This window comes from Dasypus novemcinctus, chromosome 10 (genome assembly GCF_030445035.2).
Source record: "Dasypus novemcinctus isolate mDasNov1 chromosome 10, mDasNov1.1.hap2, whole genome shotgun sequence".
NCBI classification, from domain to species: domain Eukaryota; kingdom Metazoa; phylum Chordata; class Mammalia; order Cingulata; family Dasypodidae; genus Dasypus; species Dasypus novemcinctus.
Window position 1 is genome coordinate 109,472,759 of NC_080682.1, and position 487,587 is coordinate 109,960,345.

General features: G+C 45.5%; 5 protein-coding genes, 1 long non-coding RNA gene and 1 other non-coding gene across 14 annotated transcripts; 3 read left to right on the top strand and 4 right to left on the bottom strand.

Annotated features, from left to right (window-relative positions):
* Nucleotides 1–5,389: 5,389 nt before the first annotated feature.
* LOC101442492 (guanylate cyclase D-like) lies at nucleotides 5,390–57,151 on the bottom strand. Its single transcript, XM_058306358.1, has 21 exons — nucleotides 57,034–57,151; nucleotides 54,900–55,131; nucleotides 54,458–54,696; nucleotides 40,197–40,790; nucleotides 36,507–36,796; nucleotides 34,449–34,803; nucleotides 30,840–30,924; nucleotides 30,140–30,236; nucleotides 29,925–30,053; nucleotides 28,569–28,649; nucleotides 26,471–26,647; nucleotides 26,064–26,220; nucleotides 25,653–25,802; nucleotides 23,023–23,171; nucleotides 19,684–19,847; nucleotides 19,078–19,270; nucleotides 14,204–14,378; nucleotides 13,284–13,382; nucleotides 12,337–12,431; nucleotides 9,933–10,018; nucleotides 5,390–5,489 (listed from the first exon to the last, which is right to left on the bottom strand). The coding sequence occupies exons 1-21, from the start codon at nucleotides 57,149–57,151 to the stop codon at nucleotides 5,390–5,392; spliced, it is 3,765 nt and encodes a 1,254-aa protein (XP_058162341.1).
* A 28,579-nt stretch (nucleotides 57,152–85,730) lies between these two features.
* Nucleotides 85,731–85,863, bottom strand: LOC131280330 (small nucleolar RNA SNORA31). Its single transcript, XR_009187819.1, has one exon. It is a non-coding gene; the product is annotated as a small nucleolar RNA SNORA31 (small nucleolar RNA).
* A 29,644-nt stretch (nucleotides 85,864–115,507) lies between these two features.
* On the top strand, nucleotides 115,508–130,005 carry TSKU (tsukushi, small leucine rich proteoglycan). Of its 5 annotated transcripts, none has more exons than XM_058306014.2 (2): nucleotides 115,508–115,594; nucleotides 126,197–130,005. In XM_058306014.2, the coding sequence occupies exon 2, from the start codon at nucleotides 126,205–126,207 to the stop codon at nucleotides 127,264–127,266; it is 1,062 nt and encodes a 353-aa protein (XP_058161997.1). In that variant the 5' UTR covers nucleotides 115,508–115,594; nucleotides 126,197–126,204; the 3' UTR covers nucleotides 127,267–130,005. The 5 variants fall into 5 exon arrangements, with proteins under 5 accessions (XP_058161997.1, XP_071074378.1, XP_071074379.1 ...); XM_071218277.1 differs by lacking the exon at nucleotides 115,508–115,594 and adding an exon at nucleotides 116,530–116,659; XM_071218278.1 differs by lacking the exon at nucleotides 115,508–115,594 and adding an exon at nucleotides 116,567–116,636.
* A 22,401-nt stretch (nucleotides 130,006–152,406) lies between these two features.
* On the bottom strand, nucleotides 152,407–183,553 carry LOC131280102 (uncharacterized). The gene is made up of 5 exons (XR_009187699.2): nucleotides 183,210–183,553; nucleotides 160,296–160,691; nucleotides 158,949–159,075; nucleotides 157,087–157,162; nucleotides 152,407–154,572 (listed from the first exon to the last, which is right to left on the bottom strand). It is a non-coding gene; the product is annotated as an uncharacterized lncRNA (long non-coding RNA).
* An 18,742-nt stretch (nucleotides 183,554–202,295) lies between these two features.
* Nucleotides 202,296–396,527, top strand: ACER3 (alkaline ceramidase 3). 3 transcript variants are annotated; one of them, XM_058306017.2, is made up of 13 exons: nucleotides 202,328–202,503; nucleotides 259,994–260,122; nucleotides 266,537–266,606; nucleotides 273,924–274,034; nucleotides 324,051–324,103; nucleotides 336,019–336,071; nucleotides 356,144–356,225; nucleotides 359,894–359,929; nucleotides 374,170–374,228; nucleotides 381,857–381,958; nucleotides 384,477–384,581; nucleotides 389,712–389,757; nucleotides 390,268–396,527. In XM_058306017.2, the coding sequence occupies exons 4-13, from the start codon at nucleotides 273,947–273,949 to the stop codon at nucleotides 390,319–390,321; spliced, it is 678 nt and encodes a 225-aa protein (XP_058162000.1). In that variant the 5' UTR covers nucleotides 202,328–202,503; nucleotides 259,994–260,122; nucleotides 266,537–266,606; nucleotides 273,924–273,946; the 3' UTR covers nucleotides 390,322–396,527. The 3 variants fall into 3 exon arrangements, with proteins under 3 accessions (XP_058161999.1, XP_058161998.1, XP_058162000.1); XM_058306016.2 differs by lacking the exon at nucleotides 266,537–266,606 and having other exon boundaries at nucleotides 202,296–202,503; XM_058306015.2 differs by lacking the exons at nucleotides 259,994–260,122; nucleotides 266,537–266,606 and having other exon boundaries at nucleotides 202,302–202,503.
* Nucleotides 224,277–224,877, bottom strand: LOC101441323 (V-type proton ATPase subunit G 1). The gene has a single exon (XM_004479777.5). It carries the CDS (start codon nucleotides 224,868–224,870, stop codon nucleotides 224,514–224,516), a length of 357 nt encoding a protein of 118 aa, XP_004479834.1. The 5' UTR covers nucleotides 224,871–224,877; the 3' UTR covers nucleotides 224,277–224,513.
* Nucleotides 396,528–397,498: 971 nt separating the features above from the next.
* Nucleotides 397,499–486,575, top strand: B3GNT6 (UDP-GlcNAc:betaGal beta-1,3-N-acetylglucosaminyltransferase 6). 2 transcript variants are annotated; one of them, XM_058306019.1, is made up of 4 exons: nucleotides 397,499–398,421; nucleotides 398,883–400,238; nucleotides 445,772–445,897; nucleotides 482,872–486,575. In XM_058306019.1, exon 4 carries the CDS (start codon nucleotides 482,872–482,874, stop codon nucleotides 484,027–484,029), a length of 1,158 nt encoding a protein of 385 aa, XP_058162002.1. In that variant the 5' UTR covers nucleotides 397,499–398,421; nucleotides 398,883–400,238; nucleotides 445,772–445,897; the 3' UTR covers nucleotides 484,030–486,575. The 2 variants fall into 2 exon arrangements, with proteins under 2 accessions (XP_058162002.1, XP_058162001.1); XM_058306018.1 differs by lacking the exons at nucleotides 397,499–398,421; nucleotides 398,883–400,238 and adding an exon at nucleotides 420,784–420,815.
* Nucleotides 486,576–487,587: the final 1,012 nt, after the last annotated feature.

The window sequence follows — 487,587 nt, forward strand, 5'->3', positions numbered from 1 at the left end:
AGTCCAGGAGGCCACGAGAGGGGGCTGTGGCTGCCCACCTGGGAGCCTGCCCAGTGCCTGCAGGCTGGGTCGGCCCTTTGAAGGGCTCCTGGGCCACCAGAATTCGCTGACTGCGCCGCGCTTCTGCTCTCCCACGGCCCCGTTTCCCCGCGGCTCGGTCCTGAGCTCTGTGCGCAGCACGCCCTGGCGTCCGCCTCCTGCCCCCTGGCTTGAGTGTCCGAGAGAGCAGAGGCTGCCACACGGCCTCGATCCCCCACACACGGTAACAACGGCCGCTCTGGAAGAGGGCGCAGCGGGACACTGGGATGGTCCTCAAGCTGGGAAGATCTCGCACCTTTGCCACAATGGTGGCAGGGGGAGTTTGCAGTCTCATCAGCTCCAGGCCTTTGGGGCTTATTATGATTATTGTTAGCAATATTCTTTATGGTGAAAATCCTCTAGCTTGAAATTGGACATCTGAACCATTTTGAGAGAGCCAGGTGGGATGCGAGAGGGCTGGGCAGGGGGGAGAGCGTGGAGTCGGAGCTCTGTGGACAAGGGCTTGGCCATCGGGAGTGGCCATCGGGCAGTGGGGGCACATGGACTAGGAAGGGACCTGCAGGCTTGGGCTTCAGGCAGACCTGGGGACAGGGGCGCCCGCGGGCGACGGAAGCAGGGAGACCAGCAGGGAGGGACGGAGATGCTGACGCCTGGACAAAAGACGGGCCCATTCCGTGGTGTGCGGCACGGGCTTGGCGAGCGACCGTGCGGTGGGGCAGGGAGGGTGGTCTGAGCACAGTCGGGTGAGGGGCTCATCGGGGGAGGCCCAGGGGCACTGGACGGTGGCTGGGAGCCCGGAAGGAAGTCCAGTCATGGAGGAGAACCGGCCGGACCTTCCTCCTCCCTGGAGGGTGTGTAGGCTCCGCTGCCGCGGGCCAGGCAAGCGCTTCAGGAACTTACACCGCACCTGCCTGTCGATAGAGTACATCAAAGCCTGAAGGCTGCACTTGGCTTTGAGGCAGGCTGGGGTCAGGCCAGGCCTTCTGGAGGGATAAAGGACACTGAGACCTGCGGTCCTGCAGTCGTCGGGGGGATTCCCCCGCGGGGTGGAGGTCCACCTCTCCCTCTTTGTGCTCCTGCGCCCCCTCCCCTGGCCGGGCCAGCAGCGCAGGGATCTCCAGGGCGGCTGGAGGGGCCGCAGGTCTCCCTGGAACAGCTCGCCTGCCCCCTCGTGGAGTCCCGAGGTCTTGCAGAACCCCGTCGGCAAGGGTCCCTGAGATTCCGTCCCACCCTGTCCACGTCCTGATGGGAGACTGGGGTCCTGAGAGGAGTGCCTTGTGCAAGGAAGCCCAAGGGCGGGGCAGGGGACAGGCAGCTGGGAAAGCCCGGGCCTTCACGGCCCCCCAGGGGGCCGGGCCACCGCTTAGCCACGGCGTCCGCGCCCGCCCGCGAGGACCAAGGCTCCCACTTCCCGGGGTGGGAGACACGAGGCTCGCACAGGGCCTGGCGCACAGTAGGCATTCAGCGCGTGGGTGCCCTCCCCTCCTGCCCGTGAGAGTGCAGGCTCTGCTCAGGGTTTTGAGCGCACCGGAATATTTATGCACGTGGATTTCCTTAAAGTGAGGCTCACCTGCTGCCACTGCAGCCTTCTCCTCTCCTGTGCCATCGTATTTCTTCATCACCCTGACCTTCTCCAGCCAGGTCTGCACCCAGCCCCGGGCCAGATGCTGGGGCCACAGAAGGAAGACTTAGAGCCAGCCCTGCCCCCAGGAAGCCTCCAGTCTGTAGGAAGAGGCCGACACAGGGGTCAGTCCTGGGCAGGGGGGCTCAGGTGCTGCGGAGGCAGAGCGGGGTGGAGGTGGAGGTGAGAGAGGGCTTCAATCAGGAAAGGCTTCCTGGAGGAAACAGCTTAGGAGCTGAGGCTTAAAGGGTGAGGAGGAGTTGGCCAGAGGGGTGGGCTGCAGAGGGGCCCGGCAAGAGCCCTCCAGGCCAGAGGTGCCACCGTCCAGGGCAGCGTGAGGGGTGGTGGGGAGCCCCGGGGCAGCGAGGGAAGCTCTGGCCTGCAGGTGGTCTGTTACACATGGGGTCAGCTCTGGAGCTGGAGTTCCTCCCGGGGACTTGCAGGCTCTGCCCTGGGGAGCTGGGGCGTCTGCAGACAGAGCTGCCTCGGGCCCTGATGCGCCAGAGGGTGGGCAGAGGGGAGGGGTGGCTCCCCCCACCCCACCATTTGGGGGGGGCCCCAGTGCAAGGAGGCCGGCGCTGCAGCCAGACACTCCTGCCGCATCACACGCGCGCAGACAAGCGCCTGGACACACGGCGCGTGCACAGCCCCCAGCGCGCACGTTCAGACCCAAGGAGGCGTGCGGCTGCTGCATACTCGGTGCCCAAATACACCCTCGGACACACGGCATGTACATCTAAAGCAGAACACACGCAGATGACCAAGACACACGTACACCAGCACACAGAAACCGGACCGCACACAGACACCAAGGCACGTCCCCGGCAGCCGACACGTGCACGGGACACGGCCGCGGGCCTGCTGAGGGCCTTTGGCTCTGACACCCACGGAAACGTACGCAGAGCTGGCAGGCCTTTCCCACGCGGCCACCCTCAGCGCCTGCCAGCTGGGGCCCGGCAGCTGTGCCCTGGGCACGCCGGGCGGGGGCCTGTCCCCGTTGCGCAGTGAGGAGCTGAAGGCTTGGAGGGGCTGCGGGCGGGGCCGGGGCGCGCAGCTCGTGGGTGGGAAAGCCGACCCCCGCTTGATCCCTGGACTCTGGCGTCTGCCCGCGTCCCCACTTATCCACGTGTGTACCCTCATGGGTGCACCTGGCCACATACCCAGGGGGGCCTCGGTTGTCACCTGGACTGGACGCTCCTTTCACAGACGAAGAAACCGAGGCCCGAGGGAAAATCCCCAGGCCCCAGCGGGCACGCAGGGCCTGGGTGGAGGAAGCGGGCGCTCCTCTCCCCTCCCCGCCCCGTGGCTGCACGACCTGCTCAGACGCTGGCACCGCACACAAGGCCGCCGGGGGACACCGAGCACCCCTGTGGCTCGGGGCAGACCAGTATTCCCACGTCCTCGTTTCATTGTTGGGCATCACAGGGCTCAGGCTGACTGGCCCATTTTGTGTTTTAGGAAACTGGGGCAGTTAGGCCCAAAGTCTTTCACGTGGGGAGGGGCAGGGGTCTCTTTCAAAGCCAAGTGTAGGGCTTCCCACCGCAAGGCAGCTCAGGGCTCCACGTGCCCATCATCCTACCCCTTGCACACCTCTCTTACATCATCTGTATCCCTCGCACACCTCTCTCTTACACAATCATCCTACCCCCTTGCACACCTTACACACATCATCCTACCCCTTGCACACCTCTTACACACATCATCTGTACCCCTCGCACACCTCTCTTACACAATCAACCGTACCCCTTGCACACCTCTTACACACACCATCCATATCCCTTGCACACCTCTTACACACATCATCCATACTCCTTGCACACCTCTTACACACACCATCCATACCGCTTGCACCTCTCTTACATCATCCATATCCTTTGCACACCTCTCACACACATCATCCATACCATTTGCACACCTCTCTCTTACACACATCATCCATACCCCTTGCACACCTCTCTTACACACATCATCCATACCCCTTGCACACCTCTCTTACACACATATCCATACCCCTCACACACCTCTCTCTTACACACATCATCCATACCCCTCGCACACCTCTCTTACACACATCACCCCCCTTGCACACCTCTCTCTTACACACACAGGTAACCGGTCTCTCTGCATACAACCCCCTAAAGGAACATTTTCCAACCACCCCCAGTTAGAGGGTGTGGTGCCAGCTCCCCCTCCCGAGGGGTCTTTGAAGAAGGATGAGCTTGTTTAGGGCTTAACCTGTCCCCCCGCCCCCCGCCCACCACCCTCAGTGGGAAATGAATTCCACCTGCGCCTGAGCTCCCTGCTCTGAAAGCACCCGCGGGGATTTGGTGAAGGCTGTTTGATGGTGAAGCCAGTTTAATGAGCTGTTTGTGGGTTGGTACTTTTCCCTCCCTGTGAGACAGAAGTCTCATTTCCTGAGAGCCCGGGAATTCTCACCTTCCCTGTCACTCTGAGATTCTGAGAGCCCAAGGCCTGGGCTCCCGGCACAGTGCTCACACACCCCCAGATGTTTAGGCTGGTTTGCGGTGGAGAGGCAGGGAAGGAGGCAGCGTACTTGGAGCATTTGCCGTGGGCCTGTGGGGCCTCTGTGAGCAATTCTTAAGTTCCCCGTTTTAGAGATGACAAAACAGAGGCTCCAGAGGTGACAGATCAGGTGCCGGGCCAGGCCCAGATTCCCGGTGCCTGGCTCCAGGCACGCCTTCCTCCCAGCTCCTGCCGCCCTGGGCGCTGCCGCCCTCCTGGCTGTGAAGTGGAGACCGGGGCCCTGCCTGTGTCAGGGGCGGGTGTGGGGCAGGGCAGTTTATAGCAGTCAGTTACCAGTTCCCTATCTGTTTCTTTCCATGGATTACATTAAATCGAACCTAACCTTACTCTCTCTTAAAGTTTACAGTTTCTTTCATTCTAATTTCTATTTGATTTTATAGTAAAGATCTTTTCAACAGCTTAAAAAAAGCCTTTCCTTATATACTCAGTCCACAGGATGTGGTATGTGAATAAATCTGAATAAAACTGCTTGATAAATAACAACAACAGCAACAAAAGAGAACAAAGGGCTGCCTGAGGGAAGGGAGTCTTTTTTCCATTTTTATTGTTGGCCCCTAGGATTGAAGCAGGAACACATCAATTCCCATGGCTCTAGGGCGCCTCTTAATGAGCGCGTGCTGGCTGCCAGGAGCTTGGGATCCGGTCCTGCGCGGGGAGGGGCCGGGGCGCAGGGCAGGGGTGCCCCGGTCCTGCGCGGGGAGGGGCCGGGGCGCAGCGCAGGGGTGCCCCGGTCCTGCGCGGGGAGGGGCCGGGGCGCAGCGCAGGGGTGCCCCGGTCCTGCGCGGGGAGGGGCCGGGGCGCAGGGCAGGGGTGCCCCGGTCCTGCGCGGGGAGGGGCCGGGGCGCAGGGCAGGGGTGCCCCGGTCCTGCGCGGGGAGGGGCCGGGGCGCAGCGCAGGGGTGCCCCGGTCCTGCGCGGGGAGGGGCCGGGGCGCAGGGCAGGGATGCGCAGGTCCTCTGCGTGGAGGGGCCGGGGTGCAGGGCAGGGGTGCCCCGGTCCTGCGCGGGGAGTGGCCGGGGCGCAGGGCAGGGATGCGCAGGTCCTCTGCGTGGAGGGGCCGGGGCGCAGGGCAGGGGTGCCCCGGTCCTGCGCGGGGAGGGGGCGGGGCGCAGGGCAGGGGTGCCCCGGTCCTGCGCGGGGAGGGGGCGGGGCGCAGGGCAGGGGTGCCCAGGCCCGGCGCCTCCCCTCAGGGTGGGGCCTCCCCCGCCAGGGGCCCGGCCGGGCGCTGGCGGGCCGCTGCAAAGGCCTCCTTGATTTCCTGGCGTACGAGGTCCTGCCAGGGGTCTCTGGGGAGAAAGGAGACACGGTGGTAGAGCTGCCACCCACTGGCCTCTCCAGCCCACGCTGCCTGCAGAGCAGGCCCTTTCCCGCTGTGTGTCTCCTGCTCCCGGCAGCAGGCCCCCGTCCCTTGGCCTTCAGGGGACCGGCTCCTCTCCCGGGCCACGCAGCACTGTCCGGTGCACGTGTGGCTTCCAGCGCAGTGGCGTCCCAGGAGGTGAGGCGCTACCCCGGCTCTGCCCCCCTCGCAGGACATGGCCTTTCAAGGCCGGAGGGAGGCTGCGGGGTGTTGTGTGGGGTGAGGGGCTCCCTGACGCTCAGGGTGCTGTGCAAATCTGGGGTAGGGCCCCTGGATTCCCACCCTGCCCACACTTTTATTTTCCCATTTGCCTCCCCGAGGTGCCAGGAGAAAGGTAGAGCTGGGTTGTCGATTTACACCAGGGTCCTTAACCTTTTTTGTTCCACGGACCCCTTTGCCAGTCAAGTGAGAACCAAGGACCCCTTCTCAGAACAGAGCAGCAGATGGTTTTATGAGGTTTCAACATTGGCATGTCTTTAAATTAAATTTTAGCATTATTCAAACGTACGTTTCAAACCTTTCTCATCATTTCAATACCTGATAACCTAACGGTTCAACATCTGTTCAGAAAGTCGTTTTCAGCAAACACTAACTTGCGTTTTCCCACCGTGTCATAAAACCTTCTGCCATCCTCACCAACCTTTTGGAGACAGTTAGCCACTACCCTCAGGACATGCTACATTGAAACAAAAATCATCCTAAGTCCACACTACACTGTGTGTTAGTAAATAGATCACACCTGCACCAACACGTCCCCACAAGAATAACGTTTTTTTTTTTAATTTTCAATTCAAGCTCACGGACCCCTGAAATCTTTCCATGGACCCCTTGGGGGCCCCTGGGCCTCTGCTTAAGAACCCCTGATTTTACCCAGAAGAGGAAACAAAGCTCCGAGGGGCAGCCAGGGCCCCAGGCAACCTGGCATGGGGCACTTGAGCCTGGCCAGCAGGGCCACTGGGCGGACGGTCTCTGTGACAAGTGACTGGAGCCACTTCTGGGGCGGCTGCTGCTTGGGCCGGTGGCTGCACCAAGACATGGGGTGGGGGGGTCCCCCTTTCCCTGCTCTTCACCTACCCCCCCAGATATAAAAATAACATCTGCAGGTATGGAAAATACATAAGATGAGGATAAAAGCAGCTTTAGAAAATGACTCTTAAAAACTGTCAGGTGAGAGCATCCAACTCAAGGACAAGTTTGGTAACGGCCTTGTAAACCAGTTCCCATCCAACTAGCCCCGGCAGTCCGTCTTGCAGAGATTCTGGGGCCACCTCCAGATTGCGTGTGTGATGCCTGTCTGCCTGTGACCGCATCTCCAGGCACGTGGAGGGGCACGCGGAGTTATTTTCCTGTGTGTGTGTGCTTGGTGCCGTGGTGGGTGTACAGTGCACGTGTCTGCACTTGTGCATGCATGTGTGTGTGTGTGCATGCGTGTGTGCCTCCGTGAGCTCGCGTGCCGGAGCCGAGCCTCGGGCCTGGGCAAACGAGGGGTTCTCCCCCGCCTGCCTGGGGGTCTGGGAGGCGCCCAGATTGGGTGGTGCTTGCTGGGATTAATCTCAGATCTCCTTCCTCCCTGAGCCAAGGAGATGAAAACATTTCTGGCACTTTCTACAGTTTCTGTCCAAGAGTGGAAAAGTCATCAGCTGAGGGGGCTGGGGATGACAGCTGGCCACCAGACCCGCCGCCTCCGGCCCTGGGAAGAGCTGCGCGGCCTACAGGGACAGAGCCCTGCGCTGAGGAGGCGTGGAGACGGCCGTGCGCGGGGCTCGCTGACTCACGCCCCCTGCGTGCGGGCCAATGGATGCGCAGGCACGCCCGCACACCAGGGTCTCGTGAAGCCTACGTGGGCTGGGGAAAGTTCCATAGACGCTCCGCAAGAAATATCCGGTCGTCCTAAGTGTGTGGAGACCGCAAGGCCGGGGGTGGCCGGAGGGTGGCGGCAGGCTCAGCGGGGAGCTTGTGGTCAGCTCCGCTCCTGGCGCAGGCAGCATGGGACCCGAGCCCGAGGAGATCGGAAGGGACCGCCGGCCGGCGTGCGGGCAGGGCCCTCAGGGTGCAGGAGAGCCGGACCTGCGTGGGGAGACGCTCAGCGCATGCTGAGGACAGCGAGGGGGTGGCACGTTGGCCACGGACGGGGGAAGGAGGGAGGGGAGACGAGGCTGGGGGCCTGCGCCAGGGTCAGGCTCAGCCCGACGGCGGTAGGAAGCCACGGGAGCGGCTGAGCAGGGGGCCGGCCCGTGGCTCCTGTCTGTGTCTGGATTGTTCTGGCTGCAGCGTGGAGCCGGGTGGGGAGCATGGGCGGGGAGCTGGGTGGTGAGCCCCTGCAGAGGCGGGGGGGGGGGGGGGGGGGGGCCTTGGCCCACGGTGGAGGCGGGCAGAGGGCTCGGGTGTTAGTTGGGGACACACAGAACTTGCTGGCAGACCGGAGGGGGTGGGTGACCCACGACGGAGGGTCCAGGGCAGCGTCTGGCCTGCCAGCTGGGGGGCCTGGTGGGGGTGAGCTGCCGGGACAGCTCCCAAGCAACCGTCCAGAGGCAGAGGGAGCTCCACGGGCCTGCAGCTGGGGAGGTGGGCACCCTGGGTGGATGATGGGTGCCAGCCGGGGAAGGATGGGTGCGGCGAGGCGGCACAGACCACGGGAGGGGCGGGAGGGGGGAGGTCAGGCGCTGGGGGCCTGCGACGGCCGAGGGAGGGGTGGGGGCGCGGCTGGGGGGGGGCGCAGGGAGAAAAGCCGCTGCTGCCTGCGGGCCTGGTGACGGGACCAGCTCGTGGGTGACCTCCCGAGAGCCTCTGTGCGGGGTGGAGCGGGAGAGGGGGAGGAAGTGAAGCTGGCCTGAGCACGCGGGTTCTGAGAGGGTGGGCCGTGGGGCGGGCAGCACGCGGGCCTGGAGGGGTGGCGGCCAAGGGGGGCCTGCTCCCGCGTGTCAGGGGCCAGGCGTGCTTACACGGGCCAGGAGACCTGGAGGAGAGTCTGCGGCAGAGGACGGGGTGTGAGAGGGCCCCGGTGCCCTCGAGGGCTGCTGCGCCCCCGGGGAGAGCCCTGGGCTCTCCAGTGGAAGAGCTGGAAGGGCCCTCGGCAGCCAGACGGAAAGGCACCCAACAGTCAGCACCCAGGCTGGGGCGCCGCCTCTGCCCTTGGGCGCCCAGACCCGCGCCGCCTTCCAGCAGCCTGTGGGGAGCCCTGCCGCCGGCCGGCGCCGCCGCCACCCGGGAGGCCACCGGGGCCTCGCACAAGCCAGGCACCCACGTGACCTGCACCTGTGGCTCCCGGAGACGCCCCTGCCCGCGGCCACCTGCTTGCCTCCCTGGGTCGCCCAGAGGTGGACGGGAGAACCGCGGCCCTTCGCCACCTCCCTGGGCGCCCCGGACTCCCGAGGCTGGACCGGGAGGGTGGCCGTGCCAGGCCCCGCTCCGGCCGGGCCCCGCCGTCCACTCCAGGCCGCCCCCGGGGGGACGCTTGGCCCGGGCTGCTGCCTCCTGCTCGGTTCCCGGGAAGCCCCTGTGTGTCCCACACTTTCCTCTTGTCCCGAGACAGGGGAGGGGGCTGCCTGGGTGGGGGCCTTCCCAGAAGAGCCGGGGGAGCCCGCCGGAAGGAGGCGACAGGCCCGGCCCGGCTACGGGAGCCTGGGAGGCGCCCTGCCCACCTCGGTGGGGGGCCCGGGGACGTTGTCATTCTCAGCAGGGGCAGGGGCTGGTCCCTGGTCCCTGCCTTCTGTGGACTGGCCGTGGCCGGGGTGGAAGGCGCGCGGGAGTGAAGTGGGATTTTCCTCCCCGGCCCCACCCTTGGGACCCTCTGTGAGGGTCACGGCGTCCCAAAGGACAGAAGACAGAGGGAAGAGCCAAACTGCCACCCAGGCGCTAGCTCTGAGAGCCACCCACCTCCGCCCCTGAAATGCGGGCGCTCTTTGATGTGGACGTTGGTCCGTGGGAATAACTCTAAGGGCAACAAGTGCACAGTAATATTTGTCAGCTCATTCCCTGTAATAGCGCAAAGTGGCGAGGCTCTGAGTGCTCGGCGACCAGCGCAAGGCCGAGCCCAGCGCGCCCATGGGTGGCCCTGGGTGCCGTCGCTGCCAGTGAGTTGGTAAAGGCCCTGAACAGCACGCGCGGGGGCTCTTTGCACTGAGGGTGAAGGGCAGAATATGAAATGACCTGAACAGCGCGAGCTGCGCACACCAGAAACAGCTGCAGGGGAAGCCGCTAACGGGGTTTTCTCGGGCAGGGAAAGACGGTGGTTATTTTCATCTCCGAACAAGTCTGTATTTTTCAAGTTTCCCACAACAGGCAAATGATAGGTCTATAGCCAGAAAAATAACAAACACCAATAAATAAAACAAAAAACCCAACCCCAGGCTGCGGGGCAATCCTTACTCACCCGGGTTTGACGTCCAGGGGGGCGGGCAGGGGCCCGGGGAAGCCCGCCTTCCCCGCCAGCCAGTAGGTTTCCTCGGTGCCCTTCCCCTGGAGGAGAGAGGAAGGATGGAGACGCCCCCTCCCACACACCCTCACGCCGCGGGGTGAGGCTGGAGTTGCCTGGTTCCAGTGCCTCGGAGTCAGGCTGCGTGACTTTGCTCAGGCTACTGCGCCTCTCTGTGCCTTGGTTTCCTCGGTACCTTTTGGAGTTGTTCGGGGGGCAAGATCTGCTAGATAACTACATAATGAATCGTGAATTCTACGACCAGAGGACTTGGGATGCTTTGATCCCAGCGTGGTCTGTGAGTCTCCCCAAACGTCACCGTCCAAGGGCCTGGCGGGTGCTGGGAGTGGAGGGCCAGGGGGCGGTCAGGGCGGGCTGGTCTGGAGGCTCCATAGCCACCCGGGACAGGGCGCGAGGGGATGGGCATTGCCCCCTGGAGCCCCCAGGCTAGCCTGGAGGAGCTGGGGGCGGGGCGCTGCCCCCTCCACTGCACCCCTTTCTGCCATCAAAGTCCTCTGCTCCTCAGGACACCAGGGCGCTGCCCCCCGACGCGCTACAGCTGCGCTCCGTAACCACGGCCATCTGCTGGCCCTCGCGGGCTTCGTGCCTCGGACAGTCACTGCGCCCCGCGCCACGGCGCTCTGGGGTGCCACGGTGTGGGAGAGCGCCTGAGCATCCAAACCCGGGGCGGCTCCACGCCCCTCCAGCCTGGTTCTGGCGGAGAAGCTGGGAGACACGCCGAACCGTCGCCTTTACCAAGCACGAGCATTAAGAAGAGGGCTGAAGGAACTAAACTCGATGCGTGAACCCCGGAGCGCAGGTTCCTAGGAGATGGCATGTGGTGAGGATGGCAGCTGACGCTTAATGCACGCAGAATTTTAATAAGGCTTATTGTGAGGGCGTGGAAAGGAATCGAGTTGATGGCAGCAGTTGTAGTAAGTATAACTAACAGTGCTGATTTGTAAATAGGGCTGTGGCTGAAAAGGGTAGTCTGGAAGTAATTGTCGGTTGAAAGGAAGCTAGAGATAATCTAGGCAATGTAGAACTGACTTCGTTGATAGATGAAGATTGTGGTTCACAGCATAAATATAAGAATGATCTTCTTTTACAAAGCATTGAGAATATGGTGATACACGGGAAAATTACAAGTGACGTAACTTAGGGACGGTAGTTAACAGTAATATATTTTTTTGCAGTAATGGCAAAGGAAGATATATGAATTCTAAGGGACAACAGTAGGGGATATGGGGGATGGGATTTTTCCTTTTGAGTAATGAAAATGGAGGCGATGACAGTACAACTCTGTGATGGAAAGGAGAGCCACTGAGTGGACACACTGAATGCATCATACGAAGCACGGGACAGCAGAACACAGGCAAGCCAGTGGGGCGAGATGGGCCGCGGTTAACGGCAAATACGAGAACATTCTCTCACCAACTCTAACACATGTTTAATACTAAACGGGGTTTCAATAATTGGGTGGATTGGGGGAAAATACATCAACTGTAAATATGGGCTCATTAGTAGTAATATTTTGACAATATTCTTTTATAGTTTGTAGCAAATATTTCACAACATTGCAAGGTGTTGGTGGTGGGGAGACGTATGGGAGCCCTGTATGATATGCATGTTTGTTTTGTAAGTTCGCAACTTTTACTGTACAATGATTGTCTATGTAGGTGCATAAACGTGCATGTATACATGATAGACTTCAACAAACTTTTAGTTTTTAAAAAATGTTTCCTGTCTCTGCCTTTGTGGTGCTCATGGGCAAGTGAAACCCAAAATCGCACCTACAACACCCGAGGGCTAGTTGTAGGACTGGTCGGTGCACAGAGATGGCATGATAGTCACTGCTGGGGGAAGAAAGGAAGAGCAGTGTTCCTGGATTAGGGCAGGATTCAGTGAGAGGTGATTTCTGAGCTAGGGTTCTGAGGGATGAGTAGGAGCCTAACCATTCTATGAAGAAGTCACAGGCTTCGGAATCACCAGACCTGGATTACAAGCTGTGTGGCTTTGGACAAGTCGCTCTGCCTCTCTGTTTTAATTTCCTCCACTATAAAATGGGGACAATGATCCTCCTTTCATGATTTCTGTGAGTGATATATTGATGTTGTACAACAGTGTACTAACCAGGTAGGTCATCGGTAAAAGTGACTTCTCTGACCTGGCCCTTCCCTAAAGAAGAACCAGATGAGGGAGAAGCTCCCAGGAAGAAATGTTCCCTTAGAAGTTGGGGGGCAGAGACGGCATGTAAAGGTCATCAGCTCCATCCCCAGTCACATCAGTCAGATGAGAATCTCCTGCTGTCCACAGAAACCAGACTCTTTTCCCACCAAGCCCAGGAAAGAAAGTCTCTCACCTTCAGCTCCGTGGGACCTCTGATATCAATTTTGTAGCCTTCCTCCAGGCTGAGCAGTGTCTGGACAGTGCTTCGGCTGATGTGAATTCTGTAGGCTGAGAAGAAAAGTAGTGATGCAGCCACCACCTGGTGGCAGCGTACCTAGAGTTTAGAAAAATCATTAAGAGACTGTGATAGCCCCAAGTTCCAGCCCGTCGTCCTCACAATTCAAATTCATGCAATACCTTCTCCTGGCCCTCTCGTACCTTTACACAGCTAGTCACTAAAGTCACAACCTGGAGGAAAAGCGAATTGCACAGACTGAGTGTTAAGCGGAACTGAGGATGGAGTCTGAACCCCTGGAAACACAACTGCTACTACTTGTCAGGAGGTCTCGGAAGGCTGGGTCACGGCGGGTAAGGAGTTTTCATTTTTCTTTGAAGAGCAAGACTTCCCAATAAGGCCACCGCGTCCAGTTTCACAGGGTGCGCACTGAGTAACATTTGGGAGCACACACCGCACCCAGAAGCAGGGGCCCTGGGACACCAATCCTTCTCAATTGCTCTAGCCAAGCTGGCAAAGTGTCTCTTGCTCTCAGCAAGGGCCCCAAAAGGAGTTTTCTCTCTTTTTTAAAAAAACTGGGGGTCTCCTCATTGCAAAGACGGGACAGCCAAGCCTTGGAGGAAGAGCGGTTTGTTCAAGGGCACCAGCCAGCCAGTTGCAGGGCCAGGTTTTCTGCCTCTGGGGTCGTTGCTTTCTCTGCTCAGTCCTTCAGGAGAACATCACAAAAACGCCGGGGAAAGTTAAAAGAATCAGTCACGTGCATCATCTCCTTACAGCTGCTTTACTGGCAACTAGGGTACGCCGTCACCAGGTGGTGATGTGCTTACTAATCCAGCAGCCAGAGTGCAGGGGACGCAGAGTAAGAGTCCTCTCCCCTGGGCAGGAGAGAAGTGTGAGGTACTCACGCAGCCCTGTGGACTCCATCCGGGACGCGGTGTTGACAGTGTCCCCAAAGAGGCAGTACCGAGGCATGGTGAGGCCTACGACCCCTGCCACGCAGGGCCCTGAAAGCCAGATGTGCCTGGTGAGCTCCAGCAGGGCTCAGGCTGAGAGGGGGGTCCCCACAACAGCCTGGCCCTCCCGCGCTCTCCCTGCCGTTCCCCCCAACACCCTGGGCTCCAGTGGGGGCTGGGGAGGGAGCTATCTGGAGTCTCCACCAACAGGCAGACAGGAGAGGACCCTGCACCTGGGCCTGGGCTGGGGGGTGGGGTAAGGACACAGATGAGCTGGCACCGCTCCTGCCACCGGGAGCTCCCAGCCTGCCGCCGGGAGACCTAGGCCTTGAAGAGAAAAACCCCAGGGCTGTGCCCTCCCAGGAAGGGCCTCAGACGCAGCCCAGAGGACCTCCCGGAGGAGAGGAGCAGTATCTTCAGGGATGAAGGAATGGGTGGGCGGGATCAGCCAGTGCAAAGGCACGGAGGCAGAGGGTCCACGGGAAACGGCAAGCAGCTGGGTGTGCAAGGAGGGGCGCGTGGGAGTGGTGGGGGATGAGGTGGGAGAGGTTAGCGGGGGCCCTGGGTGGGGCGGGGGGAGCCAGGCAGGGAGGGAGGGGTAGAGGATGGGGACGTGGAAAAGACGGCGCCCCCGAGGTCCTCCCAGCAGGCATTTAGCAGTTTGTGCGAGCACAGGTTTCTGCGCCTGTCGCATGGGACCATCAGCTCCCCGACCTGGGCTTGGATGCCCTGGACAGGCGCCCAGGCAGCTCACTGAATGCAGAGCAGCTTAGAGCCTTGAAACAACAGATGGAAGAAGGACACGTGGGACCGTTTCCGCCGTGGCCCTGAGGCTCGGGGCCTTGCGGCAGCGCGGCGCAGGGCCCGCGTACCTGAGTGCAGGCCGGCGCGGATGCGCACGGGCACGGCGGGCGCGTGGCGCATGCGGAAGCCGCCCGCGGCGCTGAGCAGGTGCAGGGCCGCGTCGGCCGCCTCGGCCGCGTGCCGCCTCCCGTTGCGCCGGGGCAGCCCCGAAGCCACCATGTAGGCGTCGCCGATGGTCTCCACCTGGAAACCGCAGCTCTCACTGCCCCGCTCGGCACCCGCGGCGCGCGCCCCGCACGGCGCAGGCCCGCAGCGCCGTCCCTCGGTCCCCTCTGACCCCAGGCCCACGCGCCCGGCAGCAGCCCTGGGCACCCCGTCCGCACAAAGCCACAGCAGGGCGGCCTCCATCTGCTGAGAGCCCCAATCCCTCGGACACCTCCTAGTTCCCGGGCCCTCCGGGGCGCGCTGGCAAGAACGAGGTTTTGGAATCAGGCAGACGGGGGTCCAGCCCGCCCCTTGCCTTGGGCAGCCGCGCCCCTGAGCGGGCTCCAGGCGGCTCTTACGTGGCAGGAGGCGAGGTGTTCAGGGGACCAGGCTCACCGTGGAGGCGCTGCCTTCATCATCGCTGGCATCAGTATTTGCTTGGCTTTGGGAGACCGACGCCCAGAACCCCAGGACTGGGAGGACTTCCTAGAGACCAGCCACCCCACCTCCCCCAGCCCCGGGGGCTGTCCTGACCTGCCACGCCCCTTGACAGGAAAGTCCCTGTTCCTTAAAGATGCCGCTTCTCTTTTTTTAGGCAATTGGACGCATCCCGTCCTGCTCAGACACTTAAAACTGCTCCCTGGGAAGCGGCTGTGGCCCAGTGGTTAGGGCGTCCATCTACCACATGGGAGGTCCAAGGTTCAAGCCCTGGGCCTCCTTGACCCGTGTGCAGCTGGCCCATGCACAGTGCTGATGCGCGCAAGGAGTGCCCTGCCACGCAGGGGTGTCCCCACGTAGGGGAGCCCCACGCGCAAGGAGTGCACCCCGTAAGGAGAGCTGCCCAGCGTGAAGGGAAGTGCAGCCTGCCCAGGAATGGCGCCGCCCACACGGAGAGCTGACACAAGATGATGCAACAAAAAGAAACACAGATTCCCATGCTGCTGACAAGAATGCAAGTGGACACAGAAGAACACACACAGCAAATGGACACAGAGCAGACAACTGGGGGGGGGGGAAGGAAAATAAAAATAAGTCTTTAAAAAAAATAGAACTGCTCCCTACGGCCAGTGGCTTAAGACTCATGCCCCATGGTCTTTACAAATATTAACTCGTTAGATCTTCACAAGAATGCTAAGAGATAGGTACTATTATTGTTGCCATTTTACAGATAGAAAGTGGACCAGAGAGGTTGTCACTTGCCAAGGCCACACAGCACTAGTAAGTAGATTTGAACTTAGTCATCCAGCTCCAGATTTTGTGCCCTGCCGCGGCCTCCCCCTGCGTGTGGCCTGGGCTCTTTCTCTGGCTCTGGGAGGATCTGCCTGCCCCCAGGTTTCCGCTCTGCTCCCGCCTCCCACGTGTTCCTCCTCGGGCGTCAGGCCTGGGTCTGCCTGCGGGAGACTCGGGGCTCCCTGGCCCCACCCTCGGCCTGCCAGGTGTGGGCCTGAGAATCAGGGGCCGGGCATCTGCTCTGGGGACCCCGCTGTGCCTCAGGTGGGTGCTCCGAGGTCCAGGCGAGGGGAGTAGGGAAGGCCCCGCAGCGGCCACGTCCAGACCGCGTTCTCCCAGCTGCCGAGACTGAAGTCTCCCCCGCCTGGCACCTGAGGCTCTCACTAGCTTGTGGCCTGGGAGACAAGGGCCCTGTTGTCTGGGAGCCTGGACTGGTAAAGGTGACGCGCTTTAAGATGCCGTCGTAGTGGGCACTTGGGCCACGCGCGCGGGCCGGGGTCCTCCCGCAGAGGGGGCGCACCGGGAGAGTAGTGAAATTGGGTGTGGATGCGCACGGCTCCACGGACGTGCTGTGGACTTTGGGCCAGTCCCTTACCCTCTCTGAGCCTTGTCTCATCTGTAGGGTAGGGATGGTGATCCACCCCTCTGAGGGGCATGGAAAGGGTAAACGAGGCACCCTCTGAAAATCCCTGGGCCGGGCCAGCCCCCTGTAGATGCCCGTCTGACGCCAGGCCTGCCGGCGTGCCGAGGGGAGAAGGAGCTCCAGCACGTCCACGCGACTTCCCCTTCTCAACACTCCTGAGTAGGGGGCGCTTTCATCCGCTCGACAATGGGGAACCTGAGGCTCAGAGGGGGAAGAGGTTTGCCCAGGGTCACACAGCAGGACCCACAGCCCAGGCTGGCCGGCTGGCGGTCAGTCCTCTCCTCTCCGCCAGGGGGGCTCGGCTCTGGAGTTAGGTCCATAAAAGTGCTTGCTCGGCAGGGGCTGGGAGGGAATCACAGATCCCTGCAGAACCAGAAGGGGACAGCTTGGCTGCCTCCCATCGCGGCAGGATGAAAGAGCAGGAACCAGATCCCGCCGGGGCCGGAGGGGAGACCGAGGCAGACGGCGTGAGTGATGAGAGACGCGCTCGCACGTCCTGAGCAACAGGCCGCCAGCTTCCCGGCATCTGGAGAGGTGGGTGGGCCCTGGTTTACTTCATTTCCCTCTGCCAGAAAGCTGCAGACCTCTTGGCCAGAGTTCAGAGCGAGCGGCAGGCGTGATTCAGAGCTGGGCGGGAGCGTGTGAGGAAAGATTAGCAGGGGGAGGACTGGACGGCCAGGGCCTCAGGGCAGATCAGAGCTGCGGGGCTCAGCCAGGCTCAGCCAGGCGAGGCCCGGAATCTTCTCCTGGGGCCCCCCGGGGGGGGCGCAGCCCCGCAGGCAAGGGGGGGCTCGGCCAGCACCTCAGAACAGGCGGAGGCTTGGGATCCTGGGCCCCGGCCGCAGGGAAGCTGCATCCTCGGGGCGTGGGGGGCTCAGGTCTCTGTGGGTCTTGGGTGGTGTGATGTTGTGGTCAGAGTTCGGCTGTGGTGGACAAAGTGGCCTCCCGTCCGGGCCCTGCTGCCTGCCAGCTGTGTGACCTTGGGCAAGTCATGTCCCTCTCTACTGTGTGTTGGACACTGCCAGGCACTGGGGACTGGGTTTAGTGGGGGCCTTAGTGTGCACATGGGCTGTCCCGGGGGCTTATGAAGGCATCAAAGAGCTCCTAACTGTGACCTGAGGAAGGAAGGCAACCTAAGACCAGGATGACCAGGAGGGAGCCAGGTGGAGGGAAGGAAAGCAGATTTCCAGGTAGAGGGAGCAGCGTGTGCAAAAGCCTGGAGGCTAGAAAGCAAAGCACGGGTGAGGAATAGGGAGTTCTGCAGAGCTGGAGGGGCCAGAGACGCAGCTGGAAGACAGGCGGGGCCAACTCCTAGAGGGTCTTGTGGGCCACTCTGAACCTCTGGATTTATCCCAAGGGCTTCCATATCATGGGGATAGCGAGAAGCCCTGAAAGGGGGTGGCAGAAGTGTGTGGCCTTGGGACCAGATGGGTCTCTCCTCTGAGGCTCCCTTCTCAGGCCACCCCCCCATCCCCGCCTCCTCGGGGGGGCTGAGGCTGGCAGGGGGCTGGCGGGTCACACTCGAAGGCCACGCCTGCGGAGCCCGAGGGTGGCTTTCTCCTGGGACCTCCCTCCCACCTCCTCCTCTGTGTCTGCAGCTGGACCCCGGCTTCTGGATTGGAGCAAGGGGAGGAGTCGGGGTGGGGAGGGTCCCCAAAGCAGGGGCAGAGCGGCCGAGGCGGGGGCCTGCCGAGGAGAGGGCAGGAGGCCACTCCCCCTCCCAGCCTCGGGGCTGACCCCGCGCCCATGGCAGGGAGGGTCGCCCCCATTAGTCTACGTGCTAGGACTAGCTCGTTATTCCCGTTTCATGGATAAAGAAACAGGAGCCCCGAGAGAGGAACCATTTGCCTAAAGCCGCACCAAAGCTGAGACAGGGCCTCAGACCTAGGATTGAGGGGCGCACAGGAGCTAGATAAGGGCGGGCCTCGGCAGCTCCACCAGTGCCCCCCCAGCTGGCCCACTTGGCATCCCGCCATAACCGCCCACTTGGATTTGTCACACTCACAGGCCCTCCCAAGCCTCAAGCTTAGCGCATTAGCCCCCATTCCTTGCCTGGAGTGGCCAATCCCAGACTAGACAATGCTAGGAAGACGGCACCTCCAGGAAGCCTTCCCTGCTCTTGACTCTGCTCTCCTGCCACTAGCTGGGTTGGGGGCCTTCTCGGCCTCCCCTGCCCGCCCTGATCATCACTTCCACCATGACCTGTCATCCTCTTTTATCTGCAGGACTGAGAGTGCCTTGAGGGCAGGGGCTGACTCATCTGTGTGCCCTCACCCAGCACGGGGTCTGGCACAGAAGAGCCAGTCAATAAGAGCTTTTTAAAGGGACAGTTAGATGGACAATGGGCAAATGACCACCAAGACGTGGGGTTTATGTTCCCACCTTTTGATTCTGGGCTGGGCTTGTGACTTGCTTCGACCAATAGAATGTGTCAGGACGGCACTGTGCCCCTTCCCAGCTTAGCTCTCAAGAGGCCTGTGTGCCTCTGCCGTCTCTCTCAGAGCCCCGCTCCCACCTAGACTAGCCCGCAGGCGGATGAGCGAGCACGTGGGCCGGAGCTGGGTGCTCCCGCCCAAGGCTCCCGAGATGTGAGCGAGCCCAGCCAAGATCAGGAGCTGCCCACCCTGCCCACAGCTGACCACAGACGTGTGAGTGAGTCCAGCTGAGTCCAGAAGAACCTTCCAGCTGACCCATGGGCTTGAGAGCAATAATAAATGCCAGTTGTTTTAAGCTAATGAGTTTTTGGGGTTGTGTGTTACACAGGACTGACTGACTGATACAAACACACAAATAAATGAATGGCAGTAAATGAACAGGGACACAGACAAGTGGTGAAAGTAAGTGCCAGCCTCCTGGTCCCCTCACCTTATACACGTCGTGGCTGCCCAGGACGGCATCGAACAGGGTGTAGAGGTCGTTGAGCAAGCCCACCACCTCGATGGGCTCACTCAGGGCTGCGATCGTGGTGAAGCCCACAATGTCACTGAAGTATATGGTAACCTGGTCGAAGTACTCTGGCTCCACAGTCGCTCCCATCTTCAGAGCTTCGGCCACGGACCTGAGGGGATGGGGGGGCACAAGGTTGGAGGGTCCCTCCTTTACAGTTGGGAGGTAAGGAGGGGTATTTGGGGGAGGGGGAGCCTGGCTTAAGCATCAGGGGATCTGAGACAGGTCTGCTTGTGTGCTGACTGCCCTTAAGCAAATACCTGTCCCCCTTTGGACGTTATTTCCTCTGAGGTGTGGCTGGGGACACATCCTTGTTCCCAAGCATGCGAAACAGCAGAAATTCAACATTCACGGGCCCAGCACGGTGCAAGGCAATAGTAAGGGCTCAAGAAAAGTAGGCCGGGTGAAGAAGCAATGAACGGCCCAAAGAAGTCCTGGGACCCAGATTTACCGAGCCCCCTCCACGCCCCCGGGCCCGAGCTCAGAGCTGAGGCTGGAGGGGCGGGCAGGCCCGGGGCCACTCACGGGGGGAGCATCTGGCAGAGCAGCCTTTCCGTCCTCTGCCGCTCCAGCTCCAGCTCCTCTGTGCGCTCCTGGATCAGGGCCTCCAGGTTCTGCGAGTACGTCTCCAGCATCCGCAGCATGGAGTCGGCCACGCTGCTCTTCTTGCCTTGGTTGATGCTTTTGAACTGGAAAGGGGACAAAAATTCCACTGCGTCCCGTAAGGGTGGCAGCTGGGGGCGCGGAGCCCAGGGGAGAGGAGACAGGCCCTGCCTGGAGAGCCGGCGGGTGGTGGGAGCAGGTGCGGAAACAGACAGGGGGCGACGGCTTAGTGGGGAGAGCGCAGGGCGGACGAGGTCTGTGGGGTGGGCAGGCGGGAGGGGACAGCGGGGGGCGGGCCGGGACGCCCCCTCAGCCAACACCCAGCTCCACAGCGCTGGTCTGCACAACACAGATGAGCGCTCTGTGTTCTTTTCAAAGATTTAGGTGAGAGCACACAGATTGAATACATGTGGATCTGTATCTATGTCTCCATTTCTGCCTGTCCAGCCTTCTCCTTGTTCCAAACTTTAAGTACCAAGAAAAGGAAAAGCATGACTACAAAATAAAATAACAATAAATATGTGAAAACATTGGGAACAAAGGAGAATAAAGGTAAAAATAAAATGAAATTAAAATAAAATGTAAAGTAAAATAAGAGAAAAGAAAAATTAAAAAAATAAAATAAAAAGAGGAATCCAGGATTGAGGTTGCTACACAAGATGCATGCTAGAATCTGATCACAAGTGTGGATCTGAGCTTCCTAGCAGCAAGCAGAGAGGGAAATAGAAATTACACCATCCATGGGGGTCCACAAAATAATGAAACAAACTAGTTGAGAAGAAGCACACTCCCGGCTGGTGCTGAGCAGAGAGAAATACCGCTCTCCTCCTACAGGGGCACTTAGGTATGATCGTGAATTGTGCCTTGAACTACAATCTTACAGGTTCCCGTGCCAGACTGGCTAGAACTTCTCCAATGCAATCTGCGCCTTCACAAGTACAGTGGCAGAAGCAAAGGGTCGCTGGCCAGAGTGAGGGGTCCCCATCTGTCTTAATCCAGCATCTGGGGTGACTATGGGTATGTACGTGTAGATCCAACCCCCAGCCATACCCTTTGTCTCAGCCGCAGGACTGTGAGGTGGGGCACGGTGGTCCCCCAGGAATGCAGCGATTGGCTATTGCCCACTAAAAGCAGAGGCAGGAGCTGTAGCGGTCAGCTTGGGCGGGCATGACAGCTATGACCTTGAGAAGCTGTCAAGGACACGAAGCTGACCACGAGACCACCCTACATGGAGGGTCAGCATTTTATCAACAAGGCAACCCGGGCTCTGAGACGTGAAAAAGCTCACCGAAGATCAGAGAGTGGAGTTCAAATTGAGTTTCAAACTTTCACAGACTCATTTTAAAAACAGCCGCCCCACTGAATTATTTTATCATTTGGAGTGGTTTTTTTCCCCCATTATTTCTATTAGGTTGTCAAGAACACAAAGACAGGATTTACAAAGAATGATCATTTTCTTCTTCCTTTCCATTCTTTTCTTGTCTAATTGCATTGTCTACTTTAGTTTCCTGTCGAATTGCCTTTAACAGAACAATGTTAAATGAACCTAAGCCCAGGTCTTCTGACGTCAAGGCCAGCGCTCTTTCTCCTGACCCCCACTCACCATCTTCTCCTCAAAGACTGGCCTGTTTAAATCCATGAGTTCTCTCCTTGGACGGTCGCATCAGTGCGGGCCATTAGGCCAGGGCTAGGCTTTCCAGCAGCCTCTAAGGAGGCTGGGCCTCAGCGGAGCAAGCCATAGGGAAGTGGCAGGGTCGATCCGAATCCCGGCATTCCGGCCTTAGCCGCCCCCAGTGTCATACGGCTGCCCAGCCTTGGCTGAAATATCTTGTGCCCATCTCAGCCTTCTCTGCCACCGGGACTCGGCAGAAGTCTTTTCCCACAGTGACTCAGGACAACAGCCTCCTCCCCGTCCCTGTCCCTGGCACTCTCTGACCCCCCGGGAAGACCACACCTTCTGCAACCCCCCTCGTGCTGACCACAGAGCGCTCACGGGTGCCGTGGGGCCCCCTCCCCGATGCCAGAGCCGCGGTGGGGACGCCACGTGGGGGTGGAGCGGAGGTGGGAATCCTTTCCGAAGGGCGCCCGTGGGTCTCGCCGCTGTCTTCCCGCCGCCTGTCTGAACAGCCCCTCTCCCGCGCTGGACGTCTCCTTGGCAACTTCCCCACCGCGGTGGGGAGGCGAGGCATGGAGTTTCACCTCGGCCTTAGAGGGCTGGCCCCGAGGGTGCCGTCAGCCAGCTCAGGGGGCCCTCGCGCCCCTCCACCGCCCCGCGACCTCCCACGGACTCGCCTCCGCGCTCCCCGCCGCTGCGTCTCCCAGGCAGGCTGGGGGTCAGTGCCCTCCTCTCTTCTGCTCACAGAGGCGGGCGCCAGGAGGCCAGGCCAGGGCGGGGGGCCCAGCGCCAGCTCTGCAATCAGACAGACCTGGGTCTGGAATCCAGCCCTGCGCTCCACTCTCTCGGCTACCGTCAGCAATGCCTTCACTTCTCTCTGCCTCAGTTTCCTCTCTGATAAAGTCCAGATAACATGGGAATGCAGAACGGCGCAGCCCCTATGGGAAGCAGTTGGGCAGTTCCTCAAAAGGTTAAACTTACACTTACCAGAGGACCTGGCCGTGCACCCAAAATAATCGAAAGAAGGGACCTAGACAGATCCTTGACACCCATTTCACAGCGCATTGTCCACGACTGCCAAAAGGTGGAAGCAAACCAAGTGCCCATCGACACAAGATTGGATAAACAAGACGTGACATACACCGACAAGGGAATTTCATTTGGCTGTGAGAAGGAATGAAATTCTGAGACAAGCTGCAACATGGATGGAACCTTGATGACACTGCGCTGAGTAAAATAAGCCAGGCACATACCAACAAATGCCATATGATATCATGCCTCTGAAATATCGAGAAATAGCACATTTGTAGGGAGAGAAAGAAAATTACTTGCTTGGAGAGTACAGAAATTTTGGAAAATTTTTGATGAAAAATTAATAAAAGCCCGGAAGATAATAATGCTTCTCCACAGGATTAAATGAAGCAAGTGCACACTCAGCTCGAGGCACTCACCAAACAGTCCTGGGATCGGGGTTTCGGGAAAGCGTCCTCAGTGGGTGGTGAGACCGCCCAGCCCTCAGGCCCCACCTCAGAGCTGGGGTGCTGGCCCGTGCCCCTCAGGCGCAGGGTTCCCAGGGCCCGGGAGGTGGCTGCAGCTCCCTCCAAGCCAAGCGGGGAGGCGAGCGCCCCTGCTCCGGGGAGACTGACCTGGCTGTAGATCTGGTCCAGGCTGGGCCTGTCCTCCGGGGCCTCCTGCCAGCACTGCTCCATCAGCTGGATGCACTCGGGCGGCCCGTGGTCGGGGGCCACCAGGGGCCGGCACAGGGGAGGGGGGGCCACCACCTTCCTGATGATTTCTGCAACAAACAGCAGGTGGGCGGTGGGCCCAGGGCCCCGGGAGGGCTCAGGGAGCGGCGCTGGCTCGGATCCTGAGGGGGACTGGGGGGGGCCGGGACCCAGGCCCTGAGGGTCCCCCTGGCGCCCCCCGTTCCGTGTCCCGGGGCGCAGGCGCAGGGCTGTTGATGAACGGCGCCGCGGTCGGGAGCCGGGAGAGCTGGGTTTGCGCCGGGAGAGCTGGCCCCTCTCTGGAGCCCTGGTCTCTGCATCTGTGCAACGACCTTAACTAACCCTGCCTCTCTGAGCGAGATGGTGCAGGGAGGGTGCCTGGCGCCCGGGGACTCGCCCCCACCCCAGCCCCTGCCACTGCTGCCGCCACCAGCGATGAAACCCTGACCACCTGGCTGCACCAGCCCGGGCACCCGGACACTTGCTGTGTCCATCGTCCACCATCATCATCATCGCCTTCCCCAGACCACCTCTCCCACGGACCTTCTTGCCCCACACTGTTGTGGTAAAGACCACCGGACTAAGTCAAATTCAGATGGACCGGGTTTTAAGGTCTTCGCCTTCCTCTGTGCCTCAGTTTCCCACTGACACATCATGGGAATAATCCCGACTTCAGGAAGCTGCTGGGAAGCCTGGGTGAGCTGAAAGATTCGAAAGTACTCCAGGATAGATGTCAAATATTTGCCACAGTTATTTGAAGGACCCTGGGAAAGGCAGGCAGCGGGGGGCTGCGCAGCAAGTTCAGACACTGTCAGCAGGTCAGGGACTTGTGGATTTTCCACTCACCCTCTGAACAAGTTACGTCGCCTCTCGGAGTCTCAGTCTCCTCATCTATAAAATGGGCACGATAACAGCACACTCCTCACGGAGTCATAAGGTTACTCTCTGAGCAGGACCCTCTTTTCCCGGCTGAGGAGGTGGCAGCCCTTGGACCCAGTAAGAAGCTTCTTTCTGGATTTAAATCCCCTTCGTGTCCTTTGTTGGCCTCCTTGCTGGGGATAGCGCCTGGGCCACTGTCCCATTTTACAGCCAGGGAAACTGAGGCGTGAAGGTGTCACCGGTGGACACAGACTCTAGAGCCAGGCCTGACCTCCTCCCCGGGCGGCAGTTTCTCCGCCCGAGGCCCCCGCCTGCCAACCCCAGACCCCGCGGGCCTCCACGTAAAGGTGTGGGAAGTTGTGTGTGCTCCCCAAGGGCGTGTGCCGCTGGAGCCGGGAGGACATCACACACACGCGACCGCTTTTCCAAGGTGCGTGGATGGTGCTGTGATGAATAAAACAGATCGCTGGGTGCCTGCTCAGTCAGCGGATACAAAACATCAGGGAGCAGCGCGGGAGACCGGGGACCCTCCATTAGCACACCCCTCAAGCCACACGGGCAGATGCTGACCGAGTGCCCTCCGTGGCCAGGCACTTGCCTAAAGCCCAGGGACCCCTCCCAGCTGCCCTGGAGGCGAGCACCCGGGGCCCACCGTAAAGTCAGGAAACCGAGCTTTGGCTCTGGGTCTGAAGTCACGCAGCGACTGGGGAGCCAGGCTCGGGGGCGTCCCCGAGTGCTCACGGTGGCCAGGGCAGGCACGTCCCCAAGGAGGAGCAGGGCCTGGACCGGTGCTGGCCCCTCCTGGTGGTCCTGCCCCTCTCGGCAGGCGGGCGTGGGGAGGCCACGGTGGAGCGTGGGCCCAACGGCGCGATGAAGCCCGCCCCTCCCCACTCCCCCTCCTCACCCATTGGGCCTGCGGTGCTCTCTAGCCCGGGGCAGCCCTTGGTGGAGAGAGGAGGCGAGGCTGGTGAGCTAGAGAGAGTCCACGGGGGCTGGGGGGCGGGCTCAGCGCCACTTGCGGCCCGCACGGCGGGCTGAAGACGGGGTACCTGCGGGGGACGTCCCGGGGCAGGGCAGAGGCAGCAGAGGGCGGGGGCAAGGGAAGAGCAGCCTGGGGGGCCAGGGGGCCCTGAAAGAGAAACTGGGAAAGGAGAAAACGCTTCTGGCCCAAGAGGGCAGGGAAGGTGTGAGTAGTTATCCTGCATACCCCAAGTATCGGGTATCGGGGTGCAGATGCTCCGGAAGGAGCCCCCCATGCCCAGGACCAGGCCACCTCGGTCCTGGGTGGCAAGGAGCCCCGCCTTAGAGAAGAGAAAGCCCCGGCTCAGAGAGGGCCGGCGCCCTGCGCAGGGTCACCAAGCAGGGGAACAGTGCAGCCGGGGCTGACCTGAGGTCTGGCTGGACACGCAGCCCGTGCCGGGGCGGGCGGAGGCAACGAGGGCGCGAGCACCGCAGGCACGGCGCTGGCGCAGGGCGAGGAGGGGGTCGGGCCACCCCCCCGGAGTCCGAGGTCTTTAGCCCCTGGGACTGGCCGGCCGCCACGTGGGCCGTTTCTCGCGGTCCGACTCGGGCCGTGTGTCGACGGGGTCGTTTTCCTGATGGCCACAGAGCTGCCCCGCCGCCTGCAGGCTCCGGCCGGGGACGGGCCGAGGGAGAGGGGGCGGCAGCCGTACCTTCGGCCGAGAGCCCCGAGGCGCCGTAGGGGGGCCCTCGGGTCAGCACCTCCTGCAGGATGATGCCGAGGCTGAAGACGTCTCCTTTGAACGTGCCCCGCCCGGGCCCCCCGGGCCCCCGCAGCAGCTCGGGAGCGGTCCACAGCAGCTCTGCAACCGCAGGGCAGGGACCCGCGTCACTCCAGCCCACCCGCAGCCTCAGGGCCCGGGGAGGGCGAGGTGGCTGTGTCCCCTCCCCAGTTCACAGCAAGGTCCCTGGGGTCAGGGAGGAAAGGTCACCGACCCGAGGTCACACCACAGGACTGGAGGGCGCCCCATTCCACCCCTTCCTCGTAAGGAGTTCCCTAAGCCCTGGGTTCAAGCACAGGCCTCAGAGCCTGCGTGCAAGCCCCTGCCCAGCCCCGAGCGGACCTTCCGGGGCCGGCCGGGTGCCCGGAGCCCGCTGAGTGTCCAGGAGCGCCGCATATCCGTGGTCGGTGACCTTCAGCACAAAGCGCCCGTCCACCACGCAGTTGCGGGACTTGAGGCGGCCGTGCGGGAAGTGGCGATGGTGCAGATACCGCAGGCCCTGGGGTGGGCGTGATGGGGGTCCATCAGGCCTCCGAGGAACAGCAGGGGCCCCCGGTCCTCTCAGGATTCCCACAGACCCCGGGAGAGCTGCCCGCACACCTCCGCCCTTGCCACCCTGCTCGGACTGTTCCGTGGGATGAAGAGGGAGGAGCCCGAGCCTGGGGTAGGGGAGCGTCTCTAGCCTCCCTGCCCTCCCCACCCCCACCCCAGCGTGGGCCCGGGTCTCCAGGCCCAGGGAGGGTCCTCACGCGGATCAAGTCCAGCAGCAGCGAGGCCTTGAAGGTCCAGTCCAGGCGCAGGGCCTCGTGCCGCAGCAGGTCCTGCAGGCTGCCGCGCGAGCAGTGCTCCTGCACCAAGGCGCAGAGCCCCGGGGCCACGAGGACGCCCAGGCAGGCGGTGACGTTCTCGTGCCGCAGCTCCCGCATCTGCCGGGGGCAGTGGGCACCTTAGCAGCCCCCGGGGGCTCCCCGAGGACTGGACCAGGTGCCAGCCATGCCCAGGCCCCAGGGCTTAGCACCCAGCCCAGAGATGAGAGGGGGGCTCAGGAAACGCTTGCTGCACCAGGGAACAAATGAGCAAAGGCAGCACGGCTGACCGTGCACGTGAGCTGAGGCCCGCAGCAGAGGGAGCTAGCTGTTTCCCAGCCTAAGTCACACCACGGGCCTGGAAACTATAGGTTCTCTATCCCCAGACTCAAGGATTGGAGAAGGTAAGGAAAGGCACAGAAGGGAGCAGGTGCCGGCAAAAACCAGCCTCCCTGATGGCCGCTCAGTGAGTCAGAAAGCCGAGATCCAATCCAAGCAGGAAAGACGAGCCGTGGGCCGGCGCCGCCCTCCCAAGAACAGAGCAGGGCTCAGCCACGCGTCTTAGCTGACGTGGGGAGTCAAGGCTGGTCTCAATGGCTCGGACACTCTGTTCCCCTGGACCCAGATGAGCTCTGTGGTTGCGTGAGCAACAGAACATGCTGGAAGCGGCTTGCTTGTGTTTGGGCTGGGCCTAGGAGTCTGGGGCTTCCACTTCCTGTCTCTTGGAACATCCTTTTCTGGGACCCTGAATCACCCTGTAAAAAGGTCCTTCTATCCTGAGACCACAGGGAAGGGAAGAGGGGTCCGAGAGATCCAGCCTCCCTGCCGAGGCTCAAGGCTTGTGTCGGAGACCCCCTGGATCAGGGTCAGCAAACTTTTCTGTAAAGGTCCAGATCGTAAATACTTTAGACTTTGCGGGTCACACGGTCTCGGTCACACATGCTCCTCGCTGCCACTGTGTTGTGAAGCGGCCGGAGATAATATGCTGATGAAGAGCACAGCTGTGCTCTTCAAAAAAAACCTCATTTACAAAAACGGGCAGCGGGCTGGATTTGGCCCATGGGCCACAGTTTGCCAACCCCTGCCCCAGACCAGCTCCTTTCCCAGCTGAAGCCAGGGGTCCCCACGCCACGTGGGGCAGATCGCCCAGCCGAGCCTCCTGGATTTCTGACCCACAAAACTGCAAGATAATAAAATGGTTGTTTGAAGCCCCTGCATTTTGGGGAAAGTGGTTATGCGGCGATAGATAACCGCGTTTGAGAGTCCTCAGAAGTCCTGTGGTTAACCTAGCAATTTCCAAACTCCCTTAGCCATGTAAGGACTTCTCTTGTAGGAAATGTGTACTTCCATCAGCTGAAGGTGTCCACTGGGAAATGCCTGACTTAGCCTCCAGTCACCTCATCTCTCAGAACTTCTATTTCAGATGGTGGTGCTATTGGAAACAATGGAAATCTCCATGGATCAGGGGTATGCCACGTGCGGGAGATGGTTCTAGATTATTTCACATACTCGCTCCGATCCTCTTCGTGGTAAATGGATACCCTTAGCTCCATCTACAGGAAAGCGTCCTGCAGGGGGCGGACTTCAGGATTCCAAGTCCCGTGATCGGCCCCCCATGCTCCGTGCCTCTCGGGCTGGTGATAGTCCTGGGAGTGCAGGTGCTTTTGTGGTCAGGGATGACAAGTGACTGGAAGCTCTGTGCCTGGCACAGAGGTGGCGCTCCGTGAGCACTCAGTGAAGCAACGGAGGGGAGAGGACGCTGTCCTCGGACGGCCTCGGCAGTGCCTCGCCATGACGCAGGTGGGGGCCCCTGGCGATCGGGGTGACGTGGCTGCAGGGGTGCTGCCCTGCGCAGGTGACAGCGGTGGTAGGTGCCTGTGACCGAGGGGCTTGCAACGGGGTGATGCTCACGATGATGGGGATGGCTTCCCTTTTCGAGGCCAGGAGTTTCCATACTGAGTAGGGACCAGCCCAGAGCAGCGGGGTTGGGGGGTCTCCTGAGCAGCCCCTTCCCCCCACCCCCACCCCCCTGCAGCCCTACCTTTCTCAGGAGGTCCAGGGAGCTCGGCCGCAGCTCAGGGGCGGTGCCCGCTGCAAACGTCTTCAGCCACACCCAGTCTCCCTGGTCGAGGAAGCACAGGCATTCATCGGCGGCTGTCCCCCGCTGTGCGACCTGGGCCAAATGCCTCCACCCCTCCAGGCCTCAGTGGCGGGTACGGTGACCGCTCACTAGCTGCTCTCGCTCGTTTCGAGCGGGCAGAGCGTGGGCAGGTGGACTTCTACTGCAGCCGGGACAGAGCGGGGCCGCTGGGGGCTGACAGACCAAGGGCCCGTTCCCAGCACTGCTTTCTAGCCGGGGCCTCGGCAGGTGCCCTCGGCTCCCGGTGCCCAGTTGTGTCTGCGCCCGCACGGTGAGGGCCAAGTGAGCCGCTGCTCCCTTCCCCAGGGCTGGCTTTAACCAGGACGCCCCAGCTTCCGGGACGTGACGGGGGTCCCGTGACCCAGGGGCTCCAGGAAGGGGAAAGGAAAGGGCGGGGGGCCTCGGGCGGGGCCCTGGGCTGCCCCCGCGCCTGGCCTGGACCCGACTGTAACCTCAGCCCCCTCTCCCCTCGTCACCACGGACTTTCCCCGCCTCGGCCCACCCACAGCCTGTCGGCTAACTCAGAGACGCAGACAAAACATGCTCCGTCCACCACGAAAGCCTCCTGTCAGCAGAAAGGGAAAAGGATGGAATTCCCCAGGGGAGAGGGGCACAGAAGGGGCGGGAGTCTCAAGCCGCTTCCTGTGGAAACCTTTAGCCCACTCGTGGCTGTGAGAGCCAGGGAGGCTGGCAACTGCAGAATTCCAGAATGACGGGGCCCGAGAAACGGGGTCTGCCGAGGCCTGAAATCACGGCGTCCGCAGCGACTTTAGAGCTTGACCGGTCTACCCTCCGGCCTTTCGGCCTCCCTGTCGGGGGGTTCTGGCTGCTGCGCAGAGGCTGTCCTGGGCTGAGTGCTGTTTTCACCCATCAAGGCCTAGTGGACCAGGGATTTCACCGGCCTTTGCCTAAGTGGGCAGCGGGGCGTGCCCAGGGTGGCCCCAGCGCCTGAGGTGGACCCTGGCGTGGGCTTGGCTGGCAGCACCCAGGGCCCAGGGGCCAGGAGCTGGGTGTTTCCCAAGGTCAGATCGCCAACCATGCCACGCTGAGAGCTGGGAGTCCTCGGTGCCACTGCCAGCCCCACCACCAGCTTCCTGTGGGACCCAGGAAAGTCACTGTCCCTCTCTGGGCCTCAGTTTCCCATCTTGAAACGGGCGTGGGGCATACAGAGGCCCAAGAGGCAGCGGGCTCCCTTGGCATCTCACAAACTGGCAGCAGCTCCCCCGGGACCAGGAAATAGGTAGCCAAGACTCTCACCTGGTACAGGGCCATGTTGGTGGGCCCTGGAGACGCTGGCAGGCTCTTTGCCGATCCCTGGGCCACCGACCCCAGGCTCGCACCCTCTGCCGCGCTCCTCGACTCGCTCACGCTGTCCCCGTGCAGCTTCTGGAGGGGGACAGCACGGTCAGAGCCGAGGCTGGCCCCCCACCTTCCCACCTGGCCCCGCCCCGCCCCGCTCCTGCTTCGCCTACCTGCCTGCTCAGGGGCCGATGGACGAAGGTGAGCTCCTGGGCCGTGAGCAGGACCCGGCGGGGGCCCCGCACCAGCTGCAGCCGCCGGACACCCAATCTGGAGGCAGAGACAGGGCACGGCAGTGGGGATGACACAAGCTTCACGCCCCCTCTCGGGCCCGGCCTGTTGGACCTGCCTCGGGTTCTGCGCCGCCCTCTTCTCCCCCTTTTCCATTTCTGTCTCCCCACCAGTCTCCACTGGGCCCCGCCTCCCACGGAGCGCCCGAGCTCTGGGCTCAGGTCTGGGCTCAGGTCTGGCTGCCCCGGGTGAGGGGTGGGCGCAGTCGGCTGCCCCCTTTCCAGTGTGGACCAGGCTCAGGGGTCTGATCCAGAACAAGTAGGAAATCAGACCCCGGGGAGAATTATTTTCAAACCCGGCGGGGCCCCTGGGGGTCGTCCAGCCTCGCCCTGTGTGCGGGGTGGACGCGGTCCGGGCCACGGTCGTAGGCTCCTTGCTCAGGTCTCAAGTGGCCAGCCCGGGGCCGTGGCGGAGCCCTGACCGGGGCGCTGGGTGGTCTGCGGTCCTGGGGGCTGTAGGGCGGGGGGGCTCCCTCTGCGGGCTGCCTGGGCTGTGCCCCCAGGAGGGAGGCCCTGCAGGGAGGCGCCCCGAGGGCAGAACCAGGCCGGGGGGCGGGGGGGGGGGGGGAAACAACAGGCTCACCTGATGAGGCCAGCGAGGGCCCCGGCAACCAGCACCAGGACGCAGGCCAGGGCCAGGGCGAGGAGGCTGCGCGGGGGCTGTGCACCTGGCGGGGAGCAGGGCAGGCGTGAGGCACAGCGGCCGCGACCAGTCCACAAGTCAGCCCCTCCCGAGCGCCTGCGCCCACCCCCAGGGAGCAGGGACACCAACCCCCGCCCAGCCAAGGCTCGGAATGGCCGTGGGCTGACGTCCTCCCTGGGGGCCGATCAGCAGGCGCAAACCCTGGGCTCCCAGGCCCCGCTCGGCCCCTGTTACGGTCCTGATCGCGCTACGGCCTTTTCTCTGCTGGCGTTTCCGCCTCTCTCCCCAGGCCGAGACCACCTGAAGGGCAAGGCCCAAGTCTTATGCATCACTGTGTCCCTAGCTCCTAACGCAGGGCCTGGACAGGGCAGGGGCTGAGTGCAAACTGTCCAATGAACATCCCTGCCGGTTGTTATCCTGCCTCTTCTTGCACACCCCCTGGGATGGGCCACTCACTACCTGCTTTGGAAACCAAGTCTATCGTGGGAGGGCTCTGGGTGTTTGAACAGCCCCCGTACGGTGAGACCAAGTCTCCAGCTGTAAGGAGCCATAGGACTGGGGGGCTGTAAGGAGCCATAGGACTGGGGGCTGTAAGGAGCCATAGGACTGGGGGCTGCCTTGCTTGGGCAGCCCTGGCACCAGCCCCCTCCTGGAGAGGGGGCGTTGGCCCCACTGCCGTGGAAGGGGTGGCCGCTGCCCTCTTCCTTCCCCGCCTCCTGACCCCCTTTTGTTGGCCTCTCAGCTCCTACCCACTGCCCCACCCTGCCTCTCACCAAGGGCTCACGGGAAGGGAGATCTGAGTCGAGGTCTAAGGGAGGTAAGGGAACAAGCCCCAGGAGATGTGGTGGAAAAGCATTCCCGGCATAGGGAACAGCCAGTGCAAAGCAGAGTGGAGAGCAGTCCACCCTAAGCCCGTGAGGAGCCTGCCTTCTCCTGGAGTGAAGTGGGCGCCTCTGCAGGCTCTGGGTGGGGGGCACTGATCTGACACGGGTGTCTAAAGGACCCTCAACCCTGCCAAGCTCAGGGGTTGGGGCCGAGGCGGGAAACCCGTGGGGAGGCTGCGGCCATAACCCGGTGCGGGCAGCGCCGAGGGCGCAGCGGGCTGATTCTGGGTGAGTCTTGAACACGGAGCCCCCAGCATGGGCTGGCGGACCCGGCGTGGCGTGTGAGGGCGCCAGGGGGCGCCTGAGCCTCGGGGAGGGCGGAGCTACCGCGCCCTGCGACAGGGGCGTCGACCGGAGGGTGGGGGTCAGACCGGGGAGCCGAGCGTCAGGCCGGTGGAGGCTGGCATGCCCGGCAGACAGCCCAGGGGAGGCACGGGGCGGGGTGTGTGCGCACCAGCAGAGAGGACGAGGCTGGAGACGCGGGGGCGCCGACGGGTTCAGCGCGGGCCCCAGGGGCCGATCCCAGCGGGCTGGAGGGGGCGCGCCGGGGAGATGGAGGAAGGAGGCGCGGGGCGGCACAGCCTGGAGGGGGCCGTGGGCCAGGTGGGGGGAGGGCCTTGGGGACCCTCACCCGGCGCGGGGGTGTGGAGAGTTTCGGGGGAAGTGGGAGGAGAGACCTTCCACCTGGTGAGCAGGGACAGCTGTTTCAAGGGGTTGTGCTGTGAAAGGAGGCAGAGGCTGGAGGGAGAGGAGAACAAATGAATCTCTAAGGCTCAACATTCTGAGACCGGAAACAACAGAGAAAACAGACGGGGGTAAATCCTCTTGCCAACAAGACCCCGAGACGTAGGCTGGCATCTTCTCCCAATAGTCTCCTGCAGATTCTTTCTGTGAGGACATGTCCAGCCTGGCCCTGGGCTCCCACCGGCCTCCTGGGGACTGATCCTCAGAGAGCACCTGTGAGCCAAGCAGCCCTTCCTATCGCCAGGAAGGCGCAGGGCCTGCTCCCAGGGTCCACTCCCCTCCTACCCCCAACGACAAGCAGGTGAGGGCTGGGAGTCTTTAGTCCTAGTTACAGATGGAGGCCCAGAGAGGATAAGCGACTTGCCCAAGGTCACACAGCTACTCAGCAGCTGTGAGGTGCTGCCACCCGAAGCCCCTGCTCTAAGTTTCTGAATCCGTGGCTCCCGAGCAGTTGTATCAGTGCTAACCAAAGCGAGCATGAGCTGGCGTGTGAGTTGCCATTATTAGTTCCCTGAGAAAGACAAATGCCAAGGCTGGTGCGGCTGCTTGGGCCCTGGCTCGCGCCCCCTCTTAGAGCCCCCGCACCTCGCCCTTTCCCTGGGCCCCACATACACCGTCAGCCCCGGCGTGGGTGCCGGCAGCGGCCACGGAGCCCGCCTGCCCTCGCAGCCCCGTTCTCAGCTCTGAGCTCGGCCCAGGGAGGGGCTCGGTGTTGGCTGGCGATTAAATGACGTCCTTAAAACCTGTCGGAGGGGAGCCTGCGAGCCAGGCCTACTGCCCCGTGGGCCCGCTGGCCCGTGGGGACCCGGCCCAGCGCTGACCACCCGTGCGGAGGCCCCCGGCTGTCCCTGTCTTGGCCCCCAAACCCGAAGCCCCTGGAGAGCAGCCTGGGGCTTCAGCTCCGGGAGGGCGGGGCTCTGTCTCGTCACACTGTCCATCCACGCGGTGTTGGGTGCATGGTAGGTGCCCGGTTAATATCAGCAGAAGAAGAATTGATGAGCAAGCGGGGGCAGCTCCTTCTCGGGCCTCCCTCCTGAAGGGACTTCTTTTGGGGGCGCCTCTAGTCCGGGAGAGGTGGTACGGGCCACTCTGTCAACACGAGGTGCTGCTGCCCCGCACAGAGGAGGGCCCCCCCAAGCCCAGCTGCAGAGCAGCCCCTGAGGGACAAGTTGGTTCAGCCAGGGTGTCGGGGGCACGCACACGGAAGGGAGGCTCGAAGGGGCAGCGTGGCGCCTTGCCCAGGAGCGTGGAAGATGGGGCTGGCGAGCAGCCAGAGCTGGGGTCGTCGGGGGGCTGGGGAGCCACAGGAGGCCCGGGGCCGGGCAGGGACGGACGCCAGCCCCCACACCCTGAGTTTACCCACCTGCCGCCCTAACCAGCTCGGCCTGCGGCGGGGAGCATGGGGCACGGGTTTAGCTGAGCATAGAAAGTCTGCTCATCTCTAGAGGCCCGTGCCTGTGTGTGTCAGCGTAATTTCATTAGAGATGCAACTCCGCGATCGTGAATGGCAGGAGTCATCGCGGTGGGGGCATCCTGTTCTCATAGCCCCCAAAGAAGCCTGCGCTTGGGGTCAGGGGTCTTGGGCTCGGCATGAGCTCAGCCTCCTTGTGTGACCTTGGGCGAGTCACCAAACCTTTCTGAGTTTCGGTTCTCCATTTGTGCCCCTGGAGGTTAGTTCAAGAGAAGAGATGGACACGTGCTCTGTAAACACATTAGCTTCGTTCTTTTCAAGGGGAGAATGCACTTGACAATGGCGTGCCATTCTTCTCAAGGGAGAATGCACTTGACAATGGTGTGACATTCTTCTCAAGGGGAGAAGGCACTTGACAGTTGGCGCCTGCCCCTGCTCTTCACTAAGACTGTCCACCTGGAGGGACGTACTGAACGTTGGGTGGCTGGACAGAGGGCGAATGGTGATTACCTCTCATGCACAGCGTGTTGGGGTCAAACCAGCAGCTGGCGTCGCGGGCCGGAGGGGCCCCTCCTGGAAAGTGGATGGCCCTGCCCAGGGGTTGCACTTGCCATGTGCCTGTGTCCAGGACGTGGGTGGGGACCAGCTGGCCTCCCTGACCATCTGTGTCCAGGATGACGTACCGGGCCAGCCTCCTGCCCTTCTCATCCACCCGGATCCTCTGGCTGAAGCCGGCCGTGTCCAGCGGCCCCAGGTGGGCCCCTAAGCAAGCCCCTGAGAGCCCTGCCCCATGGCTCTCCGAGCGGTTCAGGGCATGGGCCAGCAGGACCACAGCGTCATAGATGGTTCCGAAGAGCGGGGACACCTGCGGAGGAGAAGGCCCGCAGCTCATGGCACAGGGTCCTGGACATCTGGGGTCCTGGCCCTCCTCCAAAACAGCAGTGGTTGGGATCACCTCCCTTCCCCCCAACACATGCAGCCCTTTCTTCAGCCCCCCATCACCTCCAAACCCTCCGTCTCCAGGCCACCCCCGCTGTGGGCACACCACCACCGCCACCAGCTCAGATGCCTGGCAGGCATCGCAGACCCACCTGGTGGGCCCAAAACAGAGCACCGGGGTCCACCACCCCATAATCCACTCCTTCTCCATTTATTCCCCCACTTTAAAAAATGGACTTATCAACTGCCTAATTTCTCAACTGCCTAGGTGTGACCCCTGCCTCCACTTTTTCTCTCTTTCAGCTCCTCATCAGGTTTTTGGGGCTTTGCTTCGGAATTTATCTCCAACCTAACCCAGCTCTCGCCACCTCCCGACAGTGAGAGTCCAAGCCACCCTCACTGCTCACCAGGCCCTCGCGGGGGCCGCCCCAGGGCCTCCTTGCTTCATCTGGCCTCTTCAGGCCATTCCCCAGCAGGCGGCCAAAGTGATTTTAAAGAACACAACAACACACAAATCGGCATTTCTTCCTTAAAACCCCTACTGGTTTCCCATCTTACTTACAAGCCATTCAGCGTCCTGACCCTAGCCTGAGGGCCCCGAGCTCATGCCCGTCCCTCTGCCCACCACTCACGACATCCACTCCGCACTGCCCCGCACACTCCTCCAGCCATCGGGGCTCCTCCGCCTCGGGGCCTTTGCACTTGCTGGTTGTCCTGTCTGGCTGCTCTTATCTGGGTCTTCTCCTGGCTGCCTCCTTATCACTCCCATCTCAGCTGCGTGCCACCTCCCAGAGAGGGCGTCCCTCTCCAGCCACTCTCTGTCACTTTACCCTGTTCTCTCAGTGGCATTATCACTATTTGAATCTGGTGATTTGGGTCCTCGGTTATTGTCTGTCTCCCCCCAGCAGAATGGAAGCTTCTGGAAGGCCAGGCCTGCCTTATGCATCACCATGCTCGAGACTGCTGGTGCAGTGGCACCTGACAGGCGCTCACCCAACATTTGTCAGATGATTGACTCTTGAACTACCCTCCATCAGCGTCACAATCCTGTCCCCCTTCGGGCACTACTGTCTTCTTATCATTAAGAAGCAGACAATCAGAGGGAGACTCAAGTTCAGCCAAATCCCACACTAAGCCAGCAACTCCCTCCCCGCACCGCTCAAACGGCCGCATTCACAGCAGTGACTTCTGGGCACCTCCCCCGGTACCCCCCGCCCCCCAACACGCTCTCCTGATGGCCACAATTGGCTAGAGAGATGCAGAGAAAGAGAGGGAAAACACCTGCAAGAGTAAGAGCAGCGGGGCCAGAAACGAGAACTACAGCAGCGGAGAGAGTTGGAGCTAGAAAAACAGGATCAAAAGGGACACAGCAAGAGGGGTTCATAATGCGGGCCGAAAGAAAGAACCAAGCGAGCAGAGGGGCGCGGGTGCACGTGCGCGCATGCGCGCACCCACAGGCGAGAAAGAGAGCGGCTGTGCCAGGAGCCCGCAGGGCCCTTGCCAAACCAGGGCCAGGCCGCTGTGCCCGAGGCGGAGGAGGGGCTGGCCGCGGCCCGGCAGGCGGGCAGGCCGACGGCGAGGAGCCCCGCACAGCCCGCCCCGCTCCCACGCCCGGGGGTCTGCACGCACCTGCTCCGGCTGCAGGCCCGCGGCCGCCCCGCGCGCGGCGGCGGCCAAGGCCGAGTGCGCGGGCGCGGGCTGCAGGCTGACGGTGAGCGCGGCGTCGTAGGCCCGGCGCAGGGGCCCGCGCGCCCCGAGGGCGGGGTAGGAGCGGTTGCCGTAGGGCAGGGCGAAGAGCAGCGGGTCGTAGGGCAGGAAGACGAGCCTGCCGTCCGCCAGGCCCGCGGCCCCGGCGCGCCTCAGCAGCGCCGTCTGCTCGGGGCCGCCCAGGAGCGCCGAGTGCATGCACAGCACCACGCCTGCGGGCGGAGAGAGGGTCAGCTTCCAGAGATCACCAGCGGCCTCGCCCGGAAGCCTGTGCCCCTGCGGAGGGGCTCGCGACCCCCAGGCCCACGCTGTGCGGCCGCTCCCCACCCCATCAGTTTGGGGAAAGGTGGAATTACCCCTTAATCTCCTCCCCGTGGCAATCACAGCCACGGCCGCCCGATCTGGGTTCATTCCTGTGAAAATAATTCCCTCCACTGACTCTAGGTTTGAATTAGTAGGTCCCTCCCCGCCTACCCACCCAGTAATTTTGACCAATGCCCCACCTTTCTTTCAATGCCTTGGCCCTGCCAATTGCTAACAGTTACTGACAACTTGCTATGTGCTGTCCTAAAGTACTCTTACAAACATCAGTTATTCGATATTATAGCGGCCCTTAGAGATAGGTATATCATCCCTACTTTTCAGATGAGGAAACCGAGGCACAGAGACGCTAGGAGTTACCCCAGAAGATACACTGCCATGGTAGAGGCAGGATTTGAACCTGGGTCAGCTGGTTCCCCACTTGTAATCTTTTTCTTTTTAAGATTTTTATTTTTTTGTTTTGTTTCGTTTTGGTTTTTGGTACCAGGAGTGGGGTACGAATTAAGATTTTTAAGTTGAGAAAATTCATACATGTAAAAGTTCACTACTCTACTTAAAAAGTTTACCTTTCAGTGTTTTTTAGTACGTTCCCAGGTGGTGGAACATTTTCTTCTCCTCAAAAAGATGAAAACCCCAGACCCATTATCAGTCACCACCCCCTATTTCCCCAACCCCAGCCCCTGGCCACCCCAAATCTATTTTCTGTCCCTATGGATTTGCCTGTTCTGGACATCGCATGTCACTGAAATCATACGATACATGGCCCTTCGTGACCAGCGTCTCTCACTGAGCATGATGTTCTCGAGCTCTGTCCACGTGCTGGCATGGATCGGCTCTTCCTTCCTTTTCATGGCTCAATACTATTCCATTGTCTGGATTGACCACATTCTGTTCACCCGTTCACCTCCGGCTTATAATCCTAGCTGTGGCCCTGGGTGGTGTGCTCGAGGCTGAAGCAGACGAGAGGACGTCCGCCTTTCCCCTGGTCACAGGCAGGCAGGGTCATCCCCTGCCCCAGGATGGAGGGAGCCCTGCCCAGGGACGGGGCCGCACGGGGCTGCGGCTGCACCTTCGTCTCTGCCCCACGGGCCCCTGAGCAGGGCTGCAGCCACAGCCACAGGAGTGCCACCGCTTGCTTGGGATGTGGCCCTGGCTCCCACTGCAATCCCTTTCTCCAGGAAATCCAGGAAGGTCCGCCGAGGACGGCTCTCCTTGCCAGAGTCTAAGGACTCGCTGTGCGGGGGTCAGAGCTTGGGGCCACGGCCTCTGAGAGCCCCTGGGTGGCTGCACGGTACAGGCCCCAGCTCGAGGCCACCCCCTGCGGGACCCAGGGCAGCGGGGAGCGCCCTTGGAGAGAGACCCACCAGGCTGGGCAGAAGCAGAGCGGCTTCCGGGGCCCCCTCCCCTGCCCCGCTGTTCTTCAGGCTTCTCCCCTGAACGCCCCTCTTCATGGGGCCGGAAGGCGCTGTTCTCCGTTTGCCCACAAGGGGGCACTGACCCCCACACCTGGGAGGAGGCCACCCAACTGCCAACAGCCTGCCTTGACGGAGCTGAGCTCATCTCATCTTCATAATCCTATGAAGTGGGGGCTTTGAGTAGCCCCACGTTACTGATAAGGACTCTATTGCCCAGAGAGGTTTAGTGACTGGCCTGAGGTCACACAGCTGGCAGGAGGTGGGGGAGGAGTGGGTTCCCTGCCATCTAACCCCAGAGATAGGCCCGCCTGTGTCCCCAGGACCAGCACCGTGGCTGGAATTCCATCCTGGCAACAGGGATGGAGAAGGAGGCCGGCAGGGCTCCCCACTGGGCTCCAGCCACGCAGGATTGAGCTGTGCGCCCGGGTCCTACTCTGTGAACACCCACCTCCATTCCTCTAACCTTCCTGGTTTCTCTGTCGGGACACCCTTTCGCCTCAACTCCCTCTGCGGTCGCCTTCTCATCTTCAGGGCCAGCTCTAATGCCACCTCCTCCGTGAAGCCCTCCCCGCTCCCAAGCAGATCAGCTCCCCAGCCGCTGTGCCTGCGCTGTCGTGGCTCCTCCTGTGTCCCCAGAGCCCGGTGAGGCCAGGTACAGAGCTCAAGGCCTTGGCAGAGCGGAGTGTCGACAGAGCCTTTCCTCGCACCCGCCCGCAGCTCGGGGGCCGTGGCGGCGCCGTTTCCCGTCTCACTTGCTGGACCGCTGGGGCCCAGAGGAGTGGGGCGGCGTTCCTGGGCCCGGCGGGCACCCCCGCGGGCTCCAACCCATCGCCGGCCCCACGGCCACAGCAGGCGGCCCTCCCCGCCCGTCCTCATGGGCCTGGCCCCCTCCCTCAAGTGTGAAACCAGGCCATCGGACGCAGGGACTTTCAAACACTGCTGGGCTGTGCCACAGTAGGAAATGCATTTTACAGTAAAACTCGAATGCACTCGCAAAACTGAAAGAAAAGTGCAAAGAATGATACCCTTACTACTTGCAAAGCACTTTCATATTTACTATTTTTATCCTATTCTACTTTATTTTCCTCAATCTTATCCTCCCTCCCTCCCTTTCTTTCTTCCTTTTCTTTTATAAAGCTAGCCTTGATTCATTAAGTTGCTTTCTTGACCCAAAGGGGACACACCCACAGTTTGAAATCCCTGTCGAGATGAGCTCTAAGGGCCACCTCTTCCAGGTGCCACCTCTCCCCCATGCCCCGCCGGCATTCCCCAGCTAGTTCCGTCCTTGAAGGCAGACCAAGGGCACCTCCTCCAGGCAGCCACCTTGGTGCTCCAGGGCGCAGCCACGTGGCTCCTCTGGTTCTCAGGACTCTGCCCCTGGGACATCCTGAGCTCTCTCACGCCTTTCTCCCCAGCACACAGTCATCTCCTGGAGGCCACGCAACTTGTCTGTCCTGTTCCCCGCTGTGACACAGCACCCAGCACAGGAAGGAATCAAATCAATCGACCCCCTAAGGAAGGCTGCGGCTCTCCATTCCTGGGGTCCATTCCCGCTCCACTCACATTGCCTTCGTTTTCCCAGGCGAGGATTTAAAGTGCCCTTCGCTCCCAGCCCACAAACAACATTTGACCTGCAGCTCAGAATCCACCTGCTTCACCTGCCGGCTGTGTGACTCGGGCAAGTTACTTAGCTTCTCTGAGCTGTGAAACGAAAATCTTGGCCGTACGGGTTCACCAGGCTGTTGTGAGGTTGGATGCGGCGCCGTTGTCGAGAGGCCGGCCCTGTCTGCTGCAGAGGGAGCTCCCGCCAGGGGCCACGTCGCCGTCCAGACGAAGCCCAGGCTGGGACAGGAGGAAGACACCCCCCCACACTTACTTTTCAGGTCATCCACGCTGCGCAGCTGCTCCAGGACCTCCGAGGCCCCCTGACCCCCGGGTCCCACAGAAGCCACCAGCCTCACTGGCAGCCCATAAGTCCTGAAAGCCGTGGCCAGCTGCCGGGCCGTGGCCACCCAGAGGTCCTGGTGGGAGGACACGATGGCCACGCGAGCCCAGCCGAAGTGCCTCATGACGGACAGCAGCACCCGGGCCGCCGGGGGCAAGGTGGGCACCAGGTGGCCTCCTGCCGCGGGGGCCCCGCACCCCCAGGAGAAGAGGGCCTTGTGCCAGCCCTGGGCTAGCAGGGCGGCCGCCGCGCAGTAACCAGGATCGACAGGGCCCACGAAGGCGGCCGCCGTGTCCTTGTGCTCCAGGAACGTGGCCAGGGCGTGGGGGGTGGTGCAGCCCGTGGGGAGCACCACGGAGCGCAGCCGGGTGTCGGGCAGCAGGGAGGGGTCCTGGTTGGCTCGGTCCACGGCCAGCTGGGCAGCCGCGCCGGGGAGCGCCCGGGCGAAGATGGGGTCGCAGTCCCAGGGGCCCAGCACCCCCACGGTGAAGGTGCCTGCCCCGCAGGCTGGGTGAGGGAGGGAGCCTGCCCACGAGAGGGCACCCCAGAGCACTACGGGGAGGAGTGGCCGGAAAGGGGCTTTCCTGGGTGCCCTGGGTGGGGCCCTCCGGAGGCCCTGGCAGGGCGGGCAGGTCTTCCAGTGCCACCGACCTTCAGGGTGCAAGCCCCCCGGGGTCCTGGAAAAGGGGGACAAGGACAAGGGTTGCTTTTTAGCATTTTCCACCAACGCTTCGGGTCATTTTGTGGGCAGGGGAGCCCAGAGCCTGTGTCTCCTCAATGACAAAACAAAGGGTTGGGGTCATGATCTCCAAGGATCTCCCAGCTCTGGGGACCTAACATCCTCCCCAAGGTCATGGCCTCGCGATGCCCGTGCAGAGTCCTGGGCTAGAGCTGGACCACCAAAACTGTGCGCTGCGGAGCCAGAGCCTGCCGGGCCCCGGCTCACGGCTGTCCCCGTGGCCTGGGCCAACCTCTGCAGCGTCTTGGGTTTCATTTTCCTACTCTGTACAACGTGGCTACTAAAACCGGCTTTGCAGAGTCACTGTGATGATTAAATGACCCAACGTGAGGCGGTCAGCACGCTCCCTGGTTCTTCAGTGTTGGACAAATCCTGCCTCTTTCAACCTGTGATTCTTATTTCTCCCTCCAGGTGGGCCAAGTTCACCTGGCGTCCCTGTGTCCAGCAGCCGCCTTCCCAGGCCTCCGCTGCCTCCCACCCTCCACCCCCGGCACCTGAGTCGGTGGGCCCTCGTGGCCCCCTGGGTCCACGTGGCTCACCTGGCATGCGCTCCAGGGAGTTTGGCCGGAGGGCTGGCAGGGCACAGGCCCATCTCTGACCCCCCCGCAGCCCTGTTCTGTTCCCACCGTACAGAGATGGAGAGGACAGTTGGCACGGAGCAGGTAGAGTGGGCATCCGACCCAAGTCTGCTTGGTTCCTCCCCCACCCGATGCACCTGCCGCCCTGGACCATGACAGGTAGGCGATGCCGTCCTCCACGTCATCGCTCCGTCCCAGGGCCCCGACACCACCTGCCGCCCTGGGGCTCCTGCTAGGCCTTGGGCCGCTGGCCTGCCCACCCCACCTGCCCCACCCACCTCGCCATCTTCCCCACGCTCCATCCGTGCAGCCGGCAGCCTGCCTCTGTGGGTGCCCCAGGAAGGCAGAAGATCCAGGCTTGGCCCTTAAGCAACTGCTAAGCCGGCAGGGAGACCCAGCCAGGAGAAGGGGCTGCCGCAGTGCAGGCAGCGGGCGGGAGGGCCTGCTGAGTGGGGCGGGCCTGTGGGCTGCGGAGGGCTCGAGGAGGGCCCCCCAGATGAGACATGACCAGGACCAGCCCCTGGAGGAAGTGCAGGTCAGAACCGGAGGGTGCCCTGCGAGGCGCCACCCGCGACTGCGGCGAGCAGCTCTGGACCAGTTGTGTGGAGCTAGAGCAACGAGAACGGCCTCGGAATCACGCAGAGGAACAGAGTCTGCTTTTATCACACACTAGCCCCTGACCTTGGGCAAGACGCTTCCTTCCCTGAGCCTCAGTTTCCTCCTCTGTAAAATGGAGCTGAGAATAGCTGCCTGGTGGAGTGGTTGTAAAATGTGTAGAGTATCTACCAGGGGAAGGAAGGCCCTAGTAAAGTACTTACTAAATAGAACAGTAACCGTCACTAACATCGTCCTTATCCTTCTCTTTGGATCTTTGAGGGAAGGTGAGGCTTTTATTGTGGAAAGGGAGGGAGACTTGGATTTCAGTCCCTGAGCTGGCCCTGGCTCTGTGGCCCTGACCACCACCCGGCCCTGGGCCTCGGCCCCCCATCTGCACACTGCCAGCGTTAGGCCCTCCCGGCCGTGCCGCTGCAGCTCTCCCCATCGGGGCTTGCAGGCCGGGGACTCGAGAGGGTGGCCCTTCTCCAGCCTCCCTCCCCTGCCGCTCTGAGGCTGACGTGGTCTCCTAGCAGCGGGCACGAGGCCCGTCCCCCCCCCCAGGCTAATCCCTCAGCGCCGCTGGGGGCCCTGGGCTCGGGGAGAGGTAATCACGTCCGGTTGGGAACATAGCCTCTTCTCCCTGTGCTAGTAACGACAGCCATGGCTCCCCGCCATTTGCCCTTTTCTGAAGTGCCTGTGCTGCACTGCTCGGGCTGGTCCTCCCCGAGGCCCAAGAAGAAAGATTTTACCCCTTGTTCCGGGGGGAGGGGGAGACTGTGACACTGGGAGGGCGGTGGCTTGTCCGAGGTCTCGCTGAAGTCAGGGCCGAATTGGGACCAGAGCTTAGCTTCCTGCCTCCAACCAGAAACAACAAGGCCTTTTCATAACACCTGGAACATCAGAGCTGAGGGAGGCTAAACCCAGCGCTCCCGATCGGGTGGTAAAACCGAGGCTCACCCAGGGGCATGAGTTCCCTCAGTCCGGCAGACAGCAATTCTGCCGGCCCCCTTCAGTGTCCCAGGAATTCTGCAGGTGGCGGCCTGCAGGGGCTCACAGAGGGGTCGGGCCCTGAGCAGGCCACCAGGGGGCAGGAGCCGGCTGCTAACCCCAGCTCCGCGGCTGATTTGTGCGGCAGAGTCCACAACCCTTTCTGTGCCTCGGTTTTCCCACCTGTACAGAAGGGCTTAGTCTAGAGGTCTAGCTCCCCGTGGCTCCTTCGGCTCTGACCTTCTAGGTGCCAATAAAAATCAGGAAAGAAGTGACTTCTGTCTCTGGAGTGGTCCATGTCCCGCTCCCGGCCTTTCCCTGGGGAGCGGGTGGGCTGCCAGTGTGCCACCACCTCGGCACACTAGGTGAATGTCCCACCCTCCTAGGGGCAGATCATTTTTATATTTAGATTTGGGGAGATGGACCCTGAGGATTAGCCACAGATTGCATGACTCAACATAGCGCCACAGTGTCTTGATCCAAAGAGGTGAAGATGTTTTTTGTTGCATAAATGATGAATGACGAAAAAAGGGAAGGAGTAGGAACCCAGGGAGGAGGGATGGGGATTCCTGTCTGGGCCAGGGCCCCGTAAGCCCCTTCTGCTCCCACAGCCAGAGCCGCCCTCCCAGCGCCCAGCCTGGCCCTCCTTGCCCGCCTCCTGCGCCAGCCCCTGCAGACCCACCTGCCGTGCTGCGCTGCTGGGCGCGGACTCATTGCCTCTTTGCAGATCCTAAGGTTCCTGCACCAGGGTCCCCGGGTGGTAAGCTTCCGAGCAGGGCCTGGCCTGGGGGCCCCCTTTCCCACCACAGCCTGCAGGTCGCCACTCCCGCTGCTTCCCAAGACTGCTGCCCAAGGAGCGCCTCCTCTGTGGCTCGTCTTTGTGCCACCCCCACCCTCTGTCCCTCTCAGGAGCCAGAAGAAGCCACTTGGAAAATTGGATCTGCTCAGACCCCAGGGCTCTGGAGAGTCACACGTGGAAAGGAAGGAAGGCGGGAAGGAGGAGGGGAGGGACGGAGCGAGGAGGGAGGAAGCTTCAGCACTGCGGACAGCTCCACACCTGGCCGGGGCCCCAGGAGGCAGGCCGGGTGGGAAAGCGGTAAGGGGAGTGCGGGTGCTGGGCGCCGACGGCGTGCCAAGCCCAGTCCTGGCCATATTTATGCAGCCCCTGAGACAGGAATTATCATACCCATTTTATAGATAAGGAAACTAGGGCCTCTTGTGGTTAGGGAATTTGATCAAGGGCACAGAGCTGGGGAGGGGCAGAGCTGACCCTAGGTCCACGCTTCTGCTCACCACACCACTTGGACCCTTTGGGAATTTAGAATGGAGATTTTTCTATCTTCCATTTTGGGGTGAAGACTATGTAGAGATAGAGACCTCAGGCCAGATGGCTTTCAGCCCCGCCTCCTCTCCTGCTCTCCTACCTAGGTGAAATTAGGCACTGAGGTACCTAAGTACCATGTGCCAAGGATCACATATACCCCCTCTCATTCTCACTGTTACAATAACCTTGTGTCGTGGGTGTTCATGACACTTAATGTCACTTTATTCATTTAACAAATATTTACTGAGCACCTATCTTATTCTAAGCACTATTCTAGACCCTTGATGCACATCAACAAATAAACAAAGCAAAAGATTTCCACCTTCACAAAGATTTTCTAGGAGGGGTAGGGAGAGGTATGGGGGTCAACAAACAATAAGCATGAGAAATAAGTAAAGTTTGTATATTAAAGGAGATACTGGAGATTGGACCCAGGACCTCATGTGTGTGAGGCAGGCACCCAACCACAGAGCTACACCATCTCCACTCGATTTTATTTATTTATTTTAAGATTTTTTTAAAAAGTTCTCTCCCCTTCCCCCTTCCCGCACCGTTGTCTGTTCTCTGTGTCCATTCACTGTGTGTTCTTCTGTGTCTGCTTGCATTCTTGTCAGAAGCATCAGGAATCTGTTTCTTTTTGTTGCATGATCTTGCTGTGTTAGCTCTCTGTGTGTGCAGCACCATTCCTGGGCAGGCTGCACTTCTTTCGCACTGGGCAGCTCTTCTTATGGGGCGCACTCCTTGTGCGTGGGGCTCCCCTAAGCGGGGGACACCCCTGCGTGGCAGGGCACTCCTTGCGTGCATCAGCACTGCACATGGGCCAGCTCCACACGGGTCAAGGAGGCCCGGGGTTTGAACCGTGGACCTCCCATGTGGTAGGCGGACACTCTATCAGCTGAGCCAAGTTTGCTTCCCTAAAATTTATTTATAGCGTTAGGTGTATAAGATAAGAAAAAATAAAGGGTGACCACGTTATACTATACTTCAGTACAAGTGCTTTCCATATTGCTTCCCAATCTTTATCAATCTAATTTCGATGGTCAAGGAGCACACTGTGTGGATGTGTCCTGAGCTAGTAACTATTTTGTTGGAATGTTTTCTTTAGCCCCAGTCTTGTTCTGGAAGAAATGTAGGACTCTCCCTGATGTGTTAAACATGTGCTTGTTTGGCCTCAGGTCCATTCTCTGCCCTCGCCAGTCCAGCTGGGGCTCCCAGGTGGGAGGAAGAGGGGACCTCTGTACTGCAAGGGGCCAAAGCCTGAAAAACCCACCTCCCAGCACCCCGCCCCTGGCTTCCAGCTGGAAACACTGGCAGGAGAGTGGAGGACGGAAGGGGGAGCCGAGGAATGCCCTCTCTCCTGAAGTGCCTCCTCTGTGGTTCTGCCCCGCGCCCATCCCTGGACCCCCTCCCCGCGTGGTCCCAGTCTCTGGGTTCTGGACCCACCAGCTCCTTCGGCCTCTTCTGCCTCTGCTCTAAGGGTGCTAGTGGCTTCCTGCTGGTGACAACCCCAGAACTGCCTCACGTCCCAACACCTTGGCAATCCTTCCCCTCGTTGAACCACTGGCAAGAGCTCTGCTTTCCAGAACGAACCCCAGCTGAGACACTGCAAATCCGAGTTATCTGTAACTCTCACTGTTAACTACTAATTCCTTAATAAATATTTTGGTATTTTTTCCATATGACAAATCCTCAGGAAGAGCTACTCTAGGTCAAAGAATAAGAACATTTTTAAGTATCTTGTTTCAGACTGCTTCCTATTACAAATTCCAAAAAGTAGATTCATGTCAAGATATCTTTATGATAATGCACTTGGAATAAGCTGATACAAGATTATTCTTATTTTTGTTAGGTGTGATAATGACAACGTAGTTATTTAAGAAATTGCTTTTCTTCAAATATGCATACTAAAGTGTGAAGGAAGGAAATGGCATGATGCCTGAGATTTGTTTTGAAATTATTATACATAAAGGGGAGGGATAAATATGGGGTGAAATCTTATTAATTTTTAAGTCTAGTCCAAGGTATTCTTGGGTTCCTTATTCTATTCTTCCTACTCTGAATATGTTTGAAAGATTTCATAATAAAAAAATTTAGGTTGGGAATTGTACCAATTAACGAGTAAGCGTACTAGTTTCACCCGATCTCCTTGGTGTCTAGTATTGTGTATTTTCCTCCTAACTTAACCAGCATTTTTAAAATCTTGCATTGCCTTAGCTTTTGATGCTGCATTAAAAAGCATTACCAAAAACTTAGTGGCGTAGAAGAACATATGTTCATCGTCTCACAGTTTTTGTAGCTCAGGACTCTGGACGTGGCTGAGCCGGGACCTCTGCTTAGGGTCCCACAGGTTGCAGCCGAGGGGTACCCCAGAGCGGCCTTCTCATCTGAAGCTCAGCCTGGGAACAACCCCTTCTTGACCGTGGGAGTCACGGCAGCTGGTTTCTTCAAAGCCGGCAGCAAAGAGAGAGAGCCCCGGAGCAAGACAGGGTCTTAGGTAGCGTATCTCAGGGAAGGAAACCAGGGGCGTGGCGTCCCTTCACTTTTGCCGTGTTCTGTTGGTTAGAAGCACACACACACACACACACACACACACTCAGAGGGAGAGGAGTAGAAGGTGTGGCTAGCGGGAGGCAGGAATCGGGGGCACTTTAAACCCGCCCACCTGTGCACTGCGTAACAGAAGGAATGTTCAGCCAAGGAGGTTTAAAGACCCGAGGCACGTCCTGCAGGCAACTGGGCCAAGGCTGGGGCCAGAACCCAGGCCTCTGACCGACACTGCCTGCCGTGTCATGGCTCTGCCAAGAGCGTGCCAGGCCCCCCTTCCTTCCCTCCGCACCCACCCCTAGTTCCCTTCTCCTCCCTCCTCGTCCATGCCCCAGGCAAGGCCCTGTTCTCGAGCCTAAAACTCTCTCCTGGGCAGCTCATGCTGAGGCCAGTCTTACACCGAAGGACGGACGGTGGGTAAAGACGTACCAGGATTTCCAGCTCAGGTATCTGCTGTGGAACAAAGACAGCAAAATGATTGCCTCCAAAAGAATGAAGCTTTCCTCTTAGACGCTGGGGGCCATAAACGATCTTTGGGGACAGTTTTTGGAGGGAAGGAGCACGCGATGACTATCTTAGATGTGGTAAGCCCACGCTGACACAGAGGGCAGGAGGCAGTCTGGGGTCTGCAGACCTCAGTTAGAATCCTCAACCCGTAATTCACCCTCTGAGTGGCCTTGGGCAATTCACAGCCTCTCTGAGCTTCGAGGACCTTATCTACAAATGACCACAGAATGCATATATCCACCTCCAGGGTGGTTGGGAGTGAGAATTAAAGCATTTGGTAAGTAATAAACACGGCACATGATGATAATGACAATTAGCAGCACTGACACTTACAGGATGCCTGGCACCGTGCCAAGCATTTTATGTACCTTTGACATTATTTCATGAAGTAACTGTTGGGTACGGGTCATTTTGTAAAGGGGAACACTAAAGCAGGCTGATCTTAATCTAAAATTACCAGAGTGTCGCCCTGCCCGCCTTCCTGCAAACACAGGCTCCGGTCTGCAGGAGTGGGCCTTGGGGAGCGGCGAGCTGGTGACCCCGGCGACACCCGCGCCCCTGCAGGTGAGTGCGCAGACTTGGGAGTCAGATGGCGGAGGCTTCCAGTCCTGGCCCCGGGGGACGTGCGGCCAATCCCAGGCCCTCTCGGAGGCCGTTTCCTCCTCTGTGAGCTGGGAACAGCACTGCCGTCCTCACAGGCTGCCGTGAGGATTTGGCAGACACTCCTGTCCAAGTAAGAACTCCTGGGACCGTGATCTGACCCCCAGGGACTCAGGTGGGTCCCAGCAAGCAGGACCTTCCCGCATCCCCGCCCGCTCCGGCCTCCTTCGCCGCCCTGGTTTCTCCCCACAGTCTTCCTCTTTGGCCACACTTGCCGCCGGGCTGTTCCACTGACACTCTGGGCCTTTCCCGCCTTCTCGAGGTCGAGGTCGCCTCTGCCTGGGGCTCTGCTCCAACGGCACCTCCTCGGGAAAGTCCTTCTGATCCAGCCGTCTAAGGCGGACCCTCCCCTCTGTGCCCTGCGGGGCTTTAGTTTTCTTCATCGCACATCTCATGACCTAGAAAGTATGCTCTGTGTTTATTTCGCCAAGGCGAGAGCCGGGAAGTGACTTGCCCAAAGACACACAGCTGGTGAGTGGGGCCAGCTCTCCAGCCCAGGAGGTCTAGCTTATTTGTTGTCGGTCCCCCCCCCCACGAGCAGGTAAGGCCCGTGAGGAACAGAGCCTTGTCTTGTTCGCGGCACTGTCTCCAGAGTCCAGCACTGGGTAGCGTTTGTCGGATGTGACGATGGGTCCGTGAGCAGCCACGGGTCTCAGGCTGTAGTCAGTGACACAGATCACACAATTCAAAGCCCTCAGCGCCCTTGAGAAGAGGAGGATGCTTAGAGAGAACGGATTGTACCAGCCAGGATCCCAGCAAGCAGATGGCACGTGCAAATTAGGGTAATTTGGGGTGGATTTGTTTAAAAAGAACTGTTAACGAAGGGGCTGATAGGATGTAGAGTAATGCAGTAGTAGCAGAGCTGTTACCACCACTACGCCCAAAGGAAAGAGGGAGAGAGTGGCTCTGGAACCTGCAAAGTCACAAGAGAAGGCCACGTGGAATGGGCAGTGACCTGCGGTGGAAGGTGCAGCCAGCCCAAGGCAGCCCCCTGTGGAGGCAACGGTGGACACAGACCCTCTGGCCTCCCCCTTCCCTCCTTGAACTACGCCAGGGCTGTCACTGCCAAACCCAACCAGAAGTCAACGGCGTGGGGGCCTGTTGATGTGGCCCCTACAGCCAGCCTCCAAGGCAGGTGGGGAGGGGCCGAGACATGACCCGGAGGACAAAGCAAAGCTACCTGGCACCGTCCACCCCTTTGCCTCTCAACATCCATTCTTGTCCTTCATGCTGTGAAAAATTTGTTTCTAAGACAGAGAACACACAAAGTACCATCAGCTACTGTATTAGAAAGGTGATGTCTGTTCACCTTACAGTCACTTGAAACCTAAAACGTTTGTCACAACTGGCGTTCTTGATGTAAGAATTGAGGACGAAAGAAAAAACTAGCATCAAACCTACGTAACATAGTTGCTACAGCCCCCTCGCCGTAGCTCCGAATTGGCGATCATAGTTGTTTTCCTCCACCATTGATTCTAGGTTCCCCAAATCCTCTGACAGCCCCTCAAGTGGGTGGACTTCTCTACCTGGGGTGGGGTGATCCAAGCCTACATTTTGGAGGGGTCTGATCCATCAGTGGTCATTAGGTTGCTCCATTTACCATTGACCAGAATGATTGGGCAAGGATCCCCAGTTAATCTCCTGGGATCGGTCACAGCCGTCCCTGCCCCCATCGTGAGGCAATGACAAATCCCCTCGTATGAACTCGGGGGATTCATCACCTTGGCCTATACAGGCATTCCCTTCTCTGCTTGTTCTGTGACACCCATGGGGTCCAAAATGGTCACGGGGCAACTTTAGGTTCCAATTCATTAGAATAATTTCTTTGTTCTCTGGTGGAGCTTTGCTCCTGTGGAAACTAGGTGCTCCAAACCCAAATCCAAGATCGTAGGCACTGGAAGCAAACCTTCTTCTGGAAAGTTAATGGGGTGATTGTGAGATGCCACTCACTTTTCTCCCTCGTTTCCTTGACCTTTGCATTCTAACTGTAGGAGGACAGCACGCTTGGCCACTGGTATAAAGCATATACTTCCTCCTGTAAATATGGGATATTGTCTCCCATCTGCTTCTACAACTGAGCCTTCAACAAGCTCAGTCAAGCCAAAGGCTTCTGGGTGATGGGAGATGAGCGGAAGATACTCTCCGGCATTTATTACTAAGACATGGAGAAGCTCTGTGGCTATCAGGCTGATTCAGGGTCCCTGTGAGCTCTTTTGTGACAGAGAACTGAAGAGTCGAGACATTCTGGGGGCAAATAGTCAAGGCACACTGCTGTCTGGCAAACCTCCTTTGGTTTTCCTTACTGATAGGAACAAGTAACGAAAACATTTTCCAGGCCCATGGCTGCCAGGTGTCAGGGCCTGTGTTTTTTTGTGTTTTTTTTTTTTAAAGATTTATTTATTTAATTCCCCCCCTCCCCCGGTTGTCTGTTCTCTGTGTCTATTTGCTGCATCTTGTTTCTTTGTCGGCTTCTGTTGTTGTCAGTGGCATGGGAAGTGTGGGTGGTGCCATTCCTGGGCAGACTGCACCTTCTTTTGCGCTGGGCGGCTCTCCTCACGGGCGCACTCCTTGCGCGTGGGGCTCCCCTACGCGGGGGACACCCTGAGTGGCAGGGCACTCCTTGCGCACATCAGCACTGAGCATGGCCAGCTCCACACGGGTCAAGGAGGCCCGGGGTTTGAACCGCGGACCTCCCATGTGGTAGACAGACGGCCTAACCACTGGGCCAAGTCCGTTTTCCAAGCCTGTGTTGATTTACTCCATAAAGATAAATGGGAATGACAGCTTCACTCGACCTCACCCCCTGATTAAGTTTGCGATTATGCCAAGACCCCTCTGGTTTTTGCACCATCAAAACTGCCAGGTAAATGGGAGATGTGATTGGAATTACTGCCTCTTGCATCTTCCAAGTCTTTGGTGTAGACATCGATTTCTGCAATTCCTTGAAGGATATAGTTTTGCTCTCCGTGCTCTCTGGACAGGGGGTTAGCTGGGGAGCAGTTTCAGCTCTTACACCTGGCACTCTGTACCATAATAGCCCTCAGGGAAGGGAGCCAGGCCAGGATTCTGCCAAGTTGCTGAGCGTGTCTATTCCCGTCACTCGCTCTGGGACGAGGGACGTAACCCCAGCATGGGTCTTGATCCCTCTGGACCCTCTCGTAGATGGCCTTGGGCCAAGACCACCTACTTTACCTGAACTTCACAAGTTCCTACTCTTTACCCATGGACCTTGGGACATCTTCGTTCTTCAGAGCTCAGTGGCATCAGAGCCATGTCTAACGACCTCCTCACAATCGGGGTATTTTCCTTTGCTCAGAGAACAGCCATCCCGGCAAATGGCCACAGGCTAGCCATTGGGGAAGATTCCAAGCACACACCACATGCCACTCCAGGGTCCTTCCTCAAGAAGACCCTGACCCCTTACCCTCCAGGGCTCTGCGCCTGGGAACGGAAGGCCTGGGGACTGGGTAAGAGGCTTTGCCTCCACACTGTGACGACTGAGACGGGTTTCTCCCCAGCAACTCCGTTCTTTCCAGATGTGTCAAGCAGCACCTTAGAAGGCTTCCTTCTATTTATTTTCCCCACAGATCCCTAAAACGTACCAAGAGCCATTCTGTTGTGTCTTATAATGATGATGGGGCCACCTTCTTTCTGATGGTTCCGTGCTGCCACCTCTCTGGCTCCCATTACCCATTTGGAGACCGGGGAGTCCACTGCCACCGTCGCACTCCCAGCCATGTTCGGCCGGCAGAGGACAACCGCCTCAGAGGTCCAGAGTGCGGGAGTGTGGAGAGTGGATGTGGTCAGGCAAGGGCTAGAAGAAGACTCTGCCTGAGCGAGCCAAGGGGCAGGCAGCAGGCGGCCCAGCCGGCCTTGAAGCGGGGGGATTCCCCCCAGGCCCAGATCAAAGGAGAGCGTTTAAGGAGAAAGGAAAGTCACAGGCAGATGTGCAGAGACCAGAGCATGCCGGTGCATCCAGACGGCGATTGCTTGCCCGGAAGGAAGGTCGGTGCCGCCAGCCTGGCTCAAGCCCTGGGCCCAGGTCACTTAGTCAGCAGTACCCCCTATTTTGGAGCCTGTGCATTCTCCTGACCCTCCTCCCCACTGGGCACCCAGGGACCTCAGCAGACTCCTCTCGCAGTGGCCGCCCAGGACTGATGCCCTTGGCCATGAGAGCCCCACCCACTCTCCCCTGCGGTCCACCCAGTGGACGTCAGAGCTTTGCCAGGGTCCATCTGACCAAACCTTCCTCCATCACGTCTTTTCTGAGTTCTGTCTCTGTGGCCGGCCCTGAAAAGCAGACCTGGGCCCCACGCCCGAAAGGGCCGTCCAGTGTCTGGACATCCATGGCCATGATGGTTGTGACAGAAGAAGGGACAAGGAGGAGCCCAGACGAGAGGCCTGACTGCCTGGGGAAGAGGCGAGGAGGACTTCAAGGAGCAGGTGCCTTTTGGTTGTGCCTCAAGGGTCCGTTGGAGCTCCCAGGTGGGTAGGAGAGGAACGAAGTGAGGCCATGGGACCAGCACACACAGCGGGGGTGTGGGAGCCTGGAGAACGCCAGGAAGTGGCTGTCGGGTTTCCGATGGCTGGGGACATAGCAGGCAAGGGGGGAGCAAATGACAGCAAGCCTTAAATACCAGGCACAGGAGTTTACATCTACTCTAAAGACAAGGGGCAGGTATAGGGCCTTCTACCTATGGTGGCGGGACCCTCTCTGCATTTAGAGAGGTGAACATGGTTCCCATTTTACAGGTGAGGACCCAGGAAGGATAAGCAGCTGGCATGGGTGACACAGCGAGGTGCCCAGCCTGTGCCATGCACTCTCTGCACACCATCTCTGAATCCGTGGGCAGACGAGCAGGGTACAGTGGGAGAGACTAATTATTTAGCACATGGAACAAACCACCTCAAAAATGTCAAGGCTTAACCCAGCAGCAATCGTTTCTTTTGCTCGTGAATCGGCAGGTGGCCAGGAGTGAGGGTGCTCCACGCGGCGTCAGCTCCTCGGCCGGGCCCGGAGGGTCAGCTGCCAAAAGAGCTCAGCCAGGCAGCTGGTCAACTGGCGATGGCTGCCGGCCAGGACTGAGCTGGGGCGGAGGGCAGCGGGCCTGGGCTCTCCTCCACGCGGGCCTCTCCGTGTCCTGCGCCTCCTTGTGGTGCAGTGGCTGGGTTCCCAGGGTGCGCATCCTAAGAGACAGAGCCTTTCATGGCCTGGCCTCTTAAGTCCTACAACGTCACATCCACTGTTCTCTCTTGGTCAAGGCAGTCAGGTTTCAGGGGAGAGGCATAGACCCCACCTCTTGACAGGGGAGTGGCAAATTCCTGCAAAAGCACATGGGCCAGGGAAGCGGATGTGGCTCAAGTGATAAGGCTTCCGCCTACCATATGGGAGGACCTGGGTTCGATCCCTGGGGCCTCCTGGTGAAAAAGAAGAAGAAAAAACATGCCTACGTGGTGAGCCAGTGCCTGTGCAAATGAGTCACGCAGCAAGATGACGACGTAACAAAAGAGACATGAAGGGAAGAGTCAAGGTGAAGTGCAGCAGAGACCAGGAACTGAGGTGGCACAATTGACAGAACCTCTCTCCACGTCAGAGGTCCCCAGGATCAAATCCCTCTGAATCCTAGAGAAGAAAGAAGAGAAGAAAAAAAGAGAAGTAGATACAGAAGATCACACAGGCAAATGGACACAGACAGCAAAAACAGCAGGGCGGGGAAAAAAATAAATAAATCTTAAAAAAAAAAAAAGCACATGGACTGGGAAAATGAGATGGCCATTTTTTGAAAAATATGATCTGCACCCATAAAAGAGCAGTGCTCCCTGGCCTGGGTGTGCCCCCACTACACGCTAACTTTGTGTCCTTGGGCAAGTCACTTTCTTATTCTGAGCCTCAGCTTCCTCATGTAAAATCAAAAGTAAGTAATGCTTTCTAACGTGAGATGTGAGACGTAAGTGAGAAAATACGGGTAAAGCACTTACAAATAACCCAGCCTACAGTGAGTACTCAACAAATGTTAGCTTAAAATAACAGCAATCTAAGAAGATAGGGCTTCTTTTTACGAATTTGGAAACCAAGTTTCAGAAACTCACCCAAGGTCTTACAGGCTGGCAGGTTGGAAAATCAGTCTCTGAGGCCCGTTTGCCGAGCCCAGAGCCTAGGCTCTCTCTTCCCATGAGTTTGGACCGAGCCTCGCAAATCGCAGGGCATGCTCGCGTCTGACCGCTCCTCTGATGAGCGGATGGCAGGGAGGGTCACGTTTCAGCAAGATCGTTAGGAAGGCGTACCCCACGGCGTGCTGCATCTGCAGGCCTGGGGCAGCCCCCTGGTCCGCAAAGCGGAGGCAGGCCGAGCCAGGGAAAAGGGCTGGCGCGCCGCCGGCCAGGGGACAAAGCCTCCCTTTGCAACCCTGCACGTTTTCATCTTCTAGGCAGATGTCTCGATCCTTCTGTTTCCTCGTGTAGGTAAGAACAGTGACCGGTGGCTCCTCGATGTCCCTGCCACATTTAAGCCTCAGGGGTGGAGGGGCGGGGGCCTTTCTCGCCCTGGTCACTGCCACATCCCCCAGCCAAGCCGGGCTCATAGGCGATCCCCAGGAAGGACGAGTGAATTAGGTACCTTCACAGATGAGGGGCTGAGGCTCAGTGGGCCTGAGAAACTGGCCCGAGGCGGCAGAATCAGTAAATGGCAGGGCCCTCACTTGAAACCAGTCCGTCCGTCCCCTAAGTCCGTTTCTACTGCTCCCCGCTGCCTGGCCTTCTGGGCCTCGGTCTCCTCATTAATCAAACGAGGCTCCTCAGGCTCCTGCACGTTGTTGTGGGGCAAGGATACGACGGAGGCCAAAGTGCTGGTCGAACAGGCAAGGGCCACCCCTGCTTCCGCCTCTGCACTGGGCCTACCACAGGAGGAGCTGGAGACTCTGTGACGAGAGGCTGAGGGAAAGACGCGGAAGGCCCGGTGAAACTGGGATGGAGTTGTGGGTGGGTGGGTGGACGGGCGGATGGACGGACGCAGGGATGGATAAAGAAATGAAGGCTGTTTTGAAGAAGTCGGTGAGTGGGCGCAGACCCGGCTGGCAGTTCAGTCTTTCTCCGGCAGAGGGCACCAGGGCTCCGAGAGCTGCCCTAGGCGAGCAGGGCTGGGGGGAAAGGCTCAGCCTCTGTGCCCAGTGGACCACCTGTTCCAGGAAAGGGCCCGGCCAGACGCTGGCGGGCAGCGCTGGCAGGGAAAAGGCTCGAGACACAGCGGACCAGGTCGGAGTCCGCGGGAAAGACACGCTCGGCGCCTACCTCCCCATCTCAGTGAGACCTCGATGACAGCTCGTCAGGTCACGGAGTCGGTTCCTCTTCTGGGAGACGGGAAACCAGCGCGGCTCCTGGGATGGTCGTGAGGATAAACCGCTGTACCGTAAGGAGTACTCGGCAGATGGGAGGCCCTGGACCCTCACAGGGAGGGATTTGTGGCTCAGAGAGGTTTACGTGACTTGCCAAAGGCCACACAGCAAGTACAGGGCGGGAAATAAAGACGGTCTCTGCGGATCCTCATGCGATTTCTATGGGCCTAGAGAACGTTCTATTAGAACAAAAATGGTTCCTGGGGATCGAAGACAGCCCAAGGCTAGTGCAGAAGTTTTGGGGAGAAGCTCCTCTGAGGCTGGGGAAGGCTCCTGGAGGCATCGGGTCACCTGGGATGAAGATCAAACACAAACTTAACCGCTGGGCCCGAGTGCCAGGTGCAGCACGGCGGAGCGGGAAATTAACATTTTAATGGGGAGTTGCCTGGCGCCTCTCCAGGCGGCTGGCTGCGAATGTGCCATCCTAATGGGGTGTTTTTCCCTCTGGCATTTGTTTCATGTGTGACTGTTCCTCCCGATCCCTGGCCGGGATTTATCTCCGGGCCAGGCTGGGCTTGGAGGGCCTCAAGCACAGGTGTGTCGGCTGGCAGCGCCCTGCAAACCATAGCCCAGGTGCGTCCGGCTTCAGAGCTCCCACCCAGACGACCCGCCTGGCATCTGCCTGGAGCGGCGGCCGTGCCAAGCGGCGAGCTGGCCTCAGAGGGGGAGCTGGCCCCCAGGCCGGGGCCCCGACCCTGCCCCCGCTGCAGAGCTCCTACCCCGGCAGCGGCAGCCCTTGGGGCTGGGAGAGGGGCCCGAGGAGGAGGCGGGGGCTTCTCCACGCGCCCCTTTTCTCCTCAGAAGGCTTTGTCCAGAACCTGCCGGTGACGGGGGCCGGCGCAGAGCCGAGCGGGCCGCCCCGCCCCGTCTAGCCCCCCTCCTGCCGGGCTGCAGGCTGACTCCCTAGAATTCCAGCAGCCCCCGGTGCTGCCCACCCAGGGCGGGCTGACCGCCCCGTCGCACGGAGGGTCTGCCGTGCCCACCCGTGCGCCACGGACCCAGCACCCTACCCCGGCTCTGGCCCCTCGTGCGTCGCTTCCAAAGGCTGGCCGCTCGCATTCAGCCCCGCAAAGTTCCTCTGGGTGCGTTTTGTTCCTTAGTCTAGCTTGCTGAGGGTCACGCTTTCATTCCCCTGTGGGCTCCACGTTTTCTGCCCCCCTACTCTGTGCCAGCTCTGTCGTGGGTGCCGGGAAACAAGGGTGGCTAACCCGGGGCCCTGCTGGAGTGCGGGGGGAGAGGCGGAGCTTGCAATCTGGTGGAGGGGGAGCCCCGCACGGGGCAGGAGCAGCGCTGCGGAAGGAGGGTCCTGCGCCTGGTGGACCTCGCCCCCCACACACACATGCGCCGGCCGGCGAGCCCGCCCGCGGCGACTGCATCCCCATCTCCAGCAAAACGCCTGAGCTGTTGGGAGGCGACAGACGGCAGGCTGGCAGGGACCCACCAACGGAGATGGGAGCAGGCAGCCAGGAGGAGATGGAGGCTCGGGAAAGCCGCGGCAGCCGCGGGAAGGACGCGGGGCTGAGCCTGGCAGGATGCAGCGCTGTCAGGTTATTTTCCATGGCTCCAGGGGCCAGACCAGGGCAGGGCCGAGCGCAGTGTTGTAGAAATAACCATGGGCTGGAAGGGAGACTGAAAGCCCAGAGCTGGCACTAGGGAGCGGGGGCCCGGGCAGCCCGTCTGACCCGACGTCGGGTCCTTCTCGGCGCTAAAAGGCCACAGCCGGGCCCCTGCAGGGAGGGAGGCCTGTGGCCCCTCGCTCGTGGCATCTGGCCCACCCGCTGCAGCCTTCTTGCTTCCTTCCAGGCCGTGCTACAGGTGGGAGTGCCCCCCCCCCCAGCAATCCTCTCCAGGGACAGCCCGTCACACGCCTCACCCCTAACATGTCAGACACCAGCCTTCAGTGGGAACTCTGACCGCAGTGTGGCCTCTCCTGGCACATCGGATCTGACTCATTTCTCTCGTGCCTTTTCCAGCAATAGGAGTAGCTGTCAAAGGGCTGCTTCCGAGGGCTCTCTCAGGTTCTCCTTCCACTCTCAGATTTTCCTCCCACTTTTCATCACCGGGTTTTCACAGCGTAAGGGCGACAGCGGAGGGCAGAGGTGCCAGGCTGAACGTTCTGCCTCTGGCTGGCCCCGCGAGTTCAGGAGCCACGGCGTCCTCACCTGTGAAACGGAGGACAGTTGTGACCGCCTCCCAGGGTGGCCGTGAGCCTGGCACGGGGTGACAGGTGCACTGGCCCGGTGAGGGAGGAGCCTGAGAAATGTCCTCTGGACCCAGAGCTTCAAAAGTATGGCTGGACGGTCAAGTGCAGAATCTGTGGGGTTGATGGGAATTAAGCCAGATCCTGTTCTGTGAATGGGTCCAAAATCTCTCTCCCTACTTAGTCTTGATCCATGTTGACGTGGAGAACATTCCAGGAGCCGGGCTGGAGCTGGAAGCTTGCAGTTAAGGCTGGAGGAGACTCCAAAGCGAGGAAGCATCCTGTGGGTAAACCCGAGAGCCGGTTCCCATGAGAGCACTCCAGCTGTGTCTGGGGGTGTGCGCGTGCCCTCACGGGCGGGGCGTGGCCTTCAGGGCCAGGCCTGCCCCCGGCCTGGGGCTGTGGACGGCTTCCGCCCCTGGGTGCTGCGTCTGGCTTTCTGAGTCTTCTCTGAGACGGGCAGGCTGAGCCCAGCTTGTGTCCTAGAGCCTCGCAGTGGCTGTTTCCATACAGGGAGGAGCCTGGCTCTGGCAGGGGCTGTGTGGCACGATGAGGAGAGGAGCTCTGGGCAGGGAGAGGGAAGGGAGGGTGGATCTGGAAACACTGGTCTCGGGAATAGACAGAGAGCTGTATCGGGCAGGGAGTTGGGAGGCATTCGCCAGGTAGGAACGTGAAGAGAATGGGACTCAGAACAGTGTCAGAGACGGGAGAGAGATTGTAGAGTCAAAAGGCAGAAGAAACGGAGAGAGGGAGGGGGAGAAAGGGGAAAATGGATTCAGAGAAAGAAAAATCAAGACAGGAAGTAGCTGTTTGGAGAGGGGAATAAAGTCATAGAAAGAAAAAGTAAGGAGAGGGAGAGAGGCTCCAAGAAAACCAGAGACAAAGGAAAGAGTATATGCTAAATCGACAGAGAGGACAAAGAGAGCCACTAACTAAAAGCGCCCGCGCCAGAGACAAGAGCGAGGAGAGCGGGAGAGCCAGAGGGGCCTGGGAATCCTCCCCATTTTCCAGAGGTGAAAACCAAGGCCCAGCAAATCCGTAGCAGAGTCAGGCTTAGAATGACAGCAACAAAGACCATGAGTGAGGAGTCAACAGAGAGATGGGGAAAAGAGAAAGCTGGAGGGAGGAGGAGCCCCAACAGAAGGCCCCAAAGGGGAGAGGAGCAGGAGAGGAACAGGTGGGGAGGGCAGGGCTGGGGCCCGGCCCCCAGGCCACGGGAGGCCCCCAGCCCCAGAGCAGGGAAGACCTGGCCGCTCCTCGGCTGGGGGCCTGGCCGTGGCCAACAGAATCTAGGGCCTTCTGGCTGGTCCAGATCCCAGCTCCGGGCAGAGAATGAGAAGGCGGGGAGAGGAGCACGGCCTGGGACTGTGGGTGTGGCAGGGGCAGAGGAGGTGCGGGGCGAGGTGAAGAAATGCTAAGCCTCTGCCTTCCATTGCCACAACTCAAAGCAGCTCCAGCTCAAAGCAGCCACACTCCTAGAGGCAGGTGCTCTGGCAGGGCTAAGAAATGCCAGCCGACAGTGGAGGAGATACAACCATCAGCAGCAGATACAAGAAATCACCCAGTTTCACAATTCAGGACATTCAGTACGGGGGCATCAGTATTGCAACAGTTGAGTGTGCTTAACAATGACTCACAGTTATCAAGGAGCTGAATTACTCAGTAAACTCTACCCACCAAGGTACAGAAGCATAAAACACATTTTAGAAATGTTCTCAAATTGGGGTATATTCTTGAGGGTCTACAATTCTTTTAACTGTATGTTCTCCATTACTTGACAATGTTTTTAAAATTCTCCTCCTTGGTATAAAAATTAATGGTTTCCTTTTCAGGAACAAGGCAAAATTAAGAGACATTTTCATTGGAAAAGTCCTCAATTTCTTAAGTCAGCGTTTCTCAGGCAAGCCTGAGTACCGAGTGGGTCACTTAAACAAACCTTGACCCCTCCTTCCCCTGGGCCGGACCCCAGGCCCACGTTGGGGGGTGGTGACCCAACATGGCATGTGGGAACACAGGCAGGCAGAGGGGGTGTCCACACGGAAGCTGTGATGGGAGATCGGCCACGTGTGCACCAATGAGGACAGATTGTAAGGACTATGGGAGCAGGTTTCTCACTGTTGGGGAAGAGGTTACAAATAGGACAAGAGAGGAAAATAGTAGGGCCCCTGTGGTTCTGGAATTGGAATTGGAGGCAGAGGTTTTCCATATAGGTGTGTTTTCTAGCTCTCTCCACTGAGCAGCCCTGACAGCAGCTATACCCAATAACGACGAGCACCCCTAGAATCTAGATCTCGACTTCTGTAAGGACCCAGGCCCCTCGTGGAAATGGCGTATTGCAGGCCTGGGGTGGGGAATGTGCCTGGAACTGTTTGTTGTGCCAGAAAGTATGGAAGTGTTCAAAGAATGGGACACATCAAAAAGGCACCGAAGTCGGCCAGGAGGGGCAAGATGGCTGCAGAGTAAGGAGCTCCTAGAGTCAGCTCGTCCTACAGGGCAGTTGGTAATCACCCAGAGCTAGCTAAAGCATCTGTTTGGGGGCCCCAGGAGACTTGAAGAGCATCCTGCAACATCCTTGAAAGTAGGAAGGAGGAGACTGCCCATCTGCAGAGAAAGTGCATGAGTAGAGCCCTCCACACCATGGACGCTGGTGCCCATCCTCAGCTGGTGGCACAAGCCACCTCAGGAACGATTCTGTGACTGGAGTTGAAAGTTCGCTTTCCCAAAAATGGGGGAGGAAGATACAATGTGGCACCAACTTCAGCTACTGATCAGTAAATTCAGCTGGCTAAGGTATAATCCTAAGAACAGCTAAGTTTGAACCTGTCCAAGTCAGAAAGAGGCTGGTAGCTGCCGTTTTAACTCTGCCCCCAGCATGAGGGGAAACTGGGCTGACTGAAAATCACAATGAAGTTAGAGACTGGCTTCTTTCCACCCAGATCAGATTGCAGGTCCAGCCCCACCTCCAGCAGGGAGGAAACTGGCGGAACCTGCACCAGCATCTCCAGGTAACTGCAGGCACTTTTGGCAGGCACAGACTAAATAGTTGGACACCTGGGGCTCCATCTCTGCACCCTAATAGGATAGGATGGGAGCTGTGTTTCCTTGGCCTCTCTGGGCAACAGCAGGCACTTTCGGTCTGCGTAAACTGGTTTGTTGAGCACCTTTGGTTCCATCTCCACACCCACGTGACCCCATAGGATTGGAGGGGACTGGTGTTTCCTCAGCATATCTGGGCAAGTGCAGGCACTTTTGGCCTGCATAAACTTGACTATTGGGTGCCTGTGGCTCCATCCCCACCTCCCAGAGGGGCAAGAAGGGGGGCAATGTTTCCCCAGCCTCTCAGGGTAACTGCAGGTGCTTTTGGCCCACACAGACTAAATAGTTGGACACCTATAGCTCCATTCCCACCTCCGAGGAGAATAACATGGGAGCTGTGTTTCCTCAGCCTTTCTGGGCAATGGCAGGACTTTAGGCCTGCATGGACTGGGCTGATGGATTCCACTGGATCCACCCCCACCTCCCAATAGGATAGGAGGAGGCTGGTGTTTCCTCAGCCTGTCAGCACAACAGTGGGCACTCTTGGCCTAGAGGGACTGAACTGTTGATTGCCAGTGGTTCCATCCCCACCCCATGAAGGACGGAAGGGATGGTACTCCCTCAGCCTCTCAGGGCAACTGCAGGGGCATTCGGAGCACATGGATTAGATCGTTGGGCACTCCACAGGATCCATTGCCTCCCCTGGTGGGGGGGGGGGGGCGCGTGCTGTGTCAGTCTACCTGGGCAATGGTGGTCATTTTGGACCCTCACAGCATAGATTGTTGCCCACACCTGCAGCTCCATCCTCACCCCAGGTAGGGGAGAAAGGGGCATGAAGCTTCATCAGTCTCTCTGAGCAACTTCAGATGGTCTTGGCCTGCATGACTTGGATTATTGCACACGGCTGCAGCGCTGTCCCTACTCCTGGCCGAGGAGAAAGGTGGGAGAACCCTGGACGACATGAGCAGCTTTGGCCTTCACAGCTTACAGCACCAGCTACATCCTTGGCTCCTACTACACAACCAGCAAGGGGGAAAGGCAAGAAAGCCCTAAACTAAAGAGAAAAACTGAAGCCAGCATAAATACATCAGGTAAGCCAGATACTGAGACATCAACAAAAAATTACAATCCACACCAAGAAACAGGAAGCAATGGCTCAGTCACAGGAAAAAGATAGGCCTCCAGGTGACATAAAGGAGTTGAGAAAACTAATCATAGATGTTCAAACAAATCTCTTAATAAATTCAATGAGATGGCTAGAGATTAAGGATATTAAGAAGACACTCAGTGAGTACAAATAAGAATTTGAAAGCATACATACAAAGCTAGCAGATCTTATGGGAAAGAAAAAACAGTAAATGAAATTAAAACTACCCTGGAAGCATATAACAGCAGATTTGAGAAGGCAGAAGAAAGGACCAATGACCTTGAAGACATGATCTCCAAAAGCAAACATACAAAAGAACAGATGAAGAAAAGAATGGAAAGAATTAAACAGGGTGTAAGGGAACTAAATGATAGCAAGAGACATGCAAGCATATGTGTCATGGGTGTCCCAAAAGAAGAGAAGGAAAAAGGGGCAGAAGGAATATTTGAAGAAGTAATGGTAGAAATTTTCCATAGAAACTTTGAAGGACATAGATATCTGTGTCCAAGAAGCACAACATACTCCATCAAAATAAATCCACATAGACCAACTCTGAAACACATACTAATCAGAATGTCAAATGCCAAAGACAAAGAGAGTTCTGAAAGCAGCAAGAGAAAAGCAATGCATAGCATATAAGGGATACCCAATAAGATTAAGTGCTGATTTCTCATCAGAAACCATGGGGGCAAGAAGGCAGTGGTATGATACATTTAAGATACGGCAAAAGAAAAACTGACATCCAAGAATCTTATATCTGGCAAGGTTTTCTTTCAAAAATGAGGGCAAGTTTAAAATATTCATGGATAAACCGAAACTGAGAGAGTTTGTAACCAAGAGATCAGCTTTGCAGGAAATAGTAAAGAGAGTGCTACAGCCTGAAAAGAAAAGACAGGAGAGAGAGGTTTGGAAGAGAATCTAGAAAATGAAGATCATATCAATAACAGTAACTAAAAGTGTCAACAGAGTGGTGATAACAAAATATGACAGATAAAACTAAAAGGTCAAAATGAGTGAAATAAGAACTGCAATATTGCTATTCAATATCAATATTGAATATTAATGGATTAAAATCCCCAATCAAAAGACTAGGACCAGCAGAAAGGATAAGAAAATAGGAGCCATCTATATCCTGTCTAAAAGGGATTCATCTTAGACCAAGGATACCAATAGATTGAAAGGGAAATGCTGGAGAAAGATATTCCATGCATGCAGTAACAAAACAAAAAAACAAAAACCAAAAAGCTGGATTAGCTATACTTATATCAGGTGAAATAAAACCAAAATTGTTATTAGAGACAACGAAGGCATTATATATTAATAAAAGAGGCAATTCACTAGGAAGAAAGAGAAATCATAAATATATATGCATCTAACCAGAATGCCCCAAGATACATGAGGCAAATACTGGCAAACTGAAGGGAGAACTAGATATCTCTACAATAGCAGATGGAGACTTCATTACACCACTCTCAGCATTGGATGAAACATCTGGACAGGGGCTCAATAAACAGAGAGCTTGAATAATGTGATAAATGGACTAAGCCTAATAGACATATACAGGACATTACACCCCAAAACAGCAGGATATACATTCTTCTCAAGTACTCATGGATCTTTCTCCAGGACAGACCATATGTTGGGTCACAAAGTAGATGTCAATTAATTTAAAAAGATTAAATGTATATAAAGCACTTTCTCTGGCCATAATGGAATAAAACTAGAAATCAATAACAAATGAAAAAAGGAAAAATTCACAAATATATAGAGATTAAACAGCACACTCTTAAATAATAAGTGGGTCAAAGATGAAATTGCAAGAGAAATCAATATCTCAAGAGAAATGAAAGCAAGAACACAAAATATCAGAACCTATGGGATACAGTGAAGGCAGTGATGAGAGGGAAATTATAGCCCTTAATGCTTGTATTAAAAAAGAAGAAAGAGCTAAAATCAATGACTTAACTACACAACTGGAGGAATTAGAAAAAGAACAGCAAACTATTCCCAAAGCAAGGAGAAGAAATGAAATAGCAAAGATCAGAGCAGAAATAAATGAAATTGAGAATAAAAAAGCAATAGAAAGAATTAACAAAACCAAAATTTGGTTTTTTGGGAAGATTAACAAAATCAACAAAGCCTTAGCTAGACTGACTAAGAAAAAAAGAGAGAAGATGCAAATAAATTAAAAAATGAAAATGGGGACATTTCTACTGACCCCACAGAAATAAAAGAGATCATAAGAGGGTACTATGAACAATTGTACACTAACAAACTAGACAATGTAGATGAAATGGAAAAATTCCTAGGAACATACAAGCAGCCTACACTGACCCTAGAAGAAATAGAAGACCTCAACAAACCAATCACAAGTAAAGAGATGGAAACAGTCATCAAATAACTCCCTAAAATGAAAAGCCCAGTACCAGATGGTTCCACAGGTGAGTTCACACTACACCACATTAATAAATCAAAGAAGATAAAGCATATGATGCTATCGATTGATGCAGAAAAGGCAATTAACAAAATACAGTATCTTTTCTTGATAAAAATACTACAAAATATAGGAGCTGAAGGATAAAGGACAAAAATGAAAAACTCACAGCTGACATTGTACTCAGTAATGAAAGACTGAAAGCTTTTCTATTCAGATCAGGGACAAGACAAGGATGCCCACTGTCACTGCTGTTGTTCAAAATAATGCTAGAGGTTCCAGCTAGAGCAATCAGGCAAGAAAAAGAAATAAAAGGCATCTAAATTGGAAAGGAAGGAGTAAAACTTTCGCTATTCACAGATGATATTATCCTATACCTAGAATTTCCCAAAAAGTCTACAACAAAGCTGCTAGAGCTAATAAACAATTTAAGTAGAGTGTCAGGATACAAGATAAATATGCAAAAATCAGGGATGTCTCTATACACTAATAATGTGCAATCTGAGGAAGAAGTCAGGAAAAAAAATTCCATTTACAATAGCGAATAAAATAATCAAATATTTAGGAGTAAACTTAGCCAAGGATGTAAAGCACTTGTATTCATAAAACTACAAGGCATTGCTAAAAGAAATTTTTAAAAAGACCTAAATAATGAGAAGAACATTCCCTGCTCATGGATTGGAAGACTAAATATCATTAAGATGTCAATGCTACCCAAACTGATACACAGATTCAATGCAATGTCAATAAAAATTCTACCAGCGTATTTTAACCAAATGGAAAACACAATTATCTAAATTTATTTGGAAGGATAAGGGGTCCCGAATAGCCAGAAACCTCTTTAAAAGGAAAAGTGAAGTTGGAAGACTTTCATTTCCAGACTTTAAATCATATTTCCTAGTTACAGTGGTAAAAACGGCATGGTACTGGCATAAAGATAGACTCATAGACCAATGAAACTAAATTGATGGTTTAGAAATAGATCCTCACTTCTATGCTCAAGTGATTTTTGACAAGCCTGTCAAACCTATCTAAATAGGTAAGAACAGTCTATTGAAAAAATGGTGCTGGGAGAACTGGATAGCCATTGCCAAAAGAAGAAAAAAGACCCCTATCTCACACCTTATCTAAAAAATAATTCAAAATGGATCAAAGACCTAAATATAACAACTAGAACCATAAAGCTCCTAGAAGAAAATGTAAGAAAACATCTTCAAGACCTGGCGGTAGGTGGTGGTTTCTTAAATCTTACACCAAAAGCATGAGCAATGAAAGAAAACAGGGATAAATGGGACCTCCTCAGACTTGAATATCTTTGTGATTCAAAGGACTTCGTCAAGAAGGTGAAAAGGCAGCCCTCTCAATGGGAGAAAATATTTGGAAACCATATACCCAATAAGGGGTTGAATTCCATTCTATATGAAGAGATCATACCACTTAAAAATAAAAGAGCAAGCAATCCAATTAAAAAATGGGTAAAAGATTTAAATAGACATTTCTCCAAAGAGGAAATACAAATGGCCAAAAGCACATGAAAAAATGTTCAGTACTACTAGCTGTTAGGGAAATGGAAATCAAAACAACAACGAGATATCATCTCACACTGCATAGAATAGCCATTATTAAAAACAAAAACAGAAAACAATAAGTGCTGGAGAGGATGTGGAGAAATAGGAGCATTCTCTCACTGTTGGTGGGACTGTAAAATGGTGCAGCCTCTGTGGAAGACAGTTTGGCGGTTCCTCAGGAAGCTAAATATAGAACTGCCATATGATCCAGCAATTCCTCTACTAGGAATATGTCCAGAAGAACTGAAAACTGTGGCATGAACAGACATCTGCACACTGATGTTCATAGCAGCATTATTCACAACTGCCAAAAGATGAAAACAAGCCAGGTATCCATCAACCAATGAATGGATAAACAAAATGTGGTATATCCATATGATGGACTACTATGCTGCTCTAAGAAGAAATAAAATTGACTCACATATGATAACATGGATGAATCTTGGAGACATTATGCAACATAAAATAAGCCAGACACAAGAGGACAAATATTGCACGGTCTTACTAATATGAACTAAATACGAAGAATAAATGCATGGGTTATTAGGAGATAAGAGGGGGGCCGTGAAGGAATACTGATGTTTAAAATATGTAGTTTTAATTAACTTGACTGTAAATGTGTGGAAATGGATAAAATTGATGGTAACACATTATAGTGAGAAGCAACTGGTTTATAAATGGGATTGTGCCTTAAAAGGGTAGTCTAGGGATGTAAATGTCAATTGAAAGAAAGCTAAGAATAATCTTGGGACCGAATAACACAATCAATCCAGAGGTGGTTAAGAATTGTGGTTAATAGTACAAATGCAAGAATGTCTTTCTGTGAATTAGGATGGATGTATTAGGTTGATGCAAAAGTAATTGTGATTTTGCATTGTTGAAATATGCCATTTGATATTGGCATGTATTCTTAAATAAATGTGGCTAATGTACATTTCTCACTTTATGTTTTTTTGCTAATGACATTATTTGTTTATTTTATATTTATTTTAGACTATGGAAATTATTTTAGACAGAAAGCAAATTTGAGCCATTTTCTTATTTGAGCTCAAAATGGGTTGTAAAGCAGCAGAGACAACTCACAACATCAGCGACGCATTTGGCCCAGGAACTGCTAACAAACGTACAGTGCAGTGGTGGTTCAAGAAGTTTCGCAAAGGAGATGAGAGCCTTGAAGATGTGGACATAGTGGCCGGCCATCGGAAGCTGACAATGACCAATTGAGAGCCATCATTGCCAAAGGACTCACCGTTGACCATTCTACAGTCACTCAGCATTTGAAGCAAATTGGAAAGGTGAGAAAGCTCAGTAAGTGGGTGCCTCATTAGCTGACTGAACATTTAAAAAATCATTGTTTTGAAGTGTCATCTTCTCATTCTACACAACAGCAAAGAACCATTTCTCTATCAGATTGTGACATGCAACAGAAAAGTGGATTTTACGTGACAACCGGCAATGACCAGCTCAGTGATTGGACCGAGAAGAAGCTCCAAAGCACTTCCCAAAGCCAAATTTGCACAAAAAAAAGGCCAAGGTCACTGTTTGGTGGTCTGCTGCCAGGGTGATCCACTACAGCTTTCTCAGTCCTGGCAAAACTATTACATCTGAGAAGGATGCTCAGCAAATCAATGAGATACACCGAAAACTCCAATGCCTGCGGCCAGCATCGGTCAACAGAAAGGCCCAACTCTTCTCCACGAGAACGCCATGTCGCACAACCAACGCTTCAAGAGTTGAATGAATTGGGCTGTGGAGTTTTGTCTTATCCGCCACATTCACCTGACCTCTCACCAACCAACTACCACTTCTTCAAGCATCTCGACAACTTTTTGCAGGGAAAACGCTTCCCCAACCAGCAGGATGCAGAAAATGCTTTCCAAGAGTTCATCAAATCCCGAAGCACAGATTTTTACACAACAGGAATACACAAACTTATCTCTAGTTGGCAAAAACGTGTTGATTATAATGGTTCCTATTTTGATTAATAAAGATGTGTTCGAGTCTAGTTATAATAATTTAAAATTCATGGTCTGAAACCACAATTCCTTTTGCACCAACCTATTGCTATTGCAAGGTGGTGGAAATGCAGAGAAGCATTGGAAAAATACAATTAATGTAACCTATGGACTATAGTTAACAGGAATATTTTTGTATCAATGCCAAAGATGTACCATGTTAATAATAGAGGTCATGGCAATATATGCCAAATGTATGCTCTGGACTATAATTAGTACTAATGGTCTGATGATATTATCTTATAATCTGTAACAAATGTTCCACAACAGTGTGGTGTGTTGGTGAAGAGGTGTTGTGGAATTCTACACATGTGCATGATTGTTTTGTAAGTTTACAAACTCTGTCATAAAAATATATTTTAAAAAAAGAAACAGAGGTCACCGTGCAGGGCCTCCCCCTGGTCAAATCTGGAACAACTTGTGCATCAAAGTAAATCGTGATAGAGTTTAACTGAATAAAATAAGAAAACATGAGTCCAAACTGATGGAAGGAAGGAGGGAAGAAAGAATTTATGGGAGCAGGATATTTGCACAGTCTCAAAATACCTCCCACAAAATAATTATCCATTGCAAATGCCAAAGAATTTTCTGCAGTAACTTTTGCATGTAGAAGCCTGACAAGTACCATCAAAGTGATCACAGTAGACAGTACCACGGTTGGGACAAATTGAAGTCCTGCATCCCAGACAGGATGCACTGAGAGCACAGCATTCTCCAGGGATGTTTGATGTGCAACACCTGAATCTACTCACGAAGAAGCATCAGACAACCCCAAATTGAATGGCATCCCACAGAATCACTCATCTGTAATCTTCAAAAGCATGAAGATCATGAAAGTCAAGAAAGCAATGAGGAAATGTTTTTGTCCGAAGGATATTGAAGAGACATGACAACTAAATGCAACATGAGATTCTAAACCGGCTCCTTTGGCTGCCAAGGACATTACTGGAACATCTGTAGGAACAAGATTATAGTAATGGAGCAAATGCTCCTTTCCTGATTTTGATGGGCCTACTGTGGTTATTTAGGAGAATATCCTTGTTTGTAGGAAACGCTAAATTATTCAGGAAAAAAATAGTTATGTGTACACTTCTTTCAACTTTTCTGTAAACTTGAGATTGTTAAAACATTTTTTTCCCTCATCTATCCACAATAAGACTCCCAAGATAGTTTTCAGATAGGCAACGCCAAACCTTCAAAGAATGAATAACCGCTAAATCATACAACTCTTAAAAAAAGAAAAAGTCTCAACTCCTTTTGTGTATAACCAGAATACCAAAATCAAACAAAGGTGTGGGAAAGGGAAACAGTAAGCTGATAGCACCTATGAACATGCACGTGAAAGTCCCAAGTAAAGCACAAGCCGGGGGCCCTGCCCTCCGCAGCCTTTCTCAGAGCGGCGGTCGTCTGGGCTCCCGCCCGCCCCTGCTCCGCAGTGTGACAGTGCTGGCAGAAGCCATCACCAGCGCGACCGACTCGCGGGAGAGCGGAGCGCAGATGACAACTTAGCCCTGAATTGCCTCCTGCAGAACCGTGAGGAAGCATAAACTCCTCTTGTGTTTAAGCCACCGCTATTTCTGGGTTTCTGTCACTCACAGATGAGCCTAATCTTAACCAACACAACAACAGCAAATTAAAGGAGAAAAGCCATGTTTTCATCCCATAGATAGAAAAAGAATTCAGTCAAGTTCAATTTTCATTCATGATTTAATTTTTAAAAAAACTCTCAGCATACTCAGAATAGATAAACATTTCCTTAATCCCATAAAGAATATCAACAAAAATTCTACAAGCAAACATCACATTCAATCATTGTTTTTTTAAAAATCCTTTTAAAAATCAGGAACAAGAAAAGAATTCCTGCTGTCACACTTCTTTTGATTTCTGTTCTGGAGCCCCTAGCCAGTACAATAAAATATGGAGGGAAAAAAAAAAGAGAGAATTGTAAAGATATGAAAGGAAAAAACAACATTCTCATTGTTTGCAAATATTGTCTACTTAGGATCTACAACCTACAAACAAACAATTAAAATAATAGCATTTAGCAAGATGGGTGAATAAGATGAACACATCTTAAAACAGATTCTTATCTTCTAGCAACACAAAGTTCAAAAATGTAATTTTTAAAAAGATGCATTTACAATAGCAACAGAAGTCAAAATGTACTTTGAAATAAATCTAACAGAAGACGTGCAAGTCCTTTAATGGAGAAACATGAAAAAAGACCTTTTAAAAATGAGATCTCTAAAGATTAGAAAATGATCAATTACCAAGGTCAGTTATCTGCAAATTGAGTTATAGATTCCATATACATCCAATCAAAATTCCAGAAGGCCTTTTGAGGAATTTTGCAAGTTGATTCTAACTTGTTTATTTTTAATGGAAGAGCAAAGGGTCAAGATACTCCTGAAAAAAGAGAAGGTAAGAAAACCGGCACTAACAGCTATTGAGACTTACTACAAAACCACAGAAATTTCTAAAGTGTGTTATTGACCCAGGTGGGAAAGAAATAGAGTGAAGCAATAGACTAGAGACCCCAGAAATAGGCCCCCACACACGGAAACCTGATATGTGACAGCTGCCGTACAGACGAAGGAAGGACTGTTCACCCAATGGTGCTGACATAGTTTTCCTTTCAGGAAAAAAACAAAATTTGATCCTTACCTTACACCACACACCAAAATCAATTCCAGATGGCTTGAGGACTTAAGTGAGAGAGCCATTTTTTTTTAAGGTTAGAAGAAAATGTAGGAACATTTCTTTATGAAGATAAGGTAGGGGAGGACTTCTTAAACAAAACATCAAAGTATGCAAACCTAAAGGGAAAGTGTGATAAATTTGACTGCTATAGATTTAAGAATTTCTGTTCATCAAAAGATACCAAAATAAAGAACACTGAACTTTACTGAATACTTTTCTCTTTCTATCTACAAGACGAAAACGTGGCTTTTCTCCATAAAATACGGAAAGTAAATATGCAAGCTGCACACGTGTTAGTTGTCAAAAAACGTAATGCAGAAAATTAAAACCCTTTGTTCCCATTTTACCTGTAATAAAAACGAATTGCATTTCGCACAGATGTTCCTCTAGAGGCGTGCCGCAGCTCATCCACGGAGGCGTGGAGCCGGCGGTCTCTGCCTGGAACCTGGGCAGGGCTTGTGACTGCCTCGCCCGGAGGGGAACAGCGGGAGCGGTGCTCGCAGCTGCGAGGCGAGGTCGAGGGAACCCCCCGCACCTCCAAAGCCGTCCCCAGCTTCCGCCGTGTTCTACCCTCACTCCACCTGCACTTTGCAGGCAACACAGGGCTGCTTCCCTCAGAACCTGTCTCAGGCCTGACTTCACCAAATTCGGGACTAGCGTTTGCTTGGGCCTGGCTTCCGCCAGCGGTCACAGCAAAATCCTCTCCTGGGTCCGTCTGGCCTGGAAACCTGCCTTGGCTCCACCTGGAAACCTGCCGTGGCTCCACCTGGAAACCTGCCGTGGCTCTCCCTAGCCTGAGAAAGCCCCGCACCTGAGGCTTCCGCGCAGACCCAGGAACCAGGACGTGTCCAGGTCCCTTGTGCCGAGGAGTTGGGCAGAGAGGGGTGGCCTGGAGCAAACCCCAGGGGCATGCGCAGAGCGGGAGCCAGGGCCCACCTGCTGGCGCCGTCCTCCAGTCATCCGCAGTGGCGGTGGCGAAAGGCTGGGACTTGGAGGACTTGGGTTCCTTCCCTGCCCTCCACGTGCTGCCATTCTGGGCACGTCGCTCTGCCTTCCCGGGGCTCAGCCGCCTCGGCCCCAGGTTCCTGTGGTCGTCATTTTCATGGCTCCACACCCAGCAGGGGCCCTGATATGTGGGTGCAGATCCTCTGTAAGGGAGTGGAAGGAATGCCCTCTTCTCCCACCACGGGGCCTACCCAGCCAATTCTGTTCATTCGTCAAGCCCCATCTCATAAGTCACCTCCTCCAGGAAGTCCGCCTGGACTCGTCGGCCCACCTGGGGACCCGAGTGCTTCCCTCTGTCACATGCACTGAACTGTGTCCCGCCGCAGCCAACCCTGCGTGGAAGCCCTCTGCGAGCAGAAGTCAGGCCTGACATCTCTGTGCCCAAGCTCCCAGCCCGGGGGGCTCCAGGAAATGGCGGCTGAACTAATGAAATAATCTGCACATAATGAGACTCGTTCCTTCGAGAGGCCCACAGGGGTGCACCCTGGCTGAAGGTGACACGGGCACATCACCAGCCAGGCTGGGAACCAGCTCCAGATCCAGGGAGTGAGAGGAGTCACGGGGCCACTGGGGCAAGTCACCGGCGGCCAGGCAGCTGCTGGCTCAGCTGATTCCATGACACACAGGCGACTCTCATTTACTCATTTATTTTCCAGGCCTGGCAATATTCCAATAGGAGCATATTTTCCTCCTGGTTAAAATCTGCGGACGTATATGAGCATATTAACTGGCATCAATGCTGATTGAAATGCAGCTCCACGCCTTTCCAACCTGAGTCAGAAGGCACAGGCACCTTCACCTGCCCAGGGATGATCCCTGGGTGCGGGGGAGACCTGGACCACCTGCCCCTCGCATCTGAAGCGAAGGACTCAAGCTTTCCAGTTTAGCTGGAACCCGGCTAAGCCAACGTGCTGAGGTTGATCACCTGCCTCCCGCCTGTTGCAACCCAGCCCAGTTCAGTTAGGGCTGAACTCAGATCCCAGGTGGCCCCTGGGCCAAGCTGCAGCTCTTCAATGAGCCCACTATGAGGCCCAGGCTGTCCCCCTGCCCCTCTGCTGGTCTCCTCATTTTCACACCAGTTCAGCCTGGGACACTGGGTCTCAGAAAGACCCCTCTGGCTGCAGGGTGGAGGTAATGGGAGAGACCGCCAGCAGGGGTCCGACATAGCAGATGCTTTGTACTCCCTTGGACCACCACTGAGCTCACCTGCAGGCACAGGAAACAGTACCCTCCATGCCCACAGCTTCCCACCTCGAGCGCCTTCCTCTCTTTCTCTACCCAAGAAAGGAAGGGGTTTCCCAGGAGCACGTGCTGCCCTGCAGACTGGGCTCGTTTCCCACTCACATGTTATCATTTCTTTCTCCTTCTCCTGTCCCATTTCCCCATTGCCTCATTCTGTGTCCTAGGATTACCTCCCAAAGAAAATACCTGCACCCCCATTCTTGCCTCGGGGTCTGCCTTTGGGGGAATCCACACTAAGAGCCAGGGAGGAGGCCTGTGCCATCGTGCAGGGGAGAGACGGAAATGCCCGGAACCAGGAGTGTGGCTGCCAGGGTGCAGAGAACGGCTGACCCCAGAGATGTTTCCAAGGCACAGCGGCCCAACTGGCAGCCGATTAGACAAAGGGAGTGGGAGTGAGAACGAGGGCAGAGGGTGGCACTCAGGGTTCTGATTGTGGCCACACTCTTGCTGCAGTAAGACACAGTAGAGAGGAAGTGAGCCTGGGGGAAAAGAGTGTGACTTCAAATTTGAATGAATTACAATTTCCAATTTTACCTACATTATATATAGTGAATCCTCACAACAGCCCTGCAAAATATTCATGTGTGTATGTGTGTGTATTTTATTTAATAGGAGGTACCAGAGATTGAACACAGGACCTTGTACATGGGAAGCAGGTGCTCAACCCCTGAGCTACTTCAGCTGCCCAACAAGAGCTGGTTTTGGGGTTTTTTTTAAGGAGGTACCAGGGTTCGAACCCGGGACTTTGTGCATGGGAAGCAGGTGCTCAACCACTTGAGCTGCATCCATGCCCCCATATGTATATTGATTTCCATCAGGTCAGAAAGCAAAAAGGGGTTTAAGGTAATTTATAAGATTATGTAAAAATGCAAGATGGTGTATATGTAGGATTATATATACAAACAGCGGAATGAAAGGCAGTCCAAAAATGATGATGTAGGAGAATATTTCACGACATGGAAAAACACAGCATTTTATTAAGTTAAAAATATTAGCCTTCAAAATCGTATTGATAGAGGAGAGCTCATCTGGGGAGTATGGATGTCCATCAGTAGATGAGATGGGTTCCAACTGCAGACTACTCAGACGTGCGAAAAACAGTGGTAACTTCATTTTTCTAACAGAATTTAATTTCTGTTATGAACTCCCTGTGGCAGTTTGAAATTATTTATGAATTCCAAAAAAAGAGAAGGATTATATTTGTAAACTGGTCTGTTCCTCTGGGCTTGCTCCCCTTTCATTGTATTAGATTCAGCTGAGATATCTTTGATTAAATGATGTTAAGACTATGTTAAGATTAGGGCTTTGATTCAGTAGGGTGTAGCTCAGGTTAAGTGCCCACCCGCTTGGCAGGCTGTATAAACACTCACTCAAGAAGACACGCAGAAGAAGATACACAAAGGAAGGGCGCTCCACAGACACAAGAAGATAGAGAAGAGGAGAGAATCTGGTCATTTCAGTCCTGCCCTGTGACAGGAAGGAGAAGGCACAAACCACTAAAGCCCCGGCAAGAGCTGAGCTATTCGCCTAGAAAATACCTCTAATGGTAACTTGAGATGGACTCTGTAGGGCCTTGTGACTCTAAGCTTTTACCCCAAATAAACCCCCTTTATAAAAGCCAACAGGGTTCTGGTGCTTTGCATCAGCACCTCTCTTAACTGACTAATATACGCTCATCCGGTGAGGTTGAAACTTGCCCTCACCCACCAAACCCCCCCCACCTCCTTTGCCCCATTCCTGCAGGTGGGTCTTCAAGTGTCATCTGTATGCCACGGTGTCCCCTGAGACGCCCCCTCAGCCCGTCTGAGCCCTGGCTGTCAGACCACCCTGGGCACTGCTTGGGCAAGCCTTGTCCTCGGCCACGTGGCCCTTCCCTTACTCGGTTACCGCAGAGCAACAGGCAGAAAAACGGCCCCACCTCCCACCTCCCACGCCCCCCTCGCCCCTGCCCCAGAGCTACATGCACTTCCTAATCCAGCCCGGGAACAGCACCTTGTAGGGCAAGACATGGACATTGCCTGTGAGTAAGTGAAGGGTCTTGCGAGGACTTGCTCATCAGAGGGTCCTAAGTGCAACCGCAGGGTGTTTATAAGGGGGAGGCAGAGGGGGATTGGAGTCACACAGGGGAGAAGGCAAGGTGCCGGCAAAGCAGGGCCAGGTGCCGCCGGCCACAAGCCGGGGTGCCGCTGGAGGGAAGGGAACCGCTTCTGCCGAGCGCCTCCGGGAGCCGGGCTGGGCGGCGCCTTGACCTGGGCTCCGGGAAGCTGATTCCACATTGCCGCCTCCAGAACTGCGAGAGAATGAACTTGTGTTAAGCCACCTAGTGGGTGGCGATTCGCTGTCGCAGTCCTGGGAAACCGATGCGGTTCCGGGCCCCCCCAGAGGCCCTCGGTGGGGGGAACTCTGCTTGCTCTCCAGGGCTCCCCGCCACTTCCCACACCCACAGGGGCCCAGGCTCCCGGGCTGCGGGGCCTCCCGCAAGGCTCTGGCAGGCCCTTCTGTCTGGACGACCCCACCCATCTCTGCTCCCCCACCCAGCCCTCACCATGCTGCCCGCAACCGCCACCCCGGGCTGGGCAGAGAGGGAGGGCGCAAGTCCCCTCTGCTCCGGGGGGTCCCATAGCCCCTTCGCTCCGCTGAGGCTGGTCCCCGTGCACCCGCTTCCTGGGGCAAAGCTGGAAGGCGGCCGACTCGGGGCCCCTCTCAGCACCACATTTCCTCCCCTCCCCCTAACTTGCTCTCTCTGCTCTCAGTCAAGAGATTCTCGTCGGTCTCGAATCTCGGTGGTTTGACTCTTCACTGCTGCTTCCAAATGTGCTGCTTGTGCGCCCACCTCGACAGCCACGTGCCCGACCCCTTTACCGTCTGTGCGTGGAGGTGCCATCCTCTGGGCAGCCTGGAGGGAGGCGCGAGGTTCCAGGGACCATGGAAAAGGGGGAAAGACCTGTTTAATAGCTCCCTTGTTCTTTCTGGCCACATTAGGTGCAGTCGATTCCCGTTATTGTGGTAGTTCCGTTCTACAAAGTTGCTGCAACGCTGAACGAGCGAATACGAAACCGTTGCTCCTAGGGGAAATACGGGGTTATGTTCCTGTGAGCCCCTGGGCGCAACATTTTCATCACCCAGTCAGTACGTTCACCCTTGTTTTGAGGTGTGTTTCTGTTGAAGACGCCTTATGTAATGTACAGTGCTGATTCATTAACTTTGAAGTCGCACCCAGCCTCACAATAACGCGTGCCCGCATGAAGCTTATCTGACACACTGTTTCTCCACGAGGCCCATCACAACTTTCTTAGGCCTAGGAACGCCAAGGCACTTCACCACTACTCGTGGAGGCATTTTCAACAGCAGAACCGTCCACAAAAACATAAAAATGCAAAAACTATGGTACCCAATAGACTGCAAAAAGGGTGCTTGTTTACAGTATGAGAGTATTCTGTGCAGTATGTACAGTATGAAAGCACAGAGTGAAACAAGAAGGCAGAATGTCACCTCTGTCGCCTCTCATCAGGGGACACGGACATCGGGAAACTCGAAATTTTTTGATGCCATGTGCATATCTGGAAAGCACTGTTTAAGTATCGATCTGAGGATTACAAATACATTTTAGCAAGTAGGCAAATTCACAAATATGGAATCCATAAATAATGAGGATCAACTCTATAGGAAAAAAAGATGGAAAGGTAATATTATGAAAAAGGTTAACATTGTTAATCTTGGAGCAGATGTGGCTGAAGCAGTTGGGTGCCCGCCTCCCACATGGGTGGTCCTGGATTCGGTTTCTGGTGCCTACTAAAGAAGACAAACAAACAATGAGCAAACAACAAGCCACCAATGAGCGGACAACGAGCAAAAACAAGCCAGGAGCTCATGGGGCTCAAGCAATTGCACACCCGCCTCCCACACAAGAGGTCCTGGGTTTGTCCTGGTGCCTCCTAAAGAAAAAAATGAACAGACAACGAGCAAAAACAATGAGTAGACAACGAGCACAATCAACAAACAAAAAAAACAATGAGCAAACAGAGCCATCTCAGAGGATGGGGGAGTGTTAATCTTGACAGACACAGGAAGAGGAAGCCGCCATTTTTCATCCTGCCTTGTGAGTAAAGACTGGAGGACTGCTGAAGGATGAAGCCCCCAAGAGCTGGGCCCTCGGAGCAGCTCGAGAGGAGAGGAGCCCTGCTATACGCCTGACAGCTTACAGCTGGACTCAGGAAGAAAGCAGAGCAGCCGAGACTGACAGAGGAGGCCCAGAAAGAGGTAAGTCCTGTCCCCAGCTCACAGCGGAGCTCCGGGAGCTGGGCTCCATGATACGGTGGCCTGGAGGCGCAGGCCAAGACCTCGGGAGACTGGCCGCCATCTTGCTCTGCCACGTTCCTGGAAATGGGAGCAACAGAAGCTGACCTTGGTGAGAATTGAAACTGTAAGTTTTACCCCGAATAAATCCCCTTTATAAAAGCCAGCACGCTTCTAGTACTTTGTATTAGCAGCCTTTTGGCAAATCAAAACAATCATTATTTATTTTGATACTCAAATTGTCCCAGATTTGGAGAGTGGTAGCCCATACACTACCCCATCTCCTTTTGTCCCTCATTCTTTGATCATTGCACCATTTTTAGGCAAAACTTGAACTTTCCCTGCCCCAGTCCTGGAACCAGCCATTTCTCAAAAAAGCCTTTCGATCATACATACTACTTATTAATATTCTTTTCTTTTCTGTTCCCTCAGATAAAAGCTCATCCAACACTTTTTGTTGAATCCATTCCTCCAACTGCAAATAATGTACCCACAGATGACTTCCTGGGTTTTGTTCAAGGACTTTGTAACATGGGTCGTCTCTCTGGTAATAAGTGATAACGTCACTGCTTCCATAATGAGTTTTTGACATTCTATATCATCCCGGAAAAGTGCATTATTTTCCATGTTCTGCTAGGAACTAAAAAACAGTAATGAGGATGTACACTGAGTAAGGAAAGACATGCAAAGAATAAACTATATAATTCACAAATGGAAATTGTATACTTTAAAAGAGTTAGAGTCATTTATAATTTCCCTACACATGATTCTTCTACCCCTTTTATTTGAACCTATAATTAGCACTATCACCATCAAATATATATCCCAGAGACTTCAATCTTTGGTCTCTGGCTGGTGAGGCCCTGAATCTCAGCAGAGTTGTAGCCAGCAGCCAACACCTACTCTCCAGTTCATTGGACTCACCCAGGACAACCAACAAAATGATGATGATGGACAATTCCCATCCCAAAAAGCAAAGAGTATCTCTAACTGCAACAAAACATTCCTTCCATCTGCCCCATAAGATCTAAGCCCCCTCTCGCTCTGAAGCAGAGCAGCCATCACCATCCCCAAACCCTCAAGACTGAAGAATGAGCAAACATGAGGGGCAATGCAACCATGGACCAACGTAGATTTATTATTACTGTAGTAACAGAAGAACTTGTAACACTGATATAAAGAGAGTGGTTACCAGAGGTTCTGAGGGGCGGCGGAGGGAGGAGTAGGTAGCACATGAAGCATTTTTAGGGCATTGGAATTGTTTTGCAGGATATTGCAATGATGGATACAGGCCATTATACATTTTGTCAAAACCTATAAAATTGTGTGGTGCAGAGTGTAAAAACATAATGTAAACTATAGACCACGGTTAGTAGCAGTGTGCCTCACTAATGTAAGATGTTACTAATAAGAGGAAATATGAGAGGGGGCGGGGCGGGGTATCTAGGAATTCCCTTTATTTTTGAAGTAGCTTATCTGTCATCTAAAACTTCTTTAAAAATAAAGTTAAAAAAAAAAGAAAGGAAGGTAAAGGGTAGTCTATGGACTGTATAACATAGTGACTTCAGTGGAGGATGAAGATTGTGGTTAATAGTATAAATTTATGAATGTTCTTCTATTACAAAGTGTTGAGAATATGGTGGTAGGGAAGTGGATGTGGCTCAAGGGATAGAGCCACCACCACCACATGGGAGCACCACATGATGAGCCAGTGCCTGCACGAGTGCCCGCACGGTGAGCCGGTGCCCTGCGCAGCGAGATGATGACACGTCAAAAGAGAGACGAGGGGAGCGTCACGGTGAAGTGCAGCAGAGACCAGGAACTGAGGTGGCGCAATTGACAGGGAACCTCTCTCCCCATCAGAGGTCTCGAAGATCAAATCCCGGTGAATCCTAGAGGAAAGAAAATGAGAAGAGAAGACAACACAGCAAAAACAGCAGGCTGGGAGGAGGGGAAGGGGGGAAATTAAATAAATAAATCCTTAAAATAAAGAAAAAAGAATATGGTGATACCTGGGGAAATTACAACCAATACAATGTACAGATGACTGTTGTGATGGCTAATGTGTCAACTCAGCCATGGAATGATGCCCAGTTGTTTGGTCAAGCAAGCACTGGGCTAATGACAATACCAGGGCACTTCAGGGACATTATTCAGCATCGGGTTGATTGCATAGATGACTGATGACACTTAGAATCAACTGAGGAGGTTGGTGTAAGCAACGAGTGACATCTCATCTAATCCGCTGAAGGCCTTAAAAGGAGAAGCGATTTCAGCATTCAGGGAACAAATCCCCATCTCTGTTTCAGATAGTGAGTTTCTTCTGGGGAATTCAACAAGGACCTTCACCTGAGTTGTGGCTTGCAGCCTGCCCTACAGAATTTGGACTTGTGCATCCTCATGGTCGTGTGAGACAGTTTTATAAAACCTCATACTTTTTACAGGTATCTCCTGTCCTGTTTCCCTAGAGAATCCTGACTATAATACAGTAGTTAACAATAATATTGTAATATATTTGCAGCAATGGCAAAGAGGATACTATACCAATTCTAAGGAAAACAATAAGCAAGTATAAGTGGGTATGGGGGGTTTTTCCTTTCAGAATAATGAAAGTGTTCTAAAATTGACTGAGGTGATAACAGAACAACTCTGTAATAAAAATAAAAGCCACTGAGTGTACACTTTGAGTGACTGTAATAAAGTTTGGGAGTGGATAATACAGGGACTCCAGTGGTAGAAGATGGACTGTGGACCAACAGAACAAATATGAGAATATTCCTCATGAACTAACAAATATATAATACTAATACAGGGTATTAATAACAGGGTGGGTTGGTGGAAAAATTCACCAAAGGTAAGACAAGGACTATAATTAGTAGTAATATTTTGACGATGTTCTTTCATCATTTGTAACAAATTTTCCCAACAATGCACAGTGTGGGTGGTGGGTGATGTGTGGCAGCCCTATATGTTATGCGTGTTTGTTTTCTAAGCTCACAACTTTTATTATACTCTTATAGTTTATGTATGTTCATGTATAAATGATATACTTCGATAAAAGTTTTAAAAATGAAAAATGGTGCTTTTCATGTACATTTTCCAAAACATCTAATGTGAACATGCATTGTTTTTGTAATGAGAAATAAAATAGTTATTTTTAAAGGAATTACTTAACAGGAATAACATGTTTAAAAAGTAAGCATCAGGGAGCAGATGCAGCTCAAGTGGTGGAGCATCTGCTTCCCATGTCCTGGGCTCAGCCCCTGGTACCCCCTAAAAAATAAAAAAATTTTAAAAAGGCGTGAAAGAAACAAGGGCAGGAATAAAGTTAGAACTGCCCAAACACTGACGTGCCTGCCCGGGGTAAGGCACCCACTTTGCTTTCGGCTTCCTAGCAGCCAGTAGGGCAGAGAAACGGGGCCCACTGTGCCTGTGAGGTTGAAACAGACCAACTGCTCAGAAGTACTGCTATTCTTAGGGCTAAAAGCAGACAGGAATTTCTGCCAAGGATCTGTTAGACTTATTATTTCTGCCAAGAATCTGTTCGACACATCTTCCAGACAGGGAACTAAGGCTCAGAGTGGCAAAATGACTTCCCCAGCCGTGCAGCTAGGAAGAGGTGGCGCTGGGATTCGAGAACTTGTGGAATTGCCCTGAGGAGTGAGCTTTTAAAAACGTAAGTCAAATAAGGTCACTCCTCTGCCCAAAACCTCCAAAGCCTCCCCATTCATTCAGAGCAAAGGGCCTGGGAACGCGGCCCTGTCACTGCTCACCTGGCGCCCTCCCTCCATCCCGACGAGCCAGGCAGGCTCCACGTAGGGCCCGTGCCTGGCTCTCCCCCGTGCCACCAACGCGCTCCCACGCACGCCTCTACGGCGAATCCCGCACCACGTCAAGCCTTTGCACAAATGGCCCTTTCTAAGGAGGCCCACACTGACGTCCTGTTAACATGCAGCGGGCCCCGCCCCGGCCTCCGCTTTACGCTGCTCTATTTCCACCCATAGCCCGCGTCACTGTCTAACATTCACTGGGCCTACTGCCTGCTGTCTCCTCCCTCTGCTAGGAGGCAAGCCCCAGGAGGTCAGAGACTTTCTGGACTTCTATTCACTGATGTACCCTGAGTGCCAGGGACAGGACCGACGCAGAGCAGTTGCTCAGTAAGTCACCTGGATGAAAGTTGCCCGGAGAACACCCCGCATGTGGCCTGGCACTGAGAATGTGGCTCTGTTTACCCGCCGGCCGTCTTGGGAAGGTTGGGCCGGGGCCCAGGCCCCTCTGCAGGGTGAGGTCCTGTGCTAGGACAGAAGGACAGGGGCCCGGCCCTGTCCTCAAAGAGCTCCCATTCTGGCGGGGAACACTATGGGCTAACACGAGGGACAAGGAGGCAAATGTTTTACTAGGGAACGAACTGTGCCACAAGCACGCTGGGCACTTTTACCTGAGTGTTCTCGCCAAATCCTCCTAAGACCCACAGGTAAGAATGAACACTCCCATGTTGCAAGTGGGTAAACTGAGGCTCGGTGAGTCAGGGAACGCGGCCACATGAGTGAGTCATTCTGACGCTGGGGCGCCTTGGGGGTTGGCTGGCGGTGGAGCTGGCAGCTCTATCTGGGGTGGGCTGTTGACAGACAGAGAAGGCTGGACCACACCTGCCAGCGGGCAGGGACGGCGGAGCCCGGACGCAGATGTGGTGATGCTCACGTGAATTTGGATCGGGGATGCGCAGGGCTGTCTGGCAGGCCACTGTCACCCGTGCTCAGGTGGGGAGGAGTCCAGCGCCCAGCCTGGGGATGCTGTGCATCCAGACTTACTGCCAGGAGAGGGGGCGAAGCCTCGCCCCAGGACCCCTGCCTCCTGGTAGGCGTGCCTCTCCGGCTTGGCCTCCTCCCGTCTGCTCCAGGCAGGGGCTTCTCTGGCTTCTCAGCAGCCACCCTGGCTGCTTCCTCCACACACACAGACACACTCAAAATCCCAAACACCTTCCCTCAATCTTCTGAGGGCCTGAGGGCCACTCAGAAAGCAAGCTGGCCCCATTTTCCATGCTCCTGAGGAGTTTGGGCTTAAATGGGACAACCATCCCAGCATTTTGAGTCAGAATTGATGTCTATATACTCGATGTTTTATTTTAAATTCTTGCACCGTGATCAGTAAAAATTACATGAAGGCGAATATTAAGCAAGCACCACGCACTTGTACATGCCTTATTTTATTTTGTTCTCATAACAGCCTTGCAAGGTAAGTAGTACATCTCCATTTCACTGCGGTGGGATTTATAAAAGTCACGGGGAGGGGCGGCAGACTTGGCCCAGGGGTTAGGGCGTCCGTCTACCACATGGGAGGTCCGCGGCTCAAACCCTGGGCCTCCTTGACCCGTGTGGGGCTGGCCCATGCGCAGTGCTGATGCGCGCAAGGAGTGCCCTGCCACGCAGGGGTGTCCCCCGCGTAGGGGAGCCCCACGCGCAAGGAGTGCACCCGTAAGGAGAGCTGCCCAGCGCAAAGGAAAGCGAAGCCTGCGCAGGAATGGCGCCGTCCACACGGTGAGCTGACACAAGATGACGCAACAAAAAGAAACACAAATTCCCATGCCGCTGACGACAACATAAGCGGACAAAGAAGATGCAGCAAATAGACACAGAGAACAGACAACCGGGGCGGGTGGGTGGGCAAATAAATAAATAAATCTTTTTTAAAAAAAAGTCACGGGAATTCGCCGCTCACCCCTGCCTCCCCTCCTTTATTCCCTCTTCAATCCTTTTCGAGCATCTCCTTGTGCCAGCCTCAGAGGGTGTAGATGGGATTTGAACAAGACCACCTGGCTCCCAGGCTATTCCTCGTCAGGGCTGCAGAGCCTACCTCAGAGCCTACCACTGATCCTGCGACTTCAGGGCTGGCTGTCTTATCCACATCTTAACATTTAATTTCCTAACAGTGCACCCGAAGGGAACCCATAGTCCCAGGTCATGGGGAAGGAAAGGACCCACCAGGGTTGACTCTTCCCTTTCCGCTCCCACCTCGCACTCACGTCCAGGCTCACGCTCTCCGCCTAGCCGTCCAGTTCTTGGATACTCCTGCCTTCTTCTGCCAGGATCCTGGGGTCTGAGTCCTCTCAAGGACAGCAGCCAGCGGGGAGCGGCAGGGCCGAGGGCAGGGGAGCAGCCCCTTGGGGGGCCCACGAGGGCAGCTCTTGATGTGGGGGCTGCCCCCTGGCCAGGCCAGTGGCAGTGGGGCAGGAAGGGGGTCCAGGCCGCTTCACGCAGGGTGGGGGAGGGCCTCCAAGGGAAAAAAGGGCCAAACTGCCCCGGGCTGTGGGTTTCAGCCACCCCGCCCCCTCAGGAAGGCAGTGCCAGGCTGTCCTGGCCAGTGCACCCCCTGACTGTGCCGGGGCCCCCAGGAGGCCGAGGCCAGGCTCCGACAGAGAGGTGGGGCTCTGGTTTGCCAGGACTGGCGCAGGCACGGCCCAGGGGCCAGGAAGGGGCTTTGGGAGATGCTGCAGACGGCAGTCCAGAGAGAGAAAGACAGAGAGAGATGGACAGAGAGAAACAAAGAGACAGAGTGGACGACACAGGCGTGCAGCGCCATGCGGGGATGGGAGAGGCCGTGGGCAGCCTGGGGCTGGGCTGGGGGCGGGCAGTGGCCACGCCCACCTGGTGGGGTGCAGGGAAGGGCAGGCAGGAGTCCGTCTGGAAAGAGGAAGCAGCCGGATTCTGCACAGGCCTGAAGGGGCAGGAGGAGCTGGGTGGGTGCACTCAGATTCCCTGGAATTTTGCAGTGCTGAAAGGGAAGACTGCGAGTTTTCAGGGCTTCTGTAACTGCAGTCCCTCTCCCGCATTCACTTGTTTGTTCATTTATTTTTTCAACAGACATTAACTGAGCACCTACTTTGTGCCAAGGACTGCACTAGGTACTAAGGCTGCATCGGTGACTATCAGCTGTCTCTGCCCCCACCCCTGGCTCAGCCTGATGACGGTGGCAGGTAGACAACACAGTGCACTAAGCGTTGTCACAAAGGGAAGTTCAGGGGTGTGGAAGCCAGTCTGGGGGTTCAAGAGCAGCTCCCCAAGGAGGGGTACCAGGGTAAGTACTGAGAGGTGAGTGGGAACCAGCAGGGGGAGAGGGAGGGAGAGCATGCCAGGCAGACACAACCAAGTGCCCCGCATTGGGGCCACAAAATTCAGCTCCCCAAGCACTCTGATGCACAAGGAAGCTGTACTTATTTTGTTTGTAACTAATCTGATCTTTCTTCCAAACCCCCACCCTTAACTGGCAGGAAAAAATTACATACTGTCGTCATCCAATTTGGTTTAAAGCTTGATCTGATCTGGCCATTAGAACAGGCTCAGGAGGGAGTGTTGAGTCAATCTTGCATAAAAATGCTCCAACCTGCAGGAAGCTTCCGCCTCCACCTGCGTGAGCCACCACAGGTGCAGGAGCCTTCCCCTGAGGTCTCCAGCTGTGGACTCGAGGATCTTCCTTCAGCCCAGGCCAGGCCCCAGGAGCTGGCCCTGGGGGATTGGTCTACCCCCTGGCTCGTGAGGCCTGCAGAACCAGAGTCTCTGCCACGCTACCCACCGAGCCCTCTGCTGCCCAGGTCCTTTACCTCCCCCACGGCACCCCCACCTACTAGCTCACTGGCTCTCGATTCAGCATCCAAGTCACTTGGTACACAGCCCAGCAGGAGGAAGCAAACTCTCAGGGCTCCTTTTCCTATTGGACACAGCACAAGTCCAAGTTTGATGGCTACACTCCCCTGTTGCTACAGAGTATTCCATAGTGTGAATGTACCAGAGTTTTTTATTCTTGTACCTTTTCCTCCAATTCTTCACTATTGTAAACAATGCAGTAACAAACATCTTTGTGCACATATGCAAGTATCTGTACGGGGTAGATACCAAAAGGTGAAATTGCTGGGTCAAATACACAAAGCTAGGGAAACGGACTTTGGCCCAGTGGTTAGGGCGTCCGTCTACCATATGGGAGGTCCGCGGTTCAAACCCCGGGCCTCCTTGACCCGTGTGGAGCTGGCCATGCGCAGTGCTGATGCGCGCAAGGAGTGCCGTGCCACGCAAGGGTGTCCCCCGCGTAGGGGAGCCCCACGCGCAAGGAGTGCACCCATAAGGAGAGCCGCCCAGCGCAAGGAGGGAGCAGCCTGCCGAGGAATGGCGCCGCCCACACTTCCCGTGCCGCTGACGACAACAGAAGCGGACAAAGAAACAAGACGCAGCAAATAGACACCAAGAACAGACAACCAGGGGAGGGGGGGGAAATTAAATAAATAAATAAATAAATTAAAAAAAAAAACAAAAAAAAACAAATACACAAAGCTATGTGTGTTTTAAATTCTGATAGTCTGTCAGTTGGCCTCTGTATTAGTCTGCCAAAGGAGTGCCGACACAAGTACCAGAAATCTGTTGGGTTTGTTGTTGTTGTTGTTTGCTGTTTTTAAGTTTGTTTCTGAGTTGCAAAGATTATTTCCCCTCCCCCATGCTTTTAGAATTTCCTGTACTCCCCCATTCAATCTTGGCTGCCACAACCAGACCGACAGAAAGGGCAAAGACCTTCTTTTTCTTGCATCTATAGTGGAAACCTTAGCAGCAGACATTAGCTGCTCCAGATCTGTTAGAGATGCATTCTGTTGGCTTTTATAAAGGGTATTTATTTGGGGTAAAAGCTTACAGTAACAAGGCCCTAAAGAGTCCAACTCAAGGTTGCTTTTTCACCAAAGTCAGGTGCCACGTGTTGGAGCAAGATGGTCGCTGATCTCTGCGAGGGTTCAGCCTTCCCCTTTCCTCTCTCTCAGCTGCAGGCTGGCACGGGGCTTGTGTCCCAGGGCTTCCTCTCTCTCCTGGCATAGGGCTCATTTCTTTCCGGGCTTTCTACATCAGCTGCAAACTATCAGGCGAACGGCTCATCTCTCCCCAGGACTCCAAGATCAAAAATGACAGAGCTGTCTCTCTTTCCAGCGTCTTCACTGAGTGTCCATTTGTATTGGCCCACCAAGCGGGCAGGGACTCAAGCTGAGTTATCCCTTACTGATGTGGTCCAATCAAACCCCTAATCTTAACAGCTAATTTAATCAAGGGCCCCCGACTGAATCTAATATAATCAAAGGGTATCACACCCAGAAGAAGAGATTGGTTTACAAACATAATCTTTCTCTTTTCGGGATTCACAAAAATCTCAGACTGTCACAGCCTCCAAAAAGGCTACACAATCCAAGCAAATTTATCAACATTGGATATCACTCAATATTTTTCAAAGTTTGTCAGTTTTATAGGTGAAAACGAATTTCCCAATCATGTTTTTGTTTTTTAGAAGATTTATTTATTATTATTTCTCCCCCTGCTCCCTTTGTTGTTTTTTGTGCTGGCTGGCTGCTCTCTGTGTCCATTCGCTGTGTGTTCTCTGTGTCTGCTTGTCTTCTCTTTAGGTGGCTCCAAGAACCGATCCTGGAGCCTTCCAGTGTGGGAGAGAGGCGCTCAATCTCTTGCACCGCCTCAGCTTCCTGGTCTGCTGCATCTCATATTGCCTCTCCTCTGTGTCTCTTTTTGTTGCATCATTTTGCTGCGCTAGCTCTCCACATGGGCCAGCACTCCACGAGGGCCAGCTCGCCACATGGGCCAGCTCACCGCGCAGGCCAGCCTGCCTTCACCAGGGGACCCAGGGAATCAAACCCTGGACCTCCTGTATGGTAGGCAGGAGCCCAACCGCTTGAGCCACACCTGCTTCCCGTGTTGTTTTAAACTTTCATTTCCTGACGACAGCAAGGTGGGCATCTTTACAGGCATAAATCCTTTTGATTTCTTCATGACTTTCCTGTTCAAACACTTTACCCAGTTTTCTATTGGATTGTCCAGTTTTTTCTTGTTTTTCTTTCTATTTTCCAGTCAACGATCTCTTCTCATAGGGCAAATGTTTTTCTTGATTTGCCATTTCTGTGTTTTAACATCCTATGTTACAAAGCTCCTAATTTGTATGTGGTCAAATATAGCCAGGTTTCCCTTAGAGTTGATGTCTTTTATTTTTCTAGATTAAAACTGAAATGTGCTCAGGTCCCCAGTCTGGCCTCTCTCGGGGAGTAGCCCCTCTGAATTGTGCCCTACACAGAGAGAGAGGCGGCTCAGCCCTGCTTCCCTGGCCAGGGGGCGAGCACCAGGGCCCTAGCAGCCCCTGCTACCATAGCTCCCCGCTTCTACCTGGCAGCACTGCCGTGGAAACCTGGTCCCCATGACCTGGCGGCCCCAGTGGGCCCCTCTGCCGAGGGGTCTTCCCACTGCCTCCACGCCAAGCTCGGGCAAGGGTGCGCCACGCCTAGACTCCTGGGCCAGCGGCACTGCCTGCTTGGCCCAGAGGTGCTGCCTGCTTGGCCCGGGCCGGGCAGTGCTGGCAGGGCAGGGTTCGGCCCCCGTCCTCTTCCCTCCTCTGGGCCCGTGCAGGGGTCTGGCAGCTTTTCCTTGCCAGCCCACAGAACACAAAGGCTCCCCTGACCCTCCCTTCCCTGGCCGCACTGCTGACCCACCCAGGGACGGCTCTCCCCCTGCCTCCCTCCCACCTCTCTCAAAGAGCGGAGTGTTTTCAGTGTTTCCCATGGGTGAGTCGGGCAGAAGAGGGCCCGGGCCCCACCTGCCCCTCCCTGACAGCCCCAGCCCCTGGCGCTCCCGGGTTCTGCTTTCTCAGTGCCTTCCCCAGGCATCTCCCCCGGGCGCGGGCTGCCCGGAGCCCCATTCGGCCTGCTCCCAGGGGCTGCCCTCTCACGACCCCTGAGCCACCGCCCCCTCCCCGCAGAGGACCCCTCTCTGTTCCCAGACAGCAGGGGCCTCTCCCTGCAGCGCCTTTCTAGGGAAGGCCACACTCAGCGATTCCAAGGTCCTTTTCTGCCCGTAACGTCTCTGATGAAAGAAAATATCATTTAATTCCTTACAGGGCCCTCCTTCTGGTGGGGCACCATGGCCCATCTGATTTCTAGGAGGAGCCTTCAGCTGCACGAGCAGCAGCCAGCGTAAGAAGGCAGAAGCTAGAAATAAAATAAACCATAATCATAACAAACAATTTAAAAAGAGAAAAAGGGAGAGGCCACTGTGCCTGAACCCGGCCCCCCGGGCCCCTTCCATTGAGCACCTACGCAGCTCTTTAAGTTTCAGCGTGAATTAGCTTACCCCTGGGCTCCCCGGGGACAAGGACCACGACCACCAGACTGCCCGGCTCTTCCAGGGCCATCCTGATTCTGCATAGTGAAATATCACAGGCACTGATATCTGCTTATCCTGTCTGTACTCCCTGTATGCCATTCTGTTCTTTTCAACAAAATGATTTGCTGTGTGAATACCCACGTTGAATTCTTATGCCTTAACACACCACGCCGTCCCAGGCCCCGAGCTAGTGCTGGGCATACAAGAGCAAAGGCATGGGTCCTCCAAGTCGGGGGCCACCAACTTGGGGGGACCACCTGCCAGGGGGGAGGGCGGGCGGGCAACAGCCGTACCTGGCAGAAGATCGAATGCTGGAACAGGGATGAGAACTAAGAGCCGCAGGGCAAGCCCAGGAGGTTCTGGACTGCCCGGGGTGGGGGCGAGGGCCCTGCAGCACCTCTGGGAAGAGCCAGGGAGAAGGACTGACAAGGGCTTTGCACACGGACGGACCATCCAGGCCAAAGCCTAGAGGCCAGAGGAAGCGTCTTGCCGTTGGAGAGCGGCAAGTGCCCTGGTACTGCCAGGGCCGCAGGAGAGGGGCAGGAAGGCGGCCGAGCCGGGCCCGGGCATTTCCCAGCCTAGAAAGGAGGTGGTGGGTTTCATCTAAGTGGGATCAAGAGCCCCTGGAGGATTTCGGGATTTCCCTTATTTATTTATTTAGACTTTTTATTGACGTGAAATAGGCCTACTGAAAAATGCACCTGAGCGTACATCTTGATGAATTTTCACAATTCATCCTTGTAAGCAGCAGGCAGCTCAAATTACGGACCTACTTCTAGAAGGGGCACCCAGCAGCCCCCTGCCCCTGCCAAGGTTAACCACGAGCCTGTCTGCTTGCACCTTCGGGTAGTTGTGCCTGTTTTTGAACTTTATATCGATGGAATTGTAGGAACTTGGCTGTGTCTTTTTAAAAATATTTTCCCCTTTCAACAGTCCGTCCGTGAGTTTCATCAGCATCGTCACCGGAGCAGCAGCTGGTGTGAAGCCTTCAAGATACTGTTGCTTGTTCGGCTCTTGCTGGGCATTTGGGTAGTGTCCAGGCACTGACTCTCATGCAAAGTACCGTGAAAATCCTCGCCCATGTCTTCTGTGCATTTGGGTAGACATTTCTGTTGGGAGTATTCTCGAGAGTAGAATTGCTGGGTCGGAGAATGTTTAGTTAAACGTGTGGCGCCAAAGAGTTTTCCAGAGCCTTTGCAGGTGGAGGGTTTAAAGGAGATGAGTCAGGGTCACCCTGTCTGGACCGGCCGAGCATGAGGGGCACAGGGACGTGCCGGGAGATGCGTCCCGAGACTGGTGGGCAGTGGTCTGGAGCTGGGGAGACCACCGGCCAGGTTGGAGAGGGAGACCCAGAGTGGTCAAAGCAGGGGGGACGGAGAGGAAAGACAGGGCCCAGGGACAGGCCTGGGACACAGCGGAGGTGAGGGAGCCCCGCAGAGGCTGAGGCTCATGCCAGGGAAGAGGGAAGAGCCAGCCAGGGGAGGGGGAGCTGAGGGAGGAAAGGCACGGTATCTGAACAGAGAGGGCAGGTCTAGAGCCACAAAGACACTAAGAGGGCCGGTCAGACAAGCCTGCGTGAGATGTGCTGCCCATGTCTACAAGTGGGACGGCACGAGGAGGAGGCGGGAGAGCGAGGAGACCCCGGAGCTCAGTGGTGGGACTGGAAGCCTGGTGGGGGCTCCCCAAGTCCTTCCCCCTGGAGGCTGCGCCCCAGCCCCTCCCTGGGCCCTCCCCTGCCCTCCCCCCTCTCTCACCCCTCAGGTCCTGGAGGGGCTGTCCTGCTGACCCAGCTAATAAGGGCTTCCCATGCCGCTGCGTTGCAGAGGAGGGGAACGGAGAGGCGCGTGGAGGTCAGCGAGACTAAAAGTCTGCAGGGCCGGGCGGTCCTCAAGTCCCCCCTTGTTCATCTGCGGCTTAAAGGCTGCTAGACGGGCTGGGAATGGAAACAGCCTGGCGGAGAAGAATGAGAACAAAGCGCTGTCCCATGCTTTGTTCCTGGGCACAAAGAAACTTTGGTCCCTGTCCAGGCCTTCCCCTCCCTGGGGACACCCTGCCCTCCAGGTGTGGCCCCCTCGTGCCCATCCCAGGGGCAGAGATGAGTGTCGAGCCAGCCCCGTGCTCAGTGCTGCTCACACGGCACCTCGTTTAACTCACAACATCGTGGAGAAACTGAGGGAAGTACAGTGACCTGCTCAGGATCACCCAGCCAGGAGGCTGTGGACCGACACCCAAGCCCGCGCGCTCCTACCCCGCCTCCCGAAACCCAGGCTCTTTGCATCTGGGAGTCGGATGACGGCCACTGGCTCCGTCCCTGGGCACAGCCTGGACCTTCCCCTTTCCTCTCCACTTCCCTTGTGGGTTGGGGTGGAGTTTTCCATCCGCCGCGCACGCTTGGGTGAGCCTCGGCTGCCTCCTCTGTAAAATGGACGGGGATGGAGCTGTGTGCTTAGGAGCCCGCCCGGGGCCCGTCTCAGTACGCAGGCTCCAGGCTTGCCCACCCCCCGCTCTCCCCACAGCAGGGCTGGAGACCCCATGGCTGCACCCCGGGACGGTCTTTGCTGCGAGAGCTGAATGAGGGCCCCTGTTTCCTTCGGGTGACCCAGAATATTTCCCCAGCACCGCCCTCACCTTTCAGCCTGAGAGGCCACTCGCCCCAGGACACTGACGGACGCGCCTCTTGGCTCAGAGCTGACCAGCCAGGCCGTGCGGACGGCTGGAGCAGGGTGCCTGCTCGCGTCCTCGTCTGGAACGCACACCTGGACCCAAGGGCTGAGGGGCCCCCAGCCCCTGCTGGGTCATCATGCAAGGCAATCTGATTTTTTAATTAATTTGAAAATCACCCCCCTCCACGCATTCCCCCATACCAGCCCCTCTCACGCTTAGGCTCACGGGCACACCCAGAATCGCACACACTTGCAGCCAGGAATGCAGAGCCCAAGGTTCTACCTGCCCCTGGTGGGGGGAGGGCATATTTGGCAGGGGGCGAGCAGATACAGAACTCAGCGATGTGGAAAATGTGGTCTTGTGCGAGTGTGATTTCGGGCCCCCCCCTGCAGAAAGGAAGTGATGCTTGTAGCTGATGGGGCCTGGGTGCTCCTCCCACAGCGGAGCAGAGGGGGAGGGCTAAGGTCACCCTTCTGCACCCGTGCGCACGGCTGGTGACGCAGCCCGTCTCTCTCCTGCCCGGCCCTCTGCCCCCACCACCCCCGCCATTCGACCACTTCTCCCCAGCAGGCCTCGGCCCAGCACCTCTCCTCTGAGACAGGCGCCGGGCTGGGTGAGGTGGGAGTGACACAGGACACCAGATCGCCACGGAGCTCACGTCCCTGGGCAGACAGAGGTCCCACAAATAGGGGCAAGGAGGGGTGAGGGGGATGCAGGATAGTCTTCCTTTGTTTCCAAGCCGTTTCCCCCACGCCACTCCAGCGTCCTCTGCCTGGGTCTCAGCTTCCCCCGTTGATAAAATGGGAGGGCTGGGCCTGATGACAGTCACAGCCTTGCCCAAAGCACGAGTCCAAGGTGCAGGCTTCCCTGTGTGTGTCGTCATCTGTTGCTCCCAGATTCCTGGCCCACGGAAATTGTAAGATAATAACTGATTATTGTTTCAAGCACTAAATTCTGGGGTAATTTGTTACACAGCAATAGATCACGAATACAAGCCGTCTATAGATGTTTTGAGGCCCAAGGGAGGCCCTGGAGGTGGAAGTGCCCTGTAAACTAGGAGGTGGGGGGCTCGCTCATGGCACAGAGAGGAGGCACAAGGAGTCGACACTGGGCCGAAGGTGAGCATCCGGCATCCCTGTGCGTCAGGAGGCGGAGGAGCAGGGCAGGGGCCGAGTCCTCCCACCATCACGTATCCAGGTGAACTTCCAGCCACCTGCACCGGACCCCTCCCACGAGCGCTCGCCACCTGTGCTTGTTCACAGACGCCTGAGGCTCGGGCGGTAATGAGCCCAGGTGGGTTTTGGTGCAGTCATTACACCAAGGCCAGGCGAGCCGGTGGTCACTGAGTGCCAGGAAACGGGGAAGCAACTCCAAGGTCCTGAAGGAAAACAGACACCCAGAGGCATTCACGTGGGCGGGCCAAAGCTCTGGGGATGGCGTCGGGGAGAGGACAGGAGGCCCCAGCTCTGGCCTCCTCCCCGATTCCCAGAACCTCAGGGCCGGCCAGAGGCTCCCTGGCCTCTGTACCAGCCAGATCGGTTGGTGGTTTGGGAGCAGTCCAAGGCCAGGGGCCACGCCCCCTGCACCCAAGCGGAGCCTCTACATGGAGGGCTCGGGAGATTAACGAGTCAAGAACCACGTCTGCTTTGCTTGGACTAATCGCCCCCTACCGATGGCAGAGCCTGACCTGGCAGTAGCACCAGGAAAAGGTTTGCAGGGCGGTGGGGGTGTGCCAGGTGTCTTCATTTGTGCCTCCACATCTGCCCCCCACCCTCTCCCACCCTGCCCTGGGCCAAGGGAGGCAGCCCGGAGGGACCCCAGGGCCCGTGGCTTCTGGTTGGAGCCAAAGGGGAGCCCAGCACGAGAAGGGAGGGAGGGAAAGACAGAAGGGGGAGGGAGGGAAGGACGGAAGGGGCACACTGCATCCTGGGCGGCCGCATCCTTGGCCACGGGGCGCTGTGACTCTGGCCAGGCCGCGTCGCCACCCCAGCCGCCCCTGCCCTCACCCCGTCAGGTTCTCAGTGCTCTCGGCCTTGCCCTTCCTAAACCCAGGCAGGACGGGCTCCCTGCACAACTTCCCTTCACTCCCCTCCCACCTTTACAAATAGTCCCTCTATTAAGCCCATCTTGAATTACCCTAATTTGCGGGTGACTCTTTCCCCATCGTGACTGTGATACGGGTGGTGTTATGGATTGAGTCACAGCCCCACAAAGACGAGCCCAAGGGAGCGGACTTGGCCCAGTGGTTAGGGAGTCCGCCTACCACATGGGAGGTCCATGGTTCAAACCCCAGGCCTCCTTGACCCGTGTGGAGCTGGCCCATGAGCAGAGCTGATGCGCGCAAGGAGTGCCGTGCCATGCAGGGGTGTCCCCCACGTAGGGGAGCCCCATGTGCAAGGAGTGCGCCCCGTAAGGAGAACCGCCCAGTGCGAAAGAAAGTGCAGCCTGCCCAGGAATGGCGCTGCACACAGGGAGAGCTGACACAACAAGATGACGCAACAAAAAGAAACACAGATTCCTGTGCTGCTGACAACAACAGAAGCGGACAAAGAAGAAGTCGCAGCAAATAGACACAGAAAACAGACAACTGGGGTGGGGGGGACAGGGGAAGGAGAGAGAATTAAATAAATAAATCTTTAAAAACAAAAAAAGATGAGCTCAAGTCCTAACCACCAGGCATTTGTAAATAGGATCTTCGAAGATTCTGTGAAAGTGAGGCCAAACTGAATCAGCATGGGCCTTTCTCCATATGCCTGGAGTCCTGAGAAGCAGAGGATATTTGGGCACAAACTCAGTAAGAGTCTGAAGGAGACAGAAGGTCCTGGGGCAGAGGCAGAGACTGAGTTCCAGATTGCTGCCAAGCCACCACAGGACGCTGAGAGCTCAGAGAAAACACGGTCCCGCCCAGACCTAGATTTTGGACTTCTAGCCTCCAATACTTCTAGCCTTGAGATAATAAATTGTTTAAGCCAATCAGTCCATGGTATTTGTTATAGCAGCTCTGGCAAACTAAGATAGATGGGTAATTGGTTGGATGGACGAATGGATGGACGGATGGACGGATGGAGCTGGTATAACGTAGTGGTTAAGAGCCCAGGTTTTGGATTTGGATTCGTATCCCAGCTCTACGATTTATTAATGTATGAAATTGTAGTTACTATTCCCATGGAATATAATTTCTCTAAGATTTCGTTTTCTCGGTTAGAAAATGGGGATAAAAATAGTAATTTACTCACAGGGCTGTTATGAAGCTAAATGTGATAATAAATGCAAAGAGCCGAGTTTCATGCGTGGCACACAAAAACACTCAATAAATGGTCACTGTTGCTACTGCGGCTGGTCGGCCGAATGCCCGGGTGGTAAGACAGAGACTCCCTCAGCCGAGAACCACGAGGCCGACTCTGGTTGCAGTGTCAACATCCAAGGGGCGGGGGAAACGGACTTGGCCCAGTGGTTAGGGCGTCCGTCTACCACATGGGAGGTTCATGGTTCAAACCCCGGGCCTCCTTGGCCCGTGTGAAGCTGGCCCATGTGCAGTGCTGATGCACGCAAGGAGTGCCCTGCCATGCAGGGGTGTCCCCTGCGTAGGGGAGCCCCACGCGCAAAGAGTGCACCCGTAAGGAGAGCCACCCAGCGGGAAAGAGAGTGCAGCCTGACCAGGAATGGTGCCGCTGACGACAACAGAAGCAGACAAAGAAACAAGATGCAGCAAATAGACACAGAGAACAGACAATGGGGGAGGGGGGGAATTAATTAAATAAATAAATCTTTTTTAAAAAAACAAAAAAAAAACATCCAAGGGGCCATCAGACGTTCTCCTTCCTGAGCCTGGCTGTGAGAGCCCCGGTTTTGTCCCCACTCCTCCGCTCTGAGCTGGGGCGGGTGGTCCTCCAAGGAGGCAGCAGCTCCAGTCCTTGCTGTGCGCACCCACTGTCTAGCTCTAGATAAGGGGTGAGCATGACTGAGGGCCTCCGGGCCTCTGGGCCCGCGGCAGTCCAGGGAAGCACGTAGGCACTGCAGCGCCTAGTGAGCTTCCAACCCCAGCCTCAAGAGGCTTCAGGGGCAGAGGACTTGGCCCAGTGGTTAGGGCGTCCGCCTACCACATGGGAGGTCCGCGGTTCAAACCCCGGGCCTCCTTGACCCGTGTGGAGCTGGCCCATGCGCAGTGCTGATGCGCGCAAGGAGTGCCCTGTCACACAGGGGTGAATGGCGCAGCACACACAGAGAGCTGACACAGCAAGATGACGCAACAGAAAGAAACACAGATTCCCGTGCTGCTGACAACAACAGAAGCGGACAAAGAAGACGCCCCAAGTAGACACAGAGAACAGACAACTGGGGGGGGGGAGGGGGAAGGGGAGAGAAATAAATAAATAAATCTTTAAAAACAAAAAAAGAGGCTTCAGGACTGAGTGGCACCTCAGGCTGCGCCCCCCGTGAGCCTGGAGAGGGGTCCCCAGAACCTGCCCCCTTGAGAGCCCTGCCCGAGGCCTGGGCAGAGAGGACTCCCCCTATGTCCAGGGGGCAGCCTCCCTCCACGGTGAGGAGCAGTGGGACCCTGGCCAAATGCCCCAGAACCGCCCCCAACCCCCCCGCCTACTCACCTGGGGCCCTGAGCTGCCCCGCCCAGCCGCGCCCAGCCCACTACCCCCCACGCTGTCACAAAGGTCACCAAGGCCCCTCTGGGCCACCAGGCCGGGCAGCACCAAGGAGGCGGGCGTGGCCCCAGCCTTCCACGCACCCACCACATGGCCAGGGAGGTGGTCGAGCTCTGCCCCTCACGCTAGGGATGTGAAGGCATGGCCCGGAGAGGGGGCAGCTGCCCAAAGCCACCAGTGCTTCGGGGCCGTGCCCGTCCCAGCCTGGGTTTCCCAGCCCTCGGGGCAGTGTCCTTCCACTTCCCAAGTCAGCATGAATCAGGAAAGGGACAAGAGGCTAAAATGGGTTTGCCCCGAGGTCAGGGAGCCGAGGGGCCATGGGATCTGGGTTTGAGGACTGGCTCCACGGCCGACTTGCTGGGGGACACTGGCAAGTCGCCTGATCTCTCTTGGCCTCAATTCTTTGGAATGGGAAGAAGAACTTCTCCCTTGCAGAGGTCCTGTGAGAACTGAGTAAGGACAGAGAGGGGAGAGCTTGTGCTGTGCCTGGCACATAGCAGGCCTGAATAACATGGGTTAGGTTGAAGCATCGACCCTGCATGGGTCGTGCGGTGGTTTGAACATGAAAAACGTGTTCTTAAGTCTAATCCAGTCCTGTGGGTGTAGACCCACTGTAAGTAGGACTGTTTGAGTCCCACCTCAATCCTATTCCTGGAGTCCTTTGCAAATGGAAGCAAGACTAGGAGGAGAATAGCATGCAAGCAAGAAGCTGAAATCAACAAAACCCAGAAGAGAAGGGAGAGTCCAGCAGGCACTGCCATGGGCCCTGCCGTGTGGCAGAAAACCAAGGATCACCTGCAGCCAGTCTTCAGGAAGCAAGCATCCCCTCGCTGATGCCTTGATTTGGATATTTTCTTGGCCTCAAAACTGTCAGCTAATAAATTCCCACTCTTGAAGCCCAACCCATTTCATGGTATTTGCTTTGAGCAGCCTGGGAAACTAAAACAGGTTGGTTTTTCAAATAATGGCAATTTCATATGGGCCATCCTAATAATTACCATTTTTATTCTTATTAGCACAATCATCATCCACCATGTGATCCTGTACATATCACTTTGTCTCTCAGTCTCTTCATCAAAAAAAAAAGATTATATGCAAAGCACCCTTGTAAGGCCTGGCACACGGTAGGTGTTCACTAAAGCTCCCTCTCCTTTTCCTCCTCATCAAATCACTTCTTCCATGGGTGGCCATAGGGAAACATTTCTCTTTTCTGAATTCTACAACCCCAAAATGAAACTGGGACTGAGAAATCAGAGAAGAGTTAGGAGCTGGTTTCTAAAATGATCTTCCCAGAGAGGTCAAAAAAAAAAAAAAAAAAAGGCAAAACAGCCCAGGTCATGTTTGCAAAATCCCAATGTAGTGTAACCTCTCAGGTCATGCCCAGGGTCTGTAGAGGTTCCAGCACGGCAGACCAGATGGCCCTCTCCTTCCTCCACTCTCTCCGCAAAGCCCTCCCAGGCTCCCCAAGCAGAGCCCAGCAAGTCAGTTCAGTGTGTTCCAGGTAACAGTTGAGAAAACAGCCAGAACATCCTTTCAGCAAATGCATGGCTCGTGGAGCCACTGCAGAACTGAAGATTCCAGATGTGGAAGGCCCAAGTTCTCTTGAGTCCAGCCTCCTGCCTGTGGACGGGTGGGTGTCAAACCCCGCAGGGCAGAGGCTGGCTCCCCCCAGGGATGGGTGCCACGCATCCCTAACTCACCCCTGCAGTATTTTCATCACTTGCCAGCCAGGAAGCCCTTCATTTTGTCCAACCTCGTTCCTCCTTCCTTTAATCAAATAGCCCCTGACAGCATCTCTGTGCTGGCCTCATGCCAGGCACAGAAGACCCAGAATGAACAAAATAGCTCCTGTGCATTCCCTAGTCTGTCTCACTGCATTGTCGTTGCCTGTCTCACACCCTACTCTTCCACAAGACGGGCTGCTCCCTGAGGGCGGGACCCAGGGTGGCACAGGGCACATGAGAGGTGCTCACTGAGCAGGTTTGCAACGTTAATGAATGAATGGGCAAACCAGTGAGCAGCCAGGCTCCGCCGGAACACGTGCGGTAATGGGAGCGCACTGCTTTTCAGGCAGCCAATCTCCCTAAGGGAAGAAGTCGGCGGTGATCGGCACAAGCTGATGCAGGCTCAGCTCCCCCACCCCCCACCCCCGATCTCCTGATACCGGGAAGGCACCATCCATTGGAGAGACCACTGCCACCCAGCATCTCCCCACACGTGCCTGGGCTCCAAACCAGGAACTGGGACATCACCAGGTCTGGAAAGTCCCGCATGCCTAGAACTAGGCTTGTTCCACTCCACTCTTTCTCTGCATCATTTCTTAGAAGCTGTTGGCTCATGATTGGAAGTTCTGGAATTCACTACAGGAAGTAGCTGACTGAGCAAGGGGAAAGGACCCTGGCTGAAAAGCCAAGAATTCTAGGATCCAACAATTTTGGGCATGGGATGTGGGGTCGGACGGACCTGGGTTCAACTTCAGCTCTGCTGCTTAGGAGTTGTCTGATGTCTGGCAAGTTACTTACCTCACTGAGTCTTCATTTCCTCTTTTTAAGAAGAGATGCCTCAACAGGTTCCTGCGAGGATGATTCAAGGAATCAATAGAGCTTGATATCAGCTGGCTGCTAAGGTGCTAACTTACCGCTTGGTAAATAGTTGCCATCCTGAGTCACCTGAGTGCCTGTCTTCTCCAGGACCCTCGGGGACCTCACCGTGATTGGCCACAAAGGGTTAACATCCAGCCCAGCAGGGGGTCTCCAGGACTCTGGTGACCCTCCTGATTGGTCAGTGCCCACAATAAACTAAAGGGCTATGAGTAAATGCTTTATAAAGAACAAAGCGCTGGTGACTCCCAGCCCACACCTGTATGGGGTCCATCTCCTGACCGTGGAAATTCACCCCTGCCTCCTGGACCAGCCGGCCTGATGACCCACAGGCACCACATGCTCTCCACTTCCAGACTGAATGGAGGGTTTCCTGTTAAGCTCATCCCAAGGATTGGCTCCACCTCTGCTCAGGTGCTCCACTTAGGAACCTGGGAGTCTCCCAAGACCCCTTCCATCCGCAGTCTGTCCCCTGCCTGACAATGGCATTTCCTCTAAGTCCCCCGGATCCACACTTCCTTCCTGCCCCCACCACCCTGTGGCCTCATCATTTCTCTGCTCCTCACCGGTGCCTGAGCCCCAGTCTCTGTCTCCACTGCCCCTTCACACCGTGGGCAGCCACCTTCCCAAAGCAGGGGGTCTCCACTGCGCAAATCCCTCAGCGCTGGTTGTTGCAGGTTGGGGTCCAGGGAAAGTAGACTCTGAGAGGACGCTCTGCTGGCAGGAGGGTCACTGGGGAGTGCTCTCCAGTCACCGTCTGCGGAGCAGTGCTTGAAGCAGGACTGGGCAAAGCGCGAAGTGGGGCTGCAAGAAAGACCCCTCAGAGGCCTCAGCCAGTCTCGGGAAGTTCTGGAGCTGGAATGACTCTTCATGAGTTGGCCCAAATTGGGGCCAGGGGCCGCGCCTTTCTACTCTATGTGAACCAGCCACTGGATACCATCTGGCTCCAGAAGGAGCATGGCTTCCAGGGAGAAGGGTCTCCTCCTTGCCCTAAAGCCATGGCAGGGAGGCTCAGCTGCCCACTTCCGCAGTCCTAGCAGCTGTAGGGTGCATGCTCCAGGGCTGGGGTGGCTGGGGAGGGGGCATCTGGGTGTCAGCGGCCACCACAGACATGCTAGGGTGCAGTAGATCCTCCAGAAGGCTTGTTCAGGGACACAAAGGATAGCTCCCCATTGCCTCAAAGATACATTTTTGAATGTCTTCTTTGCACTTGAGGTTCTTCAAGGTCTGTCCCCGAACGCCGCCTGCATTCCGCGCTCATCTCTCACCCCTCGCCGCCGGCTCCCATAGTGTGCTTCTTGCAGTTTCCCAGCCTCCTTATGCTATTTCACACCTCTCTGCTTTTGCACATGTTATTTCATCTGCCTGGAATGTCTTGAAATGGAAAAAGAAATCCTAATCCCTTCTTCCAGCCAATTCTTACTCCTCCACCACGATTCCAGCTAAGCTCTGCGTCCCCTGGGAAATCTTGTATTAAATCCTCCAACACCGGCGCGGCCACGGTGCTCAGGGCGCTGCCATTGGAGGCCGATGGGCACGAGAGGCTCGGGGACGGGAACAGGGCTGGAGGGCCTCAGTTCCTCAGGATGCGTTGGTGGGACTGGGGTAGGAAAAGCCTGGCAGCAGGCCAGGGCGGGGAGAAGACCCAGCAAGCAGCGCGGCCTGGGAGCACGAGAGCCCGTCCAGAAGGGACTGAGCAGCGTCTCAGGCTGCTCGACATGGTCATCATCATCCTTCCCCATCGCCATCACCACCATCATCGTCATCATCATCAAAGCCACCCTTGGCTGAGTGCTCGCTCCACGCCAGGCTCCGTGCCGGGTGCTTTACAGGGCAAGTTACCCTTTACTCTTTATCTTCACTGTTAAGAACCGTGAGAAGTCGGCACTGTGGTTATCTTTTTCCAGATGCGGAAACTGAAGTTCAAGGGAGGCTCAGGGCTCTGCCCGAGGTCACACAGCTGGTCATTTGGGCTGTCTGGCTCCAAGGACACTGTTCACCAGCGGGCAGCTGGGCCAGGCTGATGTCATCCTTCCGCCACCCCTCCTGCCACATCACCGTCTGCGGGAACGCCTTGCCTAAATGAAAGGACACAGCGCTGAGAAGACACGGGGTGGGCCCAGCTGGCCCAGCCAAGAGTCTCGGGAGGGGCCTTGGAAGGGGGTGGGGTGGGGGGACGTTCAGAATCATGTCTGCCCTTCTAGATCAGACCACGAGGGTGGTGCTGCTTGGAGATCCGTCCCAGCCTCCTCGGGCCTGCCAAGGGAGTAGCCAAAGCCCCTGGGCAAGGAGCTCCTTCCAAGGTCACCCTTCATGGCGGGGGGGGGGGGGGGGGGGGCGGGGAAGCCAGGGCTACAGCTGGGGCTCTGGCTCCCACACCCGGGCCCTGCCCACTGCCACTCCATCCCAGCAAGGTCCACCTTCAAGGCATGATTCGAGGGGGCCAGGTTGCTAGCCAGAGCCCCTCCTGGCCTCCTGCGGCTGCTGGCAGATGCCCAGAGTCCCTCCAGGGCCACAGGTCAGGACGCAAGCCTGGGGGTGACAAGGCTCCACCCTCACCTGCAGCCTCCCGGGCTGCCTCCCTGGCCTTGGGAAATGCACAAGCAGGGGCTGGCTCTGGGAAGGACAGACGGCCAAGCCCTAGTCATGCCGGACAGATGGAAAAATGACAGGCAGCAAAACCCAGTGAGAAGAGGCTTTCAGCCAGGTTGGTTTCAGTCTGGGTCCAAGCGTATCACTGTGCAGCCTTTGGGGAGATATTTGATTGCTCTAGGCCTCAGTTTTCTCATCTGCAAAATGGGGATAAGAGCTGCGTTCTGGCAGGGCTATTGTGAGGATCTGATTAGAGAGATATTGAGAGTACTTGGTGAGTCAACAGAGCGTGAACCCCAGGAGGGACTTAAACGCAGCCAGCATATTGCTGATTCTGGGATGGGGCAGAGAGTGAATTTGTCCATGTCTCCTCAGCTCTTGCTGGACCACATAGAAACTTCTAGGCCTGGCACATAAAATACCCACCCTGCTTTTCAATACTCTGCCTTGCTCATGCTTCGCTTCAGCAGTCCAGCCCTGTCTTTCACACCCTAAGCTTTTACTGAAATTACACGTTTACTCATCTGTCTCTGCAATTGGACCATGGTGCCCTCTGGGCAGTGAGCCTTTCTGGTTCCTGTTTGTGTCCCCGGCAGCCAGCACGAGCCCAGCCAGGCTGCCCCGGGCCTGGGTCTACGGAAATGTTGGCGTTCTGCGGCCTCTGAAGGCCGAGCTGACCCCAGCCAGGGGTTGGGAGATGCAGGAAAGGCCTTTCTGCTAGAACCCTCGGCAGCCCCCGCCTGCCCCCTGCAGCAGGCACACCTGTGCCTCACATCCACCGCACACTCACACACACTCCACTGTGCCTTGCCACTTCTTCCACACCCTCGTGCCTTCGCACACGCTGTTCTCTGTCTCCTTCCCTGGTCCCTGTGACACTCGCTCATCTTTTTCTTCTCAGCCGAGGCTCCCCGAGAGGTGCAGGGGCGCTCAGAGGCCGCCTGCTCTGGCTTCCCCAGCCTGGGTGCCTCCTTCCCTCTCTCACAGCCTGGGTCACACGAGCGATTGCCGTCTGTGTCTGCCTCCCCCACCACCCTGGAAGCTTCTAGAAAACAGGGACAAGCGCTGAGTTAATGCAACATCCCAAACACAGCCAAGGACTGACCACATTCATTCCTTCGTTCCACAAATAACGACCCGGCACCTGCCCTGTGCCAGGCACTGCTCTAGGTATTTGAGGAGGACTGAGCAGGGGACAGCCCAGGCAGCGTCCTCGCGCTGCCACGCGGTTGTCATTCCGCTGTGGGAGGCAGTAGGGAAAACACAATAGTCCACGGTGACAGGGGCTATGGGGGAAACACAAGTGTTTACTGAACTGGGAGCTGCAGGCAGGGACGCAGGAGTTTAAACAGGTGCAGTGAGCTGGGGGAAGGTGAACTCCAGAGCCACGGGCCCAGAGGTCGCTCCTTTCCACGTGCTCTCCAGGGCTGCCAAGCGCTGTGGGGAGAGGAGCAAGCCTTAGATTCCCCTGGAAGTGCCAGCCGCCTCTCCACCCACAGACACGCTTCCTGGCGCTCCAGGAATTTGAATCATGACAGTTACCGAGCGGTTAGTCCTTCGACACGCACACTAGCTGCCATCCATAGGGAGCTTTGACGGTTCCAGGGGCCGAGATGGCCTCCTGCACGCGCCGGTGCTCTCAACAGCCTGGCGAGGCGGCTGTGGTTAGCCGCTACTGCAAGCTACAGGGACTTGCCCAAGGTCACACAGCTGGACTCTGGCCCAGCTAGGATTTGAAGTCAGTCTGGTGATTCCTGCGTCCGCCTGCTCCCTGCCACACCCCCAGCCTCCCAGAGCCCCTGGAAGGTGGGGAAGTACTCCAGGGATGGAAGAGCCTGAGCCTGGAGACCCGGCTCCTAATCCCAGCATGGGTTTGCTGAGTAGCCGTAGGTGAATCCCTCTGCTCCTCTGGGCCTCAGCGTTTCTCGGTGTCAAAAGGAGCCCCTTAGCCCAGCCCACCTGAGAGGGCTGCCGGAAGCCTCAGGTGAGCGACAGGCGTGCAAGTACTTTGGAAACTACCACCACGCCACACCAGCCAGCCCCTCCACCCCTGCAACCTCGCAGGCCTCTCTTCTCTGGGATTTCCTGCCAGTCCTGCCACCCTGCCCTGAGCCTGCGCCCGAGCCAAGGTAGGTAATCATTCATGGCAGGGCTGCAGGGATGTAGGCCAAGGCCGCCGTGAACTCTGCTTACCTCCCAGCCTGGCCCGCAGAGAGCAGTGCCAGGGCCCGGGTGGGGCTGAGGGCACCATCGCTAGTCTGGGGGAAAGTGAGAACCAGGTCGAAGTACAGGGTTCCTGCGGGTTCCTGCTGAGGCAAGATGACTCAGGAACATTCGCCTCTCCCCCGGGCCAGCCAGCTGCGGAGGGTGAAGGCAACGGGTCCTGGGGCCTCCTGCGTGCTGGTGCTTTATCCTGTCTTCTCCCAGCTGAGGCTCAGAGAGGCCAAGTAACTAGCCCGATGTTGCACACTGAGTGAGTGGCAGGGCCAGACTTCAAACGTGGCTCGGAACGCTACCCTCTTGCTGTCACGCCACATTGCCCTTCTCCATCTGCCCGGAATCCAGACTGGCCTCCCCAAGGGGAACGGACAGGGTCAGAGTGCCTGCTGCGTACCAGGTGCTTGTCCCCATCAACTCATTTAATGCAACCGCCCGGGGACGAGGGCCCTGAAGAAACTCAGAGAAGGGAAGTAGACCCGGGCACACACGGAGTGAGGGTGGAGGCAGGGTGTGATCTCCAACCCTGCCCCCCATGCCACCCGGCCCCTCCTCCGGGGGCAGGGTCACAAGGCCCCCAGCCCGTGGCGGCAGGGCCAAGGGGCTGCTGGCACTCCTGGCTGGGGCAGAGGACTGCCAGGCACTAACCACTTAGCTGCTGGAGGACCAGGGCCGAGTGCTAAGGGACGGTCAGGAAGTGGCTATTTTATCAACCGGTATAAAGGTATATCAGTATCTTTACGACTAATAAAGCCCCTTTGAAGCTTCGAGTCAGAACACCAGTTCAATTTGTCACCATTGGTCACCCTTTTTGGGGGTTAGTCCCACTGATGACAGTCTGACCTAGCTGAAGCGCAAAAACTGCCAGGAACTTCTCCTGACTTAGAAGGTGCTTGACGAGAGGGAATTTTCCTCCTGTGAAAAGAGCCCACGTCGAAGGAGTCACAACTCAGAGCAGCGCCTGTGGGGCGGCAAGGACCCCAGTAACCAAGTGTCCAAGGCCCTCTCTGTACCGTAAGGAGGCCGAGGCCAGGGCAGGGATTGGCCCGGGTTCCTGCGTGAGCTGGGCCAGGCTGCAGCCCCGCTGACCACCACGCCCACCCAGCACCCGGGCCCACAAGGGCTACAGGGGAGCGCAACAGCCCCTCAGTGTGCTCGTTTGCCCCCAAAGCAGCAGAGCCCAGAAGAGGGGACCAGAGCAAGAGGCCGTGCCCCAGCCTGGCATCCCTGGGAGGAGGGGCCTCGGCCACCTGTGGGCCCGACAGCAGTGTCGGCCACTCCACTGAGCCTGGATGGGCCCTACCCAAGAACGGGAGGGCTGGGGCCACATGGCATAACTGGAGATCCTCCACCCTGAGCCCCTTGCAAGGAGCGGCTAAGAGCTCAGGCGGAAAGCAGATGACCTGGATTCAAGTCTTAGCTCCTCCACCTACTGGCTCCAGGAAATGAGTACGTTTGAGTTACTTAACACCTCAGTGCCTCAGTTTCCCTCTCTGTAAAGTGGGAACGATGCATTAGTCCCTTCCACATAGAGTTCTGAGGATTTAGTCTGTCAAGACAAGAACTGCATCTTGCCCACTGTGGGCGTCAGTTAAGTGTCACCCGTTTTGCCTGCCGGGGCCCCGGTCCTGGGACCAGCGGCACGAGACCTAATTTCAGCCCCAGCCCCGCTCCTTTCTCCTCTGTGACCTTGCACGACCACTTCCCCTCTCTAAGCTCCAGTCTGTAATAAGAGGGCTCAGTACGCTCTGTCTCCCGGGGCCATCGAGAGCCTCCGATGTGACCGTGGCGTGGACACTGGGGGATGCTCTGCCACACTCCTGTGACTATGGCCAGCAGCGACATGGAAACACATTGACAGACAAGAGCTCTTTCTGCCCTGCTCCAAGAATAGAACTTAGAGCCAGCTGGGGAGGGAGGCAGCCTCGTGCAGCCCACTGACCCCGGGGGCTCACCTCGGGCTGAAGCCTCCCTCCTTTGCCAACGGCACCCCCAGTCCACGGCTGATGACCTCTCCTCACCCAGCGGGCAGGACACCTGGGTTGTGCCACTCCGAGGCCTTGGCCACACAGCTTCACGGACCTGAGCACCAGGCCCTGCCCTGGCCTTTCCCCCCTCCTCTCCCTCCCTCCTCTTCCCCCTCCATCTCGTACCCTCCCCTCCTTCACTTCCCATTCTCCAGTTCCTGCCTCCCAGACACGGACCGCCCCCCTTCCCCAGCTCATGCCCTGGTTTCGATGGCACCGATCTGAGCCCACCCCACCCCAGCTGCGAGGCCTTTAGCTAGAGACCCTCGGGGTTTCTGCCTTGGGGGAAACAGGCAGAGCAATGGCTTGGGGCAGCCTGGCACCGAGGGTGGCTGACCATCGGCTTTGCGGGAGCTGGGCAGGTGGGGGGTGGAGGTGAGGTTGGACGGGCATGCGGGAGCTCCCTGCCTGGCCCCTAAAGAGCATTGAGGGGTTGCAGGCAGCGGGGCAAGCCCTGGTGGCCGGGGTTCTCCCTGGGATCAGGGCCCACTTGGAGGACCCAGCGTGGCCCAACATGGCACCGAGGACTCCTCAGCAGACGCAGAGGAGAGGCAGGTGAGCTCAAGGGGACCCCAGCTCTGTCAGGAAAGCTCTGGAGAGGCGTGGCTGAGCGCTCGTTGCTTCTCCAGAGCAGCAGATGAAGGCGGAAGTCTGGTTCTGCCGCTCACAAGCCACACCACCTTAGTCAAACCACTTCCCTTCTCTGAGCCTCAGTTTCCCCATCTATAGAATCCAGCTAACAAGTGCACCTCCTTTGCCGTGAACATGCAACGAGGCAATGGCAGCAACTGTGACATTTAGCACAGTGCTTTGCACACAGCAGGAGCTCAGTAAATACCAGTCCTTTCCCTTGCCCCACACCCCATTACCCTCCAGTCTCAGCTCTAAAGGCGGCTGTGTAAAGTGAGTCAGCCCTAAAATTCAGCAAGGCTTTACCAAACACCCGCTTCTAAAAATTTTATTGTAAGGGATGAAAACTAATAAACAACACTTTTACTGAGCCCTTACTACAAATCGGGAATTATGTGAATCATTTTACTTAAGTGATCTCATTGAATCCCCTCCACCACCTTGCAAGGTGATAATTATCCTCATTTTATAGAATAGGAAAGAGAGTCTTACAGGGGCTTGCCAGGAAGTAGCAGAGCCAGGATTCAAGATACAGGAGTCGACTGCATCTCCACTCTTCCTTGCTGCTTCCATCACATTTTTTTGGCCGATCTGTTTTCCCAGCTACCTGTCTGCTCTGACAGGGCGTAACGCATGTGAAATATTAAGCGAGGAAGTATGGTATAGCAGAAAAAACAAAGACTCCAGAATCAGAGACCGGGGTTCGTGCCCCAGCTCGTTCACTTATGAGCTGTGTGCCTTTGGGCAAGCTAATTTACCTCTCTGAGCTTTGGCTTCCTCATGTGAACGGGGATGATGGGGTCAGGGAGATGGGTGCTTAGCCCAGAGCCTGGTGTAACGCCTCTTTTCCTTCCTCCGTCCCACGTGAGCACTGCTTTGTGCACGTGCCCTTGCTGTGGTCGGGTAAGGATTAGCCTGGTTCTCTCCTTAGCTGGTGGGCCCTGCAATTGAAAGATAACAGTCTGGCACCATCTGCAAATGAATTCTAGGACTCTGACCCTCACTGTCCTCAGAAACTTCAAATATTGTTCTTGCTATTCCAGACCAAAGCAAATGCCTCCAGATAGTCTAAGCCTAGAACTAGGGGGAGAGCGGCGGGAATCTGAAGGGAGTCCATTCGAGTGGTGGCTGCCCCAGCATGCCGTGTGACCGGGGCAAGCCCCTGCCTTCTTTGGGCCTCAGTTTCCCCATCTAGGCTTCCAAGGTAGCCCAGCCTGCCCTGATTATAGAGAAGCCCCCCGCCCCGGAAGCGTTCTTGTCCCTGCCCCCATCCCCTGATCCTGAGCGCTGGCACCTGCCAGGCCAGGGCAGAGGCTCCGCCCTCTGGGCCGCCAAGAAAATAACTCCCAGAACACGGGCAAGGGTGCATATTTTCCCCAACCAAGGTCCCCCAGTCGGAGTCACAGGACAGGGTTTCAGTTACAAAGAAGCTCCTCCAGGCCAGACCTCGCCCCCTCGCCCCCTGCCCGCCTCCTCCTAGTCAGAGGGAGCAGGGGCTGCACATTCACAGCAGAATCCACCGTCCAGTTGCTCGCAAAGCCCCCAGGCCTGGGCGGGGCGGGGCGCTCCATCGCTTTATTAAAGATGAAACTGAAAGAAAGTCAGGGAAAGGGCTTCCTCGACCCATTGAGAAGCGGGGGAGATGCACTAGTTCTGTGAATCCCGTTGGCTCTGCTCCCGTGACTCCGACCCTCTGTGACGCCGGTTGCAGCAGTCTATGGACCAATGCCCCCGTTCTCCCTCCCTAACGCCGTGGTTCTGTGCTCCCCACACTCTTGACATCTAACAGGTCCATTCTTCAGCGCCTGCGCACTCAGCTCAACGCCGGGGTCCCGGCGGCAAGCCCAGTGGCGGCCCTGGGCTCCCAGGGCTCGTGGCCCGGAGGTGGGGGAGACGAAGGTGGGCCAACGCGATAAAGCGTCGTGAAGGCCACGGCGGGAGAGGCCGGGGGTGCTGCGGCAGCACCTAACAGGGCCCCGCCTCCCGAGGGGTCAGCAGTGCCCCAGCTGGAGGAGGCAGTGGGCTTTGGCCAGTGTCACAGTGAGAGAGCACAGCACCCACCGGCCATGGCAGGGCGAGGGGAGGGTGGCTTGTCTGAGCAGCTCGGAGCGGCTGAGGGTGTCTGGAGCCCAGGGATGTGGGGGAGAGGCGAGGCAGGACAGGCGGGCTAGCCAGAGCACACGAGGTTCAGTATACAGGGCTGGGGTGTGGAGGGGCGGCACCTTCACAGAGATGAGAACTTGGGGGGCAGGTTTGGGTGGGAGCTAACCTTGGCTCAGATGAGGCCTGTGGGACTGCGAAGCGGAGAGGTTGAACAGACAGGGGGACGCAGGGGTCTGAGCGAGGCCACGGGGAGAGGCCTGGAGATTGAGCAGCGTGGGGCGTCAGCATCAGAGGCAGCTGGATGAGAGAGGCGATGGGAGAGCCGTGCTGGAAACCAAGGCCCCTGAGCAGAGTGGGGGCTGCAGAGCCGAGCCTGGGGATGGAGGAGCCCGCAAAGGAGACCGAGGAAGAGCAGCTGCCGGCGGGGGAAATGGGCAGGGAGAAAACGAGGAGGGAAGCCGAGAAGAAGCGGGGGGACTCAGTGGCCAACGGTCACAGCACGGGGCTGGCGAGCCATTGCCGGCAGCTTGGCTGTGTGGTTCTGGGACTGAGTTTAGGATGGGAGGTGAGAAAGCAGAAGCCATGATTCTGGAATGTTGTTTAAGAGGTTTAGGTGATGCGGGAACCCAGCATATGCTCAGTAAATATTTCTAAGTGAAGGTACCAGAGAAGTGATTGGGAGAGAGAGCAGTAATCAAGATGGGTGGAAGGAGGTATTCTTTTGTTTCATTTTAACATGGGGGTAGTAAAATAGGTGTTTTCAGACTCTGCATTGTAACCTGTCAGTGGGATGTGAAATCAGTTTGCAAGGTGGGGACCACCTCGTGGAAAGAGATATCGGAGCGCATTACACATGGTAGGGGAAGTGTTGTTATGTAAAACTTTTGTTCCAGCTCTGTTTAGATGTATCTGTATCCCCGGTTATGTAATAACATGCATTTCTTACCAGGGAATGTCATCAGAACAAATAAATACACCCGATGACCTCTTGCTGGAGTTTGTTTGCTCCGGGCAGGAGAGACTGATGTTCTCTGATAGCTCCCTCCGTGGGGTAGCAGCTGTAATCCCTGTCCTGGGACAGAAAGTAATTGAACGAGCACATTGCCCTTTGCATGAAATGTAATCACACACTCCAAGCCTGATAACAGAGTTCCCCAGGGTTCATTGGTCCTGGAGCACCCAGCAGGCTGTGGAGGGAGGGGTGCCCGCCCGCTGGGGGTGCTCTAGTGAGGGAAGGAAGAGGAGTCCCCGTGACTTGGTAATCTGGAGATTGTCCTATAGATATGCTGTTATTGATAAACTGTTCTCCCCCGGGAAGGTGGGGCAATGCTGGGACAGTGTCACCAAGTCCTGCCCTCCAGCTGGGGGCTTTTTGCCTGCAGGGTGCTGTGGAGAGGAGAGGGGGAGGGACCCAGGAATTGAGGAAGACAGATAGGCTAAAAGGAGAGAGAGGTGAATGTCAGAGGGGGAGGGAATGAGGACGTGGGGGGGAGGGTAAGGCCAGAGAGAGCAGTGAGGCCTCTGGAGGAAATGCGCAGGCTACCAGGAGGGGCCGAGGCCCCTCAGAGCCTTCCCTCCCCGCACCCCCGGATGCCAGGAGCCCTCCACTGGGGTTCTCTCAGGTGGGCACCTGGCCACGCATGCACAGCCAGCTGGGGTCCCGTGCACGTGGCACCCCGCAGGGCCCCGGGCCCTGCGCCTTGCTCCCCTGCTCTCGGGCCCACCCCTCACTGGGCCGCCTCCTTCCCCGCACCCCAGCCACACAGAGCCTAAGGAGCCACTGGGCTCTCCACACAGTCCCCTCCAAGCTGTGGACACGTGGCCCCTGCTGCCGGGAATGTCCTCCCTCGTGCCCCACAGGGCGCTCCAGCACCCCTCCCTGATGATGCCTTCCTGAGGCTTGGCTGGAACCGGGCCCCCCTATGCTGGGAGTGCTCTGCACAGGTTCTACGAGAGCCTCCCCAGCTCTTCAGGACTCAAGATGTGTTCGCGTCAGTGGGGGCCCCAGCCCCAACTGTGAGCACCCCTGCCCAAAGCCCAGCACGAGACCTGACGTGGGCTCAAGAGTAAATATTTGTGCATGGATGGACAGAGGGGTGGGTGGACGGACAGAAAGAAGGGATCAGAGGCTAGATGGATGGAAGGAAGGGATGGGCGAGGAGGACTTTATGGGTATAGAGGCAATGTGGAGAGGTTAAAAAGAGCGCCCGACCGGGGCTCTAGAAGCTTCCCTGCTCACTGCCTCCCCTCTGGACCTCTGGCTGTAAAGGAGCAGAAGGACAGGGTAGAGGCCTGAAACCACATCCCCAAGGCCCTGCGGCTCCCGTGTGGACTCCAGGTGCAGGGTGCCACACCCTGACTGCGGGGTGAAGGCACAGGCTCTGGGGGTCAGGGCAGCACTGGAAGCCCTGGTGGGGAAGGGAGTGCCTCAGCTGTGGACCCCTCCTCCTGGCAGGAGACCGCTGGGGACAACTTGTTCCTGACCCAGCCACACACCCCCTACCCGTGGTATTTGGAGGCCCGGGCCTCGGCAGCCTTGCCATCGCCCTTCTGCTCGGCAAGCCGGGGGCTCCCGAGCAAAGCGCCAGCCAGAGACTGAGGGCTCCCTTCTGTTGTCCCCTCAAAGGCCATTTTCCCCCCATGATTTCTTTCTCAGTGAGGTCAAAAATAGCAATCTCGGTGCTTGCCAAGGCCACACCAATCCCTCCAGCCTGGAGTCTCTGGGGCCTGGCCCAGCTGCCCGCCCGGTACCGAACCAGCTCCTGGGCATGAGCCAGGCCCCACTGGCGGGAGACGGATTGGCCATCAACGCCCACTCCAGGCAGGGAGTCTTGCTGCCAACCAGCTGGTGTCGTGAGCAACTGGAGCTGCTCAGGTGTCCCCCTGAATACCCCCCACCCGCACTGGGTTCTCCCGGTCCAAACAATCAGGCTCCTGCCTCAGGTTCCCTGTCCAGTTTTAGGAATACTTTTCCTATCCGATAGAATGAATGAATACACCATAATAGTAGCAGCGAAACTTTGTCACTGTTTGCAATGTTCTAGGCACTGTTCTATACATTCTACACGGGTTAATTCACTTAATTCTTACAATAACCTTTGAAATAGGAACTATTGTTTTCCTCATCTTACAGCTAAGTAAAACTAAGAAAGAATTTAAGAACTTGCCCAAAGTCACTCTGGAGCTACAATTCAAACCTGAGCAGTTTGGATCCAAAGTCTGCACGTCACTAGAATGAATGAATGGGAAAAAGAAAAGAAAAGCAGGATCTTGGTCTTAGCGAGGATATCCTCAATTTACCATGGAAGCACAGAGCAAGGGACCCCAGGGGTAGAGTGAGGGATTGGGAAGGTCAAGGGAGGCTCCCCGGAGGAGGTAACACCTCCTGAATTTTGAAAGATGAATAAGAGACGGGGCAGGGCAAAGGGGACATAGGGGAAAGGGCGTGAAGGCACAGAGCTGCCAGAATCTGAGGGCAGCCCAGCATCTGGGAATGTTCGAGCACAGTGTCTAGTGGCAGCAGGAGCTGGAGAGGCGGCTACCTCTGGGTACAGGGATTCCAGGCTGAAAGAAAGAGAAACTGCGGGGAGTGGAAATGCCTTTGAGGGGGCGGCGGCGAAGACTGCAGCGGGTAGACCGGGCTGAGAAAGACATCGTGGGCAGGGAAACAGCACGACCAAAACTGTGGAGGTGTGGAGTGGGAGGGAAATATTTAGGGAAGTCTTTGATTAGGCAGGAGGGGAGAGTGCTCACTGTGCACCCGCTACCGAGACCCCAGCAAAGCCACGCGCAGATTTCCGCCCCTGGTGAGCCAGTTTTAAATTCTAGCAGTGTGAACTGGGAAAAGGCACTCCTGAGCTTCAGTTTCCACGCCTGCAAAATGGGATGATGAGCGACTCCCTGAGAGGCTGAAGGGAGTGGAGGTGGCTCAAGCAATTAGATGCCTCCCTCCCACATGGGAGGTCCCGGGTTCAGGTCCCCGTGCCTCCGAAGAAGGAAGACACGCGCACAGTGAACAGACACAGCAAGTGCAAATAACGAGGAGGTGGAGAGAAATAAATAAAAATAAATCTTAAAAAAAAAAAAATTAAGCACTTTGGGGAGCCTATGTGGCTCAGTGGTTTGAGCGCCGGCTTCCTACACAGGAGGTCCCCAGTTTCAATGGTCGCAGGTTCAATTCCCGGTCCCAGTACCTAAAAAAAGCCAAAAGGAAAAAGGAAAACAAAACCCACAAAAAACTTAAGAAGTTAAAAAAAAATGAGACTAGTGTGTGGAAGGGCTTTGCAAACCCTGAGGCATCCTGCCACATTCCCGATCCTCATCTTGACATTAGAATCACCAGGGGATCTCATACAAAACTCACACGCCGCATGCTAGCCTGGAGACACAGGCAGGAGGGGAGGGGGGGCGACAACTATATTTCTCCCAGTTCTTTTCTGTTGTTTCTTCACACAGTCCTGGTGCTGGATTAACTTTAGTCCTGCCAGCTTCTGACGGATGGGAAGAAGAAAATGCAGCAAGAAAACTAGTTCGAGATCTTGAGGTTCGTGGAGATACGCTGGATTTGGAGGACTTTCTGGTTAGGGCTTGACAGTTAGGGAGAGGGAGAGAAAAAGAAAGACCTTTTAGCTTTCTTAAAACATAGTAAATGAGCAAGGAATCCAAAGGGACTAGTGGTGCGTTTTGATCTCCAGGCTGGCGTTCTGTGAGAAACGAGATCCTCAACCAGTCACCCTCGTTGCAGTATGGCAGGTCAGGTAAATCAATTAAAAGTATACAGTGCCACATTTACATTTATGGTCATTCATTTGATCCTCCCCCATCCCTGAAAAGAGGACTCTTATAGATCCTCAACTTACAAGTAAGGAAACTGAGGCTCCATAGGGGGAAATGACTTGTCAAGGTCAAGGTCACACAGCTAGCAACGAATGGAATGATTTGCCCTGGGAGGCTAGGTTCCAAGGCCTTCCTTCTTTGCCACACAGTTCTGTCCCTTATGGAGATTTTAAGATAGTGGAAAGAACACCGGAGCCCTGAATTCTCCTTCTAGCTCCACAGAGAACATGCTGTGTAACCTTGGACAGATCTCTTGCCCTCTCTGAGCCTCATCACTACCAATTGTATAGGGTAGTTGTTGTAGAGATTAAATGATGTAATGATCATGAGGTGTCAAGCATGGTCCCTAGCAGGTGACGGTGACTAGGACGATCACAGAGAAGGCAATGAGAATGGTGAAAACGTACCAAGGGCAGTGGCAGCACAATGGAAGGCGGAACAGACTTTCCGGAGGAGAGGACATTAGGCAGAGATTTGAACAATTCAGAGGCTCCTCCCTGCCTCTCCTCTCCCCCAATTCATTTCCCTGTAATTAGAGGACTAGAATTGGGGATGTGTGAGAAGGGGTGACCATAACTGAAGAGGTGGGAGTTGTGGGCCCTGAATGCCACGCCAAGGCGTTTGGCCTTTGCCACTGAAAGGTCTTCAGCAGGCAAGTGTCATGATCCATTTCTGCAGATTTGTGCTTTAGAAATGTCACTCTTGTTGCAGTCTGGACAGCAGGCAGAAGGGGGAATTCTGCAGATAGAACAAGCCACGAGCAGAGGCTTAGTGAAAGGCGAGAGGTGGGTGGAGCTGATGGGGCATCTGAGGCCCCTGGAGCAGGGCAGAGCGAGGTAATAGACAAGTGCGGGAGTGCTCGCCCGGCCACCAGGCACGCCGGTGCCAAGGCTTGTTCAGGATACTCCTGTGGGAGGCCCTTTGGAGGGCAGGCTAGACCCTCCACACCAAGGGCGGTGGGAGTAAACCTCCCAGAGTTTCCGGGAGTTAAGTTCTCTTATCTCCATTTCCAGCCCCTTCCCCCACCCCTGACAGGAGGCCTTCGGTATAACAGTAATGGCCACAGCAGCCACAGGGCATTGCTTCCCGGGAGCCTGACGAAGGCTTTACCTAAAGTGCCTTCTCTACTCTGCCTGACAACCTGCTTTACAGTTGCAAAACTGAGTCTCACAGAAGTCGGGTGAGTATACCCAGAGCTGGAATTTGAACCCTGTCCGAGCTCGGAGCCCTCACTGTGGCTGATTTAGGGGCTCCAGTCCCTAAGGAGCAGGAAAGGGCTCCAATTCCTTCCTGAGTCCCCAGCCTCGCAGGCCGTGGAAGCAGAGGGAATGATGAGGGGGTGCCGAGCTGAATCAGCAGCCGCCGCCGCACGGTGAGGAGGGCACGGGACCCTTAGGTGCCTACAGTGCCATTTCAAAGACTGTGAGGAGGCCACTGATCTGCACGGCCCTGAGGGGCTCTCGGTTCTGGAAGCTGGGAGTCTAAGAGGAAGAGGGGCGGTGAGGGGCACTTCGCATGCTGGCAATGGGGTCAGGAGAACTTGCAAGATCACTTTGTCCTCTGGGCAGCGGACCTGATTTTGCTCCTTCCTTACCACCTCCCACCTTTCCCGCCTCCTTCCCCAGGCAGACAGGCAGACACACACAAGCCCAAGCAACTTTTTCTGAAAATGAAAGTAATAATAAGGAAAGAAGCAGAAAGACTCTGGGCGTGCAAGTCTGGGCCACTGCAGGGGAGCTTTGCCCAATCTCTGCACCTAGGGAGAAGCTCCCGGGAGGTCCAGGGTTCAGGACCAAAAGCCTCCCTCTGCCTGCCCAGAAGCCCCCCAGGTGCCTGGTCACTGCTTGCCCCAAGGGCGGTGAACGGCATCTGAGTGTGCAGACTGGGACACACACACACACTCACCACCCCTGCACGCATCACTAGGCAATTTCTCTCCCCCATCCATTTTTTTAAGTTCTCTGGATGTTTTCTTATCCTTTTTACCATAAAGATGGGTGAGAGAGGCTGGGCTGCTGTGGGAGGAGCTGCTGCGTAGGCACATACCCTTTCTCTTCCTAAAAATCCAACTAGAACTCGATGGCTCCCCCAGAACAACAAAACCAAGCCTGTTGGCCTCTCCCCTCTCCCGCCAGCTGCGCTGCCTAACCCCGGCCCTCTCCGAGTTCGTCTCTCCGCCAGTCTTCCTCTGCTTCTGATTCTTGGTCTCTCTCACTTTTGTCTCTCGACCACTTTTGCTCAATTAAAAAAAAAGGGGGGGGGTATGAACTTGAGAAGGAACCCCCCAGCCCCCCAATCTCTTCCCTACCGACAAGTGTTTGTTTCTCTCTCTCTCTCTCTCCCTCTCTCACGCACGCACACCAGCAACTCCAGATGTTCCCCGCCTTGCTGCCATCTGCTGAGAGGGCCCGGGCGCCCCGGGGGAGGGGTTCGGGATCCCGGATTCAGGAAGCTGGGAGCGGCGTGGAGCAGGCGGGCGCTGCGCACTTTTGAGACGCTCCCTAGGGTGGAACCCGGCTCCGCGCGGGCTCCGCGGGCGGCGGGGCGGGGCGCGGAGCGCCGGGGAAAGGCCGGCACTTTGGCGACGCTCCCTGGGCCGCCGGCCGCAGCCGCCACTGGGCGCGGGCGGGCCGGGCCGGGGGGCGCGCGGCGGCGGGCGGGGCCGGGGGGCGCGCGGCGGCGGGCGGGGCCGGGGGGCGCGCGGCGGCGGGCGGGGCCGGGGGGCGCGCGGCGGCGGGCGGGGCCGGGGGGCGGGCCGCTCCGCACCCAGAAAAGCGCCGGCCGGAGCGCCCCGGCCGGGCCGCCGGGGGTGAGCGTGCCGAGGCGGCTGCGGCGGCGCCTTCCAGGTGGGTGCGCGTGCCCGGGCGGGGCGCAGGGCCGGGCGGCGGAGGGTCCCCCCCCCCCCCCCCCGGGCCCCGCAACTTTTTCTGGACCGAGGGCGGCGGCCGGACGTCCCGGGCTCGGCGGGGCTGGGGGCCCCGGGCCCCGGGGGGAGGGCGTTCTGGAGACAAAGGCTCTCTGCCCGGCGCCGCGGGCGTGGGTCGGGCCTCCGGGGTCTTTGTGTGTCTGCGCGCACGTGCCTCGGGCGCTGGTGGGTCTCCCTGGATCTGGGTCCTGGGACGTGCACCTCGGGGTCCCGCCGGACCTGCCTTTCCTTGTGCTTTGTGGGTCCCCTGACGCGGCTTCGCGTCGCTGCCTCGCGCCGGTGCCCACGTTTCGTGGGTGCCTCGTGGTGCGTCCACGTACGTGGCCTGGGTCTGTCGACGTGTCTGGGGTGGGTGTCCGTGGAGCGTGTGCGCGCCGAGGACCAGACGCCGCCCCGGCTCCTCGCTCCCCTGCGGTCCACCCGGGCCCCCGACTTGGCTTCAAACTTTTCTCCCGGTTCCTCGGGCAACGGCGCGGGTCCTCCTCCCCTCGGCAGCCCGGGCGGGGGGCGCCGGCGGCCCTCCCCTCTCCCACCGCCTGCGGTCCTTAGGACCGCGAGGGGACGGGGGTAGGGCTGGTGGGTGGGGGCTTCGGCAGCGCCCGGGGACTGGCGGGGGGCTTGGGCTGGGCGGAGCGTGCGGGACACCCCTGCGGGACCCGGCTGGGAGGAGGGAGGGAAACGGCCTGTCGCGGGCTTCTGCCAGGAGCTGGAGAGAGGAGACAGTGCCTGTGTTTGTGACCGAGAGACATGTCTGCGTGGCCGAAAGGCCGGCCCCAGCCCGGCTGCGCTTTGAGATCCGCTCTCCTCTTGCAGTCCGTCCCCGGAGTGGGGGAAACCAGGCTTTGGTGCCGAACGTGAGAAGGCGACAGCAGACTTCCCGGTGCAGCAGTGAGCGTCGGGATCCCAGCCTGCCCGTGGTGGCTGGCTGCCGGCCCCCAGGACCCGGACAGGAGCTGCGGGGAGTAGGAGTCCTGCACAGACGCTGGTTGTGAATGGGAGGGCCACTTGCCCGCTGTACGGCCCTGGGCCAGTTGCTCAGCCTCTCTGAGTCGCCGTCACCTCCGAGTAGACCAGAGGGAGCTGGTGGCCTGGAGCTTGGGGTCGGGATAAGGAGAGCCCGCCTGCCCACTCTTGGCCGGGAGGGAGGAGGTGACATTCAGGAACTTCTGTCGTCCTTCCACCCTGCCTGCTCTGCCCTTTGGATAAGTCCAGGCTTGCAGATCCCGGCACTGACCGAGGGGAAGGGCTGCTAGCCATACGGGCCTGCTGGCCTTTTAATCCTGGGTCCAAAACATAAGCCTCAGCTCCACCCTAGTGTTAACCTGCAGGTGCGGGGAACCCTCACCTGGGAAGGGTGACCTGGGCCCTTTCTGGGCCTCAGTCTCCCCATCTGGAGTGGGGGTTGATAACAGCCTTCTTGTCCCTTCCAGCCCCTGCAAACACTTGGATGTTGAAAACCCCCCCCCCCCATTTGACTTGGCCCGTTCCCAGGCACTCATTTGCCCTTCTGAAGTAGGCGGGGAGGGGGCGGGAGGAGGGGGTGCAGGGCGTCAACTTCAAGGTCAAGAAAGGAATGAAGTGAGGTGGGTCTGGGGTCCTGGTCCCTAGGGAAGGAAGAGGGGCGGGAAGGTCTGAGGGCAGCAGCCTGGGAAGGGTCCACTTGACACACGTTCCACCCACCCTTCTCCCCACCCGCAGCTGCCCCGTGGGGTGGAAAGCTATGTTTAAATGGAAGCTTGCGGGTGGGTGGAGATATGACTTTCTTCTTAATCATAACTTCTGGGTTTCGAAGCAGGGGTGCCCTGAAAAAGCCCATTCATCCGTTGTCAGACACGCCTGGGTTGGGCACGGAGGATGCTTGAGCCAAGAGGGCTGGACCCACCCTGGAAGAGAGGCGCCGAGGGATAACGCAGGGGAGGGGGCCAGACGGAGGAGGTCAGCGTTCTCACTCCTGCTCAGGGTTTTGAAGTCAGTGAATACGCAGGGGAGGCAGGAAGGGTCTCCCGCAGAGGGAACAGCAGGTGCTGGGCTCCGTGTGTTCTGGAAACTGCGCAGAGATGGTCAGCAGTGTGGACTTCAGATGGCAGGGTCTTAGGGGTGGACGGTAGGAGTTGAACTCCAGGCTGGGAGGGGAAGGCAGGAACCAAGGTGGGGCTGGCTCAAAGGGCCTTGAACGCCAGGCCTCGGACCTGGGACTTGAACCTGCAGGCATTGGGGAACCACTGGGGGGGGGGTTAAATAGTCATGACAGGGTGGGACTGGTAACTCTCAGAAGACTTCCTCTGGTTTGGGGTGGTGCTGGGGGCTGGGAGACCAACTGGAAGTCCCATGCACCTGTGTTCTGCTCCAACTCCATTGTGCCCAGCTCCGGGGCCTTAACCTCTCTGACCTTCAGTCTCCTCATCCTTCAAATGGGGAGAGTAACTTCTCCTCACTGATCTGTTGTGAACGTTAAAGAGGGTAATGAGTTACACATGCTAATAAAATGAAAAGTGCTTTGTAATATGTATTACGTTGTGCAGGCTCTTAGGTTACGCTGACAGTGAAGGCAGAGGTGGCATCTGCTTGGTCCTGAGCCCGATTCAGCACCTGGGGAAGCCCCGCGTACCTGCAAGGCCCGGACCTGCTGCTCTCCTCCTGCCCAAGCAGGCGGAAGCTTTCAGTCCTCAACATTTTGTCCATCTGGTTTACTCTCGTCTCCCCATGGCCAGGCCCTGGGCAGGAGAGGAGCTGGGCACAGATTGGTAGGGCTGCCACAGACCTCAAAGTGGGCCAGTGCCATGATGGGCAGCCCAGGTGACCCTTTACTGGATGAGGGGCAGGTTTGATGGGGAAGGCCTCGCAGACGAGGTGCCATTTGAATCCGATGAGTGATAGTTTGCAGGGTAGACGAAGGAAAGAGGGTATTTTTGTCGTCTTCATCAGAGGCAGCCGCCTGTGCAAACACCTGGGGCTCTCCGGAGAGGGATGGGGCCCTGGACTGGAAAGCTGTCTTTACCGGGTGGTTTTATTTTTAAACGAGGGAGCAGTGGTGGGTTCTGGCTCTTCAGTTGGAAAGCACACTCCGAGGTAACTGCAGGTCAGTGGTGAGAGTGAGAGTGACCCACCCGCCTAGAGGTAGCTGGTGGACTTGGCACCGTGCCCTCATTCTGGCCTGAGCAACACAAGTGCTTCGGCCTCCTTTGGCCTCTGCAGACCTTTCCGGCTGCCCCTTGCCAAGCGCCTCCCAGTGCCCTGGTCGAGCCTGGTCAGCACCTTGGAGCCCCAGCACGTCCCTGCATGGGGCACTGAGAAAGAATCTGAGGCCTCGGAATGAATTTTGCATTCTTCATCGCCTGCTGCCCCAGCCTTGCCTTATGATCTGCTGGTGTCATAACTCTTTTTTTCCTTCCTGGCCCTTAAAATAGCTCCTTCTGGGGCAAGAACCATCCTAGTGGCCTGTTGGGAGCAATTACAGAATCATCACCATGTTACAGAGGGGTGAGGGCACACCCAAGCCGCTTAGCAGGTCGCGGGAGGCGCTGGGGTCGGTGTCCTGTCGCTTGGCCCCAAAAGCCATTTCCTCTGCTCTGCAGCACCTCCCTTGTGTCTGTGCATGCTGCCTCAGACCCAAGGTCACTTTAAAATCTTCTGGAAGAAGACACTGGAGGGAGAAAATGGATTAGGGAGTGTTTCCCTGCAAGCGGCTCTCTTGGGGGACATTTTTGGGCTTCGAGGCCCCGCCTGCACGGAGGGCCATGTCAGGGAGGGGGCCAGGCACTGGGGGTCGCAGTGCATGAGTCCTGATTGCAGTCTCTGTCCTCCCTGGCTCTGTGACCCTAGATAGACCACTGTCCCTTTTGTGGACCTCTTTATAAACTAGGGATGGTGGGGTGGCTGAACAGGTAAGACTGAGCAGTGTGCTCTGGCGAGGTGGTTTTCGAAATACCTGGAGCATCTTCATGGAATACCCTCTCGGTGCCAGGCCCAGGGCTTGGCTCCAAGGCCACAGACACGAACCCTGCCCCATCCATGCCCAGGTGGCCCAGCACGTAATTCTAGTCCAGCACAGGCATATCAGAGACAGCGTCTGCCCGTGCCACCCGTAAGTCGAGGCAGAGCGGAGTAAGGAGCAACAGCTCTAGAGACCAGACATCGGGGTTCAAGTCCCAGTTCCTCCTCCGCTGCCCCTCTGAATAATGACCGCCCTTGTCTGCAAAATAGGGTGACCCCGTGGCCGAGGACTTGTGAGGCGGACCCGAGATGCTGGCGGTGAAGCGCGCGGCGAGCTGACGTGTTTGCACAGATGGGCGGCGGTAGCGGCACTGCCGGGAGAGCCAGCCCTCGAGGCCCGGGAGTTTGGCCCTGAAATTCTTTCTGCCTTGCATTTTCAGAGCTGACTAAGTGGTTGAAGGGCAGGACGTTTATGAACTTTCCACCTAGGGATTTCGTTAGCGCCGGCTGGAGTGAGCTCACGGCTAAGGGGAGCGGGGGGAAGGCAGCTCAGCGTTGAAGAACAGCTGTGGGGGCAAAGGCCCATCTCAGGTGGGTGCTGGGGCTCCGGTCCAGGCCGAGACTTGGCCCTCTGCCCACCTAGCTCCTGTGCCAGGGGCTCCCTGTTGAAGTTGGGGGCAGGGGGGTGGGCAGGAAGGCCCAAGCTGGAGCCCCTAACCCCAGAGAGTGCTCCTCAGAGAAGGGGCTGGGGCCTTCCCAGCAGGCACCAGGAGAGACTGGGAATGCTGGTGCAAGCCGCACGGACCTGCTGTGCGGCTGCCCTGTCTTGGGTGCTTGGGTGGGGGTGACCCTAAGGCAGAACAGGACGTGGTGGCCTTCAGGAAGCTGAATAAATCATCCCCATCGTGGTCTGCTTTTAGCATGTGGCAGGTGCTGAGCTGGAATGCTACGTTCTGCCATTTCATCCTTTCGACAGCCCCATGCTGTCATCCCGGTTGGGAAGCAGACTCCGCAAGCTTGAGACTCGCCCCAGGTTGGTAGGTGACAGAGCAGGTTTTACACCTGGGACCGAGTCCAGCTTGGCTCTTAACTGGCTCTTTCAGCCGGCGGTGTTGGCACGCGCCTGCCAGGCCCGGCGCTGACCCCAGCTGGGGGTAAGGGATGCACTGACAAGGCAGGGTCACCGCCCCGAGTTGCTGACGCCTCAAGTCAGGAAACGGGCAGGTACATAATGGCAGAGCTTGTACTCAACGCACGTCCAAAAGGTGTGTATGCACAGCCTGCGGGTGAGCGACGGGGGAATGGAGACGGCGGGAGGGGTGGCCCGGAGCCCAGGGGACAGAGCGGGCTTTGTTCCGCTGGCCTGGCGTGGGGACGTGCGGAGCTGGCAGGGACCGGGACCCAGGTTCTGGGATCTGCGCTGCTGCTGCTGCTGTGCCGTTGCTGCCCCCTCGGGGCCTCAGTGACCTGCAGTCTCACAGGTACCTCCCAGGGCCCAAGTCCTGGAATTCTCTGGCTTTTGAGGGAAGTAGGAGCCGAGGCCGAGAGCTGTTTCAGAGGCTACATGTGAAGGCCATTTTCCCTCTGGCTACCAAGGAGGCTTCGAACACAGACGAGGGGCTCCTTCCGGGGAGGGAGTGGGCAGCTTGCAGGGGGAGGCCTCTGTGCCGGGGAAGCTTGGTTTCTGTAGGCAACATAGATCCTCAGGATTTTTGAAAAGGTGACGGGCGTGGCCAGAGCTGTTCTAGGGAGGCCTCAGCACAGTCCAGGGGCACGGCAAGGGCCGGCATTAGCCACACCACGTACTCCTTTGTCCTCCAAGGCCATCAGCAAACCCTTCCTTAGGGCCTGGGGCAGTGAATAAGGCCCTGTCCTGGAGGACCTGACGATAAGGGCCCTCAAATCTGGAGCGGATGCCATTTCTAAGTCCCTGTCCTCCTGCCCTGGGGTTCTGTAACTTATTTCATCAGAGGGTGTCCTTGATCTACAAGTTAAGTTTTGGAAAAGAAGCAATGACCTTAGGTCCCAAATTCCCTTTTCTCCCTGGCTTCCTGTCTGCCTGTTCCTGTCTTCCGTGGCAGGCCCTGGCTGTGTTCCCCTGAAGGGAGGCTGTGGTAGTGCCATTTCACAAATGAGAAAACTCAGGCTCAAGACAAAGAAAGGACACCTCGAAGGCCGTGAGCTAGTGGCAGAGCTGGGACCAAGTCCTGCTCTCTGGGCTCCAAGGCTGGTGCTGGTTGTTACGGCTCTGTCTTCGGTCCCCATTGCTGGCCTGCAAGCCCCGTGAGGGTGGGGGCCTCATCTGTGCCCCCACACCTGGCACAGGGCCTGTACTTGTTGAGGGTCAGTGAAATCCTGACATGCTGGAGCTGGATTATCTAGGCTAAATCCCTCGTGTTGAGGCTGGAGAAACAGGCTCAGAGAGGGGAGGGTGTTTGTCCAAGGATTCAGACGGTCCTTGGCAAAGTGGAGCTAAGACGCAGGAGTCCTTACTGCCCCCTGAGCTGGCCTGGCTGCCATACCAGTTGCCCTTTCACCCCACCCCCCACCCCGTGGCCCGAGCACCTGCCAGGAGCCTGGCACGGCACTGGGTGGTTCCCACCTGTGAGCTCTGACCTCCCTGGGGAAGGGATTATTGTCCCCTTGTTTTAGATGAGGAAACCTGAAAGAGAGGCGGTCCCCTGGCGAAGTGCTCGGTCTAGCAGGTGACTCCTCCCTAGCACTGTGACCCCAGGATTGGAGCTTCCATTGGAGGCACCACTGACTCCAGAACAGTTTTCCTTTCAAGGGCCAACTCTGATCCATGGTAGAGGTGGCGGCCTCCCGCGGGAAGAATCCTGAGGCCCTGTCCAGATTCCACAGGCAGCAGCGCCTGCTGGAAAAATGGAGCCTGCAGTGGCCCCGGGGGCAGAGAGCGGACGGGTCTTCCACCCCTTGAGCCCTATGGGATGTCTGGTTTCTCAGATTAAATCTCCGCAGCCATCCTCGCAGCCACCTGCTCGGAGGACAGCAGGCCGGGCGTTACCACCCCAGGTTTACAGGTGAAGGAAGCTGGCCTGGAGAGGAGAGGTAGTAGCTTGCGCAGTCCACGCTGCCAGTGAGCGTCGAGGCCCGCAGCCTCTCCCCGGCCCGCCCCCCCACACACAGAGCTGAGGTCATCCTCAAGAGGACCGCCCTCCTCTTCCTGCCTCAGGCCCAGAGCCCCCCAGCCTTCCTAGAAAGAGCCCTAATCCAGGAGCACACTGATAAGAGCCTTGGCCTGCTGGATGCGTGTTTGCTGAAGGGCAGAGGAACAGAGAGGAGGTCAGCGGTCAGCCCACCCACCCCCCTCCCCTCTGGACAAAGGCCGGGCAGGTGGCTGGTACTTACCGCCAGCCCTCCCCCGGGTCAGGTGCTCCCCACAGAGGCCTCACTTCCATCCTCTCGTTTCTTCTTCACCTCGGTCCTGCGAGAGGGATTTCTTTTTAAAGATTTATTTATTTCTCCCCACCCCCTTGTTTTTCACTTGTTGTGTCTGTTTATTTCCCTGTTCCTTTTAGGAGGCACCCGGGACCTCTGATGCGAGAGGGAGGTGCCCAATCGCTGGAGCCACCTCCACTCCCTGCTTTTGTCATGTCTCGTTATGTTTTTCCTGCCCACATCTCTTTTTGCGTCGTCTTGCTGTGTCCGCTCGCCACGCCTGTGCGTTGCGTCAGCTCACTGTCTTCTTTAGGAGGCACTGGGAATCTCTGTTCTTTGCTTTGTTGTCTCTCTCATTATTTTTCCTTCTTGTGTCTCTTGTTATGTAGGCTTGCTGCACCTGCCTGTCGCTCAGGCTTGCTGTCTTCTTTAGGAGGCACCAGGAACCGAACCAGGGACCTCCCATGGGGTAGGCGGGAGCCCAGTCTCCTGAGCCACATCCGCTTCCCTGAGATGGATATTAATATCTTTACTTTACTCATAAGGAGACTGAGGCTCAGGCATTATGGCTAGCCAAGACCAGAGAAAGCAGAGAGGGCCAGGGAGGCAAGCCTACGAGTCTTACTCAGTGTGTCATGCTTTCTTTAGTATAAAGGAGAAAATAGAAATAAAGTAGATTGACATGCTTAAGTCACTAATGTCCTACCATCTACACAAAACCTGCTGTTACGTCCATATACTTCCTTCTGGACTTCCCAAATTAGGATTTTTAAAAATACGTCGTTATAATTTCCTTGGACATGCAATTTATCCTCATACCACCTAGTATTATGGCATCAGCCTTCTCGGTGAGATTGCAGACTCTCCTGAGCATTATCGTCATTGACTCTCTAAGATCCCTAACAGAGTTACACGGCGTCGTGAGTGGGGTGGGGGAGCCCTGGGCACTGGGCCTGCCCCTGCCCCACCGGCGATCCGTGGACAAGTCACTGCAGAGTCTCTGGGCCACGGTCCCATTGGTAAAGTCAGGGAGGGCCACCCTGGGAGATCAAAGGAGCAAAGGCCCTTGGGAAACTAAAGGGCCGTGCCTCTGGAAGGAGCAGTCTTCCCTCTTTCCCTCGACTCCTACACCTCTTTCATAAGGGGGCCTTGAACTTGAAGTTTTGGTGCCAGCAGAAGCATCTCCGAGGGCACTTCTGGGGAACGTAGTGGGGCCGGAGTCCATTTAGGGGAGAAGGGCAGAGGCGACTGCCCCCAGGCACAGGGGGGGAGGCGGAGGCCCCGAGGGGCGGCGGGAGGCCCTCCCTGCAGAGAGGAAGCATCTGGGCCGCGTTTGGGCTGCGGGTTACATAAGCAGCAGCTCATGGGCTCACTTGGTGTTTAAAGGACATACTGTATAATCACCTTTGGGAGCCCGAGGGTAATCTCTGTGCCCTCTGTGGGCGTTTGTTTAAACCCTGGGAAGGGGGGTGTGAGCAGATGGGCTTGGCAGGGAAGGCGGGGCTCTTGGTAATGAACCCCACGCTGAGGAGCTCACCCGTGGGAACAAAGGGGGCCTGAAGCAACCTAATATTTTCCTTTTGGTTCCAGACATTGGAACACTCTGTCCTGCCTCAGCTGGGACCGAGCCCAGGATGCACCTGGGCTGGGTTTAATCCTCAAATTGGCCTCCGCCAAAGCAGGGGGCGGGAGAGGAGGGCCTCAGTGGGGGAGGAACCCCGCTTCTCCCTGCCCTTGGGCAGAGCCAGAGTGGGGATCGAGTGGCTCAGGCTTTCAGGTTTCAGGTAGGGCTGGTAACACTATCCTGCTGCTTCCCCTGCCCGGCCCCCTCCCGACGGCCGGTGGGGGGAGGACCGCAGGGGAGCAGGGGCCGGGGCAGGGTCATCTCAGACGAGGCTGGCCTGCTGGCGTGAGGTTGGTGCCTTCTGTCTCCCAGGCGGAGTGGCGGCTGGGGTGGGGGGAGGCGGGTGCCCACCCTCTCAGCATCACGGTGGCACCACCGAGCTGGCCGAGGGGACTCAGGCACTGTGCAGTGAGTGTGGCCACGGGCTTTGGGTCACACGGATGTGGGCGTGAGGATCGCATGGGACGGCACGCACGTCGTGCCCGGCGTGGTGGCAGCTACCGGATATAGCGGTACAGGGAGGGAAACTGAGGCCTGGGGAAGGAGAGTGGCCCTGCCAGGCCTGCTAGAGGCAGCAGATAGGAATGGAGGAACTGGAGCTGAGCCGGTCCGGCTTCTGGTCCTTTTATGAGTTTGCCTTTTACGAGTTTGGGGTAAGACCCTCTTCCTCTGTGGCAGCTGAATCCCAGGGGCCAGAGGGAAAGGGGCTTTGGGGATGGGGGGCCCCAGGCCACCTGGAAGGGAGGGTCCTACCTTTGGAGGAAGGCCAGGTGAGGGGGCTGAGAAGCCAGCCATCGTCACCCATGACTGGGGGTCTGGTGGGGGGCCGTCCTTGCAGACCCCCTTGCGGGGAGAGAATCCTTGTCTGGAGGCTGGACTCCGGGTCCCGGGCCTGGCTCAGCCACTGTCCAACTGCAACACTGGGCCACGCCGCCTCTTCTGTACCACGGGCGAGGCGGGTAGCTAGTCCCGCCCCCGCATCGCTGTGTGGCCCTGCCTGTGTCTTAACCTCTCTGGGACTCGGTTCCCCCTTGTGACATGAAGGTAGATTTCTGCCTTGCGGGATGGCTGTGAGGGCTAAATGAGCCCAGGCCCCGAGGCAGCTAGCACGGTGCACCTACGCGCTCCCTGCCCCGCCCCCCAGGTTTCTGGCTGAGTTCCCTTCCTGCCTCAGCTGTGAGCCCCTCCCTGGGCGGAGGCCTGGACCTAAACCAGCCAAGGACCCTAAAGCGTCAGAGCTGCAGGGGCCAACCCCCAAAACCATCTAGTCCAGGGGGGTTCAAACCGGGTTCCCTAGGGCCCTGTGGCCCGGCCCCCCACCCTCACTTCTGCCGCTCTCCTCTGCTAATCTTAAGAAAGGCTTCTGTCCCTCCCAGTTTAAAATCCACCATCCTGGCTTCACCCCCCTGACCATTACAGATGGGGAGACTGAGGCCAGGGAGGACAGAAGGAAGGGGGCTGGCGGAGCCGGTGCCTGGGGCCGTCGGCTCGCGTCTCAGGGTGGCGTTAGAGCCGTCTGGTAAGGGGGGGCGGCCGCCAACCCCCACCGTGCCTCTCTCCTCCTAGCCCCCACCATGCCGTGGTGCCTGCTGCTGCTGCTGGCCGTGAGCGGCGCCCAGACCACCCGGCCCTGCTTCCCCGGGTGCCAGTGCGAGGTGGAGACCTTCGGGCTCTTCGACAGCTTCAGCCTGACGCGCGTCGACTGCAGCGGCCTGGGCCCCCACATCCTGCCCGTGCCCATCCCCCTGGACACGGCCCACCTGGACCTGTCCTCCAACCGGCTGGAGACGGTGAACGAGTCGGCGCTGGCGGGGCCGGGCTACACCACGCTGGCCGGCCTGGATCTGAGCCACAACCTGCTCACCGGCATCTCGCCCAGCGCCTTCTCCCGCCTCCGCTACCTGGAGTCGCTGGACCTCAGCCACAACGGCCTGGCAGCCCTGCCCCCCGGGAGCTTTGCCAGCTCACCCCTGGGCGACGTGAACCTCAGCCACAACCGGCTCCGCGAGGTCTCGGTGTCCGCCTTCGCCACCCGCGGCCGGGGCGGGGCGCTGCACGTGGACCTGTCCCACAACCTGGTCCACCGCCTCACGCCCCACCCCGCACGGTCCAGCCTGCCCACGCCCCCCATCCAGAGCCTGAACCTGGCCTGGAACCGGCTCCGCGTCGTGCCCGACCTCCGAGACTTGCCCCTCCGCTACCTCGGCCTGGACGGGAACCCGCTGGCGGCCATCGGCCCGGGCGCCTTCGCGGGGCTGGCCGGCCTGACGCACCTCTCGCTGGGCAGCCTGCAGGGCCTCCCCCACCTGGCGCCCCATGGGTTCCGTGAGCTGCCGGGCCTGCAGGTCCTGGACCTGTCGGGCAACCCCAAGCTGCAGTGGGCGGGGGCCGAGGCGTTCTCGGGCCTGGACTCGCTGCAGGAGCTGGACCTGTCGGGCACGGGCCTGGTGCCACTGCCCGAGACCCTGCTGCACCGCCTCCCCACGCTGCAGAGCGTCAGCGTGGGCCAGGGGCTGCGGTGCCGCCGCCTGGTGCGGGAGGGCGCCTACCCCCGGCAGCCCGGCTCGGGCCCCAAGGTTGCCCTGCACTGCGTGGACACCCGGGAACCCGCTGCCAGGGTGCCAGGCACCTTGTGACGAACGGTGTGGCCCCAGGCCACGTGACAGACTGCTGCCCTGGGCTTGCTCCAGTCCCGGGCGATTCCTAGTAGAATGTGCCAATGCCGGCGGGGACTCTAGCGGGCCAGTGTCGTGGCATCACCGCAGGAGCCGGGACCTAGGAAGAGGCTTTGGACCTGGGGCCAGTGCCCAGGAGCAAAGTCTGACCCCTTTGTCTCTGATGAACTCCCCAAGCCATGAGCAGAGGGACTTCGATGCCAAACCAGATGCTGGTCCCTCCCTGCTGCCCTTCTCCACCTGTCCCCAAAGTGCCTTCCCGTGTGCCTGGGCCAGTCGGACCCGTCCCAGGAGGAGGGTGGATGGGCCCCCCTGCCGCTGGGCAGTCTCACAGGGCTGGGCACCCCAGGGCCCACAGTCCAGTCTCTCAGGGCATGGGTTACTTGTCACGGGGCTCAGGCATACGGGCCCACTTCATCATTTTTTCTTCCCCTAGAACCCTGGGTAGAGCCTTAGTGTAGAAGAAGAGAGAAAATCAAGTCTGCTTCTGCCATGTGACAGTTGGGGAAACTGAGGCCTAGGGAAGGAAAATGATCACCTGAGGCCCTCCAGGGGCAGAGCTGTGACCGGAGCCCAGTCTCCTACCTCCCAGCCAGCCTCTCTGCTGCATTCTCTAAATCCTCCCTCCCTCTCCCCTTCCTGGGCCTCCCTGCACTTCCAAGACCCCGAGACCCCCATCCTGCTGTTTCTGCCATTTCCTGTTACCACAGGGGTGGTGGCAGCAGGGCGGGAGGGGCCGTGGAGATGGGCTCAGCCCAGGGGCCAGCTGTGTGCCATGGCCGAGTGGGGTCACCTCTCAGGCCTCTGGGAGCTTGGGATGTGCCAGTCCTAGCCCTGCCTGTTGCACACTCTGGAGTGGGGTTCCCTCACGGGGACTGGAAATGGGCCCCCCAACCCCCAAGGTACAGCCCCGGCACAGTCCCCAAGCCCCTGCCACGGGAGCTCCGAGGGGCCTCTCGGCTTCAGCCCCGGCAGGCCCTGAGCCGGACTGCCCTCGCCATGCTTAAGAACGCAGCGAGGTCGCCCACCCGCGTTTGAACAAGCATCTTGGCTTCCTAGCCCTGGGCTCTCTGTCTTCGCTTGACCGAAATTGTTGCCTTTTTAATGGACTGCCATTTTCCACCACCCCCTCCCCCGCTGGCAGGGGACGGAAACATGTCATTTGGAAAAGAAAGGGACAGTTGCATTTGCTCAGCATGGTGTATTGTGTCCTGGGATACGCTGCGGGGGCGGCTGGGCAGAAGCCAGCCAGCAGTGGGCGCGTGGTGGGGGGGGGCGGTCCCCCGGAGGTGCCCGCAGGCAGTGGTGGTGAGGGCTCTGGCTTCCCTCGGCAGCCCCAGTGTCCCCAGGTTTAATAAACACTCATTCCAGCTTGCGCTCACCGACAATCCCCGGGCTGGCCCTGGGGCCACGAGGACAAAAGGTCAGGCCCTGCTTGTTCTTGAGAATCCAATAACCACCAGGATTTGGAGAGTGAGGCGACACGAGGGACGGAGTTACTCGGGGGTGGCCTGGACTTCCACTGCAGCCTGTCCTCCTCCTTCATCCCCACACCCCCTGCCGCCCCAACTCCACCACCCCTGCTCCAGCCGTGGCCATAAACTTGCCTGGCCCTCACGCCCTTACTCCAGCTGCTGCTCTGGAAGCGTGTGCTCCCATCTGCCCCAAACTCCTCCCCATGCTAGCAGACCGGTCCCCGCTGCCTCGGTTCCCTCCTCCATGCTCCAGCAGTTGAGTACCCTGGTCATCCTCCACCCCGGCCGAGGGCATCTCAGCCTTGCGCGGGCTCGCTGCGGGCTGGGAGGGCTGGGAAGCGTGCCTGCCACCTGCTCAGCCAAATGGGCTGGCTGGCTGGCAGCAGGTTCTTCCAGAATTCCAGCGGCCAATCGTTCCCTGATTCCTATTCTAGCTGAGTCCTGCGGAGGGCGGGAAGGTGAATCCTCCCCAGTGTCTGCCCTGGGGGGAGTCGCCTTCCTGTGGTAGGAGGGGAGAAAGGCCCCTGACCCTCAGCCCCTCCTTGGGAGCTCGAGGGAGCCCTGCAGGGGGGCTGGCGGGGCTTCCTGGAGGAGGCTCTGCCACCCCTGAGGACGGGGCTGGCTTGGGAGGAGATGGGTGAGCTAAGGGGTAGAGCCCAGCGCACGGGTGGGGAGCTTGCCCCTTTGGGCACTCAGGCCTCCAGAGGGGGCAGTACCCACCTACGCCCGCGGCGGGGTCAGTGTGGGGAGGGGCTGAGGCCTGGGGTGGGGGTGGCCAGGGTGAGACCCCAGAACCACGGGCGCTCCTGCTTTGTTCTCCACCCCTCCACAGTCCTTGGGACAGAGAAGTTGTAGAATTTAAAAGGGGGTGCAGGTGTGGGGTCCCGGGGAGTTTCGCCCAATGGGGCACCCCCAGCCCCGGCCTCCGCATGCTTTAGGGAGAGCCTCGGCCTGGCCGGCCCTTGCGGAGGCTTCCAGGCCGCACCTCACTGCCACCTCGTGGTCGCGCTTGGCCGGGCGCCCCAGGACCCCTGGAGGCCTAAGGGGACCTGCGCAGTCTGCGCCTCCAGATCCTTCTCCGCCAGCCAGATCCCCCTCCTCTTGCCTTACTCCGCCCTCCTGGAATGAGGGCGTGTGAAGCTTACAGAATCACCGGTATTAGCGTGATTTGGAGTTTATTAAAAATAATAATAATAATAATAAAATTGAAGTCCTGACTCCATCACTAACGAGTTTTGTTTGGCCAAGTAACTTGAATTCTCTGATCCTCCATTTTCCTATCTGGAAAACAGAGATGAAAATATCTTAATACAAACACCACAGGTTTGAATGAGGAGTGAATGAGATAACATTTGTAAGGAACCAAAAACAGTATCTGATACAAGGTCAACAATAAACGCTCATTCCCTCCCTCATTTAACCATAGAATTACGTAATAGATTACAGAATCACGTAGTCTTGGACTCTTTTTTTTTTTGATAAATGACTCAAAAATGAAGAGTTTGTCAACTTTTATGCATCTGGAATTGCAGAACTCTAGACCACAGGGTCTTTGCTCCTATGCCCCTGACCTGGAATAGATGTTGAACCAATTTGAGATGAAATGTGGAGATGGGGAAACAACTGAGGCACAGTTTGCTCCGTGGCCCAGGCAGGGTCACAGACATTCCCTTGCATTTCCATAATACATTTGGCTATACTGGGCATCTCCCCCTTGTCCCTTGTGCACATGCTAGCCTTCCCTCCTCACAACAACTCTACAAGGTATTATTGTCACCGTCCAGATGAGGAAACCAGCCTGTACCTTCACATGGTGATCCCCTCATGCCTTTCCTTTCTGGGCCGGCCAACCATGCCGGACCCTCGAGTCAGAGAAGGTAGAGGTGCTCTGTGAAGCCGAAAAGCATGGGGATTCCATTTATGTTTCTGTTGGAAATAAATTGGAGAAATCATGCCCCTCTAAGTCTCTCCAGTCATACCTTTGGTTCTAGATTCTAGAGCGTGAGATGTCAAAGGTCAAAGTCAAAGTCCTTCTCCTTCTGCCCTCACTTCACAGATGGGGAGCCTGAGGCCAGCAGAGGAGCAGCTCACGGTTGCACTGTAGGTAGCAAGAGTCTGTACTTCAGAACTAGCTACATAATTTGAGACCCAAGTGCAAAATTGAAAACTTATTTAGAATTTCAAGATGGCAACAGTAGAGCACTGAACTAAGCGCAAGGCCCTCCTAAGCACAGGACTCTATGTAACTGCGCAGGTTGCATTCCGTGAAGCCTGCCCTGCTGTGCTTGGACCAACCCATTTATAGAGGAGGAAGGGGCCAATGTGCAGAGAGGGTGGTCAGGAGGGCAGAGAGTCTGAGTGGCTTTGTGTGTGGCCCAAGTCCTCTGTAGCTCAGGGAGCTGATGAGACTCTTCCACAGTCAGGAATTTCCCTCTGGGTGTTATGCCACCATCCTCTAACTTCCACCATGTCCATGGCCAAAGGGTGGTCAGGGAAAGGGGCAAATGGAGATGCAGATGCTGTCATCCTCCAACTGCTACCATGCCAGCTCACAGGACTGGCAGATTACCAGTCTCCCTCAATGGGACTGCCAGGAGTATGATGGACAGAGGCTTACCCCACTCCGCTCACTTTATGTGCTTACAGAATAAAAGGTCCATCAGTGCCCATTCATACCCAGTACCCACTAAGGGCCAGGCCATCAAAGGCTGATAAGGCCTTGCTCAATATTGTTGGCTAATTTTCATCAGGAAGCTAGTGTCCATCAATATCTAATGTTTACCAGCACCTAGTGCCCATCAGTGACAGCTGCCACCAAAGGGAAAATGTGCAACGGTAGCAATGTCCACTACTACTTAATGGCCAGGGTTCACAGGAAGTGAATTAAAATTGCTCTAACATCAGGCCCACACCTAACATCAGGCCATAGCTCAACATCTAGCAACAGTAAATACTCATCCAGTTAAGTCATGTGCTCTGTGTTTATTCTTTTCCATTTATTTAAGTACTGGTGATTGTGTTTATGGGAATTATTGTGTTTGTTGAGCTTGGCAGAAAATTCTTCCTGTGTTTACTCTTTAATTCCCAAAGCTATTTATCAGTTTATTTTACACATCCATTGGAGAGTCAAGTATTCAGAAAAAGAGACACTGATTTGAAGACAGAAGGGTCAACCCACGTGTAATTAGCTGATACTTAAAAGCTGCAACTTTTCTGAATCTAAGCAATGGATCGAGGCATCAGTCCTTCAGCTCAGGCAAAGAAGGACAAAGAGCCCTACTTTTGGCAGAAAAAAAAAAAGCCATGTTCCCTAAGGTAGATAAACTAGAGGTTAAGGCACTGACTCAAAGGCTCCTTAAGGCAGCAGAACTAGTGATTAAGGCCTGGACTTCAAAGGGAGGCTGCCTGAACTCAAAGCCAGACTATGATGCTAGAGGCAAGGTCAAGAGACCCATAAAGAAGGTAGTAGTAGAAGGATAGGGCCTCTTACACGTGCTGTCTTCTCTACCAAAAGCTAAGTGTCACGGGGTAAGTCACTCAACCACTCTTTTAGCCTCAGTTTCCACAACTGCAAAATGGAGATAAGTAGCTACCTCACAGGATTATTGTGAGGATTAAATAAATCAATGTATGTAAATACCTAAAACAGTGCCTAGCATATAAGAAGTGCTATGTAAGTGAAATATCTCTACTTTGATTTTGAAAATTCTTTTTGTAAAGCTTATGAGCCTGCTGAGGTTCCAAATATTGTCAAAGTAGGACTTCTTCAATAGCCATCAACTCCCAGTGGGTGACATCACAGAAGCCGCTATGCTAAGGAATTTGTCTGAAAAGAGAGTCTACCCTCTGCACAAGTACATTACAAAATCACCAAGCCATACAACTTCCTTCTGGCCTAACACTCTTAAAGACACGGTGCTTCGGATGTCCTCGTGACCCTTTCCTGTGATGGGTTTGCCACCATTCTCCCTAAACGTTCACAGATTGAATGGCCAACCTGCTATATTTGAAAACTTTCCACTCTTGTCATGCTCCCTAACAGCCTCATCCTCTGCCTGAAATCCTATCATTACTCCTCGGCTTAGGACATGATTATTGTCTGATGCCCTCCTAGATAACCAAGGATTCAGGATACTAAGTGTGACTGGGGGATGGGATGGGGCATGTGGGTTGGGTGTGAAAGTAGGGCATTCTCTAACCAGTGGGGAGCAAGAGGTACCTGGACACTCTCAAAACAGGGCATATCTGGAAAAGGGACTGTGGGAAGATGGCAAAGTAGGGAGCTCCAGGACTCAGTCCTTCACCAGAACAACTATTAAAAAGCAAGAACTGTCTGAAACAACCATTTGGAAACTCCACAGGCCAGAAAAACACAGTATAGTAGCCAGGGAAGAGCAGGGAGAAGAGACTGAAAAATTATGGTAAAGAACAGTCAATTGTTTTCTCTACACAGCAGTGACCAGCGCCCGTGTCCACTCTCGTGGCAGGCTGCCATAGGGTCCAGGCCATGGCCAGCTCACTGGTGACAGAAAAGGAGGTAAATATGCTCTTCTCCAAGACCAGGGGTGGGTCTGGCTCATCACTGATCACGGTTTCTGATTAGCAACTTTGGATTTCTGGGACCCTAGAAGTTAAAAGAAAGGCCACTGGAGAAGAGATTTACAGATGCTGTGCTTCCTTAAGACTGTGGGGACTGTTAGTTGAAGGGCTACATTTGCTGTGTAGACCAAGAAAGCTCAGCTTTGGGCAGCTGTGGAAGAAATTCTTGGCACCCCTCCTGATGCCCTCCTCAGGGTACTTTGAAGCCACTCGGCATTCCCTTCATGGGTCCCTGGTCCTGTTTTAGATGGGAAAGATCGACTTGGGAAAGTCCTCTCTGGTGTGACTCTCCTCTCAGAATATGCCCTCTAGGCAAGAGCAGCTCGAAACCATGGAAGGAGTGTAAGAAACTACAGAGGTGGACGAGCTGGCATAGAAGCTTGCTGGCTTCCAACACTCAGGAGAGGGAGGTCTGTCTTCTGGGAAACAGAGGGTATAAGCAAACTCCTGTAAAACAACTAACAAGCAAAATGCTAGGACAAGACACGGACTCAGAAAGACAGTGAAACCCTGCACACTGAATTTGCCTTGGGCAGACCTTCCTGATAAGAGGGCTGAAGGCCAAGAAAGTCTCTGTCACATCACCAGCTGGTTAGAAAATGAAGAAACAGACATCTCAGGAAATAAATTCCATAGTTAGCGTTTTAAAATATTAAAATGTACAGTGAGCAACAAAACAATTACAAGACAAAGAAACAGGAAGTGATGGTCCATCCAAAGGACAAGGATAAAAATCCAGAAAATATCAATGAAGAAGACCAGACTATAGACATGCCAAACAAAGCCTATTAAAAAAAGATTTTAAAAGTGCTCAAGGAGATAATGGAAAGTACAGAGAAAGGACTAAAGGATATCAGGAAAGCAATGAATGAGCAATATGCGAACCTTAGTAATGAGATAGAACATTTTAAATGAACCAAACAGAACTACTGGAGTTGAAGACCACAATAACCAAAATGAAAAATTCCCAGGAGGGTTTGAAGAACAGATTGGAGCTGGCAGAAGAAAGAACTGGTGAACTCGAAGACAAGACACTTCAAATGAGTCAAGCTGAGGAGCAGACAGAAAATAAAATTATAAAAAAGCTAAAATAGCCTGACATCTCTAGAATACCAATAAACACATTATGGAAGTCCCAGAAGGAGAAAAAAATAGAGAAAGGGGAAGAGGGAATATTCAGAGAAAAAATGGCAGAGACCTTCCCATACTTAGCAAAAGATGTGACTATGCAATCCAAGAAGCCCAGAGAACACCAAACAGGAAAACATGAAGGAAGATACATCCTGTCATATACTGATCACACTATTGAATGGAAAGGGCAAGGAGAAAGTTCTGAAAGCTGCAAGAGGAAAGCAATGTGTTATGTACAAGGGAGTCCCAATTAAACTGAATGCTGATTTCTCATCAGAAACCATGGAGGGAAGAAGGCAGTGGATTGAAATACTGAAAGTGGTGAAAGAAAACAATTGCTTACCAAAAATTTTCTATCTGGAGAGACTTCCTTTCAAAAATGAGGAAGAAACTAAGAGTTCATCACTCCTAGACCTACCCTACAATCAGTGCTAAATTTCTTCAGACTGAAATGAAAGGACACTAGACAGTGGTTCAATGCAGCCTAAAGAAAAAGGACCTATGGTAAAGGTGCTAAAATGCCAATGCCTAAAAAAGTATGATAAATTTTTGGTTTTGGTCATACAATATACAAAGATATAATTTGTAACAAGTACAAAAAGAAAAAGATGGGGGAACAGAAGGGTATAGGAAAAGTATATGTATATGCTATTGAAATTAAGTTGGTATCAAATTAAATATGATTGTTACATATTTAGAATGTTAAATTTGAACCCCATGGTAACCACAAGGAAATTAGATGAAAAATATATCCAGATAAAAAAGAGAAAGGCACTCAATAAGGCACACAAAAAATCACACAAATATCAAAGTAGGCATTAAGAGAAGAATTGAGGGACAAAAATGTGTAAGACATCCAAAGGCCAAATAGCAAAATGGTAAAAGAAATTCCTGCATTATTAGTAGTGACTTTAAATGTAAATAGATTAAACTATCCTGTCAAAAGGCAAAGATTGGCAGAACAGATAAAAAATAAAGCATGACCCAACTATATGCTGTCTGCAAGCAACTCACCTTAAATTCTAAGATATAAGTAGGTGGAAAGTGAAAGGATAGAAAAAATATACCATCTAAATAGTAACCAAAAGAGGGCTGGGGTAGCTATACTAACATCGGATAAAAGAGACTTTTAGTCAAAAACAGTTACGCAAAACAAAGACAGTATACTGACAAAGGGGACAATTCAATAAGAAGATGTGACAGTTATAAATATGTATGTATCTAAAAGCAGAAACCCAAAATATACGAAGCAAATACTGACAGATTTGAAGGAAGAAATTGATGGTTCTACATTAATAATAGGAGACTTTAATACACCATTTTCAATAATGGATACAACATTTAGTCAAAAGATCATAAGGAATACAAGACTTGAACAATATTCTAAACCAGCTGGACCTAACAGACATATATAGAACACTTCACCCAACAAAAATAGAATTAGCATTCTTCTTCAGTGCATACAGATTATTCTCCAGCATAGATCATGTGTTAGGTCACAAAACACCTATCAATAAATTAAAAAATACTGAAATCATACAATTATCTTCTCTGACCACCACAGTGTGAAGCTAGTATAGAAATCAATACCAGCGGGAGAGATGAAAAATTCACAAATATGTGGAAATAAAACAACATAGTCTTGAATAACCAATGGGTTAAAGAGGAAATCATAAGTGTAATTAGTAAATATTTTGAGGTGACTGAAAATGAAAATACAACATACGAAAACTTATGGGATGTAGCAAAAGCAGTGCAGAGAGGGAATTTTATAACTGTAAATGCCTACCTTGAAAATGAAGAAAGACATCAAATCAGAGACCTGTTCTCAAAACTGGAAAAACTAGAAAAAGAAGAGCGAACTATCCAAAGCTAGCATAAGGAAGGAAATAACAAAGATTAGAGCATAGATAAATGAAATAGAAAAACAAAAGCAATAGAGAGAATCAATAAAACCTAAAGTTGATTATTTGAAAAGATCAATAAAATGGACAAATCTTCAGCTAGGCTAACCAAAAAAAAAAAAAAAAGAGAGAGAGAGAGAGACAGAGAGGATACAAATAAACAAAAATCAGAAATGAAAAAGGAGACATTACTACTGACCCTCTCAAAATAAAAAGGACTGTAAGAGGATAATATGAACAACAGTATACCAATAAAATAGATAACCTAGATAAATGGGCAAAATCTTAGACACCTACATTGACTCAAGAAGAAGTGGAAGATAACAACAAACCAACCACTGGTAAAGAAATCAAATCAGTAAACAAAAATCTCTCAGCAAATAAAATCCCAGCACCGAATGGCTTGGTAGAGGAATTCTACCAAACATTCCAAGAAGATTTAATATCAACTCTGCTCACACTCTTTGGGGGGGACATGAAAAGGAGGGAACATTCTCTAATTCATTCTATGAGGTCAACATCACCATCTTAACAAAGCCAGATAAAGATACCACAAGAAAACTACAGACCAGTATCTCTTACGAACATAGATGTGAAAATCCTCAACAAAATACTAGTAAACCAAATCCAACAGCATATTAAAAGAATTATACACTATGATCCAGTAGGATCTATCCCTGGTATGGAAGGTGGTTCAGCATAAGATACTCAACTATTATAATAAACAACAAAAACACAGTGAAAGGAAAAAAAATATGATCATCTCAATTGACGCAGAAAAAGGATATGACAAAATCCAGTATCCCGTCTTGATAAAAACATTTAGAACACTAGAAATAGAGGGGAACTTCCTCAACATGATAAAGGATATATAGGAAAAGCCCACAGCTAATATTCTACTTAATCGTGAAAGAGTGAAAGTTTTTCCTCTAAGGTCAAGAACAAGATGAGTATGCCCTCTGTCACTACTATTATTTAGCATTGTCTTTAAAGTTCTTGCCAGAGCAATCATGCAAGAACAAGAATAAAAGTAATGCAAATTGGAAAGGAAGTAATAAAACTTTCTTTACAAATGATATGATTCTTTATGCTAAAAATCTTGAAAAATCTACAGCAAAGGTCCTAGAGCTACAAACAAATTCAGCAAAGTGGTGGGGTACAAGCTCACACGCAATGAACAATAGAAAGAAGACATCAAGAAAAAATGCCATTCACAATAGCAACTAAAAGAATCAAATATCTAGGGAAAAAATCTAACCAAAGATGTTCAGGATTTGTACATAGAAAACTACAAAACATTGTTAAAAGAAATCAAAGAAGACCTAAATAAATCAAAGAACATTCTGTGTTCATGCATTGGAATACTAAATATCATTAAGATGTCAATCCTACCCCAAACAATTTATAGATTTAATGCAATCCCAATCAAACTACCAACAACATTCTCTGCAAAAATGGAAAAGTCAATCATCTAATATATGCAAAAGGGTAAGAGGCCCTGAATAGCTAAAGCTGTCTTGAAAAAGAAGAATAAGTCAGAGGACTCACACTTCCTGATCCTAAAACTTATTACAAAGCCACAGTAATAAAAACAGCATCATGGGAAGCGGTGTGGCTCAAGCAGTTGAGCTCCTGTTTATCATATGAAGGACCCAGCTTCAATCCCTGGGATTTCCTGGTAAAATAAAGGAAAAAGGCATCCCAGACCTGCGCGATGAGGCTGAAGGCCCACAGGTGGCACAGAGAGGCACAAGGTCCCCATGCAGTAAAGCGACACACCAAAAAGATGATGATGCAATCAGATAGAAAATACAAACAAACGAAAAACAGTCTGGTACTGGCACAAGAACAAACATACAGACCAATGGAATTGAACTGAGAGCTCAGAAATCAACCCTCACATTTATGGCCAGCTGATTTTTGACAAGGGGGGAAGATCACTCAAGTGAGAAAGAATAGTCTCTTCAACAAATGTTGCTGGAAACACTGGCTCTCCTTCTGCAAAAAAAAAAGGAGAACCCCTACCTCATACTTTATTTTAAAAATCAGGGGAGCAGGTGTGGCTCAAGCAGTTGAACTCCTGCTTCCCACTGGGGAGGTCCCAGATTCGGTTCCTTGTGCCTCCTGAAGAAAACGGAAAAAAACGACAAGCAAAACAAACATCAAAATCAACTCAGGGGAACTGATGTGGTTCAGTGGTTGAGTGCCAGTTTCCCACATACAAGGTCTGGGTTCAATCCCCAGCCCTGGTATTTCAAAAAAAAAAAAAAAGATTAATGGATCAAAGACCTAATATAAGAGCCAGACCTGTCAAACTCCTAAAAGGAAATGTAGGGAAGTATCTTCAGGACCTCACGTTAGGGAATTGTTTCTTAGGCTTGACTTGACACCCAAAGCACAAGCAACAAAACAAAAAATAGAAAAAGGTACCTCATAAAAATGAAAAACGTTTGTGCCTCAAGACTTTATCAATAAAGTAAAATGACAGCCTACATAATGGGAGAAATTATTTAGAATAATTTCCAATAAGGTTTAATATCCAAAATATATAGAGAAATCTTTCAACTTAGCAACAAAAAGACAAAGAGCCCAATTTTAAAATGTACAAAATTCTTGCATAGACATGGCTCCAAATAAGATATACAAATGTCCAGAAAGCACATGAAAAGATGCCCAATATCATTAGTCATCAGGGAAATACAAATCAAAACCACAATGAGGGGATCAGACGTAGATCAAGTGATGGAGCGACTGCTTCCCTTCTACAAAGTCTCAGGTTTAATCCCCGGTACCTCCTGAAAAAAAAACAAAGAAGCAAACCACAATGAGATATCATTTCACACTCATTAGAATGGTTGTATTAAAGAAAAACGGAAAATAGCATTTGGAGAGGATGTGGAAAAATAGGAACACTCATCCATTGCTGGTGGCAATGTAAAATGGTGCAGCCTCTGTGGAAGACAGTTTGGCTGTTGTTCAGAAAGCTGAGATTAGAACTACCATATGAATCGGCAATCCATTACTGGGTATATACCCAAAAGAAGTGAAAGCAGAAACTTGATCAGATATTTGCACACCAGTGTTCACAGCAGCATAGCAGCATTGCCAAAAGATGGAAGCAACCCAAGCTTCCATCAAACACTGAATGGATAAATAAAATGTGGTATGTACATACAGTGGATTATATTTTTTAAGGGATTCATGGTAAATTTTAATGAAGAAAGGAAGGAAAAATTGTCTTTGCATTAACAGAAATATGGGTGGGAATAGCTCATCTACTTGTAGCATAGCCACAAAGGGGCAGGGCGGTACACAAAACAAGGCTGGAGAATGTACAAGTAGCCTCATGATGGCGTCTCCTTATTTTGTTCTTTTAAAAAGCAGTTTTATTGAGAGATATTCACATACCATACAGTCTATCCAAAGTGTACAATCAATGGCCTTTAGTATAATCACACTCTTGTGTATTCATCAAGACAAAACAGTTTAGAACAATTTCATTACTCCAAAAAGAAAAACTCCATACCCCTTAGAAATCACCTTTCAATCCCTCTATCCTTTCCCAGCCCTACATAACCGCTAATCTAATTACATCTTTACAGGAAAGCGGACTTGGCCCAGTTAGGGCATCCGTCTACCACATGGGAGGTCCGCGGTTCAAACCCCGGGCCTCCTTGACCCGTGTGGAGCTGGCCCATGCGCAGTGCTGATGCGCTCAAGGAGTGCTGTGCCACGCAGGGGTGTCCCCTGCGTAGGGGAGCCCCATGCGCAAGGAGTGCACCCCGTAAGGAGAGCCACTCAGAGCAAAAGAAAGTGCAGCCTGCCCAGGAATGGTGTCGCACACATGGAGAGCTGACACAACAAAAAGAAACACAGATTCCCGTGCCGCTGACAACAGAAGTCGACAAAGAAGACGACGCAGCAAATAGACCCAGAGAACAGACAACGGGGGCGGGGGGAGAGAAATAAATCTTTTTTAAAAAATTAAAAATTACATCTTTATAAATTGATTTGTATTAACATTTTATATAAATGGAATCATACACTATATAGTACTTTATGTCTGGTTTCTTTCACTTAGCATAATTTTTTGCCTGATATTAACACCTTGTAACATTAGCACACATAACATTTGTTCAGTTTCAAAGAAAACAGTTTTATATATACAATATTACCCATATTTCACATGAGGTTTCACTATGCTATACAGTCCCATGTAACATTTTTTAGCTTTCCTGTTAGTAATATACATGACCTTAGTCTTTCCCTTTCAACCACTGCCATACCCATATAATAGCTCTGCTACTTACAAACACTATGAGGTGCTTTTACCCTTCCCATTTATTTCCAAAGACTAACACAAAACCTTTACGCCAATTCTGCAGAAGTCAACCGCCACCTTTCCATTCTCTAACCCCATTCTATTCTCCAGTGACCCATACTCTAGTTATTAACTCCATGAGAGTACACAATATATTTAGTTCATAGTGGCACAATCATACAGTACTTGCCCTTTTGTGCCTGGCTTGCTTCACTCAACATAATGTCCTCCGGGCTCACCCATGTTGTCATACGCTTCACGACTTCATTTCTTCTTACAGCTGCACAATATTGCGTTGTGTGTATACACTACAGTTTGTGTATATGTTGTCATATGCTTCACAACTTCATTTCTTCTTACAGCTGCACAATATTGCGTTGTGTGTATACACTACAGTTTGTTCATCTATTCTTTGGCTGATGGACATCTGGGTTGTTTCCATCTTTTGGCAATCATGAATAATGCCGCTATGAACATTGGTGTGTAAATCTCTGTTCGTGTCACTGCCCTTAGTTCTTCTGGGTAGATACCTACTAGTGGTATTTCAGGGTCACATGACAAATCCATATTCAACTTCTTTAGGAACCGCCAAATAGTCCTCCACAGTGGTTGTACCATTCTATGTTCCCACAGACAGTGAATAAGAGTTCCTATCTCTCCACATCTTCCCTAATACTTGTAATTTTCTTTTTCTTAATAGTGAACATTCTAATAGATGTGAAATGATACCTCATTGTAGCTTTGATTTGTATTTCCCTAATCGCTCATGATGTTGAACATTTTTTCACTTTTTTTTTTTTTTTGCCATTTCTTCTTTGGGCAAATGTGTATTCATCTTTTTTGCCCATTTTTCAGTTGGGTTGTCTTTTTTGTTGTTGAGTTGAAGCTTCTTTTTATATGTCATGGATATTAAACAATTATCAGTCCCCTGGTTCAGTTCCCAGTGCCTCCTAAAGAAGACAATGAGCCGGCATGATAGGCAGGCATGGTGAGCTGATGCAACAAGACAACACAAGAGACATGAGGAAAACATAATGAGAGACTCAGTAAAGCAGGGAGTGAAGGTGGCTCAAGCGATTAAGTGCCTCCCTTCCACATCAGAGGTCCCAGGTTTGGTTCCTGGTGCCTCCTAAGGAAACAAGGAATACAAACAGACACAGCAAGTGCAAGCAATGAGGGGGTGTGGAGAAATAAATAAAAGAAATCTTTAAAAAAAAACCTTATCAGATATGTGATTTTCAAATATTTTCTCCCATTGAGTCAGCTGCCTTTTCATCCTTTTGACTAAGTCCTTTGAGGTATAAAAGAGTTTAATTTATCTATTTTTTCTTTTGTTGCTCATGCTTTGGGTATAAGATCCAAGAAATAACCATCTACTCCAAGATCTTGAAGATATTTCCCTACATTTTCTTCTAGTAGTTTTATGGTCCTGGTTTTTTATATTTAAGTCTCTGATCCATTTTGATTTTTTTATAGGGAGTGAGAGAGGGGTACTTTTTCATTCTTTTGGTTATGGATATCCAGTTCTCCCAGCACCATTTGTTGAAGAGACTGTTTTGTCCTGTTAGCATGGACAATGTGTTTATCTCTATGCCAGTATCATGCTTTTTTGACCTTTATTGCTTTGTAATATGTTTCAAAGTCAGGCAGTGAGAGTCCTCCCACATCATTCTTCTTTTTTAGGATGCTTTTGGCTATTTGGGTGCACTTTCCCTTCCAAATAAATTTGGTAATTGCATTTTCTTTCTTTCTTTCTTTTTCTTTTCTTTTTTTTTTTTTTTTTGAAAATTTTAAATGTAATTGCCATTTTTTAAAAAGAGATACATAGATCACAAAAAATGTTACATTAAAAAATATAAGTGGGTCCCATATACCCCACCACCCACCCCCACTCCTCCCACATCAACAACCTTTTTCATCAATGTGGCACATTCATTGCATTTGGTGAATACATTTTGGAGCACTGCTGCACCACATGGACTACAGTTTACATTGTAATTTACACTCTCCCCCAGTACATTCAGTGGGTTATGGCAGGATATATAATGTCCAGCATCTTCCCCTGCAGTATCATTTAGGACAACTCCAAGTCCCAAAAATGCCCCCATGTCACATCTCTTCTTCCTCTCTCTGCCCTCAGGAACTACCATGGCCACTGTCTCTATATCAATGATACAATTTTTTCAATTGCTGGAGTCACAATAGTTCTATAGTAGAATACCAGTAAGTCCACTCTAATCCATATTTTATTACTGCATCCTGTGGACCCTGGGATGATAGCCACTCCACCTCTAAATCGAGAGGGGGCTTAGATTCCACATGGTTGATGGATGCAATTCTCCTGTTTGCAGGTGTAGGTACTCTTGGTTCCCTGGTGTGGTGGTTGACCATTTTCACTTCCCTGTTAGATAACCTGGATAAGTCCAAGGAACAGGAGAGTAGGAGTTGCAACAGTGCTGAGGCTCAGGGCCCAGCTGGCACATGGCCAGTCCAGAGATCCAAGTCTCCTGAGTATACACCAACCCCAGTATCAACCACAGGTTCAGTAAAAGTCAAAGAAGAGGCATGTATAGAAAGGTCACATCTGAGTCCAACTCCATCACATTCAGGAACACAAATTACAAAGTAGGGCCCACTGACAAGGCCCTGAACTCCAGAGCCATCTGCCATGACCATAGATCTGTGTGTCTCCATAGCCCTCAGGAACACCAGTACCTGGGGTTGTATCTACTTTGGCTGTCTCTTGGATGCTGCTGAGACGTGTGTAAGCACAGGCCCTCTGATGACCTCCCAACTCTTTTTTGAAGACTCTCAGCCATATAAACTCATTTGTCTTTACCATTATCCCCCTTTTATTCAAGGTCTTTCTTTTATTTATTTATTTATTTATTTATTTATTTATTTATTTATCTCCCCTTCCCCCCGCTCCCCACCCCGGTTGTCTGTTCTCTGTGTCTATTTGTTGCATCTTCTTTGTCTGCTTCTGTTGTTGTCAGCGGCACAGGAAATCTGTGTTTCTTTTTGTTGCATCATCTTGTTTTGTCAGCTCTCCGTGTGTGAGGCACCATTCCTGGGCAGGCTGAACTTTCTTTCACACTGGGCGGCTCTCCTTACGGAGCTCACTCCTTGCGCTTGGGGCTCCCCTACACAGGGGACACCCCTGCGTGGCAGGGCACTCCTTGTGCACATCAGCACTTTGCATGGGCCAGCTCCACAGGGGTCAAGGAGGCCCGGGGTTTGAACCACAGACCTCCCATTTGGTAGATGGATGCCCTAACCACTGGGCCAAGTCCACTTCCCAAGGTCTTTTTCTAGTTGCATCACCAGCTTGTGATTTGTAGTAATCCCTCAGCACCAGGGAGGCTCATCCCTGGGAGTCATGTCCCACACTGCGGGGAAGGTAATGTATTTACATGCTGAGTTTGGCTTAGAGAGTGGCCACATTTGAGCAACATGGAGACTCTCAGGAGGTAACTCTTAGGTACCCTGCAGCTCTAGGCCTAGTTGAAATTTCAGGCACACAGCTCATAAGCATAGTCATCAGTATCAAGGGGCCATCATTGGACCATCCTTCTTCACTGGTCTTTGCCCTTACACTTCAGGGATTGTTGCTGTTCCATTGGGGAATGTGACAGAGCTTCCCTGGGTGGGAACTCAGCACTCCCTCAGTTGTCATTTGTAACTCTACCTACTATGAAAATACCCAACGAGTATCTGAACATTTTTATATACCCTATATACATGCTCTGGAGTACTCTCTCCCAACCATGTGTCCCTCATCAATAACATCCCACACCAGTGTTCCTCCCCTCCCATAGTTGAACCCCTCTGTGATCCAAAACTTCTTCAGAAATGAAGTCTAATATATTTCCAAAGGAAAATGAAATAGTAATGATAGATTTAATGATTAGAAATAGAATACATACTAATTTAGAAAAACTAAAATAAAGTAAAAAATAAATTGGGGTATTAAAAAATGAAAAATATCATAAAACGTTGTTTTTGATGTTTTACCTTTCATCACTGTAATAGGTGTTGCCCTGTATGTACAGTGGCAAGGCAATGTTTTTCATTCTTTCCTCAGTGTGTACATCTTTTTTTTTTTAATTTTTAATTTTGTCTTCAGAAAAGACACAGATCTTTTTTTTAATACTCTTAGCCATACAAACTAATTTGTCTTTACAATATAGGGGACTCCCAATATCCAACAACAAACCCTTCCCTAGCAATGATCTTTTTACATGTTCATGTTATATTTGCTGCAGCTGATGTACACATTGAAACATGGTTCCATTTTGGTTTACATTATGGTTTATATTTTAGACTGTACAATTTTCTAAATTTTTAGTTACATTATGGTTTACATTTTAGCCTATAGACTTTCATACATTTCTGGTGAAATTTAACATGTCCTATATCCATCATTGCACAATGTTGTGAAATACTTCCATTGCCCCCCAGTTACCCTTCTTCCATCTATTCTATTCCTCTCCCCCTACCTCCAGGACCCACAGTGACAACCAAGCTTCATTGCTTAAAGGACCAGATTCACAGATACATGCAACAATGCTGAGGGCTTGACACACTAGACTGTCCTCCCCCATTGGGAGCTACCAATTCTCTCAAGAGACACAATTCCCTATGGTTGAGAACATCAGGCCTCCCCAGGATGCGGGTACACCTTCCCACTCATTGTATAGGTCCCCACCCAATGATACAACACACTATTACAAGATGAGCACTCACACACTCCCTAGAAGCCTGCACCTGTGCCAGATGCCCCCATAGAGCACCTTAAACAGGCAACCCTTCCTTATTATATTTTCTAAAGAGTTTTCTCAACATTATACTTTCAACCACATATCCAACAATCTCCCATGTTCATCTGTTTCTCGCAACCCTGCCCCCAATTCCTTTGGTCAACTGACCCATCCTCCCAAGCTAGCCCCTTCAAGCCTGCAAAGCCCCACCCAATAGAATCCCTATGCCCCCATCTTATCCCTTCCCTGTACAAATACCTACCTCCACTTTATCATAGACTTCACCCCTGTGGGTGTCAGCTCACAACCTTCCTCTCTTCCCCAATTTCCTGTAAGCCTATCATTCAGTCTCTAGCTCTCTGAGACAGCTTGGTTTGCTTATTTCATATCAGAGAGGTCAGGTAGTATTTGTCCTTCGAAGCTTGGCTTGCTTCACTCAATGTGAGGACCTCAAGATTCATCCGTGTTATCCCATGTGTTTGTACCATATTCCTCCTTGTAGCTGAGTAGTATTCCATTGTATGTATATACCACATTTTGTTTATCCATTCATCTGTTGATGGGCATTTTGGCAATAGTGAACAATGCTGCTATGAACATTGGTGTGCATATATTGGTTCGTGTCCTTGTTTTCAGTTCTTCTGGGTATATATCCAGCAGTGGAATTGCTGGGTCATACGGCAAATCTATAGCTAGTTTTTTGAGAAACCACCAACTGTCCTCCAGAATGGCTGGATCCTTCTGCATCCCCACCAGCAGTGGATGAGGGTTCCCATTCCTCCACATCCTCTCCAACACTTGTGGTCTTCTGTTTTTTTAATAGCCATCAGTCTAATGGGAGTAAGATGGTGTCTCATCGTAGTTTTGATTTGCATTTCCCTAATAGCTAGTTATTTTGAGCAACTTTTCATGTGCTTTTTAGCCATTTGTATTTTTTCTTTGGAGAAGCCTCTGTTCAAATCTCTTGCCCATTTTTTAAATGGGTTGCCTTTTTATTTTTGAGATACAGGATTTCTTTATATATGCAGGATATTAGTCTCTGATCAGATATACGGTTACCAAATATTTTCTCCCATTGGGTAGGCTGTATTTTCACTTTCTTGACAAACTTCTTTGAGGTGAAAAAGGCTTTCATTTTGAGGAGGCCCCATTTATCTATTTGTTCTTTTGCTGCTTGTGCTTTGGGTATGAAGTTCATGAAGCCTTTTCCTATTACAGGGTCCTGTAGATGCTTCCCTACGTTGCTGTCCAAGACTTTTATGGCTTGGCCCTTATATTTAGGTCTTTGATCCATCTTGAATTGATTTTTGTATAAAGTGTGAGATGGCAATCCTTTTTCATATTTTTGCATAAGGATATCCAGTTCTCCAAGCACCATTGGTTGAAGAGGCCATTCTCTCCCAGTGGAGTGGGCTTGGTGGCCTTGTCGAGTATCAGGTGACTGTATATGTGAGGATCTGTATCAGAACTCTCAATTCGGTTCCATTGGTCAGTATGTCTATCCTTGTGCCAATACCATGCCATTTTCACCACTCTAGGTTTGCACTATGTTTGAAGTCTGGTGGTGTGATTCCTCCAATTTCATTTTTCTTTTTCAATATCTCTTTGGCGATTTGGGGCCTCTTTCCTTTCCAAATAAATTTCATACTTAGTTTTTCCACTTCATTAAAAAATGCTGTGTTGATTTTTATTGGGATTGCATTGAATCTGTAGATCAGTTTGGGTAGGATAGACATGTTAATGATATTTCGTCTTCCTATCCATGAACAGGGAATATTCTTTCATTTATTTAAGTCTTCTTTGGTTTCCTTTAACAATATTGTGTAGTTTTCTGTATATAAGTCTTTTACATCTTTAGCTAAATTTCTTCCTAGGTATTTGATTTTTTTAGTTACTATTGTAAATGGTATTTGTTTCTTGATATCCTCCTCAGATTGCTCATTATTGGTGTACAGAAAGGCTACTGATTTTTGAGCATTGATCCTATAACCTGCTGCTTTACTGAACTCATTTATAAGTTCTAGAAGCTTTGTTGTAGATTTCTCAGGGCTTTCTATGTATAGGATCATGTCATCTGCAAATAGTGAAATTTTGACTTCTTCCTTTCCAATTCGTATGCCTTTTATATGTGGTTCTTGCCTCAGTGCTCGAGCAAGTACTTCTAAGACAATGTTAAATAGGAGGGTGATAGTGGGCATCCTTGTCTTGTTCCTGATCTTAGAGGGAAAGATTTTAGGATTTCACCATTGTAAATGATGTTAGCTGTGGGTTTTTCATATATCCCCTTTATCGTGTTCAGAAGGTTTCCTTCTATGCTTATCTTTTGCAGTGTTTTTATCGAGAAAGGATGCTGTATTTTCTTGAATGCCTTTTCTGCCTCAATCAAGATGATCATGTGGTTTTCCCCTTCAGTTTGTTAATGTGGTGTATTGTGTTAATTGATTCTTCTTACGTTGAACCACCCCTGCACACCAGGAGTAGGCACCATTTGGTCACAGTGTATAATTCTTTTGATATGGAGTTGGATTCTATTTGCAAATTATTTTGTGGAGAATTTTTGCACCTATGTTCATTAGTCTGCAATTTTCTTTTCTGTACAGTGGAATATTATTCAGACCTAAAAAGAAATGAAAATCTTGACATATGCGACAACATGGGTGAACTGTGAAGTCATCATGTTGTATGAAATAAGCCATGCACAAAAGTACAAATATTGTGTGATCTCACTGAAATGACATAATTAGAATAAACAAACTCATAGAGTCAGAATGTAGAATATGGGTTTCCAGGGAAAGAGATGGATAAAGGGAAGTTATGGCTTAAAATCACAGAGTCCCTTCGGGAATGATGAAAACATTTTGGTAATAGACGGTGGTGATGGTAGCACAACATTGTGACTGCAGTTAACAGCCCTGAAATATATATAGCTGAATGCGATTAAAAAGGGAAATGTTAGATGGTATATATGGTAACAGAATTTAAAAAAAAAATTTTTAAGTCCATGGAACTACACTAGACAAACAGCAAATCCTATGTTAAACCATGGGTTATAGTGAAGTATGCAGTTATAAAAACATACTTTCTTCAATTGGAACATATGTCCCAAACCATAATACTTGGATAGTGATATATGGGAATCCTGTATTTTCTGCTTGGTTGTTCTATAAACTCTCAACTTCTTTAATAAAGAAAAAAAGGAGGGGAAAAAAAACCATGGTGTACTCTAATAAATATTGTTAAGGTGACATGTTTGATTTAAAGGTTGTTAAGATTTTGATGCTAGAGGCAAGATTGTGAGGCCCATGAAGAAGGCAGCTGGAAAGGGCCTTTTGAATGTGCTGCCTTCTCTGCCAGCTGGTGTAGCCCTGGTGGTCGCAGTGAGCCAGTCTCCTAGGGCTGACGCTCCTGTGCAGTCCCCTCTTCTTGAGCGTGGGCTGGGCAAGAGAGCAGGAGAAGCGGCTGCGTGCTGGCTCCGGCCCAGGTCCTAAGAAGACGTGGCACCTCTGCCTTTGTGCTCTGGGGAGCCTGGAGCTACCTCCCTTCTGGGGAGCCCACGTGGAGAGGCCCCGACGCTATACGGAAAGTAGAAAGCTCAACCACCCAGAATCCCAGCAGAGCTCAGACTCCAGCCAGCCCACCAGCTTAATGCACAAGGGACCACAGCGAAACAGCGAAACAGCGGAAGACCCAGCTGACCCCAGCCAGGACTGCAGAGCCTGGTGGCTGCTTTACGCCACTGGGCCTGGGAGTGGTTTATTACGGGCAAACCAGAACAGCCTCGGGCACAGGCCCACGTCCCCCGGCCCCATTGCCCCCCTCTCCACCCCTCTGGTAAGGGAACTGCTGACCTCGCTGTCGGACGTGGGCAGCTGATGATGCCACATGACAAGCCCGGGCAGCCAGAGCCTCCTCAAGGACAGCTCGTAGCGAGGGACCAGGCGAAGAGGGCGGCGCGCAGGAGACACACAGGCGGTGCTTGCGGTTTGAGGTGCTGCCCGCACCTGAGCTCGTTCTTGTCAGGCTCTCGCCTCCCAGCCACGCTGCAGGTCTGGCCTCTCTCCCCTCAGCCGCGCACCCTCCTCCCAGCCCCCTGCCCCAGGCCAGACTAAGGACTTGCGCCCTGCACAGCCTCGGGCTTCCCTGGGCTCTTCCTGCAGGCTGGGAGCTGTCCCGCTCCAGCACCCCTGTCTGCAGGGGACCCAGGGGTAGGGAACCCGGGGCCGCGGTGGCATTCGCTGGGGGGGAGAGGGGTGGAGGGCTGCCTGGAGGAGAAGGAGGGGTGGTTGGAGCAGGGCAGCCGGCGGTCCCAGTAGAGCCTGGGAAAGGCGTAGTTTCTGGAAAGTCCCCCAGACTGTGGGCAAGTCACAGGCATACTTTGCGCAAGTTTTAAATACTCTGCCCACACACGGGCACAAACACTGTAATTCCCTCGCCTTGCCCCACCCGCCAGTGAAGTCCCACATCCTGTGCAGACACGTGCGGCGGTGGGGAGGGGGCGGTGGGGGATCAGGAGACTGGAACGGGCACGTGGCAGGAGCAGCTCCATCGAGGGCCTGGGACCCGTGGTTCTGATGAACTCTCAGGAGTCCTTCCTGTCTCAGCTGCGATGCCACCTCCTCTGGGAAGTCTTCCCTGACTACCTCCTTCCCTTCATCTGACCCCAGACAAGTTTAGCTGCTCCTCCTCTGTACCAACCCACTATCTCGCCCTCTCTCCAGACACTCATCTCATTTATTTAGTGTTTATTTTTCCAGCTCCTACTCTACACTGAGGGCAGGGAATTTGCCTACCTCTCCTACTAAAGGGTCCCCAGCCCTCAGCCTGGTTCCTGGCCCATACTTGGCTGACAATAAATATCTGTTAAATGAATAAGTGGTTCTGTTACATCCATTTTACTGACAGTTAAACAGAGATCCAGAGAGGTTAAGTGACTTTCCCAAGGCTGCACAGCAAACTAATGGCAGGACCGGGGCTGGAACCGGCTCTTAAGACTTTCAGTGTTTAAGTTCCTTGGCAACGGGAACGTCCCTTCCCTGCACCCCCTTCTCACGCTCCCTGGAGCGGGTAGGAAGACCGCAGGTGGGCAGGCATAGAACAAGCCTGAAGCTGGGGCAGGCAGTTATCCCCTGTCTGGGTCCCCGTCCACGCCGCCAGCTCTCTGGTGGGGACCCACCTCTGCTCGCACGTCCTGCTGGTGACCGAGTCTGCTCCCACCTCACCCACGGGCTGGCCGCCCTGAGCCTGCTTCCCCGGCTGGGAGACGATGAGTGGGCCTAGGACATTCCGAGGTTCCCTACAGCTCTGAGGGTCTGTGCACCCTACGAAAAAGACTGAAGAGCGACGAGGGAGGAGAAGAAATGCAGCCAGGGCCCTCGGCGTAGCCTGCAGCGTGGCAGAGTCGAAACACAAACCTCTACTGAGGACCACGAAGGTTTTTTTAAGTGTCCTAGAATTTTATGTCAGTGTTCCCTACTTTTTAAACTTTGACCCTGTGTGTGTGTGGGAGCGGTAGTGCTTTTTAGGTTTTAAAAACAAACAATTTCAGATGGTTCTACCACGTAATCAGGTATGGGCAGCTCCCACCACCTTTTTGGACTTGTTTTATGGAGGTAAAATTCATAATTGCATAAAATTAACTATTTTAACATGCACAATTCAGTGGCATTTAGGACATTCACATTGCCGTGCAACTACCACCTCCAACTAGTTCCAAAACATTTCCATCACCCCCAAGGAAGAGCCCCCACCCATTACGCAGTCACCCCTTTCTCCTCCTCCCAGCCCCTGGCAGCCACCCATCTGCTTTCTGTCTTTACGGATTTATCCATCCAGGATATTTCATATAAATGGCATCACAGTGTGTCACCTCCAGAGTATGGCTTCTTTTGCATAGTATTTTCCAAGTTCGCCCACATTGTAGCATGTGTTAGAACTTCATTGTATGACTGACTAATATCCCATTGTTTTCCCCCACTTTGGGCAGAAAGAAACCACAGTGCTGGCCAGGGGCTACCCAAAGATGGATCAAACCCAGCAGCTCGCGCCGGTGGGGGAGGCAGATCGCTGATGGGCCCAGTGTCTGCACAGGCAGGGCTGGAATTTGAGTTTCCATCTGACAAAGGGCCGAGCTGAGGGAAGCCTTGGAGACGAGACTCGCAGACGAGCTGCGACCAGAGCCTGACCTGTCATAGAGCTTGTACCCACCGGAGGGCGCTGCCCCCGGCCCGCCCCCTGCCTCTCCCAGCCCAGGGCTCCCTTCTTTCCTTTCCCGGGGTTGACTCTCCAGACCCAGAGAATGTGCTCGCAGGCCTGGGGCTTGGCACCTGCCCAAGAAGGCGGCGGACTCGGAGAAGCAGAAGTCTGAACGAGAAGCGGTTTTGGGCACAGCCACCGAAGACTCCATATCCTTCACGTCTTCCCCCATTGAAACAATAACCGCTGATCTTTGTGTTTTACAGAATTTAAAAACTAACATTTATTCGTGTTTGATTTTTGGGGGGAGGGGCGGATGTTTACTGTGCCCAGACCTGGGGACAGGTGCTGGGGAAAGAGCAGCGATGGTAGCCAAGACTCTCGCGGCGGGGGGATCAGAGGTAAACGGGGTGAAGCGGCCCGTGTCAGTGATGTGGGGGTGAGTGCTGGGGGAGGGTCAGACGGAGCAAGGAGGAGTGGTGGTGCCAGGAGAGGACCCCTCTCAGGTCTGAGCCGAAGCCCGAATAAAGCGAAGAAGAGCACTGCAGAAGCCCGAGGGAGCATCTCCAGGAGAGGGCATTTCAAGTGCCGAGACCTGGAGGAGTGGTGGACTTGGCTTGTTCAAGGAAGGGCAAAGGCTGACCGGTGGGGGAGAGGCTCACTGCAAGGATTTATCCAGCCACGATAACAGAGGAATGATGCGCTTTACTTTATTTAAGATTTATTTTATTTATTTATTCACACTCCCCTTCCCCCCGTTGTTTGCGGTCGCTGTCTGCTCTCTGGGTCTGCTCGTCTTCTCTTTAGGAGGCACCAGGAACTGAACCCAGGACCCCCCATGTGGAAGAGAGGCGCTCAATCACCTGAGCCGCCTCAGCTCCCTGGCTTGCTGTGTCTCTCATCGTCTTTCCTCTTTGTGTCTCTTGTGCTGCGTCAGCTTGCCGCACCTGCCCGCCATGTCAGCTCACCTTCTCCAGGAGGCACCAGGAACCGAACCCGGGATCTCTCGTGTGGTAGGCGGAAGCCCAATCACTTCAGCCACACCCGCTTCCTAATGTACATTTCACAAAGATTTCCATGGCTGCTGTTGGCTGAACGCTCGGGAGACACCAGAGAAGAGGCAGAGAGGCCAGTTAGGAAGCCTTTGCAACAGGCAAGGACAGTGACGATGGTGAGCTGATGATAGCAGTGGCAGTGGAGAGAAATGGACTAATCTGGATCTATTGGGGAGCAAAAAGAACTTGCTCATGGAGTGAAAGTTTAGTCAGTGCCAGGCACTGAAGTAAGCCCATGATATGTATTGAGTTATTTCATTCTCACTACACTGCAAAAGATATTTTACAGAAATTACAGATAAGAAAACTGAGGCTCAGAGAGGTTAGATAATTTGCCCAGGGTCGCATGGCTGATAAGTGACAGATTCCAGATTTTTAAGTCTGTCTGACTCCAGAGCTCCTAAATAAACTGCTAACTGCAGAGCATGGAAAGTAGAATTTTAACACTGTGGAATCAGAAACAGAATCCTGGAGTGTCAGCCCCATTGGCTCTTAGGCCCCCAGAAGCCAAGACCTGGGTTCGGGAGGGACCTCGGGAGGGACTCGAGGTCCTCCAGCCCCGCGTCCACCTGCTTTGGCCAGGCAGCCGTCCAGTACAGCCGGCCTTTACCAGGGTCAGGTGGGAGCGGCTTCCGGCCACAACTGCTGGGTCGTGCCCCTGGCCAACGGCAGCCGGGCTGGGATCTGGCAGGACCTCCGGGAAAGCCCATTTTCGTTTTTTTGCTGCTAAAACAAATACCATATGACGGGTGGCCCTAACGACGGGGATTTATTGGCCAGTTTCAGAGGCTAGAAAGCTTGCCTCCTCCGGGGACCTGCGCCTTCCGGTCGGCCGGCAAGCTGCGGAGTTCCTGGGTTTTCCTGTCACATGGCAGCGCACGCGGCAACATCTTCTCCTTTCTCTTCTGGCTGCACCCGAGGCTTCTTTCTGTGTCCAATTTCCTGTGCTCTTAAGAAATTTAGCCGTACTGGATTAAGGACCACCCTCATTCTGCTTGGGCACCCCTTAAAACGGAAGGAACCTCATCAAAAGGTCCTGTTTGCAGTGGGCTCACACCCGCAGGAATGGGTTACGATCAAGAACATGTTTTTTCTGGGGTACATAGCTCCAAGCCACCATAACCCCCCAGGGCCCAAGTCTTCGTCCTTCCCCTCCCTGGGGTAACCTGCTCAAAGCCACACGGCTGAGCAGGGATGTGAACCCAGGTCATCTGTCCAGGCCCCTACCCTGCCCCTCCCGGGGCCCTGCGCTGGGCAAGGGGAAAGCAAGGACGTCTCATGGGCCTCTCTGTTCATGGCAAAGTCCTTGGCATTTTAGCAAAGACCCCGGCGCTTTTACTAAAAAGGGACATTCAGGCATGAAGGTGGGTTCGCAGGGAAAATATTTTGCCTCTCAAACCACGGTAGCAGGGAAAGCTAGGGGCGCCCTGCGTTCTGATTTCTCCAGCTGCAGGGGCGCTCCGGCAACATCAGCGCCTTCCTCCACAGTCCAAGGCTGAGGTTTGGGGTGCATTCCCCAGGACAGGCCCTTGACCCGTCCTGCCTGGTCTGGGCAGGTGCCACTCTGGTACTGAAGTCCCTTGACTCTGCCCTACTTCAGGTCTCACCGGGACGGTTAGGTTTGGGTTGTTATTCCATTGGCACCCAGCAGGGGGCGCGGCTAAAACAAACTAGACAGCGCTGAGCGCAGCCAGATGATGACGGGAAAGGCTCTGAAAGTCCCAGTGGAATTCGGAACGCCTGCCAGCTCTCGGAGCCGCTGGTAAGATTTCAGAGCAACTGCGTGTCCACGGTATGCTTAGGTCTTCGCCAAAATTGCAAACAAGGAAACTGAGGGTCAGAGAAAGAGAACATTGTCACGAACTTTATTGAGGAACAAGTCAACAATATGTACTCGGTACCCTGATAATTGCCATAGCAATTTCACTTCTGAAACTCTTAAGAAACAATCATGAGTAAGTAAGTACAAGATTTAGCTAGAGGGACGTGTGTTGCTGTCTTTCTTATAATTGCAAAAGTATTGGAACTGCAGAAAGATTCATCCATAGGGTGGGCTATCTAATTATGGTCTATCTAAAGATAGATTATTGACTTTAAGTAAATATGATATGAATAGGGCGTAAGAGTATCACTGTGGAAGGGAAAAGGTTTTCTGGTGGATGTGTGGGAGTGCTGTATATTATATATATACATTGCTGTGGTCTAGGACTCCTGTGAAGAAAAGCTGAATAATTAGGGGGGGGGAAAAAAAAAAAAAAAAAAAAAAAAGAAAAAAATAGGATGTGGAATTTTTTCAAGTCAACATTCTTTATCTAAGTTCTTTATCTAACTTTATCCAAGTTCTTTATCTATCCTTTAAACTCATCGCTATATGCCATTCCCTAGTAAGGGACCATGACATTATATTGGGCTTCAAATTCCGGGGAGTTCTGGATCACAGAGTGTTTCAACAATGGCAATGGAGGGATACTGGTATGGGATACCAATGACAGGTGATATATGACTGACAGGGAGCTGTACAGAACATATGTCCAGGGTGCATGGTAATGTTTGGATATACTCATAGTGGCAACAATTAAAAACCACAGTAGGGGGGGTACTGGGTTCCTGGCCAGTGGTGCTCTGTCGTGGTCCCTAGGGGAGCAGCGACAGTCTCCCAGGTACAGTGGTGGGGACCGGGAGGGAGTGAGGGTTCAACAGTGAGCCCCTGATACTAATGACTATGCTTGTGAGCTGATAAACCCAAAATAAGAACAAGGCCTAGAGCAACTTTGTGCCTGGGAATTTCCTTCTGTCAGCCTTCATGTTACTCAAATGTGGCCAGTCTCGAAGCCAAACTCAGCATGTAAATGCAATGCCTTCCCCCCAGCGTGGGACATGACACCCGGGGATGAGCCTCCCTGGCAACGAGGGACCACTATCAACTACCAACTGATGATGCAACTGGAAAATGACCTTATACGGAAGGTTCAATGCGGATCAGCAGAATATCCATGTCTACATAAAATACCATGACTTTAAAATGCTGTTTGACCTAAAGTAAGGGGGAAATGGAAAGGAGAAATGAGTTTATATGGCTACGAGTTTCTAAAAAAGAGTCTGGAGGCTGGCAGAAGGTTTGCCCTCATGCACAACTGAGCAGAGTCAGAGAGACAGATAAAGCAGATACAACCCCCAGATATTGGTTCCTTTGAGGGCTAAAGAGACCCATGGGAGTTATGGTCATGGCCGATGGGGTTAACTACCAGGGCAGATGGCCCCTCTTTGGAAATGGTGTTTATGTGTGATGAATCTGGACTCAGATGGGATCTCCCTTCATAAGACTTTCATGCTAATGTGCTGGAGGTGCAGTTAATGTTGGGGTTTAAGATATATTTAGGGGATTTGAATCTCTGGACTGACAATGTGATAGCCAGATCCTGAGCCTCAACAGACTCCAGCACCTACAATCTGATTTATTGGACTTACCACACTCAGCTAAGATGGAGGTGAAGAAGGACAACCACCACACCATGGAGCCTAGAGTGATTACAACTGAAAATGGGAGGATTGCATCCAGCATCCAGGTGGAATCTGAGCCTCCTCTTGACATAAAGGTGCAATGGACACAACCAATCCAGTGTCCACATAGAAGAGGTGGCATTGGATTGGGAAAAGTGGACATAATGGACAAAGGGTATGGGGAAAGGCAGGAAGAGATGAGAGGTGGAGGCGTCTTCGGGACATGGAGCTGCCCTGGATGGTGCTTCAGAGGTAATCACCGGACATTGTAAATCCTCACAGGGCCTACTTGATGGAATAGAGGAGAGTATGGGCCATGATGTGAACCAATGTATATGAGGTGCAGAGGTGCCCAAAGATGTACTTACCAAATCCAATGGATGTGTCATGATGATGGGAACGAGTGTTGTTGGGGGGGGGGAGAGGGGGGGTGGGGGGGTGGGGTTGAATGGGACCTCACATATATATTTTTAATGTAATATTATTACAAAGTCAATAAAAAATAAAAAAAAATAAAAAAAAAATAAAGATAGATTATTGGACAACCATTAAAAATTAAGCTGCACATAGGCAAAAAATTAAATCTGGACCCAAATCTCATACCTTATATAAAAAATTTAACTAAAAATGGATCATGGGCTTAAATGTAAAACATGCAACTTTTAGGACAAAATACGTAGGAGAAAATCTTTCAGCCCTAGCGTTAGGCAAAGAGATTTTAGACTTGATACCAAACGCATGATCCATAAAAGAAAAAATTGATAAATTGGACCTCATCAAAATGTACAACTTTTGCTCCGACAAAGACCCTCTGTGAAGAGAATGAATCAAAAGGCTACTGACCGGGAGAAAATATTTGCAAACTTCGTGTCCAATGAAGAATTGTTTCTGGGAAATATGAAGAATTCTCAAAACTTATCTGTAAAATAACAAACAATCCACTTCCTGAGAACTGCTTCCAGGCCTCTGAGGCCCCTCAGATCCCACCAGGAATCCCAGCTCTGCTCCTGCAGCCCTGTGGGAAGCCAGTCGGGCGGGAGAAGCCAAGGAGGAGAACCAGACGAACGACTGACACAGTTCCTGGTCTCCCTCAGGGGTTCTGGGGTGACCCTGTGCAAGTCCTTTCTCCTCTGGGGACCTCAGCTCCCTCACGTACCAGTCGGGGTATGGGTCCATGCCCCAAACCACGTCAGGGCCGTTGTGAGGCTCCAGCAAGACCAGAGAGAGGAAAGAGCCAGAAAAACCAAGAGCCGGGTCAGACAACAGAGGGCCGCGTGGGAGCTAGTGCTGTTTAAAGCGACCTGAGACCCTCTTTCCTTCCTTCATGTAGGCACTCATTCATTCATTCTCCTGCCAAGCCCTGAGCCGGCACCAGGGATAGAGTGGAGAATCAGCCCACATGGTGGAGGGGCAATGGATACAGATGAACAAACTGGCAACAGCAACGTGATAAAGACAAACCCAGGGGAAGGTGGGAGAACCCAGAGGAATGGAATCTACTCAGTCTGAGGGAAGCAGGGAAAGCTTCCTGGAGGAGGTGACCTTGGGCTGGGCTTTAAAGGAGGAATTAGAGTTTGCCCTGGTGGACAAGATGGGGAAAGGCATAGCGGTGCCCAAAGGCATGGTGTGAGAAAGGGCTTCCACTGGTGAGGCAAGACAGGTTCCAAGAAGAGCTTTCTAAAGATCCATGTGCAGAGCGGAAAGCCTGCCTGGAAAGGACTGATTTCCTCAGCAGTGGGGGCCTGTGAAGGAGCTGGCTGTGTTTGGAATGTTCTGACGTGACAGTATGGAGTGGAGAGCGGAGAGACTGGAATAAAGATCCTGATGGGGGGAGCAGAGGTGGCTCAAGCAATTGGGCACCCGCCTCCCACATGGGTTCGATTCCCGGTGCCTCCTAAAGAAGACGAGCAGACAGAGAAGGGAGGCAGTAGGGCAGGGGATAAAAATAATTTTTAAAAATCTTTTTTTAAAAAAGCCTGATAGGTCCTTCTAAGGTCTGAGATTCTGAGGTGACCTGATTAAAAGAAAAACAGTTTGTCTGTCCATTGACACTGAGGGCAAAAGAAGCGGATGGGCTAAAGTTACACGTAATTACAAAATTCACAAATGGGAAATTGGGATTTGAGGTTGGCAAGCAACCTCCCACCCTCCCACCGCAGCGCCTGCCCTGCCAGGTGCCAGAAGGCCTTGAGGGTCCCGTCCTGGGCTTCTCCAGGAGGGCCTGGGCCCCACGCCTAGCTACAGAGAGAACCCTGAGAGTGTGTGGGCCGGGGAGGGGGGCAGGGAAGGCGCCGCCCCCCAGAGGCCCAGAGCTGCGAGCCCCCAGACGCCCAGCAAGCCCCAGGTGACCCAAAGGTCTCATCCCACAGCCGTCCCAGCCTCCCCCCCATCCTACCGAGACCCACCCCCTGAAACACGCGCAGCGGCCGCCGCTCAACTGGGTCTCCTCCCTACAATCTAGGAGGTTTCGGCTTCTTTCTCTGCCCTGGAGGACAGCAGGTAAGTAGAAGGAGCAGCCCCGGGCGTCCAGGATGGCTCGGAGGGGAGAGGAGCAGGAGGCGCTCCGGGGGCACAGGCCTCTGTGAGGGTCCACAGGGAACAGAGGAGGCCGCGCCAGGAGGGCTGCGCCTGTGGGTGCGGAGAGGACAGGCAGGACCTGGTGACCGCCTGGCTGTGGGGGTGAGGACAGGAGGGGGCCGGGCGACCTTCGGGCTCTGCCTTGGCTGATACGTGGATGGTACAAACACAGGAGGACAAGCCCGGGGAGAGGGCCGCAGCAGGATGCGTTCAGCAGGAAGCAGCCATCATCTCGTCTAAGAGTTCACCTGTTGCCTAATAGAAAGAACTGTAAGTAAATACTCAGTAAGAGAGAGAAAGTAAACTGTTACAGCCATACGCGGCAATACGACGAAACATAAAGGTGGGAAAATAGTCACAATAATTTTTTAACCCATTTAGAAACAATTTGTTGAAGTATGGCACTCATGCATGAACATACATAAACAATAATGAAAGTTGTGAACTTACACAACAAACATGCACATCATCATACGGGGGTCCCATACGTCACCCCACCTTGCACGGTTGTGAAACCTTTGTAATTATGAAAGCGCATCGCCAAATTACTACTGCTCTAGTCCTTACCTTACCTCTGGTGAATTTTCCCCACAACCCACCCTATTATTGTTATTTTAATTATAGAGAAACTAAATCCAACACCAAATGCTGGTCATCCTATCAGCTGCCCCACATCAGTAGATCCAGGTGGCCCGTGACACCGGGGGCCCCTCGAGACCCGCTGAGGTCAGCAGCAGCCGGGGGTCCCGCCTCTGTACCTGAGCAGGGCCTGGGCCACGGTGACCGCTGTTACGTTCTGTTACCGAGAAGGAAAGGGACCTGGCCAGCTGTGTCTCGTCACCCCACCCTCCCCCGGAGGCTCATTAGTCTCTCACACTTGCCTGCAGAAGCGTCCTTGGACACTTGACTGAAATTGGCAGAAAGCCCCTGCCCGACCTTTTCCTAGAAAGAGCTTTATTAATCTACTCTGATTCCAGAATGACAGCTCACTGAACTTTTCTTTTTTTTCTCTTCCTTTTCTGAAAACCTATTCATGTAGGATCATCGGGGGATTTCAAAGTTGGCAATGACCTTGGCAGCTTCGCCAGCTGCTCTCTCCGGGAACCCCTGGGGCATCCGGGGTATTTTAGGGGCTCACGGGGGCCTTCCCAGAAGCGCCACGATGTCCAGGCCGAGCCCGTCTGAGGTCTTCTGAGCAGACGCGTTTCCCACTTGCCGGCAATCACCCTCCATCCTGCCCCCGTCCCTCCCGCCCGGCTCTGCGCCCCAGCGCTGGCAGGGGCTGAGAAGCAAGCGCTGGGCCCCGGATTCGCGCAGGTCGGAACTGGCGGGGACCCGGGAGAGCTCTGCGGCCAGTCCCCTCCCGGGCGAACTCACTTCAGCCCTTCCAGTCCTTCATTCCTGAGCGGCTTCGCTGCAGGCCCTGGGCACCCCCCGGCCCCCCACCCCCGTTAGCCCTTGAGTACTTTGCTCACCGTCTTGCCGCTACCTCCAGCCGGGTAAGGCTTGGCAGAGGGCTGTGAAAGGGGAGCGCGGAAGAGAGAAGGGAACAGCCACTTTGACTTGGTGCAGCCGGAGAAAGTGCCATTCGAGGTGGGTTTTAATCGTAGGAGTTTGTCAGGGTGTCGACGGGGGTAACAACCATTTCTAATAAAGATGGTGCTGTCATGGTGACGGGCTGGGGCTCTGGAGCAGACCGGCCGGTTTGAATCCGCCACTGCTCAGCGGTGTGGCCCTGGGAAGTTTTCAGCTCCGTAAGATTCATAGACACCTGCGAGCAGAGCTGTCACAGGCCGACTGGGATGTTTGTTGTGACTGGTTTCCAGCGGATGGTAGTAAAGGGCTTGCTTTCTCAAAATCTGATGACATTTCTGATGGATGGAAGGACAGCCTCGTGAGGAAGGGCGCCTTCTTGGAATCTGCACAAAGGCACCGCGTGGGCGAGGGGTGGCCTGGCACCCGCAGGCCTGTCTGCTTTCTCCGTCCAAAGGGACCCTGACTCTCTCTAACGGGCAGGGTCAGCTGTCCACCCAGCAGCACCGGCCCCCGAGCTGCCCCTCCAATGCCCTCGCTGGGGCGGGGACCACCGCCTCCAGGCCAGCCTGGAGGAGACGGGAAGAAGGGGGCGCCTCGCCTCTGCCTGCCTTTTTTTCCCCTCCGAACCCCAGAGATGAGGCCCCCTCCTGGGCTGCTGCCAAAGGAGCTGCCGCCCGGGGGGGTCTCCTGCTCCCATCAGAGTGCAGAAGGGGAAGCCCCAGGCCCCACCAGGAGAGGGGCCTGCCGGGCATGCTGCGGCTTCCAGCCTCCCCGCGCGTGCCCCGAGATTCTCACCTCTTCTCCAAGAGCCCGCCTCGTTCAAGCCTCTCCACAGGCTCAGTGCCACAGAAATCCAGTCCCAGCCATCGCAGGGGCTCTCACTCCCTGGACCCCCCCCACCTCCACCGCCATCCACCACCCGGGTCTCGCCCCAAGGCCTGAGCTCAGCTCGATTCCAGTTTTGATACTCATTTTTCTTTGGCCGTTGGACTTTCTGGATTAAACACACTATCCCCCAGAGCAAAATTAATTGTCAGCAGAGTTTAAACCCACACACAGAGGAAATAGTTCCCATTTCAGTCGCGGGGTAGGAGTCGGCATGCCTTGGAGGTGGGCAGTGAAGGCTGCCCTCTGGGATGAGGGCTCTGGTGTCACCCTGCTCTCCCCACGCCTCTCCAGAGCTGGCCTGGGGCCTGGTTTCCCACCTAAACCAGCACCCAGCTCCAGCGCTGCCCGTGGGTCAGATGTGGTCCCATGGAAAGGGAGTCAGGACCCTGCCAAGGCCCTAGCAAGCTGGCCGGTCCAGCCCTGGAGGACAGCACAGGGTGGGGACCTTTCTCCAGACAGCTCCTGCCCACAAGCTCAGTCTCTGAAATCCACGCCTGATAGGAGTCGGCAGCCACTCCTCGTCCCGTGGAGATGAGTTCGGTTCCTGCTCTGTCCTGGAGCCGGTCGGGACAAGGCACGTCTGTTTAGGTCTGTCCTCCAACCCTGCCTCCTCGGCGCACGGCACGCGGAGCCTGAGCCCTGCCCCGGGCCTGCTGAGTCAGGGTCCTTGGAGGCCACCGGGCATCTGCGCTTTTGACAGAGTTCACAGGTGGTTTTTAGGCCCCATCAAGGGTGAGGAACTTCTGTCCCTTGTGTCTGTAAAGGGTGGATTTCTGACAGGCCGTTCTGGGAAGGGTTTTATTAGATTCTTTGGTTTGCCTCATGAGTGGGTGTCTGTGTATTCGCGTGCGTGTGCTGGAAGGCAGCAGGCGGGCAGTGGGAAGGCGCGTCCGTCTTTCACACTAGCACACAGTGCTTGCCTCCAGGAAGTGGGACTGTAGTTACTTTCCTTTTGCCTTATCTGTGTTTTTCAACTTCTCGACAAAGATCCTCAGGTAACAAGAAGAAGACACTCAGAAAGGAATTCCCTGATTCCGTTGTCATCATCTTGAATCACTTAGTCGCATCCAATCTTGTGGGCATCCAGCTACTCTAGGCTGGTGTCAGGCGTGGATTTCAGAGACTGAGCTTGTGGGCAGGAGCTGTCTGGAGAAAGGTCCCCACCCTGTGCTGTCCTCCAGGGCTGGACCGGCCAGCTTGCTAGGGCCTTGGCAGGGTCCTGACTCCCTTTCCATGGGACCACATCTGGCCCACGGGCAGCGCCGGAGCTGGGTGCTGGTTCAGGTGGGAAACCAGGCCCCAGGCCAGCTCTGGAGAGGCGTGGGGAGAGCAGGGTGACACCAGAGCCCTCATCCCAGAGGGCAGCCTTCACTGCCCACCTCCAAGGCATGCACTTTGCTCCTTGTATCATTTTTTTTTTTAATTGGGATGCCTCTGATAATTGACATATACATTTAACAAGGTGATGTTTCTTGTTTTCCTGAAAGACTCTTATGAAATCTGTAAGTTCCACACAGAGTGTGGCACAGTGCCTGATCCACCATAGATGCTAATAACTACTTGTTCATAAACGGGTACATATTTGCAAATGGAAAAAGTATCTCTTGTGTTCAGTACGTGAGCCTAGCAATGATGTGCCTCCTGCCTTCACCCCAAAGAAAGTGACATGGGTGTTTTGGAGTCTCCCTTGGGCTTGGTTAACGTGGGACAATCCCCCCGGGGCCCGTCATCTCTGGGCAGGTTGACGCTTGCGAACCACAGAAAGTGCACAGCTAATGACCAGTGCTGGGGACCTCACGAAGATATCGTGACCTGTGCGCCCTGCCTCTGGGGGCATCTCCCCCAACTCTAGACACATGCAGCCCACCCCAACCACCTCCTCGGGGCTTGAGAAAGTTCCTGGCTCCACCATGCCTCGACCCCCTCCTTCTCTGGCAGGTAGCAAATCCCACCCAGAACAGAGCTTTTCCTTCAGGGACATCTTTGCTCACAGAAGGCAAGCGATGGAACCGAGCTAGAGGGTAGTCAGATGGAAACTTAAAGCGCCAGGCACCTCCCATTTCTTTTTCCAGGGCAAAGGAAGGACAATATTTAAAGGGATATTCGCATGAGCCTTATAAACGTAAATATATATAAAAGGTGATTCCTTCCCGATGTGGACTATTTCACCACCATAAGAAAATTAACCATTTCGGATGATCGGCCCCTTGGCCTCACAAGGGAGCACCTGGGTCCAGTGTCCAGAGGGACGTGCTTCTAGCTTAGTGGCCCCTCCACCACCACACCCCCTCCCACAGCTGCTGTTGCACCGCCTCTCCCTCGCCAGGCATGGGGGGCAGAGGAGAGACACGGTGAAGCCGAGGTCTGCCCTGACACTGCAGGTGCAGTCGGCTCGCGGGCCTTGCTCAAGGCAGCTGTGCAATCACCGGCTTTGCTCCAGGAGGGTCTGTGGGCCCTCGCGGCCTTTCGCTATCGCCGGGCCCCCCACTGACACTTCCCTGGGCTCTGCCTTCCCTGGCTGGATACTTGGGCCTCTCCCCCACCTATTCTTCATTAGTCCACCTCTCTGAAGGGTCCCTTGTACCTTATCCTAGGACCACATCCGGCTTTTGCCATGGGGACCACATCTGGCCCATGGGAACTCCCGAGGCATCTGCATTAGTCAGTCAAAGGGGTGCTGATGTAAAATACCAGAAACTGGCTGGTTTTTACAAAGGGTATTTATCTGGGGTAGGAGCTTTCAGATACCAGATCATAAAGCATAAGTTACTTCCCTCACCAAAGTCTATTTCCACGTGTTGGAGCAAGATGGCTGCCGACGTCTGGGAGGATTCAGGCTTCCTGGGTTCCTCTCTTCCTGGGGCTCCATTTCTCTCTGGACTCAGCTGTTCTGCTCTCTCCACAAGAGAGACTATCAGGCAAACAGCTCGGTCTCACCCCCCCAGGCTTCTGCCATGTGTAAGGAGCTGTCTCTATTCCTGTATTAGTCAGCCAAAGGGGTGCTGATGCAAAATACCAGAAATTGATTGGTTTCCATAAAGGATATTTATTTGGGGTAGGAGCTTACAGATACCAGGCCATAAGGCATAAGCTACTTCCCTCACCAGAGTCTATTTTCACGTGTTGGAGCAAGGTAGCTGCCGATGTCTGGGAGGGTTCAGGCTTCCTGGGTTCCTCTGGGCTCAGCTCCTGTTTTCTCCACAAGGTCAGCTGTAGACCATCAGGCGAATGGCTCTGTCCCTTTCCCCAGGGCTCCAGCTTAAGACTTCAGCATCAAACTCCAACATCAAAACTCCAACATTAAGAGCCCAACTCTGACCTTTGCCATGCCTTTTATCTGTGAGTCCCCACCAAGGGGCGGGGACTCAACACCCTAATGACGTGGCCCAATCAAAGCCCCAATCATGACTCAATCATGCCCAGGTACAGACCAGATGACAAACACAGCCCAGTATGTATTTTTGGAATTCATAACCATATCAAACTGCTACAGCATCTTTCCTTGGCCGGAAGCTCAGCCTCCAACCTCACTGCTGCCTCTAGTGGCAGCTCCAGGCCAGCCTCTCTCTCACAGGCATTTTGGGAGGGGGGTCAGGGGCCGGTCCCTACGTCCGTCCATTCAATGTGAGGGTACCAGGCCAGTCTCTGGGTGGCTCCTGGAAGCCCGCCTCCGCTGGTTTAACGTAAGGAAGGAGCTCCCCTGCTTCCCTCCCCACCTGGGGTCGGGGTGGGGGTGGGGGCAGGGAGGAAGCTGCTCTCCAACGAAACCCTCAGCACCCCTTCTTCGGCCAGTCTCAGCCTCCTCCTGGTCACCTCCTGCAGAGGCCGTCTTGCCCTCCCCGTATCCTCCGCGGTCCTCGGTGTCCACACAGGAAGCTGTCCAGCCCCACCAGGCCCCCTCGACTCTGACACCCCCGGAAAGTGGGCTGTGGATTCAAGGTGCCCGCCCTTTGCCTAACGAGTTGCGAGTTGCTTCACTTCCCTTGGCCTCAGGTACGTCACCCGTGACTTGAGTCTGAAAATCCTTATTTCACAGGGTCTGGGGTACGTTCAGAGAGGGCGTGTCGCAGGGTGTGTGGCTTCAGCACACGTTCGCTAAATGGGCATCACGACGGATAGGGAAGCCCTGGCATGCGAGCCTCCGGCCCTCGGCCTGCGAGGCTCTCGGGGTTTCGAGGGCGGCTTTGCGGCAAGGCGACCCCGTCCGTCACGCTGCGAGTCGCCAGTTCACAGCCTGGTCTCATTACCTTGGGTGGCCAGGGCCCAGCACGAGGGCGGGCCCTGAGCTGGCATCAGGGAGTGTTTTGAGGGGACCTGAACACCATGGGAGCAGGTGCTGGGGCTGGTGGATAGAAGAGTGTGTCTGCCTGACTGTGCTTCCAGGCGGTGGGACTTGGTTTCAGCGCGTTTACCGCTCTAAGCCCTGTAGTAAGCCTCTGTGTAAACACTTCCATCGAGCTTGTGAAGTAGTTCAGCTTTGTTTACTAGCTCTGGCTCAGGCTTCCTCCCAGCCTGAGAAGGCCCCCTGCGCCTGGGAGAGCCGTGTGGAGGCACACAAAACCTAGGACGCACCCAGAAGGCCTCAGGGATAAAAAAGCACTGGACTCGGAGTAGGGCCTTATTCTAAGCCACAGTCCACCACTCCCATGCTGGGTGACCCAGAGAGTCACTTGGCCTCTCTGGGCTTCGATTTCCTCGTTGCTCCCTGCATTTGTTCAAAAGGCATATATTGGCCGTCAGGACGTGTGCACCATGGATGAAATGACAAACCAAGGCTGCCCTCAGGAGGTCACAGCGCGGAGGGCGAGGCACTCCTACCCACCCAAGCCCTTGACGGAGGGAGGTGGATGAACGTTTATGGAGCACCAACTGTGTTCTGGACACTTACTGTCCGCTATATAACTGAAAAGGTAGGCACCGTTACCCCCATTTTACAGCTGCAGAAACTGATGCTCACGAGGTTAAGTGCCCAAGGTGTGCTCATAGAACCAGAAGCACAGAGCCGGCATTTGAACTCAGACCAGCCTGGCTCTGAAGACTGAGATGCCTCTCACCCAACTTGACCAGTATATGACTCGATGCTTTAAAAGATGAAAAGGATTAATTCAGAGAAGTGCATGATGATTTTCTTGTGGGCTTTCCATAATTTAAAAAAATACGTCCTGATTCAGGAAATGGATTCTGTCCTGTCCTAGATTATGTGTCACAAAAAGCTGAAAGATACAGACCTTGTTGTATTGGGAAGACAAATGATAAAGAGATAAACAATTAAATCAGATGATTTCCGTTTATTATAATTTCTAGGAAGAATATAAACTAGGAGCAGTGACATGGCACGAAGGCAAGCTAAGGTAGTCAAAAGAGGCTCTCTGAGGAGGTAAAATGTGAGCCCAGACCTGAAGGTTTAGAAGGATGGAGTCCTGCGAAGATCTAGATTGAGGAAATAGAGGTGCAAAGGCCCCGAGGCAGGAACAAGCTTAGAGGATCTGAGGAACAGAAAGGTCAGAGTGCCTGGGGCAGAATGAGGCTGGGGAGAGTGAGAGAACAGGAGCTGGGAAGGCAGTGGGGTCCTGTGGGGCCATGACAAGGCAAGGTCATTGGAGGACATAAGCGAGGGAGCGGCATTCGATCTTGGAGATGACAGGAACCTAGGGACACTCTGGCCCAAGGACCTCACATGGGTCCAATGGAAGAGACCAGTCTGGAGACTTAACAGGGTCAGGCAGAGGTGGAGCTAAGAGTTAGGGTACAGGGAATGAGGCACTGGCTCTGGACGGCTCCCCCAGTGAGCAGTGTGACTTTGGGCAAGCCACTCCACCCTATCTGAAAAATGGAGACAATCTTCCTCCGTCTGACTGTTGTTTAGATATAGATATATTTTTAGACTCTCACAGCTTTATCGAGCTGTTCATGAATCAGGCAGCATCCTGTACAGAAGCAGAAGGGCGCTCTACCACAGGGCGAAAGGGGCGGAAGCCCGTGAGGAAAGCACTGATTCCTCACTGGCTGACGTGGTTTGCTTTTACATGGGGGGAGGGGGGAATCTTAAGAAGTGGGGAACAGATATGCGCAGATTAGAATGGTATGCTTGTCCACCTGATGAGCTGTCTCTACTGCACCCAAACGAGTTTGATCACCTGGGTTGCTGATGCTTATCAGCAACCCTGTGGGGAGTTTTCCCTTTTCTCTGCAAATCCCTGTCAACTGTTTTTGTCTTCTAGACAAGCTGTTCTCAGAAGGGAGTCTTCTCCCCACCACGCCCATTGCTCGGGGCTGTTTTATTTTACTTAACAACACCCCTCCTTTTGCTGGTAGAGCAGGCTCAGGCAGTCATTTGCTTCCATCTTCCCTTTGTATTGTGTGTGTGTGTTTGTTTCCCTGCTGGACTACAGCTACAGGTTCCCTGGGTAGCTGTTCAATTACATGTGAGACCCCGGGAGGAGCCTTACTTAACTCAGTCCAGGAGATTACCGGTCTGACCCTCTGTCTCCACCAAGGTATCTATTATTTTCATTTTGCTTTTAGTCTTGGTCCAGCAGAGACAGTCCCATTTCCTTTTGGTCAGCTATTAAGAGCAAGCATCTGACTTGAGGGTGACCAGGAATTTGAACAGAATCATGAAACTGTTTGTACAACTGTTGGTACAGTAATTGTGATCATCACAATTAAAGGCATAATCCCAAAGCACCCTAGTTTGTCCCCATATTCCATTAAACCAGGAACCTAGCTCAGGAAATAGGTCTGACCATCGAAATGTTTGAGCCTGACTGATATCATGAAGCACCTTAAGTTGGTCCTTTAAAATATCTAGGGTACTTATCACTGTGCCGGACATTAACATAAGAGCAACGTTGTTCATGCAGTCGGGGTAGGTACAGCCTGCCTGTTTTGCAAGTACAGTGATGCTAAGCTGGTTTGATGTAGGGAAGGCAAAATGTCAAAAAGTTGTAGATTTGAACATTGTTAAATGGAATCACAGGCCACCATGAGATAATATTTGTTTCCCTATTTAACCAAAGTAATAATCAAAGATTTTAAAGTAAATAGGAGTTAACATGATTGTAAAACCAACTTGGTTCTTTCGAAAGTTAGTAGACTTTTTCTTCTACAATAAAGATCCAATAAGGGATAAGGTCTATATAAAGCAGAGGTATATATATTACTCTGGTAAGATACAGAATCTTTGCCTCCTAAGCAGACTGCCCAGATGGTTAAAAAAAAATCTTTTACAATCTCTTACTAAGAATAGACCAATAATCTAAGAAAACTTTGTCATCTTAACAGAGAAAATCAAATTCTAGTTTTGGATGAAGATACTCTCTGATAAGAAAACTCTTAAAAATCTTATAAACCTATCAAGTTTTAGCATGACAAATACTGTTCCTTTCCCAAAAACCTTCTACAGATTTCTCCTTCCATTTAGGTTTTGTCCCACAGATTCCTGCTTCTCATTCTACAACAGTCAGTCTTTTTACTTTAGGGAAAAATAGAACTACTCTCTTTTTCCTTAACAAAAACATATCCTGTATACCTTACATATTTAAGATACCAAAAAAAAAAAAAACTTGGAAATGGTCTCCAAGCCTACATCCTACAAAATTCTTTAAAAAGTTTTTCAAAATAATAATCCAGTTTGGTTTAACATAAATTTACATTTTTCATCATCTCAAAGATCTGGAAGATATAACTGCTAGCTTATTTTGTGAGTAAATATGGATAAATTTAGGAAGAACTTACCACCAGTAGAATAAAATCATATGCTTGCCCTGTGCTTGACATTGATAACTCAAAAGACATGGATGTTTTCATTTAATTAACAGTATTAAATTGGTCCTGTTTGTCTAAGGTTTATCATAATTATGCGAGCTTGAATATTTTTTAAAATTTGGGTTTAACTCTATGAATACATTTTTTTCGTTTGGAAATACTACAAGTTTGGCTTCCTTATTTCCTGGTGCTTTGGGAGTATTAACTTATATATAAGCACTTATTTATCTTTAAGTCAATTTTAAGAGAGCTCTTTTAAGGAGTTTTACAAATTAATTTGGGAAGACCACCCAGAGGTAGGAAAATACCATATATCAAACAGACAGACAGACACAGACAGCTTACAGCTTCAATTAAAAAATTTTCAGTCATGAGTCAGACATAAAAAAACAAATGTAGAAAACAGAAGTACAAAATTCACTGGTTTATATAAGCTTTTTTTTAGAATTTTGCAGTTTCTTCGTAGACTCTGAGTACCAATTAAAATAGACATCCATTTGGCCTGTTTTAATTCGGGAGCCCTTTTTCTCTGTCTCTGAAATGAGTAAATTTGTCTAATCGGAATGTTCCCCATAGGGGCCATTGCATCTCCAGCTGTCTTTGGTGGGATCTGGTTATTTTGTTAGATAGGCACTGGTTTCGGCTCCATAATTTTAAAACCTGTAGTATGCTAGAGTGCCAGAGGGTGGAGAATCAACGTTTTTAGAGTTGGAGGGTCCCATCTTTATTTCCCTTCTCACCCTGTACACAGGACAAAGAAACCAGCAGCAGCAAAAATGAAACTGTGGACCATACCAAAAGGCTAGGGACTTGGACTCAGATTTTCAGCCTTCTTGTTAACAAGAATGACCTGCTAACCTTTGGACTAAGAGCTGCAGAGATTGGAGAACTTGAGCATCAAGAGAGTGGAGCTCGAATCCCAGGGTGACGCACCCACGACCCTGGGAGACAGTGAAGAGGACAGAGAACTCCAAAGGTTCAATGGCCCCTTCACCTGCCTTTCTTCTGGCCTCTAGAGCTGTCAACCATTGCCTTCGATCCTATCCTCATCACCAAACTCGATAAAAGAAAAACTTTTCACACATTTAGGATCTCACAGCTTTACTGAATGATTCGTGAACTGGGCAGCAGCCCATTCAGAAAGTCAAAGGGAGCTCTTGTTGTTTGGATATTAAGTGAGATAATGTATGTCAAGTTTCTGGCATGGTACCTACCACCCCACCCGAAGGCAACAAATGCTGGTTCCTTCTCCTCTTCTCCCCATCGGCCTGTGAGCTTGCCAAGCACAGGCCCCTTGCTGTCCCCGAATCTGCCCACACCTTCAGAGTTTAGCACAGAATCTTGTTCACGGTGAACAAATAATAAATATTAGTGAGTTCTAGAGTAGGCTGCCTTTGCAAGATTGACACATCCATCCCCTCAAGTTTCATTCTTTCTGCCAGAAACCACAACCAGAGCACTATCGTCCCTCAAGGAGGCTATGCCAACAGCCAGCACTGGGTTCCCAAATATGCTACCAGATTTGTCATTCTAAAACAGCTCAGACCATGCCTCTGCCTTGCTTAGAAGCCTTCGTGACCCTCTATGACTGACCCAACCCATTCCTGCTCCTTAGGCTGGTCTCTGAAGCTCACCACAGTCCACCCTGGCTGCCCTCGTCACGTCTTCTCTCTCCGCCTCTAACCCTATAACCCCACCCCCCACATACACAGTGCCATCAGACTGAACTACACTCCCTTGGCTTGGACATTGCCATGCCCTTGTGAACACAGGTCCTCTTGCCTGGAGTGCCCTCCCCAGAGTATCAAACATCCCAGATGTCAAGGCTCCACTGTAATGCCACCTCTCTACCTGACTTGCCCAAGGCCATAGGCTGTAAGTGTCCCTCCTGCACTCATAGCCCTTCGTCGGCACTTCTCCTTGCACACTTGCCACTTTCAACCTTGGATGTGTGTTTATTATTAATTACTTTGGTTCAGGGTTTTGATCAGATTACGTGACCCAGGGTAGGTCTTAATCCTCTTACTGGAGTCCTTTATAATGGAAGGAATAAAAAGCCACAGACACAGAAAAAAAGTTGCAGAAACAATGAGAAACACCCAGGAGTTGAGAGAGAAGTTCCCAGAAGTCAGCAGCTGAAAGCAATGAGGCCTGGAGGAGAAGGCAGAGACTGCAACCAGAGACTCTGCATTGTGCCCTGCAACCCGAGAGGAATCCAGGGCCATCAGCAGCCAGGCCTCAGGGAGGAAAGCACCACCCTACAGAGCCCTCGATTTGAAAATTTTCACTGCCAGAGAACTGTAAGCTTATACGTTAATAAATCCCCATTGTGAAAGCCAACCCACTTCTGGTATATTGCTTTGCAGCCTTTAGTAAACTAAAATACACATAAAGCTTCCCTTGCCTTCCTCTTCAACTTAATCTTTTGCTCCCCCTCCTCCCTCCACCCCATCCTTGCATTCCTCCTGAGGTACTTATAATTCCAAGGACAACTCTATGCCATTTCAAGACCTCTGTGTCTTGACATATACTGCTCCTTCTTGAAACGACATCCACCTCCACTTCCTACCCCACCCATATCATCTGATAAAGAGCTACCCATGCCTCAAAACCCAGTTCTGATGAGAGCTCTCTCTATGCAGGAGGAGATGGCTGACCCCATGAATACCTCTTCCATACTAACCATACATTCTCCCAACAAAGGTTATTGGACACTCACCACGCACTGGATACTCACTCCAAGCAACTGCTCTTCTGCTCAGATTCCCATGGTTGCCCCCACCACCCTGTATTGATGTGAACTGTGTTGCATACCCGCTGAGTTTGGGGCTGCTTTTAGCTTTCTTCATGGAGTGCCTCAACAATTTCAGCAAATGTGGGATTTCTAGAAATGAACCGCATTGTATGTAGATTTCGGGGAATAAGTCAAGGAGGTAATAGAGTGGGACAACTGCAAAGGCCCAACCCAAGATCGACAATGTCTCCTGCATCTTATTTTAGAGCTCAGGCTCTTGCTGATCAATAGCAAAAAGATGCTTCAGTGTTGGCTGTCCAGAGGCTCCTGCTTAAGCTTAAGTTGGTGGTTCTCAGTGGCAAAGTCCTCAGGAAATTCTCTGCCACCTCAAAAATGCTGGGCAAATGAGCAGGTTATACAAGCTACTGACAGCCCAGAACAATGCAGAATGTGGCTTTGTGACCACCAGAGCATCAGGAAATAAGTAAGTTCTGGCCCTGGCTTCAGATGTTCAAACCTTCAATGTGTCCATTCTTTACTTTAACAAAACTGTACCGATGTCTGCTTTCTGCTTGGCCCTGGGGATTGAGAGATAAACAAGACCCAGTTCCTGTCCTGGAGAGGTGCCCTGTCTGGGGAAGCAGCCCAGTGTGCTCAGAGACACTTCACTGGACGAATAAGTCACCAAATGTACATTTAACTCTTTGAAATTTACGGGAACTTGCAAGACTTAAAAATGTATGGGATGGCTTTAACAGCATTTTAAGATTTCTATTAGCTTTTTGTTGACTGGTTTTCACTTTGTCTTCATAACAGTGTTTTGTAGACTGCTCACTTTATCTCTGATTCATTGCCAACTGCAGGAAGAGGGAGCTGGGGTAGACAAAGGGGACCCCCTGCTGGAGGGAAGGCTAAGAGGGAAGTCAGCACCCACAGACACTGTCCCCCATTCATGGGGGAGGGGAGGCTGGAATCAGAAAGAGGAGACACTAAGGGCCAAAAGGGAGATGATCAAGGAGAAAAGAGAGGGGGTTCTGGGGAGCAGAGACCAGGGAAACCCTGAGGGCAGGGAGAAGGGGAGACTGGGGAGCAGAAAAAGAATATCTCCATGAGAATTCTTCATATTCCAGAATATATTTAAGGATATAACCTTCTACTGCAAATATAGTCATGAAGAATATATTCTTTTTTTTTTTTTTCAGGTACTTGGGCTGAGGTTTGAATCCTGGACCTCTACATGGGAAGCAGGCACTCTGCCACTTGAGCTACATCTGCTCCCCAGAATATATTCTTGAGTAAGAATTTTATTAACAAAGAATGCCTCCTCATAAATATTTTCATGAATAATGTCCATACATTTTTCTGGAATGTTAATAGTTCTTGTGAATATATTCTTCTTATGCCCCTTGGTCTCAGTCTCTCTCAGCCCTTCGCTCTCTTTTCTCCGTTCCCTGTCCCTCTCCCACCCCCAGCCTCCCCTTCTCTCTGTCCCTCAGTGTCCTCCCACTTTACTCCCCAGCATGCTCCTGTCAGCACCTTAACTATGTCATACCACTGCCTTCTCACTCCATGGTTTCAGGTGAGAAATCAGCTTACTCTTCCAGTGCTTCCCTTAAATGTAATGGATCTGTTTTCTCTTGCTGCTTTCAGGATTCTGTCTTTGTCTTGAGCTTTTGGCAATCTGATAAGTATGTGTCTCAGGTGGGTCTGCTAGGATGTATTGTGCTTGGAGTACACTGTGCTCCCTGGACGTATGTATTCATGTCCCTCATAAGAACTGGGAAATTTTTGGCCATTATTTCTTCACTCCTACTGCCTCTTTTCCTCTCTTTTCTTCCTGTAGGATGCCCATCATGTGTATGTTTGTGCATTTTGTGTTGTCATTCAATTCCCTGAGTCCCTGATGAATTTTTTCCTTTTTTTGTCTATCTGTTCAACTATCCATATGAGTTCAGAAGTCCTGTCTTCTACGTCGCTAATTCTTTCCTCTGCCTGTTCAAATTTGCTGTTATGTGCTTCTAGTGTATTTTAAATGGCTTGCATTCTGTCTTCCATCATTGTAAGACCTGTTATCTTTTTATGTGTTTACAATTTCTTCTGTATGTTCCCCCAGGGTCTCTTAGATATCTTTTATCTCTTTCTTCATTTCAGTGAGTTGACTAAGGAAATTTTCTGGATAGGCTTGATTAGTTGTTCCACATTGTATGTCTTCTCCTGATTTTTAGTTTGTTCATTAGACTGGGTCAAAACTCCTTGTTTGCAATATTTTGCTGATGTCTAGGCATCTGTGTATCTTGATGGGCTTATTCGGTTGTATACTTTCTCTTCCTAGTCTAGGGCGTTATTTTTGTTTGGTTTTGTGTTAGGAGTTCTCTTGATCACTTGGTTCCATTTTTTCTATAGCCTTGTAGTTGCCTGTGTTCAATGGAAGAAATATTAGATCCATAAAAAGAGGAAAGAAAGAAGAGATAAAAAAGAAAGAAGGGAAAAAATAAAAAAGAAGGAAAAAGAACAAAAAAGACAGGAAAAACAAATAGTAAGAGGGAAAAATAATAAACAGGAATAAAAATTTTTAAAGGTGAAAAAAGAAACAGGAAAAAAAACTAATACAATATACTGTACTACACTATACTATAATATAATAAAATAGAATATAATGACAGATAGGAGAGAGGAAAAGAAAGAAAGACAAAACAGGGAAAGGAAAGGTGGAAAAAAAGAAGAGGGGGGAAACAGACATGGCTTAACTAATAGAGCATCTGCCTACCATATGGAGGGTCCAGGGTTTGACAGGGGTGTCCCTGTGTAGGGGAGCCCCACACATAAGGAGTGTGCCCCACAAGGAGAGCCACCCTGCATGAAAAAAGTTCAGCCTGCCCAGGAATGGCACTGCACACATGGAGAGCTGACACAGCAATATCACGCAATAAAAAAGGAACGCAGTTTCCCAGTGCCACCTGATAATATAAGCAGATGCAGAAGAACACACAGTGAATGGACACAGAGCGCAGACAATGGCGGGGGGTGGGGAAGGGGAGAGATAAATAAAAAATAAAACACATGATTAATTTAGCCCTTAACTCCTGAGGTTAAAATTTAAAAAAAAAGGGGGGGGGGAATGGAAGAAAGATAATGAGGAAAAAATGAAAAAGAGGAAGGAAAGAGCAAAAAAGAAAAAAGAGGGTAAGATAAAAATAATGAAAGATAAAAAGGGTTACAAAATAAAATGATTTTTGAGTTCTGTGAGCTTTTACCATATTTTGGATACAAGTCATTTAACAGATATCTGATTTTCAAAACATAAAAAAAATAAAATGAAATAAAGGGAAAAAAATAAAAGGCAAGAGAAGTGGGAAGAGAAGAAAGAAAAGAAGAAAAACAGAAGAGGGAATGAAAATGAGGAAGAGGAGAAGAATAAACAAAAAAGAAAAATAAAACAAGAGGAAACAAAGGCTGGGTCTCCCTCTCAGACCACCAGGACTGGCTAGGCTCCTCCTCTCAGACTGCCTATTTTGGGCCAATCTATCTCCTCCCCCCTGCCCCCCAAAAGTACCAGGCTTCCCTCTCAGACCACTGGTGATTCACTGGCAGGTTTCTTCTTCCCCTGGGCCAGCCAGTATACTCTTCTTCTCCAGGCCTGATGAATGGCTCCCCTTTTCCCTTGGGCTCAGCTGGGCCCCCTTCCTCTCCAGCCACCCTTTCCTATCACCTCCACAACACGCCAGCTTCCCTGATTCCTGGGAAGCCTGCCTCCTTCCCACAGTTCCTAGAGGAAGAGTGCAGCCTGCCGTTCCCTACTCCGCCATCTTGGATCAATCCCCAGCATGTTCCTCAGTCCCCCACTCTGGAATGGGGAGCCCAGGTACTACTGGACATAACTTTCCTCTCATTTTCAGAACAGCAGAATATCCCTTTTGACTGCTGGCACCTCTCTCGTACAGTGGCTAGGAACTGGGAGAGAGACAAACTGAACAGTTCTCAAATGGTTGTTAGGAAGACAAAATAAAAAATGATCAATTGGAAGTTCCCACAAACCTTTTAGAAGCTGCTAAAATCATCCCACTCGAGAGTATAATGGAGTAGAACCCTGACAGACCCTCCTACTGAATTAATTAAATTGTTAGATGAAATACATTAAAAAAATGTTTTAAAATGCCTCAATAAAGGTGTCAAGAAAATAATAAATACTTAGAAGCCAAAAACTAAGTGAAAGCAAGAGCCCTTTTGAAACCTGAGGTAGTATTCTACTCAGGGCACTTGCTGAACAAGGTGAAACTGAGTTTTAATAGTTGTGGCTCCTGCAGTGCAGGGGACAGGAGAAAAAGCCCAGGCCAGTCAAGTAGGAGACTTCCCATAAAAAGAAGAGAACAGAAAGAACTAAATGTTTAGTGTGAAAATGAAGCAACAGTTCTCACATGGGAAACTGCCAGAAAAATAAAAAGTCAAAATGAGGAAATAAAACCTTCTCCTGAGCATCTGTAACCCCTATACTGTCCTTAAGACTTTACAGCACAAAATCACAATAACTGGGTGGTCAAAAAAATCCCAAACCTTGAATTTAAAGTAGCCTCTTATTGGTAGTGGCCCCAGGGATGCAAATCCTCTCTGGAAGAACTCATCCACCTTCAACACAAGTCTCAGGATTCACACTGATAAAGTTCCATAAAATATGAGATGAAGTAAAAAATGTAAAAATATATAGGGGAGCAGATGTAGTACAAGTGATTAAGCACCTGCTTCCCACATACAAGGTCTGGGATTAAGTCCGCAACCCCAATACCCCATTATATATATATATAAAATAAGCACCATTAACCAGATGAAGCAAAAACACCATGCAGAAAAATAAGAATTGGAAAGACATCATATACTGGAATTATCAGACACTGAATATTAAGTAAGTGTATTTTACATGTTTAAAGAAATAAAATAAGGAATTGAAAATATGCTCAAGAGTAAGAGACTATAAAAATGACCAAGCAGATTTGTGAATGAACCAAATAGAACATCAAACAACAAAAACAAAATAATTGAACATTTAAAACTTAGTGGATGGATTTAGTAGCAGTCGGACAAAACTGAAGGGAGAATTAGTAAACTGGAAGGAATGTCAGAAGAAATTAGAATGCTGCATAGAGGGGCAAATAGATGGAGAATACAAAAAGAGGTTAAAAGTCATGGAGGATAAAGTGAAAGTGTCTCTCATACATCTTATCTGAGTTTCTGAAGAGAGAAGAGAAAGAAAGCTACAGAGGCAAAATTAGAAAAGATAATGGCTGAGAATTTTCCAGAACTGAAGAACACTAATCCACACTTTCAGGAATCCTAAGTAGGTTCAATAAAGAAATCCATACTTAGATCCATCTCAGTAAAATTTCAGTACATAAATGGTAAAGAAAATATCTTCAACAATCCAGTCAAAATACAACTCACAGAGTAGGAGAAAATACTTGCAAATCATATCTCTGATAAGAGTCTAGTATGCAGAATATATAAAGAACTCTTACAACTCAACCATAAAAGGACAAATAACCCAATGAAAAAAATGGGCAAAGGATTTGAATAGACATTCCTACAAAGAAGATATATAAATGATCAATAAGCACATGAAAAGATTCTTGACATCATTAGCCTTAGGGAAATGCGAATTAAAACCACAATGAGGGAGCCAGATGTGGCTCAAGTGATAAGGCCTCTGCCTACCATATGGGAGGACCTGGGTTCAATCCCAGACCTCCTGGTGAAAAAGAAGAGAAAGCATGCCCACGCAGTGAGCCAAGCGCCCACATGAGTGCTCATGCGGTGAGCCAAGTGCCGGTGCAGTGAGCCAGAAGCCCACGAGTGAGTCACACAGTAAGATGATGATGAAAGATAAAGCGAGACAAAGAGGAGAATCAAAGTGAAGCACAGCCAACACCAGGAACTGAGGTGGCTCCATTGACAGGGAGCCTCTCTCCACATCAGAGGTCCCCAGGATCGAATCCCAGTGAATCCTAGAGGAGAAAGATGAGAAGACAAAAAGAGAAAGAGATACAGATCACACAGCAAATGGACACAGTCAGCAAGAAACAGCAGGGCAGGGGCATGGGTGGGGAAAAAATAAATCTTAAAAAAAAAACACACAAAACAATGAGATCTCTCTTATCACCCACTGAGATGGATATAATAAAAGACAGATAATAACAAATGTGGGTAAAGATGTGGAGAAATTAGAACCCCACATTTCTAGTGGGAATATAAAATGGTATAGCTAAAACCAAAAATTAAAAAAATTAAAAAAATAAAATGTTATAGCTGCTGTGGAAAACAATTCGGCAGTTCCTCAAAAAGTTAAGCAGAGAGTTACCATATAAACCTAGAAATTTCACTACTAGGTATATACCCAAGAAAATGGAAAACATACATACATGCAAAAACTTGTATACAAATGTAGATAGCAGCATAATTCACAGTCCCCCAAAAGTGGGAACAATCCATGTCCATCAACTGATCAATGGATAAACAATATCCATACACTGCAATATTATTCACCCATAAAAGGGATATAGTACTAATTTATGCTACAACATGGATGAACCTTGACGACATAATGCTAAGTGAAAGAAGCTAGACACAAAGGCCATGAATTCTACAATTTCATTTATATGAAATGTCTGTAATAGGAAAATTCATAAAAACAGAAAAGAGATACGTAGTTTCCAGGAATTGTGGGAAACAGAGAATAAGGAGTGACAGCTAATGGGTACAGGGTTTCTTTTAGGGATGATGAAATGCTCTAAAATTAGATAGTGATAATGTTTGCACAGCTCTACAAATATACCAAAAGCTACTGAATTTTATACTTTAAAAGGGTGAATGTTATAGAAATAAGTGAATTATAGCTCAATAAAACTATTATATAAAAGAACAGAAGTAATATTTAATTTGTGATATCAAGGATGCAAGCTAAAATATTGGATACTAAGAGCACATAATTTGGGAGGGAAGTTAGCAATGTTTAAATGTTCTCAAATCTTTGTATTGTTTTGAAGGAGGAAAATGTATTAATTTTAGAGTTTGATAACTTAAGAATGTATGTTCCCCCATCCAAAAAAGTAAAGAGTATCCAAAACTGTGAGCAAAACAGTTCCTTCCATCTGTCCCATAAGATCTAAGGCCCTTCTCAGTATGAAGCAGAGTGGGTATCACCATCCCCAAAGCCTCAAGACTGAGGAATGAACAAACATACGCCACCATAGACCAAAGTAAAATTATTATTGTAGTAACAGAAGAACTTGTACATTGATGTAAAGATAGTGATTACCAGAGGTTCTAAGGGAAGGGGATGAGGTATATAAGAATCCCCTATATTATCTCTCTTTTTTTAGGAGGTACTCGGGATTGAACCCAGAACTTTGTACACATGAAGCATGCACTCAGCCACTGAGTTACACCTACTCCCCCCACATTTTCTTTTTTTAAAAAGAAGTTTCAGATTACATAAATGTTACAGTGAAAATATAGGGGATTCCCCTATTCCCTAACCCCTCTTCCTCCCATACTTCCCCCATTAACAACATCTTTCATCAGTGTGTACATTTGCTACAATTGATGAACACACACTGAACCATGTTCTATAGTTTACATTATGGTTTACACTTTGCACTGCACAATTTTATAAATTTTGACAAAATATATAATGGCTTGTATCCATCATTGCAATGTCATGCAGAACAATTCCAATGTCCTCAAAATGCCCCATGTTATACATATTCTTCCTTCTCCCTCCCTCAGAACCTCTGGTGACAATTGTCTTTACATCAATGTTACAAGTTCTTCCACTACAAGAATAATAATAAGCCTACTTTAGTCCATAGTTGCATTCCCCTCTTATGTTTGTTCATTCCTCTACCTTGAGGATTTTGGGATGGTGATGCCCACTCTGCTTACATTTGAGAAGGAGCTTAGACTCTGTGAGCAGATGGATAGAATTGTCTTGCTTGTAGTTGTAGATACTCTCTGTTTTTTGGGATGGGTATTGTCCATCATAATCCTTTTGTTAGTTGTCCTGGGTGAGTCCTATGAACTGGAGAGTAGGTGTTGACTACAAATCTGCTGAAATTTAGGGTTCAACCAGCATATAAATAGCCAGAAATTTTATGTCTCTGGGACATATATTTAATGGGTATAGTGCTAATTATAGGTCCAAATAAAAGGGACAGAAGAACCTTGTGTAGGAAAAAAATAAATGAGTCTAACTCTGATACATTGGAGAGATAGGTTAGCCCATATTCCAAGGTAAGGTCCAATGACATGGAGCCAATTACCTGGGGTTGTCTGCCTGTAGTGTCTAGGTGTCTCTAGAACCCTTAGGAAGACCCCTGCTTGAGGCACTGTTTACTCTGGCAATCAGTGAGATCCCTCTGAGATGTGCATAAGTGTAACCTTATAAGACACTTATAAATCTCTTAGCCACAAAAAACTCATTTGTATTTCATATTTCCCCTTTTTGGTTTAGGTCTTTTTCTGAATGTATCATTATTGGTGCTTGGTAATAATAATCTCTCAGTGCCAGGGAGGTTATCCCTGGGAGTCATGTCCTACGTCAGGGGGAAGGTAGTGCATTTATTTGCTGAATTTGGCTGAGAAAGTCCACATTTGAGCAACAATGAGGCTTTCAGGAGGTAACTCTTAGGCAGTATATATTACTAGGCTAAATTTAAATTTCACAAGAACAAGGTTCATAAGTATAAACATCAACATCAAGGGTTTGGCATATTAATCTGTCCTCCTGTACTAGGCACTGCCCATATACTCTAGAGATTCTTGCCACTCTATGAGAGAATGTAGCAGGACTCCCCAGGATGAGAATTCAATATTCTGTTGGTTATTGTGTTGGTCTCCACCCACCAAGAGACAACACCCAATGACCACATGAATACATTCATATTCCATAGAGGCATGCCCCAGGTGCACCCTTCCCCACACATCTCACCACCACCAATACCCTGCACCAGTGATTCTTCCCTGACAAGCTTCCCCTATATTTTCTTTTTTAAAAAAATATTTAAATATTTATTTATTTTTGCCCCTTCTCCTCCTTCTGTCTTGCTGTTTTTGCTGTCTGTGTTGTCTTCTCTACTGATTTTCTCTCCTCTAGGATTCACTGGGATTCAATCTAATGGGAGAGAGGTTCCCTGTCAATTGCACCACCTCAGTTCCCGGTTTCCTGTGCTTCACCTTGACTCTCCCCTTGTCTCTCTTTTGATATGTCATCATCTTGCTGTATGACTCACTTGTGCGGGGCACTGGCTCACCATGTGGGCACTCATGCGGGCATTCATGTGGGCACTGGCTCACCGTACAGGCACTCACACAGGCACTGGCTTGCCACGTGGGCATGCTTTCTCTTCTTCTTTTTCACCAGGAGGCCCCAGGGATCCAACCCAGTTCCTCCCATATGGTAGGCGGAAGCTCTATCACTTGAGCCACATCCACATCCCACCAATATTTTCCATGTAACTTTTTCCGTAATCTAAAACTTCTTTAGGGAAGTGGATGTGGCTCAACTGATAGAGCATCTGCTTACCATATGGGAGGTCCAGGGTTCAAACCCAGGGCCTCCTGACCTGTGTGGTGAGCTGGCCCACGTGCAGTGCTAATGCGCGCAAAGAGTGCTGTGCCACACAAGGGTGTCCCCCACATAGGTGAGCCCCACGCACAAGGAGTGCACCCCATAAGGAAAGCCGCCCTATGTGTAAAAAGTACAGCCTGACCAGGAGTGGCACTGCACACACAGAGAGCTGATGCAGCAAGATGACGCAACAAAGAGACACAGATTCCCAGTGCCGCTGACAAGAATGCAAGCAGACACAGAAGAACACACAGCTAATGGACACAGAGAGCAGACAATGGGGGGGGGGGGGGCGGAATAAAACAAATCTTTTAAAAAAGTAAAAATAAAAATAAAACTTCTTTAAAAATAAAGTTGAAAAAAAAGAATGCATGTTAAACTTCCTGTGATAATTGCTTTTTTTTAAAAAAAGAATGTATAACTTTCACAGTATTAAAGAGCAAAAAAGAAAAGAGAAAAATATAGTAAATCACTGCCAAAGGCCACAAAGAAAGGACATTGAAAGGACATTCAGAAAACACATAATAAAACAAATAAGATGATAGAAAAAATACAAATAGATCAATAACAATGACTGTAAATTGACTAAATTCTCAAACTAAAAGACAAAGAGCATCAGAAAATGTTCTAATTATTATGGTTGTATAACACTACACCCCCAAATTTAGTGGCCTAAAACAAATAATAATTTATTATCTCTCATGTCAGAAATTTAGGAGTGGCTTGCCTGGGTAGCTGGGGTTCTCATATGATTGCAGTCAGGTAGTGACTAGGATTGGATCAGCTCTAGGGCTGCCTTACTTACATATCTGGTGCCTGGGCTGGGAAGACTCAAGTAACAGAGGTCTAGAACAGCTGGGGCTCCTCAGGCTTTTTTCTCTAGTCCGCTGTCAACCTTCCACATGGTCTCTCCAGCATGGCAGCCATAAGGCTTCCATACCTTTCACATGGCATCTCTGGGCTCCAAAGGTGTGTGTCCTAAAAAAGTATCCTCTTCTACAACTTAGCCTAATTAGGCACATAGTGTCACTTACACACACCTGCTTAGATTAAAGGGCCTTTTTATTCTTTGCATTCTTTTCCTTAAAGAGAAAAATGTCATTGTAAAAGCTCCAAGCTCGACAAAACCTGGATCGATCCTGATTGTGCAGTGTATGTGCTGCAAAAAGACACTTGGCCAAAGGTGCACAGAAGTTAGCAGCCAGGTTTTTCCTGCTAAACCTTGGAAACTACGGTGGGACTGTGTCTGCTCAAAGCAGGTGGTGCCTTTTTACAATTCATTGACCATGAGGGTGGAGCCTTTTAAAAACTATCACAGGACTAGTACACCTACCTCAAAGAATCATGAGGGGAAGCGAACTTGGCCCAGTGGATAGGGCGTCTGTCTACCACATGGGAGGTCCGCGGTTCAAACCCCGGGCCTCCTTGACTCGTGTGGAGCTGGCCCACGTGCAGTGCTGATGCGCGCAAGGAGTGCCCTGCCATGCAGGGGTATCCCCTGCATAGGGAAGCCCCACGTGCAAGGAGCGTGCCCTGTAAGGAGAGCCGCCCAGTGCGAAAGAAAATGCAGCCTGCCCAGGAATGGTGCCACACACAGGGAGAGCTGACAAAACAAGATGACGCAACAAAAGAAACACAGATTGCCGTGCTGCTGATAAGGATAGAAGCGGTCATAGAAGAACACACAGCAAATGGACACAGAGAGCAGACAGATGGGAGGGAAGGGGAGAGACATAAATAAAAAATAAATCTTAAAAAAAAAAAAGAATCATGAGGATCCAATGAGGGAAAGAAAAGGTCTATAAATTACTTCCCATATAGTTAGGGCTCAGTGTTATGTTAGTATCTTACCTGGTCCCACCGTGTCCTCTCTCCTAATCTCTACGCCAATAATCCAACAGCTTCAAGTTTCATGCCCCAAATCAATTAGTCAATGTGTGCCTGCAGGGCACATGCTCACAGAAAACGGGGTCACTGTGTTCAGCAGAAACAGTGAATGAGTATTAACTTCCTCACTCCCGGATCCAGCTCTTTATCTGCTTCTGGTGGGTTGTCTGAGGTTTCTGGGGCGTTTGAGAGTGAGAACGTCTCAGTTTTCCCACGGTCTTTTGTCGTCTGCTTTAGCTAAAGGAGCAGTCTCAGCCTTCCTTCTCCTAAATGGAACCGCATACCTCATCCTCAGCTACTCAGCTACAAAGCAGTTTGTGATTCCTTTAAGCCCACATCACCTTCAAGGTAATTTTTTACAGCTGCTTTTCATCTCAGAAGAATTATTCTCTGCCATACAAAAGCACCATCAGTCCAGTTGCCCAACAAACATTTCTGAAGACACTAAGTGCCAGTTAGTGTGCCATAATCTGTAATAATTAATGACTGCAGCTGGCATTTCCTGGGCACCACATGGCACTAAGTGCTTACACACAATCTCAATCTTTACAATAAAACTTGGGGTTGGGTGATTATTTCCATTTTAAAGATGGGAGGATTAGAAAGGTTGGGTGACTTGCTCAGGAACACCTAAGTGTCAGAGCTATGGTTCAAAACCCTGTTTCCAAATAAATATTTTATTTGTTTATATGTCCAAATGCAAATGCCTTTGTTTCTGATTATAAAAAGTGATTCTACATATAAAAATATTCCTCTGGCTAGGAGGACTAAGGAATTAGGGTAAGAGGAAGACTTACTTTTTGATTTCTCTTCTGTACTTGGTGAATTTTTAACCCTATATCATTACTACTTTTTTTTTAGGAGGTATGGTGGACTGAACCCCGGACCTTGGACATGGGAAGCAGGCGCTCAACCACTGCAGCTATATCCACTCCCCTACTATTTTTTTTTTAAAGCCTTGTTTTGAAAACAAATTAAAACATAATAGAAAATTTAGAAAGTACAGTCAGTAATAAAAGCCATTCCTAATTCCACTTTACAGAAATATTCACTTCTGGCTGTTTTTCTATGTGGACATGAACACACTTCAAAATGGGATTATATTACACATACGGTTTGTAAACTGTTTTTTGCACTTTTTATATTGTAACATATTACACCTTTTCAAGGCCATGAAAATAGATCTGACAGCAGCGATGTAGTTCAGGTTGTTCACAAGTTCTTGATACTAAAAACATGCTGACACACATCTTTTCTAGAAGGGAGTCTGCGGCGTCCTGCGCCTACGCCAGCATTTCCCCCTCCCCAGCTTTCGCGCTGAGGTTGACGGCACCGAGGCCGCGACTGCGGGGCTCGCGCAGGGCATGCTGGGTCCGGGCGGCGGGCGCCGGGGAACCGGGGCGGCCGGGGGCGGGGTCGTGTCGCAGCTGCGGCGACGCCTAATGGCGCCTGTTCTCACCTCGGCGAGGCGGCCCGGGTAGAGCCGGCGGGGACAAAGATCGAGATGCGGAGGCTTCTGGCTGGGCGCAGCCCTGGGCGGGGACCTCGGCCCTAACGTGGCTCTAGGCAGGAGGTCGGCGGCGCCGGCGGGCTGGCGTCCCCGCCGGGGCGCTGCAGGCCTGGTCTTGCCCCCGTAGGCGCGGCGCCTCTCCCATGCTGGCGAAGGAGTTAACAGAGGTGGTCCCAAGCAGCCAGGAAGCTCGGGGAGGTGGCAGTCATCAGGGGTGGTGATGGAACCCTCGAGGGAGATTTAGAACGATTCTGGACCCCATTGTCTATCTTCGACATGATTTTAATAAAACCCCTCAAAAAAGTTATGCAGTATTTAAAGTATACACAATAGGGAAGCGGACTTGGCCCAGTGGATAGGGCTGGCCCATGCGGAAGTGCGGATGCGCTCAAGGAGTGCCCTGCCACCAAGGGGTATCCCTGCGTGGGGTTGCAAGGAGTGCACAGGTAAGGAGAGCCGCCCAGTGCGAAGGAAAGTGCAGCCTGCCCAGGAATGGCGCTGCACACACGGAGAGCTGACACAACAAGATGACACAACAAAAAGAAACACAGATTCCAGGTGCTGCTGATTAGGATAGAAGCGGTCACAGAAGAATACACAACGAATGGACACAGAGAGCAGACAGCTGCGGGGGAGGGGAAGGGGAGAGAAATAAATAAATAATAAATAAAGCACTAATATACAGATGAATGCCTTTGTCCCAATTCCCTTCTCTTTCTCCTTACAGATCATTGCCATCTTGAATTTGGGATTTAGCAATTTCAGGTGTGTTTTATGTTTATAGTAAATAACTATGTATTCATAAAAATAGATTGCTTGTTTAGCATATATTAAACTTGAAATAAATAGTATCATTCTGTGACTATTCTGCAACTTGCCTTTTTTCCCTCAATATGTTTTTGGGATTCTCATGATAGCTGCTATATAATATTTTGTTTCATGATTATATGCCTGTTCATTTACACATCCCTCTCTTCAATGAACATTCTTGTACATGTCTCCTAATACGTAGGTGTGAAAATGTTTTAGGTATTATTCTTAGGAGTGTATTTGCTGAATGAAAGTGTATGGGCATCTTCACCTTTGCTAGACATTGCTCTCCAAAGTGATTGCATCACTTTACGTGCCTGCAAGCAATGTACGAAAGCTCATTTTGCTTCACAGGGTTGCCAAAGCTGGATTTATCTTTAATAAAGCCTTAAAGCATTTTTTTAACCAAGTTCAAAATTTATTTCTTCACTTGCCGTCTTTTTTACCTTGTGTGAATTACTTTGCCTCTCCGAGCCTTGGTTTTCTTATCTATAAAAATGGGAATAGTGATACTTTGCTAGGTGGCTGGGAGGATTAAATGAAGCAATACATATTAAAACACTAATGGAAATGCCTGGCTGGAATTTAGCAGGCACTTTAAAAACAGTAGTAGCTGTAACAGTAGTAGTAATTAAATGGTCAGTTTTTATTGAGCTCCTGTTTTGTACCAGGTACCCTAAGTGCTTTATACTCATTATCTTTTTACTCCTAATAACAACCTTAAGAGGTTGGTACAAGTACTATCTTAATTTTTCAGATGAAGGTACCCAAGGCTTATAAAGTTCAGGCAAATTGCTCAAAGTCCCAAGATAATAAGAGTCACTGCTAGATCCAAATCTGTCAGGGGCTTTTCACTTGGTCCTGCAGGCAGTAGAGAATCAATTAAAGAGGACTATTTATTTATTTGTCTATCTGATGCCAAAGCCCGTGATACCCAATAAATTGTAATTATTATGTGGATGAGGCAGTAGAGGAGAGGAAGGAGAAAGGGTCTGGAGTCTGACAGATGACCTACTTCGTGCCTCCACTAGGCACTAAGACACTTTCCCAAACTGGAGGATTGTTCTGCATTTCTCAAGATGTGGTTCCCGGATGATCTGTCTCATCGTGACCCGGCTGCTTGTTCAGCACACAGATCGCCGGCTTCTGGAGATTCTGCGTGACTGTGGGTTTCTGGTGAATCGTGACAGGCAGCAATCCTGGTGTTTTCCTAAGTGTGAGAGCCACTGATCTAGCTGGTAACAAAGATAAATAAATAGGCAATTACAATGCAGAGCAATGAGTTACAATGACAGGCTCAGGAAGAGTTTCTGGAGGAAGCCTGTGCTAAGCTGATTCCTGAAATATAAGAAAAAGTTATCAGAGAGGGTGGGAAGGAAAGGGAAGATTCAAGCTGAAGAAACAACATTTGCAGAAGTCCAGTAGTGAGAGAAGCGTGGACCTTTTAGGGAAGAGAAAGTGTTTTGGGGAGGCGGGAGTGTGGAGTGCAGCAGGGGCCTGCGAGGTGGGCAGGGACCAGATCACAAAGGGACCTTCAGGGAGTTTTGGCTATTCTGCAGAAAAAAAACCACTGGAAGTTATTTTATTTTATTTTTGAGGCATGGGGCCAGGGATTGAACGCAGGACCTCCCAGATGGGAAGCTGGCACTCAACCACTGAGCCACGTCGGCCCCCCTGAGTTTGTTTTTTCGTTTGTTTGCTTGTTGTCTGATTTTTTGCTTTTTGGGAGGCCCCGGGAACTGAACCCAGGACCTTCCATGTGGGAAGCGGGTGCTCAACCGCTTGAGCCACATCCACTCCCTGCTTTTGTTTTGTTTTGTTTTTTTGCAGGAGGGCATTGATGGTTGTGCGTTGCAGAAGAGCTTTCTCTGGCAGCCACAACGTAAAGAAAACATTGTGGGGTTGGAACAAGGCTACCTAGGCACAGGCAGTGGTGACCTGGACTAGGGAAGGGAAGGAGCAGGAAGCTAGAAGGATCACAGGCGCTGAGAGCTGACTGGTGATGGCTGGACAGGCATAGGGAGACGTCAAGGCTTCTTTCTTGAGGAAATCGCCATGGTTGTGAATTTCAGTCGAGTGAAAATAAACACAACAAACCCCTGGAAGAGGAGCCAGCGTGGAAGATAAATGATGAGATCACTGTAGGACATGCTTAATTTGAGGTCCTCTTGGAAATCCAAGAGGAGCTCTTCAGGAGATAGAATTATTATCATTAATATTTTTTAATACTGTGGGAAGATCTGCATCCTAGCGTCACTTGGGCATTAGGCTGTTCCCTGAGGGTTGTGTGAAACCATCTTGTTTGTAGCTGTAGGGCGAGTGGATGACTCTCGTTCTCAACCCCGGGTGGTGCGTGAAATCGTTCGCGTGTGTGTTCTTTCTTTGTTTTGAATGCAGCTGTCTGGAACCCGCTTCAGACCCCTGGTGCCTGGATGGTAGCCAGCGTGCAGTTCTGAGACTAAGCCGCCAGGCGATTGTGAAACGCACCTTCCACGGGAACCGCCGGCCCATGCCCATGTCACCCCTGACCGACTCGGTGCCCTTCGGGGCGCCCAGCTCCCAGCACGTTTTCCAATTAGGAATCCAGGGAGTTTACTGTCAAAAAGCCTTTTGTTTCCATTACTTTCTAACATTTAGACATTTAATGAGGTCCCCTTTCCAATTAAAAATCAGTAAGAAACACAGTGGGAGGGATCAGGTTCCAAGCAAGAGTTGGGTTGGGAAAAGTGTGTCAAGGGTCCCTGAGCTAGTTGCCCATCCAGGAACCTCTCCCACTTCTTCCTTCCTAATCCAAGTTGGCTTTGCTTGGAACAGTGATGTGCCCAGCTAAATCCCCATCCTCCCAGACTCCCCCGCCAGCCTTCCCAGACTTCCTGTACTTGGTCATGAGCCCCAGTTCTGACCAACAAGCTCTTTTTTTAAAGATTTATTTTATTTATTTATTTCTCTCCCCTTCCCGTCCCCCCCCCCCCCCACCGCCAGTTGTCTGTTCTCTGTGTCTATTTGCTGCTTGTTTTTCTTTGTTTGCTTCTGCTGTTGTTGGCAGCACAGGAATCTGTTTCTTTTTGTTGTGTCATCTTGTTGTGTCAGCTCTCCGTGTGTGCGGTGCCATTCCTGGGCAGGCTGCACTTTCTTTCGCACTGGGTGACTCTCCTTGTGGGGTGCACTCCTTGCGCGCGGGGCTCCCCTCGGAGGGGGGGGACACCCCTGCGTGGCAGGGCACTCCTTGCGCGCATCAGCACTGCACATGGGCCAGCTCCACATGGGTCAAGGAGGCCCGGGGTTTGAACCGTGGACCTCCCATACGGTAGACGGACGCCCTAACCACTGGGCCAAGTCCGCTTCCCCCAACAAGCTCTTTAAGGGGACACCACTGGGTGGAGAGTCTGGAGAAACTTTTTTTTTTCCCTGATAAAAATGGACAAGTCCAGCTGACATTTGCCCTTTACCCTTGCTCTTCTTCCTTCTTCCTGCCTTAACAGAACTGTGATGCTTGGACAAGAATCAGCCATCCTGAGACTGTGATTTTTTGATAGAGACCAGATGCTGAGGGAGGCAGAGCGGAAAGAGAAGGATTCTGGCATTGTGGAGCTCTGTGTCCTGGGGCTCTCTACTGCCAGAGAAAAACAAGCCCCTGTTTGGTTAAGGTACTGGAACCAGTTTTCTGTCATCTGCAGCCGAACATGATCTTAACTGATTCAAGGGCTAACACCCTGGAGACAGATCTGGTTTAGAGATAGAGATTTGGGTCAGCATCTAGCTGTTAACTGACAACACTGGGGAGGATACAAGAAAAGCAGGCATTCAAATATTCACAATTGTAATTTTTTAAAAAAATTAATTTATTTTTTATTTATTTCAGTCCCCTTCCCCCCTTCCCGGTTGTCTGCTCTCTATGTCCATTTGCTGTGTGTTCTTCTGTGTCCACTTGCATTCTTGCCAGGCGGCACGGGGAATCTGTGTCTCTTTTTGTTGGTCATCTTGCTGCATCAGCTCTCCATGTGTGCAGCACCACCCTGGGCAGGCTGTGCTTTTTTCACACGGGGTGGCTCTCCTTGCAGGGTGTACTCCTTGTGTGGGGGGCACCCCTATGTGGGGGGATCCCCTGAGTGGCTCGGCACTCCTTGTGCTTGGCAGCACTACGTGGGGGCCAGCTCATCACATGGGCCAGGAGGCCCTGGGTACTGAACCCTGGACCTCCTCTATGGTGGGCACATGCTCTATCAGCTGAGCCACATCCGCTTCCCTGTCACTGATTCTTATAAGTTAAAGGTCGGAGAGGGCTCCGTTTGTAGGTGACGTCCAAAGGGGAAATTCCTGTTCAAACAACAAGTGTTTTTAGGTGACTCTTTTACTGTTGATGTTTCCATAACCTCATTCAAAACAAAACAATTTAGGGCTATTCAATTAATTCTCAACTGCATGACATGTATTTTGTAGCAGCTTTCCAGGTGCTTAACCAAGGACAGATGACTCTGTCATCTCTGCGGTGACTTACCTCCCAGGGTGTGGGGGCTGGGGCTCGGGTCCCAGCCTGGTAAACCCCAGCTCTCCTGTCTCTTCCTCGCGGCAAGTCCCCTCGAGATGTCATGAGACCTGACCTGACTGTCCTCTCTTTTGTCAAGATTATTTGCCTCCGAACGGATTTTCCTTTGGAAAATCCCCTCTCTCCATCCCCCACCCCCCAAAATCCAAAAACCAAACATGTTTTCCCCAAGGCATGGGTTTAAACACACTGCTCCCTCTCTTGACCCCTTGGGTTGCCTCCAGGACGAAGCTCCAACGCCTTCTCACGGCAAGGGCCCCAGCAGGCCTGTCACCCTGCCCCCAGCTCCGCACAGGCCCTCAGCTGTGCCGCTCTGAACGTCTCACTCTGCCCACGCCTCTCCTGCCCTTTCAAGCCGGGGCAGGCTGTGTGTTGGCCCGGTGTTGCTTTCTCCACCCCTGCTCTGCCTGACTGCCCCGGCTCCCACCCCCGTGGCGGCCGGATTCACTTTCTGCTCTCCTCAGAGACTGGGAATGGCTGGAAATCCAGGAGGGGTCCAATGCCTTCTCCCTCGAGCCCTCTCCCTAAGTCTCTCTCCAAATCCTGTAGATTCCACCCCTGAAACATGGGTCCGTGTCGGCCTCCTACCCATCACTGCTGTCACCAACCAGATTGCTGCAGTAGTCTCCTCAGGAGCCTCTATGTCTTCAGTCTTTCCCAATCTTACCAATCTCTCCTTCCCTCTGCAGACTTGCCCCCGTTGACCAGTTAGGCCCCTAATGGTTTCCTCCCTGCAGAACCCTCAAGCCTCATTTCCGGTACCCGGGGATCTCTATCTGCCCACAGTGCTCACTCTCCGTACAGCCTTCCTTGCCTGGAACCAGACTGCCTGGATTCCAGCGCTGGCCCAGCTGCCTATGAGCCCTCGGGTGAAATATTTAAGCTCAGCGGGTATCAGTTTCATCATCTGTAACTGAGGACTAAAGACAGCACTTAGTTATGAAGGTTGTTAGACTTTGCAAGGTAATACTGAAGAGTACTCAGAACAGGGTTAGGGACACTCTTGTCATTGTCATTTTGACCCTTGAAATTTGTCTATTTTGTCCTCTTCTGTGTATCTCCATTGCCTAGAACAGTACCTGACATATAGTAGGGGTTCATTGAATATTTATTAGGTAATGAATTTGCTAATGTGCTTGATTAGCATGTCTTCTCACATTTAATTTCACCAGTTAAATTATTATCAGGCTGAAAAATAGGGGCTCTGCTATCCTCCGTATGTCCTGGTCCATAGTAGATGTCCAATTCACTTTTGCTGATTCCCACATAAACTGACTTTTACTTATTCAGGCTTTCTAAAGCTGTGATATAACAGTCAGAGGTCTCAGACGGGGACAGAAGGAGAGGGAACAAGGAACTGGAGGAGACTGTGCAGAAGGTGGCTCTCAGCTGGCGTAGCAGTTTGATATAGTTATGAATTCCAAAAATGGATATTAGATCCTGGGCATGATTGAGTCCCCACCCACCAAGGGGTGGGGACTCACAGATCAAAGGCATGGCAAAGGACAGAGTTGAGGGTTTCTGATGTTGGAGTTTTGATGTTGGAGTTTGATGCTGGAAACTTGAGCTGAAGCCCTGGGAAATCAGCTTACAGAGGAAAGAGAAGCCAGCCCCAGGAAGAGAGGAAACTTGATCCCAGAGAAAAGCAAGCCCCAGGAACGTAGGAACCCAGGAAGCCTGAACCCTCGCAGAGGCCAGCAGCCATCTTGCTCCAAATAGACTTTGGTGAGGGAAGTAACTTATACTTTACGGTCTGGTAGAAATAAGCTCCTACCCCAAATAAACACCCTTTATAAAAACCAACCAATTTCTGGTATTTTGCATCAGCACCCCTTTGGCTGACTAATACAGCTGGGTATTAAGGGAGGGCAGGAAGGCGAGGTCCTGGGAGACGAGGGATCAAGGAGTTATCAAGGAGCTCGCTCAAAATGGACTTCTCTTTCCCTGTAAACTGAGTTTCTTCTTAGTTGAGAAAACAGGACTCATGGGAAAAATAGGCCCAAATGTTGTCCGTTTCCCCTCTGCCTGCTGGGCAGCTTTATTGAGGAAGCTGTCCCCTCCCATTAAAACAATAGTAATCTTGGGGAGTGGGTGTAGCTCAGTGGCTGAGAGCCTGCTTCGCATGTACGAGGTCCTGGTTCGATCCCCAGTACCTCTAAGGCGAAAAAGAAATAATAGTCTTGGCTATCACAATACCATGAGATGTATTTCCCTGGTATTGTAGTTTGGAACTATTCTTCCATTTAATCCATGTATAAAATGGATATTACTGCTTCACTGATTCCCCATTTTACAGATGAGGAAACTGAGGTTTAGAAAGGTTAATAGGACCAAAGTCAACGTTTATTAAGAGGTAAGTTTAGGGTAATAGGTCATGTTTACCACATTCAAGAGCTGATATCTTAACCACTATGTCAGATTGCTTCCTAGGGCCAGTTTTGCTTCTGAGTTTGAGAAAAACCTACTGATTTGTTCACAGGCTAGGCATGTGCTGGGCACTGGGATTTTAGAGATGAATGTGGGTGATCCTGTCTCTCCAGGAGTTCATAGCTGCTTTGTGGGTATGATCTAGTCAATAGGCAGTGAGTCTGCAGCGGGGGGACACCCAAGGTGCTAGGGAGCAAGGAGAAAGAAGTAATAACTCTGCCTGGGGAGTGGAGCCTGGGGTCAGGCTGTAGGGGCCTGGCAGTTGAGCCGAGTCTCAAAGTCTGGGATTGGGAGCAGTGATTAATGTTCCTGGAAGTAGAAGCATCATCAGAGCTCATGCAAGGTGCATACAATATTATTTAATGTTTATCATGCACTGTAAGTGAAAAAAGAAACTCCCAAATGACCTGTATTTTATAACTCCATTTTAAGAAACAAATGTAATTATATATGTCTTATACGTATTTATACACACACACATATGCACAGAAAAATATCAGTTGTTATCAGTGGTTACCACTGAGTGATGAAATGCCAGGTGATTCTTTATGTATATTTTATTGTGGAGACATATGTTATACCATGGAATATAATTTTATTGTGGAAATGTATATCAGTACTAGCACTTTGGAAAACTACTTGGCATTATGTAATAAATTTGAAACTGCACAAACTTTACAACCCAACAGTTCCATTCATAAGAAATATCCCTGGGAAGCAGACCTGGCCCAGAGGTTAGGGCGTCCGTCTACCACATGGGAGGTCCGCGGTTCAAACCCCGGGCCTCCCTGACCCATTTGGAGCTGGCCCATGCGCAGTGCTGATGCGCGCAAGGAGTGCCCTGCCACGCAGGGGTGCCCCCCGCTTAGGGGAGCCCCACGCACAAGGAGTGCACCCCGTAAGGAGAGCCGCCCAGCACGAAAGAAAGCGCAGCCTGCCCAGGAATGGCGCCGCCCACACTTCCAGCTGACACAACAAGATGACACAACAAAAAGAAACACAGATTCCCGTGCCGCTGACAACAACAGAAGGGGACAAAGAAGACGCAGCAAATGGACACAGAGAACAGAAAACAGGGGGGTGGGGGGGAGCGGAGAAATTAAAAAAATATCCCTAAGAAACTCTTGGAGATGTTTTAATTTGCCAGAGGGCTGCTGATGCAAAAGTACCAGAAATGGGTTGGCTTATAAAGGGGATTTTTACTTGGGGTAAAAGCTTACAGTTCTGAGGCCATGAAATGTCCAAATCAAAGCACCATCAGAGATGCCTTCTGCCCAAGTCAGCTCCTGGTGATCCTGGGGTCCTGCCACGTGGTGAAGCAAGATGGCTCCGATCCCTGCCGAGGTCTCTGCCTTCCCCTCTGGACTCTGCCGTCCCCCGGAGCTCAGCTGGGTGACCAGGCACACGGCTTGTCTCTCTCCTGGCCTCCTCACTCAGTCTGGGCTGCTCTGCTTTCGTCCCGAGTTCAGCTGGGGGCTATCAGGCATAGGGCTTGTCTCTCCAGCCTTGAGCTGCTCCGGGGTCCAGTCTCTTGGGGGCTTCGTGCTTAAGATTTGACTGCCCCCGATCTTGCAGTCCTCTCTCACGCGGCATGATCAAAAATGGCAGAGCTCCTTTTTGGTACAAGAGAATAAGAATCTTTAAAAGGCTGTTATATTTATTATTTATTTAAGAGAGAGTGCCTCTCTCTCTTCTGTCTCAGTACTGACATAGTCCAATCAAAAGGGTTTCACATCCACAGGAATGGATTAGCTCAAGAATATTATCTTTTTCTTTCTGGGATTCATAAAAGAACTTCAAACTGTCCCAGGGGAGATGTAAAAATGAATGTCCAGGGCAGCATTAGTTATAATGGCAAAAAAAAAGGGGGGGGGGGGGAGAAGGGGAAACAATTTCATATTCGCCTCAGGAGAATGCATAAATACATTGTGATGTTTTTATGCAATGGAAGACTATAAAACAGTGATAACGAATAAACTATGGATTTATGCAACCACATGGATGAATCTTGAAAGTATAATGTTGAACAAAAAACACAAGTCACAGAAGACTACATACTATGTGAGTCCACTTATATGAAGTTTCAAAGCATGTAACATACATGTCCAGGGATATATTCACATGATAAAACTATGTAGAAGAGTAAAGGAATGAATGATAAAGAACAAATTTCAGGAAGGTGGTTCTCCAATTGGTCAAACGCTCTTCCTAAGTTGGATGTTAGGTATGTCAAGATTAATTTCATTTTTATTCTTTATAGCTTGTAAGTTATAGACGTTCCTTTTTATATATCATATATTTAATAATAAAACACTTTTTCTGGTCACTAACCATTTTTCCATAATGAACATGTATTATTTGTTATTTTAAAACAGAAAGTAAATAATAAATATAACAGCATTTTAAAGATTCTTATTCTCTTGTACCTTTCCCCACCCTTCCCTTTTTGTATCATCCTTTGTAGCAGTTTGATACAATTGATGAATTCCAAAAAGAAATATTGGATTATGCTTGTAATCTGATCTGTACCTGGGCATGATTGAGTTATGATTAGGGCGTGGAGTCCCCACCCCTTGGTAGGTGGGGACTCACAGATAAAAGGCATGGCGAAGAAAAGAGTTGAGAGCTATTAATGTTGGAGTTTTGATTTTGGAGTTTGATACTGAAGACTTAAACTGGAGCCCCGGGAAGTCAGCACGCAGAGGAAAGAGAAGCCAGCCCTAGGAAGGAAGAAGCCTTGAAGCCAGAGTAAAGCAAGCCCCAGGAATGTATGAACCCAGGAAGCCTGAGCCCTCGCAGTCGTCGGCAGCCATCTTGCTCCAAATAGACTTTAGTGAGGGAAGTACCTTATGCTTTATGGCCTGGTATCTGTAAACTCCTACCCCAAATAAATACCCTGTATAAAAACCAACCAATTTCTGGTATTTTGCATCAGCACCCCATATTTATTGAGGACTTGCTCTGTACCAAGCTGTTATGTTGGGGATACAGTGGTGACACATGATTTTTCTACATGGAACTTCCTCTCATTTGTACTATCAATTTCCTTATCAAATTCTCAGAGTAGGCTTCATTATCAGTATTTTACAAAATCAGTGCAGATTTTTCTTAATGTAGCACATTAGCAGTCTGAAGCCAGATGGCCTGGATTCAAATCCTCATTCTGCTACTATTTAGTTATATATATCTGGACAAGTAATGTGACCCCATTTTTGCTTTAATCTGCCTAACTGTGAATAGCATCTACCTTGTAGGATTGTTGTGAGATTTAACTGAGCTGAGATGTATATAAAGAACTCAGAACAGGTGCTGTCCCAGGTAAATGTGCAATATATGCTACTTCTTATTATTGTTATTGTTCTTTATTGCCTGAGCACCAATCCTACATCAGGTCCAAATGTGGCCCTGGAGATACAGAAATGAATGATACAAGGTCTGGGAGATGAACTTTTAAACAGACTGTGAGATGTTGTGAGAGCAGCAATGGTGGAAGGAACCCAGGGGCTGTAGAGCATGGAAGAGGGATCCTGGTCCAGTCTGGGAATCAGGGGAGTCTTCCCGGAGAGAATGAGGTTGTGGTCCCAGGTTTCAGTCTGGTGCTATTAGACTACCTTCTAAGGTCTCTCACAGATGTGGGGCTAGAGAGGAATGGACTGCCACGACCATATGGAGCTGTAAGAGAGGCAAACAAGGCAGCTTGTAGGTCATAAGGTCACTTAATCCTGTGGGGAGCCTAGACATTTAGTGTTTGTGGTTTCATAATTTTCTTTTGCAGTTATGAAATAGTATAACGTATCTCATGTGGAAAAAATGGATTATAGCTAGGATTTCTTATGTTGTCTTGGGAACTGGTGAAAAGGGTTTGCAGTAGGAATCTGGTAGAAAGCTTTGAAAATTTATGTTCTCATTTGTTAGTTGAAAAGCAAACTTAGGACTTGGAAATAACCTAAGAACCTGGTAATAAGTGAATAGTGAAACAGATTACTCTAATTAGGTAAATTGTGGTATATCTATAAAATGCAATATTATTTAACCGTTAATATGACATTTACAAAAGTTTTTAAAAGGCATGTGAAATGCTTGTGAAAGAATGTGAAAGATTTAAAAAATAGTAGCTCTGTTATTTTTAAAAATCTAAGATAAAATAATGGAACAAAATATACTTAAATCTTAGCAACAGTTATTGTTAGCAGTCGTTGGGGGATTTAGGAGTGGTTTCTTATTATTATTTTTTTTTTCCGCATGTAATTTCCAAACTTTTCACCGTAAGAATGTACTTAGCTGTTTTTTATTTTATTAAGATGTAATTCACATATAGTTAACCCACTTAAAGAATACAAGTCAATGTTTTTTAGTGTATTCACAGGGTTGTGTAACCATCACCACGATCTAATTCTAGAACACTTTCATCATCCCCTAAAGAAACTCCAAACTCATTAACAGTCACTCCCCCTTCCCTTTCCTTCTCCCAGACCCAGACAACCACTAATCTACTTTTTATCTGAATAGAGTTGCATTTTGGGGATGTTTTGTATAAATGGAGTCATACACTATGCGATCTTTTGTGTCTGACTTCTTTGATTTAGCACAGTGCTTTTAACGTACATCCATATTATAGCATGAGTCAGTACCTCATGCCATTTTATCGCCAAATAATATTCCATCGTATGGATATACGACATTTATTAAGCCATTCACCAGTTGATGGATACTTGGGTCATTTTCACTTTTGGATTTTGAACAATGCTGCTATTGACATTTGTATACAAGTTTTTGTATGGACATATGTTTTCAATTCTCTTGGTTATACCTAGCAGTGTAATTGTTGGGTATTTGTACTTTATGTTATGGTAATGTTTAGCATTTTCAGGAACTACCAAAGTGTTTTCAAAGCAACTGTACCATTTTGTAGTCCCACCCATGAGCAGTCCAGCTTCTCAATATCCTTGTCAAAATTTTATTGACTTTCTTATCATACCTAGTCTAGTGTGTGTGAAATGGCATCTCACTGTATTTTTGATTTGCATTTCCCATTTATATATCTTCTTTGGAGACATGTCTATTCAGTTTCTTTGCCCATTTTTTACTTGGATTACTTGTAATAGGCCTTTGGGCTAGAGTTAGAGGGAACAGCTGACCTTGACATTGACTGTACTTAGCTTTTTATCTTGTACATCTCATCAGGTGCTTCTGGCGAGCTGACACTTTCTTGGGCAGCTGGCTTCACTCAGGATTAGTGCACCAAGCTGGACATTCCTTTAACTTTAATAGCTGTGGGAGTGATCAGAACTACAGAGTAAAGTGCTTTACATTTTGGCTCTAATTGAGCAACTCTTGGTTATTTCTTTGACTGTCTTCACCAGGCTTTGTCTTTCTAAAACCCATTTGGCTAAGCTGGTGAGGACATCCTTCCCCAGATGAGTGGCTTGGTGAAGTCCATGAAGAACTTCCCACTGCCCTGCTCCTGGCAGGTAGACTTGAGTATCCTTAACAAGCCACCCATCAGCTTCCAGGGTGAACCCCAGGCTAGCTGCTCTGGTCGGTTCATCCCGGGTATACTGAGGAACTTCAAGTACTGGTACAGGTGCTGGAATAAGGGGTGGGAGGGAAACGTTGATTTGTGCTGTTGCTTTAGCAGCTGCTTCAGCTTGAGCATTTCCCTTTGCTATAGCATTGATGCCCTGGAAAATGCATGACTGCTATTTCTTTGAGGTAACAGTATGGCTTCTAGTAAGTCTACGATTTCTTGCCTGCGCTTAATAGATGACCCATTGCTAGTAAGTAAGCCTCATTCTTGCCACACAGCAGAGTGAGCATGAAGGACAAGGAAAGCATACTTAGAGTCTGTGTAAATATTAGCCCATTTTCCGGCTGCCAGCTTTAAACGTTGGGTAAGCTCTGCCTTCTGGGCTGAAGTTCCAGGGGCAAGCGCTTTGGCCTCTTTGGTTTCAAATTGAGAAATTGAGAAATTTGCACTGTAGAGCCTGCTCTTTTAATTCCTTCTTTAATAAAACTGCTTCCATCTGTGAACCATTCAATGTCTGGGTTCATAAGAGGCTCATCTTTTAAATCTCGCCTGCTTGAGTAGTTTTGGTTAAGAGTCTCAAGGCAGCAGTGGAGAAGGGGCCCCTCAGGATCTGACTTTGGGCCCTCTACCAGTAGCAGGGTGGCTGGGTTGAGAGTCTGACACACCCTTATTTGCACCTCAGGGGTTTTTAGTAATTGAGCCTGGTATTAATTAACCAGCTACCTATAAGCCACTGATGGCCCCTGACCTCAAGACTGTGAAAGGCTGATGTGTTCTTTATATATTCTAGACACAAGTCCTTTATCAGATATATGATTTGTAAATATTTTCTCTCCTTTGTGGGATATCTTCTCACTTTCTTGATGGTATCATTTGCAGCAAAAAAATTTTTTAATTTTGAGTATCAATTTATCTAATTTTTTCTTTTGTCGCTTGTGCTTTTGGTGTTTTACATAAGAAACTATTGCCTAACTCAAGGTTACAAAGATCTATTTTTATGTTTTCTTCTGAATTTTGTAGTCTTAGCACTTATGTTAGGTCTGGAATCTGTTTTGAGTTCATTTTTGTGTATGGTGTGGGGCAGGTGTTTCAATTTCATTCTTTGGCATGTGGATGTCCCAGCACCATTTATTGAAAAGACTGTTATTTTCCCCATTAAATTGTCTTGGCACCCTTGTTGAAGATCAACTGACAATAAATGTGAAGGTTTATTTCTGGGGTCTCAATTCTATTTCATTGACCTATTTGTCTATTCATATGCCAGTACCATTATGCCTTGACTACTGTAGCCTTGTATTAAGTGTTGAAATTGGGAAGTGTGAGTCTTCCAACTTTGTTCTTTTTCAAGATCATTTTGGCTATTTAGGGTCTCTTGCATTACTAATCATTGCATTTAAACCTGGGGGGGAGGGGGGGAAGTTTTAGAAAAAGAGAAAGAATCCAAAAGGAAATTAGAAATTACTGAAGAAACTGTGAAATTCATTTGTGTTTTCTGAGTGATACTATTGAGGTTCACCTTTTTACTTGCAGGGGTATTTCTGTCTCCTAAATTCTGTCCTGGTCATATTCGATTATTTTTGCAATATTGATGAACAATGTGCAGGGTATTGGTCCAGGAGGGCCTCATCTCCTGCTTTCAGTCACTTGGTTGGGACAGGTAGAGGCTCCCATACTCTGTTTTGGTGGTCTCTAAATTACATATACTTCTGATGATTATGCGCATTAAAATATATCAGTAACAGACTTTTAGAGGATGAGATTTTAAAAAATGGCTGGAAATAACAGTTTCCTCCACTTTGTGATTCCTATATACTTTATTTTTTAAGATTTTCAAAAAACATTTCTCTCCCCTTCTCTCCCCCCCCCCCCAGTTATCGGCTGTGTCCTTTCGCTGTGTGTTCTTCTTTGTCTGCTTGTCCTCTTGTCAGTGGAACCAGGAATCAGTGTCTCTTTTTGTTGCGTCATCTTGCTGCATCAGCTCTTTGTGTGTGCGGCACCACTCCTGGGCAGGCTACACTTTTTTCGCACTGGGTGGCTCTCCTTACAGGGCGGACTCCTTGCATGTGGGGCTCCCCTACATGGGGGACACCCCTACGTGGCACAGCACTTCTTGCGTGTATCAGCACTCTGCGTGGGCCAGCTCATCAGATGGATCAGGAGGCCTGGGTTTGAACCGCGGACCTCCCATGTGGTAGACAGATGCTTTATCCGTTGAGCCAAATCCGCTTCCCCCTATGTGCTTCTTTGGAGACTGCCCTCTTCAAATCTCTCTTGTTTATCTGTGTGTTTCCAGCACTCAGCCAAAGAGGCCTTGGTACACAGCAGGAACTAAATGTTTGTTTTCAAAAGAAAAAATTTCAGATATCCTGCTATTTCTATTAAAACACATTGCCTCTCATTCTAGGTTTGTACTGAGCAAGAAAAAGTTCTGCATCTGTCATCTGTTAGGGTCACTTGGTAGAAAGGCTGGGGACTCCTCATCTCTGTCTTCTCTCTTGCCTTTTCACCTCACCTGACTTATTTATTTAGAAAATAGCAGTAGTATCATCCTTTATCTATACTGCTCAAAAGCCAGTTTCTGGTACCGTGGTAGTGTTACCAGATTTTGTTAGGTTGACTATGCTGGAGAAATGAATTTCAAGAGCTTATTGGGTGAGTTAGGCCAGTAATTTATTTAAGTAGGAAAGGAAGAGAAATGGGAGAAAATAAAAGCTCAGGGGTCCTAGGTAGAGAGGAAGGAGCTGAAAAGTGGGAAAGAGGTCTGATTTACAGTTTACAATTTCCCATTATAGGTTACAAATGCCCAGGTTTTACTTGCGTGGTGATTTAAGTGGGGGAGAAGGCATCTGGAGTCTGATGTCCAGAGGCAAGAAAGCAGGAGAGAGCAAGAGAGCTCGTTCTGGCCTTGTGCCTGGCTTTGGAACGGTTAATTATCCCACCCCTTTGCCAGCGGCAGGGGAGGAGTTCCAGCTGCTTACTGTTTTGATTGCTTATTTCCCCCATCAATCTCAATGATAAAACCTTTAGGGAATATCCGGGCTTCTCCTGGCTTCCAGAAGAAGGCTTCTCCTGAGTGGCAGAATCTTGGGGGTGGGGGCCTTCCAGCAGCTGTCTTGGAGTTGCTGATGTCCACGTGGACTCTGCCAGGTTCCAGATCTGTCGATTAATTCCCTGTCTTATAGCCTGCTTCAGTAGGATGTGAACAAAGTGGAATGAGAGTCAGAGAGGGCTTCCGGGAGCTGAATTGGAAATGATGAGTCTGCATTAGCTGAGCGCAGAAAAGAGGAAAGGCCTCCAGCTGAACTGTAGAATGCGAGGCAGGAACATGGGAGAGGACCCACCACTTTCTAGGAAAGTTTGGTGTGGCTGAACAAAAGCAGTGGTTGGATTTGTGTCTTAAAAAGATTACTCGCTGGGAGTGGATGTACCTCAAGCAGTTGGGCACCTACTTCCCACATGGGAGGTACGGATTCCCTTAACAGTGCCTCCTAAGAGCAGAGACAACGAGCAGACAGATGAGGGAGCCATTTGGGGGTTGGGGAAGAATATAGAAGATAAAGGAAAACAACAAAATAAAAAGGAGAATATATATATATATATAATATATATATTAGAGTATTAGACTTGAGTCTGGATGCAGTTGGTTGCCTGGAGAGGAGCACACAATTATAGAGAGAAGGTAGAAAGCTCTGGGCTTGCCAGTCCATACTGCGAAGCAGGCAAACGTTGCTTCAGTGCCCTCACTGCCTTCTCTTTTTAGGATCTCCCACTCACCCCATTCCTGTGTTGTTGCTGACCTTTTCCTTTGTTCCCAGGAGACCCTTACAGTCTATCAGAAGATCTCTTTTTATTTCCCGGAAGCCGGGGTCTGGAAGCGTTCTGTTTCTGGACTCCCTTTAAGGTTTGCGGTCTATTATGGCACTGAGATGCATCTCTGCACAGGTTTTTACAACCAAGGGCGTCATAAATGCTTCTGGATAGAGCTCACCCCTGCCCGCAGTCTAAGTCACTCCCTCCTTCCTGAGTCACTCCCTTTCATCCCCACAAGGCGAGGTAGCTGGCAGGGGAACCCCGAAGCCCCGGGCAGGCCCAGCGCCTCGCCCCCACCGCGGGCGGCCTGGCGTGGGCGTGGGCGGGGGGCGGGACCTCCCCGCCCCGCGGGCTCAGGGCGGGCGCCGGGCCCGCCCCCGGCCGGCCACGCCCAGGCGCGCGGCTCCGCCCCCTCGAGGCGGGAGGGCGGGGCGCGAGCCGCGCGCGCGAGCAGGGCCGTGGCGGCCTGGGGCCCGCGGGGCAGAGCGCGGCGAGCTCGCCTGGGCGGAGGCAGCGCAGCCAGCCATGGCTCCGGCCGCGGATCGGGCGGGCTACTGGGGCCCCACGACCTCCACGCTGGACTGGTGTGAGGAGAACTACGCCGTGACGCGGTACATCGCCGAGTTCTGTGAGTGCGGGTTCGGGCACCCGGGCAGCCGGCCTGAGGCAGGAAGGGAAGGCGCGCGGGCGCCCGGCCTGAGGGGGACGCCGGGCGAGGCAGGGGAAGGGCGCGGGAGCGGGCGGGACGCGGCCGAGCGCGAACCTGGCCGGGAGGGGCGGCGCCGGGCCTGGACGCGGGGGGTGGCGGGGGGTGAGCCCGGGGTCGGGGAGGAGTGGATGCTGCAGATGAGAGGAGGGGATCGGGAAATCCAGTGTGTAGGTGAAGAGTGCTGGGGTCTGAAGGGCGCTCTTAAGATTGGGGGGCGGGAGGGGCGTGGGAAGCCCCTGCTGGACCTGAGAGGAGAGCCTGAGTGGCAGTGGGAGTGGGAATTCTGCCTGATGCGCCGCGTGGGGCAGGCCGGGGGCAGGGTGGGGGCAGCTGGGAGGAGGACTCTGCTCATTTAAACGAAGCCCCGGGACACCTGCTCCTACTTGCGCCCACCGCCCTAACCAGACGGGGACAGTTCCTGGCCTAATCTTTCCCCAAATATGTGAAAACTCGTGGGTCTTTCCCTTCCTTTTTCCTCTTTCTCTTTTCTTATTAGGTCACTTCAGGCACCTCCAGGGAACAGTTTTACCGGTGTCAGAGCCCCCTCCATACCACTCCCACCCCAGATATCTTCAGAGTACAGAGATCACCCACTCTCCCATAGACTATTCAGCTATCTCCTTGCACCAGGACTGCAAGGGAGGCTCCTCGTCTGAACCTTCCTCTTTGTGCCAGGCACCCAAGGACACAAGGGACTAAGTTCCTGCCCCACTCTGTGTCCTAATGGGATAGAAGGGGTAACAGGTCATCTTAGGACACTGTTTCCACCGGCTGCACATTCTAAGGATTTGGGGCAGAATCCTCATCCAGCTACTGGCCAGGTCACGGTTTTTTCCTCCGTGTTTCCTCTCTTGCCAACTAAGAGAACACAGGAAAAATCTGTTACTTTTTCCCTTGTTTGCTGTGGTCAAGTTTTGGAAGCACAATGTTTGATCTTTCAGGTATCTGCTTTTGGCAAGGCGCAGAGACGATTCTTTGGTTAACTATTACTGCCTTCTTTTAATAGGGTCCACCTCCACAGGACAGGAAGCAAAGTTGTTCTTAGCTATCCTTCCCATTGTTGGGTCCTTCTCCTGGGCATGCGTTTTTGGCTTTGTAGGAAAGACGCAAGGGTTTCGTGCCAGCTGATTCTATTTCTTCTGCTCCCAGTAATTGACTAAAATAAGTTTAAAAAAGAAAGCAGAGCTCTTTGCAGTTTTCAGGATTTTAGTTCCATTCCCTTTAAACTACAATATAGGCTGAGAGTCACTTTTCCTAAATTACTAGTTTAATAGTTTTTACATAACAATGGAGTGATACAGGCAAAAGAATTGGAGTGTAATTTCTTGGCAGCCCAAGTGCTGTTAAGGAAGCATTTTACCAACTTGTTGTTAGAGCATGTTGTCAAACCCATGCTTGGTCCAGAGACCCACAACCATGAGGAAAGGGACTTTAAACTATGCTCTGTGAAATGGAAATGTGTAACATGGAAAAGAAAAACTCAGAGTCTTCAAATATTGGATGGGCTGTCATACAGAGCATTTAAACTTTCTGTATTTCTCTAGAATGTAGAATAAGGGCCTCTGTGTGGAAACTAACGATAAGGGGAGAGATTTTGCTTCAACATGAGGAAAAACTTGATAACAAATGGTATAGTCATGGAATGGGTGGCTTTGGAAGTAAAGGGCTTTCGGTCACTGCATGTGTTTATATTAGTTTCCTAGCTGCTAAAACAAATACCATGAAATAGGATGGCTTAAACAATGGGAATTTATTGACTCACAGTTTTGAGGCTAAGAGAAGTCCAAAATTGAAGTGTCAGCAAGGTGATGCTTTCCCCTAGTAGCCTGGCATTCTGGTGGTGGCTGCTTGTGACCTCTGGTCCTTGGCTTTTCTGTCAAATGGCAGTGTACATGGAAGCATCTTCTCCTTTCTCTCTCGGGTTCAGTTGACTTCCAGCTTTTGGCTTCTCCCCTTGGCAGCTGCTTCTTGTACCATGTACAGTTTCTTTGCTTACAAAGACTTAAGCCGGATGAATTAAGGCCCACCTTCATTCAGATGGACACACCTTAGCATCTTCAAAGGTCCCATTTACAAATGGGTTCAAACCTACAGGACCAGGGTTTGGAACCTAAACATCCTTTTTGACATATTTGTGGGGGACAATTCAATCCCCAACAGTGTTAAAGCAAACACTGCTCAATTAATTCATATGACTATTTTATGGGGAATTAATTGTTTAGTAGAGAAAAGAGTTGCTCTTAGTTGGCCTTTAGATCTCTTGCTGCCTTATGACTCTACATATATGATAATGATTCTCGGTTTAGGAACTAAGGATTAGAATTAAGAGAGAAAACTGGCAGTTAAGTCATGTGGCCTGTGAGAGAACAAGATACTACTTTCTGGTAGATAGCTCTGAGAAATGGGAAATGGCATTTGTTCTCAATGTTCTCAGAAGAGGAAACTCTGAGCAGACTGCAGGGAGGGTTTTGACATAGGACTTAGAGGGGGTTCAAGAAGAGCTTGAGTGAATGTTGGCAGCCCTTTGTGCATGTATCTTGAGAGAAAATTATCTGGAGGAACTTGAGGTCAAGTCTTCTTAACTACAGCAAGTGGATATCTATCATATCTTGGAGTAGAGGAATTTGATCTTTGTAAGCTATGTTGATTAATTATGTGTTTAAAATAAATGCACCTTTATCATTTTTAAAAAATATTTACATTAATAGTAATATTAGGGATAATAACGGTACTAATAGCTATTTCTAAATGCTTACTATGTGCAATAATTTGTTAAGCACTTCATATAATCTCTTTTGACCTTTATAGTAATCCCAAAAAGGAAGTAGTATTATTATCCCCATTTGCAGATTAGTACTTGGAAGCCTTAGAAAAGTAATTTATGTAAGACTGCATAGTTAATAAATGGTGCAAAAGTAGTATTCAAGTTTGAGGCCTAACTCTAAAGCTACTACATCTTACTACCTCCCCATCAATACTTTCATCATACATTCATTATTTGCCTTTGCATGCAAGGGCTAAGGACATGAAATACTGTACCATCACAAAGAACAAATTGAGTAACTCTTCAAGCAGCTTAGCTTTCATCATTAAAGTGTATGTATTTTGGGTAAAAGGAAGACACGTTTGGGGAATTGCATGTAAAGTAAGACTGTGGTCCTCAGTCACTTTCATCTCCTGAAAAACTATCTTCTTCACCTCATTCGAGATCAGTTCAAATTCGTGTGTGTTTGAGCAATTTATAATGGTCAGGGAAAGGTAGAGGGTTTGTTAAAGAAAAATGGTGCTCACTAGGACACAGACTGAGGATTGCAGGCAGGAAATTTATTGGGAAGCTCTCCCAACGGAGGGCATCTGAAGATTAGACTTCAGCTCCCCCGCCAGCATGTGGAGGGGTCTTCTGAAGAGAGACTTCAGCCAGCTGGCGGAAGGTGCAGATGTGAATTTATCCAGTACATCAGTAGGCATGGAAACGTTAGTCCATTTGGAGGGGGTTAGAGTTGGAGTATAGCCTGTGATTAATAAGGGGTTGTAAAGTGAATTCTTCTCATGCATGGCTTGGGGGTAGCGGGCTAGAAGGTAGGGTATTCTTGGAATGCAGGGGTTCTTCCAGACCTGAAAGGGATGACGGTCCTTATCTACTCTATCCCTACAGTGATATGGCTCGTTCTTGGGCGGGGAAGATACTGTCTTCCCACGCAGGCAGCTTTGCTCAACCGATTGGAATATATGATGACGGCCTTAAGTAATGGGAATACTGGGCAGAACAGAAGGGTGAGGGAATTCGGGACGTCCACTCAGTCTGGCTGCTTCCTGCTGTCATGGGGCGGTGAAGGGTTCCCTTCCGTCCTGTCCAGTGGGTTCTGATTGCTGGTTCTGAAGAGGTTGGTGTTGGTGTTCATGTAGCAAAAAGATGCCATTCACATATTCCTGAGTTGTTGAATGTATGATTTGGCGTATGGATCTGACAAGAAGCTGTTAGAGACAAGGACCAAAAAGAAGCAGCAGCAATACTATCAGTAATGGTGTTTTAATGGATAAAAGGATTGATTTTCATGTTTTCCTTTTAAGACTTTAAGATTTTTTTCTACCTGCCCAGTTTGGTTAATATAAAGCAAGTTTCATTTATGATTGCACAGGTGCTTGGTACATCCTGTTGGATTAGGGACAGGGGTGGGGGTTTGGGGTCATCTGTTATTGGGGCAGGGGAGACCTACCGGCACCGACGAGGTTTTTGTGGGGGGTTATTTTGCTAAATGGGGCTAACATTCCCAACTCTTTTTGATATGGTTGGGTAGAGAGGGAGAGTGGGAAGGTGTTGTGGGATTCAGTTATTGTTCCCTTTTCGGCGTTCAGATATTGTAGCTTCTGGCTGGGTGGCTGGCACCGTATTTTTGCAGCAGAAGATCACGTACATGATCATGGGTGACATTTCGGATGGCTATCTGGATAAACTGAGTTATTCATGGAAGATGTATGGTCCTGCTGCTATGAGGAGAATGAGAGCCATAATTGTGGTAAGGATAGGAATTAACCATGAAATTTAGGGTGGGCTGTGTGGTTCTTGCTTCCAGGAGCCTGAGAAGGAGTAATAAGATAATACACTCAAAAGGAGGCTCATCCCTTCCGGACCACCAGAACCCCCACATTCCACGAATACCCTACCTTCTAGCCCACTATCCTCAAGCCATGCACGAGAAGAAGTCACTTTTATAGCCCCTTATTGACCACAGGCTATCCTTGGATTCTAGCCCCCTCCCCACGGACCAACATTTCCCTGCCTGTTGTTGTACTGTATGAATTCACATCTGCACCTTCCACAAGTGGGCTGAAGTCTCTCTTCAGACCCCTGTCTTACTGGTGGGGGGGCTGAAGTCTAATCTCCGGTTGGGAGAGCTTCCCAGTAAATTTCCTGCCTGCAATCCTCAGTCTCTTTGTTCCAGTGAGCACTGGTTTTCTCTAACAGAGTTTCTCTTCTAGTTGTAAAATAATAAGTACCTCGATGTGCTAAAAGATGTAGGTACGGGCAGTTCTCATTTTTCACAGTAGTATAGGCGCATACAGATGACTGTGCAAGTTGAAACCAGACAAAGTCATCTTAATAATCCATGGGAAAAGTTACAATTGTTCTGTGATCTTGAATTTTTTTCGTGTGTTAAAACATTAAGAACTCTCTTAACTTGGTTATAATGCGTAGGGAAATGAGAACACAGTAAAATTAATATTTTAGTACACTGATTTAAAGGCTTAGAAACATCAAGAATTCAAATGTTTAATTTCTTTGTATAACAACTTACCAAGAGTAGTTTGGACAGTGTTTTTAACTTTTTCTTATCATATAACTTATGATATGGAGTGAGTATCTTTTCTATGCCTTGAGGAATTGTTATACTCCTTTCTACTTTTGGATCAGCTTTCAACATTTTAGCCTTTGCATTTTCAATATTATGAATTATCTCAGAAAGTTCCTTTAGTGCAAAGTTTTTTTTTGCCAGTGTCACTTCTGAGACACATTCTTTTTACCACAACCACTTTCCTCATTTATGCTAATGTTTGCCAGTCATTGAGTTCCACTGGCTGCATACCTAGAATCCTTTGAATAGCAGAGGTGTTAACATTCCTATGGTAGCTATTTCTTCTATAATTCTGTTTACATTCAATTGAGATGTCACTTTCAACCTATCACTTATTGTTTCTTTGCTGCATTTTCATTGTCATTGGCCAGTTCCCTCTTTTGAATGTCCATTTTTGCAAAATGTCATATGAACTTATCACTAGGAGACAAGGAGGCACTACAATGCATGCTTTGCTCTCTGTGTGTGAACTGAATAACAAGTATGCAGTGACTAATCACCAGCAGACTTTGAAAGAAGTGACGTGGCTGATCATTGATCATGATGCGCAGCTATTATTTATGTAGTGAATTGTGGCCTGAAGATTGAGCAGTGAAGTTAGTACTATATGAAGTTATTCATAGTTAATATACTGTGGTAACTGAAATTTGAATTGGTTTGTTGGGGAATTGGTGTTTATTACTTCTAAACCATGGTAACTAATATTTCTGCATATTGGAATTCTACAAAGTGAAGAATGTCTATATATTTCTAATACTCAGAATGTTCCTATAAAGTATGTGGTTTTATCCCCATTTTATGGATGAGGAAACTGACTCAAAAAATTAAGTAACTTGCTTAGTGTATTAGTCAGCCAAAGGGGTGCTGATGCAAGATACCAGAAGTTGGTTGCTTTTTGTAAAGGGTATTTATTTGGGGTAGAAGCTTACAGATACCAGGCCATAAAGCATAAGTTACTTCCCTCACCAAAGTCTATTTTCATGTGCTGGAGCAAGATGGCTGCTGATATCTGTGAGGGCTCAGGCTTCCTGGGTTCCTCTCTTCCAGAGTCTTGCTTCTCTCTGGGTTCTAGGTTCCTCGCTTCCCAGGGCTCTAGCTTCAGCATCAGTCTCCAACATCAAAACTCCAACATTAAAAGTCCTCAACTCTGTCCTTTGCCATGCCTTTTATCTGTGAGTCCCCACCCATCAAAGGGTGGGAACTCAATGCCTTACTGGCACAAGAGGTTTACATGATTACTTAATCAAGGAAATTTATGAATCCAATATAATCTAATATGCCCAGAGGAAAAGATCAATTTATAAACATAATCCAATCTTTCTTTTTGAAATTCATCAATAATATCAAACTACTACACTCAGCATCACAAAATTAAGTGGTAAGAGTGGTATTCAAATGTAGTTCTGACAACTCTTTCTACCAAGTGGAATTTCAGGTGCTGTTGGTTTAAAGAAGGAGATATTATCTAAAGGGAGATGAAAGAGAATTCTAAGCTTTAATTATGGCCTCAGAAAAGAATTGCCTAGTTAAAAATTATTCAGACCGCTTCATTTATTCAACACATTTATTTTATACCTATTTTGTTACGGACTTAGCATGCAAAGCTGTATATGATGCAGTCTCTTTGTTCAAGGGGCTAATAGACTAGTAGGGGTATGAATAAACAGGCACTTTCCTACTTTTAAGTGAAATTAGTCCTAAACATGTATTTGAAAGGAGAATATCCAAAAATTTTTATGTTATTAGGGACAGTTTTTTTAATCAGAAAGCCAAAAAATATTTAAAAATTCCTAATTATGGTTTCAGTCTGGTTTGTAAGACTTTCATGGATGGAGGGAATGAATGGTAACTTCTAGTTTGACCATTTAGCCATCTTGTACCCTTGAGTAGGGTGTTTCAAGCTAGGTGTCATCCTTTTTTATGGGTTTGCTGCCCCTCACCCAATCTTAGTCCCAGGAACTGAGCAGAAGGAAAGTCGGGCAATCCCCATTCTTTATACCTTTATATTGATATTCACTTAGATGGGGTAAAGAGGTCTGTCCTTCCTTGCCATTGCAGCACAAGTTAAAAGAGGCTTTAGTCAGCTGCCTTTGCCATGCACTTATCACATAAGGTAAAGCTATTGCAGCCTTTCTTTTTCTTTCCTTTTCTGACCCACCATTTCCTTGAATGGTAGTCTCAAGTAAGTGAGCATGCTTCAGGCCACTTTTGGTCTTGGGGCTCTGGGGTGGCAGAGGTGACGTCCCTGTCACCTTAAGGAAGACAGTCCACTTCCTGAAGATCACTGACAGGCAGGCAGCACTCCCTGTAACCTAGAGCTCAAAAACATTATAAATCAACTGAAGAGTGAAGGCCAAATGAAGGACCAAATTTAATGCATGGAAGAGTTTAGGTTTAATGTATGCAAGTCAAGGAATGTCAGTAAATTGTTTTAGGGCTGTGATGTATGTGTGTATGTGGTATTGGGAATACAAGGAAAGGGTACTTATTAAAACTAAAGTAACTTATACTTCCCAATTTAAAAACTTATTTCAAAACTGCAGTAATAAAAAAAAGTGTGGTAGTGGCATAATGAGAGACATATAAGCCAATGGAATAGAATTGAGTCTTTAGCAATAAACTCACGCGTCTATGGACAGTTGATTTCAACAAGGGTGCCAAGTCCTTTTAAGGGGGAAAGAATAGTCTCTTCAACAAATAGTGCTGGATATACACATGAAAAAGAGTGAAAATGGACCCTAACTTCACATTATAAGCAAAAATGAATTCAAAATGGACCAATGACCTAAATATGAGAGTAAAACCATAAAACTCTTAGAAGAAAACATAGGGGGAAATCCTAAGACAATGGATTCTTAGATGTGACACCAAAAGCGCCAGCAACAAAATAAAAAATAGCTAAATTGGACTTCATCAAAACTAAAAACTTTTGTGCATCAAGGGATTTTATCAAGAAAGTGAAAAAACAACTTACAAAATGGGAAAAAATATTTGGGAATCAATTTCTGATAAGGGCTTAATATCCAGCATTTAGAAAGAACTACTAAAAACAAAAACAAGACCAAGAACCCAGTTAAAACCTGGGCAAAGGACGCACATAGAATTTCTCCAAAGAAGATAAATCAATGGCCAATAAGCACAACATCATTAGCCATTAGGGAAATACAAATCAAAACCACAATGAAATACCAGTTCATGCACATTAGGATGGCTATCACTAAAGAATTGAAAAATAATAAGTGTTGGCAAGGATGTGGAGAAATAGAAACCCTTTATTTGTTGGTCCAAATATAAAATGGTGCAGCTGCTGTGGGAAACAGTTTGATGGTTGCTCAGAAAGTTAAGAATTATTATATGACCTGGAAATTCCACTTCTAGGTATTTACTACAAAGAATTGAAAACAGGACTCAAACAGATATTTGCACAGCAATGTCCAAAGCAGCATTATTCACAATAGCTAAGAGGTGGAAACAACCCAAGTGTCCTTCAACAGATGAATGGATAAACCATGTGTGGTATATACATGCAATGTAATATTATTTAACTATAAAAAGGAATGAAATTCTGATATATGCTATAACATGGATGAACCTTGAAAACATTATGCTAAGTGAAATAAGCCAGACACAAAAGGACAGATATTTTATGATTCCACTTATATGAAATACCTAGAATAAGCAAATTCATAAAGATAGAAAATAGATTAGAGATTATCAGAGGCTGGGGTAGGGACAGGGAATGGAGAGTTATTGCTTACTTGGTAAAGGGGTTTCTGTTTGGGAGGATGAAAAATTTTATTAATGGAAGGTGGTAATGGCAATACAACATTGAAAAGTAGTTAATGCCGTTGAATTGTACACCGAAAAATGGTTAAATGGCAAATTTTTTATATGTGTATGTTTATACATGTATATATATATCTAGAAGTTAAAATATATATACATAACATATATATGAGTGTGTGTATATATATATCCAGAAGTTAAAGTGATTGACCTGGATAATGAACTCAGTTGAACTTAAAATTGAATTTATTATGTTTTCATTTTAGAAACAATTTTCATTCTCATTTGCCTAATACCTTTCACAAGCTCAAATCAAACTTTTAGACTCTAGTTAGTAATGAGAGCTTAGTTATATACTCAAAGACTGGGTGCATTTTGATCTTCACTTATCATTTATCCAGGTCTTCCAAGATATTAATATGAAGAATTTTCATTTGGTCACATGTGATGGAAGGAATGGTTGGTTTTATTTTCTTCAGTGGAATTGTATTTAGTGTGTGGGTAAGAAAGGAAGACAAATACCTCAAGTGGTAGGTAATTTGAATATCCTCACTGAGCTGATGTATATAGAATAGTAAACATTTAAATGAAAGTTTAGCCCAAATAATTCTAATTGTTAGGGTTATAAGAATTAAATGGCATGATATATATGAAAGCACACAGTGAAGTGCCTGATAAATACTAAGTACTCAATAAATATTAGTTGAATTGGAATCTAGTTATATAATTTAAACAAACCATGCTTTGTAATAATTATGGTTTGCTTTTATCCATAAATATTGTTTATATTAAGGAAACTAAAGAAAGTCATCTAATTTGGGAAGGAAAGACATTGAAAATGTAAAACTTGGATGTTTAAATGCAATATGGGAAGTGGACTTGGCCCAGTGGTTAGGGCATCCATCTACCACATGGGAGGTCTGCAGTTCAAACCCCGGGCCTCCTTGACCCGTGTGGAGCTGGACCATGTGCAGTGCTGATGTGCACAAGGAGTGCCCTGCCACACAGGGGTGCCCCCACGTGGGGGAGCCCCACGAACAAGGAGTGTGCCCTGTAAGGAGAGCCGCCCAGTGTAAAAAGAAAGTTCAGTCTGCCCAGGAATGGCGCTGCACACATGGAGAACTGACGCAGCAAGATGATGCAACAAAAAGAGACTCAGATTCCCTGTGCCACTGACAACAACAGAAGCGGACAAAAGAGGAACACACAGCAAATGGACACAGAGAACAGACAACTGGAGTGGGGGAGAAATAAATAAAAAATAAATCTTAAAAAAAAAATAAAAGCAATATGAAATTTTACTTTTCTTCCAAATGGACAAATAGTGGAGCACATAAAATAATTTTTTAATTTAAGTCATTTGCAGCTATCTACCTATTGATTACCTACTATATGTATATGTGTATCAGGATAACATTCACAATTTGTTTCTAATTTCCTAAGAGTTTTATAATAAACGGATATTGAGTTTTCAAAAATGTTTTTCTGCATCTGTTGCAATATGATTTGTTTAAGTTATTAATAGGGTATACTACATTGAGTGATTTTCTATTATTAAATTAACTATCCACTCCTAAGATAAACTCAAATTGGTCACGGTAATATTATCCTTATTATCCATGACTGAAGAGGATCTTTTAGTATATCCTTTAGGATTTATCCATTTGTGTTCATGACTGAGTTTGAGCTATAATTTTCCTTGATCAAATTGTCCTTGTTTTTCTAACCTCATAAAATGAGATAGGAAGTAAAACCTCTTTTTCTGTTTCCCAGAAGAGCTTTTGTTAAGACTGGAACTGGTTATTCCTTGAATGTTTGTTCTTGATCAGTCTTGATCAGGTTTGTACATTTTATTTCATTTTCAAAGAATCGATCTGTGGCTTTAAGTTTGTTTTCAATTTATTTTGATTAGTGTTCTTTATTATACTTTTACTTCTACCTTCTTGGGTTTGTTTTGCTGATCCCCCCGCCTCATATGGGTATTTAGCTCATTAATTTTGAGGTGGAGAAAGTGGTCACAGTAGTTGCTGAGGGCAGAGAGAGGGAAGAAGAGATGTGATTTGGGAATGTTTTTTGGACTTGGAGTTGTCCTAAATGATACTGCAGGGACAGATGCTGGACGTTATAAATCCTGCATTAACCCACTGAATGTACTGGGGGAGAGTGTGAAATACAGGGTAAACTATTATCTATATGGTGCAGCAGTGCTCCAAAATGAGTGCAATGAGTGTGCCACAATGATGGGGGAGATTGTTGGTATGGGAGGAGTGGTGTGGGAGGTGGGGGGTATACGGGAACCTATGTTTTTTAATGTAACATTTTTGAGATATATATATCTTCAAAAAAAATACCAATTTACAAAAGTGATAGAGTGGGTGGGACGTGGGTTATATGGAAACCTCTTATTTTTTTAATTTAACATTCTTTGTGATCTATTAATTTAAATAAAAAAAGTGTTAGAAAAGTCAATAGCAATGACACACATGTTAAATATGTATGTGTTTAATAATATATTCATATATAATTTGAAACATTATCTAATAAATGTATACAAGCATAAAATGGAGGATGCAGAAGAAATTAACCAAAATGTTGAAGTAATAAAAAATCACTTTGAGAACAGCAACAACAAAAAAGTGCATCTCTGGCACTGGGAAGGGGCAATTGAGACTCAGGGTCAAAAAAGATACTGGATTCCATGTCTTCTGATGGCTTTTCTTTTGGCTGTTGCTTGAACTCTTCCCTCTTCACAGCATGAATACTGGCCTTCAGAGTAGGCATACAGTGTGTCAGGTCAGTCTCCTTGCCTGTTGCATCCACTGTGCGACCGTGCTCATCTGGGATCAGTGGTATAGGCTTAGTTTGATCTTTTAACTCCACCTTCAGAGTTTGAAATTTGGCCTTGGATGCAGGCTTGTAGTTCAGCTGCTTTCCTTGCCTTCTCAATTGCATCATTCATCCAAGTGGCAGCCTGAGAAGGCTGAGTAGTGTTGCCAATTGGAAGTGCTCTGCTTGAGAGGAGGGAGGAGTCTTTGGCTGAAGTGCAGGGGGTAATGAAGCTCAGCTGTTTCTCCCCCTCCTTGATTTGCCATGTCGCTGCCTCCATCATCTGTTGGATCGGGAGCTTGGTCAGCATGCCAGGCTCTCTGATGGAGGCCCAGGGATCACCTCCACCTCCTCTTCCACCTTCTCAAAATGGGGTATCCATCATTTCTTTACTCCTGATGATTCCTTGGAGATCTCAGAGTCATCACCAAACACCTCCTTTAGCTCTTTTTTTTTTTTTAAGATTTAATTTATTTCTCTCCCCTTCCCCCCCCCCCCCCCCCCCCCCCCCCCCCGTTGTCTGCTCTCTGTGTCCATTCGCTGTGTGTTCTTCTGTGTCCACTTGCGTTCTCGGTGGCACCAGGAATATGTGTCTCTTTTTGTTGTGTCATCTTGCTGCGTCAGCTCTCCATGTGTGCGGCACCACTCCTGGGCTGGCTGCGCTTTTTTCGTGTGGGGTGGCTCAATGCAGGGCGCACTCCTTGTGCTTGGGGCTCCCCTATGTGGGGGACACCCCTGCATGGCATGGCATTCCTTGCACGCAGCAGCGCTGCATGTGGGCCAGCTCACCACACAGGCCAGGAGGTCCTGGGTTTGAACCCTGGACCTCCTATATAGTAGGCAGACGCTCTATCAGTTGAGCCACGTCTGCTTCCCTCCTTTAGCTCTTGCTTTCTACTCCTGTTACTGCTGGACTTGGAACACATAGAGCTTCAGCCTTCCTCCACAGCCTCAAACAGTTTGCCCACAAATTGGAGAGAAGAATCATTAAGGAAAGGTTTCAGATGATCAGCTGCTTTCTTCTTGTCTGTGCTCTTATCTACACAGTTCAACTCTACTGTGGCTACTGGGGGCTCTGAGAAAGCCAGCACCCTCTTTGCTGTCTTCTCTGTCCATGGTTTCAACTCATCCAGCTCCCTCCTCAGACTGTGCCATTCTTTGGGAAAAGGAGAAGGATAGATCAGATAGAACTTGATACTGCACCTCACAGACTTCAGCCCCTGAGCCTTTCTTCTTTTTAAAATGTGCAGTTAGGAAAGCGAACATGGCTCAACTGATAGAGTGTCCACCTACCATATGGGAGGTCCAGGGTTTAAATCCAGGGCCTCCTGGGCTGTGTGATGAGCTGGTCCACTTGTGGCACTGCCGCACACAAGGAGTGCCATGCTACGCGGGGGTTGTCCCCTGCATAGGGGAACTCCATGCTCCAGGAGTGTGCCCCTCATTGAGCCACCCCACATGAAAAAAGAGCAGTCCACCCAGGAGTGGTGCTGCACACATGGAGAGCTGACGCAGCAAGATGATGCAACAAAAAGAGACGCAGATTCTCGGTGCCACTGAGAATGCATGAGGACATAGAAGAACACACAGCGAATGGACCCAGAAAGCAGACAATGCCGGGGGTGGAGGGAAGAGGAGAGAAAATAAATAATAAAATAAATCTTAAAAAAATAAATACTATCAACCAGAAAATTCTTTCATACTTTTTTCCCTGTTAATCCCCATCTCCAGTTTAGCCCTTCCCCCCAGGGGAAACTACTCTTCTGATTTTTCCCTCCATCATAGATTAGACTTGCCTGTTCTAGAACTTCATACAAATGATATCGTACATAACTTACTCTTTAATTTGAATCTTCTTTCACATAGCATAATGTTTTTAAGATTCATCCATGTTATGTGTATTGGTAGCTACTTTTTATGCTGAGTAGTACTCTATTTTATGAATATATCACAGTTTGTTTACCCATTTTTCTGTTGATGGATACTTGACTTTTCAGGTTTTGGTAATTAAAAATAAAGCCATTATGAATATTCTTGTGCAAATCTTTTTGTGAACATTTATTTTCATTTCTCTTGGGTAAATATCTAGGATGGAAATAACAGGTTCATAGGGTGGGTGCATATTTAGTTTTATTAGAGTCTGCCAGATCTTTTTCCAAAGTGGTTATATCATTTTGCAATCACAGTGTTTGTTCCACATACTTGCCAAAATTTGGTATCAGTCTTTTTAATTTTAGCTATTCTCATGTATGTATGGTTGTATCTCATTGTGGTATCCAACTTATTCTTAACTTTTAAATCTTCCTTCCTCCTTCTCTTTGCCAAAACAAGCTATTTTCATATACTTTTATATCCCTGTGCACCTTTTATTGTTCATGCTGTTCCTGTGAGAGATAACAATACATTTTTTAAGCCATTAATTTGGAGGTGGCTTGTTATGCAGTTATATAGATAACAAACAGCGTCCAAAATGAGTTTTGGCAATTTTGATTTACTGTTTTGTAAATTCAGAGTATGCCAAATTATTCTGTACCTTTTATACTTGGAAGATGAGATCTTAAAAATAATTACACAGTTTTCTATTTTATAGCCCCTTCCATCTGAAGATTTCAAGGAATATTATATGCATCTTTTAATATATTTATCCATATAATGCATTCATGAGACTCAATAGAGGTATTTTACCCAATGAAAGTAAGTAGTTGCTGAAGATTGAAATAATTCAGTTTTGGAGCTGTAAATGATCTTTGACTCATAGATGTGGGCTCTTGCTCTTTCATAAGCTGTTACTTAACTTTTGAGAGCAAGATTCTTTTTTTTTTTTTTTAACTTTTTGAGGTACTGGGGCCAGGGATTGAACCCTGAACCTCGAATGTGGGAAGCTGATGCTCAACCATTGAGCCACATTGGCTCCCCTAGTTGGTTTTTTCATTTGTTTGCTTGTTGTTTGTTTTTTTGTTTTTCAGGAGGTACTGGGAACCAAACCAGGTTCCTCCCATGTGGGATGCTTGAGCCACATCTACTCCCAGAGTGAGCTTCTTTTAACAGCAAGTGAAGAGCCTAGTTGGAGTCAGAAAACAAAACAGAACTCTTAATTATACATGTTGAAATCTTGATGCTGCTATAAGAATTGTATTTTTATGACTGTCATTTACTCATTTATTCTTTCATACAAAATGATAAGGAGAGATGATAGATAAAATAGTATTCCCAAAATGTGGCATTATGATTTCTAAGCTATTTTACCCTTAACTTTTCTCATTTGTCCCAATAATGCCCTTAATAGCAAAAATATCTAATCCAGAATCATTTGTTGCATTTATTTTTCATAGCTCTTTAGTCTCATTCACTTTGGAACATTTCCTCATTCATTTTTGATTGTGTGACTTTGATATTTGTAAAGATTACAGACCAGTTGTTTTGTAGAGTCAGTGCTGGTTTGCCTGCAGTCTGGGAGGCCCCCCTCTGCGAGGATTGGGTTAATCATATTTCCTGCCAAGGAAGAAATTTCTCACCTCAAATCAGATTAAGATTTTAACCTAATCAAACTCTCAAAATCAGAAACATTCCAGGACAGAACCCAAATAGTTACCTCTGTAACTCAGCATCCAACTATGCATGTAAAAATCAACAGAATGTCACAGTAGCCTCTAGAGTAAAACCAAACAGTTCTCTGACACACTTTCTGAAAACTCTGAAGATTCTTTCAGTATAAGGACTTAAGTACATATTTCTCAGCAGGTTAGCAACAAAGTGCAGAGCCAGGTAGGCTTCTCATCGGGACCCAAATAAGGTGATTTTTACTTTTTCTGCCAACTCCTTATCTGAGCCCAGCTTTGAGCCATTCCTTTTCAGTTGTTAACCCTCCACCCACGTTGGTCTTGTTGGTAACTGATGAGTTACATAATCAACAACCTTCAAATTCTGTTTAAACAAGAAATACATTAGAGTTATAGTTTTGTTTTACTTTTATACATGAATGGAGAAGAGAGAAATTCCCAAACTCTTCTAAGAAAGAAATATTACTGGTATTATTTTAGTTGTTTTTTTTTTTCTTCTGTTCTTCCTGCCTTAAAAAAAAATCATCTGAATATTTTTTAGAATTTCTTTTTCATTTTGCGCTTGACTTTTTCACTATATTTTGCCTTACTTATTTAGTGGTTGCTTTAGGGATTACAATATATGCCCTCAATTGTTCACAGCTCACTTCGTGGACTGCTTCATGAAAATGTAGAAACTTACAGAATAAGGTCCATATTCCTATCCCCCTTGTTTTTTTATGCTGTGGTTGTTCCATGTGTTACATCTACTTGTTTCAAACCTCACAACAGTTATGTATTACAAGTAAGTTATAAGTAAATAAAAAGAAAAAGGTAAAATAATTGTCTTTGCATTTAAACTGCATGTTTGCCGTTTCTGATGCTCGTCACTCCTGTGTGAAGACCCGAGTTTCCTCTCATATCATTTCCCTTCAGTTTTGTGTCTATGAATTTATGTCTTTCATAAAGTTTTGGACATTTTTGGTTATCATTTATTCAGATATCTTTTTCTATCTCATTCTCTCCTGTCCTTTGGCACTGATTACATGTATGTTGAACTATTTGACATTTGCTAACACATCCAAGAGGATTTTTAAAAAATCTTTTTTTCTTCCTCTGTTTATGTGCACACTGGCTAATTTTTTAAAAAAACAAATCAATTTTGTTGTTACATATTAATAAAACATACAGTTCATCCAAAGTGATATTTGGTATAATCAGTGATATTTGGTATAATCACATTGTGGTGCATTCATTACTTTAATCATTATTAGAACATTTTCATTATTTCAATAATAATAACAAAAAGCAAAAAAAAAAAAATTCTTCACCTTTTTTTTTTTTTTAAAGATTTCTTTCTTTCTTTCTCTCCCCTTCTCCCCCACCCCAGTTGTCTGTTCTCTGTGTCTATTTGCTGCGTGTTCTTCTTTGTCTGCTTCTATTGTTGTCAGTGGCATGGGAATCTGTTTTTGTTGTGTCATCTTGTTGTGTCAGCTATCTGTGTGGGCGGTGCCATTCTTAGGCAGGCTGCACTTTCTTTTGTGCTGGGTGGCTCTCCTTATGGGGCACACTCCTTGCGCATGGGCTCCCCTACGTGGGGGACACCCCTGTGTGGCACGGCACTCCTTGCGTGCATCAGCACTGTGCATGGGCCAGCTCCACATGGGTCAAGGAGGCCCGGGGTTTGAACTGCAGACCTCTGGTGTGGTAGATGGATGCCCTAACAACTGGACCAAGTCCGTTTCCCAATTCTTCACCTCTTAATCTTTCTGTTTTCCTTGCTGTGTATAGCTGTACATGTGCTGTACATAGCAGCCATTTCTGTTTATTCTTGAGCAATTATTTATTTATTAAGCAGTTTTATTGAGATATATTCACATATCATATGATCTATCCAAAGTGTATAATCAATGACTTTTAATATAATCACAATGTTGTACATTCATCACAACAAAAAATTTTTGAACTATTTTATTACTCGAAAAGATAAACTCCACACATGCCTTCTCCAGTCCTACATAATCACTAATCTAATTTCATCTTTATAAATAGATTTATATTTACATTTTATATAAATGGAATCATACTCTATGTTACACAATATATTTAGTTCATAGTAGTGCAGTCATACAGTATTTGTCCTTTTATATCTGACTTGCTTCACTCAACATGATGTCCTCCAGGTTCATCCGTGTTGTCATATGCTTTACAACTTCCTTTCTTCTTACAGCTGCAAAATATTCCGTTGTGTGAATATACCACAGTTTGTTTATCCATTTGTTGGTTGATGGACACCTGGGTTATTTCCAGCTTTTGGCAATTGTGAATAATGCCACTATGAACATCAGTGTGCAGATGTCTGTTCATGTCACTGCTCTTAGTTCTTCTGGGTATATACCCAGTGGTGGTATTGCTGGGACACGTGGTAAATCTATATTCAGCTTCTTCAGGAACTGCCAAACAGTCCTCCATAGTGGCTCTACCGTTCGACATTCCCACCAACAGTGAAAAAGTTCCTATCCAACACTTGTGCATCCTTTCCAACACTTGTACTTCTCTGTCTTTTTAATAGTGGCCATCTGATAGGTGTGAAATGATATCTCATTGTAGTTTTGGTTTGCACTTCCCTAATCATTAGTGATGTTGAACATTTTTTAATGTGTTTTTATTGCCATTTGTATTTCTTTTTTGGACAAATGTCTGTTCAAGTCTTTTGCCCATTATTTAATTGGGTTGTTTGCCTTTTTACTGTTGAGTTGAAATATCTCTTTATATATGATGAATATTAAATGCTTATTGGACATGTGATTTCCAAATATTTTCTCCCATTGAGTTGGCAACCCTCTCACCCTTTTGATGAAGTCCTGTAGGTTGCAAAAGTGTTTGGTTTTGAGGAGGTCCCATTTATCTCTTTTTTCTTTTGTTGTGCATGCTTTGGGTGAGAGGTCCAAGAACCATCACCTACCACAAGTTCTTTAAGGTGTTTCCTTACATTTTCTTCTAGTAGTTTTATGGTCCTGGCTTTTATATTAGGTATTTGATCCATTTTGAGTTGATTTTTGCATAGGGCGTGAGATAGGATTCCTCTTTCATTCTTTTGGTTATAGTTCTGCCAGCACCATTTGTTGAAGAGACTGTTTTGTCCCATTAACATGGGTTTGGTAGGTTTGTTGAAAACTATTTGGCTGTAGAGGTGAGGGTTTATTTCTGGACCCACAATTCTGTTCCACTGATCAATGTGTCTGTCTTTATGCCAGTACCATGTTGTTTTGAACACTATAGCTTGTAATATGTTTCAAGGTCAGGAAGTGTAATTCCTCCCATGTTGCTGTTCTTTTTTAGAATGTTTTTGACTATTCGGGTACACTTTCCCTTCCAAGTAAATTTGGTAATTGCCTTTTCTGTTTCTGTAAAGTAGGCTGTTAGAATTTTGGTTGATATTGTGTTGAATCTATAAATCAGTTTGGGTAGGATTTACATCTTCATGATATTTAGTCTTCCAATCCATGAACATGGAATGTCTTTCCATTTGTTTAGATCTTCATTGATTGCTTTTAGCATTGTTTTGTAGTTTTTTGACTATAGGTCCTGTACTTCTTTGTTTAAATTGGTTCCTAGGTATTGGAGTCTTTTCGTTGTTATTGTAAATGAAATTTTCCCCATGATTTCCTCCTCAGATTGCTCAATACTAGTATACAGAAACATTACTGATTTTTGTGTGTTGATCTTGTATCCTGCCACTTTGCTGAACCTGTTTATTAATTCAAGTAGCTTTGTTGTAGACATTCCAGAATTTTAAAATATAGGATCATGTCATCCACGAATAGTAAGAGTTTTACTTCCTCTTTTCCTATTTGGATGCTTTTTTTTTCTTGTTTAATTCTAGCTAGAACTTCTATCACAAGCGTTGGATAACAGTGGTGACAGGGGCATCTTTGTCATCTTCCTGATCTTAGAGGGCTGTGGGTTTTTTCATATATGCCTTTTGAGGAGTTTTCCTTCTATTTCTATCTTTGGAAGTGTTTTTATCAATAAAGAATGCTGGATTTTGTCAACTACCTTTTCTGCATCAATCAAGATGATTATGTGTTTTTTTTCCCTTCAGTTTGTTAATGTGGTGTATTACATTGATTGAACCAGCCTTGCATACCAGGAATAAATCCTACTTGGCCGGATATATGTTTTTATTTTTTTTAAAGATTTATTTATTTATTTACTTCTCACCCCTCCCCCTCTGCCCCAGTTGTCTGTTCTCTGTGTCCATTTGCTGCGTGTTCTTTTTTGTCATCTTTTGTTGTCAGCGGCATGAGAATCTGTGTTTCTTTTTGTTGTGTCATCTTGTTGCATCAGCTCTCCGTTTGTGTGGTGCCATTCCTTGGCAGGCTGCACTTTCTTTCACACTGGGCGGCTCTCCTTATGGGGCACACTCCCTGTGCGTGGGGCTCCCCTATGTGGGGACACCCCTGTATGGCACGGCACTCCTTGCGCACATCAGCACTGCTCATGGGCCAGCTCCACATGGGTCAAGGAGGCCTGGGATCTGAACCGCAGACCTTCCATGTGGTAGACAGATGCCCCAACCACTGGGCCAAGTCCGCTTCCCTATGTTTTTTGATATACTGTTGGATTTCATTTGCAAGTATTTGCACCTATGTTCATTAGAGAGATTGGTTTGTAATTTTCTTTTCTTGTAGAATCTTTATCTGGCTTTGGTATTAGGGTGATGTTGGCTTCATAAAATGTGTTGGGTAATTTTCCCTCCTCTTCAATTTTTTGGATGAATTTAAACTGATTTGGTGTTAATTCTTCTTGAAATGCTTGGTAAGAATTCCCTTGTGAAGGTATCTGGTTCCTGGACTTTTCTTCGTTGGGAGATTTTTTAATGATGGTTCAATCTCTTTAAATTTGATAGGTTTGTTAAATTCTTGTATTTCTTGTTGTGTCAGTGTAGGTTATTTGTGCTTTTCTAGGAATTTGTCATTTTCATCTAGGCTATCTAGTTTGTTGGCATAGAGTTTCTCATAATATCCTCTTACGATCCTTTTTATTTCTGTGGGGTCAGCCATAACCTACCTCATTTCTCATTGTATTTATTTGCATCTTCTCTCTTTTTTCTTTGTTAGTCTAGCTAGGGGTTTGTCAATTTCATTGATCTTCTCAAAGCACCAACTTTTGGTTTTGTTGATTTTTCTCTATTTTTTTTCCTCAATTTGATTTATTTTGGCTCTAACCTTTATTTCTTCCCTTCTTCTTGCCTTAAGATTGGTTTGCTATTCTTTTACTTTCTTCAGTTCAGTTAGATCTTCCATTTTAGCTCTTTCTTCTTTTTTAATATAGGTGTTTAGAGCTATAAATTTCCCTCTCAAGACTCCCTTTGCTTTATCCCATAAATTTTGTCCTCGTTTTCATTTGTCTTGATATATTTATGGATTTCATTTGCAGTTTCTTCTTTGATCCACTGATTATTAAGGAATGTGTTGTTTAGCCTCCACGCATTTGCAAATTTACCTCTTTCCTTTCTATTATTGATTTCCGTTTCATTCCATTAAGATCTGAGAAGGTGCTTTGTATAATTTTAGTCTTTTTATATTTATTGAGAAATGCATTGTGCCCTAACATGTACTCTATCCTGGAGAAAGATCCTAGAGCACTTGAAAAGAATGTATAACCTGCTGAGTTGGGGTGTAGTGTTCTGAGTTAGGGTAGGTGTAGCTTGTTTATCAAATTGTTCAAGTTCTATGTTTGTTGATCTTCTAATTGTTCTATCTAATTATGGTGAGTGATGTGTTGAAGTCTCCAATGATTATTTTTTTTTTTTTGCATGACAAAGAATCTTTACTTTAAGATTAACAGTACATTAAGCAATAACATATAATAAGTCTTGAATTCTATCTAGTAATTTTTATTAAAAGAAACTAAAAGCAGCTCAGTTATTGTAGTATTCATTGTTCAAACTTAGCCAGAAAGGACTACTTTAAGGTTGGCTGTTGCTTCACACACGTTACAAATGACTATTTACTACTTTTTCATAGATAAAGCCCCTGACCTTTAAGAAAGCCTTAGGGAAATAAAACATTTAACCCCTTTCTTTCTTTGAATGTCGTTTTTGGTACTAGATCTAAGAAAGAAAAAGTCAGTACTGCCACATATGTAGCTTGAGCTAAATGGCAAAGGAAATCAGACAACATATACCCATTAAATTTATAAGAAACAGGAAGTAAAAAGATGAAATTCTTTGGATAAGCTCTAAGTCTATACAAAGAACCTAGGTTTGCTACTCTAAAAAGTGAAAGGACCTACTACATAATATACAGAAATAAGTTAATGCCTTTCCCCAAGAATGTAACTCTAGCTTTGCTAAAGCTTCACATTCCATGTGAAGGCATCTAAAATGCCCACCCATGGAACAGGCACTCCTTCTCCCCTATCCATTTATGCGGTAGTTTTCATGGATTTCTGGTCGGATGTCACAGACAAAGGCCAAGAGGTTATCCAGAACTTCATCCCTGTTCTGCTGGAAGTAGTTCTGGAGGATGGTCATCTTCTCCTGGGTCTCCTTCTCCACTTCAGTGCTACAGCTGCCGTGGGATCCCAGAGCCGCAGCTTCCTTGGCCTTGAACTCCTTCTCCCTCTGTAGGCGGTACTGTTCAATTTCAGCCTGAGCTTCTTCTTTGGCCTGCTTCAGCCTCCGGTTCTTTCGCTTGCGAGCCTCGGACACCTTCTCGGCAGCGCGCTTCTCCGCCTGCAGGAGCTGCTGGATGCCCTGCGACTGAGAAGCCATGGCGGCAGGCTCCAATGATTATTGTAGAGATGTCTATTTCTCCCTTTAGTTTTGCCAGAGTTTGCCTCATATGTTTTGGGCCACTTGGTTAGATGCATAGATATTTATGACTGTTACATCTTCCTGGGAGATTGTCCCTTTTATTAATATATAATGTCCTTCTTGATTTCTTAAAACTTTGTTTCACTTAAAGTCTGGTTTGTCTGATACTAGTATAGCTACTAGCCCCTGCACTTTTTTGGTTACTGTTTATGCAGAGTATATATTTTTTCCCAACCTTTCACTTTCAGCTTGTTTGTTTCCCTGGGTCTAAGGTGAGTCTCTTTTAAGCAGCATATGGATGGCTCATGCTTTTTTTTATCCATTCTGTCAGCATATATCTTTTGATTGGTGTGTTTAATGCATTCACATTCAATGATATTACAAATTCATTATTTAGTTCCACCATTTTATTCTTTGGTTTTCATATGTCATATCATATTTTTGTCTTCTTACTCTATTGGTAATCCTTTTGCTGTTCTTCTGTACCCTCCTCCAAGCCTTTCTGTCCTGTCTTTGTTTTTCAGGCTCTAAGGCTTCCTTTAATATTTCCTACAAATGTGGATTCTTTTTTATGAACTCTCTTATTTTTTGTTTGTTTGTGAATATTTTATACTCACTTTCATATTTGATAGACAGTTTTGCTGGATAAAGAATTCTCAGCTGGCAGTTTTTCTCTTTCAGTACCCTAATTGTATCATACTACCGTGTCTTGCCTCCATGGTTTCTGATGAGAAATCTGTGCTAAATCTTACTGGGTGTCCCTTGTATGTGATAGTTTGCTTTTCCTTTGCTGCTGTCAGAATTTTCTCTTTATCTTCAGCCTTTGACATTCTGAGGAGTATGTGTGTTGGTGTTGGTCTATTTGGATTTATTCTGATTGGGGTACACTGTGCTTCTTGGACATGTGAGTTCATTCTTTCATGAGAGGAAATTTTCAGCTATTGTTTCTTTAAATACTGTTCCCTTTTCCCTTCCTCTCTACTGGAACTCCCAGGACATGTATGATATTGAGTTTCATGTTGTCATTCAGGTCCCTGAGCTCCTGTTCAATTTTTTCATTCTTTTCTCTCTGTTCTTTCCTCTTTTCAATTTCAGCTGTTCTGTGTTCTGTATCACTTATTTCTTCTATCATTTCAAATCTGCTTTTGTATGCCTTTAATGTGCTTTTGATGTCACCTGTCGTCTTTTGTTCCCATGAGCTCTGTTACTTTACTATTTGTTTTTCTTCTTTGTGTTCAGTCAATGTCTTCTTGATATCCTTGATAGCATTTATCTCTTTCACCTGTTGTCTTTCAACTTATTAATTTGAATTTGGAAATTTATGTGCATCTCTTCAATTAATTGTCTCATTCCTGCATCTCTTCTAGGGCTTTGATATATTCCTTCTCTTGGGCCATATCCTCTATTTTCTTAGTATGGCTCATAATTTTTTCCTGATGTCTAGGCATCTGATTAGGATGGTAAGTTTATTCAGATGCTCAATTTCTCCCTCTCTTTAGGGGTTTAGTGGTGGGGGCTGTGTGTTACTACTGTTTATTTATTCTTGGTTCAACCTGAGTCTTTAGGATTGCCCCAGTTAGTTGCTTAAAACTGGGCCCTGGACCCAGTAATGGGTTGCAGACCTGCTTCCTAGGGCCTTGGGGAGGGAAGCTGTAAAGGCTGGAAGAAAGCCTTTCTTATTTACTTTTGATTTCCTCACGTTCACTTCCTTTGTCTGCCAGCAGATAGCATGCTTTGGCAGCCCTGTCAGTTCAATGTCTGGTTGAAGTGTGTTTGCTGCTTAGAGCCTTCTAATTCAAACTTTCTCAGAGACAGTTCTCCAACCTTTGCTGGCAGCCTCCTTTCTTTTCCTGGGTAGGAAACAAATCCACTTCCCTCTGCGTCCTCAACAATCAGTTCTTTTATGAGAGAGCGAGCTTGAGAGGGTTGGATCTCTTTAGTCTCAAGGTGGCTTCCAAGGCAAACAGTGTTTCACCCCACCTTGGCCTGGACGTGCTTGTGAGACACAGCAGACCAAATTTGTGGTTGAAAAGCTGGGTCAGCCTTAGGCTGTGTTCCTCTCTCTCTCCTTTCCTGGGGAGGTAGATCCCTGTGGCCCCCTTTGCCGGTAGCCACCATCCCAGATGGCTGAGTATTCAAAAGTGTCTTTAGTGTGCAAGAGGGTGTCAGCAGTAGCAGCTGCCCATTTTAACTCTCAGTTTTGTCATTGCTATTCTTTTCCTTTGTCCTTCTCTCTTCTGGCAGTGTCCAGCCTTCCTCTGGTGCCCTAAACTCTAGAAGATTTTTTCCTGGCCGTTTCTGCCTGTGCTCTAGCTATTATTTTGGGAGAGAAGTGATCCCTATGTCTTTCTAGGTCACCACCTTCCTGTAAGTTCACAGTGGCTAATTTTGATTGTTCTGCCTTCAGGTGCACTTCCTCTTTTTTCTGTAATCCCATTTGTCTTTTAAGTCTGTCTGATAAGTTATTTCACATATATTTTTCGGTTTTAGAATTTCCATTTAGTTCTTTTTTTCTCATTTCTATTTTTATGCAGTGATTTCCTAGCTTTCATTATTGTTAGTATATTTTCTTTTACATAATTGAGGATATTGGTGATATTGCTTTAAAATCCTTGTCTGCTTTTTCTAACAAACAGGTGATTTCTGGGTCAGTCTAATTTGATTTTCTTTTCTTTTGAGAATGTGCTCCATTTTTTCTGGTTCTTCAATATGTTGGATAATTTTAGGCTATATTCTGGACCTAATGAATGGTAAATTGTGAAGTTTCTGAATTCTGTTTTTTTTTTTTTCCCTCTCTGATGGTTATCTCATTTGTTTTAGCTAGCAGTTATCTTCGCTGGACTTGAACTGTAAACTTTGTTGGCCAGCATGTCTTTCCCCTATTTGGACTCTCAGTGTCTTTAGCCGAATTACTTTCACTCTGTTATATGCATGTGTCGCTCTGGGTTCATTTAGAGATGTGGGCAGGTAATTTGGCCTCTTCCTTTTGTTCCCTTTGCAGTCATATTTCTTTTTCCAGCTTCAGTTTTCTGGTTCCCCAGGCCATAAAGTCCATGGTTTTGTCTCTGCTCCTTGTATACTGTGCCAGCTATGCTTGGTCCAAGACCGAAAGCTATGAAGATGGCAGCTCACTTTTTACAACTCCCCTTCTCTGTTACAGTCTGTCTGCTTCTCTTTTACACTCTAGTGCCTTTAAGTAACCTCTTTTCAAGATTTAACTATTTTTTTTTTTCCTATGGGGAGTTAACTGGTATGCTCTTGCTTTTTCATTATTGTAAGTGGATATCTCTTTGGTCCTTTTTTTTTTGTTGTTAGGAATTTTTTTTTTTATTGACTTTGTAATAATATTACATTAAAAATATATATGTGAGGTCCCATTCAACCCACCCCCCCACCCCCCCCTCTCCCCCCCCCAACAACACTCGTTCCCATCATCATGACACATCCATTGGATTTGGTAAGTACATCTTTGGGCACCTCTGCACCTCATAGACAATGGTCCACATCATGGCCCATACTCTCCTCCATTCCATCCAGTGGGCCCTGTGAGGATTTACAATGTCCGGTGATTACCTCTGAAGCACCATCCAGGGCAGCTCCATGTCCCAAAGATGCCTCCACCTCTCATCTCTTCCTGCCTTTCCCCATACCCATCGTCCACCATGTCCACTTTTCCCAATCCAATGCCACCTCTTCTATGTGGACATTGGATTGGTTGTGTCCATGGTTGGCTGTCACTGTGGGCACCAAGGTGGAAGGGAAAATGGACGTTAAATGTGTGGAACCAAAGTAAATGGGGGGTAAGAGAGGAGTTTCTTGAGAGTACACAAGGATGGATATAAAACATGTAATATTACACCATAACATATAGGAGATGACAGACTGATAATGTAAACCATAATGTAAAACATAGGATAACTAAAAATGTAAAGAACTGTGTATCCTCTTTTGGTCCTTTTTAATATGTTTCACTTCTCTCCTCCTTATGTTCATATTTTCCTTTAGATTCTTGAGCATATTTGTAATAGCAGTTTAAAAATTTGCCAATTTCATCATCATTGTCATCTCTGGGTGGTTTCTATTGATTGATTTTCTTGTTTTATACTTTATTTAGCAATTTTTGTTTGTATGCTGGACATTGTTATTGAGTGTCTGGATTTTGTTGTCTTCTTTTAAAGGTTTTGGACTTCATTCTGTAAAGCAGGTAAGTTTCTTAGCTTATTTCAAGGCTTGTTTTAAAGCTTTTTTTAAAATTAAAAAAAAATTTATGGGCTGTGTCTATAATTGTCTCTGCTCTTTTGCTAGTTTTTCTCCATTACTAAAATGTCACTCTTCTGGAGTCTCTTCTGAATGTTCTGTGTTCAGTGTGGTCTCTAATCTGCTGGTTAAAACTTGGAGGGCTCCAGTCCTGTGTACTATAGTAGTTGTTCAGTTTATAACTCAATATAATAGTTATTCTTTCTTTAGTAGTTCTTTGCTCAGCCTTGTAGTATTCATCAATAGACCCAAGATCCTTGCAGATTTTTAGGGATCATTCTCTGTATAGCTACCTCCTTCAACCTTGTGTTCTATAAATCTCAACCATCTCAGTCTTTCTAAAGTCTGCCTTTGGACTTTAGGTGCTTCACCCATCAGATATTGAGATGGATGTGTTAAAACCTTCCACCGTATTGGTGGATATATTTCCTCCATATAATTTCATTAGTTTTTACTTTATGTATTTTGAGGTTATACAATTAGGTATGTATAAGTTTAGGATTATGATATCTTCTTGGTAAATTGGATCCTTATTTTGGTAATCCTTTTTGTTTTAAAGTCCTTCTTCATTTCCTCCCTTCCTCCCTTCCTCTGTTCCTTCATTGAAAATTTAGATTACATAAAAAATATAAGTGATTCCCATATGTTCTTTCACCCCGCCTCCCACACTTTCCCACATTAACAATGTCTTTCATTAGGTTGGTACATTTGTTAAAACTGATGAACACGGGAAGTGGACTTGGCCCAGTGGATAGGGCGTCCGCCTACCACATGGGAGGTCCGCAGTTCAAACCCTGGACCTCCTTGACCCGTGTGGAGCTGGCCCATGTGCAGTGCTGATGCACGCAAGGAGTGCCCTGCCACACAGGGGTGTCCCCGCTTAGAGGAGCCCCAAGGTCAAGGAGTGCGCCCCGTAAGGAGAGCCGCCCAATGCGAAAGAAAGTGCAGCCTGCCCAGGAATGGCGCCACACACACAGAGAGCTGACACAACAAGATGACACACACACAAAAAAGAAACACAGATTCCTGGTGCCGCTGATGAGGATTGAAGCGGTCACAGAAGAACATACAGTGAATGGACACAGAGAGCAGACAGCGGGGGCGGGGGGGGGGGGGGAAGGAAGGGGAGAGAAATAAATAAAAAATAAATCTTTAAAACAAAATTGATGAACACATATTGAAGCATTGCCAATAACCTTGGATTTTAGTTTGCACTCTTCCTGTGCAATTTTGTAAGTTTTGACAAAATAGATAATGGCCTGTATTCATCATTGCAATGTCATGGAGGACAATTCCAATGTCCCCAAAATGCTCCCATATTGCACCTGTTACCCCCTCTCCCTCCCCTTAGAATCTTTGGTGGACACCGCTTCCACATCAATGATAAAAGTTCTTCCATTGCTGGAATAACAGTAACTCTAAAGTAGAATAATAGTAAGTCTACTTTAGTCCATTGTTTATTCCCCAATCTTGAGGATTTTGGGATGGTGATGTCTACTGTGCCTCTAATTGAGAGTGGGCTTAGATCCTATAGCAGTTTGATGTTATTGATGAATTCCATAAAGAAATATTGGATTATGTTTGTAAACTGATCTTCTCCTCCGGGCATGTTAGATTATATTGGATTCATATTAATTAATTAATTAAGTAAACCTCTTGTGCTAGTAGTCCCCACCAAAGGGTGGGGACTCAGAGTTGAGTTCTTAATATTGGAGTTTTGATATTGGAGTTTAATGCTGAAGCTGGAACCATGGGAAGAGAGGAACCCTGAGCCTGGAAAGAAGCAAGCCCTGGAAAGAGAGAAACCCTGAGCCCAGAGAGAAGAAGACCTGGGAAGAGAGAAACCCAGGAAGCCTGAACTCTCCCAGACGTCGGCAGCCATCTTGCTCAAACACGTGAAAATAGACTTTGGTGAGGGAAGTAACCTACGCTTTATGGCCTAGTATCTGTAAGCTCCTACCCCAAATAAATACCCTTTATAAAAACCAACCGATTTCTGGTATTTTGCGTCAGCACCCCTTTGGCTAACTAATACAGATCCCATGGGGGAGATGGGTGGAATTCTCTTGCTCTCAGTTGCAGACTTCCTCTGTTCCTTGGGATGGACGTTGTCCATCATCATCACCTTGATAGTTGTCCTGGGTGAGTCCAATGAACTGGAGAGTAGGTGTTGCAACTCTTTTGAGATTCAGGGCCCAACTAGTACATGGACAGACCAAAGATTTAAGTCTCTTGAATATATACCTTTCAAGTATAGTACTAATTATAGGTTCACATTTTTTTCTGATGTTAAAATAGCTTTACCAGCTTTTTTAAAGTTGTGGTACACACACACAACTTAACTATTTTTTATTCATCTCTGTATCTTTATGGTAGCTATCCCTTATGGGGAAAGAATACATTTTGTGAATGAATGAATTACTAAAGTGTGTTGAGTAATTGTATGAGTAAACTTAGTTTATGCTAGGAACTGAAGGGAGACAAAGCAATTAATTCTCCAGGTGATATATTCAACAAGTATTTGTTCAGCACATATGTATGCTAGGCACTGTTCTAGGTGCTTGTGATATATAACAGTGAACAAAGAAATTAATCTGTTGTCATGAACTTACAGTCTAATGAGGGAAATGACAAATAATTTTAATCAGTGGTTTCTAATAGTGATAAATACTGTGACGAAATAAAGTAATATGATAGAGAATGTCTAGGGAACTTCTTTAGATAGGCTAGTTAAGGAAAGCATTTCTGAATTAGTGTAACTGATATAAAACCTGAAGAATAAGGAAGAACGTGCACATGTGGTAATCTGGGAGAGTAGTGTTCCTGACAGTACTGCTAGGTGAACTTGGTTTGTTCTGGAAACATAAAAGTTAGTGCTGTTGTTGGAATAGGGTGAGCAAGAAGGGGAAAATGTTTAGAAGAGGTAGGCAGGGGTTGACTGGGTTAACCTTCTTAGACCATGGTAAAGAATTTGGCTTTTATTTTATTATTTACAATCAAAAAGCCTTTGGAGGGTTTTAGCCAGGAGAATAAACCTTTTTACATTCTGTTTAGAGCAAGTCCTATTTGATTACCAATGACACTCTGACATTTGGGAGATATTGGGAAAGTTTTCAAGAAAGAAATGTCTTTAAAGAGGATTATTGAGCATAGTGGGAGAGGAGGGTTGATGATTGAGAATAGAATTTTAAAGGAGAGCAGTCCAGCAAAGCATGCCTGTGTGTTCAGGCAGCATGGCTTTAGTGTATGAACTTGCCCTAGAGAATAATACATAGGTAAGGGTTAAATTTTAAAAGTGGCCAAAATAAGTGACAAAAAAAAAAAAAGGAGATATAAAATAGCTGTCAAGGTCAAAGGAGGCCTTGTGACCTCAACTTTCTGGAAAGTATCTTCAGTAAAAGATTGGGGGACTAAAGCTAGATTAATTTTAAGAGAGGATGAAGGTATAGTGTGAAGTAAATTTATATGCCTTACTTTAGATGGATCAGGAGTATCAACCTGATAAAGAAAAGCATAACTGGTAACCAGCATATTATTACTTTAAGTATTTTACATACCATAAGCAGTGTGTGCTCTTGTCAGTTTCTTAGAATTAAATTTTGTTTCTGTAAAAGGAATGGGAATGATTTTTAGGATATTGACGGCCATATGTGTTTCAGTCATTTCAAGAAAAAGGTATTTAATTAGTCCTTTTAAAGACTGAGAAAAATTGATAAGCAAATTAAGAGGAATGATAACAAGCACTTTATTCTTCAAGTAACGACCTGAAATTTAAGCTATATATTGAATTTAAAAAAAAAATGTAGCTATATATTGAATTGATGCCTTAAAATCTATTTTGTTTCTTTGGTATATTTTCCATCATTCTTTTCTTTTCAGCCATTATGTACCCTTATGTTTTAAATGAATATTGTAAATAGCACATAACTATTTCTGTTATTTTAAAAATCCATTCTCATTATCTCTTTTTGCTACATTTACTGTGACTGTTGATACACTTTTATCTATTTCTACCATTTAATGCTTTTAATTTATCCTACATTTATAAGATTTTTCCTTCCCTATATTTCCTGCCTTCTCTTGGCATTGAGCAGATTTTCTTTTATTTTCTTTTCCCAACTGATCTGGAAATAGCATGTTCTAGTTCTTTTCCTTTAGTGTGGGTACTTTTAAATTTTTTAAGTGTATGCCTGACATCAATCTAAGGTTATCTAAACCCTCTTTTTGAACATTTTAAGGAAACTTAGACTACGTTAACTTTGAAGACCCTCTTCCTAACTTATATGCTATTGTTATTCAATATTTAGTTCCACTTTATATTAGTTGTCCAAGACTGCATAATAAATTACAATAAATTTAGTGGCTTAAACCAAACTCATTTATAATCTCACAGTTTCTGTGGGATAATATAGCTGACCCTCTTAGGGTCTCACAAGGCTGCAGTCAAATTGTCAGCTGGGGCTGGGCTCTTTCTTATCTGAGGCTCAAGTTGGGAAGAATCTGTTCAGAGAATTCAGTTCCCTGAGGCTCCAGTTTCTTGCTGACATTTGGCCAGAGGCTGTCTTCTGTTTGTGGAGGCTGCCCCAGTTGCTTGGCACTTGGGCCTCTCAACTAGGTAGCCCACTACATGGTAGTTTGCTTCTTCAAAGCCAGCAAGGGAATGACCATAGCAGGATGGGTGCTACACTTTTATGTAATTGCATATATGCTATCACTTTCCTATATTCTTTTAGTCAGAAGCAGCTCACAGGTCCTGCCCAAGCACACATGGGGAGAGAAAAATACGAGGGCAGGGTGCTGGATGGTGAGGGTCATAGGAGCCAGTTTAGAATGATATTACACATCTTGTTTATATACTCCAAATGAGGTAATACTATTTTAATTGTTTTACTGTTATTTTTTAACCCTGAAACCAGGTCAGTATGATCAGCTTTGTTTTTCTTTCTCTGTGCTAGTAGGTGGATCTTTTTCTATTTGTCTTAGCATCTGAGCAGGTAGCCCCACAAAAGCATCTTACCTTATGTAGGTTAACTCAGATCCAGTTCCTGTCCTTGTATGGTCTCAGGCCTCATCTCTGATTCCTGTGTGAGCCTTGAAACCCAACCTCTTATGTACTGAGACTGGTAATTCACTGCCCTACCTCTTACCCTCCTTAGGGGCAGGCACCCGTGAACAGAGGGATTTTCAATTTTCTCTCTTTTTTTCCCTTCTGGGAATTACCTTCATTCTTTGGGGAGCTCAGATGTGCATTTAATTTTAAAGTAATTGTTTATAGTTTGTAATTATTTTTATTTAAAATTATATTTATTAAGTTTTATCTTATCGGTATTTTAATGTGAGGATTTGGGGGTTGTCTGCCATATGCTTAAGAGCTATTTTCTTTTAGCTGTGGACTTATATATTTCAAAACTGGAAATGCTATTTACTATATATAAGTATGTTTACTTACAGATATATAAGATAAAAACTTCAGAAAATCAGCATTGGTACTCATAGAATATGATGTTGAGAGATAGCACGTGAAGACTTTCACAGTTGGGTCCTTGATGACTCTTCTAGTGTAATCTCTTGCCTTTCTGAACACTTGTACTTTGTAATTCAGCAATACAGTGCCACTTTTATTTCCCTGAACACAGAATATAGCTTCATGGTGTCATGTGTTTGCATACATTATTCTTTTTGTCTGCAATGTCCTGCTTAATCCCATTCATCTCTTTTTACTTGGCTTTATATTTTTTCCAAATTTGCTTTTTCTCTTTAGTATTTTAATTTTTGTATTTTTAATTTCGAGAAGTTTTGTTTCTTTTTCATATCTGCCTGGACATTCTTGATAATTTTTTCTCCCTTGTTTTTAAAAAACTGTTGTTGCTTTCTTTGATTTTTAAAAACGTATTAAACATGGTTATTTAATATTCTGTATCTAATAATTTAAGTATCTTTCACCTTTGCTTTCTGATTCTATTGCTTGTTATTTTGCTGATTCTTGCTTAGGCTGCAGGTTTCCTCATGTATTATTGTGATATTTAACTGAGAGTTCATTTTGGGGGTATTTGGAAAATCTTTGAGGCTACTTTGGATCATAAAGTCTATGAGGGTGAGACCTTATGATCTGTTCATTGCTGTATTCTCGGGGCATGTTACAGATTTTAGTACATGAGATTCTTAATAAAATATTTATTGAACTATTGAATTATGTGCACACACTTTTCACATAATATTGTAATTATTTATATACATGTCTGTCTTCTTTACTATACTGATAATGACTCAAGTTAAATAACTTTTTAGCTTTAACTTTGTATCACCAGCATTTAGCACAGTGTCTGACACAGTAATTTTTCAGGAAATGTTTGTTAAAAGAATACAAATTGCTTGTTATATTCTGCCTATTGAAATCCACAGAACGTTAAATGAAACTTATATTGCCTGGTTGTTATTTCAAAGACTGTTTGAAAAAAATGAAGGATACTAGATTAATGACTAATCAGTTCATATAACCAGTAGTGCATCTTTCTCATGGTTGATTAAAGCAGAACTCTTTTCCAGACTGAACTCCAAAACCAGAACTTCAAGTCCATTGTAACTTAAGGCTAATCATATCATCAAATTTTCAAATATTTATTGATTTCAAGGCATTATGAGTATGAAATAGTATTCAGCCAAGAAATATTACTAAATACCTTCTTTATGCATATTATTTTGCAATGCCATGTGGTGGATTTATTCTAATAGGTTATGTGCTAGCTAGGATATAAATGTACAAATGTGAAAAGATAAATAGCACAAATGATAAATAATTCAGTATAGCAATAAAAGAATTATCTTAAGACAGTATCAGTTCTTTAGTAATTATAGATTACAGATAAATTAATTCTGTAGAGATTCAGGTGAGTCTGGTATAGTCAAAATTGCATGGTTTCTGCTCAAATATTGATTGAAGTGATAAATGCACAACTCTGTGATTATACCAGATATCATTGATTGTACACTTTGGATGGATTATATGCTTTATGAATATGTATCAATAAAATTGATTAAAATTTTTGTGGTTTTCTCGCCTTTTTTAACAGATTTATTGAGATATAGTTCACATACCATGTAATATATCTAGTTAAAGTGTACAATTCAATATGGATTTTAGCATATTCATAGGTATGTGTAGCAGTCGATTTTAGAACATTTCATTACCTCAAAATGAAACTCTGTGTCTGTATTAGTCAGCTAAAGGGATGCTGATGCAAAATACTAGAAATTGGTTGGTTTTTATAAAGGTTATTTATCTGGGGTATGAGCTTACAGGCACCAGGCCATCAAGCATGTTACTTCCCTCACTAAAGTCTGTTTTCACATGTTGGAGCAAGATGGCTGCTGACGTCTGTGAGGATTCAGGCTTCCTGGGTTCCTCTGGGCTCAGCTCCTCTGTTTTCGCCACAAGGTCAGCTGTAGACTATGAGGCTTTCAAGGCTTTGCCTCTCTCCACAAGGTCAGCTGTAGAACATCAGGTGAACAGCTCTGTCTCTTTCCCTGGGTCTCCAGCTTAAGACTTCAGTGTCAAACTCCAACATCAAAACTCCAACATTAAGAACCCTCAACTCTGACCTTTGCCATGCCTTTTATCTGTGAGTCCCCACACTCCAAGGGGTGGGGACTCAATGCCTGAATGATGTGGCCCAATCAAAGCCCTAATCATAACTCAGTCATGCCCAGGTACAGACCAGATTACAAACATAATCCAATATCTATTTTTGGAATTCGTAACCATATCAAACTGCTACAGTGTCCTTTAGCTATCACCCCCCCTACCCCTCATCTCTCTCTACTCACCAGCCCTAAGTAACTCCTTCTGTCTCTGTAGATTTACCTGTTCAGGACTTTCATAAGAGTGGAATCATATAATATGTTTTTTTGTGACTAGTTTCTTTCATTTAGCATGTTTTCAAGGCTTGTCTCTGTTATAGCATGTATCAGTACTTCATTCCTTTTCATGGATGAAAATATTCCATTGTATAGACATTATGCATTTGTTTATCCTTTCATCCTTGATGGACATATGAATTGTTTCTACTTTTTGACTGTTATGAGTATGCTGCTACAAACATTTGTGGAGTTTCTGTGTGGGTATATGTTTCCATTTCTCTTGAATATATAATTAGGAGTGGAATTTCTAGGTCTGGTAATTCTGTGTTTAATCATTTGAGGAAATGTCAGATCTTTTCCAAAGCTGCTGTGCTCTTTCACATTCCCACCAGCAGTGTATGAGAGTTCTTATTTCTCTACATTTTTTCCAATACCTTTTGTTATCTGACTTTTTGATTCTATCCAGTTGTCCCAGCAATGTATTTGGAGAAGACTATTCTTTCCCCATTAAATTATCTTGGCACTCTTGTTGAAAATCAGTTGGCCATAGATGTATGTTTGTTTCTGGACTCTCAGTTCTATTCCATTGATCTATATGACTATCCTTGTAACAATACCACACTCTTATTACCATTGCTTTTTAGTAAGTTTTGAAATTGGGAAGTTTGTGCCCTCCTACTTTATTTTCATTCTTTTCCAAAATTGTTTTGGCTATTCTGAGTCCTTTGAAATTCCATGTGAATTTTAGAATTAGCTTATTAATTTCTACAGAGAAGTCAGCTGAGATTCTGATAAGGGATTACATTGAATCTATATGTCAGTTTGGGGAATGTTTCCACCTTAAAAGAGATTCTACCCTCCCCCTCCCTCTCTCCTCCCCCCACCCTGCTCTTTTTGCTGTCTGTGTCCATTTGCCATGTGGTCTTCTGTATCTATTTCTCTTTTCGTCTTCTCTTCTCATTTTTCTTGTCTAGGATTCACCAGGATTTGATCCTGGGAACCTCTGATGTGGAGAGAGGTTCCCCATTACCTGTGTCACCTGAGATCCTGGTTTCTGCTGCACTTCACCTTTATCTCTCTTTTGTTGTATCATCATCTTGCTGCGTGATTCACTTGTGCAGGCACTTGGCTTATTGTGTGGGTACTTGACTCGCCACATGGGCACTTGCATGGGCATTTGGCTCACTGTACAGGCACTCGTGTGGGCACTCAGCTTGCTGCGTGGGTACTTGTGTGGGCACTCGGCTCACCAGGCGGGCACTGACTTCTGCGCAGGCACGCCTTTTTTTTTCTTTTTTTTTTTTTACCAGGAAGCCCCAGGGATTGAACCTGGGTCCTCCATATGGTAGGCAGAAGCCCTATCACTTGACACATATCCGCTTCCCAAGAATGATTTTTTAAAAGAACAATTTTATTGAGACATAGTTACATACCATACAATCCATCTAAAGTGTACATTCAGTGGCTTTTGGTATAATCACAGAGATAAATATTCGATCATCACAATCAATAGTAGAACATTTTCTTTACTCCAAAAAGAAAAGCCCCTACCCCTTAGCAGTCACCTTCCAATCCTCCTATTCTTCTCTTGCCATACATAACTGCTATTCTAATTCTGTCTGTATAAATTTATTTATATTTACATTTTGTATGGATAGAGACAACAGTGTGGGGAAGCAGATATGACTCAAGCGATGAGGCTCCCATCTACCGTATAGGGGGCTCCAGGTTCGATTCCCGGGGCCTCCTGGTGAAGGCAAAGCTGGCCTGCACTGCGGAAGCTGGCCCGTGCCACCAACTGATGCAATAAGATGCCGCAACAAAAAAGAGACACAGCAGAAAGACAATGAGAGACACAACAAACCAGGGAGCTGAGGTGGCTCAAGTGATTGGGTGCCTTTCTCCCACATCAGAGGTCCCAGGATCAGTTCCTGGTGTCCCCTAAAGAGAAGATGAGAAGACAGGCAGACACAGAAGAACACACAGCAAATGGACACAGAAAGCACACCGTGAGCCTGGGTGGTGGGGATGGGGTGGAGGGGGTGGGAGGAGAGTGGAATAAATAAAATAAAATAAGTCTTTAAAAAACAAAACAGGGAAATGGACTTTGGCCCAGTGGTTAGGGCGTCCGTCTACCATATGGGAGGTCCGCGGTTCAAACCCCGGGCCTCCTTGACCCGTGTGGAGCTGGCCATGCGCAGTGCTGATGCGCGCAAGGAGTGCGGCCCCACGCGCAAGGATCGCCCGTGAGGAAAAGCCGCCCAGTGTGAAAAGAAAGTGCAGCCTGCCCAGGAATGGCGCCGCCCACACTTCCCGTGCCGCTGACGACAACAGAAGCGGACAAAGAAACAAGACGCAGCAAACAGACACCAAGAACAGACAACCAGGGGAGGGGGGGGGGGAATTAAATAAATAAATAAATCTTTTAAAAAAAACAAAACAAAACAAAACAAAACAATATGTAGAACTTTGTGTCTGGTTTCTTTCACATAGCATAATTTTTTTTTTTTTTGCAATTGATGGAAAAATACTAATATATTCCTATTCCTATTCCATACAGTCCATAGTTTACTTTAGGTATATATTTTTTGCCCAAATATTATCCCACTATTAATATCTTATAGTATTAACATATATTCTGATTCATGGGAAAACATTTGTATATTTGTACTATTAACGAAAGTCATTGTCCACAAAAGGGTCCACTATGCAGTACAGTCCCATATTTCATCCTTTAGCTTTCCTTCTAGTGACATACTCGACCCTAAACTTTGATTCACTCTCCTACCCATCTATTAATGCTGCTAATTACATTCACTGTAATGTGCTATGATATCCTGTATCCATTACCAAACATTTATGATCAACCCTATTAAAAATTCTGCACAAATTACACATCAGCTCCCTATTCTCTATCCTCATTCTAACCCTTCTGGTGACCTATATTCTAGCTATTAACTCCATGAGTTGCTCATTATATTTAGTCCATATTAGTGAGATCATGCAATATTTGTTCTTTTGTCTCTGACTTGCTTCACTCAATATAATGTCCTTAAGTTTCATCCATGTTGTCATATGCATGCTGACTTCATTTCTTCTTACAGTTGAACGGTATTCCATTGTATGTATGTACAACATTTTTATCAAATCATCAGTTGATGGACACTTGGATTGTTTCCATCTTTGGGCAGTTGTGAATAATGTTGCTGTGAACATTGATGTGCAAAAGTCAATTTACAACCCTGCTTTCAGTGGGATTGCCTTCTCATGCGGCAATTCTATATTTAGCTTCCTGAGGAACTGCCAGACTGTCTTCCACAGAGGCTGCACCATTCTACATTCCCACCAAACAGTGAAGGAGTGTTCCTATTTCTCCACATCCTCTCCAAAACTTGTTGTTGTTGTTGTTGTTTTTAAATATGGTCATTTTATCAGGTGTGAAATGATATCTCACTGTAATTTTGATTTGCATTTCCCTAATAGCTACTGATGTTGAACTTCTTTTCATGTACTATTTTTTCTTCCCCTCCCTCCCACTCTGCTGTTTTGCCGTCTGTGTCTGTGTCTGTTTCTTTTTGTCTTCTCTTCTTGTTTTCTTGTCTAGGTTCACTAGTGTTTGACTCTGGGGACCTCTGTTGTGGGAGAGAGGTTCCCTGTTGCTTGTATCATCTCAGGTCCTGGTTTCTGCTGTGTCTCACCTTAACTCTTCCCTGAATCTCTTTTTTGTTGCGTGATCATTTTGCTGTGTTGTTAGCCTCATGGGCACACCTTTACTAGGAGGCCCTGGGGATCAAACCTGGGTCCTCCCATATGGTAAACAGAAGCCCAATCACTTGAGCCCCATCCACTTCCCTTTTTCATGTATTAAGCCATTTATATTTCCTCTTTGGAAAAATGTCGATTCAAGTCTTTTGCCCATTTTTAAAATTGGTTTGCTGTCTTTTTATCATTGAGTTGTATGATCTCTTTATATAACATGGAAATCAAACCTTTATTGGATATGTGGTTACCAAATATTTTCTTCCATTGACTGGACTGCCTTTTTACCTTCTTGACAAAGTTATTTGAAGCACAAGTGTTTAATTTTGAGGAGGTCCCATTTGTCTATTTTATCTTTTGTTGTTCATGCTTTGGAGGTAAGGTTTAAGAAACCACCTCCTACAATAAGATCTTAAAGATATTTCCGTATATTTTGTTTTAGACTTTTATGATTCTAGCTTTAATATTTAGTTTTTGATCTATTTTGAGTTAATTTTTGTATAAAGTATGAGATATAGGAGCTCACTTTATTTTTTTAGTTTTATTTTTAAAGTTTTTTTAAAAAAAATTTATTTTACCTCTTTCTTTTGTGTATGAATATTCAGTTTTCCAGCACTGTTTGTTGAAGAGACTGTTCTGACTAATCTAGGTGGAGATGGCAGCCTTGTCGAAAGTCAACTGACCGTAGATGTGAGGGTGTATTTCTGAACTCCCAATTAGATTCCATTGATCAATATGTCTATCTTTATGCCAGTACCATTTTTATCACTGTAGCTTTGTAATGTGCTTTAAAGTCAGGAGGTGTGAGTCCTTCAACTTTGTTCTTCTTTTGAAAGACATTTTTGGCTACTTTGCCCTTTACCCTTTAAAATTTGGTAATTTGCTTTTCCATTTCTGCAAGGTAGGCTATTGGGATTGTGTTAAATCTGTTAGTCAGTTTGTGTAAAATTAATATCTTAACAATACTTCGTTTTCCAATGCATAATCATGTAATGTCCTTCCATTTTTTTAGGTCTTCTCTGATTTCTTTTAGCAATATTTTGAAATTTTCAGAATACAAGTGCTTTGTGTCCTTGGTTAAGTTTATTCCGAAATATTTGATTCTTTTAGTTGCTATTTGACGTGGAATTTCATTCCCATATATTCTCTTATTTTCCTGTTCAAGCTTTCAAATTCTTTATGTTCACCCAGTGTCTTCTTAGTAACCTTTATCTTTTTAGTCACATTTTCCTTCAGCTCCTTGAATTGATTCAGGAGATTTGTTTTGAACACCATTAATTGTTTAAAATCCTGTGTCATATCTGATGTTTTAATTTGTTCCTTTGGGCCAAATCTTCCTGTTTTTTTCAGTATGGGTTGTAATTTTTACTGATGTTTATGCATCTGATTATGAGTGTAGGTTTACTCTGATGGTCAGTTTTTTTTTGTCCTATGGTTTTATTGTTGATTTGCCTTAAGAATATCGAGTCTTCTGATCTGAGAACATGGATAATTTTCTTTATTTTGATCTTTAATTTCTTTGAACAGTGGTTTGTAGATTTAATTTTGTTGTTTTTTTTTTGTTTTTATTCTTTTTGTTTTGTAGTTTTTGTGTATATGTTTTGCATTTCTTTTGTTAAATTTCTTCCTAAACATTTCACTTTTTGCTGCTATTGTTAATGAAATAGCTTTCTTAATTTCATTTTTGGATTATTCTCTGCAAGTGTATTGAAGTAAAATGTTTTTTGTGCTTTGATCTTATATCCTGATCTTGCGACCTTGGTGAACTCATTAGCCACTCAGCTTTGTTGTACTTGCTATTTACATGATACATCTTTTTCCATCCTTTTACTTTCATTATATTTGAATCTTTGAATCTAAACTGTGTCTTCTATAGACAGCATGTGGTTGGATTATGTTCTTTAATCCAGTCTTTCAATTTCTACCTTTTGTTTAGATTTTTAGTCTATTCACATTTAATGTTATTGATATAGTTGGATTTACATCTGCCTTCTAACTTTTTGTTTTCTATATATCTTTATGTCTTTTTGTTCCTCTACTCCTTTACTGGTTTCTTTTGCATTTAGTGAATATTTTGTAATTTAGCATTTTGATTTTATTAATGATGTTTTCACAAGTTTTTGAATTATTAGTGATTGATCTAGGGTTTATCACATAGATCTTAAATTATCAGATCAGCTTCATATTTACTGTCTTTTTTTTTTTTTAAAGATTTATTTATTTCTCTCCCCTTCCCCCCCCCCCACACCCACCCACACCCACCCTGGTTGTCTGCTCTCTGTGTCTATTTGCTGCATTTTCTTTGTCTGCTTCTGTTGTAAGCGGCATGGGAATCTGTGTTTCTTTTTGTTGTGCCATCTTGTTGCGTCAGCTCTCCGTGTGTGCGGCACCATTCCTGGGCAGGCTGCGCTTCCTTTCGTGCTGGGCGGCTCTCCTAACGGGGCACACTCCTTGCGCGTGGGGCTCCCCTACGCGGGGGACACTCCTGCGTGGCAGGGCACTCTTTGCATGCATCAGCACTGCGCATGGGCCAGCTCCACATGGGTCAAGGAGGCCCCGGGTTTGAACCGTGAACCTCCCATGTGGTAGACGGACGCCCTAGCCACTGGGCCAAGTCCGCCACCTATTCTGTCTTAATTCTAGTAATAAGTAGAAACATTACTCTTATATAACTGTATTCCTTTTCCACCTTGCTGTGATATTGTTATACATATTATAACTATTAATATTGGAAACACAATAAATTGTTATAATTGTTGCTTTATCAATTGTCCTCATTTCTTAGCTTATTATTGCTTTGCTCCCACCCCACTTCCTTTGTGCTGGTATTGTCAAATATACATATAGTGCATTTCTATATGTTATAGACCCTTCCGTGCATTATCTATGTATTATCTTATACAACTTCTTTTCAGCTAAGTTGAAAGAAAAAAGAAGAAAAATATTCACTTGTAATGGCATTTTTATTACATGATTACCTTTATTGATACCCTTCGTATATTTTTTAATTCAAATTGCCATATGAAGTAACTTGCTTTCAGCCTCAAGAACTTCTTTTAGTATTTCTTGTAAGGTGAGTTTGCTAGCAGTTCTCTTAGTTTTTGTTTATATGGTAAAGTCTTTATTTCACCTTCATTTTTGAATGATAGCTTTGCTGGGTTTGGTGTTCTTGGTCGACAGATATTCCTTTGAGCACTCTGAATGTTATTCCACTGCCTCTGGCTCCCATGGTTTTTGCTGAGATGTCAACTGTTAATCTCTGCACTTGTGCACTTGCCTGGGATTTAGCTGCAGCAGTAGGCATCTGGGGGCATAATGTGAAATGCTGAAGTCCTGCTTCTCCCAGGAAGAAAGCCCTCTCACTGGTTGCAGAGAGAAGAAGCAGCCCAGTATTCTTAGCTATAACAATCTGGATTGGAGTCTTGATTGGAGTCTCTCTCTCACTGAACTGGGAAGGTGGAGGGAAGAAGTGGTCTTGGTTCATATATCACAGACTCTCCTTTTTTATACTGATTTCTTGTAGATGTTCTTGAATAGATGTTTCTTCATTTGCTGTTTGCCCTTGGGTCCATTTCCAGAGACTTTAAATGGTTGCTGCTTTGTTTTTAAAAAATTTTCACCACTTTAACTGGAGGTGGGATCATTGGAGGTACTCATGCTGTCATGCAACTTGATCTCCATTTGCTTGCCTCTTAAGAATTAATGTAGAACAATAATTTTTCATTATTGTATCTCTTGTGTGCTCTTTTGTTTAGCTTTTTTTAGCATTATATTGTAGAAGGAGGAACACGGCTTGTTGTCAAAGAAACATGACATGAAATTGAATCCAGATATTCCCATTTAGGAGCTATACAACCTTGGGCAAGCCCCTTAATATTTCTGAGCCTGATGTAAAATAAGTATGACAATACTTGTCTCACAAGGCAATACTTTATATTAAATGATAATAAATAAATAAATAAAGTCACTAGTGTGGTTCCTAACATATAAACTCAATAGATGTTAGTATCTCCTGGTTTTATTCTTTTTCTTTTATTATCTAATTTGTTCCCCCCCCCCACTATTTTCATTCTTTTTGCTTTTTAAAATAAAATCTAATTCAGGCTTTAAAATAATAGATTTAGTATCTAGATGACAGCTTATACCATAGACATAATCCAAATTAAAAACTTAAATTTTATAGCCTCTAATTTTTCCTTACTGTTTAAAAAATTGATTTAAATTAAATAGTACTTAAAAATTTAAGTTAAATTAAATAAATTCATAAAACTATATTTAATGTGTTCTTTTAAAACTAATATTTAGTTGCTTATACTGTTAAAGAATGAGCTACTGCTAGACATGAATAACTAATTATACATTTTTCAAAAAGAATTCCACAATTCAGATAGCTTTCATGTTTGGAAAATACCTAAATGTAATTATTATTTGTTTTCATTATTCATGTTGATCTGGAGGCTGATTTTAAAAATAAATTATTTTTACTTCATTTGCCAAAAAACTGCTTTGGAATATATTTGAAATTACTAAGAGATGAAAGGTATATAATTGAAAAAATATTTAGCATAGCAGATGTGGTCAAGTGGTTGAGCACCCACCTCCCACATGGGAGGGCTGGGGTTTGGTTCCTGGTGCCTCCTAAAAAAACAAAAACAAACAACAAGCAAAACAAATGAAAAAGCCAACTTAGGGAAGCTGATGTGGCTCAGTGAGTTTAGTGCCATCTTCCCACATACGACAAGGTCCTGGGTTCAGTCCCTGGTCCTGGTACCTCAAAAAAAAAATAATTAAGAACCATTTTTGTAGCCATCAATTAGAAAGAGAATAAAATTACCAATTTTATTTAAATTACTTTATTTTACTTTTCATTTTTAAGTTATTAATGATGATGACGAAATAAACAACAGAATTATTTTCATTATCTGCATTTATTTTTTTAAAAATATTTATTTATTTCTCCCCACTCCCTCGTTGTTTGCATTTGCTGTGTCTGCTTGTTGTGTGTGGTCTTCTTTTCAGGAGGCACCAGGAATCGAACCCAGGACCTCTGATGTGGGAGGGAGACTAATTGCCTGAGCCACCTCTGCTCCCTGCTTTGTTGTGTCTCTCGTGTTTTCCTCATGTCTTTTGTTATGTCATCTTGTTGCGTCAGCTCGCCGTACCTGCCTATCATGTCAGCTTGCTGTCTTGCTTGTCTTCTTTAGGAGGCACTGGGCACTGAACCTGGAACCTCCCATGTGGTAGGCGGGAGCTCAGTTGCTTGAGCCACATCCACTTCCCTGCATTTACTTCCCTGCATTTTTAAAAAAAATCAAAAGTAAAATAGAATATTTTAATCTAAAGCTAAATGAAAATAAGAGGAGTAATTCATACAGAGAAAAGAAAATAGATTTTATACTAATTATCCTTGCATTTGAATCCTGACCCTGTACAAGCTGTGTTTGTATATTTTAAGACAAATTACTTAATTTTGATTTTCACCTTCATTAACTCTCAAATTGGATTAAAAATACCTCAGAAGTTTGTTTTAAGGATCAAACTAGGTAAAGTAATGACTTCATACACTCTGAAGTACCATAAAAATTCTGGTTAGTGGCTTTCTTAAGAATTTATAATATCAGATAATGCTGTTAAACTCAAACTAGACTCCTTTTCATCCATGAACTGAAAAAATAAAAATTCTTCCGCTTTAAAATGTCTCTTTCACTAAATTTTAAGCTCTGTTTGGGCAGGACCTGAGACTATTTTACTTTCTATTTTAGGAGGTCCCATTGAACCTGGGTCCTCGTACATGGGAAGCAGATGCTCAACCACTGAGCTATATCTGCTCCTCAATGAGAGGGTTTTTTTTTTTTTCTTTTGTTTGATTTGTTTTTAAGAGGTGCTTTGGCTTGAACCTGGGACTTCATACATGGGGAGCAGGCACTCCACCACTTGAGGTATATCCACTCCTCTCTTTTGCTTTTTAGTTGTATTCTCATTATGTAACAGGCCCATAGGCCCCACAATGGGTGCTCAGAAAATGTATGTAACCAAAAATTTAGAAGTGTATACAGTCTAAAATATAAACCATAATGGAACCATGGTTAGTAGCTATGTTTCGATATCTGAATATCAGCTGTAGCAAATATAACATCCACAAATAAAAAGATCATTGCTGAGGAAGGGGGAAAAGGGTTTGATGTTGAGTAAATAGGAGTTCTCTATATTGTATATGTGACTTTACTGTGATCTAAAACTTTTTTGAAGACAAAATTAAAAATTAAAAAAAAGAAAAGTTATAGATACTGAGGAAGGAATGGAAGAGGTTACCTTGCCACTGTACCTACAGGGCAATACCTGTTACAGTGATGAAAGGCACAATATTCAAAACAAAGTTTTATATTTCTCATTTTTTAATACCTCAATTTATTTTTTATTTTTATTTTTTCTAAATTATTATGTATTCTATTTCTAATCTTTAAACTGTTCATTACTATTTCATTTTCCTACTAATTGAATTTGGCAATACATTAGGGTTCATTTTTTAAGAAGTTTTGGATCACAGAGGGGTTCAACTATGACAGGGGAGAAGCACTGGAGTGGGACGCATGGTTGGGAGGGAGTTCTCCAGGGCATATATAGGGTATATAAATATGTTTGGATGTTCGTTGGGTACTGACATAGTGGGTAGAGTTTCACACGACAACTGAGGAAGTGCTGAATTCCCATTCCACGAAACTCTGTTGCACTCCCCAGTGGAGCAGCAACAGTCCCTCAAGTGAAGGGACCAGTGAAGAAGGATGGTCCAGTGATGGGCCCTTGATACTGATAACTATGCTTATGAGACTGTGCTTGAAATTTCAACTAGGCCTAGAGCTGCACGGTGCCTAAGAGTTACTTCCTGAGAGAGCCTCCATGTTGCTCAAATGTGGCCACTCTCTAAGCCAAACTCAGCATGTAAATGCTTTACCTTCCCTGCAGTGTGGGACATGACTCCCAGGGATGAGCCTCCCTGGTGCTGAGGGATTACTACCATCATCACGATGATGCAACTAGAAAAAGACCTTGAATAAAAGGGGGAAATGGTAAAGACAAATGAGTTTAAATGGCTAAGAGACTTCAAAATGATTTGGGAGGTCATCAGAGGTGTTACTCTTGTGCACATCTCAGCAGCATCCCAGAGACACCCAAAGTAGATACAACACCAGGTACTGGTGCTCCTGAGGGCTATGGAGACAAACAGGTCCTACAGTCATGACAGATGGCTCTGGAGTTGATTGCCTTGCCAGTGGGCCCTACTTGGGAATTTGTGCTCCTGAGTGAAGGAGTTGGGCTCAGATGTGATCTCTCTACACATGCCTCTTCTGTCACTTTTACTGAACCTGTGCTTGGCACTGGGGTTGGTGTTTGCTCAGGAGACTTGAATATCTGGATTGTCTATGTGCCAGCTGGGCCCTGAGCCTCAGCAGACTTGCAACACCTATTCTCCAGTTCATTCGGACTTATCCAGGTCTGCTAACAGGGAGGTAAGAATGGTCAACCACCACATGAGGGAACTGAGAGAGTCCGCAACTGCAAGCAGGAGAATCTCATCCATCAGCCATGTGGGATCTAAGCCCCCTCTTGATTTAGACCTGGAGTGGACATCGCCATCCCAGGGTGCACAGGTTGGAGGAATAAATTATGGATTAGAGTGGACTTACTAGTATTCTACTCTAGAACTATTGTGACTCTAGCAATGGAAGAAATTGTATCATTGATGTGGAGACAGTGGCCATGGGAGTTACTGAGGGCAGGGAGAGGGAAGAAGAGGTGTGATATGTGGGCATTTTCGGGACTTGGAGTTGTCCTCAATGATATTGCAGGGACAGATGCAAGACATTATATATCGTCCATAACCCACTGAATGTACTGGATGAGAGTGTAAACTACAATGTGAACTCTAATCCATGCAGTGCAGCAGTGCTCCAAAATGTATTCACCAAATGCAATGAATATGCCACACTGATGATAGAGGTTGTTGATGTGGGAGGAGTGGGGGGAGGTGAGGAGTGAGGTATATGGGAACCTCTTATATTTTTTAATGTAAAATTTTGTGTGATCTTTTAAAAAAAAGACAATAAAAAATTTGCTAAAATAAAATAAAAGTTAAACGTTGGGGGAAAAAAGTCTGGCTTGTCCAATATTGTTACAGCTACCCCTCCTCTTTTTTGGTTACTGTTTGCTTGGAGTATCTTTTTCTAATCTCACTTTCAGCCTGTTTGTATCCATGGGTCTAAGGTGAGTCTCTTTTAAGCAGTGTATGGATGACTCATGTTTTTTAAATCTATTCTGTCAGCCTATATCATTTGATTGGTGAGTTTAATCCATTCACATTCAATGATATTACTGTAAATGCATTATTTTGTTTCAGCATTTTATTCTTTGGTTTGCATATGCCATACCATATTTTTTTCTGTCTTTTTACTCTTTTAGTTATCCTTTCTGCTGTTTTTCCTTCTATATTCTCCTCCAAGACTCTTTCTCCTGTCTTTATCTTTCAGGCTCAAAGGCTTCCTTCAATATTTCCTACAAATGTGGATTCTTTTTTATGAACTCTCTTATTTTCTGTTTGTTTGTGACTATTTTATACTCACATTCATATTTGAAGGACAGTTTTCCTGGATAAAAAATTCTCGACTGACAGTTTTTCTCTTTCAGTATCCTAATTGTATCATACTGTTTTCTCAGTTCCATCGTTTCTGAAGAGAAATCCACGCTAAGTCTTACTAGGTGTCCCTTGTGTGTGATGGTTTGCTTCTCCCTTGCTACTCTCAGAATTTTCTCTTTATCTCTGACATTTGACATTCTGAGTAGTATGTGTCTTGAAGTAAGTCTGTTTGGATTTATTCTGATTGGGGTATGTTGCAGTTCTTGGACATGTTAAGTTCATTTCCTTCATGAGAGTTGGGAATTCTCAGCTATGATATCCTCCAGTACTCTTTCTGACCCTTTTCCTTTCTCTTCTCCTTCTGGAACTTCCATGACACGCATGTTGTGGCGTTTTGTGTTGTCACTCAACTCTGAGCCCTTGCTCAATTTTTTCCATTCTTTTCTCTCTCCAAATTCAGCTGTTGTGTCTTTGGTATCACTTACTCTTTTTTCTATTATTTTGTGTCTGCTGTTGTATGCCTCTAACGAGTTTTTTTTTTAAAGCATTTAAAGATTTATTTATTTATTTCTCCCCCTGTCTCTGCCCCCCCCCCGCCCCAGTTGTCTGTTCTCTGTGTCTGTTTGCTGCATCTTCTTCTTTATCTGCTTCTGTTGTCAGCGGCATGGGAATCTGTGTTTCTTTTTGTTGCGTCATCTTGTGTCAGCTCTCCGTATGTGCAGCGCCATTCCTGGTCAGGCTGCACTTTCTTTCACGCTGGGCACACTCCTTGCGTATGGGGCTCCCTACGCGGGGGACACCCCTGCATGGCACGGCACTCCTTGCACACATCAGCACTGCACATGGGCCAACTCCACACGGGTCAAGGAGGCCCAGGGTTTGAACTGCAGACCTCCCACGTGGTAGACGGATGCCCTAACCACTGGGCCAAGTCCGCTTCCCTCTGAGTTTTTTTTTTTTTTTTTTTTTGCAGAACTGCAAGCATTTTATTTTTTTTTAATTTTTTTATCTTTATTTTTTTTAATATTACATTAAAAAATATGAGGTCCCCATATACACCCCACCCCCTTCTCCCCACTCCTCCCCCCATAACAACAATCTCCTCCATCATCATGAGACATTCATTGCATTTGGTGAATACATCTCTGAGTACCACTGTACCTCATGGTCAATGGTCCACATCAGAGCCCACACTCTCCCACATCTAATGAGTTTTTGATCTCACCTATTATGTCTTTCATTCTCACATGCTCTGTTGCTTTTCTATTCAGGATTTCAAGTTCTTCTTTGTACTTGCTCAATGTCGTATTGATTTTTTTTTTTTTTTAAATCTCTTTAGCTGTATTGCCTTTCAACTCCTTAATTTGAGTTTGGAAATTTATGTGTATCTCTTTAATTAGTTCTCTCAAATCCTGCACCTCTTCTGGGGCTTTGATATATTCCTTTACTTGGGCCATGTCTTCCATTTTCTTAGTATGGCTTTGTAATTCTTTGCTCATTTCTAGGCATCTAATTAGGATGGTAGTTTACTCAGATGCTCAATTTCTTTCTCATTTAGTGGCTGGAGTCTCTGAGTTACTTCTGCTCTTTGGTTCTTCGTTCAACCTGGATCATTAGAATTGTAGCTGTTAGCCACTCAAGACAGGGCCGTGGACCCAGTAATGGGTTGCATACCCACTTCTTAGGGCCTTGGAGAGGGAGGCTATAAAGGCTGGGAAAACCCTCTCTCACGTTTTAATTTTCTCACGTGCCCTTCCTTCGTCTGCCAGCAGATGGCAGTCTTTGGCAGCCCTCTCAATTCAATGCCTAGTTGGAGTGTTTGCTGCAGCACAGACCAAATCAATGTGATTTGGTGGCTGGAGCCTAAGAGCCTTGTAATTCAGACTTTCCCAGAAACAGTTCTCCAGCCTTTTCTGGCAGTTCCTTCTCCCAGGTAGGAAATAATTCCACTCCCCTCTGCATCCTCAACAATCAATCCTGATTTATAGAGAGGGAGATTTGGAGGGTTGGATCTCATTTTTCTCAGATCTTTTAGTCCTTTGCTGGCTCCCAAGTCTAACAATGGCATGGCCCCACTTGGCCTGGAAGGGCTCATGACCACAGCAGACCAAATTTGTGGGTCAAAAGCTGAGTCAGGCTGTGTCCCTCTCTCCCCTTTCCTGGGAGGTCTGTCCTTAACAATCAGTCCTGTTTAGAAGAGAGCGAGATTGAGAAGATTAGATCTCTCCAGTCCCTTGCCAGCTTCCAGGGCAAATAATGGCATGGTCCCACCCAATCTAGAAGGGCCAGTGGCACACAACAGACTAAATTTGTGAGTCCAGAGCTGAGTCATTCTTAGCCTATGTTCCTCTTGCTCCCCTTTGCTGGGGGTGGTGGGTCCCTGGAACCCCTTTTGTCGTAGTGGCTCAGAGGCCTCAGAATTCCAAAATGTCGTTAGCGTGGGGGAGGATGCTGGCGGTTGCAGCTGCTGGTTTCAGCTCACAGTTTTGCTGTCACGATTCTCTTCCTTTTTGTCCTTCCCTCTTCTGGGTGGTGTCCAGCCTTTGCCTTGTGTCCTGAACCCTAGAAGATCTTTTTCCAGGACTTTTCAGCCTGTCCTCTAGCTGTTTTTCTGGGAGAATACAGAGTCCCATGTCTTTCTAGTTCACCATCTTCCCGGAAGTCCAGATATTTATTGATTTCACTTGCAAGTTCACCTTTGACTCAGTGCTTATCTAAAAGTGTGTTGTTTAATCTCTATATATTTGTGAATTTTTCCTTTTCCTGCTTATGATTGCTAGCTTTATTCCATAATGGTCAGAGAAGGTCCTTTGTATAGTTTTGGCTTTTAAAATTTTATTGCGATCTGTTTTGTGACCAAACATATGGTCTATCCTGGAGAAGGATCCATGAGTATTTGAGAAGAATGTATATGTTTAGTAGGTCTAGTTCATTTATCATACTGTTCAAGCTGTCTGTTTCTTTTTGATCTTCTGCCCAGTTATTCTCTCCAATGATGAGAGTAATGTAATGAAGTCTCCCAGTATTATTGTAGAGACATTTGTTTCTCTCTTCAGTTTTTCCAGTGTTTGCCTCTTGTAATTTGGGGCATCCAGGTTAGGTGCATATATACTTACGATTGTTATTTTTTTCCTGGTAAATTACCCCTTTTATTAATATATAATGTTTTTTGTTGTCTCTAATAACAGCTTTGCTTTTAAAGTCTATTTCATCCAATGTAAGTTTAGGTACTCCAGCTTTTTTTTTTTTTTTTTTGGTCGCTGCATGTGTGACAGTACTTTTGCCAGACTTTAACTGTCAAACTTTTTGTATCCTTGAGTCTAAGGTGAGTCTCTTGCAGATAGCATATAGGTGGCATATATTTTCTTATCCATTCCACAAGTCTGTGTTTTTTGATTGGGGAGTTTAATCCGTTAACATTAAATGCTATTACTTTAAAGACAGTTCTTCGTCCATTTTGACCTTTGGATTTTATCTGACATATCTAATTTTTACTGCTCTTTTCATGCTTTTAGTTATTTCTACTGTTATAATCTCCATGTCTAGACTCTCCTCCAAGCCTCTCTCTCCTGTCTTTTATTTTCAGGCTGCAGTATTCCCTTTATTATTTCCTGCAAAGCTGTCTCTTGGTTTCAGACTCTCTCAGTTTCTGTTTATCTATGAATATTCTAAATTTGCTCTCTATTTTTGAAAGACAGTCTTGCCAGATATAAGATTCTTGGCTGACAGTTTTTCTTTTTCACTATTTTAAATATATCACAGCACTGCCTTCTTGCCTTCATGGATTCTGATGAGAAATCAGCACTTAACATTATTGGGCATCCCTTGCATGTGATGAATCACTTTTCTCTTGCTGCTCTCAGGATTCTCTTTATCTTTGGCATTGGACATTCTCATTAGTATATGTCTTGGAGTAGGTCTCATTCAGATTTATTTGGATGGAGTACATTGTGCTTCTTGGTCATGGATATCTGTGTCCTTCAATAGGTTTTTAATCTGTTTCTTGCTCTTTCTTTCTTCCTGATCACTTAGTAGGAGCTGAGGATGCAGTTGGTATTATAAGCCATGGAGGTTGAAGCTACCTGCATTGCCCCAGGAACTAATGAAGCTTCTCTACCTTTCTCCCCTGCCATGAGTAGGGATGGGGTCACAACCATGTGCAGTAATCCAAGCTGTGCAGACCAAGACTGTCTGTAGTTGCCCGTAGAGACTGATGAAGCTCCATGCACCTTCTTCTGCCTGGGATGGGGATGGAGCTACAGGTTTGGGTAGTAAACTAATCATGAGGATCAAAACTGACTGCATTTGCCTGGATAACAGGCTGAAGCACCAGCTGTCCTCCTTCCTTGCCAGGGGTGGGGCTGGAGCCACAGGACTGCCCACCAATCTTGTCTGGGCAGGCTGAAAGCAGCTGCAGTTGCTGGGAGAGGCTAGGAAAACACTGCCTTCCCCCATATTCTGTTGGTGGGCAGGATGGAGCCACAGGTGTGTACAAAAATCTTGTCTGTGCAAGATTTGTCTGAAAGTGCCCGCAGTTACACAAAGAGGCTGAGTGAACATTACCCTACCTCCTGTCCTATTTGGGTTGAGGATTTAGCCACATGGGTGCCAAATAATCTAGTCCATGTGGACCAAAAGTGACTACAGTTGCCTAGAGAGGCTGGTGCAGGTCTCGCTAGCTTCCTCCCTGCCTGATGCAGGGCTGGAACCCAGGCCAAGGCAACAGTCCGACCTGGGTGGAAAGAAGCCAGCCTCTACCATCACTGATTTTCAATCAACCCCGCTTCCCCTCTTGCTGGGGATAGAATTAAAATGAAGGCTACTGGCTTCTTTCCAACCTGGACAGGTTCAAACTTTAGCTGTTTTTAGGATTGGACTTTAGCCAGTGGAAGTTACTAATCAGTAGCTGAAATCAGTGCCCAATTGTCTCTTCCTCCCCTATTTTTTTTCTTTTTTTTTTAAATTAATTATTTATTTTTTTAAATTACATTATGAAAAATATGAGGTCCCATTCAAACCCACCGCCCCCGCCCCCCACTCCCCCCACAGCAACACTCTCTCCCATCATCATGACACATCCATTGCACCTGGTAAGTTCATCTCTGAGCATCACTGCACCCCATAGTCAATGGTCCACATCATAGCCCAGACTCTCTCACGTTCCATCCAGTGGGCCCTGGGGGGATCTATAATGTCCCGTAATTGTCCGTGAAGCACTATCCAGGACAACTCCACGTCCCGAAAACGCCTCCACATCTCATCTCTTCCTCCCATTCCCCACACCCAGCAGCCACCATGGCTACCGTTCCCACACCCATTCCACATTTTCTCTGTGGACATTGGATTGGTTGTGTCCATTGCACATCTATGTCAAGTGAGGGCTTAGATTCCACATGGGTACTGGATGCACTCCTCCTGCTTCCAGTTGTAGACACTCTAGGCTCCATGTTGTGGTGGTTGACCTTCTTCAACTCCATGTTAGCTGAGTGGAGTAAGTCCAATAAATCAAAGTGTAGGAGCTGAAGTCTGTTGAGGCTCTGGGCCTGGGTGTCATATTATCAGTCCAGAGATTCAAATCCCCTACATATATCTTAAACCCAGCACCAACTACAATTCCAATAAAGTAGCATGCAAGTCTTGTGAAAAGAGATCCCCTCTGAGTCCAATTCAATCACGCAGAAACACCAGCTCCAAAGAAGGGCTATCTGTCATGGCAGTGAACCCCTTCTGCCATGACCATAGAACCCGTGGGTCTCTTTATCCCTCAAAAGAACCAATACCTGGGGTTGTATCTACCTTATCTGTCTCTTAGACTCTGTTCAGTTGTACATAGGGGTATTCCTTCTGACAACCTCCAGACTCTTTTTTAGAGACTCACAGCCTTATAATCTCATTTCTCCTTTCCATTTCCCCCTTACATTAGGTCAAACAGCTTCCCGAAGTCATGTTATTTTATGTAGACAGGTATATTCTGCTGTTCTGCATTGAATCTTTAATTCAAGGTCATTTTCTAGTTGCTTCTTCAGCTGGTATGTGGTAGTGATCCCTCGGTGCCAGGGAGGCTCATCCCCGGGTGTCGTGTCCCACGCTGGGGGGAATGCATCGCATCTACACGCTGAGTTTGGCTGTGAGAGTTTCCTCCCCTATTTTTGAGAAATAGAGCTTCTAACTCCAGCCAGGGGATAGTTCCCAGGGCATCTTATGCTGCCAGACGTGGAGTACTCTATTCTTAAGTCTTCTCTGCAGATGGGCAGGCGCTTCCTTCCATCCTTCCAAGGGTGTTGCAGAATGCTCTCCTGGTCTACTGGACCCCCTAACAGGTGATTTAGATAGCACTGGGCGATTACTGACTGCCCTGTAGGATGAGCTGACTTTTGGACCTCCTTACTCTTCTGTCATCTTGCCCCTCCTCCAATAGTTTGCATTTTTATTACTTAAACTTAATTTGTTTAGAATTTATAATGCATCTTAAAGGACTTGTTCACACATGGTTTTTACCTGCTGCTTTTCAATTCTAAGTAAATAAAGAGTGACTACAGATTTATAGGGAATTTAATTTGGGGTAAAGAATAAATCTGCCACAGCAAATTAGTGGGAGTAAAGAACGCTTCTATTACATTATAATTGAAACACATAAGATAATGTCTATGATGTTTAAAATATCTTTATTATTTTTAAAATTTAGTACTTGTTTAATTTTAATTAAAATTTGTCTAGTTTTCCTCTGTATTCCCCTATAGTGCCTTCCATAGTGGATGCTCAGTAAGTATTTGGCATTGAGTAACTGAATAAATCTCTGGCCACTACCCTCAATAAGATAAGATATTTTTCTTATCTGATTTAGTGAAAAGAGAACTAACTATGCTAGGCAGTCTGTGATAAGCATCAGGTGAGAGGTTAGAATATTAAGTAATGTTAGAGGGAGTGGCCATTTTCAGTAGGGTGATGAAGAAAAACTTCACCAAATTTAAGTGAGACTTGAATTGGACTCAGATGTGAAAATTTCAATAAAAATGGAGAGGAAGTAGCAATTATCAAAAAAATAATTTTCAGATTTTGTCATTTCCATAATGCCTCTTTATTCCTGAGCATGCTTTGTAAACTTCTGTAAAATATTTGATCTTAGCATAAATCTAAAATCTTTATTTCACCAAATATTTCTCTTGGAGTTCAAGACCTTAATACTTTACTTGTACTTCTGACTTGTCATCTTCATCATGCTTATTTGTTTAAAGTTCTGCTCACTGTTCAGTGTTCATTTTTGAACCTTCTTCAAAGCAGTGTTATATACCTGGAGTACTCTTTTTGCTGTGTCTTTTGCCTCCCCTGTAACCTCTATCATTTTATGTCAGAATTTACATGAGCCATAACTGATGTGGAGTTCCCCAGATGTTTTCTTATCTCTCTACTATGTACTTGACTTTTATTTCCAAACCTAAAATGTGCTTCCTTCTGAATTTAGTATGAACATTTCTATTTTTATAGTATAATTTTTCATTTTTGAGTTATAAAAAGTGAACGTAGCATTTTAAAAAACAATGTAAAAAACTAATTTTCTTGAATAATTTTTAATAGACATTATATGAGCTCTAAATAAAACAGAATGACTTTTGTGTTAGTAATGATCAAAATTCTGCTTACTTTTTAAAGTGAAACCAGTCTTGGGTTCTTCCCTTTTCCTAAATATGTTATTTATGTTATTTGGTCCTGTCAGTCTCCAGTGCTAGTTGTTTATTTATTTATTTCTCTCCCCTTCCCCCCCATTGTCTGCTCTCTGTGTCTATTCCCTGTGTGTTCTTCTGTGCCCACTTGCATTATCAGGTGGCACTGGGAATCTGTCTCTTTTTTGCGTCATCTTGCTGCATCAGCTCTCCGTGTATGTGGCACTACTCCTGGGTGGGCTGTGCTTTATTTTTACATGGGGCGGCTCTCCTTGTGGGGTGCATACCTTGCAGGTGGGGCACCCCTACGCGAGGGTCCCCCTGTGTGCATGGCACTCCTTGCATGTGGCAGCACTGCGCATGGGCCAGCTTACCACATGGGACAGGAGGCCCTGGGGATCAAACCCTGGATCCTCCATATGGTAGACAGACACTCTATCAGTTGAGCCATGTCCGCTTGCCAATCTTCTAGTTGTTTACCTATTTATCTTTCCCACTAAATTATATATATATACTGCCTCAGGATCCGGAGCCAGGGTTATTGACTTGTAAATGTTTCTTCCCAACTCAGTGCCTTGCTTATAGAAAATACTTGTCAGGGAGAAGATGTGGCTCAAGCAGTTGAGTGCCTGCCTCCCACATGTAGGTTTGGTTCCAGGTGCCTCCTAAAGAAAACAAACAAAGGACAAGCAGACAATGAGCAAAAACAAATGAGCAGGCAGGGAGTGGATATGCCTCAGGCAGTTAAGAGCCCACCTCCTACCTAGGAGGTTCAGGGTTCAGTTCCTGATACCCCCTAAAGAAAAAACAGACAAAGAGCAGATAATGAACAAAAACAAAAACAAAACAAAAAAGAAAACAAAAACAAAAAAACAACGAGGAAACAGACAAGGGAGCCATTTATACCATTATTCACCATTCATTTTATGCCCTGTGAAAATGGACCTGAGCCCTTTAAATATTTTTCCTTTACCAACTTACGTAATGTTAAACGTCAGCGGAGGGCACTGAAGACACATTGAGGGGGAAGGGGTTTTCCTTCCTGGTGCTGGTGTGCTGGGTTGGTGGCTTGCAGTACAGGTGGTTCCTCCCGAGCCTGGCTCCCATAGCACATGAGGCTTCCCTAGTGCCCAGATCCTGAAGCTTAGACAGCTTCTCCAGTGCCATGCTCCTGCAGAATGAAGTGCTCTATAGTACCTGATGGCTTTGCCTGACCGCATAGACAGTTCCAGGTGAACAGTTTTCCCTGGTATCCTAGAGGCAAATTTCTGGTTAAGTTGTGGAGGGCAGACTTTGAATAAGCTGTCTGCACACTTGGCATCACAGCAACTTCTCTGACATTCAGTGTGCTGTGGTTGTGCCCTCTCTAACAAGGTCTGGCTCTTAGCCCTGGCTGGGAGTGGGAAAGGTCTCTTCTTGGGTGTTCTATGTCAGCTGTAGGGGTATTAGCGGCTCCTCCCATCTGCTGTTCCTGTAGTTCCTGGAGTTCTCTTTACTTTTTACTAGTCAATCCTGCATTATGCCAATTCCCTGTTATTGTTAATAATTCTTTATAGGAAACTTTTCCTACTTAAACTACTATGTGGTTTATTTCTCCTGATTGGACCCTGAGCGATACCATTTTTTACCAAAAGTTCAAGATCTGTTATCATTTTGTGTGGATTCTTTTTGTTCAGTAAGATTAAATTAACATTTATAGAATCCCTTATAGTTTACAAGGCAACTTTATGTTCATTGTTCTTTTTTTTTTTCTTTTCTTATCCCCATTGTCTGCTCTCTGTCCTTTCGCTGTGTGTTCTTCTGTGTCTGTTGTATTCTCATTAGGCAGCTCTGGGAACCCATCCTGGGACCTTCCGGAGTGAGAGAGAGGTGATTATTCTCTTGCATCACCTCAGCTCCCTAGTTAGCTGCGTCTCATATTGTCTCTTCTCTGTGTCTCTTTTTTGTTGTGTCATCTTGCTGCGTCAGCTCTCCATGTGAGTGGCACCACTCTTGGGCGGGCTGCACTGCTTGTGTGGGTGTGGGGGGCACTCCTTGCAGCAGGGTCACCCATGAGCAGGGCAACATGCACACGGCAGCATTCCCCTTAGGCCAGCTCATCATGTGGGCCAGGAGGCCCTTGGGTATTGAACCCTGGACCTCCTATATGGTAGGTGGAAGCTCTATCAGTTGAGTCACATCTGCTTCCCTCTATTGTTCTTTAAGTCAGCTTTTTAAAAAGAAACTTTTTATTATTTCTTCCTGACTTTCTAGTCTTAGTCAATTTATCAATTTTTTGCCTTTGTGCTTAATCCTTTTTGTGTCCTGTTTAAAAGAATATTGCTGCTCCAACGTCAAGAAGATGTTCCATATTGTCTTATAAAAGTTCTCTTGTTTTACTTATTGCATTTGGATCTGTAGTATATATAGAATTTATTCATATTTTTGTCTATGGGGTGTGAGCCTGGAGTCCAGATTCATTTTTTTTCAGTAGGATTTCTTGTTGATCCAGATCATTTATTGAAAAGACCATCCTTCCCTTACTACACTTCATTGTCAGGGTTGTCATAAACCAAGTGTCTATAAATGTTTAGTTTGTTCTTGGAATCTTATCGGTTATATTGTTCTATTTGTCTATCATAGTTAATAGGTCTTAATATCTAGTAGTATAAATACATCAGTTTTGTTGTTCTTCCTCAAGATTGTCTTGGCTCTTCTTGGCACTTTGCATTTTCATATAATCAGCTTATCAATTTGTACAAAAAAACTGCTAGGAGTCTTATTGGTGTGTCTTGCATATCTTTTGTTAGCTGTATTCCTAGATATGTGATTTTTTTAATGCTATTGTAAATTATACAATTATTCAGCGGCAGTCAGTTTCAAATTATCAATGACAGGAGTCAAGATGGCTTTCATCTAACATTATGTTTACTTAGCTTTATAGGAATATACATCAGTTACAGCATCTTCATCTGATCTCAAGGCCCAATAGTTATCCACGTACACAGCGTGTATTGTGCCTTCACCTGCATGGGGTGTATACAGTGCAATGGATTAGAGCCAAGGTATGTGGGGGTCATTTTGATACATAATGACTATCTTCCACTGTCTTCCACCAAACTTTATATTGTTCTAGTCACGAAGGCCCAAGACCTGCATGCTAATTCATAGCTCCCTGAACTCAAGTGCAGTTTCACACAACAAATGAGGCAGACAGACATTTCCTTTTGATCTTAATCCAGCGGTTTCTAAGGAGCTAGTACTGCATCAGCCCCAACCTTATGTTTGCTCTTTACTCACAGTAACATTTATTACATTTCATTTCCTATTTGTTTGTTTCTAGTGAAAGACAGAGATCTCAATTTTTTAAAAAATGGGTAAATGACTTGAACAGGCATTTCACAAAAGAGGTTATCCAAATGGCCAATAAACATGAAAAGCCAATAAACTCATTAGTCATTGAGGACATTCAAAGAAAAACCCAAAAGATGATACCAATTTACACTTACCAGAAAGACCGAAATGAAAGAGATATCCATAACCAAGATATAGCAAAGATATGAAACAAACAGAACTTCCATATACTGGTGTGGAAATGTAAATTGGTACAGCTTTGGAAAACTAAGCATGAGTCTTCCTAATTGCCCAGCAATTTCACTCCTCTGTATACACCCAAAAAATTATGTACCATATTCACCAGCTGAGGATGGTTGTGGTGGCACTATTTGTATTAGCCCCAGGCAGAAAACTACCCAAATAGCAGAGTAGATAAATTGTGATATATTCACATAATAGAATATTTTACAGAATCATATATTGTGACTACACTCAATAATATACATGGATCTTACAATGTTAAATGAAAGAAACTAGTCACAAAAGAGTACATTTTTATTATTCCATTTAAGTAATGTTTAGAGATGGACAAAACTAATTTGGAAGGGGGCATCAGGGAGGCATCTAGGATTCTATCATTGTTCAGTTTCTTGATCTGAGTGCTGAGGATCTATGTATGTTCACCTTGTGAAAATTCACCAGGCTGTATGTACATTTATGGTTTGAGCACTTTTCTGCATGTGTGTTGTTATGAATAAAATGTGCAAAAAGAAGTTCAAAGAGGTAGACCCAGCATCTTACATCCATCCCAGTTGGCTGTAACTTTCTGAGATCCTGGAGAACCTTCCAGGTAACAAAACAACAAAGTGAAGTCTTAGATAAGATGTGAACAGTATTAGGAAGAATCTAGGATAAGGTATGCAAAATAATAGGGAGAATTTATTCATATCATAACAGGGCAAATAGAAGGACTGAATAGAGCTGTTCACATAAAACATGACCAGCAAAAACCTGGCAAAAAGCAAACTTACCCACACAACAATGGAGCTTACTAACATAACAATGGAACTTAATATGCAAAAGTTAGAGGAAGGACTAGTCCAGAGAAAATAGAACTGAAAGAAAAAAATTTTCTGACTCATGTTAATGGGAGAACTTGATAAAGATTTGAATTCCATAAAACTGGGGCTCAATGTTGAAAATTTAATGTGATAGAAGGGGGGAGATTGCATAACTTGGAAATGATTTGAGATAAAACATAACACCATTATAGAACTAACAGATAAATTAAAAGAAGAGGAAAAACTTTGTAGACTGTTGTAAAGCAAATTACTATACAGTGGAAGGGCTCAAGATAATACAGGGCATAGAGGAAAAGGAGAAAAAAATGACAAAAAATGGGAAAGAAGGCAGTATATGTAGTTGACATAAGGAAAGACAATCCTAATAAGGATGACTGTGTCCTTGAAGTAAAGAATCCATCAAATGGAACAAAAAAAGGATTCAAAGATCGAAAAGAATCTACTCCTTAAGTAAAGGAAAAATTGAATATAAAGAAAAAAAAATAGCATACTATTATTTTAGGAAAAATAGATTTAGAATTGTCCATGCGGAATCACATCCCTGGTCAATTTATAATATTTCAAGTTTAAAGAAAGAATTCTTCAGGGTTTAGGAAAAAGGCAAGTCACCTACAAGAAATAAATTAAGGTTGTTGATAGTCAAAGCAGTGTAAGAAACGATGAAGTCCAAGTGGCCAGGGGTAAAGAATTACTAACTTTAAGTCATATAATAGGATACCTGGGAAGGGGAGAAATTCTGTTTCATAGGGAGTAGAGAGGGTATTTGAATTCCTGTAAATGGGAGAATTCCTGAAGAAATGAACGAGCACAAGCCCAGGACAAGACGGAGCTTAGAAAAGAACTTTCCTTTCACATTTGCCTGTGGCTGATCTTGATTGGAGGGCTAAACTCTGAGAGTCTCAGCCAACTCAGAGCCAATTTACAAAGACTGTGTTTTGCATTGGTTTGCTTGTTTATGGTAGCTTCTGGCACTCAAAGAAATCTCTTTCACAACACTAGCTGGATACAACCTTAAGGAACAGTCAGCACAAATCCCAGAGTTAACGCTATAAAATATTAAAATATATAGTGTATAACAAAAGATTACAAGAAAAAAAGAAATAGGAAATGATAACACATCCAAAGGAACAAGGTAAAAATCCAGAAACCATCAACAAAGACTTTGGACATACCAAAGATTTAAAAGAAAGGATCTCCAGTATGCTCAAGGAGATAGAAGAAAATGTAATACCGAGTGTTAGAGGAAAAAATGGCACCCACTGGGACTTGAGACTGACAGGATTGCAGGCAGAAAGTTTACTGGGAAGCTCTCTCAACGGAGCGGGTCTGCAGAGAAACTTCAGCCCACCTCTGGCAGAGGCGGTCATGAATTTATACAGTACATCTATCGGCAGGAATATGCTTAGTTAGTGGGAGGGGGTTGGGACTTGGGTAAGACCCAAGTGCCAATAAGGATGGCTAGGGGCTGGTGGGCTAGGGGCAGTGAATTCTAGGGGTACAGGAGGGGTTGGTGGTGTCATGTGGCTTCTTTGTTTATTCTTGTAAGGAAATGAACTGTATCTGAACATGTAGGCTCTGGATAGGAGGCTGTTCTATGTCACAGGAATTCAAGTCACTGTTTGTTAACCATTGTAAACCTTGTGATCAGTTAATCATTATAAACCCTGTAAGGGAGAAAACGCTAGCATTTCTAACTGATATATCTATCAGGGACCTAAGTAGGGGTGTAAGGTGCTGGGCTGGACGGAAGGGTGTGGGGGTTTGGGGTGTTGACTCCATCTAGCTACTTTGTTCTGTCAAGGGGAGGCGAGGGGCTCCCTTCTGTCTTGCCCGTGGGTTCTGATTTCTGCTTCTGAAGAGGCTGGCATTGGTGTTCACACAGCAGAAAGATGCCATTTACAATGTTCTTGAGTTGTTGATTGTACAATTCAGCATATAAATCGGATGAGGAGCTGTAAGAGATGAGGACAAAAGAGAAGCAGCAGGAATAATATTAGTGGTGTTATGAGGGGTAAAAGGATTGAGGCTAGCAAAAAGTGACAGGATTTAACTGCTTGGAGAAATAGGCAATACTTGGTTAAAGGCACGTAGGGATTACAAGGAACTGATGAAAAAAGGTGAAATTCTCTAATGAGCATATAACTGATTTGGTGATTAAAGGAGAAGAGGGGATGCTGTTAACCCTCACAGTAGAGAGTGAAGAAATGGATAAAGGTTCTGAATATTCTAGGGGGACTGAATATGTGGCCCCCGTGTTAAATAAAAAGGAGATCAGCTTACTTCCAACCTTGAGCAGGTGTGTGCCCAGCGCCCTTCCTTTCCACACTTAAAGCAGGGTCCCAGAGGTGGCCAAAGAGAAGAAGGGGGATTAGGTTTCCGAGGATTGGACCTGAGGGTAGCAACTAGTAGGGAGGCTTTAGTCTGATCTTGTTTATGTTTTTCTAACTTGGCTTCCTCTTCTCTATTGTTAAAGACCTTAAAAGCTGCTTTGATCAGTTTTTTTGAGGGGTTTGAGGGTCGTCTTTTAATCTCTGTAACTTTTTCTAATGCCTGGATAAGATTGTGTGATAAAGTGGGTGTGTAGGTATAGCTGACCTCTGGCAGAGGCGGTCATGAATTTATATAGTACATCTATAGGTGGGAACATGCTTGGTTAGTGGGAGGGGTTGGGACCTGGGTAAGACCCAAGGGCTAATAGGCATGGCTAGGGGCTGGTGGGCTAGGGGCAGTGAATTCTAGGGGTGCAGGAGAGGTTGGTGGTTTCATGTGGCTTCTTTGTCTATTCTTATAGGAAATGAGCTGTATCTAGACATGTATGGGGGACTGTTCTATGTTACTGGATATGACTCCTTTGTCTATTCTTGTGAGGAAATGAACTGTATCTAAACATGTAGGCTCTGGAGAGGGGGCTGTTCTATGTCAGAGAAATTCAAGTCATTGTCAGTTAACCATTATAAACCTTGTGATCTGTTAGTCATCATAAACCCTGTAAGGGAGAAACCTCTGTCACAGAGAAAGAACTAAAAGATATCAGGGAAACAATGAAGGAACAATATGAGAATTTCAATTAAGAGGTAGAAACTTTAAAAAAGAGCCAAACAGAAATACTGGAGTTGAGGACTGCAATAACTGAAATGAAAAATTCCCTAGAGGGTTGCAACAACATAACGGAGCTGGCAGAAGAAAGAATCAGTGAATTCAAATGCAAGACAATGAAAATGATTCAGGATGAGAAACAGAAAGATTATTAAAAAGAGTGAACAGATCCCGAGAGACCTGTGGCACACCATCAGGCATATCAATATATGCATTATGGGAGAAGATGAAAGAGAGAAAAGAACAGAAGGAATATTCAAAGAAATAATGGCAGAAATCTTCCCAGATCTAACAAAAGACTTGAATATGTACATTCAGGATGCCCAAAGAGCAACAAGTAGAAAAGCTGAAGAAAACCAAGCCCAAACATATAGTAGTCAAACTGCTGATTGCCACAAACAAGTAGAGAGTTCTAAAAGCTTCAAGAGGAAAAACAACATGTTATGTACATGGGAGTCCCAATAAAAATATGTGCCAGTTTTTCATTAGAAACCTTGGTGGCAAGAAGGCAGTAGGATAAAATATTTTAAAATGCTGAAAGAAAACAATGGCCAAGGAAGAATTTAATAGCCAATGAGACTGTCTTTCAGAATGAATAGATTGACACTTCCAGATAAACAAAAGCTGAGGGAGTTTATCAGCATTAGACCTGCCTTACAAACAATGCTGAAGGGAGTTCTTCTGACTGAAATGAAAGGACCCTAGACATGATCAAAGTGGCATTAAGAAATAAAGACCTCTGGTAAAGTCCAATGAATTGGAGAGTAGGAGTTGCAACTCTCCCGAGGCTCAGAGCCCAGCTGGCACATGGCCAGTGCAGAGATTCAAGACTCCTGTACCCAGGTCAGCTAACAGGGAGGTGAAGATGGTCAATCACCACACCAGAGGACCTAGAGTGCCTACAACTACAAGCAGAAGAATCACATCCATCAACCTTGTGGGATCTAAGCCCCCTCTTGATTTAGAGGTGGAGTGGACAGCACCATTCCAGGATCCATGGATGGAGGAATAAAATATGAATTAGAATGGACTTACTGGTATTCTACTGTTGAACTATTGTGACTAGCAATGGAAGAAATTTCATCACTGATGTGGAGACAGTGGCCACGGTAGTTGCTGAGGGCAGAAAGAGGAAAGAAGAGGTGTGATATGGGGGCGTTTTCGGGACTTGTCCTCTTTGATATTGCAGGGACAGATGCTGGGCATTATATACCCTGCCATAACCCACTGAATGTACTAGGGGAGAGTGTAAACTACAATGTAAACTATTATCCATGTGGTGCAGCAGTGCTCTAAAATGTATCCACCAAATGCCAATGAATGTGCCACAATGATGTGGGAGGAGTGGGGTGGGGTGTGGGATATATGGGAACCTCTTATATTTTTTATTGTAACATTTTTTGTGATATATGTGTCTTAAAAAAAAAAGTTAAAAATTTTTGAAAAGTAAAAAAAAAAAGACCTCTGGTAAAGTTAACCATTTGGTTAATTATAAATACCAGTGCTCCTGTATTGTGTATTTTACATTTAATCACTTTGTTAACTTTGTAATGCCACTGTTTACTTCTTTCAGTTTCTAAAATATAAATGCATAAAAAGTAACCTATGGTTTTGGACATACAATGTATAAAGATATAATTTATAACAATGTAAGTTAGGGAGATGGAGAGGTTAAGGAACAGTGTATGTATATGCTATTGAAATTAAGTTGGTACAAAGTGGACATGATTGTTATAGATTTAGGATGTTAAATTAAGGCCCATGGCAAACACAGAGAAAATTTATGAAAAATACATATAGAAGGAAATGAGAAGGGGCTCCAAATGGTATAAATATGAAAGTAGGCCTTAATGGAAAAATTGAGGGAATAGTAAAATGGCAGAAAAAAGTCCTGCATTATCAGTTACTTTATTTTTTTATTTTTTAAAGATTTATTTTTTATTTATTTCTCTCCCTCCCCCCCAGTTGTCTGCTCTCTGTGTCCATTCGCTGTGTGTTCCTCTGCGACCACTTCTATCCTTATCAGTGGCACCAGGTATCTGCATTTCTTTTTGTTGCGTCATCCTGTTGTGTCAGCTGTCTGTGTGTGCAGTGCCATTCTTGGGCAGGCTGCAGTTTCCTTCGTGCTGGGGGGCTCTCCTTATGAGGCACACTCCTTGCACGTGGGGCTCCCCTACACAGGGGACACCCCTACGTGGCACGGCACTCCCTGCGTGCATCAGTACTGCGCATGGGCCATCTCCACACAGGTCAAGGAGACCCGGGGTTTGAACCGCGGTCCTCCCATGTGGTAGGCGGACGCCCTAACCACTGGGCTAAGTCTGCTTCCTGTATCAGTAGTTACTCTAAAGCTAATTGCATTAAACTCTGCAGTCAAAATGCAAAGATTGGCAGAATCGATAAAAACAGATGACCCAACTCTGGTAATGGATGAAGAGACACACCTTAAATTCAAGGACAGAAGTAGGTTCAAAGTGAAAGGATAAGGAAAAAAAACAAACAGTAACTAAAAGAAGGCTGGAGTAGCTATATTAATATCAGACGAAATAGACTTTAAGTCTATAAAAACTGTTTTGAGGAAAGAATAGTCCCTTCAACAAATAGTGCTGGAAAAACTGAATTTCCATAGGCAGAAGAATGATATGCCCCATATAAAAATTAACTAAAAAATGGATCAAATACTTAAATAGAAGAACAAAAACTATAGAAGTCCCAGAAGAAAACATAGAAAAGCATCTGCAGGCCTTGTATTAAGCAATGGTTACTTCGACTTTACAACAAAATCATGAACAACAAAAGGAAAAGACAAATGGGACTCCATCAAAATTTAAAACTTGTTTGCATGGAAAGTCTTCATGATGACTGTAAATAGACAACCTACAGAATTGGAGAAACATTTGGAAACCACATATCTGAGGAAGGTTTAACATCCAGAATATATAAAGAAATCCTAAATTCAACAACAAAGGACGAATAGCCCAATTAAAAAGAGGGTAAAAGTTGAATAGATATTTCTCCAAAGAAGATATGTAATGGCCAGTACACATGAAAAGATGCTCAACATCATTAGCCACTAGGGAAATGCAAATCATCATCAAAGTGAGATACCATTTCATACCCACTAGAATGGCTACTATTAAAGAAATGGAAAATAACAAGTGTAGGAGAGGATCTCTAGAAATAGGAACACATATCCATTGTTGCTGGAAAAATGAATTGGTACAGCTGCTGTAGAAAAATAGTTTGCTGATTCTACAAAAAGTGCTTGGAGCTTCATCAGTCTTTTCAGGCAACTACAAACAGTCTTGACCTGCACAGCTTGAATTACTCCATCCCTGTTCATGGCAAGGGAGAAAGGTGGAGAAACTTAATCAGTTCCTGGGGGCAACGCGGTCAGCTTCAGCCTCCATGGCTTATAATACTAACCCATCCTTGGCTCCTACTATGCAACCAGGAAAGAAGTTAAGTATAGAATTACCCACATACCCAGCAATCCCACTTCTAGGAATATACCTAAAAGTATTGAAAACAGGAACTTGAAGAGATATTTTCACACTGATGTTCCTAACAGCATTGTTTACAATTCCCTAAAGATGGAAGCAACCATAAATCAATAAATGTATAAAGAAAATGCGATGTATACATACAATGAGTTATTGTTCAACTGTAAAAAGGAATGATGTTCTGATACATGTGACAACATAGATGAACCTTGAAGATACCATCTTGAGTGAAATAAGCCAGACATAAAAGGACAAATATTGTATAATCTCACTGATTTGAAATAATTAAGCAAATAATAAGCAAATTCTTAGAGTTAGAAACTAGAATATAGGTTACCAGGGGTTGGGATGGGGATAGGGAATGGGGCGTTTAGTGCTTAACTGGTACAAAATTTCTGTTTGGGATGATGGAAGAGTTTTGGTAATGGATGATGGTGATAGTAGCATAACATTGTGAATGTAGTTAAAATCACTGACTTTTATATTTGACCGTGGCTAACTGGGGAAACTTTAGATTTTGTTTCTTTGAATAAAAAATTTTAATCACAATCCTCATCTATTTCAAAAATCATTGACCCACAGGTTTGGTCTGCTGTGTCCCATGAGCCCTTCCAGGCTGAGTGGGGCTGTACCATTGTTTGGCTTGGGAACCAGTAAGGGTCTAAAAGATCTGGGAAAAAAGAGATCCAAATCTCCTAATCTCCCTCTCTACTAATCAGGACTGGTTGTTGAGGATGCAGAGGGTAGTGGAATTACTTCCTACCTGGGAGAAGGAACTGCCAGAAAAGGTTGGAGAACTGTCTGTCTCTGGGAAAGTTTGGAAAGGCTCTTAGCCTCCAGCCAGGAGCCTCTGTCACATTGATCTGGTCTGTGTTGCACCAAACACACTCTGACCAGGCACTGAACTGACAGGGCTGCCAAAGCCCACCATCTGCCAGCAGACAAAGGAAGTACATGTGAGAAAAGTAAAAATAAGTGAAAGAGGTTTTTTTCTGGCCTTTATAGCCTCCCTCCCCAATTCCTATGAAGCAGGTATGCAATCCATTACTGGAACCAGGACCCAGTCTTGAGCAGCTAACAGAGACAATCCTAAAGATCCAGGTTAAACCATGAATCCAAGAGCAGCAGTAACACACAGCTTTCTGCTACTAAATCCCTATGAATGAGAAAGAAATTGAGCATCTGAGTAAACTACCATCCAAATCAGATGCCTAAAATCAGCAAAAAATTACAAGGCATACTAAGAAAATGGAAGACATGGCCCAAGTAAAGGAATATATCAAAGCCCCAGAAGAGATGCAGGATTTGAGAGAACTAATTAAAGAGATGCACACAAATTTCCAAAATCAAATTAAGGAGTTGAAAGACAATATAGCTAAAGAGATAAAAAACATCAATAAGACATTGAGCAAGTACAAAGAAGAATTTGAAAATCCTGAATAGAAAAGAAACAGAGCTTGTGGGAATGAAAGACACAATAGGTAAGATAAAAAAACTCATTAGAGGCATATAACAGCAGACTCAAAATGATAGAAGAAAGAATAAGTGATTATCAAAGACAGAACAGCTAAAATTGAAGTGAGAAAAGAATAGAAAAAATTGAGCAGGGGCTCAGAGAATTAAATGACAACATGAAATGCAACAACATACATGTCATGGGAGTTCATATAAATATAAGAATGTTCTTTCAAGACCTATAGCAAATATATGTTGCTATTACAAGGTGTTAGCAATAGGGTGGTATATGGAGAAAAATATACCTAATTGCAAAATATGGACTAAAGTTAACAGTATTTTAATATTTTTTCATCACTTGTAACAAAGTGTCAACAATAGGGCAGGTATATGGGAATGTTGTATTTTTCATATGGCTTTTATATAAACCTACAATTTCTCTAATTTAAAAGAAATAATTTTTTAGAAAAAGATGCTAAGTAAATGAAACTGGATACAAAGTACTACATATGGTATTCCATTTGTGTAAAATGTAAATATAAATAAATAGAGACAGAATTAGATTAGTAGTTATGTAGGAGTGGGGAACGATAGGGGGATTGAGAGGTGACTGTTAAGGGATGTGGAGTTTTTCTTTTTGGAGTAATGAAAATGTTCTAAATTGATTGTGGCGATGAATGCACAACTCTGTGATTAAACTGAGAGCCACTGATTGTATTCTTTCAATGAACTGTATGATTGTTGACTATATCCCAATAAAAGTGCTTTCAAAAAGTAAGTAGGGAAAGGGAAGTGGGAGGAAATCTGAGTGCGATTTTCTTCATCTCATAGCAAGGATATATTTGCTATAAAAATTAAACATGTGAAAATGAGCTCTCTAACCTTTTAGTGTTCTTCATAATTAACTTCACTTTCTTTTGTTAATTTAAGTTCTCTTTCATACTTTCTGTGAAAGAAAAAAACACATATAATATCCCATAAAATATATTTCTTTCTTAATTTATCCGTTCATCTCTCTTTCTATATATAAAGTTTAGCAAATATTGATGATAATTTCTGGGTGTTGGGATATTTAATTACTTAATTTTTCTTATACTTTTCTGAATCTTTACATTTTTCACTGAATGTGTATCATTTTTGAAAGATTAAAGTCATTCTAAAATAAATAATCTACCATGTACTCTGTCATATAGCTATACCAAAAAAATAAGGAACACAATTTGTGAATAATACAAGAGGATAAAGAATAATTTAGCACATATTAAATGTAACATACAGTGCCTGAAACTTAATAGCTTGGTAGATTTTAGTTTCTTTTCTTTCAGGGTGTATCTCAAATCTTACCACATTTATGAAAGTATCTGTTGGAGATTGAATTACTACCCCCAGCAAAACATGTTCTTATTCTGTAACTGTGGGTATGAAGCCATTGCAGATATGAACTTTTAAAGGTGTTGTTTTTCGTTAAGGACTTTAATCACTATTGCTGGAGTCCTTCATAAGCAGAAGGACGTTTATACGTAGAGAGAGAAAGCCACAGGGGGCAGTCAGACACTGCAGGTCAGTGGACCTTGAAAGAGAAAGAAACATTGCTGTGTGCATTGCCATATGACAGAAAAGCCAAGCAACTCCAAATATTGCCGGCTAGCCAGAAGCTACTGATCCCGGGAGGAAGGAAGCCTTCCAGCCTCTGAAACTGAGAGCCAATAAATTCCTGTTGTTAAGCCAACTCATTGCATAGTATTTGTTTAATCAGCCAGGAACTAAGACTTTATACCCAACCATTTTATTGCCTTTCCTAAATTTTTAAAGTAATTTTTATTTTATCAAAGTAATGTACGAAAAAGTAGGTGTAAATCCAGATAGTGCTAAATGACTTGTAAGAAAATGAAAAAGCAGTGCCATTTTCGATCTCTTCATTCTCTACCCTCTACTCCCACTCCCCAGAGGCATCCCTTTTTCTTTTTTTATTTTTCAGAGCAGTTGTAGGTTTATAGAAAAATCATGCAAAAAGTACAGAGTTCTTATATACTCTCCCCCACCGTATACATATAATTTTCCCCATTATTAACATTTTGTATTTCTGTGGTAGAATTGTTAAAATTGATGAGCCGGTATTGTTACATTTATATTATTAACCAAGATCCATAGTTTACATTATGGTTCACTCTTTGTATTGTATAGTTCTATGGAGTTTTTTATTTTTATTTTTATTTTATTGTGGTAGCATGTACAATGTAAAGTTTTCCATTTTAAACACTTCCAGTTATACAATTCGATGATGTTAATTTCATTCAGTGTTGTGCTGTATGAATACCATCCATTACCAAAACTTTTCCATCACCCTGAACGAAACTCTATACATACCTATTAAACATTAACTCCCCATTTCATCCTCCTTCTCTGCCCCTGGCAATCTGTATTCTAGTTTTTCACTCTGAATTTGCTTATGTGAGATACAATATTTATCCCTTTGTGTCTGGCTTATTTCACGCAACATAATAATGTCTTCAAGATTCATACATGTTGTTGTATGTATCAGAACATCATTCCTGATGTTTGGCTGAGTAATACTTCATTTAAGTACACATTTTGTTTATCTGTTGGTGGACATTTGGGTTGTTTCTACCTTTTGTCTACTGTGAATAATGTCGTTAGGAATATTGGTATGCAAATATCTGTTCATGTTCCTGCTTTCAGTTCTTTTAGGTAATACCTAGAAGTGGGACTTAGCCAACCCTTATTATTTTCTGATTTTTCAGTAATAGTCATTCTAGTGGGTATGAAGTATAGAGGCAACACTTTTTTGAAAATATCTTTATTAAGGTATAATTGACATATACTGGGACTGCACCTATTTTAAGAAAAATAAGAAAAAGAAATAAAACACATGCATAGTTCCCCAATTTGTTGCTATTTGATTCAACAGAAAAATTAACTTAATTCTCTCTCTTTCTGCAATATGTTCATGGATCACAATTTTAGTAACATTAGTCAAGACTGCCTTCTCCAGCTCATTTTTTTGCTGGATCTTTGAGGTTCTGAGATCTTTTTCCTTTTTGCTTGTAGAATTTCTTTAGTAAGTGTGCTGGTGACAGATCCTTAGTTTCATTTGTCTGAAGGGATCATTACTTACATTCTTGAAAGAAATTTTTGCTGAGTAATGAATTATTTTTCTCTATCATTTTGAAAATATATTTCCATACTTTCAGAGAAGTTAGCTATTTAATTCTTCTGGGTAAAACTGTCTTCTTTTCTGGCTAGTTTTAAGATTTTCTTTTGGTGTTTTCATTTTCTGCAGTTTCACTCTGATGCATCTAGATAAGAATTTCTTTTTATGTTATCTTCATATTTTAACATAGTTAGTTTAGTTTGTTTGTTTATACAAACAGCAATCTGTGTGTTAACCCCCAAGTATAAAATCCTTATGGGTTTTTCTTGCATTGTCTTGTGTCCCATAAAATTTGCTCAGCGGATATTTTGTTTGAAACAATCTTCTTTTCTTTTTACTAGACACCTGAGAATATTAGCAGTCCAGGCTTGACGATCCTTTAAGCCACTCAGATAACCCTCCAGAGTATAGTCTATTCCTGCCTCAGGTCACAGGAGGGGGTTATTTGAGTGTTTTGTTTTTGACTGATGCTAAACACTGGTACTCTTCTGTCTAGCCCATGAGTCTACTAGATATGCAGCAATTCAGCTCAGGTCCACATAAGGCGAAAGTGGCAGCCTTTCAGAATCCAAAGGTAGCAAGTAGGAAGCAGAGACCATATTCACCATAATCTCTGCCCTGGCAGCCATAAATCTTCAGTTTTCCCCTCCATTTCCCCTCACCTCACATACTTTTTGGTCAAAAGTAGTGCTTTGTTTCTCCTGCCTGCCTTTCAGCCTCTTTACACTCTGTCTCCTTGCTTGCTCATTTATTGCTGTTTTATTAGGGGTTTGGTACTTTGAAGGGGATTTTTATTTTTAATTTACTCCAGCTTTTTAAATTGCCTTCCTTGGGAGAGGTTCTTAAAATGACTGACTCTTTGGAAACGCATGATAAGAAAAATCTCAGCTCTCAGTATAAGTTGAAAGGTGTTTCTCCTTGTTTAAGAAAATTCTTAATTTAGAAAATTCTTGTTTTAGTATCTGGAAACTATACTGTTGACATAATTTATGTCCTTGCTATTTAAAAACAGTTTTATGATAAATATATTTGGTAATATTTATACAAAGTCTTGTGAAAATTAAGAAAAATGTGTTGAGGACACAGTCTCACCACTGTGTATCACTGTGAATTTACCAGGTTCTTATAAATGGTTAGGGGCTTACTCTAAACCAAGAGAGTGTTTCTTTTTTTAAAGTGTTATTGACTAATCTAATTATCTTCTTGTGATTTTCTTTTATAGGGAATACAGTGAGTAACCTGATTATGATCATACCTCCTATCTTTGGTGCAATTCAGAGTATTAGAGATGGACTGGAAAAGCGATACATTGCTTCTTATTTAGCACTCACAGGTATGTATAAAGCATCACCTGAAAAAAAAGTGATATACAGTTTTTAGGTGGGCTATTTTTCTCATTTTTTTCTAAAAGCAGTTCTTGATTTTTTTGTCTATTATACAACTTTACCATATTGTGGAATTTGTGAATTAAAACTCCACAAACCTTGCCAATAAATTGAACTACATTTTGAATAGCATTCAAAAAAGTCATGAAAAATTTCAAACATACAATAAAGAATACAGGTAATATTATAACAGACATATCAGCTTTGTCATATTTTGAGAGTTAGCAATATTTGTTTGAGATCTTTTTTTTTTTAGAAATAAACTGCTACAGATACAATTGCTGTTCCCTTTGTATTTCTCCTGATTCTATTCCCCTCAATTTCCAAGTCTCCCCTCCCCAGACTTAACCTCTATTCTGAATTTAATGTGTTTATAATTTGATATTTATTTATATGTATAGTGTAGAGTCTTGTATTTTAAAACTATTTTTAAAGGTTACCATTCTGTATCTAATCTGAAACTAGACTGCAACCTCCTCCCATTATGTTTTAGACTAGAGATTGAACTATGTCGATACATGATTTTTTAGCTCGTGCATTTTTAATGCCGTTTGGCACTCTATTGTTGAATATACTACAGTTTATGCATTCTCCTCTTTATAAACATTTTCAGAAGTTTCCAGTATTATAGATAATGACATGAACATTATTGTACAAGTCTCCTTATGCTCATGTATGAGTATCTGTAGGGTTTATGCCTAAAAGTAGAATTGCTGAGTCTAGGTACATGCGTGCGTCTTTGATTTTACCAGATATAACCAAACAAAATGGCTATAACAATGTAGCAGTGTAGGCCCATTTGTCATTCCTTTTACAAAGACAGCCACAGCTTAATTGCTATAGGTTTATAATCTTACTGTCTGGTACAATAAGTCTTTCTGCCTTTTTTCCTTCAGAGAAATTGTCTCAAGAGTTTTTGGCTGTTTGTCCTTCCATATGAATTTGAGGATCAGTTTATCAAGTGCTAACCACCCCCCATCCCCAAAAAATAACAACCAGCATATGGAATTCTTATTGAAATTATATTAAATTTATAGAGTGACTTAAAAGATACTGAATTCTCCCGTTTAAGAACAAAGCTTATCTCTTCAATTTATTTGGTCTTCTTTTATGTCTTTCAATAAACCTTTTGTAATTTCTTCCATTGAGGTCTTTATGTATCTTTTGCTGTATATTCCTAGCTACATTTCATTTTGATAGTGTTGTGTCAATTTTTTATATTTATAATGTATGTTGTATTTTTAAAATTAAAATTCCTAATTAAGTTATTGTTGGTATTTAATAATGAATTTAATTTTTTGTCTATTAAATTCATTTCCAGAAGATTTTTGAAATCTTTTAAAACTCTGATAGTTTTGACCATAAATTCTCTTGGATTATGTAGTTAGATTGTCATATTACCAGAAAACAGACAGATTTGATCCTTTTTTCTCATTTAATTTTTTTGTTTATTTGTTTAAGTATAAAACAAACTTTTGAAAAAGTTATTTGCCTAGCTATAGTTTCTCGTACAATGTTTTATTCATTTATGTTTATGCCTTAATTATTTCTATTCTTTCTTGTTTACATTTTTGTTCTTATATTTTCTTGAGTGAAACTATTTAGTTTATTTTCACTTTTGTTTTTAGTATAAGCATTTATACTAAATTTAAAAATTTTGTCTACATAATACCTTGACCATGTCCCACATGTTTTACTATATGGTGTTTTTATTACCATTCAGAGTTATTGCAATGTAGTCAGAGAATGTAATCTCAATAATACAGATTTTTTTTTGGTATTTGATAAAGCTTACATTGTGTCTAATACTAAGAAAAATTTTGTGAATATTTTGCACGTTGTTGCAAAAATGTATTCCCTCTCTCTATATATATTTTTAATGGCTAAGTTCTGTTTTTTTTTTTAATATTTATTTTTATTTATTTCTCTCCCCTCCCCCCCCAGTTGTCTGCTCTCTGTGTCCATTCACTGTGTGTTCTTCTGTGACCGCTTCTATCCTTATCAGTGGCACCGGGAATCTGTGTTTCTTTTTTTTCTTGCATTGCATCATCTTGTTGTTGTGTCAGCTCTCCGTGTGTGCAGCACCATTCTTGGGCAGGCTGCACTTTCTTTCATGCTGGGCGGCTCTCCTTACAGGGTGCACTCTTTGCGTGTGGGATTCCCCTACTTGGGGGACACCCCTGCGTGGCATGGCACTCCTTGTGCACATTAGCACTGCGCATGGGCCAGCTCCACATGGGTTAAGGAGGCCCAGGGTTTGAACCGCAGACCTTCCATGTGGTAAGCGGACGCCCTAACCACTGGGCCAAGTCCGCTTCCCTCTATATATTATTGATTCAGGGTTCCATTATGTATATAATATGATCAAACTTGTGAAGTATGTTGTTCACATTTTCTATATTCTTAATATTGTCTCATTGTTTTATTTTGTTAAATTCGTGACTGTAATTGAGGATTTTTTGGCTTTCCCGATCATTGTTATTTTTTGCTGTTTTGTAGCTATGTTGTTTGTTACATTTAGATATATAATCACTAGATTCCTAATGAATTTTTCCTTTTGCATCATTTGTTATCCATCATTATCTCTAACTTAAGTCACAAACCATTATTAAAATGATTTCTGCCTTGGAGACTATTTTGTCTTAAGTTAATTTAATATGGCACACAAACTTTCTTTTGATTAGTATTTGCCTAGCATATGTATATTTTTAAACATCTTTTCACACTTAAGCTTTGTGCTTCACTTTATTTTAGGAGGTCTCTTGTAAAGAACTTATAGCTAGATTTTGTTTCCTTATCCAGTTGGAAATTTGTAATTTGATTCGTGTCTTTTTCTTATCAAACTAAACTGTATGTGGTTGGGTACATTTGGATTGGTCATCATTAAATTCCTGAGGGTTTAACACACCTGACACATAGAGAATGGTACTTTGTTGACAATCAGAACCAAGCAGGACAATTTGGAAAGAGGAGGCCAGTATTCTAGACTGGTTGGGGTGAGGGGTAGATAGTTTAGTCTGAGAGAAGTTAAGGGGGTTAGAATTAGCATATGCAGTGAACCACAAATACTTCGGCAGTGTTGGAATTTAAAATGTGAGCAGGGAATGGCAAGAAATGAGGTAAAAAGGTAGACAGAGGCCAGATGATGGGTAAGGATGTATATGTGCGCACTAATATGCCAAGTTAAGAAACATACTTTGTTGTTCAAATCATTGAGAATATTTTTGTATTTTTCCAGGGAGACAATGGGCAGGTCACTTAACCTTATCTACCCCTTCCTTGTAAAATGTAGATAATGTCATCTCTAAGATAAAGTATTATCTCATAATTGGATGAAGATAAAACAGGATAGGGTTCTAAAAGTGTTTTTGTAAAATTGTGTCATATAAAGCTAAGAGGATATCACTGTCTTTTTCCCTCTAATTCCTCCTCACTGTTGCTAAAGTGAACTTTTAGAGTGGAAATTCAATCTTATTGCACCTGATTAAAATATTTCAGTGGTTGTTTATTTCCTAATTCCTTGGCACTGCTTATAAAGTTCAACATGATATGGCCCCATCTACCTCTCCAGCTTCATCTGGGGTAGAAGGTTCTAAGTTCAATTTTGACATAACTATAGATGAAACTGCCTCTGGAAAAAGTATAAATGTGCATTTATCCATTTATCACTTGTTTCCTGAGCATCTATGAGTACCATTATGTGTTGTTTTAGGCACTTAGGTGGACAATGGACAAAATACACCACTGAACTTCTACATTGTTTTACATATTTCTTTCTTTCTCCTCTATCTATCTGGAAGGCAGGGACTGCGTCTTAGTCATCTTTGAATCCCCATTGCCTGGCATATATTTGTCTTCAATAAATGTTGGCTGGATGTATGTCAATCTAAAATAGAGAAATCACTGCTATTAGTTCCTATATTATAATAGTAAAGAAAAAATAGCAAAGTGGATTCTCTTTTGTTTCCTTTATGTAAATCTTGAAACGAAGCTTAATTCATGTTGTTTTCGCTCAAGGTAACTATAATTTACATATGGGTAGAAAGGACCTCTAATTGCCACAAAACTGTGAGCTATCATTGTCTCGTATCAGGTTCTACTGTAATTAGAGTAGTGATTGGAGATGATAGACTTTTCTGCCACTGTTAATCATATGCATGGAGTTTTCAAAAGAGTTACTTGATTTATCTTCATAAGGAAAACCTGTCCATAAACTTAGCCTTTTATTTTATTTCCTGGAATGTTTTAGGAATGTTTATATACTACTGACAAGTCACAGTCAGTAACGACATGAATAAAAAGATTTGAGAGATTTTCAAGCTGCCTTAGAATTAATGGTGGCCTCTTAAATTAGAATTTATTCACTCATCCTCTCAGAAATTCATACAGATTAACAAGGGAAGCAACACATAGACCTACACTTATGAGCCGTATGAGGAGAGAGAGAATACTATGACTTCAAATTATTTTTAAATGAAAAAATAAACACCAAATTACAGCAGAATTATCTTTGGTGTTTCAGACTTGGGGAAGGAAGTCAGAAGAAACTGCATGGAAAAGAAGAGAGGGGAGTTGAGAGCCTGAGGCTGAGAAAAACACCAATAGAAAGAGAGAGCCCCATAATGAATGCAAAATTTCTGAAAGCAGTGTGAGACCTGGTAGGTCACAATACAAGCTAACGGTAAAGGGCTTGCAAATACGCAAGACCCAACGACGTGGTTTTGGAAAGGCATCACTTCTGGGAGAGAAAGAGATGAAGAGAGAGGGGAGGTGTCCTTTGGAGACATGGTAGTAAAGGGAAGAAGGAAGCTAAAGGGGGAATTAAGACTGCAGAAACAAAAGAACTGCAAAACATATCAACCACTTCACCCTCCACTGCCCCTGCCCTCACCCCAGTACTGGTAAAGAAATTGCATTTCATGATTCTGATAAGGGACACTCTTCAACAAGGAATCTTGTAAGTCACCCAAAACCTTTACTCCGGTATGGGCAAAAAAAAAAAAAAAAAAAAACACCACCAGAAAAACAAACACAGTCTACATCTTTACAAAGTTACTGTAGGAAGAAATTGGACAGAAGAATTAAAAACCTTTTGGGTGATGGAAGTTCTTCCCAAAAACTTACTATGAAACAGTTACACAACCATCCCAATTAAATTAAATAGTCTCAAATAAGCATTTGGAGAAGTGAATCAAAACTTTAAAAGCTGGAAGTGGATGTGGCTCAAGCAGTTAGGCGCCTGCAACTCAAATGGTTGAGTGCCTGCCTCCCACATGGGAGGTCCCAGGTTCTGTTCCCAGTTTCCTGAAAAAAATTAATAAACAACAAGCAAAACAAATGAAAAAAAAAAACCTCAGGAAAGCTGATGTGACTCAGTGGTTGAGCGCCAGCTTCCCACACACAAGGTCCCAGGTTCAGTCTCTGGCCCTGGTACCTCAAAAACACACCATCTTACATTTAAAATAAAAATTCCAGAAAACTTTCTAGAAATAAAAGAAGACCTGAAGGTACATAATGAAAAAGCCCATTAGGCACCTAATAAAATTGACTTTGAATGGTCAACTCTGAGCGTAGCCTAGTAAAACTTTTGGCTTTTTTAAATAAAAGAAAAAATCTGCAAAACTCTAGGGAAAAAGATGAAATTACTTACAAGGGAAATAAAATTAGACTGGCATCAGACTTCCTCAAGAAGAAAAAAGAGGGAAGCGGACTTGGCTCAATGGACAGAGTGTCTGCCTATAACATGGGAGGTCCACGGTTGAAACGCAGGGCCTCCTTGACCCGTGTATAGCTGGCCCATGCACAGTGCTGATGCACGGAAGGAGTGCCGTGCCATGCAGGGGTGTCCCCCGGGTAGGGAAGCCCCACGTGCAAGGAGTGTGCCCTATAAGAAGAGCCGCCTAGCGTGAAAGAAAGTGCAGCCTGCCCAGGAGTGGTGCCACACACACAGAGAGCTGATGCAGCAAGATGACGTAACAAAGAGAAACAGATTCCTGGTGCCACTGACAAGAATAGAAGCGGACACAGAAGAACACACAGCAAATGGACACAGAGAACAGACAACTGGGACGGAGGGTGGGGAGAAGGGGAGAGAAATAAATAAAAATAAAATCTTTTAAAAAAAAAAGGGTAGAAGGAAAAAGAAAGGCAGCAGTGGAGCAGCACTTTCAAAAAAAATCAAGGAGAAAAGTACAAGCCAAAGATTTTATATTCCAACCAAATTGTTCATCAAGTAACAAGATCAAAAGAAAGTTTTAAACATGGAAGTACTCAGTGAACACTGTACTCATGAATCCTTCCTGATAAACTGACTAGAGCTGCACTGTCCAATGTAGTAACTGCTAGTCACATGTGGCAATTTAAATTTCATTAAATAAAATGTAAAATTCAGTTTCTCTGTCGTACTAGCACATTTCAAATGCTCAGTAGCTTCATGTAACTCATGGCTGCTACCTGGGCAGTGCAGATATAGAACATCTGCACCATTGCAGAAAGTTCTCATAGCCATACTATAATATAGGATGTGTCCATTCAACCAAGAGAAGACTGGAAAAACTTTGAAATAATGTCTGATGGTGAGCATTTAATATATTTAACTGTAGATCTAAGACTATAACAGAGGTGGGACAAGTTGAAGAACAGTATTTGGACATTGTTGTTATGTCTTGTTAAGTAGAAAGGATATGATTTTTTAAATGGAGGAGAGAGAAAGAGCAAAGTAGAATAAATTCATTTATAATTGAGTAATAAGTCAGATTTTTAAAAATATGATTTAAAAGTAACCAACTAGATATAAAGGTTAATTAAGAAATAACATGGGAGCTAAGAGTACTATAAAAATCATAAGCAGAAAGGTAACCACTAAAATGATAATACAAACTTTCCTAAATACAAAATAATTTTTATGTAAGAGAGAGTAAAAAAACCACATCACTTAGAAAAAGAAACACAGTAAGTATGAGATAATATATGCAATAATTATAATAAAGTAGTACAGCAGAGTTGAGGCTAAATATATGAGTTATTTCAATCAGTATGAATTGGCTTAATTTACCTATTAAAAGAAAAGGATTTTCACATTGGCTCACAAAGCAAGACCCAACTCTTTGCTAGCTCCAAAAGACATACCTAAAAGAAAGTGATTCAGAGAAGGTAAAATTAAAGGGATTGGTACAAATATACTAAAGAAATAGGAATAATAAAAAAAGGAGATATAGTGATCCTGATATGATTAGTAGAATTCCCTTCAGAAAGCTTTAAATGTGACACAAAGTCATTATGCTAAAAATTATGGTTCACAATGTAAAATAAAAGTATAAATATCTCTATCAGTAACACAGCTACCACCCTTAAATGGCAGAAACTACAGGAGATGCATGGAGATATAGAAACATATGAATAGTGGAATACTTTAATATGCCATACTTGATAAAAGACAGGTCAGGTGAACAAAAGAATCAACATCTAGAAGACCTAAATGATATAATCAATAAAATAAATATTATGGATTTAATTGATTTATACCCGAACTTTACATGCTGTTAATAGAGAGTATGCCCTCTTTTCAAGTGTACATAGAACATTCATGAAACAAAGAAAATAATAAATTCCATGAAAAGAAATATAAACAATACAATATATCCCCAAGAAATCAGCAAAATCAAACTACAAAACAGTCTTTTCTCTTTGAATCTTTAAAAATATTCTATTAGCTCTTGATTGAAAGGGAAAATGTAAACTGAAATTATAGAATTTCTGAAAAATAATTGCATATCAAATTTTTTTGAGATTTATTTAAAGCAGCAATGAGAAGATAATTCATAGGCTTAAACATTTATGTCAATAACATTTTAAGAGGAAACTAAATTAAAATTTCAACTCAGAAGGCAAGAGAAATGAACCAAGTAAACCATATGAAAGTGCAAGGAAACATAAAGATAAAAGCAGAATTAAAAATTTTTTTTTCTTTAAGTACTGGGCCTGGTGATTGAACCCTGGACCTAGTATGTGGGAAGCCAGCACTCAACCACTGTGCCACATCAGATCCCCTAAGTTGGTATTTTTCATTTGTTTGCTTATTGTTTGCTTTTTTGTTTTTAGGAGGTACCCAGGCACCAAACCTGGGACTCCCATGTGGGAAGCAGGCACTCAACCACCTGAGTCACATCTGTTCCCAAGAGCAGAATTTAACAAGCTAGAGAACCTAAAACAATAATTCTTACTAATGAATCAAAATCTTACTATTAATACTAGAAAGGATAGCTAACTAGACAACTAGCTAACTTAAGATAAAACGGAAGCAAACACAGATTATTTATTTATTTATTTATTTATTTATTTATTTATTTATCTCCTCTTCCTGCCCACCCCGATTGTCTGTTCTCTGTGTCTATTTGCTGCGTCTTCTTCTTTGTCCGCTTCTGTTGTTATCAGCGGCACAGGAATCTGTGGGTTTTTTTTGTTGCGTCATCTCGTTGTGTCAGCTCTCCGTGTGTGTGGCAACATTCCTGGGCAGGTTGCACTTTCTTTCGCGCTGGGCGGCTCTCCTTACGGGGTGCACTCCTTGCACATGGGGCTCCCCTACGCGGGGGACACCCCTGTGTGGCAGGGCACTCCTTGCGTGCATCAGCACTGCACGTGGGCCAGCTCCAAATGGGTCAGGGAGGCCCGGGGTTTGAACCGCAGACCTCCCATGTGGTAGACAGATGCCCTAACCACTGGGCCAAGTCCGCCGCCAGATTATTTTTTTTATAGCTCTACAAATGTTTCTTAGGTCTCTTTCATTTATCATATTACTCAAGCTCTGTGTTTCCTTAGTTATCCTAAAATAAAAATAAAAAATAAAAAAAGGAGGAGCTAAAATCAAAGACCTAACTGCACATCTGGAGAAACAAGAAAAAAATGACAAAGTAATCCCAAACCAAATCCAGCTGATAGAAAGAAATAATAAAGATTAGAGCAGAGATAAATGGAATTGAGAACAAAAAAATAATAGGGAAAATCAACAAAACCAAAAGTTGGTTCTTTAAGAAGATCAACAAAATGGATAAACCCTTAGAGAGACTGAAAAAGACAAAAAGAGAGAAGATGCAAGAAAATAAAAAATGAGAGAGGGGGCATTACCACTGACCCAGCAGAAAAAAGAGATTTCATAAGAGAATACTATGAACAACTGTATGCTAACAAACTAGACAACATAGATGAAATGGACAAATTCCTAGAAACACACCAACAACCTACAATGGCCTAAGAGAAATAGAAGACCTCAACAAACCAATCACAAATAGAGATTGAAACAGTTATCAAAAACCTCCCAAAGACAAAAAGCCCATAACCAGATGGCTTCACAAGTGAACTCTACCAATCATTCAAGGATGATCTAATACCAGTCTTGCTCAAGCTCTTCCAAAAAATTTGAACAGGAAGGAATGCTACCAGACTCACTTTATGGAGCCAGCGTCACCCTAATACCCAAACCTGATAAAGATAGTACAAATAAAGATTACAGGACCAATTTCTCTAATGAATATTGATGACAAAATCCTCAACAAAATACTTGCAAACTGAGACTAAAAGGACATTAAAATAATCATATACCTCAATCTAGTGGGTTTTATCCCAGATAATGCAAGAGTGGTTCAACACAAGAAAATCAGTTAGTTTAATAAACCACATTAATAAATTGAAGAAGAAAAATCACATGATCCTCTCAATTGGTGCAGAAAAGGCATCTGACAAAATACAACATCCTTTCTTGATAAAAACACTCCAAAAGATAGGAAGAGAAGGAAGCATTTTCAACATGGTAAAGTACAAATATGAAAAACCTACAGCTATAATTGTACTCAATTGTGAAAGACAGAAAGGAAAAAGACAGGAAAAAGACAAGGATGCCCACAGTCACCACTGTTCTTCAACATTTTGCCGGAAGTTCTAGTTAGAGCAGTTAGGCAAGATAAAGAAATAAAGGGCACCCAAAATAGCAAAGGAAGAAGTAAAACTCTCACTAGTCATGGATGATATGATTCTATATATGGAAAATATTAAAAAATCCACAATAGACTAGTTTAGCAAAGTAGCAGCATACAAGATTAATATGCAGAAATCATTATCATTTTTATGCTCTACTGATGAGCAATCTGAGGAGGAAGTCAGAAAAGAAAAAATCCATTTATAGTAGCAACTAAAATAATCAAATATTTAGTAATAAATTTAACCAAGGACATAAAGGACCTGTATTCACAAAACTACGAAGCATTGCTAAAAGAAACCAAAGAAGACCTAAATAAATGGAAGGACATTTTGTGTTCATGGACTGGAAGACTTTTTGTGTGTGTGTGCTTGTGGCTTGTGGCTTTACACCCTTAAGCCCCTGTTTCCAAAGAATATTTACAAATAGGGATGGGGCAGGGACAACTTCTCCACCAAATAGTGGGCCAGGGAGTGGGGACAGTGCTAAGACGCATCCTCCACACAGGAAGAGTTCATGAGGAGAGTGATGGCAATCCCACCCAAACTGATTTACAGATTCAATATAATCCCAGTAAGAATCCCAAAAGCCTTTTTTGCAGAATTGGAAAAGCCAATTATCAAATTTATTTGGAAGGGTAAGAGACCTTGAATGGTCCAAAGTTGGAGGACACTCACTTCCTGATCTTAAAGCATATTACTTAGCTACAGTGGTGAAAAAATAACAACATGATACTGGGATGAAGATAGACATATTGACCAATGGAACCAAATCAAGAACTCAAGAAATAGTTCTATTTCTATGTCACGTGAGTTTTGACAAGGTTGTCAAGCCCACCCAGCTGGGCCAAAACAGTCTCTTCAACAAATGGTGTTGGGAGAACTGGATTTCAGTATCCAAAAGAGAGGAGGAGGACCCCTATCTCACATCTTATACAAAAAAATGAACTCAAAATGGGTCAAGGACCCAGATATAAAAGCTACAACCATAAAACTCCTAGAAGAACATATAGGGAAACATCTGCATATTGTAGTAGGTGGTAGTTTTTAAAATCTTATGCCCAAAGCAAAGAAAAAAATAGATAAATGGGACTGCTTCAAAATTTGACAATTTTTTTCTTCAAAAGACTTTATCAAGAAAGTAAAAAGGTAGCCTACTCAATGGGAGGAAATATTTGCAAGCCACATATTCCGTAAAGGTTTGGTATCCATGTTTATATGAAGAGATCATACAACTCAATGTAAAAAAGACAAGCTACACAATTGAAAAATGGGCCAGACTTGAATAGACATCCTTCCAAAGAGGAAATGCAAATGGCTAAAAAGCACATAAGACATGTTAAACATCACCAGGTATTAGGGAAATGAGATCAAAACTACAATGAGATATCATTTCACACCTTCTAGAATGGTCATTATTTAAAAAAATAGAAAACTACAAGGGCTGGAGGAAATGTAGAAAAACAGGAACAGTCCTTCACTGTTGTTGGGAATGTAGAATGGTGCAGCCTCCGTGGAAGACAGTTTGGCACTACCTCAGGAAGCTGAATATAGAACTGCTGTATGATCCAGCAATCCTATTCCTGGGAATGTATTCAGAAGAACTGAAAGCAAGGATGCAAATGGACATTTGCACCCTGATGTTCATAGCAGCATTATTCACAATTGCTAAAATAATGGAACCAGCTCAAGTATCTGTCAACTGATGAATGGATAAACAAAATGTGGTATATACATACAATGGAATACTATTCAGCTGTAAGAAGAAATGAAATCAGGATGCATATGACAGCATGGATGAACCTTGATATTATGTTGAGTGAAATAAACGACAAAAGGACAAATGTATGGTCTCACTGATATGAACTAAATAGGATGAGTAAACTCATGGAGGTAAACTCTAGAAGATGTTCTTTTACAAAGTGTTAATAATATGGTGATACATGGGAAAATTACAACGAATTTAACTTATGGATGATAGTTAACAGTAATATTGTAATAATTTGTAGCAATGGCAAAGTATTATATCAATTCTAAGGGACAACAATGGGGGGTATAAGGAGGTATAGGAGTTTTTCCTTTAGGAATAATGAAAATGTTCTAAGATTTGAGGTGATGACAGCACAACTTTGTGATGAAAATGAGAGCCACGAGTGTACACTTTGTATGGATTGTATAAAACATTGAACTGTATAACACAGGGAATCCAGTGGTGGAACGTGGACTGTGGTTAATAGGACAAATATGTGAATGTTCCCTCATGAATTATAACAAATGTATAATACTAATATAGGGTGGTATATTAGTCAGCCAAAGGGGTGCTGATGCAAGGTACCAGAAATCTGTTGGCTTTTATAAAGGGTAAAAACATACAGTTACACAGCCCTCAAGAGTCCAACCCAAGGTTACTTCCTTACCAAACTCTGTTGCCACATGTTGAAGCAAGATGATGGGTGATGTCTGTGAGGGTTCAGCCTTCCTCTTCCCTCTAAGGCTTGTGGGTCCAGTGTCTTCCAGTCTCATCTGGCAAAGGGCTTGTCTCTCATCCAGAGGCTTATTTCTTTCCCAGCTCAGCTGCTTTGGTCTCTTCATAAGGTCAGCTGTAAACTACCAGGTGAATGGCTCATCTCTCTTCTCAGAGCCTCTGCAGTGTCTGTGGAGCTGTCTCTCTTCCTCCATGTATCTTCTCTGTATGTCTACTTCCGTGTTCTTGATTGAGCATTCGTTTATATAGCCTACCAGGAGGGGGGGGACTCAGCCCTGCATGCCCTAATGATGTCGTTGAATCAAGGCCCTAATCTTGATTTAATCAAGTAAACATGAAGCCTTTGAATTTAAGTCAATCAAACGATATCATGCCCAGAGAACAGGCCAGTTTACAATAATAAAAAATATAATCAATATCTCTTTTTGGAATTCATAAATACTACCAAACTGCTACAGGTGGGTTGGAGGAAAAATATACACCAAATATAAGATGTGGGTTACAGTTAGTAATAATATTTGGAGTATGCTCTTTCATAGTTTGTAACAAATGTTTCACAGCAATGCAAGGTGTTGGTGGTGGGGTGATACAAGGGGAGCTGTTTGTTTTGTAAGTTCACAACTTGTACTATACAATTATTGTTTATGTATATTCAGGTGTAAATGATATACTTAATATAATTTTGTTTTAAAAATATTAGCAAATGAATACAGCACCACATTAAGAAAATAATTCACCACGACCAAATGGAATTTGTACCAGGAATGGAAGATAACTCAACATTAAGAAACCCATTAGGGAAGCAGACTTGGCCCAGTGGTTAGGGCGTCCGTCTACCACATGGGAGGTCCGCGGTTCAAACCCCAGGCCTCCTTGACCCATGTGGAGCTGGCCCATGCGCAGTGCTGATGCGCGCAAGGAGTGCCGCGCCACGGCAGGGGTGTCCCCCACGTAGGGAAGCCCCACGCGCAAGGAGTGCACCTTGTAAGGAGAGCCGCCCAGCGCGAAAGAAAGTGCAGCCTGCCCAGGAATGGCACCACCCACACTTCCCGTGCCACTGACGACAACAGAAGCGGACAAAGAAACAAGACACGGCAAATAGACACATAGAACAGACAACTGGGGGAGGGGAGGGGAATTAAATAAAAACTAAATCTTTAAAAAAAAAAAAAAGAAACCCATTAATACAACTTAGTATATTAACAGATCTAAAGAGAAAAATCATATAATTATCTCCATAGAAGCTGAAAAAGTTTTTGTCAAAATTCAACACCTATTTTTGATTAAAAAAAACACAACACTCAAGAAAATAGGACTTGATGAAATCTGGGTTAACACTATAAAATACATACCTCGGTCCTAAAGCCAGTATTTTATTTAATGTGGAAGCACTAGAATCATTCCTACTAAGATCAAGAAAAGGACAAGGATACTACTCTGTCCACTACTATTTAACATAGTAACGGAGGTATTAACCTGCATTTATACAAGAGTAAGTGATTAAGGACATAAGAATTGGAAAAGAAGGACAACTGTATATTTGCATATATGATAGTATCCCTGAAAACCCTAGTATAGAGAATCAATGATAAAATGAATTCAAATAATAAAACTATTCAGTAGGATAGCAAGTTTAAAATTATACGAAAAACTGATAGTTTTCATATAAAATACAAATATATCCAGGTGAATATATAAAATAGAGAAGAAAAGTATTTAAAGTTATTTAAAATAACTTAAAAAAAAAGATAATATACCTAGGGATAGATTTAACAAGAAATGTGTAAAATCTACATAAAGAAAACTTTAAAACATAAAAGTAAACTTGAACAAATGGAAATACATCCCTTGTTCCTGGATAGAAAACAACTTAAAGATGTCATTTGTCTCTACGTTAATTTATTAAAATAAATAAATAATGCCAGGAAAATAGCAATAAGCTTTTTTTCCTTAAATTAGACAAGTTGATACTATAGACAAGAGCAATGAGGGATACTACCAGATTTTAAAGCATACTGCAAAACATGCAAAATAAAAACAGCATATTGTACTGCTTTTCCAGTAGACAGTATAATGGAATTAAAATACAATACAAAAAAGGGAAGCGGCTGTGGCTCAATCAGTTGGGCTCCCGTCTACCATATGGGAGGCCCTGGGTTCGTGTCCCAGGGCCTCCTTGTGAAGGCAGGCTGGTCGGCACACTGTGGAGCGCCCGGCCTGCAGACGCCGTGGAGTGCCTCCTGCCCCACAAAGCGCTGCAGAGCGCCACGTGGCCTATGAGCACCATGGAGAGCTGAATCAGCTAGGTCACACAACAAAAAAGGGAGACAAGCAAAAACACAGAAGAGTGTGCAGCAAATGGACACAGAGAGCAGACAGCAAGCAAGCCACAAGGGGGAAGGGGAAATAAGAATAAAAAAGACACAGAAGAACGCACAGCGAATGAACAGTGAGCAGACAGCACACAAAAAGCCACAAAAGGAGGTTAATAAAAAATAATAATACAAAAAAGAAAATTAAAAAACAAAACAAAAATATGGCAGTAGACCCAAGCATATATTAAAATTTAATATGTGATGATTATGGCATCTCTAATCACCAGGGCAAAGAGGAATGTTTTAATAAATGGTGTTGGAAAAAGATAAAACTTACAGCATGCACAAGAATAACTTCTAAATTGATCAGACACCTAAATGTAAAATCTATAATCTTACAAGTATGGGAAGAAAACCCATGTGAATTCTTCTGTAATTAGTGTGTGGAGAAAGACTTTATAACTGTGACTCAAAATCCAGATGTAAAAAATAAAAGATTTACAAATTCACTTACATAAAAATATAAGTCTTGGCCTGGCAACAAGATGCCATAAGCGGAAAGTGGGTGTAACTCAGTGGGTGAGGGCCTGCTTCACATATATGAGGTCCGGGTTTCAATTCCTGGTACCTCCTTTAAGAAAAAACAACAACAACAAACAAACAAAACAAACATAAGCAAAGTCAAAAGCAAATGGTGAAAATATTTGCACCATGCACCAGAGATAAAATTTTAATATCCCTAAATAATAACTTAAAACCCTGTGTTTTATGTATTATTCTGTAAACCCACAACTGCTCTAATATAAAGAGATTAAAGACTGAGGATAATAAGGACCAAAAATCCAAAAAAAGTCGTCAAAAAAAAAAGAAAATTTTCCAAACAAATATGTTTAAAATAACCCCTAAGAAAAGATGTTCAGTTCACTCATAATAAGAGAAATCAAATGAAAACTACATTGATACAGTTCTCTGAGTTTTTGTATTGTTTCCGTTTTTCAATTGGGTTACTATTTCACACCGGGAAATAGGGAGAATTAGGGAAATTGAATACAAAGAAAAACGAATGAACTATTATATATCAAGTGTAGACCACAGAGGAGGAAAGTAAGAGAACTAATCCAAGTAACTTTCAAAATAGTGTTCTTATTACATATCCCTAGTCTAAGACAGAGGGAAATAGAAATCTTGAACCTCACTTAACATGCTTATTGCTGATAGTGGCATGGGTATGGCAATTTTGAAACTCTTTGGGGGTGCATTTTTTAATTGAGTAAATGAAAAAATATATTGATATTGTTGGGAGCTAGAGTTCTCACTGTTGGGAAAAAGGAGATACAAATTTGGAATGTGGGAAGGCAAGGAAGAATCCTGTGGTATGGGATTGAAATCAGAGGTATCAATATGATTTTAAAAACTATAAAATGATTTCAAATGCTCTAACCTCTGAAAGGACCTGGAAGCAATGATTATTTCATAGCAGGGAGCACACCTGGTGCCCAGGCCTTGGTTTCTAAAAATCTTTCCTCACTAAAAAGAACCAAGGTTTCTTGGGGAAGTGGCTGATTACCTAGGGAAGGCACAAGATGAGTCATCATGCCAGAAAGTAAGAAAGTGTGAACCGCCCCTCCCCAAAAAAAGCCTACACAAAAAACAAAAGAAGGGATCAGGTGAAATTGACGCAGAAGCCAATTCAGCCAAACCTGGGACAATTTGGGTTTCAAAATTAAAACAACAACAACAACAACAACACAGTAATGGATTATAATGCACCATATAAAAAATTTGAATCCATTAAAATTCATACTGATAGTAAAAAATGAACAAACAAATCATTGGGGTGAGAAGGGAGAGAGTTTTTGTTTTAACAGTAGGGTGCCAGCTAAAACTGTAAGAAAAATGATACAAATTTGTTTTCGTTTTTATCATTTTGAAACTATCATAGTAAAAACGGTTTTAGGCAAGAGTCATCAATGACTCTGGGTGAAAACTATTGGGTGAAAGTGTTTGGGGAACATGTTAATTACATAGCCTCAAAGTATCTCCCAATGGATTTTCTATTAATTACCTGGTGTGGTACAATGAAAAGAAATGACATCATTTATAAATATTACTGCAAAAAATAAATAAACCAATTCAATTTATGAGAAAATAATTTAAAAAAAACAAAATTGAGGGACAGTCAACAAAATATCTGTCCTGTATACAAAAGAAAGGCCAAGGAACTATTCCAGATTAAAAGAAACTAAAGAGATAATATATGTGATATGTGATCCTAGTCTGGATCTTGGATTGGGCATTGAGGGGTGGGAAAGATTTATAGCCTGTATGGGCAAAATTGGGAAAATCATCAAAATTTGAATATGGGTTGCATATTAGATCATTGTACTGGGATTATGTAAGAGAACATCCTTGCTTAGGAGATACTAGTATTTTGGGGTTTCTGTAACTTTTTAATGGTTTCACAAAACAATAATTCATCTATTTCTTTTATATAATTGTTATATAAATAGAGAGAGATAAAGAAAATATGACAAAATGTTAATGAGCAAAAGTTAAGGGTATGTGGGGAAGTTCATTGTAATATTTCTGTAACTTCTATACTATTTTAAAATATTTTAAAAACAAAAGTTTTCATTTTTTAACAGCAAGAAAAATCTAAAGATGATTATTATAATTTGTAAATCCAGTACTGAAATCGAAAGTTATTGAAGTACAAATGTCACAGAGACAAAATCATTTTCCTAAGAAAAGGACCATTGGAAAGTCTTTGCATGGAGCAGCCTTAATTAAATTTAGTCTGATCATACCTACAATCTGCCACTGACAGAGTAAATTAGAGTTATCTCTGAGATCAAGGGAAAATTGAGTAGATGCTTTATAATACTGCATACAGAACCAATAACCTTTTAAATTGCAGCAATTACACTTAGTAATGAAAGACTTAAGATCAATGTGCCATGGAAAGGACCTTTGGAAATCACTTATAACTTGCTTACTAACATATTCGTTCCTTTTTATTTAGTCCAGCTTTCCATATATTGTCAGAAACATCAGTTATGTTTTTCTAGTTTGTTGAGAACCTGTGTGATGGTTGCATTTATGAAAAATTTGGGAAAACAGTACAAAATGTCCATAATCCCATCACACAACAGAAACAGTATTTGCATTTCCCTGATAAATAATGATGTTGGGCCTTTGTCAAAAGTTTATGGCCCTTTCATTATCATCTTTTGTGACATGGCTGTACAAGTCTTTTTCCTATTTTTAAAAAATTTATTGAAGTATATCACTCATACATGAACATACATAAACAATGTGTATAGTAATAGTTGTGAACTACAAAACAAACATACATATCATCATACAGGGCTCTCATACCTCACCCTACCACCAATACCTTGCGCTGTTGTTAAACATTCTTAACTAATTATTACTACTAACCAGAGTATTTTTCCCCAACCCACCCTATTATTATTTTTTATATCATTTATACATGAACATCCATAAACAATAAGTATATAGTAAAAGTTGTGAACTTACAAAGCAAGCATGCCTGTCATACAGGGGTCCCATACATCAACCCTCCACCAGCACCTTGCCTTGTTGTGAGACATTTGTTACAAATTATGAAAGAATGCTGTCAAAATCTTAATACAATTATAGTGTTTATATTACACTTGGTATATTTCTCCCATAAGATCTGCTATTTTTGTATGTATGCTTTCAAATTCTTTGTGCTCATCTAGTATCTTCTTGATATCCTTAATCTCTTTAGACATCTCATTGAATTTATTAAGATTTGTTTGAAAATCTATAATTAGTTGCCTCAACTCCTTTATGTCATCTGGAGGCTTATCTTATTCCTTTAACTGGGCCATAGCTTCCTGTTTTTTAGTGTGGATTGTAATGTTTTTGTTGTTTGTGTCTTGGCATCTGGCTTACTAGAGTATTTATTCTGGGTGTAGCTTTTCTCTTCAGTTTACAGCTTCCTACCGTTTCTCCCTTGCTGATTGTGCAGTAGGAGCCAAGCATGTATATAGTTGGTGCTATAAGCTGTGAAGGCTCAAGCTATCCTCATTGCCCCAGGGACCAAATGAAACATGTCCCAACTTTCTCCTTTACCAGCCAGCGGTAGGGAGAGAGTCACAGCTGTGTGAAATAATACAAGTCATGCAGGCCTAGATTGTAGTTCTCCAGTGAGACTGATAAAGCTTCATGTCCCTTTCTCCCCTGCCTGGGGTAGGGATGGATCTGCAGGTGTGGGCAGCAATCTCTGCAGTGCGGGTCCAAGATGACCGCAGTTGCCCTGGTAGACTTCTGATTATTCAGCTTTGCCAGCCAGAGGTACCTGCAGTTACTTGGAAAGGCTGGTGCAGGAACTGCTAGTTTCCCACCTGCTAGAGGTGGAGCTGAAGCCTAGTCTAGGGCTGCAGGCTGGGTGAAAGAAACCCGTTCCTACCGTCACTGTGATTTTCAGTCAGCTGGACTTCTCCTCAGGCTGGGGGCAGAGACACAATGGTGGCTACTGGCCTCTTTCCAACTTGGACAGGTTGAAACTTTAGCTGTTCTTAGGGTTATACTTTAGCCAGCTGAGTTTACTAATCAGTAGCTGAAGTCAGTGACCAGCCATCTCTTCCTCCCCTGTGTTTGGGAAATGGGAGTTTCCAACTCCAGCCTCAGAAGAGCTCCTGAGGGGCAGCTTGCGCCACGAGAGTAGGATAATCACCAGCCTCCACGGCATGGCCCGTATTTACCAGAGAGGATGGTTGCAGGTCCCCGCAGCTTCATCCCTGCTAGAGGTGGGACTGGGGCTTATGCTGGGGCTGCCGTATGATCTGGATGGAAAGAATCTGGTCTTCACCAGCAACGTGATTTTCAGTCCACCCCACTTCCCCTCATGCCAGGCGCTGAGTTAAGATGGTGGCTCCTGACCTTTTTCTGACTTGGTCAGGTTCAAACTTTAGCTCTTCTCAGGATTATATGTTAGCCCACTGAATTTACTCATCTATAGCTGAAGTTGCCCAGCTGTCTCTTCCTCCCCTGTTTTGGGGAAGTGGAGCTTTCAATTCCAGCTGTGGAACAGCTCCCGAGGTGGCTTGTGCCTCCAGTGGAGGATGGGCACTGGCCTCCAGGGCGTGGAGTGCTCTACTTATAAATTTTCTCTGCAGATGGGTAGTCTTCCCCTTCCATTCCTTCAAGGATGTTGCAGGATGCTCTTCTGGTCTCCTGGAACCCCCAAACAGGTGCTTTAGATAGCTCTAGATAGTTCTGGGTGATTACCAACTGCCCTGTAGCAGGAGCTGACTCTAGGAGTGCCTTACTCTGCTGCCATCTTGCTGGTTGTCTTTTCCCTATTTTTTAAATTGACTTTTTCTTATTGATTTTTTTTTTTAAGATTTATTTTATTTATTTCTCTCCCCTCCCCTCTCCACCCCCCCCGCCCACCCCGGTTGTCTGTTCTCTGTGTCCATTTGCTGCGTGTTCTTTTTGTCCACTTCTGCTATTGTCAGCGGCACGGGAATCTGAGTCTCTTTTTGTTACATCATCTTGCTGTGTCAGCTCTCCGTGTGTGCGGCGCCATTCCTGGGCAGGCTGCATTTTCTTTCGTGCTGGGCGGCTCTCCTTATGGGGCGCACTCCTTGCACATGGGGCTCCCCTACATGGGGGACACCCCTGCGTGGCAGGGCACTCCTTGCGCGCATCAGCACTGTGCATGGGCCAGCTCCACACGAGTCAAGGAGGCCCGGGGTTTGAACCACAGACCTCCCATGTGGTAGGTGGACGTCTTGTCCACTGGGCCAAGTCCACTTCCCCTCTTACTGATTTTATACCATATATTTTCCGGATATGAGCTGTGACAGTTTGAAATTATATTATGAATTCCAAAAAGAAAAAGATTATGTTCTTGAATTAATCCATTCCTGTGGGTGTGGGGCCTTTTTGATTAGACTACATCAGTGTGACATGATTCAAGTTGGGTCTCTGCTCCTTATTGGAACTTTATATAAACGGAGATACCAAGAGAGACACACAGAGAAAGAAAGCTGCCATTTTAACCTGCCATGTGAGAGAGGACTCGAGGATCACTAGGGGCCAAAACTTAAGCACAAAGCCCCCGAGAGGATGGGCCCACGGAGCAGCTCAAGGCTAAAGAGACGGACCATATACCTGATAATTCACAGTTGAACTCAGAAGAAAGCAGAACAACTGAGACTGTTAGAGAAGGCCTAAAGAGAGACAAGCCTTACGCCTGGTTGCCCACAGCTACGCTCCAGGAGATGGTAGGTTCTGGAGGGGAAGTCAGGGACCTTGGCAGACGTCAACCACCATCTTGATTCCCCACATAGCAGAACACCAGGGTCAACAGTAGCTGACTTGGGTGAGAAAGCATCTCTGCTCGATGCCTTGATTTGGACATTGCATGGCATCAGAGCTGGAGGCTTTTACCCCAAGTAAAATTCCCATTATAAAAGCCTACCCATTTCTGGTACTTTGCATCGGCAGCCCTTTGCCAAACTAAGACATGAGACTTTTCAGATGATATAAATATTGTGAATATTTCCTTCCATTATAGCTAGAATTTTTACTTTTTAAATGGACCCAGAGTTTTTAGGAAAGAGCTTTTACAGGCACTTCAGTTACTGGTTTAATAACTTATTGATTGTATTTGTTTTCTATTGCTGCTGTAACAAAGTACCACAAATTCAGTGGCTTAAAACAAAACCAACTTGTTATCTTACAGTTTATAGGTTAGAATTTTGACATAGGTCTCACTAGGCCAAAATCAAGATGTTGTCAGGGCATGTTCCTTTCTAGAGGCTCTAGAAGAGAATAAATTTCCTTGCCTTTTCCAGCTTCTGTGGCCACGCACTTTCATTGGTTCGTGGCCCATTTCCCCCATCTCTCAAGCTAGTAACTTTGCACCTCTCTGACCATTCTTCTATAATCACAACTCCCTCTGAATCTGACTCTGACTCTGACTTCAACCAGGAAAGGTTCTTGCTTTTAAGGACTATGTGATTTGCCTTGGACCCACCTTAATTGAGTGTAATCTCCCTCTCTCAGGGTCCTTAAATTAATCAGATTTATAAAGTCCTTTTGTCCTGTAAGGTAACATATTCATAGATTTTGGGCATTCAGATGTGAACGTCTTTGGGGACCATTATTCTGCCTTCCAAACTAATGTAGCCCGTTAGCTATTAAACTGATGTAGATGGCCATCTGCTACTAAGCAGCATCTTTGTTAGGAGTGGGAAGGGATAAATTAATCCAAAATACATTGATAAGGCTAATATAGGATAGGCTGGCCACTTCTTTGTGTGTGTGTGTGTGTGTGTGTGCAGGCTACTATAATAAGGTTATGTACTAGATAAGTGATAGATTGGAAAAGAGAGTAATCAGTTTTCATGGGGAAGCTAGGAACAAATAAAAAAATTCTCTTGAACTAGGTCTTGAAGGGAGAATAAGAATTCTATAGGCAGACAAGGGCATGGGGAGCATTCCAGGAAGAAAGAGCAAAATGTACAAAAACACTAAAGCATGGAAACTGCAGGTGGAGATGTATATAAAGATGTCATTGTGTAGTTTTAAAGAGTTGTCCTAAGAAGTTTGGATTTTATTCCTAAGCTGAAGGGAAGCAATTTAGGGTATTTTAGATTTATTTATTTTATTTATTTTATTTATTTCACACACACCCCCACCCCGTGGCTTGCTTGCTGTCTGCTCTCTGTGTCCATTCGCTGTGCATTCTTCTGTGTCTGCTTGTCGCCCTTTGTCGCGTCATCTTGCTGTGCCAGCTCTCCGCAGGCACAGGCCAGCGTGCCTTCAAAAGGAGACCCTGGGATGTGAACCCAGGGCCTCCCATATGGTAGATGGGAGCTCAATCAATTGAGCCACAGCCCATTCCCAGTTTCGGGTATTTTAAAAACACTGTATACAGCCACTTCTGGGAATATGGAGTAGATCTACTAGGAAACAAATATTTTTTTAGAAGTATGAAAGGTAGAGAGAAGAAGGCAGACTGTCTAGGATGCCAGGACCCATGGTTTCACATGGCAGTATTTCCTAGGTTTTATTTTTGTCTCCTTTATTTCAGACTTGAATCTAAAGAAACCAGAAAGTAGACATTTCAGTGGGCACAGGCCAAAAAATCCCTGACAAAAGCTTGATCGTTATAGCCAAAAGACCAGGAAATAGGCACCCTAGCAGGACAGAAAACTTTTAGACAGTAACTTTACTACTCCAGCCAAACCATGGGGAAAACCGTGGCTCCACCCCCAACTATGGCAATAAAGGCCTGATGGGGAGTATAGACTTCCCAACCCCCCCTCAACCAGAGTTGTTTCAGAGAAGGCCAAGTATAGAGCGATGAGTTTCACCCCTGCCAGGCAGTAATGAACTCCTCCTAACCCCACAGTGTCAGTGGAAACCACATGGGGAACGTGGACTTCCACCCTTTCTAACAGTAATTCGGCATGCCTTCTGTTCCCTGCTGGAGTGGAGATGCTTATGGATAGTCAGGTCTTTCACCAAGCAGTAACAAGGTACTCCTACTGTCACACCCTGCCAAGAGGGGTCAGTGGGGGCTTAGTGGGGAGCTAGAACGCTTACTCCCAGCCCAATAGTAACAAGGAGTCTCCCACTCTTGGGTGTCAACAGATGCTGATTGGGGAACTTAGAACAATACCCCCACCTGAAGTCCTCTCACCCATTTCCCTGCCAGCATGTCAGCAAAAACAGGAGATTTAAATAAAATCCCTGTCAAATAACAAAATACCACAGATGTGTAGGTTTCAATGGAAAATCGCTCATTATATCAGTAACTAGGAAGGTATCAGACAAAATGAAAAAAAGACAAGAGATGCCAACACTAGGGTGACAGAGATGTTAGAATTACATGACTAATGTTTTAAAATAGGCATCATAAAAGGGCTTCAAGAAGCAATGACAAACCCTGGGAAGATGGTGGACTAGAAAGACATGGGACTCTCTCCTCACCCAGAAAAATAGCTGGAGAACAGGCTGAAACGGCCTAGAAGAAATATCTTCTCGGGTTTAGGACACCAGGCAAAGGCAGGACACCACCCTGAGGAGAGAGACAAAGGAGGGAAATCAGTGTCTACAGAACTGTGAGTTGAAACCAGTGGCTGCTGCTGCCCATACCACCCCCACACTAAAGTCACTTTAGAATTCTCAGGCTTCTGGCCTTACAGCTACAGACAAGGGGGCTCCATGGATCCACGACCTTAGTAAAGGGGAGAGAGAGGGACACAGCCTAAGGCTGCCTCAGCTTCTGACCCACAGATTTCGTCTGCTGTGTCCCACCAGCCCTTCCAGGCTGGGTGGAACGACACTGTGATTTGTCCTGGGAGCCAGGGAAGTACTGAAGAAATCCAACCGTTGCAATCTCCCTCTCTTCTAGCCTGGACTGATTGTTGAGGATGCCCCAGGAAAGGGGAGAGAGACACACACATAACCTAAGGCTGACTCAGCTTTTGACCCACACATTGGTCTACTGTGTCCCATGAGCCTTTCCAGGCCAGGTGTGGCCACACCATTGTTTGCCTTGGGAGCCAGCAAGGGGCTAAATATATGCGACCCTCCCAGTCTCCTTCTCCCATAACCTGGGCTGATTGTTGAGGACTCAGAGGGGAGTGGAAATATTTCCTAGCTGGAAAAAGGGAGGAGGCTGCCAGAAAAAGCTGGAGAACTGTCTCAGAGAAAGTTTGAATGACAAGCCTGCTAGTCTCCAGACAGGAAGCTCTTATCACATTGGTCCAGTCTCTGTTGCAACAAATGCACCGACCAGGCATTGAATGGAGAGCTGCCAAAGAGTGCCTTCTGCAAGGAAGTGCACGGAGAAATTTAAAAATAAGTAGGAGAGTCCTTTTCTGGACTCTATAGCCTCCATCCCCAAGGACCTAGGAAATGAACCTACAACCAATGCTGGGTCCAGTTCCCAGTTTGAGCAACCAGCAGGGACAATCCTAACAATCCAGGTCAAGCCAAGAATCAAAAAGCAGTGGTAACACAAAGCCTCCTGCCACTAATTTCCTAAAAAAGAGAAAGAAATTGAGTATCTGAATAAACTACATCCTAATCAGATGCCTAGATAGCAGCAAAAAATTACGAGCCATACAAAGAAAATGGAAGACATGGCCCAGGTAAAGGAATATACCAAAACCCTAGAAGAGACGCAGGATTTGAGAGAACTAATCAGCGAGATGTGTACAAATAACCAAAATCAAATAATGATTTGAAAGAATATGGCTAAAGAGATAAACAACATCAGTAAGACATTGAGCAAGTACAAAGAATTTGAAATTCTGAATAGAAACATAACAGCTTGTGGGAATGAAAGACACAATAGATGAGATAAAAAACACATTGGAGGCATAGAACAGCAGACTCGAAATAATAGAGGAAAAAATAAGAGATCCCAAAGACAGAGGAGCTGAAACTGAAGAGAGAAAAGAATGGAAAAAATTGAATAGGAGCTCAGAGAGTTGAATGACAACATGAAACGCCACAAATACCTGTTAATGGGAGTTCCAGAATGAGAACAGAAGGGAAAAGGGGCAGAAAGAGTATTTGAGGAAATAACAGCTGAAAATTTCCCAACTATCACAAAAGAAATGAACTTACAGGTCCAAGAAGTGCACTGTACTCAATCATAATATGCCCGAAAAGACCTGTGCTGTTCTTTCTTCTGTATTCTCCTCCAAGCCTCTCTCTCCTGTCTTTATTTCAGGTTCTAAGGCTTCTTTTAATATTTCCTGCACAGGTGGATTCTTTTTTGCAAACTCTATTTCTGTTTGTTTGTGAATATTTTATACTCACCTTAATATCTGAAGGACAATTTTGCTGGATAAAGAATTCTTGGCTGGCTGTTTTTCTCTTTCAGTATCCTAATTGTATTTTACCACTGTCTTCTCACCGCCATGATTTCTGAAGAGAAATCCATGCTAAGTCTTACTGGGCCTCCCTTGTATGTGATAATTTGATTCTCCCTTGCAACTCTTTGAATTTTCTCTTTATCTTTGACATTTAACATTCTGACAAGAATACAAACGCACAGAGAAGAATACACAGCAAATGGACACAGAGAGTAGATAACTGGGGGGCTAGGGGGGAAGGGGAGAGAAATAAATTTTAAAAAAATAAATCTTTAAAAAAAAGAAAAGAAAATTACAGACCAAGCTCTGATGAACATAGATGCAAAAATTATCAACAAAATACTTGCAATTTGAATCCAACAGCATATCAAAAGATTTATACATCATGACAGAGTGGGGTTTATTCCTGGTATGCAAGGCTGGTTCAATATAAGAAAATTAATGTAATACACCACATTAAAAAATTGAAGGAAAGAAACCCCATGGTAATCTCGATCAATGCAGAAAAGGCATTTGACAAACTCCAGCATCCTTTCTTAATAGAACACTTCAAAAGATAGGAATAGAAGGAAAAGTCTTCAATATGATAAAAGACGTATATGAAAAACCCACAATCAACATCATACTCAATGGTGAAAGCTTTCCCTTTAAGATTAGGAACAAGACAAGGTTGCCCACTGTCGCCATTGTTATTCAATATTGTACTAGAAGTTCTAGTTAGGGCAATTAGACGAGAAAAAATTAAAGACATCCAAATAGGAAAAGAGGAAGTAAAACTCTCACTGTTTGCAAATGACATGTACTTAGATCCTGTACTTAGAAAATCCTAAAGTATCCACAACAAAGCTACTTGAATTAATAAATGAGTTCTGCAAAGTGGCAGGATACAAGGTCAACACGTGAAAATCAATAATGATTTTGTAGACTAGTACTGAACAATTTGAGGAGGAAATTGGGGAAAATTCCATTTACAATAGGAACAAAAAGACTCAGATACCTAGGAATTAATTTAAACGAAGTACAGAACTATATGCAGGAAACCACAGAACAATGCTAACAGAAATCTAAAAAGACTAAACAAATGGAAAGACATTCTGTGTTCATAGATTAGAAGACTAAATATTGTGAACATGTCAGTCTTACCCAAACTGATTTATAGATTCAATGCAATACCAATCAAAATCCCAACGGCCTACTTTACAGAAATAGAAAAGGCAATTACCAAAATCATTGGGAAGGAAAAGTGCACCCAAAGAGCCAAAAGCATTCTAAAAAAGAAGAGCAATGTGGGAGGAATTTCACTGCCTGACCTTCAAACATATTACAAAGCTACAGTGGTCAAAACAGCATGGTACTGGCATAAAGATAGGCAAATCAATCAGTTTTTGACAAACCTGCCAAGTTAATGTTCACAGTACAAAACAGTCTCTTCAACAAATGGTGCTGGGACACCTTGATACTATAACCAAAAGAATGAAAGAGGACCCCTATCTCACTCCCTATACAAGAACCATCTCAAAATGAATCGAAGACCTAAATATAAAAGCCAGGACCATAAAACTACTAAAAGAAAATATAGGGAAACATTTTAAGACCTTGAAGTAGGTGGTGGTTTCTTGGCCCTTACACCCAAAGCATGTGCAACAAAAGAAAAATTAGATAAATGGGACCTCCTCAAAATTAAGCACTTTTGCATCTCACTGGACTTTTTCTAAAGGGTGAAAAGGCAGCCAGCTCAATGAGAGAAAATATTTGGAAATCACGTATCTAGTAAGTATTTAATATCCAGGATGTATAAAGAGATGTTACAGTTCAACAATAAAAAGGCAAATGGCCCAATTAAAAAAAGACTTGAATAGACATTTATCCAAAGGAGAAATACAAATGTTAAAAAAACACATGAAATGTTCAACATCACTAACGATTAGGGAAATACAAATCAAAACTACAATGAGATATCATTTCACACCTATTAGAATGGCCACTATTAAAGACAGAACTACAAGTGTTGGAGAGGATGTGGAGGGATAGGAATACTTACTCACTGTTGGTTGGAATGCAGAATGGTACAGCCAACTCTGGAGGACAGTTTGGCAATTCGTTGAATATGGACTTGCCACATGACCCTGCAATACCACTAAGGGGTATATACCCGGAAGAACTGAGAGTAGTGACAGGAACAGACATCTGCACACTGATGTTCATGGCAGCATTATTCACAATTGCCAAAAGTTGGAAACAACCCAGGTGTCTGTCAACCAATGAATGAATAAACAAACTGTGGTATAGTCACACTATGGAATATTATGCAGCTATAAGAAGAAATGAAGTTGTAAAGCATATGTCCTTGACAACTTGGATGAACCTGGAGGACATTATGTTGTTGAAGCAAGCAAGACACACAAGGACAAAAACTGTATGACTGTGTTACTATGAACCAAATATATTGTATGATTAAAAAAAGATTATATATAAAAAAAAAAATGACAGACACAATTGAAACATGAAAAAAATAGTCTCAGCAAAGAAATAAAAGATATAAAGAAGAATCAAACAGAAATTTTGGAACTGAAAAATACAATAACCAAAACTTAAAATAACTGAAAAGATGGAGGCATATGTGGCTCAAGCGACTGGGCTCCTGCCTACCACACAGGAAGTTTGTGATTTGGTTCCCAATGCCTCTTAAAGACAGGGAGCTTGCATGATGGATCAGGTGTGGCAAGCTGACACAACAAGATGATGTAACAAGAGACACAAGAAGAAAAACATAATGAGAGACACAACAAAGCAAGGAGCAGAGGTTCTTAGTGCCTTCTAGAGAGGATGAGCATGATGGTGAGCTGGCACGATGGGCAGATGTGGCAAGCTGACATGACAAGATGACACAACAAGAGGCATGAGGAAACAATGGAAACACAGAAAAGCAGAGAACAGAGGTGGCTTAAGAATTAAGCACCTCCCTCACATACTGGAGATCCCAGGTTTGGATCCCAGTGCCTCCTAAAGAAACAAGACAAACAGATACAGCAAGTGCAAACAACAAGAGGGTAGGGAAGAGACAGATAAATAAAATACATTTTTAAAAAAAACTGAAAAGAGGTGTTCAACAGCAGAATGGATAGAAAAGAAAAATTAGTGAACTTGAAGACAAAACAATAGAAATTGTACATTCTGAACAACAGAGAAAAATTATACTTAAAACAAACATGAACAGAGTCTGAGGGACCTGTGGAACCATAAAAGATCTAACATTCATGCCATCTAGTCCTAATAGCACAGGAAAGAGGTGTCAGAGCTGAAAAAGTGCTCGGTGAAATAATGGCTGAGAGCTTTCCAAATTTGGTAAGGATATAAACCTTAGAGTCAAGAATCTGAGTGAACCCCAAACAGAATAAACCCAAGGAAATCCATGCCAAGATACATGAGATTCTGATGAGTAAGGACAAAAAATCTTGAAAATGGCAAGAAACAACATCTTTCCTATGGGGGAAAATTCTGATGAAAGATTTTTTCATTAGAAATGATAATGGCCTGAAGGAAGTGTCACAATAGTTTTTAAATAGGTGGTGAAAGAAAATAACCTTCAGCCCAGAATTGAGTATACAGTGAAAATATCCTTCAGGAGAGGGAAATGAAGACATTCTCAAATGAAGAAAACTAAGAATTTAATTTGTTGCTTGCTGACTTACTCTGAAAGAATGGCTAAAGTAATTTTTCTAAATTGAAAGGAAGTGATAAAGGAAAGAATCCTAGAATATCAGGAAGGAAGAACATGGTAAGCAAAAATGTAGGTAAATAAATACTTTTCTCCTCTGTTGAATTTTCTAAATAATGTTTGATAGTTAAAGCAAAAATTATAACACTGTCTGATGTGATTCTTAATGAATATACAGGAAATATTTAAGAAAATTATATTATAAAACCCGGAGGGTAATGGGATATAAAGGGAGATAAGGTTTCTACACTTCTTTTAAACTGGTAAAATGACCTCAATGGACTGTGATAAGTTGTGTATATATAGTGTAATTCCTAGAGCAATCCCTAAAGAAGCTCTACAAAAAGATAAACTCAGAAAGAAACTAACACAGAGTTCTAGGCAATGTTCAAGTAAACTCACAATAAGGCAGGAAAAAGAAAAATGAGAAACAGAACTGAAAACAAAATAAAATGGCAGACCTGAGCCCTAACACATCAATAATTATAATAATGTGAATGGTCCATATATACCAATTAAGAGACAGATTGGCAGAGTTGATTGAAAAACATGATGCAACTATATACTGCCTTAAGAAACTCATTTCAGGGAAGCAGACTTGGCCCAGTGGTTAGGGCATCTGCCTACCACATGGGCGGTCCACAGTTCAAACCCCGGGCCTCCTTGACCCTTGTGGAGCTGGCCCATGTGCAGTGCTGATACGCGCAAGGGGTGCCCTGTCACACAGGGGTGTCCCCCCTGTAGGGGAGCCCCACGTGCAAGGAGTGTGCCCGTAAGGAGAGCCGCCCAGCGCGAAAGAAAGTGCAGCCTGCCCAGGAATGGCGCTGCACACATGGAGAGCTGACGCAGCAAGATGACGCAACAAAAAGAAACACAGATTCCTGTGCCGTTGACAACAGAAGCGGACAAAGAAACAAGACGCAGCAAATAGACACAGAGAACAGACAATGGGGGTGGGGGGAAGGGGAGAGAAATAAATAAATAAATCTTTTAAAAAAATAAAAGAAACTCATTTCAGGTGTAATGATATACGGAATGTAAAAAGGATGGGAAAAGATATGTAGATACTAATTAAAAGAAAGAAAAAATGGCTGGATAGTATATAGTTTATATAATCAGCATTTATAGACTACTTCTCCCAAGAACAGCAGAAGATTCATTGTTTTCAAGTGCCTATGGATCATATGTCAAGACGACCATATCCTGTGCCACAAAACAAACCTCAACAAATTTTTAAAAATTGAAATCATACAGTGTGTTTTGTCACAATGGACTCAACTAGAAGTGATAACAACAACAACAAAAACACAAAAAATTCTCCTAACACTTTAACAACAAAAAATACTTCTAAATAATTTGTCAAAGGGGAACGGCAAGGAAAAGCCAGCATATCGAAATCTGTGGGGCACTGCAAATGCAGTGATTAGAGGGAAACGTAGATAGTAAAATGCTTAAATTAGAAAAGAAGAAATATCCCAAATCAGTCATCTAAGCTCCCACCACAAAAATTTAGAAGAAGAGCAAAATAAACCCAAAGCAAGTGATAGAATGGAAATAATAAATATAAAAAGCAAAAAATCAATGAAACTACTTTAAAAATAAAGAAGGGAGCAGATGTGGCTCAGTGGTTGAGTGCTGACATATGAGGTCCCAGGTTCAATTCCTGGTCCCAGTACTTCAAAAAAAAAAACAGTGAAAAAAATCAATGAAACTGAAAAATAGAGAAATCAATAGAAAAATGGGTTCTTTGAAAAGATCAATAAAATTGGCAGAACTCTAGCCACACTGGCCAGCAAAAAGAGAGAACAGATAAATAAATGATCAATATCAAGACTGAAGGTGGGGGAAGTGGATGTGACTCAAGCAGTTGAGCACCTGCTTCCCACATGGGAGGTCCTGGGTTTGGTTCCCATTACCTCCTAAAAAAAACCAAAAACCTAAAAAACCACACAAACAACAAGCAAACAAATGAAAAAACTGACTCAGGGAAGCTGATGTGGCTCTGGTTGAATGCTGGCTTCCCACATATGAGGTCCAAGGTTCAATCCCTAGCCAATACCTAAACAAAAAAAAGTGAAATAGGGATGATATCACTACAAATCCTACAGACATCACTAAGATAATTGAATGCTATGAACAACTCTGCACACATAAATTTGACAACTTAGATGAATTGGGCCAATGCCTCAAAAATCACAAACTGTAACTCACTCAATATTAAATAGATAATTAGAATAGCCCTATAATTATTTATATATATAAATTATATATAAATAGTCAAATTTAATAAGATTAAACTTGAACTAAAAGCTCCCAAAATATAAGGCCCTGTTAAGAGGATGAAGAGACAAGCAAAGGAACAGGAGAAAATATTTGTTAGCCACATGTCTGACAAAGGACACTATAGTAGCAATTAAAAAAAAAAGATTTCAAAACTCAACTGTAAAAAAATAAAATAACCCTATTAGAAAATGAACAAAATGATATGATCAGCCATTTCACTATAGAGAATATACAGATGACAAGCACATGAAAAGATGTTCAGCATCATTAGTCATTAGGGAAATATGCAGATTAAAACCACAATGAGCTATTACTACACATATACCAGAAATGGCTGAAATAAAACACAGTGACAACACCAAATGCTGGTAAGGGTGTGGAAAAACTGGATTACTCATAGATTGCAAGTAGAAATATAAAATGGTACAGTCATTCCAGAAAAAACTTTGGCAGTGTCCTAGAAAAAAACCTAAGCATGCAAGTATCATATGACCCTGTAATTGCATCCCTGTGCATTTTTTCCAGATAAAGACTTGGTTCATATAAAACCCTGTGTACAAATGTTCATAATGGCTTTATTCACAGTAGCCAAAACTGAAAACAACCCCAGTGTTCTTCGGTGGATGAATGGTTAAGCTGTGGTACATCCAAACCATGGAATGCTACTCAGTACAAAAAAGAAACAAACTATTGATGCATGCCACAACCTTAAGAGGGTTTTTCTGAGTAAAAAAAAAAAAAAGCCAATCCCTAAAGGTTGTGTTATGTATAATCCCATTTATATAACATTCTTAAATGACAGAATTATAGAAATGGAGAATAAATTAACAGTTGCCAGGGGTTAAGGAGGAAGTAAGGGGCAGGGGATGTGGGTATGGCTCCAAAAAAGGCAACCTGAGGGATTCTGCCCATGATGGAAATGTTCAGTACCTTGACTGTATCAATGTCAATGTCTTGGTTGTTATTGCACTGTAGTATACTGTAGTTGCATTGGGTAAAGCTAGGCACATGGGATTTCTTTGTATTATTTCTTACAACTGCTTATGAATCTAGTTATCTCAAAATTTAAAAGTTTCCTGAAAAAAAAAGGAGCAGATTTATGTTTTAGAAAGATGACACCGCTGATATACTATTATCTCATGTGTATTTTGGAAAAATTTCTATGCTAGCTGTGTAGAGCATAGATTGGTGATGGTTAGACCGAATTAGGAAAGAAAAGTGGTGTTCCAAAGGCAATAAGGGCCAAATGGCCCTTCCTGTCAGTTAAGCTTGTATTATCTGCCTGTTACAAATGAGAAAATTGAGACTCAGAGTTAACTGAAGTTGTTCAAGTTTACACAGCTAATAAGAAGCAGAATTAAGACTAATATTAAGAATTAGAAACCAAATCTAATATTCTGTTGGAATCCATTGGAAAAAGGAGTCACTGTTCTCTGAGAGAACCTCTTTTCAGTTATAATCTTGTCATGGGTCAAAAGAGTCATTATTAAATCTATTTTTGGAGAGACTATGTAGAGAAGACTAAAATTAGTATTTGAAGTAAGTGGTAAAGAAAAGCCCTGCCCAGTAATATATAAATTAATAGTTTAAATATTAGTCATTCTCCATATGGCACATCTAATTCTTCCTCAAGATCCATCACAAAAAACACAAATCATTAAAAAAAAGACATGGGAAGCAGATATGGCTCAAGCAATTGGGCTCCTGCGTACCACATGGGAGGTCCATGGTTCTGTTCCTGGTGCCTGCTAAAGAAGACAGCAAGCTGGCGTGAGGGGCAGGTGTGGCAAGCTGACACAACAAGATAATGCAACAAGAGACACAAGAAGAAAAATATAATGAGAGATACAACAAAGCAGGGAGCAGAGGCTCCCAGTACCTCCTAAAGAGGACGAGCAGGACAGTAGGCTAGTGCAACAGGATGACACAGAGACACAAGAGGAAAAACATAATGAGAGACTCAACAAAGCAGGGAACAGAGGTGACTTAAGCAATTAGGCACCTCCCTCCTGCGTGGAGGGTCCTGAGTTTGGTTTCCAGTTCCTCCTAAAGAAACGAAGAAGACAGACAAAGCAAGTGCAAAACAACAAGGGGGTGGGGCAAGATAAATAAATAAATCTTAAAGGAAAAAAAAGATGTACTGGGAAGCGGACTTGGCCCAATGAATAGGGCATCTGCCTACCACATGGGAGGTCCGTGGTTCAAATCCCGGGCCTCCTTGACCTGTGTGGAGCTGGCCCATGTGCAGTGCTGATGCGTACAAGGAGTGCCCTGCCACGCAGGGGTGTCCTCTGCGTAGGGGAGCCCCACGCGCCAGGAGTGCACCCCGTAAGGAGAGCTGCCCCAGTGCTAAAGAAAGTGCAGCCTGCCCAGGAGTGGCGCCGCACACAGAGAGCTGACGTAGCAAAATGACACAACAAAAAGAAGCACAGATTCCCGGTGCCGCTGATAAGGATAGAAGCAGTCACAGAAGAACACACAGCGAATGAACACAGAAAACAGACAACTAGGCGGGGTGGGGGGAGAGGGGAGAGAAATAAATAAATAAATATAAACAAAACTTAAAAAAAAAAGATGTACTGTTTCCTAATATTGTCTCTTAAAACCTTAAGAATTGATGAGATGATTTTGACTTCTTACCGAACTCCCCAAAATAATAACAATAACAACTAACATTTATTGAGTGCTTAAAGTATGTCAGGCCCTAGGTTTTACCCATATTATCTTTCTGAATCATTAGAGGAACTCCTAGGTGACGGAAACGATTGCTATTCCGATTTTACAAATGACACACACTGTGACTTAGAGAGTCTGTATGGACAGTAAACATACCAAGCCAGTGGCAGAGCTAGGCAATCTGGCTTCACATCTCATGCTTCTAATCCCTGCTCTTAGTCCCTCACTAATATGATAGTGCATTTTGTTTCTATTGCGAACACTAACCTCACCTAGAAAGCTTCAGCGATACACGACTTGGAAATTGTGGTTAACTTTTTGACATCACCAATGACACTAAAAACTCTAGCAGATTACATGGATTTTAAAGTTATTGTACATCCAGTTGTTAATGCTTTTAAAACTATGTAGAAATATGGCCTTTTCCTTGTATCATTACCCTAGATCCCGGCTTGTGCATCGTGGTAAATCATGATGTGATTTAAAAGGAGCTCATGATACTTTTGGGGCCTTTAATTTTCTGTCATAGCAAATAAGGCAACCTGCTTCCAGTATCTAATGACTCCATGCTCTTTGTATAAGAGTTTTTTCATAGTTTGAATTACAGTCTAGAAACTAAAATTTATTGATGCTTATTGTATGCCAGGTAGTGGGCTAAGTGATTGCCACAGTAACTTTTCATGATAAACATTATTATCCTTATTTTACAGCTGAGGCACCTGAGTCTCAGAGAGACTTAAACAACTTGCCAAAGCTATAAAATTAATGTGATGGACTTGTGATTCTAGTCAAGGTCTGATTCCAGAGCCCTCCTTTGTATATTTTTTCCAGTGTGACCACATTTATGATACACATAATGTGGTATCAAGGCATGTATGTATTCTGTTGTACAGAGAATAACTATTCTGTTGTAACCTTGAAAAACTTTGGTAGCATGCTAAAATATCTGAATCAAGAGTTTCCAACTCAGTGAAATCTCTTATTATATGCTTGAGAGACTCTTACAACTGAATTAAGTGCTGTGAATATGAACATTTATTTAGAAGTAGAAGATGCAGATGGTATATGGACCTCCTATTCCAATCCCATTACTACTTTGATTGCCACGGTCTTCACTTTGGACATGGCCATATGAGGAACGTTATCTGTTACTTGCTTTTTGGAATGTCCTGGATAATTCCTACAAATATAAGTTTTATATTAATGGTCTTGATGCCTCAAACAGGCAAATCAAATGAAATTCTTCAAGTGAAGCAAAATGATAATAAACTGATGACTTAAAATGTCATCCTTATATAAATAAAATGCTTTATTCTCCCTGGAGTTGAATCAATCAGTTTGCATGCAAGAGGAAGAAAAGGAAAATGCTTTGGTGTTTTTTTTTTTTAAGTATTTCTAGAATGTCTAACTTTTATAATATAAATGAATGAATATTATTTTGTTTTCACACATTTGGCATTTATTCCTTTAGCTTAAGTAACTCAACGTATCTATTCTTGGAATTTTTTATTTGTACTGATGGGGATAATTTTTCAGAAAATATGCATCAGTTGGTAAGTTGTAGTGTGTCAGCAGTGAAAACCAGTTTACTGGACCAAATGTCATCTGTGTTCTCCAGCCATGCATGCCTCTTTCAATTCAACTATTTTTCTCTTCAAATTAGATAACCTGTTTGAAAATCTAAATTCCTTAGCAGCTTACTCCTAATCAGGACTTTGTCTGCCTTGCTAGCCTCATCTTCTACAATTCTCCTACATGTACCCTGCACTTTCGCTGTATCAAACTACGTGCTGTTTTCGGTACCATATACATTCTCACATCTCTTTGCTGTAAAATTCCTTTGTCTAGTACACTCAGCATGCCTGTCTTTAAGACTCAGCTTAGGTATCATGTCTCTAGGAAGCCTTCCTTTAAAGCTTCCTCATTTTATCATAGCACTTAAGTCACCAGATTGTAATTATCTGTTTACTTTCTTTCTCCTGATGTATCTTACTAGGCAAGAGAGAAAGTGGCAGAAAATGAGGTTGGAGAGATTTAGGCAGGGGCCCTACCATAAGACAGAGAGTAAAGACTCTGGATTTTATCTTAAGAGCAATGGAAAGTCAATGGAGGATTTTTTAACAGGAGGATGACATACTATTTGTTTTTTTAAAAGATCACCCTGACTACTCTGTGAAAAATATATTGATTGATAGTAAGAGTGCAAGCTGGGAAACCAGTAAAAAGAGGCTGTTGTAATAGTCCAAGTAAGACATGATAGTCACTTAGACTAGGATGGCACCAGTGGAGACTGGAAAGAAAGTGGATAACTTAGGATATATTTTGGATGTAGTGTGTTTAGGGCTCACTCAGGCATTAAATGTAGGAATTGAAAGAAAGGAAATATTTTCAAAGATGATTTTCAGGTTTCTAGTTTGAGCAACTGGAGCTTAAATGAGACAGCAAAGACTAAAAAAGACATTTGGAAGGAAGATCTGGCAGTCACTAGATTATGCTGAGTTTGAGATGCCTGTGATACATCAAACAGAATCAGATAGGCAGTTGGATATGTGAGATTGGAGTACAGAGGTGAAGCATTAGGCATCATTGTCATAAAGCTTGGATTTAAAGCCATGGGAACTGATGATACCACTGAAGGAGAGAGTGTAGAGAGAGAGGAGGACTCAGGGATGGACATAAATTTCACAAGTTCACCACCCAAAGGTGGACTCTGACATATAGACATGTTTTTAATGTAAAGTTTAATTAGTTGTCTGCATTTAAAAATTGGGAGAGTTCACATAAAAATGTCTTCTCTTGAATATTTAGAAGATCCAACATCACTGAGCCTGTGTTCTGCACGGTAATAATCAGCTCCCTTTAGTGAGCTCTTTCACCCAGCCTGTTTTACTCAGATGCTTCTGTGTGCATTTGAATTTACAGCCCCTGGTTTAGACATTAAGTCAGAAGGAATCAACAAAGGAAACTAAGAAGTAGCAACTCATGAATAGGGTGTCACAGAAACCTAGAGAGGAAAGTGTTTTAATTATTAAATGCTACTTAGAAATTAAGAAAGATGAATACAGAAAAGGACTGTTTTAGTAATATAGTTTCGAGAAATGGGTGGAAGGAAACGTAAGGAAGTAGCGTCAGTTCTTTTGAGAACTCAAGAAAGTGAAGAGGTGTAGATAAATGAGGCAAGAGAATGGGTTTTGGTGTTATTTAGAGAATATGTGAACAATTCATTGGAGAGGTAGAGTTTGATGGTACAGGAGAGAGAGGTGACAAAATGAAGATCTTAGAGAGCAGATGGTATCCCAGAGCATAAGGGCAGGGATTGGTCTTTGCTAGGTAGAGGCATGCTGCTTCAGGGAAGGAGGGAAGGAGAGCATTGGTCCTGAAGTGGTGACAATGCAGAATACTAACAGATGGAAATGGAAATAAGCAGTATTCACACAGAACCAGAGAGATATTTTAGACTAAAATATAGACTGGAATTTAATCTGTAAAAATCTGATAATAGTTTTTATAAAGAGTATATAATAATCATAATTATAGTCTTATAGTACTAAGACAGATAAAAAATATCATTTTAACATTTTACAGGTGAGAAACCGAGGCTCAGATATAAGGTGGACTTAATTTAAAATGACCCATCCAGCAGAACTGGGACTTAAACCTGTGTCATCTCAAGTCCTAGTCTTACTCTCTTCTTGACATTCCAGCATCTGCAACTCAGTTATCTAAAGTCTGTCTATGAACTAATCAGGTACTTTAATTTTAAAGGAACATTAATTGATTTTTGCCAGAGCTTTGTGGTTGAAGGAATATGCTTAAACTAAATATGTTGCACCACATTTGTAGTTCAGAATTTAAAATGGAAAAAACAAGCTCCAAAACAGATTTGGGATTTTCTCTTGATAGCCTTGTTAGTAACAAATTTAAATGTGTTCTTATGAGATAAAGATAGCATTTACACTGCAGAATATTTTTTATGAATTTAATAACAAACCCTGAGATCATACCTTGCCTTCATTTTTTTTCTTCTCTTCTAACGAAAATATGTTTGATTATTAAATATGTGCCTATATTTGCATTTCCAATTTTTGAATAGACTTTATTTGGCCCTCTAATTTTGTCTTGATTCATAGTCTTACCACAAAATGGTCATCTCAAGTTTTGGATCATCCCTGACTTGTTAAAAAGTTTATGGGCCCATAGGATGGAGGAATAAAATATGGATTAGAGTGGACTTACTGGTATTCTGCTATAGAACTCTTGTGACTAGCAATGGAAGAAATTGTAGCATTGATGTGGAGAAAGTGGCCATGGTAGTTGCTGAAGGCAGAGAGAGGGAGGAAGAGATGTGATGTGGAGGCATTTTGGGACATTACAGATCCTGCCATAACCCACTGAATATATACTGGGGGAGAGTGTAAACTACAATATGAACTATAATCCATGCGGTGCAGCAGTGCTCCACAATGTATTCACCAAATGCAATGAATGCGCCACAATGATGGAAGAGGTTGTTGATGTGGGAGGAGTGGGGGGGTGGGGGGTGGGGGAACCTCTTCTATTTTGTAATGTAACATTTTTTTGTGATCTATGTATCTTCAAAAAAATACAATAAAAAATAAATGCTCATAAAAAATTTAAAAAAATAAAGGCTCGGAATATTAAGCAAGGACATCGTAACAAAACAAAACAAAAGTAGATTATGGAGAATAGATTCTAAAGTACCTATACCTTGTCATCTTGTCAAGGCATACTTGTCCCTGAACATTTTCCATATCTCCATACCTATACTCAAACTGTAGATATGTTTTCCATTTGTTCTCCCTCACTTTCTCCATCTGTGACTCTTTCCGAGTTCCTTCTCAAATGTCACTTTCTCAGGCAAGCCTTTCTGTTCTTATTGCCTGCATTCCACTCATAACTTTTTTCCCCCGGTCAGAACTCATCTCTCCTATTGTACTTTCTCAATTCAGGGATATTTCTGAATGTCGTCCCCCCCACCCGCACACCCCCACTCTTACTTTGATGTGAAATGCTGGGTAATGGAGGAGGAAGAAAAAAAATCAGTGAATCAGCAAGTACTTAAATGTTATGCCTGGCTTTTGGAGGTTCTTTAGTGAACTATAAAGATCTGGACCATGCTTGTATGAAGCTTAGAATCCAACAGTGACTTTTAGCTTTCAGTGAACAATGGAATCATTGTCAAGCCTTTAAAATACAGGTACCAGGGTACCCAGTGACTCAGTAGTTTCAGAACTGACGCCCTATCCCTGTGAAGCACTAGGCAAAACATTGTGCTCCAAAAGTTTGTAACTACTGGCCTAGCCAAGCATTATTTCTTAGATTCTTTGGTGATAGACTTAATTGGGAGGAAGCAGAGGAAGATTTAACTTAGGAAGTAATATTTAAAGTGGATCTGGGATACACACTGAGGTATTAAGGGCTAAAGGGACATGAGACACACACACGGGTAAAATGCTAAAGTGCTAAAAATTGGCGAGGCTACATAAAATGTATGCAGGAGTTCACTATACTATTGTTTCAACTTTTCTGTAAGTTTGAAATTATTTCAAACGAAAAAGTTAAAAAAAACAAAGAGCAAAAATAAAATGGATCAAGAAGTTGTATAGGATTTCAGTAAGCTAAGACATAGGTTGGAGCAAGTAGGATGGGGCAATGGAGGGGGCAGGTCTTCCAGGCCAAAAGGACAGTGTCTAGTTTGTTAGGATGCTCAAAGCAGGTACCGTAAAAGGCTTTTAGCAATGGGAACTTACTAGCTTACAAGCTTACAGTCCTAAGGCCTTGAGAATGTCCAATTCAAGGCATCATCAAGATGATACCCTCTTCCTGAAGACCAGGTGCTGGTGATCCTGGACTCCTCTGTCACATGGCAAGGCACACGGTGGCACCTGCTGGCCTCTTCCTTCTTGTCTAGGTTGCGTTGCTTTCAGTTTCTTGCTTCCTCTCTCTTTGTCTGAATTTCATTCTCTTATAAAGGACTCCAGTAAGAGGATTAAGACCCACACTGAAAGAAGTGGGTCACATCTCAAGATCCTACTCATCAAATTATCCTATTTCCAATGGATCCACACCCACAGGAATGGATTACCTTTAAGAACATACTTTTCTGGGGTACATACCGCTTCAAACCACCACAGACAAGATGAGCACGAGATTAGCAAAAGCAAAGGAAACTAAAAGTTGATATTGTGAAATTAGTGATGGTAAGTAGTCAGCTGTGAGTGAACTACAAGTTGCAGTAGAAGAAATTAGTGGAACCAGATTAGCAAATTCCATGTGTGCTTTGCAAGGGTTTAATTTTTGTCTTTTGGACTAGCAATCACCAAGTAGGGTGCTTATATACTAGAGTTGCGAAAAATGATCTGTTGGGGTACTAGTAGAAAATTTTATAAATTCTTTGTATTATTATTAATTATTTACCTCATTTTTCTAAATTTCTATTTTATATGTTAAAAGATATATATATGTAGTGTCATAATACAGCATTTGTATATAATTTATAAATGAATATACATACATGTGATTGCTAAAAAAATTTTTGCTATCAAAGTTGAGAGACCACTCCACTCATTTAGATATTTTCCCATCTTGTAACCAGAGTGATATTTTTTTTAATGCAAAACTGATTGTTTTAATTGCTGTGTGTTTGTATTTATGTATTTGTGTACATGTGTGTATTTTTCAACAGCTTTCCTTAGGCCTTAAGGTAAAGTCCAAATCAACCAAATTTTAACATGGCTCATTGACCATGAGGTGCAGCGGTGCTCAGAGATGTACTCACCAAATGCAATGAATGTCTCATGATGATGGAGGAGGTTGTTGTTATCGGGGAGGAGTGGGGTGACGGGGGTGGGGGTTATTTGGGGACCTCATATTTTTTTAATGTAATGTTAAAAAAATAAAGACAAAAAAAAAATAACCAATTAAAAATAAATAAATAAAAGCTCTTAATCTAGCTTCTATAAACCATTCTATCCTCATTGTGGGATCTCTGCTCCAACATTGCCCATGGTCTCAGCAGGCTCTCAGTTTTTTGAATGCACTTTCTTTCTTTTTACTCTGGATGATCCTACTTCACAGAATGTTCTCAATTTTTTTTTTATCCTTCACCTGGTTAATTCCAATTTATTCTTCAAGTCCTGGCTTAAGCATCACTTCCCGAAGCAGGCCTTTTCTGACCCCCTAGACCAGGTAATAACCCCCTTCCATAGATTTCCATAGCTCTGTAACTTCCCCTTTTGTATGTTTAATGGCTTGTCTAAAGTTCTGAGGACAGGAACTACATCTCTCTTGCTCACTCCTGTGTTCTAATGGAAATGCTTAGAATATTGCTAAGTGGTCAGTACAATTTTGTTAAAAGTGAATGGGGGGGAAGCGGATGTGCCTCAAGTGATAAGGCCCCCACCTACCATATGGGGGGACCCAGGTTTAATCCCTGGGGCCTCCTGGTGGAAAAAGAAGAGATAGCATGCCTGTGTGGCGAGCCAGTGCCCATGTGGAGAGCTGAGAGCCCACATGGCGAGCTGTGAGTGTCTGCACGAGTACCCACGTGGTGAGCCAGTACCCATGTGGCAAACCGAGTGCCCACATGGTGAGTGGAGTGCCCACGTGGTGAGCCGAGTGCCCACGTGGCGAGCCGAGTGCCTACGTGGTGAGCCGAGTGCCCACATGGTGAGCCGAGTGCCCACGTGGCGAGCCGAGTGCCCACATGAGTGCCTGCATGGTGAGCTAGTGCCCACGTGCCAAGCCGAGTGCCCACATGAGTGCCTGCATGGTTTGCTAGTGCCCACGTGGCAAGCCGAGTGCACACATGAGTGCCTGCATGGTGAGCTAGTGCCCACGTGGCGAGCCGAGTGCCCACATGAGTGCCTGCATGGTGAGCTAGTGCCCACGTGGCAAGCCGAGTGCCCACATGAGTGCCTGCATGGTGAGCTAGTGCCCACGTGGCAAGCCGAGTGCCCACGTGGTGAGCCGAGTGCCCACATGAGTGCCTGCATGGTTTGCTAGTGCCCACGTAGCAAGCCGAGTGCCCACATGAGTGCCTGCATGGTGAGCTAGTGCCCACGTGGTGAGCCGAGTGCCCACATGAGTGCCTGCATGGTGAGCTAGTGCCCACGTGGCGAGCCGAGTGCCCACATGAGTGCCTGCATGGTGAGCTAGTGCCCACGTGGCAAGCCGAGTGCCCACATGAGTGCCTGCATGGTGAGCTAGTGCCCACGTGGCGAGCCGAGTGCCCACATGAGTGCCTGCATGGTTTGCTAGTGCCCACGTGGCAAGCCGAGTGCCCACATGAGTGCCTGCATGGTGAGCTAGTGCCCACGTGGCGAGCCGAGTGCACACATGAGTGCCTGCATGGTGAGCTAGTGCCCACGTAGCAAGCCGAGTGCCCACATGAGTGCCTGCATGGTTTGCTAGTGCCCACGTGGCAAGCCAAGTGCCCACGTGGTGAGCCGAGTGCCCACATGGTGAGCCGAGTGCCCACATGAGTGCCTGCATGGTGAGCTAGTGCCCACGTGCCAAGCCGAGTGCCCACATGAGTGCCTGCATGGTTTGCTAGTGCCCACGTGGCAAGCCGAGTGCCCACATGAGTGCCTGCATGGTGAGCTAGTGCCCACGTGGCAAGCCGAGTGCCCACATGAGTGCCTGCATGGTGAGCTAGTGCCCACGTGGTGAGCCGAGGGCCCACATGAGTGCCTGCATGGTGAGCTAGTGCCCATGTGGCGAGCCGAGTCCCACATGAGTGCCTGCATGGTGAGCTAGTGACCACGTGGCGAGCCGAGTGCCCACATGAGTGCCTGCATGGTGAGCTAGTGCCCACGTGGCGAGCCGAGTGCCCACATGAGTGCCTGCATGGTGAGCTAGTGCCCACGTGGCAAGCCGAGTGCCCACGTGGTGAGCCGAGTGCCCACATGAGTACCTGCATGGTGAGCTAGTGCCTACGTGGCAAGCCGAGTGCCCACGTGGTGAGCCGAGTGCCCACATGAGTGCCTGCATGGTTTGCTAGTGCCCACGTGGCAAGCCGAGTGCCCACATGAGTACCTGCATGGTTTGCTAGTGCCCACGTGGCAAGCCGAGTGCCCACATGAGTGCCTGCATGGTGAGCTAGTGCCCACGTGGCAAGCCGAGTGCCCACATGAGTGCCTGCATGGTTTGCTAGTGCCCACGTGGCAAGCCGAGTGCCCACATGAGTGCCTGCATGGTTTGCTAGTGCCCACGTGGTGAGCCGAGTGCCCACATGGCAAGCCGAGTGCCCACATGAGTGCCTGCATGGTGAGCTAGTGCCCATGTGGTGAGCCGAGTGCCCACATGAGTGCCTGCATGGTTTGCTAGTGCCCACGTGGTGAGCCGAGTGCCCACATGAGTGCCTGCATGGTTTGCTAGTGCCCACGTGGTGAGCCGAGTGCCCACATGGCAAGCCGAGTGCCCACATGAGTGCCTGCATGGTGAGCTAGTGCCCATGTGGTGAGCCGAGTGCCCACATGAGTGCCTGCATGGTGAGCTAGTGCCCACGTGGTGAGCCGAGTGCCCACATGAGTGCCTGCATGGTGAGCTAGTGCCCACGTGGCAAGCCGAGTGCCCACATGAGTGCCTGCATGGTGAGCTAGTGCCCACGTGGCAAGCCGAGTGCCCACATGAGTGCCTGCATGGTTTGCTAGTGCCCACGTGGCAAGCCGAGTGCCCACATGAGTGCCTGCATGGTGAGCTAGTGCCCACGTGGTGAGCCGAGTGCCCACATGAGTGCCTGCATGGTGAGCTAGTGCCCACGTGGCAAGCCGAGTGCCCACATGGTGAGTCGAGTGCCCACATGAGTGCCTGCATGGTGAGCTAGTGCCCACGTGGCAAGCCGAGTGCCCACATGAGTGCCTGCATGGTGAGCTAGTGCCCACGTGGTGAGCCGAGTGCCCACATGAGTGCCTGCATGGTGAGCTAGTGCGCACGTGGCAAGCCGAGTGCCCACATGAGTGCCTGCATGGTTTGCTAGTGCCCACGTGGCAAGCCGAGTGCCCACATGAGTGCCTGCATGGTGAGCTAGTGCCCACGTGGCAAGCCGAGTGCCCACATGAGTGCCTGCATGGTGAGCTAGTGCCCACGTGGTGAGCCGAGGGCCCACATGAGTGCCTGCATGGTGAGCTAGTGCCCACGTGGTGAGCCGAGTGCCCACGTGGTGAGCCGAGTGCCGCCCACATGAGTGCCTGCATGGTGAGCTAGTGCCCACGTGGTGAGCCGAGTGCCCACATGAGTGCCTGCATGGTGAGCTAGTGCCCACGTGGCGAGCCGAGTGCCCACATGAGTGCCTGCATGGTGAGCTAGTGCCCACGTGGCAAGCCGAGTGCCCACATGAGTGCCTGCATGGTGAGCTAGTGCCCACGTGGCAAGCCGAGTGCCCACATGAGTGCCTGCATGGTGAGCTAGTGCCCACGTGGTGAGCCGAGTGCCCACGTGGCAAGCCGAGTGCCCACATGAGTGCCTGCATGGTGAGCTAGTGCCCACGTGGTGAGCCGAGTGCCCACATGAGTGCCTGCATGGTTTGCTAGTGCCCACGTGGCAAGCCGAGTGCCCACATGAGTGCCTGCATGGTGAGCTAGTGCCCACGTGGCGAGCCGAGTGCCCACATGAGTGCCTGCATGGTGAGCTAGTGCCCACGTGGCGAGCCGAGTGCCCACATGAGTGCCTGCATGGTGAGCTAGTGACCACGTGGCGAGCCGAGTGCCCACATGAGTGCCTGCATGGTGAGCTAGTGCCCACGTGGCGAGCCGAGTGCCCACATGAGTGCCTGCATGGTGAGCTAGTGCCCACGTGGCGAGCCGAGTGCTCACATGAGTGCCTGCATGGTGAGCTAGTGCCCTCGTGGCAAGCCGAGTGCCCACATGAGTGCCTGCATGGTGAGCTAGTGCCCACGTGGCAAGCCGAGTGCCCACGTGGTGAGCCGAGTGCACACATGAGTGCCTGCATGGTTTGCTAGTGCCCACGTAGCAAGCCGAGTGCCCACATGAGTGCCTGCATGGTGAGCTAGTGCCCACGTAGCAAGCCGAGTGCCCACGTGGTGAGCCAAGTGCCCACCGAGTACCTGCATGGTGAGCTAGTGCCCACGTGGCAAGCCAAGTGCCCACATGAGTGCCTGCATGGTTTGCTAGTGCCCACGTGGCAAGCCAAGTGCCCACATGAGTGCCTGCATGGTGAGCTAGTGCCCACGTGGCAAGCCGAGGGCCCACATGAGTGCCTGCATGGTTTGCTAGTGCCCACGTGGCAAGCCGAGTGCCCACATGAGTGCCTGCATGGTGAGCTAGTGCCCACGTGGTGAGCCGAGTGCCCACGTGGCAAGCCGAGTGCCCACATGAGTGCCTGCATGGTGAGCTAGTGCCCACGTGGCGAGCCGAGTGCCCACATGAGTGCCTGCATGGTGAGCTAGTGCCCACGTGGCAAGCCGAGTGCCCACATGAGTGCCTGCATGGTGAGCTAGTGCCCACGTGCCAAGCCGAGTGCCCACATGAGTGCCTGCATGGTTTGCTAGTGCCCACGTGGCAAGCCGAGTGCCCACATGAGTGCCTGCATGGTGAGCTAGTGCCCACGTGGTGAGCCGAGTGCCCACATGAGTGCCTGCATGGTGAGCTAGTGCCCACGTGGTCAGCCGAGGGCCCACATGAGTGCCTGCATGGTGAGCTAGTGCCCACGTGGTGAGCCGAGTGCCCACGTGGTGAGCCGAGTGCGCACATGAGTGCCTGCATGGTTTGCTAGTGCCCACGTGGTGAGCCGAGTGCCCACATGAGTGCCTGCATCGTTTGCTAGTGCCCACGTGGCAAGCCGAGTGCCCACATGAGTGCCTGCATGGTGAGCTAGTGCCCACGTGGTGAGCCGAGTGCCCACATGAGTGCCTGCATGGTGAGCTAGTGCCCACGTGGCAAGCCGAGTGCCCACGTGGTGAGCCGAGTGCCCACTTGAGTGCCTGCATGGTGAGCTAGTGCCCATATGGTGAGCCAAGTGCCCTCACAGTGCACTCCATCCAAGAGAAATGAAACATATAGCCACACAAAAACTTATAAACAAATGTTCATAGCACTATTATTTATATACTCCAAATGTGGAAACAACCTAAATGTCTACCAACATTTAGGCAGGTGACTGGGCAAAGAAAATGAAGGATATCCGTATATTGAAATACCTGTCAGCCATAAAAGGATAGAAGTATTTCATACTGCGACTTGGTTGAGCCTTGAAAATATTATATTAAGTGAAAAAAGTCAAATAGAAAAACAAAAGGAGCAGGGAGCAGATGTGGCTCAGGCAGTTAGGTGCCAGCCTCCCGCATGGGAGGTCCTGGGTTTGGTTCCCAGTGCCTCCTAAAGAAGACAAACAACAAGCAGACATTGAGCAAAAACAACAAGCAGATGAGAGAAAAACAAGCAATAAACAAGCAGACAACGAGCAAAAAACCAAACAAACAAGCAAGACAATGAGGTAAACAATAAACAGCAAGCAAAAACAGAAAAATGAGCAGGAGCAGATGTGACTCAAGCTGTTGGATGCCCACCTACCACATGGGTGGTCCCAGGTTCAGTTCCTGGTGCCTCCTAAAGAAGAAACAGACAATGAGCAGACAAGAAGCAATAACAACAAGCAAACAGACAAGGGAGCCATCTGGGAACGGGGGTGCCAAATACAAAAGGCCTCATATTGTATGATTCAATTTATAGGAAATGTCCATAATAAACCCAAAGAGACAGAAAGTAGATTAGTGGTTGTCTGGGCTCTGGACTCAGAGGTAAGTGGCAAGTGACTACTAATAGGTATGGGGTTTCTTCTTGTCATGATGAAAATGTTGTAAAATTTATTGTGATCATTATACAGCTCTGTGAACATACTAAAAACAAATTGCGTACTGCACATGAGTAATTTTTATGGTATGTAAATTTTATGTCAATTATATCTCAATGGAACTGATAAACTCTTAGCAAAAAATGGTAGTTTTTGTTAATGGGACAAAATATATGATGTATGGAAAAAGGTGATGCTGTTACTTTATGTTTCTTTGCATTTTAAGTGTACAGAAATGTCAGTTGTAGCAGAATAATTTTTAAAAGTGTGGGAAATAACAATGAGAATGGAGGAAGAAACCTATTCTCCCCTGAAAGGTTGGAAACCTCAGAGTAGCAACTAGAATAATTTTCTATCAGAAGACAGTTTTAAGTGTTGCCCAGATTGTCAAAATAAATAAATTGTAGAGCTCTCTGAAAATCAGACTTTTAGTGATATTTAACAGTACCAAGAAAGCATTTTGAAAAGGTGTAAATGAAAACAGTGCTTGAGTGCAGTATTGATGAAGTGGTCATTCTGCCTTTTAGGATGAATAGTCATCCCGTTTTTATTTTTTAAATTTCAAAGTATGACTTTAAAAACTCACAGTTTTAAATTGTTTTCTTCCATTAAATAATTCATCCACTTTTGCACCTTCTAATTTCTTCTCTGGGAAAAAAGACACCAACTACCCCAATTTTATTTCCTCCATCTCAGCAAAATAGCACAGAATTTTAAGTAACTTAATGGCAATATATATAGTGATTTTTTTAAAAGCAAAAATACCAAAAAGGTTTGGATTTTTCTCAGATGACTTTGTACAAATTATTTGGGATACTCCTACTCATTGTGTTTGTTGAGCTAACTCCCATATATTCTGGAAGCTAATCTCTGGCCTCATTCTTGCTTTCTCTGACTTCCTTCACAAGTGTCCTTCCTTTATGCTTCTATGGCATTCTGTGCATATCTCCATATATTGGCATCTTCTGTTTATCTGTTTCCTCAATGAGACTATATGCTTCATTCAAGCCAGTGACTGGGTCTTATCTTTGTACATCAAGCACCTGAGGTACTCAGTAAATGCTTGTTGAACTGAACTTAATGAATCACAAGTGAAGTCCTGTTATCAGGTGCTATAGGGTATTTGGTCAGTTAAATTTTAAAAAGCCAAGGTAAGCATACAATTATGAATATATAATATATATATACACACACACACACACGCACACATACATACAGACCTTACATTTTTATTTTACTTTTTATTAGAGAAATGGTAGGTTTCCAGAAAAATCATGCATAAAATAGTGTTCCTATATATCACCATATTATGAACACCTTGCATTAGTGTGGAACATTTGTTACAATTCATGAAAGAATATTTAAAATTCAATTTTAGGGAACAGATATGGCTCAAGTGGTTGAGCATCTGCTTCCCATATAGGAGGTCCTGGGTTCGGTTTCTGGTGCCTCCTAAAACAAACAAAAGAAAAAACAACTCAGGGAAGCCAATGTGGCTTATTGGTTGAGTGCCAGCTTCCACATACAAGGTCCCAGGTTCAATCCCCATCCCAGGTATCTCAAAAATTTTTTTCTTTAAATTTTAGTTAAAAGGTATTATTGTATAGTCTTTGGCAATTATTTGATGTAGGTCATGGCCTTTGAGTGTGGTACCCTAATCTACTTTCTTGCATTAAGAAAGTAAGAAAAAGAATTTTCAAACCCTAAAATGAAAAGAGTTTATTTAAAATGGATTCACTTGGGAAAACTTGAAATGCCTATGAATACAGAATCTTTTTAAATTTTACTGTTTTTCCCAATCTTTAACAAATATCTCGCCTATACCTAATACAACAGCAATTTTTATTATCACTTTTATTGAGTCCATTCTAAGAATTTAAAAGTTTTTATATGGGAAACGGACTTTGGCCCAGTGGTTAGGGCGTCCGTCTACCATATGGGAGGTCCGCGGTTCAAACCCCGGGCCTCCTCGACCCGTGTGGAGCTGGCCATGCGCAGTGCTGATGCGCGCAAGGAGTGCCGCACGACGCAAGGGTGTCCCCCGCGTGGGGGAGCCCCACGCGCAAGGAGTGCGCCCGTGAGGAAAGCCGCCCAGCGTGAAAAGAAAGAGCAGCCTGCCCAGGAATGGCGCCGCCCACACTTCCCGTGCTGCTGACGACAACAGAAGCGGACAAAGAAACAAGACGCAGCAAATAGACACCAAGAACAGACAACCAGGGGAGGGGGGGAAATTAAATAAATAAATAAATCTTTAAAAAAAAAAAAAAAGTTTTTATAGAAACAACACTTCTCCTCCTCCTCCCCTCCCTCTTCTTCCTTCTCCTCCTGTTCCCCTCTTCTCCCCCGCCTCACCACCCCCCCCCCCGACCCCCCAGCCATATTTGGGAACAAACTGACTGACTTTTAGTAAGCCTACAACTCAGCAATTTGAACCAGAAGTACAGGGACTACTGAAGAGCAGCTGACCAGATATGGACATTAAAGCTTATCCTGAGCATTAAGTAATCTATTGTATAGAAAGACTAGAGAGCATTGGTTAATCTAATAAATCACTTAGTAGAGGATATTTAAGAGTACTTACACTGTTTGTTTTCTTCTATACCAAAATTTCATCAATTGTAGTTTACTCAGAGTCTGTTATATTCTGCCACAAGATTCTATAAACTTTGTTCTTCCTAAAATTCAATGCTTTAAAATAGCTTATTGTCTTCTCAAGTATCTCTGGCCGCCCCTCTACCCACCACAAAGAATTTCATGCTAATTGTTTTTTTGTTTGTTTGTTTTAATTTCAGTGGTAGGAATGGGATCCTGGTGCTTCCACATGACTCTGAAATATGAAATGCAGGTTAGTAATGACAAAATTGACTAAATGTTTAATTCTCTTAATCCAGAGGAACTTCAAATTTGAGAAGAGAGCACATAACTAGAAGATGGTATTGAGACAAGAGAATGAAATAAAAAATGGGATTTGAAGTCTTTGGGATTTTTTTTTTTTTTACCTCAGACAAAATGATCCAAACTAAGTGAAGTAAGGGGGAAAAAAAGATAAATTGTCCATAGAAAAAAACAAAGCAAAGGATAGCTTTTGAACACCTGTGTGCAGGCATGTACAATTTTAGAACACTGTTAGAGAGTAGAACCACACGGAGACATCTTGAAAAGATGTAATCATTTCACCAAAACAATATATTCTTATTTCTTAGATACCCATATTCCTTCATGTTATGGCATCCATTTGAAAGGTTACTCCAGCCAGCAAGGTTTTTGAGCTATGCAAGGATTTTTCTTTTCTATTTTTGCTGTAAAGCTATATGTCTAGTCCACAATCTTTTTGCCTTTTGGTTCCTGCTTACCAACCCAGAAACTTCTAGAGTAGGGTTGTTTAGTAGAAATAGAATGTGAGTCACATATGTAAGTTAAAATTTCCTAGTAGTCACATTTTAAAAATTTAAAAATAATGGTTAGAATATTTAACCAAAATATATCCAAAATACTACTTCACGTGTAATCAATTAAAAATTATTAATGAAATATTTTAAATTCTTTTGTCATACAGAGTGCTCTAAATCTGGTGTATGTTTAACATTTGTAGCATATCTCAATTTGGATTAGGCTTGTTTCAAGACAGTGCCATTCTAGAAGGACCTGTGTATATAACAGTCTACAAATTATTAGTTACAACTATATTAAACATATACTGTATGAGAATTAATTCTTAGGATTGGTTCTGACATTCAAAACATTTATAATAAGGTATCTGATGTTCCACCCATGTGCTCTGTTTGATTTTGAAAATATACAAATGAATAATACACTAGTCTGATGCTATCAAGTACAGAACATACATACTCTCACACATTCTGGCTGGCAAAACAGGCTTATAATCAACAATTTAATGTGAAAATTATTTTTTAAACAGTAAAAGTAATCAACTATGGCAACATGGTAGGACTTGAAGAATCTGTGAAAGTTAAAGATATTTGAACAGAATCTGAAAGTTGAAAGTTAAAACATTAACTTTAATGTTAAAAGTTAAAACATTTTAGGCAGTGAAACGATGAAAGGACATACCAAACTTGCACCATGACTTAAGCAGAGGCAGGGAGTCATTACAATTTGTAATGTTACAAAGCTAGAATATAAAATATATTGGGAGAAATGGTAGGAAATGATAGGAATTATACTCAAAATATTTATTAACAGTAAGGTAAGAGTATCAACAATCAGAGTGACCTTGAAATAACTGATCAATAACCCTGAAAATAAGGCTAGAAAAGCCATATTTTGAAGGGACCTTGCATGTTATCATATTTTAAAATAATGGGTATTTATCCAGCTCTACCTGTCACTAAGTGCTTTCCAAACTACTCTTAAGGTAGTTATTACTCCTGTTTTGCAAATTGGAGTGCTGGGCTGCAAGAGGCTAACTGATTTGACCACATTACCTATAATTTATAAATGGTCATCCCAAATAAGTTTTCCCGATTTCAAATCTTGCACTTTTTCCCTAAAATCAGGTTCTTATCCTTTGATAGTGTAGGAGAGAGAAAACTTTTTGAAAGACATATTGACAACATTATCAGGAGCCTGAAAAATGTGGAGGGGCAGTCTGACTCAGAGTGGGGTATCTGAATATCAGTGGGGTAAAAAGGACTTCTACATGGGAGGGTGGCCCAGTGTGGAGAGTCACAGCCTGAGCAGGGACAGAGGGTAACTACACAGAGGGGTGCTCCAGCGTAGGGTGTTGAAGCCTGAGATGGAAGAGGAGGATGTCCACAGAGGAGAGTAGTCCAGGACAGGTCAGAGCCTAGCCACAGGTGGAATGGGTGCTCACACAGCAGGGTAGCCCAGGGCAGGGTGTTAGGAACCAGCGTAAAGCGAATGCCCATGCACAAAGGGCAGCTCAGCCTAGAATAAGGAGGGTGTCCATTTAAGTGGAGGATGTGATTTGGCACATGTCTGGAGTCTGAGCACACTGGGGAGTGTGCCATGCCACTCTGTGCTGGGTGTCAGCCTGGAAGGATAAGGATGGCTTCTACATGGTGAGTAGCCCAGGGTAGGATATGGAAGCATGGGTGGGCTAAGGAGGCCATGGAAATGGTTGGTCCACAGCAGCCCAGCACAGAATGTTGGATGGAACCTGAGTGGGTTGAGGAGGGCATCTCTTGGGAGAAGGAGCAGAGGCAGTAATGGGAACTGGATACATACAGGAGAATTAATTGAATAAGTAAATATTTTATAAGATAATGGGAACTAGGTTTTTCTATTCAGACAATAGAATTGCAAATATGGAAAAAGTGAAAACTAAAATGAACTCTTTGTGTTGAATTGAAATCGGAGGTATCAGTGTGAACTCATGTTTTCAAAATATATAAAATATATATGTAAAGGTATATGTGATATGCATGCATATATATGTATAGATACATATTTCTATATATACACACATATACACACACACATATGTTAACACGTATATGTATATATATACAATGTCTCTCCCATATTGTCTGTGAGAAGTACTGACCAGGGTATCCCAGTACCAAAGATTACACCTAGCATCCAGATCTTGGTTTCTAAAATTCATTCTCCATTTAAGGAGCCAATACCAATTCCAAAGGCTGGGCAGAGGAAGGACATATGATCCTGGAACATGTATTTGTGGAGAAATAATGGAAGTACTCAAAGAATAATGGAGACATGTCAAAAGGACAACTTGAAGAGTTTCCCACTGGTCAAATCTGAGACAATTCCATCAAAATAAATAATGATATTAATAGATTGTAACAGTTATAACCCATTGAATAAAATAGAAAATCATCAGTCTATATATTAAAATAATGAATGATATAATAAAATAGATACTAATTAATGAATAAATTGAATTTGATGCTGAACAGGATATTTATATAGTTTCAGTGTACCTCCTTACAAAATAATTTAAAAGGGTAGAAAAGTAACTTTACAATAGAGAAAACTAGCAGATAATACCTTAAGCAATCAAAATGAATATCATCAGTAATGGAACAAATCAAAATTGTGAGTCATCTGATAGGAGGCAGTGATAATCTAGCATTGTCACTTCTATTATTTTCTTGCCATAGATGGATAATCTGAATCTAATCCTATGGAAACATCAGGCAAAACCAAATTGACGAATATCCTGTAAAATAACTCACCTGTGATTTTCAAAAGTGTCACCGTCATAAAAACAGTGTTCAGATTGAAGGAGACTTAAAAGACATGACAACTAAACACAATGTGTAATTCTGGACTAGACCGTATTGGTGCATGTTTATGTATGTGTGTATGCTTATATTTATATTTATGATAATATTGGGACACTTGGCAAAACTAGAATGGGGTCTGGGGATTATGTGTTAGTAATCAGTGTTAATTTCTTGATTTTGTTGTTTGTGTTGTGGATATGTAGGTGAATACCTTTTTTTTTTTTAAGATATAATTCACATACCATTGAATTCACCCTTTTAAAGGGTAAAATTCAGTTAACTGTTTTTACAGTTTTGCAACCATCACCATGATCTAATTCCAGAACATTATCACTCCAAAGTGGAGCCCCATATTCATCAGCAGTCATTCTCTAATAACCCCCACTCCCAACCTCTGACAACCTTTAATCTGCTTTCTATCTCTATGGATTTGCCTATCATGAATTTCATATAGATGGAATCTTACAATATATGGTCTTTGGGGGCTGGCTTCTTTCACGAGCATAATGTTTTCAAGGTTCATCCATGTTGTAGAATGAAATACTTTGTCCTTTTATGACTAAATGATATTTCATTGTATGGATATACCACATTTTGTTCATTTATTTATCATTTGCTGGACATTTGGATTGCTTCTACATTTTGACTATAATGAATAATGCTATTGTGAACATTCATGTGGGTGGACATGTGATTTCATTTTCTTGGATATCTGCCTAGGAGTGGAATTGCTGAATCATAGGGTCATTCAATGCTTATCTCTTTTTACATTCCCACCAGTAATTTCTCTATATCCCTACCAACTGTTGTTATTGTCTGTCTTTTTTTGATTAATGGGTATGAAGTGGTACCTCATTGTGGTTTTGATTTGCATTTCTCTAATGACTAATGATGTTGAGCTTCATTTCAGTGCTTGTGGGCCACTTGTACATCTTCTTAGGAAAAATGTCTATTCAGGTGTGTTGCCCATGTTTTAATTGGGTTATTTGTCTTTTTATTATTAAGTTGTAAGAGATCTTTATACTCTAGGTAATAGACATTATCAGATACATGATTTGGAAATATTTTCTCCTATTCTGTGGGTTTTCTTTTTAAGTTCTTAATAGTGCCCTTTGAAGAAAAATGTTGTAAATTTTTATGAAGTCCAGTTTATTTTTTCTTTGGTTATGTGTACTTTTGATATCATATCTAAGAATCTATTGCCTAATCAAACATCCCAAATCTTTACTCCTATGTTTTCTCCTAAGAGTTTTACACTTTAGCTCTTACATTCAAGTCTTTGGTCCAGTTTGAGTTAATTTATGATGTGAAAGGTAGGGATCTACCTTGATTCTTTCTCTTTTGAATGGTCTTAGTGCCCTTAATAAAAATCAACTGGCCATAGGTGTATGGGTTTTTGTCTCTCATTCTATTTCTATCCTAATGCCAGTACTACACAGTTTTGATTACTGTAACTTAGTAAGTTTTGAAATTAGAAAGTATGAGTCCTCCAAATTTGCTCCTCTCTGCCAAGGTTGTTTTAACTATTCTGGGTCCCTTGCATTTCCATATGAACTTTAGCATCAGCTTGTCAACTTTTGCAAAAATCAGGCTTTTGGAATTTTGTTAGGGATTGTGTTGAATGTATAGAATACTTTTGGTAGTATTGATAGCTTAACAATATTTAATCTTCTAATACATGAACTTGTGATGTCTTTCCATTCATTTGTGTTCTTTAATTTCTTTCAATGATGTTTTGTGGTTTTAGTGTATAAGTCTTAACTCCTTTTGTTAAATTTATTCCTATTTTATTCTTTTTGTTATTGTAAATGGAATTGTTTTCTTAATCTTATTTTCAGGTTGCTCATGCCTAATGTATAGAATGCTGTTGAATTTTGTATATTGACTTTGTATTCTGAAACCTTGCTGAACTTGTTTTTTGCTCTGTTTTGTGCATTTGTGTGTATGTATGTGTGTGTATTTCTTAGGGTTTTCTGTATACAAGATCATGTCATCTACAAATAGAGACAGTTTTACTTCTTCCTTAGCAACTAGATGCCTTTTTATTTCTTTTTCTTGCCTAATTACCCTGACTAGAGCCTCCAGTACAATGTTGAAAAGAAGTGGAGAGAGCAGACATCCTTGTCTTATTTCTTTCTTAGGGAAAAACCTTTCAGTCTTTCATCATTAATTCTAATGTTAGCTGTGGGTTTTTTATATATCCCCTTTATTGGTTTGATGAAGTTTACTTCTAGTCCTAGTTTGGTGAGTCTTTTTGTCATGAAAAGGTATTGGATTTTGTCAAATGCTTTTCTGCATTTATTGAGATGAGTAGGTGGTTTTTGTCCTTTATTAATATGGAATTTTTACATTGATTGATAATTGCATACTCAACCAACTTTGCCTTCCTGGGATAAATCTCATTTGGTTATAGTGTATAAACCAGGTGAATCTCTTTGATTATATTATATAAACTACTTGAGGGTAATGAGGCCTCATGTCAGCAACTTACTCAAATTAGTTCTTTTTACTGTACTTCATACTTCTCTGTAAGATGAAATTGTTTCCAAAAAAATTTAATGGAAAAAATATGTATGCCCTTTGACTCAGTAGTTGCATTCTAGAGGTATATCCTAGGAAAGTAATCAGAGGCAAGGAAAAGATAGTTTACAAGGATGATTATCACTGTTATACATGATAAAGATGTATAATGTTTAATATTTGATTAAATGTTTTAACATTAGAGAGAGGGTTAAATATACTGTGATATATCTATATGTTGAAATACACCAGTCATTAAAAATGATATTTTGAAGACTATTGACATGGGAAGTTATAATAATATCAAACCAATTTTTAAAAATAGTAAAAAAGACTGTAAGGAAGTATATTTTCCTTATATCTTCTCTTCTTTTTTACAGACTTGAGAATCTTTGACCCCTGTCTCTTGTCTTAAAGCCCTTGTCCCTTGCTTTCTAAGCAAAGCTCAACCCAGATCAAACTCAGTTTCGAAGTACAAAATCAAGGCGTTGGCAGAATCATGCTTTCTCTGAAGTCCGTAACATTCTGGTAGTGACTTACCAGCAATCCATATCTCAACCCCTGCCTCCATCACATGGCCATCTCTCCTCCAGCCTTTCTCCTACTGACTGTGTGTACACATTTTCTCTGCTTGTAAGGACTCCAGTCATAGTGGATTAAGGCCCACCCTGATTCAGTGTGGCCTCACCTTAACTAACAGGATCTTTGAAGATCCCATTTACGAATTAGTTCACATCCACAGGACCAAGGGCTAGGACTCGACCATGTCTTTGTGGGGGACACGATTCAATCCATAGCACCAACTAAAACTCAGAGTCATGAGAGTGTGACTGCACCTCAGGACACTGCAACTGTAACATGGTTATAGCCATGGAGTGGGGGTGCCTGCTGATAGTGGTGGAAATGCTTCCGGTAATAATAGGTAATATTTGTTACAATATTGAGTTCCTGCTTTGGACCAAACATTGACCTAAGTGGCAGGAGATGTGGCTTAGGAAACTAACCAGAGGTCAGGTCTAAGCGTCTTGGACTTTATCCCCTGGGAGTCAATAAAGGATTTCAAGTATGGTAGGACACACTTTGATTTGCAAATAAAGATAACTGTTGGCAGAGATGTTACAAAGATGGCCTTTGATACTTAGATCTTTGATTCTATTGCTTTATCATTACTACTGTACTATTTTTTGAACTTCATGGACAGATACTACAAATTTCTTATTTCCTTCATCTTCTGGACTACAAAGATATGGTTTCATAGATTTGTCTAGCTAGGTAGAAATAACAAGTGACCCAATTTCCCAAAGATTGAGGGGGAGGGAAGAATTGTCAGTATTCAAGACCTTGTTTAAACAGCTTCTCCATCTCATTTAATTTAATTTAAATGTAAAATGACATGACTATTCCTTGCGGGTTCCCTTTTTTGCCTCCCTCTGGGATAAATTTAGCTGAACTATATTAAGCCGTCATATGTTTTGCAAAATTACTGAGGCAAGCCAAAAATGACAGTGCTACCATCTAACACTATTAGGTAGTATCAAACTCTGGTGATCAGTGGGCAATTCTGACAGCCTACACTTAGCTTGTTACAGCTGTGGAGATATTGGAGGCTCATTTTTTAAACCTGCTTGAACTGAACACAAGCAAATGTTGACAGTTCTATCATCAGAATGATTTGAACCTTGGATGAAATTTACTTCAGTCTTATTATCACTAGGTGGCTGCTTGGGTTCCAATTCTGATTCTACCACTTACTGTCTGTTGGGGCCCAGACAAACCACTTAATCTTGCTGGGCCTTAGTTTTCTCATCTATCTAATGTGTCTAATAATATCTCTAGGATTTGCAGGGATCAATTGACTGGCATATATGGAAGCTCCATCATTGGATCTGGTAACTAAGTACTTAATTAGTAGTTTTCTTCCTTCTTCTTTAGCCAGTCAGCATATCTTAAACCACGATTATTGATCCATTGTTAGTGATTCATTCCTTCAAATGCCATTAAATTGTGTGTGCCCCTTTGAAGAACAGCATTTTATGCACTAACTGCTTTACTGGGATTGATGTCAGATTCTTGTGGCACTAGAAGAGCAGTGCATTTTGGGAATAGGATTGAGGTAAACATTAGGGAAGGGGTGAAGATACCAGAAGTGAGCAGGGAGCCTTCAAACAAGGGGTGAAAAGTGCCGAAGAGCAGTTCATAATCATGACATTTTAATATTGGAAGAGATTTTTAAAATTTAGTCTAACCTACAAAATTTTCAAATGGAAAAGAGGCCAAGAAAGGAGAAGTAACTTGAAGTTATACAGAAAGTTAGAGACAAAATAAGGATCCAAATTTCCTGAGACCTGGTTTAGTATTCTTTTGTTACAGTATCCTCTATCTGTCTTAGGACTTTGTCTTGCAGTAATGGTGTTAGGAGTGTAGAAGATTTTAATTTTTAGGGAACTTCTCCTGAACTTCCTTTCCATTTATTCATTCCTTCAGCTCATTCCTTTTTTCCTTCAGTGATATATATTTTTTTATTCATCTTTAATTTCTCCTATTTTCTCACTTCTACAAATATTAATCCTCTTTATTCAAATTCTATAATAGCTCTTGGATCCATCTTCTCTAGTTATCTCCATTGCCACTACCTTAATCCACACCACCATCATCGCCAACACTTATTCCTGTAACTGCTTCCTAATTGATATCCCTGCTTCCCCCATCCATTCATTGCATTGAAACAGGAGTACTCTTCCTAAACAGAAAACTAAGTATTTTCATTCTTTGAACAGTATTTGCTAGACCTTGTATAAGTGCTGGGTATGAGATAAGTAAAATGCAGTCCCTGCCCTCCAGTAGTATATCAGTTTTTAAATCTCTTTAATACTTCTCCATAGTCCAAGCTCATTAATTTGAACTGCAAGTTTTATTGTCTGACCTTTGCCTATCTTTCCAGACTCATGTAGACATGTAACCTCCCTACCCAAAACTATGTGCTCTTTACCAGTCATAAATTTCCTAGTTGCACTTTTGAAATGAGGCTTTTATATTTGTATTACCCAGATTTTAAAATCCATGCCCTCTTAACATGTGCTCAGTTCAATTCAGCCTCTTTATTTTTATTTTTATTTTTTAAGACTTATTTATTTCTGCCCCGCCCCCATTCCCCCCATTGTCTGCTCTCTGTGTCCATTCACTGTGTGTTCTTCTCTGTCTGCTTGCATTCTCATTAGGTGGCTCTGAAAACCGATCTTGGGACCTTGTAGAGTAGGAGAGAGGCGATTACTCTCTTGTGCCACCTCAACTCCCTATCTGCTATGTCCTCTTATTTTCTCTCCTCTGTATCTCTTGTTGCATCATCTTGCTGTGCTAGCACTCAGCATCAGCCAGCACTCCTGTGTGGGGCAGCATTCCCACGCAGGGGGACACTCCTGCACAGGGCGGCATTCCAGTGTGGGTCAGCACTCCTCATGGGCCAGCATGCCCTCACCAGGAGGCCCTGGGCATCGAACCCTGAACCTCCTATATGGTAAATGGGAGCCCATTTGATTGAGCCACATCCATTTCCCCAATTCAGTCCCTTTAAACAAGCAAGCTAGCTAGCAGCCAACATCTGGAGTCCAGGCCTTTCTTCTGTGCTACTGATGGGCTTTCAGCTGCCTGATTGGGCTGTCTCACAGGCACCTCAACTCAATATAGTGAAAATTGTTTTTGTTTTTTTCTTTCCTCTGTACTACCTCAGTAAACAATACTGCCATCAACTGAGCTACTCTGGCAAGAAACCTGGGAGTTTCTGCTCCCTTACTTCTATATCAAATACATCACAAATCCCTGTTTATTTTGCTTCCTAAATATTTCTCAAACTTGTCTGCTTATGTCCATTCCAAAATCTGCTACCATATTTCAAGAAGTAACTTTCCCAGGCTTAGATTCTTACAGTAATCTCTGAGTTGTCCCCCCACTGCCACTTTTTTCCCTTTCAGAGCACTCTTTATACATGATCTGACAACTACTACCACCACCACCACCAAGCTTAAACCTTTTCAATAATTTATCATTGCTTTTAAATTAAAGTTTTTAATTAAAAATCTCTTTTAGCCTAAAAGGTTCTGCATGATTTGTTCACTGCCTATCTTGCCAGCCTCATTTCATCTTTTATCTCCCTCACTAATTAAGCTTTAAGCACATTGGACTTTTCCAGTTCTTCACACTTCCTTTCTACCACAGGACCTTTGCACATGCTATTTCCTCAGCCTCAGGTTCTCATCTTCCTCCAGTTCCCCTTCACTTTACGGTCTCAGTTTATGTGTCACTTCTTCAAGAAAGGTGTCCATAGCCTAAGTTAGCACCTGTATTTTATTGTCATAGTACTCTGTACTTTTCCTTCATAGCACTTATTCTAATCATAATTAACTACTTATTTGTGCAGTTAACTCTTTAATGTCTCTTTCCCCCATCAGAATGTAAAACAATATGAGCACAAGGACTATTTTGTCTCCAGTACATAGCATAGTGCCTAGCTTTTGAATCAATGACTAAAAGGATGACAGCAATTATTTCATCTGCCTTTCATAGACTGTATGAATTGGGCTGTGAGATAATACAGAGAAAGTCGGTCTTTTTATGCCCATCCTCTAAATATATGGATAGAAGATGCAAAAAATTGGCCATTAAGTACCTCAGGAAAATGTGGAAAGACCAAATGGCTACACAAATACTTTGCTAATATTTAAAAACTGAAATTAAAAAAAAGCAATGCAAAAGATATTAATGTAAAGCTGGTAGACCATGATTTTAAAACTTTAAGTAGAGGAATCTTCTGCATATCATGTAACTTGTGGCAGATTTTGCCACAACATATGATACTGTGCCAGAGTTTCTTTGAACATGTAAAGATGATTCAAGTGAAAGGTTTTGGAGGCAACATAATGTGGGAGTATGCTCTGGGGTCCGTTCACTATCTGGCTCTGCTACTTATTAACTTTGTGCCTTGAGCAAGTTATTTAAGACCATAACCTCAGTGTTCTTACCTGTGCAAATCTAGTAATATTACCTTCCTCAGAGTTGTGAAAATTAAATGAGGTAATGAACGTGAAACACTTAACCATAAGACTGTACACAAATGCTGTAATTTTCGTTATTCTAACAATTTACCAGAATACATCTTTCATTTTCCTTCTTTCTAGAATGCCTTTGTCCACCACCCCATTTCATTACCTGCCATCACCTTCTCTGGCTTCTGTGTACCCTCTTTCTTGAAATTATTAGCCTATATTTAATTGACTATTTTTCATATTCCTTCTGCCTTGCTAGACTATGAATTCCTTGTAGACAGTTACTTTGTTTAGTCTATCATTGTATCATCAGGTCCTAACACATTGCCTGACACATAGTAGACATATGTTAAAGGATTAATTAAATGCATGTATAGTTAATAAATAAATTGTGCGTTTGAGTTTATTTCATTTGAGGATTATAAATAACCAATCTACAATATCTAGCTTAGTGCCTAGCTTATAGTTTAATATATGATAGCTATAATAATTACTATCACTAATAATAATGTCATTTTTCAGAGATATGTTACCTAGAATAACAAAATGGTTTCCTCAGCTATAATATATCTTATAAATATTAGTGATCAGTTTTATCTGAGGTTCTACAGGAAATGAGGAAATGCAAACAGGGTGTTGATGGGACCCACAGACCTATAGATGGTGGACATCGTTATTTTCTGGAATATGAATATCATAGTTTGTGATATAGTAAGCTGTGAGCAGTAGGATTAAAAGGCTGCCTTCCAAAAATAGTCAGGCATCCTTCTTAGGACTGTGAGGACACATGGATGGATGGATAAGATTGTGTTTGTTCAAAAAAGTAAACTGAATATACGTGCTCAGTATAAGTTAGATTGTGATAACTATATAAAAGAATTAGTAAAAAAATATGAATTGATGATCTTAATCACTTTACTTTGCATAATAATTGCAGCTCTGTGATTTTCTGTTGCCTTTGTCTCTTACAGCTGTTGGATGAACTCCCAATGATTTACAGCTGTTGTATATTTGTGTACTGCATGTAAGTACTTAAAGTTTAAAATTCAGTTATTTGATATCTTTTAAAATTCATATTTGCCTCATAGTGAATTAAGTAATATAACTAACCCAGTCAAATTATGGGGAGTTTTTAATAATGTAGAAGATTATAACTTTTGTGATCTCAATGTAGAGAATAAATTCTGGAAAGTTATAATTATGTTATTTATTAACTTTTATTACCTCAAAACCCTATAGCCAATTTAGGTAGACTCTGACTTAATTTAACTTAAATTCCTTAATTTGCGTTTTCTTAAGTGATAACTGTGTACAAATTTAGGTAAATATATTTTATATATTATGCCACAAAGTTTAGAGATGAAGTTTCTGTGTATTATGTATAATCAGTGTACCAGAAACTTATCTGCAAATTGAAGTACACTTCTACCAGTTGTATAATGATTATGCCACTTTAATGTTCTTTGCTTTAAAGATCTCTCTTAAATAATAAATATTTGTTTCCTTTAAATTCTCCTTATTCCAAATCAGAATAAATGCTGTCAAGATTATGTTTGTATTGATTGGTTATTCACAAGCATGGAGGAGAACAATGAGAGAGCAGCACATAAATCTTTACCAACCCAAAGTTCCCTTCCTGGATCATATTTTGTAACTTTGATATCAAGTTAATTTGCATTTTCTGAGTGTCGGGGAAAAATCAGCCTGGAAAAATAAAAGTGATTATAATAAGAACATTTATAAGTGCTAATATTTATCTATCGAACTGTACTAGGCCACTTCAAAACGTTTCTAATTCTCACAATTGTGGAAGAGAACTAGGTATTTTCCCATTTCATAGATGAAGAAAGGAAGCAAGAAAGAGTGAGTAATTGTCTAAGAACATAAGCAGAGCTTGATTAAGGAGCATGCTGCAAAGGGACATGGAAAATATTGGTGCAGGGCATTCTAAGAATCAGTCTCTCCCCTGAAACATCCATAAACTGGCAAAAACTGACAAAATCAACCTTTTTTGAAACTCTGAAATCTAATGTAAAGTGATAGCAATCAGGGTACTGCTTGACGAAGAAAAGAGGAGCTGAATTTTGGTAAGAGACTCTTGTGGCATTTTTGCCAATAAGCCTATCATCCCCTATTCCCTACTGCAGTGTTGGTGGTGACCGAGAGGATGACAGCCTGGTTCTTTGTCCAACCTGCAAGTGACAGGGAGATATAGTCATGCATTTTGGCCTGTCTGTTGGTTCCCTGAGGGACCCACACAAAGGCTGACCTTTGTTTTGTCCACCCCTTCAGGCTAGAGCAGCTTTAGCAGTGGCACTGTTGTCTGTTGTGAGATTTAAAGACACATTCTGTTTATGCCTCCTTGGAACAAGCGATGGCAGATAAGATGAGCAGCAGACACATCCAAAAGCCCAGGATGGAGGAGGCTGAGGTAGACATTTCTTGAGGAAATAAGGGTTTAAAAGGGCCACCATGTATACCAAGGAAAAGGAAATGGCCAGGAGTGGACATGCTCAGGAAAGACCTGAGAGGACCTTCGGCTTGCACCTCTGATTAACCTCTGGGCTCTGCACAAAGAGAGAGTCGTGATGAAGTAGTCTGCCACAGCTCAAATCCAAGCTGGAAAAATTAGGAGAGAAGTTCACTAGAGGTGTTCAAAGCAGAGTCAAGAAAAACAGCAGAAATATTCAGTGAACCTGAAGAGGAGTTTGGAATTATCCAGTCTGAGGAGCAAAAAGAAAAATGAATGAAGAAAATGAACAGAGCTTAAAGTACATGCAGGATACCAAGTATAACAACAAGTGTATTATGGGAGTCCCACAAGGAGAAGATAGAGAGAAAAGAGTGGAAAGAATATCTGGGAAAATAATGGCTAAAACTCCCCAAATTTGACACACCCACAAAACTAAAACATGAATCTACACATCAAAGTGCTGTACTAACTCCATGTGGGATAAACTCAAAGGGATCTGTGCTGAGACACATTATAATTAAACTGTTGAAAGACAAAGAAAATCTAAGAGCAGCAAGAGAGAAGCAGCTCATCATATTCAAAGGGCCCCCAATAAAATTCACAGTGAATTTCTCATCAGAAACTATGGAAGCCAGAAGGCATTGGGGTGACATATTTAATGTGCTGAAAGAAAAATAAAACCAGAAGCAAGAATTCTATATCTGACAAAGTTGTCCTTCAGAAATGAAGGAGAAATTAGGACATTTCCAAATAAATCCTGAGGGAGTTCTTTGCCTATAAACTTGGCCTATAAGAAATGTTAAAGGGAATCCTTCAAGCTGAAATGTAACACTAGATAGTAAATCAGAGCCATACAAAAAATATTTACAGTAAAGGCAACTACACAGGTAGGAGAAATGAGAAAATATTTAGTGAAGAATGAAAATGAAACTGAGTCAGCTTACCAGTTTCTACACACACGCACACACATACACACACAAAGCCTGCTGGAACTGGTCATAATTACACTGACTCCACAGACCACTTTGGGGACAATTGATACTTTGTTTTAGTTTGCCAAAGACTGCTGATGCAAAGTACCAGAAATGGGTTGGCTTTTATAATGGGAATTTTGTTTAGGGTAAAAGCTTATCTCTGAGACTATGAAATGTCCAAATCAAGGCACCATCAGAGATGCTTTCTCACCATAGTAAGCTACTGGTGATTTTGGTGTCTAGCCACATGGCAAAGATGGCAACCAGTCTCTGCTGAGGTCTCTGCCTTTTCCTCCAAGATCTACCATCTCCCAGAGCTCAGTTATGGGCAAGGAGGAATAGGGCTTGTCTTTTTCTGGACTTCCTCTCTCAGTCCCTAAGGGCCTCTCTGCCTTTCTGCAGCTTTGGACAAATGTAGAGCCCTTTCTTTTACATGGCCAGATGAAATATGGCAGAGCTTCCTTTTTCTGTGTGTCTGTCTCTCTCTGTGTCTCCGTCTATATCAGACCCAGAAAGAGAGCAGAGACCCAAGCTGACTCATGCCTCACTGATATAGTCCAATCAAAAGCCCTAAAGAGCTCTTATTAAGAAATCTAATCAAAGGCCCCTCAAACAAAATTTAATGCAGTCACAGGGTCCCACACTCACAACAATAGGTAAGTTTAAGAACATAGTATTTTGGGGATTCATAAAAGAACTTCAGTGGAAACGGTTGTGGCTCAACCAATTGAGCTCCCCTCTACCATATAGAAGGTCAAGGATTCAATGCCCAGGACCTACTGGTGAGGGCAAGTTGGCCCATGTGGAGTGCTGGCCCACGAGGGAATGCCACCCTGAGTAGGCATGCTGCCCAGCGTGGGAGAGCTGCCTTGTGGGGGAAAGCCACCCTGCACAGGAGCGCCAGCTGATGCGGAGAGCTGGAGCAGCAAGGTGATGCAACAAGAGACACAGAGGAGAGAAAATAAGAAGACGTAGCAGAACAGGGAGTTGAGGTGGCACAAGAGAGTAATCGCCTCTATCCCCCTCCGGAAGGTCCTGGGATCGGTCCCCAGAGCCACCTAATGAGAATACGGGCAGACACAGAAGAACACACAGCGAATGAACACAGAGTAGACAATGGGGGAAACAGGGCAGGGAGAGAGAAAGAAATAAATAATAAATATTTTAAAAAAAGAACTTCAGGCTGCCACATAATTTTACTATTTTTTTTAACAGTTGTTAACCTTTGTTACAATTGACGAAAAATTATTAAAATAGTACTATTAACAATTGTCCATTTTATATTAGGTGTATTTTTCCCCACACACCACCCTATTACTAACACCTTGTATTAGTGTTGTAAATATGTTATAATTCACGAAAGAACATTCTTATACTATTAATGGTAGTAAGTCATCTGCAATAAGGTCTACTGTGTTATTCAGCCCTTTATTTTATCATGTCATTTTTATTCTAATAACATATATGATGAGGTTTCCCCTTTTAACCACATTCACTTATGTAATTCAGTGCTGTTAATTACACTCACAATAATGTGCTACCATCATCACCAGCCATTTCCAAACCTTTACAACCAACCTAAATAGAAATTCTGTACAAATTAAACATCGACTCCTCATTCACAACCCCCAGTAATCTATATTCTAGATTCTAATGCTTTGAGTTTCCTTATTATAATCATTTCATATTAGTGAGCTCAGATAATATTTGTCCTTTCGTGTCTGCTTATTTCATCCAATATGTCCTCAAGATTCATCCATGTTGCATTCATCAGGATTTCATTCCTTTCTATGGCTGAATAATATTCCAATATTCCATGCATGACTGTTATCAAGAAATATGCCTTTTCTTGTTCAATTGTATTCTCTTACAGGAATTAAAGAGTAGAGTTGTGTAGAGAGAATACAGTACTACTGGGTTTTGCATTTGCCCTTTTACTTAACCTTATTGGTGATCTTCATTTCTTCACACTCCTCTAAGCTACTCTCTTCAGTCTTTTCCTTTCATGTAGCATATTTTTTACATGATCACATTATTTGCAAATAAAGATACTTTTACTTCTTTTTTTCCAATCTGTATGTCTTTTATTTATTGATTCTTGCCTCATGACAGGCTAGGACCTCTAGAATAATGCCAAATAAAACTGCTGAGAGTAGATATCTTTGCCTTGTTTTTCAGGGAAACATTCAGGCTTTCACTATTAACTACAATGCTAGCTATAGGTTTTCAAAGATGCCTTTATCAGGTTATGAACATTCTTTTTTATTCCTAGCTTTTAAAAAAATCAGTAATGTTTGTTGAATTTTGTTAAATGCTTTTTCTTATTGAGATTATCATAAGGACTTTCTCCTATTTTTCTCTTAATATGGTGAATTGAACTTATTGATTTTTGGAATGTTAAGCCAACCTTGGATTCCTCTGATAAACACCACTTAGTCTTCATATACTCTTCTTTGTATACATTGCTGGATTTGGTTTGCTAATATTTTAAAGATTTTTGCATCTATGTTTATAGATACCTGGATTGTAATATTCAGTTGTCTCTACTCTTGGGCTGTCTATTCTAGTAGAAGATACAAGGAATAGGTGTACCTCATTTTACAGAATTTTTAAATCCAGGATTAAGTCACCATTTGGCAACTATGATAGTAATAATTTATTTCAGGGGAAAAAAAATCACCAAGTGATGGTGAAAGTTTGATGAGAAATAGAATACCTACATAGTCTCATATATCTCCCATAATTACTTATTTATTACAAAGGGAAAATAATTTTATAGTAGAGAAAGCTGGTAGTTCCCACCTTAACTAACTGATCAAAGTTAACATCATTGCTGCAGAATTCCTGCCGAAAATGAATCTAACTATGAGGAAACATCAGACAAACCCAAATTGTGGAATATTCTCCAAAACATGTGCTATACTCTTCAAAGTTAAGAGGATACTATGAAAAAATTGTATGCCAACAAATTAGATAACCTAGATGAAATGAACAAATTCTGAGAAACACACAAACTGCCTATACTGACTCAAGAAGAAATAGAAGATTTCAACAGAACAGTAATAAGTAAAGAGATTACATTAGTAATCAAAAGCTCCCTGACAAATAAAAGCTCAGGACCAGATGGTTTCATTGGTAAATTTCACTAAACATACCAAGAAGAATTACTAAGAATTACCAAGAGTAATTCAAACTCTTCTAAAAAATTAAAGAGGAAACACTTCCTACATAAGTCTATGAAGCTAGCATCACTGTCATAGCCAAACCAGATAAATATACCACAGGTAGAGAAATAACAGATCAATATCCTTCATGAATATAGATGCAAAAATCCTCAATGTGGGAGGCAAATGTGGCTCAAGTGATTGAGCGCCTGTCTACCATATGGGAGATTCAGGGTTCGATTCCTGGGGCCTCCTAGTGAAGGCAAGCTGGCCCACACAGTGAGCTGGCCCAAGCGGAGAGCTGGCACAGCAAGACGATGCAACAAAAAGAGACACAGAGAAGAGACAATGAGATACAGACCAGGGAGCTGAGGTGGCTCAAGAGACTGAACACCTCTCTCCCACTCCAGAAGGTCCCAGGATTGTTTCTCAGTGCCACCTAAAGAGAAGACAAGCAGACACAGAAGAATGTACAGTGAATGGACACGGACAGCAGACAATGAGGTGGGGAATAAATAATTAAATAAATATTTTTTTTAAATCCTCAACAAAATACTAGCAAACTAAATCTAACACCACATTAAAAGAATTATATACCATGATGAAGTGGGATTTATTCCAGGAATGCAAGGATGGTCCGATGTAAAATCAATCAATGTAATACACTACAATAAAAGAATGAAGCAGGGAAAAGCACATGATCATCTCAACTGACTTAGAAATCCAGCACTTGTCCTTGATAAAATCACTCAGAAAGTAGGAATAGAAGGAAATATCCTTAACATGAGAAAGCACATGTGTGAAAAATCTGCTAATATCATACTTAATGGTGCAAGACTGAGAACTTAACCCCTAAGATCAGGAAGTAGGCTAGGATGCCTACTGACACCACTGCTATTCAACATTATACTGGAAGTTCTAGCCAAGACAGTTAGGCAAGAAAAAGAAATAGTAGTCATCCAGATTGGACAGGAAGAAGTAATCATTCCCTGTTGGCAGATGATATGATCATATAGAAAATCCTGAAAAACCCACAACAAACCTAGTAGAGCTAATAAACAAATTTAGCAAAGTGGCAGGGTTCAAGAGTTACATTCAAAAGTCAGTGGTGTTTCCATACAATAATAATGAACAATCTGAAGAGGAAATCAAGAAAAACAGTTCCATTTACAATGACAGCTAAAATAATCAAATATCTGGGAATAAATTTAACCAAGGATGTAAAGAACTTGTATATAAAACTACAGAACATTGCTGAAACAAAAGAAGTGCTAAATAAATGGAAGGTCATTCCGTGTTCATGAATTGAAAGACTAAATACTATTAAGATGTCAATTCTGCCCAAAGCCATTTGCACCTTCAATGCAGTCTTTTTTTTTTTAAGATTTATTTATTTATTTCTCTCCCCTCCCCCCCCCCACCCCGGTTGTCTGTTCTCTGTGTCTATTTGCTGCATCTTCTTTGTCCACTTCTGTTGTTGTCAGCGGCACGGGAATCTGTGTTTCTATTTGTTGCGTCATCTTGCTGTGTCAGCTCTCCGTGTGTGCGGCACCATTCCTGGGCAGGCTGCACTTTCTTTTGCACTGGGCAGCTCTCCTTATGGGGCACACTCCTTGCACGTGGGGCTCCCCTACGCGGGGGACACCCCTGCATGGCAGGGCACTCCTTGCGCGCATCAGCACTGCGCATGGGCCAGCTCCACACGGGTCAGGGAGGCCCAGGGTTTGAACCGCAGACCTCCCATGTGGTAGACGGACGCCCTAACCACTTGGCCCAGTCCGCCGCCTGCAATCTTAATCAAAATACCAACAGCCTTCTTTGCAGTATTGGAAAACTCAACGTCATTTTCATATGGAAGGATAAGAGGCCCTAAATAGCCAAAACATTCTGAAAAAGAGCAGTTTATGGATTAGAGAGATGCAGGACTCAAGTCTCTCCCAGAAAAATAGCTAGAGTACAGGCAGAAATTATCTCATTTAAAAAAATGTTCTATGGCTTAGGACACCAAGGGAAGACTGGACACCACCCAGAAGAGAGAGGGGCACAGGAAAAGAATCTTGATGGAAAGACTGTGAGTAGAAACTGCAGCAGCAGTTGCTGGTGACCCCACCCTCCAAGCAGATAGCTTTGAATTCTCTGGCCAGCAGCAATAGGCAGAGGGGGCCACAAGGATCTACCTTCCCAGTAATTGGGAGAGAGGGGGATGTAGCCTAAGCCTGGTTAAGCTTTTGGTCAACAAGTTTGGTCTGCTGTGTCCCAAGAGCCCTTCTAGGCTGGGTGGGGCCGCAACATTATTTGCCTTAGTTGCTGGCAGGGGACTAAAGAGATCCAACCCTCTCAATCACCTTCCCTACTGACTGGTACTGGTTGTTGAGATTACAAAGGAGAGTGAAATTATTTCTATCTGGGGAAAAGGAGGGGACTGCCAGCAAAGGTTGGAAAACAGCCTCTGAGAAACTTTGATTTGTGAGGCTCTGTATAGCCTTGAGGCAGAATCCTCTGTCACACTGCTGTGGTCAGTGTTGCAGCAAACACAGTCTGACCAGGCTTTGAACTGAGAGGTCTGCCAAAGAGCAGCATCTGCTGGCCAACTGAGGAAGTGCATGTGAGGAAATTAAAAGTAAACAAGAGAGGCTTTTTTGGATCTTTACAGCCTCATTCCCCAAGGTCATTGGAAGTGGGTCTGCAACATAACTGGGTCCAAGGCCCAGATCTGAACAATTACAGAAACAGTCCTAAAGACATAGAACAAGTTGGATGAAGAATCAAAGAATGGCAATAACACACAGCCTCCCACCACTAAATGCCTACAAAAGGGAGAAATTGAGCATCAGAGTAAATTCACCATCATAATAAGATGCCTAGATATTGGCAAAAAACTATAAGCCATACTCAGAAAATTGAAGAAAGGGCCCAAGCAAAGGAATATATCAAAGCTGCAACTGAGACACAGGATTTGAGACAACTAATCAGTGAGGTTCATATAAATCTCCAAAATCAAATTGAGTTGAAAGACAGTATTGCTAAAGGGATAACAGACATCAAGGAAACACTGGGGAAGCACAAAGAAGAATTTGAAAACTTGAATAGAAAAATAACAGAGCTTATGGGAATGAAAGATGCAATAGGTGAGATCAGGAACACATTAGAGGCATATAGCAGCAGACTTGAAATGATAGAAGAAAGAATAAGTGATGCATAAGACATAAGAGCTGAAATTCAAGAGAGAGAAGAACAGAGAGAAAATGGAAAAAATTGAGTAGGGGCTCAAGGAGTTGAATGATAACACTAAGTGCAACAACATACATACCATGGGAATTCCAGAAGGAGAAGAGAAGGGAAAAGGGCAGAAAGAGTATTTGAGGAAATAATGGCTGAAAATTTCCCAATTCTCACTCAAGAAATGAACTTACATGTCTAAGAAGTGCACCATACACCAATCAGAATAAATCTGAAAGACCTACTCCAAGACACATAATACTCAGACCATCCAGCATCAAAGATAAAGAGAAACTTCTGAGTGCAGCAAGGGAGAAAGAAGTAAAGCATCATATACAAGGGACGTCCCTTGTATGTCAGAAACCATAGAGGTGAGAAGACAGTGGTATAATTCAACTAGGATAATGAAAGAAAAATTGCCAGCAGAGAATTCTTAATCCAGCAAAATTGTCCTACAAATATGAAGGTGAGTCTAAAATAGTCACAAATAAACAGAAACTAAGGAAGTTTGTAAAAAGAATCTGCCTTTGCAGGAAGTATTAAAGGGAGCCCTGCAGCCCAAAAGAAAAAGATAGGAGAGAGAAGCTTGGAGGAGAGTGTATAAGGCAAGACTATCAGAAAAGATAACCAAAAGAGTAAAAAGACAGACAAAAATAAAATATGACATATGAAAGCCAAAGAATAAAATAGTGGAAGTAAATAATGCATTTATAGTAATATCATTGAATGTGAATGGACTAAACACCCCAAAGAAAGATATAGGCTGACATAATAGATAAAAACAAAACAAAACAAAAAAACATGAGCCATTCATATGTTGCCTACAAGAGACTCACTTTAGACCCAGAGATACAAATCAGTTGAACATGAAAAGTTGGTAAAAGAGAATCCATGCAAACCATAACAAAAAAGAGCAGGAGTAGCTATACTAGTATCAGACAAAACAACTTTAAATGCAAAAAAAAGTTTATGAGATACAAAAGGTCATTATATATTAATAAAAGGGACAATCAACCAGGAAGAAATAGCAATCATAAATATCTATGCCCCTAATCAGGGTGTCCCAAAATACATAAGGCAAACTCTGGCAAAACTGAGGCAAGAAATAGACATCTCTACAATAGTTGGAGATTTCAACACACCACTCACATCAATAGATAGAACAACTAGACAGAAGATCAACAAGGAAACAGAGAACTTGAACAATATGATAAGCTAGCTAGAAGTAATATACCTATACAGAATGCTACATCCAAACTCAATGGGTTATACATTCTTCTCAAGGTGCTCATGGATCTTTCTCCATGCTAGACTTCATGTTGGGCCATCAGGCAGCTCTCAATAAGTATAAAAAGATTGAAATTATGCAGAGCACCTTCTCAGATCATAATGGAATGAAACTGGAAATCAGTACTACAAGGGAAACTAGAAAATTCTTAAATGTGTGGAGGCTAAATAACACACTCCTAAACAATCAGTGGGTCAAAGAAATTGTAAGAGAAATTAGTAAATATATTGAGGCAAAATACAAGAAGAACACAACTTATCAAAACTTAAGGGATATAGTGAAGGCAGTGCTGAGAGGGAAATGTATAGCCCTCAATGCTTACATTAAACAAGAAAAAAGATGGGGAATGGATGTGACTCAAGCAGTTGAGCACCTTTTTCCCACGTGAGAGGTCCCAGATTCAGTTCCTGGTGCCTCCTAAAGAAAAAACAAATAGACAACAAGCAAAAAACAGAACAAAAACAAACAAAACCTAAGTAAACTGATCAAAAACAGCAAGCAGACAGACAAGGGAGCCATGGGGAGGCGGGTGGTGGGTGGAGAAGAAAGAGCTAAAAGCAAAGATCTAACTGAACAACTAGAGAAACTAGAAAAAGAATAGCAAATCAATCCCAAAGCAAGCAGAAGGAAAGAAATAATAAAGTTTATAACACAAATAAATGAAATTGAGAAAAATCAACAAAACCAAAAGCTAGTGCTTTGAGCAAATCAATAAAATTTACAGCCTCTTAGCTAAATTAACAAAGGAAAAAAGAGAGAAGATGCAAATACATAAAATGAGAAATGAAAGGGGGGGGAGTTACAATTGATCCCACAGAAATAAAAAGGATCCTAAGAGGATATTATGAGAAACAGTATGCCAACAAATTAAACAACCTAAATGAAATGGACAAATTCCTAGAAACACACAAACAACCTACATTGACACTACAAGAAATACATTTAAAGAGATAGACTCAGTCATCACATATCTCCCGATAAAGGAAAATCCAGGTCCAGCTGACTTCACAGGGGAATTCTACCAAGTGTTTCAATAAGAATTAACACCAATATTGTTTAAACTCTTGCAAAAAATTGAACAGAAGGGGAAATTACCCAACACATTTCATGAAGCCACCCTAATACCAAAGCCATATAAAGATACTACAAGGAAAGATAATTACAGACAAAATCTCTCTGATGAACGTAGATGCAAAATTTGTCAACAAAATACTTACAAATAGAATACAACAGCATATCAACACAGGTGTCCATGACCCCATGAATGGAAAAACAAATTGTGGTATATACACAAAATGGAATTATGCAGCTGTAAGAAGTGATGAAGTCATGTAGCATATGACGACATGGATGAACCTGGAGAACATTATGTTGAGTAAAGCAATCCATACACAAAAGGACAAATATTGTATGATTGCACTATTATTAAATAAATATATTGAATAAACTCCTGGAGTATGAGGGTAGAGAATGGAAAGCTGAGGATTAATCTGTGCAGAATTATTTAAAAGGTTGTTTGTAAATCTTTGGAAATGAATAGAAAAGTTGAAAGCACATCATAGTGTTTGTAACTAGTTGATCTATTAAATGAGTATAACAGTGGTTGAAAGGGAAAGTCTATGATCATGTATATTACTAAAAGGAAAGCTAAAAAATGTAACATAGGACTGTATAGCATAGTGAAACCTCCTGTGAAATATGAATATGGATAATATTGCATTTATAAGACTGCTTTTTTTGAAACTGAACAAATGTATGTTAATACTGCAAGATGTTAATATCTCAGTAAAACTTCTAAAAAATAAAGAGTTGGAGGACTCATGAATCCCAGTTTTATAACTTACTACAATGCTAAAGCAATCAAAATAACATGTTTCTGAAGTAATGTTATTAATAGTAATAATATTGAGTGTTAATGACTTGAACTCCCCAATCAAATGACAAAGACTGATAGAATGGATAAAAATATATGAGCATGGGCGGCGGACTTGGCCCAGTGGTTAGGGCGTCCGTCTACCACATGGGAGGTCCGCGGTTCAAACCCCGGGCCTCCTTGACCCGTGTGGAGCTGGCCCATGCGCAGTGCTGATGCGCGCAAGGAGTGCCCTGCCACGCAGGGGTGTCCCCTGCATAGGGGAGCCCTACGCACTTGTGCGCTCTGTAAGGAGAGCCGCCCAGCGTGAAAGAAAGTGCAGCCTGCCCAGGAATGGTGCCGCACACACGGAGAGCTGGCACACAAGATGACGCAACAAAAAGAAACACAGATTCCCGTGCCGCTGACAACAACAGAAGCAGACAAAGAAGACGCAGCAAATAGACACAGAGAACAGACAACTGGGGGAGGAGAGGGGAGAGAAATAAATAAATAATCTTTAAAAAAAAAAAAAAAAAAAAAAATATATGAGCCATCTATATGTTGTCTACAAGAGACTCACCTCAGACATAAGGACACAGCCAGGTTGAAAGTGAAAGATTGGAAAAAGATATTTTTGCATGTAAATAGTAACCAAAAAAGAGCTGAAGTTGTGATACTAATATCAGACAAAATAGATTTTAAATGCTAAACTGTTATAAGGGATGAATGGATCATTATATGTTAATAAAGGGGCAATTCACCAGAAGAAATTACTATACTAAATATTTATGCACCAAACCTGCATTGCCCCAAGATAAATGAGACACACACTAGCAAAACTGAAGGGAAAAATAGGTGTCTCTACAATAACAGTTGGAGATTTCAATACACCATTTTCAGTATTGGATAGAGCATCTAGACAGAGGATGAATAAACAGAGACCTTGAATAATATGAAAAATGAACTAGACCTAACAGACATCTATAGAGCATCGCACCCAAAAACAGCAGGATATGCATTCTTTTCAAGTACCCATGGATCCTTCTCCAGGATATACCAAATGTCGGTTCACAAGAGAAGTCTCAATAAATTTCAAAAGATTGAAATTATACAAAACACTTTCTTTTAACATAATGGAATGTAGCTGGAAATCAACAATAGAAAAAGGGAAAACTCATAAATATATGAAGTTTGAACAAAACACTCTCAAATAATTAGTGGGTCAAAGAAGAAACTGCAAGAGAAGTCAGCAAATATCTTAAGATGAATGAAAATGAGAACACACCCTAACAAAACCCATGGGACACCACAAAGGCAGTGCTGAGAGGGAAATTTCTAGCCCTCAGTGCTTACATTAAAAAAGAAGAGGGAAGCTGATTTGGCCCAACGGATAGGGCATCTGCCTACCACATGGGAGGTCTAAGGTTCAAACCCAGGGCCTCTTGTCCCATGTGATGAGCTGGCCCACGCGCAGTGCTGATGCGCGCAAGGGGTGCCCTGCCACGCGGGGGTGTCCCCCATGTCGGGGAGCACCACGCACAAGGAATGTGCCCTGTAAGGAGAGCCGCCCAGTGCAGAAAAAGTGCAGCCTGCCCAGGAATGGCATTGCACACAGAGAGCTGATGCAGCAAGATGACACAACAAAACGAGACACAGATTCCTGGTGCCACTGACACAAGCGGACACAGAAGAACATGCAGCGAATGGACACAGAGAGCAGACAACTGGGTGGGGGGGGGGGATTGGCAAGGAAGGGGAGAGAAAGAAATAAATAAATCTTTAAAAAAAAAAGAAGAAGAAAGTGCAAAAATTGAAGATCTAACTGCACACCTGGAAGAACTAGAAAAAGAACAGTAAACTAATCCCAAAACAAGCTGAAGGAAAGAAATAGTAAAGATTAGAGTAGAAATAAATGAAATCAAGAACAATAAAACAATAGAATTAATAAAACCAAAAGCTGCTTCTTTGAGAAGATCAAGAAAATCAACAAACCCTTATCTAGACTGACAAAGAAAAAGAGAACGCACAAAAATAAAATCAGAAATGAAAGGGGGGACATTATCACTATCTCTGCAGAAATAGGAAAGTTCGTAAGAGGATACTATGAGCAACTATATGCCAAAAAAATAGACAATGTAGCTGAGACAGACAAAATCCTAGAAACACACGAACCACCTACAATGACCCTAGAAGAAATAAAAGACCTCAGCAAACCAATCATAAATGAAGAGATTGAAACAATCATCAAAAACCTCCCAAAGATGAAAAGTTGGGAGCACATGGCTTTACATGGATCTTTACAGGTGAATTCTATGAATTATTCAAAGACAATCTAAGACCAATCTTGCTCAAACTCTTCCAAAAAATGGAGCAGGAAAGAATGCTACCAAATTTATTCTATGAAGCTAACAGCACCCTTATACCAAAACCAGATAAAGATACTGTATAAAAAGAAAATTACAGACCAATATCTCTAATAAATATAGAAGCAAAAAACCTCACAAATACTTTCAAACCCAAACCAAAAGCACATTAAAAAAATTATACACCACAATCAAGTATATTTTATCCCAGGTATTCAAGGGTGGTTCAACACAAAATCAGTTAATGTAATGAACCACATTGAATAAACTGAAGAAGAAAAATCGCATCCTCTTGATTGATAAAGAAAAGGCATTTGACAAAATACAGCATCCTTTCTTGATAAAAACACTACAAAAGATAGGAATAGAAGGAAGCTTTCTCAATATGGTAAAGTGATACATGAAAAACCTACAGGTAGCATTGTACTTAATGGCGAAAGCCTGAAAGCTCTCCTGCTGAGATCAGGAACAAGACAAGGATGCCCACTGTCACCACTGTTATTCACTATTGTACTAGAAGTTCTAGCAAGTGCAGTGGGCTAGATAAAGAAATAAAAGGCACCCAAATAGGAAAGGAAGAAGTAAAACTTCCACTCTTTGCTGATGATATGATCCTATATCAAGAAAATCCTGAAAAATCCACAGGAAAGCTGCTGAAACTAATAGGCAGGTTCAGAAAATGGCGGGATACAAGATTAATATATAAAAATCAATAGTGTTACTATGCACCACTTGTGCAATTTGAGAAGGAAATCAGAAAAAAATTCCATTTATGATAGTGACTAAAAAAAATATTTAGAGATAAACTTAACCAAGAACATAAAGGATCTGTATTCAGAAAACTTCAAAACATTGCTAAAAGAAACTGAAGAAGACTTAAATAAGTGGAAGGACATTTCCTGTCCATGGATTGGAAGATTAAATATCGTTAATATGTCACTTCTACCCATACTGACTTACAGATTCAACACAGTCCCAATAAAAATCCCAACAGTCTTTTTTGCAGAAATGGAAAAGCCAGTTATTAAATTTATATAGAGGTACTATAGGGACAGTTACTGGACATTGTATGTCCTCCCATGGCCCACTGGATAGACTAGGGAGAGTGTAAACTACAATGTGGACCATTGACCATGCAGTGCAGCAGTACTCAGAGATGTATTCACCAGGTGCAATGACTGTCCCATGATGATGGAGGAGGTTGTTGTTATGGGAGGAGTGGGGAGAGGGGGTGGGGGGTATATGGGGATCTCATATTTTTTGAATGTAACATTAAAAATAAATAAATAAGTCAAAAATAAACTACAATGAGATACCATTTCACACTTATTAGAATAGCCACTATTAAATAGACAGAAAACTGTAAATGTTGGAGAGGATGTGAAGAGATAGGAACGCTTATTCACTGTTGGTGGGAATGCAGAATGGTACAGCCACTTGGAGAACTGTTTACAAGTTCCTAAAGAAGTTGAATATAGACTTGCCATGTGACCTGACAATACCATTACTAGGTGTATACCTAGAAGAACTGAGGCTGTGACAGAACTGACATCTGCACAACAAAGTTCACAGTGGCATTATTCATGGTTGCCAAAAGTTGGACACAATCCAGGTGTCCATCAACTGATGAATAGAAAAACAAATTTTGGTGTATACACATGATGGAATATTATGCAGCTGTAAGAAGAAATGAAGTTGTGAAGCATATGACAACATGGATGAACATGGAGGACATTGTGTTGAGTGAAGCAAGCCAGACAGAAAAAGAAAAATACTGTATGATTGCACTATGATGAAGTAAATACATTATGTAAACTCATGGAGTTAATAATTAGAATATAGGTCACCAGAAAATAGAATGAGGGTAGGAAACGGAAAGCTGAGGGTTAATTTGTGCAGAATTGTTTAAAAGGTTGTTTGTAAATCTTTGGAAATGAATGAAAATAGTGAGAGCACATCATGGTGTTTGTGACTAGAAGAGTTATTCTATGGGTATGACAGTGACCGAAAGGGACAGTCTAAATGTCCATATATTACTAGAAGGAAAGCTAGAAAATATAACATGGGACTGTATAAAATGGTGAAACTTCATATAAAAATACAAATATGTGGGTTATTGCATATTTAAAACTGTTTTACAAAATATAAATACAAATATATTATGCTAAAGAGAAGGAAACTATCAATTATGTATGATGGGAAGCATAGAGAGATTGAGAAGTGATGAGCTTTGTTTGTTTTTTTGTTTATTATTATTATTATTATTACTGGAATAATGAAGTTGCTTTATAAATGATTGAAGTGATGAGTATATAACTATGTGATTATACCAAATACCATTGATTTTACACTTTGGATGGATTTATGCTTTATTAATATGTATCTTTAAAATATACTTGTTAAATAAAAAAATAGAAAAAAATAAAATGTTACTGAAAACAGGGACAAGTGTATGGAGCAATAGAATTGAATTGAGAATTCAGAAATAAGCCCTCACATCTATGTCAGTTGATTTTAACAAGGGTATCTAGTCCAATTCATGTGGAAAGAAGAGTCTCTTGAACAAATGTTGCTGGGAAAACTGGATATCCATATCTAAATGAATGAAGGTGGACCCTTACCTCCCACTAAATAAAAAAATCAACTAAAAATGGATCAAAGTCCTAAGTATAAGAATCAAGATTATACAACTCCTAGAATAAAACATAGGGAAACATCTTCAGGATGTTTAACAAAAGACTCTGTGTTAGGTAATGGTTTCCCAGACTTTATACCAAAAGTACAAACAACAAAAGAAAAACATGGATAAAGGGGGACTTCATCAAAATTAAAGACTTCTGTGTATCAATGGATTTTATCAAGAAAGTAAAAAGACAACCTACAAAATTGGAAACCATATATCTGAAAAGGGTTTAATATGTAGAATGTATGGAGAACTCTTACAACTCAATAAGAAAAAGACAACTCAATTAAAAAATGGGCAAAAGACTTGAATAGATATTCTTCAAAGAAGATACACAAATAGCTAACAAGCACATGAAAAGGGGCTCAACTCAGTTATCAGCAAAATGTAAATTAAAACCACCCTATAATACTACTATATACCAACCATGATGAATAAAATTAAGAAGACAGGCATACTAGATGTTGGATATGAAGCAACAGGAAATCACATTCACTCCTGGTGGCACGTGTATTGGTACAGCCACTTAAGAAAACCATTTGGCAGTATTTACTAAAGCTGAATATCTATGTAACTTTTGACCCTACAATTCTACTTGTATGTATAATACCCAACAAAATTATATAGTATATCCACAAAAAGACACATAGAAAACTGCTTATAGCAGAACTGTACAAATTAGCTCAACTGGAAACTACATTAATGCCCCTCAGTGATAGAGGAGATAAATAATTTGTGATGTATTCACACAATGGAATATTATATGTAGCAATGAGAATGAACGTCCCACAACTGTACCTAATGACATGGATGAATCTCACAAATAAGTTGTTGGGTAAAAGGAACCAGAGACATAATACTGTATTATTCTGTTTATATAAAGTTCAAAAAAAAAAAAAAAAGGCAAAGCTGCTCTCTGGTGTTACAAGTCAGGATAGTAGTTCTTGGGAGGAGGGATAGTGATAGAAAAGGAGGGATAGTGATCTTGGTGCTAGTTACATGGATGTATTCACTTTGTGGAAATTCACTGAGATGTACACTTAAGATTGTACACTTTCCTGTAATGTATTATATGCTTCAGTGAAACGTTTTGAAAAAAATATTACTCAATATATTTAAATGTATTTTACATATAGTTTTAGAGAACATATGTGTTGCCTGAATAAGGACACAAATTTGGCCAGCTGTGGTGGTAAGTGAGGCTAGGATTCTGCCCAATATCATGCACTAAAACGTCAAAATGAAGACCAGTTTGCCATAGTAGAAATACCATGCTCTTTGAAATAAAATGTTTCTGGGTTCAAATGCTGAGGTCTTAGATAATTTCTTCATTTAAAATGGAAATCATATACCTACTTTCAGGGGTTTTATATATTGCAGATAAATAAGCATTTGGCCTTTTACCAAAAACCTAGAAAATGTTAGTTGGTAGTATTTGTTATTAAAAATGTCAGTAATGTTTTGATATATCTCTGATGCGTGGGCTTATGTGCTGGTTAATCTGACATTCTCTAACTCTAAAAGCCTGTATTGAGAGAAAATGGGAGGACCTGTTCGTTGGTCAAACACCTAGCATTAGACAGAAAGAATCTATGTATTCCCTGGAATCCTGAATGTAATCTATGTAGATGAATTACACATGGAATACATATCAAGTATACAAAGCAGTCTAGACCTCTAGCCATTTTTAAACCTGCCTTGCCTTTGACGTACTTGTGCTGTTCATTTGTGAACCATGCACTAGAAAACCTCCATCTGTGGCAGGCACGGGACTAAGCTCTGCAGATGCAGAGTCAAGGAGCTCATCGTCTGAGGAAGAGAGGCGGAAGTGACTATATATAATACAGTGAAATAACCATGATAATAAATACAAGCCCAGCCTCCCATAGACCTTTAATTTCTTAATAGATAACCTGTTTAGAGGAGATTTGAAACGATAAACAGAAATTTCTAAACTATTGATGGAATTAAGAGACGTTATACCCCATGATTATCCCACCTAACTTTTTCATCACCTCTCAAGCTTAAAGTTGCAGGGTTTAAGGGAAAAACAAATATTCCATCTAACTTCCAGATCATAAAGTCATAGAATTGAAGCTAAATGAGATCTTTGAAATCATCTGGATCAAAGGCCTCTTTTTACAGATGAGGAACTAGGGAATGGGTCCAATTCCTACAGCTGATTAGTAAGCCAAGAGAACCCTCCTGCCTACACCTAGACATAATCTTCAAAGGTTAGATACTTACTGATGGCCAAATAGTTGCTCGTATTTCCTTATTTTCTGAATATCACCTCTGTGTCAGGCACTTTCCTAATGAGTAGGTTTATGGAGAAAAAAATGAACAACAAAGAGTTTATCCCTGCATACAAGGAACTTACAGCCTGGTAGGGAGATAGATAAGTAAAGAAACAATTGAAGTAGAGTGGTATTTTCTATAATAGTGTGCCTTAGTCAGGGATCATGGAGTTGCATGGTATAGAAACCTGGTCAAGCCACCTTGAGTTGGAAGATTTATTTATTGTAAGGACATGGGGAAATCATATGGAACCTAAGAGCAGGAAGTACAGCTCACCTCACTAGAACAGGAAGGGCAGTTCCTCCCTCCCTCCTTCCCTCCCTCCCTCCTTCCCTCCCTCCCTCTTTCTGCCATTTCTTCCTCTCCACATGGCATCAAATCTGTGTATCTGCATTATTTTTCTCTCTTTGCAGATCACTCCTCTGTTCATTCATCCACATGTTCATTATAACTACCCCCAGATAATCAGCTTCAGACCTTGAGTCCATATGACTCTATACTTTGACTCTCCACGCTTAATTGATTAATTCCCTGGGCACCAGACTAGAAATTTTCAGGAGAGAGCCTCTCGTTAGCCCAGCTAAGTCCAGTGTCTACTCTTGGTCCATCCAGCCTCTTGCAAGCTGCAGGCAGTGCAGGTTCTCTGAGTGTGGTGGGTTGAAATAATGTGCATCATTAGATCACAGAGGTATGTATGCAAGTGGTAAAGCAACATTCTATATGTTTTCCTAGTTATATATTCTAAAACAAGTTTCTTTTTCTTTCTTTTTTTTTTAAAGGTTTGAATGTTTCAAGATCAAGAACTCAGTAAACTACCATCTGCTTTTTACATTAGTTCTATTCAGTTTAATAGTAACCATAGTAAGTCACATTTTATTTCTACTAGATTAAATAAGTGAGCTAGCCACTTCTGGAATTTGGCACGTATTTGCTTCATGCTGTTCAAAATTAAATGTTTTACACAAAAATGGGACATCTCACTTATAGACATTGCTCCTTTATTTCCTATACAAGTCATTTTTCACTCTAATTGAAATAACTTTTTAAAAAACCTGTTTATCTTTCTTAAAAGAAGGAGAAAGTAAAAAAGCAAATATTAACAATGGAAAAAAATGTTTAATCCTTTCTTGTGGATAAATATACTACCTCCTATTTGTTAAGAAGAGATAGTCTCTGCTCAGTTGGGCCTGGTATGACTGTTTTAACCTTTTCCTAATAAGTTGATCTTGCCCTTGTGCTTTTATTCCTCAAGTAAATTGAATTTTGTACTAACTAAATTGAATTTCTGTAATTCAATATTTATTGAAAACCTACCATGTCAGGGCATTAAAAATACAAGAAGATAACTAAGAAGCAGTTGCTATCCTTGAGGACTCATTCTTGTAGGGAAGTTAGACATGAAACAAGGAACAAAATAGTGATTGTAATAATAGAAGTAAAAACTAGTTATACAGTGATGAGATGGAGGAGGACTGATCAAGACTGCTTACGTGGGTCAAGAAAAGTTTCAGATAGGCATTTGAGCTGGGTTTTAACTGATGAGTAGGAGTTCACCAAGTACCTGTGCAAGAGTGTGGTGAAGCAGATTTCATGTCCATGAGTATTTCGTGTCCATAGGCATATAACTATAGAACACAGTGAGTTTTAAAAAGTGTTTACTATGTGCCAGAAATTATACTGAGTACTTTATATTTATTGTTTCATTAAATCACCACCACCAGTGGATATGGGATTTAATATGACTACAGCATATGTTAAATGGACAGGAATGGAGATACTGAAGTCTTGTGAATTAGACAAATGTCAGATTATGAAGACCCTTATATGCCGTGTTTCAGAGTTTGATTTTTTATCCTGAAGTCAGTGTGGTATAGAGCCATTAACTGGTTTAAAGAAGAGGGAAAATATAATCAGATATGAGTTTTAGAAAGATTATTCTGGTTCTGGAGAATAAATTAGAGGAGTATGAAGCTAGACCCAGGATATCCAAATCTAGACCTGGCACCTTTGCATTGCTTAGGTAGGATATGAGACTCAGACTAAGGTAAAATAGCTGTGAGGGTGAGGCAAAGCTATCAAAAATAGCAGAATTGCAGGACTGATGACCATCTGGGTGGAGGCAGTTGGAAGTAGAGCAAAAAGAGGGAGCTGTCTAGAATGACAGGCCCTTGGTTTATGGCCTGGCTGTGAGGATACAAGGTATATTTCCTTAACCGAGATAGGAAACTAGGAGGAAGAGCAGATTTTGTAGGAAAGATAATGAGTAGGTTTGTGCCACGGAGTAGGGGTAAACGAATTCAGTTTAGAATGTGGTGGGATTGAGGTACCTGGCATTAATGTCACCTGAGGCTTAACAGGTAGGCTGGCCTGAAGCTGTGGGTTTGGGAGCACGTAGGGTGTGCTAGCTTGTATAGGTATAGGTAGTACTAGAAATGTGAGGATAGAGGAACTTGCTCTGTTATAGCATAGACTAAGATGACTAAAGATGGAGCCCTAGGGCACACTGACCTTTGAAGGTCAGGCAGAAGAGGTGGAGCTAGCAAAGAAGACTGAGAACAAGTGATCAGAGACCTAGGAAAACTAGGAGAACCTGCTGCTGCAGAGTGCAAAGAGATTTCTAGAAGTAAGGAGTGATAGGATTAGTTGATCTGAGAGGATGAGTAAAATGAAGATTATGATTTGGCCACAGAAGTTGTCAGGTGAAAGACAAGTAACCTTGATGAGAATACTCTCAACAGCAGATTGGTGGAGGCAGAGGCTAGATTTCTGAGTTGAGAAGGTAAATAGGAGGTCAAAAGAGCACATATACACTATTTTCCTAAGGCTCTGCATTATCCCCTGCCTAAGCTACATACTCATTTATCATGAAGGAATCTTATTTCAGAATTGAAAGGGAGTTTTATTACCATAGAGAAGAGAATGAAGTCCAGAGAGTTTCAGCGACTTGCCCAGTCAAACAAGTTAATAGAGAAAATGGGTGGCAGAGTCAAGACCAGATCCCTTTGTCAATTAAGAAATGATTTGGAGTCAGTCAGATCTGATTTTGGATCCAGCACTGTCACTTAATAATTGTGGGACCTTGGGCAAGTTACTTAATCTCCTTCAGTCTCTTCATCCGTAAAATAAAGATAATAGTAATATACATTTTATATTAATTAGAATTAACAACTGGCACCTAATTCAGTTACCTTAATGCTTTCAAGAGGCATGCCCTTTTGCATTTCTTCTACTAGTGACAATGGGGATCTGAAGGCATTAGTTATACAAAGAGAATGTCCATGATTAAAAGCATTCTTTCTTGCTGAGTTTAGAGTTATAAATATATAATGTCTCAAAAAATCTTACTGTTAAAGTACTATTGGTGCTTAAAGGAAGTAACCTTCTTTTAGTGAGAGTAGGAATTTCCTCCAGGAATAAGAAATTTTGTAGCAAGTTGTAAAATTATATAAAATTTTGTGAAATTAGCACTACATTAAACGAGGATCTAGAGATATCTAAGCACAGTCCTTGCTATCAAAAAGATTACTGTCTTGTAGGGGAGAGAAACAACTAATAAATGCTGTGACGTTTATACAGGACAGTTAGAGTAGAATGGAAGGTGAAGTGGTTGCTTCTGCTATTAATATACAGAGAAGAGATCAGAAAAGCCTTCAAGAAGGAGGTACAGTTTGAGCTGAATCTTAAAAGATGAGTGTTTGCCAAGGAGGAAACTTTCTGGACAAAGTAGAGAGCAGCATGCCTAAAAATAAAGAAGTGTGAAATTAGCACAGGTGGCAGAGCTCAGTACTTTCTGGAGTCTAGAATATGAAGGAGACGAGAAGAGCAATAAGACCAGTCAGAAAGGTGGGGGCCAGATGAGGGAAAGCTTTGAATGTCAGGCTGTGACGTTCGCACTGTGTCTCGTAAGTGATGAGAGTCAGTGCAGGATTATGATTTGAATTTTGATTCCTCTCTTCCATGTCATTTAAAAAAGTAGTGCTCCTATAAACCAATGAATGCTTGTTAAATCTTAATCTAATAAAAATCTTAATCTATTTTAATCACTCACATGATTTTGAAGTAATTTAGAGGTTTTTGGAACCAGAAGAGAGTGCAAGAAATATATTTTAAATGTTTTCACTTATTGAGCAACTATTATGTGTTAGACACTTTCACATTTTTAGCTTATCTCTCTTCATCACAATTAGATAAGGAAAAATGAGTCTTTGGTTAAATAACTTGCTCAAGGCATGTCACAAGTAAGTAGCAAAATTTGAAATTTAACTCCTGTCTCTAATTCTCAGTACAGTGTTCTTCTTATTATCTATAGACATTGTCAAAATAACCTCTTCAGCCCTCATATCCATGATTCTTTGCCTCTCCTTGCTGCTGCTGCAGAGACAAAGAGACCAGAGTAGTCCACAACGACTTTGAAACATTTGGTTTACCGTGGCAGGGCTAGAGCTGGGGTGGACCCACGTGTAGATAGATAATAGCTCTCCTGTGACTAATGCTCTGTATTCACATGTGTTTCTTTTAATATTTTGCAGGTTTACCTTAAAGTAAAAGAGCCTGTATTCCATCAGGTAATTTTTTAATACGATCACACATTTGATTGTTTAATAATACTTGCCTGCCTTGTGTTTTCATTTTCTCATAAATTATATGCAATATGCACACACAACGTTTGGAAATGAAATGGTAGATGTCCTAGGCAAGTTAAATGTTTAAAACAGGGTTGTAAACTGAATTGCCTCTAGGTGAAGGTATCAGAAACATGACTGGGACAACCAGTGCTCTGATACAGCTGGCTGTTCATATTCAGGAATGCAGCAGGTGCAGCTCTACTCCCAAAAGAAGACAAAAAAACAGGAAGCATTACATATACAGAGTCTTTTTATGACGTTATGATCTAGAAAAGACAGGTCTGAAAACGTCATGAATATTTTTCCCTAAAATATTTCAATTAAGTTTATTGAGATGGAAGTTTATTTACCTAGAAGGAAGCAAGCAAAAGAAACTTTGTTGCAGGAAATGACTGTTAAGGAAAAAGAATTCAGAGAGATTAAGTAATTTACCCTAAGGTTATGTAATTATTAAGGGGCAGAGCCGGGCACCTAGATTGGTCTATCTTCTGTCTCCATTCTTTTAACAATGTAGCATAAATAAATAAAGCCAGCACACCTTTCAGGAGTGTTAGAGGTCTTATAGTTTTAGGATATTTTGCGCTTATGTAAAAAAATATATATATGTTCCTGTAGCTTCTTAAACTTAAGTTATACAATATTCATCTAACTGGAACTTGGTTTTTGAAATAAATTCCAAAACCACATTATTGTGCATTGCTTTTTTCCAGGCCAGTGGGAAGTAGAAATACCAAAATAAAATGCTACCGGAAATGACATCACCACTTTCCTGTAGCTGAAAATATGTCATTATATAATTCCCCCTTTACTAAGAAAGATTTATAAAGGCAGTGTAAAAAATGAAGCAAGCTGACTTGTATGGAGAAGACTTCTGGGTGTTGTTGTTGATCTTGTTTTTAGGAAAATAAACCGTTTTATGGATGTGTGCTGATGGTGGGAAATGGGGAGGTGGGGAGGAGGGCACATCAAAAGCCCCATCCACTGACTTTTTTTTCCCCGTTTATTAGAAAATCTGTGAGCTTACAAAACAATCCTGCGTAATGTACAGAATTTCCATACACCATCCCTCCACCAACACCTTACATTGTTGTGGAACATTTGTTACAGATCATGAAAGAACATCATCAGGCAGTTACCACTAACCATGGTCCAAAGCGTACACTTGGTATATTTCGCCATACACCCCCTATTAACACTATGTGTTAGTAGTGTACGTTTGAGAGCATTCATGAGAGAACACTCATATTTGTACTGTTAACCGCAGTTCTGTTTTTATAAAAATTTTTTGCCTCTCTAAGAAAGAAAAATAACTACCACAAAAAATAAAATTTGGCAAGTCTGAGTTTATGACCAATTTTCCATTTTGTATTTTAGGCCTATCTGGCACTAGGTTTATGCTATAAAATTACAAATCACTAGTGTAATATAAAAATAATAAATCATTAATTTAATTGCCCCTGCTGCAATTTCCATGTGTTTTTTCAGTAATAAATGCTTTCTTCTCTATGTATAGTGGTAATGTTTGGTGACAGCAAGGGAGGTGGGATGAAAGCCAGGTCTATCAGTGCCCACCCTAGTTTAAGTCCTTGCCCTAGAGATTAAAAATTAGGGTAGAGAAGTAAAGGAGCAGATAAGGGGGAATAGCTAGCAGCAAGCGATCCGAAGGTGTAAGACATCCATTCATTCAACAGCTGTCTGCTGTGTACCTTTTACAGCACCAAATTCTGGACTAGAAGTTCAGCTAGAGTGGCAGTAGATAAAAGACTCTAAAGGATCTAAAGTCAGACAGACCTGAATTTGAATGTAATCTCTTCTGCTTACTAGCTATTATACCCTGGACAAGTTACTTAACCTCTTTGAACTTTGGTTTGCTCATTATTCAATAAACAATTAAGTACCTTACATGTGCCAAGCACTGTACAAGTCATGAAAGATACAATAATGGAAAAAAATAGTAAGGTCTCTGCTCTCACGGAGACTATTATGCCTTATCAATAAAACTGATATAATAACCCCTAAAATGGCCTAAGGATTAAATGAGATAATTTACACAATACTCTTAGAACAGACTAAACACACAGTAAATGTAAATTAATATTACTGTATCAAGGCAAATAAGACATGGCCTCTAATCTCAAGGAACTCACTGTATAGTCAGGGAGATAGACTTGTAAAAATATTTGCGGTATTTAAGTCTTATAATAAATATGTGTAAGATGCAATACTAATGTAGGCAAGGGCACAATCTGCTTAGATGACTTAGAGGGGTGTCTTAAAGGTGAGCAGGATGTCCCCAGGTAGACAAGTTGGGGGGGGTTACTGCATCTAGAGAGAAGTGTGCATAAAGGTACAGCAGCGGGAACCTAGTAACTTTTGCACGTGAAATGGGATTACAAGATCCCCCAGAGGTATGTTGTAGCATGCCAGGTTATTTCTAAATCACTGACTTTACAAATGTGGGCCATATTCATGGAATATTTGTTTTATTCAAGGATATCAGGGGATTGAACATTTAAAAAAAAATATGCAGACATTATTAAAAACGTGCAAATTTTATTAAAAATGCGGCTATGTTACAGGATAGAGTACAATGACCACATGAGTTTTTAAGATGAAATAAGGAACTTTAAAGAAATTTTGTGTTTTCAGTGTGTATCTCTTGCCTCTGTACCTAAGGAATAAGTCATCCCTCCTCTGCTGTTAGGAATACTTTGGGAGAGAAGTTTTTTAAAGTACTGGTATCCTGTAATGTTTGTTATGGCTAGCCTTAGCTGTAGGAGATAGGATTGGACTGCTGATGAGGATTAAATCACAAAAAGCCATTTATGCTGTGCTTAAAAGTTTGAATTTGTAGGTAGTGGGGAGTCAGTGAAGGGTTTTAAGCTAGAGTGTAACCTGATCAGTTTTCCATTTTAGAAGGATTCTTTGGAAGACCACCTAGGAATTGTAATGAAGGGAATAAGGGGGTAAGTAAAGAGAAAAATTTGGTTTCTACTGCCACTAGTCTGCTGAGGAAGATGAGAAAAATACAATGTTATGATACGATACAAAACAAATGGTAGATATAACAAATAAGTAAATTTATATAATATATTAGAAGGTGATACATGCTACGAGAAAAGAAAAACTTGATGAGAGTAGAGGGGTCTCCTTCCGCTTGCCCCTTGTTTACTCTCCTAGGCATACTGGCCTCCTTGGCTTTAATTTCAAAGACAGCCACCGGCATGTTTGCAGTTCCCGGCTTTGGACTGCCCCCGCTGCCTGGGACACCAGCACCCCAGCTATCCACGTGGTTCGCTTCCTCATTTCGTTCAGGTCTCTGCTCAAATATCAGTTTAGCAGAAAGGCCTTCTCTGACAACCCTAACCAAAATTACATCCTATCCTTCTCTGTTTCATTATCTTCAATTTTCTTCGTGAAACCAAACTGTAGAGAGTTTATGTCAAAGAACTTTGTGTTATCACTAAGATTTTCTTTATATGAGTAATTTTGGAAGTAAAGAAATAATATAATTTACTGGCCTCAGTAAAAGCTATTTGCTTTTCAAACCTAAACATAACATTGTGGTATAATAGCCAGAAAACCATTATTTTTCTAGTCTAGTGATTCTTTATCCAGCATATTCATTTATTTCTCTATCATGATGTTGGGTTCTCCAAGTTTGTATTGAACTTAAAAAGCTCAAACTCCTCCTTAATATATTGTCTTGATAATACCTTGTTTTAAATTTAAAAATGAGCAGATTTATCCTCTATTTCATATTTTCATCTACTATAATCTTGCATTTTAATATTCAAGCATCTGTTTAAATCAAAGTTTTATAGAATTTAGTGGATAAGGAAGATGATTTTCATTTTTCCCTTCTAAAATGAAGTTTGTGTATTGGCTCAAAATACTAAACAGATAGAAGGAACATAAAATGATGTGACAGTTTTGAGTCTGTGTGGCTCAAAGCTTAAAAGTTTTAAGTGAAATTGAAATGAATATTTAAGATAGGATTGCAGAATTCATCTACTGCATATAGCCAGATTATTAATTACTTATTTTGGTACTGAAAAACAAGTTATGGAAAATAGCCCACTACTGTGGTTTATTGTAGTATTTCTGACTACTTTAAGCTTTATTTGAAGATGTTTTTGCCTCAGATGTCGAATCGAGACTATCTTATTGCTGATCTGCTAAGTAATTAGAATTGATACTGTCTACTTATATGCACATTTTAAAAATCTACCCCTAATTATTCTCTTTGGGGTATCATTCTTAAGAAAAGAAAACTGCTTTTCTGAGAAACTTCTATTTGTCAAAAGTTTGAAGTATTGCTCTCATTCTTTTTAAAAACTTGATATTTTTTCTATATAAAAACATAGAAAGTCACTTTGCAGTTTTTAAGTAATAAGATTTACAATAATCTTCAGTCTTAAAAATAATGGGAAAAGAAGGAAAAGCAGTGTTGTCTCATCTAAAGAAGCACTGGCTTGAAAGTTTGGAATCTTGATTTCTTGTCACTTTGTTATCCATGGACAAGTTTCTTGCTAGCACTATTCTTCAATTTCTTCATCTGAAAAATGTTCAAAACAAGGAGAGGTATTCTTTCAAAAGGGTAATACGAAAATAATATAAAATATGCAAAGAACAAGGGAATAAACATGTTAATAATAGAGTATGATAGTGAAAGTACACATTGAGATGGAAGAGGACCTGAATATCCTTCCTGTCGTAACCAGGGAAAGCCTCTGAAAAGAGGTATTGGAGTTGAGATAGGGGGATAAGCAGTGAGATTTTAAATCTGAAAGAAAGGATTAATAAACACTGAAAGTATCTGCCACCAGCAGTATCATCTGGATAACCAGATTAGCTTCCATGAGGGAGAAAATACTGACAGCATTCTACTTTACTGAATTAAAACCAAGGTGATCCAAACATTTCCAAAAGAGAACCAAATGCCACTTATTTAATTTGATGACCTTGCAAAGGGCAATACTCAAATCACATAGCTGTCACTACCAATAGAAACACATTTATCTTAAGCAAGAAGACAAAAAATGTAGTGAACCCTCTTTAAACAGCTAACTGACAAATCAGTAATTGAATATTTCAGATGAGCCCTCATCTGAGGTCAGGGAATCCTATTTTTTTAAATCTCCCTGTGAAAGTAGATGTCTCCCAAACAGAGTTTCTAGACACAAAATGTCAGTGTGTTATTACCTCCCTTCCTTTCTAATTTAAGTGACTTGTTCAGGGTATATAGTGAGGTCGTTAGTAGATTGTAGAAAAATGTAGATTCCCCCAACTGCTGACCATGGGTTTTTCTGTTAGAGATTCTTTAACATATTTGAGGGGTTGATTATGATTAATATAATGATTGAGGCCATCACGAACCCCAAATGCCTCAATCTCATTATTTCTTGCCACCACAGGTTCCCACTCACTGGGGCTTTGTCTACAAATCCTTACATGATCTCCACTTTCAAGTGTTCTTGATCACAAGTGAGCCAAGTGCCTTTCTCCTGGAATGAAAGACTTGAGCTCCCTCTGGAGGCTAGAGTGTGAAGCTAATAATTATCTTAAAAGGTTAGAGCAGAATGCTTTATTTTTAAAATTTTTAAAATTTTTAAACAATATCAAACTTACAGAAAATTTACAAAGATAGTACAAAAGATTTTCCCCCTGGACCATTTGAGAGCATGTTGCCAGTATTTGGGGGGCATACTCCAGTGTTTCTATCTTACAAATAAGGAAAATATCCTATATAACTATGATACAGCTATCAAAATTAGTAACTAACTGTGTATTTCTAGCATCTAATCCTCAGACCCTATTCAGGTTTCACCAGTTATCCTTATAGCAAAAGGATCCAGTCCCAAATCATGTATTGCTTTAGTTTCATGCACCTGTAGTTTACTTCAATCTGGAACAGTTCCTTAGACTTTCCCTGACTTTTATGATTTGGCACTTTTGAAGATGACAGGCTAGGTATTTTGTTGGAGATGCCTCAATTTTAATTTGCATGATGTTTTCTTATGATTACATTCAGGTTGTGCATTTTTATCAAGATTAGCACAGAAGTGATGCTTCAGGAGGTACACAATTTTAGTTTGCCCCGTTTTGGGTGATGTTAACTTTGATCACTTCATTAAGGTAGTGTCTATCAGATGTCCCCACTGCCTAAGTTACTCTTTGTTCCTTCATAATTAATAAGAATTTTCTAATGAAATATTTTGGGACTTATGAAAATACTCCATGAATTATCACACTTTAATATTATGTACTTTTATCCCTATGATCTCATATATTCTTATTTTATTTAGTGGGTTATAACTTACTACTATCGTTATTTATTTAGATGTACAAATTGTCTGAGTTGGCTAGCAGAGTCCTTGCAAAACCAGTGTCTGTGTCCCTTTGATATGTCTCCTTCATTCTTTTTTTTTCTCTCCCCTTCCCACCCCCACTCCCACCCCGTCCCCAGTTGTCTGTTCTCTGTGTCCATTTCCTGCATGTTCTTCTTTTTGTCCACTTCTGTTGTTATCAGCGGTACGGGAATCTGTGTCTCTTTGTTATTTCATCATCTTGCTGTATCAGCTCTCTGTGTGTGCGGCGTCATTCCTGGGCAGGCTGAACTTCTTTCGCACTGGTCGACTCTCCTTACGGGGCGCACTCCTTGCGCGTGGGGCTCCCCTATGTGGGGGACACCCCTGCGTGGCTGGGCACTCCTTGCGCGCATCAGCACTGCGCATGGGCCAGCTCCACACGGGTCAAGGAGGCCCGGGGTTTGAACCGCGGACCTCCCATGTGGTAGACGGACGCCCTATCCACTGGGCCAAGCCCGCCTCCCCCTTTCATTCTTTAAGTATTCCTTACTCTTTGACACAAGGCTCATCTTGCTCCTTCCTTGCCCCAGGCCTGGAATCAGCTATTTTCTCCATGGAGCCCTGGTTCCTTTTCATGGAGAATGGAATTTAGAAGGCAGATTTAGGTAGGTGGTATTTGACTATATATGTCTCTGTTAGACTGAGCTCATTGAAGTTAGGAATAATGTCTTTGCGTCTTTGAATGATGAATGCCTAGTCTGATGTCTGGCAGTCAGTGTTCAATAAGTAGTAAAAAATAAACTAGGGAGTTTTTTTGGAACTCCTCACCATGTTTTGACTTAATCCAAATAGGCCAGAAGGAGTGAGTCATGGAGAAATACTGAAAATCAGTCTTCCCCATTATCATCAAAATGCTCATTGTATATCTGCTGTTTAAGGTCCCACAGTATAGTCACACCTATTAAATGCTCCCTTTTTTACCTCTCAAATTCACCCATCTTTATTTCTTGCCACATAGGTATCTGAATGCCAACTCACAGTGAAAAAAAAAAGTTTCTTTACTGATAATGTAAACACAACCTGCTTTTTTCCTTAGGCTATATACTCCTTGAGGATAAATACCAAATTTTGCTTTATATGCAGCATCTTTCCAGGATACTTTAGCAGTGAAAAAACAATAGTAAGGGAAGCGGACTTGGTCCAATGGATAGGGCATCCGCCTACCACATGGGAGGTCCAAGGTTCAAACCCCGGGCCTCCTTGACCCGTGTGGAGCTAGCCCATGCACAGTGCCGATGCGTAGAAGGAGTGCCCTGCCACACAGGGTGTCCCCCGTGTAGGGGAGCCCCACGCGCAAGGAGTGCACCCATAAGGAGAGCCGCCCAGCGTGAAAGAAAGTGCAGCCTGCCCAAGAACGGCGCCGCACACACGGAGAGCTGACACAGCAAGATGACACAACAAAAAGAAACACAGATTCCCGGTGCCACTGATAAGGATAAAAGCAGTCACAGAAGAACACACAGCAAATGGACACAGAGAGCAGACAATGGGGCGGGGAGGGGGGAGAGAAAAATTAATCTTTTAAAAAACAAAACAATAGTAATATTTTCATAATCTTTCATGCTTGGGGATTGAAAAAATTATTATGGAAAAATATAAACATTCAGTGTAAAAATATATACTGCTAGATAAAATTTTATGGAGCAGAAATGTGTGTATTCTATGATCCTGCTTTTATTTTAAAAAATAATGAATATTTAGACTATGCACAGAAAAAAGTTGCAAAGGTATGTGGCCATCTTTAACTGCTAGAGAGCTTAAGAAATCAGGCTTTTATAGTAGGACATATCACCAGCTGAACAAAATCAGATTATATAAAGTCAGAAGGAGAAAAATGGGTGGATATTGGGCAGGCCACTAGCAGTATGTACCACAGATCCCTAGGGTAGCATCAAAATAGACTTTAAGAGTAAGGCTCTGGAGGGAAGGGAGTTCATTTGAAAAATGATTCCCCTAGGGTACTCATCATCTTATTTGTCCAACATACTTCTTGAGCAGTCCATGCCTAGTGGCTTTTGTGTGATCATGATTCAAGAATCTGTTTCTCCAGCTCAGATTTTTCTTCTAAGCTTTAGACTCAAAAATCTAACTCCTGCTGAAGATCTTTACTTGAATATCTCACTGGCACCTCCAACTCTGAACATATCTAAAATGAACTCGCCATTTTTCTCCCCAGCCTTCTCTTAATGTGTTCACTATCTCAGCAAACAATTTCACCAAGCCATAAACAGGCCTTGTCTGTGCCCTCTCCCTTTCATATCAGATAATCAGTCTGAGCCCTGTCTATCTCTATCGAACTGTCCACTTCTCTCTTTTTCAACTCACACTACCCTAGTTCAGGCCCCATCTCTCACCTAGATTATCGCAGTAGCCTTGTCGTTGGTCTTCTAGAATGCCACAAAAGCAGTACTTGGTCTGTTTCCCATCAGTCTTATGTCTTTAATTCATTCTCCACCCAGCAAGACAGTCTTCTTTTTAGTACATAAATTTGATCATGTTGAACTATACCTCAAACCATAATTGTCTTTGCATTGCTCTTAACATAAAGCTCAACTCCTTAATACTACTTGAAAGTCCAGAGTAGAGCTCTGCTCACCCCTCTGGCTTCCTTTTCTCCCCTCTTCCCTCCAACAGTATACTTCAGGCATCCTTATTTTCTACTAGTCTCCAGAAGAAGCTATGCCAGTAATTCTTCCACCATCTTAATGTGAATAACTCCTATTCATGCCTCAGCTATATAATTAAACATTATGTCCTCCACAAAAGTCTTCCCGTATCCCTGAAGTATGGATTAGGTGTCCTTCCTTTGTGCTCACACTGCTGTAAGGGCAGGGATGCCTTTCTTGTTCACCATTTACGCACCACACTTGTGTTTGTGGATCCACGCTGGTAATCAGATTCTAGTAGACTTTAATACTACGTTTACTTAGTTTTATAGAAAGATACAAGGTGGGAGATTCAATAAGTATAGAACTTCATCTCCTCAGGAGACCCAGAGCTATACAGCTGCCAGGATGAAAGCCAAGTGTTATGGGGCCACTGTAACACACAGAAGCCACAGCCCCTTTTCTTACCAGTCTTTATCTGAACATCGTTTATACTGTTCTCAGGCAGGACCGAAGCCTCCAACCTAGGTGCAGCCCTTCCCAACAAGCAAAGCAAAGAAACACTCCCCATTTAGCTTAACTCTGCTGTATTCAAGCTGCTGGGAGACCAGGGTCGTTCTCAAACTGCACTTCATCAGTCCAGGACTGAGATGAACCCTTTACCTACGTCATTATGTCCCTGGGTCTACTATAATGCTTAGTAAATATTGATTGGATTGCATTTAACAGAGAGACCACAAGTAGTTTCTATAGATATAAGATCCTGGAGTAAAACAGACTGGAGATGAATAGAAACATATAAAAGGTATAATCAATTAAAAAACACACACACACAAAATAAGATGACACATTTAAACCCTGATGTATTAGTAATTACATTAAAGGAAATGAATTAAATGATCCAGATAGACAATTATTATAAGATCGGATAAGAAGAAATTCAACTATATCCTGGTTGTAAGAGAGTCTGCTTAAAACACAGATACCAAAAGTTGAATGTAAGATGATAGAAAAATATATACAATGTTAATACTAAGCAAAAGGAAGATGTTAATTATTTTAATATCAGAAAAAATATGTGGAGACAAAGAAGGATTATTTCAGAGTATTAAATGGTTCAGTTAATCAGAACACCATAATAATTTTAAATTTGTATGTACTTCTAATATAACTTCAAAACATATAATTAACAGAACTAGGAAAATCCGTAATCTCAGTATTGATAGAAGATATTGAAGATTTCAACAACACAATTTACAAACTTGACCTAAAAGGCAAAAGCACCCAACAACCACAAAAACTTATTTCTAGTGCTCAGAGAACATTTACGAATATTGACATATGGCATATACTACCAGGCCATAAAACAAGTCTTAAGAAATCTCAAAGTATGGAGATCAGAGTATATTTTCTGATTACAACGGAGTTATGTTAGAATATAAGAAATATAATTCTAAATAACACATGCATCAAAGAAATCACAAATGGGGAAATATTTTGAATTGAATGGTAATGAAAATAAGTACGTTAAAACTTGTAGGATGCCACAAAAGCAGTACTTAGAGGGAAATAGCTAGCCTTAAAATATGTATATGGGGGCGCCATAAAAGGAAAGACAAAACATATAGCCTCAAGAAGCTAGGGAAAAATAAACGTAAAAGTAGAATTTAATAGGATGGAAAACATACTGTAGGGAAAGTTAGCAAAGTCAAGAAAGAGTTGCTTATTCAAAAAGATAAGTAAAATTAACATTCTTTTGGTGAATTTGATCAAGGGGAGATTTTAAAGAAAATATTTTTTAAAAAATCTACAGATAAGTTATTAGAATCAAAAGAGTTAATAAAGTTGCTCAATATTAAAACATTAAAAATGGTAGTATTTATATGTAACATAAACAAATATGTAGAAAATGACATTAAGTACTACTTACAGTAATCATAAAAAAAATATGATGTACTTAGAAATCTAATACAAATTTTTAAGACCTGTATATGGATGAAATGATCAAGTATATTTAGACACATTAAAGAATACCTAAATAAATGGATAGTTTTGCCATTATTACAAGACACAGATAATACTAATCATATCTTAAAATCAAGAATTTGGATTCATCAAAAAATACCATAAAGAGTGAAAACAGATGCCGTAGAGTGCAGTAAGGTATTTATAACACATATCATCAACAAAGGATTAGTATATAAAGACCTCCTACAAACCAATAAAAAGAAAGTAAAGGACCTAATAAAAAATGGGCAAAAGACTTGAAGAGACACTTCACAAAGTGGAGTATATCCAAATAATCAATAAACCTGAAAAGGTGTTCAGTCTTATTAATTATCAGGGAAATGAAAATTAAAAATGGGGAAGCATATGTGGCTCAAGCTGCTAGGCGCCTATTTACCACATGGTAGGTCCCAGGTTCGGTTTCCAGTACCTCCTAAAAAGAAGATGAACAGAGAGCAGACAGTGCAAACAGTGTGGGGCGAGGGAGATAATTTTTTTTAAGAATTCAAAGTGCAAGGAGATACCACTACACACCCAACAGAATGGCTAAAATAAAAAGACGCAAAGTACCAAGTACTGGTAGGGAAGCTAAGTAACTCTCATACACTACTGACAGGAGTGTAAATTGGTATAACTACTGTGGAAAACAGTTTGCGTGATCTACTAAAGCTGAATTTATGCATACCCTGTGATCCAACAATTTGACTCCTAGGCGTATACTCAATAGGAATCCTTGCACACAGGTATACCAAAATATATATTGAAATATTTATAGCAATGCTCTTATAAATAACTAAAAAGTGTATTCTCTGCAATGTCCATCAGAAGTAGAATGTGTATATATCAATTAAGGCATATTCAAATAGTAGAATATTATATGGCAATGAAAACTATCAGACTACAGTCACATAACAAGTGAGGCTCACAAATATTGAGTAAAGAAGCTTAAAACAAATAAATTATAGGTTCCATTTATACTGAGGTTCAAACACAGGCAAAACTAAACTCTAATGTTAAAAGTCAGGACAGTAGAAAGGTCAACCATAACAGGGCAGAAGGCCTTGCAGAGGGGTAGGAGCTGGAGGTGGATTTATGATATGCTGCCAAAACTCCATTTTTTGACCTTTGTGATTGTTACAAACTTTGTATTTATGTTTTTGGTTTTTTATTTTAAGATTTATTTTTTTGACTTATCCACCTCCTACCCTCGTTGTTTGTGGTCACTGTGTACTCTCTGTGTCCATTTGCTGTGTGCTCTCTGTCTGCTCATCTTCTCTTTAGGAGGCACGGGAGCCAAACCCAGGACCTCCCATGTGGAAAAGAGGTACTTGATCTCCTGAGCTGCCTCAGCTCCCTGGTTTGTTGTGTCTCTCATTGTCCTTCCTCTTTGTGTTTTTTTTTGTTGTTGTGTCATCTTGCTGCGTTAGCTCACCGCGCCTGCCCGCCACGCCTTCTCCAGGAGGCACCGGGATCTCCTGTGTGTTAGGGGGAAGCCCAATTGCTTAAGCTACATCTGCTTCCCTGTATTTATGTTTTGAGCACTTTTCTTTATGTTTATGTGTATTTATGTGCAGTATATGTGTTTTATTTCAATTTTTAAATTTTTTTAAAGTTAAAAAAAAAATAAGAAATTGTGGACAACTGAATAGAAAAACAGGCTTGAACAGGCACTTCACAAAAGAGAACATCAAATGGCCAGTAAATATAAGACACATAATCAGAGAAATACATGTTAAAACACATAGGTTGGAACAGAGGTGGCTCAAGTGATTAGACACCTCCCTGCCATATCAGAGATCCCAGGTTTGGACCCCGGTGCCTCCTAAAACACATCGGTTGATAAAAACGTAGAAGTCTGACTATATCATGTGTTGGCAAATATGTAGAACAACAGAAATGCTCATACATACTCGATTGGAATGAAAATTGGGAAACTTTATCCTTTTTAGTGATTTCGATAATACATATATCCTCTGACCCAGCAATTACATTCCTAGGTACATACCCCTAAAGAAACTTGTGTATATGTGCATGAGGGATGTGGGAATAAGAATGCTCACAGCAGTTAAAACTAGAAAAAATCCAACAATGTCCAACAGAAGAATAGGTCAACTTTGGTATTTTCATCCAATTAAATAGTATATAACATCAAAAATGAGTGAACCACAGATATATGCAACAATATAACTGATTCTAAAAGCCAAGACAAAAAAGAATGCATACAATATTATTCTAATTATATAAAATTCACCAAACAATATTATTTAAGAATGCATATTTAGGCAACTAGTCTTAGTAAATATATAAAGAAAAGCAAGAAAATGTTTATTATAAAAGTCAGGAGAGTGGTTTGCTTAAAGGAAGGGAGAGAGTTAAGACTGGGAAGATACACATTCAGTGCTTTGAGATATTAACAGTGGCCTAAGACCAAAAGAAAAAAGAAAAAAAAACAGTGGCCTAGTTCTTGGCGTGGGTGGAGCTTTCCTAGCTATTGTTTTTATAATTAGTTGTTTTAAATGTATATTTGTACTCTATGCGATTTTGTATTTAATATTTAACACTTTTAAAAGTTAAATTTTCCTAGTAGGATCCGTTTTCCATGGAGTAGTATCCATCCCATGCTCAATACAGAAGAGAGACAGGCTAATTGATAGAGCCAGGTCTAGTAGCATGTGGCAGCATATAGAATGAAGAACATGGAATAGATTTTAGCCTTAGTCAAGGTATGGGCACCTCTTTCTTTAGAGATGAGGGATGGGATAAAGAATGCACAAGGACAATCCATATGAATACAGAGATATTTAGGAGGAGAGTTTAAAGAATTCAGGTTTGCACTTTTCTGTATACTGGGAAGCACCATCATTTACTGAAAGCAAAACTAAAGGGAAGGGAGTGAGCTAGGGATTATGAGGCAGAATGATAGAATTTGTTCAGATTTTAACAGACTTAAAACATTAAGAATTCAAATTGACACAGGACTTCTAGAATTAGTTATTCACAAACAGGCTCTTAACCTCAGAGGTTAAATTGACACTTAATTACATGCTTGTAATTTTTTCAAGACTGTGCTCTTTAAAATGTGATGAAAGATAATAAATGTTTTCATTTAGTCAGGAGGGCTGTTTTTATAGGCAAAATACACTTCTTTTGGCAAAGAATAATGATCGTACTAACTTCATTTTCCTTTCTTATTCAGGTCATGTATGGAATGTTGGTCTTCACATTAGTACTACGATCTATTTATATTGTTACATGGTAAGTGATTTAGAGCAACACTATGATTAGAGTCTAATCAGATGTAGAACAGTAATCTATAGCCTAAATTGAAATAATACATAAAAACCCAGTTCTGTCAGACATGTTGATAGAAAACTAGAACCCAACATTTATCATCATAGATCACAGTATGAGTTTGTCAAGCAGGTTAACAGGCATTACATGAAAACACAAGTTCCAAAATGAAATTTGAGGAAAGCTGTGTATATGGCCTCCTTTTGAATATTTATAATGTATATTAGTATGTCAATGGCCTTGAAAAAATCCTGCAATTTTAGGATTGACTGTGGTGTGTCTTCATGTGAATTTCTTTGGGTTTATCTGTTTGGGGTTTCCTCAGTTTCTTGACTCTAGTTTTTAGTTTTTTTATTTTAATTTTTTATTTTTTTGTGTGCCAGATTTGGAAGTTTTCAACCATTACTTCTTCAAGTACTTTTTCAGTTTTGCCCTCTTTCTTCTCTCCTTGGAGATCTTATGACTATTAGGTCTTTTGTTATATAGTCCTGTCGGTCCCTGAGTGCCTCCTCATACTGCCAGGTGTGGGTAGAAGTCCAGGTTCCTCCCCTGGCCTCTCAGCAGTGGGAGAAGGGGACTCCCTGTGACTGCTGGGCCTGGGTGCAAGTTCTGACTCCCCACTAGACCTCTGGTGATGCCGCCCTGGCTGGGGGAGACGGACGGGCCTATTACTCCTCACCACGGGCCTCCACTGACACCCAGTGGTGTGGCCTTGTTACTGCTAGGCAGTGGTGGAAGTTATGCCTCTGACATCACCCCCCTGGAAAGGGGGTGGGGCACCTCATTATTTCATCCTGGGCATGAAAGTCCAGGCTCCCAGAGTGCTCTCTACTGATACTTCAGGGAGCTGAGAGCTCATGAGTGCCAGGCGAGGGTAACCCTCCTGGTCCCTCCGTGCTTGGCCTCCTTGGCCTGATGGTTTGGAGCACCTTTGTACCACCTGATGAGGATACAAGTCTAGTTCCCCCAGCCTTTGCTGGTATGGGTGGAAGTGGGGCTGCAGTTTTTTCTGTAGTATTTGTTTGGAGTACAGTATATTATAAGTTTTCTTTCTTGCCAGGCTGCCCCTTTCTTTGTCCTTTGGCTAGAGAGCACAGGCTTTTGTTAGGATTTGTTTTGTCTGTGCCTAGTGGCATTTCCAGGTTGCTGACTTCTTCAGTTTCTAATCTGTGCTATTTAAGTAAAAAAAGAAACCCATGGAACTCACCATCTTGTCTTTCCTTAGGTCCTGAGGTTCCTAGCTTATCCACCTTCTTCTTGCCACTTAATTTTCAGAGCTCTCTTATGTTTGTTTTATATATAATGTCCAGGGTTTTTAATTGTACTTAGCAGGAAAAAAATGCAGAAAAGTAAGTCTTCTCCATTTTCCCAGAAGCATAAGACCCATGGTTTGTTCTTTTTTTTTTTTTTATTCTAAGCACCTAGGAATGTAAAGCAGCATAAAACGCAGTCCATACCCTAAATGAAGTCTGATAAGATACCAATACTTTTGGAAATAAAAATGGCAAACATGTAAAAGTACTTAACAGTGGCATCTTTCTTCTGCCTGCCTTGCTCAGCTTCTTTCATATATCACCCGTTGGTGGTCATTTCATTTAGCACTGTCCATTAGTTACCTATCTATCTGCTGTACTAGACTGTGAGCTTCCTAAAGACTGTGGTAATCCCTAAAATCCAGGATAGTGCTTATCAGGAAAAGTTTTTAAATCAAATTGAAGTGCTAAGATTTCTTTTTTTTTCTTTTTAAGTATATTTGCCAAGATATCTGAAAACTCTCCCTATAATATAACACCTACAAATTCTGGATAAAACGTAACTATATTAGTTAGCCAAAGGAGTGCTGATACAAAGTACCAGAAATCTGTTGACTTTTATAAAGGGTATTTATTTGAGGTAGAAGCTTACAGTCACAAGCCTATGAAAAGTCCAACTCAAGGTACCATAAGAGGTACTTTCTCACCCAAAGTCATTTGCTACATGTTGAAGCAAGATGGGCGGGTGATGTCCGTGAAGGTTCAGCCTTTCTTCTTCCTCTTAAGGCTCTGTGGGTCCAGCTTCTTCCAGTCTCAGCTGTAGGCTGGCATCAGGCTTATCTCTCTCCCCAGGGATTGATTATTTCCAGGCTCAGCTGCTCTGTTCTCTTCATGAGGTCGGCTATAGACTATCAGGCTTCTGCCGTGTCTATCGAGCTGTCTCTCTTATTCTGTGTTCTTCTTCTCTATCTATTTCTGTATGAAAGTCTGTTTTATCAACCCACCAAGGGGGCTGGGACTCAATGCTGAGTCACACTCTAATGATGTGGTTGAATCAAAGCCCTAATCTTAACGTAATTTAATCAGGCATCTCAGCTGAATCTAATACAATCAAATGGTTATCATGCCCAGAGAAAAGACCAGTTTTACAAACATAATCTAATGTCTCTTTTTGGGAATCATAAAAGATATCAAACTGCACCCTGTACCCTCTGAATTCCAAAATGACATTACAACATTAAAAAAAAACACCTTAAATCAGTAACAATGCTAAGTATAAAATCATATCATAATCAGTTTAAAGAAATACAGTTTGTCTTGGGGCAAAGTCCTGTCTGCTGTATACCTCTGAAGTTTACAAAACAATTTATCTGCTTCCAATATATAATGGGACAGACATAGGATAAACATTTGCATTACAATAAGGAGAGGGAAACGGACTTGGCCCAGTGGTTAGGGCATCCGTCTACCACATGGGAGGCCCGCGGTTCAAGCCCTGGGCCTCCTTGACTGTGTGGAGCTGGCCCATGCGCAGTGCTGATGCGCACAAGGAGTGCCGTGCCACACAGGGGTGTCCCCCGCATAGGGGAGCCCCATGCGCAAGGAGTGCGCCCGTAAGGAGAGCCGCCCAGCGCGAAGGCGGGAGCAGCCTGCCGAGGAATGGCGCCGCCCACACTTCCTGTGCCGCTGATGACAACAGAAGCGGACAAAGAAACAAGACGCAGCAAAAAAAAGACAGAAAACAGACAACCAGGGGAGGGGAGGGGAATTAAATAAATTAAAAATAAATAAATAAATCTTTAAAAAAAAAAAAACAATAAGGAGAAACTGTGAGGGAAACATGAGGTCCCCTATAGTTCCATAAACCTGCAGGGCATACTCCATTAGACTTCAAAGTCTGAGAACTGTTCTCAAAATGATGGTTTCTTCTCCCTGGGGTCTCATGGGGACCCACCCTTTCCACAGTCTTGCCCAGTGACCATTTTCTTGGTTCCACTTTCTTCAAGCATCTGGGTGGTGACTGAGCTCTAGGCATCACTTTCCAAGAACATTGGGGTGGTGGCCACACTTTACCCAATCTTTGTACAGTGAGGGGGAGACCACATTCTCCCTAATCTCTGGCCCACAGGTCCATCCCTCTCAGAGAAATGAGTTGGTGACCTGGCCTTCCCTAATCTATAGGCGGAAGGCAGGCCCACCCCTCTCAGATCTACTCTCCTCAACTCTTGGGGGATGTGCTCCACCCTCTCTGTACTCTGGGGCGGCAAAACTCTCCTGAACAGCAGGCTGGAACATCCACCCTCATCAAATGCCAGGGCAAACTCAACCTCTCCGTACACATGGGTGGGTTTATTCTCTTGGCCCAAGGAGATGTCTTAATTCCAGATCTCAGCTTCCATTGTTTTCTTCTTAAAGCCATTTTCCCTTCCATCTCTCCTCTGTATGTCCTTTTTAGTCCAGACTGACAATAGTTTTGTTCATACATTTCTCTCAAAAAGCTTGTTGGTTTAGCATGCAGGAAGCAGGGGTCCAAGCCATCAGACAGTAAAACTTTCCACAAGTCTTTCCTAGATAACTGCATTTTCAGTTCTGACTTAAAAGTTCCAAATTTAGTTAATTCCTCAAATGGGGCACTATCGTCTGGGGGCTTGATTTCCAAAGGCTTGGAATTTCTGAAATCAGTTTCTGGTTTCAGTCCTTAGCTGATCTCTCATCTAGCATGTACTGTATGGAAGCTGCAAGGAGAAGCCAAGCTGCATTCTCCAAGTTTAGTTTGGAAAGTTCTTCAGCTAAATACACAGGCTCACCATTTTCAAGTTCTGCCTTCCATAAAACATCAGGAGTCAATCTTGCTAAGTTCTCTGCAACTTTAAAACACAGATCATTTTTCCTCCAGTTTCCAAAAATAGTTTCATCATTTACTTCTAAAGTCTCATAAAAAGTCTCTTTAGTGTACATATTCCTACCACATCTCTTGAAAGCAATCTAGGCCTTTTCTATCAAGCATCTCACAATTCCTCCAAAAAATACCCCTTGCCCATTTATAAAACCATTCTAGCATTTTGGTATTTGCAAATGTACTTCCCCGCTCCTTAGTACCAAATTCTGTATTAGTCAGCCGAAGGAGTGTTGATGCAAATTACCAGAAATCTGTTGACTTTTATAAAGGGTATTCATTTGGGCCCTAAAGAGTCCAACTCAAGATACCATAAGAGGTACATTCTAATCCAAAGGCATTCGCCACATGTTGAAGCAAGATGGCAGGCGATGTCTGCGAGGGTTCAGCCTTCTTTCTTCCTCTTCACGCTTCATGGGTCCAGCTTCTTCCAATCTCAGCTAAGGCTGACATAGGACTAGTCTCTCTCGCCGGGGATTCTTTATTTCTGGACTCAGCTGCTCTGTTCTCTTCACAAGGTCAGCTATAGACTATCAGGCTCATCTCTCTTCCTGGGGCCTCTGCCATATCTTTCAGGCTGTCTCTCTTCCTCTGTGTTCTTCTTCTCTGTGTATCTACTTCTATATGAGAGTCTGTTTTATTAGCCCACCGAGGGCGCTGGGACTCAATGCTGAGTCACACTCTTATGATGTGGTTGAATCAAAGCCCTAATCATAATTTAATCAGGCATCTCAGCTGAATCTAATACTATCAAAGGGTTATCATGCCCAGAAGAAGAGACCAGTTAACAAACATAATCTAATATCTCTTTTTTGAAGTTATAAATGATATCAAACTGCCTCAGTAACAAAAACAAATTTTTTTAATGCCTACCTGAACACAGAAGAAAATAAAGAATATTCCAGAGGGTCAGCTCAAAGAAGTAGCTGCAAGCTAAAGTGATAAATGAGTACTGAGATCATAGCTATCTTAGTTTCTTGACTGCTAAAACAAATACCTTAAAATGGATTGTTTTAAACAACAGGAATGTGTTAGCTTTCGGTTTTGGGACTAGGAGAAGTCCAAATCAAGTTGTCAGTAAGGCAGCGCTTTCTCCCCAAAGACTGGAATTCTGGGACTGGCTGCCAGCAATTCTCGGTCCTTGGCTTTTCTGTCACATAGTAATATACACGGCAGTGTATTCTCTTTTCTCCTTCAGGTTCTGATGACTCTGGCTTTTCCCCATGGCTTTCTCTCTTTATGTCTCAATTTCATTCTGCTTATGAAAGATTCCAGTAATCTGGACCGAAGCCCAAACTGACCACACTTAGCCACACCTTAATTAAAAACTAATATTTCAAAAGGTCCTGTTTACAATGGATCCACACCCACAGGAATAGATTAAGAACATGTTTTACTAGGGTACATAATTCAGTCTCCAACAACAGAAAACTTGAGGGCATTTGCAGATACCAGGAAACCAGAGCCTTAGGTTTGAATAACCTTAAGGGGAGAAAAAAGACAACACTCCCTTTGTCTTTTCATGTTCAAGATAGGCTTGTTCAGGCTGGGTAGTTGGAACTGTTATCCCACTACCACATACATATACATGAAACCCGTATAATCAAAGAGCCAACTTGTCAGTGAGGGACTAGGCTAGAAAATAATTTGTTCTTCAGTAACAGGAGGTAACAAAATAACTCGTCTTTCAGCCTCAATTTTTGGTAGGAATAATGATTCCCCAGAGAATTTGTAATCCTATTCTACCTTCTTACAGGTCTGGGATTCAAATGTACATAACCTTCATTGTCTAGGAAATCATAATCTTAACATTAACTCAAAATGAGCCAACTTCAGTAGGGTTCCAGAGTATCTGAGAGAAACAAAAGCAAATTATTTGCAAAGAAATGCACCCTTAATGTAGGTACCTTCAGGACATCCTCAGCTAAAGAGCAAACATGAGTATGCAATCAACAATTCCAAAACCACAGGAAGAAACAAACCATAATAAACAAAAGACAGGAGAAACAATAAACAGAATTAAATTCACCAAGTCAGATGCTGAATATGAATTAACTATTAGAAAATTTGTAGTGAAATAAGAGAGGAAATGGAAATATAAGCAAGGAAGAAGAAATCAATAAAAATGAAAAATCAGATTTGAAAAGGAATCAAAGTACTTCTGGCATTAAAAAAATACCATCATTGAAATTAAAAATTCAATGGATAAGTAGAAGTAGATTATATACAGTGAAAAAGAGAATTCTTAAATTGGAAGACAGATCAAAAGAAATAAGCCAGAAAGCATCAGAGAAATAACATATGTCCATTGCAGTGCTGAAGGAAGAGAATAACAAAAAAACAAAAAAACAAAAAAATTGGGGAAAGGAGGTATTCAAAGAGATAATAAAGCCCACAACTTTTCTAATAAAAAAAGGTAATTGAGACATTTCTAGAATTGATAAAAGACATGATTCCTCAGCCTCAAGAACAACAAATACCAAGCAGGATAAATGAAAGGAAATTTTTCTCACATGTGGTAGATATGATAGATTAGGTTGCTCAGCATCGTTCCAGACTCCTTCAAGTGTGCCACTTTGTACTGTAGATGCTACAGAGCCAAAAGCTTCATTTCTCATATTTCCTTTACAGGTGCCAGGTAGCATTTAGGTTATGCCAATCACATGCATTCACATGAGACTTGAATTCAGAACCAAATTAAATCATGGAGAAGAGTGGGTAGTATGTTTCCATTTCCTGTTGTGGATCTAGGATGCACATTGTGGCTCTGGAGCAAACAGGTGTGGTGGCAGCTTTCTGATCCCTGAGTTACAGCTAATGTGGTTCGATGCTGGATCCAGCAGTTGGTCCAGGGGCTTCCCTATTCTCCAGCTTCCTAACTGTGGCAAAGGAAAAAAAAATCCTTGGGCAAGATTATTTCCGTGATAGTGTTGGTAACTCATTCCTGGAGAGCCTACTTCTTGTTCATTCAACATTTATGTGGTTTTGAAAGCATCTAATGCCTGAACAGTGTGTTCCTCATCTGTGAAATGAAAAGAATAATCACAGGTTTTATTTGAAGATTATATATATGTATCAATTATTTACTACAGAACAGGTGGCTCAGTCAGTTAGGATTAACTAATAGAATAGTTAATTCTATTCCACTGTCCTTCTGCTTCTTCCACGGAACTGAAAGTTATTGGGCATTTTCAGATTACCTTCTGATACAAGGATAAAATGTTCTGTTAACATTTAGCAAAGTCTTGTTTGCCCATTCTCTCTCAGTTCCCAGTACTTTTTAATGGATAAATATAGTCGGTAAATATATTAGAGGACTAAATAGAAAGGTTTACTTTAAATACTAATGAAAACCTTTTCTTCTCATGAGAACAATGACTTAAAGCTCTGATCATGACATGACTTGACAAAATTTTATTTTGCTTTCCCTTCTTTTCCCACAGGGTTTATCCATGGCTCAGAGGACTGGGTTATACATCCTTGGGTTTATTTTTATTGGGATTTTTATTATGGAACATAGATAACATTTTTTGTGATTCACTAAGGTAAGATATATTTTCGTATCTTGAGGAATATTTTTGCAAGTATTCTATTAAGCATAAACATATAGAATTATTAGTGCCCTGAAATATTTTTGCCATTGTTGAAACTAAAAATAAATGTATATTGGGAAGAGGCTGTGGCTCAAGGAATTGAGTTCCCATTTAGCACATGGAGGACCCGGGTTCGATCCCTGGGACCTCCTGGTAAAAAAAGAAAAAAGGTGTCTGAGACCTGCACGGAGAGGCGCAGGCCCCCAAGCGGTGAAGCAGTGCACCAAAAAGAAAGACGATGACGCAACCAGATAGAAAAAAACATCAACAAAAACGTGTATAGCCAAATAAAGTTAAAATCTGGGAATACTTTTTAAATGACCTAAAGTTTGGACCTGAGAATATTTAATAACATCTGTAAGATTTTTTTCCTTTTGGTGCATCACAGAATTACACAGTTAATCAAATGTTCACTAGGTCTTTGAAACCTGCTTTATCTGCTTTATTGAATAAATAATAATTTGTAATAAGCCTGTGAATAGATGTATATAAATTTGCATTTTAATATGCTTAATAGTGTTTTCTGAGAAAGGTAAGCAATTAATGTGTTAATACCTTAAACTAAAGGATCCTTCCAACTCAAAATTCTGTGACCTAGCTGTTTTGTGTAAACACAGAAGCATCTATGAACAACACTACAGAGAGGCGAACAGCACAATTCAGACCGTGGGAAGTCTATTGGATGAATGACCTGGTTTTTTCAATGAATAAATAGCAGGTAGAGGAGGGGACATTGATAAATAGATTAGAAGAAACATTGGAGATATAGCAACCAAATGCAGTGTGTTGACCTTTCTGGATCCTGATTCAAACAAACCAATTGAAAAAAATTATGAGACAACTAGAACTTTGATCAATAACTGGATATTTGATGATATTAAGGGATTATTGTTAATTTTTAGGGGTGAAACGGTATTATGGTTATGTTTTAAAGGTTTCCATCTTTCAGAGATGCATGCTGAAATATTTAGAAATAAAATGATAGAATACCTGAGATATGCTTCAAAATAAACCAGTTTGTGTGAGCAGCATGTAGATAAACAAGATAGGCCATAAGATAAATTTTAAAGCTGAGTGATAGCTACCATGAGTTTTATTACCCCCTTCTACTTTTGTATATATTTGAAATTTTCCCATAATAAAATGTTTAAAATGAATTTTTTCTGAAACATCTATGATATCTATAAACTTAACAGTTTATATAATTCTGGTGCATAATACTTCTTATTTTTTGTAATCTTGTTTTTAAAAAGTAAATGGTAGCATCATTAAAAATATAATATCCAAGTGTGCTATTGAAATCTTTGAAGAGCAAAAATATTCTGATTTAGATGTAGATTTTAATATTGAAATACATACAGATGCAATAAAATATCTAGGATTTGCTTCAAAATAATATGGGAGGGGAAAAGTAGATGAGAGTGTAGATGACACAGATTGCCATAAATTGATCATTGTTGAGGCTAGGTAATGAGTACATTATTATCTTGTCTACTTTTACACATTTGAAATGCTCTATAATAAAAAGTTTAATAAGTAAATGTAGATTTTAAATGTAGAACAGCTTATTCAGCTTGCTTAGATATTAAGATCTAAGTGAGTGGTTCTCAATCAGTAATGCCCATCAGAACTCCCATTGGAGCTTTTACATTGCTGATCTAATCTAGTCTAAGAAACAAAGTAGACTTTAGGGATGGTAATTGTCTCAAAAATTCAGGGGATAGCTAGAAAAATAATTGGGTGTTTCACTTTTTTTCTCCTCTAATAAATGAGAGTATTCACATGGTACATTACTCAAAAGATCTAGAGTTAGAGACTCAGCTGTGCATCTTGCTGAGTGACTTGGGCAACTCGGTTAATCTCTCTGACTTTTAGATTCCTAATCTGTAAAACAGAGCTAATAGCCACCTCAAAGGACCACTGACTATGAAATGAGACAATAGATACAAACGGGCTTTAGAGACTGTGTGGTCCTGTACTAAGGTGATAGTTGTACAGAGCGCATTAGAAAAGGCGTATGTTTAGTTTCTTGAATGGATAACCAACTAGACAGTGTTTCCCAAAGTATGTTCCAGGAAACATTAGCTCCATAAAGTTGATACCTAAAAAAAGGGTTCCATGGATTAGTAGGTTACCTAAAAAAAAATGAAGATTAACTATTTTATTTAAGATAGGACTTTTGAAAGATTTTAATAGTAGGATTACAGATCTCCAAGAAGGCAATAAATGATATACTGTTTCTAAGTTTATCTGACCACAGATCAAATAAGCATCTTCATGGAACTTCTACTAAGAATACTGTTTCTTATAATACACTGGAAAACAATGCAGCAGACTTAAGGAAAATTAAATAATTGTCATATTAGAGAAAGACCTGCTTTTCAAAATACTCCAAGACTGTCAGCATTAGTTACTATATATTAAAAAAATGTTAACATGGTGGTTTGTGTTTTTTTTTCCCTTTCCACAGGAACTTTCGGAAGAAAGTACCACCTATCATAGGTGTTACCACACAATTTCACGCGTGGTGGCATATTTTAACTGGCCTTGGCTCTTATCTTCATATCCTTTTCAGGTAGGAAATAGAGAATTTTAAGCCTTGTATTAGGGCTTTGTTTCTCTTTGCTCTTCAGTTAAGATAGTTTAAATATAAAAAGTTAGGGGCAGAATCAGGTACTTATGTTCCAGCTTTGCCTCTGTCACTGTGCGACCTTAAGCAAGTTCCTTCTCTCTAAAGCCTGGTTTCGCCATCCTCGAGAGCAGGGACTTTATTTTATTCATTGCTACCCTTCCAAATGCTTACTTAGAGCAATGCCTGGCACATATTAAGTACTCTATAAATTGTTGATCAATTTAATGCATATGTACCTATTGCTCTCTTTACCAGTGGATCAGACTGTATTTAATCTCAAATGTATTTTCTCCATTTTCTTCTCAAGGATTGAGAGAGCTGAAATATTTGTACAAAGGGGCAGAAAATTTTCCTCTGAACCAATGTGAAAATTTACTCAAGTGAAAATTTTAGACTAGCTCTCCAAACTAACATGTGCATTTCACCTGAGATAAATTTATTTAGGCAACATGAATTACCTAAAATTAAACTACTTGGAAATTATATTTTAAAAGAGCTTCTGGGGAAACGGACTTTGGCCCAGTGGTTAGGGCGTCCGTCTACCATATGGGAGGTCCCCGGTTCATACCCCGGGCCTCCTTGACCCGTGTGGAGCTGGCCATGGGCAGCGCTGATGCGCGCAAGGAGTGCCATGCCACGCAAGGGTGTCCCCCGCGTGGGGGAGCCCCACGCGCAAGGAGTGCGCCCGTGGGGAAAGCCGCCCAGCGTGAAAAGAAAGAGCAGCCTGCCCAGGAATGGCGCCGCCCACACTTCCCGTGCCGCTGACGACAACAGAAGCGGACAAAGAAACAAGACGCAGCAAACAGACACCGAGAACAGACAACCAGGGGAGGGGGGGAATTAAATAAATAAATAAATCTTTAAAAAAAAAAAAAAAAAAAAGAGCTTCTGGGCAGCTAAATAAGAATCATGAAATCCCCGCTACAAAGAGTTCAAGGTTATTAATCATGTAAGAGCTCTTTAAACCCTGACTCTAATTATATTTATTTTACTTTTTGCACCTTTTTCCTACTTTGATTATTTGGATTCTCAGCTCATTGCACACTAGAAATTTCTAATTAAAAAGGGAAGGGAGATGGATGGATGGATGGATGGATGGATGGATAGGAAGAATGATACTGTAAAGGTGGCAAAAATGTTAAAATTGGTGGATCTGGGTTTTGGGGGTGGGGTCTGTGAGTTCTGTGTATGGAGTTTGTATTATTGCAGGTGTCCTGCAAGTTGAAATTATTTCAAAATAAAAAGGTTTTGGTTTTTTAAAAAGGGGGGGATAGATATGGGAGGAAATGCTTGGAGAAACTGATAAGTGACAGAAAAGGAGAAACCATAATAACTATAAAAAGGAAACCTAAGAATTCAAAACTTAGCACCTTAACACTACCCAAGAGGTTCAAAGGACAAAGGATATTACTGCATTTGTAATATAACATTAATGAATTTTTATAATAAATAGTCAAGAAGAGGTAAAGTTGGAATCATTATATTCTATTTCAAAAGGCCAGGGCTGGGAAACGGACTTTGGCCCAGTGGTTAGGGCGTCCTACCACATGGGAGGTCCGCGGTTCAAACCCCGGGCCTCCTTGACCCGTGTGGAGCTGGCCCATGCGCAGTGCTGATGCGCGCAAGGAGTGCCACGCCATGCAGGGGTGTCCCCCGCGTTGGGGAGCCCCACGCGCAAGGAGTGCACCCATGAGGAGGGCCGCCCAGCGCGAAGGAGAGTGCCGCCTGCCCAGGAATGGCACCACCTACACTTCCCGTGCCGCTGACGACAACAGAAGCGGACAAAGAAACAAGACGCAGCAAATAGACACAGAGAACAGACAACCAGGGGAGGGGGGGGAATTAAATAAATAAATCTTTAAAAAAAAAAAAAAAAGGCCAGGGCTTCATACTTTCCCCTCCCCCTTTTCCCTTTCCCCTTTCCGTCTTCCTTTCCTTCCTCTCCTCCTTCTGGAGTGGAAGCTGAGGAGAGCCAGGGGCAGCGGGGGGAGTGGGCTGCTGCCCACAGGGGCAGCATTCAGGACCTAAGGAGCAAGGAAGTGAGGAAAGCAGGTCAGTGGTGGCAGCATGCCAGGCTTCTGAGAAAATATGGTGACAGATTTTTAAAATAACCAAATAGACTAGAACTCTATAAATGAAAAACTATAGTAGTAAAAATGTAAAAACTCAATGTACAGGACTAATAACAGATTACATGCAATTTAGGAAAAATGTATATAAATGCAGCAGAGGCAAAAACACAGTATTGAAGTGAGGATAAGGGAAATGGAAGATGAAGCGAGTGAAAGGGTCAAACATATAAATTGGAGCTCCAGAAGAAAAGCAGAGAGAAAAAACAGAAGGAATATTTCAGGCATTATTGTTGCACAAGAGCCCCAAACCAGCTTTAAGCCGCCATTTTGTTTTGCTCACAATTCTGTGGGTCTTGAATTTGGAAGGGCTCAGCTGGGCACTTCTCACGTGGGGACTGAGGCTGCTGTTCAGTGCCAGCTGGGGCCACACTCGTCTGAAGGCTCCATGGGCTGGACGCCCAGGATTGCTCCCACTCACAGGGGTGGCAGCTGATGCGGCTGTCGTCAGTGAGCTCTACCAGGGCCGTCGGCTGGAGCACTTACACATGGCCTTCAGCCTCAGTGAGGCCAGCCTTCTCCCTAGCAGCTGGCTTCCCCAGCAGGAACACCCCAAAGAGAACCAGGGTAGAAGCAGCAGGGTCTTTATGAGCCTCCGAATTCATACTCTGTCACTTCTACCATCAACGACTGATCAAAGTTACAAATTCAAAGGTGAAGGGACATAGCCCCCTCTCTGGATGGAAGGCATACCAAAGAATTTGGGGCCCTACAGGGCCAAAAAACTTCTGTCCAAAGAGGAGACACTGTTCAGCTGGTGCAGATGTCTCTGAGCTCAGAGGAGAGACCCATGGGGATGGGGCCCACCCAGACTTCTTAAGGAGGCCACTGCTGCTATCGGAACAAACTGCTGCTGCCACTGAGTCGAGGCGTTGCTGGGATGCCATTCACAGGATCCCCATGCTGACAGGCCCTCAGGAAAATAAACCAAGGAGCAAGTTCTTTCTTTCTCCTCCAGCTCTTCACCCTCTAAAGCCCCCTATTGGCAGAGCATAGCAGGGATCCAACTGGCAAGGCGGAAGTGTGGTTTTGTAGGGTCTCAGCTCCTGCATCACAAACAAAATATAGAAGGGTACATTTGGAGCCAAGATGCAATAACTAGCGTAACTGGTGAGACTAAACAAGACAAGGAAAACATAAATACCCAGTATCAAGACTGTAAAAGGAAATGTCAGTTCAGATGCTACAAATATTAGAAAGATGAGAAGATATTTTTAACATCTTTGTGGTGGGTTCTTTGGTTTATGCTGGAGTTTTCGATAATAAAAAGTTTGATTTTTAATTCAGAGCCTTCTCTGGGCGAGGCATGTTTTATCCAGGACCTCTTTTAATCCTCACGACTGTCGTGTGAGGCAGGTATTACTTGAGGAAAGACAAGCTCAGAGAAGTCAAGTGCCTTGCACTTGATCACATGGCCAATTAGTATCTGGATTTGAGTACAGAACTTTCCGTCTCCAAACCTGAACTGGGAGACTTTAGAAATCATCTAATATAATTCTTCATTTGATGGTGAAGGAAACTGGGGCCCAGAGAGAAGTGCCTTGCTCAGCGTTACTGGCCAGTTAGGTTTCTCTCTTCCAGGCAGTAGAGGACAATAGATGCCTAAAGGTCAGACAGAACCTGAAGGCAAATCCTGCCTCTGGCATCTACTAGTTGTGGCACCTGAAGGAAATATTTTACCTTCCTGATACCATTTCATATATGCAAAATGGGGATAGTGACACACACCTGATAGGATTAGGAATGAAATATATATGAAGCTCTTGGTCCAGTGCCAGCTCCACACTGGAATTTGGGAGCAGTGGAGGTAACAGCCAGGCAAGGAATCCAGGGCCTCTCGGCTCCAGTCCAGGTCTCTTTCCTGAAAAAAAGGGAAAGAGTGACAACTTTATTTTAGAGAATAATATCTGAAAAACTTACAGAGTGAGGTTGTATTTTATGATGTTAGAGTACTCTTTATAAATAAAATAATATTTGATGCGCCTCTTTACAGTTCCAGTTTTAATTACAGTGTACTGGTATTAAAGCCATATTAACTTAAACATTCAGCTATACATAGACTTTAACCGTCTTTTCTTTTGTTTAAAATACTATAAATTATATTTTGCATATGTACTCAGAATCTATTATATATTACTATTCAAAACATTTAAATAATGTACTATACATAAGATGATTTATACCATATTTTATGGGCCATTTAATGAATTTTTCAAGTATAAATTTAACTATACTTTTCCTGTATGCACCAACTTTAGAATCTGCTCTCATCTTCAAGGTTACTCATTTTAAAGGAAGGATAGTGTGAAGGAGACTTTCTGTTACCTTCCCAATTAATTCATACATGTATTGTAATCCTCATATAGCTGATAAAGTCATTTCCAAAATATTATAAGAATATTCTACTATAATCATTAGTATCTTCAAAGATGAAACTGCAAATCATGGTATGAGTCATATCATGCATTAGTAGGAAACTCTTCTAAAGTTCAAGCATCTGGAAGTGACAGTCTATGGACTGATCATTTCTGTGTCTTTCTAAGCTTCTCGCCTAGTGTTCCGCACAGTAGGTACGCTGAAAAACTGGTTGCTGGGGAGCGGACATGGCCCAAGTCATTGAGCTCCTGCTTCTTTCATGGGAGGTCCTGGGTTTGGTCTCCAGTCCCTCCTAGAAACAAAAACACAAACAAGCAAACAAATGGTAAAACCAACTCAGAGGAGCCGATGTGGCACAGTGGTTGAGCGCCAGCTTCCCACATACCAAGTCTAGGGTTCAGCCCCCAGCCCGGTACCTTAAAAAAAAAAAAAGGTTGCTGAAGGAATATAGGAGATACCAATGTTGATTTTTATGTGCATATACTGAGCTGCTATCATTAAATTTGTCAGTAAGCCAGTTTGGATGGATTAAAAATAAGTCTGAAGAGTTTTTCCCCTCCTCTTTCAGTTTATATACAAGAACACTTTTCCTGAGGTACAGGCCAAAAGTAAAGGTAAGCTTACTTCCTAAGACCATGTGTGGGTGGAGAGTGGGGTCGTGGGGAGGTAAAGGGGCTTTGGAAGGATGGGATGGAGGTGGGAGAAGGGAGGGAGGGAGTGGAGCTGCAGGCTTTGAAGCCAGAAGGCATTGAATCTTAAGTCTTCCACTTGTTTGTTACATGACCTTGGGCAAGTCTCTTTCCTTGAAGCCTTAGTTTCTTCCACAATAAAATGGAGCCGTTGCTATCTACATTGCAGAGTTATTTTAAGATTAGAGAAGATTTAAGTGCCCAGCTCCATACTTGACAAAGTAGATGCTTAATACTTGTAAGTACACTAAGTAAAAATAGCCTCTGAGATCTGGTGCAAGTCTGGAAGGAGTCTCGACCTGCTTGGTGTGCACAGACAACTAATACCAAGACAGTCACTAGCCAGGCTATCAAGCGCTGTCGTCAGAGCCCCTGGGTTCTTCCTCATTCTTTTTCAGGGATAACGTGGAATGGTTTTATATTGTTTCCAAACAGTTTCTCCTCGGAATCTGGCCAGTGATCCTGCTTGAGCGTCTCAGGAAGCACTAGTGAACTATTCCACCAAGAAACCCAAAATCCAGCTACAAAGGCCTGGCAGAATGAATTAGGAAATCCTTAAAATCTCCATGTTCAACTCTATCGTGACCATCGCAGCAAAGGATGACTTTCTAACTAATACTGCCAGCCTCACAGAGAATAAGGATGGGGCCTATTGGGTGTTCAGCTCATGTCTTTATCTCATTCCTCCTCTTCCTCCTTTTCCTAAGATGTTTAAAAAGAAACAGATGTGATGTTTATGTATATACTCGAATTCTGGGAAAAGGGGGCTTTTCCTATAGGTTAACAGTTTGTGCTGGACTAGGAAATTAACCATTTTTTCTTTTTGACAAGGATTGCATGTGAATTATAACCTCTCCTCTAAGATTTGAAATGAACATTTGATTAAATAATGAAAGCAGTCATCTAAGGACTGGCAAAATGCCATGGATGTTCAGTTGTGAGCCAGCCCTTAGCTGTGGCAGCTTTGATTTATATTTTTGTCATATTAATCTCATGGATGGTTTTCCAAGGTAAAGGAGAGTTAACTGGGGGAGTCTGGATTCACTGCCAGCCTCTGTGCTAGCTGGAGGATTATAAGCAAGCTGTCAGAACTGTCAGAATTTTTTGTGTGCTTCTTCGGCCTCCATCCTACTCCGGCTGAGCCACTGCCCTCAGGGCTGACTGCCAGCCTAGTTAATGAATGGCTTTCCAGCTCTGGGGCTTAACTCCCCAAGACCCCAAACCACGTCTGCAGCCACTACCCGCAGCCCTCCCCCAAAACCCACATCTCGTTCCAAGTGCTAATCTAACCATGGCCACCGCCCTCGGATCCCAGGCCCTTTCCCTGTTCTCACGGGTTTCCTTTACACTAACCAGCTCTTGACTCCTGTGGGAAATCTGCTAACATACCCCTGCACCACAATAAAGGCACAATCCCAGGGGCTCCTCTCGCTCTGCCTGGGTGCTTGCTGCCTGCTGGTTCAACCATCCGAAGCTCCTAGTGCTTCCCATAGACCCCTCACGGTTCTCCCCCACCCCACCCCGGCCCACCCCAGGACCTGTGAGTAACAAGTCACCTTTGCTCATGCCTTATGGCCTTGGTCTCCCATTGTCTCCCATCTGACCTCCACCCAGACCCAAATTTAAAATCCACCTTAACTAATTTGAAACACAAGCTCAGACCTGCCACTGAGTTCTATACTTGCCACATCCCAGAGTTGGCAGTGGACCCCGGGGTGTCTGTGTGCTACAGCCAGTCAGACTGGGTAGATCATGTAACCTTGCTGGTCCTTGTGGATCCCTAGAAGATGTACTTCACAGGTAAAGGCGGTTGCTCCATTTACATTGATCTTTGCAGATGCTTCCATCTGCTTTTATAGCGAGGCAGACATAACTGGGGGTCCAGCCTACCTATGCTCTATACCTTCACATACCTTAGTTTAGGTTGTCAGTGAATGTCACTGTCCTCTGACTTTTTAAATTATGTAACATTTTCCAGTTCTCAGGAGAGGCAATGGTTATAGCTCAGGAAAGTTTGTCAGGTTAACTAGAGCTACAATGATCCTATTTATGTAAAACTTATTAAAAATATCTGCTTTCATTTTTTGAAGGAAATAACTATAAAGGTTGAGGACAGCTCTCTCTTAACTTGTAGCTTACAGAAGCCCCCAAAATTAAAGTGCCAAGAAAAGGCAGTGAAATGTCACTATAAGGCAGCTAGTTCTAATTTGGATTTGAATATGTATAACAAATTGAATCACTTTTCACAAAACACCTGCCTGGATTAAAATCCTAATTTTTAATCCCTCTGCTTAGAGGTCACCACATTTGTAGTTCTGTACCATTTCACATTTTTATATCTTTTCTCTTGCTTTATTATAAAATCCGGAGCATTTTACTACATGGTGACATTACCCCAGATGAAGTCCTGAGCTACAGCTTCACAAGGAAAGTATTTTTTTCTTATGCAAAGGTGGTATAACACATATCATTTTACTAGTAGTCAAAAAGTAACCTCGGTACAAATTAAAACCAAAAAAATTTTGTTGTTTTTCTCTACCTAATGGGCCTAGTTTTAGCCCTCTAGTGCCCAAGCACTATTTTCTTTCCTTTAGTGAGCAAATGTGCCTAGGCAGATACTCCCACTTCTGCTCACCTACTTTATGATCTTCCAGCAGAGAAAAACACTTTCCGAAACATAAACCTCAGAGAACTTTGCTTGTGGATCTCAGAGCTCTAGGAAGGTATAAAAACACACAGCCTATAGACTACTGGACTTGCTTTTGCCACAAGAGCTTGCCTTCTGGCTCCATTTCACCTGCCCTTTCTTAATGAGTTCATTTGCTTCACCCCACTATCTTTTTCTGCTATTCACTCGAGATATACTTCTGCATAAAGAGTCAATAAAGGATCAAAGGCACATACTTCCTGACGATGCTGCTAAAATTTAAGACTGAGGTTGTGCCGTGTTAAAGTCAGAGGAAGGTCTGGAGCGCACAGCCTGATGCTGCACACGGGGCAGGTGGCTGAAGGAGCATTCCAGCTGCCACCTCGCCAGTTGTTGGTTGAATAAAGTTATCAGAGGGTCATCTGCACTGCTGGGTAACTTGTATAACTTTGGCCAGTTCTTCAAAGACCCTTGTTTCTGTTGTGAAAAATAGGATGAAAGTGCAGCATAAAACATGTTAGAAATGTCCAGCAGAAAGCAGATTCAAGCCAGCAACTTTAATTTTCCAAATCAGCCTGTGCCTCACACCTGGCTTTTGAGCAACATGAGTATCATAGTCAAGGCTCTGTATCTGTGCCATACCAAGTATTCTGAGAATCACTACTGATCTCCTGATAAGGCTGAGTCATCTTTATTTCAGTGGCTTTACTGTTTTCTTTTTAGGATCCTGGGTGAGCACTATAGGGTTGGGTTCCTCTGTGGTTCCCTTCCCTTCACTCTAGTTACGCAGAAAGGTACAAAAGGGTACAAAAACCAGTTTCCTGCTGAGCAAATGTTTTGTTTGCTCATCACCTGATATACAAGGTGCTTATCAGTGTGCCCTGTGTGCAAATCATATTTTAGAAAACATTAAGATTTTGTGAAGACACAAAAGAAGCAGTTTGCTTGCACATTTTAATATTCCTGTGCTACCATTTTCACTCCTCAAAACTGAAAGCAAGTTGACATTTTTTTGAAAGGAAAAACTAACTGAAGATGGTTGTGGTTTTGTTAATGTGATTGGCCACACTCTCTACCCCCTCCCCACCTTGTTGCTTTCATGAAACTTCTCATCTTCTGAAATGCTCTCTTATCCTTTTGATGTTACACAAACTGATGATGCTGATGATTAACAGGAGAAACCCTTGTTTTTTGTTTTTAATTTACAAGTGAGAACTCTAAACAGTGATATTTGGTTTAGCAGAAGAAAATCAAATATTGTAGTTTAACCATAAAGCAAAATTTCCAGAAGGACTCTTACTCTGGGTTTTCCTTACACTAAGAGAGTTTTCTTTATACCAAGGATATAAGGCATGAGCCAAAGAAAATCGAGAAAACAAAAACTTCTGGTCCACAATGCATGAAAATCCTTAAATGCCGCCCAAAATTAAGTTCTGTTATAATGCCAGCAGCCTTCAGAATTTAGCCAGTGCTCCTAAAAGTGTCTACTGATTTAGTTTTTCATGCGAGTCCTAGGAGACTTTTATCTTGGGAAAAAATACCATTTGTTAAATTTGGTGGATTTAGCACCCAACTCCATGTATACGTGACAGACGAAATTCTTTTGACCCTGTGCTTTATGGTGTGCTCCTGGCTAAGCATTTATGTAAAACTGGTATTTCCAAGAGAACCAGGAACAGTTGGAATTTGCAGCTGTGTGACTCTTTGCAGATCTACCTCTGTCTTAACATTTTGCATCATAGCAGTGCCATAATATAATTAGTTTCATCAGTGTGTTTTGTTTTTCAATGTCTAGAATTACAGTGTATTCACTATGCTCTAACCATTTGGAAATAATGAGTAAAGTTTGGTTAAAAGTAGTTAAACTCCTTATGGAAGGAGATGTAAAATGAAAAAACAGCAAATGTCACGACCATCTGACTGGTCAAGTTTGCACTTCCTTTAAGAACAGGGAAAATCTACCCCCCACACCCCTTCTGTTTAACGTCTTCACTGTAGTTGCTGCATGGGGGAGGTCTCCCAGAACATGCCACTAGACCTAAGCATTTCTCCAAAATCGCCTGCCCAGTCAGCGTCATGTACCCAGATATGGATCCTGCTTCAAACTGAAGGTAAAACTCCAACCTTGGAAATGTAACTTTGACGTAGTTGAGGGGAGCTCCTGTGAAAATTGTAGGGATAGCAGTTTCATCAAACCACAGGCCTTTCTCTGTTAAGGAGAGGAAGGGTCACTACAGAATTGAAGCAGTATTGTCAGCTACAGAATTTCTGCTGTCTGAGATGCATATTAGGCCATTTGGAGTAAAAGCTAAGCAGTACTGAACCTCATTTTAATACACATTAAATATCTAGTATTGTTTCACTGCCCTTCATGTATCATTAAATATAGCAAATTATTACGTGCTTTTGATCACAAGAGCATTCCATACTAGAAAACCCTATAACCTAACTTGAGAAATTTGATTACAGGTCTGTAATTGGCCTAAAATGTTCCCACTTTGTTTAACTCAGTAGGTGTCGCTATTACAACCAAACACAGGTCCCACTTTGCTGACAGTTCCTTTTTAACCCTTTCAAGAGAGACCTGACTTTGGCTTCATTGCTTTAAAGAGCACAATGTTGAAACTTGAACTGGATTTAGTTGTTGGTAACTTGAATATTCGCTCACTTGTCCTGAAGCTTCTAGTTTCGCATACTTTCTGGCAATGTCAAATCATCTGCAGATCATCATTTAAATTGAGTTTCCAGAAATGACTTTACGATTGGCAGCAGAACACATTTTTTTAGAGGAATCTGTAAGCGCTGAAATCTGATTCCCTACAAATACTCATTCTGAGATCATCTGCACCTAAAGGAAAATGAGAACTGTTATATCAAATGGCTCTAGACCAAGGGTTGGCAAACTCGGGCCCACAGACCAAATCCAGCCTGCAGTTGTTATGTTCTGCAAGGTAATAATGGTCTTTACGTTTTAAAGCTTTTAAAAAAGAAAAGCAGAAGACTCTGTGATGGAGATTGTGAGGTAGGCTGCAACACCTGGAGTGTTCGCTGCCCGGCTCCACGCCGAGAGCACGCGCCCCTGCTCGGCGTCTGGGCACGTGGCGGGAGGACAGCACGGCTTGCCCGCTGCCCTCTGCAGGGTGACTGCTGCCTTGTGTATTTATCAGAATGAAAATATTAAGACATCTCTCTTTCAACTAATGTAATCATAGGATTTGTGTTTAAATATTTACACTATAAAATTACTTTTCACATCGGTTTTACTAAATTGATAACAACTTACTCCAAAATGCCTAAACCTTTGAAAAAATTATGGTGAGCAAGGTCTATGATTTTGTTTTCCTTAAAAAGAGAATTCCATTCTATACTGTAAAACTTAAAAATGCTGCCTGCATTCAGCTTTTGAGTTGACTTCCAGAAAGTTGAGATCTGCAATATTTCCTTTTGACCATTTTTTTTCCTCATACCATATAAATGTGACCTGTGATAATTGTCTAAGAACTAATAAGTTGTTGTAGTCATGTGCCCACTTTGTTTTACCTCTTTTGAGAAGGAAAAGTTCAAAGTCCTTTCCAAAATTGTGATTTCTTTTTGGCCTTGCTTTTTTAGAACTAAATTATACCAATGAATGAGTGAGTCTATTTTAGGAAACAGAAGCTATTATCAATTTCCATTTGAGGTACTGATCAGGCATTGTTTACTGTCAAGTATTTCCATTCTTTTAATATCAGTCATTTATTGATATCATCAACAGATAAACTATTGAAGCCAATTTAATATTTCCTAGTTTCATATTTGTTGCAAGATGAGTTTGCTCTACTAACAATTATTTAATAAACATATAGACTGTGCTGAATCTTTAAGAGAATTTAACAGTTTTCATTTGACCCCAGATCTGCTTGCTTTTTCCATTTGATTTGCTGATGCCACAATAATTTTTTTAGGAAATAGTAAAATGATGTATTTTTATCTAACCCACTAGAATCTAGGCTATATTTCAGCATTAATTACCTCTATTCAAAGTATTAAATGATTTTGTTTTAAATAAGGTTTCTGGTAATGTCTTATCCCTGCTTTATCCTTACTCTCTCCATACACACATAAAAACAAGGCCACCACGTATAGCCGGGCAGTTTATGCACTGTACAGAGGCACCCCATTGGGGAGGGCAACGATGGGGCCGAAATCTAGCCTGCCAAAGAGGACACACCTTTTCCAGTTTCCTTGGGAGGGCAGCAGTGATACTGTTGATGGCGAAAGTACCCAGTAACTGTGCTGAGACTTTCTGGTTCACAAGAGCAGGACTCCGTATTCATGAGCCTGGTGCTGAATTGCAGTACTTTTGCACTCCACACCTGGGTAAGTTATGAGGCTAAAAGCTAATAACTTCAATCAGAAGTTTACGGTCTGTAAATACACAGCATTCTCAACTTGAGGCGCTCTGGAGGAAGCACATGAACCTTCCAGCTTCACACAATGATGGTGGACAGACCAAGGAACAAAAAACTTAATGCATAAGTCATGCGTCTGTCCTTCACAATGACCAAAGTGCCATCTGTAAGATATAACACAGGAAAATGTCCTACCACTACCTAATTTGCCAAACCACAGCCTTTCAAATATTAGCTATTTTAGCCAAGCGTGTTGAAATGAATCAGTTACTGCTGACCGTATGGTAGATACCACAACTAATCCAGTCTTTGTACACAGGGAAGGCTAACGTTGCCTTCATCAACAGATGGCTGCTAGTGACACGTAAACCACAGGCCCTCTTGCCTGAGAAGGCAGGAGTGAGTTTGCAAAGCACTATGGAATGTGTTTGAGAAAGGAAGGCCTGAGAAGTTAAGATGGCTTTAATTCCACCTCTAAATACAGTTTATAGCTCTCTGAAGCTACCTTGCCCCACATACACTCTACAAATGGGCGTCGGCCATCTGATTTCACAAGTTTTTATTGAGCTTACTTGGCTCAGCATCAGCAGGGTCTGGATCAGCCTTTTTCTTTCCTGCTTCAGCCCTGGACTGGAATGCAGAATAAGAGTCTGTCCTGTTGAGAGAGAGCAGGACCTGTCTCCCTTGGTAAGGTGGCCTAGTCCCAAAATAGAGCTTGATTGCTAAAGGAAAAGGTGAGGAATGCAGGAAAAGAAAAGGATTCATTTCTTACGCCGTACCACGTGGGGACCACACGGCGCTGTGGCAGCCATTCAACAAACCTGGGAGAGCTGTGTGTGTGCGGTGACAGACACCTGCCGTGGTGGCACTTACAGTCTAACGTGGGTCTATCAAATGAAGGCGCCCGTTCCATTTGGTCTGAGTGCCGTGGAGGCAGGTATTGAGTGCCGTAGGAGACTGGGGCAGGGAAGACTTCCTGAAGACGAGCTGTGTCAAGAACTGGAGGATGAGAGCAATCGGAAAGGAAGAGGATGTGACAGCAGCTAGCAAGAAGTGTCTGTCACGAAGGCCTTGAAAGTCAGGTTAAGAATTTGAATTTGGAAAGCTGTTGAAATGATGGGGAATGGCTTAAAGGAGACTAGCATGGATGTAGGGGTCCCATGTAAGATTAGGGCGAGAATGCAGCAGTGCACACGAGAGTGTGGAGAGTGGCGTGGAGACAGAGGCTCATACATCAGAGAGAAACGGAAGCAGATCTGAGGTGAGGGTCATAAGGTGAGCCGGGGTAGGGTGAGCGGATGGTCTCCATGAGGCATCGCGGTGGAGAGCTCGAGGAGGAAGAAATGTGCGTCTGGAGCTCAGATGAGTGATCGGGGCTGAAGACGGCCAAGTGGGGCCCGTGGGCGTACGTGCTAAATGACCTGTGAGAGCGGATGAGACTAGGGATGAGAAGCTGGCCTCAGCTCAATCCTGGAAACCAAACCACGTAGGGATTAGGAGGAAGAGGTGAAGGACGGGGAGCTCCGCCCAGGCAGAACCAGCAGTCACTTGGTAAGGAGGCTGGGGTGAGGGCCTCGGGATCGGGGGGCTGGGGACAGTTGTGGCTGTTGGCAGAGCTGGCTACGCGGCCCCTCCCCAGCATGGGGGAGCAGTCATCCCGACAGGGTGCTGGTATCCCCTTACGGCCAAAGACCCGAGTGGGCATCCTGGGGCTGCTCGGGACAGCTGCATGGTTACGGCCACGTCACTGAGCTTTGAATCGTGGATTTCGTATCTGTGAAATGCAGGTCGTCTTGAGGGCTTAATGCCTGGGGTGGCGTGTGACTAAGTAGCATGGCTTTCCCGTCGGCCTGGGTCTGCCGGGTGCTCGCGCCTCTGCCCACCCCCTCGCTCCAGACCAGCTTGCTTCCCCTTCCTGGCCAGTAGGTGCCCGCCTGTGTCCACAGAGCCTGTTTGTCTTGAGGGTGGAGAAGGAATGGGTTTATCCCACCCATTTTTTTTTTTTTTTTCAGGAAAAGGTGTGACAGAACAGGCGCTGGGCCAGGAGTTGGATTTACAAGAGATTTTGACCCTCGCCCGCTGCTCTCCGGCCTTGAGGAAAAACCACTTCAACTTTCTGGTCTGCGCGGACCCCGCCTGGCAATGGGGTGATGGCTCAAGGCCACAGATGAGTCAGAGCATGTGTCCAGATGTGTCCCTCCATCTCCCCACCCAGGCTCCCCCAGCTCCTGCAGAACCTTCCTAGAGAGGTCACAACAGTGTGCTTAGAATTTTTATCTATACTCAACATATTTTGTTCAGCATATGACCTTGCCCAGGGGCACCTCCTTCTTTATCTACATCTTCCTGTGAACCTTGGAGCCTACTTTGCACGGCTCTCCACACTTTACAGTTATTTATTACCTTCTCTCTCAAGAGATATCTCTTTGAACACCAGAACTGCATCTGACTTATCTCTGTGTCCCAACCACTCATGGTGGCAATGGGTTGAAGCCATTTATCATTTGCAAAATTCAGGATACTTAAATGCCATTTTTATGTTTAGAAAGTACTCATGTATGAACACTTCATGTGCAACTTCTCTAAAGAGTTTTGAGCATATACTATGTCAAAAGAATATGTCCCCTGCCCATATGATGCTCTCAATCTAGCAAGGAAAAGTGATAATTGCAAAGCAGCATTAAAATGTCTTGGTAGGGATAGGTGTATATTGCTGGAAGAGTACAAAGCCATTGGTGGAGGGGTCAAAAAAAATCTCCTAAAGAGTTGACATTTGACATTGCACAGCATGGATAAACTTGAAGACATCATGATGGGCGAAATAAGCCAGACACAAAAGGACAAATATTACATGATCTCACTTATATGAAATAACTAGAATATATAGAGCAAAAGAGTACAGGCTACCAGGAGTAGGGGTGAGGGTGGGGAATGGGGCATTAATGCTTATTGGGTGTGGAGTTTCAGGTTGGGGTTATGGGAAAGTTTTGGTAATGGATGATGGCAACAGTAGCACAATATTTTGAAAGTAACCAATATATTACCATATACTTGAAAGTAGTTAAAATGGGAAATTTTATGATACATATATATTTGTTACCACACACATGAATGCCAAAAAAAAAAAAATAATAATAATATAGAGATTTGAGCTTAGCCTTCAAGGATAAACGTAGCCACTGCTGGTTAAGGAAACTTGTAGCTCCTGCCTTCCCTCCCCCTCTTCACCCACCCCCAAGGACTGGCGTCACAGATTGGCCAGGTTTAAAGCTACTGAGCTAAACCAAAGTCTACTGGGTGGGACTCCACTACATGAACCTTTGTTAAAGGTTGGCTCCAGTCTACTTCCTCTCTCACGGACGTGCAAGGTAAGCTGGGGCTTGGGCTTCTTCCCTTGCGATGGCGACACCTTTTCTCCAAGCCCCCACCTCCCCTCTCCTTACAGCCCCAACCTAGAACCAGAGGGAGGCCAGAGGAAAGGAACAGGACAAGAATTGCCCACTGTGCCAACCCTGTGCAGCCCCTGGGCTAAGGCTCCAGGTTTGTCTGCATGTCACACCTGTGCATCCAGCCCCCCGGGAAGACCTGGGTGGCAGGGGGCTGGTGGATGAGCCTGGAACTGTGTCCCAGCCATCTATCTGTGGGCACCAAAGTCCCTCCTGAGGAAAGAAGGGGGAGAGTTCTAGGCAGAGCAGACAGCAGTGCAAAGGCAAGGGGCCTATCAGTGGAGAGTGGTGCATGAGGCAGAGGATCAGGAAGGAACTTGATTTACACCGCCCTGCACACTCCTGGGTGAGCCCAGGGCAAGCGCCGATGTTCTCAGCCTCTTCCTGTGTGCCGGGCCTGGTTGAAAAGGCCTTCCCTGGATTAACTCACATGCTCCTCTGAGGCACAGAGAGAGACAACTTGGCAAAGGTCCCCAAGCGAGGGCCCTGAGGCTGCAGAGGGCTGCGGAATTAGTAAGGGCAGGTCTGTCCTCTAGCGCCAATTCTGCCGCTTGGCAGCTGTGGCATCAAGAAGGACTTACCAGGGAGTTTGCAGGAGGAGCTGGTCCCTGAGTGAGTCATGGGAGATGAGAGATCAAGGCCAGCAGAGGCTGCAAGAGCTTAAGGTGGGGGGTTCCAGGAAACCTGGAAGTGGTTGAAGAAAAGGGCGGAATCCAAAGAAACAGACACACAGAGGATGGCCAAAGTTCACAGCAGGTGAAGGCCCAGGCCGGGCACACACTGCAGCGTTCCAGAGCAAATCGGCAAGACTGCGCCTCCCTGACTCACAGCAAAAGCTGTCCGCGCGGAACCGCCAGAGCTTCCCATGTACGAGGTCCTGGGTTCAATCCCTGGGCCCTCCTTAAAATACGGATGTGAAAAGCTGTCCAAGACCCAGGGTTCTGGGTTAGGTTTATCAAAGGAGATGTAAGTTTCATCGAATCAAGAATTACATTACTGTTCCATTGAGGCAGAAGTTGTTTTTCTTTCTAGAAAGTATTTAAGGGGGATGATTTCAGGTGGTGGTTGTTTTTTTAACTAGCATTTGCATGACATTTTAGCATTCACAAAACTGTTTTCTTGCTCCTTATTTCATTGAAAGATGAATGTTTCTCAATGAATGAAAGTTTCTCAATTTTTCAGGTGAGGGAATGGAAATTCAAGAAGTTAACTAATTTCATATTCACACAGCTAATGAAAGGAAGAGCTGGGCTCAAGTCATTCCAAATTCTATTATCATGCACTTTTTATTCTTTCACTCATTAAAAAAAACACATTTATTGCATGCTCTAAATGTGTCAAGTACAAGACTCAGCACTGAGTATAGAGTGATGATAAAATAAAACTATGCTGAGTTCCTCTTACTGCCCCTTTTTCTCAGTGCATTAAACACTGCCACAGGAATAAGAGGCATAGAAACCTACACCTGGTATTTCTAATGGGTGCTCAGTAATTATACTGGCAGTTTAGCAAGGTTTATTTGTAGTTAACACTGCCATTATTTCCCTGGACACCTGACCGCTTTGTGCCCATTCTGATGCTCGGCATTGTGTATGGACCCCAGTACACAAGCAACAGAACACAATTCAATCCAATTCAGTGTGCAAATTAGTCACCCCGAAGATTTTTCTTGAGCACATACTGTGGGTGAAGCATTCATTCAACAAATATTTACTGACACTGTATTAGTCTGCCAAAGGGGTGCCAACGCAAAGTACCAGAAATCTGCTGACTTTTATAAAGGGTATTTCTTTCTGGTAAAGAGTCCCAAGGCCAAATCGAAGTCGGCTGTTGTGGATTCTGGTGCGTTGCCAAGAGGTGAAGCAAGACGGCTGCTGGGCTCTGAGAGGCCTCTCCTTCCCTCCTGGCTTTGTCTTCCTCTTGAGCTCCGCCCAGCCTGGAGGCGTCATACTTACGTGATCCTTCAGTCCTCGCATGGCATAAGGCTTGTTTCTTTCCAGGCGTTCTAGATCAATCTCAGCTGTTCTTCCCTTTAAGCGAGGCAAAATGCCTCCTCTCTCCCTGGGGCCTCAGCTGTTTGTACCTTCTTCTGTCTGTCACATGGCTGGATCAAAAATGACAGAGCTCTCTCTTCCTGTGTGTCTTCCTGCAGCAGTGTCCATTTACATCAGACCCAGCAAGGGGGCGGAGGGAGCTCAGCCGATTCATGCCCACTGACTAATCGAATCAAAAGCCTTAGGCATCTAATCAAAGGCCCCTCAGCTGAATTTAATGCAGTCAAAGGGTATCACACCCAGAGGAACCGATTAACTCACAAACATAACCTTTCTTTTTGGGATTCATAAAATAATCTCAAACTGCCATAGACCCTTATGACAATCAATAGCTAATATTTACTCAACATTTATTATGTTCCAAGTACAACGCTAAATTCTATAGACATATCATCATGTGACCTCATGATTACTCTTAAGAGTAGGTATTAGAGAGCTTAAATAAATATGCTCATCATCATGCAAGTGGAAAGTGGTGGAGGCGGAATTTGAAGCCAGACGATCAGCATGTACCACCACTACATTTCCTTCCTTCCCAATGCCAGACCTTGAGCAGGGGCTTGGGGATACAATGGTGAATCACACAGATGTGATTCTGCCTTCAAAACACTTGCAGACTAGTAAGGAAGATAAACTTTAAACAAATAATGCTCTGGGAATGTCTGACAGGGAACTGGTCTCCTTTGGGCTTCATTAAAGCTTCCCCCCAAGGATATACCTTGTCACATGGCCCTGGAGGAGAAAGAGGTGTTAAGAAGGCAAAGGAAAGAGGGGAAGGTCAATTCAGGCCAGAGAACAGCAGGTGGCAAGATCTCAAGGTAGGAAGAGGTTTGGTGTCTGAGATCATAGTGCGAAGCTCAGGAAAAGGGCAGGCGGAATGTCATACGAATCCTCTAGCTATGAGAGAAGAGGGATCGGCTGAGAGCAAGAAAGGGTTTGGGAAGACCAGTAGACAGGCTGTTTCATCTAAGCATGAGATGCTAGCTTAGATTAGCCTGCTGGTCGTGGGACTCGAAGTAGAGAGATTGATGAAATATTTAGGAGGTAGAATTGGCCAGGCCTGGGTGGAGGGGGATGAGGAAGAGAAGTGAACTAATCAAGGTTCTGGGCTTGAACGACGTGGTGGATAGTGACACACTGGAGAAACTCTGGGGAGAAGATGAAGGCTCAGGTTGTACCCATTGTGGCTGTGGGCAGCCACCTGGAATGGTTAAGTAACAGGCAGCTGATTGGACATATGGCTTTGGGGGTCATAACAGTGCAGTAGGTCGTTCTTGACAAAGGTGAAAAGAGTACCTGGGACAGAGCCACAGCCCTCCCACTAAGAACGGCTGACAGAGATGTCGCCAAGATGGCAGAGTGACGCCCCAGGATTCTGGCTTCCCAAAGAATCTTTCAAACAACTAGAGAAACCTGACAGAACAATCTTTCTTAGGGCTCCAAAAATCACGTCAGGGGTGAAGTAATTGGGTGAGTGTCAAATAAAGATGAAAGGCAACTTGAAAATGGTAGAAAAACCTCATGGTCCTGTTACCGTCCCTCCCGCCATGGCCTCACCAGCTCGATGTGGGGCCAGCCTATGCTCTCAGTTCGAATTCCCGGCCCCAGTTCGGAAGGGAGCAGAGTAATCCTGTGCACACACTGGGGTGCACGTATGTCTGTATCTGTCTGGTGACAGCCTAAAGGAGTGAACCAGGACGCTCAGCTCTGGTTACCTGTCCCAGAGCCCGCCCTGCATGCAGAAGCAGCTTGCAGACAGCTCAATAAGTATAAGAAACAATAGAATCACAGCAACCTGGGACAAAGTATTACTGGCATTAGGTGATAAGATAAAGCACCTGGAAATGGGGACTTGGAAGAAAGATTATTTCATAGGAAGAAGGGGCATTCAGATTCATGGCAACAGGAGAATGCCTAAGGTCATTAGCACATGCCCAGGACAAGACACAGGCTCAGAAAAGACCAGAGAGGACCCTACGCTTTTGCCTTGGGCTGCTCTTCAGGTTCAATGTTAGGAGGACTAACCTCTGAAGGACAGCAGCAGCCAACCTAGAGCCAATCAGCAAGACTGTGGAAGGATATTTTTGTACTGTGTTTTTGTCAGCATTCAAGGATATCTCTGTCATATCACTAGCTGAATATAAACTTAAAGAAGAAACATATCAGTGACTAAATTCCAGAGTTAATGACTTAAAATATTAAAATGTACAGTTTGCAACAAAAGATTACAAGGCATACAAAAAAACAAGAAAGGATGGCCCGTCCAAAGGACCAAGATAAAACATCAGAAACCACCAATGAAGAAGATCAGACTTTGGACATACCAGACAATGACTTTTAAAAAAGGTCTTAAATATGCTCAGAGTTAAAGGAAAACACAAAGAACGAAAGGATATCAGGAGAAGCAATTTATGACTACAATAAATCTACTGACAAAGAAATAAAAATTATAAAAAGGAATCAAACAGAAATACTGGAGCTGAAGATCACAAACAGGTGATCTTTTATTTTAAAATTCCCTAGAGAGGTTCAACAGCAGCTTGAAGCTAGCAGAAGAAAGAATCAGTGAACTTGGAGATATGATGATTGAAATTGTTCTGTTTAAGGAACAAAAAGAAAAGAAAAGAAAAAGAATGAAGAAAAGTGAACCAAGCCTAAAAGAATGTAAGGGAACGAATGTGGCTCAAGCAGTTGGGCACCCACCTCCGTGGGTGGTCCTGGGTTCAGTTCCTGGTGCCTCCTAAAGAAGATAAGTAGACATCAGACAAAAACAATGACCAGACAACAAGCAAAACCAAGGAACAGACAATGAGCAAACAACAAGTAGACAATGAGCAAAAACAAATGAGCAGAGAACAGATGTGACTCAAGCAATTGAACACCTGCCTCCCACATGGGACGTCCCAGGTTTGGTTCCTGGTGCTTCCTAAAGAAAAACAATGAGCAAAGGCAACAAGCAAACAGCAAGCAGAAACAAGCAAAACAGGTGGACCTATCTGGGGTGGAGAATAAATTTTAAAAAAAATAAGCCTATGGGACACCATTAAGTATACCAATATATGCATTATTGGAGTGCCAGGATGAAAAGGAAGATAGAGGCAGAGAGAATATTTTTTAAAAATAATGGCTGAAAACTTCCCAAATTTAATGAAAATGAGTACAGTGGTACCTCAGTACTTGTTGTTAATTTGGTTCTGGGAGGCACGATGAGTACTAAAAACAACGAGTTCTAAACAAATTTTTCCCATAAGGAATAATGTAAATAAATTTAATGTGTTCCCAAATGAAAGACAATGCACATTTTTAAGGAAATATGTAAAAAAGATAGGGTTGCATATCATTACTTTATGAGAACTAAACCTAAAAATTAATAAATACTTAGATCAAATAAAATAAAAACTTTACTTCACCTGTACTGAGAAGAGTCATGGCCTAATGGGGTGGTGGGAGGAGAGTGGTGAGGAGGAGAGGTCACATGGAGTGTGGCTGGGAAGGGGAGTCCCCCTCCAATAGAACATCGGGCACTTGCCCGTCAGGTATTCAGTTAAAAACCTTGTGGGGAATAAAACCTCAGCCTCTACATAGTCTTGAAGTTCACTGACGAATTCATCAGCAGCCTTTTTATTAGCACGGGCTGCTCACCATGCTTTCACAACCCTATAAATGCCAGGCCTCTTTTTAAAATCATCAAACCAGCCGAGGCTGGCCCTAAAAACTTCAACACCCTCATCACTCGGTTCCAGTTATTTTTCAAAAGCTCCGCCTGCAGCACCGTCATTTTTTCACATATCACGGCTTCTGATGCACTGTTGCCCGCTAACTGCTTCTCGTTTACCCAAATTAATAACAGCTTTTCAACTTTCTCGAGTGTTTGGGGACTGGCTTTGTTACTGCTTTAACGCCTTTCACAACATGAGCCTTTTTTGTCGCTTCTTTATTCTTAACGGTGGAGACCATTGTTCTAGGCGCACCATATCCCCTAGCGTGATGTGAACACCACTCACATGTTTGCCTATTATTTCTTCCTTTTGCTCAATGGTGGCATGAAGTAATTTTCTTTTCTGTTCAGCACTATCACTGCTTATAGGACCCATGATGGGGGAAAAATGCAAAAATACACAAAATGACCACAGAAGTCAGGATAAGAGTGCAATGGGATGTGCACAAGGCAAGAGCTACCACGTGGGTTAAACTCTCCATTCAAAAGGCAGAGAGTGGCAGAATGGATAGAAAATCATGACCCAACTATTATTTTGCTGTTTACGAGAGATTCACCTTAAATTTAAAGATACAAGTAGGTTGAAATTGAAAGGATGGAAAAATATTCCATGCAAACAGTAACTAAAAGAGACTTGGTGTGACTATACAAATATCAGAGAAAACACACTTTAAAAAATGGTAAGAAGGGCACTATATATTGATAAAAGGTGTCAATTCATCAGGAGAATAAAATAATTTTATGTATGCACCTAACACCAAAGCCCCAAAATATTAGAAACAAATACTGGCAGATTTGAAGGGAGAAACAGATAGTTCTACATTAATAATAGGAGGCCAATGCACCACTCTGCATGGTGGATAAAACAACTAGAGAGAAGAACAGGGAAATAGAGGGCTTGAAAAACTATAAACCAACCCACTAATATACATAGAACACATACCCAACACATAAAATATACATTCTTCCGTAATACCCATGGATCATTTTCTTTAAATGATTGAAATCATATGAAGGATCTTCCCCAACAACAATAACAGAGAACTGGAAAATTTACAAATATGTGGAAAGTTAACAATACCCCCTTTTTTGACTTAGCAGGAATTCACTGGCTCACAGTTTCAGAGGCCAGAGGCCTGCTTCACCCCGGGTCAGCAGTGTCCTGGCTGCCCAGCAATCCTTGGGCTCCTCTCCTTTCTCTTCCACGTTCCTCTAACTTCCTGCTTCCCGTTCCTCCCTGTGGCTTTCTCTATTTTTTTTTAAATTAGAGAAGTTGTAGGTTTACAGAAATATTGTAAAAGTTATGGCATTCCAATATCCCCGTTGTTGACACTTTACATTGGTGTGGTTCCTTTGTTACAATCAATGCAAGAATATTAAACTGTACCACTAAATATAGTCCATAATTTACATTAGGTATACTTTTTCCCATATACCACTATTATTAATACCTTGTATTAGTGTGGCACATTTGCTATAATTCATGAAAGAATATTTTTGTACTTGTACAATAAACTATAGTCCATTGTTTATAATAGGTTCACTGTGTTACACAGTCCTATGTTTTTAATTTTTATTCTAGTAACATATATTTGATGTAAAATTTCTTCTTTTAATCACATTCACTTATATAACTTAGTGCTGTTAAACTCACAGTCATGTGCTACCCTCACTATTATCCATATCCAAAACTCTACGATCAACCTAAATAGAAATCCTATACAAATTAAGCATAAATAGGGTTACCAGCCCCCTATAACCAATATTCTAGATTCTAACGCAATGACTTTGCTTATTCAAATTATTTCATACCGGTGAGAGCATGCAGTAGTTGCCCTTTAATGTCTGGCTTATTTCACTCGGGGTAGTGTCTTCGGGGTTCATCCACGTTGTCGCACGTATCAGAACTTCATTCCTTTATACTGCTGAACATGTTCCACTGTATGTATATGTCACATTTTATTTATCCTTTCTTTGGCTGATGGACACTTGGGTTGCTTACATGTTTTAGCAATTGTGAATAATGCCGCTGTGAACATCAAAGGGCAAATATCTGCCTGAGTCCCTGCTTTTGATTCTCTTGGGTATATACCTAGTAGAGGAAATGCCAGATCATATGGTAGTTCTATGCTTAGCTTCCTGAGGAACTGCCAAAAAGTCTACAGCAGCAGCTGCACCATTTTACATTCCCACCAGCAAAGAATGAGTGTTCCTATTTCTCCACAGCCTCTGCAATACTTGAAATTTTCTAGCCCGCCTCCCTCCCTCCCTCCCTCCCTCCCTTATTGAGGGATATGGTATACCTTATTGAGGTATGTCATTCATACATGAACATGCATAAACAATAAGTTTATAGCAAAGATTGTGAATTTACAAAATAAACATACATAACATCACACAGGGGTCTCATACATTACCCCTCCACCAACTCTTTGCATTGTTGTGAAACATTTGTTACAAACTATGCAAGAGATCATCAAAATATTACTACCGACTATAGTCCTTATCTTACATTTGGTGTATTTTCCCCCCCAACTCATATTATTATTTTGTTAAATATATTTTTGTTACAGATATTGTGAACTTGCAAAACAATCATATAGATGTGTAGATTTCCCATACAACTCCACACCCTGGTGGAACATTTGTTACAGATTAGGAGACAATATCATCAGACTGTTACCACCAATCATGGTCCATAGTGTACATTTAGCACACTTTTTCCATACACCTCCATTATCAACACAGTACAGCTTTGGGACTGATGCAAGAATATTATAGTATTGCTGTTTACCACAGTCTATAGGTCACACCAACTGTAGTTTTCCCATGCTTCTCCATATTCCCATTGCCCTGCAATAGTGATGTACATCTGCTCTAGCTAACAGAAGGACTCTCTTGCATTTGTACCCTTAACCACCATTCTCAACTGCCTCTGGGTTCACTGTGTTATTCAGTCCCTAGGTTGTTTTTTTTTCTAAGATTTATTTTTTATTTATTTCTCTCCCCTTCCCCGCCCCACCAATTATCTGCTCTCTGTGTCTCTGTGTGTTCTTCTGTGTCCACTTGTATTGTCAGGTGGCACTGGGAAACTGTCTCTTTTTTGTTGTGTCATCTTGCTGTGTCAGCTCTCTGTGTGTGCAGTGCCACTACTGGGTGGGCTGCACTTTTTTCATGTGGGGCAGCTCTCCTTGTGGTGTGTACTCCTCGCACTTGGGGCTCCCCTATGCAGGGGACACCCCTGTGTGGCACAGCACTCCTGTGCATGGCAGCACTGTGCATGGGCCAGCTCACCACATGGGCCAGGAAGACCTGGGTATCAAAACCTGGACCTCCTATATGGTAGGCGGATGCTCTATCAGTTGAGCCACATCCACTTTCCATCCAATGTCTTTTTAATATCCTTAATCTCTTTAGCCATCTTATTGAATTTATTAAGATTTGTTTGAACATCTAAGATTAGTTGTCTCAACTCCTTTATGTCATCTGCTGGCTTATCTTGTTCCTTTAATTGGGCCTTCCCTTCCAGTTTCTTGGTATGGATTGTAATTTTATGTTGGCATTTCTGTATCTGGCTGGCTAGATGTATTTATTCTGGGTGAAGTTTCTCCCTTTAGTTTAGGGATTTCTTATCTTTCTCTCTTGCTGGTTGTGTAGTAGGAGCCAAGGATTAGTTGGTGCTGTAAGCTATGGAGGCTGCAGCTACCCACCTTGCTCCAGGAAGTGATAAAGCTTCTCCCACCTTTCTCCTTTGTCAGGGGTTGGGACAGAGCTGCAGCTGTGTATAATAATCCAAGTTGGGCAAAACAAGACTCTGTACTCACCTAGAGAGATTGATGAAGGTTCACACTCCTTCCTCCCCTTCCTTAGGCAGGGATGAAGCTATAGATTTGGTCAGCAATCTATGCTGTCTGGGTCCAAAATGACCACAATGACTCACGTAAACTGATGTAGCACCAGACCCTCTCCCTACTGGGGGGAATGAACCCTCTGGAGTGCCCAAAACTATAATCTCTGTGGGCCAAATACACCTGCAGTTGCTCTGAGAGGCTGAGGGAGTACTGTCCCTTCTGCCCTTTAGAGGTGGGAACAGAACCACAAATGCTCAACAGTTCAGTCCCTGTAGGCTGAAAGTACCCACTGTTGCCCAGAGAGGCTGAGGAAGCACCAGCCTCTTCCTATTCTGTTGGATAGTGTGGGTGGTTCTATGGGTGCTCAACAGTTCAGTCCCTTTAGGCCAAGAATATCTGCCATTGCCTGGTGAGGCTGAGGAAACACCAGCCCCCTTCTATCTTCTTACGGCATGGGGTTGGATCCATAGGCACCTGACAGTTCCGTCCCTGTTGGCTGACAGTACCCACCATTGTCCAGAGAGGCTGTGGAGACACCAGAACCCTCCTATCCTGTTGGGGGTGGGGGTGGACTCATAGGCTTCCAATAGCCCAGTCCATGCAGGCCGAAGGTCTCCTGTTACCCAAAAAGGCTGTGGAAGACCAGCCCCCTTCCTTCCTTTTGGGGGGTGAGGGTAGGTCCACAAGTACCCACCAGACCAGACTGTGTGGGCCAAAGCACCTGCAGTTACCCAGAGAGGCTGGGCAAACACAGTCGGTCACTTGTCCTGTTGGGGATGGAGGTGGAGCCACAGGTGCCCAACAGTCAGGCTTGTGCAGCCCCAAACAGCCTGAAATTGCCCTGAGAGGTTGAGGGAACACCAGCCCCCTCCTATCCTGTGAGGGGACAGAGGTGGAGATGGGCTCAAAGACACTCAACAAACCTGTTTGTGTGGGCTGAAAACTCCTGCCATTGCCCGGAGAGGCCGAGGTTATGGAGATCCTGGTGCAGGTCCACCAGCTACCTCTGTGCTGGAGGTGGGGCTGGAGCCTAGGCTAGGGCTGCACTCTGATCTTGGTGGAAAGAAGCCCGTCCCTAACTTCACTGGATTTCAGTCAGCCTGGCTTCCTCTCATGCAGGGGGACAGGATCAAGATGGCCACTACCAGACTCTTTCCTGCTTGGACATGCTCAGACCCCAGCTGTCTCTAAGATTATACTTTAGCCAACCAAGTCCAGAGATCAGTAGCTGAGGTTAGTGGACAACAGTCTCTTCCTCCCCTGTTTATGGGAACTGGAGCTTCCAACTCTGCCACAGAATAGCTCCTGAGGTGGCTTGTGTCCCTAAAGTAGGATGGGCACCAGCCTCTGCAGCATGGCTTGTAGCTTCCCGGAGAGGTGGTGCAGGTCCCCCCAGCTTCCTCCCTGCTGGAGGTGGGACTGGGGTTTAGGCTAGACCTGTGATCCAACCTGGGTGGAAAGAATCCGGTCCTTACAAGCACTGTGATTTTCAGTCAGCGCCGCTTCCCCTCATGCCTGAGGCAGAGTCAGAATGGCGGCCACCGGCTTTCCTCTGACTTGGACAAGCTCAGAGTTTAGTTGTTCCTAGGATTCTGCTTCAGCCCGCTGAATCCACTTATCAGTAGCTGAAGTTGGTGCCACACCGTGTCTTCCTCCCGTTTTTATTGGGGGAAATGGAACTTCAACTCCAACCACAGAATAGCTCCCAAGGCAGTTTGCACACCACAGGCACCGACCTCTGCAGCATGGAGTGCTCTACTCACGATTCCTCTGTACAGATGGGAAGTCTCCTCCTTCCACACTGCGAAGGATGTTGCAGGATACTCCTCTGGTCTCCTGGGTCCTCCAAAAGGTGCTTTAGGTAGCTCTGGGTGACCACCAACTGCCCCGATTCAGGAGCTGACTCCAGGAGCTCCTTACTCGGCTGCCATCTTGGCTCCACCCCTTTTTTTGGTCCATTTTTAATTGGGTTGCTTCTTTTTATTGTTGAGTTGTAGGATTTCTTTATAAATTCTGAATATTAAACTCTTATTGGATATGTGGTTTTCAAATATTTTCTCCCATTGAGTGGTCTGTCTTTCACTTACATGATAAAATCCTTTGATGCACAAAAGTTTTTAATTTTGATTAGGTCCCTTTGATTTATTTTTGCTTTTGTTACTTGTGCTTTGGGTGTAAAGTCTAAGAAACCACTTCCTAACACAAGATCCTGAACATGCTTCCCTACATTTTCTTCAAAGAGCTTTATAGTCCTGGTTCTTATATTTAGGTCTTTAAGCTATTTTAGTCAATTTTTGTATAGGTGTGAGATAGAGGTTCTCCTTAACTCTTTTGCACAGGGATATCCAGTTCTCCCAGCACCATCTGTTGAGATTGTTCTTTCCCAGTTGAGTGGACTTGGCAGCCTTGTCAAAAATCAAGTGGTCATAGATGTGAGAGTCTATTTTGCAATTTTCAGTTCATTTTCATTGGTTGATATATCTATCATTGTGCCAGTACCATGCAGTTTGACAACTTTAGCTTTGTAATAAGCTTGAAAGTCAGGAAGCGTAAGTCCTCTAACTTTGCTCTTTTTTAAAAAGATGTTTGTGGATATATGGGGCCCCATACACTTCCAAATAAATTGGATAATTGACTTTTCCATTTCTTCAAAGTAGGCTGTTGGAATTTTGTCTGGAATTGCTTGAAATATGTAAATAAATTTTGGGAAGAACTGACATCTTAATGATATTTAGTCTTCCAATCCATGAAAACAGAATGCCCTTCCATTTATTTAAGTCTTCTTTATTTTTAAGCAATGTTTTTTAGTCTTCTCCATACAAGTCCTTTACATCCTTGGTTAAATTAATTCCTAAATATTTGATTCTTTTAGTTGCGATTGAAAATGGAATTTTTTTATTTCATCCTTAGATTGCTAATTATTAGTGTAAAGACTACTGATTCTTCCATGTTCATCTTGTACATCACCACTTTGCTCAATTTGTTTATTAGTTCTTGTAGCTTTGTTGTAGTTTTTGGGATTTTCTATTATAGGATCATGACAACTGCAAATAGAGAAAGCTTTACTTCTCCCTTCTACTTTGGATGTCTTTTATTTCTTTTTCTTACCTATCTGCTCTGGCTAAACTTCCAGTACAATGTTGAATAACAGTGATGATAGTGGGCATCCTTGTCTTGTTCCATATCTTAGGGAGAAAGCTGTTATTCTTTCACCATTGAATATAATGTTAGTTGTGGGTTTTTGGATATGCCTTTATATGTTGAAGAAGTTTCTATCTCTTCCTAGTTTTCTGAGTAATTTTATAAAGGAGGGGTGCTGGATTTTGTCAAATGCTTTTCTTTATCAACTGAAATGACCATGTGGATTTTTTCCCCTCTTTTCCTATAAATGTGATATAACTGATTTTCTTGTGTTAAACCACCCTTGCATACCTAGTTAAATCCCACTTGATTATGGGTTATAATTCTTTTAATGTGCTGTTGGATTCAGTATGCTAGTATTTGGGGGGGGGGGGTTGCCTCTGTGTACATAAGGAATATTGGTCTTTTTTTTTAATCCCCTTCCCTCATTTGCTCTTGCTATCTGCTCTCTGCATCCATTCTCTGTGTGCTCTCTCTGTCTGCCTGTCTTCTGTTTAGGAGGCACCAGGAAGTGAACCTGGGACCTCTCAAGTGGGAGAGAGGTGGTCAATCACTTGAGCCACCTCAGCTCCCTGCTTTGTTGTGTCTCTCATTGTATTTCCTCTTTGTGTCTCCTTCTTGCATCATCTTGTTGCATCAGTTTGCTGTGCCTGCCTGTCATGCCAACTAGCTGTCTTGCTTGTCTTCTCCAGGAGGCAATGAGAACCGAACCTGGGACCCTCTGTGTGGTAGGCAGGAGTTCAATTGCTTGAGCCACATCAGCTTCCTGGGATATTGGTCTTTAATGTCTTTCCCTTGTGGTATCTTTGCCTGGCTTTGGGTGATGCTGGCCTCACAGAATGGGGTAGGAAGTGTTCCCTCTTCTTCAATTTATTGGAAGAGTATGAGTAGGATTGGTATTAATTTTTCTTAGAGTATTGGGTAACATTCATTCATCAGTGAAGGCATCTTGTCCCAGGCTTTTCTTTATTGGCTGTTGTTTTTATTATGGACTCTATCTCTTTTCTTGTTATTGGTCTGTTATGGCCTTCTGTTTTTCTTGATTCAAATCAAGTAATTTATTTGTTTCTAGCAATTTGTCCATTTTATTTAGGTTATTTAATTTGTTTACATATAAGTGCTTAGAGTAGCCTCATATTGCTTTGTGGTCAGTAATGTTCCCCCTTCCATTTCTAATTTCAGTTGTGTCCTCTCACTTTTTTGTCAGGCTGGCTAAAATTCTGTGACTTTTATATCTTCTCAAAAAACAACCTTTTGGTTTCATTTATTTTCTCTATTGTTTTTTTCTTATCATTGTTTCATTTTTTTCTACCATAATATTTATTTCCTCCATGTGCTCACTTGGGGTTTAGTTTGCTCTTCTAGTTCCTCCAGGTGTGAGGTTAGGTTACTGATTTGAGTTCTTTTTAATATAAGCTTTTACAGCTAAGAATTTCCCTCTCTGCATTGCCTTTGCTGTTTCCATAAATTTGGATATGTCTTGCTTTCATTTTAATTTGTCTCAAGATATTTGTAATTTCTGGGTGATTTCTGTTTTGATCCATTGCCTGTTCAAGAATTTACTGCTTAGGAAAAGATGTCATCATCAATGTGGTGAAATAAGACATCCCCTGGAAAAGTCTTCCCTCAGAGTCAGCTAATAAAAGGACAATTCCCAATTGCGCAGAGTGCTGGAGGATAACAGAGACTGGAGAAGACGCCACAAAACCTGAATTGAAGAAAAGGGAAGATAGTCTATTAAACCAAGGAGGAAGTTCCCATCCTGGACCCACTGACCCACATCCTTCCCCCTTACTTGGTCTTGCGCAGCTTGGGAGTCCTCCAAGGCAGCAAGTCCTGGTCCCTCTCTGTATCTGTGGACACAGATCCAGAGCCACTATCAGCAGCCAGGTAGGACCCTACACAAATCTAGGCACAGGGAACCGAGTCTGCAGAGACCAGGGCAGAACACAGGCTGCCGAGTAATGCTGCAGACAAATGGGACCCCAGGGGAAAAAAGAGAGAGACCACCGTGGGAATGCTGGCAAGAGGTCCACACACCCAATCCAGTCTCTATTGGCTGGATCGCTTAAATGCAAAACTGACTTTTCTGGAGTGGCTCACCTTTTCTGGATTGATCCCAGCTGATGCCCTGGGGCAGGGCACCCTAGCAGGGAAGAAATTGGAGGCAGAAAACCCCCACATAAAAAAAAGGGGAGGTGAAACCGAATTGCTTTAAGAAAGAACAGTCCTAGGACTGAAACATATAAGGAAAAGGGGTGAGTGGGGGAGAGAATTTAAACAAATCATAGGAGCAAGGGACAAAATTCTGTACAAAAACAAACAGAATAAATCTTGATTCCCAGAGAAGGAGCAGAGGGAAGTAAACTTTCTTCTGGAGGTGAAACAGTTTGCACAAAAAGTACAATCTTAAAAATTATAGTACATATCCATGGCAAGAATCAGATGAAGAAGAGCTGAGAAAATCTTAACAGTTAAACATGAGCTACTCTAAAGGTCTGGAATAAGCTGAACCAAGCATCAAAGAAGAGCCCTGAATCAAAGCCAATCAACAATAAAACCCTAGACAAGAGGGAGAAACTGACCTTGAGAGTTAACTCATCAGGATAATCAGATGTCCAGAGATGAGTGAAACATTATAAGCCATTCTAAGAAACAGGAAGATATGGTTCAGTGAAGGGAACAAATTAAAACTTCACAGGAGACACAATTTGGATCAAGGAAGTTCAAACAAATCCCCAAAAACAACTCAAGGAGATGAAGGAAAATATGGGTAAAGAGCTAAAGGATATTAAGAAGACAATGGGGAAGCAGATGTGGCTTGGGAAACGGATGTGGCTCAAGCAGTTGGGTGCCCACCTGCCACATGGGAGGTCCTGGGTTAAGTTCCCAGTGCCTCCTAAAGAAGATGAGCAAGTCAGAGAACTGATGCAACAAGATGATGCAATGTGATGACACCACTAGGAGACACAAAGAGGAAAAACAATGAGAGATAACAACAAGCAGGGAGAAGATATGACTCAAAGATTGGGCACCTCTCTCCCACATGGGAGGTCCTGGGTTCTGTTCCCAGTGCCTCTTAAAAGAAAAGGACAACAAGCAGATACAGAGCGCACACAATGAACAGACAGAGAGCACAGACAGTGAGTGCAAATGGGGGGAGGAATAAATAAAATAAAACTATTTTTTTAAAAAAAGAAGACAATGTGAAAGTATAAAAAGAAACATAAGGGATTGTGGGAAGAAGGCGATGGACTAACAGGCAGAGTTGAAAGCGCTCACAAAAACAATGAGAAAGAGCCAAAAGCTGTCCAAGGGACCAGTTTTGAGGGTCAACAGACCAGGACAGTGCTACACAACTCCCAAGAGGGTGAGGGGCAAAGAGACAAAGAAGCTGAAATGACAAACGTGAGTTACCAAGCCCCCATGGTGACCTGGAATGGCTCTCCTCCTCCACCCCCAAGACAGTACGCTGGGCTAAAACCCCTAGCTCACTGTAGCCAGCCAAGAGTGGAAGAGACATCTTCCTCCATGTTAGCTGTTACACAGAAAAAGGGAAGGGAAGTCAGGGTGCTTTTCTTCGGTGAATTTGGCTAGCAAAGCCTGCTTTGAATCTCCATCTGGAGATTGAACAGGAACACAGGAAAGCTGAGACTGAAACACTTTCGTGGAAAGGTGCACTGACTAGTGCCATCTGCTGGCTAGTCTGGAAAGTGCATGAACAAAAGTGCTCTCCATATCCAACCCCTGGGAAAAAATCTGTGCCCAGCAATGAATTTCTGGCCCAATTTTGAAAACTTAAGCTGGCAAATTTTAAACACTGGGAATAAATTGAGCCAAATATCAAAGAAGAGCTGAGGGAAAAAAAATAGACGAGAGAGAAATTCACTATCAGAGCAAATATACAACATATTCAGATGCCTAGATATCAGCAAAAAATTACAAGCCATGCTAGGAAACAGGAAGAGATGGCCCAGACAGAAAAACAAACAAAAACAGAAGAGGTACAGGATTTAATACAATTAATCAGTGATAATCACACAACACTCCTAGATCACTTCAAAAAAAATTTTTTTAAATATGACTATAGAAATAAAGGATATTAAGAAGATACTGGGAGAGCATAAAGAACAATTCGAGGGAAACGGACTTGGCCCAGTGGTTAGGGCGTCTGTCTACCACATGGGAGGTCTGCAGTTCAAACCCCGGGCCTCCTTGACCCGTGTGGAGCTGGCCCATGCGCAGTGCTGATGCGCGCAGGGAGTGCCCTGCCATGTGGGAGTGTCCCCTGCGTAGGGGAACCCCATGCGCAAGGAGTGTGCCCCATAAGGAGAGCCACCCAGCATGAGGGAGGGTGCAGCCTGCCCAGGAATGGCGCCGCCCACACTTCCTGTGCCGCTGAAGACAACAAAAGCAGACAAAGAAACAAGACACAGCAAATGGACACAGAGAACAGACAACCGGGGGAGGGAGGGGGAATTAAATAAATAAATAAATCTTTTTAAAAATTAAAAAAAAAAGAACAATTCGAAAGACTGCAAAGAAAAGTAACATCTTAGGGGAAGGAAAGGTACAACGGATGAGATTAAAAATACATTAGAGGCACATAAGAGCAGATAGATATGAATTGCTTGAAGACAGAATTAGTGATTTCAAAGACAGAAAATGTGAACTGGAAAAGACTGAAGAAAAGAAGAAAATGAAAAAATTGGAACAGTCTCAGGCAATTGAATAACAATGCAAAACACACAAACATTCACATTATTGGTGTCCCAGAAGAAGAGAATGGAAAAGGGGCAGAAAGAAATATTTGAGGAAACAAATACTGAAAATTTCCCAACCCTTATGAAGGATATAAATATCAATATCCAAGAAGGGCAGTGCACCCCAAACAGAATAAATCTGAATAGACCTACCCCCAGATACCTACTATTCAGAATGGCAAATATCAGCGATATATAGAGGATTGTGAAAGCAACAAGAGAAAAGCAAAGCATCACATAACAAGGGAAACTCAATAAGATTAAGTGCCAACTTCTCAGCAAAAAATAGAAAGGAGAAAGTGGTATGATGTATTTATGGTACTGAAAGAGAAAAAATGTCAGTCAAGAATTCTGTATTTGGCAAAGCTGTCCTTCAAAAGTGAGGGTGAAAATGGAAAGGACAAATGAGTTTATATGGCTATGAGTCTTCAAAAAGAGCCGGGAGGTTATCAGAGGGGTTGCCCTTATGCACACCCTAGCAGAGTCTCAGAGACAGATAAAGCAGATACAACCCCAGGTATTGGTTCTTCTGAGGGCTACAGAGACCCACAGGTTCTATGGTCATGGCAGATGGAGTTCAGTGCCATATCAGTTTGTGTTTCTGTGTGATGGAGCTGGACTCAGATGTGATCTTTGTTCACAAGTCTCTCCTGTTACTTTTACTGGAACTGTAGTTGGTGCTGGGGTTTAATGTATACCCAGGGGACCTGAATCTCTGAACTGACCATGTGATAGCCAGGCCCTGAGCCTCAACAGACTTGCAACTCTTACACTCTGGTTTATTGGACTTACGCCACTCAGCTAACAAGGATGTGAAGAAGGTCAACCACCACACCAGGGAGCCAAGAGTGCCTACATCTGAAAGGAGGAGAATTTCATCCAGCATCCATGTGGAATCTAAGCCCCCTCTTTATATAGATGTGGAGTGGACACAACCATTCTAAGGTCCACAGGATAGAGGAATGGAGTATGGATTAGAGTGGACTTACTGATATTCTATTCATGAACTATTATGATTAGTAATCAAAGAAAATGTGGCATTGGTGTGGAGAAAGTGGCCATGGTGGCTGCTGGGGGTAGGAAGTGGGAGGAAGAGATGTGATGTGGGGGCGTTTTCGGGACTTGGAGTTGTCCTGGGTGGTACTGCAGGGACAGTTACTGGACATTGTATGTCCTCCCATGGCCCACTGGGTGGGCTGTGGGAAAGTGTGGGCTATGGTGTGGACCATTGACCATGAGGTGCAGCGGTGCTCAGAGATGTATTCACCAAATGCAATGAATGTCTCATGATGATGGAGGAGGTTGTTGTTATGGGGGAGGAGTGGGGTGAGGGGGCAGGGGGTATATAGGGACCTCATATTTTTTTAATGTAACATTAAAAAAATAAAGAAAGAAAAAAAAAGTGAGGGTGAGTTAAAAGTATTCACAAACATGGGAAGCGGACTTGGCCCAGTGGTTAGGGCATCTGTCTACCACATGGGAGGTCCACGGTTCAAACCCCGGGCCTCCTTGACCCGTGTGGAGCTGGCTCAGGTGCAGTGCTGATGTGTGCAAGGAGTGCAGTGCCACGCAGAGGTGTCCCTTGTATAGGGGATCCCCACATGCAAGGAATGTGCCCCGTAAGGAGAGCCACCCAGCGTGAGAGAAAGTGCAGCCTGCCCAGGAATGGAGCCACACACACGGAGAGCTGACACACAAGATTATGCAACAAAAAGAAACACAGATTCCTGTGCCTCTGACAACAATAAAAGTGGACAAAGAAGAAGACGCAGCAAATGGACACAAAGAACAGACAACAGGGGCGGGGGGGGAAGGGAGAGAAATAAATATTTTTTTTAAAAAGTATCCACAGACAAACAAAAACTGATAAAATATGTTACCAAAAGACCAAATCTGCAAGAGATACTAAAGGGGGTGCTGCAGCCTGAAAGGAAAAAACAAGGGCAAGAGATTTGGCGAAGAGTTTAGAAATGAAGATTATTAGGAAGGGTAAACTAAAGGATAAGAAGACAGACAATAGAACAATATGACAACAGACAGCCCAAGGAAAAATTGGATGAAGTAATTATAAGTTTTCAAGTAGCCTTTCACATCTATCTAATGAACCTTGAAATATGGAAAGAAGACCTTTCTTGGGCAAGAACACTCCAAGAGCAGCAAAAAGTGGTACAGGGGATTAGAAGGAATGAATCATCAGCAAAAGTAACAGATTTCTCACCAAAGTCAATTCCTGACTATGACTTTGAAAGGGATGAGATTGTTGCTGTTTGTGCAGCTATTGCTGAGAAGCGGATGATAGCTTCAAAAAATAAAACAATGCTTACTGTGTCTGTGTCTGGAACTGTAGAGACTGTAACTGAGAAGGAAAATGGTGCTCCCACACTAGATGACTCTGTTTTTAGCAAAGCCAATGAAGGAAAATACACAGCATAAATTATTTGAATCTTGTTCTTCTTTCCCCTCCTCCCCCGCCCTGTTATTGCTGTCTGTGTCCATTCGCTGTGTGATCTTCTGTATCTATTTTGTCTTCTCTTCTTGTCTTTCTCCTAGGATTCACTGGGTTTCGATCCTGGAGACAGGTTCCCTGTCAATTGCACCACCTCAGTTCCTGGTCTCGCTGCACTTCACCTTGACTCTGCCCTTTGTTGCTCTTTTGTTGCATCATCATCTTGCTGTGTGACTCACTTGCATGGGCACTGGCTCACAGCATGGGCACTTGACTTGCTGCCTGGGTACTCGGCTTCCCATGCAGGCACTAGCTCACTGCACAGATACTGGCTCACCACATGGGCATTCACGTGGGCACTTGGCTTGCCATGTGGGCAACATGGCTAGCCATGCACTCAACTCATCACATGGGCACCCACATGGGCACTTGGCTCACCATGTGGGCACTGGCTTGCTGCACAGGCACGCTTTCTCTTCTCTTTCACCAGGAGGTCCCAGGGATCGAACCCGGGTCCTCCCATATGGTAAGTGGAGGCCTTATCACTTGAGCCACATCTACTTCCTTGAATGTCTTTTCTGACTATCATTTAAAGTTTTAGACATAGGGACATTAATTCTGGAGAAACAAGGCAAAACACCTATTTGTAAGATAAGTGCTTCAAATGAAACATAGCAATCTAAATGGCAGCATTATTGTATAGTGTTTGGACTATGATTTGATAAGTTATGTATAGTGTTTGGACTGTGATTTGACTTAAGATTAGAATTCTGAGCAAAACGTTTTTGATGTATGAATTTTATTTAATCCAAATATACAGATGGACACATTTAAAGACTCAACTTGAAAAGCAAAATTTTGAATAGTAAATAACTTGGTCAGTCAATGTTGACACATTGACTTTTGTTTTATGATTAAAGAAATAAATGATTGCTTTCTCTCCTAGAAATATACTACTGCTACTATTCGCTCTGTTTTCCCTGCTTCTGTAGAATAAGTTTGTCACAAGGTTGAAAGGTTTTTAATATTCAGTTTGATTCAAAGATGTGGATTTGTTATATGAGGACTCTTTGAAAGTTTGCCAAAATTGCATGCAAATGTGAACATTCTGAAATTTCTCTTAATTCTGAGTTGTGCTTAAGAAGTTTTGTCTTTAAGAAGTTATAAAAATGGTAGTAGCCTCCTTCAGTATTTGTTAGATGTGTGAAGTACTGATAAATGTCACAGGGTGGTTTTATTTTCTACATTATTACTGTAGGCAGGTTAGTCCTTACCACAACCAGTCATTTTTTAAATGTCCATTTTTAAAAATTTTTTTAAATTAATTTATTGAAGTATATCATACATAAACATACATAAACAATAAATATACAATAATGTTGTTAACTTACAAAACAAACACATGTAACATCATACAGGACACTCATAACTCACACTACCACCAATAACTTGCATTGTTGTTAAAACTTTTTTACTAATGATTAAAGAACATTGTCAAAATATTACTACTAACCAAAGTATCTTCTGTAACCAACACTTTTTTTTTTAAGATTTATTACATTTATTTTTCCCCATCCCCAGCCCCGTTGTCTGTTCTCTTGTGTCCATTTGCTGTGTGGCCTTCTGTGTCTGCTTGCATTCTCAGCGGCTCCAGGAATCTGTGTGCCTTTTTGTAGCATCATCTTGCTGTGTCAACTCTCCATGTGTGCAGCGCCACTCGTGGGCGGGCTGTGTTTTTCATGCGGGGCAGCTCTCCTTGCAGGGGGCACTCCTTGTACGTGGGGCTCCCCTATGCAGGGGACATCCCTGCGTGGCATGGCACTCCTTGCGCGTGGGCCAGCTCACCACACAGGTCAGGAGGCCATGGGTTTAAACCCTGGACCTCCTATATGGTAGGCAGATGCTCTATCAGTTGAGCCACATCTGCTTTCCCCAACCCTATCTTTATATCACTTATATATGAACACACGTAAACAATTAAGTGTATAGTAAAAGTTGTGAACTTACAAAGCAAACATGTATAACATCATACAGGGGTCCCATACGTCAACCCTCCACCAACACCTTGTACTATCGTGAGACATTTGTTATGAATTATTATGAAAGAATATTGTCAAAATCTTACTAATTATAGGTCTTATCTTATATTTGGTGCATTTTTCGCCCAAACCACCCTATTATTATTTTTAAATATATTTTTATGACAGAAGTTGTAAACATATAAAACAATCTTGCACATGTGCAGAATTCCAAAACAACACCCCTCCATCAACACGCCACATTGTGGAGGAACATTTGCTACAGATAATATCATCTGATTGTTAGCATGTCCATAGTGTACGTTTGGCTCACATTTTCCATACTGCCTCAGTATCAACACAGTACATCTTTCACACAGAGGCAAGAATATTATATTATTACTACTAACCAGTCCATAGGTCACTCCAGCTGTATTCTTCCCATGCTTCTCCACATTCCCACCACCCTGCAGCAGTGAAGTACATTTGCTCTAGCTCACAAAGGACACTCTTGCATCTGTACCATCAACCACAATTCTCATCCACCTCCTGGTTTACTGTGCTATCCTGTTCCTAGATTATTCTCCAGCATTCTGTCAATCGGCATTTATATAGCTGGGCTACCATTTTCAGCCACATCCCCATTTATAAACTAGCTGTTACTATGTGTTACCATCCACTCTATACATTTCCACATTTTACAGGAAAGCTAATTAAAACTTCTACATACATTAAACATCAGTAGTCCACTCAGTCCTTCTCTTATCTCCTTTAAGAATCCACCACCTACCACCAGGTCTTGAAGATATTTTCCTACAATTTCTTCTAGAAGTTTTATGGCTCTTGCTTTTATTTTCAGGTTTTTGATCCATTTTTGAGTTAATTTTTGGAGAAGGTGTGAAATAGGGGTCCTCTTTCCTTCTTTTAGCTATGGATGTCCATTTCTTACAGAATGCACTGTCCTGCCTGAGCTGTGTGGGTTTGACAGGTTAGTCAAAAATCACATGACCAGAGAACAAGCAAGATGGTTACAGAGTAAGGCGCTCCCAAAGTCAGCTCCTGCTACAGGGCAGTTAGCAAACACCCAGAGCTCTCTGGAGCCAGCTGAAGCACCTGTCTGGGGGCTCCAGGAGGCCAGAAGAGCATCCTGCAACATCCTTGGGGGAGTGGAAGGAGGAGACTGCCCGTCTGCAGAGAAGACTCGTAAGTAGAGCGCTCCACACCTGGAGGCTGGTACCCATCCTCCACTGGAGGCACATGCCTTGTTGGGAGCTGTTCCGCCACTAGAATTGAAAGCTCCACTTCCCCAAAATGGGGGAGGAAGAGACAGTTGGGCACCAATTTCAGTTACTGATGAGGAAATTCAGTGGGCTACAGTGTAATCCTGAGAACAGCTAAAGCTTGAGCCTGTCCAGGTTAGAAAGAGGTTGGGAGCCACCACCTTAACGCCGCACCTGGCATGAGGTGAAGCGGGGTGGACTGAAAACCCCAGTGCTGGGGAGGACTAGCTTCTTTCCATCCAGGTCAGACTGCAGCTCCAGCCTAGGCCCCAGTGCCACCTCCAGCAGGGAGGAAGCTGTGGGGACCTGCACCACCCTCTCCCGGAAATTACCAGCCAAGCCTCAGAGGCTGGTGATTGTCTTACTCTGGCAGCACGAGCCATCCCAGGAGCTGTTCTGTGGCTGGAATTTGAAGCTCCATTTCCCAGAAACAGGGGAGGAGGAGACAGTTGGCTGCCGATTTTGGCCTCTGACTGGTAGACTCAGCTAGCTAAGAGATAACCCTGGGAACAGCTGGGGTGAGAACCAGCCCAAGTCAGAAAGAGGCCAGTAGCCGCCATTCTGACTCTGCCCCCAGCCTGAGGGGAAGCCGGGCTGACTGAACCTCTCAGTGTTGGCAGGAACCAGTTTCTTTCCCACACATCAGCCTGCAGCCCTAGCCTAGGCTTCAGCCCCGCCTCTGGCAGGGAGGAGGCTGAGGAGCCCTGCACCAGCCTATACAGGTAACTGCAGGTACTTTTGGCTGGCATAGACTGAAAATCAGAAGTCTACGAGGGCAACTGCAGTCATCTTGTACCTGCACTGCATAGATTGCTGCCCACACCTGCAGCTCCATCCCTGCCCCAAGAAGGAGAGGAAGGGATGTGAAGCTTCATCAGTCTCTCTGGGAAACTACACTCTAGGCCTATACTTGGGTTATTCCACACAGCTGTGACTCTGTCCCTACCCCTGGCAAAAGAGAAAGTTGGAAGAAGCATCATTGGTCCCTGGTGCAATGAGGGCAGCTTGAGGCTCCACAGCTTACAGCACCAATCACATTCTTGGCTCCTACTGCACAGCCAGCAAGAGAGAAAGGATAGGAAGCCCTAAACTAAAGAGAAAACCTGCACCCAGAATAAATAGTCTAGTAATCCAGATGTGAAGACACCAACAAAAATTACAATCCACACCAAGAAACAGGAAGCTATGGCCCAGTTAAAGGAACAAGATAAGCCTCCAGATGACATCAAGGAGTTGAGACAACTAATTATAGATGTTCAAACAAATATCTTTATTAAATTCAATGAAATGGCTAAAGAGATTAAAGATACTAAGAAAACATTAGATAAGCACAAAGAAGTATTTGAAAGCGTACACAGAAAAATAGCAGATCTTATGGGAATGAAAGGTGCAATAAGTGAAATTTTTAAAAGATTGGAATCATACAATAGCAGATTTGAGGAAGCAGAAGAAAGGATTGGTGAGCTTGAAGAAATGGCCTCTTGAAGTGAACATACAAAAGAACAGATGAAGAAAAGAATGGAAAAAAATTGAGCAAGGTCTCAGGGAACTAAATGACAGCAAAAGGCATGCAAACATATGTGTCATGGTTGTCCCAGAAGGAGAAGAGAAGGGAAAAGGGGCAGAAGGAATATTTAAAGAAATAATGGTAGAAAATTTCCCAACCCTATTGAAGGACATAGATATCCCTGTCCAAGAAGCACAACATACTCCCATCTGAATAAATCCAAATAGACCAACTCCAAGACAAATACTCATCAGCATGTCAAATGTCAGAGACAAAGAGAGAATTCTGAGAGCAGCAAGACAAAAGCAATACATAACATGTAAGGGATATCCAATAAGATTAAGTGCTGATTTCTCACCAGAAACCATGGAGGCAAGAAGACAGTGGTCTGACATATTTAAGATACTACAAGAGAAAAATTTCCAGCCAAGAATCTTATATCCAGCAAGATCGTCTTTCAAAAATGAGGGTGAGATTAGAATATTCACAGATAAACAGAGACTGAGAGAATTTCTAAGCAAGAGAAAAGATTTTCAGGAAACACTAAAGGGTGTGCTAGAGGCTGAAAAGAAAAGACAGGAGAGAGAGACCTGGAAGAGAGTCTAGAAATGAAGATTATATCAGTAAAAGTACTAAAAGTGTCAAAAGAATGGTGAAAATAAAATATGACAGATAAAACTCAAATAGTCAGGAATAAACTTAGCCAAAGATGTAAAGCACTTGTATTCAGAAAACTGCAACTCAATGTTAAAACAAATCAAAACATCCCCAAATAACTGGAAGAACATTCCATGCTCATGGATTAAAAGACTAAATATCATCAAGATGTCAATTCTACTCAAATTGATATACAGATTTAATGCAATCCTGATAAAAATTCCACCACCATTAAAGAAAAAATTGAAAACACGATCATTAAATTTATTTGATAGGGTAAGGAGTCCTGAATAGCCAGAAACATCATAAAAAGGAAAAGTAAACCCTCATCTCCAGACTTTAAATCATAATACCTACCTAGAGTGGTAAAAACAGCATGGTACTAGCCTAAAGACAGACACAATAGGCCAATGGAACCAAATTTATGGTTCAGAAACAGACCCTCGTAGGTATGGTCAAGTGATTTTTTAAAAATTTCAGCTGCAGAACAGCTCCTGAGGCGGCTTGTGCCTCCAGTGGAGCTCTCCGGAGCATGGAGCACTTAACTTACAAGTCTTCTCTGCAGATCAGCAGTCTCCTCCTTCCATTCCTTCAAGGATGTTGCAGGATGCTCTTCTAGCCTCCTAGAGCCCCCAAACAGGTGCTTCAGCTAGCTCCAGAGAGCTCTGGGTGTTTGCTAACTGCCCTGTAGCAGGAGCTGACTCTAGGAGCACTTTACTCCACCACTATCTTGCTGGTTGTCCTCCTGCACTTTTTATGAATGGATTTTACAGATAGATCATAATAAATTGTACTGCTACATTTGGAAAAAAAAGGGATGATGTGGAAGAGAGGGTGTACATGGGAATCCCTCACACTTTCAATGCAATTTTTCTGTAATCTAAAACCTTTTTTAAAAAAACATTTATTTATTTTCCCCCCTTCTCCTCCTCCCACCCTGCTGTTTTTGCTGTCTGTATTGTCTTCTCTTCTCATATACTCTCCTCTAGGATTCACCGAGATTTGATCCTGGAGACCTCTGATGTGGAGAGTGGTTCACTGTCAATTGCACTACATCTGTTCCTGGTTTCTGCTGCGCTTCACCTTGACTCTCCTTGTCTCTCTTTTGATATGTCATCATCTTGCTGCATGACTCATTTGTGCAGCGCACTGGCTCACCATACAGGCACTCATGTGGGCACTGGCTCACCACACAGGCACTTGCGCAGGCACTGGCTTGCCACACGGGCATGCTCTCTCTTCTTTTTCACCAGGAGGCCCCAGGGATCAAACCCATGTCCCCCCATATGGTAGGTGGAAGCTCTATCACTTGAGCCACATCCATTTCCCTAAAATCTCCTTAAAAATCAAGTTTATATCATTACTAAAAAAAGAAACATAACAGAAATTATAGGCATGAAAGGCACAATAATAGAGATTAAAAATACACTGGAGGGGAAGCAGATGTGGCTCAAGTGATTTGGCTCCCACCTACCACATGAGATGTCCTGGGTTTGGTTTCTACTGCCTCCTGGAGAAGACAGTGAGCTGGTGTGACCAGCAGACATGGCGAGCTGATACAAGATGATGCAACAAAGAGACACAAAGAGGAAAGACAATGAGAAACACAACAAAACAGGGAACTAAGGTGGCTCAAGTGATTGAGTGCCTCTCTCCCACAGGGGAGGTTCCCATGGCTGATAAGGTAGATGAGCCCCGACCTGCAGGGCTGTGAATGGGGGCTTGTGGTTGCGTGGAGGAAAATGGTGAGACAGGAGACGCAAAGAACAACAGCGAGACAGGGTGATCAAGCTGCCAAATTTTACTGAGGGAACAAAACATATATACTCTTGGGGAGGGGAAGTGGGAGGGATGGCGGTTAGGGATTGGCTACTGCTGTTGCTGGGGGAAGTGGCAGGGTTTAGGGATTGGTGGCTGCTGTTGCTGGGGTGGAGGGCAGACTTCAATTTTGCACCTTGCGCCTGCGCATTACTGTGTTAGCCTGGGCAGTGGCGGGACCAGAGAACAAAGGAGCAGGGAGGGAGAAGAACCAGGAAATGGGCTCCGCTCTGGCGGCCATGCCATTGGTATTGCTGATCTCAGCGTATGCCCATACCAATTGTCCCCAACATCTCCCTTTTTGTTTTATTAAAGGAGGCTAGCTGAGGGAAGCAGAGGCCTCATTTCCCTGGTGTAAACAGCTCTGATTTTTTTCAGGAAGGGGCAGCACAGGCAACGTGGCATAAGGGAGGGGGGCTGTGCCTATCTTAGGTCGGGACTGCGCCCAGTAAGGAACCGCCCCCGGGAAGCAGTGTACCTTACCAAGTAGGTGGTCAGTCTTACCCGTCATTGGGAGACATGGCAGCAAAAGGCCATGTCCCTGTCTTAGGTTGACTGATGGGCCAGTCCAGTTGCCCGTCATTGGCTAACCAGTCCAGCACCTGTGAGCGTTTTTTGCCTGGCAAGTTTTATGAGCAGAGCAAACCCCTATGCTAATGAGGCATGCTTCTCAGAGAATAGTCAAGTTAATTCTTTAACCATCTCCTGTGGTGCTTTGCCACGCACTCAGCAGCTTGAGGCGGAGGGGGCCATATATAGACGGTCTGCTGGCATACCCTGATCAGCAAGGTGGAGCCGGTGGTAATGCACCTGAATAGGCTTGCCGAGAGTGGAGTCAATCTGGTCCCTAACCAACTGAATGATTCTTTTTATGGCCCAGGGGCCAAAAGATAGTATGAGGAGTATGGTAATGAATGGGCCTAGTATGGGGAGAATGTAAGGGAGAATTCCATTAAATCCCCAAGAGTAGTTTCCCTGGGTTTCTCTTTCTTTTTTACGTTTTGCTAACCCCTCTCTGACTTGGGCCATATTGTCTCTAATAATGCCAGTGATTAACATAAAAGCAACACTCTTCTCCTAGGGCTGCGCAAAGTCCCCCCTCTTTAAGAAAGAGGAGGTCTAAGCCTCTGCAATTTTGGAGGATGACTTAGGATAGTGAGTTTAGGGAATTCTCTAAGTGGGAAATGGAGCTTTCGAGGTGGGTTATGTCTTCATCGACGGCTCGTCTGATAGAGGAAAAAGATGTTTGTTGTGTAGTGAGAGCTGCAATTCCAGTGCTGGCTCCTGCAAGACCTAGAAGTGAAGTAATTGTAATGGCGGTGATAACTTCTCTCTTCTGTACGTAGGTTGGTAGAAGGTGACGCTGCCAGGAGTCAAAGAATTGGTTATCATTGTGAAAATAGATGCGGGGGAGTATGATGGCGAGCACACAGGTTTCTTTGGTATTGTTGAGGGTTTGGACACTAAGGCATGGAGTGAGGCCGGTGGAAGAGCACAGCCATTTGGTATTATTGGGAGGTATAAGAAACGTTGCATTTGGCTGAGGAGTGATAGTAATATTGCAAAGGGTACACATGTATGGGGCAGTAGAACCTTTAATTTTAGTGACACAAAGTCCGCTTTGAGAAACCGACCAGACTGCCAGGCCAATCTTCATTCGATTTCAATTACAAGAGGCGGGATTGCTGTTAGTGGAGGTTTGATAAGGGGCATTAGTGGCTATGGCCCCATAGTAGGGTGACGCGGAGGAGAAACACAACCAGCAGTTTTGGGTGAGGTTGGGATTGGAGGAGTTTAGGGTGTCAAACGTAGCATTAAGAAGGGATATAAGTGGGTTTACAGGGGTAGGTGACCAGGGTGGTAGAAGAGAAGAGGGAGAAGAAGAGGTAGATGTTGTAGTATGAAGGGAGTTAGCGGGAGTAGGAAGGGGATTAAGAACTTGATTGGGACCAACTGGGACTGGGGGTGGTGATGAGAAGACTTGATTTTTCTTAATAATGAAAAAGGAACCATAGTCATAATCGGTCATGTAGAGTCATATTCCCCAGGTACGGCCATGAAGCCATTGGATGTCACTGGGATCTTTTACCTGTAGAGTGACGTTAGGCCATTGGGGATTGACCAAGGAAAGGTGAGGGTCCCAGTTAGGGGCTCCGGGCCATCCAAATGCTATGGTTTCGCACCCCCAATGGGGACAGTAATAGTGTGCGGGATCGTGGCAGGAACGCGAGGAAGAACCTGACGAAGAAGGGCAGATGTAGTAGCCTGATATAAACTTGTTGTAGCGGCCATAAACTTGATCTCTGCCCCGATCCCTTCCCCAGCAGCCATGCTTGTTATTATGCCCCCGGCAGTTATATTCTTTGCTAGATTCCGTGCAGGTCCAATGATTAGCAAGAGCACAGGCGTGTATAGTAAAGGATGGGGGGCCTGGGGTGACATTGTAGGTGAGGATTACTTCTTCCTGCCAGAGGCTTACTGTCCAATTAAAAGGCTGATGGCTGGGGTTGGTGAGTGCAATGGGGAGTGTGAGGGAAAGAAGGGTGACGGTTTTGAACAAAAGGAGGCTTGGTGAAGTCATTATGGGAGGAAGATAAGGAGTAAAGCATAAAAGAAGATAATAAACAGAAAGGCGATGGAAAGTAGAATTCGTTGGCCGAGGTTCCAATCTTCTGGGGCGACAGCAGCAAATATTGTTCCGAAAAAGAAAGTTATGAGGAAGAAATAAAGTATTAAAGGCTGTGGGGGAAGTGAGATCATTTAGAGGATAGGGTTGAGAATGGTATGTTTAAGACAGAATCGTTGTGGTTTGTAGGAGACTGCTTTATAAACGAAGGAGAATGAGGGCAGTAAATATAGTAAGGATAGATAGGAAGATGACCGTGAGGAGGAGTCTTTGTTTAAGGTTCCAATCATCCGGAGCAACAGGGGCTAGGCCGATAGCGAGGGGTGTTGCTAAATAGACAATGGCTGCAAAGAAAAGATAGGGAATCACTGGGAGGGCGGATACTGAAGGTAGATGCATTACCGGGGGGCCAGGAGAGGCAGAGGCGTTGTTTGGAGCTGCTCGGTTGAGATGAAGTGTCTTCACTAGGCGGAGTTGGAAAGGCTGAGTCACCTTTAGTTGAGATATGATGTCTTCTTGGCGTTGGTTGTCATGGAGATAGGGGCCTTTTCTGGACTATTGGACGAGCTGTAAAAGAAAAGAGAGAGCTTTTCTCAGGGGGAGATGATCTCCCTGGAAGGGTTAGTTTGCGGTTGAAGGAGTGGGGGATTGACATGTTTTATCAATCTTTCTGGTAGCCAGTGAGGGCCATTTCCTTGTTGGTCATATACGCAGGCAGAGCCTCGTCCCCAGATGATTACGGGGTCAGGCCCATTCCATCGCGCTGTTAGAGGGTCGCGCCACATAACAATAGCTTGTTGCGTTTGTGTGGCAGGATGCCAGTGCCTGTCGGCTGCAGATTGCCCATTCATATCCAGGGTAAGGAAATTGAGAACAAAGAGAGCATGATGTAGAAGGTCTCGTGGTCGCTGTTTAGAAAGACCAAGAGAACTTTCAGCTAAGCGACTTAAAGTGTTTTTTAGGGTGCAGTGGGCACGTTCTATGATGCCTTGGCCTTGAGGGTTATATGGTATACCTGTGACATGATTGATTTGTAGTTGCCGGCCAAAGGCTTGAAAGTTTTTTCCAGTATATCCAGGACCATTATCTGTTTTGATAACTTTGGGTTGGCCCAGAATAGAAAAGCAATGCAGCAGATGGGATATAACATGCTTTGAGGCTTCTCCCGACTGTAAGCTGGCTAGGATGAAGCCGCTGTAAGTGTCAATACAGACATGGATGTACTTAAGTTGTCCAAAGCTAGCTAAGTGAGTTACATCCATTTGCCAGATTTCATTTGGGACAAGCCCTCTGGGGTTGACTCCCAGATGTGGGAATGGAGCTGAGTTACGCAATTGCGGCAAGCTTTGACTATTTCTCTAGCTTGTTCTCTGGTAATGTTGAACTTTTGGTGGAGGGTGTTTGTGTTTAAATGATGCTGCGCATGAGCTTGCGTGGCTGAGGTTAGGGGGTTTGAAAGGGCAAGGCATGCTAATCGGGTGGCAGCATCTGCTAACGCATTGCCCTTAACCAGGGGACCGGGCAAATCCTGATGGGTGCAGAGATGATCTATAAAAAAAGGGTGCTGCCATTTAAGGATGGCTTTCTGGACCTTTGAAAATAGTGGAACTGCATTACTGGATGGCTTAATAAAGGGAGTTGTTTCTAGCAGGGAAATGGATTGAGCTATGTATGCACTATCAGTATACAGGTTAAAGGGTTGATATTGGAGGTGGGAAAAAACTTGTAGAACTGCATAGAGTTCGACAAGTTGGGCTGAAGTATAAGGGGAAGGTATAGAGAAAACTTGATTTTGGATGACATAGGCGGCGGTTCGTTTGCGGAGCCGTCCGTGAGACTAAAAGTGCTGAGTCAATGGGTTTTTGTTTTGTAACCTTTGGAAAAGTGAATGGGTGGGCTTTAGCAAACTGAATTAATGGGTTAGGTGGATAATGATTATCAATATTACCTGCAAAAGAAGAGCACGCAATAGCCCAATCGTCATCAGTTTGGAAAAGCCAATTAATTTGTTCTCGTGTATATGGGACAATAAGGGAATCTGGATCCTTGCCAAAGAGCTGGAGGCTAGTTTGTCTGCCTTTGGTGATAAGGGTGGCCGTAAGAGAGATGTAAGGTGAAAGTACCCGAGAGGGGGTAGCAGGGAGTTGGACCCAGAGTAAAGGACGACCTTGCCCGTCTTGTTGGCTGAGATAAGATTGCCAGAAGACACCCATTGGAGTATGAGCTGTAGCTAGAACTATAAAAGTTAAAGGGTGGCCGTAGTCTATTTGATAGCAAGTTTGGGCCTGAATAGCCTGATTTACAGTTCCAAGCGCTTGTACTGCCTCTACAGTTAAGCTCCTACGAGAGGAGGGGTTAGTGTCACCCTTTAGAATTTCGTTAAGTGGGAGGAGTACTTCTGTGGGTATTTTAAGGTAGGGATGAAGCCATTGAATATCCCCTAAGAGGTTTTGAAAGTCATGCAGCGTTAGCAAATGGGAGGTTTGTAACTTAATGCGGGGAGTAAGAACTCGCTGATCCCAAAGTTCAAAACCAAGGTACGAGAAAGGATTGGAGATTTGTATTTTATCAGGGGCTATTAGAAGACCTTTTGCTGTCAAGTGTTCAAGAAGGCTTTGATAGCAGGAATGGAGTTCAGTTATGCACGATCCTGCTAGCAGGATGTCATCCATGTAGTGGAGGATATAAACTTGTGGCCAAGCCTGTCTAATTGGGTTAATGGCTGCAGCAACAAACTTTTGACACAAGGTGGGGCTATTCGCCATGCCCTGAGGTAAGACCTTCTATTGAAATCGGGGCATGGGACCTTGGAAATTAATTTGAGGAACACTGAAGGCGAAATGCTGCCTGTCTTCAGGGTGAAGAGGTATGGAGAAAAAGCAATCTTTTAAATCTATAACTATTTTGTGAAAATTGGAAGGGATTGCAACTGGTGAGGGGAGGCCGGGTTGTAAGGCCCCCATAGGGACCATTGCCTTGTTAACGGCCCGTAAATCTTGTAACAGTCTCCATTTGCCCGATTTCTTTTTATAACAAAAATGGGGGTATTCCAGGGGGACTGGGTAGGCTCGATGTGCCCAGCAGCAAGCTGCTCCTGCACTAACTCTATGGCTGCTAGGGTTTTTTCTAAAGTTAGAGGCCATTGATCAACCCACACTGGCTGTGTAGTATTCCAAGAGATCTTATCCGCGTGGGGTACAGGGATGTCAATGGCCGTTATGTTAAATCCTGGGGAAATCCAAGCCCTGCTCTGTCTATTTTGGGTTTTACTGAAATAGGTTGTGAGATACCTTGGTTATGTTTACCCAAACCTTTTCCGGGGTTGAAATCCATATTAAGCATCTGGGCAGTGACAGCACTACTGGGAGGGCACATGAAGACTTTCATTTGTGCAAGGATGTCCCAACCCCACAGGTTGACTGGGAGGTTAGGAAGAACGAATGGGATTATCGTGCCTTTGTCTCCCTCATCATCTGCCCAGCTAAGTGTTTGTGAGCTTTGGGGAGGGTTGGAGCTCTCCCCTATTCCTTGTAAATGGGTGGCAGCAGCCGTAAGAGGCCAAGATTTAGGCCAACTATATGAGGAGATGACTGTGGCGTCAGCTCCGGTGTCTAAAATGCCCTCAAAAGGTTTGCCATTTAATTTTAATTTTAGGGTGGGCTGATTATGAGTTATGGCTTGGGCCCAGAAGACGTCAGAAGAACCAGGGTTTTCGGTGGCACGGTGCAGCCTTTTAAGGTTTGAGTTAGTTTGATGTAAAGGGAGGATAACAAGCTGCGCTATTCGTGTGCCAACGGGAATGGGAACTATATTATGTGAAGTGGCTGCAATTATTTTCACTTCACCTTTAAAATCATTGTTTAGTACTTCTGGAAGGATTTGAACCCCTCTTAAGGAGGTGCTGGCTCTTCCTAAGATAAGGCCGAAAGTGTTTGGGGGTAATGGTCCATATACTCCCGTTGGGATGGGGAGAGGACTAGATTCTGGGGTTAATACTGATTCGGAGGCGGCACAGAGGTCCAGTCCTGTGCTTCCTGCTGTTGCCCTCCATAAGTCAGAGATGTAACAGGGTGACGGACGGGTGGGAGTGCAGGTGTTGTGAAAGGGGTTGGCTGAACAAACCGTACTGCCCCGGGGTTTGTTTTGGGAGGGGCTGGGGCTGGCCCTGATGGGAGTTTCCCGGCAGCGGTTGTCTAATGGGCTGCCCGTTAATATCATAACGAGAACGGCATTCGGATGCCCAATGGAGCCCCTTCTTGCACCTCAGACATGCTGAGATGGGACGTGGCTGGCCTGTTGACGGAAAAGCCGGTGCGAGGGAGAGTTGGTTAGTCTTGGGGCTCTTAAAAGGGCAGAATTTTGCATAATGTCCTGTTTGATTACAGTTAAAGCAAACAGGTGGATTGGCTAGGGATTTCTTTAGGTCTTGAAAAGCGGCACCAATGGCCATGCCAATAGTTTTAGCAGGGGTAACATTTGCACATAGGCGCACCCAATTAGAAAGATCAGTGTTGTGAAATGGACGGATGGCCTGCTGGCAAGGCCCATTTGCATTTTCAAAAGCAAGTTGCTTAATAAAATCGCATCCAGTTTCCGTGTCACCAAACAAGTGTTCGGCTGTGGCTTGCAACCGACTAAGGAAGTCAGCAAATGGTTCTTCTGGCCCCTGAGTTAATTTTGCCAGAGAAGAAGTTGGGTGGTTTTTTTGTGGCAATTTTTTCCAAGCCTTAATGGCCGCCCTCTGAATTTGAGACTGGGCCTGAGCTGCACTGGACTGGGCGGAACCTTGGCCCATGAATTTTTCTCACTGTCCAACCTTTTGTTTCTTCCCTTTTCTCATTGTGTATAGCACGCTCTCTGGCTGCTTCCTCATAGTGTGAGCGCCAAGTAATGAAATCTCCCCCGGAGAGCACGGCTTTAGCCAGCTGGAACCAATCGTTAGGCGTTAGCTCTTTATCACCTAATGCCTCTATTAGGGCAAGGGTGAATGGAGCGGTAGGCCCATATGAATGAACCGCCTTTTTCAATTTTTCAATGGTTTTGAAATTTAAGGGATGATATACGTCGGGGGAGGGACTGCACCGCCGTGCATGAGCGCTCGTCCTGAGTGGGGTGGGTTCTGGTCTGGTGGACCAGGGTTCAGCTTCCCCAGGCTCTGGCCTGCTGGATTGACCGGGCTCTGGCTTGCGGGGTTGAGGTTCATCTTCCCCGGACTCATCAGTACTATTGTCAGAGAGGGCTAACGGGTCTCTGTCAGAAGTGGGAGGGCGGCGTCCAGCAGAAGTGGACCGCCCACTTTGGAGGATAGGGAAGACTTGGTGTGATTGGGGAGAGGATGTGGAACTAATGAGCGTGTGTGTGAGGGTTTCTAGTTTTTGTGTTAAAGTGAGAATGGGTGTGAAATCAGGGAATGGAGGAGGAGCGACAGCGATGGGTGCAAGGAAAGGGGGTGAGAGACCTAGAGGCGCGTATGGTGGGGGTTTGAATATAGGGATTTCCCGGGGGGTGAGATCAGGTTGGGAGACAGTTTGGGGGAATGGGTGTGGATTTGGAGGGGCGGAGGCGGTAGCATCCGGTTGGGCGGGGGGTGGTCTCACCGAAGGCGGGGGGGGGGGGCCCAGTGTCCTCATTAAAGGAAATTAGGCTGACTTGATCGTCCGGCAGGGGGTTAGTGCGTGGTAGATCGTCAGCGACTGCGGCAACCGAGGGTGCTCGGGAGGGTGCCCTGGAAGGGGCTTGTGATCTTAGGATATTTTCTCCTTCTATAATAATCTCGCTAATGTCGGGAAAACGGGGAGAAATGCGAATTATATCAAAGATTAGTTGACAGTAACTGAAGGCAGTGACTGGAATTTTAGAAGGGCCAAACGTTTTATAATAGTCATTCAGACAGTCACTAACCCTTTTCCAACATCTTTCATCTATGGTCCCTTCTTCGGGAAACCAAGGGCAAGTTTATATGATGAACTTAAAGAATTCACTGAGACCCTTTTTCTTAACTACAACTCCGCGCGTCTTGAGTGCTTTCTTTATGTGGCTTAGATACAATTTATGTTCGGATTGTGCCTGTCCCATGGTGAATAGAGAAGTGAAATTTAGTGAAAACTCTTACCTTAAGTTGCTCTTCCCAGGACCCCCTCCTGGACGGGATCCTTCCCGGATTCCCAGACTTCTGCGCCGCTAGTTTTGCCTTTGCTTCGGCTGAGGTGAAGAGAGCTCTCTATCTTGGTGAGGGCGGCGGTTTTCTCTCCTAATGCAGACCACCAGCCCCACGTTGGGCGCCAGCTGATAAAGTAGATGAGCCCCGACCTGCAGGGCTGCGAATGGGGGCTTGTGGTTGCGTGGAGGAAAATAGTGACACAGGAGACACGAAGAACGACAGCGAGACAGGGTGATGATCAAGCTGCCAAATTTTACTGAGGGAACAAAACATATATACTCTTGGGAAGGGGAGGGGAAGTGGGAGGGATGGCGGTTAGGGATTGGCTACTGCTGTTGCTGGGGGAAGTGGCAGGGTTTAGGGATTGGTGGCTGCTGTTGCTGGGGTGGAGGGCAGACTTCAATTTTGTGCCTTGCACCTGCGCATTACTGTGTTAGCCTGGGCAGTGGCGGGAACAGAGAACAAAGGAGCAGGGAGGGAGAAGAACCAGGAAATGGGCTCTGCTCTGGAGGCCATGCCATTGGTATTGCTGATCTCAGCGTATGCCCGCACCATTTGTCCCCAACACATGGCCTCTTAAAAAAGATGAGCAGACACAGAGAGGACACAGGAAATGGATACAGACAGCAGACAGTGAACACAAACAACAAGTAAGGCAGGAATAAATAAAAAAAATAAATCTTTTAAAAAATACACTGGAGGCTTACAACAGCTCTGAAAAGGAAGAAGAAAGAATCAGCAAATAAGAAAACAAGACAATTGAAATCATACATTCAGAATAACAGATAAAGAATTTTAAAAATTGAGCAGTATCTCAGGGATGTGAGTGACTGCATGAAGTGCATAAACACATATGTCTCTAGGAGAATAGAAGGAAAAATAAACAGAAAGAATATTTGAAGAAATAATGGCCAAAAATTTCCCAACTGTTAGGAAAGACATAAACACATCCAAGAAGCACAACATACTCCAAACAAAATCAATCCTAATATACCTACTCCAGAACACAAACTAATCAGAATGCCAAATGCCAAAGATAATGAGAGAATTCTGAAAGCAGCAAGAGAAAAGCAATTTGTCACATACAAGGGATCCTCAAGAAGGCTAACTGCCAATTTCTCATCAGAAACCATGGAAGTTCTTTAAAAAGTCAGGGGTATAATATATTTAAGGCACTGAAAGAGAAAAACTGCCAGCCAAATATTCTTTATCTGCAAAACTGTCCTTCAAAGATTAGGGAGAGTTGAAAATACTCACAGATAAAAAGAAAGAGAGTTTGTCAACAAAAGACCTGCCCTACAAGAATTATAAAAGGAGTTATGCAGGTTGAAAGGAAAGACAGGAATGGCTTGAAATGGTATGAAGAAATGAACATCTTCAGTAAGAGTAACTTAAAGGGTAAATATGAATCTCAGTAATACTCTATCCTCAATATACAACCCTACTCTTAAATATCTACTAAGAGTCAAAATACAACTAAACAAGAAAACAGCATATTTCCTGATAATGGACATGCAAAATATAAAGTGGCAAAGTGAACAAAAACAAACATGAAGAGGAGAAATAGAGGGATATGGAACCAGAGAATGTGTATGCTATCTGGTATCTTCAAAGTAGTAGGTTATAAATGTAGGTTGTGTAATATAAACCCCAGGGTAACCACAAAGTATTTTAAAAATATACAGAAAAATAAATGAAAAAGGGACTAGCCAGATTCATCAGAAAGGATCAACATGTATGGAAAAATAGGTTGCAATACAGGAAAATAGAGACAAAAAAATGATATATAGAAACCAAAGATGAAATGGCTGAAATAAGCACAGCCTTTACAGTAATAACACTGAATGTTAATGAATTAAACTCAAAAGACACAGACTGGCAGAATGGAAAAAAATCATGATACAGCTATATATTGTTTATGATACTCACCCTAGACCCAAAAACACAAATAAATTGAAAGTAAAAGGGTAGGAAAAGATATTCCATGCAAATAGTAAGTGAAAAAGAGCTGGGGTAGCTACATTAATATCCATCAAAAGCTGTTATAGAGAGAAAGAAGGACACAGTATATTAATAAAAGAAGCAATCAACCAAGAAGAAATATCAATCATAAGTATTTATGCACCTAACCACAGTGCTCCAAAATACATGAAGCAAACACTGGCAAAACTGAAAGGAGAAACATATCTCTCTACAATAATAGTTGGAGACATCAATACACCATTCATCAAGAGATATAACATCTACACAGAAGAACAATAAAGGAAATAGAGTACTTGAATAATATGATAAATGAACTACATCTAACAGACATATACAGAACATTGCATCCCAAACAGCAGGATATATATTCTTCTCAAGTGCACATGGATCATTCTTCAGGATAGAATACATGTTGGACCACAAAACATTCATGCTATTGAGTGAATTTTTAAAGTATGAAATTATACAAACTATGTTCTCTGACCATAGTGGAATGAAGCTGGAAATCAATAACAAGCACAGAACTGGAAAATCCACAAATATAAGAATATTTTAAATAAATGTCTTTTAAGGAGGAAAAAACTAACACACTCTTTTAGCAATCAGTTGGTCAAAGAAGAAATTACAAGGGATATTAGTAAATATCTTGAAGTGAATGAAAATGAGAATACAACATATCGAAACTTATGGGATGCAGTGTAGGTAGTGCTGAGAGAGAAATTTAAATATTAAAAAGAAAACTAAAATCAAAGACTTAACTGTACACCTGGAGGAACTAGAAAAAAATCCTAGCAAACTAAACCCAAGCAGAAGGAAAGAAATAAAGATTATGGCAGAAATAAATGAAATTGAGAATAAAAAATGACAGAGAGCATTAACAAAACCAAGAATTGGTTATTTGAAAAGATCAATAAAACTGACAAATCCTTAGCTATACTGATAAAGTAAAAAAGAGAAAATGCAAATAAATAAAATCAGAAATGTGAGCAGAGTCTTTTCTAATGACCCCACAGAAATAAAAAGGATGATACTATGAACAACTGTCTAATGACCAGCAAATTAGACAACCTAGATAAAATGGACAAATTTCTAGAAACACACAAATAACCTACACTGCCTCTAGTAGAAATAGAAGACCCTGAAAGACCAATTACTAGTAAAGAGAATGAATCAGTCATCAAAATCTTCCCAAAAGAGAAAAGCCCAGGGAAGTAGACTTGGCTCAATGGATAGAGCATTTGCCTCCCACATGGGAGGTCCTCGGTTCAAACCCAGGGCCTCCTGACCCACGTGGAGCTGGCCTACATGCAGTGCTGATGCGCGCAAGGAGTGCTGCACCACGCAGGGTGTCCCCCGTGTAGGGGAGCCCCACGCGCAAGGAGTGCACCCATAAGGAGAGCCGCCCAGCGCAGAAGAAAGTGCAGCCTGCCCAGGAATGGTGCCGCCCACACTTCCCGTGCCACTGACAACAAGAAAAGTGGACAAAGAAACAAGATGCAGCAAATAGATACAGAGAACAGACAACCAGGGGAGGGGGGGAATTAAATAAATAAATCTTTAAAAAAATAAAATAAAAGAATTATACAACACAATCAAGTGGGTTTTATCCCAGGTTTGTAAGAGTGGTTCAACACAAGAAAACCATCTGGTGTAATAAACCACATCAATAAATTGAAGAAGAAAAATCACATGATCCTCCTGATAGAGAAAAGGCATCTGACAAAATACAGCATCCTTTCTTGGAAAAAACACTCCAAAAGATAAGAATAGAAGGAAGTTTTCTTAGTATGGTAAAGTGATATCTGAAACATGTACAGTGTACTCAATGGTTAAATACTGAAAGCTTTCCTGCTGAGGTCAGGAACAAGACAAGGATGCCAACTGTCACCACTTTCATTCAATATTATGCTAGAAGTTCTAGCAAGTGCAACAGGCTTGATAAAGAAATGAAAGGCAACCAAATAGGAAAGAAAGAAAACTTTCACTATTTGCTGACGATATGATACTATATCTAGAAAATCCTGAAAAATCCACAACAAAACTACCAGAACTAACAAATGAGTTCAGCAAAGTGGCAGGATACAAGGTTAATACACAAAAATCAATATCGTTTCTATACACTATTGGTAAGCAATCTGAGGAGGAAATAAGTAACAAATTCCATTTACAATAGCATCTTAAAGAACCAAATATTTAGTAATAAGCTTAATCAAGGACATAAAGGACCTGTATTTAGAGAACTACAAAACATTGCTAAAAGAAACCAAAGAAGACTTAAATAAATGGAAGGATATTCTGTGTTCATGGACTGAAAGACTAAATATTGTTAAGGTGTCAATTCTACCCAAACTGATTCACAGATTCAATACAATCCCAATAAAAATCCCAATGGTCTTTTTTGCAGAAAAGGAAAAGCAAATTATCAAATTTATTTGGAAGGTTATGGGGCCCCAAATAGCCAAAAATGTCTTTTAAAAAGAAGGAAGTTGGAGGACTCTTATTTCATGTTTTTAAAGCATACTGCTTTAGCTGCAGTGGTAAAAACATCATGGTACTGGCATAAAGATAGATATATTGACCAATGGAACTGAATCAAGAACTCAGAAACAGATCCTCACATTCATGGTCAAGTGATTTTTTTAGGAGGTACTAGGGATCAAATCCAGAACCTCGTATGTGAGAAGCAGGCACTCTATCACTGAGCTACATCTGCTCTCCTGGTCAAGTGATTTTTTTTCTTTTTCTTTTTTTTTCTTTTAAAGATTTATTTTTATTTATTTCTCTCCCCTTCCCCCTCACTCCAGTTGCCTGTTCTCTGTGTCCATTTGCTGTGTGTTCTTCTTTGTCCGCTTCTGTTGTTGTCAGCGGCACAGGAATCTGTGTTTCTTTTTGTTGCATCATCTTGCTGCATCAGCTCTCCCTGTGTGTGGCGCCACTCCTGGGCAGGCTGCACTTTCTTTGCACTGGGCGGCTCTCCTTATGGGGCACACTCCTTGTGTGTGGGGCTCCCCTACACGGGGGGTACCCCTGCATGCCACGGCACTCCTTGCACGCATCAGCACTGCGCATGGGCCAGCTCCACACGGGTCAGGGAGGCCTGGGGTTTGAACCGCAGACCTCCCATGTGGTAGATGGATGCCCTATCCATTGGGCCAAGTCCACTTCCCTCAAGTGATTTTTGACAAGGCTCTCAAGCCCTCCCAATTGGGCCAGAACAGTGTATTCAACAAATGGTACTGGGAGAACTGGATATCCATATCCAAAAGAAAGAGGACCCCTATCTCACATCATATATAAAAATTAACTCAAAATGGATCAAGGGCCTAAATATAAAAGTGACAACCATAAAACTCCTGGAAGAAAATGTAGGAAAATATCTTCAAGATCTTGTGGTAGGCAGTAGTTTCTTAAACTTTATACCCAAAGCACACACAACAAAAGAAAAAAATAGATAAATGGGACCTCTCCAAAATTAAACACTTTTGTACCTCAAAGGATTTTGTCAAAAGAGTGAAAAGGCAGCTAATTTAATAGGAGAAAATATTTGGAAATCACATACCTGATAAGATTTAATATCCATGATATATAAAGAGATGCTACAACTGAAGAATAAAAAGACAAACTATCCAATTAAAAAACGGGGGAAAACTTGAAAAGACAATTGTCCAAAGAAGAAATACAAATGGCAAAAAATCACATGAAAAAAAAATTTCAAATTCTCTCGCAATTATAGAAATGCAAATCAAAACTACAATGAGATATCATTTCACACCTATGAGAATGGCCACTATTAAAATGTCAGACAATTACAAGTGTTGGAGAGAATGTGGAGAGATAGGAACTTAGTCTCTGTTGGTGGGAATGTAGAATGGTACAGCCTCTGTGAAGGACTGCTTGGCAGTTCCGGAGGAAGTTGAATAAGGACTTGCCATGTGACCCAGCAACTCCATTTACTAGGTATATACCCAGAAGAACTAAGAGTAGTGACATGAAAAGACATATGCACACTGATGTTCATCGTGGTGTTATTCACAATTGCCAAAAGATGGAAGCAAACCAGGTGCCCATCAACAGATGAATGGATAAACAAATTGTGGTGTATACACATGTTGGAATAGTATGCAGTTGCCAGGACCAGCTCCCTTTGTGAGAAATGGCAGGGACTTTTCTAAGATAAAAACTAACCAAGGATGGGTCATTCTAAGACAGTGGGGCAGTCCCAACAAAATTGCAATTTTTCCAACATTTAATGATTAGCTGGTCTTGGTCTGGTAGCCTATTAAAATGGGACAAATATGCTATGCTAACCAAAGTATACCTATTCCCCAATTTGTAGGCCCTCCTATGTAACAACAACAAAAAAACCTTAAATGCCAACAAATTATTGTAACTTCCTATTTAAAATCCCCTACTTGGGGCTCCAGCTCAATCAATATGGAGGAGTGAGAAGCTTTAGGGCTCTGTCCCCCCACAGAAAGTTTGAACAAACAGTAAGAACTGGCAGACACATCTTTTTCAAAGTTGTAGAAATAGTTAAAGGATTGCATTAACAGGGAAAATGCCAAATTGAGAAAAAAGCAACCTAAAAGCAGTAGGATCTCATGGTGCCCTGGATGCCCCCTCCCCATCCCCTCACTGGCTAGATGTGGAACTGGCCCATGCCCCAATGCAGGTCCCCAGTCCCACTTCCGGGAGGAGGAGAATAACCATCATGCACACACAGGACCATATGTCTGCTCAGTCTCTCTGGTGGTGATGGCCTGAGAAACTGAACCAGTACAACTGTCACAGACTCACCATCCCAGAATTCCTGAATGAAGAAAGCAGTTCACAGAGCTCTTCTACAAAACACTGTAGAAGAGCTGTCAAATTGTGGCTGCCTGAGGAGAGGGATTGCTGCTGTATAATACACATGCAGTGCCCAGAACCATGAGGAAGACAGAAGCAACATACCAAGTACAAAGGAGCCTCAATAAGATTACATGCCAATGTCACATTAGAAACCTTGAAGGCAAGAGAGAAGTAGGGTAACAAATTTAAAGCAATGAAAGCAAAATTTTGCCAACCAAAAGTGCTATCTGTCCAAACTGTCTTTGAGAAATGACGAAGAGATTTAAGTCATTCTCAGATAAACAAAAGCTGAGGGAGTTCATCACCACTAACAAATCTGACAAAAGATGTTGAAGGGAATCCTGCAGGTTGAAAGGAAAGGATACTAGACAATAGATCAAAGCCAAATTAAAAAACAAAGATCTCTGGTTTTTAAAATCATAAATGCCAGTACTACTGTATTTTTGGTTTGTAATTCCACTTTTTACTTTCTATAGGATCTAAATGACAATGTAAAGCATTGTAAATGAATACAATGCCAGTGGCTTTGGACTCAATGTATAAATATGTAATTTGTGATAAGAACTACAAAAAGCTGAGGGGACAGAAGGTAAAGGAACATAGATTGAGTATGCTATTCCAGTTAAATTAGTGCAAAGCAAATGATATCTGTATAAATTTAAGATGTTGAATTTAAGTCCCATGGCAACACAAAAGAACATATTGGAGAACATGCAAGCTTGAAGCAACAAGAATTAGAGTACAGGTTGCCAGTGTCAGGGACAGGGAGAATGAGAGTTAATGCAAAATGAGTATAGGGTTTCTGTTTGGGAAGATGGGTAAGTTTTAGTGATGGAAGGTGGTGAGGGTACTGCAACACTCTGAACATGATGAATCCCACTGAATGGTATGCTTGGGAGGGGTTTGTGTGTTGTATTAGTCAGCCAAAGGGGTGCTGATGCAAAATACCAGAAACTGGTTGGTGTCTATAAAGGGTATTTATTTGGGGTAGGAGTTTACAGATACCAGGTCATAAAGCATAAATTACTTCCCTCACCAAAGACTATTTGGAGCAAGATGGCTGCTAACGTCTGCGAAGGTTCAGGCTTCCTGGGTTCCTACATTCCTGGGGCTTGCTTTTCTCTGGATTCAAGATTCCTTCCTTTATGGTGCTGACTTCTCTTTCCTCTGGGTGCTGACGTTCCGAGGCTCCAGCTTAAGCTTTCAGCATCGAATTCCAACATCAACACTCCAACATCAGAAAACCCTCAACTCTGTTCTTCGCCAAGTGTTTTATCTGTACCATAATCATAACAATCATGCCCAGGTACAGATCAGACTACAAGCATAATCCAATATTTATTTTTGGAATTCATCAATTATATCAAACTGCTACATGTGTATACATATATTCCCACAATTTAAAAAATAAATCAGGGAAGTGGAGGTAGCTCAAGTGACAGAGCTTTTGCCTACCGTATGGGTGAACCTGGGTTTGATCCCTGGGGTCTCCTGGTGAAAAAGAAGAGAAAGCATGCGTGTGCAGCAAGCCAGTGCCCATGTGAGTGCCCATGTGGTGATCCAGTGCCCACATGGTGAGCACAAGTGCCCGCATGGTGAGTGAGTGCCTGCATGGTGAGCCAGTGCCCACGTAGTGAGCTCAAGCGCCCACATGGTGAGCCAGTGCCCATCCGAGTGCCTGCGTGGTGAGCCAATGCCCATGCAAGTGAGTCACGTGGCAAGATGATGACACATCAAGAGAGATACAAGGGGAGAGTCAAGGTGAAGCACAGCAGAAACCAGGAACTGAGGTGGCGCAATTGACAGGGAATCTCTCTCTACATCAGAGGTCCCCAAGATTGAATCCCAGTGAATCCTAGAGGAGAGAAAATGAGAAGACAACACAGACGGGAAAAAAAAAAAAAAAAAACCCCGCAGGGTGGGAGGAGGGGAAGGGGGAAAATAAATAATTTAAAAAAATAACTAACTAAATAAATCAGCAATTAAATTACTATTAAAATAATAGTTATATGCAATACATGATCCTAGACAGGATCGAACAAAAGAGGAAAAAAGACTCAAAGGGACATAATTGGCCATATTAAAAAATGGGAATATATATAGCAAGCTTTATATCAATGTTTATTATCTTGAAATTGATAACTGCACTTGAGGTCTTCCATAAGAGAATAGCCTTGTTCTTAGAAAATGCAGTATTAAGTTTCCAAGGAGCATGTTATATACAACATACACTCAAGAGTTCAGAAAATGGGATTGTTAAACAGAAAGAGAGATGGATTTAAAAAATGGGTTGAAAGAATGATATGGCAAATGTGTCACAATGTTAAAATTGGTGGACCTGAAGAGAGGTTACAGGTATGTTAGAATTCACTATATGGGTCTGAATTGTTTTTTAACTGTCTTGTAAGTTTGAAGGAATTTCAGAATAATTTTTTTAATCCCTTAGTTGTCTGTTATAAGCCTCTGACTATTTTAAGACTGTTACCTGGACATCCCCAGTTTGCCATCTCTCTTTGAGCAGTTTCCGTTTCTTCCAATAAACCTGCAGCTTTGATTACACTGATAACTGTTTCTTTTAACAGTTTTGGTGTCAGAAGTGGGAACTAGAAACGACTGTCAACTGTCCCCATAACTTGTGCGTGACCAGATACAGTACCCACGGGACCCATCGGGTCTGCTGTCCTCTCGCTGACGACAGAGCACCAGCAGTAAGTTTCTCCCAGACACAAGTTCTGCTCTTTTGCATTTTTCAGCTCTTGTTAGGTTTATTGACTGGGTCTGGTTTGGTCTGGACATCTGTCTGCATGGGTGAATGGTAGATAGGTTCCAGTGCACCTAAAGACAACACTTTTCTGTTTGTGGGGTCCCTATATAATTTTCACCTAGACTTTTCTCAGTCTAAATCTCTTTCCTTCCTTCCTACAAAAATCCTGCTGTCTATATATTTTCTTACTATGGGCCTAGTTCATGCTTGTTTTGGAATAAATGGATCAATCTCAACAAAGATGACTTGAGTTTGCAATGACCACTTGGAAAACACTGAAATCAACCATAGTAGTATATTTGAAAGGTAAAACTTGAAAAAGGAAGTTCCTAGAGTCAACCAAAGGGGTGGGGTGCATTCTCTAATTGATATTCAGAAGCCTCTAAAAGATACAATGATTTGAAAATAGTCCCTTTGAGGAACTTAAAGGATTCCTTTAAACATGCTGAAGATAGAGATAGAGATATATAGATATAATGGGGAAAGACAAAAGCCAACTCTTTTTATATAAACTATTAAGTTTTGTGTTTCTCTCTTTTTGAGTTAGTTTGCCTGACTCATGGCTAAAGATTTTAAGCTATAAAGTGTCTATTTGTGTCTGTCTGCTGTCTATTTATGTATATGTGTTGTATGTGTGATATTATCTTACCTCCAGATGGTAGTATCAAATTAATTTATAAAATTCCATAAAGAAATTCTGTTCAAATTGGTTAAAGATAAATAAGTGTTTATATAAATTAAGTATTCCTAAAAAACTAAACTTATAATACTTTCAGTGTCAAGGTTTAATAAAAACACCTATGGGAAACAGATTTGGCTCAACTGATAAGAGTGTCTGCCTACCACATGGGAGGTCCTGGGTTCAAATTCAGGGCCTCCTGACCCATGTGGTGAGCTGGACCACGTACAGTGCTGATGCACGCATGGAGTGCCATGCCATGAAGGGGTGTCCCCCATGTAGGGGAGCCCCACACACAAGGAATGCAAGGAGAGCCAACCCATGTGAAAAAAACCCAGTCTGCACAGGAGTAGCTCCGCACACATGGAGAGCTGATGCAGCAAGATGATGCAACAAAAGGAGACACAGATTCCTGGCACCGCCGACAATAATGCAAGTGGACACAGAAGAACACACAGTGAATGGACACAGAGAGCAGACAATGGTGGGAGGGGGGGTTCGGGGTGAGAAGGGGAGAGAAATAAATAAAAAATTAAAAAAATAAAAATGTGTCTCCTGACTTAGTGTTAAATACAATATTTTATGTACTTAGATATGTTCTCCCTAAACTTACACAAGTTTACTAGTCAAGTAACCTAATATTACAAATAATGGTAATAATAAGTAAGCAGTAATGATAGTAATAGTATTAAGCTAAAATCTATTAAATGTTTAAGATGATTATAAATATGTTTGCATTTAACAAAATGGAGCATTATTCTGGCAAAATTTATTTCAACAATAATTGTGTTTTCTGGGATTCAGCTTAAAGAGAGATTCCAAATATTTTTAAAACAAACTCTTAGGCTTACATTGTGAGTAGGAAACTCCAGGAATCACTTCTTCCAGCAGAACAACTATTAAATAGACAGGATCTGTCTGAAATAACTATTTTGAAACTCCAGAATCCAGGAGAACACTGTGCAGCCTCCAGGGAAAAGCAGGAGAGGCTGGTAAGTGGTGGTAAATGTCAGTTAACTGCTCTCAATGTACAGCGGCTACTCTCACCAGCCCCCACCTGTGGCAGGCAGCAGGGGGTCCGGACCCTGGTGGGGCTTCCTGGTGCAGGAATGGATATGAAAACCCACTTCTCCAAGATCTGGGGTGGGCTCGGGTAATCACCGATCATGGCTTTGATCAGCACCTTTGGATGGGTGGAGACCTGGCACTGAGGGTGTCTGATGTCGCAGCCAGCCCCGACAGAGGCGGAGGAGCCTGAAAGAGGCAAGCTTCCTCAGAGCTGGCAGGTCAGCAGAAGGGCTGCATTTGCCCGGCAGGTCAGGAAGTGCAGCTTTGGGGAGCCATGGCAGAAGCGACCCTTCCTGGTCCCTCCCTCATCCCTCTCCAGAGCACTTTGGAGCTGACCTCTGATCCCTCTGTGAGTCCCCAGTCTTGTTCAGGCTGGGAAAGGCTGATTTGGAAAAGTCCTCTCCAGCGTGCCCCACTCCCAGAATTTGTCCTCCAGATAAAAGAAGCTTGAGAAAATGAAAACTTTTTGTAAAAAACAATTGAAGTGGACAGTCAGAGGAAAGGTTTTCCTGCTTTAAGTCCAGCAGTGGACACCTGGGAGAGGGAGAAGGTCTGTCTCCTCGGAAGTCAAAGAGGAACTTCTAAAGCCAATAACAAGCTGTGGGGTGCTCTGTCGTGGTCCCTAGGGGAGCAGCAGCAGTCCCCTGGGTGCAACGGCAAGGACCAGGAAGGAATGAGGGTCCAACAGTGAGCCCCTGATACTAATGACTATGCTTGTGAGCCTATACACTTGAAATAAGAACAAGGCCTAGAGCAGCACTGTGCCTAAGAGTTCCCTCCTGACAGCCTCTGTGTTACTCAAATGTGGCCAGTCTCGAAGCCAAACTCAGCATGTAAATGCACTGCCTTCCCCCCAGTGTGGAACATGACAACCGGGGATGAGCCTCCCCGGCACCAAAGGATCACTACCAAGTACCAGCTGATGATGTAACTAGAAAATGACCTTGAATTAAAGGTTCAACATGGACCAGCAGAATATCCCTGTCTACATATAATAACAGGAGTTAAAAATGCTGTTTGACCTAAATTAAGGGGGAAATGGAAAGGACAAATATATGGCTATGTGTCTCTAAAAAAGAGTCTGGAGGTTGTCAGAAGGATTGCCCTTATGCACACCTGAGCAGAGTCTCAGACACAGATAAAGTAGATACAACCCCATGTATTGGTTCTTTTGAGGGCTAAAGAGACCCACAAGTTTTATGGTCATGGCAGATGGAGTTCACTGCCATGTCAGTTGGCCCTTCTTTGGAGTTGGTGTTTCTGCATGATGGAGCTGGACTCAGATGTGATCTCTTTTCACAAGCCTTTTCTGCTACTTTACTGGAATTGTAGTTGGTGCTGGGGTTTAAGATATATCTAGGGGATCTGAATCTCTGGACTGACAATATGATAGCCAGGCCCTGAGCCTCAGCAGACTTCAGCTCCTACACTCTGATTTATTGGACTTAACCCACTCAGCTAACATGGAGTTGAAGAATATCAACCACCACACCATGGAGCCTAGAGTGCCTACAACTGAAAGCAGGAGGATTGCATCCAGTATCCATGTGGAATCTAAGCCCCCTCTTGACATAGATGTGGAATGGACACAACCAAGCCAAGGTCCATAGGAAGGAGGAATACAGTAAGGATCAGAGTGGACTTAATGATATTCTATTCATGAACTATTGTGGTTAATAATCGAGAAAATGTGGCATTGGTGTGGAAAAAGTGGCCATGATGGCTGATGGGTGCAGGGAATGGGAGGAGGAGATGAGATGTGGAGGCATTTTTGGGACTTGGAGTTGTCCTGGGTGGTGCTGCAGGGACAATTACCAGACACTGTATGTCCTCCCATGGCCCACTGGATGGAACGTGGGAGAGTGTGGGCTATGGTGTGGAACACGGGACATGGGGTGCAGCGATGCCCAGAGATGTACTCACCAAATGCAATGGATGTGTCATGATGATGGGGGAGAGTGTTACTGTGGGGGGAGTGGTGGGGTGGGGGCAGTGGGGGTGAATGGGGACCTCATATTTTTTGAATGTAATATTTTTTAAAAAAGAATAAATAAAATAATAATTAAAAAAAAAACCAAAACAACAAGCTGTGATGGCTAGACTAATGTGTCAACTCAGCCAGGCAATTGTGCCCAGCTGTTTGGTCAAGCAAGCACTGGGCTAACTGTAATACAAGAGCATCTATGGACCTTAGTCACCAGTGACTTCATTGCAGTGGTAAATCATAGATACCTGATTACAATTATATCAGTCAGGGAGATTGCCATCAGCAATGAGTGCCGCTTAATCCAATCAGCTGAATGCCTTAAAAGGGGAAGTGATTCCAGCACTGAGTGGGAATTTCCCAGCTCGTCTTTAGACAGCCAACATATCCTAGAACTTGTCAAGAACCTTCACTGGGCTTTCATTACAGCCCCTGGTTGCAGCCTGCCTGCAGCACCTGGACTTGTGCATCCCCATGGCTGCATGAGAGACTCTTATAGAATCGCATTCTATTGGCAGATATCTCCTGTTGATTCTGTTTCCCTAGAGAACCCTGACTAATACATAAGCCAAGCCCAGGACAAGACAGAGACCTAGAAAAGACAGGGACCTGCACTCTGCATTCGCCTTGGGTGACCTTCCTGAAAGGAGGGGGAATGCTCAAGAACAACTGTCACATCACCAGCTGGTTACAAAATCAAGAAAAAGACATCTCAGGGAATAAATTCCAGAGTTAACATTTTGAAATACTAAAATATACAATGTGCTACAAGAGATTATAAGACAAAGAAACAGAAAATGATGGCCCATCCTAAGGAAGAGAACAAAAACCCAGAAAATACCAACAAAGACAACCTGACTGTGAACATAGTAGATAAAGACTTTAAAAAAAAAAAAAAAAAAAGATCTTCAATATACTCAAGCAGATAAAGGAAAATACAAAGAACTAAAGGATATCTGGAAAACAATAAATGAACAATATGAGAATATCAATAAAGAGACAGAAATTTTTAAAAGGAACCAAACAGAACCACTAGAATTGAAGACCACAATACTGGAAAAGAAAAATTTCCAGGAGGGGTTCAACAGCAGATCGTAGCTGGTAGAAAAAAGAATCAGCAAACTCAAAGACAAGATCACTGAAATCAATCAGGGTGAGGAACAGAAAGAAAAAAAGAATTATAAAAAGCAAAAGTAGCCTAAGCCATCATGGGGACACGCTAAAATGTACCAAAATATGCATTATTGGAATCCCTTAAGGAGAAGAAAGAGGGAAAAGGGCAGAAGAAATATTCAAAGAAATAATGACAGGAAAACCCCCACACTTAGAAAAGACATGAACATGCACATCCAAGAAGTCCAGAGAACACCAAACAGGATAAACTTCAAGAAAAATAAATCCCATCACATACTGAGCAAGCTGTTGAATGCAAAGTACAAGGAGAGAGTTATGAAAGATGCAAGAGAAAAGCAACGCATTATGGACAAGGGAGTCCCAATTAGAGTGAGTGCCAATTTCTTATTAGAAACCATGGAGGAAATAAGGCAGTGGGTTGAAATACTGAAAGCACTGAAAGAAAACAACTGCCAACCAGGAATTTTATATCTGATGAGACTTACTTTCAAAAATGGGGAAGAAACTAAGACATTCCCAGACAAACAAAAGCTGAGGGAGTTCATCCCTCCTAGACCTGCCCTACAAGCAGTGCTAAAAGGACCTCCTCAGACAGAAAGGAAAGGACACTAGTGTGTGGTTCAAAGAGGCAAAAAGAAACAAAGACCTGCAGTCAGGATAACCATTTGGGTAATTATAAATGCCAGTCCTATTATTTTGTATTTTTTGGCATATAACTCCACTTCTTTCTTCTCACAGGTGCTTAAACACAAATGCATAAAAAGTAATGATAAATCTATGGTTTTGATCATACAATGTACAAAGATATAATTTGTAACAAGTACAAAAAAAGGTGGGGGATGGGGCGATGAGAACAGTGTATGTGTATGCTATTGAAGTCAAGTTAGTATCAGATCAAATATGACTATTATATATTTAGGATGTTAACCACAAGGAAAATATATGAAAAATATCTCCAGATAGAAATGAGAAGGGACTCAATCTGATACAATAAAAAAATCAAATAAATATGAAAGTAGATATTATTGGAAGGATTGAGGGCAAATAAAAGTATAAGACTTTAAAAAAACAAATAATAAAATAGCAGAAAAAACTCCTGCATTATCAATACTGACTTTAAAGGGATTAAATGCTCCATGCAAAAGATAGATATTGGTAGAATGGATAAAAAAGCATTACCCAACTCTACGGTGTCTACAAGAAACTCACCTACAAGAAATTCAAAGACAAAAGGAAATTGAAAAGGAAGTGGATTTGGCTCAATGGATAGAGCATCTGCCTACCACATGGGAGGTCCAAGGTTCAAACCCAGGCCTCCTGACCTGTGTGATGAGCTGGCCCATGCACAGTGCTAATGCGCACAAGAAGTGCCATGCCATACAGGGGTGTCCCCCACATAGGGGAGCCCCATGTACAAGGAGTGCACCCTGTAAGGAGAGACACCCTGCACGAAAAAAGTGCAGCCTGCCCAGGAGTGGAGCCACACACACAGAGAGCTGATGCAACAAGAAAATGCAACAAAAAGAGACACAGATTCCTGGTACCACTGACAAGAATACAAGCAGACACAGAAGAACACACAATGAATGGACACAGAGCGCAGACAATGGGGGCGGGGGAAGGGGAGAGAAATAAAAGATAAAGCTTAAAAAAAAGGAAGTTGAAAGTGAAATGATGGAAAAAATAATATACTATGCAAATGGTAGTCAAAAGAAAACTGGTGTAGCTATGTTAATAACACATAAAATAGATTTTTAAGTAAAAAACAGTAGACAAAGATAGTCATTATATATCGATAAAAGAGTGAACTGAACAAGAAGGCATTATAATTATAAGTAAATATGCACCTAACAGCAAATATATATGAAGCAAATACTTACAGATTTGAAGGGAGAAATTGACAATTCTACATTAATAGGAGCAGGCTTTAATACACCAGTTTCAATAATGGCTAGAATATCTAGACTGAGATGAGTTAAGAAGACTTGAATGATACTCTAAACCAGCTAGACCTAATAAACATATTTAGAGCACTTCACCCAAAGACAAGAGAATATATATTCTCACATGCTCATGGATCATTATCCAGAATAGATTTCACATCTTAGGTCACAAAACATGTCTCTATAAATTCAAAAATATTGAAATCAAACAATGTATACTCTGTGGCCACAATGAAATGACACTAGAAATCAATAACAGAAGGAGAAATAGAAAATTCACAAGAGTGTGAATGAACTCTTAAACAACAAATGAGTTAAAGAGGAAATCACAAGAGAAAATAGGAAATACCTTGAGACAAGTGAAAATGAAAATGAAAATACAATATACCAAAATATGGATGGAGCAAAGGCAGTGCTGAGAGGGAAATATATAGCTCTAAATGCCTACATTAAAAATGAAGGAAGATTTCAAATCAGAAACCTAACTTCAAAACTGGAAGAACTGAAAAAAGAAGAGCAAACGAAACCAAAAGCAAGCAGAAGGAAGGAAGTAACAGAGATTAGAGCTTGCGGTCACCCCTCGGGCTGAAGTGTGGCCCGGCGGGGGAGCAGCCGCAGCAGGCCAAGCCGCTCCCCCCATAATAGGGTGGCTGGTCGGAATCACCGCCACCCCTGAAGGAAGCTCGGCATGGGCGCAGAGTGCCCTCGGGTCTCCCCTTCTCGGCAGCCATGCTTCCGCGGCCACCCCTCCTCCCGGATGGTGCCACATGATGCCTGTGGGGCGGCACCCTTCTTCTTCTTTCTCTCTGTGCAGGCGCAGGGCGGAAAATTCCAGTCTGCCCTTTTCCTCTCCCCCGACAGCAGCAACAGCCAGGCGTGGGCGGAAAAATCCAGTCTGCCCTTTTCCCTCCCCCCGACAGCAGCAACAGCCAGGCGTGGGCGGGAAACTCAAGTCTGCCCTCCACCCCAGCAACAGCAGCCACCAATCCCTAAACCCTGCCCCTTCCCCCAGCAACAGCGACAGCCAATCCCTAACCACCACCCCTCCCCCGTCCAGTACCGCCCACTGACCTTTCACCGGCAACCAATCAGAACAGGGCGTGGCTTCGACCAATCAGCCTTCCCCAGCCCCTATAAAACTGTTACCTCTCCCTCAATAAACTGGACTTGCGTGTTTACCTTGTCTCCGCGGTAGTTTTTCTGCCGTGCGCCCTCCAGGCCTGAGAGCCCCCGACAAGGGCCTGGCCTCCCTTGTCCCCATTTCGCCGCCTGCTTCTTCAGGTGACCCCTTTGTCGCCGGCTTTGCCGGGCGACCCCGTCAGCCAAACCGCGCAACCCCTTGTGAGACCGATCCCTCGTCTGCTGCCGGACCGACCCCTCGTCCCAAGTGGGACCGACCCCTCGTCCCAAGCGGGACCGACCCCTCGTCCGCAGCCAGACCCCACCTCTACCGACCGAGCAAGCTGCCGCAGTTGGCGCCCAACGTGGGGCAAGGCAACTCCACCACAGCCTCACTCCATAACCTGGCAGCCCCCCCTCCTCTCTTCTCACCTTGGGACTTCTCTCGTGCAGCATTGCTGCTACCTGAGCCTTGGCTACCTCATACGATCCACGGTGGTCTGGGAGAATCGCTGGATGGCTTTCTCCTTCCATGTCGGGGGCTTATACCAACCCGCTATGATTAAGAGGAGCCTTGGATTTCTCGGGAGCGCGCGCTTGCACGTCTGAAGTAACCCTACCACAGCCCTACGCCCTCCTCTCTTCTCACCCCTATCTTTTCGCTCTGCATTGCTGCTCCTGAACCTTGGTGACCTCATACGATCCACGGCAGTCTGGGAGAATCGCTGGATGGCTTTCTCCTTCCATGTCGGGGGCTTATACCGACCCGCTATGATTAAGAGGCACCAATAAAACTCTCAGGAGCGCGTGCCTGAGCACCTCCACCCCTGCCTTCACCTCTGCCTCCTCCCCTCTGTGCTTGCTCCCCTTTGCCTTGCTCCACTGCTCGTCATCCCGCCCTCCCCTCATCAGGGCCTTCTCTTGGCCCGCGACCACCGTCGGAGTCCCATCGGCTCTGACCCCTCGTCTCACCGCGCACCTTGGCTCCCATCGCCGCGCTCTCAAGGTAAGGGCCCCTTTTCTTATCGGCTCCAAAAGGCCATTAGCAATGGGTAACATCCTATCTGCTAAGCAAGCCCCACAAGTTCGGGCCCTCGCCGGTCTCCTAGACACTCACCGGTGTAAGATCTCTTTCAAACAGCTTCAAGTATATTGGGACCTTCTTCTCCCCTTTAATCTGTGGCTTACCATGTGTCAGCTTTGGGACCCGGACACCTATAGTCGCCTTATAGATAGGGTCACTTTTGCTGTGGAGCAGGAAGGTAAAAGATTCCCTCCTGGCTTATTACAGGCAACATGAAGTCCAGAAGAAATCTTGAAGGGTATAATCTATGATATGCTATATAAAAAAGGATTTAAAAGCAGCTATACCAGAAAGTAAGAATTATGAGTCAACTGTAAATAAATTATATATTTCTGTTAATGTGTTGTAATTGTTCTGTGTTTGTCTGTCTGTTCGTTCAATGTCAACATATATTGTGATACCTCCGGATGGTAAATATAAATTACTAGAAATCTTTAAAAGAGCTCTATTCAAATGGCCAAAAATTAAATAAGCGCTTATATTAATACTTAAGTTTATTATATTAATACATAAGTTTAAATGTTAATAAGATATCTACAATTAAAAAAAATTGTAAGTCTTAATTAACAAAATTAACTACGTCTTCATAAAAAGTTGTTCTTGCCTAGATTAAAATGAATAACTTATTTTTCTTCACAGGATAATATAAAGAATGTAAAACTTATATGAATATTAAAAAAGGTTAAAAGTTTGTAAAAATGCTAATGGAAATGTAATAAGTTTTGCAAAAAGACGTATTTTGTCCTAAAGTAGGATGGCTAATTTTTCATAAACTCTTGAAACTTAATTTGCATGCGGCAAGTGTAAAAGGTATTGTGATAACTTTACGTGGGGGAATGTGTTCTGTAAAGATAAAATTTATCTTCAATAGTTTACATTAAGGTATTAAATGGCTAATTCCAAAAGGTCATTCTTAAATATATATATATAAAACTGAATTGATGATAATAATAATAAAAGGTAATTTTATAACAGGAAAGATTAACAGCAACCAAGCTCCCCTGCCAACTTGCTTTTAGGAAACGGTTTCTAATATTGCATGCTACTAAGTATTTAAAGAAAAGTTATTCTTAAGGAAACAGAAGATGATTTTGTCTTTGCAGCCATTGTCTATTTAGCAACACCCCTCGCTATCGGCCTAGCCACTGTTACTCTGGACGATTGGAACCTTAAACAAAGACTCCTCCTCACTGTCATCTTCCTATCTATCGTTACTATATTTACTGCCCTCATTCTCCTTCGTTTATAAAGCAGTCTCCTACAAACCACAAAGCTTCTGTCTTAAACATACCATTCTCAACCCTATCCTCTAAATGATCTTCTCACTTCCCCCACAGCCTTTAATACTTTATTTCTTCCTCATAACCTTTGCTTTCTTGATAATATTTTCCACCATCTGTCTAGCCGCTACCGCCCCAGAAGATTGGAACCTGGGCCAACGAATTCTACTCTCCATCGCCTTTCTGTTTATTATCCTCTTTTATGCTTTACTCCTTATCTTCCTCCCATAATGACTTCACCAAGCCTCCTCTTGTCCAAAACCATCACCCTTCTTTTCCTCACACTCCCCATTGCACTCACCAACCCCAGCCATCAGCCTTTTAATTGGACAGTAAGCCTCTGGAAGGAAAAAGTAATCCTCTCCTACAATGTCTTCGCTGCCAAGGAGAGATCAACTACCTGCAACGCGCTGTCATCCTGGACTTTTAACAACAGATGGATCTTATAGCCGCCGAGATCAACAAGAATTGGACATTGGCCACCCTTGCTTGCAACGGCAAGATACCACCCCCTAAATTGTACATTTATATCCCCGTCATACTCACCTCCCTCTTCAGCCCCGCTTCCCTCATTGCTTGCCGCCTCTTGGGCCTCGGCTACTTGTTGCTGCTGCCATCCTGGCCCTTATTTGAAAAGAAGGGGGAAATGCGGTCACCCCTCGGGCTGAAGTGTGGCCCGGCAGGGGAGCAGCCGCGGCAGGCCAAGCCGCTCCCCCCATAATAGGGTGGCTGGTCGGAATCACCGCCACCCCTGAAGGAAGCTCGGCATGGGCGCAGAGTGCCCTCGGGTCTCCCCTTCTTGGCAGCCATGCTTCCGCGGCCACCCCTCCTCCCAGATGGCGCCACACGATGCCTGTGGGGCGGCACCCTTCTTCTTCTTTCTCCCTGCGCAGGCGCAGGGTGGAAAATTCCAGTCTGCCCTTTTCCCCTCCCCCGACAGCAGCAACAGCCAGGCGTGGGCGGAAAAATCCAGTCTGCCCTTTTCCCTCCCCCCGACAGCAGCAACAGCCAGGCGTGGGCGGGAAACTCAAGTCTGCCCTCCACCCCAGCAACAGCAGCCACCAATCCCTAAACCCTGCCCCTTCCCCCAGCAACAGCGACAGCCAATCCCTAACCACCACCCCTCCCCCGTCCAGTACCGCCCACTGACCTTTCACCGGCAACCAATCAGAACAGGGCGTGGCTTCGACCAATCAGCCTTCCCCAGCCCCTATAAAACTGTTACCTCTCCCTCAATAAAGTGGACTTGCGTGTTTACCTTGTCTCCGCGGTAGTTTTTCTGCCGTGCGCCCTCCAGTCCTGAGAGCCCCCGACAAGGGCCTGGCCTCCCTTGTCCCCATTTCATCGCCTGCTTCTTCGGGCGACCCCTTCGTCACCGGCTTTGCCGGGCGACCCCGTCAGCCGAACCGCGCAACCCCTTGTGAGACCGATCCCTCGTCTGCTGCCGGACCGACCCCTCGTCCCAAGTGGGACCGACCCCTCGTCCCAAGCGGGACCAACCCCTCGTCCAGAGCTGGACCGACCCCTTGTCCGCAGCCAGACCCCACCTCTACCGACCGAGCAAGCCGCCGCAAGAGCTGAGATAAAATTAAGTAGGGACACAAACAAACAAACAAAAAACAATAGGAATTACAAAGCCAAAAGTTGGTTCTTAGTAAAGATCAATAAAATTGACAAGCTTTTAATGAAACTGATAAAGAAAAAAGAGGATACAAATGACTAATCAAAAATAAAAAGGGGGACATTCTTACCTACCCCACTGAAATAAAAAAAACTGCAAAAGGATACTATGAACAACTGTATGCCAGGAAATAAGATAACCCAGATGAAATGGACAAAATCCTAGAAACCACAAACTACCTACACTGACTCAAGAAGAAATAGAAGATCTCAACAAACTGAAAACTACTAGAGATTGAATCAGCAATCAAAAACCTCCCAACAATGAAAAGTCTAGGACCAGATAGTTTCACAGGAGAATTTTACCAAACATTTCAAGAAGAAGTAACACCAATCCTGCTCAAACACTTCCAAAAAACTGAAAAGGAGGGAAGATTCCCTAATTCATTCTACAAGGCCAACATCACTCTCATACTAAAGCCAGATAAAGATACCACAAGAAAAGAAAATCACACACCAATTTCTCTAATGAATATACACACAAAAAACTTAAACAAAATACGAGCAAACCAAATCCAACAGCACATTAAAAGAATTATACACTATGAACAAGTGGGATTTATCCCAAGTATGCAAGGGTGGTTCAACCTAAGTTCACTTAATATAATTAACCTCATTTACAGAATGAAGGGGGAAGAAAACACATGATCATCTCAACTGACACAGAAAAGGCATTTTGCAAATGTCAGCATCATTTCTTTTTTAAAAATAAATAAATATAACAACTTTAATATCCACTCCATCAGTTGGTTTTTTTGTCTGTTTTGGTGGTACCAGGGATTGAACCCAGGACACCTTGTAAATGGGAAGGAGGCACTCAACCACTTGAGTTACATCCACTCCCCTCAGCATCCCTTTTTGATAAAAACACTAGGAAACTTAGGAAGAGAAGGAAACTTCCTCAACATGATAAGGGACATATATGAAAAGCCCACAGCTAACATCACACTCAATGGTGAAAGACTGAAAGCTAGGGGAAGCGGACTTGGCCCAGTGGTTAGGGTGTCCGTCTACCACATGGAAGGTCCACAGTTCAAACCCTGGGCCTCCTTGACCTGTGTGGAGCTGGCCCATGTGCAGTGCTGATGCGCGCAAGGAGTGCTGTGCCACGCAGGGTGTCCCCCATGTAGGGGAACCCCACGCACAAGGAGTGTGCCCTGTAAGGAGACCTGCCCAGCACGAAAGAAAATGCAGCCTGCCCAGGAATGGCACCGCACACACATGGAGAGCTGACACAACAAGATGACACAACAAAAAGAAACACAGATTTCCATGCCACTGACAACAACAGAAGCAGACAAAGAAGAACACACAGCAAACAGACACAGAGAACAGACAACTGGGGCGGGGAGGAAGGGGAGAGAAAAAAAAAAAGACTGAAAGCTTTCCTCTAAGACTAGGAACCAAACAAGGATGTCCACTGTCACCACTGATATTCTGCACTATACTGGAGTTTCTAGCCAGAACATTAAGGAAGAAAAAGAAAAAAGACATCAAGGTGGAAAGGAAGTAGTAAAACTTTCCCCATGCAGATGGCATGATCCTATAAACAAAGAGTCCTGAAAAATCCACAACAAAACTCCTAGACCTAATACATTTATTCAGCAAAGTGACATGGTCCAGGACTGACACCCAAAACTCAGTTGTTTCTATTCACTAACAATAAACAATAGAAAGAGAAATGAAGAAAAAAATTCTATTTACAATAGCAACTAAAACAATAAAAATCTAACTAAGGATGTAAAGGACTTACACATGGAAAACTACAAAACATTGCTAAATGAAATCAAAGCAGACCTAAATAAATGGAAAGACATTCCATGTTCATGGACTGGAAGACTAAATACTGTTAAGATATTGTCGCTGTTTGATATTATTTATGAATTCCAAAAAAGAAGGATTATGTTTATATACTGTTCTATTCCCCTGGGCTAGGATCCCCTTTGATTGTATTAGATTCAGCTAAAATATCTTTGATTAATTTAAGATTCAGGCTTTGATTCGACCACATCAGTAGGGCATGACTCAGGGTTGGGTTCCCACCCCTTTGGTGGGCTATATAAACAGACATTCACTCAAGAAGACACACAGAAGAAGATATGGAAGAGGAGAGAACTTGGTCATTTTGGTCCTGCCATGTGGCAGAAAGGAGAAGGCTCAAATAGCTAAAGCCCTGGAAAAAAAGAAGAGCCCTATGCCAGCCTATAGTTGAGATCAGAAGAAGCTGGGCCCACAGAGCCTTAAGAGGAAGAAGGAAGAAGAGACCAGGCACAGGTCACCTGCCACCTTGCTTCAAAACGGCAACAGACTTTGGTAAGCTGGATTCTTTTGGGTCTTGTAACTGTACGCTTTTACCTCAAATAAATATCCTTTTTAAAAGACAACATATTTCTGGTACTGTTGCATCAGCACCCCTTTGGCTGACTAATGTAGATGTTGATAGTACCAAAACTAATTTACTGATTCAACGAAATCCCAATCAAAAGGAGGGGAGCTGGTGCTTCTTCAGTCTACCTAAGCTACTGCAGTCAGTTTTGACCTGCATGGCTTGGTTTACTGCCCATGCCTGCGGCTCCATCCCCATCCCAGGCAGGGGAGGAAGGGGCATGGAGCTTCATCCCCTGGGCAGCTACTGACAGTCTTGGTCTACACAGCTCAGGTTACTGCACACGGTTGCAACTCCATCCCTAGCCCCTGGCAGGGAAGAAAGGTGGGAGAAGCTTCATCAGTTCCTGGGGCAATGCAGGAAGTTTCAGCCTCCACTGCTTATACTACCAAACGCATCATCTGCTCCTACTCTGCAACCAGCAAAGTAGAAAAGGCAAGAAACAGATGAAAATGAGTGGAAAATGTTCAGATTAGCTAAACGTGAGCCTCTATAAAGTTCCAAATTAAGTCAAACCACATATCAAAGAAAGGCTGTAGCACAAAACCAACCAAATAGAAAGCTCCAAAGGGAGAAATTGTGACCAAAATAAATACATCAAATAAAGCAGATGCTGAAACACCAACAAAAAATTACAATCAAAACCAAGAAACAAAGATATGGCCCAGTTAAAGAACAAACTAAGCCTCTGGATGACATAAAAGAGTTGAGACAACTAATCAAAGATGTTCAAACAAATATTAATAAATCCAATGAGATGGCTAAGAGATTGGGGATATTAAGTAGGCACTGGGTGAGCACAAAGAAGAATTTGAGAGCATACATAGAAAAATAGCAGATTTTATGGGAATGAAAGGCACAATAAATTAAACTAAAAATAAACTGGACGGAAATGGATTTGGCTCAAGTGACAGAGCATTTACCTACCATATGGGAGGTCCAGGGTTCAAAACCAGGGCATCCTGACCCAGGTGGTGAGGTGACCCACGCGCAGTGCTGATGCACACAAGGAGTGCTGTGCCATGCAGGGGTGTCCCCCGTGTAGGGGAGCCCCACATGCAAGGAGTGCACCCCTCAAGGAGAGCCACCCCATGTGAAAAGAGCACAGCCTGCCCAGGACTGGTGCCGCATACACAGAGAGCTGACACAGCAAGATGACACACTAAAAAGAGACACAGATTCCCAGTGCCACTGACAAGAACAGAAGTGGACAAAGAAGAACACACAATGGATGGACACAGAGAGCAGACAACGGGGGCGGGGGGGGGAGGTTGAAGGGGAGAGAAATTAAAAACAAATAAATCTTTTTTTAAAAAAAGACTGGCGGCATATAAGAGAATATTTAAAGAGGCAGAAGAAAGGGTCAGTGAACTTGAAAACATGGCCTCTGAAAGCAAATATATAAAAGAATGGAAAAATGAAACAGAGTCTTAGGGAACTATGTGATGGCAAGAGACATACAAAGCATACATGTCATAGGTGTCCCAGAAGGAGGAGAGAAGGGACAAAGGGCAGAAGGAATATCTGAGGACGTAATTGTAGAAAATGTCCCAAACCTATTAAAGGACATAAATATCCATGGCCAGGGAAACGGACTTTGGCCCAGTGGTTAGGGCGTCCGTCTACCATATGGGAGGTCCGCGGTTCAAACCCCGGACCTCCTTGACCCGTGTGGAGCTGGCCATGCGCAGTGCTGATGCGCGCAAGGAGTGCCATGCCACGCAAGGGTGTCCCCCGCGTGAGAGCCCCACGCGCAAGGAGTGCGCCCGTGAGGAAAGCCGCCCAGCGTGAAAAGAAAGAGCAGCCTGCTGAGGAATGGCGCCGCCCACACTTCCCGTGCCGCTGACGACAACAGAAGCGGACAAAGAAACAAGATGCAGCAAATAGACACCAAGAACAGACAACCAGGGGAGGGGGGGAAATTAAATAAATAAATCTTAAAAAAAATAATAAATAAATAAATAAATAAATAAATAAATAAATAAATAAATAAATATCCATGGCCAAGAAGCACAACAGGGGTAGCTATACTAATATCAGACAAAGCAAATTTCAAATGCAAACAGTTATAAGAGATGCAGAAGACCATTATATATTAATAAAAGGTACAATCCATCAGGAAGATACAACAGTCATAAATATCTATGAAACTAACCAAGGTGCCCCAAAATACATGAGACAAACTCTGGCAGAACTGAAGGGAGAAAGAGGCATCAGTACAATAATCATTGGAGACTTAACACCCCACTCACATCATTAGATAGAACTAGACAGAAGATCAACAAGGAAACAGATCTTGAACGATATGATAAATGAGTTAGACCTAACAGACGTATATAGAATACTGCATCCAAACTCAGTGAGTTTTACATTTTTCTCAAGGATCCATGGATTTTCTCCCAGAGAGACCACATGTTAGGGCACAGTGCAACTCACAGTAAATGTAAAAAGAATGGAATTATACAAAATACTTTCTCAGACCATAATGGAATAAAACTGAAAATCAAGAATAGACAGGAAAAAAGTAAATTTGTAAATGTGTGGAGGCTAAACAACACACTCCTAAAAAATCAGTTGGTCAAAGAAAAAATTGCAGATGAAATCAGTAAATATATTGAGACAGTAAATTTATTGAGATGAATGAAAACGAGAACACAACTTATCAACACTTACGGGATACAGGGAAGCAGATTTGGCTCAACTGATAGAGGATCCACCTACCACATGGGAGGTGCAGGGTGTAAACCCATGGGCATCCTGACCCATGTGGTAAGTGAGCCCACACGCAGTGCTGATGTGCATAGGAGTGCTGGGCCACGTAGGGGAGCCCCACATGCAAGGTGTATACCCCTTAAGGAGAGCTGCCCCGCAAAGAAAAAAAATTGCAGCCTGCCCAGGAGTGGTGCTGCACACACAGAGAGGTGACACAAGGTGACATAACCAAAAAAGACACAGATTCCTGGTGCTGCCAACAAGAATGCAAGCGGACACAGAAGAACACACAGCAAATGGACACAGAGAGCAGACAACTGGGGGCAGGGGGAAGGCGAAAGAAATAAATATAAAATAAATCTTTTAAAAAACCCAAAACTTACAGGATACAGCAAAGGCCATGCTGAGAGGAAAATTTATACCCCTAAATGCCTATATTAAAAGAAAGAAAGACCTAAAATCAAGGATTTAAGTGAAGAACTAGAGAAACAAGAAAAAGAACAGCAAACCAATCCCAAAGCAAGCAGAAGGAAAGAAATAATAAAGATTAAAGCAGAAATAAATGAAATTAAGAACAAAAAAACAATTTAGAGAAAATCAACAAAAACTAAAGCTGGTTCTTTGAGAAGATCAATTAAATTGACAAACCCCTAGCTAGACTAACAAAGAAAAAGAGAAGATGCAAAGAAATACAATCAGATATGAAAGAGGGGAGGTTATGACTGACCTCACAGAAATAAAAAGGATCATAAGAGGATATTATGAGAAACTGTATGCCAACAAACTAGACAACCTAGATGAAATGGAAAAATTCCTAGGAAAGCACAAATAGCATACACTGACTCTATAAGAAATACAAGAACTTAACTGACTCTACAAGAAATACAAGAATTTAAAGAGATTGAATCTGTCATTGAAAATATCCCAGCAAAGAAAAGTCCAGGATTAAGTGCTTCTCAGGTGAATTCTACCATGCATTTTGAAAAGAATTAACACCAGTCCTGTTTAAACTCTTGCAAAAAATTGAAGAGGAGGGAAAATTACCCAACACATTTTATGAAGCCAACATCATCCTAACACCAAAGCCAGACAAGAAAAGAAACTTACAGACCAAACTCTCTAATGAACATAGATGTAAAAATTCTCAACAAAATACTTGGCAAATCGAATCCAAGAACATATCAAAAGCATTATACATCATGACAAAGTGGGGTTTATTTTTGGTATGCAAGCCTGTTTCAACATAAGAAAATTAATCAATGTAATACACCATATTAACAAATTTTAAAAATAAATACAGATGCAGAAGAATGCACAAAAAAATGCGCACAGAGCAGACAGCATGCAAAAAAATAAATAACTGCAAAGGGGAAATAAAAAAAAGCATATGGAAAAATCCACAGCCAACATCATACTCAACAGGGAAAGGTTGAAAGCTTTCCCTCTAAGATCTGGAATAAGACAAGGATGCCCACTGTCACTATTGTTATTCAATATTGCACCAGATTCTAGCTAGGGCAAGTAGCAAGAAAAAAATATTAAAGGCATCCAAATAGGAAAAGAGGACATGAAACTCTCATTATTTGTGGATGACATGATCCTGCATTTAGAAAATTCTGAATTACCCACGACAATCCTACTTGAGCTAATAAATGAGTTCAGCAAAGTGACAGGATCAACACTCAAAAATCAGTAATGTTTTTGTATAACATACTGAACAATCTGAGGAGGAGATCAGGCAGAAAGTTCTATTTACAATGGCAACAAAAGACTGAAATACCTAGGAATTAGTTTAACCAAAGAAGTACAGGACCTATATGCAGAAAACTACAAAACAATGCTAAAAGAAATCAGTGAAGACCTAAACAAATGGAAGGACATTCCGTGTTCATGGACTGAAAGACTAAATATTGTGACACTATCAGTCCTACCCAAACTGATTTAGAGATACAATGTAATACCAATAAAAATTCCAACAGTCTAAGGAAAGCTGATGTGGCTCAGTGGTTGAACGCCACATTTCCACATACAAGGTTCAGGGTTCAATCCCTGGCCCCAATTCCTAAAAAAAAAAATAATAATACAACAGCCTACTTTACAGAATTAGAAAAGGCAATTACCAAATTCATTTAGAAAGGAAAGTGCATCCAAATAGCCAAAAGCATTCTAAAAAAGTAGAGTGATATGGGAAGAATGTCACTGCCTGACCTTGAAACACATTATAAAGCTTCAGCGGTCAAAACAGCACAGTATGGGCATTGATCAGTGGAAAGGAATTGAGAATCCAGAAATAAACCCTCACCTATACAGTCAAATGGTTTGGTTTGTTTTTTTCCAAAAGTTATTTCCTTTATTTATTCCCAACCCCGCCCCTTGCCACTTGCGCTTGCTGTCTGATCTCTGTGTCCATTCACTACACGTTCTTCTGTGTCTGCTTGTCTTCTTGTTTTCTCTTTAAGAGGCACCAGGAATCAATCCTGGGATCTTTGGATATGGGAGAGAGGCACTCAATCACTTGAGACACCTCAGCTCCCTGGTTTGTTCTGTCTCTCACTGTCTTTCCTGTGTCTTTTTTGTTGCATCAGCTCTCTGCGCAGGCCAGCTCTCCGCCCGGGCCAGGTCTCCAGATGGACCAGCTCACTGCATAGGCCAGCTTGCCTTCACCAGGAGGCTCCGGGGATTGAACCCAGGACCTCCTATATGATAGATGGAAGCCCAATCACAAGAGCCATTTACGTTTACCTCAACTGTTTTTTTTTCTTCCCTCCCCCACCATGCTGTTTTTGCTGTCTGTTTGCATTTGCTGTGTGATTTTCTGTATTTCTTTGTCTTTTTTTCTTCTCTTCTAATCTTTCTCCTCTAGGATTCACCGGGATTCGATCCTGGAGACCTCTGATGTGGAAAGATGTTCTCTGTTGATTGCGCTACCTCAGTTCCTGGTCTCTGCTGCTCTTCACCCTGACTCCTCTTCACCTCTCTTTTGTTGTGTCATCATCTTGCTGCACGACTAACTTGCACCAGCACTGGCTCACTGTGTGTGCACTCGAGTTGCTGCATGGGTAGTTGGCTCACCGTGCGGGCACTTGTCTCACCACATGGGCACTCGGCTCACCACACGGGCACCCATGTGGGCCCTCAGATTGCCATGTAGGCACGGGCTCGCCACGCTTTCTCTTCTTTTCACCAGGAGGACTCAGGGAAAAAAGGCAAGTCTCCCATATGGTAGGCGGAGGCCTTATCAGGTGAGCCACATCCACTTCCCTCAATTGTTTTTTTTTAACTTTTTAAAATTGAAATATATCACTCATACATAAACAACGAATGTATAATAGTTGTGAACTTATAAAACAAACATATAACATCCAACATATATAACATCTCATCCTACCACCAATAACTTGCATTGTTTTTAAGCCTTTTTACTAATATTTAAAGAGCACTGTCAAAATATTACTACTAAACAAAGTATTTTTCCCCTAACCAATCTTATTATCTTTATATCATTTATATATGAACATACATAAACAATTAAGTATATAGTAAAAGTTGTGAACTCACAAAGCAAACATGTATAACATCATACAGGGGTCCCATACATCAACCCTCCACCAACACCTTGCATTGTCATGAGAGTTTTGTTACAAACTATGAAAGAACACTGTCAAAATCTTACTATTAATCATAGTTCTTATCTTACATTTGGTGCGCTTTTCCCCCAACCCACACCATTATTTTTTTTAAGTATATTTTTTTATGACAGAAGTTATAAAACTTATAAAACAAACATGCACATGTGCAGAATTCCAAAACAATACCCCTTCATCAACACACAACAATGTGGTGTGTCATTTGCAATATCATCTGATTATTGCCATGTCCATAGCATATATTTGGCTCACTTTCTCCATACTGCCTCAGTATCAACACAGTACATCTTTTGCATAGATGTAAGAATATTACATTATTACTATTAACCACAGTCCATAGGTCACTCCAGTTGTATTTTTCCCATGCATCTCCACATTCTCAATACCCTGCAGTAGTGATATACATTTGTTCTAGCTCACAAAGGACACTCTTGCATCTATACCATTAACCACAATTCTCACCCACCTCTTGGTTTACTGTGCTATCCAGTTTCTAGATTATTCTCAACCATTCTGTCAGTTGGTATTTACATAACTAGACTACCATTTTCAGTCACATCCCCATTTATAAACTAGCTGTTACTGTGTGTTACGGTCCACTCTATACATTTCCACAATTTTATAGTAAAGCTAATTAAAACTTTTACATACATTAACCATCAGTACTCCACACAGTCCTTCTCATATCTACGTTATTTTTTTAATTTTTAATTTTTGGTCTTTATTTATTTTTTAATGTTACGTTCAAAAAAAATGAGGACCCATACACCCTCCATCCCCCTCACCCTACTTCGTCCCCCACAACAACCACCTCCTCCATCATCATGAGACATTCATTGCATTTGGTGAATACATCTCTGAGGACCACTGCACCTCATGATCAATGGTCCACAACATAGCCCACACTCTCCCATAGTCCACCCAGTGGGCCATGGGAAGACATACAATGTCCAGTAACTGTCCCCGCAGCACCACCCAAGACAACTTCAACCCCTGAAAACACCCCACATCAAATCTCTTCCTCCCACTCCCTACCCCCAGCAGCCACCAGGGCCACATTCTCCACACCAATGCCATATTCTCTTTGGCCACTAATCACAATAGCTCATGAATAGAATATCAGCAAGTCCACTCTAATCCATACTCCATTCCTCCATCCTGTGGACCTTAGAATGGTTGTGTCCACTCCACATCTTTATCAAGAGGGGGCTTAGATTCCACACGGATGCTGGATGCAATTCTCCTCCTTTCAGTTGTAGGCACTCTTGGCTCCCTGGTGTGGTGGTTGACCTTCTTCACCTCCATGTTAGCTGAGTGGCGTAAGTTCAATAAACCAGAGTGTAGGGGTTGCAAGTCTGTTGAGGCTCAGGGCCTGGCTATTACATGGTCAGTCCAAAGATTCAGGTCCCCTTGGTATACATTAAACCCTAGCATCAACTACAGTTCCAGTAAAAGTAAAAGGAGAGGCTTGTGGGCAAAGATCACATCTAAGTCCAGCTCCATCACACAGAAACACAAACTCCAAAGTGGGGCCAACTGACATGGCACTGAACTCCATCTGCCATGACCATAGAACATGTGGGTCTCTGTAGCCCTCAGAAGAACCAATACCTGGGGTTGTATCTACTTTATCTGTCTCTGGGATTCTGCTGAGGTGTGCATAAGGGCAACCCCTCTGATAACCTCCCAGCTCTTTTTGGAGACTCAGAGCCATATAAACTCATTTGTCTGTTCCATTTCCCCCTTTTATTCAGATCAAAAAGCATTTTTAACTGCTGGTATTATATGTAGACTGAGATATTCTGCTGGTCTGAGTTGACCCTTTAATTCAAGGTCATATTCTAGTTACATCATCAGCTGATACTTGGTAGTAATCTCTCGGCGCCAGGGAGGCTCATCCCAAGGAGTCATGTCCCACGCTGGGGAGAAGGCAACACATTTACATGCTGAGTTTGGCTTTGAGACTGGTCACATTTGAGCAACACGGAGGCTCTCGGGAGGTAATTCTTAGTCATCCTGCAGCTCTAGGCCTTGTTCTTATTTCAGGTGCACAGGCTTACAAACATAGCCATTAGTATCAAAGGGATCATTGTTGGACCTTCCTTCTTTTTTGGTCTTTGCCATTGGACTTGGGGGATTGTTGCTGTTCCTTTAGGGACTGTGATAGAGCTCCCCTGGCTAGGAACTCAGCAATCCCTCAGTTGGTATTTTTAACTGTAACTACTATGAAAATATCCAAACATTTTTTATGAAACCTAGATATATGCCCTGGAGAACTCCCTGCCAACATGTGTACCCTGTCCATAATATCCCACCCCAGTATTCCTCCCCTGCCATTGTTGAACCTTTCTGTGATCCAAAACTTCCTGAAAAATGAAGCCCAATATATTGCCAGGTTCCATTAATAGTAAAATGGAATATAGCGATGAGTTTAAAGGTTAGATATAGAATACATATTAATTTAGAAAAATTAAGGTAAGAATAAATTGGGGTATCAAAAAAATTAAAAATGCAAAAGCTTTGTTTTTGATGTTTTGCCTTCCATCATTGCAATAAGTGTTGCCCTGTTTGCAAATTGGCAAGGAAACTTCTTCTATCTTTTCCTCAGTGTCTATGTCCTTTCTCTTTTTTTTCCTAATTATTAAGCTTATCTTCACAAAAGTTTTAGATCACAGTAATTCATATATACAATATACAGTACTCCCACATAACCAACATAAAGCCCTTTTCCCTTCCAGAGCAATACGTTTTTTACATATTCATACTGTATTTACTGAAACTGATGTACAGATATTGAGACAATAGCTTTCAAACAAGGTAACATTTGGGTTTACCTTGTGGTTTATATTTTAGACTATATAATTTCTAAATTTTTAGTTATCTTATGTCTCACATTTTGATTTACATTTTAGCCTATCAGCCCCTATATATTTTTGGTGTAATTTAACATGTCTTATATCCATCCTTGTGTAATCTTATGGAACACTTCTATTGCCCACACAGTTACATTGGTCCCATCTATTCAATACCTCTTTCCCCCTCCCCCTAGGGCCCAGAGTGAGAGTCCATCTTCATTGCTTGAAGGGCCATGTTCAGAGACACTTACAACAGTGTTGAGGGCTTGACATGCTCAACTGCCCTAATGTATTGGGAGCCATCATTTCTCTCGAGAGATACAATTTCCTCTATTTGAGAACATCAGTCCTCCCCAGGATGTGGGTATACCTTCACTCTCATTATATGGGTTTCTATCCAATGATATAACCCACTATGGCAAAATGAGCACTCATACACTCCCTAGGAGCCTGTCCTGTGTCAGATTATCCCTTTTAAGCATCTTAAACAGGTAACCTTCCTTATTATATTTTTGAAAAAGTTTTCTCAGCCTTATACTCTCAACCAAATACCTGACTATCTCTTATGTTCATATGTCCCCCCACCCTCTCCCCAATTTCCTGGGCAATATTACCCATCCTCCTACCCCTAGCCTCCCTCAAGCCCACAAAGCCCCACCCAAAGGTAGCCTTATTCCCCCATTTTATTCCTTCCTTGTACAAATACTTACCTCCAGCTTATCATAGATTTCTCCCTCCCATGTAGGTGTCAGCTTACATCCTTCCTCTACCCCCTGATTTCCTGTAAGCCTATCTTCCAGTCTTTAGCTCTCTGAGGCAGCTTGGTTTACTTATTTCATATCATTGAGGTCATGTAGTATTTGTCCTTCAATGCCTGGGTTGCTTCACTTAACATAAGGTTCTCAAGATTCATCCAAATTATCACATGTGTTTGTAGTATATTCGTTCTTAAAGCTGAGTAGTATTCCATTGTATGTATATACCACATTTTATTTATCCATTCATCTGTTGATGGGCATTTGGGTTGATTCCAACTTTTGGCAATAGTGAACAATGCTGCTACGAACATTGGTGTGCATATATCGGTTTGTGTCCTTGTTTTCAGTTCTACTGGGTATATACCCAGCAGTGGAATTGCTGGGTCATATGGCAAATCTATAACTAGTTTTTTGAGAAACTGCCAAACTGTCCTCCAGAATGGCTGGATCCTTCTGCATTCCTAAGAGCAGTGGATGCGTGTTCCTATTCCTCCACATCCTCTCCAGAATTTGTAGTCTTCTGTTTTTTTCTTAGCTGCCAATCTTATGAGAGTAAGATGGTATCTCATTGTAGTTTTGATTTGCTTTTCCCTGATAGCTAGAGATTTGGAGCTTTTTTTTCATGTGCTTTTTAGCCATTTGTATTTCTTCTTTGGAGAAGTGTCTGTTTAAATCTTTTTCCCATTTCTTAAATGGGTTGTTTGTCTTTTAATTTTCGAGATAAAGGAGTTATTTATGTATGCAGGTTATAAGTCTCCTCTCCGATATATGGTTACCAAATATTTTCTCCTATTGTGTAGGCTCTCTTTTAACTTTCTTGACAAACTCCTTTGAGGTGCAGAAGGCTTTAATTTTGAGGAAGTCCCATTTATCTATTTGTTCTTTTGCTGCTCGTGCTTTGGGTGTGAAGTTCATGAAGCCATTTCCTATTACAAGGTCTTGTATATGCTTCCCTACACTGCTTTCCAAAGTCTTTATGGTCTTGGCTCTTATAGTTAGGTCTTTGATCCATCTTGAGTTGATTTCTGTATAAGGTGTGAGATGAGAATCCTCTTTCACTCTGGATATCCAGTTCTCCAGGCACCATTTGTTGAATAGGCCATTCTCTCCCAGTTGAGAGGGTTTGGTGGCTTTATCGAATATTATATGGCTATATATATGAGGATCTAGATCAGAACTCTCAATTCAGTTCCATTGGTCTGTGTGTCTCTCCTTGTGCCAATACCATGCTGTTTTCACTACTGTAGCTTTGTTTTGAAGTCAGGTAGTGTGATTCCTCCAATTTTCTTTTTCTTTTTCAATTTGTCTTTAGTTATTTGGGGCCTCTTTCCTTTCCAAATAAATTTCATAGCTAGTTTTTCTAGTTGCTTAAAGAATGCTGTGTTGATTTTTATTGGGATTGCCTTGAATATGTAGATCAGGTTTGGTAGGATAGACATCTTAATAATATTTAGTCTTCCTATCCATTAACCAGAAATATTCTTCCATTTATTTAGGTTTTCTTTGATTTCCTTGAACAGTGTTGTGTAGTTCTCTGTGTATAAGTTTTTACATCTTTAGTTAAATTTATTCCTAGGTATTTGATTTTTTTATTTACTATTGTAAATGGTATTTGTTTCTTGATTTCCTCCTGAGCTTGCTCATTAATGGTGTACAGAAATGCTACTGATTTTTGCGCACTGATCTTATAACCTGCGACTTTACTAAACTCATTTATGAGTTCCAAAAGTTTTGTTGTAGACCTCTCAAGGTTTTTTATGTAAAGGATCATGTCATCTGCAAATAATGAAATTTTGACTTCTTCCTTTCCAATTTGAATGCCTTTTATATCTGGTTCTTGCCTCAGTGCTCCAGTAAGTACTTTTAAGACAATGTTAAATAGAAGAGGTGAGAGTGGGCATCCTTGTCTTGTTCCTGATCTTAGAGGGAAAGATTTCAGGATTTCACCACTGTAAATGATGTTGGCTGTGGGTTTTTCATATATACTCTTTACCATGTTCAGAAAATTTCCTTGTATTCCAATCTTTTGCAGTGTTTTTATCAAGAAAGGGTGCTGTATTTTGTCAAATGCTTTTTCTGCATCTATAGATATAATCATGTGATTTTTTTCCTTCAATCGGTTTATATGTTGTATTACATTGGTTGGTTTTCTTATGTTGAACCATCCTTGCATACCCGGAATGAATTCCTCTTGGTCATGGTGTATAATTCATTTAATGTGTTGTTGAATATGGTTAGCAAGTATTTTGTTGAGGATTTTTGCATCTAGGTTCATTAGAGAAATTGGTCTGTAATTTTCCTTTCTTGTGGTGTCTTTGTTTGGCTTTGGTACTAAGGTAATGTCATCATAGAATGAGTTAGGTAATGTTCCTTCTGTGTCAATTTTTTGGAAGAGTTTCAGCAAGATTGGCGTTAGTTGTTTTGAAATGTTTTGTAGAATTCAAATGTGAAGCAATCTGGCCCTGGGTGCGGTCACCCCTCGGGCTGAAGTGTGGTTTGCTGGCCTGGCGGGGGAGCGGCCGCAGCAGGCCAAGCCGCTGCCCCATAATAGGGTGGCTGGTCGGATTCACCGCCACCCCTGAAGGGAGCTCGGCATGGGCGCAGAGTGCCCTCGGGTCTCCCCTTCTCGGCAGCCATGCTTCCGCGGCCGCCCCTCCTTCCGGATGGCGCCACACGATGCCTGTGAGGCGGCACCCTTCTTCTTCTTTCTCCCTGCGCAGGCGCAGGGCGGAAAATTCCAGTCTGCCCTTTTCCCCTCCCCCGACAGCAGCAACAGCCAGGTGTGGGCGGAAAAATCCAGTCTGCCCTTTTCCCTCCCCCCGACAGCAGCAACAGCCAGGTATGGGCGGGAAACTCAAGTCTGCCCTCCACCCCAGCAACAGCAGCCACCAATCCCTAAACCCTGCCCCTTCCCCCAGCAACAGCGACAGCCAATCCCTAACCACCACCCCTCCCCGTCCAGCACCTCCCACTGACCTTTCACCGGCAACCAATCAGAGCAGGGTGTGGCTTCGACCAATCAGCCTTCCCCAGCCCCTATAAAACTGTTGCCTCTCCCTCAATAAAGTGGACTTGCATGTTTACCTTGTCTCTGCGGTAGTTCTTCTGCCGTGCGCCCTCCAGTCCTGAGAGCCCCCGACAAGGGCCTGGCCTCCCTTGTCCCCAGTTCGTCGCCTGCTTCTCTGGGCGACCCCTTCGTCGCCGGCTTCGCTGGGCGACCCCGTCAGCCGAACCGCGCAACCCCTGTGAGACCGACCCCTCGTCTGCTGCCGGACTGACCCCTTGTCCCAAGCGGGACCGACCCCTCGTCCTGAGCTGGACCGACCCCTCGTCCGCAGCCAGACCCCACCTCTACCGACCGAGCAAACCATCGCACCTGGGCTCTTCTTAGTTGGGAGGTTTTTAATGACTGATTCTATCTCTTTACTTGTGATTGGTTTGTTGAGATTGTCAATTTCTTCTTTCATCAATATAGGCTGCTTATGTGTTTCTAGGAATTTGTCCATTTCCTCTGAATTGTCATTTTTGTTGGAATATAGTTTTTCAAAGTATCCTCTTATGATTGTCTTTATTTCTGTGGGGTCAGTGGTGATATCTCCTTTCTCATTTCTTATTCTGTGTATTTGCATCTTCTCTCTTTTTTTGTTAGTCTAGCTAAGAATTGTCAATTTTATTGAACTTTTCAAAAAATCAGCTGTTGGTTTTGTTTATCTTTTCAAGTGCTTTCTTATTTTCTATTTCATTTAGCTCTACTCCTATCTTTGTTATTACTTTCTTTCTTCTTCCTGTGGGGTTACTTTTTTGTTTTTTTACTAATTCCTCCAAATGTGCAGTTAGTTCTTCAATTTTTGCTCTTTCTTCTTTTTTGATGAATTTATGGCTATAAATTTCCCTCTCAGTACTGCTTTTGCTGCATCTCATAAGTCTTGGTATGTTATCATTTTCATTAGTTTCAAGGTAGTTATTAATTTCTCTTGAGATTTCCTCTTTGACCAACTGTTTTTCTAAGAGTGTGCTGTTTAATTTCCACATCTTGGTGTGAAATCTCGGCCTCTGGCCCTTGCAGATTTCCAGCTTCACTTGACTGTGGTCAGAGATATTATTTTGTATGATTTTCGATCTTTCTGAATTCATTGAGCCTTTCTTTGTGGCCTACCATATGGTCTATCTTGGAGAATGATCCATGTGCACTTGAGAAAATTGTATATCCTGCTGTATTCGGGTGTAATGATCTGTATATGTCTATTAGGTCCAGCTCCTCTAATATACTGTTCGAAGTTTTTGTTTATTTATTGATTCTCTTTTGAGATGTTCTGTCCAAAGTTGATAGTGGTGTATTAAAGTCTCCTACTATAATTGTAGAGGCATCTATTCTTTTGCTTAGTTTTTCCAGTGTTTGCCTCACATACTTGGAGGCGCCCTTGTTAGGAGCATAAATATTTATGATTGTTCATCTTCTTGAAAGATTATCCCTTTCACTAATATGTAGTATCCATCTTTGTCTCTCACAATTGTTTCACATTTAAAGTCTATTTTGTCTGATATTAATATAGCTACTTCTGCCTTTTTTTGGTTATTGTTTACTTGTAAGATTGTTTTCCAGCCATTCACTTTCAACTTCCTTGAATCCCTGGGTTTAAGATGCAGTATATAGATGGGTCATATTTCCTTATCCAGTCTTCCAGTCTGAATCTTTTGACAGGTGAGTTTAATCCATTGACATTCAGTGTTATTATTTTCAAGGAATTATTTATGTTAGTCATATTTTGTTTGGACTTGTTTTTGTAATATTTAGTTGTTGTTGTTTTTTTCTCCTTTTGTCTTTTTTGTTGCTCTTACACTCTCCTCCCACTCTGCCTCTCCTGTTTTTTTCTTTCTTCCTGCAGAACTCCCTTTAGTATTTCTTGAAGGGCAGGGTTCTTGTTGGCATACTCTTTTAATTTGTTTATCTGTGAATATTTTGAACTCTCCATCATTTTTTATTGCTAGCTTAGCTGGGGAGAGTATTCTTGGTTGGAAATTTTTTTCTTTTAGTACCTTGACTATGTCATACCACTGCAGTCTTGCCTCCATGGTTTCAGATGAGAAATCTGCACTTAATCTTATGGAACCTCCCTTATATGTGATGGTTCTCTTTTTGCTTCCTGCTTTTAGAATTTTCTCTTTGTCCTGAGTATTGGATAATTTGACAAGTATATGTCTTGGGGTAGGCCTGTTGGAATTTATGCTGTTTGGGGTGCGTTGTGCTTCCTGGACATGTACATCCATCTCCCTCAGTAGATTTGGGAAGTTTATACCCATTATTTCCTCCAACATCCTTTCTGTCCCCTTTCCCTTTTCTTCTCATTCTGGGATGCCTATAATACGTATGTTTGTGCGTTTTGCATTTTCATTCAGGTCCCTAAGTCCCAGCTGGATTTTTTCTATCTTTTTAGCTATCAGTTCTACTGTTTGATTTCAGATGAACTGTCTTCCACGTCACTAATTCTCTCCTCTGCCTCTTCTAATCTGCTTCTATTTGCTGAAAGTGTATTTTTTATTTCTTGAACTGTGGCTTGGTGTTCATCACTATCATCTCTGTTATCTTTTTGTGTATGTCTGCAATTTCCTGTCCAAGTGTTTTCTTCATATTGTTTATCTCTTCTTTTATTTCATTAAGTTGGTCTCTAATATATTTTTGAGATCTTTAATTATTTGTCCGATGTTCTGCTCCTCTTCCTGGTTTTTAGTTTGTTCATTGGATTCAGCCATGTTTTCCTGATTATTGGTTTGGTTTGTAGTTTTTTGTTGCTGTCTGGTCATCATTTTATCTTGATGGGTTTAATCAGTTCCTAAGCTTATCTAGTCTTGGGGATTAATTAGTTGTCCATGTGTGTTATGTCTTCTCTGTCACTTTGTTCTTCTTACTCTATTTTCTTGTTGCTGGCTAAGTTCACTCTGCAGATGGGCAGTCTCCTCCTTCCACTCTCCCAAAGATGTTGCAGGATGCTCTTCTGGTCTCCTGGAGCCCCCAAACAGGTGCTTCAGCTGGCTCCAGAGAGCTCTGGTTGTTTACTAAGTGCCCTGTAGCAGGAGCTGACTCTAGGAGTTCCTTACTCCACCGCCATCTTGCTGGTTCTCCCTCAATTGGTTTTTGACAAACCTACCAAGTTCACCTTAATGGGACAAAACAGTCTCTTCAACAATGGTGCTGGGAGAACTGGATATCCATAACCAAAAGAATGAAAGAGGACCCTTTCCTCACTTCCTTTATATGAATCAACTCAAGGGAAGTGAATATGGCTCAAGTGATAGAGCTTCCAGCTACCATATGGGAGGAGCTGGGTTTGATCCCTGGGGCCTCCTGTGAAAAAGAAGAAGAGAAAGTGTGCCCACACAGCAAGCCCACACTGTGTGCCAGAGCCTGCATGAGTGCCCGCACGAGTGCCCCCACGGTGAGCCAGTGTCCCATGCAAGTGAATCATGCAGCAAGATGATGAGGCATCAAAAAGAGAGACAAGGGAAGAGTCAAGGTGAAGAACAGCAGAAACCAGTACCTGAGGTGGCACAATTGACAGGGAACCTCTCCACATCACAGGTCTCCAGGATCAAATCCCAGTGAATCCTAGAGGAGAGAAAATGAGAAGAGAAAAAAATACAGACAGAAACAAAACAAAAGATAATACAAAAAAACCAGCAGGGTGGGAGAAGGGGAAGAGGAGAAAATAAATAAATAAATCTTGAAAAAAAAATAAAGAATCAACTCAAAATGGATCAAAGACCTAAGTAATAAAAGCCAGGACCATAAAACTACTAGAAGAAAATGTACAGGAACATCTTCAAGACTTGTAGTAAGTGTCAGTTTCTTGGACCTTACACCCAAAGCATGTACAACAAATGGAAAAACAGATAAACCAGACCTCCTCAAAATTAAGCACTTTTGCTCCTGACAGGACTTTGTGAAAAGGGTGAAAAGGTAGCTGACTCAATTAGAGAATATATTTGGAAATCACATGTCTGATAAGGGCTTAATATCCAGTAAATAGAAAGAATGTTACAACTAAACAAAAGACAAAGACCCAATTTAAAAAATGGGTAAAAGTCTTGAATAGACATTTGTCCAAAAAAGAAATACAAATGGCAAAAAAGTACATGAAGAAAAGCTCAACACCACTAATGATTAGGGAAGTGCAAATCAAAACTACAATGAGATATCATTTCACACCTACTAGAATGACCACTATTAAAAGGACAGAACTACAAGTGTTGGAGAGGATGTGGAGAGATAGGAACATTTATTCACTCTTGGTGGGAATGCAGAATGGTACAGTCAATGTGGAGGAATGTTTGGCATTTTCTAAAAAAGTTTAATATAGACTTGCCACGTGACCCTGCAGTACCACTACTGGGTATATAGCCAGAAGAACTGAGAGCAGTGACACAGACAGACATCTGTACACCAAAGCTCACAGAGGCATTATTCATGATAGCCAAAAGCTGGAAACAACCCAGGTACCCATCAACCAAGGAATGAATACACAAACTGTGGTGTATACACACGATAATGGAATATTGTGCAGCTATAAGAAGAAATGAAGTTGTAAAGCATATGACAATATGGATAAGCAAAGCAAGTCATGCACAAAAGAACAAATACTGTATGATTGTGTTACTGTGAACCAAATATATTGTGCAATGTATTGTATGATTCAACAAAAAATTTATATGTATCCAGTACATTTAACTGAGAAATGTATGTTTTTATTCAACTGTATTTTCTTTTTCTTTTTAAATTATTTTCTGTATCTTCAATTATTAAATGTACAAAATAAAGTTTTTAAAAAATTATATAAAATTCCTAAAAATGTATAAAGGTCCTCACTGTCCATAATATGTCTGGTACTAATCTGCTTGATCTAAAACAACAGTATAATGTTATTGGTTATAATTTCAGTTATTCTTCTAAAAAATTACATGCACAAAACAACCAAATTTCATTGTCAGTTACATTGTTTCATTCTAAAGTTTCCCTGAAAGCCCTAACAAACAGCTACAGATCAAAACTTCATCATCAAACCACTACAGTAAAAATAATAAAAGGTCAACTAACCCCAAGATAACCTTGGCCCAACGAGCTGGGTTAAAAGTTTTAAATAGAATCCATGATTTAGTAAAAAAAAAACTATTAAAATTTACACTAACAGTAAATATACATTTAAAGTTATTCATGATTTTAAAAGGTTATGAAAACAACAATAACTCCTGATCTCATCGGAAACCCCAATAAAAATGATAAACAAATATCTAAACTATTAAAACATTACTATTAACTTTAAAAAAAGCTGCAATAAAAACAGAGGCTCACATTCATAAAACTGAACCAAAACATCAAGGATCATTATGCAAAACTAACAGCTCAAGAATTTGAATCTCTGGACTGACAATGTGATAGCCAGGTCCTGAGCCTCCACAGACTCCAGCACGTACAATCTGATCTATTGGACTTACCACACTCAGCTAAGATGGAGTTGAAGAAGGACAACCACCACACCATGGAGCCTAGAGTGATTACAACTGAAAATGGGAGGATTGCATCCAGCATCCATGTGGAATCTGAGCCTCCTCTTGACATAGAGGTGCAATGGACACAATCAATCCAATGTCCACATAGAAGAGGTGGCATTGGATTGGGAAAAGTGGACATGGTGGATGATGGGTATGGGGAAAGGCAGGAAGAGACGAGAGGTGGAGGCATCTTTGGGACATGGAGCTGCCCTGGATGGTGCTTCAGAGGTAATCACCGGACATTGTAAATCCTCACAGGGCCCACTGGATGGAATGGAGGAGAGTATGGGCCATGATGTGGACCACTGACTATGAGGTGCAGAGGTACCCAAAGATGTACTTACCAAATCCAATGGATGTGTCATGATGATGGGAACGAGTGTTGTTGGGGGGGGGGGGAGAGGGGGGGTGGGGGGGGGCTGAATGGGACCTCACATATATATTTTTAATGTAATATTATTACAAAGTCAATAAAAAAAAATAAAAAGAGAGAAAATATGTTCACAAAGAAAAAAAAATAAAAAGACATAATACACACACACACACACACAAAAAAGAACAGATTGTAAGGACAACAGAAATTTCTGCCTTAAATAAGTCACACTCCAATATTATACAGGTTTAATAAAATACCCCCAACAGGTATCAGAGGCTTTTTGCTGATCCACCACCACACAATCACATCCCGTACACACGACCCAGTATTCTGAGGGAAAAAACAAACAAACATAAAGACAAGACCAATCTTGGGAAGCAGACGTGGTTCAAGGCACTAGGCGCCTCCCTCCCACATGGGAGGTCCCAGGTTTGGTTCCCGACGTCTCCTAAAAAAAGATGATGAACACACAAAGAACAGACACAGAGAGCAGACAGCGAGCACAAAAGGAAAAAAAAAAAAAAAAAAAAGAAGAACCTGAAGTACATATCTCACCAACTGTATCTGACACAAAACTAAAATTAACCAAAATAACCCAAAAGTTGACAACAGCATCTGATGTAGACAACTTCTCCCCAAGACCACGAAACAAAAGCCCATTGACCTAACCTTCCTTATTTAATCCTTACACTTGTGCTTTCATCTGTTTTTATAATTTTGTTGTTACTCTTTTGTTACCTTTTTCACAGGCTTATCTGCCATTCTTTCTCCAATTGTCAAAACAAAACTCCTAGTCAAAATAATACTACTTTTAGCCATCCAAAATAAAAGTTAGAGCATCCCCTGGCTTGTCACTCAAAGGTGTCTAACACTGCCAATCTAACAGACTGCTAGGTTTACCAACACAGAAATGATAAGGATGAGCCAACACAAACTGATCAATGGGCAAAAATAAGAGGCAGATGGGTTTCCATACGGGTTTGGCATCCTATTAAAAATCAGGTTAACCATTCTACAAACAGATATAAATTTGTACACATTGGAAGCCTTTAATTAAAACATTAGACCAGTCGTTCGCTACTGAGAACTTTGTGACTAAAGACTTTCTTCCCTCCTCCCCTCCCATCCCCATTACCCGTTGTCTGCTATGTCCATTCGCTGTGTGTTCTTCTGTGCCTGTATTCTCATTAGGTGGCTCCGGGAACCGATCCTGGCACTTTCCGGAGTGAGAGAGAGGTGATTTCTCTCTTGTGCCACCTCAGCTCCCTGTTCTGCTATGTCTTCTTGTTTTCTCTCCTTGCTGTGTCATCTTGCTGCATTAGCTGTCCATGTCAGCTGGCACTCCTGCATGGGACGGCTTTCTTGTGCAGGATGGCATTCCCCACACAGGGCAGGGTGACATTCCTGCATGAGCTGGCACTCTGCGTGGGCCAGCTTGCTGTGTGGGCCAGCTCGGGCATCGAACCCTGGACCTCCTACATGGTAGATGGGAGCCCAATTAGTTGAGCCACATCCATTTCCCTAAAGACCTTTTCTTATGAATGAAAAACTTAAATAGGACAAGACCAAAATTGGGATGTATTCCAGACTGATTAAATAACCAAACAGTCTGGTTTGATTCATATGATAAATATTGGACCCCCATGTACAATAAAGCAACATCCAAAATAAAGTCTAATAATAAAATTTTTCTAAACCTAGCATAAAAAAATAACTAAAACTAGATATTGGTAATGACAAAAATTGCACTGGTGTATAAAATGCCTCTATTGTCTATTTCCTTATATGTTACAAATAAAATTAGTATAAAATGGTTTGATCAATATTCAGGTTATGTTGGAAACTAAAACTCAACAAACATAATTTAAAATAATATACATAAATTGTTACATCAGTTACATATAAATGTCTTTTGCTCATTTGGACTCCCTCTTAAACAAAATGACAGTGTATAGTTACAACTGTAAAAATGTGTTTTCGTCATCTATAACAAATAAAGCAAATTTGTACCATACCAATGCAAGAAAAAAAATGACAGTGTGCTGATGCTAATATGACCCAGACTTTTTTAAAAAGTAGACTTTCAAGGTGGGTTTCTAGAGCTATATATGCTTTTAAGTCTGTTTTGTCTGATATTAGTATAGCTAACCCTGTTCTTTTCTTTTTAAGATTTCTTTCTCTTCCCTTTCTCCCACCCCAAGTTCTCTGCTCTCTGTGTTCATTCACTGTGTGTACTCCTGTGTCCACTTGCATTCTCATCAGGGGCACCAGGAATCCGTGTCTCTTTTTGTTGCATCATCTTGCTGCATCAGCTCTCCATGTGTGCGATGCCACGCCTGGGCAGGCTATGCTTTTTTTGCACAGGGCAGCTCTCCTTGCGGGACGTGCTCCTTGTGTGGGGGGCTCCCCTACACCGAGGTGCCACCGCATGGCACAGCACTCCTTGCGTGCGGCAGCACTGCGCGTGGGCCAGCTCACCACATGGACCAGGAGACCCTGGGTTTGAACCCTGGACCTCCCATATGGTAAGCAGACGCTCTATCAGTTGAACTAAATCCACTTCCCTGTCTAATTTTGGGAGGCACCAGGAACTGAACCTGGGACCTCCCATATGAGAGGGAGGTGCCATTGGCTTGAGCCACCTCTGCTCCCACTTGTGTTTCTTCATTGTGCCATCTTGTTCAGTCAGCTCACTGTCGTGCTCATCTTCTTTAGCAGGCATGGGGAAGTGAACTTGGGGCCTCCCACGTGGTAGGCAGGTGCCCTACTGCTTGGGCCATATCTACCTCCTTCAGTCTATACCAATTGTATTTGTACTAATCCTTGTTACCCTAAAGACAAATGGTTGCTATTAAAATAGCTAAACAGAGAAAATGAAATAAAAATGGGGCTGTCTCTGGTAGACAAAAACTAAAATAATAAATATACTTGCTTATGCCTCAGAGAGGGTCTTAACCAAAATCCACTCAACCAAATAAATAACCCCACTCCAAGAGTCTTAGCCACCAAGCACACATCGCTACAATTTAAACACACACACTAAACCACTGAAAAATAAACCTCCTGATTGAGTCCACTGCAACTACTGGTGGTGATGGAATAGTTTGGTCACGTTTCCAAATTGCCCAAAGGGGGGCTGTTAAAAAGAAAACAGGGTTGGAGCAGCCCCCTTTCTGAAAAACGGCAGGAACTTTTCTAAGATGAAAACCGATCAGGGACAGAACTTCCTAAGAGATCGGAGCAGTCCTAACAAGTTACAATGATTACAACATTAAATGATTAGCTGGTCTCGGTCTAGTGAGGATCGCCTATTAAAATGGGACAAATACACTGTCCTAAGCAAAGTATATCTGCTCTGCTTTGTACGGCCCGTCCATACAATAAAAAACGTACATGCCAACTAATTATTCAAAGGTCCCACTTAAAAATCCCCTAATTGCCTTTATTAGCCAATGTACAGCAGCCCGTTTAAGACCCTTTCCTGACGTCTCCCGTTTGAGAGCTCCCTGCTCCAACAGTTTCTTTTAATAACCCCTGGTAGCTGTATATTCTGACACTTCTTGCCTTCAGGAAGGGCGGGGTTCTGGCGGAGAGGTGATGGGTGAAGGGCGGAGAAACGCTGACGTCCAAGGTCACCCCTGGCTCACCTCTGACTCGGTTTCCCCACAGATGACATCTCTCTGTCGCAGGTCCATGAACTTCAAGACTCTGGCCTTCCTTCTAATGGGCCTGAGCTTCGTGGCACTGCACCAGTGGCTCCTTCACGCCCAGAGGCCCCAGCGGGCGGCGACGTGGGACGGCCCCACCCCTGCGCCTACTTCTGCTCCTGCTCCTGCTCCTGCCGAGGGGCGGCCCTCGGCGCTCGAGCCCGCGCCCCCGTGCGTGGCCAACGCCTCGGCGAACAGCACGCCCGCCTTCGAGCAGCTGCCCGCCCGCATCCAGGACTTCCTGCGCTACCGCCACTGCCGCCACTTCCCCCTGCTCTGGGACGCGCCGGCCAAGTGCGCGCGCCGCCAGGCCGTCTCCCTGCTCCTGGCCATCAAATCGTACCCCGCCAACTACGAGCGGCGCGACGTCATCCGCCGCACGTGGGGGCGCGAGCGCAGCTTCCGGGGGCGGCCCGTGCGCCGCCTCTTCCTGCTGGGCGCGCCTGCGCCCGAGGACGCCGCGCGCGCCGAGCAGCTGGCGGCGCTGGTGCGCCTGGAGGCGCGCGAGCACGGCGACGTGCTGCAGTGGGCCTTCGCAGACACCTTCCTCAACCTGACGCTCAAGCACGTGCACCTGCTCCACTGGCTGGCGGCGCGCTGCCCGCAGGCGCGCTTCCTGCTCAGCGGCGACGACGACGTCTTCGTGCACACCTCCAACGTGCTCGACTTCCTGGACACGCAGCTGCCCGATCGCCACCTCTTCGCCGGGCAGCTCATGCAAGGCTCCGTGGCCATTCGCGACAGCCAGAGCAAATACTTCGTGCCGCCGCAGCTCTTCCCGGGCCAGGCCTACCCGGTGTACTGCAGCGGCGGCGGCTTCCTCCTGTCCAGGTACACGGCGCGGGTGCTGCGCGCGGCCGCCCGCCACACGCCCCTCTTCCCCATAGACGACGCCTACATGGGCATGTGCCTGCAGCGCGTGGGCCTGGCGCCCAGCGGCCACGAGGGCATCCGGCCCTTCGGTGTGCAGCTGCCCGGTGCCCAGGGGCCCTCCTTCCACCCCTGCATATACCGCGAGCTGCTGCTCGTGCACCGCTTCGTGCCCTACGAGATGATGCTCATGTGGAAGGCGCTGCACGACCCCGGGCTGCGTTGTGGCCGCGGGTACTGGGTCTCCTGAAGCAGGATGGGTGCTCTGGGAGGGCGAGTGGCCTCAGCCTCTGGGCCTCCACGCGCGATATTTCCCCCACTGAGAATGGCTCCTTTTCCTGCTCTATCCTCCCTAGCTCAGTGGATCTGAAACCTCGCAACACGTGCAATCACCTGGTATCAAAATTAGATAGCTAGACCATTCTTACAGAAATATTGTGGATCTTGAAGAGACTTGGCTATCTCCTTTTTTATTAGCAGAGTTGTAGATTTACAGAACAATCACCCAAAAAACACAGGATTCCCATGTACTATCCTATTAATAACATCTTTCATTGGTGCAGAACTTCTGTTTCAAGTGATGATAGCCCATTTTTATAATTGCACTATTAACTATAATCCATGGTTTAAGGATTCACTGAGTACTCCCGTGGATTTAAAAAAATATATACTCTATTACCATATATACAGTCTAACATTTCCCCTTTTAAGCACATTTAGACATATATGTCACTGCCTAAGGTGCCAGTCTCCACTGGACTGTGAGCTCCTCAGAGGTATAGGATGGCCTCGTACATCCTATGGCAGAGTGATGCTTGAGTGTGGCAATGGTGCAAGGGAGCTGTGAGGGTCAGCACAAATGCCAGCTGTCGTTTCTTCTGCAAGTGAGTTGAGCTGGAGCTGGGCTGACACTTGGCAGATCCGTCTCCCTCCCAGGAGTCTGTCTACTCGGGGACCTAAAAAGCCACACACTTAGTGCTCAGGGTCTCTGGCAGCCTTCCTCCTACTCCCTTTCATCCCCCAGCCTGCACTAGGCCTGTGTGTTGGTGTCCTATGGCTGCTGTAACAAATCATCACAAACCTGGTGGCTTACTCTGCCGTGGTTCTGGAAGCCGGAGGTCTGCAATCAAGGTGTCGCAGGGCCGTGCTCCCCCCAGCATGTTAGGGGAGGGTCCTTCCTTGCCTCTTCCAGCTCCTGGCGGCGGCCCTGGGCATTCCCTGGTTGTAGCTGCATCACTCCAGCCTCTGCTTCTGCCCTCCCATGGCCTTCTCCTCTGTGTGTCTTCTCTCCTTTTATAAAAACACTTGTCATGGGGTTTTGGGCCTGTCCTAATCCAGGATGATCACCTCTAAAGATCCTTAATTACATCTTTTACCAAATAAGGTTGCATTCACAGGTTCCAGGGCACATATCTTTTGGGGGGGCCCCCATTCAACCCACTCCACCTTCGAGCTGTCAACCACCCCACTGTGCAAAGCAGGAAGCCGCGGCTCAGGGCACGACTATCTGGGGTCATGTGCTCCTCCCAGGCAGTACAGCAGCTGCTCCCGGCCACGCCCTGACCGAAGCTCACGCCTGGCCCAGCCCGGCCAGCCCTCTCTCCCAGGGGCAAAGGCGAGCTCCCTGCCAGGGTCCCAGCCTGAGGGTCAGCCCTGGATAGCCAAGCTGGGGGGTCAGCCCTGGGAAAACTGCAGGGCGATGCCTGGGGAACCGGGGGAGGGCTGTTTGGAAAGCCACTGGAGTTCAATATGCGATTGTTTAAGGGGCTATACTGGGGGACATGTGCGGGGCTGGGGTGCGTTCAGTACCTCTGAAGGGCAGTGATTGGGGAGCATTTGGAGGCGCTGGCGGCTTCGTGGTGAGCCATGTCCAGGAGGCTTGGGGGTCAGCGCTGGGGGCTGTGCCGTCAGCACCGCAGCCCTGACCTCCGGGAACCGGCGCTCTTCTCGGCAAAGTGGGATGATCAAGGAAAGCGCTTCAGGGCAAGGCTGCGCCATCACGTTCCAACTGTGGGCGTCGGGCAAGGAGGAAGAAGGAGCCTGGCAGGGAGTCTGCACACCGGCTCAGGTCCAGGACGAAGTCCAGACTGCTCCGGCCGTGGCACTACGGGCTGGAGCCCCGGCCGCTGCTCGCCTCCCCACCCAGGCCCTCCGAGCCTGCGCACTGCCGGCCTCCGTCCAGGAGGGGCCAGGTGCAGCACCCCGCTCTGTCGGGCTCCCGCCTACCTCTCCCTCTTCGCACGAGCTCCGATTCCTGCACCTGAAGTGTCCTGGCACGTCCACGGCCGTCCCCGCCGAGCCTCCCTCAGCCAGGCCGCCTGCGGGGGTGGGGGGCTGCCGGCCGTCCAGCAGAACGTGCTCCCCGGCCCCCAGGCACCTACCTAGTCCATGTTTCTCAGGCCCCTGGCGGGCGGGCGTGGCCCCATGACCACAGGGCTTGGACTCCAGCCCCGTGAGGACCGCTTCTGGACCCCGGCTCCTGGGCCTGGGACCAGGCTCTGTACCTCGGGGATGAGGACGACCCCGGGGCCTGAGCCAGGCTTCCCCTTGAGCACTCCTGACATTGGGCAGGACACTTCCTTGCTGTGGGAGGCTGCCCTGGGCACTGCGGGATCCTAGCCCCAATCCCAGCCTCTGCCTGCAGGTGCCAGTGGTACCCCCGAGTCATGGCAACCAAGCACGTCTCCAGACACCCCTGGGGGTGTCCTAGAGGGTGGCAGAGAAACGAGAGCTTCTGAGTTACTGGCTGCCCCGGGGTCCTCTGACTGGGAAAACAAAATAAACTGTTAAGTTATTGCACTCTCTGGATTTTGGTTGGTTTTCTTTGTTGCAGCCTCAGTGCTTTAGATGTGGACGAATGAGTGGGTGAGAGCCCCTCTGTGGGGTGCTGCTCTGTCTCCTGTAGGCACTCTGCTAGTCTCCTATTGCTGCCCTAACAAATCACCACAGACACAGTGACTTAACACAGCACAGACCTATTCTCGTCCAGTTCTAGAGGCCAGAAGTCCAAAGCAGGTCTCACTGGGCTAGGATCAAGCTGTCAGCAGCGCTGCCTTCCTCCTGGAGGCTCCAGGGGAGAAGCCGCTTCCCTGCCTTATCCAGCTTCCAGAGGCTGCCGCACTCTTTAGCTGGGGCCTCTCTTCCGCTTTCAAAACCAGCAATGGGAGCTGATGTGGCTCAAGCAGTTGAGCTCCTGCCTCCCACATGGGAGGTCCTGGGTTCAGTTCCTGTTCTCCTAAAGAAAATTAGCAAACAACAAGTAAACAACAAGCAAACAGATAATGACGCCAACTCAGGGGAGCCGATGTGGCTCAGTGGTGGAGTGCCGGCCTCCCACGTGCAAGGTCCTGGTTCAGTCCCTGGTCCTAATCTCAAAAACCAAAAAAAAAAACGGCAGTCACATCCCTCTGAATTCCCCTTCAGTTGTCACGTCTCTTCCCCTGCCTCTGACCCCCCTGCCTCCCTCTTTACTTTTAAGGACCCTTGTGATTACGTCGGGCCCACCTGGGTGATCCAGGATGTCCTCTCTCAAGGTCAGCTGGGCTAGCAGCCTTAACTTCCCTTTCCCACGAAACCTGCCGTGTTCACAGGCTCCGGGGACTGGGGCACGGCCTCTTGGGGGAGCATTATTCTGCCTACCACAGTGCCCGACAAATACGTGTTGAACAACTGAGCAACCATTGCCCTGCTTCCTCCACAACTCTTATTCTAGACAACTGAGGGTCGCTCATCCTGGACCCCCCATAATGAGAGCAACAGCCATTTTCCAAGTGCTTAGGACAGACAAGGAAGCAGGGACGCTGAGGCC

What these genes read in the sequence shown, in the direction of transcription:
- LOC101442492 (XM_058306358.1), bottom strand. Translation starts at nt 57,151, where the DNA reads ATGGAAAATAACCTGACAGCGCTGCATCCTGCCAGGCTCAGCCCCGCG. An exon ending in GACGGACGGACTGGTTTCAA is followed by an intron (nt 54,697 to 54,899) that starts GTGAGGGCCCTG and finishes TAAATGTGGCAG; the next exon opens with GGACATCGAGGAGCCACCGG. An exon ending in CGGGCCTGCAGCCGGAGCAG is followed by an intron (nt 34,804 to 36,506) that starts GTGCGTGCAGAC and finishes TCTCCTCCGCAG; the next exon opens with GTGTCCCCGCTCTTCGGAAC.
- B3GNT6 (XM_058306018.1), top strand. An exon ending in CTGACGACAGAGCACCAGCA is followed by an intron (nt 445,898 to 482,871) that starts GTAAGTTTCTCC and finishes GTTTCCCCACAG; the next exon opens with ATGACATCTCTCTGTCGCAG.
- ACER3 (XM_058306015.2), top strand. Translation starts at nt 202,401, where the DNA reads ATGGCTCCGGCCGCGGATCGGGCGGGCTACTGGGGCCCCACGACCTCC. An exon ending in TTCTTATTTAGCACTCACAG is followed by an intron (nt 274,035 to 324,050) that starts GTATGTATAAAG and finishes TTTTAATTTCAG; the next exon opens with TGGTAGGAATGGGATCCTGG. An exon ending in AAGAGCCTGTATTCCATCAG is followed by an intron (nt 359,930 to 374,169) that starts GTAATTTTTTAA and finishes TTTCTTATTCAG; the next exon opens with GTCATGTATGGAATGTTGGT.
- LOC101441323 (XM_004479777.5), bottom strand. Translation starts at nt 224,870, where the DNA reads ATGGCTTCTCAGTCGCAGGGCATCCAGCAGCTCCTGCAGGCGGAGAAG.
- TSKU (XM_012520141.4), top strand. Translation starts at nt 120,839, where the DNA reads ATGGCAGAGCTTGTACTCAACGCACGTCCAAAAGGTGTGTATGCACAG. An exon ending in AGTGACCTGCAGTCTCACAG is followed by an intron (nt 121,089 to 126,196) that starts GTACCTCCCAGG and finishes CTCTCCTCCTAG; the next exon opens with CCCCCACCATGCCGTGGTGC.